Source organism: Phlebotomus argentipes, unplaced genomic scaffold (genome assembly GCF_947086385.1).
Source record: "Phlebotomus argentipes unplaced genomic scaffold, Phlebotomus argentipes genome assembly contig_6, whole genome shotgun sequence".
NCBI classification, from domain to species: Eukaryota; Metazoa; Arthropoda; class Insecta; order Diptera; family Psychodidae; genus Phlebotomus; species Phlebotomus argentipes.
Window position 1 is genome coordinate 4,261,452 of NW_026776145.1, and position 521,858 is coordinate 4,783,309.

Sequence of the window (521,858 nt, forward strand, 5' to 3'; positions counted from 1 at the left end):
CACAACCGATTTTAGTATAGAACTTATCCCTACCCTTAATTTTGCGTCTTCATCCCCACCACAATCCCATGCCATGCACAGAAAATTATTCCCAAATATTGAATATACACCTAGGAATTAGCCGACATGTAAATTGCCTAGTGCAGATATGATGTTAATTACTAATATGAGATGTAATATAGCGATTAGTTTAATGCTGTGCGATAAGCGATGGTGGAATCCAGTATTTTTGGCTCCTCCAGAGAACTGTAAGAGATGCTTTATGTGCGCTCCAGCTTAAAATTCTGCATTGCAACCTAAAGTAAGATTGGTGTTGTGTCAATGTTCCACACGATATCACCCACGTCGTGTTGAAGCGATTTTGGACCATGAATTGTGTTTTATGGATGGTGTGTATTGAGAAAATTCAATTATCATTCTCACGTTTTGGATGACGCTTAAACGTGAGTATTAATAAAAAGAGGGAGCAGAGGAAGAAGCTACTTCAACCCGGGGAAAATTCAAATCGTTGACCTGACGAAATGGGATTTAAGGTTTATTTTCTCACGTTTGCTACATGAAAATATAATATATGTGTACTGAGAAGAAAAAGACAGAACTTGGGTGGATCTTAAGTTCGAAACCTAATCTTTCATTACTTCAATCAAATGTGTCATTTGGTACATGAAATCAAATGACAGGCATGAATGATGGAAGACGAGCTTTGTGTCGCTTTTAGGCATTAAAATTCAATTTTTGCTTCACTTTTATTCACGAGATTTTTTTTATTGAATTTAAAACATGAGAATATTTTGCAGATAAAATGACACAAAATATTTTGCTTCTTTTATTAAAACGAAATACTCTTGCAAATTGTTTGCAAAGAAAGCATTTGCTAAGACTGAAATTTCTCACACAAACTTAATTGCATATATCATGATAAATCGTCTCTATTGCGCTGTCAGTATTCTACTTATTCTATGCACAATTTTCAGTGCTGTGCGTTGATGTGTTGTCATGTGAAAATGTATCAAGTGTATGGAAAATTAATGCGGAATGCATTAGTGTCTGAGCTTAGTTATCCCATTGGCATTCCTCTGCAGCAGGATGCACACACACGCTCGGTGCGGCGGCGCTTGGGTAGGAATTACACGTCAATCAAAGTGCTACCCAAGTGCCGAAAGAAATGGTGTGGGAGCACTCGAGATGGCTTTACATGCTGTGAAAGTATCAAAGGGAAACATGCAGACACACACTATACATCCACTTTATTGTTTATCCACTGTGCTTGCTTTACACCTCCGTTTAACAACTTTATATTGAGAGACGATGGAGGCGATTTGTCGAACAGGCATCTTGCCTCGGGGTGTAATATTTGTGTATGTGGATATGAAGTGATTGTTTGACTTCCATCGCATCATGTGTGGAGTCAGTGGAAACAATCAGGATGTGGGTGGAAACCTTATATTACTGGTAAAAGTGTGCACGTGAATGTCGATGGGGAGGGTGAATTGTTGAGGGTTAACTAGGACATTGTTACAGTGGGAGAATTATACTGTTTCCTAAGTGTAACACCCTCTGGATATTATACGGTTTTGGGTCTCTCCTCAGCCTCAAGCAACCACGCATTTCCATACATCATCTTAGACTAAAGTCAACTTTATCTTTCTATATTTTTTTCCCCATTTCAGCACAGCACTGACGAAATGCACGTAATCATGTGAGTAAAATGTAATCGAAAAAATCCACCATAGAGCTTTTCTCATACATAAATCATCAACTATGGCATTATGTCTTGCTGTAGCATCAATTTGAATCTATACTCAAACATGTGTAATATTCTTATACGGCCACATCTTCTGGGCTACAATAGGGAGGGAATGCGAGGACTACAACACATAAAATATTTTGTAAATAACACCAAACCTCCACCCCGGCAATTCACTTTCTGATTACAATCAGGATTAGAACATACTTGTGTGAGGTAAATTGTTTGCAGCCACCATTGAAATTAGGGTGGGATAGAAAACTTGACTATACGAGGTCGTATCTATAGTGAAAAGCAGGCTTCATCACATACACTTCTGCTCTTTCTCTTGTTGCCTGCACAAATAGACATTTTCCCTGAAGATGAGTCGCTCAATTTCTCATCATCGTCCGCCTACAATAATCCCCTACCATACACCATCACTTAAACTCACTTCCTGCCCCCCTGACATGACTACTACGAGGAAACTTATTATCCCAAAACCTCTAGTGGAATGTCGGTGAAATAGAAGTTGCCTCCTCTTGGCATGTCTCGAAGGGCAAGTGATAAAATTAAGCGAAAAATAAATAGTCATTTCTCTGCCCCACTACAAAATCAACATAAAAAGAGGAAATGGAAGGCACTTTGAGGGATGCTCAATTTCAGAGCCTCACTCGATTGGCATCAAGCTGTTTTGCCCATTTGGAAGCTGTTCGTGAAGGATCAATTAAAATTATGATGTCTCTTACCTTAAACTCAGTCAACTTTTGAGTAATTTATGAGAAGAACTTATGCTCTTTAAAAAATACAACAGAAATTTCCAACAAGAAATCGATGAAACTCAGAATTTTGAAGCACTCAGACTTTAAACTATAAACTCAAAAGCTCAAAAAAGCACTCAAAGCCTTTTAAGCGAAAAGTCGTGTTTAGAAAAGATTCACAGATCAAGGCAAAATGTTGTGATTTTTTTTCGGAAAATTTCCTCTATACGAGCGATTTTTCTATAAAAATTGTTAGATTTTGTTGGGATAAACAGTCGTAAAAAAGTGCAATGGCAGGAAAAAAATTAATCTTAACCAGAATTCAAGTTTACATCTATTGTAAAGCTGCTTTGTGTGTTAACATCCCAGTTTCTCAAGGATGCCTTGTCTGGTTTTCTCAGTACTCCGATGACTTTTTAAGCCTTCAGAGTTTTAATCATTCATGTTGCCCCAGGAGTTCGCGTTATCAACAACTCTCAATATTGCTCCCGTGGCACAGTTCACGACACGAGATTCGTGAATGGCAGTAAAATTTGTACCGACATACTCTGAGAGATGATTGCAATTTGAATAGAGTGGGAGAAAAAATAGCGCTTCACAAGTACTTTGAGAGAGCGGGAAAAACTTAATTAACTTTTGCAATAAAACAAAGTAATAATACAAGTTTCCCAGGAAGCCTCACTCAAATCTAACTAAACACACTGTGAGGTATAAAAGGGCGCCGGCGGATGGGTGGCTATAGAGTGTCCTGTGCGCTAAGGAAGCGAAATGATTTAGCGTTGATTACCGTGTTCTATGCAAGGCACGTTCTCGTGTTGTTATCCATACAGTGTAACATGGAGTGCTGTATGAGTTGCCAGTTTATTCACAATTCTATAAACAAATACATGCAAGCTCACGTGAATACACTACTTAGAGTAGTGCAATGGTAGCCAGTGCAAATGAATAGTGTGTGGTGAATTTAATTTCTCATAACGAATATCTATATCACGCCCACTTCGCTCTCTTGTGAGTCAAGTTGAGGAAGTTTTATTTACACGAAGACGAAACCCTCCACTGCTTTCGCAGTACTTGAATCTCAAGTGCAGTTGCCACGTCGCTCGTGGAAAGAAGCTCAGCTCCTGAACTGTTGCCTCACGTTATCCTCAGATTATGTACTATTCGTCAGACGAGAGCCCCTCAGAAAATTACGTATGCAACATCAGTATTGGATGAAAAATGCTCCTTTTGACCTCTTCTGGGCACTGTAATTGACTGAGAATTCTACATTAGGCTTCAAACGACTATGTGCTCTGCAAGTTGCTATGTATCATGTAAAGCGATGGGAGGTGGAGGAGCTCTCTGACACCCACCTTCTCCAGTTTTAGAGCAACAGTATGATATTTGCGTGATTCATGCAAGTTTATAACTCATTCACTCCTGCTCAAATCCACATCCGTTCATATCGTTATATATGATGAGTTAACGTACGCCATAAAGTTCTTGAATACTTATGCAAGGTATACGAGCAACCCTAGTCTGCTCATCAATATATTTTCAAATGCAGCCAACCCATGACGCTCAACCACTAAGAAACACCACAAGACACACACTCACACACAATGGAGGTAAATCAAATTTTAGACAATTCTAATTTCGAGTAGTGAGAAAAAAGTGGGAATTTCACACTATTTGTCGCGCTCAGTTTACTGCAGAGTGAATGTGAAAAATTATGGAATTTATAATCGTGAATCTGGTAAGATGGATGAGCGTATCCTTCTCACCATGAGCTCGTAGATTTATATTCGTTTTGGCTGGGGATTTGCCTGGCTGCCCAACTCTGTCTCTCTGCCCGGTTGTTAAGGGGCGGCCGGGGGAAATGGCAAAAGAGATATGTCATTTGCAATGGGTAGTCGGTCAAGGGGATGCCACATCAGGTAAATTTGCCTCAATTTATACTATCTCGCTCGTCCTCGTCGTCGACCGAAAATTGTCTAGGGTGTCGCCGTTCCGGCCTCCACCCTTTCCGCCGCCGCCGCCCCAATGTGAAAATCTCACACAATAATAAATGTCAGGTGAAATTGATTTATCTCACACAAAAGTACCGCTGTCACAGTGGTCTCTTTAGATTTTTCTTTCTTACGCCACTTGAGAAATCCCCACTTTTCCTCCTTGTCTGGCCGCACTGTGTACACTATATATATATATATATATATATATAGACACTGTGGGTGCAGAGGAAATACTTTAGGAAATCCCCTGGAAAGAGTTGAGCTGAAAAATTTTCATATTCTCTTTGTGCTGGGAAAATGACTTGAAGTGCATAGTGCAATTTTCATAGGGATTGACTGTGATTTTAAGTGGAAATATAAGCCAGTAGTGTAGGCAAAGAAGTGAAGTGGACAAAAATAGGTTTGTAGGATTATAGGACACAAGAGAAAGGCAAATGATACAAAACAGAGATCTGCATGCCGTGAGCGCAAGAGTAACGATACGCTCCACTTATACATCCTCCCGGATGAGGTTCATTGCTAAAGGTTTGCCCAACTCGGTTTAGGATGGAATAGCCTTTTATACTCCCGTCGTATGTACTGTCAATGCCTAAATTAATGAGTAAAAATTATGAAGTGTGCGCAAATTGAATGACATATCTGTTGGTACATAAATTGATTTCCGAAGGCACATAATTAGTGATGCTCAGTGAGAAATGGCCACAAAGAAGAGGACGTGCATAGTTGTGTATATTTGTATTTATACCCCTATCAAGACTGTTGTATAATAGAGACATAGTGTAGTTCGGTAGGCGCAGGAATGGATAGTAGTAAATCTAGGTAGTGACATTAATAGTGGTCATTACATTCAATGATGTCGTAGGCAAGGAGTTGTATGTACAATAAGGTGTACATATGTACAGCAATGAGTTCTTCTTAATAATCCCGCTCGCACACACAAATATATGAAATATCATCAAGTTTATCACATGGAATGGAAAGGGCTGCAGAGAATGCGTGTCATGGGGGTGGCGGAAAGAGAGGACCCCGAGTGGTGTGAGCATGTTATGCTAAAAGGGCTGTGGACACAACAATTCGACTCAAGTACACTCACATAAATTTTGTAAATTATCCCACAAAGTGGGGCAGCAACGACAATATGACAAAAGCTATGTTCTCAGTGGTGTGTGCTCCAGTGACGGAGGGACTTTTGTGTGTGGGTTGGAATATTTTAAAGGCCCCGATGAAGTACACCCTTCTTTTCAGCCACCCCCGCATCATGACAAACAAGCTCTTTTTTCCCCGCAAGCGTAGCGCAAATTACGCTGCAGAGTGGCAGGCGAAAAAAAACTATTCTCAAATTTATACGTGCACCAATTTCTGGGAATGCGGACTATAAGACGATTATACGTGGCGCTTGACGTATCGCTGTATTTATTACAAAATTCTTCCTTTCCTCCCACACGCCGCACTGCCAACCATCTGTCGTCGCTGGCATTGCACACGAGCACCTTCACTCCTCCGGAGGCATTCAGACGTACAAAAAAAGTCAATCAGAGTCACACTCGACGAAATCTCAAGAGCTGACTCTCAACAAGTCTTTGTGCACTACTCCAGTGGTTCCACTCTTGACGCCCTCGAGGGCCGGGGTGGCGGCTCCCCAAATACACACCTGACGACCGGGGTTTGGGGATCAGAGTCAGTGAGCCCCAAATACTGGCAATTTCTAGGTATCAGATTGCTGAGTGTGCGGCGAAAGCTAGTGAATTTGTGCCCCTTACATTGGGTGCGGGAACGCTTTTATGGGGGTGGAGAGAAAATCGTGTGTTCACCATTGAAGAAGGAAAAGTAGAATCGGTAAATTTATGCACCCAACCAGGAAGAGAGTGTTTTGCGAAATTGGAAAGAAAGTTTCGCACATTGTTCTCCATAAATTTTCATATTATTCCCTTCTTTCTCAACACTTCTCATTGGGCATTTATTGTATATTCGCTATACATACTTATATTTTTCCCCAAAATGCGACGGGTGAGAGAGGTGAAAACTATATCGCACAGGGAGAGGGGCGGAGAATATATTGTGGCAGCATCTTGGCTGTTCAATTGCTGACTTTTCTCCAGCTGAACACGGGAGAGATTCAATTGCTTATCGTGGGTGATCTTGAACAATAACAATTGTAACTATTCGAGTACAAAGATAACAAGGAAGTATAAATACGGTGATAAAAGCGCTGTTAATCTTTTCTTGTTGATGACCACTTTTATAACACGTTCACGTCGTCCTTGTGTGTAGCCGTAGCGTGTCAGAATTATCTACTTTTTTCCACTGTAGCCCATATTTCTTCGGCTCATTCTACCTTCACTCCCTCACATCGTTTAACAGGGTCCCGTGGCCATAAAGCAGCAGCAAACACACATAGCAGACACCTTTTGTGCCCACCGAGAAGAATGGAAGCAACTTGAGAGAATTCCTCCAAGTTTGCCAGCATGCAACGTGGCGTGTCATGATAAAATCATACACGACAAAATAATTGTTTTCAATAATACGCGTGATGTAACAATGAGGGAGAAATGGACTGTGTAAAATACTCCATCATCCCTTCACGCCGCACGAATAAAGCCAAAATCATGCATTCCACTTTCCCACGGATGTCATTCAATTTAGCCCACAAGTGCTGGAAGCGACTTAAGCCCACATAAATATAAATGAAGTGCGCGATGCTTTCGCAGCGAGTGCAGAAGGAGAAGAAAAGAAATATCATATTAATGAAGGAGACTCTCTGGTGTGTGTTTGTGTATCTTTCCCTTCGCCCACAAACCTTTTCATATACTAAAGCACAGACTTCTTCTTCCTCTCCTCCAATCTTCAAACAATAATGAGAAATGCCCTGATAGCAGAGACGACCCTGGTTCGCAATAATTGGAAACGTGACGCCACATTAATCAATCGGACACGAAATTAATTTGTGATTAGCCAATTCCGAATTCTAACTCTTTCCTTGAATAAATTGTGACCAGAAGGATGGATGGCTACAAAGTTTTCTTCATGGCTAACAAATTAGTGATCCCAGTGATTACCAATCTTTCCTGATGGTTTGTTACGTTAACCGTTAATTTACAGCACCGAGACGGGACTTAAAGACGCAACATTTTGCTGAAGCTAACTGAATTTGCCGAAAGCTCAAGGAGTTTTCCTCACTTTCAGGTCACGTATTTCACGGATATGAGCTGACAATAAAATTTATAACCTTAAATTGAGACTTTCTGCAAATTCTCAACACACAATCGAACCTCAAGGAGCTATATAATTGCAATAAAGGGTCATTTCTTTGAATCATTGGCGTTGAGTTGATACGAATGATGTTAGAAATAAATTTCTTACAAATTTGCGTTAAACGAAATGATAAACGAAGCAAATAAATGGCCAAGGCGTGTTTTATTTAAAAAAAAAATTAAATATTCTCTTTGAGTGCAATATTTATACTTTCTCTATAGCGTACCTTGCCGGGCATATACTTGCTCCTATTATTTATCCTCATATCAAACAATTGAAAGCTGTCCTTAGCACACATACACTTATTTAGTCTATATAGCTTGAGGCATTTAGGGCTCTTGTGTTTAGGTACATACCTTGAATATAGCCTCTAGCTAATATGACTGGCCTTCCTTTTAAAGGTTTGAATAATAAGCAAAGGCAGCTCAACTCAAGTGAGGTCACATTCCAGTTTGGCCGAACACGCTCATCACACTTGCCTTGCTCCCCCGGAAATCTCAAAGCTCTCACCTCAGACACACACATGTAGTCTTTATTTTTGGAGAAAGAAGGCACGGGAAGACCAGGAGAGTTGGTAAAACTAATATGTACTGTATTTGTCCTTATAATACGTTGGCCTGTGGGGTTGAGGTGGTTGAGACAAAGGGCACACGAGGGCGGCGAAGAGTGGAGTTGATCCCCAGGAGAGAGCTGAGAAGTAGCAGTCGGTGTTGCAGAGAGCGTCATGCTTAACGAAGCATAATATTGCGGATGGAAACACATGTTCCGAACAGAGTTGGGGCTCCGGGAGACTTTTCGAATTGCTCCCGTCTCCCTCTGGCATCCACGGTTGGCGGTGTGTATGTTCTATTAAAAAATAGTGCAAAATAGCGTCATTTTTCAGCCTCTTTGCAACTAACACTGTATACAAACATACACATCCGGGCTGGAGAGACATAAAATCCAAACTGCTCAACTCTATACACATATTTATATTTGTTCTGCTCCTCGGGTGACTTTTGTGTCTTCCCAAGCCACAGTATATAGGGTAGGAAAAAAAGTTTGATCCCTCTGAAGGAGAATCCTTCCGGTAGTGAAGTCAGGAGACGCGAAACTGGCAAATATAAGAGAAAGTTTCTCTTAGTAGAGGATGTATAAAGTGTAAGTGCATACCTTTATATTTTCCATCTCTGTGTCTTCCAAACAGTGGCGACAACGATAAACTTCCATCCTTCTGTCTTAAACTTTTGCATTACATCTCGCATGCGAATCGATAAAATATTGTATGCCATGCTGAGGCCATGAGCACACCTTTTTCCCACTCCTTTGCATCTGCCTCCGCAATCTTGTAAAACTCTCCACTGTTCTGTGTCATATTTATTCTCAAGTTAAGTCCCAACTGCATTTGTACAATCGTCCAGTTGTGCCCACATTTCGAAATGAGTTTACTCACTGCCGCCTCCTTTCCGCCCCAAAGAGCGGCAGTTGGCTGGGGGTGTGCAAGTTTTCTGGTCAAGTTGTTGGTTTGTTAATAAACAATGCATTCAATAATTTAGCTTCTTAACAGCTCATACTACGTAAAACATTCCTCATAGTGTGGGTTGCTTGGAATTCTTGCATAATGAACCGCAGAACAATACCGATGGTAGTATAAACTTCTCGAGTGTTTCGTTATAGTCGTGTCCATAGTTATGGTGTCCCTGTCGTCTGGTGCAGAGAATTATTATTTTAAGAGTGAGAAAACTACTAAATACAAGGGCAGACCGAAGCCCAGAAGCAACTTGGTGGCGACCAACCGCTGCAAATACAGTTCCGCTGTTTATGAAGCAGGTGTAAATATGTACTTTACTCTCAAATATTCCAATTATTTTCTCCTTTCAACATTGAGAAACGTGTTGCGAGGTAAGAGTTACAAAACTCATTTGTGCGTTAGACAGTAATTTAATTTATTTATTATGCATAATGATTAAAATGCAACTGTAGTGGAAAATAGTCACTCTTCTATTCTTTCCCATGCCTTCTCGCTTCTAGAGTGGAAAGATATCTAGCACAGCAAGATAGTTAATATACATACATATATAGTATTGGAAAGGTGTGCGAAAAGCTAAGTATGCATATTATATTTTCCTTGGGTATTTTTGTGCTTTTCACACAAGCAGTTGGCATATAAAATTGGAAAAGTTGAAATTGTATTTTGAATACACACCACACATGATGAAACTTATTTGAAAATAAACAATATGGAAATTTGGTTTAGGGCCCAGCGGGTTTTCGAAATCTCACTAACTCCGCATCTGCAAATCATTCGCCGCAATGATATAATTTTGCGAAAAACATGAAAGTGGGATTGATTTTCTATTGAATTGCAAACATTCACTCCTAAACATCCTGTTCAGTGGGTGAATATCGCTCTATTTTCACATTCACATGAGAGATACCAATTGCAGATTAAATCTGAAAAATATATTTTGAGGTAATGAGATAGCAATAACAGATACGCCGATTCATTCAATACAGTGAGCGAAATTTGATTACGAACTCATGTTTTCTGATCCTCTCACATCTCACAATAGGAGATTGAATTATAATTTTTAATTGAATGTTTGCCATTTGTATATCTCGAAATGTTCTTGAATCTCTATATAAGTAAAATGAGAACTCCAAATGTGATTCTGTACTATGCAAAACTTGTTCACTGTACAACTCCTCAACATTTCTCGTGAGTTCCACGTCGTTTTCTGAATTCTTTATATAAAAACGGTGACTTTAAATTGCAACACACATGTAGGAGGTTCATATATAGCGGAAAACTACGCGCCGAAGAATTTTTCATTCCTATCTCATCATAAAATCAGAGCGACACGGAATTCACGTGGGAAGATTTCCCCTTATTGAAGCTCTACAATGATGTGTACATAAATAGACCTTACATTGTAAATATTCGCTTTTGTCGGTGAATAAATAATATAAAATAGAATTGCAGAAATATATAACATTTTCACGGTGATGTCATCATTATCGACATTCTTTGGAAAACATTACAATAAAAAATATTCACAGTTCTCTCTCGCTCTGAGTTTGTGTTGAGTGTGTGCGGAATTTTCTTGCGCGGCCCATCTTTTCAATATGAAGTAAACATGATAAAGGTGGGTACATTGAGATGATAAATAACACGATGAATACATGAATTTTTAACACGGTGACGCCTAGTGGTCCCGCAATTTTTGTCCATTACAAATTTTCATGTTTGCACGGCGTGATTTATGGCGGGATGTTCGCTGCTGGATGAGTGGGAATTTTTCTTGAAGCCACCCAACGGGTTCCTCGTGGCTGTTCGCAGACAGTACACAGATAATTTTATTATTTCAACTGCAAGTCCCGCCCGCGGCGACGTGGGTGACGGTGATTGTTTGCGAGTCGGATTTGGGGGTGTGAGAAAGCGCGAGGAGGGTCGTAACATATGAACTCATTAGCCGCATCTCTGGAAAAAGAGCAGCGCGCATCAGCGAGGGTGAGAATGGCTGCAACTATGTCTATGTATCCTCGTGATTTGGTGCAAGTTGGAAATTTGCAATTCAATTACCGTCACAGCTTAATTAATGATGGTGGCGCATTTTTGTTTGGGCGTGAGTGACGATGACGAAGACCCTCAGGGAGAAATCCATTCAGCCAGAGAGAGAGTGATCAGCCATCACATTGTCGTGAATCAATAGCGAAAAGGGAGACATTCATCAAAAGACCAGACATTATGCATGAAGTGGCAGATACGAGGATGAACATGAGGCGGTGGGCATGCTGTGAATATGGGGGATGCACATAAAAACATTGAAGCGGCGTTGAAGTTGGGAAAGTGTGGTCAAGAAATCTCTTTGCTGGTTTTACCATCATTCATGCATGTTTAAATCTGAGTGCATTATATTTCCTGCCTGTGCACATAAAATATGCATGCATAGAGATAATCTAGCGCGAAGAGAGTTATTAAGTGAGCGCCTGTTGGGTGAAATAGACTTCCTCGCTTAATCTGATTAAAAGGAAGCGGCATAATGAACATAAAAAGCTAAATACATAATATGAATTGGGTGCAGTAACAGCTTCCAACGCGAAACTCCGCTCGCTTCTGTCACTGGGCTCAGTCTCCTGTTGCTCTTCACTCATGTCCCGACAGAAAAGGATAAAGCTGGAGAGATGGAGTGAAGAGGATATGGCGCTAATGAAAGTTTGTGTTAATCCCCTTTCGAGGCCTCAACCGTGAGAAATCATTACAACGCTTTCCCATCTCCCTTAATTACGGGATTTCTTTTCAATCTACACTTTATGAAGCACTTTCTACGCGATGTGTCAACAAAAATCAATGTGTTTCATAATCATTTTGGAGTTTGCCACATAAACTTGCCCCGCTTTATGAGGCATGTCAGTGTTTCACCATACATGTAAAATGACAATTATATTTGAAATGATAATGCGTGTGCCTTCCGTAGACAAACACTGTCGAGAATATAATGGATAAAGTTTTTAGCACAACACGCCGTGTGGATACAAAAATCTATTTCCCACCCTCTCGAGCGCGCGCCCACAAACATACGTTTCTTCCGTGGTGTTTGAATGGAGTGATAAAGCTGAGGGCAAAACCCAAAGACGGATTTGTTTAATATAAATGTCTTGCACCTCCCAGCAAAAGCATAAATCGTTGATAATGACTGGAAAACTTGCTCTTACCCTCTTCTACATATGTACATAAAATTCTCTCTTGAATTCATCTTCATAAACTTTGGTGCGAAACATAATTACGTTGTACATTGAGTATCATATTCAGACTTTGGGCTCGCTCGAATACCACGAGAATGTATGCAGAACAGAATCCAGAATAATACCTGGGCGTGTGTGAAAGGTGAGAGTTGGAGAGAATGAAAACTCGTGTTACTGTACCCTCAACATTACTGAGTGTGGATGTTTCTCTCTTTACAATCTCTAATTGTATATAATAACTCTCAGGCACCCTTCACTCTCTACATGTACAGCAGTGGCACATAAGGAAGCTCTCTGATCATCTCTTGTCCGTTAAATCACATGTATTCAATCGTCGCATCCTTTAAACTCGATTCGACATATAAATTGAATTGCAGGATTCCATATCGTCAGTTACATCAGCAACTATTGCGACGCATTAACCATCAGTTGAGGACACTTGAGCAGGCAAAAATCAATTCAATGATATTCGCCAACTAAAACTCATTTGCGTCTTAGTAACTTTCTCTCTTATCCTTGCAATGAAGCTTTATGAATAGAGAGCTCTTAAAGCCATAATAAGAGCGTTAAGAGTTCTCACTTGTACCTTTTGATTTTCAATTGCAAATTTATAGATATGACAATTGGCGATGCACTGACGATGTATTATCGAGCAAAGGGGAAACAGTTAATCTAAATACAGCCGGAAGCTCATCAGAATTATCGCTTCTGCAAATTTGTGTGGAGTTTGTATGGAATGCATCAGCAGAAGCTCCGAAATACGAGCAAAAGAGAGAGTTGTTCTATATGCCATTCGAATAATCTGCACTAAATTGTGATTACACCCGAATTATCATCATATTGCGTGGCGCTCTTTTGCGCGCGATGCGATGTTGATGCAATAAACACTGTTTGTGTACGTGTGAAGTCTACCGCGCGGGATAAAATATGTATGCTGAAAATAAAGAGGCTCGCGGGTGGGTAGGTAGAGAGAGAGAGAAATGCAGTTTAAAATGTGTGTAATTCATAATTAAACAAATTCAGTTGGATAAATCTTGTTGGTGATTAATGGCCATACCATTGAGCTGGGACAGGGATAAAATTTGGTTATGATAGGACATGTTAAATCCCATTATTTCCGCATATTTTACATGCTCCGCGTCGCATATTATGCAAATGCTATTCCTGAATCAGTCGACTGAATTGCCTAATTGTAATTGTAAATCCATCAGAAAATTCTTGCCATTCGTATGTGCTTCAAGACATAATTGTCTTTGTTTTTGCCATGTTACAACAAGCGAGCTTTCCAGCTTCGCGCCGCGCCCATCAATTAAAGCCTAAATCAACGCTTGAAGGGCTTATGATTTTCGTCGCCGAACTGCTAATTGAACAAATCCCACACGACTGCCAATTATCCGTCAGATTAATTGTAAACTAATTAATTTTATCATTTGTACACTATCACAGCACAGCTTAATGCTTATTGTGAATTTAGCAGTAAATCAATTAATAGATGAATGCCACACCTGACCACATTTCCCACCTGAACTCCCGAACAATACGAATGAGCCTTATCGAGAATATACTGTTACTTTGGGTAGTCTTTCTCCGACAGACAGGCAGCAAGAAACTTTTCCTTGCACTCTCGCCAATTCGTGTAAGTTTTCAACATAGGAAACTCTATCGTGAAGATTTAATTACTTAATAAATACTGAAGGACTATTGATCCTCTCTCAGTGTTTTTGGTCGGTATTAAAAATATTTATGCTAAGTTTATATTGATTCAGAGTTACATAGAAGGATGGGAGTTGAAAAAATGTTTCGTTGGTATTCACATTAATTAATAATAGTTGAAAAACAATCTGCGTTGTGGTTGTGAGAAGCTTGGTTTAAATTTAATTAAAACTCCCTTTCGTTTGGCAATAATTTTTCTCTCAGTCTGTTACGGATGTACATTTATTGCATTTTTCACAAGCATTGCGAAAAAATACTAGGAATTGAATTGGATTTCGATAAAAGACAGATACAGAATCCTCCCTCTACCTATTTTAATTCTCCTAATTGAATAATTTTATGTATGGTGGCCCTTCAAAACATAGAATTACACAATTGTTGCGTGGGGTGGAAAAAATAGGGGTGAAACAACATTCACACAGAGTGTTGGGGGAAGCGAGCTTGTTTGTAGGAAAAATGGGGGCTGTAAAGAGGGATATACAGGAAAAAAAGTTACGTAAGAGTAATTAATGATAACCTGAGTATATGAATGTCGATGTATAATTAAGGTGAATTGGTCCCCAAAATCTCCTGCGTGCGTACATCCATTCAAATGGCTCATATTAAGCCCAGACTATATAGAGGGGAACTACATACACAGTCCTTGTGGCTATTTGGGGTGTTATCTCAATCTGCACTCGCTTCTAGTTGAGATAGGACTTAACATACCCTTTCTCGTGTGCCGTTAACGTTTTATTTTTGAATAATTAAATAGTCTGGCTGGATAGGGACGGTATAATTGAATGTGGAGAGCTTGAGGGCAAATCTTTGGCCTTTCCTTAAAAAGCTGTGCAGTGGTTTTTTTTTCACTGAGTCTGACCCAAATTGAATATTAATCATTTAAGCCACTTTAACAAGCAAACAGAAAGCTATAAATTATTTCTGCTGACAAAACTTTGCCCTCCGCAGCCAGAAGCTTGAATACTCTGTCGTCCACTCTCGATAGCTGGACAGAGAGAAAGCATTTCACTCAGTTGGGATTTCTTATCCAGCTTACTTGTAATCGTTCAGAGTAGTCAGCAGAATTGCAAACGGTTGCTTTAACTTGAGGTCTCTGAGGATCTATTAATTCTCTTAAAGTTAAAGTGTTGATAAGCATCTGTAAACATCTTTATTGTAATTCTTTTTCATGAATTAAAAGCTGGCTTTGAGCACTAGCGTGAAATGATGTCTGATATGTTGCACCTTTTTGGACAGGAAAAAGTTCTTTGCAATCCTACTAACTCTTTAAATTCGATATGGTTCTTAGCGGCAGAAAATATACGAGCATTGATTGATGGGTTAATTTTTTCTATCATTGGACGACATAACCTAAATTCCCGCCAAATTCTTTCTGTCAGTCAAACCGTGATCTGTGCAGCGAATGCGGCGCTTCTGTGGTCATGGATTCGTCTGGCGGGCAAGATAATCCGTTCAAGGATTACTTCAGAAGCACAGTGTGGGATTTAACGAGTGCTGAAGCATATCACGGAATCCTCTTCTTCAACCGTGATCTGGATTTTGCCACGCAATTCGGTGTTATTCCCGGTTCGCTGACTGAAGTCTGCGGGATCAACAATTCCGGAAGGACGTGCCTCTGCGTGAAGCTCTGCGTTAGCGTTTGCGTGCCGTCGTTTCTGTGGGGAGTCGACGGGGAGTCAATCTACCTGGACAGTCGTCAAATGTTTCATCCTCGACTAGTTGAGCGTCTCGTGACTTCGACAAATTCGGCAATGAAAGATCAATTTGAGAAGAAGAACTTTGCACTGAGCACTGACGATGTTCTGTCAAGAATTCATTACGTGAGAATAATCACGGTTGAGGAATTTGTGGCCAAAGTGGAGTTTCTCAAGGAATACCTGAAAATTCATCCGAGAGTTCGCCTCATTGTTGTAGACTCCATCGCCATGCTGTTCCACACTTTCTCGGGATCCAGCATTCAGCGCGTAAAGAAAATCATGGAGACACTGATGAGCCTGGATAATTTGGCTGCCGTATTCAACATTGCTGTGGTTATCGTCAATGATATGACAACAAGAGTCTCTCCCTGTGGCACCACATCCAGGGTCATACCAGCATTGGGGGTGTACTTTTATCACAAGATATCATACAGGATCGTACTTTCGCGCACGCCAAACGGAAAATTTGCGGCAGAACTGAAGAAGAACTTCAAGAATGCCAACAAGACGTTCTCATTCAATTTCTAAGACGTGCGCCTGCATGATGGATGGCAGAACATCTGATTATTAATGTACCAGAATACGGATATGATATTGCATTAAACACCCTTGATTGCCAGAGGCGCCTCTTCTTCAATTACATAAATTGTGTGGCTTGTCGTCAATACCATAATCCCTGGTGATGCCAATTTACAGGCCCCATCCCGTTACCCCGAGAATATGAAGTGAGAGGAGAGAGGCTTAGCTTCATCCGGTCGGAGTAAACTAACCAATTCCACCGCAAAGGAGTGATTAATGGCCAAAATGCCCAGTGGGGCTAAAAGTGTGATGCTGAGTTTTCAATTTTGCCACCATTAAAAATTATAGTTGTTGCCTGTGAGCTCGGAAGTGGCACACATTCGCTGAAGCGCACCAACCGCCAAAGTACACCTTAATGGGGTTGGAGGGATGTACTTCATCTCGATTTTCCTTCGCCCACACATCCACTCATTTCCTCTATATCAAAACCGTCGTTGGGGGAGAAGAAAGAAATATATAGAGAGAGTGAGGCAAGTTATGGGGATGAAAAGTATAAGGATCTCATTCCACACTGGCAAACTGCTATAATTTCTTTCAATTGAATCTGGCGCTCCAGCAGGATTTATTGTCCCTCCTTCGCTCACCGCACACACACACACACACACTCATGTAGGTATGCTATAAACACTTACACAATTTTATGCTAGAAGCACCCCGAGACTCCCCATCCTCCCGCCCAGCTAAGCAATACTTCCTGTTGATGGCATCAGTTTTCACTTAGTGTACATTGCTTCCTCTCCAACACCAAACATAATAACGGCGACCGGGGGAAAAAGCGCTACCTTTTTCTGGCTTTTCTCTCACACTTCACCCCACACGTCAGACCCTCTCGCCGCCACCCACTCGCCCATCCCCAGGAGCGGGGCAAGTGGGAAATGTTTGAACGATTACTGCATATCAATTCAATTCAGCCAAGTCCCCTCGGATACATTGTGGCTCCTCTCGGGCCTTGAACACACTTCACGCATAAATCTAATCTTACTGTAATCTATTGTGTCCACTGTGCTGCGGAGCCCTTGGCCGGGGGCCCTCGAGGGGCATGACGAGCTCACGACCAAAATATTCAACATCCCTCGAACACGCCGCACCGAAGTTCGATTGGAAATTGTGAAGAACGAGGACAAGTGTTAGGCTCAAACTTGCTTAACTTGTCATTGTGCTGGGATTTTCAGGGACAATTGAGAATCAATATCACAATTGTATTTTTATGCAATTTCGCTCAAATTCAAGCATTTCTTAAAGTCAAGAAGAACATTGAATGTAAGTGCAATGCACTTAGACTATCATACAGTGATGTTAGTCAGAGATTGTCCTTAAGTAACATGACACGAAAACGACCGAAAAAATATGTTTGTGGCAAGATTTTTGTCATCTTTGAGGGTAATATGGTGATAAAATACTAGTCAACTCCTTTCAATATCATTGTGGTAATTTTTCTCACAGTCAGTGAAATAGTTGAAAAGTTTTCGTACCAAATAGATGTGTTAATTAAACTCCTCCCACTCAAATGATCCACCTCTCGTTTGGATTCTTTTGTCAAACATAATATTTTCCGGAAAATTTACCGGATTAATAAATAAAGGGAGATGAATGTAATATTTTCTAGAAAGCCTATTTTCCTAGCCATTTCACGCATTTGCATCACATTTTTATGTCATATAAAAATTTAAACTTTAATGACTTAAATTTAAATTTGATCATCGCAGTTTTTGTGAGATACAATGCAAAATTTATGTAACTTTCCCTCGACATCCCTTTAAACTGCAATCATATATTACAACTCTTTTCACGCCGGATATTATGATAGGGAAACTGTGGCTGAATTCGGGCGGTGGTGGATTGCGAGTCGCCGAACATAATATTTTATATAATACATTTTACACAAATACAGCGCAGTAAAAGCTTCTCTCTGCTCTAAAATTCACAAACTACGATGCACCCAAAACACGAATATTCGATTAAACTTTTGTTAAATGTAGATATAAACACCTCAAAACTCTCTCTCACTTCACTGTTTTGCTGCATTTATGGATATGTACTGTGGACGGGGGCGCTCGTTAACCCCTTTAGCCAATTTCAATCCGGCGACAGTGCCTGTGCCAGTGCAGATCCTCGAGTGGGATGCTCGGCTAAGGGGTGTAATAAATACTGTACAGATGAAGGAAAAGCTACTAAAAGTTGGGAGGATGATGTGTGAATTGTGGTTTGCCGCCCCTCCCCAGCTCAGTCCCTTGTTCTATCAAATAAATGACGATGGCGATTAAACACACCATCGGAATTGAGTCAGTAACGGAGTCGCTTTAAACTGCTTGCTTAAGGATTTTCAGCACAGAGCGTCTTTAAGCCCATTCTCGTGTTTGCTTCTGCTGCACCTCAACAAGTCTCGTGATTTTGTTTGTATCTATTTATTATATTATTATGGTCTTGTATGTGAAATTACAAAAAATACAATTGTAAGTTTGGATAAATTTCACTACATTTTTATCTACGATATTTGTGTGTAAAATTTTAAGGTACTCTTAAGTTAACAGGAGGCTTTAGTGTGACTTTTCTCTCAATAAGTTAGATTTTAGTTATCTCTCCTGTTATCGTTTTTTTGCAATAGACAATTTAGGTAGACGATATAGAAATAGAGAAGAAAATGCAAAATGCCTTTAAGCTGGTAAACACAGAAAATACTCTTCATATTTACATTAATTTTACATCTCTGCCTCATTCGATTGCTGCTTTTCGGGACTCAGAGATTAAATTATAATTCAAAGCGTATAAAAGCTAAATAAAATACTTCTGTAATTGATTATTTGATTGACTTCTGCTCTTCTGATTTCTTCGAGGTTGAGAACAAATTGACTCGAAAGATTCGAAAGTGGAACGTTTGATCTGTTTAAGGTGATTTCTGATTATGCTGACTTAACGAAAATGTTTTCTCGATGAAATTAAATTGCTAAATCGATAACGCATTAACTACAAATGTTTAAAGAATGATAAGGTATTCAATATAAAGTAGCATGATTAGATTTCTCGCGAAACTACGAGCTTTTGCCTTTCCTATGCAGTTCCGCTTGCTTCTGATGTTCACGTTCAAAGTCCTCTCGTGAGATATTCATATTCAACACGTGATGCATGATGAAGTTTTCATCCAGAACCTTTTCCGGTGGCGAACGCAGCACTTCGAGAGTCTCACAGAGACCTGCGCTGGCCTTCCGGACACTTCGCGGCCCGAGACTAGCGCCCAGAATCACGAGGGCCACCTTGAAGATGATCTTGATGCCCTCGCAGAGGAAACAATCCCAGACTCTGAGCAGCGTGTCCCAGGGAAGAGTTCTCGTCATTGCACACAGAAACCAGTCAGTCATGAACAGTAGAGGCTCAACCTTGTGCTTCTGGAGATGTCTGTAGACGTTGGGAGAGGTTTTCTTGACCAGAGCCATCAGCATTGCCGCGTCCCGTTGAAGCATTTCCATGCCCGGCTTGAAGTAGTCCTTCAAGTACCTGCAAAGAAGAGATAAGATGTATAAAATAAGCCAAGAATGTGAATTTAATTGCTGATTTACTTATCGCAAACGCTCACAAAGCACCAGAAAGCCTGCTCTGCCGGCAAATGCATCAGCAGAAAGGCAGCAATTGGAGCCTGAGCTTGGCAGTAGCCAATTTGCGGATTCAGGATTGAATAGGCTTTCAAGACATTGAACAGCTCCACGCGTCCAGGCTTGTCTTCATCCAGAAACATCTCATGAAATGGGAATTGTCTGTGCTGGTCCTTCCTGATCTCCTCGATGTATTGCTGATTTCCCGGCATCTTCAGTAGTTCCTCGTATAAATTGGGGTACTTTTCGTGTAGTAGCTGCCCGCCGGAGAGGTAAAACCACGCTTTCGGCCTCACCGAGGGCGGAATGCCTTTGCGACAACGCTCCCGGACTTTCTTGTAGTTCTTCGATAGGTATTCCTTCCACATGCCCATCATGTGGATCCACTTCTTCTCGCGCGCCAGGATCTGAGCGCGCGGCAGCGGCTCCTTGGGCTTCTCCGTGAACTGGGCGCCGCCGTAGAATCCGTGCCTGTCCGGACAGCTGGACATGGCACTCGTGGTGCTGCAGACGGAGATGGCATCCGGCGCCAGTCTCGGCGACATCGCCATCCTGATTGTAGAAGTGTTGGAAAAAGAATCCGATCTGGCTGAAGGATGTGGTGATGAATTCATAGCTAATCTGCAAAGCAATAACTCCATAAACGCCTCTGCCTTTGATATTCAAAGCACGCATTGGGCTCTCAAGTGGGTGTCTTATAATTACTGCACAAGCATTACTCATTCACGCACATCTTCATAGGTTTTCCACGTAGGTTTCGCTATCTGCAAAAGGGCAGAGCCCACTTACCAAAGCTACGGTCTCACATCACCATTCTTATCGGTCGTGTCTTCTGAGCGCGGTCGGAATTGGCAACATCCTGTGGAGAGACAGCAAGTGATACGGCCTAATTAGCCTCAATTCACTTCTCAAATGGAGAAAAAGGTGTATTTTCAGCATTCCTCAATGTCATGTGTAAACAAACATGTGTACGCACATAACACTAAATCCACGGCAATTGTCACAATAAAACATCTCTTCTCAGTACTCACCATGAACAAAGATGTTAGTGGGATGCAAAGCAAAAGATTTTACGATGCTTTTTAGCGTTTTCTTCGGTTTTCACGGTAAAAAATTAGAACAATGTTCTTCTTCGTAGTTGAATTGACACTGGCTTGACAAGCAACCATTGCGCCCCGTAAATCAACCTTTTTAGCGTCCTCAGACGTTCCATGGAAGAGTGTGACAAATATCTCATTTCTTGCGAAGTATAAGAAGTGCTTGCCATCGATTTGCCATGAAAAAGCAGTAATCAAGGTAGAAGCATGGAAAATTACACTTACCTGGACATGACCACAAAATTATATCTCTAAAATAAGTGATTTTTTAAATGCTGCCTTGGAATATGATTTCAACTTCATTGGTATCATAATGGGTTAATTGGGTTAATTCGTTGAAGCTCCGTGGAAAGTCCTACTCCGAATCCACATACTCTTCTCATTGGCGCCAATGAAGTGCACAACAAATGCAAGAACTTTGACCCTCGCTTTTTTTCAGTCTGTCAATAGACTTCTTTTACTCAAGATCATCTCTGCTCAAAATGATAAGGAATTTATTTCTCAATCGAGGTAAGTATAGAAATCTCGATTGTCCTTCAACTCCCAGTGATAATGAATTCACTTTAAACCCCATCAGGAGTGCAAATCCTCGGCCAAAGGGGAATTGCATCCCTCGCAGCTCTGCCGGATTCCCATCAGATGCTCCAGAAGACTTGCCGGGACTTTGCTGACAATGAACTGAAGCCCAACGCCGCCAAATTCGACAGGGAGCATCTCTTTCCACAGGATCAAATTCGCCAAATGGGAGAACTGGGGCTCATGAGCATTGCTGTGCCTGAGAAGTATGACGGAACCGGTCTGGATTATCTCGCCTATGCCATTGCCCTGGAGGAGATTTCGCGAGGTTGCGCCACGGCGGGGGTTGTGATGTCGGTGCAGAATAGCCTGTACTTCGGCCCACTTCTGGACAATGCGACTGAGAAACAGAAGGAGCAATTCGTGCGTCCGTACGTGAGCGGAGTCAAGATCGGGTGCTTTGCCTTGTCCGAGCCGGGGAATGGATCCGATGCCGGCGCAGCGTCGACTTTGGCAGTGACGAAGGGTGATAAGTGGGTACTGAACGGCACCAAGGCGTGGATTACGAATGCCTTTGAGGCCAATGCAGCAGTTGTGTTCGCCACGACGGACAAGAGTCTGAAGCACAAGGGCATATCCGCGTTTATCGTGCCGAAGGACAGCCAGGGATTCTCGCTGGGGAAGAAAGAGGACAAGCTGGGAATTCGGGGATCTTCAACGTGTTGCATTATTCTGGAGGATTGTGAGATTCCAAAAGAGAATCTCTTGGGGAAGCCCGGAGATGGCTTCAAGATCGCCATGAAGACTCTCGATGCTGGTCGCATTGGGATTGCTAGTCAGGCTCTTGGGATTGCACAGGCATCGCTGGAAGTGGCTGTGGATTATGCGACTAAGCGAACGGCCTTTGGCAAGCCCATCTCGAAACTGCAGTCCATCCAGCAGAAGATCGCTGACATGGCGCTTCGCGTGGAGTCTGCTCGGCTCCTGACCTGGCGAGCGGCGTGGCTGAAGGATAACGGGAAGCCGTACACCAAAGAAGCCGCGATGGCCAAACTGGCGGCCTCTGAGACTGCAACCTTTGCTGCTCATCAGTGCATCCAGATCCTGGGCGGGATGGGATACGTCTCCGACATGCCAGCAGAGAGACACTACAGAGATGCGCGCATCACAGAAATTTACGAGGGCACTTCAGAAATCCAGAGATTGGTAATTGCTGGAGCGGTTCTCAAGGAGATGTCGTGAACAAGACTTACAATTGGGGTGGGGGATCGTCATTTTATACAGTTTATATTTTTCATGCGATGCATTCGATTAATAAAGTACAATTGGTATTGAGATGTTGTTTTAGAGCTTTCAAGAGCGTATTAAATCGCAACTTGACCTCAGGTGACCTGAGTTTAAATGCCCGGCATTTAAATCTTGACTTGTTGTGATTTCTGATTTTTCCCACCGGCGCTAGTGTCTGCTCAGACTTCATCATGGCGAGAGTGGAATAAAACCTCGCTCATAAATAAACAGTGAAAATGTAAGTGTTATTTCTGTGTTTCTCGGGAAATTTTATCAAGAAAACCATGTCCAAGTAAGTAGCAGTAAGAGCATTGCTTTGTCTTCAGCCATTCCTCAGCAACTTATCTCATAAATCAGTCTGAGCCAGTGACGTCGTATTTTTCCAAAACAATTTTTTTTTCCTCTTTCAGGGAAGTGATAATTGTATTTGTGTATGATAAGGAGAAGTGCCAGGATGAAGCTGATGATCCAATCAGTGCCGTGTCGTACTTCCACCCAACCTGGGTCTCAGACACACAAAAGCTCACGCTCTGTGGTCAGTTGATGGGAGTTTCCCACTTCCTGGAGCTCAACTTCAACCGACCGCGCATTATTTGCCTGGAAAATGGGAAGTTCGTCATCAAGGACTTCGGTCGCTTCCTTCTGGCCATCGGCACGGATCGCAATGTCTCAGATTCAATCCTCGAGCACAGAGCCAAAATGCTGACGTCGCTAGTCAAGCTGTTTCATCGTGACTTGGAGAACATCTTCGATCAGTGCATGAATCTCTCCGGACAGTACAGGAATTTCTGCACAAAGCTCTACTACATCATGGAGACTTACATTTCCGCCATTCAGTATCACGGCAACATCTTTCAGAATGTCCCCACACTGCGACTGCCCACGGTAAGGATATTCTGCTGCTGTTAATTTTAGCGACTGATCGATGAAATTCACTTTCAGAGTGCCAGCAATATCTTCCTGGATGCCATGCAAACGCTGCAATGTTGCCAGCAGAGCAAGGGAGTCTTGGGAGGAGCGATTCTCTATGAGAACAAGATCATAGCGACTCAATTATCGCCAATGTTGTCCAAGCAAGTCGTCTTAACAGATCCATATCGCATGAAGTCCACAGCTGAAGGAATCACAGTGAAATTCCACGTTCCCGTTGGAGTGCAGTTGATTGGGCTCTACATTCCGTACAGTGAATATCTGAGATTGCAGAAAGAGGCCACCAAAGCTCAGACTTCCTTCCCTCAAATGACCAGTGCGTCTGTTTACCCACCGCAGATCAAGCGAAAGATGAAGCGCGATAAGTCGATAATTTTCTCAAATATTCCGGAAGAGGAGGTGACGACTGTCACTGAGGATGTGAAGCCGAAGGCGATCAAATCAAGACCAACGCATTTGCCGCTACGCTTCAAAAATGTCTCTGGGAAGGATATTCCAGAGTCTGGCGTGAATTCCATCACTTTTGACGATACAGACAGTTTTCCTCAATTTATTGGGAAGACAAGCGTGTGCTCAACACCGATAGCGGAGAATAAGATTCTGGTTGGCAGTGTGATGCCCATTTGTGCCAATCGCACGGCCGTCATTCCGGAAAATGTGGATGAAAATGGGAAGGCGAAAGATGAGGAGGATGTCAAATTCAATCACTCAATCACGAGACCTCAGACGAAATTTAAGAAGTTTAAGAGGCGCTTCTCATTTCGTCCTTTCCAGAGGAGTTTGACTCAAGTGGGCTTGGCGCTGATCAATGACAAGAAGATCAATACTGGCTATCGTTGTCAGACTATCGCAGATCCAAATTATCCAGTGTTCAATGACGATGGCTTGCCAATATCAAAGTGTTTGTACGACAGTTGCGTGGATAGTGAAGCTGAAGAGGCTGTTGATGCGCTGAACAATCTGACGATTGAAGGCTTCGAAGGCGAGCCAGAGGTGAAAGATGAAGTTTCGAATGTGGAGATCAAGAATGACACCAACAATAAGGAGAAGAGGAAGTCCTTGACACTTCCTCTGAAATCTTTAAATACAAATGTCACGGATTCTCCGATGAAGGTCAAGCCTAAACTCTCAGGAATCCCATTGACGCCTCTCATGTCCAAATTGAGCATCCTGGCGGCGAATGATGAGCGATCCAGTGGCTTTTCCAGCTGGGACACGACTCCTGGCCACACGGAAGGCTCCATAATGACTCCCATCGATATCAACAGAACGGCTTTTCGCAGACGATCTTCGGCAGCCAGAGTTGAGGACATGGAAATCAGTGAGGACACCGAAGGTGCCTCCCAAAGAGTTGAGCTCTTCATCTGTGGCCATCAAAATATGACGATGATTCTCATGATGGAGGAGAACAGCGCCCAGAAGCACGAAGTTGTCCACGCAATGTGGGAGATTTGTATTTCACGACTGACGAAGATTGAGAATTCCCTGCACAAGATCCTGAATGTTAACGTTGACGGTTTGGTGGACAAGAGCGACGGGAATTACAGTTTTATCCAGTTCGACCCGAAGTGGGACATCATTCATCGCGGCGGTCCGTGGACAGCCGAAGAGCTGGTAATTCTCGAGGACATGCACTCAGACTTCAAGGCGAATCCCAGCTTCACGGAAACCATCATCAGATGCGAAGACGCCATTGTGTATGGCTATCAGTGCGGAGACACGCAGATCTTCTACAAGCAGCCAGTCCACTCGCATAAGGGCCTTCCGCCGCCCGCCGATGCCATGGGAAACGTCTCTCTGGTGGCGAAGCGACGCCTCGAGCGCGATCATTCTATTATATTGCTGTAAGAAGTCACACTGTCTGTATTCCCGTTGTAATTTTTTGATTTTATGTTTTACTAGCGAAAATTGTGGATTATGTCGATTATGTGATTATTTTCTGTCATAATGATACTTTTAAGTTCAAAGAACACACCAAAATTCAGTAATTGTGAGCCATAGATATTTTTAAAAGACATATTTTAGCTATATTATAAGTAGAAATTGTGAGTAGTTTGTCTAGCGTAACGTGTATCACAAGAATTTATTATTCGCCGACTTGCCGTAATCCGTAGAGAACGATTTAGTCAATCAGACACATTTTCATGTTTGTTGAAGCAACATTAAAAACGTTCTAGAATTGTTTGCCATTAAAGTGGCGTATTATTATAATAAAGACTCGATAATGTAAAATGGATGCAGTTATTTTTTATCCTCGTGAATGTCTGATATCCGTAAGCACTATGTCTGCAGTCCTCTGTTGTTTGAATTGAACGCCGAACAAATCGACGCACAGTAGGAACACTCAATCGTGGATGAACTTGGAGTGTGTAAAAAGGTTGGAAAGAAAGTTGGGAAGGTTGGGAATTTGAATCACCCATAAATCATGGGAGAACCGCATCTTCTAGACACTCAAGTTCACTCAAATTCTTGGCATGGAATCTCGAAAATGCCGGTGATCCTTCGATATATCGGGGTGTAACTCGTGTTTTGCGCTCACCCAACTGTCAGTCTTACACACTCGCGCTCCCATGAACCACTTGTAGATCTGTAATCGCTAGGCTCCTTCTTATACTAAATATTTAGCAAAAAAATCTCCTCTTCAATTAGGTAATGTCTTGTGATAATCGCGTACTATAATAGAAAATAAATCGCTCTTTTAATTTTTGAACAGAAAATAGAGCTCATTTTGTGTAACCAACAGTTGAATTTGAGGAGGTCGTGAAACAAATAATTTTCCCCTGCAATTTCTACCCGTGCTGCAATACTTATGAGAAATGGGAAATTTAACATTCATACAACGTAAGATGAGTGAGAAAACCTGCTAAATCGCAGCTAATATTCCGTTCCTGGCTATTATAGGTATAAATTCTCGAGTCTTTATTGGGATGATGATCTTCTTCGCCAGCTTTCAGCTCTACATGGCGAGAAGTAACTTCTCAATGGCTATTTTGGCGATGATGAAGAGTGACGAGGATGCACAGGTGAAAAATTACGGGAAGAGATTTGACTGGAGCAAGAAACAGGAAGGAGAACTACAGGGCGCTTACTTCTGGGGGTTTCTCTTCACATCTCTGCCCGGAGGATTTCTCGCTCATTACTTTGGACCAAAGAAAGTGTGCTTCATTTCGATGCTCCTGAGCACAATTTTCACGATATTATCGCCCATGGCCGCCAATATTAGCTATACCATGATTTACACGGCTCGCTTCCTCATTGGCTTTGTGGGTGGACCTCTGCTGCCCTGCCTTCATCACCTGATTGCCAACTGGGCGCCGCCAGTGGAGAAAGGGAAGTTCATCATCCTGATCGAAGGGACGGCTGTGGCTATCATCGTGACTTGGCAAATGGTGGGCGCCCTGACGGAGGCGATGGGATATGCTTGGGGAGCATTTTACATCCCTGCGATTCTAATGCTCCTCATGATAGCCGGATGGATGTTCCTTATTTACGACAGCCCCGAAAAACACCCGAGAATCTCTGCGGAGGAGAAAGAATACATCAGCTCGTCTCTCGCAGGATCCATCACGAATAGCGTAGGCCTTCCTCCGATCAAAGCCATATTCACGTCGATTCCCTTCCTTGCGCTGATCTGCCTTCACTATGGAGCTCATTGGATGCTCTTCTTGTACATCACCTCCATTCCGAAATTCATGAAGGAAGTCCTCAACTTCGATCTGTCCAGCGCTGGCTTTCTCTCATCCTTACCGACCATTGCTCGGTTCGGCACGAGCCTCATTTTTGCCCCCCTGGGAGACTTCCTCAGGCGCCGCGAACTCATGACTGTTACTCATATCCGCAAATACTTTACAATGACGTGTGAGTATTTTGTGGATTTCACAGCAAAAGTAAAGTTTTTGCCCTCGTATATATACCAAATTTAATTGGCATGAATTTTTATGCTCCGTTTCTCTCCAGCTCACATTATTCCCGGAGTTTTAATCATTGTCATGGGATTTGTGGATGATGCTTACATTTCTGTGGCTATTTTGACACTCTTGTACGGTTTCAATGGATCTTCCACGGTTACAAATATGCAAAATTGCCAGGATTTGGCTCCAAATTACGCAGGAACTCTCTATGGCATCATGAACACATTCACCACAACCGCGGGATTCATTGCGCCGATGGTTGTGGCGCATTTCACCGAGGACGATGTGAGACTTTTCTGCGAATTTTTTTTATTCTTCATCTAATCCTCGTGCTATTTCCAGAATTCTCTTGGTAGCTGGAAGAATGTCTTCGTTGTCACAGCTTGCATTTTCTTCTTCACTGCCATAACGTTCGTCATTTTCGGCTCCGGGGAAATTCAACCGTGGAATGATGTCCAAAAGCTGAAGAAAGTCAACGAAGAAGAGGACACAGATGACACACCAACTTTCGAGCGGTCGACTTTAGAGCAAAATCAAGCTTAAAGCCAGTCATTTATTTGTAGATCTTTTTAAGTGATTCACGATAATGCGATTTGCGACACTTGGGCAAATATTAACACCTCTCGACGCTGTATTTTGGTTATCGTTCTGCTTCGCGGCGTTCCTCGTGCCTTTTTCTGGCCAATTGTCGATACACAATCAGTTGACTTTGAAGAGCTCGCGATGGCTTTTATCACGCCCAATTTCACTGTAAATGAATGAAGACTAATCTGCGCGACCAATTGAGATCATATCGTGTGTGAGAAGTGATGGAAAATTGCCACGGCAAGTTATCATTCTTCAGCAGAGCATTTATGAGGAGAGTCAGCAAAGTTCAGGTATGAAGAAAAAAGCACAAAAGTCGTGAGTGTAGATGGAAAAAAGCCGTGGATCGTTATCATTTATCGCGTAATCAGCGCAATAATGGGGCTCATTATTAAGCTCGAAATTTATTATACTATCTGTTCACTGCCATTTCATTCAGTTGATCGCCGTAATTCGTGCTAATTGTGTCTCTCTGTTCTCCCATAGTGACTCTTCAGGTGAACAAGTCTGGAAATTCAGCAGTCGAATGAACAATTCTCTCTCACGGGAAATTGGGCACATTAGAATATTCATTTGCACAGCATTTTGAGTGCAAAGATCCGCCACATAATGGTTGAAATAAATGCATTCTTTGCGAGAGTGTTCAGTAAGTATATTCGTGAGGTCTATTTTTATGAATTTTCCATAGAATATCAAATGCAAAGAATTCTAAGTGCAGTGAATGACGCAGTTTGTGGTGTTGAATGTAAATGAGAATTTGGTCAATCAAAAAATCATGTGAAAATTGTAAAAATGGGCGTTTGTGCTGTTTGTTGTATCGTGCGAATAGTTTTATCAGAGAAATAGTGGCAATTCCATGAAGTGTGTTGTTGATTTGCAGATAGATAACATGAAAACCAATATTTTCCCATAACAAAAGGCAAATAAAAGCAAAGTTTTTTAAGTGATAGATAGTAAATTATATCAGATATTGCTTCAATTTTGAGATTATCCGTAAAGAAAATCTCCCAAAAAGAGAAACGAGGTCACCACAATGTCTGGATTTTGTATGAATGGAGTCATAGCTATTGTCACTATTAGTATACGTGTTTTACAGCATTATAAGGGGACAATTCATATAACACGTGCCGTCTTGGGGGGAAATAAGAAACCCCAACAAAATTCAATAATGATTTTCACATAAAATTCATCAGTTTTTGAATGTTTTTGAATGCAAAATCCTTCTTTTAACTTAAAATCCATATATTTCACTCTTTATTGCAAATTAAATGTGATGTTTTACCAAATAACAGATCGAAGAAGTAATTATTGAAGTTACCTCGACGGCCTGTATATTGCCATGTCGTTTGGTGAAGCTCATGCTACTGAGGCCTTTAAAAAAGCCGACTCGTGTGATAAGCTAAATTATTTTATTGTTGAAGGTCTGACGAATGCAGCACAATATCACATTCATTCAATCTTCTCTAGCAGTCGAGATACAACGTGAATGGCCCTAAATTTCACACTGAGCAAAAAACAACATTCTTTGTGGATCAACCTGATAGAAATATTTAATTACCCAACATTTCGCAGCGCGATAAAGACTCTCACATGATCTCTTAACTTAAGATCCGAATGAATGCTTGCAGGGAAAGTTCCGGCTCGTCTCAACATTGGATTTATGCTGTTTCTGGGATGCTTCATCACTTACATGGTGAGGGTGAACATGTCAATTAACATCATTGCAATGGTGGAGCCGCAGAACAGCAACGAAACGCTGCCCGATTATGGGGATCGGTATCCGTGGAATGCTAATGAGCAGGGACTGCTCTTGGGCGCGTACTTTTGGGGATACTTCTTCACCTCGATTCCTGGAGCCTACTTGACGGAGTACTTTGGTCCGAAGATCGTCACTGAAGTCGCCTTCATCGGCTGCGCCGTGATCACAGCCCTGAGTCCGCTGGCGGCAAGTGGAGGATTTGGGACGATGTACGCCGCCAGATTCCTCACAGGTTTCCTGTCTGGACCGCTCTATCCCTGCTTCCACAACCTGATCTCTCGCTGGGCGCCACCCGATGAGAAGGGAAAGTACGTGGCGAGTCTCCAGGGCGGCACATTGGGCACGATCTTCACGTGGCAGATGATCGGCTTCCTCGTGGAGGCGATCGGATGGTCCTGGGGAGGCTTCTACGTGCCCTGCTTCATCATCATCCTCGCCACTGTGATATGGTTCGTCTTGGCGGCCGATCGTCCAGACACACACCCCAGAATCACGCCCGAAGAGAAAGAATACATCGAGAACAGCCTGGGAGACACAGTGTCGAATGAGAAGGTCGGTAATCTCGAGAGTCACTCAATTATCACCTTTATCTCATCCGCGATTTCAAGCTAATCTCTTAAGTGACTTTTCAGCCTGAGACAAGTGGTTTTGTGGATTTTTCCACGAATTAGCGCACCGAGCATAATTGTGCTTCTACTGCGTTCTAATTGACATAAAATTACACCTCATTATCTGCATGTGCGATTCCAAAAACATGTTTGCAATGAAAAGAGCGCGAATTGAGGAGTAATCCTTGATCTCTCTCCGCAGCGATTCCCGCCTTACCTCAAACTGATAACGTCCGTGCCGTTCTTATCACTCCTGGTGCTGCACTACGGCAACCTGTGGGGTCTCTACTTTCTTCTCACGGCCACGCCGAAGTTCATGAGTGAGATTCTGGGATTCAATCTCGGCACCACTGGCGTGTTGTCGTCGCTGCCCCAAATCGCCAGGATGCTTTTCAGTTTCGTTTTTGGCAGCATTGGCGATGTGATCAAGAGACGAGGATGGCTTCGAGTCACAGTCATGAGAAAATTCTTCTGCATCTTCTGTGAGTTTTTTGCCATGGAAATGCCGAATAGCATTCTATAAAATCGCCTGCAATTTTCAGCTCACATCATTCCCGGACTCTTCCTCATTGGACTCTGCTTCGTTGACGAGCCCTACACTTGCGTGGCAATGATAAGTCTGTCTCTGGGCTTCAATGGAGCTTCTGTGCTCACGAATCTGGCGAACAACCAAGATTTGGCGCCAAATTTCGCCGGCACTCTCTATGGCATTGTGAACTGTATTGGCACAACCACAGGCTTCCTCACGCCTCTTCTCGTGGCCCATTTCACCAGATACGAGGTGAGATAATCAAATTCATTCCATTCACAACTGAGCATTAATCTTGTCACTAGAACACGTTCGAAAACTGGCGGTACGTCTTCATGATCGGCGCTGGAGCTTACATTGTGCCAGCAATTCTGTTCTTCTTCCTCGGCTCAGGCCAAGTTCAGCCGTGGAATTCCCTGGAGAGACCCGCCAAAAGTGAGGAGGAAAGCAAATAGCACAGTCAATCATCATGTCAACTAAGGCAGAATCGTGAGAACAAATGGTGATAAAAAAGCTCATACCCAGAAATATCATTAGATATTGATGTAGTTAAAATATTTGCAATCACTGCGGTCTTTTCGGGGTCTTTCTGTTGTCATTTCGTAGCCACAAGGCAAATACAATCGGAATTTCTGTCTTGCGGCTATGGAAAATCACTGGATGAAGAGTTGCGAACATTTTGGAACCATCGAAATGAACATTTCCCCATCAGATGGACCAAAAAACACACTGATTTAGACATTGAAAGCTTCCATTATACATATATTTCTTGCATTTGAAAAGTTCAATTTGCGATTCTTCACTTTATTAATTTTGTGATTTTTCTATGGTGAAAATATTCCAATTTTAGGGATTATGTTTACAATTGAGAAAAATGAATTGTCGTTGATTTATTGTTGGCGGTTATTTAAAGCGTTGTGCAAATTATTGCAATGTTTAGCAGAGTTCAATTATGCCAAGACAGAGAAAAAGAATGAAGTAATATTTTACCACAAAATATGATTTTATACAACATTCAAACACTTTAAAAGTGCACAGATTTGATAAATATGTATGTAATCACAGATATATGGAAATTCTTACCATTTTTTCTCTCAGTGTGCATTTCGGTTTTTATATAGAAAATTATGAAATTGTTTATTGCAAATCCATCACAGCAAATACAAAACATTTCTCTGCAATGCTAAGTATTTAATGTTATGTTTTTATAGTTTAAGAAATCATTAAATAAAAATTGTTGTGAATTCTGAAATTATTTCTTTCAACCTGTTTTCTGCTCTTGAAGAATTGAAATGTTGCAAAATGCGCGATTTATCTTTTATGACCATGACTTTTATGTGTAGAATTTCTTGCCAATATCATCCAATGTTTTAGAGTCTTTCCTCATGACACTCATAGACAAGTTTAGTGTATTTTTACAAGTCATTAAACTTGTTATCAAACTCTTCCCAAAATTTCCACTCATTTGACGGGAATTTTCCATCATCATTAGCATAAGTTGCAAATAGTTATTTAAACGTTTTTTTACCGTTGAATTGTTTTGAAATCTATCAGAAAATTTCACTTTCTTCACCTCTAATGCGACACTCTCTCATCTCATGAACTTTTTGCTTGATCTTCCCGGAAACTTTTGGTTGTAAAAAAACCCACACTTAACTTTAATATAATCAGCTGATCTCGATGGCCAAACAGAGCGATCATGGAGGTTCAATTTCTCTTATCGTCGTGTATTCTAATCGCATCGCCTCGTGAAAAAAACTATTGGCCATGGTCAGGGTCGCTGTGGATGCGCGTTCCTCAATTGCTAGACACACGCATTGGATAAATTGTCATTGACGTGATTCGACTGGTAGGAAAATTCCCATAGTTTATGCAATGTTCAGGTGACAAACACCATCTATCTTTCTCGCGACTCCCCATGAAATTCGCGGTCATTCACTCCGAAAGTATCTCGCGAAAATATGTATAATCAAAAAGCTCAATTAGAACGCATTTCGCGGTTGTGGAAAGGATGATATTTTACAGCTGTTTTGTCATGCTTTTTATGGACGACGGCGGTGTTTTTTGGCCATTAACTTTCCAAGTGTGTCAATTTTCCGTGGATCACTGGAAGAGTGCTCGCGAGCCACCTTGGCCGATTTTTATGCCCACCATTAATTCTATCATGCATATTTGTCCAATTGATTAACAGAAAATTGTCTTTCAAAACACACACCGCCGTCAATTACATTTTTCCATAAATATCAACTCAATGAGGGCAAGATGTCGCTTACAATATGATTACATCAAGAGACACTCGTGTGTTTGTCCAAAGTGAAATTTCACAAAAAAATGTTTTGCTCACTTTCGCGCGCAAAAAGTCACCAGTTTTGGCGGCAAATCAGCCATCAAAAGTGCCAATTTACCTTCTAAGAAAATCAGAGAAAATCATCACTTAGACACACGATAAGTGCCCGATAATGAGACGATGAGTAAGATTGAGAGAGGCGCGCTCTTAACATGATGTCGCGAAAAATTGCCATGGGAAATGAGAAATACGGAAATATCTAACGAATTTTCCTCCCTCTTCGCCATGTGATTTCACATCGTGTGACACTGTATGTAATTACGTCTTTACTTAGTGCTTTACCAATCATTGCGCTCTTCGTATGACAAAATGCAGTGAACTCAATTAATTTCCATTGAACACACGAAGAAAAGCGAGAACTTTCCACGTGGTAATCATAATTGCATAATTACTATACGGGGAGTCTAATTCGATGCACTCGATACGAGGTGATTCCGAGAATTGTTCGATGTGGTGAATGTGGGGAGAGTTTATTGAAATTTACCTGTTTATTCAAATTATTTTCCTCTCCTTACGAAAGACAATACTAGGGAAAAACTCAAAACAAATACACTTCTACAAATCATGATGTTTATTTGTACCTTTGATTGTTATTTCATAGCGCAAAACACTAAAAGTTATATTATGTGGTTTCACACCTTCTTTTTAAGCGTTTTTCTGCTGCATTTAGTCAAATGGTAACGAATATTGTGTCATGTTGAAATTCATTTGGATAACCAATACAAGAAATAATAACAAATCATTAATACTCGCGTTATAAATGATTAAAAATCAATATCATCTTCGAAAATCTCTCTTTTTATCTAAGGAAATATTGTTTTAAAAGTTTATTTTCATTAGTAACTCTGAAATTATAACACGTGTTTCAGTGGTGCTTGAAAAGAGAACCAGTTTTTTTTTAAGTGCCTAATAAATGGTGACTGACCTTAAAGATTCGCAAAACATATAATCCACGTGCTTTAAATATTTATAATTCTCTTTCGTTTTTGTCAATTTCAATTATTAATGCTTCATCCACATCATCAGAAAATGACGAAATGGATAAAGAAAAACGATAAACCAAAATCAAAGTGCTAAAGATCACATTTTCAAAGTTAAATCGCTCATTTATCAAATCATCAGTGAATTGTTTACGAAAATCAGCCTATAAAGTGATGTAAATTGTTTCTTAATAGCATCACTTTCCTCAAGACGAATTAACATATCTATAGTTCTCCTCTACGAAAAAAAAACCTATGCCTAGTCAGGAAGGGGTCAAATATCAAATCTCAAATCTAAGATTTGGATCCGGTTTTTCTGGAACTCGTGCCAATAAGATTCCTGTTCCCAAATGCACTATGTATTCAGCATTGATTTAACAACTGCGAAAAAGCGTCGGAATTTATTGAGGTGGATTTTTTGCGACATAGAATCACGGCGTGTGATTGTGTTATCAATAGAACACCCATGGTTGCATGGCGCGCTCCTCAATGCATAAAAACTATGTGGTTTGCCATGACATTGGCTGCTGAACCACCGGTTAGCCGCCTAATCAGCGGTCATGGGAAAGTCACCCACGAGGAGGGATTTTGGGCACGTTTCCGCGCCAAGGTGTTTTGGTTGTGCGAAAAGAGCGGCTCGTCATCACGTGCGTCAAAGAGGGAATCCAGAAGATTTTGTCACCGTGTGAAGGCTCAGCCCCAATCGCACTGCCCGCGAGTGGTTGGAGAGAAGGCATGCTTTGCAGGTGCTTCTCACATTCACTGCCAGTTGCTCGTGGACGGTGCTTTGATCAGCATCGCTAAAGCTCAGCTTTCAAGTCGCGGTCGTGATTTGTGCCCACAACACACTCCACAAGAGTTTGCAGTTGATGGAAAATGTGACCGAGTGTGTTATAACATTTTGGCTGCTATCGAAATGTGCGTCACTTGTGGAAAGTCCGAGGAATCTGGAGGCAGGAACTCTCTCCAGGCTGTGAGAAAATCACCAGCTCAGGTCTAGAAAATCAGTGCTTGCGTGCGGATGAAAGACAGAATCACCCGTGAGAAAACTCAACAATAGAAGATACAAATTAATTTGCAATCAAAATTGCAATTCCGCGCAGCTTCGCGGTGTTCTTTGTTGAGAAATACCTCATAGTTGAAGTGCTTTTGGCGTGATTTTGCTCAGTGATCCGGTTTGCAGTTTGAAAGCCCTCAACAATGGTTCAGGCTGTGGCTGCGAAGGCCCTGGCCCAAACTCTGGGTGAGGAAATGTGCCGGCCAACATCCACTTTCTCCACAGCAAAACACTGTGTGAACATGCTAAAGAAGGACACTTGCAATCTCCAGAATCTTCCCATGATAATGTCTTTAAAAGCAGCTAATTTATTTGCATGTACGGTTAAAATTGCACGAAACTCTTCATTGTTTGATTGAATCTCAATTGACCATTTTAGAAGTTTTGTCTTGAGTTTTGTAGACAGAAAAGCTCCTCTTGGAATAACATGCAATTGCTTTTTCGTGATCAATCTGATGAGAGGCAGAAAAAGCTCAGAATCCGCAAAAAAATCATTCAAAATCCATTTACAATACACTCAATTCTCACGAGAGGAAAAAACCAAGCATATATTTATACATTGTGTTGTTTTGGAGAATGTGGAATGCTTCAATGAACCCCGGGAAATTTTCCGCAATTTAACGCTGCTTTTGCAGGGAAGCTTCCTGTGCGGTTGAATGTGGCTGTGATGCTCTTCTTCTCCTGCATGATATCTTACATGTACAGAGTGAACTTCTCCATCACCGTACTCGCGATGGTTAATCCCATTAACGCGAATGCTTCAGCTCCGGATGTGAGTTTTCCCAGTCACACTCCTTCCCAATGAACTGGATTTTCCCCTTTCTCGCAACTAGTACGGCCCTCGGTATGACTGGGACAAGCAGCAGCAGGGACTTCTGCTGGGAGCCTACTTTTGGGGATACCTGATCTCCGGACTGCCAGGAATCGTGCTGATAGAGCGCTTTGGCGGGAAAATAGTCACAACAATCAGCATGGCTCTCAGCGTGATCGTCACGGCAATGGGGCCTCTCTTCGCCGCCTGGGGATTCTACAGCATGTATGCCAATAGATTTATAACAGGATTTCTGGCGGTGAGTCTGAAGTCCCTAGAACCCTGTCATAGTGACTTGAATGGTTCTCACTTTTCCAGAATTTAACCAAACTTTTCAGCAGATTCTTGGCTGTGAAAATCACAAGAAGATCTTTCAAAGAAAATCTTCACTTCTTCTCTTCATAAAATGTTGCAAAATATTTCAATGTTGAAATTGATGGAAGAAAAATTGGCGAAAACTGTATCCAATGGAAAATTTCGACTAACGAATTTTTTTTACTATTTTATATTGAATTCATGTTTCATCTTCATTTTCTTCGATATTCTGACCCAGATTCACAGAAAATACTTTCAGAATTCCACATACTTTCTGAGCTTAACTATGTGATATTTTCGTTATGTTTTCCTTGCACGAAATTGCTGTGAAATACTCTGGAAAAAAGTTTTACGTTCCAGTTTTGATTTTTGTGCATATATATAAGATTGAATTCCAAAAGAATTGTATCACAAAAAGTGAATAACAATGTTTCAGGCGGGTTTTTTGAATACACCCAAGGTTTGTTCAATGGAATAATTGTCAACTCACTAAATTGCTATTTGCCATCCCACCTCCGGGCAATTTGGCAGAAGCACGCGCAGAATATGACGCATCCTTTACTAAATATCATGCTCTATTGCCAAAGCAGCGTCTGAACAGCAATCGAAGAGTTGAATAAGTAAAATCACTTAGAATTCTCTGCTTCTGATTGCGCAGGCAATTATATCGGCAATTGACCTGAATACTCTCGGCGAGTTTGCTCGCGGTATTGAACCAGATTTCAGGTGTTTTGGGGTGCTTGATCTTTCAGGGTCCAGTGTATCCTGCTCTGCACAATCTGGTGGCCAAGTGGGCACCCCCGGACGAGAAGGGCAAGTTCATCTCCACCATTATGGGTGGCACTTTCGGCACGGTGATCACTTTCCCGATGGTGGGCGTTCTCATTGAGAATCTCGGCTGGTCTTTCGGTGAGTCGCACCTTTGTGCTCCAATTGCAATTGCTAAAGCGCAGTTGATCTTCCTGGGCAGGCTTCTACGTTCCGGCGATCATAGGATTCACTCTGTGCATCATGTGGCACCTGATCGTGGCCGATGGACCGAGCGAGCACTCGTGGATTTCCCCAAAAGAGCAGGACTACATCGAGAGATCGCTGGGCATGACTGTGGCGAAGAAGAAGCCTCCAGTACCACTGCTGAAGATCATGACGTCCATTCCCTTCCTTTCGCTCGTCATTCTCCACTTCGGCGGCACTTGGGGCCTCTTCTTTCTCATGACGGCCGCACCAACGTTCATGAGCGAAGTGCTTAACTTTAAAGTGGCCAAGGCGGGATTCCTGTCCGCCCTGCCCTATCTGGCGCGCCTCATCTGCGGCATAATCTTCGGCCAAATAGGCGACATCGTAGCGAAAAGAGGCTGGCTCACGGTCACGTCAATAAGGAAGCTCTTCACGATTTTCTGTAAGTTTATCGAGTTTGTCCCAAAAAAATGCCACTAAATTTTATCTCTAACATAAACTTTCTTGTAGCCCACATTTTTCCAGGGATTTTTCTCATCATCCTCTGTTTCGTGTCTGAACCGTACGTTTCTGTTGCCATCATCTCAATTTCTCTCTCCTTCAATGGAGCTGCGTGCATAACGAATTTGCAGAATTCGCACGATTTGGCGCCAAATTTCGCGGGAATTTTATACGGCATCATGAACTTCTTCGGCACAGCAACTGGCTTCCTATCACCCATGGTCGTGGCACATTTCACGCAGTACGGCGTAAGTGATAAATTTTCTTACTCTCATTACCCAAATTTACAGATTGAATTATCACAGGCTATTATTACAGAGCCTAGTATTATATAAAACTTTGCATACACGTGTCGCTTAAATCACTTATTTATGAGAAATAATTCGATATTTATGATCAATGGAATTCCTTCTAGAAATAGTTAACTTACCATTTCAATTTATTCATTTTTTACTTACATGGGAATTATATTTAAGTTAAGGTAAGTATGAAAGATATTTATGAAAGTTTCAAAATGTCAAAGTTCCAAATTTCTCTTAAAATAAGAGTCTTCTATTGAACTTACAGAATAACTCTTAAAAATCAATGTCGGTGAGAAGAAATAGATTCACAAACACGAAAGTTTTTAATGCTTTTCAAATTAGCTAAAAACTATTTTTAATTTTTATTTATTGAAATAATGTCCTAAAAGAAATGAAAAAGTTATACACTTTGTAGCTAATCTGCATATAGTCTTTACCACTTTCTCGTAAAAGATTTAATACGTCTTGAAGCATTAAATAGTGAATTTAAAGGAAATTTGTCCAAAAACAAATTACCTGTAATTTCTATAGAATATCGTTAGAATCAGAAAAATAATGAAAAAAAATGAAATGAAATTTCAAATCACAGCGCAAATGTGAATCGATGCGCTCTCAATAAAAGCAAATTGATTTTGATGAAGTCATTAACATTCCCAATGTTGTCAGAAGAGGAACCAAAAGTAATGCAAATTTTATGAACTGCAAATTAAGATTTCCGAACTGTTTGGCCATTTCAGAGCACTATGAAGGAGTGGTGCTACATTTTCGTCACTGGCTCAACAATTTACATCATTCCCGCGCTGCTCTACATGATTTTCGGCTCTGGCGTCATTCAATCCTGGAATGAACCTGTGAAATCTCAGGCGGAAAGTGGTCAGGAGAAGGCTGAGACCGAACTAGAGAAGAAGCCTTGACAATCTCTTTGTGATAATTCCCCTGAATTCCACGTGAAATAAATTATATGAAAATATCAGCTGAAATGTACCTCGATCACGTTTCCGACTTGTCACGAATGGCACGTTAAAAATTCACCAACGACACAAATAATGAGCAGTTGAGCTTCACGTTGAAATTTTTATTACAAAATACAAATTTTACACTCTTGATCAAATATATTGCAAGTTTTCCTGCTTCAAGAAGTTTTCCCGCGCGCAACTTCCAAGAAATATCTTGGAGCTCTCTCTTCATCCGCTCATTGAGTGCCGTGGGAAAAATAGAGGCGACTCGGGTGGGTTTCGTGTGTGGGTAAAACACGATAGGCAGGATTTCTGACGCGAAATATGGGGATTTCATCAGAAAAGTGCGCCTTGGGCGCTTGAATTCTCATTCTCTCGGACACCTTCATTTCCCTGAGATCGGGCAGATGGGATTCATTGACAGGTGGAGCGTATTGAGGTCTCTGTGGTGGCTCAGCTGGGTAATGATGCAATTGGTGGGTGGGATAGACGTACTGCGGAGGGTGGAAAGCGTGGCTGATGGGCTTTTCCACGGTCCTGGGATGGTAGATGACTGACGGCTGAGGTAAGCAGTAGGGATACTGCGGATAAGAGACAGTCTGGGCGTATCTTCGCTCCGGAAGAGGCGCTGGGGGAGTCGGAGGATATCTGGCAGGAGCAGGGCACAAAGGAACGGATATTTGGTATGGATTGTGTGGCATGATAACATGAGGATAGGCCTGAGGTGGTACATTTCTCTCCACGCCGTTCTGCTGAGGGTAAAATCTGGGCACTTCTCGAGGTTCTGCAACCGCCCTAGCTTGCGCATAAGGCTGCATGACATATCGCAAAGGGATTGGATGGTGAACCTGGTGGCGAATCTGGCCAGGAGATGGAAGATGAAGTGTCCTAGGGATTTCTGGTGGTTTCTCTACACGCTTTGGCGGAATACGCGACAAATCCAGAGGAGCATCTTGGCAAATAACCTCTGTCCTGGCTGGCGTTCTCCTTATCTGCATCTTTGGCTCCAGCAGCATTCCCTTGAGGATGTTCCTCCTCGTGCGCTTTCTCGTCTTGTCAGTCTTCTCCACCTGATTCAAATGGTAGCGCTTCTTGATTGGCAACGCTCTCATGCTGACCTGAGGCGGCTGATGTCTGGGCAGTTCGATGGGGATGTTGAAGTGCTTGAGGACTCTGCCATCGTCCCTCAAAGCATCCACTGAGATCATCAAGGTCTTCTCACTAATCATATTTGGCTTGTCTCTCACACACTGTCGAACCTGGAATATTTCCAAAAGCAAGCCCAATTAATTACTAACTGTTCAAACATTGATGTTTATTCTGTCGCGATCACGAAAAGGTGGCTTAACATAAGAATGAGCAACAACTCACCTCATTTTCATGGATTTTTACAACATGAATTCTCTCAAGAACCTTCTCAAGTCTCTGTTGCCTCTTAACCATTTGCTCCTCATCTTTCTCCTTGAACTCAAGACTTTCTGGGCAGTTTGAGGCATTGTCCTGTAGCCCATCTACGTCACACAAAGTCGTTCCATCACCTAAAATGCGCACAATTCTCAGTTAATACGCAGAAGAAACTAGAAAATCACTCGAAAGTGTACTTTAAAAAAAACTCTGAAGACAATCCAGATAAGACTCAATGCAAGATAGACTGCTTCAGCTGTAATTTTTGCACTGGCAAGCTGCTGAGCAAAAGTTATTCCAGCGCCCAGGAAATCGTCACTATCCGCTGAACGACATCGTGCGGAAGATATAAAAGTGAGACCGACAGGTTAAACACGCCAGAACAACTCTAAGCGACAGACAGACAGCAAAAGGTGATGCTATGAGAATTTTGAATTAGTGCTTCTTGAAACTCTTAGTACGAAGCGCGTGAAAATGCATAAAAATACTCCCTACTTAACACTCACGTTCCCAGGAAAAAGAAAATTCTTCAGCAAAGCACCGCAACACGAACCTTTCCATTCGCCACCTTCCTTGCAACTGGCGCGATATGGAAATTGTGAGCTGCAGTTGACCAACAATGACTCAAACGCGCTGTCTGTGCAGGACTGGCGAAGCAATTCTCCCAGGCAATCGATGCTTCCCCAGAAGTATTTATGAAACTTATAAAATCACAAAGTTTTTTATCTACATGAATTGTTAATAAGGCTCAAGTCGAGGCACAAATATAATCATTTTAAACAACTTTGCCTGAAAGAAATTATGAAATTTTCATACAACTACCAAAGCTCTCAGAAAAGTTCATTTCCCTTGAATCATCCTTACGGCCTCTTATCCAGTCAAAATGCGTCAAAGTGCTAAAAAGAGTGACGCCAGTAATAATTTCAGTTGCAGGTGCGAAGAATTGTCCAGAATATCGTGAAATTGCATGCAATCCACACACAATACACATGAATAAATTATCAATTGGATGTCCAACTGAAGTGGAAATATTAAATATTCCTTCAATAAAATTTCCTTGCTGATGAAATCAGTTGCAAACATTGCGTACCAGGACTTGTATTGATTTCCCCGTGCACTTTTTTATACATTTTACCCGATAAACCACTTAATTAACTCCCTCGCATCACACTCACTTTTCCCAGCATGAATTTTAATGCGCTTGTATCTTTTGAAAGCATCCTCGAGATATGACAATGAATTGAAATCGCTTTCCATCAAAATATTATTATGTAAATCCAACCCTCAGAAAGTATAGTGGGTGCACTTTCGTTTCTAGCCTTTTAATATCAATTAGGGATGAGGAAATTTGATTAGGCACAGACAATGCACCCCATTAAAAACTGCATTTTCCGCTATCGCACATGAATTAACTCAATTTCCGCTCGATTTTTCCCCTGTTCAGATGTGATTGGCTTTATGGTTAATTACAGAGCGACCTGGGTTATAAACCTCAACAATTGAAGCTCTTCGTTGTTTATTTTAAGAGCACTCCAGTCTATTATGTAAATTATTGAAATTATTATATTCAAATTTCCGAAGTATGTTCAATCAATACAGACTAAATATTAAGAGAATCACCTGACCAGACACCAATGAATAAGTAAACATTGCTCACTCTTATCACGTTAGTTTATTACTGGATAAAAATATAAAATCTAATTGTCCACAATCTTCGAGACTCCAAGCATTCAAATATCCGTTTCCATTGCAAAGTTATTGAGATCCACAGCTGAAGAGTTGTTGTTGTCCACTTGATCCTCGTCCTCAGAGGCGCTCTCCTGCTCCTTATGCGGCACAATGAGTCTCTGGAGGATGGTTGGCGGCTGCCAGAGCACGAGAGCTGTGCAGGGATTCTCAATTTTGTCCAGCAACACCTTCGGGATGATCGAGTCAGTCTTCTCGAGATTCTTCACCTGTTCGCACAGCGTGATTCGCTGGGCGTTGCGCAGCTTCTGCTCCAAATCCCACTGGCTCATATTTACAAGATACTGCGATGGCTGCTCGCCGTCTAGCTGCATCTCGGACTCCGTGGGATAATCTGAGGCTTTGCTGTGGGAAGTGAAGTCGCTGGATATGTGAAGATTATTGAGGTGGGCCGCCATCTTCTCCTCCGTGAGAATCCTCTTCACTGGCCTGCAGAGCAATTACGGAATCAGCGACTGCAGAAATCGGCCTCCGCCTTTCAAATACTTACACACTTGGCTCAATGCCTGATCGACGCTTTTGCGTCTTCGTGGGCGTGGAAATCACTGGCGCCCCTTTGAACTCCATCAAGCTCGGATGGGCGGCATATGTCCATGGGTTTGTCCAAGCTCCACTGGTTGGCATGCTGTACGGGAAGCCCAGAACTGATCTCCTGAAAGCAAGAAATCTTACATTTTGCGGAAGCTGTCACTCTCCTGGCTTTCGTGATATTCTACTCACTTCTCACGTGCACTTTCAGGATTTGTAGAATCGTCTGGATACATTATGTTACTGTAAAATGACATTATCTACATGCACACAACGGAAATGTGACTTTCGTCCAGGATATCCTGTTGTAAGCGGAGAAAACGCAAATTTCTGGCCAGGAATTTCCCTTTGTTTATGTTTACCACTGATTGTTAGGTTAAAATCGCCCAAAATGCTTTCTGTGTTTAACGCATGAGGACGCTCCAAACTTTACCGATTCAATCGCGGCAGTTCGCGTTCATATGTCTAGTGGTTGTTTATTGTTTACGAAAAAAGCAAGCTAGTGTATTTTTACGGATTTTGTTGATTCTCATGAGAATTCTTTTACACTGAATGGAGGAGAATCAGCTGGAGTCTCCACGAAAGATACTTGAGAAACTGGGAGAGTTGCGCAAATGGCAGGAGGAGCAGGAGATGATCCTTCTGGCTAAGCAGACACAATCGAGAAAAGCGCTGGCGGAAGAGAAGCAAAAACTATACGAAATGCTGGGTTGTGTGTCTCCCAGGGATTCTGTGGATACCCAGGATAGTCCTAAAGAGAGTTTCAATTATGTGGTGGCAAAGAAGTCTTCCCTGATCACAAAGCCTAATCAGGAGGTTAAGAAGAAATCACCAGTGAATAAGAAGCCTTTTTTGAGGCGCGGTGAAGGTCTGACCAGCAGATTTCGAGTGAATCCTGACCACTTCAATCTCAAAAATATCCCAAAGTACAAATACTCCATAGCCAATAAGAAATCCAAGGAGAAGAACACTCAGAATGGCCAGATTCCACAAGAAGACGACCAGAACGGGTTTCCGGAAGATGAAAAGAGCCCAAAAGGGTCAGAAGTTAATAATTCATCTAGTATCGGTGAGTTTTCTGCTTCTAAATTGAATACAGTATTAATGGACTCATGTTTCAGAAGCCAACTCTTGGGGAAAACTCCTGGAAGCGATGAATCTGGATCCGGAAAAGGCGACAAAGATGTTTCAGGGGTTTGCAAAGTTCACACTAAACAATTCATCTGAAAATCTCTCCGCGAAGGAATCAAATAATATGGACGACTTGCGACTTTTCGAATTGCTGGAAGAGAAGCTGGAGAACTCTAGTTTCGCTTCGAATTCCAGCTCTGTAAGACGAATGCTGAATTACGACGAGCAGAAGTGTAAAGAGGCGCCTGAAGATTTGGAAGAATCGTCAGAATCTGAAGAGGAAATCCAGCCAAAGAAACCTCAAGTGAGATTCTGCGAAAAGGTGGAAGTGAATCACTTCAGTGACTCCTCTGAAGAGGAGGATCAAGAGGGAAATATGGTGTCGACGCCTGATAAGAATCAGGATGAATTCTTGGACTTCAAGGCGAATCTCGAGAGGAAAATGTGCAGGTTCTCAGACAGTGGATCTGAAGGGGATTCGAGAGAAGAGTTAATGACCAAGAGAAGTGATGAACTGAAGATGCGACTGAAAGAACTCGAGGATGAGATTGAGAAGTTTAGGAGACAAAATCTTGCATTGACGAAGGAGAAGCAAATCCACGAATTGTCGAAGGTTGAGCTGAACAATCGTCGCCTAGAGATGGAGGATCAGATAAATGATGAGCGTATTAAGATGGAGATCTACTTCCATGACGAGAGGATGAAGATCGCTGATGAAAAGATGAAGTACGAGAAGTTGCTGAAGGATTTCCGCGTACCGACAAAGAAGGAGCGCGAGGAGGTGAAGAAACTCAAGGAACGGGTGGAAGAGCTTGAGAAAGAGGTTAAGGAGAAGACAGTAAAGCATGGAGCCGCTCAAAGTCGTCACAGATCGCAAGTGCGCAACCTGGAGAAGGAGATCAAGGAGCAAAGCTCGGAGATTGAGCAGCTGAAGAAGGAGAATCGCAAACTTGAGGCAGAGAATGTGAGATTACGGAGGCAGAGCAACACCAAGACACTCCAAGAGATTAAGAGGAATATTGCTAAGTTGGCTCCTCAAGCTGTGCAAGAATCTCCCGGCCAGAAGAAAAAGAAGAAAAGCGTGAAGAAAGTGGAGTTATTCGACTCTGAGAGTGATCCTGAAGTTGAGGATGACTCTGAGGACACGCCGAGATGCGATCCTCCTTCAGTTCAGGACAAAAAAATCAGCAACGGAAGCCCTCAAGTCAATCTGAAGCGCGAGATCGTGAACACAGATGGAAGCCGGGACATTTGGTACCCGAATGGGAATCTTAAGAAAATCTCGGCGGATGGCATGATCATCCGAATGCTGTACTTCAACAAGGACATCAAGGAGACGGACATCAATGAGGGTACAGTTAAGTATTACTACGCTGAGAGCAACACGTGGCACACAACGTATTTGGATGGCCTGGAAATTTTGGAGTACCCGAAGTGAGTGAGAGTGATAGAAGAGGTGTTTAACACTGTACTTACTCAGGAAATGTTTGGTGTTTCCTTTCAGTGGTGAGACGAAGCACATTCACAAGGACGGAAGGACAGAGCTTCACTTTCCGAACGGCGCAGTGCTGACGAAAAGACCGCAGAGTGATGGCAGTATCCAGGAAGAGTGGCAATACGTGGATGGCACGCAAATTTTCTGGAAGAACGGAGAGAAGGTGTTCTCATTCCCAAATGGTCAGCGTGAGATTCACGGCAGCGATCACAAGAGACGCGAATATCCGGAGGGAACGGTGAAGATCGTGTACAATGACGGTACTCAAGAGACACGCTACTCAAATGGGCGCGTGCGCCTCAAGGATGCCACTGGCAAGCTGGTCATGGATTCAGAGACAAAATCCTACAAGTGTGATAGTTGATAATCCTTTAATCTATACTCCGCGGAAATTGTATAAAATCCTTCCAGAAGATTCACTGTTGGAAGTTTATCGGTCGCCTGCAGACTTGTGTGTCGAAAATATCCCTCAAACTGTCTTTGGCTGCTTCCTCAATTGCAGTATCCACATTCTCTCCAAATCCCGTGCCCAGAAGCTGCCGATTGCAGTAGATTCCCACGTGATAAGCGGCCAAGATTGAGTTTTTCCCACATTCGCCTATCAGTCGAGGCTCCACTTCGCCCAGATTGTTCCTGGAGCAATACTCAGTGAGGTACTGCAGAGGATCCGGTACTTTCCACATCTCATCGATGTCCTTCTGATTAAGTTGCGTGAAGATAAAGTCTCGTACAAAGGCATTCGCTCTCTCAATTCCACTGCTTTCCTCCAAAGCGGCAACAATAGCCTTCAATGTGTCCGCCAGAATTGCTCCTGTGACGGGAAACTCTGCAGATAGTATCAAATCCTTTGTGCCGATGTAACTGGAGATGTGAGCGAGATTCTCCTGATTCATCAAATGCTTCCTCACGGCAATTCTCCCATCCAGAGGCATTTTTGGCAATGCTTTCGCCACATAATCATCCAGACATTTGGTCATCAACTCCTCCCCATTCTCCACCAATTGACTATTATCCGGCATAAGTACGGCTGGCTCCTCGATTCCCACGTCCTTCTGCTTCATCTCCTCCTGGATTATGTAAGAGCGATGCGTGAATGCCTGTCGCAGGAGTTTCTCATCGAACTTCTCATGCAAGCGACTTCCGAAGGCGAATATCTCTGCTCTGTAGTTCCACTCCAGGTGAGATGAGCGTGGTCGAAGAGGTTCAGGACCGACCATTTTTCTCCTGCGACGGAGTTCCTTCATGGTCGGAGCCACCCATCGCTTGAAGTCCCTGGCTTTTGAGGTTAGCTTTCATTAATTGTCAATTTTTCTTCCAAATACACATTGATGGACTACTTACTGATCACCTTGCTAGACTCTGTCGATGCTTGCAGAATCTTCGCAGATAATCTGAGGGTATTTCGCACTGAAAACATGATTGAGAGCAATTTTTGTGGTTTGTTGTGATTTTTTACTGGTTGTAGGGACCGCTCAGAGGGCAGCACTGATAATCGATGAGTTGAGCGAATCGGAAAAGATGCGGTAGTCGCCATAAAATCTTGAAGATTTTGGATGGTCGCGCATTTGGCATAGTTTTTTGTGAGATAATTCGAGAAAAAATGGATGCTCAGGAAGCTCAGGTTCTTGAGTTACAGGATAAAATATTTCTGGTGAAGTCAAGGTTCCTTGAGCAGCACAATCGTAACATGGGTGAGTGGAAACTTGAAAGTATCGTTTTTATCTCGCTGATTTTGTTTTCCATTATGGCGATCAGCAATAATAAACGTTTACAGACGACATACTGAAAAGATAGAGACAAACAATGCAAGAGTAGAGGAGCTGAAGAAAGATGTTGATGATTTGATGAAACTCTGCGTAGAGCTGGACGCTAAGCAGTAAGATTAGTTAGTGGTGAAATAGGAGGCTTTCTTAAGCCGCCATTTTTATTCCAGATCTCTGGATTTGAGGATGGACAAGATGCATATTTCTCGCGGTGAAGAGGAGAGAAAGAAGATGAAGGCTCTGCAGGTGAAAGCGAAAATACAGACGCAACTAGATGCCAAAGAGAAGGACTTCTTAGAGTCCCACACAGGGAAGGAATGCAAGAGATTGACTGAAGAGGATAAAGAAGTGACGGAGAAGATTGAAGCCTTGGAGAACGAAATTGATCGCATGAAATCTGAGTTGGAGAAAGCGGATTTCGCAGAGCAAAGCAACATGCAGCCGATTCGTCAATTGGAGTTGGAAATGGAAGAGGGATTGAAGTTGACAGAAATTCAGAAAGCGAAGAAAGTAACACTTGAGAAGGAATGCGCTGATCTGACCAAGAACCTTGATGAGAATACTTCAGGATTCTTGAAGAACATGCGCCAGAGTGAGACATCAGAGACAGGGATGTGGCTTGAGCTGATTAAGCCTGTGTTGCCCGTGGCAACTGATGAAGAAAAGGTTGAAGCGCAGCCCAAGAGTGATGGTTTTCTCTCCACTCTGGACATTTTGCAACCGAGTGCTTTCTGGAAGAGGAAGAAGAGGAATCTAGATGTGAATGTAGATAGTGCCGGTACAGAGATGAAAGTGTCTGGAACTAATATTGGGATGATATCTGGGCCATCAAATATTACTTCAAAAACGCCTGTGGAATTGCCGAAGATCGCAAATCCTGTTGTCACAGAGCAAGAGTGTGATGTGATGCCAGTGCCGAGAACTTCTCCTTCCACTCTGTCATCTGATGACAAACAAAAGATATCTTCCGCTGTCGATAGCAGTTCGATGTCTTTTGACTTCCCGACGCGATTTTCACAGGAGAAGCAGAAAAATTCTTCTCAAAAGAGTGACAAAAGTACTTCGTCTTCAGAGGAGAAATCATCTCAGAAGAGCACCGTGTCTCTTTCACAGGAGAAGCAAATGCAGGAAGGGAAGTTTGAGTTGTCATGCAAGAAGAAGATTGAAGAGCCACCAGTTGAGAAGCCGCCAGTCTCACCTATCCTTGAGGTTCCAGAGATTTCCCCACAGCATTCCACTGAACATCTGGACAGTGAACTGAATTTCAACATGGATATGGAGTTCGGTGATATTGGCAATGACGAAGATTGCAACTTGGATGATGCCCAGTCTGAGACAAGTGATTTCTTCGGGGATAAGGAGAAGAAGAGCGATAATTCCTTCTTTTTTTAGTAATTCTCATTTATTCTCACATTCTATTAATAATAATGCGAAATATCGCGAGTTACTCTTCACCACATGAAGTAATATCCATTAGAATCGCGTAGTTATATTGAATGAATTATTATATTGAATTTCCGAGACGCGTAATAAAAGCAGTGTAACTCAGTTTGTGAGGTACTTCTTGAAAGCCTTGTCGGACTCGAGCTTGGGATCGAGATCATTGATGATCTGTGGCAACTTGCTGTTCTCAAGCATAGAAATGTGATTGCCCTCGATGAATTTGAGATTTACCGGCCCGGTAGTGTACTTGGACAGCTCATAGTCTTCGTCGATGTCCACGATGGACACTTCGGTGGGACGAACGAGTGTGATGGGGCACTTGAGGGGTACAATGATGTCTGTGTCCGTGTCCAGGACGACCTTAAATCTCACGTAGAGAGCGTCGGTCATTAGGCGCAGGTATCGCTCGGAGTAGATGTGCTGGTGCTTGCTGAGCTCCACCAGTTTGTTCACACGATCTTCCCAGTTCTTCAGCTCGGCTATCCTGGCGAACAAATCCTCAGGATTCTCGTCTGGGAAAATGGTGCGAATGATGCCAGAGATGAGCACGCACTGCACAGTCTCATCAGTGTAATCCTCAGTCATTTGCCCGATGGCTAGGCGTTTCAGGAAAGCGGGCGCGCCATCGATCAGCAAGATTTGGCCAGACATTCCGGACTCCTCGAGCAATTTCGCGATCTCTAGCGTGATGAAGGCACCGAAGGAATATCCCACGAGGTAGAAGAACTCCGATGACTTCAGCACTTCATTCTTGATGTCCTGAAAGTTGAGAATTAGAGAGTTATTCTTCAGCCAAAGATTCAATAATCAACCAAAATACTCACATCAATGACTGCCTTCGCGATCTCGGGAATGGAATGAATGCCAATGGTGTGCGTGAGTTGTAGAACAAAGGCGGGCAGTGAAATGTTGGCACTGATGGCGTAGAAAGCATTTCCTGCGACGCCCTCAATGCCAGGAATGAAGAGAGCGCAGGAAACGTACTTGACGTTCTCGTCGCGACTCTTGACGCGCAGGATTGTCTTCTCGCTGTTGGTTTCGTCGCCCAGATTCCTCAGCAGCATCGCCATGCCCACGGGTTTGTCGTCATTCGCCAGCTTCAGCTTCACATTCTCATTGCCGTCCTTCTCGCGATTGTCGGCCAGCTCTTGCAGCTTCATGAAGGTGAGCGATCTCAAGTCTTGTGGTGTGAGGAAGAGCTCAAACTCCCTCTCAAGTGTTTGCTTAATCTCCACAGCCATCAGTGAGTCCATGCCGAGCTCGGACAGTGTGGCGTCCATGGAGATGGACTTGATGTCTCGAATGCTCATGATGTTCATCACGGTCTCAATGATGTTGCCTTTACCGCCACTGCCAACTCTCTTTTCGGCCACCACCATGCTCGCCACGACTGGATCGTCGCCCACCAGCAAATTGTCCAACTCCGTGAGACAGGAGGAGATTCTCTGCTGCAGTGTTCCGCCGATTTCCATGTCCAGCTTGTCCTCCTGCATGTCAGCCACCAGACCGACTTCGCCAACAGCCCCCCATTGGATGGCCTTCCCGGGCAGTCCATCAGCCACGCGCCGCTCGATGATCCTCTCCATCACGGAGTTGGCCATGCCGTAATTACATTGACCGGCGTTGCCGCGGCCGCACGAAACGCTGGAAAAGACGACGAATTCCTGCAGTTGCGGACACATGATGCGCGATAACTCGTCCAGGTGCTTCGTGGCCACTGCTTTGGGCGCCATTGACTCGTTGAACTTCTCCACAGTTTGGTTCTCAAGGATGCTGTCACGCAGGAGGACGGCCAGGTTGTAAATTCCTCCGACTGGACCGAGTTTGGTTGCTTGCTGAATCAACTGCTGGCATCCCTCTCGTGTGGCAATGTTTGCCGTACTCACGACCACCTTGGCGCCGTAATTCTCCCAGACCCTGAATGGAAAACCAATGGTAAGTCCAATTTGAATATAGCCAAATGAATTCTAGTTAGAAGTTTATAAGCAAACGTATATGAGAAAGAAATCTAATTAGAGTAGTTGGAATCGAATTTGGTCAATTTACCTTATCCTGTACGCCTGATATTGTTTTGAAATCCCTCGACTGGAGCTGAGGACGAGTTTCCTGGCTCCTCTGATGACCAACCAGTCGGCCAGCTCCAATCCGAAGCCTCCGAGTCCTCCTGGGATGATGTAGGAGAAATCGAAGTCGCAATTGACTCTTGGTGTGATGGTGAAGGGATAGGGTTTCTTGTCGTTCTCGTTGGCTCGAATTTTCAGCACCACTTTACCCATATGTTTGCCACTGGCCAGGAATCTAAATGCCTTCTCTACCTCATGAGCCTCAAAGACAGTCGATGGCAGAGGCTGTATGATCCCCGAATCGATGTCACGTCGGATGAGATTGAAGAGGAACTGAAAGAAAGAAGATATCACAGTAAGAAATGCGCAGTTTAGGATGATCATGTCATCTGACCTCTTTATAATCTGAAGTGGTTTTGAAGAGATTGTCTGCGAGCACCGCACAGAAGGAGATTTCCCTGAGGAAGACGCCGAGGCCGATCTTATTGTCATTGGCCATGTCGAATTTACCAATCTCCAGGAACTTCCCGCCTATTCCCAGGCATCGCACTGATGCGTGTAGTTTGTCCTCAGCCAGGGAATTGAGGACGTAGTCAACACCACGACCTTTGGTCTGTAGCATGACCATCTTCTCGAAGCTGGTGTTGCGGGAATTGCCAATATGATTCTCCTTGAGTTGCGGGAATGTTTCCAGGAGGAACTTCTTCTTCTCAGGTGTGCTCACGGTTGTGTAGACTTCCAAGCCGTAGGCGAAAGCCGTTCGGATAGCTGCCATTCCGATGCCTCCAGTTCCAGCGTGGATGAGGATCGATTTACCCTTTTTGATAGTGGTGCTGATGAAGAAGGCGATGTAGACAGTGAGATAGACCACAGGCACGGTGGCGGCCTGTTGAAGGGACCAGCTGTCGGGAACTGAGAAGGTCAGCTTATCATCTGAGATGAGATGCGTGGCCATGGCGCCACAGTTCACCATTCCCATGACTCTCTTTCCGCGGTTGTTGACTCCGGAGTACTCAAAGCCCATCACGCACTCCTGCTCGAGGCGTGTTGTTCCAATGACTTCCAGGGCGAGCTTTCCGGTCGCCAGCATCACGTCACGGAAATTGAGGGCGGAGTACATCACATGGACAACGCCTTCCTCATCGAAGTAGCGCTCAGAGAGGCCGCCATGAAGCCACGTGACTGAAGACAAGTCTCCACGCGTGAGGACGTTAGCGAAACAGTGCTTCGTTGTGACTTGTGGAGCATTCTCGTACTCCAGCTTCAAGTGGCGATAGCTTCCCCAGCGTCCAGCTCGGCAAACGTTGATGGCGAGTGAGAGTTTCAAGTGAGCCTTGAAGAAGGGATTGTCGAAGTCAAAAGGCGGAGCACTGGGATCATCAACGAAGACGCAGCTGATGAGATATCCATCAGGTTCCTTCCTCAAGCAATTCACCAGGCCAATAATCCCAGAAGTGGGCTCTCCTTCAGACACCAGGGTCACAGGACCCGTTTTCATGCCGGCGCGTAGTTTGTTGAGCCATTCGTACTTGGTGTCCTCCATAGAAATCTTCACTACTGTGGGATTCCCAATAAGTTTCCGACGAAGGCGGTGGCACATGACGAGTGTCTCCTCTCCTGTTGGGATTGAGAGGATCAATTGGAATCCTGGAGGCACCTTGATATCCTCAACACGAAGATCTTTCTTCTCTCGCGAGATGAGATACGCATTCTCCGTGAGACTTATCACGGACTTCTCGACAAAGTCAGGATTTAACATGCAATCCGATGCGATGACAAACATGCAGTTTGTCTGAGTGGAGAGCTTTCCATTCTCCACATGAATCCCTGGGATTTCCATCTCCCTAGCCGTGAGGTACATCAGGTCGGAGGAGATGAGTGGAAGATCTCCCAAAGCCTCCTGAAAGTTAGTGATGATGGGCTCTGTGGTCTCTTTGGTGTCCACTTCCACAATCTTCACCTTCAGAGCGAAGTTGTTCTCCAGCGCCAACTGGACACAAGTCCTCGCAGCGTCTATATTTTTCATTTCCGGCGTTGGTAGATGCGGGATGAATTTGTACGTCTCAAGAACGGGAACTCCTGGAGGACGACGTCGGGCGACAGGACTGGCATGCAGTCCGACAATTTCAACTCCTCCAGAGCTGATCATGTTGAGCTCCTTGGACACTTTGACGTCGAAGTAGGGATTCTCCTCGTTGAACATGTTCATGTGATCGCGACCATTGATGCGCATTCTCTGAATGCGCGTGGGGAGCATGAGAGAGCGAGAGTCCTGGCCCACGATGTGAACTTGAAGAAGACAATCGAGGAAGGGCACCCAATTGCGCTCGAACTTGACTTTGCCCACGAGTCCATCGCCGCGAGCCTCGTGAACTGAGCGGAAGTAGCCATTGTACTGATATCCTCGCAGTCGCAACTCCTTATAGAAGTCCCTCGACTGAAGCATGGGATATTTCGATGGCGGAGGATCTGGGAAGCTGATCAGGGATGTTCCAGGCTCGAGTTGCTTAATGAATCCCGTGACGACAGCTGATGATCCTTCAGTTATCTGTTGAGAATGAAAAGTAAAGTATGAAGAAGGCACAATTAACTAAAAAGACAAACCTCAAATCTTCCTGTTCCTGGCTGGATCATGATGAGGAACTCAATCTCTGTGTCTTTAGTCATGTTCGTGGCTCTCAGGAAGCGCACATCTGAGAATTCAATTTCCATGTCAAAGAACAGATCGCCCTTCATCATTCCGTATGTTTCCCACACGAGATGAAGGTATCCAGTGGCTGGGAAGAGGATTCTACCTGCAAACGAAATTTCAAGGTTTAGTTTTAGGCATTCCAGATAATCTTTCATCTCACCATCGATTGTGTGTCCAGTGATGTACTCATAATCGTCCATAGTGAGCTGAATTTTGCAGTGTCGCTCTCCGGATTTGAGGATCTTCTGGGCTTCGAATTTGGTCACGTACCAATCCTCGCTGTGATCCCACTTGATTAGTGGGGAAATCATAGGAGTTCCTCGGGAAACTGGGAACTGAACTGGAGGATACATCCTGTCAATAGGAATGTCTACGCCATTCATATAAATCCTGGGGATAAAGGATCAAATTAGAAGCTTCCTGATGCGGTAAAGTCAATCTTGGACTCACTTTCCAAGGGCTGTGTATAAGAATGTGACGTTGTCCTTATTTCCACGTTGAGCGAGTCCTGTGTGAACGGCGTTTGGCATGGATTTCTTGAGAATGGCCTGCAGAAGACCATGAGGAGCCACTTCAATGGTGATGGCATTGTTGGGAAGCATTGCAGAAGTTTCCTCGAAGAGCACGGAGTTGAGCAGATTGTTAGTGTGATACTGAGCCGAGCTGTAGTGATTCTCTGAGTATTCCCAACGCTGCTTCGGAACACTGGTGCTGAGCCAGCGAGGTGATCTCTTCTTGGGCTCAGTGATCACTTGACTCAGCATAGCCTTCAGCTTTGGACCCATGTCGGCGATGTAGCGCGAATGATAGGCAATGTTGGAGCAAGGAACTTCCTTGGCAAAGATTCCCTGGCTCTTGAGCTCCGCCACGAACTTCTCAATGGCATCCGCGGGTCCGGAAATGGTTGAGGAATCTGGACCGTTGTGGCAAGCGACTTCAATGCCGGGCGGCAGAAGACTGCGGATTTTGCGGAAGCCAAGACCAACGGCGGCCATTGAGCCGAAGATCTTCTCTGTCTCCACGCTGACCTTGCCTCGGCAATAGGCGGCCAGGATCATCTCTTCGGCTGTGAAGCATCCGTCGGCATAGGCGCAACCCAGTTCTCCCACAGAGTGACCGATGATATAGTCAGGCTCCAGATCTAAGGACTTGAGCACATCCACGAGAGCGATTTGAATGGCTGCGATGCCAACGAATGAGTGAAGAATGTTGTCATAAGTCTTGGGATCAGTTGAGGTGAGAATTCCGATGAGATCGAGCTTCTTGGGTTTCAGAATCTCATGGCAGTGCTCAATCGACTTCCTGACCATGGGGATCTTCATCAGGGAAGTTCCCATCTCGCACCACTGACTACCCATGCCGCTGAACACCCAAACAGCCGGTCGTTTAACTCCAGTGTAATGCTGAACTTCTCTGTTGAGACAGGTGGCGTTCCCGCCGCCAGGTTCCTTCCTGTATAGTCCATAACCACGGAAGACATTCCCAGACACGCTGTCCATTTGTGTGCTGTGCACCAAGCCCACAAACTCGGCATCGAGTGGGCGAGTGACCATGAAGTCCAGCACTTCATTGACAGCCTCTTCAGTGCGTCCTGACCAGATCACCAATCGCGGTAGATCGTCTTCCGGTTCGCCACGGTTGATCTTCTTCTTGGGATTTGCCTCGAAGAGTGCGTGAGCATTGGCGCCACCAAAACCGAAAGAGTTCACACCAATTAGTGGGCCCTCGAGCTTCGTTGGCTCCGTGATGACTCTGAGGCGTCCCTCCACGAGAGCGGGAATTCCCGGCCGGACCGCCGTGAAGTGGATGTTCGGCGGAATGAGATCATTCTCCATGGCGATGATCACTTTGGCGATGCTGCAAGTGCCCGAAGCGGACTCAGAGTGGCCGATGTTGCTCTTGACAGAGCCAACGGGCAGTGGTTCGTCTCTTCCAGTGCAGAAGACAGCGTCCAGAGCGGAACACTCCTCGGGATCACCTGCCAGAGTTCCCGTGCTGTGAGCCTCCATGAAGTCCACCTTGCGCGGATCGATGCCCACCTCTTGGTAGAACTCGGTGAGGAGTTTGCGCTGCATCTGGCCAGAGGGATAGGTGATGCCTTCCTCCTTGTATCCATCGCAGTTCGCCTTTGAGTAGATCACCTTGGCGTAGATTCTCTTCGCGTCCTTCGTCTGCTGCAGGAAGATGCAGCAGATGGCTTCTGAGCGCGTGTAGCCCTGGCCGTCCTTGTCGAAGGGCCGGCAGAAGCCATCCATGGACAGCACGCCGAGACGAGCAAACTGCAGCGTCACGTAGGGATGAAGCAGAAGATTCGCTCCACCGACAATAGCGGCGTCGCACTCTCCATTCCGCATGGCGCTAAACGCGACGTCCAGGGCAGTCATGGAGCTGCTGCAGGCCGTGTCAGTGAGCAGGGATGGCCCCTGAAGACCCAGAGAGTAGGAAATCCGATTGGCCATCATTGCACGACTGCACCTGTTAAGGCAAGGCAGAAAATTGGCGCGTGAGTTGTTTACGTCGTTTACACTCGAAAGCGTTCTCATTTAAATATCTAAATCCAGTTGAACTTCCTTTCCTCAAATAATAGCCAGGAAGAGTATACAAATGAGAGTGTGTAGAGGAGACCTTTCTACTTATGTGACATTTGGAATAAATGAATGAGATATGAGGACATTTAAATTTCATTCATTTCGTGAGCTCTTCTTGACGGTCAATTCAAAAAAGTACTGTAACTTTTCCAGGAATTCTATTTATAATCATGTCGTCGCGATCTCACTTAATCCGTAATAATTTGCTCCCCAACATAATATAAATAATCCTTCGGTTAGAGCCTTTCCTTACCCTGTGATGCCGAAGCCTCCGGTGGAGACTTTCTCGTAGAACCAGGTCTTTTCGGACTCGGAGAAGCAGGCGCCGATGAAGACGCCTGTCCGAGTGCCGCGCAGCGACTTTGGGTTGATCCCAGCGTCGAGAACGGCTTCGTATGCCCTCTCGACGAGGAGACGCGACTGCGGATCCATGGTGTGCGCCTGCTTGAAGTGCACCCCGAAGAAGGTGGCATCGAACTTCTCGAGGTGGTTGATCTTGCCTGATCGCTTGGGGATCTCGGCGTACGTGTGACGCCAGCGACGCTCATCCTCGTCGATGAGATCCACCTTGTTGTAGAGGTTGTGCGCAAATTGGCCAATGTTGTCTGAGTTTGGAAATCTGCCCGAAATGCCCGTGATCACGATTTCCTCCTCAGGACATCGTGCATGCGTGCGGGAGCGCAAAACAGGCGTGACTGGCTTCAAATCCATGCTCGAAATTCACTTAACTGCTCGGGAGTAAGAGTAAAACCACACTAATTCACCTAACACTAAAGAAAAGCACCGATAATCCAAATAATCCAAAGGAGAAACAGACACCAAGTCCAGAACAGGAGTGTAATCCAGAGTCACTGCCACTTTTCAGCACTGCACACAAGAAGAGAAGTCACTATTAGGAAAGCACTTTGAGGTAATCCAGAGAGAGATTATCAATTGTCACAACTGTTGAAGCACAATTGACCAGCAGTCCGCGGAGGACTGCTTTTATAGAGGCTCCCTAGCAATAGCATTAGCATTTGTAATGCCGTATGGAAATCCGTATCACCTGAAGGGGTTACGCCTGATATTAAACTTGGTAATTGAGTCTGACTTCTTAACGGAATACAATTGTACAAGTGCGCGAAATTGAAATACACCGCCAATTGCGTAAGTGAGAAAGAGAGGAGAGCAACTCTTTGCGGTTTTTCCCGAGCTTTTCTCACCCCTGCCGATCTCTGTTCATGCCGTGGTTTCTGGAAAAGGCGCGCCGCAGGAGCTGATCTCTGAGGGTTTGCAGGGTTCTAATGAGATTCAAGGTGTCAATTGGTGTGCACTGTGAGGTTCGCGAGGGAAATTGTGAGACCTCAGAGGTCAGAAATAAGACCGAATGTTGGAAGACAATCGATAAGCAGTGTTAACAAAAGACGCGTCGAAAAAGGTTTTGCCATTTTTCATACGAATTTATCAGTACATAAGAAGAAGATATCTTGCCTACTCTGTATTTTGGTTTCTTTTACATGTTTAGAATTTCGAAGAGATTTCGTAGTAAAATTGAGAGTGAGTGATTAGATTAGATCAGGAATATATGAATTCTGATCTGTATTCAACAAATTTACACTCACTGTAACTAGAAAGCAAATTCTCTAATCTAGCAAACTAGCGACTTAAACCATATGTGTGTGCATAACATTCGCAGGCAAACCTCGTTCTGAGGTAGAGACCTAAATTCGCCAAGATTGCGTATTAGAATTCAGAGTTATTTAGAGAATTCTATCAAAGTGGTTCTTCTAATTTTATGAGAGTTGAACGTCTTGCAATCTCTCGCATGTCGTTAAACAGCAAAACAACTCTCCCATCAATGGGAAAACATTTCTCCGATAACACAAAGATAAGGAAAAGAGGCAATATTTGTCGTCTTAACTCGTCTCAGTTTATTCACGGCGATGTTCTTGCGTGAGATTTTACACAAAATCGGGATTTAAAGTTCAAAATCAACAACGAAAAAACTTAAATTTGAATGGGATTTAAGGAGAAGTCATTCCATGAGAAATGTAACTTATTTGACGAAATCCTCGCCCTTCTTGATGTTCGCATTGAGTTCCGGAATGGCCTTTTCCAGCAGCTTCTTCTCGTAGTCGTTCAGCTTGGGCAGGCCGAGGTTCTTCTCGATGCCATTGCGTCCCAGGACGAGCGGTGTGGAGAAGTACTTGGCCTCGGTGACGTCGGAGCGCACATAGGCGCATTCCACCACGTTCTGCTCGCCGTTGAGGCCACGGATGAGGGACAGGGCGAAGCGCGCACCGGCGTATGCCATAGAGAGTGTAGCTGAGCCTGCGCCGGCCTTGGCTTTCACCACTTCAGTGCCGGCTTCCTGGATCCTCACGGTCAGCGCGTCGATCTTGTCCTGCGAGAACGACACGGAAGGCTTCACGGCCGACAAGACTGGGATGATAGTGACTCCAGAGTGGCCGCCAATGACTGGAATCTCCACCTTCTGCGGATCCACACCGGCAGCCTCGCCAATGAAGGCGCGAGCGCGGACAATATCGAGAGTGGAGACACCAAACACGCGCTTTGGGTCGTAAGTGCCGGCCTTTTTCAACACCTCCGAGGCAATGGGCACGGCCGAATTCACGGGATTCGTGATGATGGCTAGGCAAGCCTTGGGGCACACATTGGAAGCCGCCACGGCGAGATCTCGGACGATTCCGGCGTTTGTGTTGAACAAATCATCGCGTGTCATGCCCTGGAAGTGACAACAGAGCGCCGGGATTAGGGAGAATCGACAGATAGTGCGGAGTTTATGTAATGACGAGGGATTAGGTCACGAGATTACGTACCGGTTTGCGTGGGACTCCAGCCGGGATGACAACCACGTCGACTCCTGCAAGCGAAAACACACAATTAGGGCACTTGGCCAGGAGAACACTTGGTCATCTCACCTGCCAGCATTTCTTCCAAGTTCTCAGGTCCGCTCTTGCCCACGACCCTCGACTGGGTGTCGATGTGGGACAAATCCGCCGCCACTCCGGGCGTGTGGACGATATCGAACAGCCGGAGCTCCGTCACCAAGGGGCTCTGCTTCAGCAGCAGCGACAGAGGCTGTCCAATGCCGCCGGAGGCACCGCAAACGGCCACTCTGGCATTGTTCTGGCGCCCCAATTGCAGAATAAGTGCATGAGAAGTGTGCCAAGCGTTACGTAAAGAACAAATTTATGTGCACTCACTTGCGATGTGGTGGAAATATTGCGTGCAGTCTGCCGAAGGGCGACCGTCGCCACACGGGTGAACATCTTTGAACGGGGGTGAACAGCACCACTTCAGGCGCCAAGGAACTGGAGAAGAGTGAGATTGCGGTGCTAAAGTCCTCTTCGGAAAATCTTACCACGACCGTCGACCTTCAAGAGTGCCACTCAATCACGGTGGCCGGTTGAAGTACTAGAGCTGAATCGGGAAAAACCGCTCTCTACAGCGTGTTCATGAAAAAGCGTTACTTTCATGAGCGGTGTGAAAAGTATATGCATTTTCCGGGATTTTCTCTTTAATAACTAGATATAAAGTTTTGGTGGGCTTTAATGATCCGCAGTTAATTTAATGAAAGTAGTTTGATGAGAATTCAACGGAATTTCCTTTGGTGATTTTCGTTAACCCTTGCGTGAAACTGGAACTCTTCTACTTACATAGTCTTCTCTGCAAAATCTTCAACACTGTTGAATTAATACGACAATTCTGCAATGCTATTGTTTTTATTATCATGTATATATAGATATTTTCATGAATACATTAATAATATTTAATCCTAGTGTTATTTTGCTACAAGATAATTTTAAATTCTCTCTCTTTTATGCAAATTTTACACAAAGCAAACAAAGAGTTGCATTTTTCAATAAAATTCACCTTATAAAATAAGTTTAAAAAAAATCATCACTGAATGCGAAAACATGCAATTTTCCTAAGGTATATTTTTAATGATTTCTCTTCTCCTTTGTTGTGTGAATAAAATTGGAGGGATGCAAAGAAAGATCCTCAATTTTTCCTTCATCTTCTCTTTTATCACGGTGGAATGTAAAATTTTATATCTGACTTGCATCAAAAATATTCATTTTGTAGTGTTTGTAAAGAGTATTTTATTTATAAGAGAATATTTTCTTTAGTCTTATCTATCAAATCACTACAGACTTTTTCTGATTTCTGTCAAATTGGTGCTTTAACTACAGATATTTCCTCTACATTTTCCACTACAAGGTGCATTATGAATGACTTTCTTTTCTTCAATATTGACATGCGCTATGAATATTTATGAATGAAATTAGAGAATTATAGCAACACCCAAAGATGGAATATATTCTTTAGAAATGATTTTGGAATGCTTCTTCTAATGAGTTTGGGGAAGAGAGAGAGAGAAAACGGGAAAGGGAAAATTGTGATTCAATAGCAAGAATTTTTCCGTATGTTTCATTAGAAAATAAGATCTTATATATTGAGAATTACATTATGGACACAATTACAGACATCTTTTATACCCTAACAAGGTAAATTGGTTTTCATTTAACACTTCTTCTCTTCTCTATCAATACACATTTTAATTCTTTTTCATTTTATCTCTTTTTAAATATATAAATCACAAATTCAATAATAGTTTCAATATATACTCGATAGAATGTCAGATGCAACAATTTATTCATCTTTTGTCCCACTTTTTTTGTCTCTTCAACGCAGTTTTCTAGAGTTTTTGCAATTCATTAACAAACAAGTTAAAGAGTGAGTGTACAAAGTGTGTTTTTTTATCTCATTTTCTTCAATATACAATAATAAAAAAATATATTATAAGTATGAATAAGAATTACTATAGATTTTCACATTATGTGTTGTGGATGTACTTTTTATCGTGAACCTCTTTTCCGTGTAATTTTTTTTTATTGCCTCTAGTTTATTTTTGTGACACAAAATTCGCGATAAATCTCTGACTTTATCAACTAAAGTGTGTGAATTTTCATGGACAGTTTTTTTTTCTTTCTTTCCGGGCTAAGAATTCGAGATTTGAGGAATTTATAGGGGTTGAAACTTCACACTAAAATGCAGGTAAATTTGTTATCAGTAAATTGCTACATGGATTTCCTCAACTTAGAGCCAAATTGGGCTCTTGCTCAACGTCTGAAAAGGAAACTGCAAGTGTGTTGTGAGCTTTTGTGTAGGCAAAAAGTCTCAAATTTCTCTATTTTTGTCATTATTGCTAATCACCCGTGTCATCCCACTTTCTTTCCTCCATTATTCGATCGAAACAGTCCGCCAAGAAGGCATGCTGTGGAAGAGAAGATAAGAAATCCTGTAATGCCGAGAGTTGGGGTGGAAATTGCTTGATGCTTTACTCACATATGGCGTGAATACTTTGACCCATCGCAATGGTTTGTCATTGCGACTGTACTGAAAGCAAAATGCCATTGATTCCTCGTCACTCTCCCAGCGAGTAATTGAGTCCCACGTGAGCTCCACCGTCTGAGTCTCCAGAGAACCGTCCTCGCGGCATGCATGGAGGCGGAAGCTCTTCATTCCTGTCGAGGATGCGAGAAATATAATCCAATTATATTATCATTGTCAAATAATGGACTATTCCATGGAAAGCAACCCAAATTGATCTTCTTGCATTATCATGGGAAGTTTACGCAAATCCTTATCACACACACAGTAGGCAATGTTTGACCATCAACAGAAAAACAGGCCACATAAATATTTTCCATGTTTAGCTTTTGAATTGTGTTATCAGACATTTTAATTGACTTTACATTTCTCATTCCCCATTTATCGCTATTCACTGGCTCATTGCCTATTGACCAAACTCAGTAAAATGTACTCACCGACCGATGGCACGACATGCCCATCTTTGCGACTGTCGCAGGCGCAATGGGGAAACACCACATCACCATATCCGGGCAGAGTTCTCGCCAGGGCGAGATACTCGGGCGCTCTCTTGGAGTCCTGCAAGGCTTTCAGCTCGTACAAGCGTCCGTCGGCGCGAATGTTACCGCGATTGACCTCGTCCACGGCCTGATAGAAGATGAACTTGGTGGCTTGCTCGCCAGCCGGAAGTGAGAGCTCGCGATTAATAGAGAAGAGCCATCGGCGCACGCAAAGGCACGTGCTGGAGGCTGTGCTGTAGTTTTGTACATAAAGCTGATGTGGAATTTCGTGTGGCTGCAGTTTTCGTTCTGCAATATCAAATGGCAAACTTGAAATCTTGATATTTGAGCTCAAAATACAGTGAAAGCACCCTCATTTGCTTCGTATTTTTCAAAATAGAAATGTAAGGCTCCTCACCAAAATTGTACTCGACAATCTCGAAGAGATAGAAATACTGCTGAATGTAGGATGTGAAATGCGCTCGTTGCACCAAAATGTCCCAAACAGTCTGTGCATTGGCGGACTTCCGAACAGACACCGTGATGACCTCGTGATCGGGCAGCATCACTTTGATGTCCACTGGTGACGCCGACAGATCGTCCTCATTGTCGGTGAGGAACTCCTGGACAGACTCACTTTCTGCAATCACACGAACGGCGCACACTTTTTCGAGATACTGCTCCAGACCGCGTCGCCGAGCGTCCAGCTGCTGCTCGCTGAGCTGAAAGGGCCACTTGCTGGGCAGCTTGGGGAAGTTGAAGCCCGTGAACTCCTTCTTGAGAGACGTGTGCAGATTCGAGAACTCGCGGTAGCGCCGAGAGCACAGCTGCCGACCGGCCATGTGGATGTTGAACACGACGAAACGCTCCCCGTTGCGCGTGACGACATTGTAATCGGGAATGCTGATGGGCAGAGAGCGCTTCTCCGAGTAGTCGATGTAGGAATAACCTCCGGGATCCTCCTGCGGCTCCAGTCGCTCCGCTTCCTGCTGTGTCACGGAAATCACCGTGAGTGTGAGACAATCGCCACCAGACTTGATCAGATCCACAACTTGCTTGTGTGTCGCTCCTTCGACGTTCACATTATTCCTGCAGAGGAGGAGAGAGAAAAGGGTTATTTTATTAATTTCCTGTCATCCGGAACTGTGCGGTTTTCTCGCCCACCCGCAAATGGCCACAAACTCAAACTCCTCCTCGAGGTGAGGAATTGGCGTTAATTGAAAATACGTGGTGAAGATACAGCGCTGCATTTTGTTCAGCAGCACTCACACTCTACAGAATCTTGCGCCAGACTGAAAATTGAATTTTCCACCTGATCACGGAGACAGAGTTCACCTCTCATCCCGGAACTTTATAAATTACCCAGGGATTCTCGAGACAATCTTATCATGCATTAGACTTCTCTCCCATTTTAGACAGTTTATAGATTAGAGAAAAGACTTGGATATTATAGAAATTTACTGCTTTACACTGGATTTATTGTGACCTGCTTTTCATCTCTTAGTATGTTCATAAATTCTTCTTATTGAAAGCACTTCAATATCAATAATTCCCTTATCATTTGAGTACGTGAAAGAGGTCATGAAATTGAATATTTTCTCTTCGCCCTACAAATTGTGAAAATGACTCCTTTCTTCACTAACAATACCGCATTCTCCTCTTATATTTTCCAGACGAAGCAAAATTCTATCGACTGGCGTGGGAAAATGACTTTCAGGTGAGTTTGTACCTCCTATTTTCCCGTTCCTGCATTCGATGAATATGCGCTTGAAATTCAAGGCAGTGCATGTAATTGTAGCCCATCATCTTTGGACACGAAAACACTCAGTTTAAGGGATTTTCTCTATGACAAATTCTCCACTCTCGCACACGTCCAAGAACAATCCATCAAGAATGAGATGGAAATGCAAGAGGAACTCTTGATTGACGTCCGTCACTTGTGAAACTTCCACCACAAATGTCTCTGTTAATTTTCTCCCGCCACTGCTTTGACTGCAATGTTACACACAATATTAAATCACAGAGAAGCACTATCAGAAGTTCAGCTTTTCTCCATGTCAAGACGCTACTCGGGAGCAAATTGTGAGACGCCCGTCACTTGTTTCTCCCTCAAATTCACTGCTCTGTGTCTCTTTCCTCGGTCTTTATCACATCAACCATGGTTTCTTGTCTTGTTGATATGCTAAGACGACAAGTGGGGTAATCGAGGGGTTTCCAAGTGCTCATTAAGTGTGTCTACAGACTTGCAAAGCCTCAAATTCAATTTGGCAATTAGGGCTTCTATTTCCGACGTTTACTGACATTATTTGATGGCAAACATTAACTTAGCGCACGATAGACAATTCAAGGGCAAGTGAGAACCATTGCAAAGCGTGATAAATGCTTTTTCCCAAGGGAAAATGCTTAGTAATTTACGAGATTCTTATCACAGAATTATTACATGATTCAAACTAAATCTTAGGCTTATTTTGACAAAATTATGATCGCTTTTCTGCATCATTCGCACTGAAAATGATTAGCCTGTGGCGATGAAACTGAAAGTCAGTGTGTTGTGTCTCTTAAACCTTTCGTAATGGCACGGCAAAACGGGTTTTAGATTTTCTTTTGCTCTCGCGTGATATTTCGTATGAAAGTGCAATTCATTGCCTAATTGACTGTCAACTCCCACTGAGACATAAAAGAGCATTTAAAGATCTCTTTTGTCTCAACCAGTAAAATGTACTATGCAAAATGATTGTGATATTTGGACAAGAAGGTGTGCTGGATGCAGATTTTGCAGAAAATTGCACTGTTTCTCACATAGATTACTAAAGAAATAATATTTGCTGGTAAACCGGGAAAAATATACATCAAGAGAAAATTATTTCTTTTTATGAAGAATTGAAAATAAGTCAAAGTCAGCTAAATCTCAAAATTGCAAATATTTGATGCAAAATTCACTGTGGCCAGCTTAATTGAAATGCGGAAGATGTTGAATTTTCTCGCCTCTTCACACTTAACATATCCTTAAGGGCATTACGGAATGGACAAGAGCAATTCTCATTCTTATCACCAAATTGGATTTCTTGATGGTGTCTCCCGAGCCGTGAAATTAATTCCTCTGCTATTTCTCATCTGCACAATAATGCGAGAAAGGATCAAGTCTAATGGATGCTGCGTATTAAGCCTCAATGTTCACGCAAATTACTTGGGTGGGTAATTAAAGAGCTACTAAAGAGAGGTTACATTAGGAATCTCTGTGAGCTTTTCACTGTACCTGCCGCCGTTCAGGGAAATATTGTGCCTTCAAAAGGATCTTTTAACTTGTTGGATTGAAAGGATAATTAATGCACTTTTATTTTCTTAGCGTCAGAGAGCTAATAAAAGTTTTAAAAGGCTCTTTGGCTTTGGATTTATCCAAATGCGAAAGAGATAAAAAGTATCTCTTCCGCTTTGCCAAAGTAACTCTCGTGTGGCATTGGAAGAGAATTTTGCAATTTGAATAAGTACTTGAAGCGTGAAGGGAAATTCCATTTTGTAGCTCTTTTGGTCTATTCAAAATTCATTTCGCATCCTCTCTGTTTTTTCTTCACTAAATCTCTCTCCATCTCTCTCTCTCTCTCTCTCTCTTTCTCTATCTATGTAGTTTAATAACACTGATCCTATGTTAATCTCGTATTCACGGGACAAAGTATGAAATGGACTCTAGTTAATTACTCCCTTCCAATTTGTGAATCAACAAACTACTGGCAAATTCACTCTGCAAAATTACTTAGCAGCAGTTCCATTGAGGCCACGAGAGTGGAAAGATCGAAAGTGAAATCACGAGGAATGAAAGAACAGAGAATGTATGGAGAAATTTCTGTCTCAATGAAAGATAGATTGAATTACTTTCTTGATTGCACATGTAAATTGAATTTTCTTAGATACACTCGGCGATCTGCAGGCGGTCTCTTGTAGGCAAATTGCGATTCATTTCATAAACTGACCTCACCAATGTACCATCAATTAACATACTCCACTTTGAGCTTCCTCGCGAATTGAAGATTCTTCGTCAGCGCAACACTGACAATTCAATCCGACGAATGTTGTTAAGTTTCCACTTGGGAGACACATTTAGAGATTGGCTTCTATCAAGCTTCGCCGAATGTTTGATGCGTCTTTTCCCACTCGAATGGTGACGGACAGATTTCCTCCTCTTTGGGTGGCAAATCGATATGGCGAATTTAACAAATTTCAATGTGAATTTGTGTCACAGTTTCTCTAGTTGAAATTCTCACAAGCGAATGTGTCTTTCATGCTGAGAATTATACAATGACACTTAATTGAAAGTATGGTTGAACACCTTCAATGTGCCTGAGAAGGAAACTTTTGGGTCACAAGAGAATGAAAGATTGTGATAAAGGGTGTGTTAACACACTGTGCAAGCCAGATGTGCGAGAACTTTTCGCGTTTTTGGCGGAAAGGAAAATTTCTTCGCTTCCTCCCATCATCATTTCCCATTGCTTTTGACGAGCATTGGCGAAGACAGAAAGGCACTTTTGTCGCCTTCATTGCTCAAACTGTCTCTCTGAAAGTATTCTATACTTTTTAAGCATTCTCTTTGTCATTCGGCGCTCGTTGAAAGCGAAAAGTGGGTAAACAAGGAGAGAAAAATGGCATAAAAAAGCTCCCCAGCCAAGCATGTGCAAAAAACAAGGAGGACTGAATTCTTGCGACATTGAATTATTTGGGGGGATTTGTGTGATTTGCAGGAAGCCGAAATTTGTATTTTAAACATTTGGGAAAGTTTGCCGGAATTTTGCGCGCTCTCAGACATTCATCAAAATGTGGTCGGTTTTTTTCGCAGCATCTGGCCAATTTATTCGTCATTTATTAACCCATTGCTGTTGTTTTTTTCAGTTTACTGCTTCTTCTTCTACTTCTTCTTCTCACAGAACATGAACTTCCTTTGAAGAGAAATTGGAGTAATTCATTCCGATTGTCTCGAAATTATGACCGTTTTGGAGAGAATGTGATTTACAAAAATTTCAAGCACTGAATATTGTTCGCCGTGGCTTTAATTAAGCTAATGAATTACGATTGTAAGCGTAGAATGCAAATCGATGGCAAAAGTTGCACAAGAATTTACATATTTCATTCAGCAGTTGCTGCTCTTGTCCTGACACAGAACTACAACTCTCATCCCAGGTGTGGTAAACTCGAGAGAGACAGAGGACAATTGGAATTGAAAACCAACATCAATTTGAATAGAACATGGAAAACTTTCTCACAGGACCTGTAACAGACAAAAAAGGACAATTTTTCGCGATCTTACACAAGATTTTTTCCATCACAACTTTTTTTTTTGTAGAAATCCGAATTATGTATATTCAGGAAAACGCAGCAATAATTGGAAAATACCTCTAATTGCGGAATAGCTCTCAGAGAAGTCTTCAATTTATAGAAAATTACTGTGCGATTGGCCCAGCTTCACTCTACAATTGAGTGAATATTTGAGTTGTTCCCATGTCAGTCATTTTCCTCTCAAGAAAACACTTAAAATAACGACAGAAATTAGTCTCTAGAGAGAGATAAAACAATAAACTCTGGCGCTTCATCAATTCTCGTCAGAGAATGTGCGAAAATTCCCCTGAATTTTCAGCATTTTTATCGAGCAATTCACTGATGATTTAATCATCAACGGCGTGGCAATAAAAAACACAACAACATTCCCTAAATCCCACCTCGTCAAATAATCAAATTGCAATTGATTTTGTGGTCTAATATTTGAACTGGTGCACGATGAGTCAGGTGATTGGCTTCGGTGAGAGGAGGAGACGAATGGCGCTTTATCACGTCCACTCTCGGGCCGATACAACATATTCCAACGTCGCTGATAAGGCCGGGAAAGTGTTGGTCTTTATTGAATTAGTGTCGCGTGTCGATTAGAATAAACAAGTGCTTCGGTGGCTTCGCGGGATCAGTCAATGATTTCCTCACACCGGCATGATCAAATGAATTTCGCCTTGGAGCAGAATTCTGCCGTGAAGAACACTTTTTTCGTGATCGATTTATGTAACATTTGAGTATTGAATGCTATTGAGTTTTCCATATGGCACGAAAACCATGAAAAATCGGAGAGTTTTGTTCACTAATTGGTGGCTTCAATTAAAAGCCAGAGTATTAATTAGCGATATTGTGGAAAATTGATTCCTTGCCCTGGGCAAAGCTCCCTTAATCCTTTCTACATTCCTCGGTATTAATCACAGCTCGGTTCCGGGAAGGTGAATGTGAGAGACAAGACAAAGATTCCGGGAAGCGCACTTAGAAATTGATGACTTGGGGTGTGAGTCAGGTGATTCCCAGGCAATTCTGGACCATATGTTGGGCAGATTGACGAAAGCTAGACGCTCATTGTGTCCAATGTTCGCCTGTGTGTGAATAGATAATGAATGACTGGCCGGGGAGCCGGAAGAGGGTTGGTTGGGGAGAGCGAGAGAGACAATGAAGGAGAAAATAGGGAGGAAAAATCGATAGATCGTCGTGTGACTTTCCACAACGTCACACACATTTTGGCCTCTTCTGTGGGTGTGTTGCCGGGGGGCGAGAAGAGTGGCGATGATTTTCGTGGGTGACCCGCGGGTCAAATGCTCCTCCTACTCACACTTCGAGAATTCGGTCACCCTTCTTGATGCCCGCCTTCTCGGCGGCTCCGTTGTCCAGGACGGCGCTGACGTGCTGCAGGGGGGCGTACAGCTCGCCGTTGATGGAGCGCAGTTGGCCCCCTTCGCTCACCTGGCCGCGCACATTGAAACCAAAGCCCGTCTCCGTCTTGTAGATGGTCACCACTCGCGGGCCCGAGAGATTCTGGCCCGCCTGTGGATTGGGCACATTTGGGGCGCTCTTGGGCTTCTTCACCACCGAATCCATCGCGCTCGCACTCTATCTCTCTGGCGCCCCAATCGATGCCCCGTGGCGAGGGCGCGCAGCTCACTATCCACTGGGACCGAGTGGCCAGAGACTCAGTCACAAAATTGCACACTCCTGACTGCACTGGAGTCGAGAAAACCCAATGGAAATTCTCACGTCAATAACAAACTCCTCGCCATATTAAAACAATCGCACACTCACTGGCTGGTGTTGCCTGACGGCCCCAGCTTCGGCTTGTCACTGCCCGGATCGAGCCGAAGCCGGGGCTCTGAAGTCTGCACAGAGCGAGCGCTTTCGAACAACTCTCAATCTCTAACGGAAGGTGAAAGGAAAACTCTGCAGATTCCAACCACTCTCAGAAAAACACTCTCATGAAAACTTCGTCCTTTTTGGTGAATTCACATAACTTACATACTTTATGAATATGTTTTATGCTTTATAAAATTGTCCAAATTTTTTTTATAGTCAAATTCAGTACTTTAAGCAATTAATAAAATCAATAGTTTTCATTAAACTCGAGCTTCTGTGCATAAATAACAAGATGATCATTTTTTTTGAATATACCTAATGTAAAAACAAAAAATAAATTAAACATACATCTAAGAAAAAAGTTTTATTTAGTCATAAATTCTTTTAGAATAAACTTTTTTTACATACAAATGCTCTTTTCATTATTGTTTCACAATTTACATATATTAAATACAATTTAAAAAAAAAATACTCTTCGATGCTTATTCTATTTTCAATTTGAATCTCAATACTATTTATACAAAAGAAGGATTAAAGAATCAGCACGATTTTATCATTTCTATAAATTTTCAATAAACATTTAAACAGGTATCATAAGAACAATTCTGAACACTATAAATATTATCAATTTCGTGGAGTCAATTTGCATTGAACTAGACACTATGCATTAAAAATTATTTTTGAATTCTGAACTTTCGGAAATACCAAGAGATCTCATATGGAGAGAGAATTCCCGGATATTCGATCAATATTTCATGCAAATGTTCAATTTTCATACTCCAAAAGTGAATACATTGGAAAACATTGCCAAGAATTGTGCGGAGATTTACTGAATTTGGACGAATATTCTTTTTCTGGCAGGCGTTCTTAGCCCATTTCATTGTGGCACGAAAGAATTTCATTTCATCGCGCTTCACATAATTTCTATCTATAATTTTCCTTACCGCCGGCAGTGGAAGATCCAAGAAGATGCTCACAACACTGTCATGCTCAATCATCTTTTCGAAATGTATATCCATTATTTTCATCATTTTCATTTCAAGACCCGCAACTCGCTCGAATGCGATGATCTTGCTGTACATTTGCATGCAATTATCTCTGCGGATGTGTAATCGTAAGTACGCCTTGCAGAGATTCTCCAGATGCTCCATCTCGAATTTCTGAGCCAGCTTCAGGACATCAAAGACATTATATGTTGTCATTGCTGCTGTTTCGGTGTAACAGTAGTTCAGGAAGACCCTGAATGCATCCACAGTCACGTCTTCAATTGCCAACTCGTCCTTGTCCAGTTTTAAATTGTGGAAAATATTATAAAAGCACCAACTGTGCGCACTAAAGATAAATTTATGACCTGGAACTCGTCTCTTCTCCTTGCCGATCACGAAGATCATATCCGAGAGAAACTTATTTTCGATCAATTTAGACAGACTCGAGTTATTCCTCCAAAACACTGACGCATTTGAAATCGGACCTGTTCTTGTGTTCGCATCCATTCTGTTAAAGAATTATCCTTATTTAATGATCAGTACGGTAGAGCGTTCAAAATTGTAGTATTAAAGCTTACTCACTTGCTGTATTTGGTTAAAAACTGGAGATCACTTTTGTTGTTTTACTTTACAGATACAGGTTGCAGATTTTGTGACAAGTTCTACAATTATTCCACACACAGGAAATGACGTTCGTGATGCAGTTCACAAAAAGCGAGACGCGTCGAAGGCAAGTATAATAAAGCGCGCACAAAGTAGAAAAATCAATCCAAGTTCAACTGATGTAACCAGAACTGCTCACACTTCCCCTATAATACAATAAAACACCCAATTCTTTGCATTAATTATATTTCTTGAATCCGTTTACAACACTATGGAGAATTACATTTATTTATTTCTTTAAATATCTGAGACATTCTTTTACAATGTTTTCTTTTATTTGATTCAATACATGTTGTTGGACTGTTTGTGGCGCACGAAGAGAAGGTTTAGAATTCTTACGGTTTTTACTGTGAAGAAACAACACAATTTGAACGTCTTATCACAAAAAATAGTAAAGTCTAACAGACTGTGGTGATGAAGGTGTTCGGGATCATAGAAATGTACAAAAGAGGTCGAAAGTCTATTTTTTATATCTTGTGGCTTTTCTTCATTTCGGTATATGACATTGTTTAATCCGTTTAATTCTATTCCATTGAAAGGAGTTAATTTGTTTTGGGTATGAAGGTAAATTTCATTTACATTCTCACTAATGCTATATTTAATATTTGATTTAGAGTAATAAATAATTCAATATTTTATTATTTCCTCCTTTCTTTCACCTTTCTGGTTATTACAAATCACTTAAATTACAATGTTTATATTCATAATTTCCATCATCTTTTATCTTTTCCTTATTATCTAATATTACTAAAATGTTTTTTTTTTACTATTTTACGCATATAATTTGTTCACGTCACATGTAAGAACATCCGGTCTCAGTTTTTTTTTTTAATTCTTTTAGAGGATAAATTTTTAGTGACAACTTGATACACTTTGATGCAGTTTAATGTTTTATTTATTCTTCCTATTCTTCTCTCACACAAAATTCTGGAATTCTTAGCAAATTTCTCACTTATTTACACAAGGGAATACTTTTGAATTTCCTCTTACTGGTTTTTCTTTTTAAATGTTAATGTTTATCCAGAAAAATATGCTTAGATTTTCGAAAAAGGGGAAATTTTTTTCTCTTCTGTCCATGTAAAAATTTTCACTATAAAAATTACAATTTGTTAATTCTTTCTCTCTAGCGCTCTAAAGACGGTTTCTATATGCGAATTTCTACTGAACTCTCCTAGCTTATGTTCAAACATTCCTTTTCGATTTTATTTTCACTCTACAATCGTCATAATTTTTGGGAGTTTTGGAAAAATGCTGATAGATTTCTTGTTCACATTAATGCAAAGTGACAAAACATAAGGAGAAAAAACTTTCTAGGACGGTTTTGTCAGGTAAAAATGTTCAATTTGAACGGAAACGACAATCAAGTAGTCAATTGAATTCATTGAAGTGGAAGAAAAGTTGGTAACTCTCTTTAGGCCCATTCATAGCGAAGAAGTGTTATTGAGAAATATTCCGCGATTCTCTTTTCTCAGTGTATCAAATTTATTTGCCATTATCTAAGAAAAATTGATTAAATATCATCTCCTATGCTGATCGATTTAATATTTCTTGCCTATAATTCTTGGTCCGGAGACTGAGTAATGAATAAATATGTGCGGTTTCATTTTTTCTGCTCTTCTCTTCCTCACACACAACGGAGGAATAGAATATTGATGCGTGATGAGTCAAGAAATATTCTCATATAGACTCTCAGTTTAGAGGAAAATTGTACCCTTTCCGCTTTGCTAACAAAATGATCTCTCTCTCACTCAGCTGAGAATGAGTGATAGTTTCGATGTTCATAAGAGGAGGAGGAGGAAATGGACACAGAACGAAGATGATTCTGAGAATGCTTAACACGATCATGTTTTCTCCTTCTCTCGCACTCACACTTAAAAAGTATAAAAACAACGATTCTCCTGAACAATTGTCACCAGCACAATTTACTCAGACTCCTCCTCGCGATCGTCGAAGCCCGCCAGATCGGCAGACTGCAGCATCCCTCGCGACAACGCGTACTCAATCAGCGCCAAGTGGCAGAAGACATACTGATCCGGCATCTGAATTGAATATGCGCGCTGCGATCGGATCTTCTCCACGGTTCCTCGGATGTCCGCTGTGCTGAGATCCTCCAGGCGCGATATGCAAATGTCCAGGGTTATGAATGTGCCTGTAACGCGGAGAATAGCTTTAGTATCACTGCCTAAAAACTGCCAAGGAATATCTGGCTAAAAAAGTCACAAGAATATGCAGATATAAAGCATAATAAGCACTTGAATGCTCTTACCAGTGCGTCCAATGCCAGCACTGCAGTGAACAACAATCGGTGGCCCACGCGGATGACCTGCCCAAGTGTCGCCCAGCGCCTTGACCATCTTGGCCTGCTGCTCCCGGACGCGCTGCAGGAAGTTGAGCATCGCCATGGCGGAGGCAGGAACGCCATAATCTGGCCAACTCGTGAATTGCCAATGTGATACGTTTCTCGATTCTTCAGTCTGTCGGGAGAAGCACGAGAATGCCAATCAGGATTAATTGGAAAAGCACAAGTGAAAGTGTATAAGATCAAGATCTTGCTAATCAATCCCGGAATTCGCATTAGTGGCAAAAAGTGATTGCTTCTCAAGAACTTCACTCGCTATCCGGGTTCATGTCGGTTGATATCAAAGACAATCATTCTCTCTAATGGATTAAATACAGTGATTTAGAGATCACGCAATCGCGCGTGCACTCACCTTTGTGTTGGTAAGCTCTAGAGATGCTACTGTGTAATCCTCCTTCGTGTCTACAGATACTGTCCGGATCCTGAACTGTCCGAATTCATTGGCATTGCCCTCTGCCGTGTCCCAGTATTGTCCACACTTGATGCGGCCGCGCTCCATCACGCGTGTCGTCATCACGATCACAAGGCAGTGCTGCTCCCACACCATTCGCCAGAAGTCGTTGGCCGTCTTGGGCAGGGGGCCTTGTGTGGAGATGTAGGCATTCTTCTGCCGGTAGCCGTCCACGAAGTTGGCGTTGATGTAATCGGACGAGGGATCTTCCTCCTCCTCCTGCGACAGCACCACGCGGCTGTGGTCGTAGCACAGGACGTCCGTGTAGCGATTCTTGGCCAGATTGTTGCGCAGCCGGGCGTTGGTGAATGTGCCCTCTGGCGCGCGCGATCGGATGTCCAGGTACTCCTGCACCAGCCCCTGGCGGCCACGCTCACGCACCATTTGTACAATTTGCTCTATCGTCCGCGCGTCGCCCTCCGTGCCGGCCAGGCTGTCGTCATCGCTAAAGCCCGACGAAGCGCTGCTCGGTGGGTTCTCTGACCACAGCTCGCTGATCTGGCCCGTGGCGCCATCACTCAGCGGCTGCGGTTCATTCTGATTGGGGCTCTGCCCGCATGTGCTTGTGATTGTCGTAAGGTCCGAGGTGGAATTCTGCGGCTGCTGCTGGCCGGGCGTCTGTCCGATGCTATTTGCCAGGAGTTCGTCCTCACGATTCGTCATCGATGTCTTGAAGCACTGCAACAACCATGTGGAATGATCAATGCTCAGCGTGCCGCCGAGGCGCGACGGCAGCGATTCGCGCGGGATGTGCAGACTCAGCTGCGGTATGGACACCGTGAACACGCGCTCCCGCAGCTTCTCACGCACGAACAGGCGTAGGATCTTGAACGGAGCCTTGAACCACAGCGGCGCAGTCACGATAAGCACCTTCTTCAGCCTCGCCGGATAGCCGCCCTGCAATGAACGCAGAAAACGCAAAGTTACTCCGATGCGAGCAAAAGTCACCCTTCAACTGCGCCTTGCAATTCCAACCCCCTTCCGAACAGGGTGGAAAAGAGGCCAAAACGAGATCATTTAGAGTGTGTGTGTGAGTGGAAATCTCCTTCGGTGAAATGTGTCAGTGAAGCATCGCTGTTGGAAAGAGGGTCGTTGATACCATTCTTCTCTATTGCATTGTTTTTTTTAGCCACACTCTCGCCGTCTGAAGGCTCAGCTTAGCGCATTCGAGCCGGGATCGGGATTTAATGAATTGGATAAGTGATTGTTCATGAGCACGCTACAAAGATTAGATAAGCGTTCGCATAGGGTATTTTCCGGATTAGAGCATAAATGAATGAGTGTATAAAATTACATGACTTTGTGTACAAAAGCAGCAAAATTACGTTCTTGTCTTTTCTAACTAAGGCTAGAAAAAGGTGAAATTCTAGACATAAAGTACAGAGAATGAAACATTTCTTTTCAAATATCTTGAGATAACTTGATTTTTTTTGTTGTGATAAGGGCAATTAGTCCTCATGATATTGTTATTTGTAGGGTATTTGTGAACAAATTTATTTGCTCCTCAAATCATCCCCTGAGTGAAGGGCTTCGCATTGACTCGTCTGCTGCTTTATGTGTGTACTATAAAAAGACGAAAGGAGAGAGGGCACGACACATTGATGATTTGCCAAAAAGGACGGCAGAAAAAAACATTGGGACAATTGACTGAAGAGCAACTGTGACGAAAAAGGCGAAAGAGACGAAGCAACAAGGAATGTAATGGCACGATTCGTCCATTGTTAATCGTATGGTTTCGTTCTGTCTGAAATTTTCGAAAGATTCGCCGTCATAACATTGCAAAATCATCCCTTCTCAGCCCCACACGAAATCCCACAAAACTTCAGCAGCCATGGAAAATCTCTCATGACAAATTGAATTGAAAGTAAATTCACACACGCTCTCCGGAGGGGCCAATAAACTCATTTTTCTTTCACCCCCGCACAAGTGCAGCTGCCCAAAAAATACACCCAGTCTTCTGGTGGAGTCAGAAAGCGCGCGTCTCGGTGAGACAAAAAGACCCCCTTTGCGTTATTAAATACAAATTCGGTCGAGGGGAACGAAGGGCGAAAAAGGGAGACGAGAGTTGGGCGGAAGATTTGTGGGGCTAGTGATTCTCAGGGAATTGCTTTTCAAACGTGCCTCGAGAGCTTCGCCTAAACTCAATTTTGATGTTTCGTCACTTCAGTCAGCAATCATTGGGGATGGGAAAAATTTACAAGAAGAACTTTAAGTCGGAGGCGTTGTTGAACTTTTGTTGTGTGTCAGAGTCATTAGAAATTCACTGATTGGCGATTCATGACATTGTATTATTCGGGAGTAATCGATGTGATAAGGAAACTCTTGAAAAAACCTACAAGCTTTTCAAGGAGGGAAAACTTTGACGACTAATGACTCAAGCTACAATGACGGTTTATTTACCGAGGATTCTCCCTCACGTCGTCACATTCCTTGGCAAAGCCGCACACACACAGAAGCGCGGCAAGAACTTTCCTACCCACTAACGGCATTTGCTTGTTGCCCCAACAACACCGCCCCAAAAGCCAGGAGCCGCACAACAGCTGAACTACATTCTGGCGAAATCTTTCTCACTCCGGGTTGGGCATCAAACACTCTTGACTCATTTGAAATGTTAATGGAATTACAGCCCAGGAAGTGCGGGAGCCATGGAAGTTGAGGATTTTCTCTCCCTATTTGCGTGCCCTCATTTTGTGGGGGTGCCGAAAGAATATCACGAAAAGATTTCTCAATTGTTGACAGAGAAGATGCGATAAAAAAGTCCGCGGAACTTTTTAACGGTTCCTCCGTTTTGAAGAGTTCTTCGTCTTTCATTCTACCTGATAATATGATTTCTCTTTGGCAATTTCCATGGCAATTTTTTGTGCCGAAACCCACCGACAAGGCGTGGGTGTAAACAATACGAAACTGAGGGGCGAAGCAGAGATGCAATGAGAGAGTTGAGGGCTTTCCTATTCACATTACGACTGTTTTCATTCCAAATGCCTGACGTCTCTTCGTCTGGTTGGTTTTTGAGAAGAGGGTTCCCCTATTCTGTGAGGGAATCCATAACTAACGGCAACCCATTCGGACGAGGGTGGAACAATTCAGTGGCTTCTGAGTGCAAACGCAGTGGCGAAAATTACGGGCACAAAGCACACATTAATTGGAATGGGAGATTCTAAGAATCGATATTCTTAGAATCAATCCAATACCCTTCAGAAACTCACCTCAGGGGCATTTTTAGCAAGAAAATGACTTTCTTAAGGGAAACTTTGTCATTCCTATGCAAACAATCCATGTAAATTTTACAACAAGAGACAAAAGTAGACAGTTTGAATAAAACTATTAATTGCCTTTGAAATAGTAATAATGGTGTGCATAAGCGGTTAAAAGGAATCCAGAGCGTCTGGAGTCTTTCACGCACGCAAAATAGGTCATCTTGATATGCAGACAATGTGTGACCTTAATATGCGAAGCATCCCTTGCTGGAGTGCAGCGACCTGCGCATCAAATACACTTGTTTGCCTCTCTTGCCGCTCTGGTGGAAAATTCTTGGCATCCCTCTGCGAAAATGTGCACATGAGATGACTCATCGACCAGGGGTGGATTCCCTGTCCTCGCACAGGCACGAGTGATTCATCCCGCAGGAATTTCTCTTCGTGTCGCACATCATGTGATGAAGTGATCTTTCGCCAGTTAAAAATACACGCCACACTTTGTGAGCGACCGTGCGACAGATTCTGCATGCTGCACATTTTTTCCACAACCTCCGGAAGTGGGTCAACGGCACTGGAGGCGGAAAATGAGGACAAAGGCACTGCGGCTTGTCCTCATTTCCGTTTTCATTTTTCCGACCCTCTCACTATAATGTGGCTTTTAAAATTGCGCGCCTCTCACACTAAAAATGCCCCACTAAAACATGGTTGAATCCCGGGAAAATTGTGTCACCAGAAGTTCCATTTCATACGCATATTAAAGTTTCAACGAAATGGAAAAAGGCAGCGAGACAAATTATTGGATTTCCCATAAAATTTTATGCGTGTTGTAAGCTTAGTCTATATCGATTAAATAGTGCGAGAAGCTATGAAATGGTGGTGTAATCGTGAAATCGAATGCGAGTGATAACGAAAAAAAACAATTACCGGAAAATTCTTAGAATTTTCACTTCCACATTTTCATTTTCCCACCCCGAAAGCGCGTGTTTTTGCGTCTTTCCCTCTGCAAACAACAAGTTTGTGACGCACTTTTTGTCGATTGATCAATAGTGTTACATATTTTATTTAGAAAATGTATGTACGAGAAAAAAGTTAGAATTTATGAAGCTCTCCCTTTGACCTTCAACTGCGGTGTTGATTCTTTATGTTGCCTTTTCCATGCCCACCCTCGCGAGTTGTAAATGTTAATATTGACGCGAGAATTGCGGTGAAAAAATGTCTGAGTTGAGGAAATTTCCCAAGAAAGCACAACAAAATGCTAGAGAAGGGCTGATAAATTGTAATTGTTGACGTACTTTAGTCACAGTCCGTGTCAAAGTTGAGCGGAATTTATGAACACAGTGCTTGCCATTGTAAAAGGACAGACTTTTTTCTCTCTGTCACCTTCAACCCTCACTCAGAGTTTCCACACAAGCTTAGGAATTGCAGGAAAGCACGCGATATAGTCAATGAATAATTCACCCTGAAATTTCCCTCATTTCCCTTTACATCGCCTCTGTCTATTCATTGGTCACCAAGATGAAGTTGAGTGGAAATTAATTATCTTTTAATTACAATTGAATTTACCGAAATGACTCTTTCAGCACTTCACCGACTGTGACGTATGCATTCCAATTATAGCACGGAGATTCACATGAAATCATCATTTCGGCCTAAACAAATTGACCAAGCACGCTTCAGTGCAATTTCTGACATCTCCATAGCTTTCAGTCCGGATTCAGTGTCAAAGAACGTCCTTGTAGTTTTTTTCACAAATCCCCGCGATTTAATTGACAAATTATCAAGTGCAAAAAGAAGCTCAAATTTGGCGAAGAAAAAAGAATTCCCAATTGAAGAGAGGGCTTTTTATAGTGAGGTGTGAAGAACGAATGAAAAAGAATGAGAATGCCTGAAAAGCAGCTCAATTGGAATTGAATTTTTATGTCTTTTGCGCCTCCTCTCCTGAATCTCCGCGCGCCTCACCAATCAATTGACTTCCAAATCAAGCTACTGTGGCATTCTCAACTTCGCCATCAACACATTTGGTACCGTGGCGAGTGAAAAAATGCCTAAAAAATATTATTTTCATTGTATAATTCGAGATTCATTGAGAATCGCATAAATCATCCAACATATAAGACTCTCTTGGAGGCAATGGAGAGTGGAAAAATGTAGATAAGTACCAGCTGTGCTCAGTTTTTGCGCAGCTGGGATTTTTAGGGACAATACGCAATATGACAAATCATGATTGGTTCTTGTGGGTGGCATAAAATTTCTGATAGTCAAGATGATCATAATCAATTTATTTTCAACGATCAGCTTCACATCTCGAAACGTCAAGAAATGTTGAAAAGTGAGACTTCCAGTTGTTCTATCTCAATGATTACTATGGATTCCTTGGAGGGATTTTTTAAGCACATAAACATAGTAAGTTACCAGAAGAGTTACAATCATTGAATACGATTCAAGTTTCCCTAAATTCAGTTTCCTAACACAGCATTTTTCAACCAATTACAATAGCTGGACATGAAATGCCGACCCACAGAAGAAAAGACAGAGAGAAAACATATTAAAGCCCACACAATCGCAAAAAAGAAGTGTCTCTTGAGGAGAGTCATCACGTAGAAATTTTTCGCCAATAAACACACATTTAAAAAGTCCAATATTTGTCGTCGAGAAATTGATACGCAGGATGAAAAAATGGGAAAAAGAAAAGCAAATTGAAGATGCATAGTTGAGAGTTTTTCAGGTGAAACAATTTACGGGCCTGAAAATGTTATGGTTTCTTGCTCTCTCTCTGTCTGCAATAGTGCTGTGTTGAGGAGGTGATTGTAATTAAAATTAGCGTCAAATACATTTAGTGAGAGTGGGATTGACGTCACCTCCAAACTCTAAGACTTTTGCCAAGAATTTTCACTCTTTTCTCAAGCACACACTGTCTGTGTGTAAAACTCATACAACCGCACAAAAGCAACGTGATAAATTCCCTCATTCTGGGTTGTGGAAGAAAATTTTCTAAAACGCAATTTCCATGTCAAATGCTAATATCACAAGAGTGAAAAATTTTCACTCCACTTCTCGGTTTTGGTGCTGTGTGTGTGTGTATGTGGAAAAAGCATCAAAGGAAGGGGCGTAGATGAAAATCCACCAGTTGGAAAATCTCACCGTTTTATGTAGAAGAGAAACACCGCCAAGTAATCCTTAGATATGAGATGGTAAGAGATGTAAAATGGCTACGAAATTTTCCAATATTGATGGCATTTCACAAACACTTCTAATCCGTGTAATTGCACTCTAGCTTTGCCTCTTGACAGACTGATTGGAAATCACTTAAAGCGAGCTTTTATCAGCCCCAGACAATACAGAAATGCAAAATGGGAGAAAATTGCACAATGCACTGTTATCTAATCTGTAATAGTTTTTACTTGAGCGTCTCTTGAGGAGTGTTTTTCACATAGATTTTTCTCACATTACACTTGAACTTGTGTGTATCACTCTTTAAAACTGAGCTAAAACTCCTTTTTGTGTCGCCTATTCGACTGGGAAATTGTCATGTTCACAGGATTTTCCACACACAGAGAGAATGACTTGAGGAATGAGAGGCAAAGTTGCAAATTGACTGAAGGAAAAACTCCTCTCACAGACTCTTTGGCAAAAATGCACAACAACCACACGACACAGCCGTCAAGTGACTCAATCAACAGCATAAGATCTGCCTCCGTCTATCCCTAAGCACACATATTTAAGCGCCTGGCCGATGTGAGAAAGGTGCGGGAGTGTGAACAGGAGGGAAAATCTCATCAATCGATTGCACCGGAAAGTGGCGAGTTTGCGCAGTGCTTCAGTGGGAAAAAATCGGGTGAAAAGCACCCAGAAATTCACCCAAACCGAATCCCTTTGAAAGGAAAAGCTTGTCTGCACCGATTGCAGTTTTTTCCAACTGCCAAAAAGCACAAAATCTCGATGTTTTTTTCATCTCAATTCATAACAACAATCCAAACGAGACTATCTAAGCAATTTCCGCTAAATGTATTGTTTAGAACGCCACAATCAATTGAAAAAGTGTGTGATTCATGATTTTCATATGTTGTGACTGTGTTTTTTTGTGTCGCAAAACACAGAAAAAACACACAAGGTAAGGTCACGTCATACAAATATTGGATCTACACATCCAGGAGAGGAGGAGAGATGAGATAAATGCATTTTAAAATCGCCTCACATTGAACTTTTTGCGACAAATTGCAAATATTGCTCATGCCACATTTGCCATGGCATGATTTTTCCACTTCCCACCTCACGTTGCTCACATTGCAAGGGTCGCCGCAGAGTGAAATCCCCACATATAATCAATTTCGTAAACAAACACTTGAGCTGTGAATATAATTCATTCAATTGACATCTCTCGAAATTCAATTGAGCTTCGTGCCAGCCTAAAACAACCTCTTTGCTCATTCAGTGCGAGAACGGGAAATGGAATTTAATGAAAAAAATGATTATTAAAATGAACATGGACAAAAGAGGAACCTACAAAGAAACTCCATCACCTGTCCGAAATGCGTGCTTGGCGGACTTTTGCGCGCTCTTCAATGAGCAACGCACACGATAAATTCTCAATTGATTCCCAAAAAAGCACCTGCCGTCACTGGTCACTTCGCGACTCGCACTTTTACAGTATTATTTCTGCGTGTGTGTCTCTTTGCCACACAAAATCCCCCAAAATTGCCTGACTTAGAATGACTTTGAGGAGCCAGATGCAGAAATTTTCACTTTTTCACCCATTTTTCACCTTTGTCACAGCAAAGAAACCACATCTGATCACATCATTGAGTGGGAAAGAAGGTATTTTTCACCGCCAAGACTCAAAATAAAACTAAAGACACTCGTAGAAAATTGACAGTCATTGAGCTCTCGCGCTCGACTATGATTAAACTTAATGCTTTTAGTAACACACACTCATGCCATAAGCCACACATGCAAAATTGCGGCCAGCAGTGGACTTTTTGAGTGTGTGTTTCCGTCAGATGATGTTAAATTACTCGTAGAATTTTTCCCTCCCTAATTGTTTCCAATTCAGTGAAAATCCAACTTCTTTATTCATTTCTTCGTTTTTTTTTTCGGGGCACAAGTGAAGAAATTCTCAGTGCCGGACAATTAATTTGACGGACGGCTGATGCTTAATTATCATACAGTTAAGAAGCGAATTTCAAAGTAGATGAAAAACTCTCTAAAGCACGTGCAGAAATTGTATCTGATTGCTTTAAAATTATGGGGAGTGATGCTACTTGAGGAGAAGCAGAAGAAGGCAATAATGTATTTAAATGACTCGTTTTAATCACATTTACTGTATTTGGAAGTTCACGTCCGATCGCGAATTTTATGTGATGTGATTTATGTGTGGTTTTTAGGGGAGATTCTAATGTTTGATTACACTCAAGTTGCTTCACGAAACCTGAGATTTTCAGCATATAAAATACGTTTGTGTACTCATATTTAACATATTTTATGGCATAATCAAAAACGTACATTAAATTATATTATTTATCATTAAAGGAAGCATTTAGTGAAAATTTTGCAGAGCATGAAAATTCATTGAGGTGAGATATCGTTATATTTTTTGAAAACTTCCAAGATTTATTAAATCTGAACATAAGTTCCAATCTCATGAGAATTCTACACGAATTCCAAAGCGAAACAGAAGTGAAATACTACCAATAATAATCATCGAATTTTACTATCGCTATCATCGCCAGGCATTCAGCTACAATTTTCTACACTCCCTCAGCTTTTCTCTCAGTGTAGTTCTAATGCACACACAGCGAACACTTTAAAGAATACAAACAGCAAATGCTCAGAGAGTGTGAGAAATCCCCCACCGAAAAAACTACTGGCAGTGTTGGTGTCGCTATTTTCATTATCACCTGGCACGAGTTTCTGACTCTGTATCGTGACTTTTTGGCATTAAATTGGTATTTGTGGATGCTTTTTGTGTACATGTGCGCGCAATCTACTGAATTTTTTACACAAGGCCACAATGTAGAAATGAGAAATAATCTTTATTGACTCTCTTCACCGGCACAACTGGCAAACAAGAAGGGTGCGAGAAATGTGTTTATTTCCATTGCACGGAAAGTGATAATTCCTATCAAACCGTGAGGAAAATTTATGTGACAAATTCCCATTGCTGTGGAAATCATTGATTTCCACAGGAATTCAAAGAGCATTCCATAGAGGCGGAAAATGATTGGAAAAAATGCTCTCGTGCGAATACATATTAAACAATCAAGCCGGAGAGAAGAAATAAATTACTTAATTGAAAATTAAAAAAAAGAGAAAATACAGTGCAGATGAAGTGAGAGATACGGTGTGAAAAGATTTAAATAAAACTGTTTAAAATTGAATTATATTTGCACAATGAAAGTCTTTTTTCGGGCATTGCGTCGCCAGGGAAAAAAGAGAGCAAGTTTTCCCACCGTGACTAAGAAAAATTAATTAAGGCGGAAAAAAGTGGAAAAATTAATTTCACATTAGACGAAGAGACTGGAAGTTGTCTCATAATGCACATTGAAGGTAATGGGTGATTTTTTTAGTGTGTTATAAAGGGAAAATGTGGGTCAGTTGGCATGAGTTGAAGCGCAAAGAGAACACTCCTACCTTCACTGTGACGGTGAAGATAATCAAGAGAGTGAGATTTATCAATTCAAGTCACTGATTTGCTTTCTTTCCATCATAGAAGTGTGTTGGATATTTTTATCACGCAGATTTTCCCTAGCGATTTCTGCCCACCCGAGGAGAAAATGAAGTATCAAGAGCATTAGACAATTTTCCGTCATTAAAGCACTTCTGGAGAATAGAGAGAAATATACTCGTTTCACTCATTAGAGCTGCTGTTTCTCGGGTCCAAAATTATAGTAAGTGGCATGAAGACCTTTTCAACGGATGTTCACTTTTAGATCTGAGTGTTTCTGTAGAGCTCTAGAATAATTCTTCTGCTCTTTTGACTTTTGGGTATTCGTGTGATTCGTGCTAAAGGCATAATAAAAGTAACGAATTATTGTAGTTGAATATCTTGTTAGAACGTCATTCAAGAATTTCTTGAAGATTTGTAAATGCGGGAATTTTAAAGATGAAAATTTGTGAACTAAATAAATTCTCCATTACTTAAATTGGTCCTCAAATATAAAATCTTTCACATATCTAAATTGTTCAGAGAAATTCTAACTCTTCTAAACTATAATCAGAGCGAGTGATTATCATATTGAGTTTTGTCGAATAGTTAGCAACTTACTTTGAGCAGAGTCAGGATCTTTTGAGACAGATCGTAGTCAAAGTTGGAATACTTCGATCCGCTCATATCGTAGATGAAGACTAGGCCTGACTTCTGGGTTTCGGCATTCTGCAGCGCCACATCCAGCTGATAAACGACGCCTTGGAGAGTGGTTTTGTGGGTCACCGTCATGGGATAGTGAAGATTGGCGGTGAAGAGCGCTATCGCGGCGCCTGTTGCATCGCGCTGGGGCTGCAAATGAGATCTCAATCAGTCAAATAGCCCGAGAACAAACAATTGCAGTGATATTTATACCAAAATGGTGAACTTTCCAGTCTCCAGTTCACTCCTCAGCGGATCGCACATCGGGTCGAAGCTGTAGAGGCCCTCCTTTTGACGAATCAATTCATGCTGCTCATAGAGAGCAACAGCTCGTGGCACGTCGAATTTGCGAGCCAGAAGAAATTTTATTGCCGTGGCCGGTGAAACCGCTTTGCGACTACTCACGGCATCAATAAATTGCTGTACAGCCTGAAAATGATAATTGAGAGGAGGAAAAATTAATTAAAATATAACGCAAAAATTGTATTACTCACTCAATACAGGTGGAAATGAGTGAATTATTTTCCAACCAATGTATTGTGCATGTATACAAGTTTGATGCTTATGTTGAAGAGAGAAAAGAGAGCAAAGAAGACTTCCAAGAAAAATTCTTTTTCTTCTATGCTCTTTCAGAGTTTCTTCATCATTTGCCTCTCGGTTATGCTAGAAACATCTCTTCTTATTCGCTCTCTTCGCCTCTCGTGATCGCTTTCTGGAGCTGAAGAAACACTTCGTGTGTCGATTGAAAATACTTCTTTTCCTTTTGTAAAAATCATTTTATGCAAAACATTTCCACGAAGTGCTCTCGCACCATCAATGCTGATACTTTATACCAACCCTGACGAGCCAATTGAGGACGTAGCGAAAGAAATTGAAACTCCTTCGTCGATTCATAGCTGGAAAATCACAATTATTTTACTTCTTTCACACTTGATTATCCATTTTTTTTTTCATTTAGAGCCCATTTAGTCCGTCTAGTTTGTGTCTCTGGAAACTGAAATTTCTCTCAAGTGGCCTCGAAAATCACATCACAAGTAACAATTTCACATTGCTATTGTTGCAAGAAACTGCTAAGGTGCAGAGCAAACACATCTTTGGCCAAGTACAGTGGAAAACACTTTGAGATTTAATATGAGTTTCTTTCTCTGAAGAAGCCCAGCAACGTCGATTGTACAGTTAGAACATCTTCAACCATTCACTCTTGGAGAATTTTGAGAATCTCCTTCTGATCCAATTGAACTCCAATTCAATTACATCCAATTTCCTCACATCTCTAGATTTCCAGTGATGATTTTTCACCCAACGAATGCAGTTAAAAAAAATGACAACGACGAGCGAGAAAAGGAAAAGCACAACAAATCGTCTCTTCTGACACTGAAATACTAAAGTACACTTTATATTTTTTGATACTCTCCACACACCATTTCTTCATGCCACTCTTCCTCTCTCTCACACATTCAGGTCTCTAATGTGAAAGAAATTGTTCGACGAATGAACTCACTTTGAGTAGAAGAAGTATAAAAAAGAAATGCACAAAGTGGAGGAAGAGAAACATTACACCAGAGATGGATTCAGTTGATTCTAATCACGCTCTTAAGACGACTTCCTAAGCTATTCAGAGTGATCTCGAAAAGATTGAACGGGTTTAGCCAATCATTTACTCTCTTTTCGCCCCAGAATAGTGCATTTCGGAAGGCAAATTACTGATTTTATGACTTCGACGAAGTACCGCCAAAATCAGTCTGAGTTTTCACTTTAAATATTCTCATTAAAATCTTTTCTGGGGCATATTTGCCATTTGTTAACATGGCCACAATGAAGTTTTCCAGGAAAGGGAGTATTGAAGCATTTTAACAATTGATAAAACAGCCAAGAAGCAACATTATTATTTCAGTTATGTCATACTAATCAATTCACTGGAATAAAGTTTATGTTCTCTAAAGCACTTAAAATAACATGTAATTGAAAAAATATTTGCTACAAATTGTTAGACAATTATCAAGAAATTTGTTCAGTTACCATTATTATTATTATTCGAGAAATAATTAATCAGAATGGTCTAAGAAAACCCCCAAAAATTGTAAAAGATAAATTGAAGCTTTCCGAGAATAAATGCGACGTTCTTCCACAATTATATTGAAAATTCATTCAAGCGACGCATGATGGAAGAATGTGCTATTCTGCTGTGTTTAATTTTGATTAGCTAATGTTTTCCTTGTATGATTTATGGCATGATATTTGTCTGGAGAAAACATTGTCGTAAAATCTGTGATGCTTTCTGCGTAAAAGCTTAATAGAATTGTGCATATATTTCATTTGCTGTCAAATAAAGCATTTTCCTGCCTTTCTCCCACCTCAATTGCCGCACGCAGATTCATCGATCTTGATGGTGGAAATTGCAAAAGAACCCATCAACTTGCGCGCACAGTAATTTCTTTCACTCTGTCACATGATCTCTCTCTTGCTCTAAATGTCTTTGCTGGACCGCGCATTTTGCCGTCAATTAGAATGTAACGGTGAAGATCTTGTGTTCAAAATAGCAATTTTCCAAGACACCCGTTTAATTGATACTTCTTCGCTTCCTGTCCATGACACAGACGCACAATTTTCAGGATGATATAAATTCCAGTGAAGTCAATTTCAATTTCCTCCCCTTTGCTTTATGGCTCTTCTCATGCCTTCACAAACACCCTTCAAGATTCCCTCGTGCACTTTTCTCTCTCGCTCTCTCTCTCTCCCTTGCTGTCGCCGTGTTTCTTTTATTATTTATTGGATCACCGGATTTCCGCCAGCACAAATGAAGTCTCAATGCGAGACTTCAAAATTGACAACAGTGCGAACGAGACTCTCCCTCTCATCCACTTGAGAGAAGACATTTTCACCATCCACGCAGTTTGCGTGGGAAAATTTTCCAATTACACCCACACACAATTTTCCCGCTGGAGTTGAAGAGCAAATCAAATTTTCCCTTGAAAATTACTCTACACTTGCCAAATCCGTGGGTGTTTCCATATCAAATTGTGCTCTCCAGATCATTTTATTGTTTGTGACATGTTTTCCGTCCTATGAATTCCACTTTTCCACAATTTTCCTACTAAAAATAGACGTCCTTTGATATGAAATGCCACCTCCTCTCGAAAAGGTATTTGTGTACCAAGAAACAGGAGGAAGAAATCTTGTCTCACTGCAATCTTTCCCCATTGATTCTTAGATGTTTGTTTACATAAAACCACTATTCATAGTTGGTTGGGGGGAAATAAAAATGCGCGACAATTTGTAAGATGACGGATTTCTGCGAAAAACTGCGCACCAGATTTAGCCGAAATGAGGAGGAAATAAACAAGCAAATGCGAAAACTCTAAAGTAAACACCATCAGGGAATGAGTAATAAACGTAGTAAAGTACATCTCTCTTCACTCACAAATCAAGCTAAAGTGCAAAGTGAAATTTTATATGGAATCACATTAATGACACAATTTTCTGATGAAAGGAAAAATATCAATGTCTCTATATATGAAGAAGACTTGATTGCTTTGCTGGTGGGATGAGAATTTTCGTTTGTTTTCAGAGTCACTCTTTTTTGCTTGGGATGTTATTGAGTTCTGGAGAGTCGCTCTACATTTGCACAATATAACTTTCGCTCTGAGAATGTGACTTGAAATTTATTCATTAAAATTCTCAGTTTTATGAATAAATTAGTACTGAAGTGACACAAATTCTTGTTGCCACTCAGTCTGAATTATCTCATTCTTTCTTAATCACATTTGCAAATAAATTTTATGTCATTTTTATCGGTACGGAAGAGCAAAGTCTGTTGAGCGGCTCGTGAATGAGAGTCTTTGATTGCAAATTCTTTATCAAACACTGATAAATCAATGCAAAGCTGAACAAATATTGCCAAAAAAAACCACACAAGACACTCTTGAATGTGATGCGCGACATATCCTGTATTGCTCTCTTTTCCACGTCTTTCTTCACACTTTTAATGAGCTCGCAGACGAAAGAGAAATTGGAGTGGCTGTAAATTTCCCGAGCCATCGAACGTTGCCCGGCATTTGCAGAGATTGATCTCTAAATCTTCTTGTTGATTGTGTGCGGCGAGAAGATTCACCGTGATCCCGAGTGTGTTTGAGCGAGCACACACATTTTCGAGCAAAATCCAACGTGTACCGAAACGGAAGCAACTGATTTCCGGCCAGACTGTTGCTATGCCGGCGTTCTGAGGCATCGCGAGACTCACATCTAATGTAAATGGTGAAAGAGCGGCGATGTCTCTTTCTCAGGCACACAGCCGAATTACATTCATTATCCACTTCCGAGAAATTTAATATCACAAGGATTCACAGGAAGGTTCATTTCATTTCTGTCTGTCGTCATGTCGCCGAGGGAAAAGTCTGTGCATTTTCTTGAACCCGCAGCCAATGGCTTTTCATTTCGCCCGATAACAATGGTGTCATTCTGATAACAAATTAATTTCTCTAGCGAACACCACTACTAAAGTTTCTCGTGGTTTCTCGCTTCTACTCATTTAGCAACGAATGAAGCTTTAGACGTTACGACGTTCAGTTTACTTAAATCTGACTAAAATAGCATAGCTAAGTGAAATTACATAATTAACTCAAATAATCTTTGCAATTTAAAGCAAAAATTTCAAAATTTTGTTAAGTTTCATCATATTTAATTAATATATTGTCAAGTCAACTTATTTAGTCAACCCTATTTCGCTACTTGGGATGCTTTTTTTCTCATTTCGAATTCTCAGAATCAATTTATTTGAGATGCTACCCGAATTCTGGTTATTTTCCAATCTTATCAACCATGGATTCCAATGGATTCTGTTTTCCGGGAAAAGAAAGCAATTCCAGATCACGTGAAGATTTATATTACTTGTGGAAAAAGAATTCTCATTATTGACAGAATAATTAATAATACCAGAGAGATTGTTTGTTTGTTTTAGAGAGCGCGATAAGTAATTTGATATGACATAAAAACAGAATGTTTGAATGCATAACTGATAGACACACCTCTTTTTTTGATCAAAATGATAGTGAAATTTCATATTAATTTCCCATAAATAAGCACTATTTATTAATAGTGGAATAGTAAATTTTTCCAAGGTGAAAATTGGTAACGTTCACTCAGGAAAATTGCATTGCAAAAGGTTTCTATTGCGAAACTCTTGAGGCAATTCATGCGTGACATTCGAATTGGGTTGAAAAAGAATGATTATTCTATGCAATTACAGGGTTGTGTGCAAAACTTGTAGCAACTTTGAGTCATTTTTTCTCTGTTCTTCGCCATACGGAAAAGCTCGGATACTATTCCAAGAGGCAGCAATGTTTTCTGGGCACATTGTAAGAGGTAAAGTTTGCTGAAAGAGAGATGTTAAAATAGTGTGTAAATGATGTAAATGCCTTTGCAAACATTAGAGATTTGCCCTCGAGAAGCTTTGAGGTGATCTTGGAAGATTTTATGTTGATTTTTCTCCAGTGTTCATCCAAGGAAAAAGCAAATTCCATTGCATAATTTATACTTTTCGTCAATGCCCTGAGAATTTCTCATTCTTTTTCGGGAGGCGCGCTCAAAATCGATTATTTCTGGGTTAGTGCGAGGATTTCGAGGAAAAACCCTCGTGTGTAAACAAAGAATGAGCGGCACTATTCGCTAAGAGTAAAAGTATTTCCGCTGAGGGAATTTTTACGTGGAAAATTATGTGCGTGATTGTCCAACTTTTTCTCCCTCTTCGCCTGAAGTTATGACCAGGAATTTTTTCCATGAAGTGCAGGGGATTTCTCTGGCTGTCGCGCTGTGCGGAGAGATTCGTGGCCGGGATGAGTCACACCAGAATCACCCGCTAATTGGCGTCTGGGAGTCGTTTTGATTAGGTGGAAGAATGACTGTCCCTTTGATGTCTTTCTCTCCTCAGCCAGCGACATTCCACAAGGCGCCTCTTATCACGCGAATGCCTTCTTCGCCGCTTCCCTCCGGCCTACGGACAAACGAGAGGCGCAGGAAAAGCCCAGGGATACTCACAAGCGACTCCATGTCGGATGAAATGGGTGTTTTTCAGTGGGTGGAAATTCTGATGTGGTAGAAAACTTGTCTCGCTCTCTCTGTGTGAAATTCTGGGTGTCGCACAGAATGTTGTGTTCCTCCTCCTCCCGGACGAAATTCAATGGTGCGATGGAGTGTGTGAGATTTTGAGCGCTTTTCCCACAATCGGCATTATTGTGCACTCACTGGAGCACATGAACTACAGTCCTTGGGACCGATGCAAACATACTTTTGCACACAAACTACTTTTGCTTGGCTCTCAAACACTTTTTTGGCACGTTTTCATATTTTCAATTTTACTCTGCGTGTGAATTTCTCTACCACTGCGAAGCGACTAGCAAACGTGACACTCTTGTGCTGTTCGAAATCGTCAGTGCTACACTGTTGTGCACGCCGGCATTTGTGCGATTGTAGGGGAAGTCGGAAAATATGAATGAGGCCTGCATGAACACTCTCCCAGCGTAGCCCTAAATTTTTGTTCAATGTCAATTGAGCTGAAAATGCTGCAAAGTTTTGGAATAAGGGGAAAATATTTCCTTGGAAGATGAAGAATTTTTCTCTCAGAAATATATTTCTTATTTACAGCATTTTGCATTTAATTTGTTATTAGAATCCTTAAAATCCAGAAAATGATGGGATTTTAAGAGTAATTTTTATCCACGAGTAGAAAATTCTTAGCAGTGTTGCTTCATGCTTTTCTATTGAAACTGCAAGTTGGTGTGTGAACAATGCTCGTGTCAACTGAGCGACTTCTCACGTATGGTTTTTGTTGTCGGATCCAGTCGCATGGAGCGCTCTTGCTGCACATTTTCCCGCCAAAAAGTCAAACAACATGGCAAATGTTTCTGCGTAAAATATAGTGATTTATTTCACGGATAAATTTCTTGGCAGGAGTCCATAAAGAGAAGTCATGCTGTTTAATGATTTTCCGCACTGTCCATGTGCTTTCTGTAGAATTTGCCCAAATTCACTAATATCACTGTAAAAACTAGCACCAAAATCACAATTAATAGCCGTCTTGAGATGAATGCAGCATTTTTCCAGAGAGATTCTTTGTTTTGTTCAGTGTCTGTCTGAGTTGTTCTTGATTGAATTATTTTAGTCTTTTCAGTGACTTCTGGTAGCTCTGCGTTGAGTTTGTCATACTTAGTTTTCTCGCAAACTCGCCAGGAATCCATCTCGGTTGATTTACGTCTTGAATTGGTCATCTTGGGATTAATAACGTGATGCACGTGAGTGGCTGGAAGCTAGAAGTATATCACGTAATTAGATTAATCGCGAAAAAAGGATTGGTTGCAAACACTCACAGCTAACATGAGGAGCGACACTGATGTTCCTTGACGCACTTTCTTGGCTTGATGACACACTTTAAGCCCCAACTGCGCATCCAAAGTGGAGAATTGGGCAGATTCCATGCCAAACTGGCGCCAATTTTCCCCTCATGAGTGTGAAAATGGTGTGAGAATGAGAAAGAGAAGAGCAGAAGTCGTCGCTTATCATTTAATCTTGCCGTAATACAAAGTGAAGTCTCTCTTTTGGTCGCTCAATCAGTGGACTCCCTCTTGATCTTCTTCCGGCGATAGGCCTTGAGGTAGAAGTCGAAGAAGAGGCAGAACATGAAGATGTTCTGCATCATGGCGATGCAGAGGAGGATCCGGGGATGCGAGCAGTCTGGCCGGCGGATGAGTGGATGGGCGAAGTGGAGGATGAGGATGAGGAATTGGAACAGCTGGAGTTGTGTGATGTGCTTCTTCCACCAGATCGAGTTCTTGAGATCGGAGTTGAAGGATGTGAGGAAGTAGTAGGTGTACATGATGACGTGGACGAAGGCATTGAGGACGCCGAGGAGTGTGGAGTGGCTGCCCGACATGAACCTGGAGAAGATGTAGGTGCCCAGGATCATTCCGGCGTGATGATAGGTGTGCAGGAAGGTGATTTGATTGTTCTTCTTGCGCAGTACGAAGAAGATGGTGTCGGCCAGATCGAGGATCTTCGACAGGAAGTACACATAGCTGACGAAGACGAGGTTCAGTCTTTCAGGAGTGACAACGGTGTGGTCGATAGGCTGGCAAGACCAGCTAAAGTCCGATTGCCAGTAGGAATAGTAGCCTCCCTGGGGGGAAAAGGCAACAATGCAGGGTCAGCGACCTACACATTGGCGCATGGGGCGAAAGGTACTCACGAATATTGCAATGTAGACGTTGAGGAGAACCTGTACGACATTGAAGATATTCATGGTGGTTTTCAGTTCGAAAGGTGTTCGCTTCTCCATGAGTTTTGGGCCCCATTTCTTCACCGTGAATAGATAAATGATCATAATTGCGAGGATCTTAGCCAGTCCAAAGTCCCCCATGAACGGAAAATCCGCTGTTCTGGGATCTGCAAAGTGGTGGAAAGAGTGAAATTACTCACGCCCACGCGAAGAGGATTTATCCTGCATACCTGAGTGCTCCTGGAAGAGTGCCTGGAATCCATTGTATACCGACCGCACGACAAGGGCCATGCCTGGACAGGATGAGTGGCAAATATCGACTGGAGGGAAATCACTGGCAAATCAAACGACACTGGTCACAATCAGCAAAAGACTGAATGGCAAAATCGCAATATAAATCCGATGCATTCAACGGCAACACGGCCGAGTGCTTGGCATGCAAAGTCCTCGCGATAATTTATAACCAGATTGAGCAACAATACAGGAGAGAGAAAGTTAGAAATGCGCTTAGACTTGAGGCATTCCCATTCTGTCCTATGCAGAGCCAAGTGCAGAGCCTGGAGTGAGACAGGGAGAGAAGGTGTCCACATTAATTGCTAGGTAATTCTTATTCATTCTTCGCACTGCAATTTCGCATTCAAACGCGTTATTGCAATCGACTGAATAAGTGATTTTCGCGAAATGGATAGACTAGGGATAATGGAATACCAATATCTCCAATGCTTTGTTATGAAACAATTATTATAATTTTTTGCAATAGATCATCTCTTTGGTCGCCATGTGAGAACTCATAAGCATTTTAACTGAATTTCATGGTCTTCAGTCTATGAATTTAGCCTCGACATCGCTGACCTAGATTAAGTTGCGACCATGACTGCCAGCCCTTTCCTGACATGAAAGAGAATACAAAAAATAATTATTCGCCAAGTTACATCAAAATACATTAAATAAATCCTTGATTTTTCTGCATACAAACTTTTAATCCTGTAATTAAAATATCTAATGTTTACAGTTTTTCTCATTGTCCTGGAGAAAAAGCCCGTAATGCACAAAACTACATACCGATTAAAATATAAAACTTCTCCTATTGTGGAGCATTTCATCTCAAAGAAGTCCTGCAATTAGCTTGTTTTCCTCTACATAAATTCACACATTCATGGATACATTTGTGCTGTTAAGAGGCTAAAAATTAATAATGAAAATAACCGGAAAGTTCAGTTAGTTTAGCCACTCAAAAGTCACTTCAATCCAGTTCAATTGTACATAAATCCCAGCTCAATATAAGTTGAACAGTGTTTATCCACATTATTTTTCCCCTTTGCTGTCTTGTGTTGTCCAGCAAGAAAACGCGCGGGAAAATTTGCATAAATGTTTTGTCACTGTTGAAGTTCTTTTTTTTCGTAATACTGCCTGACGACAATTATTGTTCTCTGGGTGGTGTGGAGCACTTGTCTTTAGTGTGTAGAGGAAAATGGCCAGGCGGAAGAGAGTGTGAAGAAGAAGGAATTGATCAAATTTCCCCATTTGCAATTGGAGCGCATTTTCGCGGCTTTGTGGGTCAGATAGAGACAGAGAGAAAGTCATGCCATGCGTTCCAATTTATACTCTTTACTTGTGGCGCGATCAGAGTTCTTTCTTCTTTGTGAGATACGCCCTGCGATAGAAGTCGGAGAAGAGCAGGAGCATGAAGAGGTTCTGAACGAAGGCGATGGCGCACATGGCTTGTGGATAGTCGCAATCTTGCATCACCAGCGGACGGCCGAAGTGGTAGATGAGGAAGCTGAACTGCAGCTGGAAAACATGAGAAGATGATAACATCTGAGGGTAGTTTTGAGGGCGATGTGAGCTCACCATCTGGACGTGCGTGATGTGCTTCTTCCACCAGATTGAGTTCTTCATGTCGGGCTTGAAGCAGGACATGAGGTAGTAGAGGTACATGACGGCGTGGACGTAGCAATTGACGATGCCCAGCATACATCCGTGGCCGGAGATCACGAAATTAGACGCAACGAAGGTGCCAAAGGCCATTATGGCATGGTGGTAGACGTGAAGAAAGGTGATTTGTCTGTACTTCTTCCGCAGCACGAAGAAGACAGTGTCCAAGAGATCTGCCACTTTGAGCAAGTAATAGCAGTACATGGCAAAAGCCACTCGATAACCTTCAGGGCTCAAGTCTTCCTGTATTGGTTCACAGAAAAAATTCCATCCTCCTCTCCAGTACGAGTGATATGTCGCCTGAAAGGTGGGATTTCATAGTGAGAAACGTGAAAAAGTCCCAAACCACAACAGAAGACCGAGTTGAGCGAGTTGTAGATTGAAGATTTATGAAGTCTGAGGGTTATTTTTGCACAATACACTAATCACGGACAGGAAATTTTTTCATGACTCTACAATTGTTCGGAAAATTGCACAGTCATGATGAAAACTTCCCTTGGAAGTGAATTCTATCATGTCGTTATCTCATTATTCAGTCTGAATAAATAATCATTATTAATAATATTGCTAATCAGTTTTGTTTTAGCACTCCTATTTGTGAGAAGAACGATTCAAGTTAATTTTTCACATTATCACTCCTAAATTTGCAAGACAATCTCAATTTTGCAAGAGGCGCAGTTTTGTTACTCACATAGATTCCTAGCCAGATGTTGGCGATAACTTGGAGGCTGTTGTAGATAATCAGGATGGTTTTCAGCTCGTACGCTTTTCTCTTTTCCATGAATCTTGGACCCCATGATTTGATAAAGTACAAATAGGCCGCGATAACGGCAAGAATTTGTGGAAGGGTGTGCAGAATGGGGAAATCCTTGGTTCTGGGATCTGCGAGGAAGAACACATTTCACATTTTATTAGTACTGCGAATTTTGCAGCGCACAATCACGCTTTAATAAGAAATACACTTCATTTGCGTTCTTCTGCATCACCTTGAAATTCAACGAAAAGGGAATAAAAATTGTTGTACAAGAACTTAAGGACGAGAGCCATTGCGAATCCTGCGGTTGATTCTCTGCGTTTTCTTTGATGTGCGCGAAGGTGGGAATACTTTGTTCAACTGAACCACGCGGAAGTTCCAAAACGACTCAGTGGCTCACAGATAAACGACGGTGAATTTTGATTTTAATGCTTTCGTTGAATTGCGCTTAGCTTATGTGGCAATATAATGACATGGTAATTGAAGCTTCTGTTTTGCTCACTTAACAGTGACAATGTTGGTGTGGATGAATGATGCCAAGTCATTTGCATCGGGAGACTTCGACGTAGGCAGTTGGCGGGTCATCAGGTCAGGGAGCGGACAAGGAAATTCTCAGAACGGGACTTGCGTCGTTATTAGAAATAGTTATGGTTCATTGTTGTTCTGAGTTCTTTTTCAGCGACTAAATTCCCCAAGAAACCCGCCAAAACAGAAGGAAAGTATGCAGAAGTGGTAAAATCCGTGGCTTTTTCCAAGATATTTATTCCCAAATATAATCATTGTCTTCAGTTGATGCACAAAATTGATTTCGACTCACAAAGATTTCTTTTCCTCACAGAATTCCTCCTCGCGATCTCTTGTCACAGTTCTTCTCTCGATAGATTATTTTTTTTCTCTAAATAGGGTATTTTTTCATTATTTATCCATTCAGTTTTACATAATTTTTTTTGTATATTTCATTCCAATTTTTTGTACTAAACACCTATTAAAGATAGATTCAATATTTTGGAATACTAGTAGATTTTATACCTTTTTTATATATAACATTTAATATACTTCTGTTCACGTCTTTTCCAAATTGATTCCATGCCTCACATTTTGTTGTGATATGAAAATAGTTTTTTCTAGCCCTGTTTGGTTGGATTTCTTCTACACTCTCCGCAATTGTCATCTTACACAAATTGGCGCATATCAATTCAGTGGCTAATCGCTATGATCATTGGTAGACTTCAACACAGTTTATGATGCACAATTTAAGTTATACTTTTAATTTAAACACAGATTGTATTCCTAAGGATAAAAAAATAATTCTGTGCTCAACAATTCCACTATAAATAGACTCTTTCTTTTAAAATGGCATCCTTTTTGTAACAGCAACATAAATATATTCAATAGATTATCTTATGCTATTTTTCCTCTTGTCAATTCACAAAAATTGGGTTTTACACAAAGCATGTCAATGAAGTTTTATCCCTTTGGTTGAAATCTCTGACGATGCTCTTCGTCTTCACTGTGGAAAACTTATAAAAGCGATTCATTGTAAAATTTTTATAGAGGTAACAGTGACATTTAGAGATATTAATCAATTTCCCTCCCTTCGCTATGTACAAACACTAGAAAGAAGACTTGTCCAGGACCTTCAAGGTGTGGGTGAAGAATTTAATTTTCAATGATGGTCTGCAGTTGAAGCACTAAACTCCTTGCGAGCTTCAGCACCTCATTGGCATTGTGTCTCTCGGCCATTTCTGCAATAACACAGACACGTGTGCGATTAAAGTAATCCCTTTAAGACCATCTTAAATGGCATAAAGCTCACCGTTAAAGAACTTAATGACATCCGTAAAATCCATGCTGTTCACGATGATGATGTCTCTGTAGGTTTCCAGGAGGGCGAGAGCGAGGAAGAGCACAAAGTGACTCGATGCCACATGTTTGGCCGCCCAAATCACCTCCCAAGTGGCAAAAACGTCCGCGTACACGAGTTCTCGCTTAAAGTCCAGCAGAAACCAGCGATAGCAGAAGTAGAAGTGAGTGTAGTCGCCGTGAGCATGCATTAAATCGTACATTTCGGAGTCGAGAATCTGAATGAGGGACCTAAAAACACCGAGAGTGTACCTAATTGAAATTAATTGCTATGCCAAATTACAATTATCACCTCATGTTTGCGAAATGCATGTCCATGGCGTCACCGTTGGGAAAGTTCTCAATCATTCGCTCCATGAGGCGACAGAAGCAGCCGTAGCTCAGAGATTCGTCATCCAGGATGACCAGGATTGGGGCCAAAAGGTCGCACATGCCCTGCATGTATCCCACATCCAAGTGCTCCCAAACGTACCTTCAATCAATCGTCACATAAATTCGGTGTTCTCTTGTAATGCGCATGAAAAAAAAACTTACGTGCAAATTACATTCCGCAGTTTATCGAGATTCCCAATATTATCATTGGCGAAGAAATAGTAATTCCGATCACATCTGTTCACATCTTTTTCAATTCTATGCAGATTCAAGCCGAAGAGCTCCAAAAGTTCACTCTGAAAAATGAAGAAAACATTGAAAAAGCACTATTAAATACTTTTTTTTCATTAGAAACTCACGCTGTAGATTCCTCCATTGGAGCTCGCCGGAGAGACACAAGCTGACTTTGGCTCCTGAAGGGCATCCAGAGAGTTCTGACCAATCTCTTCCTGGTGCGTCTCCTGAACAGGAGACATTTGATCAGCAGCTTTTTCTTTTTCCGGCACACTTTCCCCCAGATTCACCACATCGATCGAGGCATTGGTCACTATCACATGAGCAGTCTCTCCGCATACTGTGTCCTCATCTTTGTCCTCTTCCTCCCTGTCATCACTCGGACTTGGCATTTTGCACATCGGATCGGCGAATTCGATGAATTCTGCCCCAACAGTCTCGTAAGACGAGGCAGTTGGGGAGCTCTTGTTACTTCCTCCTGTACTTTCCGCACCCACTTCAAGAGTCATGGCCTTCTTGTCCTCCCCAGCGTCTTCCGGATTCTTGGGATCCATCGGCAGATCCTTGGCATCATTGTCATCAAAGCCCTCAACGTCGGAGATATCTGAGTAGACATTCTCCTCGAAGACATCATTCTCCATCTCACCATCTAGGTGCACGCCTTTTGTCTTGTCCCCGCTGCCACTCTCTGAGCTCAGCTTAGCCACAGCGTGAGCCGTCTTCTCCTTGTCCCTCTGCCGCACAATCGCCTCCACGGCAAGCCACTCACTCATGGTGGTCTCATAGTAATTATGTGTGGATTGGTCAAGTTCTGCTCGCTCCTCAACAGTGGAGCCGAAGGAGTAGTGTCCCAGAAGATAAGGCCACACTTCCTTCCGGATGCTCTGCTCCACACCGCCAAAGTACACCAGACGGTAGACTTCTGTATCATCTGAAACCACGCCTTCAGCATTCATCTCTTCCCAGACGGTCTTGGTCAGACCCTCTTCAGTCCCGACTAGGATAGAATAACACAGTAAGATTGCAAGGCTCATAGAAGGGAAGAGTCAAAAACCTACCATCTGGCGTGATTCTTCCATTCACCAGTCCTGACAAGTGAGTCCTGACAGTGGAGAGATGACGGCAGTAAGCCAGCCAACCGTAGAAAGCCCGCGAGATGATCTGACGCCTCATTGTGGAGCACACGAGAGCAATGCTGGCAGATTGGCTCTTTCCCTCCGGCATGGCATCTGGGGCCGGATTGGCTGAATCAATGGACATACTCTTGCTAGAGCAGTCGCTGCTCTCATTCGTGCTGCAGCTGCTGAGCTGATGACGACGCGGACTGGTCCTGCCAATGTCCAGGATCGAGTGAGTGGCCACTGAAAGCAGCAAAGGCACCAAGTCTGCACAATCAGGACACATGACAGATGGCAATCAAGAGAGTGGCGAGGATACTCACGAAATTCCTCATGGTTGCTCTTGTTCACCACGCGAAAGACGTAGTCAATGGGCGTCTCCTCGCCAGAAGTGGCCGCCTCGAGGAGTGATGGAAGTGGCCGGCGTCGACCACGGCTCAGCAGTGGGAAAACCTTCCCGATGCCGCGCTGCGACCACAGTGGCGGATCCAATTGGCCATGTGGCAGAAGACCAGTCTCCAGGCAACTCAGAAAGGACGCCATGTGACCGCCTTCGGGGAAGTGAATCGGAGGACGCTGAACTCCGTCTTGACCCACGAGAATAATCGTCCCACCAGTATCTGTCCCGCGAGCCTGGTGGCAATGCACATAGACTATTTCGTCCACGTTAATATTGAGAGCATAAGCCCAGAAGGAGCTGCGAAGAAGAGGATCAGATCAGTATTTAAAGAATATATGTTGAGGCGCAGAGAATTCACCTCTTGTCCACGGATTCTGACTCTGTGTAGCCATTCATGAGCTGATTTGGAGTCCACTTGATAGTCAGAGAATATGCGGTCTGGTGAAGACTCAAATAACCAGGCATTGGTTCGTCCTTGACGTCTTTCTGCAGACAAGTAGATAGTATTAAGCAATTGAACTTGTAGTGAACTTGAGGTGTCTCAAATCCTTGCTCTTGAAGAATAACAACTCACCGGAAGCACCAGAACATTGTTCTTCCCATACAAGAGCGTGGCCCTGGAGTTCTGGTGCAGAGACTCCACGTAATCCTTCGCCACAGTGGCCGAAGCTGTCGACTTGAACGAGCTGCTGCTCCCGTCCTCTGAGCTGGTGTGCAGACTCCTCTTGAAGTTGAGAATGGGACGCCGACAAGACGGCGGCGTGGGATGACTCGAGCTGATGCGGTGGCGTTGCACTAGTTCATCTGCTGGCGGATCTGTCCAGAAGTGATCGGCCGTCTTCGTGCGTGAGTACTCAAGGGCGCATGGTCCTACGAGGAGAGAGCTGAGAATTGACCCGTAATCAGCATCGGCGACCAGAGAGTCGCGATCGTAGTAGCGCGGAGCATTTGTGACCAAGTGATCAATGATCCTAGAGAGCTTCTTGTCATACAGCGCCAGACGGATCCAGAGGTACTTCACCGTGGGCGCAGCGGCTGGCGGAGTAGTCGTGGACACAGAATTGCTGCTGTTCTTCTTCAGGATCGGTGGTTTGCTCGTGCTGTCGCCACTCGAGGAGGATCTCTTGTTGGGATCGGCATGCTCAATCTCCAACACTCTCTTGCTGATGAACGCCGCCTCGGGACAGTGCTGCAAAGTGGAAAGAACGCCAGTACAGACTTGAAACCCTTCTTCGTGCGAGGATTGAGATACCTTGGCCACTTTGTGGAGGAGTGCAGTGGTTGATGAGGTCTTGAAGAGTCCCAGAGCACGTCTGCGAAGCCCTTGACTGAGACACGCCTCGACTGAGGCGCACAGGGAGGTGACAGATCCTGATTCCTCGTGAATGAATTTCCTGGTCACAGCCTCCTCCATCACCTGCTTCACCTCCCGCTTCACGGACGCTATGAGGCGCTCCTTGTAATCATTTGAGTCTATCGGATAGGCGAGAGATGGAGAAAGAGAGAAAAAGGGATCATTAGGGCTTCTCCACTCCATGACCCCGATTTATTATGTCGTTTTCCCACACCCACGGTCCATCTGCAATGCCTTCGACCATAAAAAGTGTTGAGCTGACGCTCTCTCGGGCGGACTGATAGCAGAAAATCGATGATATCGGATGTGATTGGCATTGCGGGGCGAAATGTGAGGATTAGCGTGAAAAAATGAGTGGGGAACACATCCATTTTATGCCTCTCTCTTCCTCCTTTTCCATACGCACCTGTTTGACCAGACATGTTGAGCACTCTTCCAGCCACCTTCTCCATTATGTCTCAATGAATGTGGGGTGCGTTGGGGCCCTGGCAACCGCCACAGTCACCAATGTGCGATAAATTCACAGAATACACCACAAAATCACCTTTCATATGTTGCTCGTCATGGGCGGACAAACTCCCCAGCCGGAAGAGACGAGTGAAAATTTTCCCTTGCACCTCCTCAGGCACGAATATCATTTATGCTCGGATTTCAAATCCTCTCGCTCTCTCAGACGCGATCTGGGTTATTCCGATGCATTTGCTGAACTCCAGGATGAGACTCTGGCTGCTGTGAAAATCCCTTGGTGGCTTTTTGCGTCACAAAACGCCCTTTTTTGCCTCAGCAGACCAATTCTCACCACACACTGAAGATACACGGCTAACTCTTGCCTCTGACACTCTCTTCGCCACTCTAGGAAATCAATATTGCGCCTGACTGTTGAACACTGGGACAATTCACACTGCTCTCTCTCTCTCTCTCTGTGGCCTTCCTCTTTTGCCACTTCGCTCTCGCTCTCTTTCGCTGATTATCCTGAGAGTCTGGGAAAGTGTATCTCTTGGAATCATGTTTTCTTCTAACAGCTCTAATCTAAATTTCAGTTATACATCTAGCAATTCTCTCTCCCTATCGATGTCTCATGTAGTAATCAATGGCTGTGGAGAAGGCAGCAAAGCCAGCAGCTCCGATGATTCCCGCTTTGATGCCCGCTGAAAATAGAAAAGAGCATTAGCGATATTCTCTCGCATTAAAACATTGATTCTTTCTTCACCTCTCACTCCGATTAGGCCACCTGTTATCGCACCCGCATAGGTGCCATTGCGCCAATCGGATTTCCCTCGACTGGACTCAATTGAGCACTCCACAGCCGAGAACACAGCTCCGATGAGGGCAAAGTTCTTAGCATATCCATGAGTTGTTGTTCTCATCTCCCGGAAAATCTCCCTCGCTGTTTGCTGCTTTTCCACGCCCGGAGTGGCGATATTTGGATTGACAGAGGAACTGAAGAGACCAATAGCGGCTCCCAAACCGTATCCTAAGCGAAAGAAGCAATATCCCATTAGAAATCTCATCATGAATCCCTTCAGAGCAGTATTTACCCATCACACACGCCATGATAGACTTGAATGTACAACTATCCATGCCATTCTGTATCATTTTCTCCTCATTGGTGAGAATCTTCACGGGGCCCAAGTTTTTGGGAATCACAATATTCTCCCGGTACCTAAAAATTAGAAGAACCTTCAGAGGATTCCCAAAGAATTGCTATAAAACTCCCTAACCTTTGCATGCTGCCGATGAAATGCTTCGCCATTGACTCCAATTCGTCATGTTCAAAGAAGGCATTTTTTGACGCGCCTTCCTTTGGCTTTACCGCTGCAGGATTCGGCAACATTTCCCTGAATTTTCACGGGAAAATAAGTGAAAAAGCCCCTCTTTTGGCTCTTGTTTATCTGTCAACAACACGCCGAGATTACTTCATCGACAAATACCGACAATCGAACATATGCTTATCGCGTGCAGCATATGCTTCTATCTATAAGTTTTCTCACCTCTCAGCAGTGTGAAGGTTCGCTCCTGGATTTTTCCTTTTCCTGCCGAAATGAGCATCCTTCAAAGCAGTTTTACGAGAGCAATTAAAGCCATATCCTTCAGCATTAACCAAACAGTTCGGCCCTTCGGTGTAACGCCTATAACTCAAGTGAAAGAGAGTAAATATTCGCACCGTCTTTTGTGGTTATGTCACTACAATGTTGTCTTTTGCAGTAATAAAGACCCAGGATGAAAAAAACACCATTACGATTGAAGGACAGTTCGTGAAATCTCCTCGGAGTAAGTTTCTCCTGAAGGAATACAGCGAGATCAAGCAGTCAAAGAAGAAATTCTGCCCCAAATGCTCCCTGGGATTGGATGTGAAGCACACGGACGTGCTGATCCTGAGCCAGTACGTGCGATCTGATGGCTGCATGCTGCCCAGGAGGGTGACAGGACTCTGCCCTAGGCAGCAAAAGAAGATGTCGATCCTTGTGGCAATGGCGCAGAAAGCCGGTTAGAAATCATTCTTCCTGACGATGAGAAAATTCGAAGAGGGCGTAAAATAATTCCTAATCCGCATTTTAGGCTTGATGAGCAACTTGACACCGGCAACAAGTAGAAAGGATCCCAAACTTCGGCGTGAATGGAGAAAGTTCAACATTTACTTCGTTGAGGAGAAAACCAAGGAGATCAGGAGATTGAGGTGTTAGTTAGTTGCGAGTAAAAAATATATTAGAATCATATTCGACGGACTCGTCTTTTCCCTAAATCGAGCTTTGTTGGTATTCTCACCACTTTTGTATATACAAAGGATGGTGAGTTCAGGTGACACTCAGGCCGACTGTCGATCAATCGCTGGATTGGTTTCTCGTGCAGTTTGCGCTGGATTTGTGGAATTTCGCTCGAGATGTAGTGAAAAATGAGCAGCGGAAAGTGTCAGTGGATCGCCAAGCATGAAATCTCCGCAGTGATTTGCTGAGATTGTGCAGAGAAAGACAGGTGGTTGTGCTGAAAAGTAGAGACTTTCACTGGTGGCGAAAAGTTTTTTGGGTGTATTTGGGCGAGAAAGCTTTTCCAGAGTGTCTCTGAGAGCAAATATGGCGGCGGAGTCGTGCTGTCGCGCTCACTCGGTGTGCAAGTGTGCAGGTGGAGAGTGAGATGCATAGAGGAATACTGTTTGCTTTTGAGCTTTCGGACTGTGAAATTTCTTTGCGACAAAAAACTTGCTTCAAAGGCTCCAAAATGAGTTAAATCTTGCTGGGAGCTGTGAAATTGTGGCCGAGAGATCTTCAGCAATGTTTTGCGTGTATGGAGACGTGCGTGAGAGTGCCAGATAGTCGGATTTGGTGTCCCCGGAACCATTGCAAAAGAATTGTGTAAGTTGTGCTTTCAATTTATCTATTGTTTCTCATTTCACCAATTCCGTGTGTGGCTCTTGAGCAAAAACTTGCTTATCTGGAAAATGTAGATAAAAGTGGCAAAAAAGGTCAATTCACGTTTTCCTCCACTTGTGTTTGATGTGGTGTCACCTCAATTTGCTTCAATCTCCACCTCTGAGTGTCTTTCTGCCTGTCTCCGCAGGTCTTCTGGACTGAAAGGAATTTCCTCAGAGGATCTGTAGTCACAGAGGGGATTGAGCAGGTAACAGAGTTACCTCAACGCACTCACCTGAGGAGCAGGAGAAGTTTTAGGGGCGCCGACGTGGGGCGTCATGTCGCAAGGCGCGGGTGGTGCTGGAACAACCGAATTCCGTGAATACCAGTGGGCGTACAACATCATGGACTCATCACGGGTGTCCACATGTCTGATCTCCATGCTCCTCATCGTCTACGGCAGCTTCCGGAGTCTGAACATGGAGCAGGAGGCTCGCGAGCGCCAGGAGAAGAAGCGCCAGAGCGAGAGTATGAACAATCTGTTGACTGGAGAGCCTGTTCAGCAGGAGACAAGTGAGTTTCCTCCCCTCACAGCCACTCTCACCATCGCTGACCACTCCCTTGCTCTCTTTACAGACAAATTCGCCACATTGGACACAATGCATGCCCTCTGCTTGCCTCTGGGCGCCTCAATATCGCTGCTGGTGATGTTCTTCTTCTTCGACTCCATGCAAATGCTGTTCGCCGTTTGCACAGCGAGTAAGTAACTGCAACAAGTGTGTTTTGGGGGTGTTCTAAGTGCCCTTTCGCATGGCTTTTGCAGTAATCGCCACGGTCGCATTGGCCTTCCTGCTCCTGCCGATGTGTCAATACATCATCCGTCCCTGCTCGGATGGCAACCGGATATCATTTGGGATCTGCGGGCGCTTCACGGCAGCTGAACTCTTCAGTTTCTCCCTGGCGGTGTCGATAGTGTGCATATGGGTGCTCACAGGCCACTGGCTTCTCATGGACGGTGAGTCACGGAAGCCAGCACACATTCAACATCAATCAAAGTGAATAAGACTGACATGTTCCGTCCCTTTGCAGCAATGGGCATGGGTCTGTGCGTGGCGTTTATCGCATTTGTCCGTCTGCCGAGCCTCAAAGTGTCCACGCTCCTCCTGACGGGCCTTCTCATCTACGACGTCTTCTGGGTGTTCTTCTCGTCCTACATCTTCAGCACAAATGTCATGGTGAAAGTCGCCACGCGACCAGCCGAGAATCCCGTGGGAATCGTGGCTAGGAAGCTGAACCTGGGCGGCATCGTGAAGGAGCCGCCCAAGTTGAATCTGCCAGGAAAGCTGGTCTTCCCCAGCATCCACAACAACGGCCACTTCTCCATGCTCGGCCTTGGAGACATTGTGATGCCGGGACTGCTGCTGTGCTTCGTGCTGCGCTACGATGCGTACAAGAAGTCACAGGGCACTTCTGCCGAGACTGGAGTTCCACCGCCAAAGGGAGTCGGTTCTAAACTTACGTATTTCCATTGTTCCTTGCTAGGGTGAGTGCGCTCTTATCCGTCGGCGCGAGGTGTGTAAACATGCGAGTGTGTTATCAGCGTGACGTCAGTGCTTACATTTCGGCACAGCCCAATTCGGCCAGGCGTAAAAGTTTAATTAGAATAATTGCATAATCAGTTACGAAGCAGAAGTGATTTCTTGATTCAATGCATTTGAAATTAGGTGCAAAAATTGGAAATTCATAGTTGAATATAAACGACTATTTCTGCATAAAACATGCAAAAAGCCAATGTGATCAGGCAAATTCAGGGGTTTTAATGCACAAGCGTTGCAGGAAATCACATTTTGAATGGCATGTTTTCCTCATTATCTAGAAAATTCAGTGACGATAAATACTAGAATGAGAACAGCAATAAGACTTCTGTTTTAACAGAATTGAAGATTTATTACTCAGAAAAACATGGCACAAATTGTATAAAACTGATAATCGCAATTATTGGCTATGCCAGGCGTTGAAAGTATTTTTCATATTTCATACTATTTTTGTGGTATTATAAGTATACTCACTCCTAAGAAAAATTCTATAGAGAATTCGTGAAGATTCAGAATTTTAATGCTAACATCAACATATTTTGACATCATTTAGTTGCCAAAGATAATTGGAAAAGTAGTAATGTTCAGTAAACGGTGCAAAAAATTCTCGAATTGTGGTCAAATTATGTGAAGCAACGAAGAAGTTTCTGATCATGAAGCATGACATCAAACTGCAGCTTGAATGCAACAATGTATGAATCTGAGGACATTGACTTTGATAACAGTCAGTCAGTGTTGAATTCAGATCAGGCAGGAGAATGAAATGAGCGCGCTTGTCACACATTCTGTGTGATAGATTAACAGACAGTCTACTCAATCGAATGAGCTTCATAAAACGCCGCATTGTAGAACAAGGACTGAGAAGATAATGGAACTTTTTGACACTTATCTTAGAAGATGAGACTGTACTAGAAAGAAGATTGTCAGAATATAACATTTCAATGTATTGGTATTTAGGTAGAGAGAAATTACATCATTCATAAGAGTTTAACGATGGATAAATATCATAAGGCAGGTGGAAAACGTTGCGCAACAAATGAATCAAAACGCATGTTTGCAAACCTCTCATAGTCGCAATATGGAATGAGCAAAATTCTAAGCATAAATTGTCTTTGCAGATATTTTCTAGGTCTTCTTACCGCCACAGTCAGTTCAGAGGTTTTTAAGGCTGCTCAACCGGCGCTCCTCTATTTAGTTCCCTTCACGCTTTTACCTCTGCTAACGATGGCATATCTCAAGGTAAGGTTTTTTTTTCTGCAAATATGCCATCTTTTTCCGCAATATCACAGCCAATATTTGTTCTCTTTTCCACCCACGCGCGCAGGGTGATTTGAGGCGAATGTGGAGTGAACCGTTCATAACGCAACAGTCTTCAAAACAACTGGAAGTCTGAGGATAGCGAATTAAGGAGTCACGATGCAACTACTAGAGAAATAACTCATACTATAGAACAATGCACTTCATTTGTTTGGGCGGAAGAGAGCGAGAAAGAAGAGAAACACATTCATTCAGTTCATGTGTATAAAGAAGCATCCTTTTGAGGCAATTTGTGCAACAGAAACGAGCTAGACTGCACTGAGCACAATGTTGATGGAAAGAGTCTGAAGATTAGAGATTTAGGACATGACATTTGTTTTCTCCAGTAACCTAAATAAAAGTATGTAACAGTTAGATATGTAGATTTATCGATTACATTAGTTTTATCGGCATTATTTAACATGTGCGCGCAGCCCCTGGTGTAGAAGAAAGAGAAATTTTGCAAATGTGGTTTGAAAATTAATGTACTTTTGGTGTGTAAATGAGAATCTTTTTTCTTGATGAGTGGAGAAGAAGAAAAAAATGAAGAAAAAAAATCTATAGAATTGCAGAAAAAAAGAGAAATTTGACAAGTTATGTAAAAAGAGATGAACAAACAACCGGTGATATATTTAGTGGGACTTCAGAAATCCGCAAATTAAAGTATTCAAATGGGGGCGAAAATGGTGATTAAGTAATAAAAATAGAGATACTAACTGTACATGTTGCTTTTATACGATTATGTATGTATGTATGTATGAAATGAAACAGCAGAGAAAACCAACAAAAAAAAGTCTAGATTTGTCTCACTGTATATTTATGTGAAGCTTATATATTGGATGGAGAAGGAAAAAAAAGGAAAACTAGGAGAGTATTTCAAATCACTCAATTTTAGATTATATAAAAGAAGATGAAAAAAAAACATGAGAATCATCAATCATGAACGTAATATATGTGTGAAAAAATAGTGATAAAAAGCATAGAAAATGATTTTAGGAGTAAAAAAATAAAAGTACCATTTTTCTTCAGTGATGATTTTCTGGTAAAACAAATGCATTTTTCAAGCGTGAAAAATCTCTTCTTTTTAAGCAACAAACCGAGATCAATTAGGGAAATTTTTAATTTTCCCCCCCGGATAATTTATAAGTTCCAATAGGATATTTTCAGAATTTCTTTTTGATAAAATCTTGAGATAAGAATAAATCGTTACTTGACTCACGTCGTTTTGAATGGAAAGGCATCTGAAAAGCAGGATTTGAGTTCATCTGTTCTTCCATTACATCGTGAAAAACAAAGGTAAAATAGGCTGTTTTCTTTTCATTGGACAGACTTTACTGGCAAATTCAACAGTCTGGAAAATCAGGCACAAGTACTTAATGACATTCAATAATGTGATGAATTTATCAGATTTCCTTTTTCTCTTTTAGCGCTTTTAGCACTTTACGCCCGCGAGCTTTTTTGCCCATATGGCCTTCCATATTAACGTATCAACTTCAAATTGTTCACTAAAGTTGAATTATTTTCCTCTAATTGGCAAATATTTATTCGGCGACAAATGTTTTCTTTTTTATTGCAACGTATTTACCGCCATTCTTTATCTTGTGACTCAAAGAAACTGTAATCAACCATCTTTTTACAATGATATAAATGAGTCTTCAGTCGTTCCCAGAGTTCAGTAAAGTGTTGAAGCGTGAATCTATTGTATCAACATGAGAATTTTCTTCGTGACTATTGTTATTTCTGTGTTGTTTATGCTGGTTAACACTGTTACCGATGCTGTTAAGAGAAATTTCTTATTCTAGTTCTTATCTGCTAACAAAAACATGGGAAAACAATGACTTGGGTAAATTTTTCTTCTTCTATTCTGCGTAGAAAAACTCGAATATTTTTATAAGCTGTTTCCTGCACTGAAGCCATCTAATCCTTTTGAACTTCCGCAAGTTTCACTTGAGTTAGGAAAAGTAACATTATAAGGCAGAGCTAATGACTAGAAAAACTTACATTCTTCCTTTCTTTTATGTTACCATCATTGAACATTGCTGTGGAGTGGCAATTGAAACGCTCCAGGAAGTAATTTCTGCCCTTTTACAAATACTCTGAATTCTCCTTGGAACTCTATTGGTTTCATACCAAATAACGCAGTCAGAGAAAACCCTTTCTCTTCACTATACTCTCGCCGTTTCATTACCATAATCGCCAAGTAAGAGAAACAACAACTGATTATTCCATAGCAGAAGCCTTTATTACAACTCCGGGTATCCTTTTGTAAGCAATAGAAACCGTTAAACTCGATTTATACCTTAAAATTCAATATACTTTACCAGATAGTGTGTGCCATTTGTTCAGAAAATCAACGTGAGATCAGCTCATCAAATACAAAAATATTCCTAAAATATCTCCTCAACTGGCTGAAAGTCGATTTTGTGTGTTTCATGATTTTACATTGAAGTGGCGCTTAATTAATAAACTGTAAAACTAAAATTATAAGTAAAATACTCTGAAATTGCGCTCAGCTCTCTAAATAGTGACATCCCCAAAGTCCTGCGACCATTTCTCATAAGCAGTTAAGCTCTGCGGTGCAACAGATCTGCGAATGCGCTTCAGGGAGTTCATAAAGTCTTGCTCGGTAATGGATCTCACTTTGGTCGGGTCCATGTTCTTCACCTGCTCCACATTCAACTCGCGAATGGGCTCCAGAGCGGCATCCTTGGCCAGTGCAGTGAGATCCGAACCGGAGTATCCTTCCGTTTGGTTAGCGAGGCGTCTCATCGCCTCCGTGGACAGTGGACTGCCCTGCTTCTCCAGCAGACGCCTCAGGAGCAGATCTCTGGTCTCGAGATCTGGCAGGGAGACATAGACACGCTTCGGGAAGCGCCTCAGTGCCGCTTCGTCGAGCTCTTGTGGCCGATTCGTGGCCGCGAGCACGACAATACGATCTGCCTCCGGATTGCATGGAAGTCCATCAAATTCCACCAGGAATTCTGTCTTGAGCCGACGCGACGCTTCGTGCTCACCCGTGCTCCTCTCCGACAACAAGCTGTCCACTTCGTCAATGAAGATAATCGAGGGCTGCATCTCTCTGGCCACGGCGAACAGTGCCCTCACCAGTTTCTCGCCATCGCCCACGTATTTGCTGGTCAGCGAGGCCGCCGAGATGTTGAAGAAGGTCGCCGAGCACTCCGTGGCCACAGCACGAGCAAGCAGAGTCTTGCCATTTCCCGGTGGCCCGAACAGCAGCAAACCGCGCGCGGGGCTGCGTAGTCCCGTGAACAATTCTGGGCGCACAGACGGCAGAATCACCATTTCCTGGAGCGCCTGCTTGGCCACATCCTGGCCCACGATGTCGTTCCACTCCACCTTGGCGCCGCCCTCAACAATCTCGTCCATGATGATCTGCACCAGCTTCTGCTCCACACCCTTCACCGAAATGGTCGTCGGCGAGGGTGCCGAGATCCCGCCAATAGGCGTCCTGGAGCGCAGCGGCGGAGTGTTGCGGCCCGTGTTGGTCCCTGCCTTGCGGATGGGAGAATTTCCAGAGATCTGCAAAATTAACGAGAATTTCGTCTTCAGGGCACGTTTTGCGACTATTTCTTATTCACGACCGCTCGTCCGCTCAAACTGTTAGACGAGGTCAAGATCAGTCAATAAATTTTAAACTACATTTCGAGTTCTTTCTCGAGCTTTACCTCCACAATTTATCTTCGTTAATTTACCCAAGCATCCAAGCAGCACGACAACTTTGCAGAGAGCTCGAGATAACTAACTTTCATCAATTTCTTAGCGATGCAATTTAAAATTATTCTTATTCAATTTTAATATCAATCGATGTCCTTGCATATAAATAGTTTAATTTTGGGACAAAACATGCGGAAAATCTTTGTTTTCAAGTTTTAAAATCAGGCTTTGAAAATTTAAGTTCGATTTCCGATTGCCCAAAGTCATTAAGCGACTGCGAAGCAACTCTATGCCGACTGCATTTGGTTACTTGCGCTCTTGGCACTCCAATTAAGAGTTCTCTCCACATTCAGCATGAATTTCGTGCATATTCAGCTGCTGCTCACGCCCAATTTCCCGTAAAGGGGATGCTCGGGTGGCGGAAATGCCATTAACTCACCGAGAGTTGTCGTCGCACGGCCGGTGGAGTGGCGATGGACTTGAGCACGGGGCGCTGCTGAGGCTGTCCGCTGCTGCCGCCCACTTTGGTGCCACCCATGCTTCTCGGCAGCGTCTGCGACTTGTTCATCACCCCCAGGTTGGCCGGTCGCTTGCTGCCCACCGTCAATTTCCGACCGGAGGCTGCATTTCGTCGCCCGGAAGAGAGAAGGCAAAGTTAGTCTTGTGCGGTGCACCAAATTCAATCAACTCGATTATTTCCATTCCAAGTGTGTTGTGTTCGTGGTTAGAAAGAGGATTGATTGGCGAATGAATGCGAGTGCTCAAAAGACAAACTAATGTTTGGTGAGTTGTTCCAACCGATTTCTCATCTACAGTTTAACATAGCGGCAAATTTTGATAGTTCTTTAGCTCTTCTCATCGTCTTACCTTCGGTCGTTCTAGTGTTCTTATTTATCACAACATTCTTCGATGGCTGAGACAATGTTCTAGCATTACTTGTCCCCGTGGTTGTCGTCAGGAGATTCTTACTAACGCTATTCTCCCTCATATCTTTACGCTTGTTATTACAACTAGACACTTTCGTGTGATTTCTTGAGGTAGATTCTAAACTTTCTAATTTCAGTTCTTCCATCAATAATTCTAAAAATAAAGAAAGGGGAAAAGAAAACCAATAGAAGAGGAAACTAAATCATAAATAACGGAGGGAGGAAAACGATCAAAAACACATAAACAATTCACTACAGAGTTGGAAATGTATGAATAGGCTTTTCGAGTCTTTCGGTGTCACATTTAGGTCAAATTCCTTGCAAATTGACTGTCATGTACAAAAATCTGGACATTTTCCAACTCTGTCGAAGAGGAAAGAAAATCACACGACACTTTTACAAACATGAGAGCAATATGAATACATTCAAATGAGGACATTTTCTGTGTGCTTCTCGTGTGTCTGAGGGCAAGAAGACAAATCACGTGAGAAGAGAAACTATACCCGAGCGAAACATACCAAGGAAGTGCAATCGATCTCGCGCCATGGACAAATTGGTCTGCATCTTGTCGTGCAGGCGCTGGGCACGCTCCCAGACATCGCCGCGTCCACTCCAGCAATCCACTGCGATTCCGCGCTCCAGCTCCTGGATTCCCTTCCGATACAGCTCAATGGCAATCTCCTTCTGACCTACAAAGACAGTACGAGTATTTTAATAAATAATATCCGTGCCATTTTCACATAATTGCCATTCGCCACTCAATCAATAGACGTCTGAGCAGCACGACAGCCTGGCAAGACATTGAACTATATAAAAATTGCCGGCTTTATTTCACCCCATCACGCTTTTGCCACCCCTTCTCATTATTCCGTTAACATTCTTCACTCCTTGAGTTTGATTGAAATATCGTGAGATTTTGTTGTGAGAAAAATTATGTGCATTTCCAGAACTGCACGCAAAGATTTGAGAAATTGCGCTGGACAAACTTAACAAATTCTAATGAATAACTTGAGAGAATTTAACTCATTCTCCCGAGGGTGAGTTTGTTCTGTCTGCATTCTTGGCTCTCATATTAAATGGAGCATAGAAATCTCATTACTCCCAATTAAATATTATGCTTCTCGCTTTATGTGTCTTCTCTTGGGATCCATAAAACTTTGAGAGCACTTTCGCACAAGTTGGTCGAAATAGAGCAACAGACATCAGAGATTATTTATTCAATTTTTATTGCACATTTCACGAGACAGAAAGTTGAAAATCGATAAGAAATATCCAATATAGCACTGAGAAATGCAGATAAAAAATCATTAAGCTTTGTTGACAAGAAGATTGGATTCATCATTATTCACAAATTAGACTTTCGATTCGTTTCGTGATTTTTGACACAATAAGATCTAATTTATGCGTTATATTTTAATGAGTCTATGAAAGTGTTCTATAAAGGCTAAGGAAAAGCAATTTATGTCACTAATTATAGTCTTTAGTAATTCACAATCTCCTACACTTATTCTTTCCACTTTGTGACAATGATTTTTCCTACTGATTATAGGAATTTCGAGAATTTTCATTGATTTCCAGTGAGATAAAAAATCTAATTTCATGTCTAGCGGGAGAACAAAAGCCAATTTTCGTGATTTATACACCACAAGGCGTTCACGTTTCCATAATAAAGCATCGACGCTCACATAAGACAGTTCATTGGAGTCGGATTTTGGAGATGAGGCGAGGTGACTTCACCACAAGTTCACCTTCTACGTCCCATTTTGTCCATAAATAGCTGTGAATTGAATGAGTTCACTGAATCTCCCCCTCATTTGCAATTGAACCTCTCCAATCAAGTGACACTCCCAGAGAGAATTTCATTAGATGCAACATCTCTCGAGACCGCTTTTCTATTTAATTCCACTCGAAGCGCGCTTCCTTTTCTCTGCTTAACTTTTGCTGTGTCAAGCGAGGGTAATACTCAGGGGATTCTTTAGAGGATTGCTTTCTATTTTTGGCCCAGAGAAAGGTGCAAAAGTGCCTGACAATTGTGTAGAGATATGATTGCGAGACCACTTCCCAACTGGGACTCAAATTGCTTGTGACGGCCGTAACGAAGTAGAGACAGTTTCCACTGCAATCTAATCTAATGGCAATGAAGAGTGGCTTATCATAAGTTTTGTCATAGCGTCTGGGCATCACTGACATGGCCTCCGGGCGTTTTGCCACCCACAGACGCGCCGAGACGACGTGGGATGGGAAAGTTGTGGCATTCAACTCACCTTCGTTCTCCTCATCAATCTTGAGTGCTTTCGATATGTACTCAAAAGCTCGCCTGTGATGGTGTTTCTGCTTCGCCAGCAGCGGATCCCCAGGGCCTGGCCCACTTGGGTGTCGACTCCCGGACGACATCTCGATCAGACCCTCCTGGGCGCCCTCGAGCTGAACTGCAGCCGATGCTGTGGCTTCCTGAACCACCTCAATTCCGCACTCACGGCGACGCCTCAGCCAATTTCTGTGCGCCACGCGAGACGTAGCACTGTACAAGTATCTGAATATCACAAACAATTGATACAAAATGGATCGCAGGATGTTGAACAAGAGGATGATTGGGAATGAGACAACGTAGAGGTTTTGCTTGTGAACTGACGCGCGCGGCTCGACGCCCGGAGAGTCTGTCTCACTGGAATTGTCACTGTGATCGCACTTGCGCTGGCTGGGCACCTTCTGACCACCCTGTCCCTTGTTGCGCACCATCCGGGAGTCTCTGTCCAGTGTCCCTACATTCTCAAGATTGATGGCCACAAAGTTACTGCTGCCACTCGTGGTCCGGCTTCGCGTCCTGCCTCGGCTACCACCCTCGCACGAATCACCTCCACCCTCTACACACTCATTGTCACGCATCTTCTACGCCAATCACTGCCGCCCAATTGGAAGCGCAGCCCCGCGGGGCGCCACGGAGGACTCCATTGGCAAGCCCAGCGCTTTTCACACTAGCATCACAGCACCAACCCAACTATTATGCAAAAGCACCAGCTTTGCGGACTGTGGCGTATGAAAATGAGACTCTGACTTACACACTCGAAGCCCTATGACTTTTTTGTGTCCTGCTCCACCAGGATTATGCGCTTTCTGGACTTCCTCTCGCCACTTTTTCTCCTGCGACTCCAGCCTTTTCGAAATCCCCTCTTTGTCAACGACTGCGCTCGCGGCGCCTCTCGCGGAAAAACACCCAAGTGTCCCATATGTTTTGCAAACGCGTGCAATTTTCGACTTTTCTTATAATTCCTTCTGAGTCCCGAAGAAAGGCAGTAAAATCATGTCTGATTCTGAAGAAAGCTCTGTGGATATCCCCCCAGATGATGATCCAGAGAAGGTAAATACCCATCCTTGCTGTTTGTTTGCATTCTACGTCTGACGAGAGATAATTTTCCAGGAATTGATCCGAGAAGAGTTGAAAAACATGCCTTTTGAGGATTTAATCAAGCTTAAGGCAAAGCTTGGAGCCAAGGTATATAATTCCACAGTTCTTGGTATCAGCAAGCCGACAGAAACGGTGAAAAAGCAGGGATTCAAGAGGGAGAATAAGAATCGCCCAAGAGAAATGAGTTTTCGAAAGCCCATTCACAGCAAGAAACAGAAAGCAACTTCCACGACGTCCAGAGATCCTCGCTTTGATGAGAAATGTGGGGAATTCAGTAGGAGCGAATTCAAGAAGCGATACAGCTTCGTTGAAGACATGAGAGCACAGGAATTAGCTGAATTGAAGGCAAACCTGAAGAAAACTGAGGATCCGGAGGAGAAACTGAAGCTCAAACATGTCATTCAGCGCCTGGACAATCAACTGAAAGAGTCGAAAAAGCATAGAAATCGAGAAGAGACCCAAAAGGCTGCAATTCGAGAAGTTCAGCAAGCTAAAGACGAAGGAAGAACTCCAATTTATACAAACAAGAGTAAATTTCCATTGATTTTGCCATGAAGGAAAACTTCCTAACGATTATCCTGTACTTTCAGAGCAACAAAAGCTGAAGGAGTTGGTTAAGCAATACCAGGATCTCAAGGAGACGGGAAAACTGAAGAAACACATTGAAAAAAGGCGGAAGAAGAACGCTTCGCAGGACAGGAAGAAAATGAAGTCGTATTGATATAAATTCTATTATAATCTAAACAAAACTGTCTATAAAGTGAGTTTTTATCCCGTTCTCATCATCTTGGCTTCGCGCTTCTCCTGCAACTCCCTCCTTTGTTCCTCTATAATGGCCTTCCTCTCCTCCAGAAACTGTGCATACTCCTCCGGATCCAATTCCCGCACGACTTCAACCCCACAAGTCCTTGCAGCCGCGATTACCATGGCGCACATCTGTTCCAATGTGAGCAGAGCATTCGGGGGATCCTGAATTTTGATCTTGGCGATTTCGTACACGTGCTTCAGCGTGATTTTCCCTCCAATCTCTCTTCCCGGGTTCATGACTCCCTTCATGATGCCGGCCGCTTGCTTCACGAAGTATGTTGTTGGCGGACTGTGAATGACGAGTTCATAAGATCTGTCGGCTTTTACACCCACACGACAGGGCAAGGGAATGCCCTCCTTCATGTCCTTCGTGCGCTCGTTGAAATCCTTGCAGAAGGCAGCGATGTTGATCCCTCGTTGACCGAGCATGGGTCCCAATGGAGGACTCGCCACGGCCATTCCCGCCGGGATGTTGGTCGACAGCTTGGAAGAATGATTCACTTTCTCCACCGTCTTCTTCAAACTCTTCAATCTCCCTATGGTTTTGGACATTTTAACAAATTTTCACGGCCGGATCAACTCAGAAGAAAACACAAAAGTGAGGTTGGACTGCTTTGCCTCTTCACGCCTGCTGTGCCCTCTGGAGAGATTTTCGCAGTTTTTGACGTGCGAAAACGTAAACAAAGTGACCCTGAGATTTTTGGTAAGAAAACACAAAAAATCACGCATTTACGATGATTTCCACGGTTTATCTTGGTTCAACCATCGTCACCAGAGTTACACTCAATTCATCCTTGAAGAGAATCAAGGATCAGATACACAATGAAGCGGTAAAATGAATGTTTACGATTGCTCTATACTTTTGCGTATTTTTCGCATTATTATCTAATTTTGAGTTAATTCTGCATAGAAATAGTCTGTAAATGTACTTAATCTATGATTTCGATGCTAATCTATTGTTTTAATAATGTAATTCACATTTACAGAATTGGATCATGATTTGTTTACACTTTCAGGGAATTCCTCCGGAAGACTACTACGTACTCGTGAACGGACGCCGTGTTGGAGAGGACGATCTGATTCCTAGAGGATGCGGTCCTCTGAACTTGGTTCTGCGTCAGAAGGGCGGAAAGGGTGGCTTCGGATCCATGCTGAGAGCTATTGGGGCACAAATTGAGAAGACAACGAACAGGGAAGCTTGTCGCGATCTCAGCGGACGTCGCCTGAGAGATATCAACGAGGAGAAGCGCCTCAAGGCATGGTTGGAGAAACAAAAGGATACGGAGGCTGATAAGAAGGAGAAGAAGAAGCAAAAACTCGAGCGACTCCTGCAGGAGCCCAAATTTGAGTTCAACGACAAGGAATACGAGAAGGCGAGGAATGAAATGACTGAGAAGATCGATGACGCCGTGGAGAAGGGCTTTGAGAAGGCGGTGGAACTGGCCGGAAGCTCTGGAGCGGCGAAAAGGAAGGCCACAGAGACGCAAACAGCGGCTGCCAAGGCCAAGAAGAAGAAAACTACGCTCTGGATCGCTGACGATCTCAGTTCGTCATCAGACACAGACTCTGAGGATGAATCCAATGCATCCTCGAAGGACGAAAGCAGCCAGAGTTGCTGCTCATCTGTGATTGACAAGTGAAACACATCCAGAGAATGCAGGAGTGTGAGTCACACTCCAGTGTTATCTGTTTAGCGATAAGTATGTGCAGCAGCTCTGCGAGAGGGAAGAATTAATAAAAACAATTGTAGACGGAAATTTAAATATTTGATCATTCGTGTCTCCAGATCATTGACGCAGTTGTTCGCCAGCACTTCTGAAGCACTCAGGGAAGGTGGAAAGCGCTCACGGAGTGAGATTGACAGTGCAAAAAATCCTCTTTTCGCTGATCACACATAATTTATGGAACACTCGATCACAAAGCAGGGAATTTGTGCGGCGATAAAGAGTCTATAATTGAGTTATTGGACCTTTAGCGTGCGATTATCGGGCAAATAATGTGAGTTGAGTGTCTCAGGTACTTTTGGTGAGCTGTTTCTTACATTTCTGCTTGTGGGCAGTGTGAAATTTCGCACGGCACGCGTTTCACCTGTTCTATCACTGATAAGGGGTGTTTTGCGCACGGAACGCGACTTTCTGTAAGAATTTCTGTCTCCTATAGTGAAAACTTTCTGCTCTCAACAATTCCATGGGCACAAGTTTGTAAAGAAGGGTAAATTTGGGTGTAAGTGAATTGAATCTATTTCTTGTTGAAATGTGCAATTTATAATAATTTCTCTTTGGTTCTTCCTTGTTGAAATCCTCGCTACGCCTATGGATCTGTAATCGTTCATTGACTCCATAACGGCTAATATATTCGTACCGTAATTGCCTCCCAGATGATGAAGAACATTTCATGGTTTCATTTCTAGTATTCTCGCTTCCAGAGATACGATCTCGAGCATCTCAAGCGCAAAAAAACCCCGAATAATTTAATGTGATTCCACATCACAGACTCTCTCAAACCCGCTCTCAAAGCTCGAGAAGTGGAAGAGAATGATTGCAAAACTCGGCATTGAAGAAACAGGTTTACAGAATATTGAGAATAGACAAAAAGCCACAGTGATGTCATGAAAAAAACACACTCATCTCAATTCAAGACAGCCGGACATTGATTTTGCAAGGCATTTTAAGAATTTCTCGTACAGATTTTTGGTATTTTTGGCGGGAAGACGTAATTACATGAATTCCCCAATTTCCCATCAGACGTCGCTGCGTCCTTTCCGGATGCAATCTCTCTCTCGCTCTCTCATTCGCCCAATTTGCATGGAGTGTGTGGATTTTTTTCGTCAGCATGTTTTTCTTGTGATTCCTAGCCGAATACCTGAGCTGCACGTGTGTTTGTCGGTGGGAGATTGCAAGAAGGTGTTCTCCACAGTCTGCAAGAGCTGAAAAAGCGTGAAATCTCGTGCGGAGTGGGGAAAAGCCATCGAAAGAGGCAGAGTTACATCACACATTGTACGTTATGAAAGTCATCTGGTGAGTGCACAAATTGCAGAGAATTGGAGAAAAAATGGGTGTATTTCAACTGTTGATTCTTCTCCGCACAGATTCCGAGCTGATAAGAGGGCAGAGCCAGTCAACAAAGAGGTCACAACAAAGTAATAACATTTTATCAGCTAGAGAGAATGTCTGTGCGGACTTGAGCTATCAGTCCTCTTTATCAGCTCTCCTGGAAGCGTACTGGAGACCATCAGAGATACTGGGCGAAACCACAGAGCAAGCAGGGGCCTTATAAAATCTCTAATCGCCAGCAGTGGTCAATTCACTTGCGATTATGACACCGTGAATTCTCCCTCGTGGATCTTGCCTGTGTTTGTGGATTGACTTTCGCTGCTGATCTCACGGACGAGTTTTGCCAGTGAGTGGAAAGGGAATTCACGTATGTGAGAAATCGCCAGAGGTGGTCTGCAGGCAGTTGCTTTCGATTCGCCAAGCGAGCACGAGTGTGTGATATCCTCTGAACGACTGTGAAGATGGCCCACGATCACCATGCCCACCACATGCCGGAGATCTCCACGACAGCAGCTAGCATCTCTCCGCTCCAGCACGGGGACCACGCCAGCCACCATCACGGGGATGAGGACATGGAGTGCCCCATGCAGATGATCGTGAGTAATCCGCACTTCTCTGCCCCTATGCTGGGTGAACGCACTCACAGCTACTGTAATTCTAGCCAAACTGCCTTCCTTTAGCCCAGCCGATTCTTACCATGCCCTATTTTTTCTCACTTTCAAATACCTGAAACACATTCACCCAAAAAACTGACAGTGTGACTAAAAATCTAACATTTTTATCTCCCATCAGCGCATGATTTGAGCACAAAGATTGGGCAAATTGAGTGGGAAATTAAATTGTTTAATTGAGAGTGGCGTTGAAGCAAAAAACAGCACGTTTGTGGGGTGATAATGCTCCAAATACTGCCTCAATATTGGCTGTGAACCGTGAAGAATGTCGCTGGTTTTGCAAAACTTTCAGTTTTGCGGCGTTGTTTATTTTTCTTGGCGAAATTATAACATTTTTATTGATTCACGTGAATACATTTCTCAATGTATTTATGCTAATTGATTGACTTGCGGTGAATTGAGTAATAATAAAACTTCATCTCACCACGCAGCATTCTCCAAATCTCTTTGGCTTTGCTGACGTCTTAAATTCGGGGCGACAATCGCGGGTAAAAAGTTATGCGGTTACCCTTGAATTTTAACATAATATTAATGCAATATTGTTTCCCGTTCAACACTTTGGTGAAACCGCACACAGTTTCTGAATAACCCAGTGATAAGACCGCGCATTTCCCGTGAAGTATTTTATCTATTACTTTTCCACCGCATAAGAAATTGTAACAATGTGCTTTCAGGCGATTGGCTATTTTCGCTATTTTGTATTGGAATGCATAAAGTGTCTGGCCAAAGAAAGAGCTCCACTTGAGCTGAAAATTGAACAATCACGTGCGCTATTGCAGCTTTACAAGCGTTTTGTGAATCCACGCAAAATGAGACAGCGAGGCAATTTGGTCGATTTTCATATTCTCACTTTCATCTCTCATCTTTTTTCAGTTCCATCTCGGCCACTGCGAGGCGATTCTGTTCAAATCGTGGACTGTTTCGGAAGTTGGTGGCTTTGTTGGGGCCGTGATTCTCATTTTTGTGGTGGCCGTGCTTTATGAAGGCCTCAAATATCTGCGCGAGAAGCTATACTACGATGCCCACCAGTTGGAATTTGCTCAGCAAGACAAGGATGGAAGCACGCAGAACCTCAGGAACACTTCCAAGCCTATAAGGTGAGATTTCTGGAGCGCTCTAGATGGTGAGCGCAGAGATTTAGAGATTCTTGATCGAAGTGAACGAATGAAATGCCACAAAATTAGCAAGCTTTTAATACAGTGAAAGGCTCTGTAAGTTGTAACCACAAATCTCAGCTCCGTGTATGTAAGCAAAGTTGATAAACATAGATTGATTCATCATTCAAGAAAAATTTCAATTACACCTTGAGATCTTCAGAAACTCGTTTCTTTACTCACGATTATTATTTACTTGAAGACACACAGTCTGATAATCCTATTGCACTTTAGTACACCATTAATAATTTTGACTTATCAAAAGTGACGAGGGAGGAAGCAATTAATTAGGCTGAATGAGTGACAAAAACACATTGTTTCACGAAATTATCACGCAATCTTGACAATGGACAGACAAATTGTTGATTGTCGCGAAAACAAATTGTAGTCCGTGTTTGTTTTCTACTGCATTGACCATTGCCATTGGAAATTGGGACTAATGCTGGGGTTCTTTGCAGGCAACAGATCTTCAACAAGGCGCACATCATTCAGACATTCCTTCACCTGATTCAGGTGTCTGTGTCCTACGCTCTGATGCTCATTGTGATGACGTACAACGTCTGGCTGTTCCTGGCCGTGGTGCTGGGCGCCTGCATGGGATACCTGTTCTTCGGCTGGATCCGCAACAGGTCCGTGGATATCACGGAGCACTGCCACTAGAAACAACAGCTGATTTCCACTGTTCTGCTGACGGAATCCTCAATGTGAGTCAGTGCGCGTCGCTCGGATCAGCCATCGCGAGTGGGGCGCAAGGAATAGTGAGAAATGCGGCTGCAATTTCACAGAGTAATTGTCTTTTATACCTGAACACAGCCTAAAGGAAGAACAATTGTTTAAAATCTATATACTTTTAAGAGCGCAATGATCGATGAGATTTTACTCCACTCTGAATGATGAAGCCAAGGTGAAAAGGCAATGCCGTTCAGTAAATTTGTTATTTTACCCATTTTACCATTATGTAGTGAATCATAGATTTTTAATGTGGGAACGAGAAAAAGAGAATATGTTATGTTTGCAAGTTGTGCTTGGAGAGTGAAGCGAGATCGGCTTAATGTTAAGACAGGAAGAAGATATTGTAGAAATATTCATCGAAATTAAAAGACATTTCATATTATTTCAGCCAGAGACTTTCAGGTCAAAGTGACCGAAAAATTGTCGAGATTCGTCCTGATTCATCCCATTTCCTGCCGGATCCGCCTCCTTGGCAAAATGTGGCGTTTGCCTCGTTCTCATCTCTGCCTTTGATCTTCTTTCACACGCTTCTGCAGCTTCTACACATGTCGCGCGGGGCATTTTTAGAACTTCCAATGCCGTCTTGTGTGTGCCCAAGAAATCCGTCTCAATGCAAGATAACGAAAACAAGCATGAATTCACGATGACTGACGAATTGGCAGGTCGAGAATGCGCGGTGTGAGCGATAAGGAAGCGCAGGAGTTGACAGAAAACGCGGTGTGTGTTCATCGAAGGCACTGAAATGGTAATATCCGTGTCGAATTGCAGTGCATATCTCAACACATGTTCCTGGTCAGCTTTCACGATCCTTCTCATCGTTACTTTTGGGTGGATCCTTTGAAATTTGACCACACGCACAAGAGATGTTCTCCTCTGACACTTTCTGCTTATGTCTTTAATTAAATAAAACCATTTAAATTACACTTCTATTCTCCGCAATGCTTGCCTGCACATGTTCCTCCTTAACTAACTTACAAAATCAAGAACCTTTGTATCTTTGCTTAGACGTTCTACTGTTTGCGCGCACTAAAAGATAAGAATTGCAGCGAGATAAGCTCGAAAATACTCTTGTCCAATCACTCCTTGGGCCCCGCGACGGCGCTCACACGTACTTGCAGTCCACAGGCTGGTGCACGCCGCTGTTCTGGATGTACATGTAGTAGTTGTAGGAGCTCTGGCTGCTGTGGTCGGTCATGTGGGTGGTGGGCAGGCTCGTGGGCGAGGGCACGGGGCCTCCGGCGCAGGGCCCCGCCGTCCTGAGCGCCGCCACGGCCGCCTGATGGTGCACGCCGGCCAGGATGTCCGTGACGGAGTGCGAGGAGGGCCAGCAGTGACCCGCGCGGAGCGCCGTGGCAGTTTGCGGGGGCGAAGGACTGCCGCACATCGGCGTGGCTCCGCCCCCCTTCAGCGTAGCGCCCCCGTACGCCGCATACGACGGATAGATGGAGTTGTACAGGTGTGGATGATGGGCCGGAGAGCCCGTCGGCGCTCCTGTGTGATGAGCCGCCAAGTTGCCCAATTTGTTCCTCAGGATCCGCGATATCGAGCTCACGCTCGGCACGTTGTTCTTGTCGCACACGCCCTCGGATAGCAGCCGGTCCCGAATCTCCCACGCGAAGATGCCGGGATCCTTCTGTTTCAGCTCGCGAATGTAGTTGACCACCTTTGGCGTGGTGACACGGGGCTTGGAGCCCCCGATGGCGCCGGGCAGGATGGAGCCCGTCTCGTGGTAGCGCGCCAGGATCTTGGAGACGCAGCCATGGCTCACGCGCAGTTGGCGCGAAATATCACACGGACGAATGCCCAGACGCGCCAGCTCGACGATCCTCATCCGCGTGCCATTGGGAAGCGGGCGTCCGTTCACGAAGACGCCGCCGAGTTGGTTCACCTCGCCATACTGCTGCCCTTGGTTGTCTGCAAAGATTCAGGAAAATCTTTATCATCTTTTGTAACAAATTGATTCGTCGTACGAGTAGAAATGGTAGAAAAGAAGAACTAATTTCAAATCATGAACATTTTTAGATCAGAAAAGTGTTCAAATGCTTTGCTCGCATCGATCTTCTGTGCTCCAGTAACACATTTTCAGCAGTGTTTTTCCAATGGCGCAACAAAGTCCATTGGCCACAAAGACGCAAGATTTATGAATGAAAAGTGTATTATTTCAATTGAGAAATATCGTTTGCGTTTCTGAACGCGGAAAATGACCCTCGAATCACTGCAAAATCCATAAATAGAGGAGAATCGTGGAGAGATCGCTGTGCTGTGATTTGAAATGTGATTCTGTTCCAGAGAAATAAATACATAACAAGCACGAGGAAGTGCTGGAGACTCGAGAGCCAGGGAAAGTGCGAAAAGAAGTCATTCTGCATCTATTGCGTGAACCTCAGCAGGCTGAGAGCGCATGAGGAAATCTGGGGAAGAAGATGAAGGGTTCGGATGAGGATCAGTGGCATTTCCTTCGCTGAGGGTTCGGCGGGAAAAGACATGGAGAAGCGCAAGGAAAGGAGTGCGGAATGATTGAAATGTGAAGCGGGAATCTTTGATGTTGAACCTAGAGAGTCATAAGTCACATTTAACGGTCCGTGGATTGACTCCTGCAGGAATTCCTTCTGCACGCTCTCTATAATTAAATAATTTACTATTCTATCGCTGCCTTCGATGGTGGCGAAAGTGGAGAGAAAGTTAATGAGAAAAAAGTGTACACAAGCCCATTGAGAGAATCTTTCACTCTCCTATTTTCATCCAATTAAAGCGCTGTAAAACCCGCGAGTGATTCTTTACGACAAATTGGTGGGTTTTTGGCGGGAAGATCATTAATGAGGAGTGCGAACGCCGAAATGTAGAGGAAAAAGCACACATTTTTGTCTCACTCTTTGTCTGTTACCGCCCATCGCGAAATTCTTTTTTATTCGTGATTGCGCCGAAGAAAAAGCAAGCAATAAAATTTTATTACCAACCATTTTGTCACAACACATCTTCTGCGTTCCTCCTCAATCTCAATTCCATGCGCGATGCCGTGAAAAAAGAAGCGCGAGAATGGAATTATTTTTGCTGCATTTGCTCCAGAAAATTTGCCATCTGCACGTTTTGCTCAACTCTTTTCCCTCCGTTCATTTGTTCAGTGTCTGCAGAGTTTACAAATTGTACATGTTGCGACTATGATAAACTAATTTGTTCTCTTGTTTGCTCTCTTCCTTTTGGACACGCGAAGAAGTCAGGAAAATTTATTGGACTTGCCTATTTTCGCGCCATGCGGCAAATATGTCGCTCTCTTCCGATGGAATTTTTCCGAGGCAAATTCTTCTCCAATATTTTGATGTGTTCACCTCAGGCGCGAAAGATCTCCTGACAAAATTATCAAAACACTTCTGTCACGATGATGCGCACAGCATTACAGAATTCTCCTTCATTTTCACGCTAAGCAACACGAGCCAAATAATTAATTTCGTCGGTGAACTGAATCGCCAAAAAGACACACTGGCATCTTGATTAATTTAATCCCGCTGTATTAAGTCTATTCAACACAGTTGTCTCACTCAGGAATCATCGTACGTCTTAAAGGGTGTCATTAATAATTCATGAAATTTTCAATTATTCGCGTCTTTGCAATTTAGTAAATTTCTATAGGCGCACATAAAATGAAATCTTGTTTAATAATCATACTTTTTTTCATGTCGAGTTGATCCGATAAGCCATAAATTTACTCACGATGTAAGGGTTAACCAACATTTCGAGAATAAAGTGTGTAAAATGTTTCGGGTCTTGTTAACTCACGCGACATGGCATTAACTATGTTTTCCCTGTATTTTTCCAAGAGACAAATGTAGCGAGACTTCACACAGTGGGGAGAATCCTGGCGAAGGAGTTTGAAATATTGAGCACTTCCGAAATAAATCAAAAAATCTCTGCGCTGATTAATGGCAAATTAAGCTGATTAATGAGGGGCTCTTGGGACACCTTGTGGATGGTGGAATCGCTCCCCAAAGCCGACATCTGCTGACAGGGAACATGAATGGGAACAACAGAGCGGAATCATTCATCGCGCATGATTGATGCTCGCGAGCTTTGAGCCAGAAGAACAAATTGTATCGATGATTTAGCACATGCTTGAGCATTCTAATTATTCTGGAAATTGATCCCCAGCGACTAAAAATAGGACGCGCGTTGGAAAACCGCTCCGCCACAAAGCCGAATCCCTTCGACGGAGGGGAAGTCAGCAGAAAATGATGAATAAGTATTTAACCTTCATCAAGAGTGACTTCCGGAATTGTGTTTGCTGGATGAATCTCAGCACGAGAGTGAGCAAGAGTGGCAATTAGACAGTGAATCCATTTAGACGCTCACTGAAAATTCTTTTGCCATCGAGAGATCAGAGGTCTGTTAATTGAAAACGAATGACGATTTTGTTGTCTTGCTGATCTCCAACCTCTGTCGCGTGTAGACTTTCTCAAAGGGCTGAGGAATTTGGGATGAGTGCCAATTCAGTGATAATTCACTGTGTTTCCCACTGTCAGCTCAATTTGATCGCACCCCGAAACATTCAACGCAGACGTTCTCACAATTCTCTTATCAATCTCCGTAGGAAAACCTTTAAATCGCCTTCTAATCAAAATATGGGAGCTTTCAAAATTCACAGACGTAAAAACGTTGGGAGGCATTTTTAAAGTTGACTGATAAGCTTATCAATCTGGCTTTAATTAATTAATTTCGATAGGGAAAAAAATTATTTTCCTCACAGTTTCTCAGTGTGTCTAATTAGTTGAATTTTGATGCTATCCTCATTGATTTTAGAAGTCAACACTGAGAGAAAAATACACAATTGCTCAAAATTTAATCTTTTTTATTATCTAAACAGAGAGTTTTCCGTAAAAGTTACTTTTTTCATCTTGCAATTGATATTTTTACGAACCATAGGATTATTTTGCCTGAAGTACTTTGCGCATTTAAGTTTTATTATTTAAGAGGTCTTTCAGTTTACAAAATAAATACGAAATTTGAGATTTCAGACTATGAATGTCCTTAGGAAACTTCAGAAAATACATTCAATGTTCTTGTTTGCTAAAACTTTCAGTGTTTCAATCTCCCATGGAAGAGACAATGAGAAGCGAAAGACGAGAAGACAGTAGCGAATCTCAGAAATAAATCTGCTCAGCCAGAACCCTAATCTGCCAGATTAAATAGAGTGTCTTCATGAGGAGCGAGTCTGTTCCAATCTCCGGAGCGGAATCCCATGTGGATCTGCGCGGCCAACACCACTGACAAGAAAGATGTCTTTGTTTTAATGCAAATTCCCAGAATTTTCGCTAATTATACTTTGAATATGACTTTTTTGCTAATTTTTTAATATGTCGTATAATTAGATTATAGCTTCGCTTTTTCATCGGTCCTGTGCACAGGAAATTCTGTCTAAAGTGGCTCTGCGTTTTTGCGGGATTTTGCGCATCTTTCCAGACCAATCCCGCGACTCCTCCTCGATTAATTACACTCTATGGTGCTGCTTTCCCACCTCCGAGTCTCGCTTAAGAGCCTCTCGGCACTTCTCAAGTGACTCCAAGGATTGGATCGAGCAGCACAAGCGCAAATTAATTTTCACGCCGAAAACATTTTAGCAGCAAGTCAGCTGGCAAACAGTCAATTTGTCGAAAAATAAAAGCAATTAATCGTAAAATTATAAATATAAATGTCGCATAAATTATTAAATTCCTCAAAGTGAGAGGAATTCCTTCAACATTTCACGAAAATTTATATATCGATCAACATGAACAAGAGACTCAGCATAAATCTCTCGGCGAGATACGAGCGAAAAAATCAGGTGAAAAGACAAAACGCAGTGAAAATTGCGTGTGCGAAGCTGAAAGTGCATGAGAAGAAACAAGGAGACGACAGTTGGTAATTAAATTGTTAATTTTAAATTGAAAGGTAGTTGCAACGCTTTGCTGTATTTGCAATTTAACGAAACGGATTGAACACAAATTTGGCATGAAATAAGAAAGATCCTTTCACTGTGGCGAAATTGCATTGCCAGCAGATTTATCTTCGCAGACTGTCACGATGGTGGGCATTTGCAAAAATAACAATGCCTTTTTGCATAACTAGAGTTAAATTGTCCGAAAACTGGCGATGAGGATAAACATTGTGCTCTTATCAATCTCGAGGTCTGCGATCTCAATACTACAAGTTGTTAATGCGAAAGTGAAAACTTTTCTGTTTGGGGAAGTTTTCGTATTTGTTTTTTCTCTGGGAAACGACGTTGGATTAAATCAATTGAGTAAAACCCGAAATAAAAAATTGATTTACTTGACATTCTTGCCCAAAAACCTTCTTAAAAATACAGTTTCAATAAATTTTGTTAGATCTCTTTAGTGTGACTAGAGATTGACTTCATTTGGGTGTTAATTTCTACGACACAAATGTACTTTTGATGGATTTACGGATAAAATCCTCCCCCAAATCTCTTTGATTCGGAGGCAAAACTCGTCTGTGATGCTGAAGAGGATGTAAAGAGGTGAAGAAGGTTAAAGATCACCTGCAGCAAGGCAAATATTGACTGACTGCTCCCTCCGAAATGTGTGTGAAGAGAAAGAATCCTCCTCGATTAGCTTTCTGAGCCGCTAACAAATTTTTGAGCAAACATTTAAGTATTTTTTGGCTTGTCTGTTTGATATTTTTTTGCCCAAAAAAAACCCAGCTTTGCCGCTCTTTCCCATCGAAGGGCACGAAACTGCGTTTATTTTCATGAGTTTCTCTCGTATAATTGAAAGTAATTAAAGATCCTTGTCTTCCAAACACTAATTCACTTAAAGTAATCACAGACATTTTAAAGATGACTAAAAATTTTGTGCTAAAATAATCCAGTTTAAACCGAACTCGGATTTTATTATGTGTTCAATTAGATCCGAAATCACAAGTTAAACATCGAGACGGGAAGAGAGGAGATAATTTTTCCTGGTTTTTGACTTTCCCTACATTTCAACAGAACAGAAATCGAAAAATCATAATTTCGCAATATTAAAAAACAAAGAGCTAATAATTGAACTTCTCCTTGATCTATTTTCAATTGTGGTGAAAATTTGTGATGTGCGCAAAGTTACTGAGAATCACTCTGTCTTCTCCATGAAGTTGATGGCCAAAGCACGAGCCGGAAACGACGAAAATTGGCGGGATGACTCAGACTAGCTGTACATTGTTAGAGGAGTGGATCTAATGGAAAAATGAGACGGAGACAATCTCTCACAATTAAATTGTCACACCGCGCGCGGCCCTATCGAGACATCACCAGTCAAAACTGCCCATGGCAAAATTCTTGAGAAATATCGCAATATTTCATTAAGTTTTTAATTCCCGTGCTAAGGTGGTGTATAATCTTTTGTCTTGCACGCTCTGGTGTAATATCGTATTTACCCAATATATTTAATTATTGCCAAGAGAAGCAATCACCTGACTGAAAGACGCGCTTGGTGTTAATTTAATTAGAAAAAAAGAGAGAAATACTGAAATTTGGCGTGATCAACAAAATGTCACATGATTAAATGCGGTCGATCACGTTTTGCGTGGAGATTTTTTTTGTTAGCCACACTGAAAAATATAATATCCATTATCTTATGTCACCTTTATGCAAACTGCTGGAAATGCGCGAAGGATTGCGCGGAAAAAAGTGAATTTTTATTGGCGATGATCCCTCCAATAATTGCCACTTTATAAACATGAAATCTACTATAAATGGGATGAAAATGAAAACAAATAATTATATGGAATGATGGAAATCGATGAGCCTCGACTGTTTTTGTTGTTTTCCACCACATTTTTTCGCCTCTTGACATTACAATATCATTAAGATGACTTTTTTCCACATCTCCACACTCGGGCACTTTCAGTTCACTTGGGCAGCATTGTGCTGGCGGAATGGCGGAAAAATGCCCCACAACACAACAAGAAAGGCCATCGCTTCAGAGACACAGTGTTACTTTTATGCTTGTGGATCAGCTTCGTTTGAAATAAATCCATTCATGAATGACCCATGACGCTATTATCATTGTGGAGCCGCTGATAACCAACTCCGGCCTGAACTCTATGCGCCACACGATCACATCAGAACAACTTGTACGATCGCTGCTGACGATCTCCCTCGCTGGGCGCGACGATTGAAGAATGGTTGATTCTGGTTCTCTCTGGGTCGTCATGAATGAGGGAGAATTTTCTCAGAATATCACACTTTTTGCCAATTTACATTACAAATTATTCCTTTTAGACGTATCGTCATAAAGTGAGAGGTGTTTTCTGATTAACTTCAATTTAGGCGTGCGGAAGAATGCTCAACTGTGCACATTTCAAAGCCAAAATGTCATAGAAGAAGATGTTTTATGCTAGCATTATCGTCTGATACTCAAAAAAAATCAGGATTCGAATAATCCTGTATTAAAGTCTGTGTTTCAAATATCTTGAGATCGCCGGGAATGATTTACAATAAAACAAACTACAATTCAGCTATTATATTATCAAGAGGTTAAATAATTTCCATGGAAAATTAATGTTTCTTTACCAGGAATAATGGAAAATGGAAATTCTCTATATTTTCCATTTCCAACAGCAAGAGTAAATATTTTATATTGGTTAAAAGCCTAATTTCCAAATGAAACTTTATAATTACAACAAATTTTTATCAACTCAAAACATAAGAAAAGATATCAGTCATCAGTTTCATTTCGTCTTTTTATCTTAAGTATCTCATGTATCAAAATGTGGTGGAAAATTTAAGTGCACCTCTTTGGAATAAAGTATCTCTCGAAAATTCGAACTGCAACTCTTTGCATTGAATTAGACGTCATTTGGATTTAGAGTCTCTTCTTTGTCGTGCGTGGAGAATTTTTCTGGAAGGCACTTTTCTTATATACACATAGAGATGGAAAATCACGCGACTGTGAGATGTGAGTGACTTCTTTTGTCTCTCAGCTTCCCTACCTCAATGCGCATCGCGCTATGTTTCCTTTACAACAATTGAGACTCGTGCCTGTTCAATTATTGAAATGAAATTATGTAAAAGATATTTACATGACAATATGTAATGAAGCCACATCAAAAAGTAAAACCGAAAATTACAAATATTTTGAGTTGATAGACGCGGGGAGAAAAAAAAGTTTTGGGTGTGATGCCTCACAAGACAAGAAATCTCGTGTTTTTCACATCTTTTCTTCCTCATCGACGTGCGTTTGCCTCAACATCGACAAGTGAAAAAACAGATTTAATATTTTAATGAGCGCAAAAGGTGTTAGTTGCTACTGTGGTGTTGGGCTTCAAAAAATTTTTGAGGTTCGTGGTTAATTTGTGTTCATTTGTTTAACTCATTGGCAGGTCCGTTGCATTTGCATACAAGTGATCGAGCGAGAAGGCAGGCATTCTACTGACAAACATTCAATTAGAATTCTATGCTTCCTCACCTCAGGTGATCTCTTCATCCTCAGTTGCGTCTCTGGAGTGCAAATTTATCAACTTCTCTAGAGGTAAGTGATTATTTTCGACATGATAGTTGACAAAAAAACGCATTGTCCCAAGATCATGTTCGTTAATTCTCTTAAATCTTGTGCAAATAGTGTGTGGGCCATGCTCAAGTGATCTTGACACAATCTCAAATGACACAAAATCTTAAATCGCCGTGTTTCTATCGCCCGAAGTGCCTTCAATCTCAGAAACGAAAACGCAGATCGGGTAATAAATTGGCTAAACAGCGAATGTGGCTTCTATTTGATCCACTGATTGACGCAACAATTTCTGCCGTAATTGATAAATACTTTTTTATTGGCGGTTCGGAACCTTTTTCGCCTTTCATAAATATTAATTTTCTGACTTTTTTCTGTCATGTTTCGCGGGTGAGACACAAGAGATGCCGTTTTGTGGATGTTATTACACAAAATCAGATATTTATTCAGTTAATTACCAAATAATAAGTGATAAAAATTTCTAATTCAACACACCGCGCACAGTTTTCGTAATTTATCGCATTTGCCTCCTTTTTTGCCGATAGCCGAAATGTGTGGTTTCGTTTGGCGGTGAAGGAGGTGGAAAAAGCCATGCTAGATTTGTGATGGTGAACAAACATCGTGCCATCGCAATGATTAAATGAGCCAACGAAAGACACACTATTAAAAATTGAAGAAGCCCAAATAATAAAATATTTGTGATCACATAAGGCGCAGGTTCAAAGTGCTACCTTATGGACGCTTTGGTGAGATGTTGAGAGAAGACAAATAGTGTTTAATTGAACAACAAGAATGGCATGTACCGTAAAAAATTGACAAATTCAGTAGCTGCAATGCTTGGAGGCAATTAACAGCAAAGCATATACTTTTAATCGAGGAGATTGTATGAATATTTGACAAGCCGTAAAAGCATTTTTCTTGTTCAAATATTTAACTCTATGGTCTGCCTCTTGACCACTAAATGCTGTCGCTAGACCGCCGTCGCATTAATCTCGAGTCCTCTCGCCCCATCAATTCCATATGCAGAAATGCCATGTGAAACCACAACTTTGCAATCCCGTCGCTCGCGCGCGTTCATCATCAACACGATCAATGTTTCAGATCGCAACCTTTGCTTCAACCCTTGATCAGGGATCTTCGGGTCTTCAGACACGACAAACACGCCGCGGGAAGACGTGGAATCGCCTAAAAGGCACGGAAGAAGGTAAATAGCATTTTAGAGTTATTTGTTTTCTTGTAAAATATTTGTCTGAATGCAGCTACCGGTCGTCGGCGATCTTTCTCTCCCTGCACACATTTTAAGCTCTTCGGGATGATGGTAAAGTACACAGTAAATAAGACGATTGGAGAGGAAGATTCACTCGAAATTGCAACGTAACAAAGTCGCGATGTCGCCAGCACTCTATTTACCTGGATCCATTTCTCAAAGGCACTCCTGAGCGGAAGAAGTTCGAGATCAGTTGCTTTCTGGGGGAGGTTTTCAGTGGTTCCTCACACTGACGATCATACTTTATCCACAAGGAATCACACTAAATTGTCCTGATTCTCAGATTGTCTGCACTCACTGAACACAAGAATCCCACTTTCGATCCCGAGCAAGTCGATCATGAGGCGCTCGATCGCAATGCACAACACAGACTGATCGCCGATCTCGGGTCTCACATATCACCATTACTTGTGTCACACACAACAGTCGATGCAAAATGAGAAGCTGCTTAGCCGACACTCTCGCTGGCTATGCGATGAAGATCAGGCGTGCTCCTGTATTTCCATCTCCGTACTGTTTTTCTTTTCCTCCTTCGCTTCGCATCGCATGAATTTTCATTGTCGGCTCGCAGCGACAGCACAAGATTATCCGTGTGTGCCTGTGCGTTCGATCGTATAACACTTTGGGTGGAGTTTGTTCCGTCTGAACGGCCAATCTGGCGTCAGTGAGCGTGTCCAACAGGCGGAGTTTTCATATCTATCTCCATAGGTAATCCCAAATTTAAGCCAACTCACTCGACGCCTCAGGTGGATGTGGGATGATCAATTCATTCGCAATTGATCGTTTCAGAGCGCCTTTCAGCTCAATCTCAAGCATGATCGAAACTGCGCATTGTTGGCAGTCAATCGATGCGATCATGATTTGCTGTAATTAATGATCAAACACCATCATTAGTTCCACACAAATTCTCCATCAATTCACACTTTCATCTCCGCCCACTCTCTTCAACATCTCCAAGTGCTTCTACGACTAATTCTGGATCCGCACTTCTTTGTCTCCAAATCCCCCAATCTTTCGATTCTTCTCCAGAAATCCAGAATTGTATTTTTAATTACAAAGAGACAGAGAAAGTCCATCGTACAAATTACCAGAGATCACAAGGAGTTTCGCTCCGTTTCATTCACTAATAGAAGACACTCGCTTTTTCTGGCTCTCGCGTACTGGAAAAAGAGACGTATTAGTTGAGAAATTTAGGATATTTCTAATTAAAAATTCATTCTCGCATTTCTATCCTCGCCCTTCGCCTCTCGCGCCGGAAAGGTTGACAAGACAAATTTGATGAAATGTGGAATTTCCCTCAAGATGCCGAAAGAGGAATTTTCTAGGGCAGAGCCGGCAGAGCATAAAAGGGCAAGTCAGTAAAATTGTGCATCAATTCTGCTCCCTCGAGCCGAAATAATTATGAAATTGATCTTTTTATTGCCATGAGATGTAAAACTCTGCTTTTATTCATATTGCAAAAATTGCTTGGAATTCACAAAGTGAAGTTTAATTTTTTGGATCAATTAATTGTTTACAAAATGTCTCCAAAACTACAATTTCTTATCGATTTTCTACCATAATTTTGAATTGATCGAAAATTGCCATCATAGCATTTTTCACAGATTTACAAATCTCATTCATCAGGCAATGAAATCCCAAGAATATCAAGCATTGAGCGCTCAATTAATTGGAGAACCATTTAATTGCTAAAAGAAGGGTGAAATGTGAAAAAGAAGTCTAATTTCTATAAATACGCATGAAGCGCAAGTGCGACAAGAATGGCGAAAGGCAGAGAAGACAAAAGGAAGAGTCAACGTGTAGATCGTCTGTGGGATGAGATTTAATGATTTAAGAACTGTGGACAAGAGCTGGAAATAAAATTAAAGGGACAAATACGCTCGCGATGAGTTTCTTTTAAGCAAAATGGTAATTAAACTTAATGGCGCGCAGAGAATAGATTGCGCCGTCGACTTGAAATTAAATGAAGTTTGTTTTGCACTTTCCCTTCGCGAGACTCCGCACAATTAATATAAATATATCAAATTTTCGCAATTTCAATTCGTCAGATGAAAGACTTTCCCGGCCGTGGTTTTTACTAGCCGGCATTTTTCCCAGCTTTGCAAGTTACGAGCTTCCGGAAGCGCGCCGTTGCCACTCTCAGGACTCGTTTTCCTTTTGTCCATCTGCTCGCCGGAGGCGAACTCTTCGTGTTGGATTTCTTTTTGGTGAGGCAATAAATTAAGATTGACTGACGCGCTGCTGTGACAATTTTTTATCAAGCGTGATTTTTTGCTCACACTTTTTTAGCCCAGAAGATTACACATGTTCCTGGCGGGATTCGATCTTCTTCTATGTGTGGAATTGTGAGAAGGGGAGGATAAATGTGAACTGAGGAGTAGAGAAAAATAAGCACATTAAATGAAAACAAATGAGATCTCAGCGCTTCTCTGCTTCCACCATTCTTCGCTTTTTTCTAATCATATTCCCTTTGAGGCAAACCGACAGACGATTTTTCGGGTGAAGGAAAAAAATATCGCACCAAATGCAAATTTCCTCCTCAAATTCGCCCCAAGTTTTTTTCACGCGCCAATTTTCTCCGAAATTAAAATTTTTTGTGAGAATTATTTGTCAAACAATTTGCTTCTCAGCAAGTCATTAAAAAGTTATTATACAAAAGTCATGATATTGTTCATCGAGAGAGTAAAAATTTCAAGACATTTTCAACCTCTCAAGAAGATAAATCATAAAGTGACTTTACAGGGTTCTTCAGTAAATGACCGTTTTTTCCCACTTATATCTAATTTCAGAGTATTCCAAATTCTTTAGAAAGTAAATGGATTTTCCCAGAATGCGGGAGGATATGACAAAATCTGTGGAGAGTCAATAAAGTGTAAAAATTAACATGAATTTATGCTCTCAACGCGAGCATTATTCATTTGCCAGCGTGTTTATGGTCTTTTAATGGACTCTCGGCCTTTTTGGCATGCACATAATATCGCTCTCATTTGTCCTTATGTGACAATAATTGCGAAATTTCGCCATTACAGCCACGCATTTGACGATATGCAAATTCTCAGGTTGAAATAGTGCGAGAAATGTGCATTGGGAAAGTGCTAAGGAGATTGCAAGGAAAAAATCACATTTCCTCTGTGGCCGTAAACTTTTATTGATTTTCTGTCCCCCTTCCCGCCATTTATGGGCTATTTTCCCGTGGATTTTAGTGTGTTTTCTCTCGTGTTAATTGGGTATTGTTTCAGCCAACCGCGGCGCATTTTCACCGTTGCATTTGTGCGAAAATCCGGAACGAATTTCCACCGTGGCCAAACCGTGTCCGACAATTTGAGCGTTAATTGAAAAAAGGAGAAATATTTTGCAAATAGGAAATTGATGTGAGTTCACTGCATAGAATGGAAAAAATAAATTAATTTTCCAGCGATAGAGAAGGAAGACTTTTTGAAAAATGACAAGATCAAAAACACATCGTTTCGGTCAATTACTTTCATACTTCGAGCATCAATGCATAGAGGAAAATACCTTCTATTTATCTCTCAGTAGCGAAACTCCTGCCAATATAAACAACACACCAAGAGTTTTCACGACATGCAAACTAGAAGTAAAGAGGCTTGAAATCTTCAGTGCAAGACTCGAAATTGTACTGTACAATGTGTACAACAGTGTTTTGATAGCGGAGTTGGAAAATGTAAAATCATTCATCATCATTTTACTTTATCATTTTCTTTGCTCTCAGAAGCTTGAACACTTCAACTTCATTTTCTGCACAGATTTTATCGTGGCAGTGATATACCTACTTCTTTTTAAAATCTATTGGAAAACCTGAACTCTGTAGGCAGAATGTGAGCTCATATTTGGAAAGTCTGATTTTCCTACCTCTTCCGACATCTTGGGACTTAATGCGACTCACAAACACCGCATTTTACTTAACTAAATCCAATTTTCTCACAATAAAACAACAAAAAACTGCTCGTTTTATTTTGAATACTTGTTGAAAACCATATCTGTCCAATTTGATATTAGTAGGTCATGCGTCAGGCATACGAATATAGTGTTTGCCAATTTGGCACCGGAGCGCTCGTTTAGCCGGGATCTGTCGGTTCCCGAATCTCAGAGATGGGAAAATCGTGATTTTCCCAGCATCGACAGCTCGACAGGAATCATCGACTGGTTGGATTTTATTCCCGGAAAAGAATTTTCCAACGTAGTGTAAGAAGAAGAAGAAAAGATGAGTTTGTTGGTGTTTTTCGTCTCTCTCGTGCACCTGCTGTACACTCCCTTCACGAAGGTCGAGGAGAGCTTCAACATCCAGGCGATGCATGATCTCCTCTACCATGGATTCAACCTGTCGCAGGTACTCTCGGTCCGATGATCTAATCCGCCGACTGCCTTAACCTCAATGCTTGCGCTTTGCAGTACGATCACCACGACTACCCGGGAGTTGTGCCCCGGACGTTCCTGGGACCGATAGCTATCTCAGCGCTGGTCTCACCCATTGTGCTCCTCTTCGAGGGCATGGATGTGGGCAAGTTCTGGGCTCAGTACGTGGGTAAGCGGGAGGATCTCGCTGGGCAGTGACGATTGGAAGCTTGATCTGTTGGCTTTTGCAGTTCGAATCACGCTGGCAGGACTTGTGGTGTATTCCTGGAGCGAACTGAGGAAGACCATAACTCAGATGTTCGGTCTGTCGGTGTATATCTGGCTGACTGTCATCACAATCTCCCAGTTTCACTTCGTCTTCTACCTGAGTCGGCCTCTGCCCAATATCCTGGCGCTTCCTCTCGGTAAGAATGCTTTGCTTATCCTTGTGCTGCGAGTGTTGTTTAACCCTCGTATTCTTTGCAGTACTCTTGGCAGTTAACTTCTGGCTGAAGAAATCCCACAAGGCATTTATCTGGATCTCGGGAGCTGCAATAATTGTCTTCCGGACGGAACTAGCCGTCCTCCTTGGTCTCTATCTCCTCTACGACATCACGTACAAGAAAGTCTCTCTACCAGAGTGAGTGACACTGGAATGATTTCTAATCAGATTACTAAATTCACCTCTTTCCAGGGTTATCAAGACGACAATCATCGCTGGAGTCGCTCTCCTCACTGTTACAGTGGCGATAGACTCGATATTCTGGCGACGAGTCGTCTGGCCAGAGGGCGAAGTCTTCTGGTTCAACACTGTGTTGAACCGGAGCTCTGAGTGGGGAACATCTCCCTTTCTCTGGTACTTCTACTCCGCCCTGCCACGTGCCATGGGACTCTCCGTCCTCTTCGTGCCGCTGGGAGTTCGACAAGAGCCGCGCATACGTCCAATTGTGATTCCCTGCATAGTCTTTGTTTGCCTCTTCTCGCTGCTGCCACACAAAGAGCTGCGATTCATCATCCACGTCTTCCCGCTCCTCAACATCGCGTCTGCTTGCGCTTGCAGTCGCTTGTGGCTCAATCGCGCCAAATCATTTATGCACTCTCTCGGAGCCACAGCCGCGGCTCTGCACCTCCTGGCCAATGTCGCCTTCACCATGTTCCTCTTGATAGTCTCAGGAACGAATTATCCCGGCGGCGTGGCCATGTCTCGCCTCCACCGGCTGGCGGCCAACGAAACGAACGTGAGTGTTCACATTGGGAATCTGGCAGCTCAAAGCGGAGTGTCCAGATTCACGGAATTGAACGCCAACTGGACATACAGCAAGACTGAACTGACGCCAAAGGATTTAGCTGATATGAGATTCACTCACTTACTGATTGAATCCAAGCATAAGCAAGATTTGGACTCCTTCACCTCATCGTACAGCATCCTGGAGTTCATTGAGTGCTTCGACACGATTGGGATTCAGTACAAGTCTTTCTTCCCAGTCAGAATCAAGACGAGACCCTGCATTTTCCTTCTAGAGAGGAAAAAGGGAATGAAAGTTCCCGAACCGGTCGAGGAAGTCAGTAAAGAAGAGATTGAAGAAGCTGTAGATACTCTTGAGGAGCCTATAGTGGACAATGTGCCTGAAAATGACACTGAACCAGAAGAACAACTGCCCGAACACGAAGATGAGCCAGAAAGTGAGACCAAAATGCGCGTCGCACGCGTGATAAGAGGCAACAGGATTGCGAATATACGGAAGATTATAAAAACGGATGAGATAAAGCACATGGTTGAGGACATCGGAAAGCTGGACTTGAGTGAATTTTGTGATCTGGACAAGTTGTCCACAAAGGAGTGCCTTAAGAAGATCATCGACGAGTACGGTGATCAGGAAGATGAATAGCATCTGCGAAATACAGATTATCTCACGAATACATTAGACTTTATTTACCAAAATGCCTCTCCATTGAACTGTTATCCTGAAAATGCTTTCCGTGGAAATGTTCTGTTGCCATGACCCGTGTTTCTGGTGGAATTTCAACTACTGAGACGACTACGGAGGATCGGCATTCGGGAGGGTGTGAACAGCTTAAGGATGTTGATCTACTCTTCCTTTGGATAGCTCAGCTCATAGAAGAGCTTGCCAATGAAGCCAAGACCAACCAGACTCAGACCCATGGTGATCCTGTACATGATTTGATCGCGTGCGCCCATCTTCAGATGTACAGGAAGTCCATCGGGTTTCTGGAACTTCGCCTGAACTTCCTTAAGCCTTTGGTATCCGGGGTGGACTTCACCTTTGGCGGAGTTGCACACGCTGCTCGTGGACACCTGACGAGCGCTCTGCTGAGCCAATCGACCAACGTTCTGATGAATTTTCCCGGAAAGAGGAAAACAGAGCTCTTATGTAATAGTGAGGTTATGTTCACACCCCAAAATAATCCCTTTTTCATCCATTTACTGATCACAATCGATCAGCGATAATCCGATTGTGGGAAAAAACACTCCAGCATTCACTTACCCGAATAAGACTCATTTTTCACCCTAAATGTGTGCAAATTGGTGAAAAATCCAAGGGAAAAGTGGACAAGGAAAATTCTATCTCTCTGACGTTTCCCGACTGAGCATTTCGATCAAAATCCTACAGAGGGCGAATTGCCAGAGTACAAAATGCTCGAAAAATAACCGCTTTGGACTCTCATTTCTATTCTTTATTCAAAAGTATTTTGTAAATTTGTTCTGCCTATGATAAATGTTAATTAAATACAGAATTTATATTAATCAATATACTTCAATTTTAGCGTACATCTCTTGTTATTCTATTTCATATAATTTTCTCTATACATCTTCTGAGTTCTCTTTAGAATTCCCTCTTATTTTATCATGATTTGATCTGTTTGTGAAGTCGGTAAGCAATCTCTCAGGAAGTTCACTTGACCAGAACATGCCTCCGGAGCTGACAATAAATATCTGGAAGCACAGGAAAGCTAGTAAAATGCATTAGATTGACTATTCATGAAAACTCACCTTATTGTTTGCCACATCGAAACCTTTTATTCCATCTTCTGGCCCCTTCAGAACGCCAATCATTTCATTTTCCTCACAATTCCACACGGAAACCGTCCCATTTTCACACAAAATTAAAATCAACTTCGACAGTCGCTTGACATCAATCACTTTCTGTTTTATATTGCACCTTGATGTCTCTTCTCCAGTCTGAAAAACAGCCAAAAATTAATCCCGCTCTTATTTCTCATATCTCGCATATCTCACTCAGCTCTCTTACCATGATTCTGCAATGGACCAAGTCTGTCCCATTGACACCACAGTGAATCATTTGACTGTGGCCACTGAAGTGATCAATGGTCCATTCCAGGTGAACTTTTTTGATTAACTCTCCAGATTCGGCTTTCCTGATCGACAATTCACTTCCTTCTTCGGCCACTGCCAGGATCCTCTGGCCGTCCACCTCGCCACTCACCAGGCCAATAATCTCGCCCTCCGTATCGCAGTTCAGCTCCTGATTGTCCTCCAAATTCTGCAAGAATTAGAACAAAGAAGAGTCTCAAGTTCATGTCAATGCACATTCAAATCTTTCATACAGAATTCAAAAAGTCAGCATCACGATCATTTAGTAATTATCGTTAACTCATTAGTTATATGACAGCAACAAACGCGATATACGTAATGACCTCTATTTCTTCAAGTTGACGATAATACAAAGACAGTTTTCATGGTTCACGAAATCTCCATGATTTTCACACCCTTCGACCCCATTCCTAACTATAAAAGCATTAGACTATGAGATTCCCAAAAAGATTTCTGGCTTTCTCACCGTTGAATCAAATACGAGGATTTTCCTGTCATGGCGCACGATGTACAATTGTCCCCAAGGCGCACTCGTGATGCTCTCCAGCGCGCTTCCACAGTAAAACTCCCCAATTGAGCCCTTGAATTCCTCGCAGTCGGTTTTCCGCACAAATCCATCAGACGAGACGGTGAACGCCAGTTCATTGTGACACGCAAAGGAACTGATGTTCTTCTCGTGAAGTTGAACACTCTTCATTTGCTTTTCGCCATCCCAAGAAAACCGATAAAGGCTCGGATCGCTTTCCGCTATCGCAAAAATGTATCCTTTCGCCACTTCCATGCGGAGAATCTGGGATTTCACTGTGAATTCCACAGAATCCTTCCAATTTATCGCTAAATCCGAAGGCTGATCTCCGACTCTAGTTTCTTTGGTTCCCTCCACTGGATGAGTGGCCTCATCAATCATGTCTTGCGTGTATCTCAGCACCTGCACTGAGCACTCCTTCAGGACCTTCGATAAATCCTGAGCTGAAGCGACTGGAGGTTCTGGCGTGGCGACTTTCTGTGGCTCTTCTGGCACTTTCGCCACAGGCACGGGAGATTTCTTCTTCGCAGGCCCAATCTTCACCTTCACTCCCTTCATGGGCTTCTTCTCCTTCGGTTTAGAATCATCACGATCTTGAGGATTGGGCTTTTGTGCCTCAATCTTTTGACTTGGCTTCGGCACCTCAATCTTTTGATTTAGCTTCGGCGCCTCAATCTTTTGATTTGGCTTCGGCGCCTCTATCTTTGGCGTCTTCACTTGACTCTCCTCAACACTTGGCTGCATTTTCTTCGGTTTCGGCGGTTTCTTCTTCTTTTTCGTCACTTCCGCAGTTTCGGGATACTTCTCGGCTAAATTATTCACCATATTCGCTACTTTCACTGACTTCGGCGCCGCACTTCCCATCGGCAACTTCTTCTCCTCGAACCTCACATTCTTCGGCTTCTTCACTGGTGTCAGCTCGACATCTGACTCAATCAGCGCATCCACATGCCCAACTGGAATCGAGAGAATCCTATTCACCAGATCAAATCGCGTGTTCTGCAGCTTCATCGATTGCATCTCAATGCTCATCAGTTCGCTCTGCAATTTCTGAATCTGCTCATCAATCTCAATCTTCTTGCGCTGCATCTCCATCAGGCTGATGTCAATCTGCTTCATCTCGTGGAAGATCTTCAGTTCGCGTTCGGCAAGGCTCTTCGTGGGCGTTGTTGGTTGGTATTGCGTTTGGACACACTTGTTTTTGTACTGCATCGGGAGGCACTTTTTCTCCCCAGGCGACAGCCACTGGCGCTGAGGCGCGTCAGCGTTGCTCTTGTCCATTCTCTTCCTCTTCGCCCCCATCTGGTTCGGCTGGTTGGGATTGGGCCTCTTCCTATTCTCCTCCGGTGGCCTGCTTCCACCAGGCGGAGGTTTCCTGTTCATTTCAGGCTCTGGCGGTCTTTTATCCTGCTCCCAAGATTTTCTTTCAGGCTCCGGAGGCTTCTTCTCCATTTCCGACGGTCTTCCTGGGTGTCTGTCGGCAAAATTCTCTCTGTATGACCTCGAATTGTCCCTCTCATGACTACCAGATCCTCTGGATCTGCTGCGACCTCTCTCGTGTCTATCATATCGGTGTCCTTTGGGATCATAGCTTCTTCTGCCCGTGAAGCGCCTGTCATCGCGCCGAGAATGTCTGTTGTCCGGATATCTCTGCCTCTTGGGTATCTTATAGCTCTGCAGCTCCTTTGACATTGCCTCGTTTGTGTTATTTGAGGAGATGTTATTGAGAAGATTCGTCTGTGCCTTGTCCTCCTTTAGCAAATCCTCACCAGGCGTGCAGATTGCAATACCATTGTCCGCAAATGCTCTTATATTGTGATCATCATCATTCTGAACCATCAACGGACTCAGAGCATTCGCATCCACCGCTTCATTCATCACACTGTCCAGTGTATTGGCATCGCCCAGGATTTCCGTGGATTCCCTATTCACACGACTCAGCGTGACATTCTCCTTGATTGCTTCTTCTTGGACAACAATGGTCTCAGTCAGATTTTCTGTAGAAGCATCAAAGGTCTCCAGCTGTACCATATTCTCCTCTATCGCCTTGTCAAAGTCCAGAAATAAACTATTAGACTCATCATTGTTCGCCTCCAAGCCAATCATACTCTTGATCTCATTGAACACCGCTTCGGGCATCTTGTCTGAGTCCACAAACAAATCCGGCTCGATGTCTCGGAACTCACTTTCCGACTCTGCGCGCTCCTCTACGCTAAAGTGCCTCAGACGTTGTCTCACGTTCGCCCTGATCAGCTGAGTGGCGCGCTTCTTCAGCGCCGACTCGTACTTGGGCTCTGGATCATTGATCACCTGCTTGATGTTGTGCTTCTCCATCAATGTCACGCGATTCAGCAGCTTCTGCGTCACACTGTCCAACTTGTTGTCTTTCTGAGGCACTGTCGCGTTCTGCGGCTGGATATTCTCGCTGCTGTTGTGTCCATACTTCGATGCCCGGAACTCTTCGTGATATCTGTTTAGTGAGTCTATAAGATCGTCACTTCTTGGCTTCCTCTCAGGCTCCTCCTGATTGGCTTGAGATTCACAAGTGCCCTAATATTGCAAAACAACACAATTACTGAAAGTCTCTGAGATAAGGAAGTCTTCTTACTTGAGATGGAGTTGAAACTGGAGCATTTCCACGCGTCTGGCCGTTGTTCACGTCCCAGATTTCACCTTGCAGCAGTAGAGAGAGAGGCACCGGTGGCGGAGGCAACAAGGCGGGCGCGGGAACGGGCTGTGGTCCAATCTGACTATCTGGAGTATTGAATTGCCTGCACGGGGAAAAATGCCAGAGTCAGCAGAATGCCAAGGGCAAACGCCATCGTTTTACCTATTCTGCTGCGGACTGTTCGCCTCGAACACAGGCGGCGGTTGTTCCCAGATGCTTTGCTGACCCTGATTCCTGGCCACAATACCTGGCAGAGGCACAGCAGGTGGCAGATCTAATAGGGATGGGATGCGATTTGTCTCCTGTTTCCCCGCCCAGGGAGATCTTCTGTCAGGATCTCTCGGGCCGCCTGACCCACTTCCACCACGTCTATGGAATTGCTTGTTCCTGAAACCGCCCTGGTGCACCCACGCAGCATTCTGCTGCTCTTGGTTTTTCCACGGTGGCCGGAAGCTCATCTTCCTCCGAGTAAGACGTGAAATTCTTCAGCAAACACCACTTATCCCCACACTCACACCCCACACGTCCTCAACACTATAATGGCACTCTTCTCACGCATATAATCATCGCGAAAACATCTCAATCACATTCCTCAGACACTTGAGTATCTTTTTTAACTGAATTTAACACAATGTGTAGGGAAAAAGAGTGATTTTTCCAGTGAAAATCTAGCAAATGCGCCCCTTTTGAGGCTATGTTTTCTTCATTATCAATGACAACTCGGTTAAAATTTTTTCACACTAGACGGCGCCGGTGTGCTCTTTTGCATGCGGCAACTCGACTTCCGAAGGTCAGAATTGAAAAGACCGGAGAAAACCGTTCAGTTGCGGCGTCGATTTTGCGAAGTGCAGGAAAAATTGTTATTTTAAGTAAAATTCTTGAGCTAAAGAGACAGAGAGCACAAGGAAAATGAACACCGATGTTGCAAGAGCTGAAAATGTGGCGAATAACGACACTTCGATGTGAGTTTCTATCATATTCTGCACTTTTGATTCATTAACAATTTACTCTGCAATTTACGGGACATTTCAGGAATGGCTCGAGTGTAGACGAAAGTACGCTGTACTACTCAATGAATAGCTCGGGTGGTTTGGCTTCAGAGTTGGAGGGCACACTGGAGGCAGAGGCGGATGAAGAAGCAGTGATATCAGTGGAAATTCCAGACTTTTCTCCCGGAACTGCACTTCGCGATCCTCTGGCGATTTGTGACAAGTTTTTGCAGAAGAATGCCTTGATGTCTTCTACACCCAATCGGTTGATTTTTCCTCCGTCCGATGACAAAGTCCCGGAAGGGATTGAGAAGGAGGAACAGCCGGCGGATGAATCAAAAGATGATACTCTGCAGGAGAAGAACGAGGAAGCGACAATGAAGAGCGACAATTCCCTGAAAGATCTTTCAGGCAAAGAATCCGTATCTCCGAAGCAAATCCTTGAGGACTTGCCTGGAGAGAAGCAAAAATATTCTGAAGATATTGTGGAGAAGAAGGACGAGGCTTTCCAGGAAGCTCTAATAGTGGTTCAGGAAATGAGCGTCACGCGAGTGACTGAGGATCTGATCAGAGTTGTGATTGAAGAGGAATCTGAGGAAATGGAGGCAACTCCTGTCCCGGAGACAACTCCTGTCCCGGAAACAACTCTTGCCCCGGAACCAGCTCCTGCCCCGGAACCAGTTCCTGTCCCGGAACCAGCTCAAGAAACGCTGGAACCGCAAAGAGTGCCTGAAAACGAGGAGAATAAGGAGAATGCCAAGCAGAGACGACGCTCGAAGATTGCCGTCTTGAATGCGCTTCCCAAGGAGGCAAAACCCACAGGAAAGCAATCTCTGATCAGAAGATCAATTCTCAAGTCAGACGTGAAATCTCCCGCCAGGGCGATCAAGAGAAGCTCTCTCTTACCCAGAAATCTCCCTGCAGCCCAGAAGAGGCAGACAATTAATCCGCTGCTTAGCAAACCTGGTCCCTCTGCTCCGCTGGCCAAGCCTAAAACTGCTCCTCCAGTAGCGAAGAAGCGTCAAACTCTCGCCCCTAGCACCAAGCAGAGATCTCCAAAAGCCATTCTGACCACCAAGAATCCACCGCTGGTGAACAAATCACCCAAATTCCTCCATCCCAAGGACGTGCTTCCATCAGCTAGAGAGTTTGAGTGCAAGGTGTGCAAGAAGAAGTTCCGCACGTTGATGATCCTCGAGACACACGCCAAGACGCACAAGGATGCTGCAAAGACTGGGCTTTTCTGCAAATACTGCGATCGCCGCTTCGAGATCAAGAAGGGACTGGAGAATCACATCCAGAACTACTGCGCAAAGATTCCCGTGGGCGAGAAGAGACGCTTGCTGGACGAGCAGGCAAAGATCAATGCTCTCACGCCGCGCACAAAGCGTCTGATGAAGACGTCTTCTGGATGCGATAGCTCGTCCAGCGCTGCTTCCTCGAGCAGTGACCTCATGAATCAACTAAGGCGCTCACCGAGCGCCCAAAGAAGCGTTCCCAAGAGGAGGAGCGTGGCCTTTGCTGGGATCAGCGCCACTCCCAACCGGACCATCAAGTGCTATCAGTGCCTGAAGGAGTTCATCGATGTCTTTGAGTTTTCTGACCACATCACGGAGCATGTAGAGAACTGAGCGAATTGTTCAATACTCTTTGGTTTACATTTTATTAATATTTTTGCCAATAAATAGCGGTATTTTCTTGGATTCAAATGATATTTATTATTCAGCGATGTGTGAGGAAGTGACCTGATTTTCATGAAAACAACTCTAAAAGCCATAGGCAATGAATGTCCAGGGAATTGGGCATCTTTTTGATACTTGTCTGTATGTGGATAGAGCCAGAAATTGCCTAGGAATCAGTAAAGGTACATAAATATGCCTTGCATACCCTCTTGAACCACCAGCAAATTTTCGTTGGATTCGAGCGGTTCACTTTGGCGATGGCAGTGCCTCAAGCGGCTGCCAAGGCAAACGGTGACCGTGGATTGTCAGATTGGCACTTGTATTTTGGGCTGAGGAGAAGAGGAGTGTTTTCGGGCCAAAAGGAAGGTGAAGAGGACAATTTAATGGTGAAATAGTGCTGTGAACGATCGTGGTAGTGAGTGAAAATGTCGGTGAGAACGAAAGTACTGGGACTCATAGACGTTCTCATGCGAGTTCCGCCGCTGTTTGTTATCGATGAGATCCTCAAGATCCAAATGGGGCTCTCGAGCCCAGTTGAGAGTGCAGAGAATTACACAGTGCAGAATGAGGACATCCAGAAGCCGCTGGACGAGGACATTGAGTTCTACAAAGTCATCTCGATCACCACAATCAAATTCCTCATGTGTTTGCTGGGTAAATTCGTGTGTGAAAATGCTAAATAATTTGTGTCAACATAACCCCAATTCTGCCCAGAAAAATCTCTCTGTCCAGTCGCACTGGCCAGGAACGTCTGTTTCTCCCGCGGGAGTCACTGCCCGATTGTCTGGGGCGTCCTCATGGTGAGGAGTCTACCTCGTCTGGGGCACTATTTGTTCGAAATTGTGCAAATTTTCATGGCCAAAACAGCCACAAGGACACCAATTCATTTTTCTCAACCAATTCGCTTCCGGTCGATGAATTGTGTGACTCACATCTGTAGTGGTGGATCAATCACCTGCTTATTAAAGATTCACTGAGGAGATACATCAACACCTCCGACCGACGCGAGGGCACAGCGAACGCGAGAGTCCGGATGACGCAAGACGGGCGCTTCCTTGCGGGATTTGTCCTGGAAACGCTCATCCTTCGAGCTGAAGATTCGCAATGGCAGCATTTTCGTCTCAAATTGTCCATAAAGTTATTTTATGAGAAGGCCAAAAATGCGCTGAGGCATAAAAACACACGGGAGTGATTTTCAATTTTATAATCTCATGTCGCGATAAAGCATTTTCGTAGGCTCTCAATACGTCTCTCTGACCAGAAAGCCAACACGTCGCAGGATTGTTTCTTTGGCGAGACTCTTGAGCGCACCTGCAGCGCGTGGAAGAGGGCAAATATTTGAATAACCACCCAATTTTCATAAGCTATTAATTCGGCAGAGTACAAAAATAGAGTCGGGCGTTGGAAAGAGTTTATCAAACAGCTGAAATAAGCAAAATCTTGGGGTGAAAAAGGGTTCTGTTTTCTTGGAAAAAGTGGGCACTTTAGCATTTGGACAAGCTTTGCGTCTTTTATGGCAGCCTGAAAGCCTTTTCACAACTATTTTTATGGCTTTGCTAGGGAATTTCTTGCATTCTGAGAAAATTCGAGAAATTAGTGATAGGCTTTGTCGCTTTTACTTGAAATTAGCTTATCATTGTAAACAATTTAAATAAGCAAGTTCATCATTCACGCATTTATTTAACTGTTAGGAGGCGATTTATCAATCGTAAGACTTTCAATTCAGTTCAGGTTTGTAAGAAATCAAAGCTCAAAGATCGCGCACAAACGACAATTGAACTAACATAACAATTGAATCTTTCTGCTTGAATGAATGCAATTAAAAATACTCAACTTAGAGATGAATTTCTAGTGATAAGAATTTAGGGGCAAATGTATATGTTATTCAGTTCTACGAACATTGATGATAAAAAAAATTTATTATCGTTTGCTTACGACTTTTTTTTCCACAAAATAACTTTAAATTTTTATTTAACCCAGCCAGATAAAAGAAAATGAGTTGAATAGAACACATTAAAAAGAACAAGAGCATTTATAAATAAATAAAAAGATTACGGAATAATCTGAATCCACGGAATTTTCTAACCATAATATCCGAGGTATTTCACCTATGCATTTTCCGTTTCCTCTTTTGCAGGATGCGTGATGGCTGCGTGCATCTTCATGCTGTGGACGCGTCACTTGGTGATTGTGTACAAATACATCCTGTCGGTGGGATTGATTTTCCTGTCCTATTGGAGCAACGTCTCGGCTCTCAACCTCATTCGCGAAGGTCCGAGTCTGCTTGAGGACATTCTGTCTCTCAACGTGACGCGGCTTCTGGACCCTGGAGGCATGGCCATCGCCATCCTGCCGCACTGGCTGGCGCAGTGGATGATGGGTGCGATTTTCGCGTACATTCACTCGGGACCAAGGTGAGTAGTTGCGGTCCAGGAAGGCGCCTTGGGGACTGATTGAGTGTTGTTTTTCGACAGGTATGAGCTGATTCAGCGGGTTCTGCCCTTCAGCTTCCTCATGCCACTTTTCCTGACGATGCTGCCATCAATTCCGCCGGCGCTACTGAAACATTCCCCAGCATTTGCCGCAATCCTGCCGCTCGTGCTATCGAAGATCGCTCTCTGGAGCTCGTCCTTCGACATGGTGAAGACGCTCTTCAATGGGTATCAGCACGCGAAAAACTTCGCAGCAAGCTTCGGGCTATCGGCGCTTGTGGAGAATGAGTGGCAGCGCCTCAATATTCCGTGCGTCTTGCGGGCGTTCTGGATGATCAGGCTGCTGGAGGAGCTGGTGACGCTGGCGATGACGACGGAAGCTCCGCTGGCCTTCATGGCCACCGTGCAGAATCTTCTCGTGAGCGGATGCGAAACTGTGACAGCCGTCCTCGGGATGACCAGCATCGTCTCGCTCATCTGTCACTACGTGGGCAAGTTGTTTCAGCTGTTTCTGCTCTCTGAGGACTACGATGCCGACAAATCTATTGGCACCGTGTCTGCGATCCTATTCTACATCCTCGCGCTGCAAACTGGACTCACGTCGCTGTCGCCGGACAAGAGATTCATCCGCTTGTGCAGGAACTTGTGCCTTCTCGTCACGGCTCTTCTCCACTTCCTCCACAATATTGTGGCGCCGTTGCTCATGTCGCTGAGCGCCGCGAGGAATCCATCCAGGAAGAGGCACGTGAGGGCGCTGGTGGTGTGCCTGTTCCTCCTCGTGGCGCCCGTGTTTCTCCTGACCATTCTCTGGTCGCGACACTCACCATCCACGTGGCTCTTGGCTGTGACCGCATTCTCAGTGGAAGTGATTGTTAAGGTGAGTCGATTGCGCAAACTTCCTTCACGCTCCACTTACTCACGCCGTCCTTGTAGGTGCTCGTGAGTTTGGCGACGTACACGCTGTTCCTGCTGGACGCCAGGCGGCAGACGTTCTGGGAGAAGCTGGACGACTACGTGTACTACATCAGGGCTTTTGGGAACTCAGTGGAATTCTGCTTCGGCATATTTCTCTTCTTCAATGGCGCTTGGATTCTTCTCTTTGAGTCTGGTGAGTGTGAATGCGGTTTTCACTGCTCTGAGAGGCTAATCAATATGAGTTTAATTGGCTTTGCATCGAGATTGACATATTAAGGGCAAATGCATCATTTTTTACAATATCAGACTTTTACGTCAAATCAAGAACACGATTATCATTTATGGAAGTAGGAAAATGTGTTAACATCACAACTATTCCTATAATAATACGTTAATGATCTATTTTTCTCACGAAACCATTTTACGATGCCTAAGTGAAAACAAATAAACCTTAGAAAAGAGTTTAAAGTGACTCACTGGAAAAAATGTATAAATCTGAAGATAAAGGGCCTTTCATTGTTTTTGATTATTTGTATAATTCAGAATTTGAGCGATTTGAGCTTTCACTGTCAGAATTAGTGAGAATATGAAGGCCAAATTGAGTAATTTAGGATCGGTAAGAAGAATTCTTTATTTCAAAAAATTACTTTTATATAAATCTGTACAATTTTTGCCATTTGATGAGCCTTTTAATTACCTAAATTTAATGTTTTTGCTATTGAACTTGCAATTACACTTGGTTTTCACTGTTTCCTGGATTTCAGGTGGTGCAATAAGAGCACTTATGATGTGCATTCATGCTTACTTCAATATTTGGTGTGAAGCGCGAGCGGGTTGGGCGGTATTCATGAAAAGACGAACAGCTGTCCACAAGATCTCCTCTCTTCCGGAGGCCACGACTGAGCAGTTAGTCGCCTTCGAAGATGTCTGTGCCATTTGCTATCAGGTGAAATCTGCATTTGTGACTGTAAAATGCGGAGGAATGCTAATCGCGTACTTTGATTTCGGCAGGAGATGACTTCGGCCAAGATAACGCGATGCAAGCACTACTTCCACGGCGTCTGCCTGCGGAAGTGGCTCTACGTGCAGGACAGATGTCCGCTCTGCCATGAGATCATCATGAATCAGGACCCGAAGGGCGAGAAGTACGCAGAGGAGCTTCCTCGCGAGGAGATACCGGCAATTGCTAATGTGGTTGCGGCAGCGGCGAGTGCAACAAACGTGAGTCCATGACATTTTCTACCATGTCCAATCTTTTCATGCTATCTTTTTTCCAAATCACCGGCAAACAGAGGTTGAGTGCGACTGATGAGGCATCAACAAGTGAGCGTACCTCAAATTCGTCACCCGTAGAATAAATAGGTAAAGCAGAGCAGTTGGGAAAAGAAGGTGAAGAAGTTAGGAGAATAAATTAAGTGTAAAACAATTTACAATCATCATAAGAATTTAGTAATATTTATTCACATTCTTGAGGGTAATATATAAAAGATGTGGGGAAAAACACAGCAAAGCGACTTACTTTTACTTTATTATTACTTTCCTTTGTAAGGCAAACACACACACACACAATGTTTCTTTTTCAACTCATTTGCTCGAAATTTGTGTCAATGCTAATGGAGAAGAGCGCAGTGAATGGCGAAGGAAAAGACAGGGCGGTTTTTTTTTAAGGGGAATAATTTAGATTTTCAAAAGAACGCAAACATCGACGGGCGGACTTGGGAAGGGTGAATGATAAAAGGTGATGATTTGATGCAAAAGAGAGTCAATAAGATTGCGATAGGGCGAATGGCTAGACAGTAACAAAGAGCGGATAGTTTGCGGAATAATAGTTGTTACGCAGCTGTGAGGTGTAAATAAAAACATATATTTTTACTAGGTGTATATTTATATTGAAGAATATATGATAAATGAGTGAAGATGAGAAATAAATTAAGTTAATGTCCAGGAGCATCTCAGAAAACAGTCAAATTTATTATTTCGCTAATGTGGCAACAAGAAAACATGAACAAACGTTGGTCATCTGCCTTATCAATTGAATACCAAGTCATTGTAGTTGCTTAGGAGGTGATAAGCCGACACCTGGCAGCAGGTTGTCGTGCGCACAACTGTCGTCCGATCGGCGCGCTCGAAGTTTGCCTTCACAGTCTCATAGTAGCGCCCATCACTGCCCGAAACACTATCAGTTAGCTCTTCATTTCATAGCACAAATCGCAAGACTCACCTGAGAACCATGCAACGCAACTTGAGGCACTTCACGCGCAGCAAATCGATGGCTTTCTGGCTCTTGTCGGAGAATCGCAAGTTTTCAGGATCCCATCTGCAATCGAAATTCCAATTTGTGAATGTGAGAATCTTCTTCCGTCAATGCTAAACTATGGCATAAGGAATTTGGGTGAAAAATTGCATAGTAGATGAGTATGCAAAAGACTGGTTTGAACTCATTTTGCAACCTCAATAGTCTCTTCTGCCATTTGAATTGCCAATGAGAAGATTTCGCCGCGAATGGAAAGAGAGACAGACAAGAAAGTGACTTTGTGAATCGATAATTTCAAGGAAAGAGAATCAAATTATAAACTAAAGGGTGATGATGGAAGAGACCAAAAAGGGAAATACATAATGGACCTACTTAATATGTAATAGAATTTTTATTTTGTAAGCATTTTGCAACACTTGCGTATGATAATAATTTTTGAAGAATATTTCTTTCATGAATTCTGCGCCATGGTCAGTGTCAACCAATCATGAAATTGTGCGATGTTTGTGTATCCATTAGGAGCATTGGAGCATCCTTCAGTTGATGAGAACGAAACTAATCCAATTTCAACAAGTTGTTTTTTCCCTTTCTTCGCTTTCCTGGTAATCACAACAGGACCTCCGGAATCACCTGAGCAGGTCGCAGTTATTGGAGGTTTTTCATTCTTGTCCACACCACAGAAACAACTCAAAGGCAAATAGTCGTAAAAAGGTTGGCATTCTTCCCTCGAAATAACTGTTAATGTGGTCCAAAGTAAGACATCCGACACCGGTCCATCGTTTGATGTGTATCCAAAACCCATCGCGGTGATTGTCTCTCCTATATAAGATTCAGCATTCCATGAACCGAGTGCAATTCTTATAGGTTGAACGTATTCGTCGAAAGTGAAGGGTTTGATCCTAATAAGACCGATGTCATTCTCCAGAATGCTCGAATTGTACTCTGGATGAAGAAAAGCGTGATCATTGATGACGATTTGAAACTGACGTGGCTCTCCCGATATTATAGAGCCAGCTTCGATGTGATACGTGATCGGCTCAGAAGTGTTAGTCGTGAGAACAATGACATGTCCTGCAGTGAGAACCCATCTTGGATCAATTATACTTCCTCCTCCTCTGTGAATCCTAGTCTCACTCCACGGCCCTCCATACGCCACTATTCGGACGAAGTAAGGAAATTGTCCTGCTTCTGCTGGTTTTCCTCCGATGATCCTGCTTTCTGGTTCTTCAGACATGAGTGTAATTTTTTCTCCCTGTGTAACCAATGATTATTTCATATATAACTTTAGTAATTGAAATTGCTGATTAAAACTTACTGCCGAAGTCATTGAAATGACCGACAAAATGATCAAAGGGATCAAAATTGCCATAGAAACGACACGGAAATTCATGGTAACTCCGAACGCGTGTAACTATTTAGGGAATATTTGGGCTCTCCAATTTTATATACGCAAAATGTAGAATAATTATCAAAATCAACCTGAAAACGAAATTACGCACCATAGGAAAAACACCCAGTATGTATAAGCAATAAATTGTCTTATTTTATGTTAGATGTGATGAAAGGGAGCAACAGCGAAATAATCAAATTAAATACAACACGCGCTAATGAAGATAAAAATGTCTCTAAATTTATTGCCAAACGGGTAATCAAGAAAATGATACACAATTTAAACTTTGTTGAAAATGGACATTCATAATACTTTTCATCAGATTCAGTTTCCATACATTTAATGAAGGAAGGAATGCTGATTAGCACCCACTTTGCTTAGCTTATCGGGTAATAGCCTTTGCCATTCGAAATATGACAAAATCTGGATTATTTATCCGATGACAAAGAATAAAATCGTCTGTTTTCCGATTAAACAAAATTAGAATAAGAATCAACGAATTCTAGAACATTTGGTCTTTGAAACAATTTTTCTTACATATCACTTTATCTCTCGCGCTGCCTAAGACAATTCAGCATTGCAATGGGCTAAATCCGACTGTGAAAAACAATAAAATATCAATTCACGGAGAAGTGAGACCAAGGAATCAAGGAGGTATTTAGGCATTCGGAAATGCATAATAATGAACCGACTTTCAGAATAACAAAGTTTATTTATTCAGCAAGCATTTTTATATGTATTTGTATTTGCAACACTTGCGTATGATAATAATTTTAGAAGAACACCTTATTCATGAATTTCTGGCCATGGTCAATGTCAACCAATCATGAAACTGCGCAATGTCTGTAAATGCCTGAGGAGCAGTATCACATCCTTCCGAAGATCCAAATGACACCAATCCGATTTCAAAAAGTTTCTTTCCCTTTTTTCCCTTTCTGAAAATGACAGCAGGGCCTCCGGAGTCTCCTGAACAAACGGAACTTATTGGTGGTCCATTTTCATCCACACCACAGAATACTGTCGAAGGCAAATAAAAGTAGACAGGTGCACATTCTTCTCTTGAAATCACCGTTAAGTCTTGTGTCCAGAGTAAATCTGGAGACACCGGTCCATCATTCGATGTGTATCCAAAGCCCATGGCAGTGATTGTCTCTCCAACATAAGACTCAGAGTTCCAAGAACCGAGGGCAATTCTTACCGGATGAACGTATTTATCGAAAGTGAAGGGTTTGATCTTAATTAAAGCAATGTCATTATCTATAGTAGTAGGATTGTAATCTGGATGGAGAAAGGCGTGATCATTGATGACGATTTGAAATTGTCGTGGTTCTCTTGCTTTAATAGATCCAGCTTCGATGTGATATGTAACTGGTTCAGAAGCGTTGGTAGTTTCAAGTAAACAATGCCCTGCAGTGAGAACCCATCTAGGATCGATGATGCTTCCTCCGCAACTATGAATCCTAGTCTCACTCCACGGGCCTCCATACGCCACTAATCGGACAAAGAAAGGAAATTGACCATCTTCCGCAGGCTTTCCTCCGATAATTCTACTTTGAGGCTCTTCTGGTGTCATTTCCTATGCAACAAATGATTTTTTCACAACTTAGCAAATAAAGTTGACGATTCAACTTACAGCCCGAGTCACTGAAAAGACCAAAGCAGTCAAAACTGCCACAGACCTGATACTGATATTCATGGTAACTTCCGTAACTTCAAACGTCTTCAACTGATTTAAGCGAAATTTGAGCTTTTTCTGCTTTATATTCCCGAAATGTGAAATAATTATCACAATCAAACTAAAAACGAAATATCTGGGCAGGAAAAGCGCCCGTGATAAGTATTTAATTACCTAATTTTATGTTGTTGTTAGTTAAATTTAATTACACACGTGCGAATGAAAACCATAAATCTCTCAGAATTATTTTATCAATTGTCATCAACTGTGCTGGAAGAAAATGTTTATTCGTTCCCTGTAGAATTGATCAATTCTTCTACATTCTTTTCCCAGATTTGTCAAAGAAAGAACATTGATAGGCTTGTTTCGTTTATATTTATACAGATGTTTTAGTTTTGTTCGGAAGATGGCTAAGAAATATATTCTCATAAAATGGTAAAATCGGAAGGTATATTTATCCAATTATAAGTAACATGGCCGAACTGGGATTGTGATCAACTCGAAATGTTACGAAATGTACCACGTTAGCAGATTTATAAAATATTTCGAGCTGGCCCCTTATCTCAGTGGCCCAGTATACTTTTGATAACACTTTATTAAGTAGCTCTTGTAAAAACCATACAAACTTATAATCCGAAGAAAATAAGAACGTAAACCTGTTGCTATTACCTGATAAAACACTAGGAAATACGTGGTTCAGTACAGTCTAGAAGTTTAGAAATTGTTTCGCTTTTCCTGAGTCACGGGAAACATGCTGTAAACCAACCCAATTTCATTTCTATCAATCATTTATCGTTGTAATAAATTAAAATTTTTTGTGTTAGGTCAAATCTCACAGACAGTGCAGTTTGCGAGAGACACCGAAAATCATTTTATTCAATTTATGAGTTTTGTGCCATAGTCAATGTCAACCAATCATGGAACTTTGCGACATCTGTGTACCCTTGAGGATGCGCGGCGCATCCAGCGTCAGATCTGAATGATGTTACTCCGATTTCAACTGGCTTTCCTTTTATCATGATTACAACTGGACCTCCGGAATCTCCTGAGCAGGCAGAGCTTATTGGTGGTTTTTGATCCTCTGCACAGAAAACAGACTCTGGCAAATCGAAGTTCTCTGCTTCGGTGTAAATAGCTTGACAAACTTCCTTTGCTATCAATGTGAGTTTCGTCCATTTCAAAACATCAGACACTGGTCCGTCCTCTGAAATATATCCAAAGCCAATGACAGCGACTTTCTCTCCCACGTGAGATTCTGAATCCCAAGATCCAAGGGCAATTCTTATAGGCTGGACGTATTCGTCAAACACGAAAGGTTTGATCTTAATTAGGGCAATGTCATTCTCCAGGGTGTCCAAACTGTACTCTGGATGAAGAAAGGCGTGACTACTGATGACTATTTGAAACTGACGCGGTTCACCAGATATTATAGATCCAGCCTCGATGTGATAAGTGAAAGGTTCAGATGCATTGGTGGTCTCACTATAGCAATGACCCGCCGTAAGAACAAATCTAGGATCGATGATGCTTCCAGTGCAAGAGTAAAGGTGAGTTTCGCTCCAGGGTCCGCCAAATCCCAAAACACGAACGACATAGGGAAATTGTCCGTCTTCGGCGGGTTTCCCCCCGATAATTCTGCTTTGAGGCTCTTCGTGTAATCGTGGCGTCTTTACCTATGCAACAATTGGTTATTTTAAAACTTAGCAAATGAAATTGAGAATTCAACTCACAGCCCAAGTCACTGAAAAGACCGTAGAAATGATCAAAACGACCAAAACTGCAGTAGAAACGACACGGATATTCATGGTAACTTCGAAAGTGTTCAAGTGATTATGGAGAATTTCAACTTTTCCAACTTTATATACCTATACAACATGTGGAATAAATTTATCAATATTAACCTGAAACCAAAATGTCTTAATAGGAACAGTGTGATGATAGCGATGAGTTATTGTTTAATATAAAAATGATAAAAGCGGAAATCACAATCAATCCAACACACGTGGACACTAATATAGAACATTTCAGATTAGGTTTGGTTAGAGTGTTTTGTTGGGCATAAAACGCGCATTGAACCTTGTTTATCATGAATTTATTTTTATCCTTTACATGGAAAAAAACAAGTCCTAATGTGACATGTTTCTTTCTCTTTTGTGCTAAGGAAACTTAAAATCCTAATTTTCAACGTAACCAGTTCCTAATGAACATATTTACTTAGTGTTTATCACATCTGGTAGAAAAATAGACAGCATAGTGCGTTTTGTGCATATTGACGTTCCAAATATCATAAGAGGTCGGCTTTACGTAACCAACTCCTCCTGCCGCCCCATCTCGGTGCGTCCCCTGCTCCTACTCGGCAACGCACTGCTCCGCTCCGCGTTCACGACAAGACAGACTTCTCCGCGCGCTTTTCCGCGTCACCCTCAGTGCTGCCTCTACCGTCAAATAATGCTAACAGCGAGAATCGTATATCAGGAGGAAGACGGCCGCCTAGACAGTGGCAATTCCCGCCACAAGCTCTCCAGGGATACTAATTTGGCAGGGCTTGGTGTTTTGCCGGTTGGTATAGGGAATTCGACTTACAATATAATATTGTAGACAAATATTATAAAATTGAAAGATATTTGTAGTTTTGATTGGCTTTTATTCAATATTAGATCATATTTGCGATCTTTGCAAGAGTTTCTCTTGATTTATTTCAGATAATAGTTTTATGCGTTTTTTGCCATGGTCAGCGTAATCCAATCATGAAGCTTTGCCACGTCTGTGAACGCTTGAGGGAGAAAGGCGCATCCCTTATCAGTTGTGAATGACACCAATCCAATTTGAACTGGCTTTCCTTTTATCATGATTACAACTGGACCTCCGGAATCACCCTGGCAAATGGCACTTACTGGTGGCTTTTGATCCTCTGCACAGAAACAAGTCCAAGGCAGATCAAAACTCTCTACTTCTGTGTAAAGAGCTTGACAATCTTCTTTTGCTATCACCGTAAGTTTAGTCCAGTATAGAACATCAGCTATTGATCCATTGTCTGCGGTCAGGCCCATTCCCATGCCAATCATTTCCTCCCCAACGAAAGATTCTACATCCCAAGAACCGAGTGCAATTCTTAAGGGATGAACGTATTTGTCGAAAGTGAAGGGTTTGATCTTCAAAAGAAGAATGTCATAGTTCAGAGTGCTGCGTTCGTACTCTGGATGAAGATACGCGTTACCGTTAATAATGGTGAAAACACAGCATTTGTCATTTGTAATTTGTTCACGAACGTCTCTTTCTTCCCCACACGATTCGTGTATTTTCCTTCCTACTCGCACAGTGGCTGTCTCGACATGTCAGAGTCAGACGCTGACAGAGTAGGAAGGAAAATACACGAAACGCGAGGGGAAGAAAGAGATGATCGTGGACAAATTACAAATGCTGTGTTTTCACCATAACAATTTGACTCTGACGTGGCTGTCCTGCTATTACAGATCCAGCCTCTATGTGATATGTGACTGGTTCAGACGCGTTGGTAGTTTCAAAGTAACAATGCCCTGCTGAGAGAACCCATCTAGGATCGATGATACTTCCGCCGCAGATAAACAATGGAAACTCACTCCAAGGTCCTCCGTATCCGAATATACGGACGTAGAAGGGAAATGGTCCGTCTTCGGCGGGTTTTCCTAAGATAATTCTGCTTTGAGGCTCTTCGTGTAATCGTGGCGTCTTTACCTATGCAACAATTGGTTATTTTAAAACTTAGCAAATGAAATTGAGAATTCAACTCACTGCCCAAGTCACTGAAAAGACCGAGGAAATGATCAAAGAGATCAAAACTGCCACAGGACTGACATGGATATTCATGGTAACTTCGAATTTCTTCAATTGATATTAATGAAAATTTTCAACTTTTCCCACTTTATATACAGAAAATGTGGAATAATTATCAAAATCCACCCAATAGCGACATATCTGGGCAGGAAAAGCGCCCATGATAAGCAATGAATTGCTTTTTTATGTTAGGCATGATGAGGGACAGAAACTGGATATTTATCAAACACATTTCAAGACTTCACTGACGACCACTTCAGCTCAGAGTACATGGAATAACAACATTATATATAATTAGGGGATATCTAAGAAATTTTATTATGTAATCTATAGACTGAAATTCAACTAATTGTCATTTGTTATTATGCATAAGGAACATTTTTTGGTAAAAAAAAACTTATTATTTACTAGAAATAGTTTTTTTTCTATATATATATATATGTTGAGGATAATAAAAGAATTAAAATTTTTCTGACTTCCATTTTCAAGCACTACAGAGCTTTTTTTATCGGCAACATTAGCAACTTTAAAAATAAGAAATGATGTCTCTTTTTTTCTTGTGATGACCATGATCATGTCCGTAATTCATTATCCTTTTAATTCAATCATGAAACTTTGCAATGTCTACGTATCCTGAAGACTAACGTCACATCCTAGGTTGGAACCGAAGGACACTAGTCCAATTTCAATTGGCGTAAATTATTAAAAGCCAAAGAATGTCGTGCAATTTTTAACACTAGAGGAATTATATCCATGGTAATATTTCAATGATACAAAAAATGCAACGTCTCATAAAAAGTGAACAACCAAGTTTTTTTTGAAAGATTTATTCAAAGGAAGTTTTTTGTATGATATCTTTTATGTTTTTATTACATTTACACAAGCCACGTGTGCTAGAAGAGATTCTTGGATCTCTTAATTTCTTATCATTGTCATGATGATCCAATCGTGATACATAGCGATGTCCACGAAGCCCTGAGGAGCTGCGTCGCATCCTTCGTCAGATACAAAAATTGCCAATCCAATTTGGAGTGGCTTTCCTTTGGGCCCCTCGATCACGGCCGGACTTCCGCCGTCTCCGTAGCAAACTGCGCTTATTGGCGGCTTCTTATCTACGCCGCAGAAAATCATCTTCGGCAAGTAAGAGTCGTAGTGTTTCTTGCACTTCTTTCTGTCGATCAGCGTCAGTTTGGTCCAGAGAAGTTCTTCAGATATTGGCCCGTCATTTGAGATGAATCCATAGCCCATTGTGATGAATTTCTCTCCTATGTAGGAATCTGAGTCAAAAGTGCTTAGCGGAATCATGATGGGACAAACAGTGTCGTCAAAGGTCCAAGCTTTGGTCTTGATCAGGGCGATGTCGTTCGCCAGAGTCTCTGGATTGTAGTCAGGATGCTGGAAAGCGTAGCTGTTGATGACAATGTCGGATTGCAGAGATTCTGCGACGTTGATGGATCCAGCCTCGATGTGATAAGTGATGGGCTCGGAATCGTTGGTCGTTGGAGTGTAACAGTGGCCAGCAGTGAGAACCCATCTCGGACCGATGATGGTTCCTCCGCATCTGTACAGTTCAGTCTCACTCCAAACACCTCCGAATATGATCACACGGACGTAGTAGGGAAATTGATTTTCTTTAGCTGGTTTTCCGTTAATAATCCTGCCTTGTGGCTGGTCAGGAAAAATATTCTGCATAGGAGAATTAGAAATTGTCGGGAGTAAATCACAGTAAATTACAAAACTTACCATTGCCGCCACTATAATTGCCCAAGAGGCAATGAAAATCGCACTGAACTTCAACATGATGGTCTCAACACTTACTCGACTGTTGAACGGATGTTTGTCCGTGGGTTTTATATACAAAAATGTGACTAAAATTTATCAAAACAGTGACTTCAAAATATTTGGCACGGAAGTTGTTAGAAGTCATATTTATAGTTGTTCCTTGGGTTGTTAAATAAATCTTCTCAATCTTCTGTTAGGGTGAAGAACCCTGATTTACTCACTTGAGTTCGAGGCGTTCCAGTTTTGCGCAGTAGGAAGCGATTGCGTCCATCAACTGATCAACGTGAATGTTCACGGAGAGGCGCTCTGTGGTGCCCATGACGAGGATGCGGGCGTTCGTGAGGATGGGCAGGACGCTCATCCACAACTGGTCGGTGATGTGCGTCATCCCGGACAGCACGAGGGCATGCAATTGATTCCCATGGCGAGTGAGGAACTTCAGCAGTGCCTCGTCTGAGAGATTGTCGGATGCGTCGAGATTCAGGGCGATCAGGGCTTTGGTATTTCCGCCCTCCATCCAAGCTTTGAGGACAGAGTCGTTGAAGCCGTTGATTTGACCGGCGCTGAGGAAGCGCAGCGCCGGGATTCTCACCAGCAGATCGATCAGAGCCTCACTGGAGAGATCCGTGGCGGTGATATCGAGCTCCAGCAGAGCGCACTTGTCCCACTCCACTTGCAACAGATACTCAGACTTGAGACTGGTGCCGTTCATGAGGAGGCACGTGAGTCGCTTGGACCTCTGGATGAGAGTCTTGAGCGTGGATCCCGTGACTTTGTTGCAGTAGTTCACGGCCAGGCATTCGAGCTGGATGCAATTCGAGCTGAAAGCATCGATGTGAGAATCATCCACGAAGTTAATGCCATAGAGATTGATCACACGGAGATTCGGTGTGGCTGACTTGAGCTTGTGCACGTTGATCACCTCATAGATCTCCTCTTCCTCCTCCTCGCACTTCTCATAGGTACCCAAGAGATGGAGAACCTCCAGGCCGTTGATGAAGTTATATATCTTACGCATGAAGCCCTCCATGAAGATCACCTCGGAAAGGCAGATGCACATGTAGCGCAATTTCGTCGGGAAGGCTTGCATCTCGCTGAAATCGTGCAGTTGCATAGCTGCGGAGAGAGATAAGATTAGTAAGGCTTATCAATGAGATGAGAATTAATGTCTAACCAGTGGAGAAGTCCAGGAGCATGTGAGTGAGATTCGGGCACTTGGCAGCGAGTTCATGGAGAACAGTGTGCGTGATCAGCTCGATGGGCAGCTCGATGTACCGCAGAGACGGTCCGAATCTCACAGAGATGAGGCCCAAGAGGGACTCCAGCGAGCCCACATGCAGGCCAGACACTTCCGGACGCAGAGAGACGTTCTTCCACAGGCGAGTGTCATACGCCACCTGACGCCATCGTCTGCACACCCTGGCCATCCGGCAGATCTCCAGGTGGCTGAGATAGGAGAAGATGTTGAGCAGCACCTTGTCCGGGAGCTTCTCGATTGTCTGCACATTGGAAGAAAAGAGACTAAATCACCACAAGTCAGCCACCGAAACTTGCCATGAATGTGAACACGAGCAAAGAAAATGGTGTGGAAAAGAGAAGAAAATCGAGAAGTAACACTGATCTGTACCGTGTCAGCAAATGGACTTCTCTTGCCGCCCTCGGTCAGGTACACCTGGGAAGCCTCCAGGGCAATTTGTCCCCACACATCTGTCGACAGATCCATTTCCCACTGGCAGAAATTTCACACCAAGAAAATCGTCTCTGAGACGTGAAAATTTCCCCACAAGTGAAGGGAAAAAATTGGACGAAAAATTTCAGATATATTTTTAGCTCTTCCAAATCGATCATCGCCCGCTCTTCTTCGTTGGGTTCGAGCGCGAACCGGAAAATTGGCGGGAAATCCGCCGATCATGTGGACGCACACGCGAGAGAGAGAGAAGCGCTCTGAAGAAGCGTGGAAGTTCTCTCGTGTGGAAGTTAGTGGGTGGGAAAACAAGAAGAACAACAGAATCAAAAGAGAGAAAGTCGCTCCATGCATTAGAAACTAGCACAAGTGTCCAGCTTTTGGGCTAGTGATCGAGCAGAATTCTTGCAAGGATCACGTTTCTCATTGATCCCGTCATGGCTGAAAAGTCTAAGAAATTCTATTCGAATTACTTTGATTTCAGAGCAGTGGCGTAGCTAATGGCATAAACGTGCACTTGTTATTCATGTGTGCTCATGGTTCTCATAGTTCTAATAATTTCACAATTTTAAAGATTAGAGTAGTTAGAATATATCAAGTTACAATGTATAAGAATACATATTCAGTTATTTGTATATCTTCTTAATCTGTTTTACTTATCATTATAATCATTGCTAATTGTCTATCATGTTAAATATTTCAAAGTAATGAGAATGGGAGATTCACCACAAAAGTGACTTGTGATATGATGTATATTACAAGTGAGTTTAGAATAGTAGAAAGATCTCAAGGAAAGATAATTTTCAGGCTTCATCATTACACTGAAAAGTCTCAATGCAAGAATTTATGTGTATAAATCCCACTAAACTACGCCACCAGTACCGATTCATCCCTTCCTGTTCCCCTTGTGCTAGTTGAATGTGGCATGAGCGCGAAAATGTGAAAAGAGAAGAAAATGTAACGAGAACATCAACGAATTTGATCGTTCCGAGAACCTAAGAAACATAATTAAATTGTGATGCGATTATTTACAGAATTGAACGAAACATCGTCTCTTCTCTCTTTCTATTTACCGGCGCGGGTCCCTGAGAGGATAATAAATAAGTCAAGTGATTAAATACTTCCAAATCTTGGCACTCTTGGTGCAGCTGCGCTCCCCAATTTTGCTTACCATCATATGCTTGCGCCTGAAGCTGGAGTTCATCTCATGGCTGGAGATCGCCGTGGAGGCCGACTGGACAGTCAGCACGTTCCAGTTGTCCATCTCTTGAGGCTGTCTTTATTCGCTGCAAGAAGCGAAACTAACGATCTTGATCCTGATTCTGTCTTGATCTTGATACTTGAGAATGTTTGAATCATGTTTCACGGTTTCAGCGCCAAAATTCATTCTCACGTGAAAACACCGATTTATTTTTGGAAATGCTATCAATTAATACAAAAAGACTTGTTTTACACATTGGCAACATTTCCTGGGCAAAACTAATGATATTTTGAGAAAAATACCAAAATTGCGGTGTTTCATGAAACATTCACTCTCTTCGATTCATTTTATCGATCACAAAACGCGAGGAAGTCTATAAAAATTACACAAATAAACAATTTGAATATTATCTCACGGACCGATCACACTCGCGAGCGAGTGAAATGGTGAAAAAGTCGCACTGTAGTGCGATATTCATTGATAATGAAGGAAAATGCGTGAGGCTGAAACCGCCAATTGATCCCGCACATGGATATTTATAGTTGCTCTCTATTTACAAAGGCAAAATTTCTAATTGTCTCTGATCCCATATTTCCACCATTTATCTTCCCTAATGGAAAGTTGAGAAAATTCCTAGAGATTTTCTCTGTGTGGGAATTTCCCATTAGATCTTCAGAGAAATTCCTTTTCTCGTTTTTTTTCTCACTTTACCTTGAAGAGTAACCGATTCTAGAGCACAATCACAGATCTTTTGGATGAATTTCTACTGATTTTGCGACTTTTCTTTCACGGAAGGACACTTTTTCACAACACTTAAGCGACAGTCGCGAATGCAGCTCAAGATTTTTGCATAATCCCGGCTATTTGGGTGCACGGATCTATTTAAACTGCGACGTTTCGTGCGAAAACAAGCAAGATAGCCTCGCTTTGCAATTCTCGGGAGCCGAGCATTTGTCGTGAAGATCATCTGTTTGGTGTTTTCGCGGTGGGAGTTGGGGATTCATGAAAAATTCCTTAAGCATTCTCTCTGTATTCATCGTTTAGCGACATATCATTTCTTTTTCTCCTTCTTTTTGCCCTCATCGCCCGTCGAATCTCCTCGCGGCTTCTGCCAGTTGAGAGGCTTCCGTCTGTAGAACGGCCAGGGTGGAACTGTGATCTGGAAATAGAGGAGCATTGGTCAGTAAAGAAGATTGCCGTGACTTCCGGAAACATACCAAAGCAGTGACGAGGAATCCAACAGCCAGAAACAGGACAGTCTCAGAAAACTGCTGCGTGTAGCCACCCCAAATCAATCCGACAATCCCAAAGAGTGTTATTAAGATCCTGGAGAGCTTCTCGGCTCGCCCTTGTCCCTCAAAGTCCTGAAAACATGGAAAATATGTTAGGAGATCAAAACACAACCACGTCACTCTTCATAATCTGCATTTTCTCCAATTCCTCGCTTCTTACCATGTGGGTTTGAATGTTCAGCATCTCTACAATCTCTATCACGACAAGTCACACAAGAAGGACGCGTGTTATCAGTGGAAATCGAGGAAAAACGAGCAGGAAAATGCTGGCAAAACAATCCCACGTCAGCCAGGCTATTCTAGCAGTCAAGAAACAATTGTCGCAGTGTCACTTTGACGTCTTATCATTTGGCGATATTTTTGTGTGGTGCAAAAAAGATCAAAACACAGGCTTTTCACGTCGTCTTGCTCCATTTGATGTGCCTCACAGTGATAAAAGACAATGAATTTGGGGGATAATCCATACGGCAACGGCCTACGATATGCGGGCTTCAACCAGGATCAAGGTGAGTCGAGATGATGCGGCAGAAATGCTCAGGCCGTGACTGTCTTCCTTCTCGGACAGGATGCTTCGCCTGCGCCACCGACAATGGCTTCCGGGTGTACAATTGCGATCCACTGAAAGAGAAGGAGCACCAGTACTTCCCGAATGGCGGCCTCGGACACATAGAGATGCTCTTCAGGTGCAACTATTTGGCCCTCGTCGGAGGCGGAGTAGTTCCTCTTGCGCCGCCCAACAGAGTGCTCGTTTGGGATGATCTGCGAAAATCCTCAGCCATCAATCTTGACTTCAACACACCTGTGAAGGCTGTTCGGCTGCGCAGGGACAGGATTGTCGTTGTTCTTGGTGAGACGCTTCAATGAAAGTTCGGGGAAAAGTGATTGACAAGTGTTTCTTTCCAGATGGCATCATCAAGGTTTATTCGTTTGTTCAGCAGCCCCAGGAGCTCTTTGTGATAGAGACTGGGCCCAATCCATTGGGGCTGTGCGTTCTCTGTCCCAGCAGCAACAAATCCCTGCTCGCCTATCCGGGGAGACGCGTCGGGCATGTGCAAATCGCCGATCTGGCCAACTACGGGAAACTCTTGCCGCTGGAGATTACCGCTCACGAGGCGACGCTCAGCTGTCTGGCGCTCAATCTGCAGGGCACACGCCTGGCCACGGCCAGCGAGCGCGGAACCCTGATCCGCGTCTTCGACACAGAGACTGGCAACAAAGTGGCTGAGCTGCGTCGCGGCACGAATCAGGCCACAATCTTCTGCATCAACTTCAATCACGAGTCCACGCACCTGGTCGTCTCGTCGGATCACGGCACAATTCACGTGTTCGCGTTGGACGAGACAAAGTGCAAGGAGAGCAGCAGTCTGCCCATCATCCCCAAGTACTTCTCCAGCAACTGGTCCTTCTGTAAGTTCTCCATACCGCAGGGTCCGCCCTGCATTTGCGCCTTCGGAGCGGAAAGCAACTCCGTCATCGGTGAGTGATTCATCTGCCGACTGTTTGCCTTCCAGTCTGATAACAAGCTCTCTGTTCCTCTTCCAGTCATTTGCGCCGATGGGCACTACTACAAATTCCTCTTCAACAACAAGGGCGAGTGCAGCCCGGTTCTGTGCACGCAATTCCTCGAGCTGAGCGATGACCAGACGGATGATCAGCACACCTAGACAGAAGCTGACAATGCCGCATAGAGCGCAAAGAGAGATTAAGTGTTTTCTGATCATCTTCATGTGGTTTACTCCGATGAAAATCCTATATTTTGAGAACATTTGTATTACAGTGTTGTCACGATGAGAATTACTAATGTTGTTAACAGTAGATGAGGTAAACCAAATAGGCGGTAAGCGTAGGTGAGATAAGGTGGACATTAGAGATGAGAATACCTGTATTGAAGTGGAATAATAAAGATTATTCAATATCTACTGAGAAAGTGGATTTCCCTTGGACCCCCCCACGGACACTTCGTCAGATTGTGCAATCACAGAGTGCAAGAAAATGACGCCGCTTTTGCTGGGGCGAAACTGCGAGAAAAGCGATTTGCGTGCATTGACAGCGCCAGATGTCAAAATGGCGCTGGTATTGTGACGGTGGAGGAGTGCGAAATTGTTTTTCCAGCTAAAATCACCACTCAAATCGCCCGTGCGTGCGTGAAAATAGGTGCAGAGGTGCCCGAGTGATGTCCACTCACGTGTTTGGGTGTCTTCCACGTGAGAAGTGTGCTAATTTGTGTGGAAAATCAGGTGATTTGTTGTGCCTCGGACGCAGCGCGTTTCGTAACTTGTGAGTGTAAGTTCTCCGGATGGTGAATCCGCAAGTGGGTGAATAGCTGACCGCAAAATCGACAAAGATCTGCCCAAGATGCTGCGCTTCCTCAGCAGACGGCGTCACCGGAATCCGCGGCCCGAGGACACCGCCAGGAGTCCACACATCAAGGCGCAGCGCATTCCCGTGAACAAAAATCTCATCCAGTGCCGCATCATTCTGCTGGACAACACGGACCTCTCCGTGGATCTGTCGGTGAGTGTGTGCGTTATCGCGATGCTCCAAATCTCCCATTTCACAGCATCTCATTTTTTCTAACACTCGCCACACGATTTCTGGTGTGTCGATCTCGGTGGAGAAACACTTTTCAAGAGAGTCGCTCGCGCACTTCCCATTCGCAAGTGGTGCAGCGCAAAAACCTCCGAAGGCTTCACACTTCGTGACTCTCTAATTCGATTTGCTGAAGAGGGACTTTTTTGTATCTGCGACTGATCTCTGTCGAAGGCGAGCTTTTTCTCCCAAGCACCAAGGTTCTCTTAGCGACTCTCGGTGAACCATTTCCCAGGTCGTGGGGAAAAAATTGGTCCGCTGTGGCCCGTTTCTTGGGAAATGAAACGAGTTTTTGGACAGAGACAAGAAAGGAGAATGCAGAGAATTTGCTTTATGGTCGCTCTGATAAGTTCTGTGTGTTCTGTGTTTCTTTTGTGCAGCTGAAGAAAGCCGCGCGCGTCAGAGAATGATCCTTTTCCGCAGATAAAATGGCATTCCATAAAAATGTAAATGATGCTAATGTTGTTTAGAGTGCGATGCGCGAAATACGGGAGAAAGAAGGCAAAAAAAATATGGTGAACGAAAATACACACGAACAAATATGGTATAAGAAGCAATTGTGAATTATGCAACGGTATTCTTTCGCCATAAATAAAGACATATGGCAGGAAAGTGGTTTGTGTGTGCACAAAAGTCTCTCCGGACGGCATTTCCAATTTCACAAAATCAATACAATGAGGAGAAATTGGGGAAAAAACGGGAGAAAATGTGTCTTGAATTGAGCATCTTTGGCTGTTGTGCCACGGCAGAATTTCCCATAACTCGCTGCTCAGCAATGAGCACAGCGAAAAGGTTGGAATACATTTGGATGCTAAGGCAAAAGAGAGAGGCAAATGGCTCGAAAATTTGTCATAAATTTGTGTAGTGTGTGTTTGGATGGAATAGAGGAGAGAAAAGTGGGGCCAGAAAAGCCCTAAAAGTCAATTCAAAACTTCATTTTTCACTTGCTTTATTATTTGATGATAAATAGATGAGGAGAGGAGAATAAAAAGTTTATTGTACTAAATAGAATTAATTGCGCGCTTCCCACCACATTTTTCTCTCTCACTCTCCACTATGTGCATAATTTTTCCCTTCGCAGTTGTCTCTCAATGCGGTGTAAAATTACCTGAATGCACATGACGAGTCAAAGAATGGAATGCAATGTAGACAAACGCAGATAGAGGAGGAGGAAAAAAAAAGTGGCAGAGTACAATAAAACATGCATAATTTAGTGATATTCGCACGCATCTATTTCCAGCGTCAATTCTTGTTTAGCTAGAAAGCAATAAAAGTCCATAGGCAAATTTCCTACGCAAACGCCGTCAAATGGGCTTGAATTGAAAAGTGGCCGTGGCGAGAAATTCCAGCTGAAGAGCATTTTGCTCTTATCATACTTTGTTAATTGATGTTCGAGTGGAATCAGAAGTGTGTTTTTTTTTCTTCTTCTGCTGCGGAAAAAATTGCTTTGAAAAGTCCATAAAACACACACACACACAAACGGGGAGTTGTGGAGGAAAAAGTGCTGATGGTTGATTCAACAAAGTGCAGAAAGCGTCGAAGATGAGCAGTGATTTGAAATTCTAATGGGTGGGAATTTGCAATTCAGCAAATCTAATAAGCGTTTAGGTTTATAGGGAAATAATTCATTTGGTAAATAAGGTAGGGAAAGGCGGGGCTTTTTCGAAGAATTATTGATTAATCACAGTGTTTGAAATGACAGTATTTTCTTGGAATATTGACTGCTATTTTTTCTGTCGAATTTATGTGGGAAATGTTATTTATTCTGCTTTTAAAACATCAGCCTTATTGCTAATAATATTTAAAGCGCAATGAAATGAATGCTGGAATGTGCTTAATAGTGAATATCAGTATCATAATGAAGCATCTCCACTAAAGCATGTTCGTTGATATGAAATATTCAGTGACTTCGTGCAGCTGAACCATTAATACATATATTTAAATAAATCGTTCAAATCGGAAAATCTATCATGGTTTGACTATGTAAAATTAGTAGGGTTGTCATATGCAAAGAGTTCTCTGACTGAATCTTGTAAGTTTCAAATTACTCCACCTTTCGCTAATGGGTGCAAATTCTTGTGCTAATAAAGAGCGATGCCAAGGAAAAAAACCTCCGACATATATTGATCGAGACAACATGTCGCTGCATTGAGATATTAATTCCTGAATAGACTTTTCTTGTCTCATGCCATTTCCTCTCTGTGTTTGCAGAAAAAAGCCATGGGGCTTGATTTATACGAGCAAGTGTTCTATTCGCTGGATCTCATCGAGAAGGATTACTTTGGACTCCAGTACACAGATGCGAACAATGTCAAGCATTGGCTGGATCCCACGAAGGCTGTCAAGAAGCAAGTAAAAAGTGCGTAGGAATCTTTTTTATCTCCTCCACCATCGAAGCAATTTATTGACAATATCTCTCTTTCTCTTCGTGTTTCTTTGCAGTCGGTCAGCCGTACACGCTGCGGCTGAAAGTGAAATTCTACTCGTCGGAGCCGAATGCGTTGCGCGAGGAATTGACCAGGTATCAATTCTTCCTGCAGCTCAAGCAGGACATCCTCGATGGGCGTCTCGAGTGCGACACGCAGAAGGCGATTGAGCTCTCGGCTCTCGCTCTTCAATGTAGGTCGAAAGAAATGGCTTCTCTCTTGTGTGCGGAGATTTACGATCTTGCATTCACTGTCACACTGACTCAGACTGACTTTGGTGTGTTATCGATGTGTTTGCTTGGGTGGTTTAATGAATTTTAGTGATTTCTGTTTATTGAATCGAGATAAGGGAATCATATGGTTGTCAATGTCATTCCTCGAGTGTTAACCCTGGTCATATTTATAGGAATTCATCAGTTACATGAGCCAATGTTTGGTTAACCCATATTTCTTGCTTCTGGTCTACTTCTCGCGCGACTTTTTGCATAATAATTATAACAGAATATCTTTTTCGAAAGAGTGAAAGAAAGCATTAAAGTCTGAATTTTTATGAGACCACTTAATTTATGACCTTTATCTAGATCGTTTATCTCCAACCCACGCGAGAGCATTGAGACAGAGACGAGGAAGGATCTAATGTATTTTTTGCACCTCCTTTCAGCCGAATTGGGTGACTATGACGATACCGTCCACACTCCGGCCACCGTGTCGGAGTTCCGCTTCGTGCCCAATCAGACTGAGGAGATGGAGATTGCAATTCTGGAGGAGTACAAGACGTGCGTGGGCCTCACGCCGGCCCAGGCGGAGATGAATTATCTAAATCGGGTGAAGAGTCTCGAGATGTACGGCGTGGACATGCACACGGTGTTGGGCAAGGATGGCTGCGAGTACCATCTGGGCTTGACGCCGACGGGAATTCTCGTGTTCGAGGGCATCCAGAAGATCGGGCTGTTCTTCTGGCCGAAGATCGGCAAGCTGGACTTCAAGAAGAAGAAATTGACGCTCGTGGTGGTCGAGGATGACGATGAGGGCAAGGAGCAGGAGCACACATTTGTCTTTCGGCTGTACAACGAGAAGGCGTGCAAGCATTTATGGAAGTGTGCCATTGAGCATCATGCCTTCTTCAGGCTGCGATCGCCGCTCAAAGGACCCTCGGCTAGGCAGAATTTCTTCCGGATGGGCTCGCGATTCCGGTACTCGGGCAAGACGGAGTTCCAGACGGCGCACCAGAGTCGCGCCAGGCGAACGGTTCAGTTCGAGCGGAGGCCGTCGCAACGCTTCGCGAGGAGGCAGTCGCACGTGCTACGGGAGCGCCAGAAATCCACGGCGCAGCCACAGACGCCGGCAGAGACGCAGCAAGTGTCCACGGAGGAGACAAATACATCTGTCTCGGTGACGCCATCCCCATCGATTCAGACTGTGATACACGCGCCCACGAGTCTCGACGGCGGCCTGGTGAATGGAGTGGCCAGCCTCGGCAGGAGTTCGGCCTCGTCCGCGGATGACACGGCGGGCGATGGATACAGCAAAATTGCGGCACATCACAGCTCCTTCGGAAAGGCGTCCATCAGCTCGGCGTTCAGCGTGAAGAGTGACAGTCACATTGACAATCTCCTCAAGACCATCGCAAAGGACACATCGGCAGCAATGCATGCTCAGGAGTCGCTGAACGATGCCAACAGCATTCGTGTGACGATCAACAAGACGTCCGATTTGGAGAGCAACACTGACACGCTGAAGAAGCTGGCGTCAGGAGCGGAGAAGCCCAATAATCAGACAAAGGTGACGAGCGTGGCTGGACCACTGCCACCATCGCAGCTCAAGTGCAACATTCTCAAAGGTAATTGTCAGGGGATTAACTGGATGACTTCCGGGAAGTGGCTCTTTATTGCACGATTGAATTCTTAGAGTTGTTTTCTCACATAAAAGTCTAGACAATGGCATTCTAAATTAGAAACTGGGATTTCACATCATTCGGCTTATTACGAGAAAATGGTTTTTGGAACAACACCAAATTGTTCTTTCCTCGCTGACACAGACTTTTACTACTTTTGTGCTCTTCTTTTGGTCTTCAACAGCTCGCAATGAAGAGGAATCCGCATCGACACCGGCAAAGATGACCAACCAACTATTCGTCCAGCCCCTGCCGCCATCGTCCGATGGACCATCTTCCCTGGAAGCAGCCACATTCGTCTCTGTGGTGAGTTGATCTCGTCAGTTTTGCTGTCATTTTATCACTGGCTTTCTGTGTTTATCGCTATGTGACCAAATCTCATCTGGCTTTATGTATTTGTCCTGCTTTCGCCCCATGTTTGTCGGCTTCTCAGGGTGGTGACAAGCTCACGCTGAATCTCACGGGAGTCTCGACAACGTCCAGTCCCACGTCGACGCTCAATGGGAATCCGTCGACACCCAAGAAGTTTACCGCAACGGCCATCGATGGCACGGAAGCGAATGGGAATCCGGATTCCGTCACGGTGACGCATTTCTCTGACCAGCGCGGCGTTGTGGAGAAAGTGAGTGTTCCTGCACTGAATATCTTCAGCACTGAACTGAAATCACCGAAGATGGACAACAATTTGAGGGCGGCGAGCAATTGTCTGAACAATGTCAGCAACAATCCTTTCTTAACTCCGTCCACTGAAAGCTCACCAACTGCCAATAGTTGTGTCTCCGCGACGAATCCCTTCAGGGATGCGATAGAGAGCGATGAGACAACGACGACGACGACGACGACGACATTCTTCAACAATAATCCCTTCCGATCCGAAGAGCCGCTCATTGGATCGCCAACGAAGACGTCGTCAGAGGAGAATTCCAAGCTGAGTGCCTTGAATGCGAATGAGACACAGAACACGAGTGCAGAGGAACAGAATTCCAAGGTATGCACATTTCTGTGGTGCTTGAGATTGTTTGTTTTTCATTTCCTCGTGTGTACTCGTTGCGTGTGTGCACTTTCATTCATTCTTATCGGCTATAATTGTCTTTAAGAGATAGTTATGCTAACAATGCGTGTCTTTCAGGATGGTTTCAACACTAGTAGAAAAGTGTCTCCTGCGCCTGCGATGGACATGGTGAGTCCCTGGCTCGTCTCCTCCGAGGTCGTGAGTGCTCCGCAAAAGTCCAAGGAAGCGCCGATCCTTCGGAAGTCCGTCATAACCACTCAACTCTAAAGACTTCTTTACTGCAATTTCTTCGACTTGTGCTTTTTTACCTTTTCTATACCGAGACCAAGTTAAAGGTAGATTTTATAAGATTTACACTTTTGCAATATCGAGGGGCTGTTGAGAATCCGCGCGCGTGTTGTCATGAATCGAATGTAATTTCCCGTACTTAATGACTATTACAGTAGTAAAGATTAGAGCGATTGTAGCGTAAGAAATGTGCCTTCTGCATTTTTAACCGTACTCTGAGATGAACTTTACCGCCTAATAGAACGATCTCAGAATGTTTAAGTGTCCCTCAGAACCTTTTGCGCTTATCTGTCCTGCCTTTTGCAATGTCGGGTTGGTGGATTAGTTGAAAATCTCTTCCTATTTTACACTTTATCTGAAGCGTTCTTCTTAGAAAGTATTATTTACAGCATTAATCGATTAGGCAAGGAGGATGTCGAAATATTTCCGGTGCACTGTATTGAGTGCCATTTGATAAGAGAGAGAGAGAGAGAGAAGTGTAGTTTGAATGAGAGGAAATGTACTTGATAAATCTTTTACAAAAGAACCTTTGTAACAGTTGAAGACATTTTACAGCAGTGAAAATATACAATGTATTAGAATTTATGTTCGTTGTTTTATCGCAGAATTCTCAGCTTAATTGCACGGCATTTTTGACCCACACGTTAATTAGTCGATTTTGCTGTGTAGTTTGTCATCTGCTCGAGGGTGTTCTTCATTCACTCCCATTTTACTCCGGTGGCATTTCGTCAAAATATTTCAAGAATGAAAGGCGATTATTTATAGCGACTGAAAATCCTTCACTGCAAAATTGCGCTCGCGGTGATTTTCAAGCCAAAATTTCACCTTTAAAGTCTCGACGAAAATGATATCGGAAAGTGACTTTCATTAAATACATCGGCAAAATGATTAATCCAGCAATGCTTGCACAATCTTCGGAATATTTATAAACGCGCATTTTTTCAATTCTAGCAACTCTGCTTCCGGTCACTCGTGAGACTTTGCTGTGTCTGGAGTTGAACGTGATGAATTGTGAACAGTGAAATTAGTCAAATTGGATTATGCGCGATGTTTTTCTCTCATTCTTCCCTGAATTGTGGTCTGAATTTCGCACATGTTGAGCGAAGAGGCCGATAAACATGCAGAGATCACATGTTTATGGGAAAAAGTTCTGTATATCACTTGTAAATTTAGACGAATTCATGAATTTGTCGCTGTATTTCTGTAATATTTGAGTCATTCTCGAGAATTTTTGGCTTCTATAGCCATCAATTCATTAAGCAAACTTGGAAGTGCCCACGATTTAATATTTTTACCCGCTTTACGCCCCCAAACGAGCGATTTTTTAGAATCACCACGAAAGATTTTTTATCAATATGATTTCAACATTCTGTTGACGATACAGCAATTTAACAGTCTGCGAAGTTTGAAATAAATAGTCGTCAGAAAATATGAATGAAAGACTCTTTCGGCTGTTATTTCAGTGTCTCATGATTTAGCAAAATCTAAACTCTAAAATTCATGATGTGCAGTCCTAATTTGGCATCGAATCTGCTAGTTTAGCTTTTGGTTCTCTCGTTTAATAACTCGGGGGAATATTTTAATTAGAAATATTCTGCTGTTCTGGAAGTTTTATTTCTCATCTATTTTTAAGACTTTCACTCACAATGTTGGCTCATTGGAATGCCTTTTTGCGTAAAAATATGGTCAAAATTGTTTCTAAAACAAATGATTCAAGTCCTAAAACTACAGAGGAAGGAATGTGTGAAGATTGATTCTTTGCCTCTGGTTTCATTTCATAATTGTAACTCAATCTAAATATAGCCCTGCTTTTCCGTACTGAATCAATCGCTGAACTTTACTTCCAAAGGTTAAAATTAAATTTTCACTCAATTCTTCGTCTCAGAATCTTTACGGATGTTTCGTACAGTTCAAAAAGAATGATATCAAACTTCCCAATTTGCCCCGAAAAAGCATCGATTTCTTCTGAATCATCATCGGAATTGACATGAAAAAGCACAGATCTTGTAATCCTGAATATGTGAAGCGAATTCCTCGAGTGATTGTACACCGTTGAGCAGCGATCTTGATCTCAATCGACAAAAGAATCCGCTGTGAAAAACAGCGCGCATGAATCACAGCAATTAAATGGCAATTAGGGGGTGCGCGATCGCTGGCACGAAGTGAAGACAGGCGAAATGCGGAAGATGGCGAGCGATGGCAACAAGTGTGCTGCCTTTTTGGGCGTCGAGGCGCACACAGAATAGCTTTATTAATAAATCCCCCACGGCGAAAGAGAGCGCGCGCTTCCAAAGCGTCTCAAAGCGATGCTCCTAAGAATGGTCAGCGAGTTCGTTACGCAAGTGTGGTGGGAAAAACTCAGCGAAGATGACTAAATACGACGCGCGCGGGAGTTTTGGCGGGACGCCAATAAAATTCCCATAAGGCACATGAGATCGCGCGCGCCTTCCGGGCTATTTTTGGCTCCTCCATCGAGAGAAACTCGATCGCGCGCGATCCACAGAGCGGAAATGCGGAGGGACGTGTGGAATTCCATTGAAAAGACAAGTGTTTTTGGTGTGCTTCTTATGCGCGAAAGGCTCTCATGTCTTTTGATCATGTGAATGGTGAGAGAAGTCAAAAGCAATGAAATGCATAATGAGATATTCTTTGTTTTTCGTTATTATTTCAATTCATTCTTTGTTTTTTTACATAATACCAATCACATGATCAAATTTTTCTCCTTTCTTTTTTATTCTGATTGATGTTCTTCAAGATTAGACATTCTTTGACTTGATGGTGTTGAAATGCAGTCTTTGAAGGATGACGTCGTGCCCACGGGATGGTGGTTGTGGGAGGTAATCTTTAGTTTTGGGTGGTAAAACGGGTGTTGTAACTTATTAGAAATAGAAAAATAAATAGATGAATCTTCCTATCCGCGCGATCTTAAACTCCTTCCCTCCTCTCTCTTCCTGCTCGGTGTCTGGGGGGCGCTGAGCTTAGAAGCACTTGCGGTGGACGATGCCAGGGCCGGACTCGTCGTATTCCTGCTTGGAGATCCACATCTGCTGGAAGGTGGACAGGGAGGCCAGGATGGAGCCACCGATCCAGACGGAGTACTTGCGCTCTGGGGGAGCGATGATCTTGATCTTGATGGTGGATGGGGCCAGGGCGGTGATCTCCTTCTGCATGCGATCGGCAATACCGGGGTACATGGTGGTGCCGCCGGACATGACAATGTTGGCGTACAGGTCCTTCCTGATGTCCACATCGCACTTCATGATGCTGTTGTACACGGTCTCGTGGATACCGCAGGATTCCATACCCAGGAAGGAAGGCTGGAAGAGAGACTCGGGGCAACGGAAGCGCTCATTGCCGATGGTGATGACCTGACCGTCAGGGAGCTCGTAGCTCTTCTCCAGGGACGTGCTGGCGGCGGCGGTGGCCATCTCCTGCTCGAAGTCCAGGGCGACATAGCACAGCTTCTCCTTGATGTCACGCACGATTTCCCGCTCAGCCGTGGTGGTGAATGAGTAGCCGCGCTCAGTGAGGATCTTCATGAGGTAGTCAGTGAGATCGCGACCGGCCAAGTCAAGACGGAGGATGGCATGGGGAAGGGCGTAACCCTCGTAGATGGGGACGGTGTGGGAGACACCATCGCCGGAGTCCAGCACGATACCGGTGGTACGACCGGAGGCGTACAGGGAGAGCACGGCCTGGATGGCAACATACATGGCTGGGGCGTTGAACGTCTCAAACATGATCTGGGTCATCTTCTCTCTGTTGGCCTTTGGGTTGAGTGGGGCCTCTGTGAGGAGCACGGGGTGTTCCTCGGGGGCGACGCGCAGTTCATTGTAGAAGGTGTGGTGCCAGATCTTCTCCATATCATCCCAGTTGGTGATGATACCGTGCTCAATGGGGTACTTCAGGGTGAGGATACCTGCGGACAAGCACGGAAAGTGTCATGTAGAGGCGCGAATTCCCTCCTCACGCAGCGTTGAACTCACCTCTCTTGCTCTGGGCCTCGTCTCCCACATAGGAGTCCTTCTGACCCATGCCGACCATCACTCCCTGATGCCTTGGGCGACCGACAATGGATGGGAAGACGGCGCGTGGAGCGTCATCTCCAGCGAAACCAGCCTTGCACATTCCGGAGCCATTGTCCACCACTAAAGCCGCAACCTCATCGTCACACATTTTGGAGATTTGCTGGGTCTTCCTGCAACGAGAATGCCACGTGAATTACGCCCTCGCCATCTGTTTCCCATCATCTTCCCAGCTTCCTCCATCTGCTCTTCTCTTTCTTCTATCTTTAGCCCTTCTTTAGTCGAGGAGGAGGGAGGAATCTTCACTTTTCTCACAATATATTCCTGAGCTTTGTGTGTGTTATTCCTCCACTTCACACTTCACTGTGAAATATCCCAGAATCTCCGTCCTCCTCGAGTAAATCCCCAATAAAAGTAGGATAAAAGGAAGTCACACTAACCGTTAGCACTAGAATTTAAAATCGGGCACTGTGTCAGCCTCTGTACTGCAGAACTGCGAGTGAGCTCTGGATTGTCCCTATGGCAATATTTATATGCTCCGCGTCGGAGAGCCGATCTCCGCCCTCGGCTTGGCCTGGCGTGGCATCCCGATGCCACCGTCGCCGACCGAAATAGACAAAAACACACACAAGCAGCGCAAGAGCCGTCGGAATCCTCAACTGAGCATCCCATACATGGATCGGCAGCACGGAAAAGAGATGCAGAACGGCCACTATTCTGTGCGATACAGCACCATATTTGATCGTAAAGGCCGATAGTGGCGAGGCGGGAAGATCACCCCCTCCACGAGATCGCCGACCGCACTTCCTGACATCCTCCAGCACATTTCCATCCCGGATTTCCCCAAACCCCACCGAAATGCCCTCTTGAGCAATCATTGCTCAAGCATTTTTCCCCCAAAATGCTCAAAACCAACACACACACGAGCCAATTAAAGTGATGAGAAGCAGAAAAAAATATGTACATTGTGGCATAGAATCCATCCTAAAATCGGACGCAGTCGTTTAGGAAAAAAGTGTTATTTTTACACCCAATGCTACGCGAGGGGGAGTGAATTCCCCCCGCGTGAGTGTGTGTACATGTTTTCCCAACACCCACAATCCCAAGCCGCACGCATCATTTTTCTCCATCCACAAGAGGCATCATTGGGCGCACATTCGATCATTAACGTCGTCATCATCAGCCAGGGTGCCTCAAAACTGATATGGTAATTCAAACAGTGCCGATATGTGCGGATGGGAGACGATGAAATGAAGCATTGAGCAGGCTTGGCAGACTTATTGTTGACGCTGATTCTTCTGATGTCCTCAGCTCAGATGAAATCCTTGATGAAATCGCACGATGATATCAATTTAACAATTGTGTGTGCAGACGTTTTTATTGGTTTTAAGTTCAAATCATAAAATCCTACTTTGTTATTCCATAATTACAGTGTTGAATGTGTATTGATTTTTCACCATTTTTCACAGAAAAATTTGCTCTGCAAAATTATAAATAATCTCATTGAGTTCAAATAAAAGATTTTCATGACGTAAAGATTGCTAAATTCTATTATTATTCTGTAATAGTATTTATCCTTAGTAAGTTCTTTAATTTTTCTTCGTTTCCAAGTTTATAAAAAAATAGCCAAGAACGTCAGGAATATTAATGAAGAATGATAATGAAAGTAACATTTTATTGGATTTTTAAATTAAAAATTCTGTGTTTCTCTTGATTTCTGATGTTTATTGTCATTATTGAAATTGACCACTTTCAATTTTTTTTCAATATCAGTTCTCAATTAGTGACACCGAGAATCACTCGGTGTTTGAAATATTCGCTCTTTTCTGCAACTTGCGAACGTTACGAACTATGTTTTCGTTTTATACACCGCGTTTTTCTGGAAAAATCGTACATTTGCAGTGTCAATTTTTAAGGCGTTGATGGAAGGAAAAATGCAGAAACATTCACCGTAATGAAAAGAACTTCCTTTCATGTGGAATTTACATTATAATCATACTTCGGATATTAATACTTCTCTGGCAATGTAACATTGATCCTAAAAGCTTGAGTGATTGCTATATCTGTAATTTCCTGGCACGCTTTCCTAGCTGAGAATTGAGAATTTCATTCTCTCTCTCCACCTTCAACAATTTTTCACTCTTCACTTTCGCGCTCTTTCTGTGCGGTATAAACAGAAAATTCCATCTATTTTTACCCACTCCTCATCCCCTGTAAGGTGTGTGCGTGTGACAATGAAATCGCGCCTTATTCCCACCCGCGAGTGGGAGACGCGCTCCATCTGCTCAATCGCAGCACAGCATCTTCTCGATGTGGCTCTTGAGGAATGTGGCGCCGCGGAGATCGCGCTGGATGGCCAGGAATATGAGCCACTCGGTCGAGAACGCCACGGCGGAGACGACAAGTCCCAAGCCCAGCACGATGAAGGCGCCCTGAACGTGGCTGATGCCCAGCACGATCTGCGTCGCTGAGCCTTCTCCGCCTTCTGTGGGCGTGCTCTGCACCTTGCTGACCTCGCTGTCCTTCTGCCACTTGTACAGCAGCCCGGACTCGAGGATCGTGCGGATGATGTCGTTGATCTTGGGCAGGAGGTGGAAGTCCCGCTTCACAAGCATTGACACGGAATAGCTGTAGATGTTCTCGGCGCGGTGGAAGCAGAACATGTCGCTCTCATCGATCAGTGGGCTGTTCCGGGCGTGCTGGCGCGACACAGCGACACCCAATTCACTGTCGTGTCTCACGCGCTGCAGGCACGCGTCTATATCCGGACAGATCGTGAACATGCGCCGCACGTACGTGGACTGAGCGTCATCTTTGGTGAAGTAGTTAAGGGAGTTCTCACTGCCCACGAAGTGATAAGATTCCGCCACGGCCATCGGCAGGGAGCTCACCTGGACCTCGTACCGCGGCCTGGTCAATACAGTGATGAGGAAGCTGGCGTAGGCCGTGTTGAAGTGCAGACCGTAGATCATAAGGCAGCAGAAGTAGATACGCGCGAAGAAGCGACGCGGGTTGTAACTTCCGTAGGTGTAAAGCGTCACGGCGAGCGTCTGGAGCAGCGCCCAGATGATATTCCCCGTCTCCGCAGTGTCCATGCGACTGAAGGTGCGCAGGAGATATCCAGTGACGTAAAGAGAGACGATGGTGAAGAGCCAAATGGAGAGATTGAAGATGGCAAAGACGTTCATCCAGTGCGGCGCCAAAGCCGCCTTTCCCACACAAAACGTGATGTCGTCCTGGAAGTAGGGAATCGACGTGGAGAGCATCTTTCGGCTGATGGAATTCTCAGTCAAGCCACCGATCATGATCTCAGAGGTGCTGAAAATCAAATGAAAGATCTTTGAAAAAATTCATTATTCAGAGGCCATTCTTTTGGTCAAGTTCGCCAATTGAAAGTTGTTTGCCATACGTTTTTTAGTGTGCATTAAGAAAATAGTTGTAAACAGAAAAAGCATTCGCTATTATTAGCTTATTGCGGAGTTGGGATTTTGGCAGACAGTGCTTCATCCCTTTAGGCATAAATCGTGGTTGAAAAAGTCGACTCACCCATCCAAGATGTCTGAGTAGAAAAGCACTGCGTTGTCTTTGCTGCCGAAGTAGTTCATCTTCGTGATGTTCATCAGAGTGTAGATTGGTTTCATGTTCATCCTGTGCGTCATCGTCTGCACCATGAAGACTTCCGTTCCCTTCGTGAAGCCCTCCTCTTCGTCATAAACTGTGTAGGGCAGCCAATTTCCGCTGGAGACTCGCAAAGGGCATCCATTGTAGGTCACTGGAATTTTCACCCAATCGGTGAAGAAGCTCTTCTCCACGAATTTGTTATCGTTCTCAAGGAATGTGCACTCGTCAATCAACCGCAAATTATCGATTTTGTCTGCACAGTTGGTGCCTTCGTAGGGAAACCAAGTGATGACCTGAATCAGGTTTGATTGATGCCTTCGCGACATTATATTCACATTGAAGACACCCTGTTGTTGCAATTCTGTGAAGATGTTCCTCATTTGCACATCCAAATCATCCGGTGTCATCTCTTCGGTGATGAAGACGACGACCTGGGCCAGAGGATTCCACGTGGGCAGTGCGTGGAGTTGCTTAATCGTGCGATTCAACTCTGAGGAGTCCTTCAAGAGCATGAAGTAATTCTTCGCCTTCTCCGTCACGTGCGACGCGTTCCAGTGCTTCTTGCGGGCGTCTTTAACCATCACAGCCAACTCGTGGCGCTCATTTTCATTGAGGTTCTCCAGCACGCTCTTTTGAAAGAGAGAGGCATCCGGTGTGAGATTAACGATGGCCAGAGATCCTTGAGTCTTCTTCTTCGAGCGAAAGTACTTCTCGCACAGCTTCAGAATGCACGGAGCAATTTCCAGCGATGAATCGCTGCTGATGCCATCAATGTCGATCAAACCATTCACTTTCCACAGGTCATTTCCAAAGAACAGCACACAGAAAGTAGTGAAAAGGGAAGCTTTTATAAGCACCATTCTTCTGGCAAGTTGAGCAATTTGTTTCCGAATTTCACTATAAATGAAGGGAGCAAAAAGAATTTCTGTTACACTTTATAGACATTCACACAATGTTGCGAAGGTGGAAGAAATCTCTCACCATTTCAACCATTTCAACTATATGAAAGAACACGAGAGAAGCTCGTGAAAGAATTCGAGCAATTTTTCTTCAATTAATCGTGAGCGAAATTGATGTTCTTGCAGCAACATTTTTATTGAAACTATATCACAATTCTTCGGTCTCACAGTGGCGATTATTAAAGTATTTTCGGTACGCAGAGGAATATCACGGAAAAGGTAGAAATGAATTCATAACAGTAATTGAGTTCAAACGCTCAAATATTTCGCGAATTCGTTCCAGAAACAATTAATCAATATTGCCCATTTTTCGATCAATTTGTGGGTGTTTGGCTGCAAAAATATCCGCCATACTTTCAACTCCACCGCCAATTGAAGCAGGAAAATCATAGCTTTTCACATTATTGTACCTTTCAATTATTTTATGCAGTGGAAAAAAAATCTCTGTTGCTACAGAACACGAAAAGCCTTGAAAGGCATTCTAATTGTGAGTGAAAAATGTAGCAAAGAATTGCATTTTTCAGTCGATGGAACAGCATTTCCTCATTAAATCACTCTTGATATTTTCCCAATCACTCTTTCCGCCCACACTTTTGCTCAGAAGGCATTTTAAATGCCAGAAAAATTTCCGCTGTGCGGTTTTTTGAGTGACGGATGATCACTTGGAAGCGATAAATTGAATGTTTTAACTTGTGAATCGGCTCATAAACTCAATTTAGTGCACTTTTTTCAGTTTTTGACTTTATCAATCACGTGCTTCACTAGAAATTATTGCCGAGTGCACGCACAGGAAAGAATTTAGTGATAAAATCGGCCACAATAACATTTATGGTATCGCCAATTTTACGAGTTTCTTTATTTGATTTAGGCTTGTAAGTTAGTCTGAATACATTTCATGAATATATTAAGACATAAATAATGTATGTTTCTACATATTAGAATTCTCAAATAACTGAACAAATTAAACTACCTTTTCTCTGATCTAAATGGTTAACAATCTCGTGTTTCAGAAGTTTCATTTGCTTTAATTTGTGTTCTGGAAGATTCGTCAGAAACTCTATCAAATTGTACGAATTCTCGTTACCTAAGGGGATTTTTTCAGCGATATATTAATTACTTTGTTTCACTTGTTTGACTCCCACTTAGCAGTCATTAGTTACACAATGTGTGATTGTCGGCTGACGATGTTCGCCATGCAACCGTTTTTCCTTGTAAATAACGCCCTTATCAGTGTAATATTGCAATGCAATCATGTAGGAAAGACTTGGGTGGTTCTTCTGCTCTTTGCCGCCAAAAACACACACACGAAGTCATTTCCGCACTTTAGGCAACATCGGTAAAACATGGAAAAGAGCAAGAGTTCACTGTGTCAGTGGAGCTTAACAGTGTAATTTTTCTGTTCAAAACGTTCCAAATGCCTTTATAAATGTTTTACACACTCGCGGAAAGACTACAAAGCCTACAAAGTGTGAAAAATATTACGTGAGAAGATTCACTGCACGGCAGATGATTTTCTGCACGAAGATCATGCTTATGGTCAGTGTTTGAGAAGTGAGCCAAGAAATTCGCAGGTTCTGATTGAGTCATTTACTTTGCATGACACCATGCATTAAATGGTAAAAGTAATTTGCAAGCATGTTCAAGTGCAGTGAATAAAAAAGGCACAACAATGTTGCGCCCGCGTGACACACCCACAAATTGCGATCGAGTCTATGGCGATTAAATCTCTTCGTCGTTGCATAGAAAAGCCACATACAAGACACAAATCAAAGAATTGTTGCAGAACGCTTTAATAAGCAGCCGTGTTACGATAAATGCCCTATTTTTGCTCAGCATGGCGCTGAGAGAAGTCGAAAAGACCATCGTGTCTCTTTTGTCGAATGAAAATTCGCCACGAAAAATTTCTTCTTCTCATCGCATTGCGTGGAAAAATCACGAGATGCACAATGGAATTGGATCACAAAGCGTTTTGCAATATTTACCCAATACACGCTTCTTCAATGATTGCCCGAGAAACTTCACATTGGCAAATTAAGGCACAAATAAACCCATTCAAATTGATTTAATGTGATTTTATCACACACGGATCAGAATTAGAATTAATTGAAATATGATAGGTTCATAATTTATTACGCCTTGATAGCATCTCTAAGGTTTGTTTGTTTGTCTGTGCAATTCACAAATTTCCATCAAAACACACTCAACATTCGGCAAAGAAGTTGAATGCTTGGGACGAAAATATTTACTTGTGGCATTCAACTTGTTTGTGGCATTGAGTTATTGAGCTTCATTCATTATGGGCATATGTGAGAGACACGAAAAAAAATTGATACAAAAAATACTATTTGACCACCTCAAGTACGATCGCGAGTTCTCAATTCAATCACAGCTTGGCCGCTGGCTTGCAGCCAAAGGGAAGACAACTAAAAAATGTGAAGGTGTTTCGTCTGAAAATTTCCCGCTGAAACATCTTAACTGAACTAGATCTTGAAGTGTGACGTCTTGGGATGAGCATCTGTCTTGCAAAACGTACAAGAAATAAGTCTTTATTTGCAATATCAATATAAATGGATGGAATTGAGAAAGTTCCTAATATGAATTGATTCTATGATTAGTGCTTTTTGTCAGTTGTCTGCCCTCTTGGCTATTGCAATGTGTATTCAATATCTTGAGACAAGAGAACATCGCAAAAACCGTAAGAACCGGTCGCAGAGACATTGTCTGATATCTCCAACTATACGAGATAGAGAAGTTGAGCGCAATCTCTTGGCCAATTCATAGCCTTTGCGTCATTCGGTCTCTATTGTTCGAAAGAATCTCTTTTTTCTCGAAAGGCCACCATCGTTGTATAAAGATCACTCGCGATCGTGATCGATATGATCGCCATAGATCACAATTGTCCTCACATCTCAGCATTAATAGCTAATTAGAGCGATCGTGATTGATCGATCTATTCATGGGTTCCTGCACGAGGAAGTCTGAGGAATTTTTCCATTGAGGAAATTCTGTTTTCACGTGGCGTGATTGAGCTAGCAAAAAACTCCGTATTCCGCGTAAAAACTGTACTTCCCACTAAGAAATTCGTGGAGTTTTTCACCTCAAGCACTGGTGATATAACGTTTGCTATTTCTATGCGTTTGTCTTTTTTCTGTGTCAAAGTCACTGATCTGGATAGAATTCTCAAAATATGCTTTTTGTCTTATTTATGAATCCACTGAACTTGTTTCCCAGCGAGCTGGAGGAAGTTGTGACCTACCATTGAGAAGATGACTAGATTGACTGTCGGTGAAATTCTAGAGCTCGTTTTCCGTCTCTGATTCTATACCTTCATGCGGACATGAAAGAATTTGTCACGAAATACTCTTCTCGCTGACTTATTGACAACTCTCAGCCATAATTCGGGCAATTTTCCTCCACTTTTCCCAGTCAATCATAAATAATGTCTCGTGAAAAGTCAATTAAAGTGGCTGCCATCAAAATATTGGCAAAAAAACCTGGTAATTTGAGACAATTAAAATGAAATAGACTTTCGTGAGTGGGCAAAAAACGACGCCAAGTTCAATATTTCAATTTGGAGTGTCTTGACTGGGAATTTTCAACTCTTGGCATTTATTCCATTAGATTAATTCCCTCATGACTTCATTTAAACATTCATTGCCTACCGCGAAAGAATCAATCCACCTGGAATGGTGTGCAAAAACAGCCCACCAGGCAATTATTAGTCCATTTATTAAGCATTGTAATTTATTTTTACAATTTCGGCCGTATTTTGCGCCGTGTCTGTGCGTCTCAGTGTGAAATTGATATTCGCGTGCTCTTTCGGCGGTAAATAAAGGAAAAAAAAACAACCTCCTCATCAGACGGAATTCAGCATTTCATAATTTCAGTTCAATTGGAGGAAATTTTCCTTGACGAAAAGTCTTCACCTTGACGCGAGCGGCACATGAAATTATTTGTGCAATAGGCAGAGCTTTATCAAAACTTCGCCACATAAATAGTGTTGAGAGCGTTGAGTGATGTTTATTGATTGTTTCATAATTTATATTAGCTGGCAGACATTTTCAGCCCACTTCCTTGGGGCTGAAATGGAAGTTCTTGAAACACCCAAAATTCCTCACCACCCAAAAAAAAGTGAAAGTCGCACAATTTTGCCCAGAGTTCAATAAGTGCCAAAAACGTCTTGTTGTTCGTCTCTGAAAAGTTCATGCATTTCGGGCGAATTGTTTGCTACACAAAAATCTCTGGCAATTAATCTCTAATGAGTCTTTCTCTTGTTTCTGCCTCCGTGAAAAATTCAAGTTCAAAAGATTCATTCATGCTCAGTGTCTGACTTTTCGGGCCTCTCTTTGCGCAACATCATATTTGACCCAAATTCACACGAAACCGATCATTTTTGCGTTACACACGGCGAGGAAAAAGTCTCAAAGTTTCCACGCATCTTATCATCGCGAGACACTTTCACTTTCTTCTCCTCTTTCTCACTTCTTTTCCCTCATGCGGAATTCATCGCAGAGTGTCGAACAATAGTGCTCAATTCGGAGGAGATTAAATTAAATCATTTACCAGCCCAAAAAATCACTCCGCGCTGCCCAAAATAATAATTCTTTTATGCAATAGGACAGACAAACGAAAAATTTATTAGACAGGCAATTAAATGAAAAACCTCTGCTCCAATTTCCTTAAAAAGATTTATGGGATGGGAATGTGGCGACCGAGCAAATATCGAAACGCCGTGTATCTCACAAATTGTTCTTGCGTGTCGCATAATTAAATGTCTCACTTGCACTTAAATTCCATGCGATGAGAATTTGCACTCATTACTATTGTACTGTCACACTGCCTAAATAGTCACTTTGGTGGGTGCGAAATGGCCAAAAGAGCTCTGAAATGGATTCCAGCAAATCCAGCGAAGAAAGTCTGCCGCATTAATTGAAACTCTGTCTCAATTTCCCGTGAAAATGCTAATAAACCATTGCGTAAAGGTAGAATTGATCAAATAAATTGATTATGTTGTAAAGTTGATAATTATTGTCTTTCTAATTTATCGCTTCAGCAATAAAACTCAGCCAATTTACTTGTTATGCTCTGTGTCATTTTCGAAGCAATTTTCATTTTTGACTCACTCTGAATTTTACTACCGTTTAACCGTCTTGCATTTGAAGTAGATCAAATGCCACTTATCTTATCGAAACATACCTTCCGGTGCTTTTCATCAAATATTTGCTTAATTTAGTGATGAGCCATGCAAATTTTTGCAAATTCACAATTTATTGCATGTTTTGATAGAGTCTAACGTGATTTCTCTATTAATATGAATAAAATTTAGTGTTTGATAAATAATACTGATCGATATGTAAATCAGGAAAAATGGAACATTTACAGTACAAATCCTCTTCTTCCTTTATTTATAAATGTAAAATTTTACAACTGTTCACAGGTTTGGATGCAAATTGATGCACTGATCATCAGCAATTACTCAATAAATTTTATATTCCCATTAAATTTCTCTTTCAAAATCACACCTATTGACACGGAAACATTCCAAAATTTTCCACTCGCGCTTATAGAATTGTTTGGCTGGCCACATAATAGCAGTTCCAGTGAATTGAGAGCTCAGGAGCAAAAAGAGATCCTTGACAGCTGAGCTGGGCAGGCGACAAATTTCCAGGTGCCTCTTGGCCGTTCTCTAGGCGGTGCGGCTCCTCAACTTCTTCGCCACACCAACACGGGAACCAGTCAGTGGTAAGAGGTGCAATTTTATATAAATTTATTCCACCATTCACTTCAGACACGCAGTTGCTGGTTGATTTTCAAACGGAACGGTTTGTTGGTCGGCGCTCCGCAAGTTCTTCGCCTCTCGCCATAGAAGACAGTCAAGCAGTGGTTCATTATCAGTGAATGAAGATGTTTTCGGTGCCATAAATAGCCGCGGAAAAGGGAAGAACAGAGTGAAATTTTAGTGCAGTGAAAGGAGACGATCATCTGTGGAATTTATTGCAGTGCGATCGTCAAAACACGAAATATATTGATTGGGAAAATTCGTCATAATTCACTTTCACGGGCGCATCTGTGAAAGATGAAACTCTGAAGTGTTGTGCATACAAATTTTCACCGTATCTTTTCAATCATCTCAACTTCCTAATCACGTTTGGCTGCGCTGCCGAAAAGAGGGAACGCTAAATCCACTTGTGAGTACAAAAGCGGCCACAAGAGTCAATTTAATTCAATGAGACTGGGATTGAGTAAATTTTCAATGGTTATTAATTTCCAAGGAACATTGCCAAAGAGAGTTAGGTAAAAATAAAATTGATCGGCCTCTGTGACAATTTCTCCGTTTCCTCTGCAATTAAAATCAATTTAGCTCTTTCATCTCCCACTCACTCGGCCACACTGATCGTTAAATGCAACCTGGACAAATGCAAGTAATAATTTCACATTAATTTGTACTGCCTGGAGACACATCATTGACCACAGCGAGTCACACAATGTGACAAGTCTGCACAGCAGAATGATATTGACACGTGAATTTTACCTTTACCTCATTTAGCATGCGAGATCACAATTAATTCGTAACATTTTATGCTCTTTTTCCTCCCAATTGCCCTCATGATAATGCATGACGAGTGAAAAATGCAGACTGTTGAATTTTGAAGGTGAATCGGCGGGAAATTGTATCAACATGCACATATTTTGCCAGATGGACCGCCTCAATTCGACCACACGAGGAGGTGGTGCTTATTAGAGCTGAAAAGCAGAAAAGTTCGTTGGAAAATAAATGAAGCAAATGCAGTATTACGTAAAAATTTGCAGCAATCAAGGGGAGAATATTTGGCGGATCTGCTTTGTTGATTAATGCGAATTTTTATTACTTTGTTAGAATATCATTTTGTTCCCAAACATATCTTTCCCAAAATCAAATAGGAATAGGCTTCATGGAGGCGATGATTTCAATGTCATAATTAAACAAATGTTTAAAATTAATCTATTTCATGTTGTCTCCAAATAAATGCCCCTTGAATGCAACAGAGTTCACGCTATGTATACACTTGTGAGCGGATTAGAATTGCACTGAAAGACAAGGAACTCACTTTCTTTCCAGCACAGATAATAGTTATCAAATTACAGCAAAATTGTGCAACAGCAGAGCAGCAAGTGCGCGCGAGATCTAAATAAGAAAAGAGTCTGAACTTTTGACCAAAACACACTCGCTTCACAATCACTCGAATTACATGATCTCAGCCGTTGATGTTGGTCGCGTACAGAGATCGCGAGTAAATATCACTCGTCTGATCACTCTTTATGTATTCACTTTGAGTATTGAGACCCCAATTCTGTACTCGCAAAGCGCGCTCGTGCTGGAAAAGACATAGAAAAGGTCAAGAGACATTGCGCCAAAGGAAAATTCACGCTGTGACTTTTTCCTTTCCATTTTCACGTGACACTCGAATGGGGACAAAACACAAGAAAACACCTTGACTTCTTCAGGCCGCGAGTGTGACTCCCTTTCTCAAAAATTCCTCATCATCTCGCGATTGGCGAATCAATCGCGCAAGAAAGTGTACGCAATGCATTTGTTCGGTGGCCCGTGAAAGTAAAGAAATGCGGAGGCTCTCAACTAATCAAAAATCGGCTGGAAAGTCATCTGACTTCACGTTAACCGATGAAATGCCATAAAACACTCCCTGAAGTGTTTACATTTTGTGCAATTTACCAATATACTTTCGCGGACTTATTACTTACACTCCCCCTTAAGTGAGTGAAAAGTCGTGAGTTTATAGTAAATCTCCCGAATGGTTACATTTAAATGGGTGTATATTTTGAGAACGATGTGAATGAAGAGTGTTTATAGCACTCAGGAAAATTACATATGCAAATGCAACAAAACAACCAAACTCACGACAGACGAATGCTTTTAGCTCTACTTTAGAATGATATGTGGAAACAATGAGGGAAAAAAGTATTTAGCAATATTGTGACTCAAGCCATTTTACCCGCAATTGATTATCTCAGTCAATAGCGAAAGCAGTACAAATATTTTTTTTCCTCTTGTCATTTTGTCTACATTTCCCTCTATTTTCCTCAAACAATCTCCACATTGAAATTTAGATCAAGCATCGCACCAGACTTCTTATGCAATTGCCATGGGAGGAAAGCAAAAAACCGACCTAAGGAGAGATTACAAATCTTCGCATAATCACACAGCATCTCACATATTATCAATTGTTAATAAATCTGTTAATGATGGAAGAAAAGTGCCTCTTTCTCTCTCGCACACGCGTGAGAGAGTGACTGCGGAATGTTTTGCCAATGAATGAAATGCAAAAAAAAACATGAGTCACACACAAAAAATGCCTCTACAATGAGTGAAAAAATAACAAAAATTTATGAATTACATAAAATTTGCATCGCTAATAAATTGCATCATAATCAAAATCAACTTTCGGATGAATCTCAGACCGGAAAATCTGTCACTGTGGGGAGTAAAGCGCTAATACGGGCGTCATAAATCAAAAATTCAGCTCCACCACGTGAAAAGTCCACTTAGAAATTGATCTAAAAAGTGCACCCAATACCACGAAAGCATTCACTTTCAGCATTGCATGCTGGACTAAATGCAAAAGGCTGTTAATGTCATCAGATATAACCACAATAAATCACTAAGACACACTGTGCAAATGCAAGAAAATTTATACACTGGTTCCAGCCTACAAAAACGACTCATTTGGGCAGTAAAACTAACAAACAATTATACGTAATTTGATAGGTTCAATAAATGGAGCAAGTGTAAAAAGTCATTTTGATACACCATATAAAATGTGTGTGGAAATGACCAAATAGTTACACGAAAACTTTCTCAATGATGGGACATTTGCGGGTAAAGAAAGCACAAGCGCTGCTTATTGTGATTTTCGCTCCGCCTTTTCTGTTGCTCCGCCCATTCCTTCTAATTACTGTATTTGACATCTAGATCGATATCTAAATCTCATAATTTTACATGAAAATTGTGTCATGCAATGTTTTGAATTATCAACGGCCAGATTCGAATCTACATTGTTTTTCTTTCTCTGTAATTGTCGAAGTCGTCTTGTGTCCTTCCGACTCTTTAACCTTGATTTGATAACATAAATTTGGATGTTCACCATCTTATCATTTTCGTAGTCATGCTTTAATATTAATTTCTAGCGATATTGAAGTAAAATCTTATCTTTCTGTTCATGCAAGAATACAAAGACAGAGATTCGCATCCCAAAGCTTTATCAAAACATCTGACTAGTGAGAACTCGCTAATAAAAAGTACATTGTGTGCAATTTGTCTCAATTCGCCATCATTTTTTATAATGTATAATTAAGCAAAGACTATTTGAATATGCTTCTTTTGTGGAAAATCACATTGTTCGTGGAAAGTTAGTTGCGATCAGTCACATTCACTGCTCCTATCTAATATGTTGATTTGCAAGGTTTTGTTAGTGATTTCTACGGTTGTTGTGGTCATTGCTGAGGATGACATTTCCTCCAAATTCCACTCTTTTGAGATTGTTCCAGATGGAATTTCGAGTGCTCCTGAAAATCCATTAGAGGTAATTCAGATAGTGGAGATTAAGAGTGATCTACACTTCCCTTTCCTCTTTGAAAGGTAAAATATCCGAGCGATGCGGAGGCGAATTATGGGAATGAGTTGACGCCAACGGAAGTTAAGGACGAGCCAATAGTGACTTGGGAATCAGATCCAGAGGATCTCTACACGCTCCTTTTAGTGGGTCTCGATGCCCCAACTAGGGCAGAGCCTTCACTTCGCGCTATAAAGCATTGGCTGGTGGGAAATATTCCAGGCAATGACTTGTCTGAGGGCGAAACTCTCGCTGAATACATTGGTTCAGGTCCACTGGAAGACACTGGACTCCATCGATACGTTTTCTTGGTTTTCAAGCAGCCGAATGGGAAAATTGATTTCTCAGAGGAAGAAAAGTGCGCCAAAAAGTAAAGTGATTGATTTCTTACGAGAGGAATTTAGTTAAAAATCAAGCATTTTTTTTCAGTGTCATAAAATGTCGTTTATCGTTTTCGACCAACGAGTTTGCCGGGAAGTATTCACTTGAGCTTTTCGGAGGGAATTTCTACCAGGCTCAATTTGATGATTACGTTCCGATATTGCATGCGCAATTTCAGATGGAAGATGAGGAATAAGTAATAAATAAATCTGCACTTAATATTATGGAATACGAGAATTGTATGCACTCAATAATCAATTGTCCAATAAATACCTTTTTGCTGGATTGACTTTTTGTCATTTTCATCGCCCTCGCTTGCAGTAAAATGCAAGTGTCATTGCAACAAAAAGAAGTGAAAATAATATTCACTTAATGGCTCGGTCACTTTCATTGAGACTGAATTTTAAATACACATTTTGCAGAGGCACTTTTTGCCTTCTTTTTGCTCCACTCTTTCACTCACCGAATGACTTTTTACGCAAGTCTTTTAGTGCCCCTGAGGACACAATTTCGCAACAATCTCGAGCCAGAGGCCCATGAAAAGGCCTGTGCGTAAATCATAATTAGATGAGCACGAACTGTTGTGGCTTTTTTCAACTTCACCATCACAATATCTAATTATGTGCAATATTATATGTATAAATTGCAATGTTATTAATTAATCGAGTTTAAAATGCAGACAGAAGAGATGAAAAAGAGCAACAACACGCGGCCAGACCGTCTTACGTAATGCGCGAGAGGAGAGAAATTGTTTACACTTGAGGAAGTCTCAGCAGAAACAGTGAGAAATGTGACTTAATTGGGCTCGATTGTCTTCCAACACCAGATGCATATTTTCCATTAGACAAATTTTACCCATTTTCGTACCTGGGAAACTACCTGCTAATTGATTTCTTTTTCCACATGATTTAATTAACCTAAAGAGACTCATTACTGGTATTTGTTGATTCTATCAGACAAGTGCAATTGCTTTTCATCGGTAACGAACAGTCCCAGAGCTGATGTGCGTCTAGATTGACGAACGCTCACCTGCACTTGAGACGGCGAGAAACCACAAGAAAACAGTGTGACGTGTGACATGCCGCCAAATGTATATTTACTCGCGTTCGAAATGTACTTGCTCTGTATCTGAACAAAATATATCTTATTAATCTCGTGTCGTTTGGAACGACTTTCGATTTTAAGTCGGTGCATTTTTGAGGTGTGCAACTGCATAATTGAATGCAATCTACCCGCCGTTCCTCGCGCACTTCGGAGGTCGAATAGGTGGAGGCTGAGTCAGTTGCGAAAGCCCAACTGACGGAACAATACGGATCTGCAAGATCGCAGAAATTCCCTCAAGACCAAATTAATAGTACTTTTAGCACTTTGCCGTGCGCGATTTCCGCCTGAAATGCCAAAGGAGTTGTTATTCAATTCACTGGCTTTTTGGTCAATTCTGCTCTCTGCAACTTTTCCATTTGGGCTTTTTGCGTAATAACCTTGAGAATTACTGTATTTCGCGCACAGACACCAAATGTAGGTGAAAACTGGGTGAACAAATTGCTCACCATTCATACCAGCTGTTTTTTTTATCAATGCACATTTTGTTGATGTTGTTTGCTGGAATACCTTTGTCACACCCACACTCTTGACCAAAAACAGCATTTGTAAAGGCACTCGTGCTGGAGCCAAAGTGATACACAATTTATCACCATATATTGTGTCATATTTTGCATGAAAGGCACTCAAAGCTTTAAAGTAATTAACGATAATGCAAATTATTGGATAAAACGGACCAAGTCAACTAATAAGCGGTTGTTTCTGGTCCAATTTTACGTATAATGAGATAATTGCATGAGAAACTTAAGCAGTGTTCTTGTAACTATTCATGAATTCTGGAAAATTGGCAGGAATTATGCTATACAATATAATAAACTTGAACCTCGAGTAACTTCGTCAAGTGCTAATAAGTTATGTGTTTAAATGTCACTTTTTTCTCATAAATTTACTCTATTCATATTGAAGAAAACGTGAGATTGAGTTATGGGATAGTGACGAAAATGCATTTATTAATGTTCAAATATTACTGAAAAAAGGCAATATATGACTTTGATTTACTCGGAATGTGACAAACTTGATCATAAATCTATCATAACACAAAAAATTGCTGCTTTATTTCTATCTGTTTTAATATTTTAGTTCTTAGTTCATACAAAATTCTGGTGTTTTGAATACTTGAAACATTTTTTTTTATTATTTCCTTGGCAACTTTCTATCTTTGCAAAAGTAAACCCTGAACTCCTTGAGATTAATCATGTCTCTTTTACTTTTACAGATCTCACGATGTCTCCGAAAAGTCTTCTGGCATGCTTGAGTCTCCTGGTGCTCTGCACAGCGAGAGTTGAGAGCGTCATTAACAGAGTCCCTTCGGACCTCTCAGGAGCGCCGCTTTTGGAAACGGCGAAGATGTGGAATCTGCTGTACTACGATTTCCCGCCAAACTGGCCGAGTTCTGACCCAGACTTCTACAATCCTGCCCAAGTGGTCGCGACAGGTATCGAAGTGACTCACGACAGATTCTTCCTAGCCACGCCGCGACTGTTCTCCGGAGTTCCTGCCACACTCAGCACGGTTTCCAGGCTCGACGAAGGCGACTCTCCCGTCTTGACTGCCTATCCCGATTGGAGTCACCACGCGGCCGGCACGAAGAGCTACAATTGCAGTGATATTGGTCTCGTGTCGGTCTATCGGATGAAGCTGGACAAATGCAATCGCCTGTGGGCGCTCGATGCCGGAGTTTCGCGCTCTCTTGAGGACTTCGAAGTCAGCTGCCCGCCGAAGATTCTCGTCTACGACACGGACACCGACAACGTCGTGAGGCGGATCGATTTCCCACCCGAAGTGGTCAGAGGAGAGTCTCTCTACACGAATCTCATCATCGACGACACCAGCTCTAAGATTGAGAATCACTGCGACGATGTCTTCGTGTACATTACAGACACTGTGGAGCCAGGTAGATCTTCTTCGTTTTGTGCCACTTTCTTAACACTAACAATTAACATTGCCCACAGCGATTGTCGTGTACGACAGCGGGCACGATGTCACATGGAGACTTTCCCATCCGTCTATGTATCCCGATCCCAATTTCGCCGAATCGAGCATTCATGAGCACAGATTCACGCTGATGGACGGCATTGTGGGCATCGCCTTCGATCGCGACGCGAACGTGATCTACTACCAGCCTCTGGCCACCGACCGGCTGTTCTCGGTCCCCACAGCGGCGCTCAGGAGCGGACCACTCTCTTGGGGCGCAGAGCTGCCCGTGAAGCTCGTGGGCAGGAAGAGTTCCCAAGGCCTGGGCATCACCTGCGCGCCCAAGGGAGGCAGCATCTTCTTCAGTCCCTTCACAGCAACAGCCATTGGAGAGTGGAATCCTCTCACAAACCATCAAAAGTAGGTCATGTTGAACATTGAATCCATCGCCGACTAATTCTTGCTCTCTTTCGCAGTGTTGTCGCCTTTGATTCCGAACGTCTTCAGTTCGTGGCTGATCTTATGGCACCATCCCGTGACCCAGGAACCCTCTATATTCTCTCATCGAAATTCCATAGATTTTTCCTAAAGAATCTCGACTCCGGAGAGGTTAATACGAGAATCCTCAGAATTCGTGGCGCGGTTTATGAGTCTCCTGACGACTCAGAATTCCTGCCACTTATCGAGCAGAGCTTCCCAGCAGTCTCCACCACCAGCCTGCCCTACAGGGCTCCTGTTGCCGGCTTCAAGACCTCTTTCACGCTCAATCATCCCCTCACGCCCGTGCACACAGGCAAGCCGACGTCCTACATTGAACGCTACTTTGGCACATCTCGCCATGAAACGCCCTACAACTTCGAGAGCGTGGGCGTGATCAACAAGCAGGTGAGAAGTCCATTCGCCAGGCTCAATATGGGAGAGAAACCACGAGCGCCACCGGCGCCCAGCTCCCTGCAGGAACTCCACAAGTTCGACGGCAGGAGCGTCTTGTACTCCACACAGATCGAGCACCACCGAGGACCGCCCAGAGATTACCGCGGACGTCGATACACGCGACAGTCCACCCGCCAAGTCCTTTACAACAGCACCCTGGATTTCTAATCTAATCAATCTTCCATGTCATCAAATGTTGTGTGTTCAGACGCTAATTTATTGAGATTTCTGTACGAGTGAAGAAGTGCTGTAAGCGTGGTCAATCAACTCATCACCGAGAGAGACTCTCCCAATGTTTATTTTGCCATAGTTAACGCATTTTAGGTTTATTTTTGTATATGATTCTTCCTACTTCAGCACAATTTCGCATACATCTAGGCGACTTTTGTACATACTGTTCATATTATGTTCGAGTAGCAAATAAAGATATAAGATCCAATGAGAATAAAAAAAGCAGATCAAGATTGTCTATCACTGGTGGGGAATTATAATAAGCGGGTTGGATTTAGTACGTGATTCATAAGTGGAGAAGTAATTGCACACGATAAGAAAAGTGTCACGCATGCATGGGAATATCCCAGAGTGTCTTGCCATGAACTTGGGAAGATCACTCGAAGGCTAGCATCAAAGGATGAATGAGTGAATCAGCAGAGAAATTCAGCGACATCAAACAGAAACACAAAAAGGTAAGATCAATCTTTACGCAGTGGGTCAATCCAAAAAGGTCATTAGAAAGTGCTGCTTGAGGAAGGTTACTTGAGGGGAATCCCAAGACATCTCAAGAAACCAGAAGGGATTTATCGAACACACAGCCTAATCTTGCAGATCTCATACATATCTTATCTACATCGAAACAAGAAGTACCTTTTAATCAGGAAGAGATGTAATACCCTGTAAATGCCCTCAAAGTCTAATGATATCAAGAGTGCCCTTAAAACATATAGATGTAACGAGCTTGATTACTTGAAGCTTCAAATTTCTTTATTTCCCCACTTGGGATGCAAATTAACTGAAGTTTCCCCAAAGTCGTGATCTTCAACATCTCCGGTCTGCTCTCAATGAGGGACGCTAAAACGGGTAAACAAACAATATTTCTTTGTGTTTACACGCTGTTAAACTAGTACATGACCCGGTTTTTGCTCCCTACGAGCCCAAATTTTAGTGCAAGTTCAATGCAAAATAGTTTCCAAAAATCATTATCATAGCTTTTGTCGCCCAATTAGGGTCAATGAAACGTGTGCCATTGAGAATTGATAATCCATGCCCACTTGTTGGCACTCTGGCAATAGAAAAAATACCCATCCGTGGAAGAGTTTATGATTATTTGCATACCCGAATATGTCAGATCATTACGAGATGTTATTTAAATGAGCATAAATGTAAATAGTGCGGCGTCTGGTTTACATGATTCGTAAATAGCCTAGCCTTGTGTTGGGGCAGACAAGACCAAATGGCCAAACAACCCACGAAACCACCTGATTAACATCGCGGAATTTCTGGCCGAACTCGCAAAAATCACACGAATATAGCCAAGCTTTGACCAAACTCTGCGCTCATCTTTCAGTACACTTCTGAGCGCGCCAGTGAACTGACGAACGCGCCGAGAACTGCTTGTTTTCCTCATTGACGATCCATTAAGGTTGACAAAAGGCACGGAGAAGAGTGATAAGGAATTGTTGGCCGTCTGGAGATCACGTGTAAGTGATTCTTTGCGTTGTTATGAAAAAGTCTCATTGCTAATAAATTCACCGCGACATTTGCATGGCCTGGAAAGTCCCGTGTGTACACAAAATTCGTCACATTAAGAGCGCTGCAAGTGCACATGTGATTTTAGTATTTCTTCGAAAGTGGGTGAGATCAGTCTAGTGCGAACACACACACTTTCCTCGGCACTTTTAAACACTAAGAGGTGATCAATAAGTGCGATCTCGCTACACACCTGTCCATATTCTACAGAAAGAGGCAAGATTAAATTCCAATCATCTTCTCGTATTGTCGCTAAATTTCCGGTTCTTACTTATATTGCTTGACGCATGTCGTGCGGTAAACAAGAAATGCTGCCACAATTCACGGAAAACGGGTGGAAATCAACAAAAATATCACCCACAAGCGTTGTTATCTTTTCGCGAATTTTGTGCCAAATCGCCAAATATTTGATCTAACATCTGCGCTGACTCAAGATCGCAATAAAAGCCCGGGATGTTATTAGTCCAAATTTAGTTGATTATTAGTGTTGGCAATAGCTTAGTTTATTTGCGACCAATTTAATCTTGCAGGTGCGATGATCGTGCCAAAACTACTCGCCCTGGCGGTGTTCATTCCGGCCGTTCTGGGCAGCTCACCTCTGAAGAAAGTGGCAGAATGGTACGACTTGGAGTATGAGTTCCCTACGGCTATGGACCGCCAGAATGCTATCATCCAGAAGAAGTACATCCCCGGAAATGGCGTGCCAATCGACGTGGATGTGGCGTACAGAAACATGGGAGGATCGCTGATCTTCGTGACAGTGCCACGTTTCACCAATGGCATTCCCGTCACCTTGGGCACGATCTCCGGCATGTCGACATCCATGGGGCCCATGATCCGCGCATATCCGGACTACGCGTCGCAGAGCAGCCATGGAGCCAGGTGCGATGGCATTACATCCGTCTTTCGCGTCAGCGTGGACAAGTGCAAACGTCTCTGGGTGCTGGACACAGGGAGGATCGGCGATGACGTGCTCTGTCAGCCACAGATACTGGTCTACGATCTCAACACTGACTACAAGCTCCGCCAGTATCGCATCCCGATGTCCCAGGTCACTAAGTCATCGCTCCTCGTCACTTCCGTGGTGGATGTGCGGAACAGTGGATGCGACCAGACGATGGTCTACATTGCCGATGTCACGGGCTTTGGATTAATTGTGTACGACTACAAGCGCAACAAGTCCTGGAGAGTGAATAACAAGCTCTTCTATCCTCATCCCAAATTCGGCACATTCACCATCAAGGGCGAATCCTTTGATCTGATGGACGGCGTTCTGGGCCTGGCCATTTCCCCGCCTGTGTCAAGAACCCAGAGAGGCGGATACGGTCTCTTCTTCCCGCCGTACGGAGATCCTTACGACTACCAGAACAGCGTCCTGCCGCCGACCGATCGACTCCTCTTCTTCCACGCTCTCGCCTCAGCCACGGAGAACGCTGTTCCCTTGTCCTTGCTGGACAACTCAACCATCTGGGAGAACAATCCCGACGACATGCCCAGAAGCTTCAGGGTAAGTCACCTTAAAGACCTTGATAATGAGCGCCGGAGATTCTTTACGATCCATAAATTGCCCATAATGTCAAGTCTCACCTAAAAAACGTGTGAGAACTTTTTAGACGTATAAATTACATGCTTCCAGTCGTTTTTTTTGCAGCACGATCAAATCTTCTCGAGCGTGTAGTGTCCAAAACTGGAATATCAATTAATTCTAACCACAGACTCAAGAGGCAAACAACTGATCGAAATCTTAATTTGTCGTTTATATGTATTAAGGGATGATCAAAGGGTTTTATATATCCTCTTCTGTTCAAGAGACGCTTTTTATTGTTCTTATACTTACCAATTACGAATTTTCTTGCAAATTCTTTTACTCTTTTCTAAATGCGAAACTAATATGCAAAAAAATCAACCGAGTTGATAGATTTCGTGCATTTTTACACACTAATGGCAGTAGATTAATTAAGAATTAGTTGTTTTCCCTCCATAAAAACTTGCGTCAAGTCCGTCATTTACCTTCGACGCCTTCGACACAATCTTAAAAGATCATTTTTCACACCTGCAGTGGCAGAGATTCGGCCAATATGGAATTTTTATTATTCATTTGCCACAAACATTTTTATGGTCTTTCCCACTGAGTTATGCAAATTCCCAAAGAGTCCTAAACTTTCCGTGATTCCGCAGGAAATCGGCTACAGAGGCACTCAGAGCGCAGCCGAGGCCGTGGATCAGCACGGGAATCTCTTCTTCGGCCTCATGAATCCCATCGCCATTGCGTGCTGGGACACGAACACGGAGTACAACAAGCAGAACATCAAGATCGTGGCTCAGAGCGACGATACGCTCCAGTTCGTGAGCGGACTGAAAATTGTGATGAACGGCCGAGGCGAGGAAGAGCTCTGGGTTATGACCTGCAGATTCCAGAAGACGATGACAGGCACGCGGAACTTCCGGGAGCTCAACTTCCGCATCATGGCCCTTCAGGTGAATCAATTGCTGGGCGGCACGAGATGCAGCGGCAGGGAAACCAACAGTTTTCAGTTTCCCAGTTTTTGAGCCTCAGTCTTGATTGATTGAGAACTATTTGACGCAGTGAATATATGAAGAAAATTTGAAAAATAAAGGTTTTCCCAAAGAAAAAATCAAAAACTAGTATGACTTTTCATTACCAAAATTTATTAAAACTTTCTCCAAGTTTTCGTATACGGATGTCATGTAAAAATACGAACCTTTGATAAATTTTCTATGAAATTTGTAATAAATGCATCCAATTGTCTTCTCAATTCACTGAAAGAGCACTTTAGGGACCTTATCACCTATCTATATCCCCTAGAAGATACAAAAATATATATATTTATCATGAGATTTTTAGCGTGATATGAAAGAATGAAGCGCAAGCAGCGCGTGGATGATTTACAGCGAATTTCTGGCTATCTCTAAAGCACCACAGATACAGTTTGGCATTGGCATTGAGCGAGGCGGAAGCTCTTCTCACGAGTAGTACCTCCCAACCTCCCCCAGCAGCTTCTCCACCGTCTCCTCATCCACAGGCAGGAATCTCTTGGCGGCGCGGCTGAAGAAGTAAATGTCACCCGTGTAGATGTCGAACCAGAGCGCGTGGATGTGCAAGTCGTGCGTCTCGAGGCGCTTCTTGAGGAAACCGTATGACGCAATGTTCGACATTTGCTGCAGCGTGTTCACCTGACTCAGCTTATCCTCAATTGCGAACTGATTCTCCGGATCGATATACGCCACAACTTTCCTCAGTGGCGTCTCTGAGGAGAAGATCAGTGGATCCTTGCCGCCAGCTTCGTGCCACTTCAGGAAGTTCGTCAGGCTCGAGTTGGCGTGCGAATAGAGCCAGGCTCTGAGTGGAGAAATGCGGCGATTGTCCAGGGAAGCGAATTCAGGATTGCGCAGTTGGTACAGTAAATTCATGGCTTTGCAATCGCTGTGCCCACAAATGACAATGTGTCTGATGTCATTCACAACGCATCCAAGTTCCAGTCCGGCTGGCTCACAAGTGAAGTACTCATCTTGGAAATTGTGGGCGTGCGGAATAAGATTCCCGGCGTTTCGAACTGTTGGCAAAACATAGAACTTCTTCAGAGCATTTTGTGAATTTTCTACTGTATGAAGAGGTAAATACATTTCACATAAAAGGCATTGACCTCAAAATCAACCACGGTTTTCCTAAGAAGATCGTCAATCGTGAAGCATATTCGTGTGATATCAGAGTTGCAATACCGATAGATTAAAGGTGTTAATAGCAAGTCAACATTGTAAACTCTATTTAACATTTCATTTCACTCACAAGTGGAAAACCTTGGCAAGTATCTCTTGACTCAATATTTACATTAATAGATTTGCAGATGTATAAATTTCCCACAAGTTTCACTGCCAATGCTGTACCATTTCAGTGGAATTTTCATTCAACCTTTGAATGTTTGTGCATCTTTTGAAGGTTTTCATTCTTCAGAAAATCCTTGCCATGGGCATAGACAGGATTTCAAAGTTCATTCCATGGATGGCGGAGGATTTTAAGAGAAATTAAATGTTTCCAAAGGGGCGGAGCAAGACAATAGGCGAGGCAATCAAGAATTTTTTACCATTGCTTATTTCAATTTGAAAGATCCACGATGAATTGAAGATGCAATTTTCCGCAAACAATACCGTAAATAAAATACGTAAAATGCATTCAAAACAAAGATTACGCGTACAAAGACCTGGGAATTTTTCTGCTTCAAATCCTTGCAATTCTGTTTCCATGGAATCACGGGAAAATGCTCGCTTACCAACAAACATGTCGCCGACGTGCGTCTCCGTGAACCTCGTGGGTATCATCCGGCTGTCCATGCACGTGAAGAACACAGCTTTGGGCTGAAAGAGCACAAGATTTCGTCAATCAATGTTTACGTATGCCACATGGCGCGTGACGTCACTGTTGATAAACACTCGCGAAGAGAGCGAGAAATCCGATCGCAAGGTCACGGAATTCGCCTGATAGTGGGGGAAGTGTTATCTCAGGGGCTTTTCTTCGGGCCAACTTACATGTGGATTATCTCTGACTTGCTTGAATTCCTTCACCATTTGCTCTCTGGTCGTGGCGCGATAGCGAATTATTCCGCGTAAGATTTTCTCCATTTTTCACACTGATTCACCGTCGGAATGCACTAATTTGACAATGGATAAACTGAGGATGGGACAGACGTTCGAGAGAGTGCGAACACTTGCAATAAATATGAGTAATTCAGGTGAAAAACTAGACTCTTTTTGGCACAGTCTCAACTCTACATTTTCTAACCTGCACTGACATCTCGTGGGGCCAACGATGACGCAACACGGGATTCTATGATTTCGATGTTCTCCGCGCCCTGTGCTTAGAAGCCTGCCAACGGATTCAAAGAAATTGGGGGTGACAACAAAATAAACTTTAATAATCGCAATTAGTTAAACAAATTCATCAAAAATAATTCCATTGATTAGAATCAGTGTTTGTCTTCTCAGTTCTGGTAGCTTAAGTTAAGATTGTTACTATTGGGGCTCTCCAGCTCCTCAAAGTGCTTCCTGGCATTGCGTATATTGATCAGCGTGGCCTCACTCGGCATTCCCGGATCGGACATGATCACCATCACGTACGTGTTGCTGGTGAAGGTGTCGATAAAGGCAGCGAAGGAGCTGTTTCGCACCTTAAAAGGCAAAAAGAAGTTTTTAGTCACAATCTCGGGGATGGGAATTTGTGCAATTCTCACCTCAAGGGAATGGAATTTGGCGCCAAGCTTCGAGCAAGAGAGCTTGAACTGTTTGATTATGTTGGAGACCTTCTCGAATCGATGGGCGTCGCGGTGCTCCTTGCGCTCGCAGTGTGAGATCACGAGGAATGTGGCTCTCTCGAAGAGCAGCACTTCGTCTGCATCGATGATCTTGGCGAAGACGCCCAGGGAATACTCCAGAGCCTTCACGTTGGGGATCAGCATGTACACAATGTTGGACCAGGCGCGGTACAGTGTCTCGTCCCAGATGCTGGTACGATAGCAGGTACACTCCAGAGGCTTCGACAGGCGCTTGAGATCATCCTCGCGGTCTTTGAATATCTGCTCTCGCTGATCCTCCGCCACGAGGTCCATCTTGTGCACCAGACAGAAGATCTTCGCCTCCTGCGAGTTCTGCAGAATCGCCTCCAGACACGACTGGTAATAGTGCATGTCCTTGTCCAGCTCCCGACTCTCCACGTCGAACACATAGATAAGAACGGCCACGTTCCGGAAGATGTTCTCTTTCTGCGACGCAAAGTACTGCTCCATGAAGGACTCCTGGCCGCCGCAGTCCCACAAGTTCAGCACGAGATTCCCCAGAAACCTCACGTGAGAGTGTTCGACGTCAACTGCAAAGCAAGAGGTCGTTATCACTCGCCCACCGAAATCAACGCACTTGTTTACTTGTGGCTCCCAGACGCCTCGTGTCTCTGGCGATGTAGTTGGCAAAGATGATGGAGCGCATGCTCGTCTTCCCGGAGCCACTCTTCCCCATCAGAAGTACCTGCAAGACAACCCCGGAAGCGCCCCAAAGTCCAGCGTATTAATTAACCTTTCTGGCCTTTGTTGATAACATTGCGCGTTTCACGCAGAATGTTCAATTGTTACGCCTCTATTCTTACGCTCTTACCTTCTTCTTCATATTCATCACTTTTTCCAAAACCCTCCAGATGAAATGGTGGTGTTATTTAACTAAAAAAACACACTAATTTTGGTCAACACAAAAATTCCACTGCCTTTTTTTGTCTTCCTTAATGTGACAACTCCACATGTTCCACACCTACAAAATGCAACATAAGAACATTCCACTGTTGTCCCATATAATTCCGTGGAATCGTCTGTTAGAAATTAGAAATGTGAACAAGAATTCTTCCATTCATTTATTATTACTTTTACAAGAACAATGTCGAGAACGTCATCCAAGAATTCCAAGGAGAACACCAAGAAGCGACGGTTTCTCTTTCTTTTCCTCCTTTTTCTGATCAGATGCATTACTGTGTCCCTTCGTCATTATCCATTTGATCCAATCATGAAACATGGCGAGGTTCGTGAATCCTTGAGGCGCGTTGTTGCACTCAGTAGATCCGAAGGATACCAAACCAACCTGAACTGTCTTACCTTCCATTGTCATCGCAACAGGACCTCCGGAATCACCTTGACACACAGCACTTATTGGCGGTTCGCCTTCATCTTCAGCGCAGAATATCGTTGGAGGATAAATAGGATAGGAAACCTTGCACTCGGTTCTTGTGATCAGCCTGAGATTATCGATCCAAAGTAAGTTGCCAGGCAATGATCCATTGAATGAAGTTAAACCAAACCCCATGGCAGTGATACTCTCTCCCACATGAACTTCAGGCTTCCAATAGTTTGGCACAAGATCTATGTAGCACACATCGTGATTAAAGGTGAAAGGGTCGGTCTTAATAAGACACACATCATTTTCTAGAGTTGAACTATTGAATCCTGGATGAACGAAGGCATGAGAACCCATGATGACTTGAAGCTGCTGTGGTTCTCCTGCTATGATAGACCCAGCTTCGATATGATAAGTGATTGGCTCAGACGCATTAATAGTAGGAAGGCAACAATGTCCGGCGGTGAGTACCCAACATGAATCAATAATACTTCCGCCACATAACTCGAGTGCAACTGAATTCTGCGGACCTCCATATGATGTTACACCAACAAAGTAACAAAACTGTCCCTCTGTGGCATTATCACCATTCACAATCCTACTTTCAAGCAAAGGCAAGTCGTCACTATCATCAAAATCAGGAAAATCAGGAATATCCTGCAAAGAACCATGTGACATCACAATTTCTATAAAATATCAGTATAGAATTTTTTAAATTACCACTGAAATTCCAGAAAATGCCAAAGTAGCTAAAATAGCTATCACAAAACTACCACAGAACTTCATTATAGTTTAGTTTCTTTTTAACTGATGTCAGGAATTTTCGTGATTCAACTCCAACCCATGCACTGTTGAAATATTTTTCCACATCATTTGAAATCACGTATACGGAAAAAACATAAAAAGTGTATTTATAGATTGCTGATAGAACAATATATTTTTAATATATATTGAATACTAAAAATTCATCCAAACAACAAACCAAGAATTTTATTACCAAGAGAATTTTCTTTGTGTTTTTCTTTCTGTTTCTTCACTTTTTCATACTTAAATTCGTAATTGTGTTCCCTCATCATTATCCATTGAATCCAATCATGAAACATAGCGACGTCCACGAAACCTTGAGGATTCGCAGAGCATCCATCATTTGATGTAAACGGGGGTGCAAATGACACCAATCCGACTTCAATTGGCTTTCCTTCTTTCATGATTACAACCGGACCTCCAGAATCTCCTGAGCAGATTGAAGAAACTGGTGTTTGTCCGTCCATATCCACAGCACAGAAACAAGTCCGAGGGAGATCGAATTTCTCAGCTTCGGTGTAGATAGATTGACATTCTGCCTTCGGAATCACAGTGAGTGTGGTCCAGAGCAAGAATTCAGACACCGGTCCATTGTCTGTGATGTATCCAAAGCCCATTGCTGTGATTGTATTGCCCGCATAAGATTCTGAATTCCAGAAACGTGGTGCAATCTCTAGCGAGCATACATATTGATTGAACACAAAAGGATCGGTCTTAATAAGACAAATATCATTCTCTAGGGTGTCTAAATTATAGCCTGGATGGAGAAATGCATCAGAATTCATGATGATTTGAAGCTGCTGCGGTTCTCCAGATATAATAGATCCAGCCTCGATGTGGTACGTGATGGGCTGCGATGCATTGGGGTTGGCAATATAACAATGCCCAGCAGTGAGCACCCAACATGAACTGATTATGCTTCCGCCACATCTGTGCTGCATAATTGCATTCTGCGGACCTCCATATGCCACTACACGCACAAAGTAGCAAAATTGACCCTCTGTAGCAATATCACCATTCACAATCCTGCTTTCAAGCAAAGGTAAGTCGTCTATATCACCAGAATCAGGATAATAATCCTGAAAAAAACCAAAAGAACAATGCAACATAATCATTTAAATTGAAGATCACTTTTGTTTAAAATTACTACTGAAATTACAGAAACTGCCAAAGCGGCAAGAATTGCTGTCACGAAAACACCACAGATCATCGTCATGCTTTAGTTTCTTTCCAACTGATATCAGTGTAACTAAATGTTGAAGAATATTTTCTATATTGTCTTGAAAAAATCGTGCAATTTGTGAAAAACGAGGTGAAACTCATAAAATATGATATTAATAGGTTTAAAATTTCAAATCAGTACTTTAAATGTCGTTCGTTTGTCTCTAGAAATCTATTGGACAAGAATTTCAAAGATCATTTTCTGAAGGGCTGCCCTGAAACGTGTTTCGTGATTCTTAGTTGCATGAAGCATGGAATTCAAAGAATATGTTGGAATTATGTAGTGTTTTGCGCTCAATTCGTTCGTCTATCTCTCTTGAACCTTGACACCGCGCGGCTAAAAATTAATTTCTCGCTAAAGATTGTTATTGCTTCCGACCAGACAACTTGCAAAGTGTTACTCAGTGTGTCTCCAGCCGCGTTCGCGAACGGATCAAATATTTCCCAGTGGATTTTCTGCTTGATTCCTCTAGTTTCCCGAAAACGTGTGTGCACATAATGAGTTGTCCTTTTAATGGGTGAGTTTTCTTCATTTCTCACTTCTTTTTTTCCACAAACTCTTACTATTTAAGTGGAAAAATATGTGTTTTTCGGGTAGTTGATGAAAGTTTGAAAAAAAAATTGTCGCATGATGTGGAAAATGAAAAACTTATCACAAGTCGAAAAAATAAATTGCTCATCTCTAATCTGTGGGTTGTTTTTCAGCGGTCCATCGCGTCTGGGTGACGATCATCTTCCCGAACAGGGAATGATGTACGGCGGTGAGAGTGAAAACACAGGCCTTGTAAGATTTATAGGGACTTAAATGAATTTATTTGTAGAGTATCTGATGTTGGATAAGGTTCTTGATGCCCAAAGACTCGTGTCTTCGACTTCGGGCGCCAAAGTTCACGACGAGCATCTCTTTATCGTAACTCATCAAGGTATTTCAGTAGCATTTCATAGAGGTATATAGCTGATGAAAATGATTTTTCTTGCAGCCTACGAGCTGTGGTTCAAGCAGATCCTCTGGGAACTGGATTCAATCCGGGATCTCTTCAAGGTGGATTGCGTTGAAGAGTCGCGCACGCTGGAGATTGTGAAGCGCCTCAATCGAATTGTGCTGATACTGAAAGTGAGAACATGATATTTTAAGTTGGGGGAAGCCATAGAAAGCTCTCCCCAATTGATTTGCCCACACAAGAGAGTATCGGTTTTCCGTCGCGCGCCTTTCAATGTCACACTCTTTGCAGCTCCTCAACGAGCAAATTCCTATCCTGGAGACTATGACCCCGCTAGATTTTATGGACTTTCGTCGCCACCTGGCGCCAGCATCGGGCTTCCAAAGCCTCCAGTTCAGGCTTATGGAGAACAAGCTGGGCGTGAAAATGGAGCACCGAGTGAAGTACAATCAAAACTACACGGTGGTCTTCGGACAGGACCCGAATGCCGTGGAGAAAATCGCGGATTCACACAAGGAGGCGTCGCTTCTGGACTTGCTACAGAAGTGGCTGGAGCGGACGCCCGGTCTGGAGGAGGACGGATTCAATTTCTGGGGCAAGTTCAAGGAGAGCGTGGACCAATTCTTGCACCACGAGCGCGAGGAAGCAATGAAGGAGACGGAAGTGTCGAATAGAAACTACCGTTTGATGGACATTGAGATGCGCAAAGGAGTGTATAACTCCATCTTCGACGCCGCTTCCCATGAGGCTCTGGTGATGCGCGGAGATCGTCGATTCAGCCACAAGGCGCTCCAGGGCGCCATCATGATCACTTTCTATCGCGACGAACCCAGATTCAGCCAGCCTCACCAGATCCTCGTCCTTCTCACGGACATTGACTCTCTGATAACGAAGTGGAGATGTGAGTTATTCTCATCTTTTAGCAAGCATTTTCGAGATCTTCTGATAATTCTTTCTTTTCTGAAGATAACCACGTGACGATGGTTCAGAGAATGCTGGGATCTCAGCAATTGGGCACCGGCGGCTCTTCTGGCTACCAGTACTTGAGATCCACACTCAGCGACAGATACAAAGTCTTCCTGGATCTCTTTAATCTGTCCACCTTCTTGATTCCTCGCAAGTGGATTCCTCCGCTGGACACGAAGCTCAATTGGAGCTTCAACGCTCCTTCTTTGAAGTGACACACGTAGAAATTCATCAGATTCCTTCGAAATATGTAGAATCAAGAGCGATAATAAAACATGTCGATAAGCACATACATACTTCTCGATTCTAATTCTTTTATCATTATCTATATGCGTTTCACTCTGTTCAGGGTCAGTATTTTTGAAATGCCTAATTAATTGTAATCCCACTAGATGGCCAATCAAGCGCATAACCTTCTTTGAGGCGGTGTTTTGGTTTTTCCGGGAGTGGATTTTCGACTATTATTCATAGAAAATGCGTCTTTCATTGGTGTGCCTGTTCAAGAAGACAGTCAATGGTCACATCTTCAGGGGAAAGTATCGTCTCGTGAAGCCAGTGTCGAGGAAAGCAATGGAAACTCTTCGGGCGCAATATAATGTCATGGAGCAAAACATGCTGTACCTTCGCAATCCCTACTTGACTGTCGTAAGTTGTGATCTAACTGATATTTCAATTCTCTGTTGTTACTGAGCAATGTCTTTCACAGGAAGAATCCCATGGACATACAAAAGATCTAGGGAAAAATCCGGCGAAGATCCAGAAGTGGCTAGATCAGGCTCTGGAAGTTAAGAAGGCGAAGAAACCTCATGTTACCGTTGAACAGCGCCTGGCTTGTCTGAAGACTGCAGAGGGGTGGGAGTAGACTCCCAGAAAGCTTAATATAGTTCTAAATCTTGTAAATTTCTTGAAAATAAATTTATTAGGAAAAAAATCCTCTTTAAAAGGCGCTGCCATCTCGCGGAAATTTGCGCGAAGTGATTTCGTCGACGATTTTATTCGGCTGGTGTTTCGGCGATACTCGGCTGGTCACTTCGGTGACGACGATATATAAAGGCGATAGAGAAGTCGAGAATTGGCTTGCATTTTGTTGCGAGCCCACAGATTCTCTTCGGTCATTTTGCTATGTGAAGTGAGATTGGTGTGATCGGAAAAGCACGTCCGCGTTCGCCTAGCAAGGAAAATTCCCCCAAACTCACAGGCTCAAGAGATTCTGTTGGTGCTCAGCGGGATTTACGCTCCGTGGAAAAGATGGCTTTGAGTCTGACATCTGTGGTGAGTTGTGGCAAAATATTCCACAAAATCTGGCCGAATTGGCGTTGGAAAAATGGGGGCGCCCGCACAAGGGGCATCTCCCGGAGTGAGATTGGTGCGCTGAGCGCGCCCCCATTGGCGTGTGCTCTCGCGCACTCTGGCCTTTTCTGCTTCGCAGAAGGAGCGAGAAAAGCACTTAATCGCGTATTTCACAATAACCTTGGAGTGCACGTATTTTACCTGAATCAATTCGCGTGAAGACGGAGAAAATTCAGCGCATTTGTCGCGAGGTGTGGGAGTCTCTGTGTTTGCCCGCGGCGTGCATTTTCCGAGGTCGCAGCGCGGCTGAAATCCTCCCCCGGAAGCCAGAGTTCTCCGAAAGGCGCCGAGCGCCCCAAAATCGACTCGGTAGCGGCGGAAATTTCCCTCAACTTTCACCGCAAATGACTTTGATAACGCGCTAGCAATTGCTGGTAATGATTTTAGAGAGAACGAGAGAAAAACCGACCACAGCAGGGGGTTTATCAATTCAGAAATCAGCGCTCACATTCCACCACGATAAGCGCCGACAAATTGAGGGTCTCTTATCTCTGTCAGCTGATTGTATTACAAGGGAGCAATTACTATTAGGAATGCCCTTTAAAATGATTACTAAAATCATAGCATTAATGAATGAAAATTGTTGGAATGGTTTGAAATCCGAAAGAAAAACTTCCTTCCTTTTCAGTTATGCAAGATCTTTGAAAAGTATATGTTTTTGTAAAATTAGTGATGATAAAAGAGCTTTCTGAAAGTCTGGGAAACCCCTAACGAAACTCCAACATAATAACAGAAACGCTTGAACTAAGACGAATAATCACATTCTTTTAACGAAATTTCAGAAGTACCAAGAAACTCATTGAGATAGACTAGAAAACATTTGGAATAAACGTAGTCAAAGGGAATAAATAAATTAAGCACGAACTTACTTCGTTCCTCGATGCAGAGCCCTTCGGGGGTTCACAAGGCGCAAATTGCCGCGCGGGTCAGTGAACGAAGAGGCCGCGATAATGGGAGGTTTCTCGCCACCCCTGGCAGTTTGTCATGAAAGTTTTAATAAGAGTTTCCAGCCGCTTCCCATCAATAATGGTCGAAATGTGAATCAATGGACTGTTGGGGATTTTGGAAGACCAAATTATCACGAAGAGACGTGAATTAGTCATCACCCTGCCGGCACGTTTATCTCCATCGACAAGTTTAGTCCGCAAGTTTGAGGTATTGAATAAATCAAGAGTCATGAATTGGTGATAAGGCGACAATGAATGCAGAAATTCTCGCTTGCATTACAATATATATCGGGAGAGATTGTTTGGGTTTTGCTGCTCTCGAGTTGAGGCCAATTGATTGGAAGTTTTCGCAATTGGCTGAACTCCTGATAACACTTCCTGCTCCACAATTGATTGCGGTGTTTGGAGAACAATATTTCATGCCATTCTAATGAAGAGAGAAAGTGCGGAAATCTGTGCTTATTGAAATCTATGGTCGATTGTCTCTGCTGAAATGCAATTTGTGTCATTATAATTGAATTAAACTTGCCACTAATTGGCTGACTTTGTGCTCCATTTTCACTTTCAGCTCAAATTGTATAACACAGTGATCGACGACGTGATCAGCGGCGTGCGAGATGCTTTCCTGGACGAGGGTGTGGATGAACAGGTTCTTCAGGAGCTGAAGCAGATCTGGACGAATAAGTTGCTAGCGAGTCGTGCTGTGGAACTCGTGCCGGATAATCCTGATCCGCAGCCGCCGCCGAATGTGGCGAATTCCGCAAAGTCCGGCTCGAGTTCGAAGGTGAGAAAGATGATTGTGATTGATCAGAAAAGTGTCTCTTAATGCCACCAAATGCTGTATTTTCAGTCGAATCACAAGAATATGCAGTCAAATGGGACAAAGAGCAAGGCTTCCAGGCCGTCTCAGCAGCAGCAGTTGACGCAAGTGAAGGAGGAGAACGGCAGTCCGCCGGCGACGACACTCAGCCAGACTTTTGTCACCCAGAACGGCGGTGCTCCTCAGAAGGCTCCCGTTGCGCCAACTACCACAGCAGCTGCGACGTCACAGCCACAGCAGACGACCACTTCCGTTGTGGCTGGCCTGGATCCTAACAAGCTCATCCCTGTGCAGATCACACTGCCCGCGCAGGCGGGCGTGGCCAATTCTGAGCCGCGTGTGCTCACGATTCACATGCCGGCGTCGGCTCTGCAGGAGAATCAGCTGCACCAGATGCTGAACGGGCCCATAATTTCATCCATCATGAGCCTCCCGCCTCCGATTGCGTCGTCTGTGCTGCAGCAGCACGTGAACTCCACACTTCAAAACCAATTGGGTGAGTCTCCGGAGGGGAAATTGCTGACTTTGTGAGCTGTATTGACGCTCTGTCGCTCTTCTAGGCACGATATCGATACAGAAGCAACTGGACGGAGCGGCGGACACTTCGGACGAGGACGGAACCGATGTGAGCGATGATGACAACATCGATGGTGATGACGACGATCCGGACAATGATCCGGATGACGCTGATGGCGAAGGTGGCGCCGAGGAAGAGCCTCTCAACAGTGAAGATGATGTCACAGACGAAGATGCAGCAGATCTGTTCGATACTGACAACGTTGTCGTGTGTCAGTATGATAAGGTGAGTGCGCGGGAAGTTGCGATTGGCCAAAACACCTGCGCGTTGGCCCGAAATCAGAACGGGAAAGCCATAAATAATATCTCTCTTGTCTCTTTCACCAGATCACGAGGTCGAGAAACAAGTGGAAGTTTTATCTGAAGGACGGTATTATGAATATCGGTGGCAAGGATTATGTTTTCCAGAAGTCCAACGGAGATGCTGAGTGGTAAAGAAGCGCATTGTGCAAATTTCCGTGCTCATTTCTTTCTCTTTTCAAAACTATTACCAATTGAGAGCACTTTGACCGTGAAGTGAGTGAGGAAGGAGAGTTGTTTATCATCTTGAAAGAAATGTGAATAGAATTTTCCTTTAGTGTATTTTTTTTTTTGTTTTTGACATAAGCGTTTTCCTGTTTTATTATTATTAATTTAGTTGTGGAGCAGCAAAGGCAAAATGTTTTCTATGAAACAACAAATTTACGTGTTATTCTTTAAGGAATTATACCAATATAATATAATCTAGAGATAATTGAGAATGATTACGCAAACACGACCGATGAACAATGTTTTCAAATCAGCACAAGATTGCAATCATATTACTGAAGAGGGACTTAGTAATTAATGCATTTTATGGAGATCCATATTTCTTTACGAGACAACATAAAAGTGCGATTAAAAGGTATATTTAGCTCTATTGTGAGACCTAATCTATGTAGTTTTCAATAGTCACAAATGGCTAATGGCAGTAAATATTAATGAAATGTAGTTCTTAGAGACAAACTCCTTAAGCGAGATCAGGGAATTATCAGAATCTTGTGGTTTTTCACCCAAATCGCCCCATTTTGTCGTCTCTGTCTCATGAAGAGACGCTCTGAAACCCTGGAAGGGTTTGAATGTATAAAGAAAAATTCTCAAAGGATAATTAGTGTCTAATGTAGTAATTTATCAGGTGGTAACACATATTAATCTGAAGGAAGACGCGACAAAAGACGTGCAGCTAAACATAAACGATAGCACAGGAGCAAAGAAGCAAGTAAGAGAGTTTGACACACTTTTTGTAAAGAGAACTTGTAGAAATATTTTATCATAAATGAAATATACGCTGCGATGCAAGAAATTAATAAATTCTGTGTAAATGCAAAGGGAAAAAGTTGTCCTCTGCATCATTTCAACAAAATTTAATCATCTGCATTCGCGTGCAAGTGAATGAAAAGTGAATTGAGATGTGCACGCGCAGGTAAATCTAATCAATTCGCACTTAGAATATCTACACTATTAATTTTCTTTGATTCCATATAGCTTTTCTCGCGTTTTCTTTATGGCTTTGTAAGAAAAACAGTGAATTAATTTACGACGCCAGGCGCTAACAATTGAAACGTTTCCCATTCTCACCACACGAGACCAAAACCCGATAAATACTATTTCGTATCGACATGTCGTATGATATTCATAGGACGTTGTGTATGAATAATGCCAATGCGAAATTATAGATAAAATGATCAAACACCACTTATTACTGATTGCTTCAATTGGAGTTACTTTCAACCATTTTATGCACTGATATTTTGCTTTCAAACATAAGTAAGTATATAGAGAGTGACATAATAATCCAGTGATAATTGCTATCAATGAAAAGAGTTTATGAAATTTTCAAAAATCAACGAATTGTGATGATTCATTCGTATTCATGAATTATCCACGTTTATCTTTGGAACTCTTCGTCTAAACACGGTCTACACTATGTGGTCACTCTGAGAAAATCAAATAATCAAGTCTGCAAAAGTCGCAATGTTACAGCACAACTTATGAAATTATAAGCGGCTCATCAAAAGCATTAAATAATAATGTTGGACTAAAAATAAATTCACATATTTGCTACTTGTCTCAGTCATTATTCCCAAATTCAAGCGTGCGAAGGGCTTTTTATACATATATTCAAAAGTAATTGCTTTGCAAATGTTCAACGGCGGTAAAACAAGAATAGAAAAAAGCAAAGAATACACGGAGATTTTCAATAGCTTTTATGAAAAAATCATCAATCATTTGCGCACTGTTTTTCTCCAGATGAAAGAAGTCACGTGAGCGGAGCTCAGAATTTGTGAGTTTTGGGTGTTAATGCATCGTCTTGACCCTCTCAATCCACTCAATACACGCGTCTTTAGGAGTGGAGACGATGATGAGCAGATTTGTGGCAACAAAAGGCCTCTCAACTGGCTCCATGTGCAAATATTTTCCTTACTGGCTGGCGTCAATTCACATGAATGTGACATTGGCGATTTACGACATGGGAAGAGAGTTAGAAAATGAAATACGCGATCAAGTGAAGCTGGAAGCATGAGAAAAGTGGTCGAAATGAGGCACTTTCGATATGAATAACTTAAATTAGTCATTGGTCAGGAAATTTTGGAAGATAATTTATTGGTAATTTCCGCAAAATCTTAATCCATCTTCCTATCCGCATAAATTATTGGCGTCTTTGAGGTCACAAACGTGATATAGAAGTTCTGCTAAAAATAATCAAATTTATGCAAATGCAACGCGACGCGATCTGCGTAAAATTCCAGCACGTAAGCAATTAGTCGCATTAGTCAGTGTTTGTTAGCCTACCTCTGAGTGTCTCTCTTTCGCACATCTCGCGTGTCTGTGCCCCACTCCAGGTGTGATCCATCGCAGACTCACCCGGAGAGCCTCAGTTCGCGCCGAGATTCTGCCCAACGCGGTCACACTTTGCCAAACGGTCAGTGCAGTGCCAGAGAATCACCAGGAAGACGGAGTGCGCGGCAGAACAAGGAGCCATGGAAGGACCAGTCAAGACAGAGGAGCACAATGGTGAGACGAGGCCCCTTTTCGCGTGCTCTGTGACGCAATTGCGCGCCCATGATCTAACACATCAAACAATTGACTTTGCGAATAGCATTGAACACTGAGAAGTGTGTGCTCCAAGTCTCGCCCCGCCTCCGCACTAGGCCTCTCGCCAAGAGGCGGCGAGCGCGCCTCTTACTCACGCTAATCACCGGCTTTTACCTTTTGCAGATGCCGTCGTGCAGAGATTCTACAGCGGGAAGAACATCTTCATGACCGGAGGCACGGGGTTTTTGGGCAAAAGTAAGGTCAAGCGTCCTACGCGAAGTCACGCCATTTATCAGAAATCACATCCTGAAAAGAGCTTTGCTCTTGCCAATCAGAAGATCATTAAAACTGCCATCTAACCACCTGATTCACTCCAAAAGGCAGTGAGAAGATCATAAATCTTCTTTTTACTACACAGAAATCTCATGAATGCTGCATAATTAAGTTCACTAATGATTAACACTGGTAATTTGAGTGTCTTTTAAGCGGTGTCTTAAGGAGCGTGGTCTTTACACCAAGGCTCCATTCTGTGATCAGTTGAGGAAGTCAAAGTCGCCAAGTTGCGTGACTGAAGGAGAGAAATTAATGACATTAAATCCAAACACTCTTCTGATCTCAAGTTTGTCGGAAAACTTTTGCAAAGTACAAAACTTCTTCACAATATTTACACATGCTTATGTGATCATCACGAGACTCGCTGGAGTCGAAAATAAATGTTGTGTTCTCAAGTTGAGCACTTTCTTAACTTTGCTCTAAACATTAAAGTAAAAGAACTAATAATGACTTAAGGCTCAACTTCACAAACTCTTGCTTACTAAGCCTAAACACAGCGGAAATTCATCTGCATTTTCTGTCTTCTCGATCAGTCATTATGGAGAAGATCATGCGCACGTGCCAGATCGACACAATTTACCTTCTCATCCGGGATAAGAAGGGCAAAGATATGCACTCGCGAGTTGAGGACCTCTTCGATGACGTGTTGTATGATCGCTTGCGGCAGCAGCAGCCAAAGTTCCGCCACCGAATCCACCCAATCGCCGGCGATTGTTCCCTGCCAGGCCTCGGCATCTCAGCCCACGATCGCGCCCTTCTGGCGGCCAACGTGCACGTGGTCTTCCACGTCGCGGCCACAGTTCGCTTCGACGAGAAGTTGAACATCGCCATGGCCATCAACGTGAGCGGCACGCGGGAGCTTCTCGCGCTCTGCCGCGAAATACAACACCTGGACGCCGTGGTACACGTGAGCACGGCCTACGCCAACTGCAACAGACCCGACATCGACGAGAAGTTCTACCCCCATCGCATCTCCGCCAGCAATGCGCTGCAGATCTACGAAGCCCTCGATGCCGATACGCTGCAGACCGTCGGCGCGGAGCTGTCCAAAGGATGGCCCAACACGTACACTTTCACAAAGGCCCTGGCCGAGGACTTGATCAAGTCCGAGGGCAAGGGACTGCCCATCACCATCTTTCGACCCGCAGTCGGTGAGTTCCTTTCTCTTGATCAAGCAATGACCGCGCAAATCTGTCCAGTGTTTGTCTGGTATACAAACATGCTAATTCGAGAGGTGATTAAACATGACTTTTTCCCACTCAATTGATAAACAATTATATGCAAAATTATCCTGCGTCACCACCAAAACCATTAACTAAAGTCATTGAGTAATCTCATCAGCACTCCGACTATTAATCTTACTATTCTCACTAGAGTTCTTTAAGTGATGGAAATCATGCTAATAATACGCTAAGAATATGTAATGTCTTGAATCGAAAGCAAGCGCGTCCTTCAGCATGCAAAATGCAACCATCGATTGTAATTATTTCTAAAAATCACACCATAAAATTAAACTCAGTTCTGTATGCAAGAAATTCCTCGTATCTTTGCTGCATTTCAACAGAAATTCCACTATTCAAAACTCCCGAGAATTTGCAAATACTCTTTAAAGATGCGAGAAACATTTCAGATAAACTTATTCAGCTGATTAATGGCAATGAAACCTGAATACATTTCTTCTCAGCAGTGGAGAAGATCCCAAAATCACCGAACATCAACATAGGGGAAGGGAGACTTCGTTAGAATGCGAATTAAAATGTATGCACTAAAATATTCGGGTTTTTTCCATGGGTTTTTACATTAAAGTGGGTGATCTAAAATCACTTAATCACCTAATGACCATCTTTCCTTTTGAGACAAATGATTCATTCAACTTTTGGTTTTGTTCTTGTGAATTTTCCATCATGCACAAACTGAGCCTTGTTCCGCGTTAAAAAGCTTCAATTAACTCAATCAATAGCCTAATCAATAAATCAATTTTCACACGATTTTTTTTTATTGAAATAATTGCGATAAATCAAAGTTCGGTAGAGATTTTTCAATTTATTAATATAAAAATTAGTATCGCCCAATTATAAATCATGTTGCGACTCATTAGATATTTCCAAGCGTGATTTTATTTCTTTCACCCAATATTTTCGATAATCGATCTCAAAATCTCCCTCTTATTAACTGAATCTCATGTTCTGGTCCAAATTGGTGCCCAAAAGCGGTTCCTCCACCCTAAATGACGGGGCAAGAGAGTACATTAACCCAGAAACTCTACTTGTACGCTAATATATTACTCGCTTTGCAGTTCTGCCCACGGCCCAGGAACCGATCCCCGGCTGGATCGACAACATGTACGGACCAACGGGAATGATGGTGGGTGTGGCGGCAGGCCTGATCCACGTCTGTCACGTGCACAAGGACAACAATGCCGAGCTCGTGCCTGTGGACATGTGCGTAAATGCACTGCTCGTGAGCGCTTGGGATCGAGCGACGCGTGAACACGAAGAGACGCCCATCATAAATTTCGTCACGAAGCCTGGGAACAAACTGCCCTGGATAGATTATATTGACATGGCCTGGAAGCATGGATCGCAGGTTGGCTGATGAAATGGCTTAATTCCGATAGAACTGATCTGAATCTCAAATTATCTTCACAGTTGCCAATCTTCAAGAGCATCTGGTACGCCGTGTTCACTGTCACAGACTCCGAGACGTGGTTCGGAGTGCTCTGGTTTCTCTACCACACACTCCCGGCCTTCTTCATGGATCTCTGTCTGCGGATAGTGGGCAAAAAGCCCAAGATGGTGGACATCTACAAGAAGGTGAAGAAGTACAGCGACTTGATCTTCTTCTTCACGCACATGAAGTTCACCTTCTCCTGCGCCAACGTGGATGGATTGTGGAAGAGACTGACCGACCGAGATCGCGAGGTGTTCTATTTCGACATGAGTTCTCTGCAGTGGGACGACTACATCCGGAACAATGTCGAGGGCATTCGACAGTATCTCATGAAGGAGTCGGCGAGTTCGATTCCCGCGGCGAAGAAGCGCCAGGCGCGCTTCAAAGTGCTCCACTACACAATCATGTACACAATCTACGCACTGGGATTCCTCCTGTTCGCCACGCTGCTGTCCAAGCTCCTTCTGCCCGCCTAACATTCCCCAGAAGCTCCCAAAACTAATTCGATCAAATAAAGCCATCCTGGTGGAGTGAAACGAGTTTATCTACAAATTCCTAATCACATCAGCGATCAACTTCGCCGAACACGATGTCCAGCGTGCCAATGATGGCTACGATGTCGGCCAGAAGGTGCCTCCGGCCGATGTGATCGAGGGCAGCCAGATGGGCGAAGCCAGGCGCCTTGATTTTGCACCTGTACGGACGGCTGCTGCCATCGGAGACGAGATAAACGCCAAACTCACCTTTGGGCGCCTCCACGGCAGTGTACGTCGCTCCCGGCGGCACCTGGTAGCCCTGCGTGAAGAGCTTGAAGTGGTGAATGAGCGCCTCCATGCTCGTCTTCATCTCAGATCGCGTCGGCGGCACAACCTGCGGAAATCAATTGCTTTCAATACACTCAGACAACGCTTTCTCACACTCCATACCTTGGCATCGTCCGTGCGCACTTCTCCCGGTGGCATTTTGTTGAGGCACTGGTCGATAATCCTCAAGCTCTGTCGCATCTCCTCCACGCGGCACAAATAGCGATCATAGCAATCGCCCTTGGTGCCAATCGGCACGTCGAACTCCACCAGATCGTAGGCGTCGTAAGGCTGAGACTTCCGCAGATCCCACTTGATGCCAGATCCGCGCAACATAACGCCGCTGAAGCCGTAATTCAGCGCCTCCTCAGCAGTGACGATGCCAATGTCAACAGTGCGCTGCACCCAGATTCTGTTGGTCGTCAGCACATCCTCGACTTCGTCAATGCGCTCGGCAAACTTGCTGGCGAACTCGTAGATGTCATCCATGAGGCCGAGCGGCATGTCCAGGGACACTCCGCCAGGACGAACGTAAGCAGCGTGCATTCGAGCTCCAGAAACCCTCTCGTAGAACTCCATCATCTTCTCGCGCTCCTCGAACAGCCAGAAGAAGGGCGTAAGGGCGCCAATGTCCAGAGCGTGAGTGCCGATGGCCATGATGTGGTTCAGCAGGCGAGTTATTTCACCGAAGAGTGTCCGGATGTACTTTGCTCGCAAAGGCACCTCGATATTGAGGAGCTTCTCGACGGCCAGGGAATAGCACTGCTCATTGCACATCATGGAGACATAATCCAAACGATCGAAGTACGGAAGAGCCTGGAAAGAAACCGAATTACATGCGAATCTCATCCCAGACTCTGTTCATCTTCACTTACCTGAGTATAAGTCTTGTACTCAATCAGCTTCTCAGTGCCACGATGCAGAAGGCCAATATGCGGATCCGCCCTGACCACACACTCTCCCTCGAGCTCAAGTACGAGTCGAAGCACTCCGTGAGCAGCCGGATGCTGTGGCCCGAAGTTGAGAGTGATATTCTTCACGTTCTTCTCCGCAATTGGCGACAGCTTGGCATTCCATGCCGGTTGTTTCCAATTTTGCAGGAAATTATCAGTGTGCTGCTCAGGAAACATGATAGGCCCCTCAAATTTCTTCATGAATTCAGGATCCGGGGTCCACTTGGCGGCTCCTCGTCGCTGCCTAGAGAGAGACTGTCAGAATTTGTCGCTGATATTTTGCATGTTTCCTTACCCAGTCACGACTGTCACCGGGGCCAGCAGTTTGGGCGACTGCAAGAGCCTCTTCCACACTTGCAACTGAGCCATTTCCTCAGGATTTTCCTGCTTTTTCACAGCACTGGGGCTATTTTTTCAGCCTCTTCACCTCACTCGAGTTTCATAACACGAGATGTGACATCCGACCGCAGCGCCGCTGTGGCAGTTTCAGTGCTGGCATGCAAGCAGATTTGGTGAAAAGTAGGGTTAGGGAGTGGTAGCTGGTGAAAAACACTAAAACATTTATTATTCCTGTTTGCACAATGCCAGTGTACGAGTTGTTTATGATCCTGCGACAGATGTCGAGAGTGAGTAGTAATACTGAGTGATTTTGTAAGAAACAGCCTTACAAACAGCATTATCTCCATGTGTTTTGCAGCCGGACGTCGTGTCGTGTGTGAAGAGAGCCTCTGAGATGATCTTGGACAGGGGCGGTGTGATCCGGTCGATAAATAACATGGGCACGATGGATCTGCCTTACAAGATGAGTTCTCAAGGCCTCGTGCATCGCATAGGAACGCATTTCTTAGTGGAATTCAGCTTGCCGCCAAGTCAGATTGAGGACATCAATGAGGAGTTCAGCAGAGACGTGGACATCATCCGGAGAGTTATCGTCAAAACAGAGAATGAGCTTCAGACACCAAAAGTAAAAGCCTGCACTCTCCACGAGGAACTCCTTCCGCCCGCTTATCGCAAGGAAGTCCAGGAGATGATCGCCATCGGCAAGAGGAAGCAAAAGCCCAAGTTTAAGTACAACTCCGGCCTGGATTACTATCCGTTCGCCAAATAGAGTGTCAGTAAATTGTTCAATAGACTTTATTCATGGAGTAATAGTTTTACATCATTTTTTTGGGAGATGATCTGGTCAAAAAGATGGGTAAATATCCCTCTAGAAAAATAGTTTAACTATTTATCCATCTCTAAAATATCAAGTACAACTCTGGAATTGGAAGATTAATGCACTTTTCTAAACACCATGCGGAATTCATCAACTTTCAAGACACTCTCCGGAATGTTTACAGGTTCTCTACAAAAAAAAATCGGGAAGAAATGGGGAGAAATGCCGCAAATATGGCCAGGATTGCTATCGGCGGGATGTTTACATGTGCCTCGTGTTGCCGAAATTGATTCCACTCTGGGTGGCGCCCTTGTTGGAGCCGTACTGCAGCGAGATGACATTCTGGCCGGCTCTGAGCTGCTCCTCGGAGAAGTGGCGCACATTCTTGTCCGCCTCCTTGGGGCCGATTGACGGCTTGCCGTATTTGTCCGCTTTCCTGCCCAGGCTCTGCAGACAGATGACGACGGAATTGAGGTTCTGTCGCTCCCACAGATCCACACTCTGGAACGTCTCCTGTGCCGGAACGCCCATGTTCTTGGCCACCTCCAGGAAGCTGGTGATGTTCTCCATGCACTTGAAAGCCATCTTGCTCTCGTTCACCTTCTTCACGCTGCCCGGCTGCAGGCAGTTGGCCAGCTTGCACAACAGCACGCCATCCTTGAGTACCTCGAAGAAGTTCTCCATGTCGCCAGAGGTGCTGATCGGCTCCCCCGTGATCTCCTTCACCCACTCGAGACACTCCGCCGCCAGCTCGTCGCTGTACTTGGAGTTGATCTGGAAATATGCAAATGCGGAGACTCGTTAGGCGCAATTTCGAGTGTCCACGGAAATTCCCCGACCGTGGCGCGGGCGAGGAAATCACTCAAGAAGTCACTCATCTCAAAAATCCATCATAAAACTGGTTCTTCGCATACGCACACACACACACACGCGCTCAATGCGAGGGCAAAAAGCCTAGGCGAGAAGCAATAAAAAGAGCGATTAAGGAATCATCCAGTGATTATTTACCCTGGCATTTCGGCTATTTCTGTGGCCACAGCATTGAGGAAGGAAAGAGGAAATTACCAAAGGAAGCGATTTGCCATGAAAGCCAGGAGCGAAGAGTGATTGCCAAGATCACAGATGCATTTCTTTTCCAATCCAATTAAACATTTTTTTTAATGATCCAATAAGAATTCTGCCAGAGAGTTGGGGGGAAAATGAGTTCATGAGCCGCGTGTTTATTATTGTGCGCCTCATTTTGGGAAGAAAGGTAATGCATAAAGGCAATAAAAGTCAAATTGAAGCGGAGAGTAGAAAAAGAACCAGAAATGTGTTCACTTGCGGATTAAAACATGTTGAATTATATAACAATAGCGGTCTCGCGGCGAAACAGAATTGCAAACTCATAAAACAATCATGACAAAAAGAGAAGGAGTATCACAAATACCTTCTCTTAGCATTTCACAAGATGAATTTTCACTCCTAGAGATAACACAGCTTTCTGAATTAATTGATTGGTTGCGGATTTTAGCAAGCATAACGTCGGAATGACGTCCTAATGCTGTGCAATAATGAAAGTTGAGTTCTTTAAGTCAAGTATATTTGTCATAACCGAACTATGAGTAATAATATATTGAAATTATTTCATTTTATTAAATAAATATTGCAAAAAATAATTTTTACACTTCAGGTCAATATTTGTGATTTGATAACATCGATAAGTATTTTTTTTGTCCAAGAAAATCACCGTTTTAAACCTGAATTTTCCTTCTGTAGTTTAGTGAACTGCTTTCCAAAATTACTGGAAAAAGTCATAATCTTTTAATAGCGTTCTGTGGCACAGAAACGCACACAATTCGGAATCTTATCAAGAAATCGTTAAATTTGTGGCTTAAGTTGTCCTGAAACACATTTTCGCGTCCAATTCACAAGCATTTAATGTATCTTGAGAAGAGATTTGGGATTTCGTTTATTTCAGTCTGTCTGACCGGATCGGCAATCCCAATGAAACCTGCGTGTTGCTTGGGTATTTCGAATCACTTCCATACTTTATGTAATATTTAATTTCATGGGACTCTGCCTCCCACTGAATGACGCGATTTGTGCACCAAATTAGCCGGACAGAATAATTAATTCGCTATCGGTGACTCCTCATCCCAGAAAGGCCTGCACAATCGATAGACACACTCCCAAATTTAATCAGGCAGCGGGCAAACAATTCAGCGTGTTCGCACTGAAATCACCATGCAAAAGACACCGAGATCTGCGCTAGTCAGACCCCTTTTCGCTGGCGGCGGAGCGTACGCTTTCCATATAGGGAAATTGACGCGAAAATTTGGGTCACGCTCCAGTGTCGCAATCAGTGACTTTTCACATATGAAATTAATTGCAAAATAGCCAAAATATTTACCGAGACAGCGCGCGAGTCGCAGTGAAAAGTGTGTGACTCTGGTTTTTGCATCCAAATATGGTTGAAAAGCTGCTCGAGCGGGAGAAGAAGAGACGCGAAGTGAGTGGCGCCGAAAAAGGTCAGGCGAGAGAGAGCAGCATCTGCTGCATCTTTCGGCCCGATGGCGGCCGCGGGGGCCACTTGAGACACCTGAGAGGCGCCCTGGGGACGCCTTATCGCTGAACAAGTGACCACTTTGCGATAACACGCCGAATTGGCCGCGCTTTGCTGGCGCTGATGCGGAATTTTGCATCCATAAATGGCATTTTGTGCCTCAATTAGCATTCAAAGCTGCGCGTTTCGCCACAAAACCGCATCTCGAGATCCTTGGTGTTAATTTCAAGAACACACACAGAAATTCCTCCTTGAGCTAACACGATGACATCATCGCTCAACTTTCATCGTCTGTAATTCAACATTTCTTCGGACATTTCACACTCGGACTCGCGCGCAATTATCGTCATATCGGCTGGCGAGGTAAATAAATCCCTCCCAACAGTGCATAAAATGTCTTGACAAATTCTCTCCGTCACTCTATCAATACGCTCTCGCCAAGTACTTCCTGGGCCTCTGAGGCTTTTCAGCTTGCCGAGTCACGCCAATATTTTATGAGCAAAGTAACGAAGTGCGGAGATCTTCTAGCATATCAAACACACAAAGAGGCAATGATCTCATTGAATATTAATTTTTACCCGCCAAATTTCTGCAAATGTTCGATTGACTCAGTGCTGAAGAACATCTCAAGCTCCGATCATGAGCTCGAGCTGGAGAGAAACTGGCGTCCTTCGGAAATGACTCACAGCCAGAGAGTCGACAACAAAGACACTCTATTCACGAGTTAATCATCAATCAAAAACCTCTGCGGAAGGCGAGGAAAAAACCAATTCTCGCTCCCTCCCCAAGTTGGGAAAAGAATCGTTAAAAGCAGGGATGGAACGCTGGCGCAAGAGTGCGACTCTGGACGTCAACGGTCGATTGGGAGAGTCTTCGGATTCTCGCTATCTTATCACTCTATCGGCAGAGGTGATGATCAAACACACACTCTTCATTATCCGTGCGCGAGAGCAGCCCATAAATATCTCATTGGAGGCAATTCGATCGCGCTCATTGCGTAACCATCGGGAAGACAGTGCTGGAAAGAGTATTTTGGGCACATTCGTTCTCTGTGGAAGAGACGCGCCCCTCGGCAAGCGCGACAGAGATCATGGGGAGAGGCACAAATTGAGAATTCGCCGGGAGGAAGCGTTTATTGCTCGACCATCTGCTGGAGACACTGTATAGAATTTCATGCAGGGCGCACGATGGAGTGCCACCAGAGATTATGCTAATGCTCGCGCGCTCCGGAAGTCTTTTTAGGGAATCACTAAATGGACAAGCACGCATGTAACTGTTCTTCGAGCCAAGAATTCCATCTGATGCAGCGAATTACAATGGCCGAAGGGCACAGCGAATAACCAGTTGATCTGGACGTGTCGTGGGCGAAAGTGCTCAAAGAGAGAAACGCGCGCGCACGGAGAAAAGATCACCGTGAAATCCGAATCCGCGCCAGAGCAGTACATTTGAATTTTGCGCGATCCAGGAAGCAAAAAGCCGATAAACTGAATGCCGATCAAAAGAATTTACAGCTGAATTAATCAGCATTTCAGGGCGCGTGTCATAAAGACAGAGTCATAAAGTGAATCTCAGGAGAAATTTTTTATTGATGACGCCAAAAATTAAAAAGAGATAACGCATTTTATAGTAAATGACGACATTATGAGTCTCCCCAATAAATCTTCATTCTTCACTCTGGTGAAAGACCTTCTAAAACACACACACACTTGTGGTGGTCATAAATAAGTCGTGATTTGAGAAATTTAGTGAAAATTATCGTGTGCAGAGAATTCTAGAGAGTGCTAAAGCAGGAAATGCTGATTGTTGAATTACACTAATCCACAAAAATATACTGTAACTGAGTAATACAATAAAGTATTATCGCGAAAAGTCTAAATTTTTAATAGATATGGTTTATATGGGAGAGCAGGGCAGTATTGAACACTCAGTTCAAGAGTGAATTGCCATAAAAAAGTAATAAATCGATCCAATAATCAATGTTGCATGAGAATCAATCAGAATATCAAGAGATACTCTTGCAAATTTTGTCAATAAGATCGCATTCAAACTTGAATCTATTAAAACATCTTTACTGAAGCGTATGCCAGAGAAGAAAGTACAAAAAAAACACTTCAAATTCAAACTTGTATTTGCATTAAAAAGTAATAGTTCTTAAGTGTTCATCACAGCGAAATTAATAACTTCAGTCTCATATAAATTAGAGTTTTTGGGCATCAACTTTATAATCACGGCTGTAAAATTACGGATAACGGTCTTGTAGTACATTAAATGGAATTATCAATAGATCTAATGTATTTTTACAACTTTGGCAGGGCATAAAGAAGCCCTGAAATCTTAATGAACTTGTTAATTTCATTTACCATCTCAAAATCTCCAAAATGAGGTCAGATATTCGATTCTGGCATTGAGAATTTTTCAGTTTCCCATGCAATCATTTCAATATTTGTGAATTCTCGAGTTTTATATCGTCTGGAGAGTGTCACTGGACACTGGTGAGGAATCTCAAATATCCAAATGGCACATTAGTCACTGAGTGGAGCGAAAACGCGATTTTGCCGAGCAATTAATATTGTGATTGTTATTGTGCATTCTTCAGGAATGTTTAATCCACAGCCCGGGAACGGCTATAAAATATATTTCATCAATTGCCTTTCCAAAAGTGGGAAAAGAGGGCAACATTTTGGGTGCGTCGAGTGCCAAGAAGAGTCTTTTCACTTCAATAAAAGGTAGTAATAAATGTGTGATTATAATTCTTTATCTTCCCGGTCGCTTTTGGGAGCATATTTTTGTGTGTGAAACACGTCCAGAAATCTCGAGTGCGCGCACAAGCCGGATCGAGGGGAAAAGTGCTGATGGGAATTTTACTGAAGGAGTACAGAGAGTGCGAACGGAGAAATAAAACATGACTGCAAATGGAGAAGTTGAATGTGAGGGAGAAAAAATGATGAGAAAAAACGCCACTCGATGATGTCATCGTGCTTTAAAAAGAAATTCCAAATCACACGTTCGTTCTGAGGCTCCTCTCGTCATTTCTGGGCCTCAAGAGGACTTCAGAGCGCGTCCTAGAAACTCATCTTGGGGAGTTTTGTGAGCGGAATCACGTGATATGATTTCCAGGGAGGTTTTCTGGACTCCCCAGAGACTGTCACTCGCTGTCTGCTGCAGAAACCGGGCCAGGAATGCGATAACTACAGGAGTAGCCATAAAATTCCCTATCGAACGCGATGGAATGAGGCGAAGAGTGATAAGAGGAGCACTTCGCTCCCCGGCACTCACCTTCCTCTGAGCCTCAGCGGCGAATCCGGACTTTGTAGCACGATTAGAAGCCATTGTTACTGTCTGGAGAGCACTTTTATGTACAGAAACAGCAAAGGAGGAACGGAAAGAACCACAAGAGACGCTGTGGGAATAATAAATACAAGAATCTCTGGGTGTCTCGACACAATCACTCTCAATGAACTCCAGATGCAGACTGACAGAGCGCCTCAGCGACTCCAGTTCGCGGCAAAGGCTGGAATTTGCTGGAAGAGGCGCGGCGGTTGGGAACAGTTTCGAAAATGCCATAACCTCAACAGTGGGAACACTAGTCTTATCTCTGGCAAGCGCTTGGGCGTGTGAACTTCTGGAAAAATCAACAAATTTCAGTATTTCCGGTGTGAGCAATGGCTCTTGATCTCATATCCTACGCCCTGATCGCACTAGTGGTTGTCCTGCACGTAATAGTGCTGGGATTTGTGCTAAAGAAACGACCAAAGAACATTTCCGGTAAGCATGTTGTGGTCACCGGAGGATCCTCAGGAATCGGCCTGTGGTCAGCAGTTCACTGCTTCAAGCGTGGTGCCCACGTCACCATCGTGGCCAGGAACGTGAAGGTTCTCAACGAGGCGAAGAAGGAAATTGAGAAGCACAGAATCAACGAATCGCAGAAGATTCTGGTGAAATCCCTGGATTTGGCCACAAGCTATGAAATAGTGGAGAGGGGCTTCAAAGACATCGAAGAGGAGATGCAACTGCCCATTTACATGCTAGTAAATTGCGCGGGAATGGCAATTTGCGGTCTGATGGAGGATATCAGTGTCCAGGACGCGAAGTTTATGATGGATGTCAATTACTACGGGACATACTATCCAACGAGATATATCCTGCCTAAGATGAAAGCCGCTGGGGAGGGAATCATCGTGATCACTTCATCCCAGGCCGCTCTTCTTGGGATCTACGGATACGGACCCTATGCAGCTACCAAATTCGCCCTCCGCGGCTTGGCAGAAACAATCCAAATGGAAGCTAGTCAGGCAGGAGTTGGAGTAACTCTGGCGCTGCCCTGTGACACAGACACTCCGGGATTCGAGCGAGAGGAGAAAACAAAGCCTGATGTGACGAAGCTAATCTCTTCCTCCGGAGGTCTCATGAAACCTGCAGATGTGGCAGAACGTCTTGTGGAAGACGCTCTTGTAAGAATCCTACATAAACTTATAAGATTTTAGATCTAAATTGACTTGTCTTCTAGCGAGGATCTTTCTTCTCCGTCTACGGCCTGGAGAGCTGGATCCTCTCTATCCTGTGTGTCGGCATGGCGCCCTGGACGGGATTCTACCTCAACATGCTGCAGCTTGTTCTCATGTCGCCCCTTCGCCTCGTCAGCTTCTTCATCCGCATGAACTTCAACAGCATCATCAAGAGCAACAGCACGAAAGTGAAAAAGGAGTGACATTCATAAAATCCAAGAATCTGTATTTTGCCGGGTAATAAATTAAGGATACACGTGCCTACTTAAGTCGCCTAGTCGCGTGGCGATACGGACGTCTCTGGGCCATCGTGCCTCCGTTGCTGCCTATGCTGAACATTGGGGCGCCGCCCTGAGGATTGTTCGTCGCGCCGAACGCAAACGGCTGCTGCTGGCTGGGATTTGAGGCTGTGAAGTTAAATGCCGGGGATGAATTTGAAGTTCCAAAGGCTGGTGGAGGAGGAGCGTTTCCACCACCGCCAAAAGCACCGAAAGCCGGCGGCGGAGGCTTCGGAGAGTCCTGACCGAAAGCGAAGTTGTTGGCAGGAGCGCCGCCGAAGGGGGACGGCGTCGCTGCTGTGTTGGGCGCGTTGGGGGACGAAGAGAAGGAAAAGGGCGAGGAACTGGCCGTTGTAGTGGCGCCACCGAATTGAAACGGCGCTGGGGAGGCTCCTGAAAAATTGAAGGGCTTGTCCGTCGTTGCGGTCGTCCCAAAAGCGTTAGTACTGGTCTGTTGCCCGCCAAATATCCCCGCGGCCGGAGTAGCTACCGGGGCGGGAGTTTTGTTCTCCGCCGCAAAAGCAAAGACAGGCGCTGAAGTTGTGGTTGTGATGGGTTTCGCAGCGTTATTAGAGGTCCCGAAGCCCCCGAAAGGACTGGAGACAGTTGCACTAGAGAAGATTGATCCTCCTGTCCCGAAAGCATTCGTGGAAGTTGTTGTGGTTGGTGCTGGAGTGCCTCCAAACGCCCCAAAAGCAGGAGGCGCTGCAGCTTGAGTGCCTCCGAAAATGCTATTCGATCCAGTGCTCGCATCAAAAGGCGTCGTCGTCTTCTTCTCGAAGGAGAACGGCGCTGATGGTGTGGTTGTGGCAGCTGGCTTCGCCTGAGGCGTGCTGAAGACGAAAGGACTGCCTTGTGATGCTGTTGTAGAAGTGCTCGTGACGCTTCCAAAGGTGAACAACGACTTTGTGTCCGCCTGAGTCTTGGGTGTCTCAAAAGCCGATACAGATGTTACGGGATTCGGTCTGGAGAACGCAGAAAATCCTCCGCTAGATGTTGTTTTCGGCGTATTTCCACCCCCAAAGGTGAACATGCTATTGTTGTTGTTCGGTTTGCCAAATTCAATCACCGAAGGCGTGCTCTTTGGCTGTACTTCTGCGGAAGTCACAGTTGTTGTAGTTGGAGATCCAAAGACAAACTTCGCTTCAGCAGTTGTCGCTGGCTGAGATGCGGGGGTCCCAAAAGTGAAAAGAGAAGGATTTTTCACCACAGGAGCAGTAGGTCTGACCACAGGCTTATATGCGAAACCGAAGAGGGAAGCCATGGACGATGGAGTTGCTGGAGCTTGAGGCGCGAAAGCTGGAAAACTGGGAGTTTTCACAGCGCTTGCTGCAGTTGAAGTCATCGTGAAGGTTGTGCTGGCTTTGGGCGGTTCAACAGAGTTTCCAAGACTCGGTGGATTCCCTCCAAATGGTACAGAGAATGGCGAAGAAGACACAACTGTGGTGACAGATGTGACTGGACTGACACTTGGAGCAACGGTACTTCCGAAAGAGACCGGAGTGTTGAATGCCAGACTGACTGCTGGCTTGAATTGAGGCACAGCAGGAGTTTCGGCGGGTTTCTTCTCAGCTTCCACCACTTCCTTGATCATTGGTGCTTCAGGAGTGGCTGTAATCTTCACTGTCTCCACATCTGTCTTCGCTGGAGACACTCCAAAATTAAACAAAGGCGTGGAAGTCACCACGGGAACAACTGGAACCTCTTTTTCCTTCTCCTTCTCCTTCACCTCTTCCGTGGGCTTGGACACGGTCACAACTGGCACAGTGACCACAGGAGGAGCAGAAGTTGTTGCTACTGGAATTATAACCTTGGGAATCTCCGGTGTTTTCTCCTCCACAGGCTTAACGACCGGTTGAGACTCCTCTTTCTTCTTCTCCTCCTCCTTGCTATCCACAACATCAGCAGATTTGTCCTCAAAGTTCCTGCTAAGATAACTCAGCATCATTGCAAGCTTAGATTTGGTGCCCTTCTTGGAAGCTTCCTTGTCCTTGACCAGCAGCGTACTGCTTTGTTTTGGACGCACCAGATTCATCGATCGGCTCTCCTCGTCATCGTCAGTGTCTGACAACACTCTGTCCTGTATCTTGTCGTAGTTCTGATTGAAGAGTGTCACTTTGGGTGTCGGTTTTGGTGGCGTCTTCGGAGGAGTCACAACAAGCAATGCAGTTTTTTGCGAGCTGGGCAGATCAGGGCGCCTCTGAGGCTCCACAGAAGCCACTGGACTGCGCTTCTTGGGTTCAACAGTCGCCTGAGGCTTCTGATAGTGCGTTCTCTTGGCGTCGCTTGACAAAACATCATCGATTCTCCTCTTGGGATTCAAGAGGCGAACGCTAGAACTCAGAGAGCTCAGGATATCATGACTGTCCCGACAGATCTTCTTTTTGTTGGACTCCACAGGAGATTGAATATCAGCACTTGGCGGAGAAACTCTCTCTCGCTGCCTCTTTGTCTGGCTAGGCACAGGTCCGTCAATCTCGGAAAAGTCCTTGCACGGTTTCTTCATTCTGTCGCCATTGAAGTCCTCATTGTGAATCCTCTTCCGAGAAATCTCCGTCAGAGCGTCCAGAACAGATCGAGTCGGCGTGGATTCAATGCCTCCTGACGGTGTCAATGGCTCGTTATCGTACTTCCGCGGTTCTAAATATTCCTCGGAAGACGCCGATGAACTGGACAGTCCCTGACGAAGAATATTCAACCGAAGATTTCTGTCTGACACTGATTTATCCGGAGGAGCGATTTTCACCACCGACAGAGGATTGTTTCTCTTCGTTGAATAAACTATCGCATTTTTCTTCAGGTGCACAATCGGGAACTGTCCAGGCTTATTGTATATCGTACGAGGGCTTCGAGACATCCTCTGGTTCTCCTCATAGTACTTCACAATCCGCGACGACAAGCCGTTGCTTTGTGTGTCCAGGAGAATCCTAAAAAGCCAACATCATTAGCACAAGTAGGAAACACAGATGTTTTCACTTACTCAGGGTCTATCCTTGAGCTGCTCTTCCCAGCGCCACTAGACAGCGCCCGCGATGAGTCATTCCTGGCCCAAGAACTGCAAGAGAATCTCAGGGTTACTTCCGGATGAATTTCGTAATGTTATCCCAAACATTACCTGCTGCTCATATTGTGTGAATTTGTAGATTTCACATCATTCTTCCTGCCAAACATCTTTATAGGCTGCACAGACAATGATTTTCTCGAAAAATCGCTGCAAAATTACACGTTTTCACATAACCTCACGGTGATCAAACAAGTTCACTATTTCCATGTGAATTGCAATATCAGATTAAAACTTACACGATCACTACAATCTAGAGAATTTTATTTACAATTTCACTCCTTTTGGGGCTGCATAAGTGTCTAATTAACGCGTTTTGAGGTGAAATACAAAAGAGCAACACTCCAAACAATTTTTTCAGCCCGCAGCGCTGTCAAGGCGTCCCGTGAGACATCTGGCGGCATTTTCTTGTGCTCCGGAATTTTGAATTGAAAAACCGATGCTGATAAAAAAGCCCTCCGAAGCAGGGCTGCAACTCGTCGAAATGTTTTGTCTTTGCACCACTGCCGGCGCTTTTGGTTGTCAGAACATGAGATGAATAAACCTGAAATGCCTAGAGTTGCAGTGATTCCAGAAAGCGACTCATCGACAATGCTTTGAGGTTTTTGATTTTGTGAAAATAATTTCGAGTCGCTTAAGTCGCTGTCAGACGAATCAAATCAATTGATGGATAATAAATATTTGAGCGTTTGGTGAACACAAAATCCGAAGATGGAATAAGGTGATAATCTGCGAAATATCTCTTAAACTTCCTACAGAAAGTCTCTAAGAAGTGAGAAAAGTATAAACGATACTAGAGCCAGGAAGAGAGCGACGTTTTTCTGAGTGCAACTTAGCCGAGACACGCAGTGATGAATTTGACCCTGTCAGACGTTCCGAGCATTTGCAATAGCTGTGAACTTGCGTGAAGGTGTCATTGGGTAAAAAATATGGCTTCCTTAGTGTTGATAATGCGTGATATTCCCTCAAAAGCCCGTAAATCGTGCTAAGAGTGTGCAAAAGTGGCTGAATATGCAGAGTGCGTTGCTCGGCTGGGTCTGAAGTCGTTGAGCACCTGCTGAAGAGGTCAGGATTGGGGCGCGTCTCCCGTCGCATGGGATGCGTGGTCTCCCGAGGACATTCTAGGAGTGTCCCTGTCCCCACACCAAAGTAGCACGCGCCCGGCGCCCAGACAGTGAGAACTGTGCATTGATAAGGACGATAAGACGAGTGGTATGCGAAAATGGCAGTGGCCGGATCGTCGGACGCTGCCGGAGAGCTTTGCGCCGCCAGTGGAAGCAGCACGGCGGGCTGGACGGAGTTCTGCGAGCGCCACGCCAGAGCGGCCGCGTCGGACTTCGCCAAGTCCTGCGTCCACTACATGGCTAGCAATTTGCCCGAGGCGGCGCGCAGCACGATATCGCACAGGGACTTCATGAGGAAGTTCATCGAGTGCTTCTCAGATCACTTCGACACGGAGTACAATCGACGGAGGGCGCATCACAAGGTAACCCATCAGGCCTGGGCGGGTGAGACGGTATTTCTACATGATTTTCGTGTGTGTTTTGCAGACTGGAAATGGAAATGCCATTGTTCTTGAGGAGAGCGACTACTCAGAAGACACGGAATCACCTAAAATTACGCACAAGCCTTTCTTCAGGCGGCTCTCGTTCAAGGGACTCCGCAAGGGGAAGGTAAGAAACGGGGCAATTCGCACTAGACAACCTTGATGTGTGAGCTGAGAATTTATCAGGCTAATCCTCAAGTTATTTCCGACAAGAGAATCGCGTGTGTGTGTCATCGAAAGGGGCGTCCAGATTATCAAAACAGTGTCTTCAAATTGGAATTTGGCTTCTCGCCTAATAGCTTTTCCTCACTATTTTCAGGCCTTCTTCCACAAACAACACTCAGACGAGGCTGAACTGGCCACGGCGCGTCAGTCCAAGACGAAGCTCTCGAAGATCGTCGTGGAGTGCCGAAAGGAGGGCTATGTGAACTACTTGACGCCGGAGAGCCTCGACCAGCCGGGAGGGATTCACAAGTGGGAGAAGTGTCGCCTGGCGCTCGTGAAGACCGTCGGTGGATACATGCTAGAGTTCTATTCACCTCCAAAGTCACAAAAGGTACAACTTCTGGCCTCTTTTCCCATCGAAGAGCTCTCTGTTTATGCGTATTGTCTCTCTTGCAGCCTCGCAGCGGGGTTTTCTGCTTCCTGATATCGGAAGCGCGGGAGACAACGGCTCTAGAGATGCCGGATCACGAGAATACGTTCGTGCTGAAGGCGGACAACAACATGGAGTACGTGATTGAGGCTCACGACACGGACGACATGCGAAGTTGGCTGGCGACCATTCGGTATTGCATGAGAAGCACTCCAACCAGTCAACTTCCACCAGCTGATCAGACCCTGTCGTTGGTCAGCGCGGCGCCAAATGCCACCGCAACGCCCATTCCTGGGCCCGATGTCACCTCCAGTCCGGCGCCGGAGATTCCGCCGCGACGCGCTGGCGAGAGAATCTCGTCGTCCAGCAACTTCGAGCTGACCGAGGGCGATCTCGAGCCTGTCCATGAGACTGATACCGATCTGACAGCCATGATGCGCGAGTATCCGTGGTTCCACGGAACACTGCCGCGCTCGGACGCTGCCCAGCAGGTTTTGCATGGTGGCGCCGGTGGGCACGGAGTGTTTCTGGTCAGGCAGAGCGAGACGCGCAAGGGGGAATTCGTCCTGACGTTTAACTTCCAGGGACGCGCCAAGCATCTTCGAATGACACTCAATGATAAGGTGAGGAATAAGGTGAACGGCGTGCAGAGTCAAGCACTCACGTTTTCTGTGTGGTCTTTTCAGGGCGAATGTCGAGTGCAGCACTTGTGGTTCCCAACCATCACAGAAATGCTCGAACACTTCAGACAGAATCCCATCCCACTGGAGTCCGGTGGGACGGCGGATGTGACGCTGACGGAGTACGTGGTGCATCAGCCGCCAGTCCAAGTGACCTCCACTATTTCACCGAGACATGTGAGATAGCCCCAAATGAGGCGCCTTACATTTCCAAATTGTCGTCAAATCAGTGTCAGTGTTGCTAGTTTTTATTTTATGTTGTTATATCTTTAGTTGTCACGAATCGAGCTCGCGAGTTTTTTCCAAATGCTTGGCATATTTTCACAAAAATTTAATCAATTTGGTGTTGATTTGCCTAATTTGAATATATCGTCTGTAGAGAGGCGTTTCGATGATAGAATCGACGGGAGGCATTGAGCTGCGTGACGATGCATTCCAATCATTGCTTCTTCCTCTTTACAGCCGACTCCAAATATCATCACAATTGGCGGGAGTGTCAGAGTGAAGACTTGTGATCTGGAGCTGCCACCTCTAATTGTCCAAGCTCCCACTCCGACACAAGCATCACAGCCGCATTCATCACAGAGTAATTCAGACAATGACACCGGACGCGCCGTCAGCAATCAGTACAGTTTTGTCTAGTTGCAGTCCGCGCAATGGTGGAAATTACACGATGCCAATTTCAAGTCACAACTTTATTGTGGATTGCGGTGAGATATTGTATATTTTAATCCCTCAAATTTATCGTCATTTCTCTTCACTTTGTGCAGACACTAAAGAGAAGGAATAGTGTTGAGGCGGCTCAGCGCTTGGCTGGGAGCTCTTTCGGCTCATCGCTGAGCCACCTCGTTAATTTATGTATCAATTTAAAGTGCCATAGCTCTACAACAGATTTCTTACGTGAATTTGAGTATGCATAACATTTGGCGTGGCGCAGGGATGAGTCACAAAGTTTAGGATCTTTGTAAAAAGAGAAATATTGATTGATAATATCAAATAATAGTCTTGGTATGGATGTGAAAAAGCATATATTGTAGCATTTTGAGCTGAAACTCTTGTCTAGGTTTTCTTCTGAGTCTATTCTTGAATGTCTACAAAAAAAAACCAACAGACAGACTATCATGGGCGTAGGCAGGATTCGAGCAAGAAGGCGGCAAATCAATAGTATAAATTCTTCTAGAAATGCATCTTAAAGGGAAAGTCCACCCCATTTGATGGGACAGCCAATAGTTCCTCATGAAGAAGTTGAATATTTATGCTTTAGACTGGTTTTGGTTACCTTTTGAGTAGGGGTAAGTGGGGCAGCTTCAGATTCAAAATGCTGTTCCAACTTTAGGATTTTTTCTTGAAAAATCGGCTGAATATATTGAAATGATCACAACGCTCAAATAAACTCTCGTTTATTGAGCTTCAGAAAATGCCTTTCATTGGGCATTAAAACTGATCCTTTTTCCTCTACAGGAGAATGAAAATAATATTGTAATTTATCTGAAACTGCCCCGCACGGGGATGTTTCGGATTGCTCTGGGGCAGCTTCAGATTTTCACTTATATTTACCTTAAATTCCATTGTGGAATTGTCGAATCGCGGGCAAATGATCACTTTGGTTTCTAATCTACACACTGAAACTGTTTAATTCCCTAAAAATCGCCTTTAAAGTAATATTTTCGCGACTTTTCTGGACCCTTGCACGCACTGTCAAAATGTCTGAGCGAAAAGCAAGTTGCCCGTCATTTTTCCTGTATCGCAACGCCACCATGCGTGAGTGGTGGCAACTTGACGCGCGCACGCGAAAATGTGCTTCTCGAAATTTCTGCTCTAATCAGTGATTTTCGCGTGTATTTTCTCACTTTTCAACTAAGAAGTCGTTTAACGTGATGAAGCAATGCAGCACAGAACGGCACTTTGTGAAAAATCTTCAATATTTGCCACAAGAAAATTTCGACCGTGATGTTGCGTCAGACTGTCAGAGCGCGCTGTTGTCAGTCCGTGGCGATCCGAAACTGCCCCGTGTGCAGTGTTTGTGCATTTTCCACCACCCACTGAAAAGGCCGTGCCAAGGAGGAAAAGTTCGGGCACATTTAGAATCTCTACTTAACTCTCAATAACCTTTGATTGTGTTTCACGCGAATTGTGGCTTTTTTAATGGAGAAAACACGCAATCAATTCGGCAGCAAAATTCTAGTTTGTGAGTGATTTTCAATTTTCACTTATTTTATCTAAACAACAAAAGCAATCCTGAGCAAATTTTCGTCAATTGTAGTCCTTAAGGACTACAAACATTGTGTGAAGACCAGGAATTTATTCATGTGAAAATCTCTGAGAAAATTAAGAAATCTGAAGCTGCCCCAATCTGAAGCTGCCCCATTTACCCCTATAACAAACAAGATTCTGAGCAATTTTTGTTTTGTTCGTTGGTGGAAAATTCCCATTTTTCTTCGTTCTGACTAGATTCATCCGGCTTGAGTTCCATCATACAACTTTCCTGGGGATTTTGACTCTTCATATTCCAAGCAATTAAATTTCTTTTCAAAAAGATAAATACTCTAAGAAATTTGTATGCAGTTTAAGTGGATGAGGGATGAAATGTTCAGCCTTGCCGAGGACAGTCGCGCCTGTTCGCCTTATTTTGGCTACACCCATGCACACACTATGTATAAATATGACATTATAACAAATAATATAATAGTCGGTTGTGCAATATTTGTAGCATTATGATTTGCAGAGTTTATATCTTGATATTCAACCTATCCAATTTATATATGCTTTTAATTGAAAAAAATGGTCTTTATGTAGTTTGTAAGGATATTCAAAGTGAAAATGATTATTTTAAGCTATGATTTCACTTCCTCCTAAAAGATATTGTATAAAGTTGAGGACTTCACATTACGAATTGCGCATCTTCAGGATTTTTATTGAAAAAACAACAACTCTGGTACAAAGAGAAAAGATTTAAGTTAGGAGAAAACCAACTTCCTTTCCCAACTACAATAAAAAGCGATGACAGACTTTGTTTGCAACTTTTGTGTTCTGATAAGAATTCCTATTTTTCAAAATAATAACAAGAATGATGAGATGAAAAAGTTGCGTTTATCTGTCCGTATCCTCAGTCAGAGACGTGATGAAGTACTTGAGCACGCCGTAAGAATCGTCTGGATTGTTGACGGTGGTCTGATTGTTCCTCCTCATGCTCCTCATGGTGTTTTCAGGCACGTTGCGGCCGATCAGGATCTCGATGCTGAGCAGTCCTGTTGTGTACAGCGTGAGGGCGCCTGTGTGGGCGAAAGCCAGGCATTTGGAGGCGAATCTGATGTGCGAAGTGCGATACTTTGCTTGCACGTCGCGCGTGCAGTTGAAGCTGATGATGTGATTGCTTGTCTTGGCCAATTGGACTGTGGCTTCAGCTTCAACTTTTCCTGTGGCGCGCAGCAGGAAGAAGGGCTCTTTCGGACTCAGCAGAATCTCCACTTCCTCAGAAGCGACGTCGATCTCGCTAAAGAGGAGTGAGAAGTTGCTCCCGCCCATCAGGACGCGATTGTAATCCATGGGTATGGAGTGCTTGTGAAAGTTCAGCGTCTCGCCGAAGATCTTTGTCTTCAGCTCAGCTTCAATGGAGATATTTCCGTCGTGGCCATTGAAGGCGAGCGTGACTGGAAAGGCATCGCCGCAGTAGATCATCACGACCGTGCACTCGTCGTCTGGAGTCATCCGCAGACATCCTGACAGGGTGTTGAGATTCAGGGCGAAGCTTATCGGAGTACTTTCGGCACTTGGTTTCAAAAAGAATTGTGTGAACCACTCGCGAGGGATGTAGAAAGACGCCTGAAGACACAATCCGTCCTCGACAGTCATTCTGACGCCGTCTTTCTCCACACCGAAGATCACGTCCTTTGTGTCATCAGCAGTTGTCAGGGCCTTCAGAATCTGCCTCAGAAGCTTCACATGACTCAGCGTGGCGCCGAAGACAATGTCCTCCTCCTGTGGCTTAGACATCGTGGCCACAATGATCAATATTTCTTCTTAGCCGATGGCGTAAAACTGCTGTCGAAGTACTTCATCAACTGAATGGCCAGGATATGCTTGCACTGAAAGTGTGTCGCGTTGGCGTAGAACAGCCGCTTGAATGCTGGACAGCGACAGATCAGGGAATTCTCGGCTAAGTGATAAAAGTTTCCCTGGCCGCCCTTAATCTTGAACTGCTGGAATTCACCAGGACATTCAGTGCAACGCTGCACACGCTTTTCCTTCAGGATATCTATGGCCTTCTGCACGCTGTTCCCGTAGATGATCTCCAGCTCACGAAACTCCTTCGCGGGAACTGCAAAAAATGAGGAAAGATCAGAAAACTTTACTTCCGGGAAACTCTTATTACCTTTGAACTTACAATGAGTGGGAAATCCAGATTTCTTCTCGTATTCCTTATCAAACTCACGGAATATGTTATCACGTAGTTTAAAGAGAATCGTACTGGCGTCTGCAAGGCTTATGTGCTGCTTCCTGGACACACAAACAGAAGAATTCATCCCAAAATGTTGCGAAATAATAATGCGTATTCGCGCCGGTTTTGTTTTCGCTTCTTAAACTCGCGTGTTGACATGCAAGAGGAGTTCTTCTATAATCCATTCAGCACGACACGAAACAAGACAGGCAATATTTTACATCTTTTCAATTTCATGCAAAGGGACTCAAGTGGATTGTTTCCGTCATATAGTGAAATGTATATCCAACTCAATGATATATCAGTATTTGAGAGAATATTCCTCAAGTTACGAGTATTTTGTGAAATGCTTTGCCCTCTGTTTTCTCACTTCGAAACTGTTTCGCATTGCTACCAATGGCGCGAAACTCGTCGAAATTTCGATTCTCCGCAGCGCTCCATTTCGCGCACGGTCAGTAGGGAAATGAGCATTTGACATTTTGTACGTGATATAAAATTCTCAGGCTTGATTTTCTAGTTGTTCCGACAAAATTGTCCGGGTATTTTATATTAAATGTCAGAGCCTCAATCTTCGCTATTACTAAAAAAGCAATTAGCTGGTGAGTACACACGAGATGGGGGCGCGAGAGCTGGGCGGCCGCGGAGCGACTGGGCCCCGAAAGGCGAGAGAAAATTCTCATGGATGCGTGGTGTCGGAAACATCGACGGCTTTGTTCGCGATACAATGCAATCCGTGGGCATAAAAAGTGCCACTTATTCCTCGAGAAATACTCTCGCCGATGCACACCAGCGGCAATTGGCATCGGGGGCAGTTTCGAGGGGAGATCTTGGGCGCTGTGGCAGGTCGATTGGGCAGAAAAAATCAATATCGGTCGTCATTTTCAATGTGCGACCATTTCGTTTCATGCGATGAGAGCATTTTTGTCGGCAAAATTTGCGATTTGGTGAATTTTGCGGGGCGAAAGCCACACATTTAGCCGGTGTGCTGTGCGATTTTGGGGCCCCGCTGGCGCAAAGCGGTGACTAAAGTACTGAGTCATGGAGTTGCGGTGTGAATGGAGCTTTCGAGAAGTAATTTGTCAATAAATTTTTCTCTTCTCTTTTCAGAGCTGAATAAAAATCCCGTGGAGGGATTTTCAGCTGGATTAATTGATGAAAATGACATATTCCGATGGGAAGTACTTATCATTGGACCTCCGGACACACTTTAGTGAGTATCAAACGCATAAAATTGTGATTTGTCTGCGCGATGGGATTGAAAAGCTTCCACCACACTTCGCCTCGCCTAACCTCACTTTCGCGCACTCTTCCGGGTGAGCTTTTCATCTCACTCTCAGGATGGATTCTGGCGTGGAAGAGCTATTATTAGATCCTCTACAGATTTGCCATCTCTGATATTTATTGTGTCTGGGCATGGCTGGCGAATGGGCGAAATGCTCATTAATCACTCACTCAAGTGTGCGAATTTGAGGGGCGGTGAACATTTCCATGGCGATCCCTTCAGTTCATCGCATGCTGGATCGCTATCAAGATGAAGAGATGGTGCCCAGAAGCTCGTGAAAATATTCTAAATTCCGTCACGTGGCCGAGGCTGAAGATCAGCTATGATTAGATTGCGGAAGCTGAGGCTAAAGATCAAGGGCGTCTCGAGTGAACAGAGATCTTATTGTGATAAATTCCATAAATGCTAATAGTAAATATTCGTAAGAACGGCGCCAGATTGCGGACAAATTAGGCCTGTTATTGAAAACCTTGTGTGCATTCGACTTTGATGGTCAATGCTTATGGAACAACAAAACGTTTTATTAATTTGCTTTGACTAGCCTTATTTGAAAGATTTAATTTTATTCTTAAAAATATTTTTAAGTATCCATAAACCGCAATTTTACAGTATGAAAATGTTTAGAATAGAGAATGTAATAATTTTGGTCGAGATGCGTCCAAATATCTGCATCCTTAAGGAAGAGGAAGTTCGGAGAATCCTCGCGAAAGTGTCTCGAAACCGTGAAAACAGCAGAAAAGTGAAAAATCCCGGACTGGACTTGGGATCTGCGTGACTAACGGACTTTTCCTTTCAGCGAGGGTGGATTCTTCAAGGCCCACCTGTACTTCCCGAAGGAATATCCACTGCGGCCGCCGCGGATGAAATTCGTCACGGAGATCTGGCATCCGAACATTGAGAAGAACGGCGACGTATGCATAAGCATCCTGCACGAGCCGGGCGACGACAAATGGGGCTATGAGAAGGCATCAGAGCGCTGGCTGCCAGTTCACACGGTTGAAACAATTCTCATATCTGTAATATCAATGCTGGCAGATCCGAACGACGAGTCGCCGGCGAATGTGGACGCGGCGAAGGAGTGGCGAGAGGCATACCCGGAGTTTAAAAGGAAAGTCGCTAGGTGTGTCCGGAAATCGCAAGAGGATAGCTCGTAGGAACCTATTGAATGAAATACTAATATTTTGAATATACAACAATTTACGAGGAAATGATGATGATGAGGAACATGAGAGAGAGAGAGAGAGAGTAAAATAAAATGAGATGAGAATATTGCTACTATTATTGTATTATTATTAATTATATTATTATTATATAGAAATGCAGAAACTACTCTAATAAAAAAAACCGATAAAGCAACATCAATAGAAGAATAAAATAAAGAAAAAAAACAACATAGTAATATACATATAATAATAATAGTAATAATATAAAAGCAAGATAAAAAAAAACTGAGAGAAAATCATCTGTAAAGCTTGGATTTGTCTTAAAAATTTTAAATACAATAATTATAAGTACATTAAGGGACAGAAAAGCGTAGGTTGAACTTGAACAAGAGAGAAAATTGAGGAAAATGATGAGAGATGTGTCAGCAATGATCTCTGTTAGAGGTGACATTTTTTAGGAGGAGAGAGAAGAAACATTTTCATACCCGAAACGAGGGGAGATTTCATGAAAATACCATGTTGAGAAATTTAACAGCAATAGAAGAACAAATTTTACTTTCATTCTAACTCCAAAAAAAGAATCATGATTCCACGTGAAGTGAATGTGAAGGATTTTCAAATAAACGAACCATATTTCAACAAAGCTCAATTTGTTTCTGCGTCTCAAAGTTTTGTTCATTTTTGCGCATTTTAAGGACGTCATCCAGAGTAATAATCTTTTTTTTTATTTTACATTTGTAATTTAGGTAATGTATAATAAAACTATGGATTTCATAATTGATCTTCATTATATTTTTCGTGTACACTTTTACATACAAGTCTCTTGTCACTATACAATTATGTATATTAAAATGCTTAGTGTTTCGGGGGTGAGGAAAGCGTTCAGCGGTGATGCAGAGAGAGTTAAAAATCATTAGAATCGTCTGGATGGCTGGTTAAATTCCTATGGCACGCACAGAATCTTTGGAACTTAGATGAACTTGAAGCACTTCTGCTTGTCGTGCGGAATGCGCGTCTTGAACAGTATTGAATCCGCTCTGTATTGGGTGTTCAGGAGCGGCGTGTACCCGAACACCCGACTGAAGAAGTTGATGCACTTGTGGCGCTCCTGGAAATGCGTGTCGTCCTCACTGAGCGACACGGGACAGCCAGGACAACGGAAGGTCCACCGCGAAGTCACCTTCACAGGCGGCTGGCGCGTCACGTGCGCCACCAGGAAGTTCATGGCGATGTCTTCGCAGTTCATGTACTCATCCACCTTATCCCTGATCGCCTGCGGCATCCAGTATGTGTAGAGATAAGTGTAGTATTTGTGAACGAAGGCAGCGCCCGTGAGAACCATACTCAGCTCGCAGCTGTAGTTTGAGTTGTAATTCCACGCCGAGTTGCTGTTCAAATCCCAAGCATGGAAGCGTCCCGGAAAGCCCACAATGCGATCCCTGTGTTCTCGCCACACGCGGAACCCAAACAGAATCTCATCGTGGCGTAGATGAGCATCGTCGTCCACAGAGAGAACAGCTTCCGTCTCAATTACGTCGAACGGGAGGAAGCGATTGTTCAGGGAGTTTCTGGGCGCTCTCACGACAGCCACGGGTACCCCAATGTCCGGCCACCGCAGATCCTCGAGCGGTGGCTTTGGGGAGTTCCACACCACAACCACTTTGTGCAGATAGGGCAGTCCATAGAGGCGCCCCAGGGAGTCCATCAGCACCTGCTCGCGCTCGTACGTCAGCATCACAATTGTGAACTGCTCTCGCGGATGATTTCCACCCAGAGCTTCGCTAAACTCCTTCCCAGCTCCGCCAATTCCTCGTCCAATCGGCCTGAAGCCCATGTGACTGCCTATGAACTTCGCGTCTGATGGCAGGACTGGATCGAATGGGAGCTGAGGATACAGGAAGAAAGGATCTCCCCAGTCATTCCACGCCTCTCGAGATTGCACCAGCAAAGCCGTGTAGTTCCTCCTGAACGCCGGGCTGGGATAAGGAGGCTCGATTGGCCCCAGAGACTCCTCAGGCTCCGCATCCAGAACTGGTGGGTCAGATTTCAGTGGCACGAAAGTTCCATTGAAGACACTCTGCGCCACGATGTTCTGCACAGGACGCGCTGGGATGCCCAGTCGATCTCTCAAGCTCGTCACAATGGTGTCCACTGTAGCCTGGACAGAGCTGAAGTATCTCTCCCAGAAGAGTCTCCCTTGACGTCGCATGAATAGCAAATCTGAGTCTGGAACTGCCCTCAGCAGAAAGTGTAGCTCTGTTATCCTCGCCCGTGGCAGCAAAATCACCGCTCGACGCCAGTCCAGAGTCTCAGCATATGGCAACTCCACCTGATCCCCGCCCAGAATCACAGGAATAGCTCCAGATCGCAGCGCTTCGTACAGGCGCGCCTGGAGATAAGTAGATGACACAATATGACGCTCTGGGGCGAGGATCAGAGCGAATGTGGACTCTTTCAGCACACTCCGTCGAGATGAATCTGTGCCACAGAGCGACCAATCCCGGAAGGGTGAGAGGAACTTCTGCTCAGTGGCCGGAATGCACTGAAATTGGAGCAGGAACTTGTCCTGCGTTCTGCCTGAAGCCATCTCAGTCAGATGCTCAACGATAAAGTCGTCGAGAGTCTCGGTGTCTCTGTCGACAACTCTGGATGTGTTCTGGATCTTCAGTTCCCCTTGGAAGGACATGAGATACTTTCTCCTCGCGGGCAGCATTGGGGCGCATTCCTGCCACACATCGCCTCCTGGTGGTCCCAAGATCGGTGGGATGAGCAAATCAAAGCCCCTCCTGAACTGCGAGGCTGCGAACGTCGATTGCACTATCATAGCCCGTCCTGTGTCCACTGTCTTTACAGCCAGAGCTGCTGTGGGTGTCAAATCCCTTCTGGCAAAGTTCAGGAGGACATGATTTCGGCCATCTCCACCCCAGAAAGGCAATTGCTGCAGCTTCCTGGCACTCAATCCCGTGCCATTCCGTGTTTCCGGCGCAGACGACACGGTGTATCTATTGTTGCGGACTGTCTCGTGTTCCGGCAGTGACTCCCCAGTGAGGACAAGAAACACGCACGCCGCTTTGGGATCATCTGTGAGATGCATATTGTATCCCAGCGTCTGCTTGATGGTAGTCTTCAAGAATCCGTCCACATCGAAGCCAGAACCCACTGCAGGGAATGAATCTGGATCGTATAGATAAATGGGAAAGCCAGAAGTCAAACTGCAGCGCGAGTGATCGAAGCAGGTGCTCATTTGACATTTTTCAGCCTCGCGGACGCTCGCCGGAGCGTTCTTGGGTGGAAGTTGAGCGGGAAACAGCGGCTTCGGAAGTGCCAGTTCTGGTGTATTTCGCAGCACTGCCTCCTGCTGAGCCACCTGAGCCTGCTCCACGGAGATCTTGAGGCGATCCAGCTCAGTTTGCTGTCTGGACATTTCCTGCTTCAGTTCGTCAATCTTCTGATTGTACGAACTGATGTCAAACTGAAGCTTCTGCCGTCGAGACTCCAACTCCCTCAGCTCCACAGAGACTGTTCCCTTAATCCGCAGCATCTCATCAATCCGCAGCTTGAGATCAGCTGCCCTCAGTGAGTTGAAGTCCTCAAAAGCCTCAAGTTGCGAACGAGATTTGTACACATTATTGCTATTTTCCTCAGCCTCCACCTTGAAAGCAGTAAAAAATAAATCAATCATTGGATGTTTTATCAACTGCCAGGCAATCTTCTCACTCACATTAACGACGTACAGATGCGTGATCAGGGCCACAGAGATGAGAATGAAGGAAACGGCGAAGACAATTCGGGAGATTTTCATGTGCTTCACTCGCTTCCACACGGACGGAGTGCCTCCACCGCCTCCAACCGGAGAATACACCACAGAGTTGCTGAATGCCATTCCTCGGCCTTCACTTTATCCCTCCAAGCACCCCAAAATCCTCTTCATTGCAATGTAGCAACCCAAATCCCGGAAATATTTGAGAAAACTGAAATGATGACAAAACGTGATGTGCATCCCAAAGATTTTAGTTAATTACCATATTTTCAAGGTCTTCACCTGAAATCTTCTCTGCACCGCACACTTCCGGGTATAGTGTGCACCCACTGTGAGGTCAATTAGGGCTGTTTTCAGGACTGTTCCATAAAAATTCAAGACTTTTCTTCGTCAGAGAAAATTGTAAATAAAAAGTCAAATACACAAGAGACAACTGCGCTCACCGTGGCGAACTCTGGAAATTCACCTCCGACTCGCCGACTTGACGAATATTCCCGCCAAATTTTTCAAACAAATTAGTAACGGTCTGAAGTGTTAATATTTTATTTTCTCTTATCACAATTTATGAACAAGCAATCTAGATTCAGTGTGATCCGACGGAACTTTCTCAGAAAGTGGAACACCATCAATTTTAAGATCCTTGAAGGGAAAAATCTTCAAAACTACGAAATTCAATTTTTCACCAAGTCTCGCTGAATACTTATTACTGACACTGGCGAAAACGATTTTAAAATGTTTGCCTCTCAGTTTCACATCCATGGTTTCAGGATATTTTCCTTCTGCGGTTTCCTTTGCCATAACCAACGTAGATTCGACAAAATGATAGGCAATATCTTGTCTACGATATTCCGGAAGAGTTACGCCATAGACAATTTCAAAGTAGTGATCAACGTTGTACATATCAAAGAGATTAATTTGTTTATGTTTGGCGATCCTGAAATTGAGAAGATCCTTTATCAATTTGTTTTCACTGTTATCTCTGAACTTCTCAAAGAAACTTTGCTCTCCAGGCTGAAGACGAGAATGAATATGACTCAAGCAGATTCCGATAATCTTGTTCGACCGCACTTCTCGAGCCACGACTGAGAGTCCTGCGAAAAGCACGGCTTTCACCATTTCTTCATACTCGAGACGTGCTTCCGAGGCTTCCGGTTTGTCCAACTCGAAGGCGATGAAAGTGTTGGCGCTCTTCATGTAACCTTCGCGCAAAACGTGCAAAACGCCCTCGAGATCCTCTTTTGGATTGCACAATTGAATTATGATTTCACCTGTGACACGTGTAAAACAGATATTTTAAAACTAAATCATGTCGAAAAAATATTATTCGTACCGTTGTTTATGGTTTTGAAAACTCTCATTTTGATTCTACGGTAAATTCCTGAGGGAAAATATAACACTTTCACCTAGAAAGAAGCGCAATAGACTGGGGTTTTGCGAATTGAAAAATTGCACTTTATCAGCAAATACTCTGTTCGTCAGAGTATTTAAATGTAGATAAGTGTCTACATAATCTACTACAAGAGAGCAAAGTGATAAGAAAATTTTCAGAGAGTAATTTTTTTATCCCCTTTTTCTCACTTTCGCAATGTCACTGAACATTCCCATAAGTCAATTTTTTATTATTCTTTCATTCAGTGCGCAAACAATGTAAATTTCTTGTTTAAGTTCTATGCTATATTATGTTCAATGTTCATATCATAAAGTTTTTTGTTCCTCTTCTACTGTGAAAAATAACCTTAATAAGAGAAATGTTTTTATTCGGTATAATACAACACATTATTTATTAGATTAGATTACAATTTCAGCACAAGCAACTTTGATTCTGTGTGATCTGATGAAACTTTCTCAGACAACGGCACTCCATTGACTTTAAAATCCTTCAAGGGAAAGATCTTTACTGCTACGAAACCAAATTTATCACCAATTTGTGATATATATTTAGAGTTGGTACTGGCAAAAACGATTTCAGGATTCTTTCCTCTCAGTTTAGCATCCATGGTTTCAGGATACTTTCCCACTGCAATTTCCCTCGCCGCACGGCTTTCACCATTTCTTCATACTCGAGGCGTGCTTTTGAAGCTTCCGATTTGTCCAACTCGAAGGCAATGAAAGTGTTGGCGCTCTTCATGTAACCTTCGCGCAAAACGTGCAAAACACCCTCGAGATCCTCTTTTGGATTGGCACACTTGTGGATTACGATTTCACCTACAAACAGGGATTTTAAGACAAAGAACACGTAAATTCTAATAAAGACTTCTACCGTTGTTTATGGCTTTGAAGACTCTCATTTTCCTTTTTTGCGAATTCAGGAGTGGTTTATTTTCAACTGGTTTGAAGCAGGAGAACAAAATTAAGCGAACCGCTGAGCTCTTTATCGGTAATTGATACTGTCTCTAAATATCAAGATGAGGATAAGTTTATATACTTGATACTTACCAAACAATGGAATGCGATAATGAAACATCTAGAGAGCTCTGAGATCAATTTTACACTATCACTTTTATATTCATGCTCGCTCAACCCAGCACAGGCCAGCTTTCCAGCTGTGAATGTGGCGGAAAAGCGTCCGCAATGGCGTGATTATTCAATAAGCCTCTCGAGGGCCTCAGTCGGTCTCAATTAAATCGAGAGGATTTGGTCGATCCTCTCGATTGCATTATGACACATTCAGCGATGCTCACCAGTGATAAAAATTAATTCCACATCCGGGAATCATTTGAAATCACCCCAAGCGTGATCCCTCGAATTAAATTTTCTGTCGAGAAATTTTCAAACACTATTGTAAACAGGATCGTCAAAATAATCGTAAAATAACACAAGAAGGGTGAGTTTCGCTGGGGTGGCACTGAAATTAGGGAGAGAGAGCGGTTTTTATTTCTTTCAGAAAAGGCCATTGTGCAGATATTAACCCAGTATCGCCACTTCATTTTCCCTTTTGCAGTGTCCTTGCCCGCCGTCTCGATGCTCAATTGTGCAATTTAGAGGCAATTATGGGGAATCAGGTAGAGAAAATCTCGTGTGTGTCGTTTCGAAGATTTTCCATCCCATTCTGTTGATTTTCATTAGCCCTTTTTCTTGGAGTTAATTGCCCGATCTCAATGATCTTGAGCATAGCATTGAAGCACTTAAATTAAGTGGAGCGGAAGCTTTTTCATGCACCGTTTTATACTCAATATGCGTATATTAAAACATGTTTTCCCAGTAATTTTTCTTGAAGGCTTTTTATTACTTGTTTTTGCAATAAGTTTATAACACTTCTTCTTTAGCATCTGTCGTGAGATTTTAAAAGCTCTAAATATGCTAGTATTCAGTCTACGGCGCTTTAACATAGTGAACAATACAACGTACTTGATGATATATATTCGCGTAAAATAGGCCAAGAATTAACATGAGAGTCTTCAAAGCCATAAACAACGGTACGAATAATATTTTATAATGTGATTTGGATTTAAATATCTGTGTCGCAGGTGAAATCATAATTCAATTGTGCAATCCAAAAGAGGATCTCGAGGACGTTTTGCACGTTTTGCGCGAAGGTTACATGAAGAGCGCCAATACTTTCATCGCCTTTGAGTTGGACAAATCAGAAGCTTCAAAAGCACGCCTTGAGTATGAGGAAATGGTGAAAGCCGTGCTTTTTGCAGGACTCTCCGTTATGGCTCGAGATGTGCGATCTAATAAGATTATCGCATATAGTTTATGTATCATTCATTCCCGTCTTCAATCTGGGGAACAAACATTTTACGAGAAGTTCAGAGATAACAGTGAAAGCAAATTGATAAAGGATCTGCTCAATTTCAGGATTGCCAAAGACAAGCAAATTAATCTCTTCGAGATGTACAACATTGATCACTTTCTTGAGTTCGTTTATGTTGCGACCCTTCCGGAATATCGCAAACAAGGTATCACATTTAATCTTGCAGAATCCTCAGTAACCCTGGCGAGGGAAATTGCAGTGGGAAAGTATCCTGAAACCATGGATGCGAAACTGAGAGGCAAAAATCCCAAAATCATCTTTGTTAGTACGAGTTCTAAGTATTCATCGAATATCATTGATAAATTAGGGTTTTTAGCAGTGAAGATTTTTCCCTTTAAGAATTTTAAAATTGACGGTGTTCCAGTTTCTCAGAAAGTTCCATCAGATCACACTGAGTCAAGATTGCTTGTTCTAAAATTGTGACTTGATAATGAATAACATATATTTAACAATAAAGGCAGTTTTTCATGGTTATAATGTATATATATATGTATATATGCATTTTTTACCTTTGCATTATACATCGTTTGATAGGCGGATTTACAAACACATTAGAAAGATAATAAACCTTACACATTACAGCAAAATGATCTTTTTTGAATGCTCAAGTCATTGAGAATGTTTGTCTACTTTAAAGAACTCTCAATTTTCAGAATTCAGTCTATTCTTCCTTATCAGAGTGAAAAGTTGCTCTTGTGAATCTACCAAAGCATAAAAATAAGATTACAATTAAAAAAATGAGAGTCTTCAAAGTCATTAACAACGGTGCGAAAAATGTCATATTATGAGATATTCTTCTAAAGAGCTGCGTTTTTAGGTGAAATCGTAATCCAATTGTGCAATCCAAAAGAGGATCTCGAGGAAGTTTTGCATGTTCTTCGCGAAGGTTACATGAAGAGCGCCAACACTTTCATCGCCTTCGGATTGGACAAACCGGAATCATCAAAAGCGCGCCTCGAGTATGAAAAAATGGTGAAAACTGTGCTTTTTGCAGGAATTTCAGTTGTGGCTCGAGATGTGCGATCGAACAAGATTATTGGATTTTGTTTAAATTATATTCATTCTCGACTTCAGCCTGGAGAGCAAAGTTTCTTTGAGAAATTCAGAGATAACAGCGAAAGCAAATTGATAAAGGATCTTCTCAATTTTCGGATACTTAAGGATAAGCAAATTAATCTCTTCGACATGTACAACGTTGATAATTACATTGAGTTCATGTATGGCGCGACTCTTCCGGAATATCGTAGACAAAACATCAGTTATCGTCTCACAGAAACTGCACTGATCTTAGCGAGGGAAATTGCAGTGGGAAAGTATCCTGAAACCATGGATGCGAAACTGAGGGGAAAGAATCCAAAAATTGTTTTCGGCAGTTCCAGTTCAAAGTATTCATCGAGGATCGTTGATAAATTGGGCTTCATATCAGTTAAGACTTTTCCCTTCAAGGATCTTAAAATTGATGGTGTTCCAGTTTCTGAGAAAGTTCCGTCGGATCACACTGAATCAAGGTTGATGATTCTTAAACTATGATATGCTCAGTGAAGAGGAAATCAACAGTTTTATTGTCATCTCACGATAGACACACTGAGCAATTTTGCCGCTATAATTTCACTCTTCAATTGTTGAGGTCAAGGCAATCGCGACGAAGCGATGATCCCACATTATCTTAGTTATTTTTTTCCATTATCTACTCTACTTGATAAGTGTACAGGGCTAAAAGTGAATTTGTTCAATTGTTTGATGATAAAATTTGTTTCAGTTGTTGAAGAAATTCGACAGACACAAGACATCGTGTGTGACTTTAGTTGAGAATTTATAGGGAAATGTCTCAGAAAAGAGTTTTCGCGTTAATTAATAATGGTGAGCAAAGTTACGGTGAATAAAGAGATTCTTTTGTAGACATCCAAGTTTCATTTTCAGATCAAATCGCTATTCAATTGTATAACAGAGACACGGATTTGGAGGGATGTATGAAAGTGTTGAGAGAAGGATTTATTCCCAATGAGAGCATTAGTATTGCTGTAGGGCTCAGCCTTCCAGGAGCTAACCAGGCTCATAGTGACTTCCAGAAACTCGCCCAATTCAACTTTAATGACGGAATATCTATAGTAGCTCGTGATTTGGCATCCAACCAAATTGTCGGCATCTCTATCAACAAGATTCATTCTCGTCCAGTGCCTGGACGCACATCGTTTCTCCAGGAATTCCGCGAGAACCATTGTCATGCTGAAGAATCAAGAGATATCATCAAATTCATCGAATTCGCCGATAGCAAATTCGACCTCTTCGCCAAATTCAATACTGAGTGCTTCATGGAGTGTGTTTTCCTGGCAACCCTTCCGGATTTCAGAGGCAGGAAAATTGCTCTTAATCTTGTGGATTGGACAGCAAGAATGGCCAGAGAAATCTATGCAGGTCAATATCCTGACACGATTGATGCTAGTCTTATTGGAAAGAAGCCAAAAGTTGTTTTTTCCATTTGGACATCTAAATATTCGGCTAGAATTGGAGAAAAAGTTGGATTCAACATATTGGATAGAATTTCTGTGACCGATCTAAAGAAAATTGGAGTGCCTTATCCGGAAAGAATTCCTTCGGAGCACAATGAAATCATTCTTGCGGCGCTGGAGATTTAAATACACAATTTAGAATAGCCGCAAGAAACAATATTTTTGCATAGAATTTAAATTGTACATGTACAAGTCTTATGTAGACTGATGCTCTTACTTTATCGTCACATTTTCCTCTGTGATGATCATATATGTATTGCATAATAACAAAACTCACGTCAGTCGCTAAAGTGAAATCAGCGAGAGAAGTCGACGTTCTTCTCTCCTAAATTCTTATCAAGGTTTTTTTAGAAGCCCACTTAAAAATAATTTGCTGTACAGAAATGTCTCAGAGGAGAGTTTTCAAGTTGATTGATAATGGTGAGCGTATTTTCTGATGTCAAAGAAATTTATTAATATACGAATTTTATACAGACCAAATCGCCATTCAATTGTACAACAAAGACACGGATTTGGAGGGATGCATGAAAGTGTTGAGAGAAGGATTCATTCCCACTGAAAGCATAAGTTTAGCGGTTGGTCTAAACCTTCCAGAGGCAACGCAGGCTCATAGTGACATCGGGAAACTCGCCCAATATAATCTTAGTGATGGGATTTCTCTAATTGCTCGTCATCTGGCTTCAGACCAAATTGTTGGCTTCTCTATCAACAAGATTCACTCGCGCCCAGTGCCAGGAATCCCACCATTTCTTCAGCAGTTTCGTGAGGAGAATTGCCATTGTTCAGAGTCAAACAAGATAATCAATTTTCTAGAATTCGCCGATAGCAAATTCGACCTTTTTGCCAAATTCAACACTGAGTGCTTCATGGAATGCGTTATGTTGTCAACTCATCCCGATTTCACGGGCAGAAAAGTGGGATTTAATCTCGTGGACTGCACAATAAATCTGGCCAGAGAAATCAGTGAAGGAAAATATCCTGACACGATTGATGAGAGTCTTATTGGAAAGAAGCCAAAAGTTGTATTTGCCATTTGGACATCTAAATATTCGACTAGAATTGGACAGAAAATTGGATTCAAGACATTGGCTGCGATTCCTGTGGGTGACTTGAAGCAGTATGGATTACCTTATCCGGAAAGGATTCCTTCACAACACTCGGAATTTACCCTCTCAGCCATTGAGATTTGAATCAATATTTTGTACCCAAGAAGCTTATCAAAATTGCTGTTTCAATTCAATAAAAATCTTTGGAAAAGGACACTTGGTGTGTGCGTAAAATCCCGAAGGCATTGCTCTGCATCAACCGAACAGGATTACGTGAAAAATGTCTCTCTGCGGATTTTGTAAGTGGTGGGATTAAAAAAGTGTGTAAAAATAATCTTCGTTTGTTGATTTTACTACCAAATAACAGAGTTTGATTCCCGATGGCCCTTTAATTGATGCAGCTGTATAAACACTCTTCCCTCCGTCACACTTCCTGGTTCCACCCGAGCGATAGGGTTGCTCATGTGATGAACTCCTCGCCGCGTCATTTTTGCGCACACAAAATTCAATTGCGAACATAATAGCATTTATTCCACATGAAAATCAATAGACGTTATTTCTCACAGAAATTCTCACTTTCTTCTGATCAAAGGAATGTTGTTTTGTATAAAAAAGATATAAATAAAATAATTTGTTCACTATAAGGAAAAGTTGTGACTTGCAGTATGACTAGATGCGTTGCTCCTCTTCCGGATGAGGCTGTATTTACAGGATGGGAAGATCCTTTCAGGCTGAGTGGTTGATGAACGACGGACCGGCGGATCCATTGCGCTGAACAGCTCGAGGATCTTCTGGCGTCCAGACGCGGGCGAAAAGACGAGCTCCTGGTACTCTGTCGCCTTTCCTGTGCCAGGATAGCGAGTGCGAAACTCCACTGCCTGCTGAAAAGAGGAGACAAATTCACAAATTATTCCTGGTCTGCGTCAAATAATTGAAGCTGGCACGAATTTCCCTCCCGGGCGAACAATCATCGCTCATGAGTTGCATGATTGAGCAAATTGAAACAATTAATTCGTTCTGCTTCATATCTGAAATATTGTGCTCTTTTTGCAGGCACCCTTCTGGTTAGAACATCTGGAATCTGTGGAATTTGTGGTGAGTCGATTGCAGGGGATGAACTTCATTAATGGCAGGTCAGAGCATTTACGAATCGCATTTTCCACGGTCTTCCCGTGACACCCTCCATACAGTCTTTAGTTCCGGTTATGCATCAATTGCGAGGAATCTTCGCGTGATGGCAGTTCTCAGTATGGCGGCGAGGTGAAAGAAGTGCGGCAAATTTGCTACATTGAGAGTGGGTGAGTGCTCAAAAATCCATTAGCGAAGCACCCGGAGATCTCCAGCAGCATCCTAATTTATTTGTACAACAAACAGGAATCCTGAACTCGCGTGGAGTGGGAATAAACATCCCCGATGGAACCCCAAACTGTGCATCTGCACAGCGGAACGAATTTCCCACGGAACGGCGAGGGGTTGAGAGGCGACACAGCAATTCATCCCTCTCGATCTCAATGGTGTTATTAGGCGACAGTTTCGCTCCTCTGGTCTCGAATGTGGCGGATTTTCACTTAAGCCGTGAGTCAATCGAAGGACTCGACAATGGAGATTAGTCGGAAAATCCCACCTTTCAGTGCGAAGTGAGTTTTTTCCCTTTTTCAAAATTGTAATCACAAGTCTCTGAAGTGGAAAAATGTATTTTCATCTCGATTATCATTAAAATTTAGTTGGTTTTGTGCATATTCTGAATAAATAAATATGTATGTATTTTGCTTATGCACTCTTTTATGTCTCGATAGACTTTGTTTGAACAACTTTGTTCTCCCCTAGTAATTTTCAGCTAAAATTTACCAGTAATTAACTTGATTGTACTTTTAGTTAAACCACACTTTCTTCCACTCTTCTGGAAAACACCACCTTTTCCATGGTTGCATTTCCCCCCTTGTCATTACATTCCACTTCATCTAAAACATTATTATTAATTCTCAGGGACAGACGTTGGATTGGAAATCCCTACCCAGTGATTAGAACACGTGCAAGACTCGAAAATCGATCAGGAATTTGCGTGTGACATGGAAATGAATCCTCATCAATCACAATTGTGTGAATTTTTACCTCTGAGGATGATTTTCTTTGGCGGTTCTCTGTTCGTACTGCGCTGCAGTCCGTTGAGTCCTGGCTCGTTCCCGTTGCGATCTTTGCGCACCATCTCGCCCAGGAAGGTGATGTAGCTGATGGCCAACTTCAGGGTGTCGACTTTGCTGAGGCGCTTCTCATAGGGAAGCGTTGGAATGTGCGATCGGAGACCCTCAAAGGCCTCGTTGATGCTCTGCATCCGCCGGCGCTCCCTCAGATTGGCCGCCTGGCGCTGCTGAGCCTGTTGCGAGGCGCACTTTACCCGGCGAACCTTCTGCGTCCGAAAACTGCAAAATTGAGAGGAAAATGAGGGAAAATCCAGGATTTCAAACTGTGATTTCTGGTACATTTTCTCAGCCGTGTTCTCCTGATCGCTGTTGTAGCCGCCACAAGAATCCGTGTCCGTGGAATTGTCATCGCAGAGGAAGAAGTCCGAGGAGCTGGGCGATATTGAGCTGGCTAGGCTATGATAGTGATTCGCCTCGAACAGGTGACGCGTCATGGCGGCGTCAAAGTCGAACGGATCCATTGAGAACATCCTCAAAAGTGGCCACTCTTGCCTCCTCATTCAATCACACTTCACTGGTTTTTCCCACCATTGCACGTGTCACGGAATCAGTGATTTGCCCACCGGCACACTCCGGCCACGAAGTCACACTTTCCGGCGACAAGTGCTGAAACGTGGCGCCTATTAAATAAATCCGTCTTGCACTGGGATGAGCGGCCAAATCTGCTCATTCGCGCCTCGGCATTTTCAGGACTGATGGCAAACAGTCCGACACTCTTTAGGGTGACTCGCTTCCCTCACCCTCGAGATGGGAGGAGCGCTCAGCGGACCAATGGAGGGTTGCTCTTGAATTTTCCGAGTGTGCCATTGGTTGCCAAGACACGGAAAATGTGGGGAAAATCGATTGAACATCGCCATTCTGGCCTTTGCTCCGACTTTTTATCATAAATTGCAATTATTTCAGAGAAAGTTTACCAAAAGAACAGTTTTTATGAAAAAATAATGAGAAATATATAAAACACCACACATAATGCTGCTCTAATAAATTTTTAAATAGATTTTTTATACAAATTGTCAAATATTTTATTAAAATTTCAATAAAAGTTTCACCTTACTTTTCACTCACTGATTTTCTTGTTCGGGAAAATGCATGGGAAACTCTTAATCTTTCACACTTGCATTTCTTTCTACTTTAAGGGCATTCACTGTGTTTTTTTTTAAAGTTGGGATTTTACATGATAATTTATCTCTATAAAAAATGATCGAAAATGTGAAATTGGGGAACGAAAAACGCAAATTACACTAGGCAACAAAAATGACACTTTTTTCTGCCCTTTTTTTGAGGTGTGGATTTTCTGATTCCTTGAGTCATCAGCTTTTCAACGGTACATTCCTTTTTTCCCTAGACCCTCAAGTTTTCCTTTTAGAGCCTATTTTCCATTTTCCCCTATTTTCACCCACTTTGCCGCACTTATGTGCTCATATCTCGCCCAATTTTCCACGGATTTTCCTCAAATTAGGCTCAAATGATAGCTATTGAAATTACCTACTACTTTGTAAAACATTGTGAGTGTTTTAGATCACTCCTTGTTGGTCAAAAATGATCTTTTGTGAACCACTAGGTAAAAAATTCACCGGGTTTTTTACCACTTTTTTCTAAATATCTCCGAAACGAAGAAACTTTTATGTTGGATTATTTTTCCTATGTGTAGAGCACTTCAGGGGATGCATTTCCTCCATACATGCCGAAGTGATATTTCTTCTCTATCTGCCGGAAAAACGAGGTTTTCCCTCGACAAATTTTGCTTTTTTATGCTACGCGCACCCGCTAAAAAACTGAAAGAAGGTACATTTTGCTGTCTACGCATTCATTTAGATAATGATAATGCTTAGATGTTAAAATAAAAGAGAAAAAAAGCCAATATCTCGACTTTTTAGCTATTTTAGGTATTTTTTTGGTCTTAATGACAACTACTCCATAAAAAACACAAAAAATTCACTTAAAATAGCTAAAAAGTCGAGATATTGGCCTTTTTTCTCTTTTGTTTTAACATCTAAGCATTATCATCATCTAAATGAGTGCGTAGACAGCAAAATGTACCTTCTTTCAATTTTTTAGCGGGTGCGCGTAGCATAAAAAAGCAAAATTTGTCGAGGGAAAACCTCGTTTTTCCGGCAGATAGAGAAGAGATATCACTTCGGCATGTATGGAGGAAATGCATCCCCTGAAGTGCTCTACACATAGGAAAAATAATCCAACATAAAAGTTTCTTCGTTTCGGAGATATTTAGAAAAAAGTGGTAAAAAACCCGGTGAATTTTTTACCTAGTGGTTCACAAAAGATCATTTTTGACCAACAAGGAGTGATCTAAAACACTCACAATGTTTTACAAAGTAGTAGGTAATTTCAATAGCTATCATTTGAGCCTAATTTGAGGAAAATCCGTGGAAAATTGGGCGAGATATGAGCACATAAGTGCGGCAAAGTGGGTGAAAATAGGGGAAAATGGAAAATAGGCTCTAAAAGGAAAACTTGAGGGTCTAGGGAAAAAAGGAAGGTACCGTTGAAAAGCTGATGACTCAAGGAATCAGAAAATCCACACCTCAAAAAAAGGGCAGAAAAGTGTTGCACAGTGTTATGTACCTAAAAACCACTTCGAAATTGGCACTTTTCCTTTTTGCTATGGTTCTTTTCTCATTTTAGAAATCCAATATCCAGTGGCGACTGCCATAAATCAACCACCTGAGAAGATGGTCAGTTCATGGCAATTTGTCGGCGTGACACACTCTCGGGCGAGGGTTAAATTACAATTACTGGACAATTGCACCTGGTGCATGTTTAATTGACCACGACGCCCGTTTCCGCCTCGGGAGTTCCCTCCGGGCGATGGTTTTCCGCTCCTGGCCAGAGTGAGGGATTCACTGGGAAGTGAGACACTTGGCATGCCAAAGCTTTGCGCCACGTCGAGTGCAATTATCGTGAGGAAAATCAATATTATCGAAATGGGGAATCGTGGAAACTTCACACCTGCGAGTCTCAGGTGAGTTTTTATTCCTTCAGAAAGCATTTATCCCCCATGAAGACCACAATCTTCTCTGGAGAATGTGAAAGTGGATAAAATGTCGCTAAATTGAGGGTTGGTGTATGTTTCACAGGTGGGTTTTTGTCGTTATCTTGTAATATTCCCCACGTGCGCCCATCGAGTGATTTGCTTATCGATGAATGCCTAGATTTATGATTTTGTACACTATATTCGGTGTGTTTTTGGTCCAACAATTGGATATAATGAACAAATAAGTGCGATAAGAATCAAATCCATGAACAAACATGCTGGAAACGCTGCACGCTCTTCTGCGCGACCCTTTTGCAAATGCTCAACAACAACAATGTATATCTTGATGTCATAATTTCAATATATTTCAGAGAATGCAAAATCATTTAGATAAACCATTTTAGGGTCGCGTTCTTAGCCCTATAGAAATCTCCGTTTTTGACGGTTTTGCATCGTCAAATCAGCATTAAAACTCTCTACAAACATCTCATACAAATTATGTGACATGATGTGTGCAAGATTCACTCGTTTCAACTGCATCAGAACAAAAACTATTCGATAGAAAATTCTATTGAGAAAATTTCCAACAGATGAAATCTCTTTCTTCCCACCAAAAACTGCCCCGCGCACAGCGCCTTATTATCTTCAGTGGCAAACACTGCAACTTTTCACTCATCGATTTCACATCGTATGTTGAGCTACGTGTCCTTAACCTCTAAAACGACGCCAAAACACGGGGAAGATGCGGATTTGCTGAGGTTTTACAGTCTCTTTCTGGGCAACGTTGGCGGATGATTAGTGATAAAAGCGACTTGGAGCAGGTGCAAGTTATATCACATCAACTGGACAGGAGAACCTGCGCAATTACAAGTGCGATGAGTGAAAAAACGAAGTTTATTATTTACGCTTTGGGGATTTTCTTCTTGTATTTCTACTTTGGTATTCTACAAGAGAAAATTACCCGGGGACGATATGGTGAGGAGGAAAATGAGGATGGAACTAAAGGTGAACGGTTCACCTTTGCTTTGGTTTTGGTGGGTGTGCAGTGCATCGTGAATTGGTGCTTCGCGAAGGGAATGCTGCTGGTGAGGCCACAAAAGAAGGACGAAACGCATCCAGGATACTATGCTAGCTGCTCATTGACCTATCTTCTGGCCATGGTGAGCAGTAACATGGCTCTGCGGTGGGTGCCTTACCCCACACAGGTGGTGGGCAAGGCGGCCAAGCCGATTCCTGTGATGATCCTGGCAGTTCTCATAGGACGCAAGTCGTACGCGTTGTCCAGATACTTGTGCGTCCTGACAATCGTCCTGGGCGTTGTGCTGTTCATGTACAAAGACGGGAAGACTGCCTCTCCGGATGGGGAACACACTGGTCTCGGAGAGCTTCTTCTGGTCCTCAGTTTGTCCATGGATGGCCTCACAGGAGCGATTCAGGAGCGCATGAGAGCCTCTTCTGCTCCGTCAGCGCAGCAAATGATGCTGGCAATGAACGGCTGGAGCAGCGCAATGGTCGGCGTGCCACTCGTGGTCTCTGGAGAGGCGTCCAGCTTTCTGCAATTCACCATGCGACACCCAGAATTGCTGTGGCATCTCACAACTCTCGCTCTCACCGGTGCACTCGGGCAGCTCTTCATCTTCCTGATGGTAAAATCCTATAAGATTCCGATTAGGCTCTCTGTCTCTATGAGATATCTTGTTGGTGCATCTTTGATGACGAGGCAAGAGTTTATCTGCTCCACTTTTGGCGAGATCGCGAAAAAGGCGGTAATCACGCTGAGAGTGATAATGATAGGCGTTATTTACCTCCTAGATGCATTTGAGACATGCTTTGAATGATCAGAAACTTTCCATAAACTGTTTATACCCCAGATTTACTGGGTGTTCCGGGATGTCTGGCTGAGAGAGATCAAAAGTTTCTTATTTTTGATGTTTCCCAGAGAACTTTGTAGGAAAAACACACTTGAGCCTTTCGACACGATTTCTGGCTATGCCAAGGAAGCTAATGAATTCTTATTCCTTCTTCAGGTGTCTGGCTTTGGTCCTCTGGCGTGTTCTGTGGTCACGACAACAAGGAAGTTCTTCACAGTACTGTTCTCTGTGCTGATCTTCGGCAATTCTCTGATCCCGCGACAGTGGTTCGGGGCAATTCTGGTGTTTGCCGGCCTCTTCAGTGACATGCTGATCAACAAGAAGCCCGCGAAGACACCGCAAAAGCCGCTCCTGAAGCAGGAGCACAACTCACAGTAGATCAATGACTCTTCCTTGCACGACATTTTTTATTTCAATTATTTATACACAGTGATTTCGCTGCCTTCCACAGATGAGGTGTAATATGTGTCAATATACAGGATATTTTTATGGAAAGGGTGTGAGTTTGGTGGCGCTGGAATCAGCTGTTCTGCAAATTGTGCGCTCGATTCTTTGGGGGCGCGTGCGCCTCGACGGTAGCGCCGAACTGTCGCGATCGCCACCCACACGAGCCTCGCGGATTCTGCGCCCTGCACCATCGGCCATTGAGTCTCTTGCCCGCGGGTGGCCTGCTTCAGTGCACCAAGAACGCCGTGAAGGAAGGCGCGGTGGATATCGTGAGAGTCATCCTCCCAGTGAAGTCCAGAAGAGTGACCGCGGTTCGCGGGGAGGCGATAGGATTCCTCTTTTTTTCTATCTCACCAAAAGTGGCCTGACCGAGGCATCGGCGGAGTGAAGAGGAGCCAAGAGAGAGACGTGGAATTTTGTGAAAATTCAGTGGCTGTGATAGCGACGAGAGAGTGGAAAATCGCGCCTCTGCGGCTTTTCTCCTGCCTATAAATAAAGTTCCCTCTCGATTTTCGGGCAGAAGTGCGGTGCGAAAAAGCGTGAGTGGCCGTATGAGAAGGGTTTCCGCGGTGTCTGCCAGAGAATCGCACCGCGAGTGTCCCCATTTTTCCGCCAACCCAGCAATTGCATAATGCCTCGAAAATCCCACCCGACGATGAACTCTTCGTTGACCAGATCCGCTGCCCTTGAACACGAGAATCAACTGTGTCCAATGAGCCACAAATTTGGCGAGCCGCGAGCCAAATCCCACCGCAATTAAACTCGAAGCGGAATTTCTCGTGACGTCCGTCTTTTCTTCCCCTACCCAAAGCGCGAGGGGCTGCAATTGAGACGCTCTGGGCGCATTCGCCGACTCAGTGTCTCAATCAACAGATCGAAGTGCAATTTCACAATCAAATATTTACTCTCTTAGCAAATATGCATTCGTAATAATTTCCCATAAAAGCGACAAGGAAAAGCAAATGGAAAAGTCAATTTCATGATGAAACAAAATTGCGACATTTATTGAATTGATAAATTGAGTATTTGCTTAGAGAAATTTGTTTGAAAATTAAGAAAAGCTAAATATTTTGTTTTATGTATATGAGAGAAGAAAATAACTTTTTTACTATATCCCTAAGTTTATATCGCACTCTAAAAATGTGATTTTCTTTACTCCTTTAAAGTATTTGATGCCTCAATTATGATTTACAAGAGCCTTCACTTTGATATAAATTGAAGCTAAATAATTGCGACAAATTTCTGCACAGAATCGAGTGTATAATGTAGTATTTTTGTATTTTGCACTCCAAATTCTTCCCATAAATTCGAATGTTTTTGCTGTGTCTTCGGAAAATTTTCCATCTCGAGCGCAAAATGACTGAAAATAGAAATCATAAAGTCACAAAATTTCCACTTGCAAAAAGCGCCCTTCCTTCTATTTATACCGGTCTTTCAACCTTCTGCAATTCCAAAACCACCCCCTAAGTTGCACTTGAGAGCCCCTGAGTTGCCAGTCTGTCTCTGGCTGAGATCGATAGCGTGTTCTTGCGCCGATTCACCCATCATTCACACTCTCAGCAAGAACACGCGTCGCAATTTCTCACCTGCCCCGCGATTTCAGCATTTTTCCACCCCCGCACAATCGATCCGAGAGCGCGTGGCTCTTCCCATCCCCCAAGCTCCGGCAGTTATGCAGAACTCGCGCCAATTTGTCCCGATTCTGCCCCATGAATTTCTCCAAGTTTAATTTAACGGAAAAAGGACACCGTCGACACAACGTCAGGGTCGTTCACCTTGATGGAGTGTAATTAAAAGCCCCCCAGCGTGGCGACAGCTTTTTGCGTCGGAGTTTCATGCTGGAATGAATGTGTTTGCAGGATAATTGCAGAGGTGAACGCGCAGATAAGTGACTGAGTGGACAGGCAAGGAGGCGAAAGTGATTTGTTAGAGAAAATTGGCAGGAAAGTGTCTTCAAGATTCCGACAAAGACGGCTTCCCAACAGAAGCCAACGTGGCGATCACACATATCAGGTGAGTTCTTCGAGCTCTGGCTGAAGAATTGGGGCGTCTGATAGCCCTCCAAGGGCGCTGAGCGAAAATGGGGGAAAACACACGCAGCGCTAGTAAATTGGATAATCGTAAAATGGTAAAAATAGCTTGAGGACTCCTTTCCGCGGCTCCCCCGCGGTTGAGACGCCGAAGATTGCAAACAAAGCATAAAAATAAAGTGGGCGGATGATTCAGGCGCGCTCAGATGGTGGGATTTGTGGTATAGACTTCCTTGTGCAAAATCACGCGAAATACCTTAATTTATGTTACTTGGCGTGAAACGTACGCCAGTATAACTCCGCATATTTCTCCGTGATATTACCTTGAGGCGTACACCCGCAAATCGGCAGAAGTGCAATAAATTCCACTTTGGTCACGAGCCAAAATGAGTGATTCACGCTGTTTCACGTGATTTGCAGATGTGACAGAGCAGGAGTATGAGAACGCTGCCATGGAGGAGGACGCTGGATCGGGCACAAGACGCGGGAGGTTTCGAGTGAGCTCAGCGGGACCACCGGAAACCACCCTCGGACGCTTCCGGCTCATCCCACAAGGTGAAAATGGCTTTAGACGAGTTGCTTCAGCAGGCAATCTCACGGGAATTTCACTCTTTCCAGGAACTTATGGACCCACGTCGCCATGTCTGCAACGTGGGCGCTTCGCTGTGATTCCCGAGGAGCCCCAGGCGGGCTCCCCAGCCCTCGGCACGCCTGTGAATGAGCGACCAGCGTCACACAGCAGCGATATCGAGTGGGACTTCGACGAGAAGGATAAATCGGTAATCCAGAAAGCGCGCGCTTTTCCCAATCGGTTCACTCACACTCGCTCACCCGATTCGACGTCGAGCCGCAGCACCGCGGCACGCTGGCAACAGCGCCCTCAGTCAGTCACGAACCGGGTTGTCGACGAGGTGTTGTCTGACCATTTTCTCTGTTTCCCAGCCCCGTTTGCCAGGCTCTCTCGCGACAGAAGTCGCTCCTGGGGCCAGTTGTGTGTCCGCCCTTAGTGTTTGTGATCGGTGATTGTGCAGCAGAAGGGTCCGGTGGGGGCGAAAGTGCGATTTCAGGAAGTGAAGAAGTGGCTTGCAATGTGTCAAGTGTCAAAGTAGCGACATCTTGGTGGGTTGCATGTGTGAGTGCCCAAACAAAAGAATTTCCACCAGTTTCCCATTTGCCAGTCCTCCAGGAGTTGCCCAGCGATTCCACTCTGGCTCATTGTTCCGCCTGAACAGTTCCTGCCCTCGAGAGCGAGAGAGAGAGAGCGTCAGAGAGATCACGCGAGAGAGTCGAATTGGGTGAAAAAGTGAAACGAATGTGAATATCCACTGATTCTCTCCGGAAGTTTCTGCAGCGACTCCGCGAGGGCAGGAGGGCGGAATCTCAAAGTGACTGCAGAGAAAACTCTCGACATTTTCCCTCAGCGGAATCACGTGAAGAGTAGGAAAGTTTTCGTGGAAAATTCCTGCAATCTTCCAGTGATAACGGAAAAGTGTGATCTCTGTTGAGATTGGGAAATATGTAAGATACACGCGAGGAAAATTCCTCAGCAGCGCGACAGTTGGTAAGATGCATCTTGGAATTTACATGCTGTGCTTCGTTGATGGATGAATTGCCCAAAATCTCGAAAATCTCACACGCATAGAATGATTGTTTTGAAAGCTTGGTTTTTTATAAATACTGGGAGAATTTGGAGAATATTCCTCATTTCTGGTAAATGTAAATAAGAGAAAGTATTTTTAGAAATCGTGATCTAAATCCTTGCGATTGAATATGACTAAATTCGGCTCAAAAACATTTTTAACCCTATTGAGCCCATAAGAAAAATCACGCTACAACTTCTGATTTAAAGAAAATAATGAAGCTCACATACAATATAGAGACGATAGCGACTGAATACATGTAGATCATAAAACTCACCTTTTTGCCAGTAAAAGTGAGCTTTGATCAAAAACCACTTTAAAAAGCCTCCATAGGGTTAATTTGAAAAGCGATTATTTCAATTGTTACGTGAATTTCTAATTTTTATCGACTGATAATCATCTTCCTGTTTAAAGGTTGTTGAGTGTAGCTTTAAAAATTCCCCCAAATCTCAAGAGAGCGCCTCGCAATCTTGTCTCTGATCATCCAGTATCGGCGAAAACTCTCGAAAAGCTTCTCAAGGCAATTTTTTCCGAGTCACACCAGAGTTTCAAACTCTGTGAAATCAGCGATAATTTCACAAAATAATCTTGATAAGACATATGTCATGACGCATTTTATTTCATGCCCTTTTTGTCGCACTGTAAATACGTATGTTTCGGGAGGAAATTTCCAATGTGACTCTCATGTGAGGAACGTGAAATCAAACGAGATCACTTTCAATATGCCATGAAACTATTTACTTGGGTGTCGCACAGAGACAAAGGCAAGTAATTTCAATGAAATCCCAAACCGCGGGGCGCGGAATATTTGAAAGGGAGCCAAGAGAGAGTGTCACGTGACGAGTGTGGGATAAAGAATCCCCACAAGTGATGGGAAAAATTTGCAATTTTCGCGTGCGATGACGTGGATTGAGAGCGAAGAGAGTCATTTACTCCTAGACAGACAGGCTTTTTCGCTAATGATCGCGAGTTTTATCGGGGAAGGAGTGTTTCTCAACAGCACTGACTTATCGGTGTTCCCACAGTGAAATTCTAACGCTCTCTTTATGCCTTCTTTCTTTCATATAATCACTGTCGCGTCTTATCGCATTAAATGTGCTGAAGCTCACTCGTATAAATGGCCTTTTGGGACTGAAGAAACTTTTACAAGAGAGCAAACAAGAGTCATATAACTGGGATTTTTATTTAGTACTGTGTCTCATCTAAAATTATCACCATGACGAGTGAGAATTCCTCTTGTTTTTCCTTATAAGATGGGGGATTTTTACGTGGAAAGGCAGCACGATTTCTGGGTAAATTCATTGTCAACTCTTGTTAGTTGATCAGGTTAGACGGGGCTTGTGAATAGATCGCGGAATTATCACTTCCGAGAAAGTGAGCCTGTGAACAGTGTGTGCTATTCTGGCCAAAAAGTCTATTTGCGATGGCGTGGAAAAAGCACACAACAAAATGATGGAAATTGTTTGCCACAGAGTGTTCGTCATCAATCAAGTCGCTCTCTTTTGAGCGATCGCGCGCGATCGTTGGCCAACATGAGCACAGAGAGGGTGTTTGAGAGTATGTGGGTAATTGAAATGGAAAACACATGATCACATGGAATTAATAAAAAGTATTCAGCGTTCTGGAGTGGTGATCGCTGATAGAAATAATCCGTACACTCAATCAGGGGCGATCGTGTAGAATGTGCAAAATATCGCTGCCGGTGAAATGGCTTTTCATGCAAGGGAGAATTGATGGTGTGTTGTTGTGAAGAAAATGTCGATTTGAGGCCACATTTTGCATAAAGTGCTCAATCTGTCGACTTCTCCACCACAGCAACAAACCAGCTGATTCCGTGGAAACGTAACTTTTTTTCAGTTCCTTTTGTGAGTCACACACAAACGAGCAGAAAATACACATGACGGTGAAATTACACTCGATGTGGCATGATGTAAAAGCTTGGCGCGATGCGAAAGTAAAAGACTGAATCTCTCTCTTTCGCACCTGCTTTTGCCTTCTCAATCTCGATTATCCGATGATTGACTTGCGGATTTTAGCTCAAATCGCACGATGCTCTGTTGTTCTTTAACCCTTCCGCCAGTGTTGAGAAATTGAGCATGTGAAGCTCTGTGTGTGGAATCGTCTAAAGATCACTTGACCAATTTGATCTTTCAGCTGAAATATCACGTTCAAGGGACTTCGGAAGAGTTTCACAATGTTCTCTCATAATATTTATAGACTCAAGAGAAGAGAAGAGAAGAGAATATTTTGTGGCGTGTGTGATTCTGCTCGATGGCGAAATCATAAAGCAATTCCAGTGTTAATTAATCCACTCTACGCCCAGCCATTGTTTGCATTTGAATGAAATTGAGAGCAATTTGATGGCGGTTTTTAGGTAATTAAAAACTAAACCGAAATGTGTTTTCAGACAAGATTTTTGCCGAGAATCTTTCGGAATCGATGCTTGAATGAATGGCGGTCGAGTAATGAATCATTTTTTGTACACTCTGAGATTAGATTTGTATTATTCATTGAATAAGTCACAAGGCGAAGTAACATCACAGGCGTTGCTAAAGTTCTGATACATTCAACACTTAAACAATCTACTGAAATAATGACGGATAGTTTTTTTCTTCTTCTCGCTTGAATATCATATTTATGGATAAAAGTTTTGATCTTTTTCTTGTACTTCTGTTTTTAGTTTGAAATAAGAATTGATATTTAGAGATGTTTTTGGAAATTTTAATGGAATATCAATGAAGTAAAGCATTTTCCCAGTCAGATTATTTGCTTCTCTTGCCTGACTCTTGGTAAACGAAATACACGAAGTCAGAGGTTATTTGTGCTTGCTGTAAGTCCTCTTATCGTGGTGTAACAATGCATAAATAAATAAATTTATCAGAATGCACACGAGAGAGGGTTAAAAATTGTTGCAATGCAGCGCACGCAAAAGTGCTCTGTGAAGCATGTTTTCGTGAAATAGTTCAACAATTGAGATACTGTAGAGAATTCTTTTCAATGCTCACCAGACGATTTGTGTCGATTTAAATGCTAATCTTGGACAATGACGCAAAAATTCACTGTTTGTAGTTGAAAAATTTTTCCATATGAATTCCAATAATAATTGATATTGTGCCTATTGCAAGTCACCTTGTGCCTCTTTTTTCCCCATATTTCTCTTTGCACTCTTCGCGCACATACACAAGAGCTATTATATATTTTCTCTTGAGTGCATTTCAGATTCACCCACTTTGCGGCGTGTGTTCTTTGGGTGAAAATCTTTTCCCCCTTGCAGTGCGTCTCGTGACGTTCGGAGATACATTTTTACGCAATTAATTTGCCACTCTGTCAATGAATGTCTGTGGGACCAATTAAAGTTGTGCGATAGCAAATCATAATCATTATATTTACGATGGTGTTAAATATCGCGTTTTGGGCGATCCTTGAGTTTCTCGTTTGTCTCTTATCTGTCTTCTCGCGAGGCACTGACAAGAAGCATGGGCGTCATAGATCAAGTTGTTCACACAATACACAGATTAACCGATTGAGAAGGAGTGCGAATGAAAGAGTTTGCAAACATTGAAAATAAAGCACACTCAATTGAGAATCTCTTTGGCAACACACTTTGCAATTGGGCATTGCAAATGAAACCATAACAATTAGAAACAATTAACATTAACAACCATAGAATTAATTTGAAAAATGAATATGCTACACGATTGACCTCCAGATTTGCCATTGGGTGTATTTCAATGTCACTTAAATGTACAGTCAGCAATTATTTGGCTCAATAATAACTGAGCAAATGCTTCAGGCTCACTCCGATATCTTTCTTTAGGGTGTTTTTTTTGCGAGAAAAGTGCTAAATTTGCGGACAAATAATTAAAATGTGGTAAAAAGTTTCATTAAGTCTTTTACCGTAAGTTCAAATTGGGAAAATTGAATGATTCTGTGAACAGATTTGTGCTAAAAATAGTGACACAAACTATATTGATCGTCATCTTCCGCAATAGTTGAATATTGAAAAATGTTGGAAAAGAGGAAATTACTGCTGGTTTATTGACTTTCTAAACTATAAGAAGGCTTTAAAAATCGAAGGATTAAATGTAGAGGCGATTGTGTGATATTTCTGGGGTTAAACTGTGCATTTGTTTATTGTGGAAGTGAATGGCTTTTGCGAGAGTATTGGAAAAGCCGATGCTGAAATCGCGAATATTTGCATCAATCGGTTGAGGCGATAAAGTGCAAGCAGCTGTCTCGAGAGTGGGTTCTTTTTGTTGTGCCTCCGCATGAGAATGTACATGCGAAAACAGCTGATTTGCCGCCTTCTCGTGAGCACTTTTATTCGGACGCTTTCCTCCTACTTCGAAACTCGCGCGCTCTGTCTCAAATCCCACATGTGTTGATAAATGTGATAATTTTTCACGTTTTTCTCTCCTCCCGCCAGTCAATTTATGCAGAGTGTCTCTTGATGTTAATGATTGCTAATTGCATGACCAATTAGTTGATGCACTTCAATTGAGTCGTATGAAATTTCTCATCTGGAAATGTCACATTCCTGAAACATTTCTAAATCACATTGGTTGCTATTCAACCATCGTCTTTTGTAATGTGTGGAAAAAAGCGCTCCAATCAAGTGCAAGAGCGAATTGTTCATTAAAAGAGAATTTACAATGCACAAACACTCTAAAAGTTGAGAGTATTGTTTGGCGATTTGTGAGCTGAATGAGATAAACGACAAATTGGAATATTTTATAGATAAAGCTATTTGTCTCTTGGCCGAAGGCAGAGGTCGATTGTTGTGAAATATCATATTTGTGTGAATTCGAGATTTTGAGGCAGTTCTGTGTGTAAAAATTTCAAGATCATCTCTGAAGTCGTGTAAGTCAATCAATGAGTCTGCAGCGGAATGAAATGGAGGCAAATGTGGGAGCTGTGCATTAGAGGGGAAATTGTGTGGAAAATTCCAGTGCATGCGAGGAAAATAAATTGAAGTGGCATCATTCTGTTGATGGAGGAGCAAAAGAATGTTGATGTTAATTGATGACAGTGGAATTTTACACCCATTCGTTTGTATTTTCTGCAGGAAAAGTGTGCAATTCGTTAGATTTGTGAAAAACGAGTGATTATCGTGTTTGCTAAGGACGTTGCCGGAGGATTATCTTGTATGATTGCTGAGTGCTTAGGAGGGGAAGGTGCGAGGAAGTGTCTGGGCAGCTGATGGAGGCGTCGAAGAAGCAATTGACGGAGGAGGCGATTGGAAGGACTAATGGCTCAGTGGCGAAGCATGTCATGGAGTCGCAGAAGTTCGAGGAGCAAATTGAGGCGTACATGAACACGCTTGAGGAAGATGACATTCTCTTTAAGTCGGATGACGATGAGGAGGGAATCAGGAATATTGGCGAGGAGATTTCGCTGGGGTTGAGGAAGAAAGTGCGATTACCGCGGAATAAGCGCAATCAGAAGGCACCTTCTGAGGTATTGTCCTCATCGTCGTCCTCCTCATCCGATGAGGAGGAGGAGGAGGAGGAGGAGGAGGGGGAAGTGGTGGGTGTGGTGAATCAGAAGAGCCCTCTACGGACGGCGGAGGCGCTCAATCATCACCAGATGACTTATCCCATTCCGCAAGCTCCTCGGCCTTTTATCTTCTCCATCGAGCGACGACGGCTGTCGCAGTGCAAGGAGGAAGAGGAGGAGGACAATGCCGAGAAGACACAGAGTGTCTCACCCACCGTTGTGCCCATTCCGTCGGCCGCGAGTCCGCCGGCTGCAAGTCCGCCCGCCGTGGTGAATCGCTTCACAGTGACGAAGGCCGAGGAGAAGCAAGAGATTGTGCCAAAAGAAGAGCCGCTTCCTCGTCCAGAAGTGGAGAATCTGCGGAACTTCACGCACAAGCACAACTCCCTGACCATCCACTTTCCCTGCTCGTCGCCAACAGTGAAGCCGAATCTGCAATCAATCTTCTCACCGCTGAACCCGCATCTGGACAAGAAGTTCTTCGATACCAGCTTGATTGAGATACGACCAATCAATGAGAGTACAAAGTCCCTTAATTGCGAGGACAGCATTGATGCGCCACATGAAGTCTGGGTTCGGCGCGCTGATGAGCCCAAACGCCAGCCAAAATCCGTAAGTTTTGACTCTTATCGTGATCCATGATAAGTGAATAGCAAACATTTGATGACTTCGTCACACCCAATTTGCAATTTTTTCAATATAGCACGTGTCTGTTCTCAAATTAGTCACAGAACTTCTGAGAACTGTGTGCTCAATTGTCTCAATATTTGATCTCAAGTCACTGTATGTCAAATTGTGGAAATTTCTGGTGTTTTTCATCAAAGAGAAATCACACACAAAGACAGTGCCAGAAGGAGAGTTTCATGAACAATTTCGCGGTGCAAGAATGCAATAAAGTGATTTTTATTTATCACCTTGATCGTTAAATAATCCCCACGAAAAGGTGGGGATATTTTTGGGTTGACAGTGAGGCATTTGGAAATATTCTCACACCTACACAATATTTATTTTTGAGCTAATTGCACTTCAATTTATGAGAACTTTAATGTGTCGGCAAGTTGAAATCATCCTGTTTGGAGGGTAATTTCGTTGTTATTTATTCGATGCAATTATGAGGAGTATTTAAACTATATTCAGAGGATTTTTCTTTGCTAAAAATACAATACACTCAGTCAGGTTAGACACTGAAAAAAGAAGTGCTGATAAGCTGGTATTGTTTAGTTGTGTGAAGCTGGAATTTTGGGGACAATTCGAGCGTTAAGTTGTATTGTCTGCAATACACGGTGAGGGTAATTTATGCTCTATAAATTGCGACAGTGAACTGTGCCACGCTAAACAGATGTCGTCTCTGTTATCAGTGTTTAACGTGTTTAAAAATAGTAAATCTCCTGATGAAAATAAGTCATCATGTGAAGAATACAGCATCTAATTTTACAGTCATAAACCAAAGAGGAAATTATTGCTCAACAGCAGGTTCTAAAAGTGCTGACAATTCGGCAAATTCACGGTCAAATCCACCGAAAAGCAGTCTTGAGGACGAGAAGAAAAATAGTGTCTTTCCTACGAAACTGGTTGACTCTTGAAGCATGATCGTGTGATCGATGTTATTCAATTCCCCATAGGTTTTGTGCAGGGAAGTGTGACGCTATAGTTTGCGCAATATTCGGAGAGTCAAGGCATGGCGTGAGTGCGTCACTGTTTACTTTGCATAGCGTGGAAGCACTAAATATCAGGCTTTTTTATTATTTTCTCTCGGGATGACTTTTGTTGGTTGGAAAGAGCGTCCAGAACGGAAAATCTCAGGCGATAATGCGCGCAAAGTGTGGAAATATAAAATTATATAGTCTACGTATGACTTTAGGTATTGAAAGACAGAGAGGAGACTAATGCAATTATACCGTCTTACTCGTTGTATCTGGTTTGAAGTGAATTAAAGTGCAAATACACGCTTTTTCACTCCCTCTGCGAGACATTGTGTGTTCAATTAAGTGATATTGGTGTAATTTCAGTATTTTTACTCCCATCGCGACTGAACCGGTGAAAATACGCTCTGAGCACGTGCCCTACCGTGATATGCTGCAATTTATTTAAAATGTTGGTGGTGAACACGTTTTCTCACTCACACAAATTACTCTCTTGCGCCCACTGTACATTCTGAGGGTGTTGAAAATGAGTGTGTGCATGGGTTTTAACAAGGAAAAAATACTTAAAAACCAATAATTATTAGATTTTGAGGCTTGATATGGGAAAAGAGAAATTACCGTGTTGAATTTCCTTGAGAATAACAGTCTGAAAAGACGGAGGAAAGTCTCTTGGAGGTTTCTGATCGTGAGATCTCGGGTGAGCGATAGTGTGACACGCTGATATGTTTATTTGGCTTGATGGTTTGTGGAAGATTTTCCGCCTCTTTGCTAATTCAGACATTTATTTTCTTTCTGTGCAGGAATCGTCGGTTGATGGCAATTCCGGGTCGTCGCTACGTCCACAAAGTGCGCCGGGAAGTGTCTCGAAGCCGAGGAAATCTGCCAAGCAGATCGAGAAGGAGGCCAGGTGGTGCAACTGACCGAGAAATCAATTATGACTTACTGACAGGGTTGTATTTTATGTTCAGGAAACATGAGAAGGAGCTCAAGAGATCGGAACGAGAGGCGAGGAAGTCGGCCCAGGAAGCGGCCAAGAAGCTGGAAAGAGAAGCGGCGAAGCTCGAGAAGTTAAATAGGAATGCTGAGAAGATTTCCAGGAGCACTGAACGCGTTGGAGGACCAAGATCGGGATCGCTGGAGCGTCGCAGAAGCGGGGATGAGTCACCGGTGATAAATCAATCAACAGTTCATGGTGAGAATTTTGAAAACATCCGCAGTGTTGTGAATAGGTCAATGAGGAGCACTCATTGCGGCAGAGTTAATTTTTGCAAGTTTATAGATTGAATGAGACATGAATTCGAGGGAAATCAATTCAATGGAGATTTTGTAGAGGGAAATCAATTCTATAAGTTTTGTTCTTTAGTTTGCACGACGTTTCTTACTTACATGTAAATTTCCTTGCTAATTGTCGTCTTTTATGTCAGAGAAACATTTAACTTTAGCAATTATAGGCAAACGTTTGATTTTTATAGCTTAATATGAAAAATTTTAGCATAAATGATAGTTGGTATATGACGGAAGTTTATTCAGAACTTATTATTATTAGTTTTATAGTCTCAATAATATTTCAGCCCATGTTACATCAAAATTATTATCATTTTCTTACTATTCTTGTGTTCGACTTGCAGGAATTGCCAGTCCAAGTCGACGACCCACTATTTTCGACGTTTTCCGTCCGCGCACCAAATCTGATACGAAGAGGAAGGACAAGGATGCCGCTAAGTCGAGTGGATCGTCGGACAGGGACAGTTTGAGCACCAGCAGCAATCACAGCGGCCCCAGCAGCATCATGCAGAGCATGAGAACGGCCATCCAGCACACGGTGGGCCACAGACAGGGCACCGGAGCGGCGAAATACAAGGACGGATCGGCTCATCCACATCCAGGCAGCGATGCTCAGGTTCATTCCGGCCCATTTTCCCAGTGAATTCACTGAGTAACGAGTTTTTCTGCTTGCAGTACTATCATACTGTGACTGCCGTCCGGCGAGCGGATGCCTCCAAATCGGCAATGACCAAAGTGATGGATCTCTTCAGGCACCGATCGAATTCAGCTGTGTCGGAAGCGGACAAGAGAAAAGCGGTGAGTTTTCGACTTGGAAGTGTTAATTGGGAGTTTACTCTACTCTCCACGCTGTGTCGCCACTGTCGATGGGGGAGAAGAATTGAAACGTTAACTGAATACTTTGTCTCAAATTCACATTTCAATTGACAAAATGACCCATTTTTTGGGGAAAACATGGAAAGACATGAAAATCTTCAAGTGGAGAAAGATTTTTTGATAAATATTTACGAGAGAGAAACATTCTTTAGTCGGAATTAAGTATTTTTAGGCACTGTTGTGAGCGCAGAAAATGGAAAAGCAGACATTTTTCGCAGATTTATGGATGGTTGAGGGGCTCGAGAGTTGTCTTTTCATCTTCATGGCATTGATCATGACTGCCTGAAGATCAATTGCAAATGAGTTTGCACAGAGAGATTGCGTGAATGAGTGAAAAAATATTTGAACTCGATGAATTAACTGTGTGGTTAGATGAAATTGTCTTGTATTTGATCACAAACTATTGAGAGAATGATTTAATCAGTCGCAATCATGTGTTTTTGCACTTGTTTGCTTATGAAGAGTATTTACCCAGTCGACACTTGAACAATTCTTCTTCAGTCTCGCAACTTGGCAGAGTCTTGAGAAGTTTCTTCATTAAAAATTCTCCTCATATGAGTGATAAAAGTTTTTCCTACCTCATCTTCCGCGTCATATTCATGTCAAATGTCGGTTTAGTAATGGCGGGGAAATTATATTTTTATGGTTTATATGGCGAAAAGCAGGAAAAAGGCATGTTAAGTATGAAGGGCAACGTCTCACGTTGTTTTTATATGAAGTGTGTTTTGTAGCTTCGCTTTGTTGAAATTCATTTTCCAGCGGCAAAACAAGCGCGCTAATTTAAATTTTCTATTTCATTAGGGGTCGAACTAAAGGTCTAGGAATGATTTTGGTGGACTCTTTTTCCACACAAATCAGTTGATTTTGATTGAATAACGATGGATAACGCGTTTGAACGGCGCACGAGAGAATTCCTCCTTATCTTGACAATAATTTTTACTGTTATTGTACACAATCATTCTATCTATCTCGCACACAGTGTGTGAGCTCTTTTCCCCGCGATGCCGCGCGAAATGTGATTAACACAAGTCACTGTTTCAGTCTCCAGACAATCGTGCCTCGAGGCGGTTCAGTTGCATCGCGCATTTTCCTGTCCTCGTGTCGCTTGTGGGTGTGAAGTTTCCCGAGGGAAGGTCTTCCCTTGTCCGAAGTCTCCTCTGGATGGACGAGGAAAAACACCTCGTGATCGGGAGAGAAGTTTTGATTTTGAAAGGCTGGGATTAAGTAAATTTTCCACGCGCGACGCCAGAAAAGCATGTGATTCAAATGCGGTGTGTGAGTGTTGGGAGGTTTATTGATAAAATGTGTCTCATCTGTGCATTTTGAGGGTCATTCGGTGTGCGATGGAGAGAGAAAGAGAGTATATTTTGTGCAGTGGGTGTTGCAAATATTTAAAGCAAATATCTTTGCAGCAACACATGCTAAAATGTAGCAGAGAAGTGACCGAAAATCTGTGAGGTTTTTCAGTCTCCCTGACGATCAATCTTGGGTAGGATTTGTCAGGCTCCTCGAGTCACAGAGATATGCATATCGTGATGCTAGTGGCAATTTTTATTCACATAAATAGATATGGAAATAACCGTGGGTATTGTGCAGTAAATTGTTTTGTATGATTTTTCAAAAATAAATTATTGTGAATGGCGCGAACATGAGCGGGACGACGACACTGAGAAATCTGTAAAGAGAAGTCGCAGAGATGCAATTTTAGTGCAAATTCTCGTATTCTTTGTGCGAAATGCACGGATAAGCGGAGAAAAAGTCTCACCAAATTGTTGATTCTTGCCATACAGTGTGTTTTCAACTCTTGATATCATCACTATAGTGTTTATTTAATCTCCAGTCACATGTTTTAATTGAGAAACGTGGTTTATATATGATATTCTATACAGTTCTTTTATTCTGTTTTTTGTTATTTTAGCGATTATGTAATTGTAGCTGACAAACACTGTGTCTTCCACACACCTTTTGTCACTAAGCAAAATCCTGAGTGTGTCTAAAAATTAGTATCTTTAATTTAGCCTGTCTATTGGCAGTTATTATTGCCATTATAAGAGAAATCAGTGCTTGCATCATGCTGATGTCAAAGCAAGGAAAGAGAAAGAAAATTGTGCGCGATTCTTATCATCTCAATCCTTTGAAACGTTGTCAATTCAGGTGTTCTGCATGGAAGTGTATCTAATCTTGTATTGCTGACTTGAATTCTGAGTTATCGTGACACTATTGCATTGCAGAATTGGTGAAAATTGAGTGATTTCTTGATAATATAACATATTATATGACTTTATAAGCATTATCTGTCTCTTCGAAGAAGTCTACTTAAAGCTAATCCCAATCTAAGTGATTGGAAATTATGATATTTCGTAGTCTGACGTCTCCTTTGATATTTTGCATAGCGCGACACAAAAGAACTCTTTATTCTCTAAAAATAAAACAAATTCGTAGAAAACTCCAGAACTATCAGTGGATGTTTACTGTTTTTCAAGAGCTCACATTGTATAACCCAGTCTAGCGATAAGACTTTTGATTTGACATGAAACGCAATGGATTTGTGAAAAAATCTCTGTGAATTTTCGTTATCAATTTCTATATAATGAAATCACTTTAATTGCAAACAATAAGCTGATAAATCGTCATGGCGAGAGGCATATCAGAAAATTGAATGAAAATACTTGAATTGCGGAGGTTTTGCATGGTATGATCAGCGAGAGAAGAAACTGCAGCTGATAAATCAAAAAATCGTGATGGTAAAAGGCCGTTTTTTGGTGGCCTGCAAGATCAAGTGCAAAAAAAGTGTCTGAGTGAATTTCTTGGGGTTCGCCTTGAAATTCACTTTTCGCACCTTGGAAGCTGATCAGCTCGTCGTTTTAGCTTAATAACTTCTCACATGATTTCACTTCTCCTTTCGCACACAATTTTGTCGCTTGTGTTATCAAACTTTATCTCATATTTATTTGTGGGCACAATAATAAATTAGATGGAGAAATTTGTGTGAGTCTGGAATCTGTTATCGCGGTGCAAAAAATGCGATATCGAAACAATGCTTAAGTGATTGATAAGCAGAAATACCTTGATTGACATATATTGCGAGTGTGTGTTCCTCAATCTCATGATTTTCTTATCGCACATCCTTCTGTATGGTCGGCTCTGGTCATTTCGTCAGTGCCATTTTCAAGGGTAATCGAAGAGACGCACTTTTGTGGAAAAACACTGCATAATTTCGCTCTTTCTCTCTGCGCGACATGAATTAGATGCTGTGTGTGAATTGGTTGGGATGTAAAGTGAATTCTTGTGTCTTTAGTGGTCACATGAAAATACAGCGCGATCAAACGCCAAACGAGTGTCGGATGTTTATCATTTGAAAGTTCCTCATTACGAATGCGGCGCATCGGTTGATGACAAATGAACATAGAATTGTTGTGAACAAGAGGAGAAAAAATGTCGTACTTCAAGAATTTCATGAAGGGCTCCAGTTCGCAGTCTTACAGTCCGCGAAGTCGGAGCAAATCCCTCGATGTGGAGGCATTGGAGAGGTCAGGGATAAGAACGCTCAACTCTCACTACGTACGTTGATCGGTGAAAAGTGTCTGATATTCCTTTACACCTCAGATTCTAGAGTGACTTAACCATCAAGCTTTGTTACTAATCCTTGCTCTTTCCTTTTTTACAGCGCGTTGCTGCTCATCAACAACAATTAGCGGCTCAGAGTGAGTATAAAATTGATATCCTTACCCTGTTTTGCGGGGGAGATTTTTCCCATTTGAAAAGCAACCAGGAAGATGTGATTCTTCCCGAGAAACAACTTCCAAGTTTGTCGGAATTGCGAGTAGATGGTGTGTTGAATTGGCGCGAAAAGAGCAGAGCTTTTGCGGCTGGAGCTTTTTCACACACAATAGCACGTCACTTTTCACTGCTGCTCTCATCGCGTTTGAGAGACAATGCAGGTGGAATTTCGCCACGTGAATTGCGTGGAAAATGTCAGTAAGAAACTATACCAAAAACTCATATTTCTCGCTCTTTGGCTGGGGGAAAATTCACGAAGGTCGTTGACTTTCAGTGCGAATGAGTGTGAGATAGAAGTCACAGTTTTTTTCGGGTGCCGAGAAGAGAATATATTGTTGAGCAATAATATTTATAAACACAAATTCCCTCTTACAGCCTTGACCGATATTGAAGATGTGTTTCGAACGTGTGTAATTTTTTACACTGCGATATTCGTGCGAAATTAGAGGAGAGATTCGTATGTAGAGAAAAGTAATGTCTCAAGGATCTTCATTTGCCTCTTTGTGTCTCTCACTCTTGGTGAAATGGAGGAAATTCTCGCGCGATCGAGTTCATTGAATTGCAATTTCTCACTATCTTCCTTCATCTCCTTTTACAAGCGGCAAGCATGCGGAATATTCTGCAGAAATCTTTCTCCCTAGAATGGATTGTATCACACATAATTTAATTCATCTATTTACGCGGCTTTTTCTGCTATATTTTCACACACTCGATGTGTTGGATTTTTTTCTCCTCTGGTATTGTTTTCTTATACAACACACACGCTCAATCGTCTTGTTTTTGTTGGCTGTTTGGAAAACTCGCGCGCTGGTGGAAGAAGACAAGAACGTGTTCTTCCACCTACTTTATTGTTGAACCACATTCGTGGTGTTTCTCTCTCGTTTTCACGCCTATTTTCCCTCTCGCTCCGCATGAAACGTGCCACAATTTGATGGGATAAGCAATCTTGGGAAATTTGTACAGTTGTGTTGCAATGAAATGTGTGGTTTTGGTCCATTGTTTGTAACTTATCTCAAAGTTGGAGTGTTGATTTAAGGATACAAGTTGATTTATGAGTGGAAAACAGCGCAGAAACTTTGTCATTAGTTTTTTAGTGGTTTCATACGGCCATTTATTAAATTTTTCTAATTTTTCATTATTTTCCAATCTACAAGATACACTTGATCAACATTCTTTTTGATTTTTTTTCTGTTCTTAGCCCTATTTCAACGTATTTTTCGGATCTCAAGACACTTTTGTGATGTGTCACCGTAAATTCATTTAATGTGGAGTGAAATTCTAGCTTTCCATGTACATTTCCTTAGAGAATGATTAGCCTCTTCGCACAAAAATAATTTGCTGTTAATTCTCCACCGAGTCTCATATGGTTGTTGATTGTGGGCTTGTCTCTATTACTATTTGAAATTTACAGTCGTGTATATTTATTGATAACAACAACATTCATTGCTGGTGTGGGAGATTTTTTCTCTCTGTCTCACTTTTGCCTCCTTCGCCGCTGTTGAGTGTGTTTTACAGCTTTTTTTGTACTGGCTGGTGTTTGACTATTGTAAAAAAATATCTGTTTACTTGAGAGCTTAAAAGCTCTCTCATATTTCAAGTCATAGCGGCAAATCAACTTCCAAACAATTGCGTCATTTTCTGATGTTGTGTTGACTGATGTGAGCTTGGATGTGAGTTTGTGTTGTGAATTAAGTGGATGGTTTTAATTTAATTGTATAGAAATAGTGTTGGCTATATTGGGAGATTATAGTTCTTATAAATATTTGAGATGAATTGTGCTGAGTGTATGAATTAAAGTGCGTGTGTAAACTTATTGACGCGTCTAGCGCAGATTTATATTAAAAAATGATGTGTGCTGAAAAAGAGGAGAGCGAACTCGAGGGAAATTGACGACGATGACGATGTGTGGGAAAGAACCAATACACCAACCAAAAAAGACAAATACGCGATGAGAGTGAGATTTTATTCCTTGGCCACTTGTGAGCTTGTGACTCTGCTCAGTTCACTTTCAGGCGTTGCATTGAGTAGAATCGAAAAGCATCGCGGAGGGAAATAACGAGAGGCACTTTTTGAGATACTCTGTGTGCAAACGGCATTTATAGTTTGTTATTTTTTTTGAGGAGAGTGAATGGAAAATTGGTGTGGAAAATTGCGAAAGACAGGAAAGATTGTTTGATAAAGCACTGAACTGACTAATTGCTGTGTTGTTGTTGTGACATTGAAGAGGAGCTTCACACGCATTGTAAGGCGAAAAAAAGACAGTTGTAGAAGAGAATGAATTATTCAAAGTGGATTCATCACTCTTTATTGGATTGATTGTCGATGATAGAGCAGCGCGGAGGGCGTGAAATAAAAGCCGGGAGTAAACACGTTGCTCAACAAAGAAGTGTCTACGTGATCATCAACAAGTATGAAGAGAGCGAGTTAATTGTGAGATGAGGATAATTTTCTGTGATTTTTTTGTCGCTGCATTGCGATTTTTCACCTTTTGAGGAAGTGTAACTCAATAACACTCACACCTTTTGGGATGGTATAATGACAAAGAGAAGGAGAGTGAGGAAAATGTTTTCTGGGTATTTGTGAGAGAGGAAACTTGGACAGAATATTTGATCACTTTTATCTTATCTAAGGTAGGAAACTCGATGTTCATTCCATGGTTATGGAATTAGACGCTCTTTGGTCAAGACACATATTCTTCCAACAAAGAAGGAGAGCTTTTAATCTGCGTCTTTTATGGTAAAGAATGCTATCGCGATTAAATCTCTCTTTCTGCCTTCTCCAGTGAGAAAATCCCATGTGAGAATTTTATTCGCACGCAATTTTCCAATTATGAAGCTCATTGAGGGCGATGCTTTTGGTGGATCTTTAATTAATTTTACACATTTTGCAGACAAAGATGCATAGAAGGTGAATTGGGAATTAAAGAGATGCAAAAATGTAAATTTCAATGTCACATTCGTGCATGATTCTTCATGTGATTTTTCGCGATTTCGAACATAAAAGTTTGTCCTCACCAACGAAATCGCGACATTTCCTCGTATGTCTATTTTTCTCATTTCCCATTGATTGGTTTCGTTTTTGCAAATCCACTGGATGAAGAAATCATTGGAATTTGAAATGAAATGCTAATCAGAAACGTGGTAAAAGCCGGTTTTTCTCTATGAATAGAATGGTTTTTTTGGGCAAACACAATACTTCGCCTCTCTGCGCAAAGGGGTGAATTTTTCGCATTTGCTGACTATTTAGTTGTCCAGCTGAGTTTTCATGGAAATTATAGAGGAAATATAGTGTCAAATGACATTCAGGTGGTGAATTTGAGAGTGGGTTTTGCACATTTTTGCGCATTTAACTGAAATTCAACACGCGAATTCTTTATCGTGAGGATAAATAAACACTGAGAAAAAAGGTCTCATTTGTTCGATCGCTTGACACCATTCTTTCACATCCCAAAATGAGGAGGAGATGAGAGAGTGAAAAGCTAATGAGGAAAATGGATGTTGAGTCTCTGAGTTGGCATTATTCTCCGACTTGGAAACATTGTTGCTGGTTCATTTTAATGTTTTTTCTGTGTGTCATCGTTGTTGTTCCTCTGTTCTAAGTCACACACATGAGGAGGAAAGGAAACGAATAATTGCGCAGTGGATTTTCAACATTGGCAGATTAAGCATCCAAAGCGGCACATCGTAAAATTTTGCCAAACAACCGGCTGCAGCGCTCAAGATGTTGAATAGGGCGAAAGAGTCCAGACTTGCGTTGGGACCCTCTTTTCAGAACACTCGTCGACCTTGGCATAACACTGGGAGAGTTTGTGTTTGTTTTGCTTCACGAAACCCACTTGTGTTCTTTATTTTCTTTTCATCACAAGGGCCAGAGAGATGGGAAGAGGGAAGCGCGCACTTATGAGGCCGCGAAGAAGGCAGGAAACAGACGGTCGCACACTTTAAAATTCGGTCTTGTAAGCTAATTAGTTAATTAGTGTGTCAGTCCGACTGAAAAAAAAATGTTGATTGAGATATTATGTGTGTTATCAGTGGACAAAGAGTCCCACATTTCAGGGGAAATCAAAGTGCCAAAGTGAGTTAAGAGTCTCACGCAACTCGTAAAGTTGTGAGAATCGCGCCAAAATCTGCCGCATAAATAGAATTTGCAAGACAGGAACTGAGAGTATCGCGTTAATGAATTTAAATTGGCAAATTGTCTTCAGATCCTACTCGGAATAGCACTGAATATTCGCATCAATAAATTTGTAATTAATCTAACCCACTTTTAGTGATTAATTTCAATTTACAACGACTTCATGAGTGACAGTTCGTGGTGGGAAAATTAGAAACTCTATACTTTTAGTTATAATTGTTTTGCGACGCAAAAAGGTTTTTTTTTATTTATTTTAATTTTCGTTATCGGCAAAATTAATACGATATCTTGAAAAGCGCACACATTCATCTGAAATGAATGGAAAAGCGAGTAGTAAAAATGCATAAATACAATAATGAATTGCGAAGAATTCAGACTAGTTTTTCGCACATAATGCAAAAAGTGCCCTCAATCGCTATGCATCTATAATTGTGGGTATTAAATATATTTTTGCTTCTCTTTTCTATGAATAATTTAAATTGTCTGTGTGTTGAATGCGCTTTGGATTTGAGAAAAAGTGCATGTAGGATTATTTGAGTAGAGTATCGAATATAATTGAAAAAGTATAGTATTTTCAGTCCAATTGCAATAAAGAGTTCTTGACGTGTGTCTAGTTTATGTGAAAACTTGATTTGAGATGAGTAATTTCTTGGCTGACAGCCAAGCGGATCTGCATATTAAAAAATTTTAATAAATTAAATAACACAGACGAAGCAGTGAGCAAATGAATTTTCCGGTTTTCCAAGCACCCTCACTGCACTTCTCGGGTCACATTATTGAATCTTGTTGTTCTGACACGCGGAATTTGCATTAGTTATTTAAAATATCCACTTTGTTAATTCAAACAAGTTGTTTACGGTCTGTGGACTCTCTTAGTCTGGTAATCTGTACCAATTGTTTGCATTTTAGTGCCACGACTTAATATCAATTCACCGTCAAAGTGCAAATTTCTACAATAGTGCGGCCAAAGCATTCACTCATAAACTGTGAACGTAAACAAACCAATTTAGCCTTGTAAGTTATTTCAAGTCACACCGAATGCATTAGAATGGGACTGATCATATAATTAAAAAGGATGGGTGAAATAGAAGGGGTGGCGGACAATTTCTGATGAATAATTAATATCAAACTGTGAGTGATTCACGCAACTCGTTTAATCCTTTGTACTTTTGTGAGGTGTCCGCATTTTTCTCTTCTATTCTTACGCAAGTTATTTCTTGATGTTTTCCCGGCGGGAGAATTTAGTAAGTGGGATAATCGAGTAAATGATGGTGTTTAGAAAGTATTTTCACGATAAAATCCCGGGGTGGAAAATTGATGAGAGACATTTTCCGGTCATTCACCTTCGCCTGGGTGTGTTCATTGTTGAAATTGACTAATAAGTGATTTTGATGTGGGTTATCGAGAGCACCTTTGGTAATCTATTTTGAGGGGCGAGTAGGATGTGTGTTTTCTGCATAAATCAATGCTCTTGTCCTTGAAATGTCCTCTGCGGACACGCTGGGGCTCCCTTTCCGCGGATATCGCGCATTTTCTCGCTTTTATCAGGACTGGCGGACAAGACATATTGAGGTAGAGGTGGACAGGAGTGTAAATAAAGTACTCAAGAGTGTATTGTGAGGTGTGGTTGGCTCCTTCGTGCCTCACTCTCTGAGGTGTTTTGCGACTATTTTAATATAGTAAACAAAGTAATAATAGCACATAGTGATGTGTGTGGTTTTCACAGCAAATAAAATATTGGTGAGGCGCTTTTTCACAATTTATTTCTTTCCTGTCCCTTCTTTTGCCATTACGTGCAGTGAAAATGCAAGTGGTGGTTGTTTATTATTGATGTTTATGTGCGAGGAAAGGGGCGCACTTCGTGTGCGCTGTCTAATGATTCGTGGGGGAATTCAATATAATGTGAGCAATTGCACATAAAGTGCGTCGTATGAATGCAAAACAGAATTGATTTTTTTTCTCGCAAATTATCTGGAAAAATGGCCATGTGGAGTATGTTGTGACAGGGAACAGAGGGAATCTCGAGCTCCGGTTGAGACTCTTTTTTGCTGGTGAATTCCCAACTGTTTTGCCGCCACTTTGTGGGTTATCTGAAAGGGCGGCGGAGTCATTATCTGTGGAAAGAGCGTCATAGCGCTTTTTTTCCTTCATCCTCAATCTCACAATGTTGTGCTTGATTTTTTTTCCCTTCAACGTGGAGTTTGAGATAAAGAAGCCTAGGAGGAATTCTTTAAATTCCTCCAGTGTTCACGGCAAATGCGAAGCATTGATTTGTAGGGCTTTCCTGGATGGGAAAATTGCAGGAAATCAGTCGTTATTGTGCCGAGGCAAAAGTCAAATTGCTGGGAGAGTGACATTTACAAGTCAATAATAAATTCATGTGAAGGGTGAAAATGTCAGAGGTAGTGACTTGATGATGATGGAAAGGTGGCTTTCACGCAGTTTCATGGTCAGAATATTGGCAGAGTTAATGCGATGTACTCCCAATCACGCTCATCAAATATCGTATAAAGTAATTTTGTGGTCATCCTCAGGATTAATGAGGAAATTTGCCAATTAATCTCCTCAGGCAATATGGGAAAACATCGATTTCACGGAGGGGAAATTAGAATTCGTGTGATATGTGGTATCAATTTGCCATCATCAATGTAATTAAGCTTATCCAATATGTTTGTTTGATGTTTTTACCACTATTTATCTACTTTCCTTTGGACTCGTGTCAAAATTACGTGCTAAAATGCTCAAATTCTATGATTTCTTTGATTCTGAGAGAACGTCTATTGTGTTAAACTCCATTTGAGTGTAAAAGAGAATGAATTGAACAATTCTAATAACAAGTATATGACTCGCTTAGAAGATTATCGTCGTAAAGGATTTACCGCTTCTTAAATCATATCCAGAATATGGACTGACTTCATGAACTAAAAATAGTGTAAAATACATATTAAAATTCTAATGACGTCAGAGAAAGATTGAAGTACATAATCTTGTAAATAAGAACTTTTTGTGACAGGATGTGTTATAGTAATAAAATTGAAAGATTTCTATCGAAAGCTTATAAGAATTTTGATGAAATTCCAATTGTTCACTTTGTTCTCATAATTTCCATTAAAATTAACGATAATTAAGAGATTGCAAAACTCGTCACTGAAGTGAGGAGTTGTATTTCAAACAACTTCTTATCATCTCCTCTAGATTTTGCCAAATTACGTGTGAAAAACTCTTACTACGCGCTTTCAGGCAACAACTTAATAATGGCTTGAATAGAGTCTATGTACGAGAGAAAGTGATAAAAGTCAAGACTGTCAATGTCTTATCTCGGTATAACCAGTAAATTTGCTATTAATAAATTAGCTTGACATTTTTCCCGTCTCAAGACGAGAGCGACACATGAGACGAAGAACTTGACCATGAATTTGCATGTCGTTGGGCAAATATTCTGTCTGCGAGATTGACAATGAAAACCACTCTGTGGGCACATGGTCGTGAAGAAAGTGTGCTGAGCAGTGTGTTGTGGGTGGGCCTGAGTGAGAGTCATATCCTCTTGACACGGCCCAGGGACGAGAGACTGTGTGAGTGGAGGGAACTGCGTGTTGTTGAATTTGTGGTACGAGAGCATGAATGAGAGGGTTTTTGGCGGGAAGGGCGCGCAGGTTCACTTCAGTCGCTATCAAATTCTCGCGTGGCGAAGTTCTCTATCCTGAAAAACCCCTCTAGTTGGGATTTTACGCGGAATTGTTGGCGATATATTTTTGCGGTTTACAAATGACATTGGGTTTGGTATTTCGTCTGAGATTTATGAAATTCTGTGGTGTGCTTTGAAATGTGGGTCAGTGTGAATGCATCGCGTATAGTCTGGATTTGTTGTCATCACCTTATCAATTTTGCACATGGTATTTAGCATTCCCCGCGCTGTATTTGCGCGCATGAGATGCTCAGCTTCTTTCTCTGTCATGCCGCGAAGAGACTCTAACTATAATCCAGCACACGCTGCCCGAAAAGCGCGTGAATCGGCGACTGTGTGACCTTGACACAGGTAAAACAACACGCCGAGAAGTGGGGGAAATGTTAAAAAACTGCGTACCTGCGAGAAGGTTGACGCCAAATTGGTTGTTGCTGTTGGCTTCATAAATGAAAGTGTCTGTTTTGGGGGCGATCAGTTGAGTTCCTGGTGTGTTGCCTTCTCATCTGCTCAATGGCTTTTCTCTTATGTAACATACATGATTTCAAGGGGTTTCTTGGACAATTCACTCACACTTTCAAGCTCGGCATGGGAAGATTAATTGATGAGTTTATCCGCATGGAGACTTGTATATTCCAAAATAATCTATCTCTATAGAGTCATAAAAATCTCTTAGATATTTATAGACAATCTAAATTCTCTCCTCGTGCCAAGACTAATTTTGGCAATTTTTGTCGGTTATTTGAGGCGTAGTGGATTGATTTTTTCGACTAGAAAGAGATTCCTCACTCGTACAACATCATTCACATTTGGAGAGGTCACAATTTCGCAGTGATGTGCTTGTGTTGAGGAGGGTGTGTTTCTGAAGTACCATTAGTGGTTGGTTTTCTACTCCACTTCATTCTAAATGAGGGGAGAAAGTGTGAGAATTTGCGCGTGCGTTTTCTAGATTTTTGGGCGCAAAAAGAGATTCCCTCGGGTAACAAAATCCAGTCATATAATGAAGATATTTTTTTTTCTACATCTTTGTTGGGATCTCTGGCAGATGGAAGAATTCAATGGGCTTGAAGATACCCTTGAAATTGGCAGGAAGATTGGAGAAGAGAGAAATGAGGCAACTCGAGTTATTGACAAACAAGAATCTCTCATGAATCTCTAATGCCATCCAATTCGTAGAATGGTGTATTTCATCTTTCCATATATCATGAAACTCATGACAAGAAAATCACCAAATTGGAAAGTAATCCCAACACGTGAGGGTGTTCTTGAGTCTCTGAGGAATATTTCTCTTATCTAGGATTGATAGACAGTGAAAGACTGGAGGAGAAAATAGTGTTTGTGAAATATAATAGTGAGTGTGAAGGGGAAAATGCACGGAATACAGCATTTATTTCGGCAGCATGCATTGGATAAGCAGAATAGCACGGAAAATTGGCATAACGCCCAGAGTGCACTGTCGAGTCAGGCGCACTTGCAGCAACACTACAACCACTACAATAACTCGAGATCCACGAGCAGAACAATAAGTGGAGACTCCAGTGGTGGGTCGTCCACGGCGGGAGACTTTCCGCAAGGTGAGTTGGCTCTCTCTCTGGTGCTTTCCACGAGGCTTATGTAACTTTTCCACAGATATCATTCTCGAGCAGCTATCGTCGAGTCCACAGCCCGTGCCAGAGGCGAAGAAGTCCCCTGGCCAGACGCTGCCCACTCGACGCTGGAGCCCACAATCTCCGGACAAGCAGAAAAGTCCGGGTGTTTTGGGGCGGAGTCCGTTTGACGCCTACAGCAGCTACAGAGAGCGTCGAATGTCGTCCACGCCGCGAAGATGCAGTCCGAGTCCCAACTATCAGGTGAGAGATGCAATTATTTCCGCAATTGTGGGGACGTTATGTAAGAGAGAAAGACTGCAGCATATGATATACGACCCTGAATTTGCCAGATTAGTGAGTGATAAAGTGTATTTCAGGGTTTGCACTTTTCCATTTTAGAGATTCTAATTAGAAGATTAGTCGGTAAATGCTGCTAATGTACACATTCTCTCTATGTGACGGTTTAAACTGTGTGACCTCATTACATGACCCACTCATTGACCTCTCTTTTCTCCGCAGAACTACCGGCGCGGCTCGCTCGACACGTACGGGTCACCAGTTGTGAATGGTGGTGGTGGATTTTTCCCGCACGATCTGGATGACATCTACGAGTACAAGACGGACCATCAGTACTTCACGCACACGGGCACATTCCAGGACAATGATAAAATTCAAATCACATCGGATAAGGATAGGAATAGCATCTTTAGGACACACGCTGCTCATTCGCTAGATGAATACAGTGCAAATGGACTAAAGTACAAGAGCAAATTCGACAATTCAAGCTTCATCAGGAGCTTGAATGATTCCTCATCTCCACCGATTAAAGACAAGACGCGCTCTCATCATCACTCTATTCAGGAAATGCTGAAGCAGTTTGGAAAGCGCGTGTGGCAGCGCGGCAAGAGTCAGGATCACTCACCGCACGCGAATGTCTCTCTGAACAGTGCCAATGATCCACAAGATCACTTCCGGGAGCGCAGCAAGAGTCTGGACGTGAGCATTCCGCATCGGGTGCTGAATGACTGTGGCGCTACATACAAAATCTTCGATAGAATCGTGAAAGAAGGTTGTTAGGCCAAGGCAAATTGACGCGTATCATGATGATATGACGATGATAAACTTGGAAGTTGTTGCTTAGCCTTAAGGAATGCTTGGGAAGACGTCTTGTCACTGGTTTAATTGCGATTCTCTTTGCTTTCTCAGGTGCTCACATGCGAAGAGCCTCGGCCGAGTTGGAGAACAGAAGAAGAGCATCTCTGGGCACTAGTCGTGGATTGCGAGCTGATGGAACATTGGATCCTTATCACGCTGCAATTCTCTTTCGGGATTCAAGAGGCGTAAGTTATTTTCACATTTCTCGTGTTTAAGTACAATTGGGAGATATTTGGTTGGATATATCAGCATTTGCACTATCTTTCATCTGGGAATTGGAAAGTAATCATTAGCTAATTCACTCATATCCGCTATAAATTCTACCTTCTCTCGAGAAACTATTTAATCACCTCGGTTTTCTGGACACCAGAAATAATGATTCGGTAACAATTCATGGATCAGACAATGACATCAATTGTCGGGGTTTTGGGAATGGACATTAAATATGCGAGGCGGAATCATTTGGATGTAGAAAACAATATTTTATGTCCATTTTGCGTGAACTTTTACTCTATGTCTAGCAAATTAAATGTAAATTTTAATAGCGCAAATGCTAATAAAAGCGATGATTTATCTATTTGTATATCAATTGAAGCCGGGTCTCGGTGTCGTTAAATGACTTTGTGTTATTGCCGTTGAAGAAAAACACATTTTGGTGTGATGCTATATTCGTCATTGTTTGCACTCTTGCAAATGATATAATTTGTCTTCACAATGAGGCGCTAATTCTGTGCAAAATGGATGTAGTTGAAAAAAAGCATATCTGATATTTTCCTGAGAATTTTTGCAAATTTCCCCAACAATTGCCAGAAATAGAAATAATTCACGCGCCGAAAATACAGTGGTGGACTTCATGAGACTTTCAATTAGCGCGATTTAATGTTGAGAAATGTGTGTTGGTTGATTATTTGATGAATTCTTGAGCTCCATGAGTTTTACACTGTGCAAACATTGGGCCTGATATGGAAAATTCTTGACTTGTGTTTAAATATTCTCTTCGAAAGAGTCTCTCTGACTCTTTTGTCATTTTCATATGAATATGCAAATTGGTGAATATTAACAGATAGGCAACTCCTTAATAGGGAAATCATGATCATCGCGCACTGCTGTACAGCGTTTTGTTTATATTTAGAAGAGAGAATTGTTCGTGCAGCAGAAAATGGGGAGGAGAAAGAATTATTTAGTGTCAACTTGTCTCATGGCGGACAATTGAGTTGAATTTATACTGAATTTATGATGGGGAATCAACACCCACGCACTCGATGGGTTTATTCACACTCAGCAATTCGATTTTCCTGAAAATTGTCACTCTCTGGCGGTGATTGATGAGCAGAAATGGAGGTCTAATGAACTTATTTGACTAAAACTTGATCCCCAGCTTCTTGACCTGTGACAGATGCGCTTGTGCTCTCATATTGTAATTCAGATGTTGGCGCGGGTCAAGAAGAGGTCAGTTGCGCGTATTTTATCATAGTGAAGCTGTGGGGACAAAGTGGGCAGAAGAAGTGTAAAAGCTCACTGTGCTGTGTATTTTTGGTATAACAGCCACTCAATAATCGCGCTGTATGTGCGCAAATCGCATAAATTATGTGTATTTTTCTAACGACCACAGACAATAAAAGCTCTCGCGCGAGTGTAATGGAAATTTATATGACTTTATTGGTGCGACGCGAAGGCGCGAGAGAGTTGAATTTGAGTGGTTTGTTCGCGCCTGTAAAGAAACACTTTTTCGCGCAAATCCAGTTGATCGCGAGTCGTTCTCCAAAAAGCACGTTCGGATTTGTCCCTGGAAAATATCGTCAGGTTCAGAGATTAAGTCACACACAACTCTTGTATACTCTGTAGAGTATAGTATTTGTAGCGAGAATTTAATGACTGTTCACTAGAATTGTGTTAGTTTGCATATGACTCTCTCGATTGTGGTGATTTTTGTGGTAAAAGAAGAGTGCTTCTGGCGATAAGTTTTCTGAATTTTCTTAAGCCAGTGTCTCTTCTCCAATCCCGAGTTCTATCTTGTTTGCATTCACACCGATGGTGGTATTTGCCTAAGCAATTGACACGCGATATACGTTTTCTCTGGGTGGACTTATCGCGATCCGGAGGGAGGAAGGTGGTGGAATCTTGGGCAAATATTTGAGGAGAGAAGCGCGAGTGTGAAGTGTAGAATTTAAGTCACAAGCAGAGGCGCGGGAAATAATGTTAAATGATGTTTCGACGTCTCTCAATGCTGGATTCGACTCCGCCATCGGCCACTGTGTCAGTTGCACCACAGCGAATGGCTGCAATTCAATATCGAGCGATGAGATCTGTCTCAACTCCCAATCCTCCGGCAATTTCAGTGGCGCCAGTCATTTCCCAGCACACTTCAACTGTACTCTCGCAGGCGCCCACTTGGTACGCCCGCATCGGGCAGTCGCTGCGGAAGAGCGTCCTCCGGAGATCCTCCTCGTATCGCGATCATCGGGGAAACCATGTAAACACTTCCCTTCCCATTGGCTCTTCGCTCGAGTATCTCTGATATTAATTATCTCTGATTCTCAGTGATTTATTGCATAACGGCCGATACGGCAATTAGACAAAATTTGTGGCAATATCAGAGGGCGATTGGATGATTTGGTGAAATATATTTTCCTCGGCACTTGTGGGAAATGTTGTTGAAATGATGAATTTGAAGAATTTCCTGGCAACACATCTGTTAATGTTTGTGTCGATTTTCTAAAACACTGCGCCATAATTTGTGTGTACTGAATCGGGGAAGACTGTCGTGTGCCAAATGGAAATTAATAGTGATTAATCATCACTATCACAATTATTCACTTTGCGTTTTTCTCTCCCTCTCTCGGTGATATCTTTTAATCGTTTTGAGAAAAACATGATAACATATTTTGTCTTGAATTTGAAATAAAGAAAACTGAATAGCCACAAGTGGAGAATTGCGCCAGAGAAGTGATTATGGATTCTTCTTCGTGCATAAACATGCAAAATCATCTGAGAATACTTAATTTATGTGGTGCAATGGAAATGCCATAAAGACGTTAAAGGCCGCAATAGGAATTTCATGCCAACCATGTGATTTTCTGGTGCGAGATTCAATTTACAGAATTCCTCAGCTGAATTGTCTCAGCTTGTGGCTATTGATATGTTTTTGTGATGGAAAGCGCGAGTTATTTTTCGCTTGTCTCTCGCCCTCGTTCAGAACGCAATATTTTATTGTCGTGGAGTTTTATGATAACACACAAAAAATATAAATACAAATAAGGTGGAGAGCGAAAAAAAACAGATTTCAATACAAATCTCTTTTGTGGCTTCAAGGTGAAGAATTTGCATAAAAGACGAATTTATTTTAATTACCCACCACCATTTGATGTAGGGAGAAGATAATTGAATGTTTGGGTGATTTATTTTGGGTGGTGTTGGCTGCGTAGCACAGGCTGAAATTCCTTATTCTCATCTCATGTCTGTTCTTTTCAGCTACCAGTGGCAGATCCATTTCTGGAGAAAGTCAATCTATCTGATTTAGGTGAGTTTTGGTATGATTCTGTATTTTGGATGTGTGAGAATTTTCATTGAAATGTCTAAGGATGTGATATGATTCTCCTTGACTGTGATATCTGCGCATTATTCGCACAAAAATATGCCACCTACAAGAAGTTATCTAGAAGGTGACATGCTAGAGGAGTTCCGCGGTGCATTTTTGTGAGAGATGTTCGGCGGATGAAAAGCGGAAAATGACACGCACCAAACGATGGGAATCACGAGTGAGATGGAAAAAAGGCGGTATTATTGCGGAGTTTGAAGGAGAGGAATATGATTAAAATGGTGTGTGTTTGAGGAAAGATTCTGCGACGGGGAGAAATGGGGAAGAAGAACGTGTGGCGAAGTGCTATTTTTAATTTCGGCGCGCCGCGATGCTCATTTCGGAGGTGGTGAAAAAAGCAGAACTGTGGCAGTTGAAAAACATACAAAGATCATCTCATTGCCAATGCTTTAGCCTTCCTCACAGGCAAATTATAACTTTAGTTTTCGCCAAACGCGTCGAGTGTTCGATTTGCATTGATTTCGAGGGCTAAAGAGTGGTTCTTTGGTTTGGGGGGTGGAAATTGTGAGAAGAAGTAGCGAAAATCTGTGATATTGAGAGTGATTATTTATGCTGTCACGGTTTGTTTATGTTTTCTGGTGGCCAAAGAGGCGAATTTCACATCTTGGGTTTATTTTTCCATAAGCAGAAGGATAAAAATTCCTCTGGGAAGGAAAGTTCATCAACCGCAGTTGCAAGAATGTTTCATTTGCAATTTCTCGATGAACAATTGCTAAACAGTTGTGATATTGCAAAGAGAGTGATTTTCAATAAAACCTTGACCAACTTCTAGGTCGATCTGAACTTGTTGCCTTTTATACAAGGCATACAGTCGCACGTCTTTTAACCACACTTACGCGAGTGTGAGACACGGCGAGTGAGGGTAAATTTCACGGGCAAAATTAATTAGGTGCCATTTATTTCTTAAATAATTAGCAACTTCTTTCTACCTGTCGCTGAACGACAATTTGAGGCGTTGATTGATGCCTATGATGGCCTTCGATGCAGAGTTTTAGTGGATTTTTCTAAGTGGAAAACAATTGGGTATATTGAAATTATAGGGATGGCGAAGTGGCAATGCAAGAAATGCACTCTTGTCTATTAATAAAGTTGCTGTAATTTATTCACGATAGATTGATTGAATTAAGAAAATTGCTGGGGAGGAGTTAAAATGAATTGATGACTCCGAACAAGTCTGTCTGGTTGAGGTTGCACGTGGAGAGCTGATGGTTTATTTGGGTAAAATGTAACTATTTGAGAATACTTCGAATAACTTACAACACTCAACAATGAGTGTAATTCTCACTTGAAATATTTAAAGAAAAGCTCGTGGGCGGGGGAAATATTAATCTGATATGACATGTTTATGGCTTAGCAGGTGTTTTTCATCCCATGTCATTTAATTCATCTAACAAGAAAGACGAAAAGTCTCATTAGACAGCGTGTAGAATGCTTTGCCAGACGTTCTGTTAATAATGCGGTGACGCTCTGGTGAATTTCCTTCCTCGTCCTCTTGCCAGGTGAGGAGAGGGATTTTCACAGAAGACCGCCTTTCCTACTCATGAGTGAAGCCAAGGTGAAGGATTGCATGCGGTGGAATTGATTCGAGCGAAACCATCTGTGATTGCGGCTGGTTTTGGCATGTTGATGCCAATGTGACGGGGAAGTTTTGAGTGAATTTTGTGCGCTCTCTGATGAGATCTTTAAATGCATCTGCAAAGTGGGAGATTCGGTGCACAGATGCTGCAGTTGCACTTCTACTCAGACTACGCTGGGCGTCTGGTTTTGGGTGGCGGAGCGCGAGATTGGTGGTCTGTTGATATTTATCCGGTTGAGAGTATCAAAGAGTTTGAACAAATCTCCGAAGCGTGGAAAAAATGCTTGACAGAGTTACTAAAAAAAGGTGATAGATAAAAATTCTCACATGTGATGCTACGACTCCAATGTTTCCATTATGAATGTATTGGCTAAATGTCTTGTCTTTTGCAGAGGAGGATGAATCGCAGATCTTTGTGAAATTCTTCCGATTCCACAAGTGCTATGATCTGATACCAACTTCAGCCAAATTGGTGGTTTTCGATACTCAATTGCTGGTGAAGAAAGCTTTCTACGCTTTAGTTTACAATGGTGAGAAGATTGATTGACAGTTAACGATGGCAGAATTCTAATGCTGTGTTTTTGCTATGTGTGTTTCTCGCAGGAGTTCGAGCAGCTCCACTTTGGGATTCGGATAAGCAACAATTTGTGGGAATGCTCACGATAACAGACTTCATAAAGATCCTCCAAATGTACTACACATCTCCAAATTGCTCCATGGATCAGTTGGAGGAGCACAAGTTGGATACATGGCGTGGTAATTATGAGATTACACAAAAATCCACTATTGTCGTGAGTCTGATAGATTGATTGTGTATTTGCAGATGTCCTCAAGCACCAAGTGGTTCCTTTAGTCAGCATCGGTCCGGATGCCTCACTTTTTGACGCTATTAAGACACTTATTCACAATAGAATTCATCGGTTACCAGTGATTGATCCACTAACAGGCAATGTTCTCTACATCTTAACTCACAAACGTATTTTGAGGTTCCTCTTCCTTTACGTAAGTATCTGTTGCATGCACGCAAGCTTGTGTGTTTTTCTTACGACTTTCTCTGCATTGCAGATTAATGAATTACCAAAACCATCGTATATGCAAAAGACACTGCGTGACCTGAGAATTGGATCCTATGACAACATAGAGACAGCCACAGAGGAAACCAGCATCATCATGGCTCTGCACAAATTTGTGGAGAGGAGAGTGTCTGCCCTTCCGCTGGTGGATGTTAAGGGTCGTCTAGTCGATATTTATGCAAAGTTCGATGTCATTGTGAGTAACAAAGCGATTTATTTTCCGGGCGGGATGTTAATGGGTTTTTTCTGTGACTGTCTTGCAGAATTTAGCGGCAGAGAAGACGTACAATGACCTGGACGTGTCGTTGAAGAAGGCAAATGAGCACAGAAATGCGTGGTTTGAGGGCGTGCAGAAGTGTCATCTGGATGAGTCGCTGTACACGATAATGGAGAGGATTGTGAGAGCAGAAGTCCATCGTCTAGTCGTTGTCGATGAGAATGACAAAGTCATCGGCATCATCTCCTTATCGGACATTCTGCTGTACTTGGTGTTGCGTCCATGCGGCGAGGGAATTGGCGGCACTGAGCAGTCCGTGAGGGCGACAGATCTCGCCAGGCGAGCGTCCACGGGAAGCAGTCGTGAGTCCAACAGTGCTTCCGGATCGAGGAGTATTGACAACATTGCCGAGGAGGAGGAGATTGTGGTGAATGTGGAGTCTGTGGAGCCTGTGGTGGAGGCAACGGAGGCGCAGGAGGACAATGAGCCCGATCAGGTGTCTGTAGGGTCGGCGGAGGAGCCAAAGGACGAATCGCCGCGCATTGAAGCTGACGAGTGCATGGTAAAGTGCAGTGATTCGCCCACGCGGAGTCTGTCAGAGGAGTCTGCTGGCCAGAACATGATCAACACGAGTATCACAAGGGAAGTCGCCATGGTGAGTGAGTAAAGTCTTCACAATTTCTTTGACAATGTGTCAGCATCGAGGGTTGGACGCACTGGACAGGAAACAGGGAGACACTGAACGACGACATTGGCCTAGAGCAAGACTTAAAGTTATTTATTTATGCTGACTTTTTATTGTAAGATTCACGACAAAAGTTTGATTTTTTATAACTGAATATTATGAAAAATAAAGGCCACATTTGTTAGTGCCTTAGTCGCTTGTCGTCGTCACAAATTTGCTGTTCGTCTGAAGAAAAAGTCCCTATCAGTGTTTTTTCCGTTACTTTCTTAATCCAAGCATTGGCAGAAAGTGTTGCAATTCCAATGCTGCTTATACACAACGATTTTCCACCCTCGATTGTGGAAGTGAATGTGAGAGAAAAAGAGTCACCAAATTGATGTTGATATCAAGTAATTTTCTTTATCCTTTCCCTACAATTGTAAAGATAGCAAGTGAGGAGGAAAATCCAATAAAAGGATGTGATATATATTTGATGATAAAGAGAAAAAAAACAAGAGATATGCGAATGATGATTAGAATAACACATTGTCCTTTTCATGTATATTTTACACACATAAAGAACTCTTTATATTTACGGAGTGCAGAGAAATTGATGAATTTACTATATTAATAGCGGGAGAGTAAGAATGGATGAGAAAAATTCTATAATTCTTTGACTTTCCACCAAATCAGAGTCATTCGAGTTGATCATGATCGTGTACATTAATTCAGAAAGCCCAAAAATGATCACTCTGAATAGATTCTTATGCTTTTGAAGGACACTTTGAGCAACTCTTTTGTATAAAGCATGTCATAAGAACTAAACGCAAATATATTAAAAGTAGAAGAAAAAAAACATTAAAATTACCCTTTATCAACAGAGTAAAAAAAGATATATTGTGCCATATTCACGCAGCACAGAATACACATAAGAGGATGTCAAATCCTGACCAGCAAAGCAATGCTTCTTGTTGATAGACAAAAGAAAAACAAGCTAAACTCAAGAATTAAACATGTTAAAGATTTTCCAGAAGAAGAATTGATGAAAAAAAACCAGAAACCTAGTGAAATTTAAAAAAAATAATGCTTAAAAGTACAAAAAAGGGAAAAGAGAAGGAAAGAAGGACACTAAATTGCAAGATAGAAGCAACGGCGGGAGAAGAGAGGGAAATTTGAAGAATATTTTTGTAGATAGTTGCGAAGTTAAGGAGATTTGGCGCTAAAAAGTACTTCTTGTAAAGTTTTCTGAATTTTTATTATTTTTGTTTTTAATTCGTAAAGGAAAACAAATCTTAACAAGTTTTTGTGTCTGTTTTAAAATACCAACTTTGTACTTCAATCTATGTTTTCTTTCTCCAAAATTTACAATTATACTAAAAGATTTTATTTAAAAAGAAAATCATTAGAGAAAGTGAGAAAGAATAAATATAAAATGTAGAAATAACTGCAAGAAATATTTAACAATTAACTAGGACACATAAAGAAATATTTAAATGAGTGATCTTCACTAGGGAGGATTACTTAGAAATTGTATTTAAAAATGAGAAAGTAAAAAATCCACAGTTAGAGTGCGAAAAGAGACTATAAAAGTGGGGGTGAAAGTGAAAAAGGACACTAAGTACTTTCATTATTTTACAATTTACAATTATTAATTACTGAGTAAGTTTAGTAGGAACGCAAATAAATTTCTTTTTAAGGAGAGATCATGGTTAAGATTGAGATTGAATGACTCCCACTTGACTTCTCACGGACATTGAGGATCGCTCTCTGTTCTCTGCATCTCTCTTTTGAGGACTTTTTAGTGGTTTTTCGAGAGGATATATTGGCTAAATTATACAAACCTCTTCCTCTGGGACAGAGAGCGATCGCGATCGTTCGGGAGAAGAGATCACATGCGATACTTTTGCGATCACAAAACATGAAAACAAGGGACATAATTGTAGAAAAGGTAGAAGAAACTGTACAGATTGATTTGCGAGGCAAAGAATTGTATAAATGCATAGTTGAAGAAGTCAAGAAGATCGCGATCAAAGGAGTGAGAAAGTGTGTGGGAAAAGGGATGGGAGGAGAGATATGATGAAAAAAAAATATTGCTGCAATTAAAAATGATATGAAAATCAAGAGAATGACTTTCTTTCACTTTACTTTCATTCCTGATGATATTGCTTTTACTCATTTCATAAATAACACTTCTCAATGATCTCTTAAATTATCACATTTTAACACTAAACACGATCATCTCTCTCTAAACTCATCGATGGGGCGAGCGGTGAACTGGATGGACTGACGGTGTCCCTATACGATTAGGTGGCCCATATTTTTGGAGTTTGGACTGCAAAGGGAGAGAAGAAGTGAGTTTAGCTTAGTGATCACGAGCGATCGAACGCTGGGATCTATCGACCTTGACTAGAGCTCAAGCTTGACTGACTCAACAGTTCCTCGCACTTTCTTCTCCTCCGGGACGATGTGGTTTGGCACGAAAGTGACTTGGTGCGATTGATTGAACACCGTGTCGGCAACACTGCTGTGATCGTGTCGATAGGTTGGATCTGGACTGGTCAATGTGATCCTCGATCCACCGGCCATTACCTCACTGTGTAGTTCCACCCACAAACATTTCGAGAAACTCATCAATTGATCATGCAAACTAATGTGAATGCGTGCGCAACACGTGCAAAGAAACAGTGATCGCGTGCAATCAGTGACTCTCACCTGTCTTTTGTCTGCATCTCGGCGTTTACAGTGAGATCGCGCGACTTCCTGAAGTCACACTCCACGGCGAACGCCGCGTCTCCGGGCATCACGAGATCCGGCTCGTGCTGCACGATCACCACGTTGCTGTACAGCTCCCCATCCTTGATCGTCTGGCACTGATCGAGAGGGAATTTGAGAGTGAGCTTCTTCGTGTTCCTGCCAGGCTGCGGCCTGGCGAAGCACGGTTCGGATTGCTTATAGAAACTCCCACGTGTGTACATGACGCCCGTGAACTCCTGCTCGGTCTCCAGCTCCACGATCATCGAGCTGGCGCCGCACCTCAGGTGCACCTTCTCCAGCCCGTGCGTGGAGGGATTGATCTGGAAGGCATCGCTCAGGTCCTGTTTCCAGACGTCTGTGCAAAGAGACAAAGGCATTATCACACCAGCCAAGCCACTGAGAATCTCACACTTTACCTTCCGACTTGCCACTCTTGTCACAACAGATCACTTGAATGAAGATCACCAGGAGAAGTGAACTGAAAATCCTCTTGATCATCTTCAGCGCGTGGAATTTTCGGCCTTAGTTCATGAGACACTGATGAGCAACTGCGGGCTTTGGCGGCGAGTCACCTTTATGTAACGGTATCTCCCCGCCATGCATTCATTCATCGGCTGAGCCGAAGATCTTGAACTCCATCGTGGTCACGCTCAGGCGATCGATTAGAAAAGGGGTGAGGATTTTTGGCGGGAAACTCTTGGGCGATCTTGTAGGAACTGGGACAAGCCAGTAAACTTCCTTATCTGCCCACTTATTATCGCAAGCAGCGAAGGGAGAGAGATCTTCCGCGATCACTATTGGAGATCAATCAAACCGTGATCTTTAACATAAGATCACAGATTTTAGCTAAAATATTAACGTGCTGATGACCTCTGGTGAACTATAAAAAATTCAATTAGCAATAAAAACCAGCCAAGAGCAGGAATAAAATTAACTTTCAATTAAACGATCATGTTTAATTGTTTTATGTACCCGACGAAGGAGGAAAAATTTCACTGACGGCAAAAAATCATAAATTTTCCCTACATAATTTCACGTGGAAAATGCACTTTTGCAAATTTCCTGAATGCCGTCTTTGTTCCTCAAGATCACTTTCGATTTTATTATCGACAGCCATATTTCACTTTTCCTCGTGAATAAATAAATTTATAAGTAGAGCTGATTTTTTGCACAGAGCCTCAAAAAAGTAAAATATTTCATCGAATTGTTGTTTTGTGGATTTTAGACGCTCGTGTGGTTCCAAGTGTGGTTCTTCTGCTCACCCTGAACTTGTAGGAGCGCGTTTTCAGGTGATCTTCCGCAATTTTCTCCTTGATCCTCACCTCAAGACTGGCGTGCCAGGCAGAAATCAAGATCATGGTCTAGTCACGCCTCAGGGCATCCAAATGCACTGGATCGAGAGGTCTTTGCCTTCATATGACGTGTATTTTCATATCTTATTACCTGTAAATATGATTTTTAGGCGCATTTCAGGGAAAGTTAAGTTTAATCTCAATCGTGATCTCGATATGAAGTGATCCTCAAATTAAATGGAAAAAACTACTTTTTATCGCTTTACAGTGTTGCACAACCAATTACGATCGCCTAATTTGAGTGATCTTCAATGCTTGTTGTTTTTACTTTCTTTGATTTGAACTCTACGGCGCGCGAGCCAAAATGTGGTCAAACGCGATCGCGATGCATGACTCCCAGACAATGGTTTTTGTTTCTCAATGGCAATCATCTCTTTATTCCGAAGATCACTGATCACTCTCTCTTTTTGCCAAGCTTCGCCATCTCGCTCCAGTAGCGAGATACCTCGACGCCCTCCCAGTGCGTCTGCTTGAGATTTGCAAAGGTCTCGCGAATGATCCTCTCCTTGACCGCCTTCTCCTTGTCCGTGAGTCCGTTGAGGTACACGTCCAGGTTCATATTCAGGAGCTCCACGGTCTGCATGCCCACCAGGAAGGTCGCAGGCCCGGAGAGCTCGATGAAGTGTCCCATGGCGAGACGACCCAGCTCGATTCCCTCCTCCTGGCAGATCGCCGCTGCCTTGCGACAGGCTGCCTTGATCTCCTCTCCAGCCGGATGCCAAGGCTGGGGTCCGTTCTGACTCAGAAGCCCCAAGCCATGACCAGCGGCGCAAATCACGCCCAGCTTCTCGCCCAGAAAGAAGTCCAGATAGCGCGTGAGACTGTCATCAATCATTGAGTACCGCGTGTAACCCAGAACAGTGTCGAATCTCCCAGGCGCTCCCAAGATCGCTTGCTTCAGCACCTCCAGAGGATACCCAGTCACGCCGATGAAGCGCACTTTTCCCTCCTCTCTCAGAGCTTCCAATGTCGGCAGAGCTTCCTAAAAAAATACATCAACATCACTGAGTTTACTGACCATGTCATGCGATCTTGTGTCATTCAGAGCGATCATGATCCATGCAGAGAAATTGAAAGCACGTCGAAAGTGCGCTCAGAAGATGTTACATTGTTTATTGATTGCACTTTTGCTGCCTTTGCTGGCATGCGTTAAGTTGAGGAAATGTTTCTGAGGCATTTTAATTGCTCATTAGTTTAACCCATTAGTAAAAGAAAAAGCTGAACTCACCTTGAGAACAATCTCGAGATTAGGAGCGAATTCCACATCGTGGATCTGGATGATGTCGACGTAGTCCAGCTGCAAGAACTTGAGGCTCCTCTCCACGCTCTTCCTCGTCATCGCAGCGCTGAAATCGAATTGACTGGCCAAATCCAATTCGTATCTGCCAATTTTCGTGCCGATGTAGTAAGCCTTCCTTGGCACGGACTTGAGAGCGATGCCCAGGAGCTTCTCCGAAGTACCCTGGCCATAGTAATATGCTGTATCGATGTAGTTGATCCCACGCTTCAGAGCTCCCTGGACAGTTTCGCAAGCGCTGGCTTCAGTGACGCCCCTGAAGGAGGGCAAAAGTGAGAAAATTCCACCGTCAGAGCTCCCGAGACACTCACCCGTAGAAGGCACTCAGAGTACCCGTGCCCAGAGAGATCTTAGACACGGAGAGGCCCGTGCGGCCCAGCTGCCGATACTCCATCTTACGGACGGACGCTTCATCGTGGAAGCCTTCGACGAAAGTTGCCGGCAGAGATGACATTCTTCAGCGCTGCCAAAAAAACCGAGATGGGAGTATTGATCTCTTGATTACACACACATTCTCGGTAAATTTTCATGGAAATTTCCAGTCGAAGAGTGATAAATAAATTTAAAAGCCACTCACCTGAGTATCAAAGCGATTACCACAAAAACAATCAGATTCAGAGGTAACAAAGCTGCAGCAAGACAGGCACGATCTCGACTATTTGCAAGCGCGCAAGACACTGTGCCTTATCAGCATGTTGGGTGAAAGGGGCCCGTAATTGAGAGAGATTTTGTATAAAGTTTATGAGTTCAAGATGAAATAAAGGACATTGATAAGATATAAAATCTTCAATAGGTTTTAATAGAGATAAAGTAGTAGAATTACAACAGCATTGCACTGAATAATATGAATCAGCGATAAGAACAAAAGAATAAACATATCACAACAGTTTTGGTTCTGCCATTATCGCAATTATTTATCAATAAATTATTATCTTATTACACATACAAATAGCCAAATGCTATTTCTGTCGTAAATAATTGCCTAAAGTCTCGAGAAATTATTTCTTCAGCACCGAGGAATCCTTCATTTTTGCCAAATCATTGATTGTGTTTCCTCATTCACTCCTATGAAAATCCCCCAGATTGAAGAGGTCGCAAGTCAAGCACATCTGATAAACGACTGTTTGTTTTGGCCGGGCAGAAAGGCCACGACGCCTCTTCAATTAGTCTAATTGACCGATATATTGAGAGTGTCCAGAAGTGTCTCAATAAGAAATCAAAAAATTCTTCGGCAACCTTGAACTGGCAGTCAAAAGCAAAAGAACGCCTCTTTGTCTCACAATTTATTTGCCATCCACTTAGTAGATCAAATAAACATAAATCTGCGTGCTTAAACGTAAGAGATGAGCTGCTGGGGCGCGGCTGCTGTATAATTTAGATGGGTGGGAGGGCGGCGTCTCACCAGAAGAAGGACGACACGGGCGTCCGCTGGCGCTCCTTGGGGATGATCACATCGTTAATCTCGTGCAAGACGCCGTTCTTGGCCACGACATCACATTTGGTTACGCCGGCGTTCGCCACAACCGGCCGGCGACCGCGGTCGATGCGAAGAGGTCGGCCGCTCAGGGCTTCGATAGTGCGCACGAACGGCCAGTCAGATGGGACGATTCCGGCGCAGCAGAGCACATCTGAAAGACAGATTAGAAGAATGCTTATTTGTACGCTTCTTAGCGCCCTCGAGTGTGCCTCTCTATTATTGATTAGGCTCAAGCAAACAGTGATCTTCGACTCGCTAACGAGAGAAAGAATCTCTTTACACCTTCTCTATTGACAAATTCTCCTCCACTCAGTTTCCTGTTTACCTGTAAGCATGTGGTTCTTCACGATCATCTCCGCCTCCTCGGGCTTGCTCATTTTCTCCTCGTACCACTCGCGCAGCTCCCTGAACACCTCATTCGTGGGAACCATGATCGTGTAGTCGTGCTCCGTGTCCTCAAGGAGGCTCGTCAAATTCGTGGAGCGCACGAAATCCCGCCACATGCTGTACTTCTCGGTAGAGTCCAGAATCTCCAGGAGACTCTTCGTGGGCGGCTCCAGAACCTTGTCCACTTGATGCAACACTGCACCACAACTCTCGTCATCGAAGTGAATCAGACGAGCGCAGTTCACAGTGGCGCGGTTCATCACATTCGAGAAGACTGGGTGCGTGGCGTAGAGATTCACTCGGAGATCCTCCCCGGTCTTGGTGCGGATCATGTCGTCGTTGAGATCGCATGTCTTGATGAGAGGTACTCCCACGTGATAGTTGAGGAAGCGGATGAGCTCCTCATTGTCCTTCAACCCGCTAGGATTCTCCTCCAGCTCTTTCTCCCACTGGCTTCCGGCCAGAGCTCTGTTAGAGGGCACGAAGAAGCTCACGTTGGACAACATCTCGAATTCCTCCTCACGACCAGAAGCCGCCAGAAGACGCTTGAACGTGGTGAGGTTCTGCGAGGAGAGCATGGAAGTGATGGGCATGCCTGACTCCGTGGGAATCACATTGTCGATCACGTGAATCACGCCGTTCGTCGCCATGATGTCGGATTCCGTCATCTTGGCCATGCCATTCACTGTGATCTCCTTGGTGGCCGTCATGTCGGCGATCTCAGACTCCTCAGTCGCCTTCTCAGCCTCCACGCGTTCGAAGGTCATCTTCTGGTCCAGCAAATTGTACGTGTTGGTCATGACCGTGTTCAGAACAGCGCAGGAGCAGAAAGTCAAATCCAGAATGTGATTCTTCAGGATATCTGGAACAAGCACACAGTTTAGTGACCGTTTCAAGAACTTACAAACATTGCAAGATTTAATAGATCATAAAATGGCGATGAATTTAAAAATAATGCGAATTTTTTCTATGGATCATTAATTATAAGACTATTTCTATTGTTTGTTACAGTAAGACAATTAAGTCACGCGTATTCTAAAGGCGTCATAAAATCGGAAAATTGAATTTTTAGGTCAAAAGGACATAAAGCCATGTAATAGTTCATTAATCATAACGTTGAATGCCTGAATAAGCTTCAGTTAACCTGGGAAGAGTTTAGAAATATTATTTCAGATCATTCTTAGCCATGAAATAGCTTCATTCCGACCTAATCTTGCTATATAGGTAAAACAATAAAGCCGAGACCATAGCTGTGTTATTATCTCAGAATCGAGAACTTTTATTTCTACAAGCGCGATAAATATTTGTTCTTGACTCTCTAAATGTGTCATTAAAGTCAAGAATAAAAGGCAGAGCGAGCGTAAATCTGCCGCTAATTAGAGAATGTTGTTCTTATGTAATTTTTTCTACATTAAGTAACGGTCATTTGAAGGTATATCGTGTGCAAATTTACGATCCTCTGCGTAAACAGATATCCACTTTAATATTGTCATGCCTTCATGCGCTTCACTGAACTGAGCAGAGCAATCATCACACTCTCGGGGAGCATTTCTCGCTCCGGAAAGACATGGATGAGTGTCGTGTGTGACCTGAATGCGTAATGATGGGCGGCTGAGAGACAATGGGACTTACTTGTGGCACAGCCATTTCCCTCTTTGATGGTGCGTCTTAGGTGGGGCTCCAGCTTCTCGAAGGCGCTGTCTGTGGGCGCGAATAGCGTGAAGGACTTGCCCTCCTCTCCCAGCATCTTGTCCAGCTCCGTCTTCTGCAGCACCGTGCGCAGGATCGTCATGTCGCTGCGTCCCTCAATCAGTTCCAGGATGTTCTGCGTCACGGGCGGTAGAACTTTCTCCACAACGTGCACAATGCCGTTCGTGGCCACTTTGTTGACCTTCAGGAGAGGCGCACAATTGGCGGTGTAGCGGAAATCGTGGCTATCGAAGTGAGGCGGGCGTGGGAAGATGTTCATGCGGATGGTGGAGTTCTCGAAGGAAGTGGTCAAAAGTTGTTCGTTCTGCACATCCTCAATCCTCACGAATCCGTCCACAATGTGCGCCAGAGCGAGTTCCCTCGTCGTGATTCCGGACACGTCCTTGGTGGCGCGGCGACTCCTCGAGAGTGGGAGGACAACGAGATTCTGGAAGAGAGAATTCTCTTACTTTCTACCGTTTTTGGGTGACTTTGAACTCCCCCTCAGAAATGCAAACAAGTGCCATAAATCAGCCAATTCTCAGAATCAATACAGTCAACAGAGAGTCATGTGCTTTTTCTAGAGACAACAATAAGCCGAAGATGGAAAGCTATAGAAAATTACTACAAACATGGCATATCGATTTGTGAGAAATTAAAATATATTATGCCCCATTGGGAATAACGACTGAGAGGAGGAAAAAATGCAAAATAAAAATGGCAAATAGACTTGCTAATTTCTTTGTTAAATGAACTATTCACGCGATGTCTCATCATCTGCATGCAAAACAACCCCAGACAATCAAACACTCGAGCAATGGCAATGCGCCAAAAGTGCTTGTAAACTCACCGACTCAAACATCTTCTCAGAGAAGTCCGTGAAAGCGGAATCCAGAGGGACAAACATTGTGATATTTTCGGTGATCTTCTCGGTCAGGCCATTGTTCTTCACACTCCTCATGAACTCCTTGGCTCCCAGACTCTCTGCCGTCTCCTCGACGGAGTGAAGATCGACCTTCTTGCACGTGGCATGACGTCCGCCTTCCCTGGCCCTCTCGAATCCGTGGCAGCACTTGTGAGTAACGGTCACCGTGTACTTCTGCCCGTTGCGATTAGAGCTGCAATGGGAAAATACATAGCAATTATGCTGCTGATCTTGTCGCTTGGCCGCGGCACTTCAACTCACATTGTCTTGCAGACGTGCTTGTTGGGCTTCTCAACGCACGACTCGAAGTTCAAAGACAGCCCAGAGAGCATATCTCTGTCCCACTCCTCGACGTCCTCCTCCTTCTCCGTGCACACATTTGGTCTATAAGACAAAACATTGGGATTTCCACTTGAAAAAATACCCAAAGAATTCCACTGATTTATTTATTGACTTGTCTCGAAATTTCCTCATACACACACACACACACACACACACACACACACACACACACACAGAAAGAAGCGAGAGAAAGACGGCATTTTAATGCACAACATGACACCTAATAACCCCTGATAAGGCATTATCAAAAAAGCAGTGCCCTTTCAACAGAGAAAGAATCAGCCAATTCACTATCTCTCGACTTCGATGCGACCTCATCTCTGGTTTCTGGGACTCACAGTCAATTTCACCAGACCCGCACATTTGCCAAAAGTCGACCCAATTCAAGAGTAATTAAGCGCTAACGGACCCCCAAGGCCCCAGCGTGCAAAGACATCCGTTCGCCAGTGAGAAATAATTGCAGAGCACAAAATATTTGAAAGAGTTCACAGAAAAATTGCATGTCTGCAGCTCAATTGCCTCTTCGGCTTCAAATGCCACGAATTCAGCAAAACGTGTGGTAAAAGTCATTGCGAATGAAGCACAAATTTTCGTGATATTTAATATATTCACTCAAAATTGACTTTGCCGATCGTTTGGTTGCGGAAATGACGCCAAGTGTAGCATTAAAATGATATTAACTCTTGCTAATTCTTACTTCCAGCGATGTGTTACAATCAAAGTGTCTTCATAAATTCATCAATCGGAAAACTCTCACGAAATACAGAAAAGGAATTCATATCCACACACTCTGTGCTGAATATTCATCAATCATATGATTAATTGTGATTTTGGAGCTTGAGAAAGACTCATTTTCTAAGATTTTCGAACGATTCTAAAACTTGGAAATATATTTTTGCATAGTTGTATTGTGTTATTTATTGTGAGAGCTTCCCGAATCTCCATAATCGAAGTAAAAGAAGTTAAGAAAGTTTAAAGTTATTGTTCAATTCTTCCAATTGAAAAAAAAGTGAAAATATTTCCAGCTGAGTCACAAGATTTTATAAATAAATTTGGATTGTGTATTCAAGAGCGTGCTTTGATGACAAAGATTCGTGAGAGATTATTGTCAGAATCTGCTGCATTTCTATTCAGAGTAGACTTAAAAGTTTCAAATAATTACAATTGTGATAGAATATGCAAATGATAAGTCGTGAATATGCAGTGATCTTTGCAATGCGGACTTCCAGAAATAATCTTGGCTCATTCATCTTTTCAGATCTCTGCTTAAACTTCACCTCGAGTGTAAATTTCCCGTGATCACGAGTGCGCCTGAAAACCGCGGTGTTTTTCGGTAAATCGACGCTTCCTTCCGCCGCGCACAATGGCTGGCGGTGAAAAGTGTTCTCAATCGTGTATTTCGTGAGAAAATCAAGGTAATGGGTACAGGTGAAATGTGAAATCTCATCAGTGAACGTGGAAGCGTGAAATTGACTCAGGCGATTGACAAAGTGGTGACAATGAGTGGTAATTCTCTGGGACTCTCGGAAAGATCATCCGGCGTGATCTTTCGTGACAAAAGTTGCAAGAGTTTAACGGTAATTTGCGCAAATGTCTCTGACCCACGCAGAGACAAAGACGCTGCGCGATCTCTCGAGTGTCCGAAGTCGAGATTGATCGGCGATCGAGCTGGCAAAAACACGGACTGAGGGTTGTCGGGAACGCCACAATGACTCTAAATTGAGGAAGTTGGCTTAATGGATGTCACTCTGGGTGGAATTAGGATGATGTGACGCACCATTTCGAGTGAGAGCTCGTGTTGTCGGCCAGGGGAAAATTTCTGGTGAGGTGAGACACACTCTTTCGAGGTCATAGAAAATCACACATGCGTGCAATTGTTCATTTGCATCAAGGAGCCATTCTGGTGGGCCTCTTCACACCCAAATTGCCTTTGTCTCTCTTTAGAAATTAGCTATCCGATGAACTTGATGACATAGAAAAGCATAGGCAAGAGAAACTTCGTCATTATCGTGATCGCGTATGTGGATTTATGAAATTATCAATTTCTGCGCACTTTCGCGCATTTTTTCTCCACATTTCACTTGAGAGTGTACGATTCTTTTCGGCTGGAGGCCAATGTAATTCACAGCTGGCAAAAAAGGCATAATTTTTGCCCTCCCACAAGCGATTGAGAGGCGATCTTTCGACATACATTTCCCTGATGCACACGTGCTATTATTATAATTTGATTCAATTGCTGGGAGTTTTTTCCGATTTAATCACTTAATGCTTTTATTCCCCTGACTTTAAATGTTTTGATTTCTTTCGCAACATTTCTTACTAAATACCCATTTAACGGCGATTAGAGCAGAAAAACATCGTTTGTTATTGATGTGATTAGGAGAGTAAACAGAATTGGCAAATCTCTTCCTATTTGGAAATTGATTTTAGTATTTTTAACCGTTTAAATAACAGGAAGATCATCCAAAAACACCTCAGATTGCTCTGCAAGGCAGACATATTGCAAGATCACGCACAAAAATTATCATTTGTAATGCAAATCTCCCCACGAAAGTTCACACGGAGTTGAATTCTTTAATCTCCCACATAAATTTCCCGCTTCTTTGTGCGCGCCCGGAGACAAAAGAGAGATTCCCTCCCCAAAAAACACAGTGCGCAATTCAAGAGTGGCATCTGATGTAATTGTCGACTTTTCATGAATTATTCCATCAAATTCAATTGAATAAGTGACGCGCCACACATTCTGCACTGATCTGGAACACTCTCGAGTTTTCGAGCGTTCTGAAGAGCGATGTTCAGGGAGGCGTTCGGTGATAGAGCTCGACATGGAACCGGGTGAGAATTTATGAGGTGATGTGGGCACATGCGAAACACCATGACCCGATCTTTCCGGCGATCGCAGTGAAAATTGCGACACATTGTCGATTTTGGTGTGTAGAAAAAATTAGCGGTAATTCAATGTCGACGAAGAATTCACAATTTTGCCGCACCATAGCGATAAAATGCCCCTCTGAGGCGCGCACTTAATTGTCATGATGCATAGAGACGAATTGTATTCCTGTGCGGCTGTGGAAAGGTCATGAAATCGCTGTTCAAAATCGCAGCGCGCACAGTGAGAAAATGTGTCCATTTGAGGGTCTTCAAGTGGTATTTTTTCGGCTTAAGATCGCGAGATGAAATGCTAAGTGCAGACAAAGAAGAGGTTGAGTAAAAGCAAAACCTCTCAAAAAATCTCCTCTCACGGTCTATTTGGACATGAGTGATCGAGAGTTCAGTCGGACACAGAAACTCACTCAATCGTGCTTTTGAAAATATGCTCTACCGAAATAATTAAATTTCTCCCGAGACTCTTCAGTTGATGCAGCGCGACTTGAGCCGGAAAAGATGCCATTGCACAACGAGATGCGCTTCTGATTATGCACGAGGAAGTGTGCAGAAGATGTGCATAAATTAGAGGCGAGACAAAGTACAACAAAGTCGCTGAATTAAAAGTGTAGAAGAGCTCTGGATCATGAAAAGGACATCACGGAAGTGATCTGCATATCTGTGTGACTCACCCTCTCCACCAGGGATTGAATTGCGGAGTGTTGAAGCCAAAGCCTGGGAAGAAGTTGTTGAATCCGGGGAAGTTCGTGAAGGTGTGCTGGAAGAGAGTGTCTCCAAATCCGGCGCCGAAAGACGGATAGGATTGCACTGGCGGACGATTCTCAATCTGCACTTGAGTGTCATCCGGATTGCCAACGGTTCCGCTGATGAATTCCACGTCTGCAAAAAAAGGGTGATATTTTGTGTGGAAATCAGTGTGATTTGTCCGAAAATTACCAACAATTCAAGGTGAATTGAGGAAATAGGAAAGTTATGTGCATGTTTTCTAAATTGAACAACTCATGCAATATCGAGTCTCTATATTCTTGAAGATGATCAGTGAATGTGAAAAAATTTATGGATTGCAGTTAAGTGCTTCCCGTAAGATCTCATCGATCTGTCGATCTTGCAATTGAATTCTTGCGGAAGTGCGCAACAATGTCGAGAACAATCGCATGGGACTCACCCAGAGGCTCGGTGTCGCCTTCTGGCTTCCCGTCCGCGGTCTCGTCAGCCTTCACTGGGATGTGCTCAACGGCGGGCTGACGCGGCCCAAAGCTGCTCCCATCGCGGAACGCCGGCTCCAGCTGGTGCGGCCAGAAGAGTCCCTGCGTCCCACTGAAGTCCAGCAAGCCAGAGTGCCACTGGTTGAAGCCATCGGCGAAGCCAGGTGATGCAGCTCGAGCCACATCGCTGCGGAGCACACAATTGAATTATAACTCTCTTACTTCACATCACAATTTCACGTAATTCTCATCATTTGATATTTACTCAAACTCCTCGCTGGCCACAAGTGCAGCCAAAGCGGCCACGATAAGGAGAGAAATTGAAGGGAAACGCTCCATTTTCCCTCTGGGCTCGTCTCTCACTCTCTTCACCTCACAATTTCACAGCAAGAAACTTTTTCCTCTTGATTCACTTGAGATGCCACACACAATTGCCACGGAAAACCACACTTCTCCGGCCACGCACTGTGATCACTGGCTGGAGAAGAAAGCAGAAGAAAGCACGGCTGATGAACGGGCTGCAGTGTTGCCTCGACGCTTTGTTGGGCTCAACTGCTTGGGCCTCTGGGCCTGGAGCTCGTATTTATAATCACAGCTACACACAAACGCGATCGTGCGCGCCTGGAGAAGCCACTAGGCAAGAACGATCGCTGATCGCGATCGCGACTCTGCAAAGAAATCTTTCAAACTGGCAAAATTAATCAAAACAACAGCAATCGCGCGACACAAGTTGAGCATCTCGGCCAGGAATGTTTTCCTGAATGTTACAACTGATCGTGATCGTGGCGTAAATTGCCTTGACAAAGTCTCACTTCTGCTGCACACTCCCAAGAGCTCATTTATTTACAATTGACGCTCTTCTTCGATGAAGAATGCAATGAAGAATGCTTCATAGAAACCAAATGTGAGCAATTAGTCACAACGGAGCGGATTCATCGGCTGAAACCGAAGAAATATTGTTGCTTTTAATTGCCAATCTCGCACTTTTTGCACGCCATTCATTCCTCCACTTTAAATGAATTGTCGCCGTTTTTTGTCACTCCAAACCAATCCGCTATACATTCTATTCTACTCCGCATATCTGGCAAAAAAGGAACATTCTTCAGCACAGAGTCAAGGATAGGGCGAATGAGAAATTGAAAATTGTTCCATTATTTTATTGCATGACAAAAAAAATCTCTCAATTTGTCTGAAATATTCCATTAGGAAAGGCGATCAGGTTTAAATGTGGAAATTAGTTATTTTTCAAGCAGCGCTTTTTCTCGCCATTATAGCCAAGACTGTAGTTTTCACAGCATGTATAAATTTTAGTGATCTTCCGAGTTGTGCCATCGGTAGTTTCACTGCAGAAAAGTTTTCAGTTAATTCATAAAATTCATCGTTAAATCTCTCTCTATACTTACAATTTAGTGCAGGTGAAAACATTATTTGTTCCCTGGCAAATTTGAGAGTTTTGCATTCCAATGGTTCCAGTAGAATAATAGTAATTTACGTTTGACTTATAGCTGGGAACTTCCGACACCTCTTCCTTAACACAGACATTTTCCCTGGAAGATACGAAGAATGCAATATAAAGTTATCTTTCCTCCGTTACAAGAGGTCTTTCTTACAATCTCAACTCTCAATCTTAATAGTTCTTTCTAGCAATTATGTTGAGGTTTATGACTGTTATCAAGCAATCGTTCAGCCAATTAAAACCATATGAACAACTTGAGAAAAAGCAGATTCAACAATCATCCTAAACTTACCCTTTGAACCAGAACTCATTGTCCAATTGTGTCTGCACAGATTGAGAAATTTCAGAACCCAAATTTTGAAGCCTATCCAGACCCTCTAGAAGTTTAAGAAACTATCTTAATTTGTGATTAATATCATGAGTGAAGATGGAATGACACAAGTCAGCAAAGTTGAGTCAAATTCATTATTATAATGACAAGAATATTTGCCTGATAACGCTGAGAAGTATAAAATGACATCGTGAAAGTAAACAATCAGAACAAAATTCCAATATCCGATTAGAATTATTCTAAATCTTTAGCAAAAAGGTTATTTCGTTTTAGCGCAGCATCTCATCCACATTTCTTGCGTTTACTCTTCGATTTGACAATCTTTTCTAGACTAAAATCAAAATATTGGCTTGAACTGTGACTTCAAATTCTGCAAATCAAGCACATCATATGTCTTGACCCTCAACTTGCCTCCTTTTCTTCAAATCGTGGACAAATTCATACTCGATACTCACTCAAACCGCTCAAACTCTGCTGAACTTGCTCGTTGATGTACTTCGATAACTCATTTCTGTGGAATGTGTAGATAAAAATCCATTTCAAATACATTGTTTCACTTCCACACCTTTCACGTAATAGAACTTACCCGAAGTCAGGACTAGTGTACCAATTAGGAGGCGCACCTTCTGCCTTGTCAATCACGAGGATAGCAAAAATGCTCAGGACAACAGAGAAATTCATAATTTTCAACACTTTGAAACACGACTTCACTCCACGAAGGATATCTGTTAAATGAGGGAAAATTGAGTCAATTCAGTTGACAAAGCGAGATTATAATTGATTTCCAACTTTACGACAAGCCGAGTAATAACATAATGTTCTAAACTACTTTTTTGTGGCCGCACCATGAACAAATCGCGCAAATTTTTATTTGCGCCATTCCCGAACTGACTGAGCTCTTTACTCATGGATGAATTCGTGGAAGAAGTAACGCGACAGCGATAAACATTCATTTTTCTATTTTATGATGGTTTTTAATGCTTTTAGCCGCGTATTAAGATGACCCACTCTGATGCACTTTTGAGCAATTTCTGATAATTTCTCTCCAGTTGAAAGGCACAGAGGGAAATCATCTCTTCTCCATGCAAATAGGTACAGATCTTTCACTCAATTTCGAGTATGAGTCAACGTTATTTGGGCAGAGAGTTGCCGTGAAAATGAAAACAAACACGGCAAAAGTGTCACGTAAGAGCCACACACATAAATTAGGGGGATTTTTTTTATGGAGTCGCCTCATCATCATTGAATAGCGATAGAATGCGGCGAAAGAACACCCACAGAATAATAACAACTCACTATTTCTGACCGCATCCAAACTTTTTCTGCTCAACTCTATGCCTTCCTGCCTGCTTATAAAGGCTAAAGCTGATGGGGAAATTCTCCTATTTGCTCATCATATACAGTCAAACTTGTGCAATCTGTATCAATACACCTGCAAGATATTCATAAGTAGTCATCAGAACATTTCCACGGAGCATTTTGCGTATCAAATCCTCCCACAGACCAGAAAAACACGAAAAAAGTGTTTTGAGAAAAAATCATCTCATATTCATGACTTGCAGTTTGTTCCACTTTAGCGGGAATCACATATTTGCACATGGAATTCGGGGATGTTGAGAGGATTTCGCAAGAACCAACAAAGGGATAAGAAAGGTAGTCAAAAAAAACCAACAAAATAAAGACACCATCATCCTGGAAAAGAAAGAAATGCCACTGTGCTGCTGCTCAGAATCTACTGGATCTGGGGCAGTGTGAAAATTTTGTATCGATGGTGGAGGAACCAGGCGATGCCCGAGAAGAGAATGGCCGCCGTGGTGAGCAGAATACCCCTGAGCTTCCAGTGATGATTGCTCTCCTGCAGCATCTCGAGGATCTTGAGTGTCTCCGCCTGAGTCTCGCGAATTGATCCAGAATTCTCGATGACAAAGTGAGATTTCTCGCATTTGTGCTGCAGCGGCATTTGAGCTGCGATCCTCTTCTTGGCATCCTCCTCGGAAAAGCGATTCCTGTCCATCAGTCTTGTCAATTGCATGTCCTCCTCACTGTAATACAGCCACAAAAGACACAGATTAAGGATTCTTCTCGCCGAAAACCGCGCCCGAAAATCGATGTCAGACCATGTGACTGTGATGATTTTGTGGATAAACTGGAGCATAACACCCGTCTCGAAGAGCAGCGGCAGATCCAGCACCACGAACGAATGTCCCAGGAAGAAGTACTTGATGATCTGCTTGTACATGATCCGGTGAATTTCCGGATGAGTGATCTCATTGAGAATCTTCCTCTTCTCGGCGCTGTTGAAGATGAGACGCCCCAGAGCCTCCCGATCGATCTCGCCGCTCTGCGTCAACACCCCGTCCCCAAACACCATCTTGATCTTCTGCCAAGCGGGCTTCCCCGGTTCCACCACTGCAAAACACCGAAGACACCCCATTTATCTTATCACCACGTATTTTATCGCGAGAAACAGCAGGAAAAAAACAATCCCGAGATTTCATTTTACCTGCTCTCGCTATTATATCGGCATCTATCACTGGAATTCCATTGTCCCTGAACACCTGAGTCACTGTGCTCTTGCCCGTGGCGATTCCACCTGTTACAGCGACGAGGAACATCCTTTTGTCCAGGAAAATGGGGATTTTTCACAAAAAACACTGCGCTCACCACGCTGAAAAATTTACGAACATCCCGCTCTCTTGACAGCCCAAACTCATGACGTAACGACTCGCCGTCCAGTTGGCAGCACTGTTTGTTCCAAAACATGTGTGATTGTTGTGCATTTTCAACCAGCACTTTTCCATCAATTTCCTTGGTTTTCCTGCGGTACTTCTGATATCTGTGGTGTGACAGCGAGGCGAGAGATTAACAAAAAGCTTGACACAATGAATACAGTGAAATTATTGCTGTCCAAATGTGTGATTTCAAACTTCACCGGGAGCTTACATCAGCCAGCGAGGATCAGCTTGGCTGTCCAGTTTGTGAGATTCTCCTCGACTTTTGTCCCTAAATCAACTTTCTCCAGTTCACTGAAGCTGCCCACCATCCGCACGGGTGGGTTTCTGGGGCAGAAGTCCATTGGGAACATCTCAACGTTGCAGATGAAGAAGCGTCCAGTGAGGAAAAAGCGTCCGGAAGAGACAGAAGTGCATGAGGATGGGAATTTTACTGTGACAGCCTATGCCACTGCTGAGGAGTATGATCTTGAGAAGCTGCTCAGTGGCTTGGTGCAGCAGGAGCTGTACGTGCCGAAGAAATTCATCTGCACAGATGATAATGGCGTGGATCCGGATGTGCTCTACGTATCGGCAAAGTATCAGGTAGATAAGGAGCCCAGGGATATCTTCTTCTTTCGCGAGGGCACAGTGATTCTGTGGAACATCGGTGAGCTGGAGTGCAGCAACGTCTTGTCCTTCCTAAAGCAGTACGAGCAGCACAGTTATGATGACAATACTGTGTCTGGAGAGAGTGAGCAAATGGTGTACAATTACGTGTCTACAGACCAGTTGTCAGCCCATCTGAAGCGAGGACTCTTCATGCTGACCAGGGATGAGGAGAGCTACCTTGAAAAATACACATTCTCCAACGCAATGTCTCTGTCCGTGAAGCTGGGCATTTGGGAAGCATCTCTGGATAAGTATATCGATTCCATCGCCTTTGTGACGGAGGATTTAAAGCGTGGGTCGAAGATTAAAATGTCCAGAGCGGAAATGTTGCGCAAAACAGGAGAATTGTTTGCTCTTCGCCACCTCATCAACTTGAGTTCCGATCTTCTGGACACGCCTGATTTCTACTGGGACCGAGAACATCTCGAAAACCTCTACGCACAGACTTGTGGATACTTCAGTATTTCTCGGAGGACAAAGGCAAGCTGGATTATCCTCGAAGTCTGTAATAATCGTTAATAATGATGAAATTTTCCAGGTGATGAACGAGAAATTGAATCATTGTGTTGAACTGGCGGATCTTATTTCATCAAATCTCAATGATGCTCATCATGTGCGTCTTGAGTGGATGATCATCATCCTGATTATGGTGGAGGTGCTCTTCGAGATCATCCACTATGCTGAGAGATACATGGATGCTGGTCAGGAAGCTGCGTTTGTTCCTGCTTCCAACTAACAGCGGCGAATCGGTAGAGGACATATAACCTGAATAAATACAGGAAACTTTTCCCGCCTTTGTTTTTCGCCTAGCGGGTCTCGATCGAATTACAAAATTACAGTATGCGATGAAATTCAGTGCGTTTTTTTGTTCTGTGTGGTTCGTGTGTTCATGCAATTTTTCTCGTTTCTCTTTGATTTTGTCAATGAAAATTGAAGGAGGAAATGTCTCAGAACGCTCCCGATGATCCTGTCGTTGAGACTCTGGAGCCTTCGGTGAAGAAAACATTGAAGCAGAAAAAGGAACAGCGGCGTTTGGTAAGGACACGTTCAGGTTTGTCTTGACTTCGTCCATCATGGAATATCGAATTGCTTCTCTTCATTTCAGGATAAAGCCGAGGAGAAGGCTGTTTTCAATGCCAATGTGCAACAAAATGTGGAGAAAAGGCTTGAATATCTCATCTCGAAGACCCAGATTTATGATCACTTCATCACCAACAGCAAGAAACGCGACCGGCGGGCCGAAGCTGCATTGTAAGGTTAATGTAATGGTTTCTGAAAAGTTAATTATTTTTGTTTTTTCTCTCTTCAGCAAAAATGTAGGGAAAAATACGGGCTCCGCTTCACAGTCTGAGCCCAAGTCTGTGATGAAGTTCATGAGCACTCCGGACTTCATCAACAATGGCGAGATGAGGGATTACCAAGTGGAAGGGCTCAACTGGATGATTTCCATCTACGAGAACGGCATCAACGGGATTCTGGCCGACGAAATGGGCCTCGGGAAAACGCTGCAGACTATCTCGTTCATTGGGTATCTCAACTTTACCAAAGGGCTGTCGCAGCGGCTGAAGTACCTGGTGATTGTGCCCATGTCCACTCTGCAGAACTGGCTAAACGAGTTCCAGCGCTGGTGTCCGTCGCTGGTAGTCGTGAAGCTCCACGGAACGAAGGCTGAGCGTTACGAGCAGGTCCAGAAGGTGATCAAGCCGAAGAAATTTGACGTCCTGGTCACCACTTACGAGATGACTTATGTGGAGACAAATGTGCTGCAGGGGATCAAGTATCACACTGTGATTCTGGATGAGGGACACAGGATTAAGAACGAGAACACTTTGGGGGCTAAGAAAGTGAGGACTTTGCATACGAATCACAAGATGATCCTCACTGGAACGCCCATTCACAACACCGTTCACGAGTTGTGGGCTCTGATGAACTTCCTCATGCCAGACATCTTCAACAGTGGCGAGGATTTCGATAGGTGGTTCGAGAGTATGGAGTGTATTAATAATCAAATGGTGACTGATCGCCTTCGGGCCATAATCAAGCCTTTCATGCTGAGACGAATCAAGGCGGATGTGGAGAAAAATTTGAAGCCGAAGCAGGAGCTGAAGATCTACGTGGGCATGACTGATCTGCAGTTGGAGTGGTATCGAAAGCTTCTGCTGAAGGAGTTATATGAGAGAGACAGTCAGGGTATTCTCAACAAGAAGTCACTGCACAATCTTCTAATACACTTGCGCAAATGTACCAGTCATCCGTATTTGTTTGAGGGAGCTGAAGAGGGGCCGCCGTTCGTAACGGGTGAGCATCTGATCAGGAACAGTGGCAAAATGATAATAATGGACAAGTTGGTGGCGCGTCACTTGACCGAGGGCTCGCGAATCCTGATCTTTTTCCAATTTACAAAAATGATGGACATCCTTGAGGACTACTGCACGCTTAGAGGGTACAAATTCAGCCGCCTGGATGGTAGTCTGACTGGAATGGCACGCACTGCTGAGTTGGAGTCTTTCACAAGGGCTGGAAGTGACAAGCAAATCTTCCTCCTATCCACTCGCGCCGGTGGCCTGGGCCTCAATCTCTCCGTGGCGGATGTTGTGATAATTTACGACAGTGACTGGAATCCCCAGATGGATCTCCAAGCAATAGATCGGGCTCATCGCATTGGCCAAACGAAGCAAGTGCGTGTGTACAAATTGATTGCGGAGAAGTCAGTGGATGAACGAATCGTTGAGTATTCGGAGATGAAGATGACTCTCGACGAGAAGCTGATCCACAAACAGAGTCTGAAGAATGAGCGAAATTTTCCGTCGAACATCGTCATGAAGGACATGAATATGTATCTAGAGGGAAAGGCTGAGACGCTGGCTGAGGAGGATTTGGACACGATTTTGGTGCGATGCCAGAAGAGACATGATCAAGAGGAGGCTACCAGACAGGATCAGCTAGTTTTGCGCCACAAGTACGAGAGTCTATACAAGTTCGACGGGGAGGATTTCAATGAGAAGAGAGAGCAGATCTGTAAGACTCTCAGGGAGCAGGAGCCCGACATGCCGCGATGGAAGAGACGAGCTCGTTGCCTATCAACCTACGCGTCTGGTTTGGAGCGAATGCCGTATTATCTGAAGACCTACAAGCCATTCTGGCTCTTTAATAAACGCCTGCAAAACTACATCGAGAAGGAGAAGCTGTATTACATGAAGACTATGCAGTATGAGGTAATTTATTGATAATCGCAACTTATCTTCAGAAGATTGAAGAATGTTTCGTCTTTTTATAGGGAGATAGCAATGAAATGAACAAGAAAATACAGTTTGCTCTACCTCTGATGCGATCTGAGCGCGATGACTACGACAAACTCCTGCACGATTCATTCAAGGACTGGGATTATAGCAGCTTCAGACGATTCATAGAAGTTTCAGCTCGCTATGGAAAGGACAACATAGATTTAATCTGCAAGAGCATTCCTGGACAAAGTATGATGGCGGTCAGGAAGTATTGGAAGGTGTTCTGGGAGAGATACACCGAAATTCCAGGCTATGAAATGATCCTGGAGGAGATCAACAATCGCGGGCTCAAGAGACCTCATACGGAGGATCCGGCCGAAGCCAGTGATGTGCCCAGTAAGAAGGCAGCGATCGAGACTATAACAATTTCATCTGATTCTCCTCTCGAGGGTCCACTCGAGTCTCCATGGGACTCTCAATCCATTATTTCACTTAGTTCTGAAAATTAATCTTATTCTCCACTAATACCTACTTCGAATCTGAATTATTTTTATAAATTTATTATTTCAATGTTTACATGAATTATCTCCATGTTTTCTAACTCTTAAGTAAATCTTGGTAAATCCAGTTCGTTCTACTCAAAATACATTATATAATAGAAATCTAATTATCTTGAAATTCGTCGTTCTAACTATTCTAAGCGCTTGTCGCATTATTTTAACACTACGCCGTCGGTATTTAAAATGTAATTCCCAGAAAAAAAAGACTTACAACTGTCCAAATATAATTATTTTCTTAACTCCTCGATGCTCCACTAATAAAGTATATATTTGAGATAATTGTTCAACTCTTGTTTCAACTATTTCTTTCCTATTTTCCAAACGATATATGAAAAGGGCGAAGAAATCGGGGAACCCCCTGTCCTTATTCAAACATTCAGTCATTCCTTTCCCCGCCAGAGTGCGATGTCCGCGGCGATGCCGCACATCGAAAAAGCGAAAACATCGACTTTTGATGTCAAATCAGCAAAAATGGCGTCTTGCGAATATTGAAAGAACGCTATTGCTTGTGAAGTGGTTTTCCGTCAAATTGCATCGCAATAGTGAGATTTTTGGCAATCCAGTGAACTCTCTAAACACTCTGCAACATCGTGCGCGTAGCACGAGATGATAGCATTCACAAACACACGGAAAATAGCGTGAAATGTGAATGATGTCGAATGACAGTGAGACCAGTTCGTCAACAAATCGCAGCAGTCCGCCCGCCACTGCGCCAAGCAAAAGCCGCGGTCCGGGAAGACCCAAGAAACCCCCTATGAGTCCGTGCACATGGTGTGCCGAGACGAAGATACAGTTGAAGTATGTGCTGCCCACGCAGAATGGGAAGAAGGAGTTCTGCTCTGAGCTGTGCATCACGGAGTTCCGGAAGGCGTACAGCAAGGGTGCCTGTATACAGTGCGACAACGTGATTCGGGATAATGCGCCCCATCGGGACTTCTGTTCCAACTTCTGCATGAATAAGCACTCGAAGAAGCTGTCCGCCAACGGCGGCTCGAGTCAGTCGCATAGCAATAACAACAACATTGAGAACATAAACGACAGCAATGGGAACAACGTCAACCACGATGACCGGACGAGTCCCATAAGTCAGTCGGGACCATTCCAGTATGAGCCGCTGCGCGTCTTCAACTGGGATGAGTATCTGAAGGTGGGTTGAGCGCGATAACCTTGAATGCGTGAGTGTAATTTGAAACATGCTTGTTTTGCAGAAAACCGGAAGTGTAGCTGCGCCTTCTGAGTGCTTCAAGCAGGCTCCCAATCCGCCGATCAACGACTTCAAGATGGGCATGAAGCTAGAGGCTCTGGACCCGCGCAATGTCACTTCCATCTGCATAGCAACAGTCGTGGGTGTTTTGGGGGCACGCCTGAGGCTCCGCCTTGACGGCAGTGATAACAAGAATGACTTCTGGCGCCTCGTGGACTCGGATGAAATCCACCCGATTGGCCATTGTGAGAAGAACGGCGGAATGCTGCAGCCTCCGCTGGGCTTCCTGCTCAACGCTAGCACTTGGCCCACGTTCCTGTGCAAGACACTCAATGGCGCCACGACGGCGCCTGAGGAGATTTTTCAACGTGAGCCGCGCACGCCGCGCGTGAATGCCTTCAAAGTGGGACAGAAGCTCGAAGCGGTGGACAAGAAGAATCCTCAGCTCATCTGCTGTGCCACTGTCGATGCGGTGAAGGACGATCAGATTCATGTGACCTTCGATGGGTGGCGAGGAGCGTTCGACTATTGGTGTCGCTACGATTCCCGTGACATCTTTCCCGTTGGCTGGTGTGCCAAGAGTTGCCACCCAATTCAGCCGCCCGGACAGAAGAACAAGTTCGACTCGACGTCCAAGGGTAAGCACACGAAGCGCTCCAGCGTCGCGCTCGCCGATGTGGACGCCATGACGCCGACCAAGCCCGTGACTGTGCACTTTCACACACGATGCAAGGGCGGACCGTACATTAACGGCTCGCGCTTGCCGCCGAAGCTGACGGCGCCCAGTCACTCGATCCTTGCCAAGCTATGCCTTGAGGCGATTCTCGCCGCCAGTTCCAACACGTCGCAGCTGTCGCAGCTCCTCTTCGCACTCGAAGGCGAGGTGCACATCGTCACGGCGGCTGGGCAGAACTTCACAGTGAAGATTCCCAGTTACTTGCGGAAGAAGGGCAACAGCGCCATGGTGGAGTTCCTGGAGATGCTGTGCACCACAGTGAAGAGCTGTGGCAACTTTATAACACTGGAACCCGGGCCGGAGCACTGCTCCGCCTGCGCTGCGCCGCTCAAGAGACCAGCAGAGACGGAGAGCACAGCGCCCGGGTCGATGAGTCCCAAGAGGAGGCGCGTGGCTGAGCAGGAAACCGCCACGTCGACCACGACAAATGACTCACCAATTCCATCCTCATCAACAGGTAAGTCACGCCAATCAGCTGACCAGTGACAGCCTGAGTGTTGAGGGATGGAGTGATGACATGATATTTTTACTCTTTGTAGGCACATCTTCGTCACCTTGTTTAGCGGTGAACCAGCAGAATTCATCGGGAAGCCCTCAAATGCCCACATCTTCACCCAGTGAGTGGACGATTGAGGAAGTCATCGACTATATTGCCATCACAGATCCAGCTCTAGCCATTCATGCTGATCTCTTCAGGAAGCACGTGAGTTACTGATTGATGGATTTAATTTTCAATGCATTTCCTCTGACAACTTTTCGGTCTTTCAGGAGATTGATGGAAAAGCCCTGCTTCTGCTGAACTCAGACATGATGATGAAGTACATGGGATTGAAATTAGGACCAGCTTTAAAGATTTGCAATTTGGTGACACGAGTGAAGGGCAGAAGACCGCTGAGCTTCAAAGAGTAGATCTCTTGACGCGAAAGAGAGTGATGCTGTGGAAAATACACATCTCGTCAATGAACAGAGCAAGGATTTTCTGATTTTATTTCATCGTCATTTCTTAGTTTCTTGTGATATAATTCACATCAAATGCAATGGAGGTTTGAGAGTGAGTCCGGTGGGAGTTTTCTTTCTTGTAACTTGTGATTATTATTACTTTCTGTACGGAGCTTTGCTTCTTAAGTTTTTAAAGTACGGACAATAATGTAGTAATTTTTGTCCGGAATATGAAGAATACGTAATTTGTGTTTAGAATGTATTTTACAATAATTTTAGAATCCGTGCAACGGCACTTTATGGAATACCTTTTATTTATTTGTCATTTTATGCAATTCTAATATGGCATAGAATTAAGTTATGATTTTCCACTGCATCACTTGAACTTCTGCAGAGGAATTCATCCCACTTTCACTTAAAGACGCTCTTTTCAGAACGACACAGTGTAACAATAAGAAAAATTCTATAGAAATTAGACATCAAGTACACAAAAGCGAGCAATAGAAAATCCCCTTTTCCATAGTATTCACGAAAAGGTATAAAGAAACTGTAATCACACCTCAAAAGGCATTAAGTAGAGTCGATTTTTTGGGGGAGAAGCAGAGAAGATATGTTGTGCATTGATCTCTGAATTCCTTGCGACATAGAAGTGCGCGCGCTATTGTTAAATTTCATGAAGAATTTAATGAGATATGTTATTGAATTGACACCCAGAATGCAAGTGTAGCACATTGTAACTCTTTTCCTGGCAAAGTTCGAGCCTCATAAAATAAGCAAGCAAGAGAATCAAATTGTGTTTTGCCTCAAAACATCACGCAATTCTTTCAAAATACATAAGTAATTGATTAAAATGCATGCTGTACTTTTTGTGTATCATAATCTACTCTATAAGGCATATTTTAGGGTATAATGAGAATATAATTTGGACAGCGAGAAATTTGTAAATACAAAAGTTTGGAGAAGAATTATATTATCACCATCAATAAATTGCAGAGAATTACTGAAAACTTCCTATAGAAACGCTCCCTCGCGAGGTATTTTTGCAGGCAATATTGCGTTTATTTGTAATTTTAAATTTAGAGATCCTCACAAATAACTTGAAAATTTATACATATTTTCCTAACATCTGAATTTGAATAATGCAAAAGTGTTAGAAGTGGAAATACTACGAGAGACTTCCTTTCAATAATTTCTCATCGAAGTCAGAAAACAGACAAATTCATGTTAATATTTATTAGCATTCTTTTCAAGTTAAACATTCAGCTGAAAATGAAATTGAAATTTGTCACTATTATTCATCACTTTGTGTTACGTTTCTTCTTAAAGCTATTCCATGATTTTCTCTATAAATTAAATTACAACAATATAAAAATTCTAGTGAATTCTTAATGATACAAAACGAGGGTAGTTTCAAAAAACGGCTACACTTTATAAAAGTTTCACGTACAATTTTACTCTCTCCTGAAAATTTACAAGATTTGTCTCATATGTACAAAAACGGAGACGCGCGTCTCGGCGTCAAGTTATAGTCCTGTAATTGTGTGGTGGCGTTTGGGGGGAAAGACTAGTGCTCCTCCTCAGTGTGTCGGTAGATTTCTATGATCTCGCCAATGCTGACGACAGATCCGGCGACAAGAGCGAAGAGGGCGAAGAGTCCCACGATGACGTTCTTGAAGAAGATGAACTTCAAGGGGCCCAAGTCGTGGGGCCACCGGAAGACGGTCTCCACGATGGCGGGCACAAGAAGGCCGAGCGTGGAGAAGAAGAGCGCGCCCACGAGACTGATGAAGGGCTCTAGATTGGGCACAGCGGCTGCGACGGCGCAGCAAATGAGAATGATGCCCGTGCGGATGAGGATTTGCGAGATGTTGTGCTTCTCCTTGGGAATGCGGTTCTCAATCTTTCGCCACAAGATGTCCATGGGCACGTAGAATTGCAGTCCGAAAGTGAAAAGAATGGCCAGAGCGATGAGGACCTGAGCAGTTTGGGCGATGCTATTGAGATCAGAGAAAGAAAATCGTAAATTTTTAAATTTTCAGTTGGGATTCTTTAGCTACTCACGCATCTTCCTGCGGCAGATTCAGCGTAATGCTGCCCTCCACGATGTCTCCGAAGCGCACGTAACCGAAAAAGCCCATCACGGCGTACAGGACGATCACAGTTATCATGGCGGTGTTCAGCACACCTGGACAGCCCAGGAAGTGCTGGGGTTTGCTCATGGAATTCTCCACAGGCATGACAACACCGATTCCCTCCATGGCGAAGATCACAGTGCTGCAAAAGAGGGAAGGCATTAGCCAAAGCATATCCAATTTGCTCAAATCAACACCGTCATGGTCAATGTGTCAATCGCGCGCGCGAGAGAAAAGTAGCATAAACGCTTTGCATCGGTACTTTTCCATTCATTAATGCAAACATTATTGAGGCGATCGCGACCATTTCTTAACTATCATTATGTTCATGCCTTTATTGGGAAATATATCGATCTATCGCAAACATTAAGCGGCAACGCTTGAATTGTGGAATAAAGACTTCTCCAGAAGTCGTGAGAAGCCCCGTTGATTCATTAATCTAAAAGTAAAGTTCATCAGAAATTACGTAAATTGAACTATATTTAGAGAACTGTATAACTATCTTGAGGTATTATTAGAATTTTTACGTAAGCAATATTTTCTAGGTAGTTGTAAACACTAAAGATTATTATAGGCTCTAGAGCAAACAGATTTGTTGAAGGCTTACCATTCTTGGAGAAAATTAATTCTATTAATATACGGTCGCTTCTTCTCAGAAATAAGGGAAATTTCTATTCTTATGACGTTCGTGTCTTCAGAGAAGTTCTATTGATTGAAAGACCTTTTCAAAATAATCAAGTTCTTTAAAATCGATTAAGAATCACCACTTAGACGGAATCAGATCACATCTTTAATGTGATCAAATCATGAGAATGACTGAAAATGCTTTTGCTTAACGAAATTGAATCTAGAATAAATTTTCTGGGCGGTGCGTGTAATTGGGCGGAGCTTAGAATGCCTTTAGGCTCGTGGCTTACCTGAAGAAGAGTGGCAGCTGCCCGAAGCTGGAGAAGAGTGGCTTATCGTGGAATGTGAGCTCTACGTTGAACATGTAGTAGAGAGTGACGCCGAAGGTGATGACAATGAAGAGATTGGCGGTGGCTGAGAAGGGCACGAGGTACTTCAGCTCGCGGATCTGTCCCATCACCCACACTGGCAGTGCCACAAGGGCGATATAGATGCGCACGTCCCAGGTGAGGTCCAGCTCGAAGTTGATGACCTTCGCGAAGGACGTAGCGATGAAGACGATGTAGACACAGGCGGCGCTGTAGTATGTCGTCATGAGCGCGTAGTCGACAAAGATTCTGCAAAAGTGAATGGATTGGCGTCATATTGCATTCCAACTCGCCAGCTAATCGGAACGGCATTCATAGAGGTCTTTGCCGGTCGTTTTTGCCGCCCTCAAGTCCCCAATTCACTGTGGATTCGCCGGGGAATTGATGCGGAACACCCTCAAAGGGATTGTCATTACAGACGCAATTTCCCAGCTGAGAGGCAATTATTCAATTCAATAATATGATACCGCCATCAAATCTTGGCCAATTTTCTCTCAATCGCCTATTTGCTTGGCTAATTCATCAAGACTACCAGAATCAGAATAAATTACCAGCTAATCACTATGCAAGAGTGTGCAATTTAATTGGCCAAATAGCAGAGATTGCATGCATTTCGAGATCTCGAGGCGCAAACTATACAGCTGAAATCTAATTAATTAGTCAGTAAGTATCAATCAATCTCGAGCTTATGAAGGAGAACTTCAACATAGAATATTGACTCGCAGTCAACTAAATTACCTGCCCCCTTAAAATTACTGTGACTAAGTCTGAAATTCTGGTCGATTAGCGCATTACAAAAAGTGACCATTTCGCTATATAAAAATCAGTGTTCAGATTGAGTCGTTCATTTTGATTGTTCGTGTCGCTAAATAGGAAACAAAAAGCTATTTACATTGTGGCAATTGACTATGAAAAAAATGCCCACAATTTGTATGACAAGTTTCACATATTTCTCGGGAATTGAACTAAGGAAAGCCGCCAGACACGACCTCAACCTTGGAAGAAGGCATCTAGACGGAACGGAAATTTATGAAAATTACACGACAAATCGTTCTAAAAAGGGCAGTTTAATCCATTTCCTTTCAGGCTTTGACAATTAATCTCAACCTTCGATGGAATTTCCACGTGAGAATCTCTTCAATTGCCTAATCTTATCAGTTTTGTTTCCACTAATCTTCAAGTGTTGACTAAATCCTCACACTTCTCTCAAGAATACTTATCCCCATAAATCAACAATTCTGGGGCTTCCTCTGAGCCCCGTTCACGTCACTGAACACCCCCTTCGCGATCATCAATCACACTCCACGTCGATAAGAGCGCTGCCGATGATTTACAGCCGCCCTAATCAATTTTAGCATACAATTCACCTCGCATTTTTTATTGCTATATGACTGTCTCTGAAAATGACTTCTTCGGCTGGTTATTGCCAATAAAGGAATCATAAAGTGGCCGAATTGTTTGTTGGAAAATGCCATCAAACTATTCCCTCGCGATCCTCAAAATCTTTAAGGGCCATCAATTAATTTGAGAGCGCAATATTAAGTGGTTTGTTTGCTAAACTCACCTGGCAGCATTTGAGTACTTTTGAAGGGGCTGAGGTCCAACTTCGAACACCTTGCCCACAGTTTCTGCGAATCCTAGCGAGGGTTCTCTAGTTTTTCTGCACACTTCATGCGAGGTCTTCACCTGTAAAATGCATTTCCTAAATTAGCATATGATCTTCGGAGATTTTATGGAGGAAATGAGAGTCAGCAGAAAACACGGAAGCTCATTTCATCGCGAAATCATTGTTCTCATTCTTGACACGTTCATCAGAGCAGTGCGCGATCCCTCATTATTATTTCGTGGCAGCAATTCGAAGGCATGTGTCCATATTCATGGCCGTGTGTTGAGTCGATTCCCCAGAATCTTCCCATGGACACGAAACACGGTGTGATCTTGAGATGATTTGAATGAAAACTCACCAGAATGTGGACGCAGTATGTGCAGAGAATTCCCACCACAACAGTTCCTATTCCACCGAAAAGAAGACCAGCATTTTTAAATGCCATGGGCATGGCCAGGATTCCTGTGCCAAGGGAGCTTTTAAGTAAATGCGCCAGAGCTCCTCCAGTCCTAAAGAAATAAGATTATACGCTTTTTAAGAAAGAAAACTTGTTAATAACATCACTATTTTCACACTTACGAAAAGGGCTTCGCCACAACGCGATGCTCGAAGGGATTAAAGTTCTCCTCATCTTCAAGTCTTTGTTTTTCCGTTAAGATTGTCCTGAAGATAAAACAAATACATAAATCGGGAATTACTTGCAGAAACACTCAAGTAAAGAAAACAAATTCACGTGTATTTTGCTATACGCATTTTATCAATCCATTGCAAGAATTCCATTCATTGCTTAACGCGCGGATTTCACAAGACATTTCTAATTAATTTCCTCGGCCGGTAAAGTGGGTGGAAATGGGAAAAAATTAGGCCACGCGCTGCTTATCAAATTAAGGCAAATCTTGAAATGTGTGAAGAACTGCGTTGAGTGGAAAAATTCAGTGGAAAATCACAAGTTTGTCAACACTGCATCCAATTGATCTAATGCCAGCAAATTGCACGCTCGTAAACTCAGGGATTTCGACTTACGTGGAATTGAATTCATTCAGATTGAATCCTGATGATGCTCTCTCTGCCGGAGCGTCTGAAGGTGCCTTTTCCTGCAAAGATCACGCAAAAATCACTCAATTAGTCACTGTTTTTTGGAAAATAAATCTTCGTCAGTGGGGATTTTTCTATACCGCCATTGTAATGTCGAATTAAAATGCACAATGCGTTAAATCGTGGTCAGAAGGGGATTTTCAAGCAGAACAGAACTGAGGATCACAATCTGCAGACGAGTGCTTCAGGAGACCACCCAAGTGACACTGAAATTTCTAACCAGGCGCGAGAAGAGCAGTCCAATTGCTGAGGGACCTTATCAATTTGGCGGATCAAGTGTGATATGGGCCGGTGTGAGGCAGCCGATAAAGTAACAAGTGGTCAGATCTTCAATTGATATCGAGTGGCACATGTCCAAGTATTTATGTAATTTGTCCCCACAGTGCGCGTATCTTTTGTAATCCCAACACACACTGCAATTGGCAAAATGACTTGGGCAATGTCGCCTATACAAAACGGATGAGGATCATTGGGAAATTTGAGGTACTTGAAATAATTCCATTATATCTCCAGTCAGAGATGCTCTCTCTGTCTCGATCAATTCTTGAAGGGGCACCAGACTTCAAAAAATCACCGATGATGTTATATTTTTAGCAAAAATCCCCACCGCTAAGCGATCATTTCCGTACAGTTCCGCTTTAATTGTATGCAATTATCCAATGAAATAATCCACAATTCATGTGATCTCAAAAAGTTTAGCACGCAATCGCTGCAGATGCTCTCAACGTCAAGAAATCTGCTCTCTCACCTCACAATTCCTCTCCTACACCGTTGCTTTTTCGCTGGAATTGCACATTCTCCCCACCGAGATTGTAAAAAAATTCTCCTTCTAATTCTTCTCAATTGACTTTTTCCCGCGTCAATTGAACATTTTCCACATTCCATTAGAATATGAGATTGCAAAGACAATTGATATCCTCACTGTTGATCGAGGGGTGACGAGAAACCTTGAATATTTACAAATTCAGTGAAATATTGGATAAAATTGCAGTTGATAAACTACAGGTCATTCTCCTGCATGTTCCATTCTTATCATTTTCGCCATACAATATAAAGTGAGCTGATAAGATATTGAATATCGCATAATATTCGAAGCTACTGATGCCACTCAATCGATAATCCTGAGGTAATTATCTCCCGTTGGCGTTGAATTACCACATAATACAATAACACCTGATTACCGCGAATTCTTACAATAGCAGATTGGCATGGATTAGGAAATGACTCCATGTCACACCATTCGGCAATTTATCAGTTAAATATGAGTCAGATGTGATGGAGGCCGTCACAATTCACACAATTCAATCATTTTCATGCTAATGCTTTGAATTCCTACATGTGACGTCAAACACTTTGATCATCCCCACGAATGAGATGCAGTTTTGCATAAGAACAAACCTTTGTCCATCATTTTCGCGCTCGAATGGACACATGATCACGCGAGACGATGGAGAATTTGATCATTATTGTGAAGTCCTCAAGGTTCCATCTCACTTTTGCATTACTCTTTTTTCTGCAACTGTTATAAGCGAAATGATTCAGTGCGATTGTGAGGAAAAAAAGCACATTAACAACACAAGTAATTATTAACTATTGTTATGTTGATCATGGCGTGTGCCTGTATTTTCTCAGATACTCTCCAATACTCTTTCCCGAGACACTGCCATAACATCCCAGAGGTACTTTTCATGTGCAAATCATACTCATTGTGTTCTTGTGCTAGTTTTTCATGTCCGGAGAGGGTTTAAAGACTGCTATCGCGACATCATTCAGCCCGATCGCGTATCTCAATTGGCTACTGATCGTGTGTTTTGCAAAAGACTATGCAAAAAAGTGCCTCAATCGATGGGGGGAAAAGTGGAATATCTCTCTCACTTATATAATGACCAGGGGCTTGTCCGAATTTTTTAGGTCATACACAAAATATGAATGCGCGAATGATGGTTTTTCTCTTTTCACCTACGCGAGATCGTGCGAGAGTGCTGATAAACTGGTTCTGCAAGAAGATATCATTTTACTCTCGAGATGATCAATCGCACCACACTGGAATTCATTGATCTCTTGGCGCGCACGATCACTTATTATGCATGTGCGATTCTTTCAGCACACATCCAAGACTATTTTATCGAAGTCATTTCACATTTATGTCAACTTCACTCTCTTGCTGGTGAGCATGAAACGTGAATGTCGCGCGATCGCCTCGATGTCTGCCAGCGAAGAGGAACAGGTTGTTTGTTGTTTTTGCTAATCTTCACCGAGACTTTATATGGAACATTGATCTCTCTCATTAATTGCCCAATAGATTGATTTTCGCACTGTCCATCATGTTCGATCACATTGGATGGACAGTGAAAGAGTTAAATACTTATAATTGAATGGTCAATAGATGGCTAATCGTTGCAATTATGCAATGACCCTTTAGAGAAAGACAAAACAAAAATGTTACTCGATCTCAAATTAAACAACAGAAATTGTTAAATATGCACTTTAAGTGGTGTTTTCTTAATTACACAACTTTCATCTTTTTTCATGCTCGATCGCAATTCCCCTTTTCAAGAAATTTCTGGTTTTCATCTTTGACCATCTGCACAGTTTTTGCCCCCAAACCATCATCCCAGGAGAGTGTTTTCGGACACGCATCTCATTTTGGTCATCTCGGCTCCATACAATCTTTCTGCACGTTGCGAATGTGTAAATATTTCCCATTAACTCACTTGTGCTTCTTGCAAATTCCATCGGCATTCCATCCGCAGAGGCTTTATGGTAATCCTCATGATCATAGACAACGTGTCGACGGCTAAACTCTCACCGCAAAATACACATCTAGCTTCTTTTTATGAGAGCGACAAGGGAAATCCCAGAGATAAGCAAAATACATATTTTCGCGTGCGGATTTTTGACAATTTGTATTGACCTAAAAGTGATCGCGATGATCGCATGTCTTTTCTCCATAAAAATCGTCGATCACATACAATAACTGTCTAGTATATACTGTAAAACGATTGATCCTTGAGAAAAAATGCTGTATTTCCGATCTGTATATCATTTAATCCCGCTATGATTGCAGATCATTCATAAGATCACCTCATCGAGGATTAAAGAGAATGTGTTTTTTGCCCACAACTCGCCAAAAATCTCACGTGATCGGCAATCAATCAGTCGGTTTCGATTATAGCTTTGAGGATGGATTTGCAGCCGCGGAATCCGATGTACTCAAACATTCCCACAGACTTTTAAGTGGCCGATAAAGAGTTGATCAATCTCACTTCATGTGGTGATCGACGTGGAATTCTGTTTCCCACTGCATCTCTGCGATATCGCGTTGTTGACGGGACAAGAATGAAAGCACCCACTTGAAGATATGCAGCATAGCTGATAACTTTCCTCATGCAGTGTTTAATCATAATGATAACGACTATGCAAACCCTCATCGTTAATCGAGCATTGTCTCAAGTTGAGGCATTTCCCAAGAACAGGGTGCAGCTGAAGGTCCACAGCATCGCCTACATTTAGCGCTGTGAAATCTTCACGGTCACTGAGGATCACTTTCGCTTTTTTTCGCTCAACTGTTATGGTTATCTGGTTCATTGGCACAGTCCTTATTGATCACTTAGCGCTTCACATTTCACCTCCACCCACAAAAGAGCGCGCTGAGCCGCACTCGCGCCTCTCTTCGCACACAGTGTTCTGTGATGTTTGATTAAAGATCACACATTTTTCTTCCCGTGATTATTTCTTCTGAGGTGGGACAATAAATCGTCTTGTATATTTGGACAATCAGAGACAATTGTAATCACACTCTGTAAATACGCAATTAGAATTCATGACGTTGAATAAGGAAAGATTAAAGTTTGGAGTCTTTCTCGGATAAACATACTAAATAGCGGAAGCTTGTGTCGTCGCGGTTTGCTGAAATGAAGAATAGTCTATAAATCCTATTAATTTTACTACAATAATAATGGCTCAAGTGTCTGGAATTCAACACATGTTTTAACAAACAGAAAATCAATGTCACGAAAGCGAGGAACTGGAAGTGAGGAATCGTGAAAAATGTAAGGAAGAGCTTAAGAAAAGTAGAAAGTAATCACAAGGAGTTTTGTTTTCACTCTACGAAACTTTTTCAAAATGCAAATATTTATATTTTTACGGATTTAATAAATATCTATATGTATTCCAGTGTAAAACGAAGTTGGTCGTAAGAATGAATAAAATTTTATTGCAAGTAACCTAAACTTAATTATTATTACACCGAGAGTCTTAATTTATACATCAATTTATATATTTTTATAATTTTTTATATTCCATTAGGCTTAACTGAAAAACTGAGCCTGGAGACGTAAATGATTACTTTTTTCGGCAATTTACCGCTTATAACTCGACATTTTTATGCATGTCGGCTTTTAATTAAAATTGAAATTGTAAAGATTTCTTGTACTACGTTTTTTTTATAACATAACGAAATGTTCTTCAGAATGTTCAATTCGTCTATAAAACCCACGCGACTTCTTAAAAGATCCTTTGCTGACTTTTTCTTGCAATTTCTCGAGTGTAATACAATTTCATAAAGTCTCCCAAATTCACGAGGCAAAAGGTCAATGTCACACAGAAAGTTAAAATAACTCGACCAAAGATTTCAATTAATTTTCCCACTATTACTCAAGTTTACTGCACACTCCGCTTACTTAATGATTTATTTAAATTGGATATTGTATACAGTTTCGTTTGGAGAGTCCCAGCACACATGATGTGAATATGAAGAGAAAAAATGAGCGTCGACGGCGAATCTAGACAATTCAAATAGCGCCCTAAGTGAGTCCAATATCAGCAATGTAATATTTCATAACACTCTCTGGACTCCGACATTCTTTAGGTGCGAAAGACGACACTCGTCGCTATTAGAAAGCAAGATCATCATCTTTTCCCTGGGCAAGAACTGCGCTGCGACTTGAAGGGGACTTCGATGGGGAATGGCATCCGGGAAAGACACTCACCTTTGTCATGATTGCTGGCGCAGTCCAAGAAGAGTCCGTTGAAAAAAGTCACGCCGCGGAGAAAGTGCGTTTGTCCAGTGTCGAAAATTCTACGCGAATTTTGACCACCATTCACGAAATTCACTCACGTGCTGATTGTTTGCAATTTGTCTGTCGCGAGCAGACATTAAATTTGCCAATAAGAACAATTTACTTGTGCGTCTTGTGTGCTCCAAATACTCAATGAGTGCGTGTATTTTTTGCTTCGCCAATGTGCGACTGCTTCCGTAGAGGTGCAAATATCAACTGAGTGCAAGCCTTCGCGGAGTCTCTGGGGCTTAGGTGAGCTTTCCTATCACGCGCACTCACACAATCGCGACTTTTCTCTCTCTCGCGAAAAACTCTCTCGCGAATGTTTGACAAAATGCTTACAAATTGCTGCGATTTCAAGTTCAGTTATCGAGCATTGCTCAGAACTTTCATCAGCGATCAACGATCGAGAGCAATCGATTTTAGAGATTTACAGGTGATAGAAGACGAACCTGACTTTAGATATTTTTCACAGACTTGTTGACAATGACTCAATTTCACGCATTGTCTCAATGGAGCGCATTTTGAATATTTTCCATTACATTTTGTGTGCATGACCAAAATTGCTTACAGTGGAAATATAGCGCTATCAAGGTCTTGAGCTTCTCTTTGTCGCATTCACACCACCCAACGAGTGGGGAAATTGAATATCACACTGCCAGATAGTGCGAAAGAACTGTGAAATGTGTAAATTCATTTTTCCGCGGCCGTCAATCTAAATGAATCTATAACAATGAGATTTCAGGAAGAAATCCAATTCCGAAGGGCTCTTCTGCCCACTTTTCAAGCACATGAAATGCATGACAAATCACTTAGATTAGGCATTCAATGAGCATGATTAATTGTTGATGGCCCACGCATAATTACATGTGCCACAATTGCATTAAATCGGCATTTTCCTGAATTTCCAGAACACCATTGTTTGCGAGAAGCTTGATGAGAAGTGCAAGGTTGAGCCCGCCAAAACGCACCAACCGGTAAACTCAGCGACACAGTTTTGCCTGCATTTCGGCGCAGAATTGTCGCGGAGTTTGTTTGACAGCTCGACAAAAAACAGTGTCGCCCAAAACAAGCCACGAAATTAATTGATTCTGCTTATTTTGACCAATTATCACGATGATTTGAGAGATTAGACAGTGTCTGGTGATCTAGGTAAGTACATTACTCATCTTCAGCTGCAATGGTGACGAAATGCTTGAGACTTCCTAAGGTTTTCTTGCCTTGAGAGGACTCAATGCTCAGCTGAATGTCGACAACTCAAATTTTGATGTATTTTTGTCTTTTCTGGTCACTGGCCAGGTTTGCCAGGTATTTCAGGGTGTTCTGTGGAGCCTTTGCCAGAAGACCGTGACAATAGTATTGTGATTCTGTAGTGATTTTGGTGTAAAGATACAAATTTCCCATCCCCAAACATGGTCCGATTGTGGGATGCTGGACGAATTATTAGGATTTCTCATAGAATACTCCTCAATCCCGTTAGCAAGGACACTGTGAGTATTTCTTCTATGTTCTCTTGAGTTATAGGAACTTCTGAAACGCCGGATTGATTATTTTTTGTGGTTTCTTCAGCCAAACAAACGATATTTGCGGAAATTCTCCACAGCTTTACTCACATTCCCTCACATCTCCGCGAATCTCCGCAGTCTGTCCACAGGAAATGCCCTCCGGGTGAAGTCCAAGGAGTCCGAGGAGACACCAGAGCAAAAATCAACACTCGAGATCAACACCAAGGGTGGAAAACTGGTGGTGACAACTTCCCTTGATGAGAAGGAACTCAAGAGTGTGACAATTGAGAAAGCCAAGGAAGAGGCTAATGCTTCCCAGGGACCAGCAAATGCTTCAGAAGACCCCTCGTGGCCACTGAGGGTAAAATCTGAAGACTCTCGAAGGTGTGATTTCTCTCAGTAATTGTTTATGCCTATTGCAGAAACGAATTCGGGTCGATTTCAATCGCTCCTCACTGGAGCGGAACTTTATAACGCCCGGCCGGGCGATGTCGGACTTTCTGCTGAAGCCCACAGATTTGGAATCGCTTGTGAAGACGCGCAGACGATCGCCTCATGCCTCGGAGGCGCCAATTACAGTGTATTGGCGAAAGGATGTCGAAGCGAAGGCGATTGATGTGTGGGGTTCACGAGAGAACCTCCTCCGGGAGTGCCTGAAGAGGGAGATTGAGAAGAAAACCCATCAGCAGAGTTAGTCATTCATGCTTTTCCTCCACTCTTTGTGAGCTCACTGAAGTTTCCATCTTTCGGCAGATGTTTTCACGGTGAAGCGGAGACTTCGCGACTACCGGCGAGAGATTGGCAGTCGAACGAGCGTGATTGAAAGTGAGACTGGTCTGTTTGGCACCTCCGGGAAGGTTGTCTTGACTGCAGTTGGAATGTAAGCAAAGCACGCATTGTGTACCTTTCCTGGCATTTCACATGCTTTAGATTTACAATCTTTGCACTGTGTCTCCGCGCAAGAGTGATTATGGGAAATTTATATATTTTCTCAAGTGATAAAATAAGCAAATGATAAGAAATATGTTCCTTAACCACATGTGGAGTCGCAAAAAAGATTGATGTCACTTTTTCTGGCTAATTAGAAATATTCAATGTCGCGATTCAACGATATCAGAGTTGAAATGAATGTAGATAAGTAATGTTTTCTGTTTGTTTTTGCAGAAATGCCACAAACTTTGTCTTCAAACTCTTCGCCTGGGTCTACACGGGTTCCAACAGTATGTTTGCCGAATGTATTCACTCCTTGGCGGACACGATCAACCAACTGATCCTTGCCTATGGGATTCACAAGTCTAACCAAATTGCCGATTCCGACCATCCTTATGGCTATGCTAACATGAAGTATGTCTCGTCGCTGATCTCAGGCGTGGGAATCTTCTGTGTGGGCGCGGGACTGTCCTTCTACCACGGCATAATGGGTCTGGTGCATCCGGAGATGGTCAGCGATTACTCCATGGCATTCCTAATCCTCGCCGGATCTCTGGTTTCCGAAGGAGCGACACTTGTGGTGGCCATAAATGCCATCAGGAACTCCGCGAAGACGGCTCGAATGAGCTTTAAGGAGTTTGTGGTACGTGGACACGATCCGTGTGTGAATGTCGTGATGACGGAAGACACGGCGGCCGTGGCGGGAGTGATTGTGGCGGGCAGCTGCATGGGCCTCTCGGCGCTGCTTCAGTCGCCGATTCCCGACGCCGTCGGATCGCTCCTGGTGGGCGGAATCCTCGGCGGCGTGGCTCTGTTTATCATCCACACGAACGTGAATGCTCTCGTGGGCAGATCCATTCGACAGAACAATCTCAACCAAATCAACGCGGAGCTGGAGAGCGACGTGATGATCAGGGCGATTCACGATGTGAAAGGCATCGACATGGGTAACTCTCTGGTGCGCTACAAAGCCGAAGTGGACTTTGACGGCCGGGAACTCACGCGATCCTACCTGGACAAGCTGGATCTCAATTCGATGATGGAGGAGGTGAAGGCCTTCACGACCATTGACGAGGTGGAGTCCTTCATGCTGAAGCATGGCGAGAACATTGTGGACCTCATGGGCGGCGAGATAGACAGGATCGAACTGAAACTGAGGGTGAGTAGCTTTTCTTTCCATCCTTTTTATCCATTTGACTATGGTGTAATTGCTATTGCAGAAGAAATTCCCGGAAATACGGCACTGTGACTTAGAGATTCTCTAGACGAGCATCCCTACTAGTGAAGCTAATTTATTTGCTAAGTTAATTTCTCTCAACTACTCCACAATGCGACTGAGCATTGTCTCTTGTGGTTCTACAAAAAGCACGGACTTTTCCGGCGAGGAAAAACGCCTCTCAGCACGACTCTGAGCGGAAAATTGCCGTTGTTCATTGTTGATGTTAATAAAGTGCGATATAGAAAAAAGGTAAATTTTATTCATTTTTTATTGCTCTTTAATTTCCACTAAGCATTTATCACTCATCCATTTCTTGAGTTCTTGTTTTTTACCGCAAAATACGCAATTCCAAGGGGTCAATATCAACGTTTGGTGTAGAGTAGAAAGCACATGTTTTCTTATCTCACGCGCTCTTTGCCACATAAGTACAAGTGTTATCAAATTATTTTCACACAGAGGTGAATATTTTCAAAAGCTTAGGCAGTGTAAGTATTGTCTCACTTTCACTCATTTCCTCTGTATTGTTTTGCTTATAGACGTTATTTGTTGTGTATTTTTCACTCCTCTATCATGTAATTTCACAGTACGCTTAGTTTATCTCATCTGTGATACTTTTTTAGATCGAGATATGGATCTTATGGACACTATTTCTGGGTCAATTTGTGAAGAGGTGTCATAAAATGTGTCATACTCTAGTTTCTGACCTTTTTTCGGCGTAACACTAATTACGTTATTTTGATATCACACTGTAATTATTGTTTTAAATTTAAATTTTAAAGCCCTTCTGATTAATATGCAAAATTCTATAATTTATTGATAAAAGTTCATTGCTCATTTATTGTTTCAAGCAATTTACTTATAAAAAGCGTTTCTAAAAAATCTTCATGTGACACTTCATTGCGATCTTGAGAGTCGGTCATCCGATTGAATCTTTTTCTTGCTCAATCTACATAAACTCATAATTGTTTGTTTAATAACTTTTTACAACTTTTAGTGTGTTTTCAAACAATTTCATTGAGATTGACACTCTTTTTTTGCCAAAACTGAAAGAGAAAATAAATGTGTTGAATCACAATTTCAATAGTATATATTAATATGAAATTTTAATAGCTGAAACATAATAAATTGATTAAGTGCCACAAATGGTAATAAAATGAACAGCTCAAGCATTTGCAGTGGAATATTTCACATAGGCTTACTGAATTCTAGGCAAAATCTCAAAATTGTGTCAATTTCTTCACTATATAGTTCGCAAAGGAAAACATTTGCCATAAAGCCAGGGTTTTCGTGATTGCGAATTGAACAGCTGGTTCTGCCTCGAGGCGGTGTCGAATGAGGTCTCAATTAAAGATGTCTCGATGTGCCTCATTATGTGACACTGTGTAATCGTTACGGCATCGCTAAGTTGTGCGGCTCATCTGCCGACGATCAATTGAGACGAGTCTGGAGAGTGCATAAGTGCCATTGTAGGTGACAAAAATTGCCATCTTTGGCGGCAAACACTGCGCGCGATGATGCTATCGGCCGAAGAGTGTGCGAAGAGGCGTCAAAATTTGCATTTGACCCACCAGGTGTGTTCAAGATCAGCCTAGCGCACACTTGGACACCTGGGGATGTGTTTTTTGCACACTTTGCCCATTTCCTAGAAAATACACGCTCCATGGCTGCGATTTTGTGGGTGACATTAACGGGAATCGGTGGCAAATCTTGCATTTCTATCGTTCCACTATGATCTTCACCTCTTCTCAGATTTCTCTATGCTTTGCGTGAAATTTTACGCAATGGCCAAAACGCGCTATTCGTCTCATTTGCATTTTCTCACACGCGAATTTTGGTGTGAGCGCGAGTATTTGATTAGAATATCAATTGACGAACAATTAGCATGGATGTCGTACAAAAGAAATACCCCAAAAGATGGTCAATGGGTGTCAATTGAATATCTTCTTTAGCAGACACAATAATCTCCCTATTGAGATCACTGCAGATTATTCACACTCAAATCTTATCACGTCATCATCGCGACACTGAAGAAGACTGCTGGACTGTAAGAATTTTCAGTGATTGTCACAACTGCCGAGATTCTTTTATTGGAAAATCGTTAATTCGTGAAATTGCAGAGGAGCAGCAATGACTTTGAACTTCCATCGGAATCTCCACAAAAGTCTACCAAGTTTATTGCAAAGGCACGCGAGCAAAATTCGCGCTCACGTTTCTTCGCTTCACAAGTCTTGTATCAGTTGTCGCGGGAATCGCGTTCAGTGAACACACGCTCGAGGCCAAAATGCAGCTGTAGGCAAATCTTATCGCTCGCTTCCTTAGTGCTTCAATGTGAAGTTGCTTCTCGAAGAAATTGATTTGTTTCACTCCCAGCAATTGAAATCTGTGATTGTGCCATGAATCTACCCGCTGTGGGATTACTTGTGTGCCTCACGGCACCCTTACTGGTCACGGGATTGGCGAAGAAGCCCCACATTGTCTTCATCCTGGCCGACGATCTCGGCTGGAATGATGTGGGCTTCCACGGATCCAACCAGATTCCCACGCCCAATCTCGATGCTCTCGCCTTCTCTGGCCTCATCCTCGATCGCTACTACGTCACTCCCATCTGCACGCCCTCCAGGGCGGCTCTCATGACGGGAAAATACCCCATTCACAATGGTGAGTATCGCGCTGAGCCGCGGAAGTGAAGAAAGCAGTGGCCATAAAGTTCCTCGACTGTGATTAACCCATAAGTTGCCGATTTTTGTGGGAAAAAAAACGCAAGTGTTTTGTATTTGCTCACGAGCGAAATTGAAAGTGTTACTCATCAGTTTTCCGTGATTCATAAATGGCCACAGACACTTTTGGTCATTTCTGCAAGACTAGGTGCAAATTAGTGAGGTCGTTGCAAGATTCTTTAAAAGTATTTACTGAGGTAATTGAAGAGTCCAAAATCAGGCAATTATGGGAATTATATTTAGCTTCTTTGATGTCATGATTTTGCAAAGCTGGGAATTGGAAATGTAACTTACAAACTCGAATCTCTTCTTCTTCTTGGATTCGGGTATAGCGCGAAGAAGTCCAATTGGGAAGAATATTTAGGAGTAGGAAAGCAAACTGGAGTTTTCTAATACGATTGAGTTCAAAATCTCTTATTCGATTCCAGGAATGCAACACACTGTTCTTTATGCTGCAGAACCTCGTGGTCTTCCTTTGACGGAGAAGCTCTTGCCACAATATCTGAAGGAATTGGGGTAGAGTTCATCACAAATTCAATTTCCTCCTCAAATCTTGAGACACTATTTCTTCCTCAGATATATGAACCATATCGTGGGCAAATGGCATCTCGGGCACTACAAGAAGGTCTACACGCCTCTCTATCGAGGCTTCGACTCGCATATCGGCTTCTGGTCAGGACGACAAGACTACTTTGACCACACATCCGTCGAGAAGCCGAGTTGGGGCTTCGACATGAGGCGAGGCATGGATGTGGCTTATGATCTGCACGGAAAATACCTCACTGATATCATCAGTCAGGAATCTGTGAGGGTTGTGAAAAATCACAACAGCTCCATTCCACTCTTCCTCTACATCGCTCACGGGGCTGTTCACTCGGGGAACGCTTATAATGCCCTTCCGGCGCCAGATGAGAAGGTTGACAAGCTCAGAGGCATTGATGAATTCAACAGGAGGAAATTTGGCGCCATGATGTCCTCATTGGATGACTCTGTGGGTGAAGTTGTGGCTGCTCTCGCATCTCAGGGAATGCTGGAGGACACCATCATAATCTTCAGCACAGACAACGGAGGTCCGGCTGCGGGATTTAACATCAACGCGGCGTCCAATTGGCCACTGCGAGGAGTGAAGAACACTCTCTGGGAGGGCGGAGTTCGCGGGGCAGGATTCATCTGGAGTCCTTTGATCAAGAAAAGTCCCAGAGTTGCTCGACAGACAATGCACATCACTGACTGGCTTCCTACTCTTTACGCCGCTGCCGGCGGAAATACAGATGATTTGGGAGAGGATCTAGACGGAGTGAGTCTCTGGGAGGAGCTTCGCGAGGACACCAAGTCCGTGAGGTCTCATATCCTTCACAATATTGACGATATTTGGGGAAGCGCTGCCTTAACCGTTGGAGACTGGAAAGTAGTTAAAGGGACGAATTACAATGGTGCGTGGGACGGTTGGTATGGACCTGCTGGAGACAGAGAGCCTATGAACTACACATTCGATCTATTGAAAACCTCCCCAGCGGGAAAAGTTGTTCAGGCGATGCACCTCCTGCCCACAGACGAAGAGATTTTGTAAGAATCTTCCTAATTACTGCCTATAAACTCTAATTCGATTATATTTCTTGCAGAGATTTGAGGAAGAGTAGCGGTGTGGATTGTAAGAAAAATCTCGTCAATCCCATGAATCAGTGCTGGCCTCTTGAGAGTCCCTGCCTCTTCAACGTTCAGGAGGATCCTTGTGAACTGTCCAATGTGGCCAGAAAATTTCCAAATATTCTCAGCTCTCTTCTCGCTGAACTCAACAAGTACAACCAGACGGTGGTACCTCCCTCCAATAAAGCGCTGGATCCCAGGGCAGATCCGCGCTTCTGGGACAATGTTTGGACGAATTTCGGAGACTACAGCTTCCACAGTCGCAGATTCTACGACGACATGTCTTCAAGCATGGAAGTCATCAACATCATGCCTCATAATTCAACTGAAACTTAAACATTCTATTTTATCATGTGCATGTTGGGTATTTATTAAAGAACAGAATACTTTTGCAAAATTCCTGTTTCATAAAAATCGAGGGAAATTCGATGGATATGAAACACAACTGAAACACGCGCAGAACATCGCGGCATCTGATGGCGAAATTGATCCACGAGAGCGTGTTGTCAAATGAGCGATACAGTTTGACATGTGACATTGCGACTGCGCGCCTAAGTCCGGCAAAAAGTGTTTCTCTCCGCGATTTGTGTGAATATTTCGCGTTTTCCATGCCCGACCCACTTAAAACTGAGTGTAAATTGTTGCCGTAGCCCAGCCGCATTCAACTATGTAGTGTAATTTTCCCTAATGTTGATTTAAGGGGGTGGAAAGTGGGGTTGCACGGATGGTGACTGTCTCACTGCAAAATCGCGTCTCCATTTTCTCCGCACTCTATTGTTTCGCAGGGCTCTCCGGTGGGTCTGAAGCGCCCCCTGGGGGCGCTCCGCGGTACTACCCGGTGCTGGGATCTCTGCGGCCCTCCTCCTGCCGCTGCACTCATTCCTGTCTTGTTTTCTTTTCTTTTAGTTTGCGTTTGTTTTCCGCCTGTTTGGGGTCCTCCGCCCTCTCACACATCCTTCGATGTCATCGAGACGACCGGTGTGCGGGATTTTATCGCCCCGTCGGCCTTTTGCGTTTCCCATATAGCTTTGGGGCGCTGCCCCGTGCAAGTAGAAAGAGCGTTTTAGTTGTGAATTAGCGGTAAATAGTGTTTTTTGTTGTGGTGGCACAAAACTAACCTCATTTTTTCCATCCATTGCTCATTAACACACAATCGAGGCGTTTTCTGTCAAACCAGCGAGATTTCCCAGTCTCGCGAAGTTTCACACAATCTCCTGGTTTCTCCGCAGATGGACGATTCATCCCTGGGCGAATCCATTAAGCAGCACATCGAGAGCATCCGGAAAGGTCTCACAGAGAGTTGCAGTGTATTGGAGGAGAGTCAAAACAGTCTCTGTGCCAAAGACAACGACTCTACAGCGGAGGAGCAGGTGGAGAATCTTCTGAAAACCCTCCGGGAAACCCAGGAAAATCTCAACAAGATCTTCGGCAACGCCACTGAATCTATTAGCAGAGAGTGGAAAGGTGTCAAGAAGGAACCACCTGAAGAAAGTACCAGTGACAGTGAGAAGCCGAAAATTCGCGTGGTTGCTCTTGAGAAACTCCAAGATCCCACGCTTCTCGCCCCCAATCGACCAAAGTCGAAGCCGAAGCTCAAGAACCGCCCAGCAAACATCCCAGCAGCGAAGAGCTCCATCGTCATCTCGGATTCCAGTGATGATGAGCCTATTCGTGTGCCAGTGAAAGAGCATCCAACAGCAGAAGTCGTGAAGCACGCCAAGAGTGTGAAAGTGAACCTGGAATCCCTGCCTGAAGATCTCAACACGCTGAAGCATCGAGCAAAGATCAGTGAGATTAGGAATAGCCACGGAGTTCTGATAGAGAAACTCTCAGAGGCATCTAAAGAGCCCATCAAGCTCGTGATAAAGAGCACAAGCAACTCTCGACGTTGTGAACCCTCCGACAAGGCATTAAACATGTACAAGAAGTCAAATAGGAGCTCGTCGAATGATTCCCTGTCCGGAGAATCCAACAAGACTGTGAGAAAAGAGAAGAAGCAGGATAACACTGAAGACGAGTCAATGGCTCCAAGTTCTTCGAGCAAAAATACAGGAAAGAAGGCACTGAAAGAGTCTGATGATGAAGATTTTCAGTTGACTGATGAACAAGCAAAGGATGATTCTAGGGAGATGAATGGAAATGCGGATGAGGAGCGGAACAGTGATAACAGCACAGACAGTGAGATCGTGGTGAGTCGAAAGAAGAGGAAACGTGCTCAATCAAATTCCTCAAACAATTCATCGGACGAATCAGGGTGAGTAAAGTGTTATTTGCACTTTAGTTTAGAAGCTACAGCGTGTCTCTGTGATGGATTTCAGTGCCAAGGCGAAAACAACAAGGAAGAGGAGAATTAAGCGTCCGAAGAACAGTGATTCGAGCGATGACGACAAGAAGGACGACAAAGGTGATAAGGCCACCAAGCGAAAGAACATTCGGAAAGTGATTAAGGACCGCGATCTCGAAGATGAAACTAAGAAGGCGGCCAAGGAAGAGTCTGAGCGGAAGAAGAGAATTGAAGAGCGTCAGAAGCTGGTAAGACAGCTACAAAGACAATATGATTTAACTTAGCTTTTGCTTAATACTGAGACACAATCTTCAGACAAAGCATTCGAACTGAATTATTTTCTTTACTTCCCCGCAGTACAACACGATATACGAGGAGAAAGACGAGGTGAAGGAGCTGGAAAAGGTTGTTCTGGATTTCGACGAGGAGTCCAAGAAGGAAATTCTGTCTGTGCATCCGGATTTGGTGAAGAAACTGAAGCCGCATCAGGGAAATGGGATAAAGTTCATGTGGAATGCTTGCTTTGAGACGCTGGAGATGGCAAATTCAGAGGATGGCTCAGGATGCATCCTGGCACATTGCATGGGTCTCGGGAAGACACTTCAAGTCATCGCGCTGACACACACTCTGCTAAACAGTGAAGAGTCAGGAGTCCAGCGTGTTCTGGTCATCTGCCCACTGTCAACTGTCCTGAATTGGGTGAATGAGTATCGCAAGTGGCTGGAAGATGTGACGGATTCGGGTGACATCGACGTATACGAGTTGTCCAAGTTCAAGCAGAACAACGAGCGAGCTAATGTGATCAAGCAGTGGCACACGGGCGGCGGAGTGATGGTGATTGGCTATGATTTGTTCAGGAACTTGTCGAATGAGAAGAATCGCAACATCAAGAAGAAGGCCAGAGAGGCTATTCAGATGGGACTGATAAATCCCGGCCCGGAGTTGGTTATCTGCGATGAGGGACACTTGCTGAAGAATGAGAAGACGTCCATTAGCAAGGCGGTGAACAAGATCAGGACGCTGAGACGCATTGTTCTCACGGGAACACCACTGCAGAATAATCTCAAAGAATACTACTGCATGGTGCAGTTCGTTAAGCCCAATCTTCTGGGGAAGTACACTGAGTACTGCAATCGCTTTGTGAATCCCATCACAAACGGGCAGTACATTGACTCCACCGATCGGGATATTCAGGTGATGAAGAGACGATCGCACGTGTTGCATAAAATGCTCGATGGATGTGTGCAGGTAATGAGAAATCTCGTCAAATTATAATGGTTGGTTTTATGGAAATATTTCGTTCTTTCCAGAGACGGGATTACTCTGTTCTGGCGCCTTTTCTGCCGCCAAAACATGAGTATGTTGTGTTTATAAGACTTACAGAGCTACAGATCAAGCTCTATAGATATTACATGGAGAATAAGTCGAAGCGTGTTGATGAGGGAGCTTCTAAGAGGACATCAATTCTCTTCGCGGATTATCAGAATTTACAGCGTATTTGGACTCATCCTCGAGTTTTGCGGTACAACAGTGATAGATATGAAGTGATTCAGCAGAAGAAGGTAGAATGTTTCGCTCAAACTTCAGTGTGAGTGACGAAACTAATTGATTGATTGATTACAGCGTGATTTGTTAGATGATGAGGAATCTGAGGGATCTTTGAAGGACTTTATTGACGATGAATCATCAACACCAGCCTCGAGTGATTCTGAGAGTGGATCAGAGAAGAGCGCAGACAAGCCAGTGAAGAGAGTAACGCGAAATGCCAGAGCTCCGGATGGTGAGAATATAATTGTTTCTAATAGAGTCAACCAGTAATTGGGATATTTTTGCTTATAGAGCCTCTGTTCGATGCCACATTGGAGCAGGAAAAGGTGGAAAATCCCACGGAATGGTGGGTGGACATGGTGCCGGAAGCTGATCTGGATAATCTGAAAGTGTCAGGAAAGCTAATGCTGCTTTTCTCGATTCTCGAGGAGTGCGAGGCGATTGGAGACAAGCTGCTGGTGTTTTCGCAGAGTCTCTTCTCTCTGGATGTGATTGAGCACTTCCTGGCGCTGGTGGATGAGAATGAACAGGCGAAGAAGATGAATCCTCTGCTGGCGGGATTTGCGGGCTCCTGGTCTCTGGGCTTGGACTATTTTCGTCTCGATGGATCGACAGCGATTGAACACAGGAACGTGGCTATCAAAGCATTCAATCAGGTGGATAATCATCGTGCCAGACTGTTCTTGATCTCTACAAAGGCCGGTGGTTTGGGTGTGAATCTCGTGGCGGCTAACCGCGTGGTGATTTTCGATGCCTCGTGGAATCCGTCACATGATGTGCAGAGTATCTTTCGTGTGTATCGTTTTGGACAGGTGAAGCCATGTTACATTTATCGCTTCCTGGCGCTGGGCACAATGGAAGAGAAGATCTACGAGAGGCAAGTGACGAAGCAGGCAATCTCGAAGCGAGTGATTGATGAGCAGCAGATTGATCGGCACTACAGGGAACACGATCTCATGTTGCTCTACAATTACGATTTGGAACCAGAAGACCCGAGAGAGACGCCAAGATTGCCCAAAGATCGCCTCTTTGCCGACATGCTGACCAAGTATGAGGATGTGATTTACAAGTATCACGAGCACGACTCACTGTTGGAGAACAAAGAGGAGGAGACACTGAACGAGGAGGAGCGGCGCGCGGCATGGGAGGAGTATGAATCTGAAAAGAAGCGAGTTCCGGTGTTAAACTACGGAATGGTGAATGTGAACATGTCAATGGGAGGCAGTTACAATGTGGGCAACATCGGCAGAGCCGCCATGGCGGGACATGTGACGACCAACAACTATTTTGGCTTCCGTGGAGATATTTTCCTGCGACTGATGGACATGAAGGCGCGCCAAGACCATCCGGAGTTCGATGAGATGGCGATTAAGAACTACATTCCAGTGCTCGTGCGGCAAATGTACCAGGAAGTGTCGATTGGGGACATGACGGTGAGTGATTCCCGCCAGAATTATTGCAAAATTGTTTCTATATCGTTTTGGGTATGTGCATTTCAGACATACAATGCGTTGATTGTCCTGCAACAGGAGCTGATTGAGATGTCAACAGCGACAACGCCGAACATCTATCAGGGTCACAATTCCCAATTCACAGGCGGATCTTCTAGTAACATGCTGATAAATCCTTACAGTCATGTAAACTACAATCAGGTGAGTACGAATTCACTTGATTCTCCCGCAGAGGGACTAAGAAAAGCATGTTTTTCCTCTTGGCAGATGCAGAATCGTCAGAATTATGGGCAGAGCAACCCGTTGAGTGGAAATGCCATGGTATCGGATAATGGGGTCATAAACTTAGATTAAGAGGAATTCTTTCTCGTTTACTTTTTGGCTACAGAGTGCGCTAAGTTAGGAAAACCCATTCGCTGATATTTCTCTCACACACACAGAGTTCCACATAGTTTGATTTTAATTAATAATTACCTGTAAAGAGTTACGAAACTTATAATTTGCCGCAAATCTTCGTTGCACACACACTTCAAGTGGTTCACAGTGGCGCACAAAATTCCACAAGCATGGTCAATTTGTTTATTTCTTCAGTGGATTCACAATTTAAGTTTTTCATTAAAGGAGTTTTCTAGATGATGAAATTATAGGTATTTTTCCACAAACATTTTCTTAGAAACGAAGAATGCAGAGATGAAATGATTTCTGTGTAGTTAATTTAATAAATAGTTAGTTTGTAAGCATAAATAAAAAGAAATGAAATTACAGTAATTTTCCGCTGTTTCAATTCCTCTCTTTTTTAATTAAGAGTTTATTTTTATTGTTTTTCTCTACTACTCCTATGTACATATTCATGGAAAAAGAAAAACGTAAGTCACAAGAATGAGAATTGCGCTGAATACAGACAATTACGGAATTCAAATGAAGTCGTGGCCATAAAATTCTTCTGCTAGGTTTATATTCTCAAAACTATTGTCGATCAAAAAGAATTAGACATTTGCATTCTAACTGTATACAACGCAATTTTGGGGGTAAAATTTCAATCTAAATTAATAAACGATGTAATCTCACTTTGAAACAATGATTACACATAAATTATTTTTCTTTAATCAGTGTTTATTAGCAAAGCAAAAATTTCAATTCAATATTAAACTGCATTTATCCTCTCAGACACACTTGTGATATTACATAGCATGAGTGCTTGTTGAGATCTAACCTTGCTTCTAATTCCAATGAATAACATGAATTCACTCAGGCCCTTCTTTAAATTGCTGCAAAAATTCCAACACTAAATAAATTAAACACATCACAACGAAACGCTTCAATTCTATAATAATAATCGTAAAAATTTCACTTTAATTTGTGCGAATCAATTAATCTCTTCACATTGGAAGTATTCAAATTTCTACCAACCTTTTTGATCAAAATTTAATTCATACAGGAGTGCAAAATATTATAAATAAATAAAGTATAAAAGTGTGTATTAAAAAAAACCCTTTGTTCGCACATTGTTTCCATTATGACTCATTAATTTCTGCCAAGTCCATTTTTCGGGCAGTTTTTAAATCAATTACCTTAAACAAGCTCTGAGTTAATTTTCCTGCATATTTCGTGTTTTTTATGCGCTGAGTGTGTACACAAAAAGAGCGCCATAAAGTCAGCGTTCGCGACCGTCTGCTGGGCTCTGTAGACTCTCTGGTATCAATTTGCGGCGCCGTGATTTTTGGAGGGGGCTGGAGGGCGGGGGTGGACAGCATAAGCCGAGCAGAGCTGAAGTTTTGCGGATAATAATGGCATCATTCTCAGTTTGGCGGGGTTAACATTGTGCAAATCCTCGCATTTCATTAATTGCAAACAACAATTTCGGGTGAAACTTTAAATGGTTTTATGTCGCCACTTTTTCCCTCGGACCTCGTTGGGATTTGCATTCGCCACTCTGGCTCAGACTGTCGGCGAGAAAGTGAGGCTCTTGTGGGATGATACTTTAACCCCGGATGATTGCTGTCTTGAGAGACTTACCGAGGAGTTGTGTCGTGGTGGAGAAACGCCACATTTCAACCGGAAAAGAGGAGAAGAATGAAATTCAATTTCAATGGGCGCGAATCTCTGCAAATATAAGAAATGAATGCGGTGATTTTCCATTTAATTTTTCAATTAATTCTCACTCTCTGCTTCGTCTCTGCTCACTTGCTGCGGGGGTGTCGGTGGGCGGCCTCACTTGGGCGCTCTCCGTGATGGTGTGCGATGTATCTGTGTTTAATTATTACTCGAAAGCCTCATGAGTGAATTAAAACACGGCTTTCTGAGCAACAATCAAAATGATATACATCACAAGGAGTGGAGAGAATCTCTGGGGGTGAAATTGGTAACTGGATGCCTTTCCCGGGGGGCGGAAGCTGCTTTGAATAAATTGCAGGTGAGCCGGACTTGTGGTTCGAGGCGGGTGGGATTCTGAGGAATTAAATGCTACAGACTCAACATTCTCCCAGGTTTTCAATTACATCATCTCTCGGCCGAAAGACGATATAGAAGCCCCCAAATTCACAACTGTATTTACACTCGATGGGGAGGATTTTTCAGCCACCCTCGGGCTATTGAATCTCCTCTCTTCTCACCTTTCATCCTTGACCCGCGGTGTTCACTGGGCAAATACAATAAAGGCGCACTGTTTCAATGTTGGGAAAAGTAGAGGAAAAGGCCGGGCAAAATTGCCACACGATTGCGACAGGCAAGAGAGTGCTTGCGATGGCAGAAGGGAAGGACTTTGGAGCACCAGCTCGGGACTTATCTCCCAGCCACCGATCCGTTCAGGTCGAACTGATAAGAGAGACTGCCGAAAGTCAGGTGGATGCTGCAACCCCATAATCACTTTGTTGGCAAAACAAACTCCGTCTCTCCGAGAGCATTGTGCAGTGCACCGTCGCCGAATTTCGAAGCCACCCAACACCCACTCGCACACATGCTCACAAGCTCGCCTTGCCCAGACCACCGGATCCGCAGCGGCTCCACAAGGGGCGCCAGAGCGAGAGAGAGCGCGCACGGCGGCTGCCGTCGTCCGGCGCGTTGCCGCCTCCTTTGCCCAATGATCAGCCCCACGTGGCCCTCGCGAATCCACTTCCGGGTGGGATTTTCCCACTGAGAGCCGCTGTTGCTCTCGCCAGCAGAAATCCCCGTGAGTATTTCGGCGCGCAATAAAATGCCCACCCACGGAGTGTGGAAATTAATTAACCCGCCAGGAGGAAAATGTGCCAATAGACTCACCGGGAAGCTCATTTTTCACGGAGGGACAGCTTTTTTCCCACGCGACAAAGAACCCAGTTATGCAAATGCAGAAAGGGTGGCCCATTGTTGGACGCAAAAGAAGAAAAAGAAGGCGAAAGAGAGGAATTCTTGGGTGGAAAGCTCGCCCTCAATTCATTGAAATATGCTTGTGGGCTTAATTCATTTAATGGTTGCTAAATTAACAGTTGAAGCACCGGTAAATTTACCTAATTTTCTAATAATAAGTTTTTTAACGACACTTCATTATAATATTTCAATTGCTTAATATTTATAGATAAATTTTAAGCACAGTCAGTGATTGTGTCTGTTTAATTTCTAACCATTCCTATTTGTGGCTTGCGAATGTTGTGTGCTAAATTCAACTTTGATATAAGAATTTGAGAATTTTAATCCTTCTTATTGCCAGGAATGTATTCAGAATTCAAGGCGCTTAAACAATCTAGCAATTCCACAATAATTCTATCTTTCTAAATGATTTTTTTCTTGGAGTTTCAAACAATCACCAAATGACAGAATAAAACAACGCCATAAAAGCTCTGTTTAAGACGCACCAACGCAATTCTTTTTCCGCAACGCCATTTGGAGAAGCAGGAATTTCCCTATACATGAGCGGGAAAGAAGAGAAAAATGCGGGGTACTTTTGTGGTAACATCAAAAGAGGCGCTCCATTGATTGAAGTGCTTCACAATGGGAGATATTTCTCCCCTTCGTGTTGGAAATAGATGGAGCGCAAAAAAAACTAATTTAACCCAGTTTTGCACATCAAAAAGCCCAGTCGCTATTCAATCAACCGCGAACTTGTGTAAATTAACTAAAATTCCATATATTCCACCGCTGCGAGCGCAGTGTGTTGAGTGGATTAAGGGTGATTTGGGTGATTTGTTGGAAAATAATCCTGCACACGAATTCGCCATGAGCCCAAATGCCAGAGTGTATTTTGCTGGCCACTGCAACTTAGTCAGGATAAATCCTTGTGGGTGTGCTCTCGGCCTTTTCTGTGTGGGCCAAAATGTCCACAATCTCTGACTTTTTTTTTGGCACTCTTCATAGCTCAAGGCCTGTGTTTCTGTGATGAATCAAATCCCACATGGAATATTTCAATTTGGCAAAGTTAAGGTCCTGCCCAAGACGAAAGTTGGGGAAAAGTCACTCAAACAAGAAGTGCAACTGCCCTTCATTCGAGGAGGTCAGAGAAAACTGTTTGCATTTTATCATTTATCAACGTCTTGAGCAGCTGAGACTCATTTGCATAGTTGCACAGGAAGAAGTCGTCAAGGTTTGAGGCCAATTTCCCTAAAGACTGTCTGATATTTCTGAGGAATTCGGTGCGTTGTACACGGAAATCCACTTTTGGCGTGAAAATTAGCACCATTTTCATTGGCATGTCAATCTGGGAAATAATGTAATAAAATAAATCATAAGAGCATCGAATGGCGAAATAATGTTCACATATGAAAGCCCCCGGAGTATTTGCCATGCTTATCAATATTATCAGAAGGTGGAGGTGGCAAATTTATGCCATATATTGAAAATTTATTTTTATCTCTTCACATTTTCCACCATTCCACCCTCGAAATCCAGAGTTGCGAGGCATGATGATGGGATTTGCAGTTTAGCGGGTTTCTAGCATTCTTTGTCTTCCTCATCTTCAATCTCTCGCGCTGTGAAATCTGACCAGGAGTGGATGTGTGGAGAAATGGCACACACACACCCGAGCAAACTCCCACATTTTTGGGCAGGTCCCGAGATTTCAGCATGGCATTGTGTGCAGATTTATCAATTTCCACCGATATTGGCAATTGGCAGCACGTCAGTCAATTTCATTAATTTGCAGAAATGGAAATGGAGCCCGATGGAAGTGTTTTGTACTGCCGGCATGGGTTGAAGCGCATTATAAATTTATCCATAATGAATATATGCGGAGCGGGAAAAGTGGATACTGCTGTTCCCCACTTGAACCCGCTGTCCGAGGGCAATGGAGTGCCTTCTTCATTTTTGATGGACACCGAGTCACACTGCGGCTTGCATTAGCCATTTCGCCCGGAGAGTGTCTCAAACGTGTCACACACCGGTGAGATTTTCGCCAAATCTCCAACTCCCTCATCCATAATCCACGGAGCCGGAGAGAGTCAATATCGGAGGCCAGGCACAGTGGAAGAAGCTACACTCCCCCGCACGCCGGCGTGATTGATGGGCTCTGGGGAGGATGAGCGGAAGTTGCCTGGTTGCAGCTTCCCACGCCAGATAAGAGGCCAATCCTCAGGTTCACTCTGATAATTATTTGCAATATACCAGCGAATTAATTGCAGCCAAGCTGCTCATTTCGCTCCAGTTTGCAAATTAATCTGAAATGCGAGATTGTGCCTAAACTGAAAATTTCCCAGAATATCACCCTTCCCGGCCTAGGAATTAGAAGGCGATCATCGGGCTAATTAATGCTGTCAGTCTTACTGAGGATTGATTTAAAATTCTGGCAGGCGAGCGGGTCTGCTCAGTTGATTCGCGAGATGTTCTTGGCAAAACAAACACAAAGTGTTAATATGTAATGACTCCTTGCCATCAGACATCAGGCGAACACGGGGAAAAGGGGGCTCGGTGAGACGTTGCATTGGATGTACAGATAAAAGTCAAATGAAACAATCAGGAGGGGTTGTGCTCTTGAAAATTCCCCAACATTTGGATGGTGTCATTTATTCATGGGCTTCTTGGAAGCGCCCGGTGAACTCTCAGACAGCGTGTCAGGCTGCATTAGTGGCTCTGACAAGGGATCTCTTTGGCGTCTGTGGACACCTTCTGGCTCCCCGCAATTGTCTCCACGTCCGATCCATTCCCATAAGGATTTTCTCATCCCATTTCAGCTAGAGTGTGTGAATTTGCTTACTCAAACTGCGCTTTTTCTCACCTCTTCACTTTGAGATGGCTTAGTTATGTTGATTTTCAGAGTGTCACTATTCCAGAAACGAGAGTGTTTTATACATTTTACAAATTTTAAACAACAATTAAGGATTTTCGGGGAAACAAACATCTGATTTACAATTATTGGGGAAATTTGAAAGCGCCAATAAGCTGAGTATATTGGTGGGCGGGGCAATCTAAGAGGCGTTGCCACCAACATTCTGCCAGTGAATACAAAAATAACCTCTTTTATTAATCTACAAGTTTCTTAATCATGTTAAGACTGTCTTATTAACTCGTAAAGTCCTGTCCCTTCCATTGTCAATTTCCTGAAGTTAATTTCGTACCTAACTTAATAAAATATTCTTTCGGGTTATTACATTTACATGCTTATTCAATCGCATTTTACCCATTTTATGTCGATTACTTAAACTAAGATTTATATTTTCCTCAAATATTGAATTTATGCGAAATAATTGCCTATAATCTGAAGCACGTTGAAACTGATAACATTTCCCGTTTATGCACAATTCGGGAGATTGCGTGGAAATTCAATGGATGTGAAATTAATGAAATTAATTGAATGTGGTGATAAATTAAATTGGCTCACATCGCGTAATCTGTGATTTTGTTGTAACATTATTCCATGGCGATATATTGGATATGAGAGTGTATGATTTAAAGCTGTCGAGGAGAAATCAATGCCCGGTATAATTAAATTAAAACAGCCTACAAGTTGAACGATCTGTTTTAAAGGTCAGAAAATTTTAAATTCAAATTGACCCGAAGAACAGAGATGCGGATTTAAGGGATGAAGAGGAGAGGTGTGAGTCGTCGTGTGGCGGAGCAGCGTTTGATGGCGATGGTGCTTTGGGATTTTCTAATGTTCGACAATCAATGTCATCTCACTTTAGTGGAGAATTGAGCTTGAGAAAGGTTGACGTGACAGTGATGGGACGCCTTCAAAAATTTAAGAGACATTCCGTGTTTGGATGAGAAAGGGATAGAGCCCAAAATTTGCACCTCTCCTCACATGCTCCCAACCTTTGCCACCCCTTCAGCGACACACGAGAAGTCGTGTCTCATGTCAACCCCTCGAGTGTGCCGCGGGACAAAAGTTTTTCTCCCGCGCGAAAAAGAGAGGTGTTTGTGTCAGGATTAAGATTAATCTTCGCCCAGGAGAGCTGAGATCATTAGTAAAACGTCTCTCCGTGGCAAACACACAAAATATCCGTAATTCCATAATTGATCCTATGAAAAATTCACACGAGGAAACATTGGCGCAAGAGTCTAAGAAGGAAAGCTCAAGAAGAATTATGAAGGGTGAAACTTTTGCACTTCGATAATTTCATGGTGTAATTGGAGACTATGATGGGCTGCAGGGAAAACTGAAAACTAAAACTTTCCTCTCATTGGAATTTCCCTGAGGTGTTTGTGGAAACAATTGGGCAACTTTCCGGCTCTCCAGGGCTTTCGAGGAATCAAACACATGTAGTTTTTCTGGGTGAATAGTTCGCATCTGAAGGAGTTGAATTTGTTATGTGAAATTGTCACTCACGCAGTGCATGAACAAATGTGAGTGATGGGAAAATCGGAAAATTGTGTATCGCTTTAGCCTTAATTGAGCCAAATTGCCAAGTGAAAATGTTTTGGGGATGAAACAGGTGAAAATGGGCAGTGGCTTTGCTGCTAAATTGCCAGCATCGGGACGTGAGTGTGGATTGGATCCAGCTTTTAGTGGGAAATTGATTTTCTGCTTGTTGGGATGAGGCGACAGACAAATAATGCACTTGGCAAGTTGACTGCTTCTCTCCGCAAATCGACACCCTTTCTCGCCATTGTCGAGTCAATTATGCCAATGAATTTATAAATATTTCCCCGCAAAGTGTGACGACAGTATTTGGAGTGACTTTTAAATCTGATGCAACTTCCATGTTTCCCTGTCTTCCCACCCGAATGGGGGCCAATTAAAGAATTAATAGCCACCTGACATTTGGATCCATCTGAAATGTGGCTGGCAAGTTAATGCCAAAGCATTTTGCGAGGAGAGCTTTATTTATTCACCCAATCCGCCCGCCGTGGAAAAATGTATGACGCCCAACGTCGGATAAATTGCCATAATCAAATTATTTCACAATGCAAACCTTTGCTATTTCCGGCGCCCCCATGTCGCAATCAGGCAGTGATATGGAGTGACTGGTCGACACTTCTTCCCCTCCCCCCAGCCTCGTGGGTGCTGAAATATCCTGGCTAATTCAATTAAATTTGTTTAAGTGACAATCCAGATCGCTCCAATGCCCGCCGTTGACTGTTTGCATTTTTCATGCGATCCCATCCCCGGCCAAAACTATATTTCCCCATTTCGTCAATTTGCGCGCAAATGAAGACAATGAGCGGACAAAAGCTTCCCATTCCAGAGCATCGAAAAATGCAAATTCCATCGGGTTGCAAAATGGCTATTTTTCCCACTTCCCAGACATTCATCATGAAATATTCACTGTTATTTTAATGGATGCTTTTAGTCCACTAGCGGACGTCTCAATGGACATCTCTCGAAATATCATGTGAATTTTTCATTGCAATTATTCGGGAGAGTGACTGTTATTTTTAGGGGTGAGAAAGTCCAATGACGAGGTCGAGTGCATTGGAAATGTGTCCAGTTTATTAAATCATCCCAGCTAAAGGTCAAAATCTCAATTGTGTGCGAAATTGTACGGCCAAATCTCACAAGATTGTCCTCGAAGTGACGGGTTATTGAGTTTGAGGTGGGCGAAAATTGCATTCTGCGGTTTGGAATGTATGAAATCCATTTGGACATTCAATTGCTGCATGACTTGTGGAAAAAGATGTGCTTCTCGCTCTCTGATGGGGTGAAATTAATCAAAAGAGGCGCTCTCGCGCTACTTTATTGCCTCCACGCTTTTTTTCCAAATTGACTGTTCACACAAAAAACACAGCCTTCATCGAAGGGTGTAAAGGGAACCGTGAAAAATAGGCGACATCATCCAGATAAAGAAGGGACGAAAAAAAACGTGAATGAAGCTATGCGACCCTCACTGAATGCTGGTAATTTTTGCACGTTTCCACAGAGTTTTCAGTGTGGAGAGATGCTCCTCGAGACGCGCCCCTGCGAGAGGCCCGGAATCGCCTCATCCTCCCGGCCATTGGTCATACCGAGTGGCGGCTCGTGTGGCTAATTCAGGGACTCACCGGAGAAATTGACCCTCACAGAGGCGCTCGCCCATGTTTGCAGAGCGTGTGTGTCCTATTCGATATGCTGACCACCTTCCTCCAACCACGGCTCGCCTCGGCATGAATAGAAATCCACCCCTCGAGGCTCGTTTCGGGGGTTGATTTCGAGTGTGCGTGTTTTCTCTGTCTTTTTTCCCGTATATTCCGAGCACGACGTCACGGTTCGCCAGGCATTCTCAAATAGTCGTCAGCTTTGGGGGTAATCATGAATCATGTACATGGAAAAACTAATTGTTCCTCACGTGTGACAATAATTGTTTATAAAATGCTGTTGACAATTAAAGATTTTCTATCATATATAGCAACCATTTATAAAACCAATTTTTCATCGTGAGTTTTTGTCGTTTTTCGCACAAATCTATTTAAAAGAATTAACGATAAAAATATAATATCTTCGCAAATCTCTTGCTAAAAATGTTAAAAAAAATTCTTGAATGAATGAAAATTTCTATCTTGTCTTTGCAAAGTTTGAGAAACACTGCTCTTTATTCCGTTCTTCCATTGAGTGAAGCTTTCAATGGTGCTAAAATTCCAAAATGCCGGAAAACACGAATGAAGCGATAGTTGAAGGAATATTAATTATTCTATTTGTGTGTTCCAATGCTGAAATATCCATAGAAACACCCACACGATATTTTATTCATTGGTACCATAAAAGGGCCAAAAAGGAACGCCAAATATCACTTCCGGACAAACAAAATGCCCAAGAGACGGTTCATTTTCCTGGACAGAAATCACTCTCCCGGATTATCTTGTCAACCTCGGATATTAATTTTTAGGATTCTCATGGAAAAATCGTGCGGAATTAAATGAAATACGCCACACAAAAATGCCGGCATTGAAAATTTCACGTCTCAAGAGGCGGCCATTGTGGAAAAGCCCTTGTGCGTGCGGAGTGAAAACATTGGGGGAAAGTTACGCCATTTCGACAAATGGACGTCGAACCACGCAATGTCACTTTCTCTTTTTCCACACCGAAAAGATGCATTTTACTCAAGAAATCCATTAAATTCTGCATGAATTGTGTAAGGAAAGTAATTTTCTTATTTAGGAACTATATTTTAGCAGGATTTCAGAGATTTCTTGCCCAAAGAATGGCTTAATAAATATTGATTTGAAGGGTTATTAAATTTGATTAAAATGCCAATAAATCAAGCATTTTACACAATTTCACTTTCATTGACCCACAAATTAATCTGCTATCTCATTTGCGTAAGTGTTCTTCAAGAATTTTCAGCATAGAAGCACACATTCTTGCTCAAAATCGCTCTCCAGAGATGGAAATGGATCGTAAATGTTCGAAATAATGTGAAATGCTAATCAATATTTTAAAGTGCTCAATTATGGATTTAACTCATGGAGGAGTGATGAAAAATTCAAGGTTCCTCACTCTTGAAGACGTTGCAGGTGAGAATCGAAACTTCCAGAAGGATTCTCGGAAGGTCTGAAGCTTTGATTGACTCGCGAGAGACAATAATTGACTAAGTTCCTCACAAATGTCCACAAAAGTCACTCTGTTCCCCACGAGAGCGCCCCAAGAGGTGGGAAAAGTTGGAAAATAGCGACTGTCGTTGGTGCGAGAAATACTCGAAAGACTTTGGAAAAACGTGACACTTTTGGGAGACGCCATGCGAGTTACCCGAAAATGCTGATGTGGAAAATTTCACTGTCCCGAAGACTTCCACGTCTGTCACACATCCGGCGGCTGTCCCATGAATCATTAACGCGACTCCTTGGGCATCACACCGGGCGACACGGACGAAATCGCGCGCGGAATCTCTGGCGAAGCACGAGAGGAGAGCGCCTCCTGGAGAGGTTACCGTGGCAGACGTCACTCGACTGGCGGACCGCGAGAGATGCGTACGCAATTGCTGGGCCTATTGGACTGAAATTCAAGGGGTGCAAAATTCAAACTCAATCAAAAATCATCCCTTCACCCCAGGTCAGAGTGAGAGAGAGAAAACGGGTTGCCAATGTGGAAACTGGCTGCCAGGAAAACTTTACAAGCATTCCCAAACCACTCTGGCTGGGCATGTAAAAAATGCACAAGAGTGAGAGCGAATTGGAGAATATTTGATGAGACAACAGGAATCTAAAGTGCTTCCGAAGTGGAGTTGAAAGATTGGGAAATGTTTCAAGGAGTTTTGCAACAAACTCTATTTAAAGTTTAAGTATTTTACTGGCAAGAAATCTTAAATAAATTGTCTATGTGGAATTTGTAACTCAGTTTAGTCACTTCAGTTTTATTAGTCGTGGCAGATTTATGAACAAATCTTGATGGATATAAAGTAATCAAATTCCCCAATCTATCAGGTATATTTTATATACATATTTTAGCGTTTGAAAGTGTAATGTGAAATATTTTTGGCTTTGAGATCCAAACAAAGACTGTTTTTAAAAAATGAACTAAACAAATCTATTCAAGAAACTCACCGTAAAAATAAAGCAATAGCGAATAGAGTAAATTTCCGTGTATGCCTTTTGAAAAAATTATTAAACGTTCCTCACATTCTATGCACAAATCCTCAAATTGTCTATTCCTAATAATTATTTGAATCTCACTGAAATATTCGCTGCAACATTGCAGAACGGAATCCCTCGTGCAACTTACCAGAACTACACATTGGCATTCGATGGTATAAGCGAGTTCACTCTTTTTTTTTACCTATTATATCAGCACCCCTTCCAGCCCTGCCAGCCCTTCAATTCCGCCGATGGTAGCGCACCTTTATCCCTTTTCGCCGGAGAAGAAAACATGAAATTCATCATCAGCTGCAGTTCCTGCTGCCGCGAATGAGATGCGTTTCAGTCCTTTTTTTCCCCGATCATCCTCTCGCTCTTGGATCTTCTCACCATCCAAGCAGTATGATTATATTTCGCTCAAATACATCATTATAGTGTTTATTTGCAAGGGGGTTGTGCGTTTCTTGTCCTCCGGCGAAGGGTGAAAAGGTGATGCAATTGAAGAATCTCTGCCGCTGAGACGAATTTTTTAACAATTTCTCTCTCTCCCTTCTTTGTCACCGTCTCAGTGCGTGTTTTTTGTGTATGCGTCCCAATCCCCAGATGCGAAGCTGAATCCAGGGGAAAGGAGGTCGTCTGAAAGAAAGTCTGCATCGGACGGGATTTTCGGCTGGCGAGATCCCCTTGAGAAAAGGGGTTATTGAACTTTGTGACGGTTTGAAATCTCATATGTGGCGTGGTGCGATTAAATCAGGGAAGAATTGAGAGCGTGTCGGTGAGAAATTCCTTGGGAACCGGAGAAACCAATCAAATGGTGTCATCAACGGATATTTGATGCAAAATAGACCGAAAAATGCCTCGCAGCGTCATTAATCACGGCTTCAATCGTCGGCGAGAGGCGCCAAAATACTCAGGGACAGACTGAAAACCCAGATGAGAAAATATTATGGCTTGAGCCCCCTTCGAAGCCTTCCCATTAAGTGGCAAAAATGTGAGGTTTCGCTTAACATTGCACCGGGGAAAAAATCCAGCATCCTTTCTGAGCCCTCAAAATCTCCCGAAAGGGGAGGAATGTACAAATTCGCTGATTTTTTTCATCAGATGACACACAATGATTTTTTGCGCGAGAAAAATTTCATAAATCTCTAGCTGCGGGACGGGGAAAGGCATCATTTTCGAGGAGGGGTGTTAAATGTGAAGGCAATTCAATTCGCCGTGTTGCTTTTTTGCCTGCATTCATGTAACTAAATTAATTGGGCCTCTATTGAATTACTGCCCTCCCTCGCTCTCCACGTCAATTAATGGAAAATCAAACATGGCCACATACAAAAATGCCCCCGTGAGTTTTCGATCCCCTGAGATTCCAGGACAGTCAATGATGAAATTTTCTAAATTACCTCGAGCTTTGTCTCTAAATTCACAATTCCTCGGGGAAAAAAAGGTGTTCCAAAAATGCGCCACGAAATCAGTTGAAAAATCCTTCCCTCCTCGACATCATCGTCCCTTCGCTGCGCCTTCCATGCGTGGAAGATTAGTGCGATGAGATCGGAAAGGATGCGAACAAAAAAGCGTGGAGTTGCCTCGCCATACGGAAATCCGTCTGCAGGCGCTGCAGCGGTTTAAAGAGCGAACGAGGGATGAAAGAGTGAAGCCATGAATTAAAATTTATTGTATTGTTGAAAATTGTTCAACTTTTGTATGTCTTTCACCCCTAAAAAGTCGTCTGATGTTCCACTTCACACACATTTCGAGGGCACATTTTGGCGCCAAAACCCGTTCGACCTGCTTTACCATGAACTTTCTCAATGTGTCTCGACTACGAGTTTAGGCATTGTTGTGAGCCATCCCGCCAATATCGAATTCTCGGCCCGAGAAATTCACACAAAAGTGCCAAAAATTTCCACACTCTAAATAAAAGTGGCAAATTTTGCGAGTTTCCTCACTTTCGCTCTCAAATTCCATGCAAATCGATGCTAATCGCATCATAAGTCACATAAGATTAACTCGCGGTTCAAGTTCAATGAGAATTTATGGCCTTATTTACTTTATTGCCCAGTTTTTTCACGTCTCTCACTGATTTCTGCATCGTTCGTAATATCGTTGAGTTCAAGCTAAAGTATTGCAAGGTGGTTTAGAAAGAGAAGTAACTTTGAGAAAGGTGAAGAATAAAATGGAAAAACATACCATATCAAGAATATTGATTTATCTTAAGTATTCCGTTGTCAGCTGAATTGATAAGATATTAACAAGGATATTAATTTTAAATGGAAATTTCAATGTATAATTAATTTATCTTATTTTAGAGAGAATTCAAACAATTAAAAATTTTTTTTAACAATTATTAAAAGTTTATATATCTCCGTATATGACTAAAATTTTACATGTTCACTTTTTTATTTCAAATTATAATTTACAAGTTTATTTAATAACATTTATAGTGGGCGTTCCATAAAAAAATTCCAAAATAATCATATTATATAAATCCGTGTTGTATACTGAAAATGTGTTCTTCGCTTATAATACTTTAACTTGTACCTGACGATATTCACCAGCAAATGCTCACGAGTCATTGAGTTACTGGGAGATTTTGCGTAAGATCTCAGTAAAATTTCGTCTTCCATACACTTATCAACTAACGTCTGTTTGCTTAGTGACGACAAGACACACCACATTTTGCCAGAGAGACGCTAAATTGTCCCCAATTTGAGAGATATTTTTGGGAGAAATGTGAGGAATTACAGTGAATTCATAACCCATTTCGTCAGTCTTGAAAATCTGAGCTTGGAAAAGCTGCAATGTACATCTTGTTTTTGCTGCATACCATTAAAAATGACCTGGAAGTTGTTTATTAGGTTTATGCGGTTTATGCAATAATGCTTTTAGAAGCTTTCTTGCTTGTTAAAAGTGATAAAATCCTCTCATATCGAGTTGAAAAATCTCCGCGGCCTCATTTAAGGGCGTTTTGCTTGAACTCTCTATTTTGGTATGTTTATTTTAATGAAGTATTCATTAAGCGGGCCCGTTATTGGGTCAGCGCACTCCGGAGAAGTAATTTTAGTAAATTGAGAATGACCGACAAAATTGTGCCTACAAAATTCACCTGAACAATGAATAAAAAATAAAAGTAAGAATCTTGAGTCAGAGTTTGAGTCAGAACTCAAATTGTCAGATCGAATCAAAAGATCGAATCTCCTGAAGATCTAATAACATGAATTCCTGCACACAAAATCACCAGGCTGACAGTGTGTAAAGTCATATCAGAACTTGAATCAATGGTTGAACTTCATTTTCTTATCAAAAAACAAGGCTTTTGTGTCGCACATGGAAGTGATATGCCAAGATTTGTGGTCAAATTTCACCTGATCGCCATTCTGGGGACCTTGTGATCAGCCCACGGCCTTCCATCACCACCTAATCTAATCACGGAGGATTCGGGCGGGCGCTGTGACGCGCCCGGAAGAAAATTTCTGGGCTCAAAGAGCACAACTGCGGCACAAATGGTCGGGGATGCGACAAAGCGCACCGTCCATTGCACTCAATCGATAATTCAGGTGCGCCTGGGAAGTCGGTGAATCGTGCCGTGAACTTCAGCCGCCCATCGATTGGCCGCCAGTGGACGTGAAACTGTGCCCCACTGTCGACGCCGGCTGAATGAATAAATAGTGGTGGAGCTCATTGATCGACGGACTCCATTGTTTGCGATAATGACTCTTGCACTGCCGCGTCCAAGGCCCAGAGTTCGTCTCCTCCCATGGCGAGCGGTGATCTCGTGCGGAAACGCAACCAGTCTCACTTCCACAGGCGGCGACTCTTCAAATGTGCTCTCAAATTCGTCTGGAGTGGCTGGGCGAGAGTGGATAGACGCTCGCGGGGAAGTTAATTGGGACAGCCAGAGTCAAGGCAGCGTCGTGCTGCCCACAAAGTACACTGTGAGAGAATTGCTTACGCTGGGAAGGCACACGTGGCCCTAGGAATCCGCTGAATACCGTGTTTAGCAGCCAGTGTCTAATTACACCAAAGGTCTCCCTTGCTGAATAAAGTTGAAGCAATTAGATTAGAAACCTCTGAAGAGGTCAAATGGTTGGAAAACCCACATACTTTGCAAACCACTGAAAAATGCCTTGATTGCGACATTTATGTTAATCCTGTGACGTAGGAAATCGAGATAAAAATTTATAGGGAATTTAATTGTCTAATCTACAAAAACGTATCAAACTTCTCACGCTTGTGCAAAAAGAGATTCTCTCTTTCCCATAAAGAAACGTTTAATATTCTTCCAATTCTAAAATCACATTTTAAAATTATCATGTCGTAATTTAGTGTTAATTACACAGCAATGACGTAAGTGCATCTCAAACTCCATCAAAATGAGGAGTGATTAATTTTAAGACAATGCCTAAAGATACAGTATAATCTCATAATGTTCCAATTCTCCTAACTATCATTAAAAGTTTCGAACTAGTTGTAATTGCTCACGTCAATAGTTTCTCAACTTACAAAATTCTTTATGATATATGAAACGCATCATTAAACTCCACAGCAATAAACATAATCGTTAATGAATGCCAACGTGCGTCAATGTGCAGATATGAGAATTCTCGCATCGGCTGTTCTATCGACGCTTCGAGCCAGACAATTGTGCAATGTATTATTATTGTTTTTTAGGCGGGAAATGGAAGGCGCATCGATGAAAGAATGCGTAACGCGTACAGAGCGTGGCGCAGTTGCTTCAAGGTGAGGTACATCACTGCGAAGGAGTCGCCATGCCTTGGCGCTTGCGTCGCTGCGAGTCAGGAAAGATAAACAGTGAAACGTGGTCTTTCTCCGAGTGGGATTCTCGGTGCCAAATGGCATGAATTTGCGTCTCTGGCGATCTCGAGGCGCAAATCCATTCGGTCTTTTGTGATTGACAGACTCAGTGAGGGCCACAAGTCGAAGGTATTGAAGCAGTGTGACCTGAAAATCTTCCCGAAAAAAATCTCCAATTCCCAGCAAATTGTCGGTATTTTTTGTGCCCCTCTCACCGTGCCTATCTCTATTCCACCCAGATCGTGAAATGTGTGAATTCAACACAGGCCAAGTGCTGTTTTGAAGTGTGCGGCGTTCGAGTGTGTGGGATTGTGGGCTTGGAGATTGTGTGTGCGTTCTGGGGGGACTGCATTCGCCTTGCGGACTACAATATAATGTATTTTTGTTAAGAGGCAAGCTCGTCAGTTAGTCGTGGACTTGGGTTGGTGCGGTTGAGTTTTGTTGCTCCTCCGGGTTCTTTGCTGTGCAAAATTCCTGCCGCTTCGTTTTTTTGGTGTCAAGTCACCAAATAAATCTTCTAGAAAGCGGATAGTGATTTTCAAAGGGAGATCAGCAAACAGTGATCTTGTGGCAATTTAAGGCTCTCTCGAGATCGCGCATTCTTCAGTATTTCAACGGAGAGAATCAGCATATTGATAAAGTGAGTGTCGAACAGCACATTTAGAGAATCTCATTTGAAAATGTAATTACTTGAGTCGCTGCGGTGGAACGGCGATAAGAAGGAACTTTCGCTCCTAAAGCGCGCGATTGATGAGTCAATGTGATAAAAAAACACAGTATATACGACTTTAGCCGCTTTACCCACATTTTATCAAGACGTGTCACGAGTTTTGAGTGGCCAAAAACTGCAGGAATTCTGCTGGAGAACATGATCCCATTTTGCCAAAAGAGGTTTTAGCCAGTCTTGGTGGCATTTCAAGATAAGTTAAGATTCAAGTGCGTGAATCTCGCAATAGTGACGCAATGGTGTGACTACGTGTGATGGTGAAAAATAGCTGTGTGATAAAAATAAACCATCTTGCAAGATGTTTCACGCACTCTTCGTCAATTTTCTCTTTCATCCTCAATCATATGATGCTCCTCCGCCTCCCCCGCAAGCTCTCAATTACAATCTACTTCTCAGACCCCGTCACACTCCCTATCCCGCTCTCCACACGAGACGTTCCGCCTTAGAAATCATCCCAAAAATATTTACCCGAAAAGCGCGCGAGACTGACCTTTTTAATGAACTCAAAAAGGCCCAAATAGCAATTAATGGCAAACATGAGTGTAGAAAACATGTTTATCGACCATTCTGGGACTTTGTTCATGCTGTTCATGCCCGAGAATGTGGCTTTTCTTAGCGAAATTCCTCTCACATCACACATTTTCCATGTTTTATCTTATCGATTTGGGCCAACAACGGAAATTGTCCGATAAAAGTTCACAAACTACAGTCAATGCAACACTTCACAATTGATTACCATGATTTTCCACTCGGCATTCGTAGGGCTTTGTGGATTTTTCCACTCTGGGCCACACGCACTTGTTGCACGCTGTGAAAACTCACGTGGTCCAAGAACGTCCTCATCAATTGATTTGTCAATTGCACACTTTTCAATTGACTCAATTCATCGGGTGGTGTTCTTATCGATTGGCATGTGTTCTTCGTGGTCAATTCAGTTGAATCACAACTGAAAAGGCGGGTTGTTAACCTTCCGAAAAGCCTTTCCGCGCGCGCCTCTGTGTCGAAGGGTGGGCAAATTACAATTTCCGAGTTCACCCAAAAACGATAGCGAAAGTGTAATTGACGAGTTCATTATATGCCTTCTTCAAATCGCGCTCCAAAAGGGATTATCATCGATGTAAGAATGAACATGATTTTCCATGGAAATTCTTATCGCCTAATTGAGTTTCATTTGCATGTTGTAATTATGGGAGGACAAGTTTATTTGCTGCTCTTGACTTCTACATTAGGTCACATGCGGCCTTGCAAAAGGAATATTTTCGAAATTACATAATTTCTGATCCATCGCACGATCTGAAAGTCACGATCCTCCATGTAAGGTCGATACTGCAACTTTTGGCAATTATATAAGATCATTTCCAGAAGTGCCCATAAAGATAATGTGTCCACTGTTCGCCCACTTAAGCACCCCTCGAAGTGTGTCATTCAGCTCAATTAACTCTGAGATTCATCATTCAGACTCTCTTGCATCACAGAACGACAGTCTCTCGTGTGCGATAAGGCAAATCCTGCGGGTGACAAAGTCATCTCAGTTGAACTTCCCAAAACTCTGACCTCGCCGCGGGTCAGCGCGAGACAATGCGAAGGAATCAGTGGCCCGTGTCTCGTCTGACTCCAAGAAGTTTTCTTTTCAATTACACGTTGTGCGGCATGAGAAAATGTGTGTTATGTAACCGTGTATTTAAATATTTGCCGAGAGGCCCGAAGACGCGATTCATTGCTGCATGTCCACTTGACACCATCCATAAATTCTAATAAATAATTTATCAGCGTATCTCTCGATAGATTGACCTTCATGCGATATGACATGGGTTTGTGCGAGAGTGGCATCTTTCTGGGGCGGGAAATGCCACCAGTCTTTAGCGCTGGAGAACCTCAATCTCCAGCCAGAAGACTGTGACCTTATCACCTGGCCACGTGCCGCATATTCCAACCTGTTTGCCGCTCATTTACATTTTAATGCTGCACACTTTAATTGATATCTAGATTCTAAAGTGACGACTTATTCTGAAAATGCATCGAGTGCGAAATGTGCTACTTTTACTGGCCAATTACACTGCAAGTTGCGTCATCGACAGTTTTAGTCCATCAGCGAAAAGTCATGCCAAATCTCATGATTCCGATTCAATGGAAATTATTGATTGTGCCTTGCGTCAGATAAATTGAAAATCTCTAGCTTAATAGATGTAATTCAGATAAACTGATGCATTTCTAATTCAAAATCTTATTTGGAATCTTGCAATCTTGAGAATACCTGCAAAATTCTTCTGGAATTAATAGTTCTATATAGTTTATGGAAAAATTTATATCGATTTTATCAGTTTTTCGATAGTTCAAATTGATTAGATTTCAATATCAGAGTCAATTATGTTTAACATATAAAATTTTGCACTATAAATAAACATGAATAATGTAAAAACCTTCAAAGATTAATCATAATTCATAGTTAGAAGTCACTTTAGTGGGTAAATTAATGCAAATTTTCACACAGAATAATATTGTTTCGTGTCAATAATTTCCCAAGCTTTGATTGCAAGTCGCGTTAATTTTCATTAAGAGCGAGTGTGAAAACTTCTTTTAGGGACTGTTGAAGTGCACTTAATGGAACTTGTTGCTCATTTGCTGTTTCCACCGTTTCCAAGTAAAAGTTGACACGCGATTTAATGCCATTGCTAATGAGGAAGAATAATGCATGTGAGAAGCAATCAATTGCAGATCAGTGGACAAACATAAATAGAATTGTTGTCTGTAGAGATTCACACTTTTTTCCAATTTCCTCCACGTGACAAACGTGCGGAGGAAATTGGCAAATCGAGTTGAAATTTTGCGCGGAAATCTCATAAAATTGCGTCAAGGTTCGCGTTCAGACACAATTTTCTCGTGGCGAAACCTGAAATAGAACACATCGCGAGTTGAGATGCGAAAAATGACCCTCTTGGCCGACGTGACGCAGAAGCGCGGGAAGATTTCGCGTGAAGATGACCAAAATGCTGACCTTGTGGGAATGTGGTTTCGCTGGGCGGAATGCGATTAATCAGACTCACTTTTCCAGCTATTCAGCTTTGGGGCGAAAGTGTTTGCAGTGCTTTGAATTTTCGCCAATCGATCGCGAAAGTGATCGCACAAGTTTGAGGGGGCCTCGCGTGAAGTGGGAAATGCCTCGGGGATCTCTTCGACTGAAAGCGTGCTTATCATAAGCCTAATACTTTGTGCACACAAAGTCAAACATCTCCCAATAAAAGAGTTACAGTTTGTTGATAAGAGTACAGCATTTTCCTTATCGGAAAGTGTGGCTGAAGTTCGCTCTCGCACGGAATTTCCCTATGGAGATTTTTATTGCTGCGAATGAGGGAAAAATATTTGTGGAGCTCTTGAAATTTGTTCAAAGTGTTGCATAATTTAATCAATACATGAACTTCCAGTAGGAAAATCTGGCAGAACAGATTTTAGGGCGTCCCAAAGCACACAACACCTGCGCAAAGTGGGGATTAACGAGTAAACTAACAACTACATTGACCCACATTGCCAAAAATCAACAACAACCCTTCATAATCTCTGACGAAAATATCTTTTGACTGTGGGATTTGGTGTGTGTGATAAACTTTCACGGTCTCCACGTCAATTCTTCACTCCAATTTAGATTATTTTCAAATTTTTAGCAACTTTTTCTTCCTCCAACCAACAAGGTTAATTTCTTACGTAACACTCTGTCACTAACAAACTTAATATTCACTTTTCCGTACATGTCGCTCTCATTTTTCGGGGCGACAAATTGCGTGGTTCTTTTTTACGCCTGTCCCCCAATATTTACAATCCTGTCATGCTTTATTAAATGTTGATAATTTTTTACACAATCCAGAGCATTGAGATTTGTCGCTATGAGATGATCATATGATCTTAAATAGTTTTTTTTTCTTTAATTCTGGGCTGTGCTTCTGGCGGACTTTGCAGTGTTTGAGTGAGATTTCGCCGGTGAAATTCCACGGCAAACATCGCAAAGCTACTGGCAAAGAAGTGAAGCTCACGTAAAAACAGTGATTTTCGTAAACACACTCTTTTTCAATGAATTTTCTCGCCTCCGAGCAAATTCCCAACCAAATACGAGAAACTAAACACACCCAGACACATCCATTGATAAAAGAGTTCACATGCTGATAATGATGCATTTTAAAGTTTGATGATCATGAGAACGCACGAGAAGTGCAGATAATGAATGAGCGAGAGTTACTGGCGTAATGGCTAGAATGAGCGTCATCAGTGTTCTTTTTATTTTAGAACATTCACAGCTCAATTGCCGCTGAGGGAAAAGTGGATCACGGCCTGTCAATATGCGTCGTCTATCTAGTGATATATTTTAATATTATGTGCCAGACATCAGACCATGCTAACGATGGTGTTTTGCTCTCTCCCGCCTGAAAAATTCAACGACATTTGCATTGAAAATGGATTACAAGGCTGACCCAGAAGATAGTTCTCCATTCTCTTCTATTCTTGGACACTCACGCACGTTTTGGGTGATCTTGAAGAGACCTTCTTGTCTTTCAGGACGCCTGAAAGGACTGGGGAATCGATTTTCCACCTCTTTTCCTATTCTCTATCATTTTCTATATGTGAGAAAGTTCAGGTGATTCCTGTGAGGTCATTCACATGCTTCGCATACCCTCGTGAATTTATACAAGTAAATGGATGGCAAAAAGACGATCGTGCGGTGAATAAACTATACTGAAAAAAACCAATTTGACAAAATCGACGGAAACGACGAATTTTCCATTTCCTCTGGAATATCACGAATTTTGTCTCCAGTGACACACAGTTGAAAAATTAAGCATTCAACCTATTTTCCAAATGAAAGAGTAATGAAAGGTGTTTTAGGTCATTTGGGGTGGTTATTGATTTACGTGGGCGCATGGGAAGTTCCTATTGATTGGGAGTGTTTTAAAAATGTGTTATGCTTTATATTACAGAGTGTACGGCCTCGTGGGTGAACGATGACGGACAAGATAAAGGAAGAGAAGCCGCTCAATGGCGATGAAGCCATCACGTGAGTTCATTTTATCGTAGGCACGATTTCAGGGCACATTTGTGACCATCGCGATATTCTTGCAGACTCCCCGAAAGGCCGCAGAGACCGATGACTTTCTGCCAGAGGTTTTCACAGTTCCTCTCGGTTTACTGGAGATCTTTGGTCGTGGTGTTCACGCCTTTCCTCCTCCTACCCGTCTTTCTGCTCAACGAGGGACCGGTGAGAATTTTTTTTTTAAACTTGGATGACGTCATGCACTTGAAGATGAGATTCATTTATGCAAATTCCATCACGCTGTTGCTATACTGTTTGTTTAATTCAGACGTACATATTTATGAATGAGGCTCGTGTTAATCCATTCCATCAATATTGAACAGCTGAGCGAAGGCTTCGTGGGAAATCTTCCGGAAGAAAGTGAACTTGACTGATCTTCTCTTAATTGCAGGCCTACAAATGCATGTACGTTGTGCTTCTGATGTCGGTTTACTGGGTCACAGAAGCTCTGCCCTTGGCCATTACTTCTATGATCCCAATGGTCCTCTTCCCCATCATGGGCGTCCTAGACACCGAAAGGACTTGCATGATGTACATGAAGGAAACCATGCTGATGTTCATTGGTGGACTGATCATCGCTCTGGCTGTGGAATACTGCAATCTGCATAAAAGAGTGGCTCTCAAGGTGATCTCACTGATCGGATGCAGTCAAAGAAGGTGAGAAGCTGAGTTATGCGATGAATTCAAGTTAGAGTTCCTCTACTAAATGCAAAAATCTTTGTCTAAGGTTTTGTATTTTTACTAGAACTCTCTACATACTACTTATGTATTCTACTATAGGAAAAAATGAGAAATATGAGGAAGAAATCGATATGTCCATAAATTCTTATTGCCTCATAAAAGCTTCCTCAATCTCAACATTCTTCTAGACATTCTTTACATTCTCAATCAAGTACATGCACAACTTTGATGAGGTGTAACCCAGATAACAAGAGGATGGTAGATAACCCAGATTGCTTGTTTCCAGATTAAACTTCGGTCTCATCACCGTTACAATGTTCGTTTCAATGTGGATTTCCAACACTGCAGCCGTGGCGATGATGTGTCCAATTATGCAGGCTGTCTTGGAAGAACTTGAAGCTCAGGGCTTGTGTAAGATGTTCCTTGACAAGCCAAAGACTGCTGAAGAGGAAGGTATGCTGGGCAAGGACAAGGTTGATGATGAACCCAAGAAACCCTCGAAGACAACGATTTGCTATTTCGTCGGCGCGGCTTACGCCTCAACTCTCGGAGGCTGCGGAACTATCATTGGATCTGGTACTAACCTCACCTTCAAAGGCATCTACGAGAGTCGCTTCCCTGACGCTCCCGGTCTGGACTTCCCCAAGTGGATGTTCTACAACGTCCCTGGAATGCTGATCTTCACTTTCTTGACTTGGGCTTACTTGCAGTGGGTTTACATGGGACTCTTCCGTCCCAACAGCCCTGAAGCCAAGGCCTCGCAGCTCGGAAAGGAAGGCGAAGCTGTGGCCAGATCCGTCATCGAGACTCGCTACAAGGAATTGGGCCCCATGAGTTCTCACGAAAAGGCTGTGGCTTTCCTCTTCCTTCTCTCGGTCGTGCTCTTCTTCACGCGCGCGCCAGGATTCATGACTGGCTGGGCCGAGGCGCTCACGGACATCAAAGTCAAGGACGCAACGCCGGCGATCTTCATCGTGATTGTGCTGTTCATCATCCCGGCCAACTGGAAGTTCCTGAACTACTTCAAGAGCCGCGCCACGGCCGCCATGCTGCCCAAGACGCCGACTCCTGGTCTCATCACATGGAAGTACATCCACACCAAGGTTCCATGGAGTCTCATTTTCCTACTGGGCGGTGGATTTGCGCTGGCCGAAGGCGGTCGCGAGTCTGGAATGTCTAAGCTCCTGGGCAACTCTCTGTCTGGCCTGAAGACTCTGCAACCTCTTTTGCTGCTCTTTGTCGTCTGTCTCACTGCTTCTTGTCTCACGGAATTCACCTCTAATGTTGCTATCGCTAACATTATGCTGCCAGTGCTGGCGGAAATGGTAAGGAGAGTGTAGTCAATATATTAAAAAGTATCCTAAAATGTGGATTTTATTACCAGGCCATCGCCATTGAAGTTCATCCGCTCTTCCTGATGTACCCAGCTGCCTTGAGCTGCAGCATGGCTTTCCACATGCCAGTCGGAACGCCTCCGAACGCCATCGTCGCGGGAGTTGGCAACATTGCCACTAAAGATATGGTAAGATAAGTATATCTTCATAGCTTTGACGCATCTTAGAGAATTTCTCTGCATTGATAAGACGCGCTAAAGTTATATTTAGAAAATCAGGAATGTTGCTTACGCCTCTCCTCACGAAATTGTTTATTAATTGTGGTTGAAGAGGTATATTGTTGACTCTCTTATGAACTTGGTGTGGTTTTAGAGACTCCTTCAAGTTCTAAACTCTCTGTAAAATTCTCATATTTGCTAGGGAAGTTTGTTGCAAAAGAATACGCAAAGCGAGAGTAAATATTTAGAGACCATTGAGATGAGCAAAGATTGACGAGATGTTTGACCTTGCCTAAGAAATAAAAATACAGCTGAAATTGACACACATGACGAGGAAATAAGAAGAGAATTACCGAAATTCTTCTGTATTTCTAGGCCATCGCCGGAATTGGACCAACGATCTTCACGCTGATCGTTGTGTGGGCCAGTTTTCCCACTTGGGGAGCCGTTGTCTATCCAGAACTCGCCACTTTCCCTGACTGGGCAAGACACGGTGTTGTCGAGGAGGTCGTCGCAGCAGTCAATTCCACCCTCACATAGGAAGTTCACAGCCCTCAAAACTCTCTTCAGGAGCGTCAAAGGAAAGTTTAGTCGCTGCATTTGTCTCATGAGGATTTGGCAGAATCGGCACGATTTTCAGTGTGCCCATTGTGTAGTGTCCAAACCGACTTCTTATCTTATTGTTTAAGCAAATTTTAGAAGCGTGGTGAGAAACACCCCAAAAACTATTTAAATGCGACGTTATTCTTAGCATTCAGCAGATCCTTTTGCCTTCAGGTGCGCGTGTCCTTTAATTAAGTGCAATTAGGATTCATCTTATGTATATTCAGATCACTCAATGTGCGAAATGACATTTTGAACATTTGCTCTTCGGTGCGGGCTTTTCCCACATTTTTGTGGGAAAACGACCCCAATTTGGGAAGATGGCGAGAAATATGTTTTAGCAATAATATTCTTATTAAATTAATAGTAGATTCACATCATGAAAGCATTTACTTAAGCTGGCGTCTTGAAGAAAGAGTACAGAATACTAATAACTTGAAATGAGGAGAAAACTCAAGGTCTGTCTTCCATATGTTCCACCCAGATTGTTCAGCACACACTTTGGGTGTTGTTTTACTTGGATTTTATACTGGGGATTTCAGCCTGCAAATGAAATTGAAGTGTCTTTAGCAAGAAATAGAGAAATGATGGCATTCAAGCATGAAAAAGTGTGTTTGTGGACAATAAAGTCACTTTTTCCTGTATGCTCAAATGTTATAGAATGTACATATTTTTTCTATAATGAAATGTGAAATATTTTTGTAATGAAACCGATGAAAAACCATGTTTACAGAGACATTTTCAGGCGGAATTTTATGTACACAGGAAAACACCGATATTAATAATTGTTAAAGTTGTCACAGTGATATAGAAGTAGAATATTTAGCGAATAAAGAAGGAGTATCTAAAGGAAACTGCCTTTTATTCGGTTGTCTTTTCGACTAGTTCATAGCTAAAAATAAGATATCTTTTTGTTCAGAATCGATTTGTCTATACAAATCTAAAAGCTCTAACCAAACAATATAAAGAACAAATTGAGTCTTTCGCTTAATGCGATAATTTTGACAGACTTTCCAGTGTTTGAGAGAAGATTTCGACGCTGAAATTCTACCGCAAACACAGCAAAGCTTTTGGTAAAGAAGTGAAGCTCACGTAAAAACTGTGTGTTAATTGCCGTTGGGATTTCGTAAATATTTCTTTATTCAATGAATTTTCTCGCTTTCAAGCAAAATTCCTATCCACATACGTGAATGAATGATGACGGACAAGATAAAGGAAGAGAATCCGCTCAATGGCGATGAAGCCATCACGTGAGTTCATTTTATCGTAGGCACGATTTCAGGGCACATTTGTGACCATCGCGATATTCTTGCAGACTCCCCGAAAGGCCGCAGAGACCGATGACTTTCTGCCAGAGGTTTTCACAGTTCCTCTCGGTTTACTGGAGATCTTTGGTCGTGGTGTTCACGCCTTTCCTCCTCCTGCCCGTCTTTCTGCTCAACGAGGGACTGGTGAAAATAAGCTGAGATTTGTAGTTTTCCGATTATTTCAGGTCTTTTCTCTAATGCAGGCCTACAGATGCATGTTCGTTGTGCTTCTGATGTCGGTTTATTGGGTCACAGAAGCTTTGCCTGTTGCTATCACAGCTATGATGCCAATGGTCTTGTTTCCAATAATGGGTGTCCTAGAAACCGACAGGACTTGTATGATGTACTTAAAAGAAACAGTTGTAATGTTAATTGGAGGCGTTATAATTGCTTTAGCCATAGAGTATTCAAATCTGCACAAAAGAGTGGCTCTCAAGGTAATCTCACTGATCGGATGCAGTCAAAGAAGGTGAAATACAACTCAAGTAAATAAGAGTCAAGTTGATAACACAATTTACTTATCCAGATTAAACTTCGGCCTCGTCGCTGTTACCATGTTCGTGTCGATGTGGATTACAAACATTGCAGCCGTAGCGATGATGTGTCCAATTATGCAGGCTGTACTGGAAGAACTTGATGCCCAAGGATTGTGCAAGATGTACCTCGACAAGCCACATAATACCGTTGAAGAAGGCGATGTTCAGGATGAGGCCAGAAAGCCTTCGAAGATCACCATTTGCTACTTTTTGGGAGCGGCCTATGCCTCAACTCTCGGAGGTGCTGGAACTCTAATCGGCACTTCTACAAATCTCACGTTCAAAGGTATTTACGAAAGCCGTTTTCCTGATGCTCCCAGCCTAGATTTCCCCAAGTGGATGTTCTACAATGTTCCTGGAATGCTGATTTACACTATTCTCACCTGGGCGTATTTGCAATGGCTCTTTATGGGACTCTTCCGTCCCAACAGCCCTGAAGCCAAGGCTTCGCAGCTCGGAAAGGAAGGAGAGGCTGTGGCCAGATCCGTCATCGAGATTCGCTACAAGGAATTGGGCCCCATGAGTTCTCACGAAAAGGCTGTGGCTTTCCTCTTCCTTCTCTCGGTCGTGCTCTTCTTCACGCGCGCGCCAGGATTCATGACTGGCTGGGCCGAGGCGCTCACGGACATCAAAGTCAAGGACGCAACGCCGGCGATCTTCATCGTGATTGTGCTGTTCATCATCCCGGCCAACTGGAAGTTCCTGAACTACTTCAAGAGCCGCGCCACGGCCGCCATGCTGCCCAAGACGCCGACTCCTGGTCTCATCACGTGGAAGTACATCCACACCAAGGTTCCATGGAGTCTCATTTTCCTACTGGGCGGTGGATTCGCGCTGGCCGAAGGCGGTCGCGAGTCTGGAATGACAAAACTCATAGGGAATTCCCTTTCTGGACTCAAGAGTTTGCCTCCTTTGCTGCTGCTCTTTGTCGTTTGCTTCACCGCGTCCTGCATTACAGAGTTAACTTCAAATGTTGCCATCGCCAATATTATTCTTCCGGTTTTTGCGGAAATGGTAGATTTAAGAACTTGTGCTTTTACCATCTCAGTACAAATGATATAATATGTATTTACAGGCCATCGCCATTGAAGTTCATCCACTCTTTCTAATGTATCCAGCCGCTCTCTGTTGCAGCATGGCCTTCCACATGCCGGTGGGAACGCCTCCGAACGCGCTTGTTGCCGGGCTCGGTAATATCGCCACTAAAGATATGGTAAGACACAAGTATTTATTTTTAGAGACTTGATTAACAATAGATTTTTTTGTATTCACAGGCTATCGCCGGAATTGGTCCGACGATCTTCACGTTGATCGTCGTGTGGGCCAGTTTTCCCACTTGGGGAGCCGTTGTCTATCCAGAACTCGCCACTTTCCCTGACTGGGCCAAGGAAGAAAGTCTCGTGGAACAAGTCACCGAGATAATCAATTCCACTCTGACATAGAAGCCTCTGTTAATCTGTCTTATTAAATTAATGGTAGAATCTCGTGATGAATGTGCACGTTTTCTTCAATTCCTCAGCGACTCGCGCTCAAATTGCACTTTTCCTCTCTAAACTATTCAGTCAGAATGATGATTCATAAGTGTCTCAAGACGCTCCCAAGTTGTCGTCTTGCGAGTTATTCAAATGACCAATTGTTGCAACTTCATCCGGTTCACTGACATTGTTCATGGGCCGGCAGACAATCGATTTGCTCAGGTTTTAATGCAATTAGTCGACTGATTTTGTCCCAAGCGAAGATTTCACTTCCTAAAATAAGTAAGAAGTCAGAGGAAAAAAAATCTAATGAATGTTGATAGAGAAGCAACAACCTCTTAAATCTCAAATGACTGTCTTTGTCCCTCTCTGGATGCTAATAAGTCGAATATGCAAAAAAATTCTGTTTCTTAAAGTGTTTTTTTTTTTTGAGTGAACAACTTGAAAGTGCCGGGCTGAAACTAGTTTTGCAGAAGCCATTCTTCTAAGCATATATGGGAAAGATAAACTTTTTATGGCTGAGTTCAGAATAGGTATTTGATATGAAGATTTCCGCGTCTTCGTCAGAGACAATAAATAAAATTTGGATGTGTAAAATTTTTACAGAAAAAGAATATTTCTAACCAGAGTCTTTTCATCCCGAGTATTGTCTATTATATGTCTACAATAAATTTGAGTCCTGAATTATGATTATATCCTTCCAAGCCGTTCATAATTGAATGTGTTATATGTAAAAGCATTCGCTCCCTAAATGCTGTGCCCCTTGCGCGAGGCTTGCCTCAGTGACTTGTTGCTCATCCGGGTTACCGACTGCCGCTTCATTCAAGTCCTCAACCACGCAACCGCATCGTCTTTTCGCCCGGCAGATGTCGCGCGCGGCGTCGCTGTAAATCGTTTGCGCCGCTGGCAACGCGCTGTTTGGGCTGCGACCGTTGCCGCGTTGGATCGACATCGCGCTCAAAACCACTTTCCAGTTAGTGCGAGTTGAGCCATTGCCGAAGTCTCAGGTGCCCGTCGCGCGTGCTTTGTGTCCGCCAACAGTGATTCCGCGTGAGTGGGTGTGAGGTGCAGAGAAGCCCGTGCCTGAAATTCCGTGCCAACTGAAAGTGGGTGGCGAGGGTGGCGATTCCAGTACGCCCAGTGCAGATCGAAGTGTGAGTGCGTGTGTGTGGAATACCTCAATCTCAGCGGTTCTCAAACTGTCGCTGGGTGGATTTAATCGATTGCGTGCTGCAGGGATTTAAATTGATCAACGGACCCCGGCACGTGAAAGGTAAGGCCGAGATTTCCCGGCGTAATCCGGGGAGTTTTCTCCCAGAACCGGTATCTCTGGTGGGAAAATCCCACCCCGCTGCCCGCCTTGCGTGGGGCGCAGGTAAAAAAGCACACAAAGCCGCACCTGTTCTGTAAATAAATTTGTCATGTAATTCCTCTTGTGGATGAGCTCTTCAGGCATTCGCTGGGGTTTGGGGGTGGCTTGGGCTGAGGACTTTCCGCCATGCGAGGAGAAAAGAAGAGTGTATGTTGTGCAAACATCATCACTGGAATTCTCGTCGCACCTTTGCGCCACGTCTCGCCAGCGGATCAAGAATGTTCTCAGAGGTGCTTCGCTCCGGTGCAAGAGAATCGCTGGGGCCGAGCCGCGGTGTTGGTGTGGAGAAGTTCATATTTATTGTGTATGAAATGCGAAACCCAAACTCGTTTTCATCCAACAAATACTTGTTGATTTTGCCTTCTTTCGCACACTTTTGCGTCTGTGTGGCCGCCCAAGCGCCGCGAAATGCTGCGAACACGCGACTCATCCTCTGTCATATCTATGCAATTCTGCGCCTCGCCATCGAGAGTGGCTCAGAACCTTGTCTTCTTGTTTGTGTTCTAGAAAAAGACACACAATTTGAAAATAAAATTTGACTACATTTTATTCAGTATCTCAATTGCATAGCTTTTGAAATACTCTTCGGTAACAACATGATAATACATTATAAAGTATAATTTATTTATATTTAATTCATAAGGAATGTATCACATAGAATATTTATCTTTAACATTAGTATGGAAAGTCTATTTTACGAATTGACTTGAGCTTTTCCTTGCAAAAAGGACACACTTTTACACACGAGGCACAATTGTAGCACGTTAAGATGTGTCCACAAGGGATGAAAACTGTATTATATCGTTCGATGAAGCAAATTTTGCAGTATTTATCGTACAATAAACCAATTGATGATGATGTACGCTTTGTCTCAATCTTTGAAATCACATTATCAATAAAGACTTGTCCTTTGATAGATTTAACAAACTCACAGTATCGATAACTCTGAATATGCTTTTCCCATACGCAATGATTTTCTTTCCAATTCAGTATTGAAGTGCCACAGGTGAAACAAGAAACTCTGTCTTTCTCTCCTGTGTAGAAAAATCCTGCATCGCACAATTCCATAAAGCTTTTCTTGAAATCGTATGACCAATTTTGAAAGGTTTTCAACCGTTCGTCTTTATTCCAGTATTTTGGATGTTCGCATTGTGTCATTTTATTAGTAGGTTTTGGGGTAACATCAACAACTTCCAGTTTTTCCACTCCAAGTTTTTTTGTAAGGTTAACAAAAATGTGCCCTTTCATAGCTTTTACAAACTCACACTTGTATTCGGAATTTCTGCAATGTAATTTCCAAAGACATTCTCTTTCACTCAATGAAGATAGAGAACTTCCACAATGAAAACATGTGACTTTATCATTTTCTCCCGTATAGAAGAATCCTGATTCCGACAATTCTTCAGGGCTGCGTTTGAAATCTAAACACCAATTGTGGAAAGATTTCAAGCGATCTGACTTATTCCAATATTTAGGATATCTGTATATTATTGCTTTGTTCAGATCCTGATAAGTCGAATCATTCTCATCTCTGACAATTTTTCCCCCGTTCTTTAAAATCTCTTTGATGTTGTCTATAAAATGCTGTCCCTTTTTAGATATCAGAAATTCGCATTTATCGTTGTACTTGACATGATCTTTCCATGGGCAATCTTCTTCGTTCCAATTCCAAATGCCTTGTCCGCAACCAAAACACCTAACTAAATCCTTCTCTTCTATATCACCTGAGTAGAAAAATCCCGCTTCTGCTAATTCTTCAGGGCTTTTCTTGTAATTGAACGACCAGTTTTGAAACGACTTTAAGCGATCTGACTTATTCCAGTATTTGGGATGCTCTGCATTCATGGCTTCTTGTGTTATTGCACGATTGTCAATGGGTTTGTAAATTCACCTCGGTATATAAGGGTTTACTGATATTAGCTGTGAAAGTAAATGAACGCTTTTTATACACATTTCACTGTAAATCCAATATTTTATTAATCACTGTGTTCTAAAAGTTTATTCTTTAAAGTAAGTAGTATTACCTATTATATATAATGAATACTTCTTTTTGAATTTATTTTTTACCAATATTGTAATCTACATTGAACTGAACGAGTTGGAAGCTAATTCTCGACTGAAATAATATCAAGAAATATATATTATGTTATCTAATCTTAGGTAGAATACAGGAAAAGATAATACGCTATCAAATCTTGAGTTGTGTTCGGTAGAGGCAGGGTGATCGTGAATCACATTTCGAAAAATTAGTTGGCTAACCATATCAATAATCTGAATTAAAAAATAATTTTATTATTATTCTTTGACAAGAAATATTCAATAGTGTTGGTATTGCAAAGAAATTACTTTGTTCAATTTCGCTTTGCCTATTTTTTTTCTGTTCCAAATATCTAGAGACTTTGTTTTGATAACACTTCCATAGAGGTTGAGCTCATCATTTGTATTATGCAGATCGGCTTCTTACCCTCATTCTCTTCATCTGCTCAATGCAGTGCCCTTTAAGTCCCGGCAATCTCTGACCACTTTCACTTGTTGGGAGTGGCCGCTTGTTTCACGACCTCAGACATGGCGCCGCGAGTTTCCTCGACGGAATCGCGGCATTTTCGCACACAGCCAAGAGTCCGCAACCGGTGTGTTGCTGACGCGAAGGTTGCCTGAATCACTGAGTCCCCGCAGAATTAAATGGCTGTTGCAGCAACACACTTTTGCAGCGAACACGCAGCTTCTTTAATGGAACATCCATCAGCATTCATTATGAATTGATGCCGTAGCTGAAGTATTAATGGAGAATGATAATTTATGCAAAATGCCCGCCCGGGAAGGGTTCTAAACTCATTAGAAATTCACTTTAGTTTCCAACGAGCAACCTGTTGAACTGAATCTATCGGAATCTGCGAATATTCCATGAAAATTCATTACACTGATATTCATCGGAAAATAAGTGCTATCATTGAGACTGAAGGTAGCAATTAAAATGCATCTGCCACACGCTAAATATCTCCTCTGTGACCTCTAGGAGACTTCTGTGCATAAAATATTGATCGTCTTGCATTTACCATGGAGTTCTATCGATTGTCACATCATCATTTCAACTTATGACATTGTTCTTCAGAAATAACATGACACCGCTTCAGTGGAAAACCACCCGTTTGAAATAAACTTGCAGCAATGAGTAAAACTTCAGCGGATTGTTTTCACACCTCGCTCCACTTTAACATTGTGCAAGAAGACATAAAATAATAATAATAATACCAGTATTTTGTGTTAATAGAAACGCACTCGAGTTGACATAAAATGCAATGAATGTGGTAAAAATCTTTAGTAAAACGCCCCTAGTTTCTACTATAAATTACCACTAATGCACATTTAATGCTGTTGATGCTGTTCTTGTCTGTTCCTGCCACTCTGTGAAATGTTAATTAATTGCATAAGCAGAATTCCCTCCATTAGGGTGCTGACGAGGGTGAGTTTTGGTTAGTGGGTGAAAATTTGACCTATAAAGTGTTGGGAACTTTATACACTCTGGAATGTAGCGTGAATTCCATGGAGTAGGAATTATTATTTCCGATGAAAATGTCACTTTTACACCACATTCCGAGCCACTTAATGCTTGGCCATCATCATTAGTGTGGAGCGAAACGTGTAACTCGACAAATGAAGGGAAAAGTTTTGAATGAATGTTTTAAAAACATTTCGCTCGTCCTTCAAAACGTGCAGTTTGTCAATAATTTTCACATTATTGATTTCCCTATTTTGCTTACCAACAACACGATCCATTCCTAATGTCTTCGACAATTTCCTGGCAATTTCTTCTATCATTCAGCAGTGTTATCTTGAAAATTTCCCCCTGACGAGATTTATGACGATGGAGACACTCAAGGTTCTCTTTCTTGTGCTTCCATTCATAAACTTCTCCTCCGTCGAAGGCATGTTCGTGATACAATGACTGGCATTCGATTGAGTCTCCATGTGAATCATCTGGCGGACAGAAATAGCCACCGAATGCAGTGGAAATCACTCGAGGAAAAACATTCCTGATCTCATTGTTTAACGCCACCACGTGTCGATATCTCAATCTGCTCCTCTCCGCTGCCATGAGCGAAAACTTTCCCTCTTTTGAGACTTCCGCACGTCGACTTTTCGGTCACAGCAGAGCGGAAATTTAGGGCGATGCACCAGAATTTAAATGAGACTGCAGCACAAACCACGGAGCTTTCAAGCATGAAAATTAACTCTCCTCCAGCGGGAGTGAGAGAACATGAATCTTCACTCATTGCATCACACAGTAAATTTCACTGGACTTGCAATTCGCCAACAATAATCGCTTCACGAATTAATCTGAATGGAGAGAAATGGAGAAAAAAATCAGTTAGGTGGAATATTTTAGTTTTAATTGCAACCGACTTCGAGCAATTTAATCCCATCTAATTTTACGTCTTAATTGCTCTAATTAAGACTTTCCTAGCGCGCCTCTCTCCAAGCCGAAATGCAAATTCCGCCCATAAACTACACCCAACTTTGATAAAGCCAGAACCTCTCAAGAGAGCCGCAATAATGAGATGTGCGATAATTGATTTCCCGCATCGAAAGGTGTTGCTGATCGCAAGGTGAGATGGCGATTGAAATGTAAGACAAGAACCTCAGGTGAACCTTCTGGTTTTTTTCCACACCGAATTTTCAAGAGAGTCTCAGATAGTTCTTTATGCCACTGCCTTGTTTCACGGTTGAGTGATTTAGATAAATTATAGCGGTGTATTCAACACTTTTCGTGTGGCCAGTAAATTGCGAAATTGAAGATCATGCGGTTCGCTAAGCTAAAGTGAAAAGTGTGTATTTCTGAAAGTTCTTCTTCCGGTCGAAATTTCGCAGAGAAAATCTGTGAAATAGAGAAATTAAGAAATGTGGTATAAACACATTTTCAACTTTGCTTATAAGTAAACTAGGACTTTATGTCGAAATAGAAATGACTAAGAATTGTAGTTGTTTAATCTAAAACGCCTGTAATTTTCAGTCAAAGGGTTTTTCTTTCGCTTCATTCTGACCGTTAGAATTTTCTGTGATGGCAATGGATGTAAAAAAACAGGGCGGAAGATAAAGAAAAAGACTTTGTTCAATGAAAATTTTTATGAATAGACTTCATTTTCTCAAGAGTCATCAAAAGCAAGAGATGACTATCTTAAATTACTCAGCAAAACATTGCGAAAAAATACTCATTACTTGGCAAATTACCAATTATATGCAATTCCAATTGATATCTCTCGAAACACGTCTCAATTTCCTGCCTTTAGAGTGATCTCACGAGGTTGACAGTTCACGCTACTCCAGGGAGATCACTTAATCCGATGGGGTTTTATAGTGTTCTGGGAATGCACGCGACTTTTGTGATCTCCGCTGGTCGTTGCAAAACTCAGAAGGTGATATTCTACGCAGTTTTTGCACTTGACTCGATGTTGTGCAACATGTGGTGCTCTTAATTGCGGCGATTCTCTGAGTGTCTCATTAGTCATGAAGCGCGTAAAGGCAAAAAGGCAAAATCTGGATTTATTGGTGTTCACTTGCCAGAGATTTCTTCTGGCGGGAAAATGTTTCCCCAACTGTTCGGCATGGTGTGGAAAATAATGGAGCAACCTTGCGCGATTGTTTGTACATTTGAGCATTAGCGAAGTCGCGAGGGGACATGCGACATGTGGGCGGCGACAATGACTTTAATTAATTATTTATGAAGAAAACAAATGTGCCGGGAAAAGAATTCTGTGCACACATGAGACGACATGTAATGAAATTCGGTGGGAAACGCGCGCTGTGTGACACTCCAACATTGCCGAGTCGCCGAAATATCGATACACCTGCGCGGAAATTAATATAATTTTCGGTGGCATAAATTTCACATCCATCCAGGAAGATTGTGATTGATAAGGCGGCGTTTTTGGGGTGGGAGAGCGACAGAGTGCTGTTATCTGACACTATAATGTGTCCATTGAAATTCTCCTCCTTCCCAACTCAGCGACAGTGAATGGCAAGTTGATTCAATTAGCATCATAATTATTTGATCTCGTGGCGTCGCTACGTATTACTCCCAATACATGACAATCGTTAGTCATCAATTTTGATCATCATCTGCGCATAAATAGGACAAAGACTCTCTCTGTGTTTTTCCCGCAGAAACGCATTCCGACGATTCGGTGTTTGGCAATCTGACCCTCACATCCACTGGAGTTAACTTTTGTCCCCAAAAAGATGCGCTCAGTTCAATCATATTAGTCAAATTGGCCCCACGAGTACTCATGTGAACTTGCCCATCTGGCCAATTACGCGCGCATTGCGCAACTTGGCTGCATTTCGCTGCGACTTTCCGCGGCCAATTCCACAAACCGCTACCGAGTGACTTTTTTCGGGATGGCCAGGCTATATTTATGCAGGCGTTCACTCAATCAATATGACACGATGTGGGAGACCATCAAAGGACGACACAAATAGCAACTTGCAAGATTGATCCAAACTTATGTCTTCATTGAGTAGAGTTGAAATTTGATGCGAAGACTTTGGTAGATTGGAGAAAAAAAATAATAAACCTTATCCTCTACAACAGAATGAATTCGCATAATCAACAAAATCAATTTGCTCTTTTATTTATTAAAAGTAAAAAAAATACACAAAAATTTCTTGAAACATATCTTGTAACTGCAATATCTTCAACTCTGCAGTTACTAAGCACCTTTCCTGTAGACATTGCGACCCTCTTTTCCCTAGAATTGCTCTATGTAAAAGTTTGCCCCTTGTGAGCTTTGCCGGTGAATGCGACAAGCATAAAGTTGAGAGAATGTGTCATGAGACACCCACAAGACGAATGATTGTGTATGACAAGGCATTGGGGATGCTTTTAATTAATTCTCAGTGCGCAATTTTTGCCATTGTGTCATCTCTCGCAAGAGTGAAAACTTTTTGACAATCAATTGTTTGAATTCCATTAAGACGGAAACTTCTCCATTGTGGCTGAGACTTGGAACAAAGAGCGCGCACACCTCTTCACTAAACCACCCAAGGGGAAAAACATGACTATTTTCTCCTATGTAGGTCAAACTCACTCCCCCTGACACCTGACTTTTGTTTACAGTCATCAGGCGGAAGTCTATTTTTACGTGTCGGATAAAAGTGTCGTGAAAATGAGCTATTTAGAATTGTTCTCCTGCCCTTCTCGCCTTTTCCGACGGGCTGCGTCACAGCCGCAAGCACATGTTCCGTGCCCTAACGCGGGGATGAGTCAATGAGTGGGTGTAGTTTATTGCCCTAAATTCCACCCCGCCTTTGTCTCTCCTTGCGTGCTCCAGAGAGTCTCGCGGGAGATTATTAAATCGACCATTGAGGATTTAGAATTGGCCAAAAAGTAATCAGGTGATTACGTGACTCTTTTGCACTGCTTTGCTAAAATCATTGTGTGTCGAGCACTTTCACACATCTCCACTTCGTCACTGTGAATTTCTGCGTGCTAAAAATACGGGAAATATGTATTTCAAGCATACTTTAGTGGTGTCTTTCACGGTGAATTTCTCTCGCTAATTGTTCGCGAAGCGCCTGAAAAAATGCCAACAATTTTTCATGTCAGAGAATCAGAAGATTGCGAAGCAATTTTCCCAGAAGGATTTTCCTTGGCGACCTTCCTATTTAAAATTACACATGTTTTATTGACTTTTGAGAGTGAAATTTCCCATCTTCGCCCTCAGGCTTCGGATGGTTTTCCATCAGAGGTTGAAAAAGAGAAATGTTCGGATCAATTTTTATGATTTCCATTTATCCAAGGCTTCAAGTGTAATTTTTCACGATTGATTTCGTCAATATTGTTCATTTTATGTTCTCCCTCTAAAAGTAACACGATTGCACAATCAAAGGACAAGCTTTATGGTTAAATCCTCATCTGTTGTACCTCGTAAAGTGCGCCCAGATTGAAGTCCTTTGACTCTCTGGCCAACATCACCGTTTATACGAGTGACATTGATAGCTTTTTAGTGGATTTTCGCTTAATAGATTGTGACTGGCAACATAAATGTTTTGCAGGTGTGTTAGTTTATGATCCTCACAGCGTGGGCGGTTTATTGACTCATTCCACGCGATCTTTGCACAAACTCTGATGGATTTCCTTGGCCAAGATTCAGGATGATTTATCTACAGACGCACAGTAATGAGAAACCGTCAAAGTTAGAATTTTTACAGATTTTGGAATTTGAGAATGAAAAGTGAGAACTTTTGGAAGTCACTTCGTAAATGGGTTAAGAACTTTCGGCAGATATTAACAGACACATAAACGTTAAGCTATTTATAATGTGTTCTTATGCTTCTTTAGGTCACCTAATTTCGTGTCACATCAGCTCAAATGACGGGAATTTATCTACTGACCTTATTTCAAACATCCCCCGTAATCAGAACCTCTTTACACGGCGTTTTGTGGCGTGTTCCTATCGTTAGACAAAGAATGGCTCTATAAGCTGTGCATATTGAATTTCTACCCGCAAGACTAAATCTCTCCGGAGCTAATCGATTGGCGTGGAGGAGCAAAAAGTCTGCCGTTGGGAATCAGTGAAGCGATGCTGTCTGGCAGTGAGAAGGGCACGAGGGGCTGCCCAATGGAGCCTCCAGATCCAGCGAGTTTGTCGGGGAAAAAGAGGTGCACTCGGCAATTCTATCCGCAGTGATTAATCTGCGTTGAAATGCATGACGAACACTTAAAGCTCTCTGAATTCCTCTATTCTTGGGAGTCAATAAAAAATTTAATGTTAACCTCTGCGCTATTCGCGAGAATCTCTCACGTCTGCTGTCCCACTTTTCTGCCATTCGCTTTTTTCCACATGCACACCATTGTTTATCATCAGAAGCCACAGAAAAGTAATATAATTAAATACCTCTCAACATGACTATCAACAGACAATATGTGACTAGTTGTTGAGAGTGAAAAAAAGCCACTAACCGATGCTATTTATACCTAACAATTTCCGGCGAATCATTTTCCAACTGAGAATCTCCGCACGTCACCGAGGAATGCATCAACATTTGTTAATTCCGGTCCTCAGTTTAGGGAAAAGCTCCCAAACTTACTGTTGGAAGGTCACCTTCACTCTTTGAAAATTATCATTTGATGATTTTTTTAATTAGCAACTCTTACTTAACGTTCATTGTTGAGAATTTATTTAAATATTGTGCTAATTTTACTCCAATTTAGGAAAATTTCCAATATCACGATATATTGAAATGCTATTCAAAATGGAAAGTATATTGACAGTATTTGAATTATAAATGCTGGAAATGTCATTTATATTCTCATATCAATTTTTATCAAGGCTTCATTCATTTTAGTTTGAAGGTCTCTTTCCGTCACTTCTTCATTCTACAATCCCTGAAATGCCAATTCTCATTGTTGGTGAAATTTACATTTCTTTCTGCAGAGACACAAACATCTTAATTGCAAAAAAACGAACTTTCCCACTGAGCTCTTAACCATGCGAAATTCTCTGCCAAGAATTGCTTCTCACGCGCTCTCAATTCTCCAGCCAAAATGTTTTTTCATGCAAATGCGAATAAATCCCCTTTGTGCGAGAGAGTGAGAGAAATTGAAATTTAAATGGCTTCTTATGGATGTTTTGTGTTATTAACATAAATATTTTTAAAGCATGAACTCACCTTTTGCGTGAGGTGCCATCCAACCAAAAAATATTAACGCGAAAGCTCTCAAAATTGAAAGCTCAATTCATCGCTCAAAAATACTCTTTGCTCGTTGAACTTTTCTGTTGATGCGGTGAGAGTGGTTGAAATTGTTGAATAACCAGTTCTTGGCGGCACAAATCTTACGCAATCCGCATCGAAGCAGATCAAGAAGAAGCCTATGCGAAGATGATTCTATGCCATCAATTGAATCACGGCAATTCCAGTGTGTTTATCTGGACATGATTCCAAAATTTCTCCCTCTTGTGCCTCATTTTGCCATCCAAGAAACTCGAACCGTCTAATTAGCACTGCGATAAATATCACAGAGTTTCACTGCGTGCTCGACAATCCATTTTCTCTCCAATTTCCGAGCTAACTTCAGCAAGAAAGGCAGCAGTTCTTTGTCTGAGAAGTCCATTCCCGCCAAAATGTGAGAGTTGGAGCACGATTTTCGGCTGAAGATGACTCGAGAAGACATGAAGTTGAATTTCATTCGCTGCTTTGACATAGAAAACGAAGCAGAGAGTCATCCATGGGCTCAATATCTCGAATGCTCGCCCAGCAGTTCGTCTTTTGGAGCACCGTTAGCGGATGATTAATGAACAGAGTGACCAAGATTCTGTCAAATAGTGAAGTAGAAGTTAAAAACACAGAATAAACACTTGATAAATTGTTATCAAAGGGAGTTCATTCGACCTACACTTATATAGTTTTTTTTTTTAAGTTTCGAATATAATTTTTTTTTTAAACTTTGTGAATCAATGGAAAGTGGCATTATGAAAATTGTATTAAAATACAAACATTCGTATTTTGCATTATTATTTGTGCTGAAGACCATCAGAATGGATCAGAAACATCCCTGAAAATATAATTAATCATTCTATTCGCTTCTTGTTGATTGTTTATGAAATTCTTTTGAAGAATTTGAATATTTGCTCAGAGCAACACTTGAGTATATTCTTCGGAAAATTCCGGAAGAAAACACTTTTTATATTCTGCACTGTTCAAACAAGTTAAGATGGGCTGAAAATAACGAATATGTTCCAGTTGTATCTATAAGAATAACTTACTTGTTTGGCGCTCAATAACAAGTCTCGAAGACGTTCTATCTTATTGTCACGCTCTCTTCATCAATTGCACAAATGCCACGGGGTTTTCCTCTGTCTTACTGACTCGCCGTTTGTCAACTCTCTCGATGGCAGAAGGTCTCTTTTCCCTCACCTGTGCACACCTAAAATGTGCACTGTTGAGAAATGAGAGGTGACGAGAAGCCCAGTGGAAAATTTCTCTTCCTGTGTGTCTTCTTTTTCTGCACGTCCGCCGAGCTGCCGTGGAAACGTTTTCGGCCATAGAGACAGTCCGTATCACGATTGTTGCATGCCTCGGTGTTTAGTTTATTGATCTCTCTTTCAGGTGTGGCGTAAACCCTTTTAACCTACATAGCGAAGACACTGGGAAAGCGCGGGGAGAGGTGAGGAACGGGCAGGTAATTCGAATCGCTGGGAAGAGGAGAGGTTGAACTGTCTTGTGTACACTCACAACTCCCCCGAGATGGTTTCGTGTTGCACAGCGACGTGAATAAAATTATGAATTCCCCCAGATGGACTGGTAATGAAGTAAACAGATACATTTTTTTCAGCGTGCCTCGGATTGGGAGCACCACTGAAAGTGTACTTCTTCGGCGAAGGTGTGTGAGTGTTACGGAGGCAACACATCATGAGGCATACCTCTGCCGTGTGTGCTCGCGAAGAAAACCGGCGCGATTGGAAGGCGGGTCACTGACCCACTGGTCACTCTCGTGAGACTCTCAATGCATACGCGGTGCCCAAATAGTAAAATAATGGCTCAAGTGTCTCTGAGAGACGCCCAAACTTTGGTGGGCCGAGAGACAGAGTCGCACTCGGAGGTGCACTTCCTGATTCCCCGCGGCCCGCGATTGGGGATGATGGAACACAGTCAGAGAGATTGTCTTTCCGCACCACTAAATTCAGACAGGCAGAGATAATTGACGCAGTCATTGACCTATGGGAACTGGAGACAGGAATTCCACAGAGAACAATACGGATTTTAAATTTCAATAGAGAAAGAGAGAGCAAAGAGACTTTTTAGAGAGGTTTTTTGAATGAATCCCAAAGAAATATTGTTAGCAAAAACTGTTGATGAAAGTGATTTGCACAAAGTGATAACATTCTCCTATTGACAAAAGGAAGTTCAATGTTTAAAGACTTGAACAGTTTTCTCCGTGCTTTCTTATCATCACTGAAAAGGGATAGGAAAATAAACAAACATATGGTAAAATGCAATACTTAAGGGCGAATACTGCTAAATGTAGATATAAAACAGTGAAAATACCACATTTACAGTTTCAATTATAGGCTATAAATATAAATAAGATTGTCTCAGTGACAAACCTGCCTTTGAGACCAATGGTTAAATAAAATGAATGAACTTTTCTTAGCTCTTCTGAGAAACATTCTACATATTCTTGGCTATCAAGCTTCCTTTGCTAAGCAATTGATGACAATTTTCTTCAAATTGATTCCAACTTGTCAGTCTCTTTATTCAAGTGCAAACACGGAGTTTAATTGAGCGGCAAATTCACGCGATTTCCCATCACTCTCTTCTGAGCCGGCCACCCTTCGATTTGCCTGCAAATTCATTTTGATTGATTTGCCGACAGGAGTTTTCAGCATGTGTTCGATTCACAGCAATTTCTGCAGGACATGAGAATAGGATTTGCCCGTCAATCGATGTCATCCGGATGGCCTGGGAAATCTTCTCCCAATTCGGCAGGTGCTTCAGTTTGCCAGGGCGGAACTCAGCCCAACTACTCAACCCGAATAAACAAGCGTACGGAACTTGTGGAAAGTTCATTAAATATTCCATCTTGCTTCACGGTTGCTTAATTGAGGAGAGATAAGTTGATTGTTTTGCGGAATTGTCTGTGTTGATGGTCTTGATTGATTTAGCAGAAGAGCGCGGCTCATAAATTGCGGCCGAGAGAATATTCTATGTAAAATTCAATGTTCAGCGGAGCTCTAAATAAATTTTTGTGTCCAATCCATTGAAAATGCACACAATTTGAATAAGAAAGCACCGCTCTGACTTCCTCTCGCGGTGAAATCGCCCGAAAATCCCCCCCAAAACTCATCAATTTCAATCACGAGAAAACTCTATTGATAACATTTCGTTGGGAATATTTTCCGGAAGAATGGAAATTCTTGAATAAAGCGATCCTCGCGTGGGAAATTAATGGAATTGTGAGTGTTTATTTTCACATTGCTTTTTCAATGAAGGTGTCAATCAGCGAGAAGAATTTATCTGCATTTATCATAGTCAGAAGGACGGTGAATAATTATTTTCATTGAAGATTCGCCCTGACTCACACAAACAACGCCAGATGTTAATCCTTGTTTAATCAATTCACCCAAAGTTTAATCAATAAAACTCCTCGCAGAGCCGCTGTGCTTGCGGCAAACCGCACGTGGAGTTCTGAATTTTTAATAACTCCTTTTCTCACTTGTGAAAGGGAAGACGGCTCATTTTCCGGCCAGTTCCCTTGTCATATTATATCTCAGCGCTCTCAATTCCGCAAAGTTGGACATGTTTGCCGGGCGTGTCGGTCTTGGTGCAACTGTATTTCTAGACTTTCTTCACTTCTTTTGTTGTGAGATGGAATTTCAAACGAAATTTCTCCAAACATTTGAATCTGCGCAAAACGAACTCTGAAAAGCCACGTGTAAATACCTGTAGTCTTTAATAAATTGCAGGGCTGATGAGAATCAAAAGTTGGTTAAATACTTCAGTCGACAGAGTTGAAATCTCAACAAAATATAGATAAAGTGTGAAATTATTATCTGTAACACTCTCTTCTCTATTTCTTTGCAGATCAGAGGGGACAAGTGAGGGAAGCCGCGACGGAGTCATCTGGTTGAGACCCGCATTATGCCTGAATCATGGCCGGGAAACCAGCTCTGTACGCCGCCGGCGTAACTTGCCTGAGCTTCGTGAGCTTAGCCCTCGCGGCCACGGCCGTGGGCCTGCCTATTTGGGGCTACTTCGACAACCCCATCGGCGGCTGGGAGTCGGACCACGGCTACTTTGGCCCGTTTCAAGTGTGCAGGCAATTGACTTACGGCCGAGAGAAATGCGGCATAGACGTTTCGCGCTTCAGGCCTACCAGTAAGTCCACTATTGAGGTATAACGATGAGAGATCCATTGGCTAACCGGCGTTTTCCTTATTTTTGTAGAAGCCATCTACATAAGTGGCATTCTGGCCACTCTCTGCTGCATATTCCTTGCACTCTTCAGCATTTTCTCCATCATCCAGATCGCCATGATTTCATCGCGCGAGAAAGTCGTGATGAAGTATGGTGTTTTAGTCGTTTTTAAGCTCATCTTCTCAATACTGGCAGGTGAGACGAAAATGTTAAACGTGTGTCTGCAATGATCGCCCCTTAACAATCTCATTTGATCTTCTCTTAGCCATTCTGGCCATCGTGGCGGCGTCTCTCTTCGCAATAGAAACAGACCTAATGAGGACGGGCTTCATGATAACACGAGGAGTTTCTTTTTACCTTCAAGTGAGTAATTTTTATCTCCTTCATTTGTGCAAAGTACTAACGCCGTCTCTCTTGCACAGATCCTCACAATCATCCTCACTCTGGGTCTCCTGGGGATGGCGATCTACGACGTGCTGCAGTCCAGACGCGAAGGGGGCGATCCCACGTTCGTGGAACACCCACTGCCCGGCAGTGGCACCACGTTCAACAACCCAGGCTTCCGGGAGGGCCGCCGCACCGGCGGGATCTCCATGACGGACGCCTCGGGGAAGCCATACGGGTCGGGATCTCAGGGAAGTGCCACGAACGGGAGCATGCAATCGATGAACACCACCCTCACGAGCATGAGCAACGGCTCCACGGTGGACTCGGTGACGCGCTCCCCGCTGCGAAGCAGCCTGAAGAAGCCCAAGCCCAAAGACGGCCTGGGCATCCAGAATCCCGGCTTCTCGGGCTCCGGTCAGTCGCCAACAATGGGGCGCAACGGCAGCATGAAGAAGGTGCGCATCCAGACGCACAGCACGGAGGTGTAGGACCACTGATTTCCTGTGTCTTCCACTCGGCAGAGGAACGCTGAAGCGGGCTCTTCAGGAGACCTTGTACATAACACTTTACCCGTCATCTCGCGATGGAATAATTAATTAGTCGATTTATAGGTGGAATCTTTAGGAACTCGACCTGCAATCACCTGAGGTGTTACTTTTAGTCTAGAGACACGCGAGAGAATCTCTTCTTGAAGAAACCCAGAATCTCTTATGATTCCGTCCTTTCACAATGGAACTGAGTGACTATCCCTGAATCTCTCACCCCTAACTTTACTCCCTCCCACACATCCTCCCAGAGAGAAAGGAGAGAATGGTTAGAATCACAAATCATCACTGATAATCACTGAGAATTGAACAAAGAGTTTATTTCACAGTGAAGAGAAAAAAATACATTAGTTGAGGATGAAAAATGTATGATAAGGAAAATTCTACACAAATGGTAAATGACATAATGGATTGAAGTCTGTGATTTCATTAAGAATGAATGGAGAGTGAAGAGAAATAAAATAAGATAAATTCTGTACTATGTTATTTCCATGTCTTCAAATGTAATTGAAAGATGAGAAAAATACATTAAATGAGAGGAACCTCAATTTCATTTTTGGCTCAAATCAAAGGAAACAATTAAATTGCCTACTCTTTCGATGTGTTGCAATTATTAATCTTATCCTTAGTATTTCACGAATGTTCTGCAAAAGAAATCCTTTGATAATAATTGCTGGAAATTGTAAAATTCTTTTAGCTCACAATTCTGGAGAAGCGCAGTGAAGACTTTACATTTGGCATTTGCTGTTCAGAATCTTTGAAGAATGTGGAGAATTCTGGGCAATGTAGTGTTACGGAATGAAACTGATCAGTATGAGGTTGGTGGATAGCTTCGTGCTCTTCGTGTTATTCTAAACGCACGAATATGAAGTGAAAAGAAGCAATGACTCAATGATACTTGGAAGAGGTGCTTGCAGTTCTCGAAAAGAACGAAAACAGCTCTTGGAGTCCTGCTTGGCCTTGTGGTTGGCATACTTGAAAATTCTTCTTTATATGAGCCACTGACGCCAACAACTACCACTACCAGAAGTGGATTCCTCAAGAAGATCTATGTATGTAGCCAATCCGTATCATTGGAATCATCGGGCAGATTTTCCGGACATCGACAGCTCTTCAGTACGATATTGATCTTTTTCTGTCCCTGACAATGCTTGCTGACGAATTTGAGCATTTCATGAGAAATAGGTTTTTCCTCGGGCCCCTCAAAGTCGATTGTTGGCACAGTCTTAAGCATCAAATCGCCCAAATCCGCAAAGCTCAGATGTTTTGCGATGAACGGCGCCAAATGCTCCAAAGGAAAACTGAAAAAGCTCTTCTCCTCTTTTTCCATAATAATTGCACTTTATTTCGCTTTAACTTCTTGGAAAACCGTTTTTTTATGATAATCTCACGAAAAAAAACCTGCGATCTTGTGTGTCTTTTTTCTCCTTCGACGAAAACGGTGAAAACCAAACAAGAACCGACAAAAAATTCACTTGCGAAGACTTTGAAATATTTCCGCCAGAGGCGTTTTTGTCGCAATGCAAAAAAAACTGCAGTGGTAGTGGTGGACGTGGTGGACATAAAACGTGGAAAATCTTATAAAACGCCGGAAAACACCTACATTTTCCCACAAACGCCAGTTTCCCAGTGATCAGGTTAAGATGCCAGAGAAGGAAATGGAGAAATTATCAATTGGTGAGTGGAAATATGATGCAATGAGTGGAGAAACTCGAGTGAGAGTCTGACAACGGGCTTTATAACCTTTGATTGCTGTTTTTCTGCAAAACATCCCTAATTTTTTTTATCCGGTGGCTTTACAGGTGAGATTTACACGTCTGAGAAGCGTGGCAGCGATGAGACAGGCGATGGGAGTGAGGGCAGCCCGTTCAAGACCATCCTGAGGGCGATGAGGCACGCCGGACGGGAGCCTTTCCCTACAATTTACGTGGATGCCAAGGATGAGACGTCGGGAAGCTTCGAGCCAGCGGCCAAGTCTCAGCTGAAGAAGATCCAGAAGATTTGGGTGAGTGCAAATAATGGTGCATAACAAAGGATGATGTAATTTCGATCTGCATTGCATTTATGCAGGTGCGCGAGAGCCATAAGAGCGCAGAGAAGAACAAACGCGAGGAGGAAGACGCGAAGAAGCGGGAGCAGAACCTCGAGGAGGCTCGAAAGCTGAAGATTGAGCAGGATGCGTCGCTTCCTGAGGCGCAGAGAGTGAAAATTGTTGACGGACAAAATTTCCGGGAGCAGCGAGTGCGCATCTACGGATGGGTTCATCGACTCAGACGCCAGGGAAAAGGTCTCATGTTCATCACTCTGCGAGATGGCACGGGATTCCTGCAGTGTGTGCTCACAGATCTTCTCTGTCAGACCTATGAGGCTCTTGTTCTCTCCACTGAGTCTTCAGTGCAGCTTTTCGGCACCCTGAAGGCCGTGCCGGAGGGTAAAACTGCCCCTGGAGGCCATGAGTTGCATGTGGACTACTGGGAATTGGTGGGATTGGCTCCAGCTGGCGGGGCGGACACGATTCTCAATGAGGAAGCGCATCCAGATGTGCAGCTGGATAACAGGCACATCATGATTCGGGGCGAGAACACATCGAAGATCCTGAAGATGCGCTCAGTGATACTCCAGGCTTTCCGCAGTCACTATGCTGATCGTGGATACACGGAAGTGAACCCGCCAACGCTTGTGCAGACGCAAGTTGAGGGCGGAGCGACGCTCTTCAAGCTGGACTTCTTCGGTGAGCAGGCTTATCTCACGCAGAGCTCTCAGCTGTACTTAGAGACGTGCATGCCCTCGCTTGGGGACGTGTACTGCATCGCGCAGAGTTATCGGGCGGAGCAGAGCAGAACGCGCCGCCACTTGGCTGAGTACAGTCACATTGAGGGCGAGTGTCCTTTCATCACGTTCGACGATCTGCTGGACAGACTGGAGGATCTCGTCTGTGACGTGGTGGAGCGCGTGCTGAAGAGCCCCTACGGGCATCTGGTGGAGGAGCTCAACCCGGGCTTTGTGCCGCCCAAGAGGCCTTTCCGTAGGATGAACTACAGCGACGCCATCAAGTGGCTGCGCGAGAACAACGTGACGAAGGACGACGGGACGTTCTATGAGCACGGCGAGGACATCCCAGAAGCGCCTGAGCGCAAGATGACCGACGCCATCAACGAGCCCATCATGCTGTGTCGCTTCCCGGCTCAGATCAAGTCATTCTACATGTCGCGCTGTCCGGAAGACGCATCGCTGACTGAGAGTGTGGACGTTCTGCTGCCGAATGTGGGAGAAATTGTTGGCGGATCCATGAGGATTTCCAACTACGACGAACTTCTCGAGGGTGAGATTGTGGAAAGTTTCTTGATTTGAGTCTGTCTTGATCTGTGTTACTTTTTCCAGGCTACAAACGCGAGGGGATCGATCCGACGCCCTACTATTGGTACACGGATCAGCGCGTGTACGGCACTCAGCCGCATGGCGGATACGGATTGGGGCTGGAGAGGTTCATGTGCTGGATCCTCAACCGCTATCACATCCGCGAGGTGTGTCTCTATCCGAGATTCCTGGAGCGCTGCCGACCGTAGATCAACTTTCAGCGGTACTTGAATCGCATTTGCACACATTTGTCCTACAATATTCAAAATACTATGCATTCTCAATTATTTATACAAGATCCGTGACTTAACTCTTGATAAATTCTCTTCAATAGCTTCAATAAATCTGGGAATGAAAGAAACTCAAAGAATATTTTATGATTTGTAAAATTTATAAAACTCTGAAGTCGAACAATAATGCACCTCACTATCTGGATTTATTGGGAATCGCAGGCAATCACTACATTTAGTAGATTTAGTAAGAATTACCGAGAAAAGTGAAATTCTGCAAACACTCATGCAAATTACTTTGAAAAAATCCCGGTAGAGGTGCTAGTATCGAAGGCGGGATCAAATTGTCAAAGAAGCTTGAAAGTGAGGTTAGGCCAAAGGGAAAGCTCCAGTGATTTTCTCCAATTTTTCTTGATTTTCAAGCCTGGAAATTGATGGAATTAGTGACATGTCCAAGAAGCCGAACTTTTTGAGTATCTCCGCAAAGAATAAGACCAGGCAACCACAGTTGACGGCGTTTATCAAAAGAATTCCCAAAGGACAAGTGGAAGACAAGTAAGATACTTGTTTTATAGCAAGGATACGAGCTTTTGAGGATGTTTTGCGTGCGAATCTTACAGGCCTCCCATTGAATCCTCGAATCCTGATAAGAGCGGATTGGTTAGCAAGAGTGTGCTGAAAGAGAATTTGGATTTGCTGAATGCTTCGAAGGAGGCGAGCGATGAAGGCTCCCCGAGTCTCTTGAGCACGAAACCGAGGAAGAAGGTAATCTTATCGCATTGTTTTTCTTTTCTGGCTTAGCTGTTAATTCAGGATGTGCTTCAGTTTCAGCCGAAGGTGCCCAGAAGGATGGAATGTATAGAGATCAGCGACGACGACAGCTCAAGGAAGAGCACTCCGGTCAGGATCGAAAGTACACCTCCGGGAAGGGAGGATAGAGTCAGCAGGACCGACTTTGAATCCCTGTTGATCAAATATGGGGTGACTGATGCAAAAACAAAGACGACTCTCGAGAAAACTCCTCCCAAGATCGACATTTCCAAGTCATTGGAGAGACTTTCCGATGACTTAATGAGCAGTAATGAGAAATATGCGTCGGCAATGAAGAAAGTGCAGGAGAATCTGCAAAAAATACCAGCTGAAAGGGAGAGCGTGAAAAGAACTCTTCAGCTGGATAACTGTAAATCTCCGCCCAAGGATGACTTAGATATGCTCTGCATGGCTGCGACTCCTCCTGCCCTGTCTTTGGCGAAACCTCAGCTGAAGATGCAGTTTGACCCCACTTTAGACGACTTTGTCACGAGGACGAAAAATCGCAGAGAGCTCACGGAGGATGGAGTCATGAACAGGGATAAACTAAAAGATATTTACATTGAAACCATGGAAAGATACTGCAAAATCATGGACAGAATTCCATTACATCACTTCAAGACAATCGAAGGATTCCAGACAATCACGTTCGCCAAACTGAAAGCTCTCAGAAACAAGGTGGAAAGCAAGTTAAGAGAATGCGCCGTTCCTGCTCTTCAGAGTATTCAGGATGATGTCGACATGCAGCCAACGCCAAACGGCTCGGGATCTGTGTTAGAATCTCTCTATGGTGGAGCTGCAGAGTCTTCCGTAACGTCTGGTATAAAGAGAAAATTCACGCCGAAGACGAAGAGAAGCGATGTTTTGTCGATTATGGACGAACCTGTGAACAGTGATTTCTTAGGAGATGACGAGATCGACGAACTGATGGGACAAGTTGAGGAGGAGTCTCTGAAAGATCAAAGTCGGTTTTCGATGTACAATGACAAGAAAGTTAAGGATTTCGATCCTGTGTCGAAGACCAGCGGAACGCAGTGGATAGACAATGCCTTTACGGAGGTGGATGACGATGGGTGGCAGAAGTACTCAATTGAGGACTTCACAGAAGCGCCCAGTACCAGCAAATCGTTCATTCCGGCGGGCAAAGAGGGTTTCGTGAGTGCCAAGACGGTGAGGCAGCAAGAGACGGAGACGCAGTACATCATCGACAGCTGTCTGAGTCCCACGGAAGAGAAATTGGAGATTAAGTATGCCAATGTGATGGGAAACTTCCACGCTGGCGTGAGGAATGACGGAACGACTGGAGAATTCGACTCACAATCCTACAGTCATTCCAATGAGATGCAGAGAAAGTTCAGGGATGTTTTCGGGTTGCGTGAATACAGACCCAATCAGTTGCAAGTGATTAATGCGACGCTCCTGGGCATGGATTGTTTCGTCCTCATGCCCACAGGAGGTGGGAAGTCGCTCTGCTATCAGCTGCCCGCTGTTATGGCTGAAGGAGTGACAATAGTCATCAGCCCGCTAAAGTCTCTGATTCACGATCAATGCAACAAGCTCTCTTTCTTGGACATAAATGCCAAGCATATGTCGGGAAATATTTCCTGGCAAGAGACTCTCGCCATATTCAAGGATCTGGAGTGCAATCCGCCCAAGATTAAACTATTGTATGTTACACCTGAGAAGATCAGCGCTTCGGACCGCGTGAAGCAAATGCTAGACAAGCTGTACAGTCGTGGACACATTGCTCGATTTGTGATTGACGAAGCGCATTGTGTCTCTCAATGGGGGCACGACTTCAGGCCTGACTACAAGAGACTGAACCTGCTGCGACAGAGATATCCAAGCGTGCCGATGATCGCTCTCACCGCCACAGCCACGCCACGAGTGAGGATCGACATCCTGAAGCAATTGGAAATGTCAAAATGCAAGTGGTTCCTCTCCAGCTTCAACAGGCCGAATCTCAAGTACATTGTGATGCCCAAGAAAGGCACCTCGACGATTGGGGAGATCATCAATTTGATCAAGAGCAAGTACATGACGAAGAGCGGGATTGTATATTGTCTGTCGCGCAATGAGTGCGACACGATGGCTACTAAGCTGAAAGAGGCGGGCATCAAGGCGAAGAGCTACCACGCGGGCCTCAGTGATCTAACCAGGGAAAGCGTGCAGCAGGAGTGGGTCACGGAGTTCGTTAAAGTCGTGTGTGCCACTATCGCATTCGGGATGGGCATCGATAAGCCAGACGTTCGGTATGTGCTGCACTACTCGATGCCTAAGTCCATTGAGGGATACTACCAGGAGTCCGGAAGAGCGGGAAGAGACGGCGATTTGGCCACCTGCATTCTCTATTACAACTACAGCGACATGAGGCGGTACATGAACATGCTGGACAAGGATACAAGCATCGCATTCGACGTGAAGCAGGTGCACATTCAGAATCTCTACCGGATTGTCGCTTACTGCGAGAACATGACGGATTGCAGGCGTTCACTGCAGCTGAATTACTTCGCTGAGCACTTTACGCGCGAGCAGTGTCTGCAGAATCGCCAGAGCGCCTGCGATAACTGCCTGAAGATCGGAGAGTACGAGACCATTGATGCCACGAATATGGCCAAGGAGGTTGTGAGGTGCGTGAGAGATTTGTGCAGCGGAAGCAATCGGTTCACATTGTTGCATCTCGTGGAGGTGTTCAAGGGGAGCGAGAATAAGAAGATCAAGGACAACAATCATCACCAGAGCAGATACCACGGTTGCATGGCTGACTGGGATCGCAATGACATCAATCGACTGTTGCACAAAATGGTCCTGGAGAGTTACTTGAGGGAAGAGATTATCTTCTCGAACGACATTCCGCAAGCGTATGTTCGCATTGGACCGGTGATCCAGCAACTGATTGATAAGAAAGTGACGATAATGTTTGCGCGCAACAAGAAGAAGGAAGGCGCCAAGAAGGAGAAGCCCAAGCTCGAGGAAGTGTTTGTGTCTTCCCTTGAGGACTCGGAACTCGGCAAGGAGCTCCTGGATCTCGAGGAGAAGTGCTATAATGATCTGCTGGAGAAGCTGAAGATTCTTGCGGCGGAGCATCACGTGCCAATTGCCAGTCTGATCAACATGCAGACCATCAAGCAAATGTCCAAAGTGATGCCGGCCACAAAGGAGGAGATGATGCGACTGCCTCACATCACAGCGGCTAATTTCGAGAAGTTTGGAAAGCTGTTGCTAGAGATTACGCAAAATTACGCAGCTTTCAAGATTTGTGAGTATCGATTTGCAGTTGAGTGTGTTCAATGGAATTTCGCATAAATTAACAAATACCATTTTGCAGCCATCATGATCGACGCTAAGGAGCAGAGCCAGGACACCTTTGATGAGGAGGACGGTGAGACCAACTGGTCTGAGCTGGCGCTGGAGGGAAGACTAAGTGGACAGAAGAGGAAGAGATCCTGGGGAGGAGCTTCGAAGAAGCGCTTCCGGCGAACTGTTCGCAAGAAAGCATCGCCCAAAAAGAGGGCCACGAAGAAGAGATCGCCGAAAAAAGCGTCACCGAAGAAATTGGCCAGGACAGTGGCCACGGCGGGCAGAGGAGGCAAGACCAGCTCGGCACGTGCAGGACCATCGCGATGTGAGTGGCTTTAGGACCAATTTAAGTGACTTTGAAGACTAATTCGATGATGTTTTACAGCTCTTCAGCTCATGCCGCTACCAGGATCCAGTAGAAAGGGTTAGGGATTGAGTACCTTCGTTTAATAAATGCTTCTATAAATTAGTATTTGATACAATGCCCAGTTTTCCCAACGTAAAATTTATTGAACAGCAGTAACAAGCATTTTTACAGTCGACTTCCTACGGAATAATTGCAATGAGGTGCTCAATATTGTCACGTCTTAAGTCAGAAGTGCCATTTAGTCTCTAACAGTGCCCATGGACCACAACACTTGATCGCTGGATGAGATCTCCACCATGGGGGCGCCATTGTATGTGTTGCTGGTGCTGACGAGGGCGCCGAAGTTGATGGTTTGCTGTGTCATGTCCCACTTGAGACCCTTCGTTGTCAGCACGCACTTCCGCCCGACGGGAATCAGGGCGCACCAGAGCCTCTGCCGGAGCGTTTCTGGGGGGATGTCAATACAGTGGTGTCCGGGCGACAGAAGCCAGCTCAGGGAGTTGCTGGACAGAATGAAGATCCTTATGCGAGAGGCGAAGGCCTGAGCCTTGAAGAGCGTGTTGATATTCCCCATGATTTGGTCTATTCTGCCAGATGTTTCGGCTAAAACAATCACAGTGCTCACTTCGCGCATCATTAGACGGGGCACCAGCTGTCTCAGGGCCTTCGTGAAATCTGTCTCATCCTGATCTGGCGTCCGCACAATGTCACAGTTGAGACTCTCCATGTGCTGCAACGTTTCTGGATTGACGGAGTCGAAATCTCCTGTCACGATGTCCGGATTAAGGATCTCTCTTTTTGTGGACTGACTCTTCACAAACTGCATCCATCTGTCTGTGCCCCCATCAACTGTGTGTCGAATTTGAGCTGAAAGACACCAGGAAATCATCCACAAATCCCTTCAAAGGCAAACTTTATATCTCTCACCAGAATTCCAGAGTTCCACCACGAATTCCTCATCCAAATTAATGGGTCTATTGAGGATCATCACTGCGTAGAGTTCCTCCTTCAGTCGTGATGCCGTGAGGTAGTTTTCAGGTGTCCAGGTAGTACTTTTTACTCCGGATATGGTATTGTTGAGCTGCATTTTCTGCATCGTCCAACTTTTTTGCTGCACTTCTAACAATTTTGCCACACAATTTGTTCCCACGCGAAACAGCATGCACGCTGTCTGGCTTACTTTTCTGACTCACTGGTCATTCCGCAGCGGCGAAAGGTGCTTTATTGCCACAATCACGGTGGAATTGGGGGTAATTTGGGGCAAAAAGGTGAGATGCCAGAAAGCGTGTTTGTTGGACGCTCAGCTTGACAGCTGATACACTTTAGAGATTGGTCACGCACGCGGTGAGGGCGCTGTGAAGTCTCATTGAAGCATAACATTTTGTAGAAAATTTATTTTTTGCAGGAGGACAATTCATATGTTCTAAGAGTTTTTATGGAAAATTCGTTTTAATTGCTATTTGCTTCGCGCAAAACTCTGTAAGACTTCCAAAGATGTTGAATATGAGTTAAAATCGAGGTTGAAACATGCGTGAAACATATCATAAACACCGATGTTTCTGCACTTGACAGCCTCTTTGTTTCCGTGACGTCATCGGAGAATCCAACAGTTGTCTTCTGATTCCCACTCTTGCTATAGCTTCGCTGGCTCCAAAATTCCTCACAGTCCGATTAGTCAGCGTCGTTTACCGTTGAGGCACATCTTGGGGAATCAACTGGGCGGCTTCAGTTGCTGCTAGGCAGTTGTGGTGAACAGATCAGTGTTTCCCGGACAGTTTCTCTGATTTCAAGCTGCTATCCTGGTCAAAGTGCTAATCAGCTGTGCAGCCATGCAGAAGCGCAGTGACAAAGGGCCCCGGAGTTCGGTTGAAATCAGCCACATGAACCTTGTGGACATGCCCGCCCAGGAACGGGAATTGCTGTGCAGGATTCTGAATGAGAACGACGTGTGGAAGGATTTGGCAAAGCAATTGGGCTACAAAGCGGCGGATCTTCAGGTGAGTCTCCTGACAGGGTGAAAGTGGCGATTTATTTGTAAACTCATCCAAAACTTTCTCTTTCGCCGCATTAGGAAATCAAACGCAAAATGCTGATTGGGAATTCCCCAGCCGATGAACTTCTGACGATGTGGAGTGACCAGAATCACAACGTGACGGAATTGTTCTTTCATCTAGACAAGTGAGTTCCCCAGAAATTTCAGTGATGCCAGAAACAGCTCATCGCAGACGCAATGACAATTTATTAAGCAATATTCACGCGCGAGAAAGTTAATCTCATCGATTTAGATGAGTTTTTGCTATCATTGGAGTTGCATGACTTAATCAATTGCGCAATAAGTGCACTGTACTGACTTGGGGTGTATTTTCTCTTCAGAATAAACCAGTATTGGGCCATGGACGCAATCAAGAATCTCGTGGATCGGCGGTATCATCGGATGCTGAACAGCGGCCAGCCGCGCATAAGCGTCCTCATGGGGAGGATGGACATTCAGGACAAGACTGCGGTGACTGAGGAGCAGAAGGGCGCCCGGAAGTCCACCAATGCAAAGATCTTGAACGGCCCAAGAGCCCTGGTCAGCACGGAGAACAATGAAGAACAAGAGGGCGCCGAGTCGTCGGCGGGTGTGGATATAAAGAACTTCTCAGACTACGCCAGCACCATTCCGCAAATTGACTACCAAGAACTCGTGGAGGCGACGAACAGCTGGAGTGATAAGAGTATCCTGGGCAAGGGTGGCTTTGGCACAGTGTATCAGGGCGTGTGGAAGTTCACGGCGGTTGCCATCAAGAAGATTGAATATCGCGGAACGGGAAATGCGGAGGCCAACAAGATCCAGATGCAGCAGAGCCTCAATGAGCTGCGCTACCTCAACTCCTGTCGCCACGACAACATCCTCCCACTTTATGGGTACAGCATCAACGGCGACGAGCCGTGTCTGGTCTATCAGCTGATGACCGGCGGCTCCCTGGAGCAGCGACTCTTCCGGCCACTGGAGCCGCTCTCGTGGTCTCAGAGGATCAACATTGCCAAGGGAACAGCCAGGTGAGCTAGAGATTTATTTCGCTGCGCTCTTGTTTACAATTGCCATGTAGCAGAAAACGCCGGCTCGTGGGAGGGGCAAATTCTTCAGGAAATCCCCGCCGTCTGGCGAATTGTCGAGCAATTCTTGCTGCTTCTGACGCATCTCTGCATTGCTGGGGCGCTCCGCTGGGAATTTCCTTGGAGAAGCTTTCACTGAGGATTTCTTCTGGAAGAAAAAGTTTTGTTATTTCCGGGGAAAACCGCATTGAATGTTCGAAATTCCCCTACAATAGAATTAATCACGTCCGAGAGAGTTTCCTTGGGATGGGGACGTCGATCGAAAGGCGGGAGGAGTTTCTTGAAGGACCGAAGACTGTCCAGGATGAATTTCATCACAATATTGCGAGCCTGAGCTTTAGCCAAGTCATAATGACCTTCAGGCTGAATTTTATCTGTCCACTCGAAGAGCACATCTTTGGCAGCATCACTCAGGACATGGATGTATTTATCAATTTCCCCACTGTACTCGTCGAATTGGAGTTGGAGCTTCGTCAGCTCCTTCACATTCGTTTTAGACATTGTTTCCCAAACTACTACTCAGATCTCTACGATTGCAGAGAAGGAATTGATAGTGAAACGGTGAAAATTGAGGCGATGCGAAACAATAAGAGAGATTTATCGGTAAAATCTGATTGTTCTCGATAATGTCATTGAAATTCCAGAGTGCGATGAAGATGAAAAACTATTTTCTTTGGTGTTTTCAGGGGCCTTCAATATCTGCACACCTTCAAGGAGAAGCCGCTGATTCACGGCGACATCAAGCCTGCGAATATTCTCCTGGATCCCTGCTGCCAGCCGCGTATTGGAGACTTCGGTCTGGCCAGAGAAGGCCCTAATGCTGAGGACAACTCCATGGAAGTGTCTCGCGTGTACGGCACGAAGCCTTACTTGCCGGTGGAGTTCCTGGCCAATCGCAGCCTCAGCACAAAGGTGGACACATTCAGCTATGGCGTGGTGCTATTCGAACTGGTGACCGGATTACGAGCGTACGACCACAAGCGCTCGCACAAATTCCTCACGAAGCACATCATGTCGGCGTGTGCAGAGAACGCTTCTATAGGTAATGTTGAGCTCTTTATCCCACTCAGTACAATACTAAACAATGTTTCTCTCACTTTCGCAGATCAATTGATCGACAAGACCGTCCCTGCTGATGATAACACGAAGAGGGCGTGCTCGATGATAATTAATCTTGGACGTTATTGCACAGCCGACAGACCCGAGGATCGTCCTGAGATGGTGAAGGTTCTGTCGTTCTTCAACACGAAAATCTGCTTGTGATGCTCAACAATTCCGAAGCGCGACTCTTTGGGTTTTGCGGTAACATATATAACATTACATTCTACTAGGACTTTATATAAATGATTTTCCTGTGAGAAAAGCTTGTTGTTAGTCGAGCTTTCCACCCTTCGGGAGCTTTCGCAGCATCTCGCGCGTGTACCAGTGAAAAATGCACAAGTTTGCATGCGCACATCAAGCGGATTCTCCTTCGGCAGGGTATCGATTGTGAATCCACTGGGTGGGAACTTTGTGGCTGTTTACTTTCTCTCTGGTGGTGCCTCTTTACGTGGCCAGGAAGTGCAGTGAAGGATGGTGGGTGGGAAGATAGTGTTTTCCGTGGTTGTAATTCTGGCTCTCAGTGAAAATGTTCGAGGGCGCTTCGGTGAGTGTTTTTTGGGTGTGTTTCTCGCTAGGAAAAATCCTCAAAGTGGCTGAATTTTGCAGATGTGGAGCAAATGGAAGCCAATCCGGACGCCAAGAGGCTCTACGATGATCTCCTGAGCAACTACAACCGCCTCATCAGGCCTGTGGTGAACAACACAGAGACTCTGACTGTGTGGCTGGGCCTGAAGCTGTCGCAGTTGATTGAGGTCAACCTAAAGAATCAGGTGATGACCACGAATCTCTGGGTGAAGCAGAAGTGGTTCGACTACAAGCTGCGATGGGATCCTGAAGAGTACGGCGGCGTGGAGATGCTGTATGTGCCATCAGAGCAGATCTGGCTGCCCGATATTGTGCTGTACAACAACTGGGACGGGAACTACGAAGTCACCCTCATGACAAAGGCCACGCTGAAGTACACCGGGGAGGTTTTCTGGGAACCACCGGCCATCTACAAGTCTTCCTGCGAGATCAACGTTGAGTATTTCCCTTTTGATGAGCAGACGTGCTTCATGAAATTCGGCTCCTGGACTTATAACGGCGCTCAAGTGGATCTGAAACACCTGGATCAAGTGCAGGGCAGCAATCTAGTGCTGATTGGCATTGATTTGTCCGAGTTCTATCTCTCAGTGGAGTGGGATATCCTGGAAGTGCCTGCCAGCAGGAATGAAGAGTACTATCCGTGCTGCACTGAGCCCTTCTCTGACATCACCTTCAAGCTAACCATGCGACGCAAGACGCTCTTCTACACAGTCAACCTCATCATTCCAATTATCGCTCTGACGTTCCTCACAGTGCTCGTCTTCTATCTGCCCAGCGATTCTGGCGAGAAAGTCACTCTATGCATCTCAATCCTTGTGTCGCTGACTGTGTTCTTCCTCCTGCTGGCCGAAATCATCCCACCCACGAGTCTGGCAGTGCCACTGCTCGGGAAATACCTCCTCTTCACCATGATCCTCGTCTCGCTCTCCGTGTGGACCACCGTTTGCGTCCTCAACATCCACTTCAGGTCTCCCTCGACGCACAACATGCCGCCATTAATGCGGAGCATCTTCCTCAACTTCATGCCCAAGCTCATGATGATGCGGCGAACGCACTACAGCCTCCCGGACTACGACGACACAACGCCCAGCAACGGCTACACGAATGAGATTGACGTGCGCGACAGCATTAGCGACTTTCCCGGAGAGTACAAAGAGAACGCCGATGGGAGTTGCGATAATCTCGGCAATCACGCCCATTCCTCCGGTAAGAATTTTTCGCTTTTCCTCTTCCGCTCAATTCGTACTAATATTTGGAATATTTCCCCGGGGATTCAGTGGAGTCTGAGCAAATGTTCCCCCGTCAAGTGACCCCAGAACTCATGCAGGCGATGAAGAGTGTTCGCTTCATCGCTCAGCACATTAAGGATGCCGACAAAGACAATGAGGTGAGAAAGAAATCAATACAAAGGCCCTCGAGAGGCTTGAATATGTGATGAAAACAATTTATCGCCACTCCGTAGATTGTTGAGGATTGGAAATTCATCTCAATGGTGTTGGATCGCTTCTTCCTGTGGGTCTTCACGAGCACTTGCATCTTCGGCACCATCGGCATTATTTTCCAGAGTCCCTCGCTGTACGACTTGCGTGCGCCTGTGGACCAGCTCTTGAGTGAGATTCCGCTGAGGAAGAACAACTTCATGCTTCCGCCGGATATAATCCGTATGAAGCTCGACTAGAGATGCCCTCGCAATATTAGTGATTACTCGAATGTTAACTGTATACTCAAAGTAGAGCGCAAACATCGACGTTGATACCCCTGAAAGCTTCTTTTGGTCTTTTAGCCACTACGGCCAGTTAAGAGGCGCGTTTGTGGTCCCGGAAGATAGAGGGCGCTGAGGGATGTTGCGTATTCATGAATGAAGGAACGAATTAGTGTGAGTTGAGCGCGTATAGTTACCTCTTTCTCGTGCGAATGAATTCTTTACGCTGAAATTCCTCAGCAGCTCCACACTGCAAAAATGGGAATGAACTAGTCAATTTCTATCTGCTCATTTTGTATGAAAATTACACGTTTTCCCACAGATATCACTTCAATTAAGGTCTTTATCAGCCGCAAAAAAACATCTTCAAACTTTCAAGAGACAATAATTGGTAATATTTTGAAAAATTGTAACTTCTTTAAGTGGATAATGCGTGATTTGCAGTGTACAAACGGACAATTGCAATGTGTGTAAGCTTGTCACTCGCGGTTGTAAGTTCAGTGTGTTTGTGTTTTTGCCACCTTCTTCTGTAAACACTTTCTTGTGGCAATTTGAGGCATTTTTAGAGATAATTATTGCGTGAAAAGCATCCCAAGTGTGCCAATACTGTGTTCCAATCTCGTCAAATTGAGTGCCATTGCAAAATGTCTCACTACAAATTGGTCGTTGTCGGTGGAGGCGGAGTAGGAAAGTCCGCACTTACAATTCAGTTTATTCAGGTGATTTAGCTGTACTTTCTGTAGAATTGACACATTTTGGGTTTATTACACTCCTGGGCATCTTCTGGCTGCATGTCATGTGGAAAAAATCGTGGCCAGGAGGGCCTTTTTGGGGAAAATCATCACAGAAGACTCCCTCGAAGAGAGCGAAAAAGAGCGACGAACCAACACAATAAAGTTCGCTTCGGGCCCGAAATACATGCAATCACGAGCATTGTGAACCTCGAACGCGCCCCCGCGCATCCAAAAATAGACATCCGTGGCGGGCAATGTCGCGAGACACCCGGAAGGGGCAAGGAAACTCGCTCGAGCGGAGCCTGAGAGGACGTGAGAGCCTCTCCTCGCAGCGACTCGGCAATGATGAGGCCGGAAGTGGAGCTTCTGAGTCACTGGGAGGAGCCGGAGGAGTGAATCCCACTCACACAGGCATAATTAATAAGCAAAAATAGCGAGGCAATTGTGTAATCGTGCTGCGAATAATTAAGACAATCCACATTCCGCCATATGGGCAATCAAGGCGGGTCAAGAATCTGGCCAGTCAATTCAATACGGACTTTTCTTCTTCCAGAGCTACTTCGTCACCGACTACGACCCCACAATTGAGGACTCCTACACGAAGCAGTGCGTGATTGACGATGTCCCGGCCAAGTTGGACAGTGAGTGTCTTCGAGAAAGTCCTTTTGCGCCTTGGGAGCTAAACTGACAGTGTCTCTCTGTTCCCTTGCAGTTCTCGACACGGCCGGCCAGGAGGAGTTCAGTGCCATGAGAGAGCAATACATGCGGTCCGGAGAGGGATTCCTCCTTGTCTTCTCCCTCACGGACCACTCGAGTTTCATGGAGATCGCCAAATTCCAGAAGCAAATCCTCCGCGTGAAGGATCGCGACGAGTTCCCAATGATTCTCGTGGGCAACAAGTCGGATCTCGAGGCACAGCGCCGAGTGTCGCTGGAAGAGGCGCAGCAGCTGTGCCGCCAGCTGGGCATTCCCTACATTGAGTGCAGTGCCAAGCACCGCGTCAACGTGGATCAGGCCTTCCACGAGCTCGTGCGGATCGTAAGGAAATTCCAGGAGGCCGAGAGGCCCTTCTTCGAGGAGAAGTACAAAAAGAGGAACAAACGAAAGTGCACAATTCTCTAACTTCGGTGAGAAACTGCCGCACAAGATTGAATTTCTCGAAATATAGCAAAAAATGGGAGGAGAGAGTTCTTAACTTATTAAGAGAGATGAAACAGGTGCCTAATTAATATTCTAAATATACACGAGGGGATGCTCAAAGTGCGTCCTTCATCTCGATAATCATGCAATATTCGTCTTCGTTACGCGTCTCGAGGATATCATTCTCACTCCTAAGATTGTGTACTCTTGTATGTTTTCTTTTTTACTATAAAAAAATTTTGTTTTCTAATATAAGGTAAATAATTACGTGTTGCGCACATAAGATAGGAAGCTCGTAAACTAGCTATTTTCTCCCTCTTGTCATACAAAGATTTTTTTCTTTTTCTACAACTCATTTGATAAGTGGAAAAGTGTTATATTATCGCTAAATTGCATAATTCCTTTCTCTACTTCGAATAAGTGTATTTTTAGGGATAATGCAGCGGTATGTAACTTTCTATTTACATTTTACAACGTTAATTTGTTAAGCTTTAATGCTGCGATGTCAAAATGGAAAATTGTAGTCGATGATAATGTGAAGAACTTTAACAATAAATAATATTTTGATGTTATTAAATTGTAAATTGTCTTTCAATGTCGTGTGGAAATTTTCTGTGTTTCATTGAGATTTCTGGTCGTATCATGTGTTATCATATCACTGAATCTGTGATTTTAGATAATGGAAGGAAAAAAATTAATACTGTAATTATCAAAATAGTCCCCCAATTTTGACAATTTTGATCTACCACTCAGTTTTTCTGGTCAATACGAAAAAAAATAGATTGGCTTTGATTTCTCAATAAATTCTCAATAGGCAGATATTTTCATTACTAATTATCACATAATTAAGAAGTGTGATAATGTAAAGTAGTTCGTAAGTTTCCATTGCGTCATATTTTTGCTTTCACTGTTTCAAGAGCACCCCTATTTTTAGAGCGTGTCTTATCTGAGTGGGAGTAAAAATAGCCGACAAATCAATTAGATAAGAAGAAAATTTGTCTGCTTTTTCCAATTCTTCGATTTCCTTCTAGAGATGATCAATTGAATACAAATCAGACAATTTTCTTGTAATTTTTCCATTTCGTGAAATGCTACAATTTATCTCTTCGTCTAAAGACTTGTTGAAAATGTCACAAAAATATTCCGAGTAATCATTCCAGATTCCTTCGCAGTTCAACCCTTCTAGAAGGGGTTGAGTAGGAGACACACCCAATTGTTTTCTGCGCTTTGATTAATTACAAAAGTTTCACATGAGAGTTTTTGTGGCTTCTTCGGCGTGAGATTTTTTTCACCATCGTCTGAAACCTTAGCGCGTGTCTTTCGTCATCGAGGCCTGGTATAAAATGTCCTGCTTCGAGGATAGCCGAATCAGTTTCCAGCCAAGTTTCCTCCAAGTACGTTCAGTTTTTGTGATACAAGAGATTTTCTGTGTTGTGGAGAGAAAAATGACGAGACTTCTGATCCTGACTGTCTTCCTGGTCTCCGCCCTGCTCTGCATCCATGCCCAAGTAAGTGTCTGTTGTCCAAGTGCCTCTTGTGGAATCGCTTGAGTGCTAAAGGTCGGATTTTGCAGTTGACCTTCACCCCAGGCTGGGGAAAGCGCAGTGATTCCGCGCTCCGCAGCAGCCAAGGCGCCTTGACGGGCGAGAATCGTGTCAATGTGGAGAACCTGGATTCTCTGGTGTTGCTGATCTATCGCATGATCCAGAATGAGGCCCAGAAGCTGGTGGACTGCAATGAGAAATGATGCCGACCTGCGAGGAGTGTGTCTGACAATGGGTGAAGGCGATCCTGGCCACAAGTTGAAAAGATTATGTATAAATTCTCACTAATATATTACGAAAATTGAACTCTTAAAGCAGCTTTTTTACTACTTTTGACGTCAAATTGAGTGAAAATTGATTAAATTTAGGGGAATTTGGCATTTAGCTGAGTAAACAGATCAATTGAAGGTTTTTCTACGCATTATATTACTCATTTCGTATTCGCATCATTCATACAAAAGTGCTACAAAGGCTTTAATTTTAACCAATTTTAAACTCTTCTCTTCTTCTGCGGAAAACCAGTGGGAAATGCTTCAATTTTTCGTCATTGACCATTTTTCTTGCATAAAATACATAACAATTGTATTGAAATACAAAATGGTCAAAGTGATAAATATTTATGAGGACTTTTACGCTACTCGCAAGGACACACAGCCTCTCATCTGCACAGCGTATTGGATAGGAATTTTCCTAGCGTACACCGCCAAAATCTTTACGATGACAATTTCAGAAACAGCATGAGACGCGCGATTAGTCATATTTGTATTTCGCGATAAATTCATCGACACAGTGGCACTTTTGGGGAGGAAAAAGCGCACAATTTTCATTCATTATGTCCCATAAACAATTATGGCCATGAGATATTGACATCAACCACAGCCCCAAGGCAGCAAAAATGTACTCCAATTATGGTCTCTATACAAATATTTGCCAGGTTTTTGCCACGGAGCGCGCTTAATCGGTGCCTAATGTGAGAAAAAGCCACCACAACACTCCGGGCAATCCCGTGAATCTCTGGTCAGTTTCGCAACACTCGCCGGGGCGGTGCATTAAGTCAGAGCAACGCGATGAAGTCACTTTGGGGCATCACTTTAATGCTCCTGTGGAGTCGTGCCAATGGTGAGTTTAATTGCACGGTTTATCTGATCTTTTCATCGTACAATTCGCGCATTTTAGCACCATTTTCGTGCACACACAACATTTCCGGTGGAAGAGAAACTGAGCTACTGGAAAAACATCTCACGCTTTGTGTCCTCTTTCACGTGCAGAGTTGCACAAGTCACCATAGATTTGGATCGTTTGATCATTAGTTGAAAATTAAAAGTGATATGATCATTCTGCCTAAATGATTTTTATCTTGTAAAGACAAACCATAATTTGATCCCTCTTCGTTATAAATATACTCAAATGTGTATTTAATTAAAATCCAATCTGTTGGAATTATCAGCTCTGATGGTACGCGTTTTTCATGCTTTTGGGATTGTCTATTGTGTGCAACCGCAATAAAATTAAACGGTGCGCACCGCATGATTTTAGTGCTGCAGAATCTGTGGATATAGTTCAGTCATCAACAGTGGGAATGTACTTTGACAAGATTTGCCTGCTTCTGAATCTCTGCTGGAAGCATTACACCTCAACTCCTTTCCCATTCATCACAATCGTCCCTCCGGTTACTCTTCCGACCGCACCCACGATTCCTCCCACTCTCACGCCTGTTCCTCCGATCACCATGACTGTAATCCCTCCGATCACTGTGACTTTCGTCCCTCCACTGACCACTCTGCCCCCAATTACGCCCTCTCCCATCCCTCCGATCACTCTTCCGCCGCCAATACTCACGACCACAGATCAGCCGAGGCTGACACTCACGCCCGTTCCTCCTACATTGACTCCTTTTCCCACACTGCCAACTCTCCCGCCAGTCACATTAACTCCTGTCCCTCCAGGTCCTCCTGTTCCGCCAGTCACATTAACTCCTGTCCCGCCAATCACCTTAACTCCTGTACCTCCAAGTCCTCCTTTTCCTCCTGTCCCTCCAATTCCAGTCTGCGAGGCTATTCCTCCCACCTGTCCTCCCCCCATCGCTCCCGGACAGCCCAACGTCCTCCCTAACGGCTGTCCCTGCATCGACCCTCGATCCATGATCCTGGACATGATCCTCGACGCCATCCGCCGTGGAGACATCCGCCGAGAAGATCTGCGCGTGTGATGTCAAGTCCCTGTGATTCACACTCATCAAATTAATGTCATGTGAAAATGTACTGATTAGTTTTTCATGCGAAACACCGTGTGTCATTGAATATTGTGGTGTATTTGTTGGTAAAGCATTTAATTGGGAAATTGACAATTTGTATCAATTTGTTCATCATTTCGTTATATCGCACATGGACGCACGCAAACTTCAATCGCAAATCATCTGATTTTAAATCTCGAATAAAATGTGTAAACATTGCTAAACCTTTGCGGATGCGCTGTGGACATTAATCACTGTGAATGCTGTGAATAAAGTGCTTTTTCATGGGGATTTTGTGACAAGATAATTGGCAGTTGAAGATCACTTTATGACGCATTTATGCTCTGCTCTCTTTAAGGCCTCACTTGCTACACTCCTTCCAATAGTTTGGGGAATTGCGTGTCCTTCCAATCCTGTCCGTCTCTCATGGAGCTTCTGCAGTTGTACTACCAGACGGCAGATTCCAGGGTTGCTAACCAAATTCAGAGATCCTTCTGTGGACAGGACACTTATAACTTCTTGGTTTGCTGTCCCATTTATGGAGGAGTCAATTCCAATTCACTGGTCTTCACTGATCAGACTTATTCTCAGTATCCTCAAAACTATCCTCAATATCCGCAGTTTCCTCAGTATCCTGGGGGTATTTTCCAATATCCTCAATACAATAATCCGTACTCAAATGTCCTGTATCCTCAAAGACCCTTCCAAGGTATGAGACAAGGTACTTCCGGCGATGCTTCTCAGTGCGGAGTCTTCAATGCAACCTTCCAGAAAGTTGTGGGTGGCGAAGATGCCCCTGTTGGCGCCTGGCCATGGATGGCTCTCCTGGGATATCGCCTTCCTGGGCGAGATCTCGTCTTCGTATGTTCCGGATCACTGATCACACCGCTTCATGTTCTCTCAGCAGCTCACTGCATCCAAGATTATCTGTAAGAATGATCTTTCAGTCCCTCAGTTTCCCCTCTTAAATTGAAGATATTTTTTACAGTGTCCTTGTTCGTTTGGGAGAACATGATTTATCCACAACTACTGACGGAGTGACCCAAGATATCGCCATCAGCAAAAAGACCATCCATGAAGACTTTCAGGCCAAAAGGATTCTCAACGATATCGCTCTCCTTCGTCTTGCCGAGGCAGCGATTCTGAGTGACAGAGTTTCTCCTGTCTGTCTTCCAACCGAAATGAACTTACGCCACATGAACTTGACCTACTATCAACCCTTCGTCACTGGATGGGGAGCAACTTCTTACAAAGGACCCTCAGCGAATATCCTCCAGCAAGCTCAAGTGCCCATCCTTCCTAACACCGACTGTGAGACGAACTACAAAGCAAATTTCCCTACTCTGACCTTCGACGAGAGGATAATATGTGCTGGCTGGCCGTCTGGTGGAAGAGATGCCTGCACAGGCGACAGTGGATCTGGTCTGTTTCTTCCACAATTGTCTGCAGACAAAACCTATTACTTCTACAACATGTGAGTTTTGAGTGCATGAGATGATTATGTGCTAAACGATCTCTTTTCACAGCGTCGGGATCGTGTCTTATGGCTACGAGTGCGCCCTACCCGGATTTCCAGGTGTCTACACACGCGTCACATCGTTCCTCACCTGGATTAATGATCATCTCGACGACTGAATCTTCAGTGTTGCAGAATCTCCCATTCGTCGCGCAATGAAAGCGAAATACATCGTTGTAAACTGAGCACGAGAGTGTTTATGTTGACCTTGTCTGTGGCGTGAGCACGAAAATCTTAAGCGTGTGAGAAACCGATGTGTTCCTTGGGTCTCTCTCGGAATCACCGGTGGATTTCGGTGGTCAGACGCTTTTAAAAGCTCCCGTCTTGGCTCTCTAGCCAGTCTCTCTCTCAGTCGCGGTGATATCATTGTCGATCGCGGCAGTCAGTCACGAAACACACGCCAATTTATTTACTTAAGAAGGTGTGATTTATTGGAATATATCACTGAAACGATCGGAGGTGATAAGGCAAATATATTCTTCTGGTGTTGTGTTGAGTGTCAGTGGAGAAAAATGAAGTTGCTCGTCATTTCGATTTTGCTGCTCCACTTCACGGACTTCATCAGCGGTCAAGGTGAGAGTGATAAAATCTTGGATGTTTGTCATGGTGCTATTATGCAAAATTTTGACTATTTCCTCTGTCTCGGCAAGCAATTAAGCGCGATTGTGGATAGCAAGTCTTCCGGAAAGATGTTAAAATATGTGAAAAACATTCTATAAAACATGTAAAACATTCTAGTTTTTGCAATTACCACAATTATTTAACGTCTTGACAAAATTGCCTGATATTCTGTAATCCAATCAAAAAGAGTGACGGTATAAATCAGGTTCGTCACTTAACGCGTTGATGTCTTTCGTTGAAAGGTATTGGCAAATCGCCAAACAAGTGACAAAACGAAAGCAAATTTGTTCTATGATGCTCAATTCTCACAATGAATCTTGGATTTTTCACATGAATTTGCACTGAGACTGAAACTGTTGAAACTAATCGCTAAAGCAAATTGACCGCTAGCAAAATAAAGTTTTTTCCCCATTTCAAAATCATTGAACTGCCTTGAAAACTCACTCAATTGCGAGGCGATTCTCTCATAATGTTTCTAGTTTATGTGATTCAGACGATGAACTCTTTGGCGGTCTTCAATTCACCTTCGCGCAATGGTTCAAGTTCTTGTGTATTAATGAGAGAAAATTGAGAGTAAATTTAAGCGATGCTGCTCACATGCGGGCTTCTGAGAACCTGTTTGCAATTGTCCTCGACTGTCGCCCGTATTAAGCCTCATTTCGCAATATACTCAATTGCCTGAGAATTTTTAACAGGTGAAGAATGCGTCACGGCGGACAGAGCACGCGGAGTTTGCCAGCTATTGCCCAATTGCCCCTCACTCATTCAGCTGTACAGCACCAACAGGGGGAATCCCCTCATCATCAACTACCTTATTACATCACAGAGGAATTGTGGCAACAGGAACTTCAACAGGAATCCAATTGTTTGCTGTGCCTCCAACGAACAACCAGTGCAGACCACGACGCCTCCGCCCACCACCCAGAGCCCAACGCCACCCACAACTCAGAAGAATCCCACTGCGGATTCCAGCTGCAGAGACCCGGCCGGGAACACTGGCGTCTGCGTGAGTGAGTATCAGAAATCAAGGAGAAGAGTTTCTCAAGTTAAACAAAAACAACCGGAAAATCTACTAATTCTCCGTTCGTTTTGCCAGTTCAACAAACTCTCATGGAAATTCCTATTGTTCAACTAACGATTCTCATGCTATTTCAGACATCAAAGAATGCCCTCCAGTGCTAAACGACTTCCTGTCCAAGCAGAACGACCCCAACTATGTGCGATATATTCAACAGTCAAACGCCAATTGCAACTACATTCAGCCTCATGTAAGTTACTCAAGAGGCATTGCAAGACAACTGCTAAATGAATATTAATTTCAGATATGCTGCCCTCAATCGGCTCCGGTGACGACACCTCCTCCGCAGCCTCCCACGGACACTCCTGTGGAGCCCAGCGGACCAGCTCACCTTATGTCTCCTGGCGAAGGATGTGGCTTCTCCAATAAGACTCACAACCGTGTCGTCGGTGGAGTAGATGCTGAACTAGGCGCCTGGCCGTGGATGGCTCTTCTGGGCTACAAGAATAGCCTCGGAGAGATTGGCTTCAAGTGTGGAGGATCAATCATAACTCAAAAGCACGTCCTGTCAGCGGCACATTGTGTTATTTCTAGTCTCCAAGTTGTGCGTGTCGGAGAACATAATCTCGATTCAAACACTGAAACTCAACACATTGATATTCCCGTCGCCAAAGCCACAGCTCATCCTGAGTATGATAAGAAGGATGGACACAGTGACATTTCAATTATTCTTCTGCAGCAGACAATTCCCTTCTCACTCAATATACATGCAATTTGTATCCCTACTCAACCGCCTGTACTCACAAGGAATTTCGAAGGATATTCACCGTTCGTGGCTGGATGGGGACGCACTCAAGAGGGTGGAAAGTCAGCTACTGTTCTGCAGGAGCTTCAGCTTCCCGTGCTGAAGAATTCAGAGTGTATGGAGAGATATCGAGACGTGAGAAAACTCATCAGCGACAAACAATTTGATGACGGAGTGCTTTGTGCTGGATTCCTGGAGGGAGGAAAGGATTCATGTCAGGGCGACAGTGGAGGTCCTCTCATGATCCCCATTCGAAGCGACGGAGTCTTCCTCTACTATCAGATCGGTGTTGTGTCTTATGGCATCGGCTGTGCCCGAGCGAACATCCCTGGAGTCTACACTCGAGTCCAGACGTATTCACAGTGGATTCAGGATCAAGTCGCGAACAGTGCCTGATTCTGTTCACATGTGTGTTTAAATACGCTTTTCTATTTTACATACAAAGAAAATTAAAAGATGTCAAACTGTTTTTAAATCAATTTTATTCTCCGAATTCAAGTCTTGATTTGTGATTAATTAAGACACACACGTCGAAACAGGCTGAAAGAAGGCAAGAAAAATGGTGTTTATGGTCACATTTTCCACGCAAAAAGCTTGCGCGTGTGAGAAATTGAATTCTTATGGGTCTCTCTCGGAATTACCGATGAATTTCGGTGGTTTTGGAACCTTTAAAAAGCTCCCAACTTGGCGATTTTGTCCAGTCTCTCTCAGCCACTGTGATACTGATGATCACAGAACCAAACATATATTGATTTCTCCTGTGCAGTGCTAAGATTTATGTGAACAATTATGAAATATCTAATTATTTCGATTCTGTGCCTCTATTTCGCGAACGTTATCAACGGTCAAGGTGAGAGTGGCAAGAGTAATTTTGGCAGCGAATACAATTCAATCATGCAATCTTACAGGTTCCAGGTGTCAAGATCCTGCAGGAAATCGAGGATTTTGTGTCAGTGAGTACATTTTGCATCATATTATATTTGCAAGTGATCAAGATTTGGCGCAATTTTATCTTATTTTACTAAAAACAAGTCGCTGCAAAACAACTTCTTAACAAAAACTTATAAATCAAGTTTGTAAATTTATGTGGAATTTTGAGTTTTTCGACTGCAGACTCTCAAGCAAGAGATCATGTTTCAGAAATCCCCACCATGTGATTAATAATATCAAGGATGGATGAGAAAGTAGATTTCTGCTTCCACAGATATATTCAAATCAGTTTTGTGGAGTATTTTGAACTTCCTTAGCTTCCTAAGATCAATAAACTCTATAATTAAGTCTTTTATCGTTTGATGCAGATATCAAGGAGTGTCCATTGGTGAGATATGACTTCCTGGCAAGGCGCAATGATCCAAACTACATCCGGTATATTCAGCAATCCAATGCCAATTGCAACTATGTTCAGCCATTCGTGAGTAATCTTGAGAAAAGAATAAGAATCTATTTGAACTAATTCAGCCCTATACTAAGGAGTTATCAATGTTTTTTTTAGATTTGCTGCCCACAAACGGCTTCTGATGTGAGTACAACTCCACCCGTAGTTACGCAACCTCCGACGACACCAAGTCCTGTCCAACCCAGCGGACAAACCGGTGGACCAGCTCATCTTTTGACTCCTGAGGAAGGATGTGGCTTTTCGAACGCATCACACAATCGTGTTGTGGGTGGAGTTGACGCTAATCTGGGCGCCTGGCCGTGGATGGCTCTTTTGGGCTACAAGAACAGCCTCGGAGAGATTGGCTTCAAGTGTGGAGGATCGATCATAACTCAAAAGCACGTCCTGTCAGCGGCACATTGCATTCGTCCTGGTCTCGATCAAGTTCGCGTTGGAGAACATAATCTCAACACGGACAGTGAAACTCAGCATTTAGACATTCCAATCGCTAAATCCACACCCCATCCGGAGTATGATAAGAAGGATGGACACAGTGATATAGCAGTTATCTCTCTGACGCGCAGTATTCCATTCTCACTGAGAATTAATGCCGTTTGCATTCCTACGCAGCCTCCTATTCTCACGAGGAATTTCGAAGGATTTAAACCGTTCGTGGCTGGATGGGGACGCACCCAAGAGGGTGGAAAATCGGCCGCAATTCTCCAAGAACTTCAGCTTCCCGTACTGAAAAATTCAGAGTGCAAAGAGAGATATCGGGACCAGAGGAAACTCATCAGCGAAAAACAGTTTGATGACGGAGTGCTTTGCGCTGGATATTTGGAAGGAGGAAAGGATTCTTGCCAGGGTGACAGTGGAGGCCCTCTCATGGTTCCTGTCCGCTCTGGCCCAGTCTTCCTTTACTATCAGATCGGTGTTGTGTCTTATGGCATCGGATGCGCTCGTGTCACTACTCCTGGAGTCTACACTCGTATTCAGACGTATTCACAGTGGATTCAGGCTCAAGTTGCGAACACTACCTAATTCTGTGCCAAGGAGTGTTTCAAAACACTTTTTTTTTTACATCTTTTACACTGAAAAAAATTAGAAGATAAAGCTTGAGATAAGGAGATGTCAAGATGATATTTAATCACTTCTTCGAATTCAAGTCTTGTTTTGTGATTATAATTAAAATATTCACACAATGACACAAACAAAAAAACAGTCTTTGTGGTAATATTTTACGCTCAAGAAGCTTTCGTATATGAGAAACCGAATTCTTTGAGCCTCTCTCGGAATTTTCCGATGGATTTCGGTGATCTTGGAACCTTTAAAAAGCTCTCAGCTTGAAGATTTTGTCCAGTGTCTCTCAGTCGCTCTGATATTGATGATCAGAGAAATTTCCTCTGCAGATTTGTCTTTCGTGCAGTTCTAAAGTGTTTCTGGAGAATGAGATCTCTAATTATTTCGATTGTGTTGCTCTATTTCGCCAATGTTTTCATTGGCCAAGGTGAGAGTGTGCAAGTGTCATTTAAAGCGAAAGCACTCAATTATTATTATCATGTAATCTTACAGGTTTCGCGTGTGAAGATTCTCGAGGATTTTGCATCAGTGAGTACTAAAAACCTCATAATATATTTGCAAGCTGTCAAATTTTGCCGCATTTCATTTCATTTTATTAAAAACGAGTTACTGCAAATTATCAATCTGCAAAAACTTGTGAATCAAGTTAGTGAATTTATTTCGACAAATTCAAGTAGCATTTTTTATGAGTTTCTTTTGGTTGAAGACTTAAACGAAAGATCACGTATTATAGATTTCCACCATGTAATTAATGACCTCAAGGATCATAAAGTATAAAGCTGTTTTCAGAGAAATATTTAAATAATTTATTTAGTGGGATATTTTAAAGTTCATTTTTTAATTTAGAGAGTGGACCACCTCATCTCTTGACTCCTGAAGAAGGATGTGGCTTTTCCAATATAACGCACAGACGTATCGTTGGTGGTTCTCCCGCCAAGCTTGGCGCTTGGCCATGGATGACTCTTATGGGTTACAAAGACAACCTTGGAGATATTGAATTTAAATGTGGTGGATCGATTATTACTCAAAAGCATATTTTATCTGCTGCACATTGCGTTGAACCTGCTCTTGCTCAAGTTCGTGTTGGGGAACATGATCTTGACACGGACACTGAAACTCAACACCTTGATGTTCCCGTTGATAGAGCCATAGCTCATCCTGAATACGATAAGGAGGACGGGCACAGCGATATTGCTATCGTTTTATTGAAGGAATTAATTCCCTTCTCACTGAGAATAAATGCCGTTTGCATTCCAACTGAACCGCCTGTACTAACGAGAGATTTTGAGGGAAGTCAGCCATTTGTAGCTGGATGGGGACATACTAAGGAGGGAGGAAAATCCGCCGCAGTTCTCCAGGAGCTTCAGCTTCCCGTGCTGAACAATAATGAATGCAAGGAAAGATATAAAGTCGTAAAGAAACTGGTTAGCGAAAAGCAGTTTGATGACGGAGTGTTTTGTGCTGGAAAATTGGAAGGAGGAAAGGATTCTTGCCAGGGTGACAGCGGAGGACCTCTGATGATGCCAATTCTATCCGGCAGAGCCTTCCTCTACTATCAAATCGGAATTATATCTTATGGCATCGGATGCGCCCGTGCCGCCACACCTGGAGTCTACACTCGCATCCCGACGTATTCCAAATGGATTCAGGAGCAAATCGCCAGCAATCCCTGATTTTGTGGGCACGTGATACACGTTAAATCACCACTTATATTTTTTGCAATAAAAGATTTATTGAGTCAAAGATTGGCATCCGTTTGACTGTGATTTATTGGCGAACGTATAGGAAAATATTACAAGAATGCACGTGGAAATGTCAGTTATTGCGATTTATTCTATTTCTCCATCGAACGATTATCTTAATTTATGGGATTACATGGAGTTTCGTGGAGAGACTCATCAGCAATTACACTTCTTATTGTCTTTCACAAATCAACTATCTTAGAGACTTTAATTAAAACGATATATAGTCTAACTAGCGTCTTTGATTTATTTTTTAATCAGAGAATTTCTTGAAAATCACAGAGAGAAATAATGAAAAGATAGACAAAACAGTGATGATAAGCTTTTCTTCTAAACAATTTCCTAAAAGTCTTTGCGCTTCACGTTTTATTGAAAGTAATACATTTTATCTAAATGTTTAAGCAACTTTTACACTATACTAATATGTCATTTAAAATGTTATTTAAGCTACATTAGGCACGTTATTCAATCTTATTTTCTTCCAAAAGAAAAAAAAAACACTTTGAATTTCCCAAAAGAAAAAATCACGCGAAATGTGAATCACGATTCCAAAGAACAATTTAGACACGACTAGATAAGTTAACCCAAAATACTTCTTCAGTTTAGAATTTACGCTTTTCTCGAAAAAAATAACCGAAAAATAATTTTTCCAATTGCACCCGATCGTTCCTGTTACTACTGATTTCTATACGGATCTAACTACTGATTTACCCTTTCTATGCCTAATCTACTGAGGTACTCGCGCGATTTGAGATCGATCCGGACGACGTGGAGTTTCATCGGATATCCGGCGAGATGACTTCGCGCTCGCGCTTCACGCTCATTGTCTCGCCAAGGGCAGGACTGAGGGCGAGAGCTGGATTTGCCACGGCGATAATGTGTCCTCCGGACGCTGAGATGATCTGGATGCCGATGGGGCCGTTCGAGTGGGAATCCGGCGAGGACGGCGCGAGCTCTTTGCTGTCGTCATGCTTGTTGTTCTCACCAGAAGCATTCAAGGGTTCAGTATCGAGATCACCTCCATTGTTGCTGCCCTGAAAGAGCAATTTGGAATTGTTAAAGGATGAAAGGACGTGCATTGTTTTACTTACATGCAAAGGTGGTGAATTGGAGTTGCTGAACGAAAATTGAGAGTCATCATCGAACTCTGGCCTGGAATATGGTGAGTATCTGGTAAAATTAAGGAAACTGTCTTAATCATTGTATCAGTCCTTAAACAGTAACTCAAAGGATTATTTAAGCTTACGAGAATTTTGCCGAATCCGACAAATCAAAGGACTTTCCCATCCGCTGATACATCGAGAGTATCTTCTCCTTATTCTCCGACATTTCCTGCAATAATCAAAAAAGATACCGTAAAGAAACCGACAATTTTCTCTTAACAAGTATTAAATAAAAGCAAAGCAAAGCGCCTGGCTTACCTCAAAGCTTCAACAGAAACTTTCTATGGGATTTTTTGCCTACAGTGTGATTAATTTGCTGGCGATGGACTAAAAAAATACTAAAGCATTCTTTAAAAGAAATAATGTAAAAGCAACAATTGGGGTGCTGAAAAAGCAATAAAATGTTTTAGAAGCTGAGGATGTAAGCAAGAAGCGGGGAGAGGATTTCTAGATACTCCCTGAAAGGCGAAAAAGCCGTCAAGCAATTACGCATAGTGATGCTGATGTCCTTGAATGATCCCACTTCCGTGGGTCATTGTTACCTTTCCGTGATCCAGACTCCCGTCGCTGCCACCTCCGGAGGACAATCTGGCCTTCTTGGACGCCGATGGCGTGTCCACGTCCTCGTCCCTCGGCATGTGCTGACTCATGGCGAACCTGGCGATTCCTGCAGAGTGTCCAAATCCCGATGCTCGAACTACCTGCCTCGCCAGAGTGAACAACTCATCCCGCCTGGTCAAGAGGGCAGGAACAAAGCGACAGATCTGAGCTGCAGCCTCATTCACACACACTTCATGCAGAGTCAGAGGCTTCTCAGGACGTCTTTTGCAGTCAAAGCGACCGTAAATCGCTGAGTACTTCCGAATTTCATCCATTCTCCGAGGATCAGACTCACTCATTCCCATCACGGCCTCGAGCTCCTTGGAAGATCGCTTCTTTGAGCTCTGAGATCTTGGCACCAGCTGAGATATCCGAGGACTCTGCGATAGTCTGTTAAAGAGATAGATTAATACAAGACTCTCAGAGTAAAGGCTGTGTGACTGACCGTTCTGCAGCCTGAATTATTCTGCTGATCTGTGGCTCTGTGAGACTGGGAGTGAGCTGAACACCAGATCCCAGTGTTCCACCACCCGACGAAGTGCTCGTGAGCGTCCCATGCCCTCCAAGACCACTGGCGATGCTGCTGAGCGACAAATTCCCGCCGCCGGTATTGGGAAAGGATGCAGTTGAAGAGGAAGATATTGCGGAGGTTGGATACATAGTAGAGTGGCTAGAGCCGAAAGGTGACCTGGAAGATCCTTGAGCATGCTCTGGGCTGTACATGTGCCTTGGCAGGTCAGGAGTGTTGGACAAGGGAGTTTGGAAGGCGGAAGGATTTGTCACCCATTCTTGGAGGGCTTTCTGGAGCCGGCGCACGTGGAGAGGCTTCGATGCCATCCCCACAAGTGCCATGATCTCCAGGAATTCCTCTTCGCCAGCGTCGCAGAGTTGCTGCACGTCATCTCCCCCTGAAAATTGCGAGATCGTCAAGTGCATTATCGCTAAATTCATGGACTCCAATTGTGTTCTCACCCATTTCCAGCAGTGTGTCATAGTAGATGAGGAGACTGGCTCTCTGGAGGACGCGGTACAGCTGGAGCTCTGCCTCATTGGAGGGCGTCGAGGTGATCACCACTGCAAAGAGAAAGCAGCCAGTTTGAGCTGTGAGAACCTGAGAAAAGGGTGAATCGACCGTTACCAATGAAAGGTGAGGGGTTCTCTTGCGAATTCATCTGAGGACAAAAAATCAAACCACACCTCTCGTAACGAATATTTTTTCACCTCTGCCAGGCCTTTTTTGCCATCCAACCTTTGGCTGAGGTATTTTTTGATTGGAGGACTCGCAAACCCTCTTGCAGAGAGAGGATCAAGCGAAATACCTCACACCCAAGAGTGGAAGAGAGACAGTGAAACTCTCAAGATTCCCATTGTGAGCAAGAGAGTCGTTATTTTTCCACTCCGGATGCTGGAAAGGATCCAAAATGGATGTCACACGAAACCCTTTTTCAGGCATCGTCAGAAGTGCGAAAAACTCGATTTATTGCGAGATTTTCTGCTTCACGTTTTCAGAGCAGAAAAACATTCCTGCGCGACAGTCGAATCGGGGTTAATGTAAAAAAAAATAATTACATGAGTTGACAAAAAAGTCCGGGTGGAAGGATTAACGAACTCTTGGAGGTTTTTCCACGATTCCTGCGCTTGATAGTGAGGAATGTTGAGTATCTCTTGAGGGTATGGGAGTAAAAACTCTCCAAGACCATATGCCCTTTTGTACTTCTTCTCCCTTCGCGTCTCGGAAGGTGTTTTGTGTCCTTTTCCCGCGCAATCTAACCGCGACGATATATCAAAGATGCCTCAACATTCATGCTTTTATGCCCATGATAGGAATTCTTCAAGATGAGCTTATTTAGCAAAAAGAACTTTTGGCCACCAGGTAAAAATGTTACCAAAGAAATTACTTATTTTTCAGCCATTTTATAAGTATTCTCAATAAATAATTTGAGTTTAGTTCGTTTACTTGGTCATATTAAAGAGTTAAAAACACCAAAAAATCATCTCTCTAAGTCGGCATGGTATTACATGACACTTAGTCAAAAGGGTGGTTATAATGAGTGCAAGTGAATATGTTATTTTGTTAATAGATTGAGGATCATTAGTTAGATTTGGCACTCGACGTCGCAAATAAGTAAATGAAGCAAGGGTAGATTTCTTCATAAAAAAAATAATTTTCTCACCAGTGAAGCAGTGAAATTCCCGGTTGCTTAAAAATCAGTCAGATAAATTCGGTTTGTGATCTCACGAGATAAATCATCTTCTTGCAAATAGAGCCATGAAAATTTAATTGCACCCAATATTTCCTCACAGAGAACCATAAGAGGCTCGCCAAATCCGGTGGTGGAACAGCGCGAAGAAGGGCAGAAAGGTAGCGAAGAACGAAGAGAAGAGAAGAACAAGAGAAGCATAAATAGGCGAAAAAAAGAGTCGCATCTTAACATTCCAATTGTCCTTCTCTCCTCTCCTTCATGTCATGTTTTACAATTTGCAGAATAAATTTTTTCATCATTTGTGACAAATTTGCAATAATTTTTCGCAGTGTCGAATTTATGCAGTGGACGTTGTGCTGAGAAGACTGGTGGCCCCAGAAGGGAATTACAAAATCAAATGTTTCGCACGCTGCAAAACATCCGATTCGCCAAGTTTGGGGCCCTTCTTCGCCAGTGTGCGGCGGCGGGGAGCGAAGAAATTGGAGGCGAGAGAGGGTGCAAAAAGAGTGCTTTTGTCTATGTGATGCCTTGGATGTTGGCCGATTGATGAAATAATGGTTGGAAATTCATGGGCCACGGAAAAAAACGGCCAATTTGATGAGCTGCCGCCCTGATTACTATACAAAGAAGCACCCAAAAGGTGGATTGTTAAAAAATTTCGCGTCTTTAATATTATGAAATTTAACCAGACAATTTTTTGCACTCCTCAACGCCCAACTCAATATGCGATGGAGGTAAAATTCTACCACAAACTTTTTCATTTAGAGCGCTCCACGAGGAATGCTCGACGTCCAGGAATTTATCGATGTTTTGTGGCCAGCACATCCACAATTTATTCCCCGTCACCACCCTTTGGGACCACTTCGGCAATTTCTTCATTGAATTCTATTATCACAAAACACGTGGAAGATGCAATGAAGGATAATAAATTAATGGATTTCTGTCACATTACCAGACAAATCATTAACCTCGATGGAATTTCGCGTCACGATTCCATCACGAGAGAAGCCAGCTTTTCGCCAATCAATTGCCCGCTCTTTCTCTTATCGGGTCATTTTAATAGAATTTTCGCCCCGAATTACATCATTGTCAATTAATTGCGAATTCCATTTATCTTCTACACTCACCGTCACACAACCAATTATCTTCCCCATCATAAATATGACGCTTCAACACCACTTTTAACACTTTCCACCATTCGCAATTCTTGCACATTGATGCCCGTGTTCACTTAGCGATGATATTCAGGTAGAACAAGACCTTAAATGCACAAAGAATTATAATTAATTTACGTGGTTGAGGAGGCATATTGAATTTCAGCGCGAAGATTCTTGTATCGATAAATTAACGTGAATTGCCATAATTTTCCCCATGCGAAAGACCTTGATAGGAATTAGAGGTTGATGATATGCAGAAATTTCATCAAATCGGGATCACTTCCAGTAGCCAAAGTGTGCGAAGGACACCCAATCATTAAGTCCGCTCCATCAATTTGGGCTCCGCCAGAAGAAATGGGTTGAATTTCTCCGAGAAATTCCCACGGGAGGCTTTCATTGACTCTAGGCGATGGTCAACAAACTCTGCTTTCGTGTCTGGATCAGTGGCACGAATGGGTGAAATAGGACATGATGATGCTCAGCAATTTCTCCGCTGGAAGCTGTTTGTGCGGAGATGCAAAAAGGCCAGGACAAAAACTGGAAATGGGAGCGTGAATGTGAGACAAAAAAGATCATTATTCGGGCATGAGAATCCTTCCACAGCGAATATTCACACGCTCGCATCAGACGGCGAAAATCGAAAGTGTGAAAAAAGTTGTGTGTATGGATATGCGAGAAAAAAGTCTAATTTATTCGACAAGAAGTTCATTTGGGCCACACGGGGAAAAAAAGCCCATATAGTGCTGAAGACATTGCTGAGACAAGACGTCCATCCGTCCGTATGCAAATGAGTTGGGAAGGTACAAAGGAGAGGAGACTTCTATCTAATTCCCTCGTCATGATGCATGTGGGGTTTGTTTGGCATGGCACTGGCAAAAAATATCCACACTAATTCCACGGAATACAAGGAGGAAAGGTAAGGTCGAGCGAAAAAACTCACTTTTCATACGATAAACTTTTTTCCGCCACTCATTCACGCACTCAATCCCCTTCGCCACTCGCCCCAGCCCTCGACCCGAACCCTTTTGTCGGGCTCTGCCCGTTTTTTCTGCCACTCTGTCCTCCGCATCGTCGTGGCAGAAGGTACGAGAGCGCGATGGTACAGCTCATGGCAAGGCTCGTTGTTTTTTCTGACCGCAGTCCGCGTTTTAGGTAAATTTTCTCTCCGTGGTATTTAACTTGTTTTTTCTCTCTCTCCATCTTATTATTCCTTCTGTAGCACTTTTTGCCCGACTCGTATGCATTTTCGACTCGGCTTTGTCTACCTCTCAATATATCGCTCTCTGGGCGCGCTTTTTTGCCCACCCAGAGACGCGCTTCTCATCCACACACATTTCGGGAGATAAATGAGAAAAATGACGAGAGCACCAGCACTTTGTTCCCTGCATCCCGCGGGAAAAAGGGTGGGAAAGATCTTCACGATGTGTGACACGCTGGGAAAATCAAATGTTTAATTTGAATATCCAAATCACTCTTTTTTGCCTTATCTCACGTTCTGCGTTCCCATGGTGAGAAGTGATAGTGTTTTTGTGCCATACCGAAAGGATATTCAAGATGCCGAAGGACACTTTTTCAGATGAGCAACTTTTAGGGCATCGCAAACGAGTTTTACCATCAACCGGAATTTCTCTACCAATAATGATTGAGTAATTAAGAGAAATTATATGATATTTCATAGAAAGTATTCGGTTTTTTAGCCATTTTACGGTGAATTGAAACACCTGTTCTTCATGTGTAGAATTCGTAAATTTAGCCTTTTCACCTTTTTTCAATACTATGAGACTAACGACCAAATTTCGGGCTAGAAAGGAAGTCTCGGATCGACTTTGATTTGAGCGATTTGAGGATAGGATTTAATTTTAATACACTTTAGTTTAGCAAATAGCCAGAAATTTTACCTCTCTCAACCATTGATTAATTCTAATCAATGTATATTGATGAGAGATCTTCATTGTTAATTCCGATATTGCAATATCACCAATTTTGTAAAGAAACTGAAAGGAATACGAATAGAATGTATTGTGTTAAGCACTAGACAGGTCCATTTTGTCTGCAGATTTTTAATCATTACAAATTCCGATGTATTGATTTTAAAAGCTCATTTACGAGCTGTTTTTCCCTATCAACATCGAGTCCGAGAATGCAATTTTCCTGCCTCGACTGTGTGTTTACAAGAAAAATCCACCCCATCGCCGAGCGTGGGGATGAAATGTTGGCACAACGTGAAACTCATTGACTGCTGTTTTTGCCGTTCCAACGGCGAAAACGTGCGCAACATTCTCCCGCCCGGTGGGTGGCGGTGAAGACGCCAAGATAGAGCAATGACGTGTTTTTTGCCCATTCTTTGGCCCCAAACTTCTACCCTCATTTTTCCATTACTCTGTGCCTTTTTTTCTCTCTTCGTCTGCGAGTTGCAATGTGTCTTATTGGGGTGGTTTTTATTGCATTCGATAGACTGGCAGGAGCCACACGATCTTGATGCCTTCTTGCGCCCCCGACCAAGGAAAACAACGGTCGGGATGTTGGAAAGGGGGAGACTTACTTGTGCCGTTGTAGTTCCGTCCGAAGACCTTGCCGGGCGGACTGAGGGCCGCGGCCGAGGGGCTCTGTTGCGTAGCCGGGTGACTGGGGGCGCGACTCGTGGACTCCGGGACGGCGATTCCCGCGAGGCTCACCTCAGCGTCGGACGGGTTGCTTGTGGTACTGAGTTGTTGCACTATGACGCTGCCACTAGTCGTAGAGATTGCTCCCGAAGACGTTTGGTCCATTATTGGGGACGAGGTGAGGCACATTCAATTCGCTTTTCCCACCCCCAACACGTTATCAGCTAATTTATCAATCAAACACTCTCAAAGCTGTGGCAACTACTGAGATCTCGTTAAGGCGCTCAAGCTATGCATAAAATTTACCTACAAATCTACATTATTTTAGGGGGTCAATTTTCACACTATCTCTCGGGATGGGAGGGAATCTACTGGAGGGATTGGGATCCCAAAAAGTTCACTTCACAGCACAAGCTTCTGAGTCCTTCGATAGTCCACAAATCACACGCAATGGTCTTCATGAAGGAGTTTTGGCGCCGAAATTAGTGTCCGATCTCTGGCGGTTTGTTCTTGTGTCTTCGGCGTCGAACAAACATCTGAGTCCTCTTGGTCTCCTGACTGAGATCTCTTGTGGTCGAGCCATGCTTGACTCCGCCCTTGTCGAAGAAGAAGGGAAACTTGTGGCAGCAAAAACAGCTTCGAGTTTCTTCTCCTCCTTTTGTTGCAATTCTCGAAGCTCTCGTCTCGCCCTTTTTATACCCTCGCACGGCTTTTCCATGTCTCATATCTGCCCAAGTCTCTCGCCGAGCACGAGGTGAGTGATTTTGAAAAATTGCAGGATTGCGAAGCTTATTAATTGATTGATAGAGGAATAAATTTTGATTTGCGATAATTGGATGACCTTCGCGATGGTGTAAATCTTCCCGTGGAATGTTTTAATGTCATCATCTTTTATGATGTTGCACGTCCATCACCTTTCATGGAAGGCAGCCCCAGATCCTTGGGGCGAGGAAGAAATTGTGAAATAATTGCCAACCAGTTTTATCCGCACTTCTCAGAGTGAAAATCAATATAGAGTGTATTTTGTCAGCCGAGGGAAAAAGTGTCGCGCCAGGAAGGACTGCAAGGACAGCGCGAGTTGGGTGGGCGCAGGAAAAAGGGTGTCCGAGATGCTGTGTCGATGCAAGGAAACGAGAGCGACATGAGCACCATTTTTCACATTTATTGCCACGATTATGAGACCACTGGAGCCACAATCTTACCCCATGTCTCGGCAAAAAGCAACGCACCAGCGACAGACAACTTTTTCTCGCCCGATGGCCTCTTGGCCAGTTTTTGCACCCGACTTTCTGGTCAGCTTCACCAGCAACCACCGAGCGAATGTGACTGAGAAAATGCGCGCGGACCAACTCGCCAATTCTCAGCGTCTTCGCGAATGCCAACCCGGCAACAACACCACGTTTCTGTGTCTTTTTTTCCCCTTCGAAGCCCTCTCTCGGCCGCCTCCCCACGCCGGCCGCCCAACACAGTCGCAGAAAAAGGTTTCCCCTTTGACCAGCAGCGCTTCGACCGTCTTTTTGCCTCACACGCGGCAACGGTAATTCGTCAAGAACATTGCCTGTGGGGATTTAATGCAGCTCATCCAAGTAATTGAGTTATTCCTGCTGTGACGATGGATGCAACTGGTCGCACGCAACTTAGCAAAGACACACCTTTGTTAAACTGCCCAATGAAGAGGTGAAACAGCAAGTGGGAATATTCCAATTTTATCTCTGCTCTCTTATTATTATACTGAGTAAAAAGACGTTTGGTTTGTACAGAATAGTCTCCTTTTATTGAAAAATACGTGTTAATTTATAACTTTGTTAAATTAGGTCAATAATTTAAGTCTTTTGAGATGTCTCGATGTGTGACAGAGGCTTAAGTAGTCTCCAAAGGTGTCGGAATTATGCAAATCCAGTTCTACTTTGAAGACTGCTCAAGTGTGCAATTTACATTTTTCCTTAGAAGAGGTGGTGTTGTTTTTTCAGAAGATCACAAATTGTTGACACTGATTATTTGATTGATCCACCCAATGAATGAAGACACTTTCACATAAACTCCTGGAACGTCCATGCGTCCACAGCCGAAGCCCCAGGACACCAAACCGGCCAATTCGAAGAATCCATCATCCTACAAGGAATCACTGCTTCAGCAAAGGTCTTGTATGAAATTCTGGAGGCGTTACCTGGCAGACGAGAGGTCCTCCGCCGTCTCCTTGGCAGGCGTCATTGCCCTCCTCTCCGCCGGCACAGAAGCTGGAGGCGGGCAGAATGAAGATCTTCTCTGTGACTGCATTCACCTTCCTTATGCACTCGGCGTCGCTGACGATGGGAATCTCAGCCTCTCGAATCCTCAAGGGAATTGGACCAGCTGAAGGGAGAAAATCCTATTAGCTGCTAAATTGAGGGGAGGGACTGATATTTCTCACCTTCACCCATGTAACCGTATCCCGTAACTGTGCAGCGCTTCCCGGCAGCGTGATTCACCCCTCGCGCTGGCAGACACACCAAACACACCCCGTCCCTCAGTTCAGCCTGACCGTGAAGCTTCAGCAGGGCAATGTCATTATCCAGAGTCTGACTGTTATGATTGTGATGAATGTATGTCGTGGCCACGCGGAGAGTTTGCGCTCCTGGACTTCCGTACTTCCTCGTGAGATCGTAATCACCCACACGGACGTAAATCGCATCTCCGGATCTTACAATATTGGTCACACAATGGGCAGCCGTGAGGATCCATTGGGTCCCAATCAGAGCCGCTCCGCAGAGATACTGATTGAGAGAGTTGATAAGCGCCACTTGCCAACACCACTCGCCATTGTCTCCGTCCTCTCCGCCCACGACTCGTGCTTTCCTCCTGCCTTGTCTCGTGAAGTTGCCAGCTGGTGGAAGGTCAGCGTACTGCACCAGATCTTGGCTAATCTGGAAAGGTGTGATATCATGGCCCAATTGGAGTCGTTCCCCGGTTTTCTTCGTAGGATGACCGATATAGTTGGTTCCGTTGATGTGCCTCTTGTTCCTCAAGGGCTCCACCTTGCGTCCCGTCCTGCTGGTACCCTTGACTCCACAGACGTACTTTGAGTAGATCGGCGGACGCGCGGTTGTTGATGTCACGACTGGTTCATAATTGTTGGTTGTTGCGATGGCGGGACCCGCAACTGGAGGCACGGGATAGTTGGGCGGCATGGGAGTGGCTGCTCCGTAGGGCGGTGGGTAAGCGGGCTGTTGCCCATTGTTGTACATGGCGGCTGTCTCATTCCTTGCCAAGGCATTCTGGACTTCCTGAATCCGGCTTTTGGGAGCACAACACTGAGTGCCGCTCTTCTTGCACTTGAACAGATCCGTGAGTTCTGCATTGCGGAAGCAAGTGAAACTCAGCAGACCAACTATGCAAGATCCTGGACAGTCCTCTCGAGGATCAGGAGTTGGTGTCGTCGAGGTTGTAGTCGTGGGAGGTTGAGTGATTGGCCTTCTGGATTGAGGACGTGGCCTGGAAGTTACAGCTGTCCGAGTGTTGTCACAGCAAACGGATCCTTGAGTGCAGGTTGAAGTCTTCGGGATGATGACTGATGGTCTGTCGCAAAACGCTGCCATGATGCTTAGCATGCAAAAGCCTGGACATCGAGGTGGTGGCGGTGGCGTTGTAATTCTGGGCGTTGTAGTCTCTATCCGATCATCTTCACCGCTGTTCGTGATGCAGCAACTTTTCTCTCCTTCACACGTGGCTTCAGTATCGATGTCGTCACACAAGAGAGCGAATAACCCGTTTGTGCAAATTCCTTGGCATTCCTTGAAGTCAGGCCTGGATGATGAGACTGTCTTTTCCGGCTGTCGATTTGCTGGCTTGCTGTACTTGTTGGGCGGTTTGCTCTTCACCGGATTGCTGGTCTTCAAGCGAGGTGGTTCTGTGGTGGTCTGAAAGACAGAGACAAGTGATTCTTGTGGCCAGACACTCGCAGGAATTTGTTCTACTTTCTGCGATTCTACTTTGTGTGTGCCAGAATTCGGTCTACCCGTTGTCGGCTTCACAACATGACCTGAAAAATCATCAACAATTTCTGCTTAATATTCCACACCAATCACTCCAGGCTTGACAGGGCCCGAAATTTCAATTGGAATTTATGAAAGTTCTTGACTCCCAGGGAGAAAATTGTTCGTGGTCACTCTCCCGGAAAACTTCCATAAATTTCAATCGGTCAATGAGGCCTCAGTCCAGCCGAGCGCAAGAGAGAAGATCTAATTACTGGGAACGTATAAATCAGCTGGCGGTTTATCTGGATAGATATCACGTGAGACGCAGCACTTGGAACCTGTTTTACATAGATCGGGCGTCTTCAGATAGGCCTCACAGTACTCAGCGATGCGATCCGCCACACAAACGCCCGGGCACTTGCTGTTCTTGTCCTCCTTCTTCTGGCTCTTGGTCGTGGTGCGCTCGGTGGTGGTCGTGGTGGTGGTTGACGCTATCTTGGGCGCCTCGGTGGTCTTGCTGCTGTCCGGGGCCGTCTCTATGCAGCACCGCATGCTGGGTGAGGGACAGGGCACGTCCTCCAGCACTTCGTAGCAGATTAGCGTGGCCAGCGTGTGGACGCACACTCCGGGACAATCTTTCGAGTCCGCTGTGCTCGTGATGGTGTCCAGAAGACCTGAAAATTCAGCAGTGTCACTAATCTCATTTGGAGTTCACCCAAAGATCTTCGCACGCAATCTTGTCAGAATTCTTGATGAATGAATGGACCATCAACAATTGGCATTGTTAAAATTCTAGGAAGAATCACACGAAAGAGTGCACTGGCCGTTCGGACAATGAGGGAATATAATGAGCTGTGCACTGGTGAAATTCAAATGGATTTGCATAAGAAAGTGGCAAAAATTGACCATTTAATCCCCGTTACAAATACACTTAAGCACATGGAGTTTCTGAAGAAATTCCCCGAGAATTCTTGCCATTTCCATAAATCAACAATTGATTTCAGTGTTCGTGCGAGGAAGGAAATAGAATTGAGGCCACACGATGGCGAAGGTGGAGATGAAGAGTAATTCAAATAAATAATACGTGTGTGCGCGCCATAAAATTTGTCATACCTGAGAGAAAACTCCCTGCCAGGGAGTCATCTTGGCCGGCAGCGAAGCCAGCACAGATTAACAGTAACACTATAGATATTTGCATTTGTGTGATTATCACTAAAAAGAAGCCGCTAACAAATTGTGTCCTCGGAGGACGACGATTCTTCGCCTCAAGAATCACACTTCACTGGGAGTCTGTTGGAATTCCACTCTGTTGCTTCTGCTGCTGTTTATGGTACACAACATCGGGGTACCGTTACAATGGGGCCCCACCGAGAACTCTGGATTGAAAAGAGCCTTATCTCTGCTGCGGAATCGCCACGGACAATCTTCAGGCCTAGGATAGACACATCCTCACGATGAATACCCGAAAAAGAGGAGTCGTTTGGTTGGCGCAATGAGAAACAGAACACCTGAGAACCACGTATCAATTGGACACGGTTTAACGGTATTATCGCCGTCACGAGAAGACAATACACGTTCTTCACCTCAACGAATCCACCTGAAGACTAACGCAATCTCACTCAGACTGGCCAAGTAGATGCTCCAACTTTATTCATGTTCTTCACGTTAGTCTAAAGAGGCGAGAAAGAAGAATGCGACAAAGGCGCAATGTCTTATGGTCTCTGAACTTCTTGGTGGTCAAAATAAATCCAGATTCCAGAGTATTTTTCGATTAGTTTAAATGATATTCCTCAAATGTCATACATCGACAAGATAATGATAAAAGACAAGAAGAATTGATACATTCTCTCATGAACTATGAAATTTATTGATTCTTCTGCAATTCCCATCTTCACTCGAAACCACAGAGCTGAACCTCCGAATGCACGGCGAGCATTGTGAGATGGAGAAAGAGAAAGAAAAGTATATGAGAGATAAAATTCCTGTCGAGGCAGCAAGTAGATAGTTTAAATGACTGATACTTCCGTCCCTCAGTCACACCGAAGCGCATCCATGGCCATTTTTGACTCCTGAGTCACTTATTGTGGTCCAAATACCTCAATTCATTGATAAACTGGCTCTCACTCAGAAGCGTTAATTACATTAGGACCTCTGAGATTTTGGCACCGATTTCTCACTCTCATTTTCACCGAGAAGACCAATTTTCTATGTCTCTCCATGGTCTAAATTTCATTTTATATCAATTTTACGCGAGTGTTTGAGGGAAAAGAAGAGTAAAACACGTGCGCGTGCTTTCAACGGCTTTTGACTGATTTAAATGAACCATAAAAAGCTTTAAATCTATCATTTACTATCGCAATTTTAATCATAATGTTAGACTACATTTCAATATTTCTCTCCGAATGGTTTGATGGTCAACTCATGGATTTGAACATGAGGAGGCGTTCCCAAGACATGCAGGACACTTTGAGAAACATCCTCAGCTTGCAGAATGGGCATTTCTTGCATATTAAATTTAGCAATGAGCTCATCTGGAACGATTTCCGTTTTCACGGCTCCTGGGCTAACAGAAGTCACTTTAATGTGATGCTTGCTCCGGATGAATTCCTGACGGTGAATCTCCGTGATTGCTGTCAAGGCGCACTTGCTCGGAGGATAGATGTTGAGGGAAGGCATTTGCAAATTGCCCGTGAATCCATGACCTGCGATACTGTTGATGTGAACAATATGGGAATTTCTGCCGTGATTTGCCATCGACTTGTAAGCCTCTCTCGTGCAAAAGACAACACCGAAGACATTCGTGTCAATTATTTCGCGAATTGGCACAGAATTTCCCTCCTTGATCAATTCAGTGTCACGTACAATCCCGGCGTTGTTGATCAACACGTCGATTCCATGGAATTTCGTCTCTATCCAATCGAACACTCTCACAATATCTTCCTCTTTGGACACATCACACTTGACAGCATGAAGATTTCCTTGGAGATTTGCCGGAAGTTGCTTCTTCAGAGCTTCAACTCTCTCAGATCTCCTGGCCAATCCAATCGTTATCATGCCCGCCTTCACGAGATCCTTGACAATGGCTGCCCCGATACCTGATGAACGAACATAAATCCAAGAATTACTCAGAAAAGGATTGCAAAGGAAGTTTCACTAAAGTTTGTACCCGCAGAAGCTCCGGTCACAACAGCCACTCGATTTTTCCACTGCTCCATTTTTATCGTTAGCTTCTTAACGCACAGAAGTTAAAATCAGTACTATTTCAACTTACTGTTCTTCCCTCTTCTTATATAATCTGTCTATAACGTACAATTTTGATAATTTTCCAATACATTCAAACGCAATTATATCTATCACAAGATAGAAAAAAATAAAGTGTGCAATTTCCTTCCCGATAATTGAATTGAATTCAACATTATTCTACTACAAATAATTATTATATATCCTGGTACTTTAGCTGTCTATCAAATGAATTATCCTCAGTTCATCAGCATATTGAGAGTAATAACAAATCCTTTGTTAATCTTAAAGATATTTTGTTGACAAAAGAGAGAATTTCATAGTTTACCACAGGGAGCAAAGCGCCTTGTGCAATGAAATAGTGAGAATGACCAAGAATGACACTTACGTTTACTTTTTTTCTGAAAATCATTCATTTTCTGCTTATCATCACAGTGAGGATTTATCAAGTGCACACGTAAAGATAAGAATTCCGGTGAGAAGTTACTTGTTTCCAATTATGACTTGCAGATGCTGTGATTACGAACTAATTCATATTTTAACGTTATAAGAAAATGATCAGAATACTCAAAAGTGTAAGAAAAAAAATTTCAAAGCATTTAAGCAATATTTTAAGAAAGTCTCGAATGTTTGGAGGCTTTTTAAATTGCAATGAGTGAATTATGAATGAGTGTTCAATTGTTTACTCGAAAATGTGTAGACAATTCGGTGGAGTACGATTGTGTGAGTGAGACCGCTATATAGTTCGCAACGTGACGGCGTCTCTTTCTAGCGCTGTCACTTGGAGAAAAAGTCGTGTGAAATTTCACGTATTTCGTATAAGTTTCCTCATCAGACGTGGTCTCCAGTCATTAGTCCAGCGCGGGCAGTGGAAGTCTCTCGCTCATAAGGTAGTCCAGTGTTTTGCACCTCATAAATAGCGCGGAAAATGAGCCAGGAAGTGGGTCGAAGTGTGCGGAAAACTAACCCGGGCAAGTGACACACAGAAGCAAAGTGTGAGAGCCTTCCTGCGCTAATGTTCAGGAAAATAATGAATTGGGAAACAATACTCACGATAAAGTAATTAAACTGCATTCATACAATGTCAATGTCGCTATTGCTGAAATTTGCTGTGCTCGCTTGTCTGTGGTCGACGACGTTTGGGGTATTTTACAAACAGCCAAATGGGAACAATGACAAACTTTGTTTCTGTCAGGTGAGTTTTCACGGGAGCCCCGCCCTCCCGGGGGCCACCGCGACGCTTTCATGACTAACTGTGGGATGTCATTTGCAGCTTCAGGGAACGATCGACGATTGCACATGCAACGTGGACACCGTGGACCACTTTAACAACATGAAAGTCTACCCAAGGCTGAATTCTCTGCTGTCCAGCGACTATTTTCGCTTCTACAAGGCGAATCTTAAGCAAAACTGTCCCTTCTGGGCAGACGACAGTCGCTGCGCCATGAAATTCTGCAGCGTCCAGTCGTGCGACGAGAGAGACGTCCCGGAAGGCATCAAGGGATTCTCTAATGAGTCGCCAGCTTTCAAGTACACTGAAGACGCCCAGGAGAGTCCGGTTGTGGACTGTGGGAGTGATCTCAATGCCGAACTCAGCTACTTAAACACTAGCATAAGCGACAAAGCGCATCAGGGCTTCCAACTGTGGGCGGATCACGATGAGGCGCAAGACAACTTCTGCATTCTGGATGATCACCAGGAAGGGGCGGAATATGTTGATCTTTCCCTCAATCCTGAGCGCTATACTGGGTACAAGGGCGATTCCGCCCACAGGATTTGGCGGTCAATCTATCTGGAGAACTGCTTTGGGTGAGTTTGCCAGCAATTCCTTGTTATCATTGCTTTCGCTGTGATTCAGTCGTACGTGTGGAAATTCAATTGGTTGGCGATGCGGTAAACAGTGAGGAACTGGGTCGCAGTTGGGCTCGAGAAAGTTTGCGTGACCCAGAGACGAACTCAACATCTGGAGAAGATTGCGCAATCCTTCAAAATGTAATCACACGAGATGAGAGTTTAATCAACTGGCATCAACTGGGAAATTCTGCAACGTCTCTGATAACACTGCATGGCGATAAAGACGAAGATTATTGGTTATTTACAATGTGGATGAAGTTGGGAAAGTACAGTGATTATTTTTTGGCAATTTCTGGAAAGTGCGGGTCTGTGAGATTGCGTAGGACGCACAAACAAACGTAAAGAGCACGCGTGGGGAAGGAAGCAATACAGTGACACATTGACATGTTCTGAAGAGCATGGAATTCCTCCTGTTATGACACATCAATTAACGATGAATGATTGGAGATATTCAAGACTAGACACTAACAACAATGGTTTATCTATTGCAGGTCATCGAAGCACAAGCACGGATTGGCTTTCATGCCATACATTCCCTACAGCGAGCTCTCTTCGGGCGGCATTTGCATGGAGGAACGCGTCTTCTACCGGCTCATCTCTGGTCTGCACTCATCCATCAACATCCATCTTTGTGCCAATTATCTGCTGTCGGAAAAGAAGGGCTTCATGTCGGACACTGGCGTGTGGGGTCCCAACATTGAGGAGTTTATCCGACGATTCAGTCCCACCGAGACAAACAATCAAGGGACTCATTGGCTGAGGAATCTCTACTTCGCCTACATCATCGAACTCAGGGCCCTCGCCAAGGCGGCTCCGTATCTAAGAAATCAAACATACTTCACCGGTCAGGCGCAGCAGGACAAGGAGGTGCGGGAGGCCATTCAGGACCTCCTCAATGTCATCGATAACTTCCCCAGTCACTTCAACGAGAGCACAATGTTTTCCGGCGGCGTGGGATCGGTGAAGCTGAAGCAGGAGTTCAGGGAAAAGTTCAGAAACATCTCCAAGATTATGGATTGCGTGGGATGCGATAAATGTCGGTTGTGGGGAAAGCTTCAGGTGCAAGGCTTGGGCACAGCGCTGAAGATTCTCTTCTCCGGGAAGTTTGACAATGCCACTGAGCTTGCCAGTGAGGACAATGGGGAGAAATTGAAACTGAAACGTACGGAAATTGTGTCGCTCTTCAACGCATTTGGCAGGTAAGATATAGAAAGTGTTAAATTGACAGGAAATTAATGCTGTTTTCTTTCCAGATTATCAACGAGCATCAATAGATTGGAACATTTTCGGAAGTTAATGAGATGATAGTGCGAAAATGAGGGTGGATATTGAAAAGAAAGAAACCAAATATGTGTTTTTTCAAAGAGGGCTGAAAGGAAACAATATCTGTGGTAATGAATCCAGACTAGGAGTAACTATATGGATATATCAATGGAGAATTTGTACATGATAACCTTTTCTAGTAATTTTGTGTGCATTTTCAGTGACAAATAGTTATTGTATTTATATAGAGATGAATCCAACTCTTTTGTAAATAGGTACTTGTAGAGAAGTCCCTTTATTTTTATCACTTTACGAGCATGTAAGTGGCACATTTTGAAACCAAACACGATTGTGAATTAGCAAACACTCTCTTGTTTATCCTGACTCACACTTCACGAGGATGTTTTCCAGCGAAACAACTCGGTTTCCATGGCGCTTCCATTTGTTTGCCATTCGGTTTGTGAGGAATCAAGTAATCCCGTCAAGTTTGTTCTTTAAACAAATTGTGAAAAATCCCCCTGAGAGATGGTGCGTCTTCATGTGAAGCGAGGCGAGGAAAATCTCTTCATCTATGAAACATTGGTCACGGAGAAGGTGGAAGATGTGCTGAGGGGAGTTCTTCCGATTTTCAATGGACGCCTCAAAGTGGGAAGGATTTGCATGGAAATGGAAGAGTTAGTGAAGCATGGCGTGATGAATTGTCCGGAAGTTGTTCAGTTAACTGACGAACAAGTATCTGAACTGAACATAGTCGATCCTTGGATAGAGAAGTGCATCCCTTCTGGCGGTTTCCAGTCCAATCCGGACCCAATTCGTCGCAGATGCGGTTCGCAACCACTGCCGGAGATGCAAAAAGTCCTCGAAAGCGCCATGAGAGATGCAAAGGAACTCATTTCAAAGAAACTTCTAGAGTCTGGAAAGTGTCTCACGCTAAAGAACGTCCAGGAGGCGCTGGATATTCTTCGAGGGGCTGTGATGATTGTGTATCCGATGGAATTGCCTCCTCATGATCCCATCCGAATGGAATTGAACAACACTGAGGACTTGTCAGGCACTCAAGCGTCCCTGGAAGTGATTGAACCGACAAAAGCGCAGCTCTGGTTCGCTGGAAGACAGATGATTCCAGAGGATAAGCTGAATGTGTACTTCGGCAACAATGAGAAGTGCAAAGTAAGACGCCACTTTCTCCATTAATACCATCACTTAATAGCTCCATGAAACTTGGGGGAGCATAAAGTTAATAGAGCACTAAAATGTCTATTAGGTGATTGTGAAGCTGGGAAAGAGCGGAGAAGGTCAACCCGGAAGGGAGCCAGCAATTTCCGAGGAGACTCGCCGCGAGTTGATGCTGAAGGCGTATCGTCGCCAAGAAGAGCTGAAGGTAAGTGATTGACTTTCTTTTTAGAGTATATATATTCCCTTTATTTGTACGATTTGTACAGAAAACAGATTTTATCAGTTTTGCGTGATGCAAGAGAATCACAACAGAGTTAAAAGCTTCAACACTGAGATAATCTTATGGTGGTTTCTTTTCATCTGCAGTTCACAAAAGTTTACACAAAAGGCACATGAACATTGAAAATACCTTTATCCAAATATTAATATATAGAGTTCATAAAGAGTTCATTGCACTGTTCGTTGGGGTTTTAGATACGATATATGTATATAGAGATGGGTTTGTTTGTGATACTGATATTGATCCATATGTTTCGAGTGAAAGAAAACAGCTCGAGACTTATGCATCACCTTATTATTTTCATGAAATTGTGCTGATTCTTGTGAGAATTCCCTGTAGTGTTGCACACACGAAGGCGGAAAGTATCCCTTCGATTACAATTCTGCTGAAGTCTTTGTGATTTTCCCATGTGGCGTGTTGGTCCAGAATAAGAAAGGCATCTGATTTGGGGGATGTGCTAATGGTCCCATTGAGAGTATAATCTGATTATGATCCACGACGAGAGATTGAAGCTTTTACAACGATATTACGCACACCTAAGACATTTTCCTATAAATTGCCCACAATTAGAGGATCATCAGTGGTTTGTCGTCCTTGGGCGTCACTTGTTCCACAGAAATCTGTGGCGGTTCCTCAGTTAGGCTCGATTCGCAGCACTTCTCCAGCGTCTCGGCGAACTTCTTACCACCCTTCTCGGAGCAGGGACTCATTGGGATGAGGGATTTGGTGCTGGATTGGCCGCAATCGAAGGAGATGCTGTTCAGTTCTGTGGGATTGGATTGCTGTGACACGGATGGCGGCATGTTAGGAGTATTAGGAGTGTTGTCCTCAGTGTGAGCGTATCGCTTCCTCGAAGCCATGCCAGCCGATTCCTCCTGATCCGATCCGTCCACACAATACTTGCACCTCATCTTGGCATCGTCTCCCACCCGGACAGATTGCGTGATGATGCAGAGGGTAATAAGTGAGATGACGAACAGAGAAGTGGGCACAATCACGGCAATCATGAGCTCCTTCCACGTCTTCTGCAGGTCAAACCTCGCCACGACAAAAGTCGAGCTGTTCTTGTGGTAGAAGCAGGGAAACCTAGCCTGTGATTAAAATGCAATGATTTCTCTTCACTCAGTGGTTAAGAATACGCTCATGATTGAGAAAAGTGGCAATAAAGTCAGTGGATTGAACTTGTTGAGGGTTGTGAACTTTCATGAACTCTAACATCTTGCTAAAAGAGCTCTTGAATATGTAAATGGCAATAAAATAAATTGTGTGCAGAGCATTGCAATAGTTCTGCATTACAAAATCTACTCAGTGAATTACAATCGAGCATTGCACTCGAAGAATGCAATTAATTCGTTGATTTACTCCACAATTCGCATTTAGAATTCTAATACAGATCTCAGCTCAGCATTAACTGATTGGGAGGGCATTTTATCTTATCTTTATGCACAGAATTGATAGCGATGATAAATTCTTGAGCAGAAATTACTTACCTGGGCGGTATTGTTGTCTCCATCACTTCCATGAGTGATGAGAAACTGCTTGCACTCTCCCTTCAGGGTGTTGACACACCCTTCGAGGTTGATGAAGAGCTTGCTGGTGTTGTAGATTGTGACAGAGGACTGTCGTGGCAGGAATTTCTGGTCCGGATCAACTGGTATCGTGCTGTTGTCGTAGATCTTCCAGAACGTCGTGAAGTTCATCCACGGCAGAGGAATCTGATCCTCGGGCAAGAGTGTGCCATTGAGGCAGTCAAAAGCCTCAATTCGGCCGTCAGTGCGCACAGCATCGAGACAACTCGTGAGAACGGCGCCCTGGGATTCGTTCCAGAACCTCGTTGGGTCAATTCTGACGCCTGGCTCGGAACCGTGAGCCTCGTTCGTGGCCAGAGCCACTTCGCAGTCGGCAGTTGTGAGGCTGTCGTTGTGCATGATGAAGACGTTAATGGAGGAGGTGGTGATTTTGGGGCAGAAGCGATCACACGAGAAGGCCCTCTTGATCTTGGTGCAGTTCGAGCCCTTGCAGTAGAAGAAGCCGTTGAGTTTCATGTTGTCCTTCTCGGCGTCGATTGTGACCCCGTCGGCTCGGCCATAGTGGCACTCATAGAGATCAGACATGTTAGCACAGTGACCTGAAATGAGGCACGCAAGGGTTGAGGTGTGGTCGATCAATGGCTTCGGGTGGGATGATTTATTACCCAGGGAGCAGTTGAAGACGCCCGTGAGCTGGGCACACTCAGTACCATTATTACAGTTGTATTTCTTCAGATCTCTCGGATTTACCTACGCCATGGAGAGGAATGTGGTGAAAATTAGCTGTTATTTGTAATGAAAATTGCCCACAATTCTCTCTTTATCAGCTCTGCTGCTCAAATCCAATTTTATGCCACAAGTCACGCAAGTTCTTGTCTGGATAAATGAGCCGCAGGGTGTTTCAGAGCGTCTACGTTTAATTTATTTAAAATGCAAGAAGAAAAACACAAACCGATGTTGAGAAAAGAAATGTTCCAAAAAAGATATATTCGTGAATGATGTTCTTGAGAAGTTCAACCCCATTTTCCACATCTCGCCTGTGGCCTCTTTATGTGCTACTCGAAAAGGGTGGGGAATGGATTGGATAAAAGGGGCCAACAAGTTACATATTTTCCCTATAGAAAAAAGGGCCATTGCATGAAATTACTTTGATTTCTCACACGCTTTTCCAACCGTTTTTAAATTATGCATTTCCATTGATTTATGTATAAGCGAAGTAAGGCTGAAACAGATGGAATTTCACTTAATTTGCAGACCGTTCGACACCCCCTTATTTTTTCAAGTTATCCATGTCAATAAAACGAAATGTGGGGCTTTTTTATGCCTTTCAAGAGCGCAACCAAGTTGAAAAGACGTCGAGGTTTTGTTTTGGGTGGCATAACGAAGGGTGGACAGAAAAATTTAATTCAACAGAACACACTTTCTTATCGATTATCAACCCTTGTCGTTGTAACATGAAAAGTCTCTTTTCTCCCGCATGAAATTTAATATTGGCTTGCTTTAAGAAGGCAAATCGTGAGGTGAATATCGAGGAAACAATACGAAAAGCAAGATGGGAAAAGAATGAAGGAAAAGGAGGGAAATTGATTTAGAAACTTTAATGAGTATTTACGAGTTTTTCCACTGTGTTTTTCCGTAATAAATCTGCCGTGCGCGGAGCTTTTAATCTTGATCCCATCATTTCTCATCTGGAAAATCAAGAGGGACATTTTGAAGAGGTCCTCTTAGAAGAGACTTCATGCTTGAATAACTTTGCAATGACAATCGAACAGATTAATTCTTATCTATCGGTGAAAGTAATTTTCCATGAAATTTTCCACACAACCTCACAACACTCATGATAAAGATCTTGACAGGGATTCTGACACGTATTACTTAATCAATATCCAATTTGATCCACCTGATTGAGCCTCTCGTGTCACAGGAGGAAGTTTTCTTGGTGGGTGGAGAAATTTCTTAAAGCTTCTTGTCTCTATCGATGGAATGAGGCGAGAAAGTGACGCTAAAAGAGAAGCTATTTCTTTTGCAAATTAATTGATTGCTCCACGCTCAAAGGGTTTCTCCTTAAAAGCTCTGAAGCGAAAAATGTCTTCTCTCTTGAGTGGTAAATTTGTAATTAACCCCATAGGAATTTCAATTAGGAAATCTTGAGGTTTTTTGCCCTCATCCTGTGCCACTCTTCGTTGAGAACTTATGCACATGATGGAAATTTTAATTGAAATCCACCTAAGATGATGATCAGCATTGCGTATATGAAGGCTGTAAGGCTTCTAGCAAAGAGAAAAACACGCATAGAAGAGAATGAAAAAATCATTAAATTGGAATATCTTTCAATTAACTCGAGTATCCTTTATTAGTCTCTTCTTTTCCCATTTTCTCTCCACCTTCACAGCTCTATTATGTGGTGTGCTTTCAGGGTGGGAAAGGGAAAATTGTTGGATGCTATTTTTTCTGAATACAAGGGAGTGGAGGAAAATTTGCTAAGGCAAACATTGGAACGATGGCACTGAGAAAAATATTATGGCAATTATTTTATATTTAAAATAAACAGCTTTCGCGCAGCAATAAAGAAGCACATTTTTTTTCGTCAAACACGGACTGTGGGAAAAAAAAATTGTCTACCGCTAAGCTTTGAACGTTCTTTCCTCTGAGTGCAGTTGTCTTATTCTTGCAATACGGAAAGAGTGGGTGGTGAAATATGAAAATAAAGGTACATTGAATCTTGTTAGGATGTTTCAAAGCTTGTTCTCTTCCGAAGTAATGCCAGCCAGTAATACTCTCTGAAATAACATTCTCATCGAGAAATGGTCAGAAAGGTGCGTCTGTTCGTGGGAATAGAAGTGACGATGGAGTGCGAGGGGAAATTTAAACCCACCTGTGGACAATTTGTCGTGGCTGAGCGTGTGCAATTCTCGAAGATGACATCTGTGCCGTTCCGGCGGACCGCGGTGTGAATTTGCGGGCAGAAGCCGCTGGTTCTGGTCAGACACCACTCGCCACAGCTCGCCCAGGCACAGTTGTTGGCCATGGTGGTGTTGATGGTTTGGCACATGACGGGCTCTGGCTCGAAGCCCGACTGAAAAGCTCTGAAATATGGATTGCAATTGAGGGTGTGCGGAGGGACTGGGTGTGTGTTTGTCTCTCCGTCACACCCAATCGAACTCACTTGTACGATGGCATATAAATAGCCACGCTCAGGTAGACGATGGCCACGCAGGAGAGCACGATCGTGAGCTGACACAGGCAAATTGATCCGCATATCCGGCGATCCTGCTCCGGAATCAGTCGCTGCTTGTACTTCCTGCCCATGATTTCGTGATGTACTGGTCAGTGCCGCGTGGTCTTCATGAAAATCCTGTCGTCATTTTGGCGCCTCGCAAATTATATTGATCTATTTGACTTCTATTTGTCCGTGTTCGCCTGCCTGAACTCTGTGACACTGTCTCATTTGGGAGACGTGCATGTGGTGCGGGAGAGGGAATGGGAAGGGCCGATGGGTGGGAAATACAAATGATTTTATTTTATTCACTCCCTCCGCGTCAATGGCTCATCTACACCCACTTCCACCAGGCGCCTCCACTGCGCTCTGTTGCCTTCACAACTTGCTGGAGGAACACAGAGAACTTTTACTGGATGTCGTAAATAATGTCTCATAACACAGACGAAAAATGATAAAAATAGTCGCTGTAATTGTTTGTTTAATTAAGAAAAGGCAATCACCAAAGATGTGGAAAAATAATGAGGTCTTTAGCACGATTGAAATGATATGATGGAAATTATTATTAAGCTTGGCTTTTCGTGTGCTCTCTGCGAACGACGCTCAACAACTGAGCGTTGTGAATGTTGTCTCATGCGTCCTTAGCTCTCAACACAACATTCTCTCTCATGGATTTTAGGACAATTGGAGAATGGAGAGAAAATTGAGAGAAATTCCTGGGATTTTTCACATTTCATAAGCTTTTGTGCCAATTTTCACTAAATAATTATATAAAAGCTTACCCTAAATAAAAATTCCTTTCCTGATCTTCCATCTGTGTAATTTCAAGTTTTTCACCTGTCCTTTTACATAAGCTCTCCTGTCTTGAGAGAGTAGAGCAGAAGTCAAACAGGGGGATTTTCCAGGATAATCCCCAGGAATCAGTGAGATTTTCTCTGGTAGAAACTTCGAAAGTCCTTCTTTGGCGCCTCTCTACCTTTGCGTAGATGGTATAAAATTTCAACATTAATAATTTACATGGCAAATATTTCTTTTATTCTCCCCATCATCGACATTGTGTACACATAAAAGTTTTAGCAATTCAAATTTAATCATACTTTTCAACATATTTCGTCATGGCTGGATGGAAAGGCGACGAGTTTTCCGCACCCGAAAATGTAATGATATAGAACTTGTTTTGGGCGGAGGGTGAAATGTGATAGAATACGCGCGTGACAAAATTCTGTTTAATGCATTTTTGAATATTTTAGTATTTATTTCATGTGCTCTTTTTTCCTACTCCTCAATGTCGATAAATATAGCCCATGAAAGTTAGCGTCCGAGTACGACGATGAGGAGCGTGAATTGCAGAAATAAGGGTTCATAGAGAGAGTGAAACGCAGAAAATTCTTAAGCAATAATTTATTTCAGCGCTTATTTCAAAGTTAACAAATTGTATGCTCTGAAAATGTTCCTCCAAAGAATCATTAAAATTAACGTCGCATGGTATACAAAAATTTTATCCCTTCACAGTGTAATTCTCATCGTCAATATTATACATAACACTTTTGGTTTAAAGATACAAAATCGCCTTACTTTTCCCATTAAGAGAGAAAGAAAGACACTCATAAACAGAAAGTTAAACCATTGGTTGTAAGCTTACGATATATTTTGTGTGTTGTAACAGAGAAATTGATATTATAGAGATGCATTTTTAAATAGATAACAGCCCTGCATAGTTAATAGAACGGAAAATTATCTCGAAATATTCACATCTTATGTAATTTATTATTCAATTAGCCACTTTGCTTGAGGGAAAATTTCATACGCTTGCAGATTTCTTCCTCTTGAATGACTTTAATATTATAATTCGTAGTTTTATAGGCATCATGTCGAACTCGAAATATTCTCATCTTCATCTCACTTTACATTTTATTGTATTGCGCATTGGAATTGGTTGTTGTTGGTATTTGAAGAATTTAGAGATAAATAATCTAATACATACGATAATCTTTGAAAGCAAATTTCACAAATATGCCGACTCTCCTAACTATTTATTTATTTATTGAATAAGAGAAATATTAATAGTGCTCAAAATTCTTTTTTGCGATTATTGGAGAAATTTGTAGCTTTTCCTCACATCTTTTCTCTTTCTACAATTTTTTCTTTAAAGAAAAGGCATTATTAACTTGTCTTTAATTGTTTTGTAGTATTTCTTGAATTCTTTTTCTGAGTTACTTCCTAAAATAATGTTTTGAGAAAGATGATCTCAAAAAGCCATTGTAAACCTGTGTGATGTTGTCGTTTGATGTAGAGTTAAAAAGAAAATCAAAATTGTATCAATCAATCTTGTGAAAAGGTAAAGAGAACTGAACACAAGAGACAAAATACAAAATTTCAGACAGATTTCGACGTGAATTGTTGGTGTGATTGTGGTACTTTCAGCAATATTTTCTACAAATATTCTTTTATCCTTTTCTTACAAGTAGTTGCTGACATCTTTTATGTACATAACACAGAGATTAGAAACAAGAAATGAACATTTTGTGTATGAGACATAGTGGGTGATGTGATTTTGATTTCGTTAAATGTTATCATTTTGTATTCAATACAATCCACGAGCCAAAGTCCGTTTATTGAAAATTAGTAACTACAAGAAAGAAAAGAAATGAAAAGAAAACATACGTAAAATGTTGTCTGGCTTTCAACTTCCAGTTGAATTTCTTACGTGATTGATTTTGGCGCATGATTTGAAAACTTATAAATCTGTGCACTTCTTGCATTGGTATTTTGTACTAAAGAACTCTTTAAGAATTTTCTGTCATTTGTCATAAAAACATTCAATAACATTTGCATTTACGTGTGATATTGAAAGAGATGGCGGAATTTAACAATCAATTTGGAGAGAATGAAATGATTAACAACACTTTGTTTTGTTTGACTAATAACTATTGTATGGCGTGAACAGAATTCGGGGAATTCAATGGAACTCAATTATATGTGACTGAAGTGAGAAAATCGATGAAAAGCTTTAGAGTTTTTGCGCATAGATTTTTTTGAGTTGAATTTATTAGTAATCCAATTCATCATCCTCATCATCACTGCGACATAACAGTTTGCTAGGAAATACAAGTAGAGAAAAGAAGGAACAAGTCACAAAATTTACAGTGAAATTGTGATTATTACATATTACTTATAAGATAAGATGCTGTTTATGTTATGTATAAAAAAACAGCGTGAAAAGAAATTTTTTTTTCTCCTTGTGATGTTGTGAATAAGAAAATCATAGCACGAGAGAAAGGTTCTTTGTACAGAAAAGATAATCAAACAAGCTTTGACATTCGATTAAAAATTCACCATTCATGAAAACATTCGAAGAGGAGTATGAAAAAGCCACTTAAATTAAATCGGGGAATCGATATGGGCGAAAATATAATCGTATGAATTTCATAACGTGTGTCTGGGACGATAATTGTGCAGGGCGTGTAGAAAATTAAATGGATTGCCTTCTGAGAAAACGAACAATGAGATGATTCTATCACATTTTCTTATCACTGGTCAATTCAACATAAGGGTACTCACTCTTCCTTGGTCGGAAATTTCTCTGCGTAGATTCTAGTTGACTTGTGGCATGCCTTATCACAGCACGGACAATACCAATAGCTGAGGACGCCAATCGAGATGGCGAAGAGGACATTGGGGATGATCAGGGAGAGGATCAGGTGCTTGAGATTGTCCTCCCAGGAGTATCGTGAGATGACAATTTCCGGATATGCGCGGCTGTAGAAGCACGGAAACGGCTCACCCATGTGGGAGAAGCTGCGAACAATAATCCCCATGTCAGATATTCTTAGTCAGTGTATGCTGTTATAATGTCACTTTACCCGAATTGTTTGGCAAATTCTGAGCAGTTGACGCGGGGCGGATATCCGCACCCCTCGGAATTCACAAGGAATCTCGTGTCGCCCACATCCCATGTCACTTCTGTGATGTCTCTTGGCTCCTTTTGCCACTCGTGCCACGGAATCTTAGTGTAATTTACCAGCAATTGGTGACATCTGCAGAGAAAGATTGCCCATGAGATACACTCGAATGTGACTTGAATATAGAATGAACTGTACTTGAGCGGCGCCGTTGTGCATCCTTCTCTGCATGAGCTCCAAGTGCAGTTCCTCAATCCCTCGGCGTACGAGTGATCCACCACGATACAGGTCACGGGAATGGGATCGTAGTCAGCGACAATCGTGGAGATTGCCGGATCCACGACGAATGGTATCAAAAAGAGGAAGGCAAACACTGATAAAATTGCTGTAGTTCCTGAAATGATTGAGTGGGAAAAGTGTTAGAAAATTAGTTAACCCTTGTTCTGTCTTTTGCTACTTTTAAATTTTTTTTTGGAACTGACAGAATTCCTTATTTCAAATTTCTGTATTTTCGTAAAGATATAATCCGTATAAGATATAAGTGTCTCTCAATTAATAGTTTTTGCGTGATTTTCTTGTGACTCTGCGAGGGTTAAAATATTAATTACAGACTTTGTGAATGTTTTATTATAAAAACCGAAATATCACGATCAATCATCAGAGTGTAATAGCAAAATGGATTGTCTGATGGGATATTAATCTTAAATAATTGAGCACAATTTTTACATAATTTATTGTGATATCAGAACGAGATGCAAGGAGAGAGTAATGGATGTTCCATTATGCTTGCAAATATCAAATTACAACAAGTGAATTTAAAAACACACACACACGCAATTTCACATCACTGAGTTTAAGCTGTACTTTAATTACGTAAGGAAATTGTTTTAAACCATCCTTAATGAATTTTGGGCAAATTGAGAGCATTTTCGAAGCCACAAAAATAGCATTAATGCCTAAATTCCTCAGGGGGCGAAAGTAATGCCGTACTAATCATTCTCAATCACTCCATAGGGAACATCAATTAATTAAATGCTTGAAAGAGGGAAATGACGCCATCCTCTTGAAAACGCCCCTCAGCGAAGGGGAATTTTGGCACGAATTAATTTGAGTGCTGATGGAAATTGCTGGGAAGTGCGGTGGTGACTCACCTAAACATAGTGATGTATAAAATTTCGCTTTCTCCAGGAATGTCGGCTCCTCCGGCAGAGGCGGCGGCTGCGGGGACTGTGGCTTGGAGTTGATGCTCAATTTGCTGTTCTGCAGGCTGGCCGTGCCCGAGAAGCCCCTCTCGGAAGCTGTGGGCGACGTGGGCGAGCCCGAAGGCCCAATGGAGGGTAGCGAGGAGTGTGTGGACTGGTGTGTGCTCATCCTCGCAGTAGTCGCGATCTTGACTCAGAGTCTCCCTCGTGAACTGTCTCGCTTGTTCTGTCTCTCGCGCTATCGATTATCTCGTCAGCTTTCCCACGACAATTCTCAATGCCTTGCAATATTTATCAATAGGTCTCATTCTATTTATGTACATAGGAAAAGAAATCGATTGGGAATTTCTTTATCTCAATATCAATTTACTATCGAATTTGTTTTAGATATACTCTCTTTTTCACTAAAATTTTTTGTTCTTTGTTACCTAACAACTTTTGCTTTAAGATTTTTGTTATATACGAATATTCATTAGTTTTTGGTGTTTGTGAAGTTTCTCGACTTTTTCACGCATTCCTCTTGACTCGCCCAAAAATTGATCTCTTCTCTGATCGTTTTCTTAACCTCAAGAATCTTTTTAATCACGGTTTTCTGTTTCACAGTGTGTCTATATTTGTATTTTCTTCTGTATCTCGTTTCCGGCTGGCCCCCTTGCTCACCTACCAAATTGCAAATGCAAGAAAAGAAAAATATCTTCCGGTTTTTCTTCTGAAACACTCTTGCAGCAGAGGTGAAGTCAAATTAGTTTTTAATTGTACCTTATAATTATTCCCTCGACACAACTTCACGAGCAATTATCACAATATAGTTTCTATTGAGAATTAAATGTTGATCAATATTTGAATTTAACCTATGCGTTCTATAAATTTCAAAATTGGAATGTGATATTCATCAGCTTCAAATTGGAAAGAAATGAAGAGTTAACTTTAGCAAAGAGTGCAACCGCTCGAAATCCACCTATTTTCACGTGTAATAGAAGAAAATTATGCGTGTTATTCTGTCCTCTGAGACATTTGCATTATTTACAGCTCATTTCTTTTGTTCCTTGCTAGAACTATTTCTTGAAAATTGGTGATTGTGAAATAGTTGTCTTTCTCCGTGTGATTTTAAAAGTGAGGCAATTTATTTGTCTAAAGCGAAAACGTCATCAGATAGATGATGTGTTGGACTGTCTCGGTCTTCTTGCAGCAGAGGAATGCCTAGAAGAGTGGAAAAGGGAATTACTGACTGATTTTCATATATATTAAATTCTATTCTACTATAAGTTTTTATGGTTTTATATACATGGCGATCTCGTTGTCATGTGGAACTTTTCTACTGAATTCATGAGAATATCTTAGGTTTTTTTTCTCAAAATTTCGATATATTTTTGTGACTGTGAGCTTTGAGCTTACGTGACGGATCTCAGAGAGCCATAACAGAGTCCGTTCCTCCGCCACCACCATCGCCCAAGTTGTGCTGTGAGTTATTTTTACTGCCCGGCGGAAGGATTGTATCGGCACTGGCGCATCCTTTAAATCTCATCTTCGCATCATCGCCCACGACCACACTTCGCTGGCAGAGTATCAAAGTGAGGCAACTGACGACGAACAAGACTGACGGCAAAATCGAGGCGACGAGAAACTGTCGATAGGTCACTTCAAGATTAAAACGTGCCACTGCAACTTCCTTGTTGTTGTCCGAGTAGAAGCAAGGAAAGCGCGCTCTGGCGTTGTGATCCGTGCCATCTTTGCCGTAGTCTTTAAGGAACTCCTTACACTCATCCTGAAGGGTGTTGACGCAGCCCTCAAGGTTTATCATGAGACGAGACTCATTCCAGATCGTGAGCTCTTGCTCAAGTGGTGCGATGAGCTTGTGTGGCTTGGCTATGGCTACATGAAGGTAGCTTAAGTAGGTGAAGTTGGTCAAATCCGTGAGGACATTCTTGTCAAGTGTGGATCCATTGATACAATCCACCGCTTCGACGCCATAAGAAGTGTTCTGGATGTTGTAGCATGAAGCCATCATGACATTGTCCTCCTCTTCATTCCAGACCTCCAGTTGGGTTTCTTTGTCTATGGCGCTCTGACACTGTGATAAGTAGACTTTGTCGCCGGATAAAAGGACTATGTTTTTGTTGCGCGTTGGAATGTCTACACAGCGTCGGTCGCAATTGTAAGGTGTGCGTATTTTGCGACATGTGCCGCGAGTACAACTAAACAGCCCCGTTATCTCGATACAGGTGATTTTTCCGCGCCTCCCAGAACACTTGAGTGGTGGATCGGTGCTGGCGAAGACACACTCGAAGGCATCGGTTATGTTTATGCATGCGCCGAGAGTGCAATTAAACGTTCCGGTGAGATTCTTGCATTCGTCTGCTATGCACCGCGCCTTCTTGGAGTTCTCCTGGTCTAAGCCATAACATGTTTTATTAGCGGAGTTTGTACAGTTCGCCAGGGTGAGACTGCTGCCATTATTGCGGAGATTCACGTAGATTTGAATGCATGCTCCGGAGGTTTTGCTGAGACACCACTCTCCACATGAGCCCCACTCGCAGGCATCCTTGTTCACGGCTTTGGTTGTTGTGCACATCACGGGCACTTCGGAGATGCCACTGTTGAATGCCCGCGTGGAGGGCATGTAGATGGCCACCGTGAGGTAAACCAGAGCCACCGAACTCAGCACCAGCGTCATCTGACATATGCAAATGGTGCCGCATATCTTTGTGTCCTGCGGCGGAATGACCAAATCCTCAACTGGAACCTTCTTTGGCATTTTTCACAGCACTTGGCGTGTCGAAGAGATCGAGTGTGTAGAAATGTCAGCTCACGGTGTGTCACTATTGATCCATGGAGCTTTCTGTAGAGCCAATCATTGTACAATTACACGGGGTGATGTATTGATTTTCTCTGTTCAGCTCAAACACGCAAAAAACTGACCTAAACACCTCTATTTTCCAACACTTTTACGTCACCCCGCACTTTTCCGGATGATTTATTAAAGCTCTTGCAGTGCGGAAGTCAGGATTTTCTGGGGAATTTCAACTTTCTTCCAGGAAGTGTGGTTAGAACTTCATGATGAGCGAATGTCTTAGGGAAATGTGAAGATACACGCGAATCTGTCGAAGGGTGGATATGCAATTTACAGGGATCCTTTGGTCCCTTTGCTCCGTTTTACTTCCCCAATGTCAGATAACTTTTCACACAATGACAATTGCACTGGCGATAATTTTCACTGTGAGCTTTTTGTGCTATGTGCAATGATAAAAGCTCTCGAAAGCACTCTCGATTGACACTTTTCGGCACACACTGTCGTATTTTCAGGAAGTTCCCAAAGGATATGATCACAGGAAGAGTGAAAGAGGATTTTCCTCAGAAATTTTCACCCAAATGAAAAATCTCCATTGCTGTACTGCAGGACGTTTTGGGTGAGCTGCGATTTCGCATGTGCCTCTCCAAGTGGGCGATGGGGTGGAAAATGCGCGCGCAAGACGTGGAGAGCTTCCGCTGTACTTTCACACGCTGGAATGGGAGCTTTCACTCCCAGACGTTCTGCAGATAATGCTGGTGGTTCTTTCTCTCTTTCTCCCGGGAAAATATCTCTCACAAAAGCACAACATTCCCGAACTTTCTCTTCAGAAAAGACTGCAATTTTCTCCCCAAAATTCAGGCCAATAAACCCAAAAAGATTGTCCTGAAATATCCTATGATGAGACATGCAGTGACCGCTTTGGGTTCACATGTACTTGAGAATGCGGCTGAGGGCGAAAAAGTGGAGCAGAGGAAATTTGCATGCAGCCGACATTAAAGTTAATATGAGTGCAGAATAGCATAATTATTCACAATGTCTCTACCTGGGTTACTCGTGTGATTCGTAAGGCATATGATTGGGTATATTTCCGTCTCTGGTAATCGATATTAGTGGTGAAAAAGTCATTTCTATTTTGTCCCCAGCTTTTCTATCAATAATACAGCAAATTAATGCACACTTACGTCTCCAGAGCTATTTTAAAGCTTTCGTTGGTTGTGTCTAAACTCGAGGATTGTCCCTATTGGTGCTTGATGACTTCTACTAGTTATTTAGAAAAGTGTTCACTTAAATATTAGCATCACAATTTATTTTATTATGCACTTATTCACTTCTTGAAAGATTCTCTTTCACCAATTCAACCATTGATGTCTTGAATCTGCTGGGTAATGAAAAATATACAAGATTAGCTCTCTTCCACATCAATAGGCTTATCATTTGAGGCTCTCTTGAGAACTTTCACTCACCCATCTAATTATACTCCAGTGAACTTTTTAACTATTTACCCTCTGTCAACAGGGAAATGTGATAGTCTCCTGTTCCTAATATTCTCCCTACAGTCCACAATTCGCGTGAAACTTTTCACAATTCACATGGGATTTTCATAGTTAACCTTCACGGCAACCATCACCGGAGTGGAATCTCTTGTCTTTTCTGGGTGTTACTTCGCGGTGAATGTAAGACACTGGACAGTAGATTGAAAAATCCTCCGAGGGAATGTTTATTTGAGGATTTTCACACGGGAAATTGTCACAGAGGTACTAAATGAATTACTCTCTAACTGTGTGGGTGAGAAAACTTTACGTAGCCAATATATCCATCTCCTTCAAGTTTACACCAGCACTCAACGTCACTTGCCATAGCTCTGCGTGTGGAACAATAAGGATGGCCTGAGAAAGCTCATCGAGAATGTGTATTAGTAGTGTTAGCTGCGAAAAGTTCCTCCAGATGGCACACACTTCTGCTGGCGCATGTTTTTTTCAACTATATAGTTCTAAAAGCTCATGAAAGCTCTTCCCCTCTCTTGTAAATTCAAGCGCGCCAGTGCCGCGTTTTTGCAGATTCACCGAGGAAATTCGTGCCAAAGATTGAGGGCAATAAATGTTAAATGTTGTGAATGAAATTCCACGGACGCATTGAGGAGAAATTGACCAAGAAATTTACGATACCCCGAATCGATTTTAATGCTTCCGCCCTCGATGTGCCTTGATGGATATTTATTGCACAATCATTAACTATTTATCTGGTGCTTTTTCCGTTTTCCCGCGTGACGATTGGTCAGAAGAAAGGCTTCAGTGGAAAATAACAAGCGTCCGTGTCGATTGGATTGCACACGAAAGGGAATTGTTTCAATGCTCAATTATTAATTGCATCCCTCAATCAATAATAAATCATTTGGAAACTTGTTTCGAAGCGAGAAAATGGAACACAAAGACTTTCTTCAAAGGAATTCCGAGGGTGGGAATTGGGGATATTTTAAGGACAGCAATTTGGGAATGTTGTTGATACTGTAATTACTTGTTATGGAGGTTATAATAAGGAATTGAATTAAGGGGAAATTCTTCAATAATCGCTAGTATCTTTTTCAAAATTTATGTCTGAAATGTCCTAAAAATTCCGAATGATGAAAAAACAAATTGGGGATTCAATTTAGAAAGATTCTATCATCTCAATCCTAAACCCAGATTATGTGTGCCCATAAAAGCTCGCATACTGATGGCGAAAGCTCAGCGGAAAAGCCCTCTCATTCTCTCTTTTCTCTCACTCTCTCGTGGAAGTCCTTATGGTGGGGAAATGGATGGAATGCTTGCTTGATTGCCTCATGTTCTCTCTCCCTTCGCCGCCCCTCCTGACCCATCCTTGTTCAATGAAATTCGTCGGCAGTCGCGTGAGCTTGAGCAGAGGCCAGTAGCAGTTGTTCGTGGGCTTTGCTCACCCAGTGTTTCTTTATTCAACACTCCGCAAAAGGTGTTCTCCCGCACTTAGAGCCAGTGGGAGTAAGAAAAAGCAGGACAGCCAAGAAGAAAGGAAAAAAAGTTACGGAGAAGAAAGTGACTTGTTGGCCACGAACAATTTTGGTGGTTGGTGTTGTGAAGTGGGCGAACACACGGGACAAAGAGTGACACTGAAGAGAGTATGAAAGGACGTGGAGAATTCGCACGAAATCTCGATCGCCATCTTATTGAGAATTTCTACTTGGTGGAGAGTTGAAGTGAAATATCCTGTGCTTTTCGCGTGTACTTTTCTGGGAAGGAGAGAGATATTCGCCACGATATTGTTCGCCCTTCTGCCAGCCATGGCAGACAGAATTTTCACATTAAATCACTCACCCACCATCGATTTCTGCCACTCGCATGAACACCAAATGATTCTCCAACATTTATGTGCTTAAATTGACTTTTGGTGCTCCTTTGCCCTCGTCCGCACGTCTCCAGCCGTTAAATCAATGGATAGAGGCATAGTTGACTCGCTCGAGTGGCCCCACTGATCAGGGACAGAGTGCAGCCGGGGTGTCGCCAGCCAGGCTCTCGCGGGAGTTGGAGCAATTCTGGGGTGGTGCGAGAGAATCAAAAGTGTCACGGGGAGGTGAAATTTTCCATCTTGCGACTGTGTGCGAGAACACTTTTCATGTCGACTACGAGCAGACCACAATTGGTGGATACTTATCGGAGAAAAGTAGCTAAATTAATTTAATACCTCGTGCCATTTGTCGTGCTTGTGATTGCGCTCCGTTGCTTTTTCCGATGGGTGAAGCTCGCTCCTGAGCTTTTTCATCATCATCGTATTGTTCTTGTGTGTGCAGAGGTCGACCTTTGTATTCGCCTTTTTCGCGTGTATGTTGGAATTTTTGTGGGCGCAAAATATAAAACGCATCCAGAGGACTTCTTCAACGTGAAGTCTTGTACAAATTTATCATACTGTTATAGCCCACTGTTAAGGAGAACACAGAGAGGGGAGAATTCTGCGAGGAAGAGTGAGTGTTGTCATATATAGAGCGATGGAGAATCTCTTATGCCGTCCAAGCATTACATAATTTCCCATGGTAAATTAGTGGTGTGTGAAAAAGAAGAGAGACAGAGCTTTCTTGCCACGCTTTCCCAGTGAAAATCCCTCTCTGGAGCGGAGAATATATATCGTCAGTGTTGGGTCCAATATAATTCGCTGTACGCCGTGAAGAAGTGCCAGCGCGAGGAGAAGAAATATCACTGCGGATTTGTGACACTCGCATCTTCCATCCATCCACAAGGAAGGGTGCCACACCATCGGAGAAAGTCCACCCCTCGCAGTCACACACTGCGATATACAGACGGCGCCAGGGTGAAAGTTGCTCCGAATTTAAAAGTCGGCGGCGGAGGCGGGGGGAGAGTTCATGTTGTGCTAGAAAATGCATCATAAATCAATAGAGCGACCAGTGGAAAAAATCCATTTCACTCCCCGAGAATTAAATTATGGTGATTTTAGTGCAATTAGAGTAACTTTAGTCACGTGAAAGTGTGTGCAAAAGGGAGGCTGAACGCTCGAATTGCAGTTGGACTACCGTTGGTGGTGTGATAATTTGGTGATATCAGGTCAGAGCATAAGTTTCTGCGCATACAAGCGGACTATAAATATAGATGAGCGCCTAAAATCTTTGCAGACAAGGAGGACATTTTCAAGGGTCATTTGAATGTGGTGCTGTGCGAAGGGGGTGCGCCCAGTGCGCCCCCGATAGACCCCAGTGGAGAGCGGCTCAATAGAGGATTTGGGGGCGCTAAAGTGACGCAAGTCGCCCAAAATCGTGGTCCAGAGAAGTTGTGGAAGAAGGAGCAACAAGCTTCCTCTTCTTGATCCCACAAATCTCACAGCGTGTGTGTAAATATTGGAGGGACGAAGGTGGATATTCCAGAGTCTATTAGACATATAGCAAGATTACAGTGATATGGCTGACGAACCTCCAGTTGACGAGAGGACATTTAAGGAAAAGTTATTGTTCTACACAACGGCATTTTTCATCCTTCTCGGAACATTTAGCTTATTTGCATTTCTCTTTCTTGTACCATTTGTGATTGATCCTGCCTTTACCACAATCTTTATGCAATTTGACACGAATCCGGCTATATGTACCACAGTTGACACGATGTACTTGCGCGGAGCCAGCAATTGCTCCTGGACATCCTGCCGGGAGGGATGTACCAAGGATATCTACGAGTGTCTGCAGATCAGTGTCAACTACCGTCTCATGCCCAATGGCACGAACTTCACGGGAATGAATCTGGCCACGCTGCCGGAACCGCTGCCCGAGGCTCAGGCTTTGAGGAGTCATAGGCGAGAGAGAGCCATTCGGGAATATGATTATGCGGACAGTGAGGAGCAAAAGGGAGCGGACGCGATGAATGGAGTGGCGCCGTCGAATGGAATAATTGAGGTGGACTATTCGGATCTACTGGATATGGACCAGGGCGAGGGCAATGAGTCTGAGTGGTTCTTCACCATGGCTCGGCTGTATCCTAACGTGAAGGGCTGCGGCTACCCACCGTCCCTCAATTGTAGCATCTGGACAAAAGCGTACAAGCGCATTGGGACGAACTTCACGTGCTACTACTCAAAGGTGGACCCAAAGCTGGTCATCACGCATCTGGACATGAGGCAGAATACCCTCAATCTCATCTACAGCATGGCCATTCCGATTCCCTCCTTCATCATCTCCGTGATTTACCTCACGATCGCGTACTTCAAGATCTACAACGAGGATGAGGAGGCGGCTCCGTTGGACAAGAACGCCGAGGGCATGGCTGGCGAGGGTGAAGACGTGGAGGGCGGTGAACCTGGAGAGGAGGAAGATGGTGTGGTGTTGGAGAACGGGACAGCCGCAGAGGGAGTGTCGTCATCACTGCCAAACGGAACGACTCCGCTCACGGCGTCCGGGGCTCTGCTGTCCTCCAACACAGACATTGCGTCCTTTGGACACCAGCTCAAAGTGAAGATGGCAGATGAGATGTCTCGCGAGAGCATCGATGGAGGTCTGCTTTCCACCTCAGCCAGCTTTCAAGGGTGAGGAGATCTCGCACATTTCCTAATACTGGTCAATAACCTAGAAACCACAAATGGGTGTGGCTCTCGAGAAGGCGGGGCATCGGAAATATGAGATTTAACAGCTTGTTTCGTAGAGCGATATTTTTATATTTCAATAATTTATGAGAATCGCAAACTGACCGTAAAACTCCATCCTTCCATAAGCGAAGCAAAAAGTGTGCTTTTTGCATGTTTTTTGAGGGCTTTCAAATGACTTTATGTTTACATAATGCTCTGATTTTCACACATTTTGCACGTTTTCCCACAAAATGACTTTGCATAGCGCTAAAGAAGGAACTCAAGTAGACTTCTAACCTTTCCGTGTTCAGTTTTTTTCCTAAACTGCACCCACATTGACCAATTCTATTCTCGTTAGCGGAAACAACAATATCATTTCTGATATGTCGCCCACAAATTTCGGTTATTAAATTGTTAAATTGATTGCGTGACTGATGTGTTTTGGAGGTGTGTATCCCAATCAATTCTTCACACCATTATTATGGGTATCAGCCTTCCTTTCTCATTTTCATGAATTTAGAACTAGGCTGATAAAATTTCCGACAATGGGTTAAGAATCGTTCTTGCATGTAAAACGAGTCAATTCATTATTCAGATAGTTTTAAGCGCCCTGCGAATGCATCAAGTTTGATTGGAAGAGGAATTTTTTAGTAGGTTACACAGTTGTAAAAATTTGAATAGAATCACTTTCTTGTGGCCTTGAGAAGTGAAACTTGATTCAGGAAAATAATCACGCAATTGCAAAAGCATTCTTCAGTAGTTCTTTGTGTCACTCTCAGTCCTTTCACTCAGCACATTTCCATGTAAATAGAAATTACATGTTTGTATTAGGAATTCAGCACATCTTCGCCTGTTTATTTCATTACCAGTCTCTCTCTTGTGGCCAAAATAGTTGCTAAACCATTTCACTTGGGGTTCTCATAAACATTCCAACATTATCTGATGTTGTTCTGCTACATTAAATTAAATTCTATATTAGGGCTCATGTTTTGAGGCACTCTTTCGGAGGCGATGTGTCCTCATTGGTATAAATCTCTTTGTTGCATGTCTCGAGGAGACACTGCAGATTTTACCACAGAAAAAGTCATTGGATTTCGTGCCAAAAACTTGCGGAGATTCTGTCTTATTGATCCCACGGGCTAAAGAATGTTCAAGGTTCTCTCGGTATCCTTAAATACATGTCTCATGATGAATTTTGTGGTCAAGGAGTCTCCCTGTGATTTATCAGCGTCACAGTTGCAATTAAAGACAATGTTTGTTTGTTTTCTCTGCAGAAACTTGAGCAAGACGATGACGACGAGTATCTCAACTCCTCCTGGGCCGATAGCGGCAGTCTGAAGCGACAGGTTCATGGCCTGGACAACATCAAGTTCAACTTTGGCAAGAAGTGAATCATCTGCTGATGCTCAGATTCCGGGACGAGGCTGAGGCGAGCAGGTCTTTTTCAATAATGGATTACCAAGATTTTCATCTCATCACAACATATTTTTACTCTAAAAAAAAGCTAAGACATGAGCTTTGTGAGAAGCTTTTTCGAACTTGTACGAAGAGAATGTGAAAATTCAGAATTTATCATTCAAGAAACTCTTTAAGGTCTCACACGAAAATCGCAGCAATTATCAGTGTTATGCCATGCAACATTTCACCTCTAAATTATATTTAAATGAAAAAGGAAGTGAGAGAGCGTGAGGGAAACACTATCAAGAAGCTCCTTGTGAATGAAGCCACAAATTGAGGTAATATGAAGCTTTTTCCCCACAATTGTCTCATTGCGTTAAAAGATTTATTAACTCAAAGAAAATGGAATAAAAAGTACATATTTCAAATTGGTAATATTTAGAGAAAGAATTTTCAAGGAAGTCTAATTGTAATTATGCAAAATTAAAAAAGTCATATGAGAGTCTCTCAAGAGTGTTAAAAAGGAAAGAAAGAAAAGAATTCAATTTGAAATTATATTCCTCCTAAAGAAGCATTATTATAATTAATTATGTAAATATTGGAACAATGAGCTCTTAATTCTAAAATACATAAATTCTAATTCATGCGGAAAACCTTGAAAAATGTGTCGGCGAGAGTAAAATGGATGGAGTGCGCGCTGTTAAGCGAATAATTTTGCACAACGAAGACTCTTATTGTTAAAACTTCCTTCCTCAAAAATTTCCACCATTGAAAATTTCATTCAGCGATAGTAAATGGTTTAATTTAACATGCTGGCTAAAATGTGTATTGTGAAAATTTGCCCTTCGAGCATTACCAGACAGAAAAGCCGAGGGAAACAAGGCACATCATCGATTTATTGGCTTTTTCCACTTTGGTTCTCTCTTCATCATTCAATAATGAATCAAGTTGGAAAATGTGTGGATGAGACAAGAGGGAAAATGTAGAACACACTCGAGGTAGATTTTCAATTCTTCTGAATATTCCAATGTCATCTAATCTCAATTGCCCAGTGGGCGCGAGTTGGGCGGAGGTGGAGAAGATCTCTTGGAAAACAGGGGGAGAACAGAGTGGAAAATCGTCAGAAATAGACACAATAATACCGTGTAATTTTACTTTATCCTCCCACACATCAAATGAAAATCAGAGATAAAAAGTCATGGTTGAAGCTTGAGTGAAACCCCGTGGAGATAAACATGAAGAAAGAGAAACTCCTTTTGTTAAATTTCCCAACGCAACACCCACGAAATTTGAAAATAGACGCCAGAGATGGTTTAAGACGATGAGAAGTGAAGGGATATTCAACTGACGTGCATTTTTAGATAAATATTATTATTGTAACTATTTAACAGAGGTGAGATAAAAGCCAGAGAAATCTTTACTATTGAATTTTAAGAGAGTCTAGCTAATTGTGAGTGAGAAGATCTTTTAAGAAACCCAGAAAAGAGAAACTATTCCTTCGACAGAAGATCCCATTAATTGATTGAGAGGCAATTTAGAATATTATAAAAATTATAAATAATATTGAAAGGAGAAGAGAAACTATTTCAAAAAAAGAACTGTTAATGGTGTGTATTTTGAATGATGAAAAATTGCTTTTTAATTGCTATTAAATATACATACTAGGAGAAGAGAGCGTGAAGAAGGAGTGATGGTAAATAAATTCAAAAATTATGAGAGAAAGAATATTGAGAGAACATCAACAATAAAAATCGTGAAAGCTTTACAGAATGAGTTTCGATATTTGTGGAATTCGCGCCTCAACTCATATGTCCAATTCACGGTGTGACGATGAGGGAGAAAATGAATTGGAAATGAGATTTGCATATCGACATTTTCCTGTTCACAGGCCTGCCATTTCAGCACCTCTCGGCTAATTTTCCACCACAGGTGTCACAGGGGAAGAGGATGATGAGCCGCGCTGGCACTCGGCCAACACTCCCCTGAAAGTTCAGCGGCAGGCCAGAGAGAATTGCCCACTAATTGCAGATGTATTCTCACTATCCACGCGAGAATTCCACTCTAAAAATAATTATCTATCGATTTTGCCCGCATTTTTCCCCATTCAACCCTTTCTGGGCGCGCAATATGGACTGGAAATTGTGGTCTGGAAGGCTCAACTTTGGAATGTTTGCATTTATTTGCAAAGCTTGGAATATTCTGCGGAGCAGCTTATCGAGCTCAGAAATGTAACGCGCATTTCGCCACTGCAGAAGCTCTCAGCGAGCATAAGCTGCTTGTCCAGCTCTGCGCTGGAATTCAAGAGAGGCATAAACTGCAAGCTGATAACGCAGGTGTATAAAAAGGTAAGACTTTAATAGAATCCTTATTTCATCGCAAAAAGTCGTATATTTTGTGGAAATATTTCAATACGGATAAATTTGCCGTGAAAATGAGCCCAAAATTGCTAAAACGAGTCTGTGTGTAGAGAAATGTAAAATACTTCTTACGCGCAGAACGTGTAAAATACCAACACTGCGCGCCGCTGCAAGTGTCAATGTCAGCTGACCCGTGGGGAAAAAAGTTTTACGTGCATTCGGTGTTTTTGTGTGTCGTATTTTCTCACTTTTCTCCCTTCCGCGGAGTGCAAATGACGCGAAAACTGTCTCACTTTCCGCACTAGATGTCGTACAACTGGTTGTGAGTGTGCAACATGCTCCAGAATGGACACGAAGAAGGATATTTACAATCTTTGGATTCAGTACACAACCAAGGTAAGTCGAAGCGGATTCCGGGGACTTTTTCGCGCCTCCCGGCGTCAGATTATCGCTAATTAGCTATCTGTCCACCCACTGCGTGCAAATTCCAGAGCGATGAGGTGTTCTTTCGGCAATTCGTGCGAGGCTTCGTGGCGATTTGGCGGGATCAGCTCAACTTGGAGCTGGAGAAAATGCCCGCTCCGTCGGAGATCAAGTCAGATTCGGGGCCCCACATTAAGCGACTGCCCGAGGAGTTACTTCCCGCCATTCAGAAGTTCCTCATTATCGCGAAAAGCGATGGCGAGAAGGTGAGAAAGTGTTTGAGCAGCAGCCGTGAAGGTCACTCACGGATTTCTTCATCTCTCCACAGAGAATTCTCCGGGATGACGAAATCTCAGACACAACTCTGCTCTTCGAGTGCCTCACCATCATTTGCCGCCACTTTGACAACATCCCTCAGGTGGCGCGATCGAATTTCGTCCCGGTGGGTGTGGAAGTTATATCAGGAGTTCTGAACAGTGTCAATAGGGAGAGGAATGAACTGCCCAAGGCTATCCGGGGACTCGTGAAGACCTTCAGCAGTTTCGTAGAGGTGATATTTGATCCCTTCCTCACATGGAGGCACTTTGTGAACACAGATCTCTACGAGATCTCTCACCATCCTAACACGCAGCTCAACTCTGAGATCATTCCCTTCATTTACGGTTGCTTTGAGGACGGCACGCTCACCAGCGACTCTCTGAACATCCTGGGTGGCATCATTGGGGGATCCCAGATCAATGCCCAGCGCGCCGTGTGTCCTGCTACTGTGAAGATTATCGTGAGCCTGATTTCTACGTGGGAATGCGAGACGAATCTTCGTCTTGTGGCTCTGAAGTGCTTTAATTTGATGGTGATCGTTCTCCTGAAGGCATCACCTGAGACAAGACAGATTGAATTGACCACAGTGATGCAGCAGTACCACGAATCCATTGTGTTGCTGCTGAAAACTAAGCACTTCATGCGAAAATTCCAGGGCGAAGCCTTTGACATCACCGACGAAGTGGATTCTTGCATTGATGTGTCCGCACTTCATGCCCTCATCGACAATCTGAGGAGTTTACTGCAAGAACCCACGGTGCGGATGAACGTGTGCAAGATAATGATAGACAATAACATCCTGAACATCCTGATTGGAGTGCCAAATATAATTGTATCATGGGATGTGGATAGACAGAGCCTGATGGCAACTTGCGTGAGAGTTCTGAGACACATTTGCTGGGCTTCTCACCACCAAATGAGGCGATTATCAATTGAGAAACTATTTCAAGGCCTCCGGCTCTGTGGCAAACCATCGAGGGATCTTGTGGCGGAGCTAATCGCCCTTACTGACGCGCTCGACGATGAGCTCTTTATCAACTGTGACGTCATGCGAGAGATAATAGCGTGGCTCGGGGATTTTGGCGAGAAAGAACAGCAATTCGCTATGAAGCGCTTGCTGACTATTTGCACAATGAATGTCAATAGGAAAATACTCGCATGTGAAAGTAGAATTGTTGAGGCGATTTGTGAGAGTCTCAAGAGATTCCAGAGACTCTCGCCAGAAACGATATGCGATATGACAAAAGTGGTTGAGAAACTGGGAAAGTACACAATTCATCCGATCGAAGTGAAGAAGCTTTTCCAACTTCTCAGGGAGGACTTCAAGTTCACTTACAGATTTGAATTGCTAGAAGCTATGGTGAATATTTCGTCTCACTGCTCTGGAAATCATGCGGAGAATCGACACTTCTTCAACATTCAAAAGAATGACGAAGGCATCACTGTGCCGGATATAGAATTGTGGCAGTCAGCAAATCCGCCAAGTGGATTTGTCTTTCACACTTCAATCAATCTCGAGAGATTTCCATCGGACGCTAATGTTGAGAGTCCTGATGAATTGAGCGCTAAAGCGTATCGAAGGCAGCTTCTGTGCCTCTTGAGCAGTCAAGGCACGGGCTTTGAAGTTTTCGTCAGTCACTCAGGAAGTCTCACTCTGGCAGCTATCACTAAGAAGGAATACCACACAGTCTCTGCGAATGAGGCGAAGCTCTGCGATGGACAGTGGCACGCGATTACAGTGTCTGTGGTACCGTCCAAGAGGCCCTTCTCATACTTTCAAATCACAATGTACCGCGATCAGGACATTCTGCTCAGCACATCTCTGAAGATTGGTAGTCATCACGAGAAGTTTGTCTATTGCACAATTGGAGCGCCCGTGAGTCGCGTTCAGGAGACTCCTGTGGCAGATGTGGAGGATGCTCGAGACAATAGCAACACTATGAAGGGACTCTTTCCCTCACTTTTCGAGAAGGCCGTCACCCAGGTGAGAAAGTGTGCTTTTCTCTGAACTTCCTCTAAACTTTTCTGTCTTTCAGGCCCCGAATTACTTCACTCTGCCTCTCAAGGGCTTCTCGTCTCAAGATCCTAGTACAAAGTGCATCGCTCTGGGCCTCCAGGAGAGTGTCTTCGGCAGTCAAATCTGCCTTCGTGGCCAAATGGGATGTGTTCTCCTCGCGGAGTCCAATTACCAGCTGAAGAACGCCGTGGAAGCGGGAGGAAGGATAGCGTCAGTTGTCTCGCAGGACAGCGAGAGCCACGATGGCGCCACGTCGAAGGTGGTCTTCTGCTTCTCGCCATCCGCATGCTGTGATAGTGTGTGCGTTGATTTATCGCTGGGGAAGAAGTTCACGGGTCACACCGTGGCCAAATTCCACCATGTTATAACAATTCAGGATGCAGTGAAGAGCATAGGTGGAATTGAAGTGTTCTTTCCGTTGCTGGAGTGCTTCAGAGAGTCCCTGGATACATCTGCCGAGGAGAGTGAGAAGAGCCTTTGTGAATCTCCGTGTGATACGAAGAATCTGAAGAATCCCATCGCCTATCTTCTCATTTTGTTGCGATACTACACAAATTGTGAGAGCCTTCAGGACAACTATGAAAGTGTGGGTCTCATTGGATCGCTTGTGGCGCAATGTGATGCAACTCTTCTGGATGTTCATGTGCTGATGGCATTGCAGATCTTCATTGAGACAGTGCAGCAAAAGTACAAAAGTGCTAATAATGTGCCTCTTTTAGAGGCTCTGCATGAGCATTTGCTCTTCAACTTCAGGATTTGGTCGAAGGCCTCATTCCAGATCATCATTGGACACACGCAGTACCTTCAGACGCTCGTGAAGACTGACAGAAAGTATTTTAGGTGAGTATAATTACCAAATACTATATCACCTTCCGTTTCAATGGCATTTTAGAGCCACTGCGAAGCACTGACCTAATTAATTGCATTAAGCTGAAGTTTCAGCAAAAATGCCCTCAGAGAAAGTGTAATGAACACACCTTCGTGAGCAAAGAGGGTGATATTTGTTGATTTTGCGTATAGACAAACAAGATAATAGGAGGTTCTTTTTATGTGACTAATCACTTATCAAAAATTATAATCTCTTGCAGAAAAAAATACGGCATTCAATTCATTTTTGACACCATCAGATTGTATTTCATCACGCCGAACAACATTCCACTGGACGATGCAAAGTCCATTCGAATGGCTCTGCTGGACATCACGAAGTATTACATTCAGAAGGAGATCAATGTTAAGGAAGTCAATGTTCTGTTGAGCTTCTTGGCCACGGGGAAGAATGAAGTGGTGTCAATTGAAGTGATAGACTTACTGGTGAATCACATGGATGCAAACTGCAAGGATCAGATATTCCTGTTAATGCTGGAACCACAGACGGCGGAGCTGCTGTATTGCATGCTCCTGGAGAGGACATTCTCTGTGGAACTGCACAATGCCGTACTTAAGCTGATCTGGTGTCTGCTGAAGACAAAGTGGGTGTCGCAGAGGCACAAAAACTACCTCATACTGCAGGACAAATCAGTTCAGGGACAGAGTCTCTATCCTGGACTCCTGACTTACCTCTTTCCTGTGCGGTTGGAGGATGAAATCCTAGTCAGTTTGGCTGATCAGATGCTCTCGAGTAACTCTGAATCAGGCTACTGTGGCATTGTGTACTTAATGAACAATCTCCAGTATCGAGACTTGAGTCTGAAGCTGGAGATTAGCAAGAAACTCATCTCGACTGTGTTCACGAAACAAAATTCACCGGGATTGATTGCTCAACAGAGAGGATGGCAGCAAGCAATAATGAAGCTGCTGGTGAAGAAGTCCATCAAGATGGACATGAAGAGTTCAGAGGTGGATTTTATCAGCTTCGATGATAAGACTCCCGTGGAGAGCAGAGAGTTTCCGTTCGAGGAGAATTTCTCACTGTCCGAGGCTGCAGATGCGATGGAAGTGTTTGACAATGACAATCTGAGTCTTAACTCAATGAGTACAGTGAGTGAGGTGAATTCTCTGGCATCGCCAACACCAACAGGAAGAGTGCCATCTGATCCTCCGTCGACAATCTCGACGGTTCTCCCCGAAATGGAGAACACTGTGAGCGATGAGGAGCAGCTTGTGTATCTCCTCACGAACATCATCTTCACGATTCTCTGGCGCGGCATTCCGGACAAGAAGGAGTCCTGGAAGGCCAGAGGAGAAATAATCGCGTCAGTTAACTTGCTAGCTCTCACCAATGAACTCTTCTGTTCGCATCTCATCCTGCGATTGCGCCTTCTCGAGATGACAGTTCAGGCGTGCCTGATTGAGATTGGCGAAGGCAGTGCACAGAATATGGAGCTCCAGCAGTACTGTGCACAGCTTCTGCGCATGGTTTACGATCTGGTGGTGCTGGATCAGAACAAAGACGATCTCAAGAAGTGCTCAGCGAAGCTCCTCGACGGCGTTCTTGCTTTGCTGGACGCTTTAATGGTATTTCAAAGCTCTGCTGTTGACGATTGGTTGGAGATGAAGAGAGTTTGCCTGGGATTGTTGATCCAGTGTTCTCATAGTTCAGATCCAGCGATTGTGGCCATGGCCACAGCGAAGTTACACTACATCCTGCAATCTCGCACCCTGACAGATCTCGAAGAAGTGAGCTATCTCGTGTTCAGACTCAGCGGAGCACTGGAGAATGCCATAGAAGGTAAAGATGCTGAAATCTTCCGCATCTGCTTAGAACTTAAATCTACATTTTCACTTACAGTCGGTAATCCAGAAGAGTATTCGTTCCTGATTCCTGTGATGAAAGCTCTCCTTGAGAAGACGGAAACAATGTTGGGATTGTCAGTGAATGTACCAGATTTGCCTTCTCTCACTTCTGGGCCGGCATTTTTCGAGGAGTTCCAGATGTTCGCTGGTCACAAGCAGTGGAGGAATTTCATAAAGAAAAGGGTGAGTGAAGATTATGTTTTTCAAATAACTTTATTTCTAAAAATTAGGATAATTTCTCACACACGAATTGCACTGTGCTATGATGTATCACGATTGGTTATCTTGTGATTCTTGGGCAGTTCCTGGCCATTCCACAAAGTTTGCTGGTACTTTTGATTCGCCTGATTGGATTGGGCGATTTTCGACGAAAAGTTTTTCGTGAAGTGGAGCGAAGGATTGAATTTGTGGGAGGTTGTTGGTGGACGGCGATAGTTCTCGCCCTGGAGAAGAGACATGTCGTCATGGCGGGAGATCTGGGATTTTGTGTACTGTCGATGAGTGCCTCGAGGATTTGATTTGGGAGGTCTTGTGGATGTTGTGGTGCCTCCAAAGTAAGTCTTCGATTTGGACTTTTGAATGGAAATGATGTCAATATTTGATGGCTTGGGCAGGAAGGCGGGATGATGTTTTGGATAGTTCTCTGTGGTGGTTGTGTGAGACTCTCGATATTGATCTCGGTCGCGATTGGCAGCAGAGACGAGAACGTAGTTTTGTGGCCTCTTGTCGCTGCCTGAGGAACGAGAATCTGGTGGGAATCTCATGGACTCGAAGTTTACAGGCTCAGGATCGAAGTTGTAGTCTTCAAGGCTGGCGCTGCTCTCAAAGTAAGCCTCTCGGAGATCGTCTGTGTCCAGGTTGTGATTGCTGGTAGGACGAACACGAGGACGATGGGAAATTGTGGGTTGTCTGGGGCGCCTCGTCGTTGGCTGAGGGTTAATTATGGTCGGTGTGTGAGTTGGTGGAGATGCTGTAGTGTGACTGGGTCGGAGTTCCCGCACGAAACTCTCGAAAGCCTCATGGGCAGATGGTGTTTGTCTGAAGACAGGTTTACGGGTGTTATGAGAAGGTTTCTGGTACGAAAAGGTCAATGGTTGATCAAAATCGTCTTCAGAATGCGTGATTTCTCCGCTGTAGTCTGATTCCACTGGAGCGTGGGGCTTTTGCCTATGGCGTGTTACACCTGGAAAGTCTTCCTCGTTGTAGCTCTCAGGCAGTTGAGGTGGGAGGTAGGTTTGGTAGCTGCTCGAGGGATTGTTTTCAAAGGATCCCACATCGAAGTTCTCAGCAGCAGGATGTTTGCCGTAGCTTGGCGAGCTTGGCTTTGTGTCTGAACTCACGTAATTCAGCGGAACGTCGTAAGACGACACTGGGGCATCGTAGACATTCTTCTCCTGGTCGTGTTCCAGTTCAAAATTACTGGGGAAGCTCGGGTGAGTGGGAGGTTTCTGCCGAGGCGGACCCGGAAAGGCGGATTCCTTCAGTCCATTGAGCCACGGGTTAAAGCTGGACACCGAGAAGGGAGAAACAGGGATGCCATAGCTCGTGCTCGGCGGTTGTGGCTTCAGTGGGGATGAGTATGACGGGTAGGAAGTCGGTGGAGTTGGTTGCGGTGTCGTTGAAGGCTTCTTTCGTCGTACCTTTGGCTTCTCCTCGTATCGTGGCCACGAGTACACTTCTTCAGGCGGCGGAGGCGGAGGAGGTCTTCTTTGAGGCTTGGGCTCTTCGTACTGAGTCCAAGTGTGCACTTCTTCAGACGCCAGCGATGGCGGAGGCGGGAAGTCTTTGTGACTGGAGTGAGATTCATAAGCCACTGGAGCTGGAATGATCTCGGGTTCCTCTTGATACGGTGTCGGCGGATCATCGTTGATGAAACTTGGCGGAATGTGACTGTCAAAGAAGTGCGCTGGGAGTTCGGGAAAGTCTTTGCTCTGATGGATGATCTCGTTATTGTGATTCATCAGCAGATAACCCACGGGTTTCCCGTAGGAATACTTGGGAGGACCATAGATGGATTTTGGGGGTTTTGGGCGCCCCTTCGAGCGAAAGCTGGTGATAATTTTAATCGGGCGACGCCGTCTTCTCGGCGGTCCTCTGGATACTGGTCGCCTTTCGATGATGATGTGATGCGATTGGCGTTTTAATGATCTCTTCGAGAGAGCGTGATCAGTCAAAATCACAGTGGGGGCGTCACTTAATTCGGAACCAAGCGCTGCCAATTTCCCCGGTGAAACACGACGAGTGCTTTCATCGGACGCCAGCGCCAAGAAGGTCTGTGCACACAGTCAATGAAAAACAAGGGACTACGCATTAGTGTGGCTGAGATAATTTATGCAGCGACTCTCTCAAATCTCAAAGAAATGCCGTTTTATCCGCATTGATTGATATCATGTTGTAGTAAAAAACGGAAGATTTCAATGCAAACACTCAAAAAAATTCATCAATATTAATGGAAAAAGGGTGATTTCCACGTGAAGTCAGAGCAAAAAAAACCCACACTTGCCTTTTCAACCTCGCATTATTACATTTTGTAAGAGACTATATGTAAACATTCATTTTCATTCAGTGAAAGAAGTGAAAATCATCTAAACTAGCAATTTGACTTCCTTTAATGAATAAATAGGAATGTTATGTCGTGACGATCGCTAATATTCACCACGAATTTTTATGATAAAAGATGTGAGAAACTGAAATTATAGCAGGCGTTGCTCTATTAATATGTATCTTTTTTATATATTAATTTGAAATCACTTGGAAACAATTTCCGCCACGAATAAGTGTTGTTTATCAATCTAATTGACCACATTTTTATGCTATTAGAATGCCCTGCGAAGCGTTGATGCATGCGTTTCCAATTTTTCTATATATTTTAGTAGCGTTTTGTTGTTTTTTTCGCTAATTACACGGTGTTAATTTCAGTGATGTGAGAGCGAAACTCCTTTCCCTCGCAAATTTGTCTGTTATTGTTCAATAAACTTTGATTTATTCGCTGATAAAGAAGGCCGATAGAGCAAGACACAAATTCTCAGTTGAAATCTCTTGACTTCCGTGAAGAATGTCTTGCAATGAACGTGATTATCAGAGGTGTTGCGAGAGAGAAGAGCGCAATGTTCAAAGTGGAAATCCAGTTTAACGACAACGCGGATTGAGATCTAGAGTATGAGTCTGCTGGCGAGGAAAAGAGGAAGTGGGACAGATGATTGGAAAATTGGCTTTTACCATGGACGCAATTATGATGGAAAATGATGCCACACTCATTGTTGCTGATTCTGGCGATGATCTGTATTTAAATACTGATTCACTCCACTTTTATGATCGCCATTGACACTTTATTTGGGCGAAATGCGTAACACTTGACCACATGTGTTGATTAAGTCTTTCCGATTAATCCACTCTTGGCCGGATTTGTGGTTGAGAATTACGCGAGAGAGCTTCCGAGAGACACTGAAGCTTCAAGGTGTATGTTTGTTGAGCAACTGAGGTATTTTCTCCAGCGATATCTTCTTTTATAAAATTTTTATCCACCACAATTTCCTACTTGAGCCGATATGAATAAATTCTCGCACGCCGGGTGAAAGAGCGAGAGAGAGTCCACGAGTGGGGGCATGAAAGATGAGAAGCAAGACTTGTCTTCGGGTTTCCTCCTTGGCATTGACTCGATGAGGCTCTGATAGTAATCCATGCTACAATATAAGAGCTTTGGCATTGCACTTGAGCGCGACCACGAGGGAATCCGCACGGCGCAATGAATGAGCGAAAGAGAGATGGAGAGAAATTTATGAGCTCTATGGCTGCAATTTTTCTTCATCTCATTCACTGCACATTTGGTGAGAAGCCATGAAAGACGCCGAGGAGGGAATTTCATGAGCTTCCAGCATGCTGATTGTCTATCGTATTAAGTTTTACCTTTGAAAAATTCACTTTCGATGTTCATCTCCACAGCGCCTCTTTCACTTTCGTCGTTAATGGTCTTGTATGGAAAAATGGCAAAAGTCTCTCTGGCGAAGGGACACAATTCCTCGCCAGTCACGGTCGAGATCAATGCACTTCCCATGCATCCAATGGAGCTTCTCCGCTGTCGTCTGTTTCATCGCGTTTTTTGCCAGCCAAACATGCTTTGGCGGAGGCTGCAAATGATGATGGGTATGGAAAGTGGATTCCCTACTTTGGATCTCTTCTGCCAATGTCGTGGGCAATTTCTCGGTGATGTTGACACTCGTGAGGATGAGAATTTCACACGTTTATTCGCGTACAATGTGCTGTATTTTGGTGAAATGCATCTCGAGATCGATTAATAACGCATTCTCATTTTCTCTTGTTTTAAACCAGAAGACAATTTTGAATTAATTCACTCATTTTCATTTTCATTTAGAGCAATTGTATTGCTTAATTTTCTTTATTGAGTATCATGTTTGGAAGAGTTTTCAGAAATTGCTTGAGGCACTTTTCGCAAGAGACCCTGAGGATTTTCCCGCCACGCGAGTCTCACCACATGAAATGCTCGAGTAAAATTTAGGACAGAGTTGATTGGAAACTTGTCTCATATGTTGATTCTATCTGGGCTTTTTTCTGCTTCTCCGCTGTGCGCACGCAAGGAGAGTGTGAAGTCAGTGGTGGCGGCCCACAAGACTGTTCTTCGAGCCTCTCAAATGCAATTATCTCGCAATTGAGAACCAATTACATGACTATCGCGGCTATTTCTTCTCATGTTCAATAAATTTTCTGCTGCAAATATGTGTCAAAATGTGTACAAATGGAGCTGCGCGCTAAATGGCATCTCTTTTTTCTGCATATTTCAGATAGAACCACTGCACGATGCGTATCAGAAGGAAATTGAAGTGACTCTGTGTGAACCATTAAACACCTTTTGGGCGGAATGCTATGAATCTTGCAAGACAACTGGTAAATTATGCAAAGAGATTGAAATGGAAAGTCGCACGAGATTTCAGGTGGGTTAGCAGAAACGCGCGCGGTGGTGAGTTTTCAATAATCGGCATTCCTTATCGCACACAGGAGAAAATCATTCTGCCATGGCGGCACAGGCAGAGCGACGAGATTCATCGGCAGAACTCCTTGGCGGCAAGCACAAAGGCCGAAGAGAGCCAGTGTGATCGACTGTACAGGGAGTTCCGACGGAGCTTGTATGGTCCTCGCGGTCCGTGGAGTCAGAGGTGAGTTTAGCGATTAGTTTACGCGCAATTACATGAGAAGAAAGGGAAGGTGATTGAGTTTGCACAATTGGCCATTTTCACTGTGCGCGCGCGCTTCTTCACAGTTGAGCGCCAATAATGTGGTGCTTCTTTTCTGCTCGGGTGTCTTTCAATCTGTAGAATGAGGCAAATAATTGCGGACGCATTGGATGTGTCTTTGTTACAATTGCATTTTATTTTGCCATATGTATCTTTTTTCGTACAATTCTCTTGCGGACATTGCAGTCTTAAATAATAATAAATTATGAATAAATTTTAATTATTTTCAACATTGTAAATTCATAAATTGTTGCATTCTTTGTCTTGTTCAACACAAATTGAATGACAATATATATTTTCTACAAAAATTGATTTGTCAAGAAATAAAAACGCGAAAAGATAGTAGGAATGAATAGATTGAAGACGGAATTCAATGAAGAGACAGAGAGAGTCGTAAATGGGAGAGAAAAGTATCTCACAAAATAGTTCTCGAATATTGTTAAACGCTCATTAATTGTCACTTGGATGGTGTTTGTGAAATCGGTTCTTCGTAATTGTATAAGAATAATGATATATACACAAGATATGGAGGTTGAGTGGCAAGAACGTGGCGCGGAGAAAGGATCGCATCAGCGTGTGACTGAGCGCTGATGGGGTCTTTTCTCAGTCATTCCCGGACTTAGTGGGATTAGTGGTAGAGACCTGGGTAGCCGACGCCGTACTTGGCGACACCGACAGCCGGATGGGCGTAGGCGACGGGAGCGGCGATCTTGGCAACAGCTGGAGCGGCGACGACTTTGGTGGCCAGAGGCTCGCGGTGAACGACGGCGTTGAATCCATTCACGGGATCTGCTGTGTACTCCACAATACGGCGAGTGCCATCAGGCTCCACGAGAGAGTAGGATCCTGCGAGGAAGGGAGCCAATTACCTGGAATGATCGGTTGGGAAGAAGAGCTTGCGGACTCACCCTGAACGACGTCTCCGCTTCGAGATTCCTGTTGATTCTTCGAGTCACCCGTGAGGGCATCTTGGATGTCGTAGCTGTAGCTGTACTGAGGATTGGGATCGTAGTCATCGGCAACGACCGCCTTGGCGACAACTGGGGCGGCGATTTTGGCAATGGGAGCGGCAATGCCAACTTTGGCCACAGCTGGACCGTAAGCGGCACCGTATGCCGGGTAACCAGGATATCCCAGAGGACCCACAGCGACGGCAGCTGCGGTTGCCAGGAGGGCAGCAAAGACAATCAACTGGCGAGGAGAAGAACTGTGCTTGAGTGTCCAGCAAGTGGAGCAGCAGCCGGTGGGATTCTTACCTTCGAAGCCATGTCTGATCACTTTCAAGTCACTCAATGCTTTGGGTGATCCGTCGTGATTTTCCCCATATTTATATCCAAAAGACACTTTGTGCCTATCGCTCACTTTTGCTGACAATTTTCCCACTACAGTCACACAAAATTCTAGACTCTGTCCTCCACTTCTTGCTCATGGCAAGATCTATCTCCCTCTTTTTTGCCTCACCATTGGCAATCATTGGCAAAAATGCATGTGGATTTTTCACTCATTTTCTCCACTCCTCGTCGAAACTCAGGCTTTCAGTGCACCGGAGAGTGGAGATAATTTTGTGGATATATTTGGTGCACACTTCGGCTAAATGATCACTGATCTTGTGGGAGATAAATGTGAAAAATTCACCTAGTATGATATTAATTAATCAATGGATCAATTACTGTCACATTTATCGGCTGCAGAGAGTTGATCGCCTCATTTTTCCACTTAATTGCAAATATTTCATATCGCGCCTGATCGTCGGCTTGGAGATGCTATTAGAGATCATCTGAAGAAATACCATCCTTCAGAGGCGTTGCAATTAGTCTTTTTTTCTACACGGAATGTGTGAAAACTATTCTCGTGTAATAGTAAATTCGTCCCACTTTTTGCATGTTAATTCAACAAATGATCTTTTGCACCGTCTGACTTCATTGAGTGTTTCCAACACACTTCTAGGCGTCTCGCGTTATCCGGCGAACAACTTTAATTGCCCATTAAATTGCCAACGTGCGGCGAGAGAAGTCCATCGGCCGCAGAATTTCGTATTAATTGGTCATTTAGGCATATAGAATTTCGTCGATGGCATCACTAGCCGATCATCAAGTGAGGGGCGATCATGGTGCAAAATAACTGTGCTCATGTCTTAGAATTCACTTTCGCTCTCGTCGATACTGAATGGAAAATGGAGTGATCTGTTGCGCCACGCCCTGGCGTGGTACTTTTGTATTCTCTCCGGCGTGGAGAGTTGAGTGAGAAGAAGGTGGATCAAATTGGTGTCACCAGTAACACGGCGCGTAGAGCCTTAAGAAGAACATACTAAATCGATATTACAAGAGTGTGGAGATAAATTTTATGCAGCCGGTACTTTGACTTGCACACAGCTCGACATTATATTTGATATTATGGGTAACATTGCAAAAATTGTGTGGCGCGTCGTGCGAAAAAGTTGCTTGCGCGCGGGACTCCTGTGATTGAGAGGGAGGGAGTCTGGTCAGATGAGTTATCTATGAGATTGGTGACCACTTGATCGAGGTTGCAAATGGGCTTTTTGAGAGGAACATGCCGGAACGCGTGTGAATTATTCAACAGTTCTATGCATTAATGCTCGACGCACCCTCGAATGCTTACAATTTGAGCGAATTTGGAGCACATTTTTCGCATATATTGGCAAATTACCATTTAATTCGCTCTCTAATGATCAGTTTTTCATGAATCCGTGCGATCGCATCTCGTGCACAGATCTGTATCGGGACAAATTTATATCAAACTTGAAAATTAATAGAAGGGAGAATTGCAGACGTCGTTTAGTGCTACAAGTTATGTCACAATCAAAAAAAACAGAGACAATCAGCAATAAAATGGATGTTTTCCCAGGTATTTTCATCCTGCCAAGCAAGAAACAACATGAGATCTCGCGATATCAATTGCACTTTACATTGTATATCGTAACGACTCTGTGGCAAATGGTGATCAAATTAATTCACCTCTCTTTAGGTTGTAATCAATCTTGCTATTTTCATATTTCACTCTCTTTTCTCTGCTGCCACAAATGCACGAACGCCAGCAAAATGATGAAAATAATCGGCGGAGTGCATGTGAATTGTCTCCACAGTTGAAATATGTGGTTGCATTACAGCAAAATTATGCGTCTATCGATCTCTATTTAAATATTATTACATTATTTCACCGATACAATACCTTGACCCAGAGTCAATTGCATTTTTGCATCGCTTTTCTCACTGTCTCTCACTCTCCAACTCATTCACCTGAAGTAGACATGTGCGAAAATATTTCTTAGATCAGTGATTCGAGATGTGTGTTGAATTGATTTGAATGTTACCCGAATTAAATAATAACCACTCATAAGAAATGCCACTTTCTCGCAATTTGAAAGAGATTCCTTGCAATATATGATCATTTTGAAAACTTGTGTTAACTTTAGGTTAATAAATATTCACTTTATAGCTTAGAAATGCAGGAAAATTTTCAATTTATGCTACGATGTGAAAGAGTATGTTAAGATAATTTAGCGTCGTTCTAAAAGACAAAGAATTCTAGCAATCTTTCAATTATAGCCAACCAATCTTCAATCTAATGTCTAGAATGATTCAATTTCGTTCTCCTGCATGTTAGGTCGCATTTAATTCAATTAATTTTAGCTAGTTTTTTTCGTTGCTCTCCTTTCCAATGCAAAATTAAATGCAATTTACTCAGAAATCGTGTGAGTGTCGGTGAATTTTGCAATAAAGGCGGGTTCTTTGGAAGTTTTTGCACCGTAGTTTTTCTTCCATATCACGATTATTTATTGCAGTTAATTGATGCACAGGGAAAAAGTAGTGAAATGCCAGACAAGGTGAATCTGTGTGTGCTGTTAAGGTGACACGGATTGGACGGCATTTTGCCGAGAGGAAGTTTTTAGTTCAATAGATGATTGAGTGTGATATTTGAAGATTTCTCTGTGGTGTGATTGACTCCTGAGGAGAGGCTTATGTGCCTTATATGCAAATTCGCCATGGGAGTTTCGGTTGGGCCCAGCTCAACATCTGGGCATGCTTATTGGATAAATGGTATGCACGATTTTAATATATTCATCAATAAATCAATCGCCACGGCAAATAATAATCAAATTATATGAATAGAAAATTGAATTTGATATAAATTTGGAACTTTATTGACTGCGATACTGTAAATATTGCATCTGATGGTGGTTTATAATGGTTTTACAGCTCATAACACTTCTCAATGCGAATTCTTTCGACGTGTGCGAAATGGAAATTAATTTGTCGACTTCATTCGAGTGAAATTTGTAATATGAGTTGATTTCAGTTGGTGGAGAAGTTAAATATTTGCCAGACTTCTTGCAACTTGAATATTAATTGGAAAATATTTAGAATAACTTCCATCACGTCTGAGTAATAAATCATAATCCAACCAGTCAACAATCTGTAATTGCTCAAATAAGTCTCAACATGCAAATATCATGTAATTTACTGGGTGGCTGCGTAAGATCATCTGACAACTTCCTCTCTGTTACTTTCTTTGACCTAGAGATACAGAAACTGCAATCGCATAGAAGTTGAGGAGCAGAAACGAGAGTAATAGCGAATTTTATGTGGAGTTTCTTTGATTGCTTAATTGATACTGAGAGGTTGGAAACTTGTAATTTTTCTCCCATTAGAAAAATCACCACAAATTAGAGAAACTTCCATCTATAGTGACTTGCGATCGCAGGGAATTCGAGTGACTTTTCTGCAAAAGTGCATCAATTAATAAGCCAGAGTGTGTTGTGAAATAGAAAAGACAGCGCACATTTACTTAATAAATGTACAACAACGGAAAGTCTTCCTCTTTGTCTTGCATGACAATGTTTTGGTGTCCACACAACGGATTTTGTATATAATTTCACTTTCAATTTGTCGCACGTCTGATGATCAAATTGATCGCCATTTGTTATGTTTTTATGTGCTGAAATGATGATGATTTTGAGTGGGAAGTGCGCGACAACTTCCCCTCTTTTCACCAGTGAAAAGTGGAAGGAAGTTGTATCTTATAAAAAGTCACAAATTTCGCTCACGGCAATTCATTTTGCGAATCTTCACTGGTCAATCTCTAGTCATACACCAAGGATGGAGTCGTCTCAGGTGAGTTGCTCGGGTCATAATGTGTTTTTGATCACATGCGAGTGGATTTGCAAGCGATTTCTTTGATCTTTCGCAGATTGTGCAGCTGATGATGGTGCTGATGCTTGCTGTGGCGATCGAGAGTCGAATCATTCCAGTTGATGCTCCTCCCCTGGCCATCGACACGAGTCACGATCCTCATCCGCAGTACACTTTCGCCTACAACATCCAAGATGCCTACACGGGCGACCAGAAGAGTCAGCAGGAGACTCGCGAGGGCGACGTGGTGAAGGGATCGTACTCCGTTGTGGAGGCCGACGGAACGATCAGGACGGTGATCTACACGGCGGATCCCATCAATGGCTTCAACGCTGTCGTCCAGCGAGCCCCAATCGCTCATGGATAAATCATGATCACCTGTTTTTATCCTCCCCTTCTTAGTTATTCCCTTTTTGTTAGTGTGTCTCTGAATATAAACGTTTTACATAAAAGTGTGTATCTATTTTTACCGCAAAATTCACTAAAATCAGTGGAAAAGGCCAGCGAGTGCAAGAAAGAGAGAGAGATCACTTAAAATTCAACGCGCATTTTCTTGGTCGTTTTACTTTCGCTACATCATTTTAATTCAATTCACAGGCAAAAGGTCTGAAATGCTCATTAAATTGCTCTACGCGATGTCTATATTAATCCACCGGTGTGCGAGGAATTCTTGTTGGTGGACAAATTTTTGAAAAATTGTATCACCTCGCGAGAATGGGAATAAATCCGTTTTTCCCATCTGGCCATTATTATGGACGCAAGAACAATTACTCAAGTCTCGCACGGTGAACACAGAGATTTATTTCTTTACTGCACTTTTCGGACACTTGCAGATAAATTACGTGCGAGGGTGATTGAAAAGCGATGTGCGAGGATCATTGCACAGGTTTTCAGCATGTAAATTCCCATACAATTGATTATAAAGTAATTCTAATTACTCCCTCCTATGGTAACATTTCCATCTGTCCCACATTGAAAGCTTAATGATAGCATAATGCCTGGGTGAATGAATAAATTATATTCATGTGACTTCGCATTAATAGTGAATTATTGATCTCTTTGCGGCCCATAAATTGCGCCCCGTGCAATTAGTATTCATGGGGATTTGCACTTGAATCACCGTGAAAATTTCTTCAAAATCCGCGTAATCAATTATCTAATCACTCAATGCAATCAACACTCGCGATGTCACATTGACTCTCATCGCACAAGAAGTGGATTGATTTGGTGAACGCGAGAAACTTGGCATTTCTCGCCACGTAATTTTATGCAAGCTTCTCGAGGAGATTCCTCGAACTGTTGCGAGTGCTTATTTTTGAAAAATAAGTGTTTTGCACTGCTAAATGGTTAATCATATGTATTTAGTTCATGTGGTTGTTTATATTTTTCCCGATGATTTAATTGTCTAATGTTCGGTTCATGTGAAAGTGTGACCTCTCCGATTACTTGTGTCAGAAAATTCGTGAACCTTTTCTAACGATCAAGTTGTTACGGAAATTAGGAAATTATACAGGAAGAATAGCACTTGTTCGTAAAAATTTGTATGAATATTTTGATTCGTGAGACCTCAAAACTTGCCTCAAGATATGGAATAGGAACCGTTTTATTTAAACATCACAACTCATCACTTAATTATATCCATGTGAGGAAATTGAATAATCAAATATAAAGAATTCTGAATTGCTTTATTTTCTTTTCAATTCCATGTATTTTTTAAATTATTTTGGTTCGCACTTTTTAATTTGTTCCGCTTTTTTCGTGGATGTAATTTTTCGATTCTTTTTCCTTAGTTGATTTCACTTCTTTCTTTATTTGTCTTCTCTGCATTAGTGCTGGTAATTTCAGTTTTCGTGCCATGTTTCTCATCTACACTCACCCTTTATTGTTGAACTGATTAGGCCCTGTATCTTGCAGAAAACTGTATGCTGATTTGACCCCAGAAATCTCAGTTTTTCATAAACAAAGCAGAGCGTGTGCTTATCCACATTTTTCTCTGTTTGTTCAGCCAACGCGTCCTCTCAATGTCTTTTGGATTGCTGGCGCGTGCCCTGGGTGCCAAAGTGCCCGATATTTTGAAATATTTGGCCACTCTTGCAAGACTCCATCGCGCTGTGTGGCATTGCGGAGGCAGAATGGGGGTGAATTGTCGGGTATAAAAGCACCTGATGGACATTATCGTAGGTATCAGTGTCTCGAATCTTCTCAGTGAAGTGTGATAATCTAGTGTCAATCTCCAGGAGTTAATTCAGGCACAGCGATGAGTTTGCTTATTGTAAGTTGGCCAGCATCAATGGATTATCAAAATGTGATGCACTGATCTCTTGTGTGGTCTTCTAGCTCGGCGTCGTGGCTCTCGTGAGCACCGTGAGTGCTGGTGTGGTTCAGTTGGCTCCTGCCTTGGCTCCTCTGCAATCTCTCGCCTACACAGCCGCTCCTGTGGCTTATGCAGCTCCTGTCGCCCGCGCAGTTTATCAACCACAGTTCGTGGCTGCCAGGGCTCCAGCTGCCTATGTAGCTGCAGCTCCTGCTCCTGCCGCTTATGTCGCAGCTGCTCCTGCTCCTGCCGCTTATGTGGCACAAGCTCCTGCTCCAGTAGCTGCCAAGGTTGTGGCCGCTCCGGCTCCTGTTGTTGCCGCCAGGGCAGCTCCAGTAGTCGCTGCCGCTCCTGTCGTTGCCGCCCACGCGGAATTCGATGACGCCTTCCCACAATATCAGTATGCCTACAATGTCCAAGACACTCTAACAGGCGACTCTAAGACTCAGGAGGAGACGCGGGAAGGCGAAGTCGTGCGCGGTTCTTATTCCCTGATCGAGCCAGACGGCGCGCGCCGTGTTGTTAAGTACTACGCCGATCCTGTGAATGGATTCAATGCCGTGGTGCAGCGCGATGTTCCAGTAGCGGCTCCAGTTGTGGCTGCAGCTCCCGTCGTGGCGGCCAAAACTGTCGTGGCACCAGCTGTCGCCGCTCCAGCGAAGATCGTAGCGGCCAAAGCAGTGGTAGCCTAATTGAGTCCTCAGACTGCCTAAGCAAATCTTCACATTGCAAATTGGAGAATGTCACAAAGACCCATCTTCACACCAAACTATGTTCTTTCTGTTGCCTTTTTATAATAAAAACTTTCTTTAGTAAATCGAATTGTTTTTCTTGACTTTGCATTCTGACCATTCTGACTATGGAGTGTGAAATAAAGTATTTACTTTGATTTCTACTTCTCGTTTCAGTGTGCCCAAAGAGGATCACTGGAAGTTGCTCAATCGAGAGAATTTTAGTCGCATGAGAATGAAATTGGAGCCCAATCTTTATCACAATCCTCACACAATGGCGGCGAGTTTGAGGGACAACACTACGCTTGATGACGATCGTCGGTTATCGGCGGATTTTGGATCAGCAATTATTCCTTCAGCCAAACCCTTGGACATCACTGATGAGGAGGGATTCGTAGTGCTGGAGGAGGATTTCAGGTTCTCCCAAGAAGTGTCAATTTCCGAGGAGTCTCAAGCACAAGAGGTGGACAAGGAGAAGATCATCGTTAGCTATGAATGTGAACTTATTGCCCTGATGTCAAGGGTGAAAGGGAAGCTGGAACTCAGTGCCACAAGTGTGGCATTTGTGGATCAATCTTCCCAGCAGCAGCAAGACATGAAGCATGACTTCAAATTCCCACTGGCGCTGCTGCGAGAGATTCATCTGAGGAAGTACAATCTGAGGAGAAGCGCGCTGGAGATGTTCCTCGTCGATCAGCGAAGTTACTTCATCAATCTGACCACCAAGACGAGGAACAAGGTGTTCTCGAAGATCCTGGGACTGCAACCGCCAAACATTCAGTATGGATCAGGAAGGGCGCCTAGTGAACTGTTGAAAGCCTCAGGATTGACACAAAAGTGGGTGAATCGAGAGATCACAAACTTTGACTACTTAATGCACCTCAACACAATTGCCGGAAGGACTCACAATGACCTGAGTCAGTATCCAATATTCCCATGGATTCTGGCTGACTACACGAGCGAGATTCTCGACCTGACCAATCCAAAGTCCTTCAGGGATCTCTCGAAGCCTATCGGCGTGGTGAATCCCAAGAATGAGGCCGGAGTGAGGAGCAAATTCGAGAATTTCGTTGATCCCTCAGGAGTGACACCGAACTTCCACTACGGAACACATTACTCCAACTCCGCAGGAGTTCTGCAGTACCTCATTCGTCTGGAGCCCTTCACCACGCTCCATGTGGAACTGCAGAGTGGGAGATTCGATGTGGCGGACCGGCAGTTCCACTCCATCGCCCAGACGTGGCGACAGCTCATGGACAGTCTGAACGACGTGAAGGAACTCATTCCGGAATTCTTCTACATGCCCGACTTCCTGAGGAACATTAATGGTCTGGATTTGGGAGTTTTGCAAACGACGCAGGAGCGTGTTGGCGACGTCATTCTGCCTCCATGGGCAGACAGCCCTGAGAGCTTCATTGCCATCCACCGAAGAGCCCTGGAATCTGAGTATGTCTCTGCAAACCTCCATCGCTGGATTGATCTAATATTTGGATGCAAGCAGAAAGGCAAGGGAGCAATTGAGGCGCTGAATGTCTTTCAGTACTACTCTTACGAAGGCGCCGTGGATCTGGACAAGATTAGTGATGCAAAGGAGCGAGAAGCCATTGAGGGGATCATCAATAACTTCGGCCAGACTCCTTCTCAGTTGCTGAGGGAGCCTCATCCCCGACGACTGACGTCTGAAGAGTGTTTGGTGAGATTGCTGAAGCACGATGTGAAGCGTCCAGACTTCATGAACTACCTGGACAGAGTGTCCAGTGTGTACTGTGACATGTCCACTGAGAAAGATCCTGTGGTGTACTTGAGCGTGCCGCGAACGCCTCAGCGATCCTTCCTGCAAATTGGGCCGGATGTGTTGATCTCAGTGACGCGCTCTGGAGTCCTCTCCACGCACACTTGGGTATCGTACGACAAGGAAAAGGGCTTCGTCTTCGGCACGGACTCCGTAAAGTCCAGAAAGACGCTCTCAGCTGCCTTTCATCCAGCTGTGAAGCTTTCAGCGAAGCTCTTCGCCCTGAATGTCGAGGGAAAACTTCTGTATGTGGGCGGAATCTGGGATTGCAGTCTCAAGGTGTTCAGCGTGCATAAAGGACGCGCCGTGGCTTCCGTCGTGGCGCATTCAGACGTGATCACGTGTTTGGCCGTCGATGCGAGTGGAATGCATCTGGTGACGGGCTCGCGGGATTGCACTTGCGTCCTCTGGTCCATCTCCAACACAAATCTCACGCAGAGCTCCGTTGGACTGGTGAGTCTGACCACAGTGGCGGGTGTGGCCGCGTCTGGAGGAGCAGCCGGTGCGGGAAATCTCCTGGCACCGCTACCTCTAAAGGCTCTGCATGGGCACGAGAGCGCGATCTCCGCAGTGGCCATAATGACGGAGTTTGACGTGGTGGCTTCAGGATCGCTGGTAAGTTTTTTCACTAAGTGGGAAGAGCAGAAGGATTTCTCATTGTGCTTTGCTTCCAGGATGGAACTGTGAATCTCTACAGCATCGAGAGCGGCCAGCTGATCCGCACTGTGAGTCCTCTGGGCTGCACCGGTGTGAACATCGAGATCTCCTTCGTCACCATCTCTTATCAGGGCCACGTGGCCTTCTCCGCCTTGGACGACACCTCCTATTCTGTCCACGCCTTCACTGTCAATGGAATCAATGTTGGGTCGAAGTACGTGTCGGGACGCGTGACGAGCCTCGCTACAATCAATGACCTCCTGGTGGTGTCTGACGACGCTGGGGATATCACGATCAGTCGGTTGAACGGCCTGAAGCCCATCTTCGACATTCCTCTGCACATTCCCATCGAGACGCTGGTCGTGGTGCCGGGAAACAGTCACCTTCTGGCGCCGCTGCGAGACGGAAATCTCGCTGTGGTGGGTGTGATGCTGCCCAATTCCTCTGCCTCAGGCGCGTCTGGCATGCCGTCCGCGAGAAAACATTCCATCCTCACGGTCTGAGTTACACTTTAGAATTTCTAACTTCAGTTTTATTCGGTGCTGGTGTCAATGTTTAGTACATTTTTAGGCCTAACGTCCAAATGAACAGAGAATTGTATATAGGAATTAATCACAAAGACTAAACTAAAAAATAACTGTAGCAGCGAATATTAAAGTGACGAGAACGAGTATCTACTTCTGTCTCTTGGCTGGAGGCCGGCGGCTTCCGGGTGGGAGTTTGCGCTTGGGAGTCGCGGGCTTCGGCTCCCTATTGCGCTTCCTTTGGCGCCACCAGAGGAAGTTCGAAACAAACTGCTGCGGATACATCTTGAGGAGGGTTTTAATCTCCCAACAAGGCTCGAAGAGCTCAAACAACTTCTCCACCGGGCAAGGTGACATGAAGGCTGGCATCCCGGCGAAGAAAATGTTAGCATCTTTCTGTAAGAATCCCAAAATTCAAATGTGTCCAAAAAATCCCGAAGAAATTCAAAGAATACTTACCATGAAGTCCACATCGTAGTTTCTGATGTCAGACGCTCTCTCCACGGAATTCCCGTAGTCCAACAGTGTTTTCTTCTTAAGATTCATCCCCGATGGTCCTTGGACAGGTGAGTCAGAAGAGTCAATCTCTCTTCCTTGAGGCGTGAAATGCTTGAGTGACGCCATGCTGTCCGTGTTTTCCTCGAGAAGCGGCCTTCTTTCCTTCGCCGACATGTAGCGGATCTTGTTGAAGTAATCCACGTAGTACTCAGGGATGGTGTAGTTCTCAAGATTTGGAAGCAGTGTGCAGAAGAATTCCAGTTGGAATTTCTCCGGTGGGAAGGGAAACATGGTGAAAATGCGGCGGAAAACCACCCAAGTCTCGAGGTGGTAGCAATCCAGGATATTCAGCTTCTGGATCACGAAATCAATCATGTACTTGTGCAGAATCGCCCTCTGATCGTCTGGAAGGTCAATATCAGCCATTCTATGAGGTTTTTCAGTGGTTTTCTGTGTAGAAATGCAGCACAAAATTCACGCGTTCGCACTGTTCTGGCGCTGAAGATGCAATGACGTCATGGGCGGTCGTTGGAGGGAAAAATTAGTGTTGTGTATGTGTGGCCGGAAAACATTTCAAAGGCAATTAGCCAATTTGCAATTGGTGGGTTTCGTTGAATTGTCAGTTGGAAAGGTAAACAAATCAGCTGATAAGAGCATTTTCTCCGTTTTTCGTGATTTTCCAACCATGTTTCCACACTTGTCTGGTTGGAGAGTGAATGTGGGGCAGCTACAGGAGGCTTGTGCTAAGGAATTGCTAGGAATTCTGGAGAAATGCGAGGGAACAAAGGTGACTAATTTCTCTCTAATCATGAGGGCAGTTTTTCTTATCGATTTCTCTTTCAGGCAATCATCTGGGATGAGAGTCTGGCTGGCCCTGTCGGTCTGATTGCCAAGTACACGTTTTTGAGGGAGCACAATGTGACAAAGATGTTTCCCTTGAGCGGAGATCCACTGCCGGACATTGATGTCAAGAGTGTCATCTTCATAACACGCCCCAATTTGAAGTTGATGAATTTTATCGCCGATAACATCCACAGTGAGGAGAGAAAGCGAAAGGCAACGATGAAGAAGGACTTCTACATGTACTTTTTGCCGAAAAAGTCCCTCCTTTGTGAGAAACATCTCAAGAACAAGGGCGTTTATGGGAGTCTGAGTCATGTTGGTGAATTCCGATGTGATTTCTTCCCTGTGGACAATGATCTGCTATCCATGGAGCTGAAGGATGCTTTCAGGGAGCTCCACATTGACGGTGATCCCACATGTGTGCACCAGAGCGCTGTGGCTCTGATGACGCTGCAGCGCCTCTACGGACGCATTCCCAGAATTTGCGGAAAGGGAATCTACGCCGAGAAGTTGTGGGAATTGACAAAATCCCTGGGTAGAGACGACACGCAAATGCTGCAGGCAAGCGAGAAAGGCAGCATCGATCAAATGATCATTCTCGACAGATCTGTGGACCTCATGAGCGTCCTGGCCACTCAGTTGACCTACGAAGGTCTCATTGATGAAATCTTCGGCATTAGCAACACGACTCTTCATCTGCCGGCCGATCGCTTTGGCCGCAGCGATGACCAGCCCTTGCCGGCTCTCTCCACTTCAGAGACAAAACAGATCATCCTGAACTCTGGAGAGGAGCTCTACGCGGAATTGAGAGACAAGAACTTCAACGCCGTGGGACAAATTCTCTCGCGCCACGCGAAAAGCATCTCATCAGCTCTAGAGGAGCGCCACGGGGACAAGTCCGTGTCCGACATGAAGAAGTTCGTGGAGCGACTGCCCAATATGCTGGCCAACAAGGCTTCACTGGCCACTCACACAACCATCGCCGAGTTGATCAAGGAAGTCACGGACTCTGCGGACTTCCTGGACGAACTGGAGTGCGAACAGGAGTTCCTCATGTGCGCCGATGTGGATCGCCCCAGTGCCTTCATTGAGGATTTGATAGCCAAGCAGGCGCCTTTGAGGAACGTCCTGCGCCTCATTTGCATGCAGAGTTTGGCAGGATCTGGACTGAAGCCCAAAGTGCTGGATTACTACAAGCGGGAACTCGTGCAAGTGTACGGACTTGAGGTGCTGCTGACGCTGAGCAATCTGGAGAAAGCCGGTCTCCTGCGTCCTCAATCGGGCAGCAGGAGTTACTCAGTGCTCAGGAAGATGCTAAATCTCACTGTTGATGACGCAGTGGAAGTCGCTCCGAAGGACATCAGCTACGTCCACAGCTTCTATGCTCCGCTATCTGTGCGCCTCATTGAGCACCTACTGAAGCCTACCGGATGGCAGGGACTCAACGATGTGCTGTCGGTTCTGCCCGGGCCGTCCTTCGATGAATTCCAGTCCTCGCCGACGGGTTTTGGCGGCCGGCGCGGCTCCTTCACCAGCGAAATCAGCCAGTCAGACATTCCCCGAACGATCCTGGTGTTCTTCCTCGGCGGCTGCACCTTTGCAGAGGTCGCCGCGCTCCGATTCCTGGCTCAGCAGGAGGAGAACAACGTGGAGTTCATCATAGCAACAACCAAATTGATTAATAAGAACTCATTTCTGGACTGCTTCATCGACACGGCGGTCAATTAAAGATACATTTTAATCACTTGACCAGTGAGGCAATTTCTTGATGATCTCAAAGAAGGAATAGCTGGGATTGTTGGACTGATAGCAGAGTTGTCGGTGAGCAAACACCTTGTAGTCTTCCGAAATCTTTCCTCCTCGAATGCCGCAATCGATCAATTCCTGAAACACGTGCATCGCCTCTTCGGATGGAACTGTGTCTGAAGAGGAAGAATCCCGTGAGAAATCTCCGGAGAGCGTGAAAGAAATCCACTTACCAGAATTCGTGGTTCCAATAAAGGCGATTCCGAGGGAATTTCTATTGTGTCCAGTCGTGTGAGAGCCACTCTTGAGCCATCCCGTTCCCTCATAAATGAACCCATTGTCGTCAATGAGGAAGTTGAAGGCGATGTCAGGTAATCTGAACTTGGAGATGTGATCTTTCTGCAGCCTCTTCACGACACTCCTGCACTCAAAAGAGGCCCTGCACGTCTCTTCCAGCCCAATGATAACGATTTTATCAACGGGAATCGTTTGATAGTAGACAAAATTTGCCTTTTGCGCTCTCCATTGAGATCTCGAGAGGATTATGGGACAGTCTTCATCCAGATAACCCAGAGAATTGCCATTTATTCCCAGAAAAAGGGAGAAAATTGCTACACCAATTAACTCACTGGACTTCATTAGAATTCTCGATGCAAACTAACCAAAGGAATTTTCCCAATCAATGCTTATCTTCAAACTATTTTATTAGATCACGACTTTACATGACGTTCTTTAAAGCACTTTGTCTTTATGCTCAAAATAATCACTTTAAATACAGTCGGATACATTTAATATTTATAGAACGGAAAGAAATTTTGATATAATCGTATAATTTAGCTTCAAAATCATAGTGCAAAATAAGGATTGATTCCTCATATAATAAAGTTTAACAAACAAAAAAATATTTAAATTCATGAACAGGATATATTCTAGATTTAAAGAGCAAGTGAGCTCAATTATCAAATCAATCAAATCCGAGCCATATTATCCTCAAAATTCATTGCAATCAATTCAGTTCATTTCTTCGATTTTTTCGCCAGCTCTTGCAGGGCTTCCAAAAGTTTCTCTTGATTTTTCACCTGCTGCTCACAATTCCTTTGATGCCATGCTTGATACCTTTTGTTGTCCTGAATCAGAGCCTGGATGGCTTCATTCTGTTGCTTCAAGAGGTTCAGGTATTGTTGCTGGAATTCCTGCTGAGGCTGCAACACGGGATTCTCCGGCGCCATAATTGGATTGGGCACATCTTCAGCGGAATCGTTTTCCTGGACTTCACAGCCTTCCTCACTCATCACGCCCGAATTTGCCTCAGAATCAGTCTCTCCGTTTTCCTGACTGTCTGAACTGTCTTCAGTGTGCAAATCTTCTGAAGACATAGACCGATCATCCACGATTACCATGTTGTCGAGTACCGGAATCGTTTCTGGTGGCTTTGCGGTGTCTGCAATCAACGTATCTGTCGCTGTAGTCGTAGCGGACAACTCGTTCCGTTGCTTGATGGATTTCTTGGTATTTGCGGACCGTTTGTGAGGCGCGGTGGTTATCACTCTACAATATTGTTGGTGTCGTTTCACGAAACCGAACAGAAAACGCACTTTTTCAGCGTTTTTCTCTTTATGCAATGTAACAGAGATCAATTTTCCACACTTGGGACACACAACTTTGGCTTGACAACCACCAATATCATCTCTTGTCACAACGCAGTCCACAAAATTGATATTATCCAAAAGTAGGGTCTTCTGAACGAACTCGTTAAGCTTCTGAAGCAAACTGAGTTTAAGGTTTTCCACAGTTGTTTCATTGAATGGTATCATCTTGGCAATCTGAAAAGACATATGAATAACGTAAACATATAAATAATCTCAATAAATAAAAAAAAATTTAATAAAGCACTCACCCGTCTAGCATGTTCATTTTCCTTTTTGCGGGTTTTGCTTTCTGCCACGATGTTAAAAAAGGATTCAATTTCAGTAAAAGAGCAATCCTTGAACTGCAAAGCAATCAACGCCACGGCCAAAATCATCTTCTTCTCCACAGGCTTTATGGAAAACTTACGAGGTTCCTTGGAGAACCGGCCATAAAGAGCCATTTTCACTTTCTCTTCACAGAAGTGAGGCTTTCCGCATGGAATCAAGTCCGGGAACTTCATGGTTTTGGCTAGATTTTCCGTTACTTCGATGTCATCAGCGTTAATTGTGCCGAATGTATAAATGTCGGAAAATCCAGAAGCCGCCAGCCAGAGCTTCACACTTGATGCAATAGCGTCTTGGCCGCAAATACGATGAAGGTAATTCCAACCCGACAAGAAGGACCCTTTCTCGATGCCAATAACTTTCCAAACGTTCTCACACAAATTTTCCGCTCCGGAAGCCATTTTCGTATCACTTCAATCTGTCAGTATGCCAAGAAATTGATGCAAATTACACAATTTAATGAATATACTACACAATTGCGACAATGTTCTGATTCTTGCACTGTCTGAAGTTTTTTCTCTATTATTTGTTGGTTCTAATCTTCATAAATACGGAACAAACCTCAGAGCAAAAGGACGCAATCCTCCACCTTTGACGCTTCTCATTCAAATGAAAGGGACGCCGATATGGCAATTCGGTTCTGGCTCGGTTAATTTCGGGTTAATTCTTTTTTACTCCACTGGCGCTAGTGACAAAAGGGCTGCCATGCAAGCGCTCGGGCAATCCTATCGGAAAACCGTTACCGTTACTTTTTTTACCTTTTTCGGCTATGAGCAAAGATTACCCTATAACGCCTGTATTTGTGAATGGGACAATTAGTCCAGATTCAGCGATCCTCCTAGGTCTGATAGCCTACAGTCGGAGGACAAAAAAAATTTTCTTTTCAGGATTCTGGGAAGGAGCTAGAGAAAACATCGATTGCAGTGCTTGAGTACAACTGAAAGAAATGCATTATAGAATTTTTGTTTATTTTTTTCATCATTTTCATATGGTTTCAAAATGAATATTTCCTATTTGTTCTTCCACGCCACGTCCACTCTCGCGTCTCTAGTATTTTTTGGAGATAAAAACACGCATAAACAATTTGCATTAATATTAAATAAATTACATTACTATTTATGTAGTATTTTCTCAGCCACAGAAAAAAATTTCTCACTGCTTTTGAGGTTTATTAGAGTGTGTATTACAGTATTTCCTCTATTCTCTTCGTTTTTTCTCCTTATTCTCTCTTTCTTCTTCTTCTTGCTATTTGATTAGAGTTAAAAGTGATTTGCGTTCCTTTATTACGTTTTCTTTTTCGTGCGTGTCACACACACGTTTGATTCTGGGTCAAGTTTTCCTTTCTTTTGAGAGTCAACGCTTCTAGTTTATCATAAATTTTCTCTTCCATATTTCTGACCTAGAAAAATCAATATTATTGATTCATATTTACATGTCGATTTATGTGTGATAAAACAAGATATGTTTTTATTTAGACGAATATTTCTTTGCTCCAAAATCAATATTCTCCATTTTTTTTCAGAATAAAAAGATGCAAGATGTTTTCTGCCAAAAACACTCAGAATCATCGCCGCGAGGGAAGCAAGGAAGAGTTTTTGTTAGTTCAGTGTTCGTGAGTTAGAAATCAAGAGTACGAAAGTTTGGGGAAATCTTCAGGAATTCCGATAACCGAGTTTCTGCAATGCTCTTATCTTAGAAAACAATACTTTTTGATCTCTCTTGTAGACATTCTTTCCTCACTTGCGCGCACTTTCTCACGCTTTTCCCTCAGCAATTTAATTTAAATTGACACATTGACAAAAATAACTATAATAATTTAGATGCAATAACTAATGTCTTCCTCATTTCACACACTCTCGCGCATTTCCTTCTCTTTCTTTCTTTCCTCCTATCCAGTGATTACAGATTAATTATCATCTCTCCGCCATTCGCTTTTAGACTCAAAACAGGGACTTTCTTTTCTATACACCTAATAAAATTATTTATACTTCACATAGAGGTTCAAGAAAATTCTCTTTCTTTAGACACTCGCTCACATGATTCTCTTCTCACCTTCTTTCTCGCCAATAAATAATTCCATATCAAATGCGGGAAAGAAAGCTCGGGATGGAGTGAAAAGGACTGAAGAAAAGGGTGGAAAGGATAAAAATCATAACGAATAAAATATTAACAAATAAAATTTTACAGCGCATTTCATCTTTTCTTTCTCTAACACTTCTTCTTCTCTCTTCCTCTTCAGACGCAATAAAATTATACTTTTTAAAATATAAGATAAAAGGTAACAATTGCATTACAAAAAAAACTAGTAAACAAAATCAAAATCGTGATAAATTCAATTTCTACAATAAATTTTTCACCTCTTTTCAACTACTTGAACATCATTTTATCCTCACGTCGTCTCTCTTTCTCTCTATCATTAAAATTGTTAAGATTAATTTAATATTCCTACATTTTTTAGGAGTTTTTCTCTAACATAAGGTAATATTTTTTCGTGTGTGTTAATTTTTTGTGATTTTTCATTCCTTCCATTTTTCTATACAACTCTCCTTCCTTCTGTGATTCTTTTGCATTCATAAACTTATCTCTCTCTTCTCTGTTTTTTTTCTTTAGCTACAATTAAATAATCAAGCACTAAGAATTCCCCTTCAATCTGTACACTAATCTTTGCTTTCCTCTCTTAATATGCAAAATATCTTCATTGAGAGCTCATTAAATACACTTTAAACTTATCAATTAGTTCTTCTCATACTTCAAATATGTGTGTGGGTTAAAAACGGTGATTCTTTGCTCTATACTTTTATATTTTTTCATGCTTTTATACTTTTATCTTTTAAATTAGAAGCGATTCTTTATCTACTCTATCTCCTTCTCTCTATCTTTTTTTTCTTGAAACACAAGCGCAAATAACAACGAAATAGGAAGACTAGCTTTAAGAAAAATTGTCACTGATTCTTATGTTTTCCTCTCAAATATGTTCACTTGATGGCCAAAAACTTCTCATCGCTCTCGCAAACATGAAGCAACACTAATTTCCTTTATAAGTTTATGCTGTCGTCTAATGAATGCAAAGTTTCTTTTTAGATATAGATTTTTACTCCTTTTCCCTCTTCCAACTCCTTCAAAACTACGCTGTATCTTCTTGGGATTGAAGGAGTAGGATTTACCAAAATGTTCACTCAATTTTTTTTTCCTTTTGCTTTCATATTCCTTCACTACGAATACAAAAATATGTTTGCTTTTTATTATCATGTTAATTGGTTATGATTAATATTGAAGGACTTATTTTATGTGTATGTTTTCTCATCTTCCTTGTTCAGTTTACACTACTTCTCACCTCATCAACACTCTCTCTCTCTCTCTCTTCGTCAGTAATCTTACGCATAAAATTGTAGTTCATTATTGGGATTGGGACTAAATGGTAATTTCTCTCAACTCTTTCTCACCTTCGTTCCTTCTTTTGCTGAGTATTTCGCTTCTCAAAGTGGTTGTGAAGTAATTTCGCGAGAGAAATTCTTAAATATTCACTACAAGGTAATAATTCTATTTAGATTATTATTGAATGTGTTTGTGTGGGGAAAAACACTAAGAATATTTTCCCATTGGAAATTTTCATAATGTTCGCGGGATGAATGACTGAAGGGCCAAAAGAAATTTCTCAAATTTTCACTCTCTTGCGCCCTGATCTTCTTCCGGATCAGGAGATTAATGGTTAATTATAGTTATTTGTATCTACATTGAACGCCTCTTCCATGAATCTGAATTGTTGTCGCACTGCTAGAGTGAACCAGCGGGGAAACTTGTTGAACTATTGCTATGAGCTAGGCTGATCATCGATCCGGACAAGCTTCCCTCTTCGTCAGGATACGTTTCCTTTGAAGCCTCCGCCAGAGCAAGAGCGCTGCAGCGAAAAACATTTTGTGAATATCTCAGAATGGCAGTCAAAAGACAAACAAACTCACCTGAATCCCATTCTTGCGGATTCCTCATTGAAGCTCTCCATGGCCTTCTCGTGCTTCTCATGCAACTCCCGGATGCGTTCAGAGCGCTCCTGGCTGAATTGCTGCAATTCCGCCTCCATCTGCACGAGAGACAACACCAAAATCAGCACACATTTGCACATTATCCACCCAGAGGCACTCCTCTTTTCTCACCTTATTCTCCAACAGAGCTCGCCTCACATTCACGCGATCCTCCAACTCCTTCCTCTCGCGATCCCGCTGTGCCTGAGCCTGCATGCGATTCTTATTCTGGTAGGCCATCAGAATCTCCAACTCGTACATCAACTTGTCCTTCAACTGCTGACACTCAAGTTCCTGACTCTCATCCAGGCGCAAACTCTGCTTCTGCAGCATATCCGCAATACTCTGCTCATACTGCAAATGAGAGATGAAGACAAATTGCATTGCTATGGCATTCCGAAGTCTTGTGACAAAAAAAAACACTGAGCAACATTACAGAAAGACGGGGCATTTAAGAAAAGTTAAAAGAGAATTTCTTAATTACAGATTATGAATATAATCAATCTTTCTGCGTGTATTTCACTATAATTTCAGTCTATTATGGGCAAATTCAACCCAGTTTAAGAAATTCTGACAATAGCCCCTGCTTCCCCTATCATTAAATCCAATCAATTATCTCTTCTGAATGTACTTCAACTCACCTGATCACCAAGAAGAGTTAATTTGCGATGTTGCTCCTCTTTCAATTGTTTTATCACAGCTTTTTGTTCATCCTTGGGTGTTGTCTGCAATATTTGCGCCTTCAGCGCCTTATATTGTCTCGTTTGTGTCTTGCATGTCTCACGAAATTGTTTACGTATTTGAAGTTCTTTTTGCTGTTCCGCAGGTGGCAATAAATAAGCGACACACATTTTCCATTAGAAAGATACTCGATGGATAAGAGCAATTTGATAACTCACCTTTAAACTCTTGGGTTGCTGCTTCAATTCCAATGCATGCTTCCTCATCAACTCCTTCTCCGCCCTGTCCATATAATCCTTTTGGTTTTGCAACTCCGTCGAGTGTTGCTTCGTTATTTGCTCCTCACGCAAATTATGAACACTCTTCTGCTGTCTGTACTCCAACTCTTGCGTCTTTTCATGGTGCTTCAGTAGCATTCCGTGGGCTTGTTCCAGTTGCTGCTGCTTCTTGCTTAGCTCCTGCGAAACCGAGACAAAAGCATTGCCATCAAGATCATCAAGCTCAATGCCTTAATACACTTACATCTCTCAGTAGTTGGTTCTCCAGATCATGAAGAACCTGTGTCTTTTTCCTCCGGAACTTTCTCATCTCCAGTTCAATGTAGTTCTTCTGCACCCTCAACAGTCGTTGCTCCTCTTGCGCCTCCGCCTGCTTCAGGTTCTCCTTCTGCGATTGCAGTGTGGCATCACGCAAACGCTTCGGCGTTGATTCATCCATCGACAATTCGCGCTTCCATCTCTCTTTGTTCGCCTTGTACTCTTTTTTCCTATGCAAATCAAACGCCTTCCTATCACTCTCGTGCTTCAAGGAGATCTCCTTGTACAGCTTCTTCTCCGCCACATTGTTCTGCTTCACTCGCCTCTCAATCTCCTGCTGGTGCTTCATCTGGAAAACACGGGCGAAGAAACAAGCACTTAAACACCCTCTTAAAGTGGCTTTCTCATTAAACTCACCGCCAATCTCTCGAGTTCTCGCGTGAAATTGTGAAGAAGCGCATCGTACTCCTTGTCAAGGGCCGCCTTGTGAGCCTCCATTTCCACTTTGCACTTCTCCTCTAGCTTCAGCAGAGCAGCCTGATGCTCCCTTCGCATCCTCTTGTATCCCGACATCTGCTCGTGCATCTCCTCCTGCAAAAACACACACGCACACACGGCTTGATTCATCTCTTCTCGCAGATAAAAAAAACACAAAATGAAAAACAAACTAAACAATTCATATCAAGAATTATTGCCTGAATTTCCGCCACTCTGACAGAAAATCAGGCCAATTTGTGTACACTCGATTGTACAAACATGAATCACTGGCAAGAGAATTTCCTGTGTCACTTCGCAGTTGAGCAAAATAGAGGAATCCAGCGAGAAAAGCTCTCACCCAAAATTAAAGAGTGATTACATCACTCCAAATGATGGATTGGCAGAGAAGAGCTACTTTAAAAGGACATAAATTCAATTTCAAAGATGAATTAAGACATGCGAAGGACACGCAAATATTGTCAACTCCCGCCCCAAAATGATTAATGTCTCGACATTTCTCTCTCTCTATCTCTCTTTGAGTTTAACACAATTCCCGTGCACTTTGGAAAATGAGATGAAAATAGAGACAAGGATTTTCTGTTTGTTGGGGCTCACAAACTTGAGAAAATTTGCAAGTTTTCAACCACAGTCTGAAAACTTTGCTGTCGCGTCTCATTCTTCTCACCTGCATATGTTCCTTTTGCTGCTTCGTCACAATGCTGGTGGTGCGAATGGTGGCAAAGTTATTTGGTCCATGTTCGTGCATTGCATTCACCATGGCCTGCTGCTGAACTCCCGGATGTTCATGAGGAATCCCACTGACCCTGGACAAGCTGGGCGCCATCATCTGTCCACTGGGCACTCCGGAGTGATTCATCTGTCCCGGTGTGTTGTTCATGTGCATCATCGGCATGCGATTCCTCGATGGATTCCTCGTAATCGCACCCAAGTTGATTCCATGCTGTCCACTGCTTCCCTGGCCCATTCCCAATCCACCAGCGGCACCGGGGCCAAGGGAGTGCATCCCGTGAATGGAGTTGGCAGATGGCGAGTGGAAGTGCAAGTCCTGACTCGTCGCCGGACCGACAGAGTGCATGGAGTGCTCAGAAGTGATGCTGTTGCTCTTACTGCTATCACCGCCCGTCTGTTCGTCTGGCGTGTCCTCGGCATCACCCATCGTGCTCTCCGTCTCGCACGAGTCAATCATCAAGATTTTCTTCATCTTTCGATAATTCAGATTGTCCAACTCTCGCACGGCCGCCTTGGTCCTCGCAATCAACTCAATCAGCACGTTTCCCGATCGCTGACGCGTCACGAGAGCGTGCGAGAGCAGCTTGGAGGACGTCGGACGATCGTATGGCGACTTCCTGAGGCACACCTCCACGAAATTGCGGAAAGTCTCTGACCAATCCTCCGCCTGGAGTGTTGGCGCCTCGTTCTGCGCGATGTGATAGAGAGCCGACATGGCGTTCATGTTGAAGTACGGCGGCTTCCTCTCTGCCAGCTCAATGCACGTGATCCCCAGCGACCACACATCCACCTTGCCATCGTACTGCCCCTCGTCCATCGCCAGGATCACCTCCGGCGCCATCCAATACGGCGTGCCCACGAAACTATTAGCCGGACATTTGATTGCCGCACTCCCGAAGTCCGCCAATTTCACCACTCCCTGTTCCGTCAGCAGAATATTCCCAGCCTTGATGTCCCTTGATGTGGAAAGAGCGAGAGTTTAGTTATCGCAGCAATGATATTCCCCGGGAATTCATGATAACATGCCTAATGTGACTTTGCCTATCGCTTTTCGGTGCTCCAAATGCATTAATTCACACTAAGTCTCGAGTCATTTCGTGCTCAAGTCAACCTTTTGTGGTATTTTTCTCACCATTGATCGGTCACCATCACGCACATCCCATTCGGCAGTGCACCAATCTGACTTGCCTCAGTTTATTTCTCAATTAGGACACTGAATTATAATTTAGCCGATAAATCACTTCGTCGCCTCAAGTGGAAGTTTTAATAATAGATAAAAGATGATTCTCAGTCGTTCCAAAACACCTCAAAATGTTTGTGACAATTTTGTCAATTTGCTGAAATACTTTCCGTCATGTCCAATTGGAAGACTGTCGACTGGGATGTGCGATTCCCATTGATTACACTTTATCACCGATAAGACTTCAGAAATGTCTTACCTGTGAATTCTTCCGAGGTGATGCAGGTATGCCAGGCCACGCAGGACGCCCTCGCAAATGGCAGAGATCTCCTCCTCGCGCAGCGGCCTCTTGTGCACCTCAATTATGTCCGAGGCCGAGCCCACGCAGTACTCCATCACCAGCCAGGCCGTGTTCTCCCTCAGGTAGCAGCCCTTGTACTCAATCGTGTTGGCATGGTTGAGTTGGCGCAGGAATCTGACAAAGAGCACCATGAATTCGTCGTCGTATGATGACAAAATCATCGTTTCTCACCGAATCTCCTTGAGGATGTCCTGCCACTTCTCCATGCTCTGCTTCCCGAGGTAGGACATCTTCTTGATGGCCACAATCTCGCGTGTGAGATTGCACCGAGCGTAGTAAACCGCACCGAAGGACCCATGACCAATTTCGCGGAGGTCTTCGAAGATCTTCTCCGGATCGTGTTTGTTGAAGAGATCCGCGATTTCGGGGTCCTTCAGCGAGCCAGGTCGGGCCGACGGCATCTTGCTGACGTGCGACAGCTTATTACAACACTACCACCGAAATTCACTCTGACAACTTATTGATTTTTCCAACTTTTTCGTCACTCTTGGCGTTTCTCTTGCACTCAATGTATAATAGAAAAAAAAGAAAACACAACTCCTGGCCACTGACACTGAGTCCCTTCTCTCGTCACTGATACCAGACACAGATTTCCCTTAAGGCATCCTCCGGGGGATGGAGAGTGAGGCACCTGCAAGGGAAGCACAGAGAGGCTGCGTTAGAGCGTCCGGAAACAATTGTCTCGCATATTCCCATGGACAGAGGGAATATCTCTTGGCATAATTTTCACACACAGCAGTGCAAAAAACATGCTACACAATAACAAAATAAACAATTGAAGGGAATTTTCATGCGATGTGGCCAAAGAGAAGGAGACGAGAAAGAGGTGGAGAGGAAGAGAATGAGCGAAAGAGTTGGAGATGGAGGAGAATCGCCGAAAAACTCCTTCAGGCACACATCCTCGCCCACCCTGAGCCCCATTCCGCCAGCCGCGAGACACTATCTGACCGTGTGGTGCGGAGATTTTGCCCAGTGAACAACTATTCTGGCATCCACTGCGACAAAAGTTGCGAGAATCCGCGTCACACCCACCGCTCTCACTTTTTTCACCGCATCGACCGCCCCCAGAGTCTCGCCAGGGCCCCGGAAAGGCGACTACAGGTGCCACCGAAATGCGCCCCACACGCCCCACAATCGTCCGCAGCGTGAAAGTGCGTGAAAATGGGCGAATTATTTAATACGGACCTTCCATCCAAAATCAAAATGGCGTTCACCTCTTGGGCAGGTTCAAAGCAGACGGCCACGGATTTTCAGCGAGAACGGCAACGTGCCCGCGGCCACGGTGGAGAATGCATCAGAAATTGATGCACTTGCCATTATACGACACACTCTGGCACATTTCACGTCGACCCGTGTCCGCTGAAAGGGCGTAATCACGATATTTTTACCAATTATTTGTTATCTTGACACACACAAGGCCCTTCCACTTTTGAATGAATGAATGTGAAAACATCGATGAGATCGATGAGTCTGAGGGGCGACCGTGGCGCCTCTGGGGGATTCGCGGGGTAGCGCGACCCAGTGCCCCTCTCGTGGGATTTCGCGAACCCGATTTCGAAAACACTTTATATATTTACAATTTATTCTGCGTAAATAATCCCGGAAAATCATATATACAGTACCAATGAGATTAGAGCTGATAGCGGATGATGTGGAGACACTTTTCGCAGGACAACGGGAGCACATGTATAAAATCTCTCATAGAAAAATATAAACACTCTCGAGCTTCCATGGGATTACTTTGTTGGGGAGAACTCAGTGGGCGCCAGGATGCGGCAGTGCATTTCCCGGATGAGGGGCACAGTGTAGGCCACACATTCATCCCAACCCGGAGAGCGCCAGGCGGCCTCTCGGGTCTCCTTGCGCGCCTGCAGTGATTTGTAACCTGGAAGAGGGATCAAATAGTCATCCTGCATTTGGGGCAGATTTGCCATCAAACTTACACCAAATATGATGAACATTATACAGCCGACCGATTTGCGAGAAGAATCCAGCGAAGGGCTCATCGTTGTTCCTCCTGTAGTTGATGGCTCTCGCCCAATTATTGCCCCACTCAATCATCGTACCCGGTTTCAGGCGATACGACCTCATCTCGTAGATGTGGTTCTCGCCAGAGCGCAATTGGATCTGAGGCCAGTAGCTGAATGCGAGGAGATACTGCAAATGCCGGGATCTCAGATAATTCCCGCGCTCCTGCATAAGCCTGAGATACTCCTGGTCGTGCCAGAGATTGTCCTTTGCCTGATCGATGGCCTCAAATCCTCCCGTGTACCGCCAGAGATGCAGACACTGATCCATGTCGCCCACTTGCACTGTCCAAGACGCAATGAGGTCACAAGAGATGTCCTTCTTCGCATTTATCAGCTCCACTGTGGTCTTGTAATTGGCCAGGTACTTGGCTATTGAGTCCGGGCGCACATTGTGCGTGTGCAGCGCATAGATGATCTCCTTGTCGCTCAGCATTCGACTGTGAGGCTCCTTCGTAGGCTCAATCTTCCTCACCAGTAACTTGCTGAGCCATGACTCGCTGCCATCGCGCCATACGGAAGACGTCGTGGACAGAGCGCTAAAAGAGGAGCGCGTTTCAAGATTGGTCGAGAGTCTGTGGGCTCTTTTACTCACCGTGATGTCACCATAAATGCCTTTGCTCGGGACACAGCCATTTTCTTACCATAAATTCTCAGTGCGAAACTTGAGAAAATCACCTGCAGTGCAATAAACGCAGAAAATTATCGATAATGTGATGAAAAGAGTCAAAATTCCGCTGAGATGTGCAGTATTTGTGATGGAAAATCCTTCCTATGACATTTAAACACTTTTTTCTCCAAGCGATTTCCCCTTCCACTACCACCAGCTGATAAGACACTTTCGAACATCCCGACTGGCGAGTCCAATTCACCCGAAAACCAAAGAAAAACGCAATGCTTCGACTACGAACTAAATTATTGTCACTCAATTTCTTATCTTATTTCTTATACACGAGCCGGAATTATAGTTACATTTCTTTCTATCGTCAATTTATCGTGCAAAAACACAAATATATGTGAATAATGGTAATGGATCACTCTGCTGGGATTATCGAATCGCGCATACGCTGCATGGGGAATATTTCACTTGACGAAGTCTTGCCATGCGAGATTAGCTCGGAAAATCGTAAAAATCGCGATTGTAGTGAAAACAAGAAGTTCTGCACGTGTTTTCGTAACAAATCTTAATGTTTAGATTGCCTCTGTTGCAGCGTAGCTTAGTTTTTACAGGTAAGACATGGTAAACGTCTACAGGAATATGTCTACATTCTATTTTCTTTGCAGAGAGAAGATTCATTGGACATTTCGCCAATATAATGTCTGAAGCCATTGAAGACCGGCTGGCCAAGAAGATACCGGCCAAGAAGGCTCAGAAAAACTCTTACAAGCCACGGTATGAGAGCAGGAAAAGGGCGAACTACAACGTGCCCCAGACGGAAGAGGCGGCGAAGAGAGCCTGTCCGGAGAACTTCGTGCGGATCAAGAGGAAGAAGTCAGTGATCATGCTGGGATACTCCGGAAAGAATTACTTCGGGATGCAGAGGAATGAGGGCGTAAAGACGGTGGAAGAGGAGCTGCTAGCGGCTATGCTAAAGCACAAATGGATCACAGATGAGGCCTACAATATGCCACAGTCAATATCATTCCAGCGAGCAGCCCGGACGGATAAAGGCGTGTCTGCGATCAGACAGTTGGTTTCCCTGAAGCTTCCACTGGAGTTGAATGTGGCAGCGCTGAATGAGGACTTGCCCAAGGAAATAAGAGTGTTCGCCGTGAAGGTAGTAACTCAGGGATTCAACTCGAAGAATGATTGCTTCGCCAGGACGTACACCTACACATTGCCCACAATTGCATTCAGCAATCACGCAGACACTGAGGCAAAGATGGAGACCTACCGCGTTCCTGTGGATGTCCTGCAGAGATTGCGTTGCCTGCTGAAGATGTTCGAGGGCTCGAAGAATTACTACAACTTTACGATCAAGAAGGGTTTCTTCGATCCTTCCGCCAATCGCTACATCATGTCTTTCACGTGCGACGATCCGTTCGTGGTAGATGGCGTAGAATTTACAGTGATTAGAGTGAAGGGACAGAGCTTCATGATGCACCAGATCAGGAAGATGGTTGGCCTTACGCTGTCCATCCTTCGTGGCCACTCGGAGACGAAGATTCTGGAAACTGCCTTCAGTGATACTCGCCTCTACATCCCAAGAGCCCCGGGATTAGGTCTAGTTCTCGACACACTGCACTATGATCGCTACAACAAACGATACGGAAATGATGGGATTCACTCTCCCCTCCTGTGGGATGAGTACGAAGAGGAGATTCAGAAATTCATCCGAGAAGAAGTCTATCCGATAATAACCGAGACGGAAATCAAGGAAAAACCTTTCCTCGAATGGCTTGAGTATCTCAGTGAACATGATTTTTCAGGCAAAAGCCCAGAAGAAAATGAGGACAATGAGAATGAAGAGTGTGAGGACGAACCAGTCAAACCTGGGAAGAGTCAAGATGTTGCTTGATCAGAAATTTAATAAAATATAGTTTCCTAATCTGTATAATTGCCTAGGAGACTCTTCTCAGCCATCTTCAGGGCAGCTTCCCTGTTAAAAGCACCGCCAATGAAGCCGTTGTGGTGCACAAAGTTAATCTTTTCGATTCCAGAGATTTTCTCCAGTTCATCGCCCCGCAATCCTCTCCAGTCCTTGTGCAGGAACTTTCGACAAATCACACTATCTGGCGTTATTGGCACGGCCATGCACCGAACATCCGCCTCCTTATCGTTGAAGATAACGTACTTAATGCTTCCTTCGATCTTTTGTTCAGTCTCCAGAATTGCCAAGTGTTCTTTCCATGGGCAAAACTGCTCCAAGATCAAAATACTACCAGATTCGTGCGTTTTAAAGCGATTTTTCAGTGCATCTTCCACAATTGATCTCGCCGGTAGCCAAGATTGCGAATAGTAGATGATTTTATCGATGAACTCGTTGCCCACAACGTCCATGGCCTTCCGGAAAGCCGCTTCGGTGTCGAAGGGCGTTTTCACAGCCATCCAACGACCATTTAAGTCACCAATTCTGGAGTTGATATTCGTGTTGATCGAATATCTTTCCTCTCCCGGATACATAGGAACTCCGTTGTCGATGGCATCGATTTCCTGGATGAATTTTTCATACACCATCTTATATATCATCGCAAGGGATTTCTTGTCCAGCGTTATTCCAGCTTCCCTGAACAGAATCGTCGATATGATATCTTCACCGAAATAAACGTAAATCAATCCAGCGGAGCTCAATCTGGGCAGAAATCAAGGTGTTTATGCCTGAGAATCATAAACAGAGAATCGGAATTTACCTGATAGTGTATTTGTCTCCGACTTCCGGCTTCAGACTGCTCAGGGAATCACCAAAGGACTTCTGATGATGGTCAAATCGGAGTTTCTCCTTGTTGAACACTCCTCCAACATCCACCACAATGTCGCACTGGTCCAAGATCTCATCCTTCCGCGTCCGGACGATCTCTGCATTCCTATACTTGTCCAGCTGGCGAAGCATGAAGCACGCCAGGACTTCGTCGCAGTGAAACTTTCCATCGTGAGTCCCGATTTTGAGGTTAGCGCCCTGCAATCCCTTTTCCTCTGACATGATCTCGAGAACACGGCGCGAATAGCGAAACTTGGAATACAATCTCACTCTTGACGATGCTGAGATCCCGGAGAAGGACAAACTGGCGGTATTTACCGTGAAATTGCGCTGAACCGTGCGGAAAAGAGAAGCGCTCAAGCGAAGGCAACCGAACGACATGTCATACTTTCACTTAACGAAGGAATCGCACATGGCAACCCGGAGTAGTACTACCCCTACTACCACGTATTTTTCTATGGTGTTTTTTCTTCTCACTCAATTGCTGGAAAATTAGAAAATATTGCCTCTTCTCTCCAGCGCACTCGCTTTCCAGATAGTGCCGTTTATGATGTAAATGTTTTTCACGTGAAAAACAGGCGAATTTGGTCAATTATTGTGATAACAAAGCCACGGTGAGTTGCCCAGGAAGTGATTCCCATGTAGGGTCGTTCAATGATATTTTTCTGCGTCACAAAATACACACAGTGTTTTTTTTCTGTTTGCAGAAGTTGTAAGAATTAGCAGAGATGTCTGAGAAGAACTTCTCCCGATCGGACAATTCCACGCCACAGCCAATCGTAAAGATAGGCCACTATTTGCTGGGAAATACCCTCGGAATTGGAACGTTTGGCAAGGTGAAGATTGGCGAGCATCAGCTCACGAAGCACAAAGTGGCCGTGAAGATCCTCAACAGGCAGAAGATTAAGAGTCTGGATGTCGTGGGGAAGATCAGGCGAGAAATTCAGAACCTGAAGCTCTTCAGGCATCCGCACATCATCAAGCTTTATCAAGTAATCTCAACGCCCACGGACATCTTCATGATAATGGTAAGGAGAGAGATTGCGCGGACAGTCGAGGGTGTGTGCTGATGATTGCCACCTTTGCAGGAGTACGTGAGTGGAGGAGAGCTGTTTGACTACATAGTGAAGCATGGGAAGCTGCAGGAGCACGAAGCCAGACGATTCTTTCAGCAGATCATTTCCGGTGTGGATTACTGTCATCGTCACATGATCGTGCATCGTGATCTGAAACCGGAAAATCTTCTCCTTGATCACAACATGCACGTCAAGGTAAATTGAAACCACACAGCGTAGTTGTGAGTAACGCCTAAATGACCTTGTCTTGACCAGATCGCAGACTTTGGACTGTCCAACATGATGTTGGATGGAGAGTTTCTTAGGACGTCCTGCGGATCGCCCAATTATGCGGCGCCTGAAGTAATCTCTGGTAAGCTCTACGCTGGCCCAGAGGTGGACATCTGGTCGTGCGGAGTCATTCTCTATGCTCTTCTCTGTGGAACACTTCCCTTCGACGACGAGCACGTGCCCACGCTCTTCCGCAAGATTAAGTCGGGAATCTTCCCCATTCCTGAGTACCTCAACAAGCAAGTCGTGAGCCTCCTGTGCCAGATGTTACAGGTGGATCCTCTGCGGCGAGCCACGATTGAAGAGATCAAGAAGCACGACTGGTTCCAGAAGGAGTTGCCATCTTATCTCTTCCCGTCGCCCGTTGAACAGGATAGCAATGTGATCGACACGTATGCCGTGAGTGAGGTTTGCGAGAAGTTCGGCGTGAAGGAGAGCGAAGTGCACAACGCTCTACTCAGTGGGGATCCTCACGATCAGCTGGCCATCGCTTATCACTTGATAATCGACAACAAACGCATCGCCGACGAGGCTGCAAAGGCGGAAATCAAGGATTTCTACGTGGCGGGCAGTCCGCCTCCGGTCAGTGTCACGCCCAGCGAGAAGCAGGAGAGCCACTCCACTCCCGTGCCTGGACGACCACATCCAGAGAGGATCGCGCCGCTGCGAGAGCGTGTCCTGGCCAACACGACGACGTATCAGGGCACAGACAAGTCGCGCGGTACTCCAGTGAAGCGCGCCAAGTGGCACCTCGGTATCCGGTCGCAAAGCAAGCCCAATGACATCATGCTGGAAGTGTACAGAGCCATGAAGGCCCTCGACTTCGAGTGGAAGGTCATCAATCCGTACCACGTGCGCGTGCGCAGGCAGAACAAGTCCAGCGGCAAGCACGTAAAGATGTCCCTGCAGCTCTACCAAGTGGACGCCAAGTCCTTCCTGCTGGACTTCAAGTCGCTCACCAGCGACGAGGTGGAGCAGGGCGACGACGTCATCATGGACATGGAGAGCATGACGCCGCCCACCAACTTGTCCGGCTCCTTCAACCCGATCTTCCCACAACAGTGCACCGGGCATCACACGATGGAGTTCTTCGAGATGTGCGCGGCCCTCATTATCCAGCTGGCGCGCTAAACCTAGTGCTTTCCCTGTATTTATAATATCTAGTTCGCTTCTGTGGTTAACATGATACATAATTCGTTTATGTACATTACATGCGAATCTTCTAAAGATTTCATTTGCGAGGAATAAATATTAGTGATTGAGATTGAATGTAATAAAGCCTCTATGAAAAAATCTAGCCATTTTTCTTTATTTTAGATTTCTTGCCGATGATATTCAGGCATACTGAAGGGGATGACAATCACGTGGTAAGATATCAAAAATATCAATTGGATAATTGTGATCAGCTGAGTAAAGAAACAATTTTCGACATAGCAACTGTCACTTTCCATAATTGCGCACATTTTTACACCATCTGAGCGACGCGTAAAAAATACCCAGTCTCGACGTGTCCCAAACAGTATAAAAAAGTGAACGACCTCGTGTGGGAAAACTGAACGAAGAAATGCCAAACAAATGGCGTATTTGGAAAATACAGTACTTAGGAAATTGAGAAATTGTGCCCAAGTGTTGTCGCTGTGAATTTCACCAGCAATCTCTGTTCAATTTACACCGCACCATTTATACTGTAGCGCTAGCGAGAGCATCTGAGCAGCCACAATGCCGGCCAAGGAGAGAAATATTGCCATGATGGGCTACAGAAGTGTTGGTGAGACTGTCAAAGTCGCACAATTTGGGGCACGGGTTTTCCCCGTGTGTCCTCGCGCGATTTCCCCCTCACGCCTCTCTCTTCCTCTGCGTCTTTCCAGGAAAGTCCTCGCTCAGCATCCAATTCGTGCAAGGTCAATTCGTCGATTCTTATGATCCCACAATCGAGAATAGTGAGTGGAGATTTCCTTATCTGACCTGTCTCTCTGCCCTGCTTCCCGCGCCGCAGCGCCCCTGAGCGCGGGTCGCACAATTAGTGGGAAATTGGCAGAGAGAAACTACGCATTAGAGACACAAAAGCCTCGCTCTGCGTGGCTTTTTGCGTACTTATGAATGAAAGGCTGATGGCATGTCTTCGTTTGCAGCATTCACAAAGCTCACCAGAGTGAATTCGACTGACTACGAGGTGAAGCTGGTGGACACGGCCGGCCAGGATGAGTACAGCATATTCCCGGCGCAGTACAGCATGGACTTCCACGGCTACGTGCTCGTGTACTCCATCACCAGCCGGAAGTCCTTCGAAGTCATTCAAATCATCTACGAGAAGCTCAGCGATGTCATGGGAAGCTCTCAGTAAGTTTGCGGCCTCAATCTTGGCACATGACTATTTTAGGACGCAATATTTAGGTCACATTCAGTCCAAGAAACACACTTTCCATGGCAAATCACTTATTGAAATGTGACCCAAATTGCCAAAGGTCTTCAACCCATTAGTAAACAATTTTCCGTCCTTTTATGAGCCGTAATTTTCCATTGCAACTCCTTTCTGTGCTCATTGGAAATGGTTTTTGTCGCGAAAACCAGCAATAAGGCATCGGACACAGTCACTTATGTCAAATAGGCTCATGAAATTGATATGCGCCTCTTTTTATACTCGTCAGATAAAGCAGAAAAAGGCAGTTTTCACCTGTTTCGATTCCATTCACTGAGGTTGAGCTGTTTTTTTTTTTCTTAAATTATGTTAAATGTTGTGATCAAATTTATATCTGCGATTGTATAAGTCAAAAAGGCTCTTTATTATGTAGTTTGAGCAGTTTAGTATTTCTTTTTTTTTATTTGTAAAATCCAGAACATTTTTCGAGTCCCAACTGAAATCCAGCTCATCATCATTCCAAGTTGTTCACAGAAATCTCACAACTCACCTTCTCCACTCTCTTCCTTAGCGTACCGGTTGTTCTTGTTGGAAACAAGACTGACTTGCATCAGGAGCGAGCTGTTACCACGGAAGAGGGCAAGAAGATGGCTGAGGCATGGAAAGCGAACTTCCTAGAGACTTCTGCGAAACAGAATGAGGTAAGTAGAGCCTTTGGATTACCCGAAAGTGGTCCTAATTGATGGATTGCGTGCCTGTGAATCAATCGCTCTTTCTGCTCTCTTCTCAACAGTCTGTGGCCGACATCTTTCATTCCCTCTTGCAACAAATTGACCGGGACAATGGAAATACACAGGAAAAGAGTAGTTGCCGGATTTCCTGAATTGCTGCCCGACAACGTGAGGACATTTTAAGAGAAATGGAAACTTCTAAAGTAATCTAGTGTAATTGTAACAAGGATAAAATGCATAACAAATAATCCCAAAAAAAACTACAGATAAACTCAATTGATAAATAATTGTATAAAATCAAGGAATAATCTTGCAAAGAGAGACAGAGAATGGATAGGAAATCAAAAAAAAGGAAAACGAGAGTTGATGAACGAAAACGTATCAAAGGAGCGCAATAATGAATTTACTGTATAAAGGGGCAGATTTTTTGTAAAAGTGGGGAATTGAGAAGCATAAGATTGACCAAGATTCCCATCTCTCCAAAGTAAAAACTTAAAATAGTAAAACTTTCACACTTAATTCGACGCATTTCTATATCTGAAAGTCAACTTTTTTCCTTCAGTGTGACTCTTGTACAACTTGATAACACAAAAATTTTATATATTTACACAAATCTATATTAGAAGCTTAAGTGAGAATTATTTTTATTTTCTATACACAGTGTAGATTTCTTTATTTATCAAAGTCTCTGTTTAAGACTTTTCTAGGTAGATTTATTTAGAGATGATCACACACATCGAGATGTGGAAGAGATTTATTTTTCTTTCAATATAAATGGCAGAAACAGGGAAAGGCGCTGAGGAAATCTATCGAAGATCTTCCCCGGGAAATTGTCTAGTAAGTCACCAATTTATCTTTCGTGTTTCTCCACCTTCTATTTTCTAATAAACAGTGACAAAGGAACTTTGGTGGTTTCGCTTCAGCATCCCAAAATTGGGGGTTTTTCAAAGCGGAATGATTGATGGCAAAAGAGTCGAATTCGCCTTATCGGATCTCGCTGAAAATAGCCCTAAGTGCTAAATGGATTAAGGCACAAAGCGTTTTTTCCAAAAGATTGTCGTGAATCTGCGGCAAATTTATCAGTAATTGGTCTTAGATTCAACCAATGAAAGCCTAAATCAAGTCAGGGGAAAGTAGATTACATTGAAACATCAAGGAAAACCAGGATTTTCGATACTAGTGCTAAAAGCGGTGGTCAGGTGAACTTCATATGTTTAAAAGAGAGACGAATTAGAGAAGTATGCAGGTAATACCCCTGGAAAGGAAATCAATATCTCAATCTTGATTGAAGGAAAAATGTCTCCGACTTTTGCTACTCCACTTTCCTCTAGCAATACATGAAAGACATGAAACGTAAAAATAAGGCAACGGGAAAACCCACATTGGAAGACTGTAAAACACTTCAAAGTCTACTGAAATCAATCAGATCTTCCGTAAAATTTCATTGAGAAACTCCTGACCAAGCAGCCCAAGCCGCTTATCTTCGCTCTAGATTGTTGAATGGATTTATTGTATGTTCTTATCAACTGTAGCTCAAATCCCTATTATGTTAGCAATGACCACGCCGAATCTATCGCTTCTCGAGGTATAAAAGCCCATTCACTGTCCTGACCAGTCACATTCGTGAGTGCTCAAAGTAACCATGAAGCTGTTCATCCTTTTGGCCCTGGTCTTTGCTTCGGCAGCCGCCTTTCCTCAGTACTACCGCGACATCGACGGATTCATCGTTGGTGGCCAGAATGCCGACATCGCTGACTTCCCTTACTCTTTGTCGCTGAGACGCAACGGAAACCACATTTGCGGAGCTTCAATCATTGGTCCAAACTGGGCTCTCACGGCTGCTCACTGCGTCCCAACTGCCCCAGCCAACGAGATCACCTTCCGTGGTGGCAGCGCTAACCGCTTTGAGGGCGGAACCATCTTCCAGGCCGACCAGATCCACATCCATCCTCAGTACAACAGCCCATCCCAGCTGAACAACGATGTTGCTCTTGTTCGCGTGACCACCAACTTTGTGGGAGCCAATATTGCGACTGTCGCAATTGCCGGAAGCGGTGGCGATATGGATGCTGGAGCCCGCGCTCTCATCAGCGGCTGGGGTCACACTCAGTGGCAAGGATCTCTCTCCACCATCCTTCAGTGGGCCGATGTTGGCATTGTGTCTCGTGCTTCCTGCCAGGCTGCTTATGGAGCCATCATTACCACTAGGTAATAATCTAAGATATATTTGGAATTTATCTGACATTCTTGCTCCTTTCCAGCATGCTCTGCGCTTCCCATCCCGGACGTGACGCCTGCCAGGGTGATTCCGGCGGCCCACTGACCAACATGGGACATGTCCAACACGGTGTTGTGTCCTTCGGCCACCAGTGCGCTCATCCTGATTTCCCTGGAGTGTATGCCCGCGTCGGAGTTGCTGTTGTCCGCAACTGGATCGGATCTATTTCCGGAATCTAATTGTGTCTGCTGCATCTACCCAAAAAATGCTACAGTTTCGTATTGTTCTCTCTGACTGAAATGTTTAATAAATTTGCAATTTAACCACAACTTCGAGACTTTCTTGATTTAGCTAGACTGCATGTCGGCATACATAGATTAGCTCGTTATTATCAATAATTATAATGCAAGATAAGGATCAACTTCAAACAGTCTACATTCAGGCGTATTTGCTTCACGACATCTACCTCTTGATAGCGTTCAAGAGGTTCAAGATGTAGAGACTGTGGTAGTCTGGTAGTCTTCTTTGCTCTTACAAGGGGTCATATTTATGCGTAGTTTTGATCATATCGGCCATTTTTTCATGGCTTACCTAGAATGCCTAGAATGAAAATAGTTAAGAATGTTATAGTTAACTTTCGTTATATCTTTTAACTCCTGATCGTGATGATGATTTATGTGCGCCCTGTCACTACCAATCCATGTGATTTGTATTCCTTTTATTACTGTTCCTTCGAGCTCTGCAGAAATTATGCTGATCTGATTACCTCGATTACCTGATCCTTTGATATGTTTTATGGCATATCAATTCTACGTCAACTCTCGAGACCGTGGGAAAACCCAGTTGGAAGATTGTTGCGCAGTTCAAAGTCATCCGAAACCAACACACATCGGTCCTCTGAGAATTCATTGAGAAAACAATTTAGAGACTTATGACCGAGCCTCTTATCACAAGCCCTGATTGCTGAATTTATTGCTTTGCCTCCGTTGTAAATTCCTATCAGTAGTACCTCAAATCCTAATTAATCGGTTCTCCTCCTGATAAGAACCTCCTTTAGCACTGACCACGGCAAGCAGCACGATGGTATAAAAGCCCACGGAATTCCCTGACCAGGCACATTCGTGAGTGCTCAAAGTAATCATGAAGCTGTTCATCTTGTTGGCCCTGGTCTTTGCTTCGGCAGGTGAGTGTGGGCTTGTTTCGTGACTGCAACAGTGCTGAGTGTTGGTTTTTACAGCCGCCTACCCCAAGTACTACCGCGACATCGACGGATTCATCGTTGGTGGCCAGAATGCCAACATCGCTGACTTCCCCTATTCCCTGTCGCTGAGGCGCAACGGTGGCCACATTTGCGGCGCTTCCGTGATCGCCGCCCGTTGGGCTCTCACGGCTGCTCACTGCGTTCCCACTGCTCCTGCCAACCAGATCACCTTCCGCGGAGGCAGCGCCAACCGTCTGTCCGGCGGTGTGCTCTTCCAGGCCGACCAGATCCACATCCATCCTCAGTACAACAGCCCATCCCAGCTGAACAACGATGTCGGTCTCGTCCGTGTGACCACCAACTTGGCTGGAACCAACATCCGCTCTGTTCCTATTGCTGGAAGCGGTGGCGATATGGCTGCTGGAGCCCGCGCTCTCATCAACGGCTGGGGACACACTCAGTGGCAGGGATCCCTGGCCACCAACCTACAGTGGGCTGAGGTCGGCGTTGTCTCTCGTGCTGCTTGCCAGTCTGCCTACGGAAACATCATCACCGCCAGCATGCTGTGCGCCGCCCATCCCGGACGTGATGCCTGCCAGGGCGACTCTGGCGGCCCACTGACCACCATGGGACATGTCCAGCACGGTGTTGTGTCCTTCGGCCACCAGTGCGCTCACCCCAACTTCCCTGGAGTGTATGCCCGCGTCGGAGTTGCTGTGATCCGCAACTGGATCGGAAACATTTCCGGAGTCTAAGCCTTTGCATCCCAAATACCACTATAGTTTCGCATTTTTCTCTCTGACTGGAATGTTTAATAAACTTGCTACTTAAAAAAATCCCTAGCATTTCTCTGTATCAGTGCGATCAATCACACTGCCACGATAGACTGGGGAAAACCTCTTCTTCTGATACCCAACAATGAACCGAGGTGATAAATGAGAGAATAATTCTTCTTTATGACCCGTCGTTTTCCACTGAAATCTTGCAACACATATCATCAGGGAGAGAATTAACATTGATTTTCGCTTATCTTCCTGCCCGCTTTCAGTCCACCTTGAACCATGAGATTGATCACTGGTCTTTTCCTGCTCCTCCCACAACTTATCTCTGGGAATACCTTTCCTGGTCCCTGTCCGAATTTTGGCACTTTTCAAACTATTTCCATATCTAACGCACATTTATACCGTCCAGTTTATCTCATGCACGACGAATCAGGCAATATTCCGTACTTTCGCAACTTCCTGGGCCAGTTCATCAATTGCTGGGACTTTAGCGTTGAGGAAGCATCCGAGGATCTTGTGTTGGGTAGAATTCAGAAGAGTTGCTTGGATTGTGCGCTTCGTTCAATGTTGAATTTCGGTCGCAAAACATTCCTCAGACTTCTTCACACCCGTGATTTCTACACCATCCACAAAATCTCCTTCCTTTCATTGAATCATTTCCCAGAAGTTATACAAGTTTGTCCTCATTGGGGAATTTCTGGCGATAAACGTGCTCTCTACATCGACGAGGAGATATTTGTGTACTGGGAATGCGCTCAACTTTCCGAAGATCGTCATGAAGAAGGAATAATCATTGCTGTAACTTCGGATTCCGTCACTAATTATACAAAAGGAAATTTCCTGGGCAGATTAGCAGACAAACTTCCCTTCATTTTAGTGAATTCGTCTAATTACGAAGTAGCTGATGATGATTATAAATACACCTTCTGTGAAAATAGTCTCGATTTGGAGGAGTTTTGTCGCAATTCCGCAATTTCAATTGGCAGAGAATTGCGCGGAATTTTCTCAATTACCAACATTTTACTGGGAGTCTTTCTTCTGGTTCTATTCACATTGATTCTGGTATTGGTGCAAAATCGTTGTCTCGCAAAATCATAAATTAAATGCAAGACTTCAAACTTTTACGCCAAGTGTCGTGTTTGCAATCACGATTCCGAGAACTGCTTTGTAGAATCACGTTGTGAGAAATGCAAGAAAGCATGGAATTTGCACAAAATTGTCCAATTTTCATTGAATTAAGTGTTGTATATTTCACTTCTTACACGCTAAACTTAAATCTCTACATTGTTCGGTGAGAAATGCCTTGTTTCTTGAGACAACATGTAATACTTTGCGTGAAAATAAATAAAAAAAATCTCTCTTCGAAATGGTTCGAAATCTTTGGTGTTTGAAACACTGCCTTAAACTACTCTACGAAGCCCTAATTGTAGAAAATGTTATTACTGGCCTTTATTGCTAAGTCGTCCTGCTGTAGAAGAGGAGAGAAGAGATCGCGGAAAAGCTGCAAACAGACATTTAAGAGACTTCCTGCCTGATGAGCAGATCAGGCTCGGATCGAAGGGAATCGGTGAGATATTGCACTTTCATGGCTCGCTGAAAGTATCGCTTCTCGTTTGGCGAGTTGACTGTGTACACAATCGGCTGCACAGCCACATTTCGCCACAAGTCCAGCATTTGCCTGAAAAGGGAGAAGAATGTCAGTTTTCTGGGAAGTGGAATGGGAATGTCTCACTCACTGATTGAACTCGTTCTTGTCGACAAACGCCACGCTGATTCCAATCATCGGCACGATCACATTGCGAATAATAGCACCAAAAAGCGACGTGAAGAGGGATGAAAAGAATCCCGGAACGAACTTTGGCGGTTCGATTCTCACAAGCCACAAGCCGCAAATCAAGTCGGAAAATTGCTTCCTCAACTAAAAGTGATGCCAAGTTAATCGCTTTTCCCAGAAACAAAGATATTTCAGAAGCTTACCTGGTAGATATCCAGAGGGGATTTGCTGCAGAAGATTATGCGATGGCGCGGGAAGTTCTCATTCTTCGCGATAGTTTGCTTGAGAGCAGGAACGATCCTGGAATTTTCCGCGAGGAGCAGATAAACCGTCAAGTTGAGTCTCTCCACCTGTGGAATGAGATTCGCCAGGGTGAGGATGCGTTCTGGTGGGAATTGGCTGGCTAGCGGATGATGTTCGGAGATGTTAAAGTTCTGCAGCGACTCGAATTTTATCTTGTCAATCTGGGCAAAGTGGCCAGCTTTCTGCAGAGTGGATTTGTGCAGAATCACCAACTCTCCGCAGGCAGTCATGTCCAGGTTCAGCAGTACTTGTGGACTATTGAGAGTGGCGCACTGGAAAGAACAATATCATTTCCACATTCTCAAGACGTCGAAAGCGTTGTCTCACCTTCTTAAGCGCCGCCAAGGAGTTTTCCGGCGTATCAAAAGCCCCTCCGCGATGTACAACCGGGAAGTGCAGCTGCCCTGGCTTCTCGCCCAGGATTGCGGCCAACACCTTGGCACTGGGACTGGGCAGCCGGGCGAAGAAGGAAGCCACGCAGAGGCAGAGGATGACGAATGTCAGCCAAGGAATCCCAGCCAGTGTCACATTGTAGAGAATCCACAGGATGTTGCACAGATGACAGATAAACGAGAAAATATACCACGCCAATTGATAAAGCATCTTCACTGCCTTTATCACGGTGTAAATGCTCATTCAGGACTTTTCACTGCGGGGAAAATCAATTCGTTTTCTACTAAAAATAATGGGTGGATCAATTTGATGACAGAATCTCGAAATAAAACCCAAATAGCTTCTGGTAAAATGGGATTCTGTGTAGCATTTCAAAAGACACACTCATAAGCAAATTTACTAACATACCTAGAATCTTATATGAAATTTCCAAAACGAGGCATGCAAGAACTACAGTATGTGAAATGAATTTATAAATATATGCACGAAGATGTACTTAATGTATCCAGTGACATAATTATTGAATGCATACAATATCTGTGATCCTTGTAACCTGAAATAGAATCGTAAATATATTTCAAGAGTCCTCTCGTAGGTGTCGCTGCGGATTGTTTTGTTTCCTTATCAAAATATGAAAAGCGTAATTTTCTCATATTGTCATGCAATAGAACGGTTGAATATATCATTCTAAATACATTTTCTACTCTACACTTCATGAACCGCTCAGGAAATTTTCTTATTTCTCCCCTAAATAAGAGATTGAAAAACCACAACACTCATCTGGCAATCCGGCGAATCGATGAATCGAGCGACAGTTGATTTCATCGATTTTGACATCTCAGGACGTAAAAAATTGTTTTCCCTTGTTATTTTCCCTATAATTCACAATATTCTGGTGTTTAGAGTGCAAAAAAACGTGAAGATATCACAGGAGATTCCAGTGAAGCCTTGCATGATCAAATTCAGTAGTCAATTAGTGAACAAATAGAGGAAGAAGAATGTTTTGTTGATTGTTGACATTGTACAAGGGAGACAAAATGGTAAAAGTCCCCTCGAATTTCCCTGTTTTTCCAATTTTCATGGTTCTCTGCGGTGTTTCAGGGTGCAAATATCTCCCAGCTTGAGCGTGATATTGGATCTGATCAATTTCCACCAAATGAACACTACTTTGGACTAGTTAACGTGAGTTCAGGGGGCGGAAGTGGCCGTGAAGGTCACTCATTCAAACAGCCGGAAACTAATTACAACCATTTTTCCGGACAGTTCGGCAACACATGCTACAGCAACTCTGTGCTGCAGGCGCTCTACTTTTGCCGTCCGTTCCGCGAGAAGGTGCTGGAGTACAAGGCGAAGAACAAACGCACGAAGGAGACGCTCCTCTCCTGCCTGGCGGACCTGTTCTACAGCATCGCCACGCAGAAGAAGAAGGTCGGCAGCATCGCACCCAAGAAGTTCATCGCGCGTCTGCGAAAGGAGAAGGAGGAGTTTGACAACTACATGCAGCAGGACGCGCATGAGTTCCTCAACTTCCTCATCAACCACATCAATGAAATCATCCTGGCGGAGCGGAATCAACACAAGGGCAAGCCTGTGAGCAACAGCGAGTCTCCGCCTGAGCCGACGTGGGTCCACGAGATATTCCAGGGAATCCTCACCAGTGAGACGCGGTGCCTCAACTGCGAGACCGTGAGCAGCAAGGACGAGAACTTCTTCGATCTGCAAGTGGACGTGGACCAGAACACCAGCATCACGCACTGCCTCAAGTGCTTTAGCAACACCGAGACGCTGTGCAGCGATAACAAGTTCAAGTGTGACAACTGCTGCAGCTACCAGGAGGCGCAGAAGCGGATGCGAGTGAAGAAGCTACCGATGATCCTGGCTCTGCACCTCAAGCGGTTCAAGTACATGGAGCAATACAACAGGCACATCAAAGTGTCCCACAGGGTGGTTTTCCCTCTCGAGCTCAGACTCTTCAATACGGTGAGTGATTCCTTTTCGCGTCTCCGCCAAATACTTGATTGTCCCTTTTGCTTCCAGTCCGACGACGCGCTGAATCCTGACCGACTATACGACTTAATGGCGGTCGTAATTCACTGTGGATCCGGACCAAATCGCGGCCACTACATTTCCATCGTCAAGAGCCACGGGTTTTGGCTCCTTTTTGATGACGACATGGTTGATGTGAGCAGAATATAATGGATAACTCGGAATGTATCAATCTAACAACTCTCTTCTCTTTTCCCCTAGAAAATCGAGGCGTGCACCATTGAGGACTTCTACGGACTGCCCACGTCTGACATTCAGAAATCCTCAGAAACCGGCTACATTCTCTTCTATCAGTCGCGCGATTGCCTCTGAGCCACAGAATTCTCCCTTCTATCTCTAATATTTATTGCAAGAACATCCTAATTTATTTTATTGTCCTCTCACGCGTTTAGATGGTGATTCTTTTCTGTTACGAGAGCATTTGTAGAGTAAGCTGTTACTAGACATGTTTGTAAAATTACGTTGGAGAATAATGCAGCAATGAAACCACTTAGCATACCGTGTCAGTGCCTTTTATTCAGACCCTCCTTAGGCGATGAACTCGTACGGGATGGGCGCCAGGACGATTGGCTCTGGGGCGTCCTTGACGATGGTGGCGGGACGAGGCTGAGCTGGGATGCGCCTCAGATTCACGAACTCTCCCTTTGCTTTCGCCTCCTTCAGCTTCTTCTCATTCTCCTTGACGCGCTTCAGGAAGTCCTCGCGGCACTTGCTGTGGCTCACGTGCTCAATCCTCACGTTGATCCTCTTGGGGATGATGCGGTGTCGCACGCGCTTGTTCACGATGACGCCCAGAGCGTGCTCCGTCACGTTGAACACTCGGCCGGTCTTGCCGTGGTACGCCTTGTATGGCATGCCCTTCTGCACGGCGCCGTTGCCCTTGATGTCAACAATGTCGCCGATCTTGTAGACTTTCAGGTAGGTGGACAGAGGGATGACTCCGCGCTTCCGGAAGGGGCGGGAGAACATGTCCCTGGTGCCGCGGCGGTATCCTTTTGAGTTTGTCATCTTGAGACCTGCAGCCGGATAAACAGAAAACAATCCGTTTTGAGGTTATGTGCCACGTGCGGAAGCCTTCAATTTTTCACTCTTTTTCTGCGACTTTCAACGCATTCAGGCGTGATTTAACAACACCAAATCACTCTGTAGACATTCTAATTGCATTGCACGGCAAATTTTTGGCGGAAAATCGCAGAGAAATGAGTGAAAATGGGAAAATTAGCACAATTCCGTACCTTCGTGGTTTTCACTGAAAACGTCAAACGAAAAGAAAGGTTTCGCGATAAATCCAAGAGAGGCGCTCTCGTTCGCGGTTCCAACTCATTCGACGAGTTGTTGGAGCTCAAAAATCGGGATTTTCTCCCAAAGCTTCCAGAATATTCGCAGTTCTGGCCCTAAATTGTGATACAGAGTGCACAAGTCCCTTTCACGCTGTCCTTCTCGAGTATTTAATCGACTTGGTGAGTAGAAAACACTGAAGTATCGTGTGGAAATCGAGAAATTTCATTTTACCCTAAATCAGGGGAAACTTCCCTCTTCCGAGAGTGGCTTTTTGGCCCTGAAATTCATGCATTCGCCGGTTTGCGCTTCATTTCCTTATTGCAAATAAATTCAAATTCCTTCCCAGAATGTGTGTCACTCTCATTGAGAGATTCACATTCCCTCCCACGACGCCAAAGCCAGTGATGAGACTTAGAAATTAGCACAGTTTCGCTGCAGCCGTTGAAGACGCGAGTCCGGAAATCTGTGCTGATAATTTTTTGTCGTCTCTTTTTAGGGTGGACTTTTTGACCTCCACAGAGAAAGCCAGAGAGAAATAAGACATGATTCTACAATTCTGCGCCACGTTCTTCATGGTGACGATCCTCGCGGCGTCGGCAATCCCAAAACCGGAGGAGAAGCGAGTTGTGGACTATGATCTGTCGGATGCCCAGCACTTCCAGAATGAGCAGCACAACACACAGTACGATCACGAGGCGTTCCTGGGAAAGGAAGAGGCCAAAACGTTCGACCAGCTGCCGCCGGAGGAGAGCAGGCGACGCCTGGGGTGAGAATTGCGTGGCTTCCAGTGATGTCACCGCGCGTGGGTGGCAATGAGTGCACTTCTAATGCATTCTCTTCCCGCCTCATTTAGGGTAATTGTCGAGAAAATTGATTCCGACGGCGATAAGCTGGTGGATTTGGGTGAGCTGAAGAATTGGATTCAATTCACGCAGAGGCGCTACATTGAGGACGACGTGGAGCGCCAGTGGAAGCAGCACAATCCATCGGGCAATGAGACCATCCCGTGGGAGGCGTACCGGAAGGCCGTGTATGGCTTCATGGACGACATGGATCCGCGGGATCTGGATCGGGAGGATGAGGGATTCTCTTACAAAGCCATGCTGACGCGCGACCGCCGGCGGTGGAGCTTCGCAGACAAGGACGGAGATGACCATCTGTCGCGGAAGGAGTTCACCGACTTCCTCCACCCCGAGGACAGCTCGCGGATGCGCGACGTGGTCATCACGGAGACGATCGAGGACATCGACAAGAACGCCGATGGCAAGGTCTCCGTGGACGAGTACATCGGCGACATGTACAGGGCCAGTGAGGACGGCGAGGAGGAGCCCGAGTGGGTGAAGAACGAGCGCGACACGTTCGCCAAGTACCGCGACAAGGACGGCGACGGCTTCCTCAACAGCGAGGAAGTGCGCGACTGGATCATTCCCGCGGACTTTGACCACGCCGAGGCTGAGGCGCGCCACTTAATCTACGAGGCCGACACGGACGCCGACGAGAAGCTGACCAAAGACGAGATCCTGGACAAGTACGACCTCTTCGTCGGCTCACAGGCAACGGACTTTGGCGAGGCTCTCACACGCCACGATGAATTCTAAGCAGCCCCTCGAGAGCTCTCTCCTTTGTGAATCTCGCGCCATGCAATCTTGAACAACTTAACACAAAAATTCCCCTAATGTTCTCGCGCGCATCTTTGTAGTGCCAAAGCAATTTTTGTTCATCATTATTTTTATGTGGAAAATGTCTCACTCATTCTCATGCATTTTTCAACTCGATGTCTCGCATTATTTTTTGTACTAATAAAAGAGATTTGAGAATATACTTCCGGAGTGTGGTTGATTTTATTTAAAAATGCCCACGGACACTTTTCACTTCTTGCTGTTCAGGATGATTCCATCGTACTTCTGCTGGAACCACTTCATCGCGTCCTCCTTCGTGAGGCGGTGCTGGAAGCCGATCTTTCCCATCTTGCGCCGTTTGTGGGCGACGTTGAATCCTGCAAAAGGGGTGAAAAAGAAGGCATTCAGTGCTTCATTCTATCGCATGAGTCGATTCGGGGCATGAATTTGAAAGACAAATATAATCTCTCAGTCATGTAAATCTTCTGTACATGAGATTTCACTGTTGACTCGAGAATTCTGGGTTTGATCTTCGCACATTGACTGAATGCCAATGACACGGAATATTTCTATCATTAGCACCTAATTTTGCGCGAGAAACCATTGGACATTCCAGTGAAAACAAGGCTAACTCACCAGGTCGTCCAAGCACGACGTAGAAGTCGAGACCGTAGATTCCGATGGAGGGATCGTACTTGATGCCCAAGTCGATGTGCTCCTGGATGCCGAAGCCGAAGTTGCCGGTGGAGGAGAAGTTGTCGCGTCTCAGCTCGTACTCGCGCACCTTCAGGCCACGCTCCAGGATCTCCTCAGCCTTAGCGCCTCGCACTGTGCAGTGCACGGCAATCTTTTCGTTCCTTCGGATACCGAAGCTCCTCACGGTGTAGCGGGCCTTTGAGAAGACGGGCTGTTGGCCAGTCAGCTGCTCCAACACCTGGAAACAGAAAAAATCACACCATTTCAGAAATCACACTAGTTTTCCCGGGATAAATCGTGTCTCAACCCGAAGTAAGTCACCTAGTTTGGCAGTTTATTAGTAGGCAACTGTTGCAAATGGGAGGATATTGCTCTGGCACTTGTGTACAACGGAAATGACCATAAGAAGGCTCTTCATTTCCGCTCTAAAAAGTGCATCTCTGGGATTTCGCAACACAATGCAACTCACCTTGGCGGCTCGCGTGAGCCTGTCACCGGATTCTCCCACGCAGATGTTGAGGCAGAGCTTCCTGATGTGCAGCTCTCGCATGGGGTTCTTCGCCTTGTCCCTCTTGATCTTCTTCCCGGCCTTGTCGCCCGCAGGGGCCGCAGCGGGCTGAAAGACAACACAAATTGAGGTTAGAACCACTGTTGCACGCCACAACATCCACTCTCTGATCCCCACAATCATTCACTGACCCTGCCCACTCCTGACCAGATTCCTCAAGAATCTCATCACGCACATCAGTGAAATATAAGCTAATTTCAGGGAATTTGAGAGATAACTGTGATAGGTCACACGTGTACTGCCGCCACAAGAAAACACTCTGCAGAACACATCCATCACATTTTCTCATTACACCTCCACATCGATCTCCTCCCAGGAAGCTTCAGGAACATTTCTACCCAATTTTCACGCAAGAAAATGGTTTAGTTTAGCGAAAAAGTGAAAATTTACCTTGGCTGTAACACTCGTCATTCTGGGGAAATTATCCAAAAGAAATGGCCGCCGCGTCAGTGCAGCCACCTCGCGGAAAAATAGAGAGAGAGAGCAAAATACAACGAAGAAGCCCAGAAGAGGAGTTTGCATTTGTTTCTACAGTGAATAATTTGCATTTCACGCTCAAAAAATATTTCTTTTCCAATTTCGCGAGCGAAAACTGCTGTCGATATGACTCCCTGGCTTGTACCATTGGAATCGAACCCTGAGGTAAGATTTTTTACTTGGGAAACAGCAAAAGTCTATATGGGCGCTTCCTTTGCGTATGTTTCGCAAAAATTGCTGCCTTTTGCAGATTATTCGATGGTATTTCAGTAGAATCTTATAGATTCACAGCTAATAAATAATTTAAAGGCGTTTTCAATTAATAATTCAGTGTATTTCACTGGATATTGATTTTTAATTACAAAGTGAGGTTAAGCCGGGTGACGCAGCAGTGTCCGGATAAGAAGCCCCATAATGAGAATAATGCTCTGTCTTGGTCTATTTATAGGTTCTCAACAAGTACATCTACACTCTGGGAGTGTCAAACAAATGGAACATTGTTGATATCTTCGGGCTGGAGCCTGAAATGCTTGAATGGGTTCCGCAACCGGTCAAGGCTGTGATTCTGCTCTTTCCCTGTTCAGATGCGGTGAGATTGTGGTCTGAGCTTGTTACTGGATACTCATGAAACCTTTGCTTCCAGTATGAAGCTCACCGTGCTAAGGAGAACACCGAATTGAAGGCCAGTCCACAGCAGCATCCCAGCGACTTGTTCTACATGCGCCAGACAATCCCGAATGCTTGCGGGACGATTGCTCTCGTCCACAGCATCGCCAACAATCCTGATGTGGAGCTGGAAGACGGCGGAACGCTCACGAAGTATCTGAAGGAGACTCGAGGATTGACTCCTGAGGAACGCGGTCGAATTCTTGAGGAGGACAAGGAGTTTATTGGCACTCATCAGGATGTAGCTCAAGAAGGCCAAACGGAGGCTCCGAATCCGGACGAGAAGATCATCCACCACTTTGTGGCATTCGTCAACAAGGACGGTGAATTGTACGAACTCGATGGACGCAAGGAGTTTCCGGTGAAGCATGGCGCCACTTCGGACGCCACACTCCTTCAGGATGCCGCGAAAGTCTGCAAAGTCTTCATGCAGCGCGATCCCGAGGAAGTTCGCTTTAACGTGATTGCCTTGACTGCCACACAAAACTGATTTCTCAGCGACAAGTTCGCATTTATCCTTTGCTAAACTTTGAATTTTTGATGATGAATTTGAGGAAATGCATTCAATGAAGTCTAACATTTCCGCGTAAATTTGTAAGCCAGTGCTGAAATCTTTGTCTAATATATATTTGCTATTCAAATCTGAGTTTATCCCACTGAAGATTTCACTGTTCCAGGCATTCCAGGGATTCTCAAAAGTATTTTAGATGAATTTTATTTTTTCGGGGAAAATTTCGCGCGAGTAGTTATCCGAGTTATCTACAATTATCCCAGTCATTTTGGACAATCATCTTTTTGTACACCGCATTTATCGTCCTGAAATTGAATTCTGTGCTTTCCAATAGCAGAAATATATCATCGAAATGACTATTTGGCTTGTCCCTCTAGAAGGAAACCCCGAGGTAATATGCGCTAAGATCACTCCAAGGTAGAATTCAAGAAAGAAAGTCTCTGGATGGGATTCTTGTGATTTTAGGTGCTCAACAAGTATATTTACAAGTTGGGAGTATCGAAGAAATGGAATATTGTCGATATCTTAAGTCTAGAACCAGAAATGCTTGAATGGGTCCCTCAACCAGTAAAGGCTGTGATCATTCTCTTTCCCTGCTCAGATGCGGTAAGATAGAATCCTGGCCTTCCGTCTGCAAAGTTATAAAGATATCTTGTTGTAGTATCATGCTCATCGAGACAAGGAGAGCGCCGAATTGAAAGAAAGTCCGCAAACTCATCCTCCGGACTTGTTCTTCATGCAGCAGACGATCAGAAATGCTTGCGGAACGATTGCTCTCGTCCACAGCATCGCCAATTGTGATGTGGAGCTGGAAGATGATGGAACAATTACCAAGTATCTCAATAAAACCCGAGGATTGTCCCGAGAGGAGCGCGGTAAAATTCTCGAAGAAGACGAGGAGTTCATCAAAATTCACAAGGAAGTCGCTCAGAAGGATCAAACCGAAGCGCCAGATCCGCATGATAAGGTCGATCACCACTTCGTGGCGTTGGTCAACAAGGACGGCCAATTGTACGAATTAGATGGGTGCAAGGACTTTCCGGTGAAGCACGGCGCTACTTCGGACACCGCTTTTCTCCAGGACGCAGTCAAAGTGTGCAAAGTCTTCATGCAGCGCGATCCTGAAGAAGTTCGCTTCAGCGTAATCGCATTGACTGCCACACATGATTGATTTAATAATATATTTGCTACTCACGATATAAAAGTTTGCACACGACACTGAAGATCCTGACTAGATGGGCAGAGATTGCTTATAAGCTCACTCGAATTTCAGCTTCCGCCTCTTGAGGAGGTTCAGCGAGCCAAATTCCACGTATTTATCGCTAAAGTAGGGAATGTAGAAGGCCCTGAAGACGCTGTGCGACTTCTCGGCATTGACGAAGGGCAGCTGTGTGAGGATGCTCCACTCCTTGTCCCTCTCCAGATAATTCGGCTCGAGACTTGTGTACCTGCCCACGTCGAGATCGATGAGGAAGTGGCACTTGGCGTAGTCGAAGAGCATGAATTCGTGTCCTTCGTTGCGATCGTTGAAGTACGGATGGATGGTTTGCGTGCCGTTGCCGGACTCATCGTAGTAGGCCGGCAGCATGCCTTTAAACTCGGACTCGATGAAGCGGACGCGGTAGTTGGCCGAGGGCAGGAAGAAGCTGCTGGGGAAGCGGTACCAATCCTTGCCGAAGCACACGTTGGCGGGACCTTCGATGTGCAGGGTTTTGTCTTTGGCCAGATTGTTGAACTCTATCATGAGATTAATCGGAGCGTGATAGTTCCGATAGAGAGCGAATATCCTAGAGACTCCCAGGAGCGTAGCAATGGCTATGAAGATGCCGGCAATGAGAGTGGATTCATCCCAGTAGTGAGTGCCCGGCTTGAAGCCCTTGAGCAGTCCTTTGATGCGGAAGTACACTTTCTGAATCACATCCAGCGAAATTGCTCCACAGAGATTGATTAGCAAGTAGATCGGGAAGAGGAATCTCTCTTCCTTGTGCGGCTGTGGCCAGAAGATCAGTAGCCAGAGATAGAAAGGTGCCAAGCTGAGCCAGTGAGGCAAAATCAGAGTGCTTTTTGACTTTGCCGGCACGAAGAAGTGGCAAATGATCAGGAGAATTGGCGTGGCCAGAGCCAGAAGCCACACGATGTTGAAGTTGAGGAATCCATTAATAAGGTAGTACTTGAAGGATTCCACTCCGTAGAGAGTTGGCCCGTGGGACGAGAAGACGTTGTAGATGACAAGATTGATGGGCGCCACGACGATTCGGCCAAAGTACGAGGAATCTATGAGCGTCATGGGGATGAGGATCGTCGCGGCCGAGATGAGCGTCCACAGGAGGAAGTTCTTGATCATCTTCTGCCGGAAGATCATGTCGAGGGCGATTGGAAGACCCACTGCGCCGGCGAATGGCCATCCCAGGAGTGCCGAGATCGCTGTGAGGAAGACAGCGGAGTTGTAGCGCTGGAACCACCACTCCGCCAAGGCAGCGCTGCCCAAGTACATGGAGAACGAGCTCGGCAGGAAAGCCGTGGACGAGATGAACATGCCCGCACTGAAGAACTGGAAGATGAGCCACACGTGCCCGACGTGAATCCCGAACTCCCGACACACGGCCTTGTAGAAGTGAAACTCCACAATTGCACACGCAATTCCGAGGATGCATCGCACGAAGTAGAACATGAGGATGGGATTGGGAATGTAGATGCTGTTGTAGAACCAGGCCGGCAGGCCGCACGCCATGAGATATGTGTAAGAGCGCAGAGCGAATTCTGGGCTGTATTCCCACGTCTGGAGACCCTTTCCGTAGATCATGAAGTGCAGTGGATCCCAGTAGTTGAACGTCTCGTCGCAGTCGCTGATGTGAGACCAAATTGCGGCGAACAAGCGAGTGGTGAAGAAGAGCTTGATGGCGGAATCGTGACCGAATATCAAGAACTTGGTCGAGGCCACGGGAGGAGCATCTCTGGAAGATGTAATCAATCAAAACAATCAACTGACGTGGACTCTTACACTTCCAACGCTTCGTACTCACTTTTTTCTCGCGGAGTTCCAAAAAGATTTCAGATTGAATTTTCCTTTGTCCTCTTTGCCACTTTTCCCGCCGCCTTTCGCTCTTCCCGGTGGCTTTTTTCCCTGAGTATTTTCACTGTGATTGCGGGCAAGAATTCTCTGTCGTGCCGGTGCCATTTTTCCACATCAATACCGATGCGATCGCCCTCTGGCGGAAATATATTTTATCCAAACACTTGAAGGGGTGCACATATTTAAATTGCGGTGACCACTTTTCCAGTATTAAAATCCGAGGCATGTTCCAAATACTATGATTTTGTTCTCATTCCAAACTCAAACCTCCATAACTCAATCTTCAGTGAAAAATAGAACTACTAATATTTTGCCTGAAAATGAGCTTTTCAATTCCAAATGTGAAACCCCTTGTTCTTATCCAACAGTTCGCCATAACCTCACATCTTGGAAAATGGCCCTTTCCTTCATTTCCACTCAGTTTTCCGCTCTTCGTGCGAGTAATATCTTACCCAGGGTGAGTTTCTCATTCTCCACTGAATCTCGAGAATGCTTGCAATCTATTGTATTTGTAGGTTTTCTCAGTGAGGACGAAATACACGGATAATCGCATGCGAAAGGATGTGAAGCGGCGACAAATTGTGGCCCAGTACGCAGTGGACAGACTGAGAGTGAATTCTCTGCGGAAGAACGACATCCTGCCCATTGAATTGCGTGAAATTGCGGACAAGGAGATCAATGCCTTTCCCGTGGACTCTTGTTTGGTGCGCGTGAAGGAGCGCTGCTGCATAACATCGCGTCCCAGAGGAACTGTTTATCGATGGCGGATGAGTCGAATCATGTGGCGATTGCAGGCGGATTACAACAAACTCTCGGGCGTCCAGAGGGCAATGTGGTAGTCATTATGGACGCAATGAGGCACAGTTGATCCTTTTATGGTACATAGAAAATATACACTTGATAATTCAACTAGTTACTGTCTGAATCCGACAGCGCGACTTCGTCC

At 43.4% G+C, this 521,858-nt stretch overlaps 126 protein-coding genes across 161 annotated transcripts in view; 63 read left to right on the plus strand and 63 right to left on the minus strand.

The window, feature by feature from the left end:
* Nucleotides 1-15,589: 15,589 nt before the first annotated feature.
* On the plus strand, nt 15,590-16,393 carry LOC132258021 (DNA repair protein RAD51 homolog 3-like). The gene has a single exon (XM_059755119.1). It carries the CDS (start codon nt 15,590-15,592, stop codon nt 16,391-16,393), a length of 804 nt encoding a protein of 267 aa, XP_059611102.1.
* Nucleotides 16,394-18,833: 2,440 nt separating this feature from the next.
* Nucleotides 18,834-21,182, minus strand: LOC132264670 (TBC1 domain family member whacked). The gene is made up of 4 exons (XM_059764952.1): nt 21,063-21,182; nt 20,821-20,890; nt 19,999-20,652; nt 18,834-19,936 (listed from the first exon to the last, which is right to left on the minus strand). Exons 3-4 carry the CDS (start codon nt 20,643-20,645, stop codon nt 19,474-19,476), a joined length of 1,110 nt encoding a protein of 369 aa, XP_059620935.1. The 5' UTR covers nt 20,646-20,652; nt 20,821-20,890; nt 21,063-21,182; the 3' UTR covers nt 18,834-19,473.
* Nucleotides 21,183-21,559: 377 nt separating this feature from the next.
* On the plus strand, nt 21,560-22,979 carry LOC132265330 (short-chain specific acyl-CoA dehydrogenase, mitochondrial). The gene is made up of 2 exons (XM_059765931.1): nt 21,560-21,638; nt 21,706-22,979. Exons 1-2 carry the CDS (start codon nt 21,611-21,613, stop codon nt 22,884-22,886), a joined length of 1,209 nt encoding a protein of 402 aa, XP_059621914.1. The 5' UTR covers nt 21,560-21,610; the 3' UTR covers nt 22,887-22,979.
* A 129-nt stretch (nt 22,980-23,108) lies between these two features.
* Nucleotides 23,109-26,091, plus strand: LOC132260112 (uncharacterized). Its single transcript, XM_059758087.1, has 3 exons — nt 23,109-23,223; nt 23,342-23,816; nt 23,874-26,091. The coding sequence occupies exons 1-3, from the start codon at nt 23,216-23,218 to the stop codon at nt 25,707-25,709; spliced, it is 2,319 nt and encodes a 772-aa protein (XP_059614070.1). The 5' UTR covers nt 23,109-23,215; the 3' UTR covers nt 25,710-26,091.
* A 616-nt stretch (nt 26,092-26,707) lies between these two features.
* On the plus strand, nt 26,708-28,315 carry LOC132258031 (sialin-like). Its single transcript, XM_059755132.1, has 4 exons — nt 26,708-26,711; nt 26,763-27,719; nt 27,819-28,057; nt 28,115-28,315. Exons 1-4 carry the CDS (start codon nt 26,708-26,710, stop codon nt 28,313-28,315), a joined length of 1,401 nt encoding a protein of 466 aa, XP_059611115.1.
* Nucleotides 28,316-28,482: 167 nt separating this feature from the next.
* Nucleotides 28,483-32,505, plus strand: LOC132264688 (sialin-like). Its single transcript, XM_059764976.1, has 6 exons — nt 28,483-28,650; nt 28,844-29,003; nt 29,986-30,668; nt 30,927-31,206; nt 31,267-31,505; nt 31,559-32,505. The coding sequence occupies exons 2-6, from the start codon at nt 28,967-28,969 to the stop codon at nt 31,706-31,708; spliced, it is 1,389 nt and encodes a 462-aa protein (XP_059620959.1). The 5' UTR covers nt 28,483-28,650; nt 28,844-28,966; the 3' UTR covers nt 31,709-32,505.
* Nucleotides 32,506-35,350: 2,845 nt separating this feature from the next.
* LOC132256873 (sialin-like) lies at nt 35,351-39,496 on the plus strand. Its single transcript, XM_059753458.1, has 7 exons — nt 35,351-35,823; nt 36,273-36,409; nt 36,471-36,707; nt 37,516-37,672; nt 37,734-38,162; nt 38,231-38,469; nt 39,261-39,496. The coding sequence occupies exons 1-7, from the start codon at nt 35,781-35,783 to the stop codon at nt 39,435-39,437; spliced, it is 1,419 nt and encodes a 472-aa protein (XP_059609441.1). The 5' UTR covers nt 35,351-35,780; the 3' UTR covers nt 39,438-39,496.
* Nucleotides 39,497-39,505: 9 nt separating this feature from the next.
* On the minus strand, nt 39,506-41,483 carry LOC132256879 (RNA-binding protein 33-like). Of its 3 annotated transcripts, none has more exons than XM_059753470.1 (3): nt 41,390-41,483; nt 40,851-41,017; nt 39,506-40,738 (listed from the first exon to the last, which is right to left on the minus strand). In XM_059753470.1, exons 1-3 carry the CDS (start codon nt 41,442-41,444, stop codon nt 39,716-39,718), a joined length of 1,245 nt encoding a protein of 414 aa, XP_059609453.1. In that variant the 5' UTR covers nt 41,445-41,483; the 3' UTR covers nt 39,506-39,715. The 3 variants fall into 3 exon arrangements, with proteins under 3 accessions (XP_059609453.1, XP_059609469.1, XP_059609461.1); XM_059753486.1 differs by having other exon boundaries at nt 39,580-40,738; nt 41,379-41,464; XM_059753478.1 differs by lacking the exon at nt 41,390-41,483 and adding an exon at nt 41,081-41,208 and having other exon boundaries at nt 39,581-40,738.
* Nucleotides 41,484-42,536: 1,053 nt separating this feature from the next.
* On the minus strand, nt 42,537-43,549 carry LOC132256459 (uncharacterized). The gene is made up of 3 exons (XM_059752893.1): nt 43,350-43,549; nt 43,120-43,281; nt 42,537-43,058 (listed from the first exon to the last, which is right to left on the minus strand). Exons 1-3 carry the CDS (start codon nt 43,412-43,414, stop codon nt 42,614-42,616), a joined length of 672 nt encoding a protein of 223 aa, XP_059608876.1. The 5' UTR covers nt 43,415-43,549; the 3' UTR covers nt 42,537-42,613.
* A 59-nt stretch (nt 43,550-43,608) lies between these two features.
* On the plus strand, nt 43,609-46,147 carry LOC132256445 (centromere protein J). Its single transcript, XM_059752867.1, has 3 exons — nt 43,609-44,226; nt 44,279-45,722; nt 45,793-46,147. Exons 1-3 carry the CDS (start codon nt 43,710-43,712, stop codon nt 46,145-46,147), a joined length of 2,316 nt encoding a protein of 771 aa, XP_059608850.1. The 5' UTR covers nt 43,609-43,709.
* Nucleotides 46,148-46,199: 52 nt separating this feature from the next.
* Nucleotides 46,200-47,265, minus strand: LOC132256450 (large ribosomal subunit protein mL44). Its single transcript, XM_059752880.1, has 2 exons — nt 47,125-47,265; nt 46,200-47,059 (listed from the first exon to the last, which is right to left on the minus strand). Exons 1-2 carry the CDS (start codon nt 47,198-47,200, stop codon nt 46,200-46,202), a joined length of 936 nt encoding a protein of 311 aa, XP_059608863.1. The 5' UTR covers nt 47,201-47,265.
* A 65-nt stretch (nt 47,266-47,330) lies between these two features.
* On the plus strand, nt 47,331-48,952 carry LOC132255897 (uncharacterized). 2 transcript variants are annotated; one of them, XM_059752072.1, is made up of 3 exons: nt 47,331-47,474; nt 47,539-47,659; nt 47,717-48,952. In XM_059752072.1, exons 1-3 carry the CDS (start codon nt 47,384-47,386, stop codon nt 48,936-48,938), a joined length of 1,434 nt encoding a protein of 477 aa, XP_059608055.1. In that variant the 5' UTR covers nt 47,331-47,383; the 3' UTR covers nt 48,939-48,952. The 2 variants fall into 2 exon arrangements, with proteins under 2 accessions (XP_059608055.1, XP_059608063.1); XM_059752080.1 differs by having other exon boundaries at nt 47,386-47,474; nt 47,558-47,659.
* Nucleotides 48,953-49,091: 139 nt separating this feature from the next.
* LOC132255880 (fatty acid synthase) lies at nt 49,092-57,247 on the minus strand. 2 transcript variants are annotated; one of them, XM_059752061.1, is made up of 8 exons: nt 56,586-57,247; nt 54,195-56,219; nt 53,905-54,134; nt 53,657-53,847; nt 51,447-53,600; nt 51,036-51,385; nt 49,814-50,906; nt 49,092-49,748 (listed from the first exon to the last, which is right to left on the minus strand). In XM_059752061.1, exons 1-8 carry the CDS (start codon nt 57,041-57,043, stop codon nt 49,092-49,094), a joined length of 7,158 nt encoding a protein of 2,385 aa, XP_059608044.1. In that variant the 5' UTR covers nt 57,044-57,247. The 2 variants fall into 2 exon arrangements, with proteins under 2 accessions (XP_059608044.1, XP_059608037.1); XM_059752054.1 differs by lacking the exon at nt 56,586-57,247 and having other exon boundaries at nt 54,195-56,398.
* A 977-nt stretch (nt 57,248-58,224) lies between these two features.
* LOC132257768 (malate dehydrogenase, mitochondrial) lies at nt 58,225-59,747 on the minus strand. The gene is made up of 4 exons (XM_059754835.1): nt 59,539-59,747; nt 59,254-59,461; nt 59,152-59,195; nt 58,225-59,057 (listed from the first exon to the last, which is right to left on the minus strand). Exons 1-4 carry the CDS (start codon nt 59,602-59,604, stop codon nt 58,368-58,370), a joined length of 1,008 nt encoding a protein of 335 aa, XP_059610818.1. The 5' UTR covers nt 59,605-59,747; the 3' UTR covers nt 58,225-58,367.
* A 1,473-nt stretch (nt 59,748-61,220) lies between these two features.
* LOC132257035 (sorting nexin-27) lies at nt 61,221-69,332 on the minus strand. 3 transcript variants are annotated; one of them, XM_059753725.1, is made up of 5 exons: nt 68,834-69,332; nt 62,627-63,297; nt 62,167-62,517; nt 61,685-61,863; nt 61,221-61,613 (listed from the first exon to the last, which is right to left on the minus strand). In XM_059753725.1, exons 1-5 carry the CDS (start codon nt 69,097-69,099, stop codon nt 61,545-61,547), a joined length of 1,536 nt encoding a protein of 511 aa, XP_059609708.1. In that variant the 5' UTR covers nt 69,100-69,332; the 3' UTR covers nt 61,221-61,544. The 3 variants fall into 3 exon arrangements, with proteins under 3 accessions (XP_059609708.1, XP_059609726.1, XP_059609716.1); XM_059753743.1 differs by lacking the exon at nt 68,834-69,332 and adding an exon at nt 63,938-64,161; XM_059753733.1 differs by lacking the exon at nt 68,834-69,332 and adding an exon at nt 63,373-63,491.
* A 444-nt stretch (nt 69,333-69,776) lies between these two features.
* Nucleotides 69,777-70,988, minus strand: LOC132256478 (BTB/POZ domain-containing protein 3-like). The gene is made up of 2 exons (XM_059752916.1): nt 70,917-70,988; nt 69,777-70,842 (listed from the first exon to the last, which is right to left on the minus strand). The coding sequence occupies exon 2, from the start codon at nt 70,839-70,841 to the stop codon at nt 70,023-70,025; it is 819 nt and encodes a 272-aa protein (XP_059608899.1). The 5' UTR covers nt 70,842; nt 70,917-70,988; the 3' UTR covers nt 69,777-70,022.
* Nucleotides 70,989-71,166: 178 nt separating this feature from the next.
* On the minus strand, nt 71,167-90,733 carry LOC132265987 (tyrosine-protein phosphatase non-receptor type 9). Its single transcript, XM_059766801.1, has 6 exons — nt 90,380-90,733; nt 84,560-84,775; nt 84,266-84,496; nt 73,709-74,704; nt 73,264-73,471; nt 71,167-73,146 (listed from the first exon to the last, which is right to left on the minus strand). The coding sequence occupies exons 1-6, from the start codon at nt 90,389-90,391 to the stop codon at nt 72,920-72,922; spliced, it is 1,890 nt and encodes a 629-aa protein (XP_059622784.1). The 5' UTR covers nt 90,392-90,733; the 3' UTR covers nt 71,167-72,919.
* A 520-nt stretch (nt 90,734-91,253) lies between these two features.
* LOC132265694 (elongation of very long chain fatty acids protein AAEL008004-like) lies at nt 91,254-93,121 on the minus strand. Its single transcript, XM_059766459.1, has 4 exons — nt 92,843-93,121; nt 92,583-92,779; nt 91,708-92,513; nt 91,254-91,647 (listed from the first exon to the last, which is right to left on the minus strand). Exons 1-3 carry the CDS (start codon nt 92,901-92,903, stop codon nt 91,944-91,946), a joined length of 828 nt encoding a protein of 275 aa, XP_059622442.1. The 5' UTR covers nt 92,904-93,121; the 3' UTR covers nt 91,254-91,647; nt 91,708-91,943.
* A 402-nt stretch (nt 93,122-93,523) lies between these two features.
* On the minus strand, nt 93,524-95,694 carry LOC132265320 (elongation of very long chain fatty acids protein 7-like). The gene is made up of 4 exons (XM_059765920.1): nt 95,534-95,694; nt 95,239-95,429; nt 94,464-94,847; nt 93,524-94,403 (listed from the first exon to the last, which is right to left on the minus strand). The coding sequence occupies exons 1-4, from the start codon at nt 95,592-95,594 to the stop codon at nt 94,236-94,238; spliced, it is 804 nt and encodes a 267-aa protein (XP_059621903.1). The 5' UTR covers nt 95,595-95,694; the 3' UTR covers nt 93,524-94,235.
* A 354-nt stretch (nt 95,695-96,048) lies between these two features.
* LOC132260589 (small G protein signaling modulator 2-like) lies at nt 96,049-101,327 on the minus strand. The gene is made up of 11 exons (XM_059758814.1): nt 101,049-101,327; nt 100,541-100,761; nt 99,863-100,477; nt 99,647-99,774; nt 99,212-99,585; nt 98,829-99,131; nt 97,896-98,767; nt 97,699-97,832; nt 97,457-97,636; nt 97,118-97,395; nt 96,049-97,046 (listed from the first exon to the last, which is right to left on the minus strand). Exons 1-11 carry the CDS (start codon nt 101,092-101,094, stop codon nt 96,961-96,963), a joined length of 3,237 nt encoding a protein of 1,078 aa, XP_059614797.1. The 5' UTR covers nt 101,095-101,327; the 3' UTR covers nt 96,049-96,960.
* A 165-nt stretch (nt 101,328-101,492) lies between these two features.
* On the minus strand, nt 101,493-102,578 carry LOC132260606 (mitochondrial import inner membrane translocase subunit Tim22). Its single transcript, XM_059758840.1, has 4 exons — nt 102,364-102,578; nt 102,181-102,305; nt 101,853-102,116; nt 101,493-101,790 (listed from the first exon to the last, which is right to left on the minus strand). The coding sequence occupies exons 1-4, from the start codon at nt 102,474-102,476 to the stop codon at nt 101,708-101,710; spliced, it is 585 nt and encodes a 194-aa protein (XP_059614823.1). The 5' UTR covers nt 102,477-102,578; the 3' UTR covers nt 101,493-101,707.
* A 25-nt stretch (nt 102,579-102,603) lies between these two features.
* LOC132260613 (large ribosomal subunit protein mL66) lies at nt 102,604-103,364 on the plus strand. Its single transcript, XM_059758853.1, has 3 exons — nt 102,604-102,792; nt 102,848-103,129; nt 103,202-103,364. Exons 1-3 carry the CDS (start codon nt 102,684-102,686, stop codon nt 103,324-103,326), a joined length of 516 nt encoding a protein of 171 aa, XP_059614836.1. The 5' UTR covers nt 102,604-102,683; the 3' UTR covers nt 103,327-103,364.
* Nucleotides 103,365-103,381: 17 nt separating this feature from the next.
* On the plus strand, nt 103,382-107,908 carry LOC132260597 (signal peptide peptidase-like 3). The gene is made up of 7 exons (XM_059758827.1): nt 103,382-103,992; nt 104,198-104,562; nt 104,626-104,748; nt 104,813-105,004; nt 105,079-105,532; nt 106,703-106,823; nt 106,909-107,908. Exons 2-7 carry the CDS (start codon nt 104,328-104,330, stop codon nt 106,975-106,977), a joined length of 1,194 nt encoding a protein of 397 aa, XP_059614810.1. The 5' UTR covers nt 103,382-103,992; nt 104,198-104,327; the 3' UTR covers nt 106,978-107,908.
* Nucleotides 107,909-109,097: 1,189 nt separating this feature from the next.
* Nucleotides 109,098-114,648, minus strand: LOC132259891 (spastin). Of its 4 annotated transcripts, none has more exons than XM_059757730.1 (6): nt 114,541-114,648; nt 113,746-114,002; nt 112,000-112,170; nt 111,423-111,635; nt 110,995-111,176; nt 109,098-110,420 (listed from the first exon to the last, which is right to left on the minus strand). In XM_059757730.1, the coding sequence occupies exons 2-6, from the start codon at nt 113,873-113,875 to the stop codon at nt 109,398-109,400; spliced, it is 1,719 nt and encodes a 572-aa protein (XP_059613713.1). In that variant the 5' UTR covers nt 113,876-114,002; nt 114,541-114,648; the 3' UTR covers nt 109,098-109,397. The 4 variants fall into 4 exon arrangements, with proteins under 4 accessions (XP_059613713.1, XP_059613705.1, XP_059613689.1 ...); XM_059757722.1 differs by having other exon boundaries at nt 113,746-114,014; nt 114,541-114,644; XM_059757706.1 differs by having other exon boundaries at nt 113,746-114,644.
* A 40-nt stretch (nt 114,649-114,688) lies between these two features.
* LOC132259956 (ribosomal RNA processing protein 36 homolog) lies at nt 114,689-115,637 on the plus strand. The gene is made up of 3 exons (XM_059757812.1): nt 114,689-114,839; nt 114,900-115,416; nt 115,478-115,637. Exons 1-3 carry the CDS (start codon nt 114,783-114,785, stop codon nt 115,606-115,608), a joined length of 705 nt encoding a protein of 234 aa, XP_059613795.1. The 5' UTR covers nt 114,689-114,782; the 3' UTR covers nt 115,609-115,637.
* Nucleotides 115,605-116,292, minus strand: LOC132259960 (large ribosomal subunit protein uL11m). The gene has a single exon (XM_059757827.1). The coding sequence runs from the start codon at nt 116,244-116,246 to the stop codon at nt 115,656-115,658; it is 591 nt and encodes a 196-aa protein (XP_059613810.1). The 5' UTR covers nt 116,247-116,292; the 3' UTR covers nt 115,605-115,655.
* Nucleotides 116,293-116,381: 89 nt separating this feature from the next.
* Nucleotides 116,382-121,686, plus strand: LOC132259925 (splicing regulator SDE2-like). Of its 6 annotated transcripts, none has more exons than XM_059757781.1 (5): nt 116,382-116,524; nt 116,711-117,692; nt 118,549-118,711; nt 118,783-118,833; nt 118,900-119,209. In XM_059757781.1, exons 1-2 carry the CDS (start codon nt 116,429-116,431, stop codon nt 117,332-117,334), a joined length of 720 nt encoding a protein of 239 aa, XP_059613764.1. In that variant the 5' UTR covers nt 116,382-116,428; the 3' UTR covers nt 117,335-117,692; nt 118,549-118,711; nt 118,783-118,833; nt 118,900-119,209. The 6 variants fall into 6 exon arrangements, with proteins under 6 accessions (XP_059613764.1, XP_059613756.1, XP_059613747.1 ...); XM_059757798.1 differs by lacking the exons at nt 116,382-116,524; nt 116,711-117,692 and adding exons at nt 117,808-117,917; nt 120,292-120,515; nt 121,031-121,686 and having other exon boundaries at nt 118,783-119,343; XM_059757773.1 differs by having other exon boundaries at nt 116,711-117,719; nt 118,783-119,209.
* Nucleotides 121,687-121,774: 88 nt separating this feature from the next.
* LOC132259918 (paired box protein Pax-1) lies at nt 121,775-132,442 on the minus strand. The gene is made up of 2 exons (XM_059757743.1): nt 132,188-132,442; nt 121,775-123,218 (listed from the first exon to the last, which is right to left on the minus strand). Exons 1-2 carry the CDS (start codon nt 132,195-132,197, stop codon nt 122,407-122,409), a joined length of 822 nt encoding a protein of 273 aa, XP_059613726.1. The 5' UTR covers nt 132,198-132,442; the 3' UTR covers nt 121,775-122,406.
* Nucleotides 132,443-136,050: 3,608 nt separating this feature from the next.
* LOC132265295 (probable Dol-P-Man:Man(7)GlcNAc(2)-PP-Dol alpha-1,6-mannosyltransferase) lies at nt 136,051-138,317 on the plus strand. Its single transcript, XM_059765886.1, has 5 exons — nt 136,051-136,392; nt 136,455-136,587; nt 136,649-136,822; nt 136,884-137,037; nt 137,092-138,317. The coding sequence occupies exons 1-5, from the start codon at nt 136,267-136,269 to the stop codon at nt 138,284-138,286; spliced, it is 1,782 nt and encodes a 593-aa protein (XP_059621869.1). The 5' UTR covers nt 136,051-136,266; the 3' UTR covers nt 138,287-138,317.
* Nucleotides 138,304-139,024, minus strand: LOC132265304 (cytochrome c oxidase subunit 7A, mitochondrial). Its single transcript, XM_059765898.1, has 2 exons — nt 138,905-139,024; nt 138,304-138,750 (listed from the first exon to the last, which is right to left on the minus strand). Exons 1-2 carry the CDS (start codon nt 138,917-138,919, stop codon nt 138,487-138,489), a joined length of 279 nt encoding a protein of 92 aa, XP_059621881.1. The 5' UTR covers nt 138,920-139,024; the 3' UTR covers nt 138,304-138,486.
* A 38-nt stretch (nt 139,025-139,062) lies between these two features.
* LOC132265285 (uncharacterized) lies at nt 139,063-143,637 on the minus strand. Its single transcript, XM_059765873.1, has 6 exons — nt 143,109-143,637; nt 142,887-143,049; nt 140,219-142,828; nt 139,670-139,921; nt 139,411-139,599; nt 139,063-139,353 (listed from the first exon to the last, which is right to left on the minus strand). Exons 1-6 carry the CDS (start codon nt 143,402-143,404, stop codon nt 139,222-139,224), a joined length of 3,642 nt encoding a protein of 1,213 aa, XP_059621856.1. The 5' UTR covers nt 143,405-143,637; the 3' UTR covers nt 139,063-139,221.
* Nucleotides 143,638-143,765: 128 nt separating this feature from the next.
* On the plus strand, nt 143,766-145,566 carry LOC132258038 (translation initiation factor IF-2). Its single transcript, XM_059755144.1, has 2 exons — nt 143,766-143,908; nt 143,979-145,566. The coding sequence occupies exons 1-2, from the start codon at nt 143,856-143,858 to the stop codon at nt 145,564-145,566; spliced, it is 1,641 nt and encodes a 546-aa protein (XP_059611127.1). The 5' UTR covers nt 143,766-143,855.
* Nucleotides 145,567-145,918: 352 nt separating this feature from the next.
* LOC132255469 (protein TRC8 homolog) lies at nt 145,919-150,785 on the plus strand. Its single transcript, XM_059751529.1, has 7 exons — nt 145,919-146,271; nt 147,755-148,031; nt 148,092-148,926; nt 148,983-149,157; nt 149,729-149,910; nt 149,976-150,185; nt 150,257-150,785. The coding sequence occupies exons 1-7, from the start codon at nt 146,043-146,045 to the stop codon at nt 150,320-150,322; spliced, it is 1,974 nt and encodes a 657-aa protein (XP_059607512.1). The 5' UTR covers nt 145,919-146,042; the 3' UTR covers nt 150,323-150,785.
* A 119-nt stretch (nt 150,786-150,904) lies between these two features.
* Nucleotides 150,905-163,638, minus strand: LOC132255479 (F-box/LRR-repeat protein 2). 3 transcript variants are annotated; one of them, XM_059751548.1, is made up of 6 exons: nt 163,475-163,638; nt 162,734-162,848; nt 161,053-161,377; nt 160,100-160,994; nt 151,186-151,281; nt 150,905-151,128 (listed from the first exon to the last, which is right to left on the minus strand). In XM_059751548.1, the coding sequence occupies exons 2-6, from the start codon at nt 162,824-162,826 to the stop codon at nt 150,993-150,995; spliced, it is 1,545 nt and encodes a 514-aa protein (XP_059607531.1). In that variant the 5' UTR covers nt 162,827-162,848; nt 163,475-163,638; the 3' UTR covers nt 150,905-150,992. The 3 variants fall into 3 exon arrangements, with proteins under 3 accessions (XP_059607531.1, XP_059607540.1, XP_059607523.1); XM_059751557.1 differs by having other exon boundaries at nt 162,734-162,863; XM_059751540.1 differs by lacking the exons at nt 162,734-162,848; nt 163,475-163,638 and adding an exon at nt 161,506-161,606.
* On the minus strand, nt 151,290-152,466 carry LOC132255499 (serine protease 1-like). Its single transcript, XM_059751568.1, has one exon. The coding sequence runs from the start codon at nt 152,450-152,452 to the stop codon at nt 151,670-151,672; it is 783 nt and encodes a 260-aa protein (XP_059607551.1). The 5' UTR covers nt 152,453-152,466; the 3' UTR covers nt 151,290-151,669.
* LOC132257097 (mite allergen Der f 3-like) lies at nt 153,399-154,181 on the minus strand. The gene has a single exon (XM_059753839.1). It carries the CDS (start codon nt 154,179-154,181, stop codon nt 153,399-153,401), a length of 783 nt encoding a protein of 260 aa, XP_059609822.1.
* Nucleotides 155,165-156,088, minus strand: LOC132257100 (mite allergen Der f 3-like). The gene is made up of 2 exons (XM_059753852.1): nt 156,014-156,088; nt 155,165-155,956 (listed from the first exon to the last, which is right to left on the minus strand). The coding sequence occupies exons 1-2, from the start codon at nt 156,086-156,088 to the stop codon at nt 155,165-155,167; spliced, it is 867 nt and encodes a 288-aa protein (XP_059609835.1).
* LOC132257108 (serine protease 3-like) lies at nt 156,995-158,129 on the minus strand. Its single transcript, XM_059753866.1, has 3 exons — nt 158,055-158,129; nt 157,716-157,997; nt 156,995-157,435 (listed from the first exon to the last, which is right to left on the minus strand). The coding sequence occupies exons 1-3, from the start codon at nt 158,127-158,129 to the stop codon at nt 156,995-156,997; spliced, it is 798 nt and encodes a 265-aa protein (XP_059609849.1).
* LOC132257113 (collagenase-like) lies at nt 158,960-159,896 on the minus strand. Its single transcript, XM_059753880.1, has 2 exons — nt 159,840-159,896; nt 158,960-159,782 (listed from the first exon to the last, which is right to left on the minus strand). The coding sequence occupies exons 1-2, from the start codon at nt 159,894-159,896 to the stop codon at nt 159,012-159,014; spliced, it is 828 nt and encodes a 275-aa protein (XP_059609863.1). The 3' UTR covers nt 158,960-159,011.
* A 139-nt stretch (nt 163,639-163,777) lies between the features above and the next one.
* Nucleotides 163,778-164,363, minus strand: LOC132265556 (signal peptidase complex subunit 1). Its single transcript, XM_059766267.1, has 3 exons — nt 164,216-164,363; nt 163,981-164,127; nt 163,778-163,922 (listed from the first exon to the last, which is right to left on the minus strand). Exons 1-3 carry the CDS (start codon nt 164,237-164,239, stop codon nt 163,815-163,817), a joined length of 279 nt encoding a protein of 92 aa, XP_059622250.1. The 5' UTR covers nt 164,240-164,363; the 3' UTR covers nt 163,778-163,814.
* A 97-nt stretch (nt 164,364-164,460) lies between these two features.
* Nucleotides 164,461-165,982, plus strand: LOC132265545 (WD repeat domain phosphoinositide-interacting protein 3). Its single transcript, XM_059766256.1, has 4 exons — nt 164,461-164,561; nt 164,621-164,902; nt 164,959-165,531; nt 165,598-165,982. Exons 1-4 carry the CDS (start codon nt 164,498-164,500, stop codon nt 165,717-165,719), a joined length of 1,041 nt encoding a protein of 346 aa, XP_059622239.1. The 5' UTR covers nt 164,461-164,497; the 3' UTR covers nt 165,720-165,982.
* A 115-nt stretch (nt 165,983-166,097) lies between these two features.
* On the plus strand, nt 166,098-172,849 carry LOC132265532 (band 4.1-like protein 5). 2 transcript variants are annotated; one of them, XM_059766236.1, is made up of 7 exons: nt 166,099-166,569; nt 168,856-169,003; nt 169,087-169,263; nt 169,732-170,910; nt 171,149-171,270; nt 171,398-171,952; nt 172,094-172,849. In XM_059766236.1, the coding sequence occupies exons 1-7, from the start codon at nt 166,411-166,413 to the stop codon at nt 172,241-172,243; spliced, it is 2,490 nt and encodes an 829-aa protein (XP_059622219.1). In that variant the 5' UTR covers nt 166,099-166,410; the 3' UTR covers nt 172,244-172,849. The 2 variants fall into 2 exon arrangements, with proteins under 2 accessions (XP_059622227.1, XP_059622219.1); XM_059766244.1 differs by lacking the exon at nt 171,398-171,952 and having other exon boundaries at nt 166,098-166,569.
* Nucleotides 172,850-174,907: 2,058 nt separating this feature from the next.
* On the minus strand, nt 174,908-176,844 carry LOC132257458 (actin-87E). The gene is made up of 3 exons (XM_059754367.1): nt 176,730-176,844; nt 176,251-176,462; nt 174,908-176,183 (listed from the first exon to the last, which is right to left on the minus strand). Exons 2-3 carry the CDS (start codon nt 176,438-176,440, stop codon nt 175,243-175,245), a joined length of 1,131 nt encoding a protein of 376 aa, XP_059610350.1. The 5' UTR covers nt 176,441-176,462; nt 176,730-176,844; the 3' UTR covers nt 174,908-175,242.
* An 821-nt stretch (nt 176,845-177,665) lies between these two features.
* LOC132258050 (uncharacterized) lies at nt 177,666-180,770 on the minus strand. The gene is made up of 2 exons (XM_059755155.1): nt 179,836-180,770; nt 177,666-179,607 (listed from the first exon to the last, which is right to left on the minus strand). Exons 1-2 carry the CDS (start codon nt 180,768-180,770, stop codon nt 178,575-178,577), a joined length of 1,968 nt encoding a protein of 655 aa, XP_059611138.1. The 3' UTR covers nt 177,666-178,574.
* Nucleotides 180,771-190,263: 9,493 nt separating this feature from the next.
* On the plus strand, nt 190,264-191,137 carry LOC132265513 (protein D3-like). Its single transcript, XM_059766212.1, has 3 exons — nt 190,264-190,447; nt 190,504-190,847; nt 190,907-191,137. Exons 1-3 carry the CDS (start codon nt 190,313-190,315, stop codon nt 191,052-191,054), a joined length of 627 nt encoding a protein of 208 aa, XP_059622195.1. The 5' UTR covers nt 190,264-190,312; the 3' UTR covers nt 191,055-191,137.
* Nucleotides 191,138-193,030: 1,893 nt separating this feature from the next.
* Nucleotides 193,031-194,974, plus strand: LOC132258061 (major royal jelly protein 1). The gene is made up of 3 exons (XM_059755166.1): nt 193,031-193,853; nt 193,912-194,293; nt 194,350-194,974. The coding sequence occupies exons 1-3, from the start codon at nt 193,184-193,186 to the stop codon at nt 194,972-194,974; spliced, it is 1,677 nt and encodes a 558-aa protein (XP_059611149.1). The 5' UTR covers nt 193,031-193,183.
* A 1,401-nt stretch (nt 194,975-196,375) lies between these two features.
* LOC132265788 (major royal jelly protein 1-like) lies at nt 196,376-199,186 on the plus strand. The gene is made up of 3 exons (XM_059766566.1): nt 196,376-196,503; nt 197,083-198,059; nt 198,731-199,186. The coding sequence occupies exons 2-3, from the start codon at nt 197,088-197,090 to the stop codon at nt 199,100-199,102; spliced, it is 1,344 nt and encodes a 447-aa protein (XP_059622549.1). The 5' UTR covers nt 196,376-196,503; nt 197,083-197,087; the 3' UTR covers nt 199,103-199,186.
* Nucleotides 199,187-199,207: 21 nt separating this feature from the next.
* Nucleotides 199,208-201,380, minus strand: LOC132265808 (beta carbonic anhydrase 1). 2 transcript variants are annotated; one of them, XR_009468594.1, is made up of 4 exons: nt 201,098-201,380; nt 200,842-200,926; nt 199,464-200,127; nt 199,208-199,375 (listed from the first exon to the last, which is right to left on the minus strand). XR_009468594.1 is itself a non-coding variant. In XM_059766590.1 (3 exons), exons 1-3 carry the CDS (start codon nt 201,188-201,190, stop codon nt 199,538-199,540), a joined length of 768 nt encoding a protein of 255 aa, XP_059622573.1. In that variant the 5' UTR covers nt 201,191-201,380; the 3' UTR covers nt 199,208-199,537. The 2 variants fall into 2 exon arrangements, 1 of the variants encoding a protein (XP_059622573.1); XM_059766590.1 differs by having other exon boundaries at nt 199,208-200,127.
* A 68-nt stretch (nt 201,381-201,448) lies between these two features.
* LOC132265798 (ras-related GTP-binding protein A) lies at nt 201,449-202,836 on the minus strand. The gene is made up of 4 exons (XM_059766578.1): nt 202,712-202,836; nt 202,486-202,585; nt 201,799-202,430; nt 201,449-201,735 (listed from the first exon to the last, which is right to left on the minus strand). Exons 1-4 carry the CDS (start codon nt 202,727-202,729, stop codon nt 201,550-201,552), a joined length of 936 nt encoding a protein of 311 aa, XP_059622561.1. The 5' UTR covers nt 202,730-202,836; the 3' UTR covers nt 201,449-201,549.
* A 122-nt stretch (nt 202,837-202,958) lies between these two features.
* On the minus strand, nt 202,959-203,896 carry LOC132258070 (chymotrypsin-like protease CTRL-1). The gene has a single exon (XM_059755178.1). It carries the CDS (start codon nt 203,894-203,896, stop codon nt 202,997-202,999), a length of 900 nt encoding a protein of 299 aa, XP_059611161.1. The 3' UTR covers nt 202,959-202,996.
* Nucleotides 203,897-204,144: 248 nt separating this feature from the next.
* LOC132256417 (serine protease 3-like) lies at nt 204,145-205,264 on the minus strand. Its single transcript, XM_059752830.1, has 2 exons — nt 205,170-205,264; nt 204,145-205,101 (listed from the first exon to the last, which is right to left on the minus strand). Exons 1-2 carry the CDS (start codon nt 205,236-205,238, stop codon nt 204,184-204,186), a joined length of 987 nt encoding a protein of 328 aa, XP_059608813.1. The 5' UTR covers nt 205,239-205,264; the 3' UTR covers nt 204,145-204,183.
* A 387-nt stretch (nt 205,265-205,651) lies between these two features.
* On the plus strand, nt 205,652-207,438 carry LOC132259097 (tryptophan 2,3-dioxygenase). Its single transcript, XM_059756677.1, has 6 exons — nt 205,652-205,761; nt 205,949-206,004; nt 206,065-206,166; nt 206,224-206,357; nt 206,476-207,085; nt 207,151-207,438. Exons 1-6 carry the CDS (start codon nt 205,742-205,744, stop codon nt 207,363-207,365), a joined length of 1,137 nt encoding a protein of 378 aa, XP_059612660.1. The 5' UTR covers nt 205,652-205,741; the 3' UTR covers nt 207,366-207,438.
* Nucleotides 207,439-207,540: 102 nt separating this feature from the next.
* On the plus strand, nt 207,541-208,075 carry LOC132255550 (uncharacterized). The gene is made up of 2 exons (XM_059751635.1): nt 207,541-207,795; nt 207,857-208,075. The coding sequence occupies exons 1-2, from the start codon at nt 207,625-207,627 to the stop codon at nt 208,010-208,012; spliced, it is 327 nt and encodes a 108-aa protein (XP_059607618.1). The 5' UTR covers nt 207,541-207,624; the 3' UTR covers nt 208,013-208,075.
* An 87-nt stretch (nt 208,076-208,162) lies between these two features.
* LOC132255540 (transcription initiation factor IIA subunit 1) lies at nt 208,163-212,172 on the plus strand. The gene is made up of 5 exons (XM_059751623.1): nt 208,163-208,422; nt 210,016-210,231; nt 210,298-210,763; nt 210,828-211,069; nt 211,171-212,172. Exons 1-5 carry the CDS (start codon nt 208,399-208,401, stop codon nt 211,276-211,278), a joined length of 1,056 nt encoding a protein of 351 aa, XP_059607606.1. The 5' UTR covers nt 208,163-208,398; the 3' UTR covers nt 211,279-212,172.
* Nucleotides 212,173-213,656: 1,484 nt separating this feature from the next.
* Nucleotides 213,657-217,435, plus strand: LOC132259570 (fatty acyl-CoA reductase wat-like). Of its 2 annotated transcripts, none has more exons than XM_059757261.1 (5): nt 213,657-213,876; nt 214,081-214,152; nt 214,764-215,381; nt 216,527-216,816; nt 216,879-217,435. In XM_059757261.1, the coding sequence occupies exons 1-5, from the start codon at nt 213,843-213,845 to the stop codon at nt 217,374-217,376; spliced, it is 1,512 nt and encodes a 503-aa protein (XP_059613244.1). In that variant the 5' UTR covers nt 213,657-213,842; the 3' UTR covers nt 217,377-217,435. The 2 variants fall into 2 exon arrangements, with proteins under 2 accessions (XP_059613244.1, XP_059613253.1); XM_059757270.1 differs by having other exon boundaries at nt 213,872-213,977.
* A 16-nt stretch (nt 217,436-217,451) lies between these two features.
* On the minus strand, nt 217,452-219,129 carry LOC132259591 (NADH-ubiquinone oxidoreductase 49 kDa subunit). Its single transcript, XM_059757293.1, has 4 exons — nt 218,952-219,129; nt 218,579-218,900; nt 217,827-218,519; nt 217,452-217,770 (listed from the first exon to the last, which is right to left on the minus strand). The coding sequence occupies exons 1-4, from the start codon at nt 219,023-219,025 to the stop codon at nt 217,465-217,467; spliced, it is 1,395 nt and encodes a 464-aa protein (XP_059613276.1). The 5' UTR covers nt 219,026-219,129; the 3' UTR covers nt 217,452-217,464.
* Nucleotides 219,130-219,138: 9 nt separating this feature from the next.
* LOC132259618 (small ribosomal subunit protein bS6m-like) lies at nt 219,139-219,781 on the plus strand. Its single transcript, XM_059757330.1, has 2 exons — nt 219,139-219,282; nt 219,354-219,781. The coding sequence occupies exons 1-2, from the start codon at nt 219,238-219,240 to the stop codon at nt 219,762-219,764; spliced, it is 456 nt and encodes a 151-aa protein (XP_059613313.1). The 5' UTR covers nt 219,139-219,237; the 3' UTR covers nt 219,765-219,781.
* Nucleotides 219,773-225,847, minus strand: LOC132259607 (myophilin). The gene is made up of 2 exons (XM_059757318.1): nt 225,634-225,847; nt 219,773-220,586 (listed from the first exon to the last, which is right to left on the minus strand). The coding sequence occupies exons 1-2, from the start codon at nt 225,685-225,687 to the stop codon at nt 220,074-220,076; spliced, it is 567 nt and encodes a 188-aa protein (XP_059613301.1). The 5' UTR covers nt 225,688-225,847; the 3' UTR covers nt 219,773-220,073.
* Nucleotides 225,848-225,923: 76 nt separating this feature from the next.
* LOC132259600 (3-ketodihydrosphingosine reductase) lies at nt 225,924-227,131 on the plus strand. The gene is made up of 2 exons (XM_059757306.1): nt 225,924-226,808; nt 226,865-227,131. The coding sequence occupies exons 1-2, from the start codon at nt 226,020-226,022 to the stop codon at nt 227,063-227,065; spliced, it is 990 nt and encodes a 329-aa protein (XP_059613289.1). The 5' UTR covers nt 225,924-226,019; the 3' UTR covers nt 227,066-227,131.
* Nucleotides 227,068-230,591, minus strand: LOC132259556 (nuclear pore complex protein DDB_G0274915). Of its 2 annotated transcripts, XM_059757250.1 has the most exons (4): nt 230,441-230,591; nt 230,256-230,351; nt 230,121-230,195; nt 227,068-230,067 (listed from the first exon to the last, which is right to left on the minus strand). In XM_059757250.1, the coding sequence occupies exons 2-4, from the start codon at nt 230,309-230,311 to the stop codon at nt 227,124-227,126; spliced, it is 3,075 nt and encodes a 1,024-aa protein (XP_059613233.1). In that variant the 5' UTR covers nt 230,312-230,351; nt 230,441-230,591; the 3' UTR covers nt 227,068-227,123. The 2 variants fall into 2 exon arrangements, with proteins under 2 accessions (XP_059613233.1, XP_059613224.1); XM_059757241.1 differs by having other exon boundaries at nt 230,256-230,591.
* A 531-nt stretch (nt 230,592-231,122) lies between these two features.
* Nucleotides 231,123-234,305, plus strand: LOC132259582 (SH2B adapter protein 1). Its single transcript, XM_059757281.1, has 6 exons — nt 231,123-231,687; nt 231,752-231,874; nt 232,067-232,303; nt 232,369-232,965; nt 233,029-233,253; nt 233,485-234,305. The coding sequence occupies exons 1-5, from the start codon at nt 231,424-231,426 to the stop codon at nt 233,206-233,208; spliced, it is 1,401 nt and encodes a 466-aa protein (XP_059613264.1). The 5' UTR covers nt 231,123-231,423; the 3' UTR covers nt 233,209-233,253; nt 233,485-234,305.
* A 1,098-nt stretch (nt 234,306-235,403) lies between these two features.
* Nucleotides 235,404-237,758, minus strand: LOC132259873 (cell cycle checkpoint protein RAD1). The gene is made up of 2 exons (XM_059757718.1): nt 237,407-237,758; nt 235,404-237,340 (listed from the first exon to the last, which is right to left on the minus strand). Exon 2 carries the CDS (start codon nt 237,013-237,015, stop codon nt 236,113-236,115), a length of 903 nt encoding a protein of 300 aa, XP_059613701.1. The 5' UTR covers nt 237,016-237,340; nt 237,407-237,758; the 3' UTR covers nt 235,404-236,112.
* LOC132258081 (zinc finger SWIM domain-containing protein 7-like) lies at nt 237,030-237,545 on the minus strand. The gene is made up of 2 exons (XM_059755190.1): nt 237,407-237,545; nt 237,030-237,340 (listed from the first exon to the last, which is right to left on the minus strand). The coding sequence occupies exons 1-2, from the start codon at nt 237,543-237,545 to the stop codon at nt 237,030-237,032; spliced, it is 450 nt and encodes a 149-aa protein (XP_059611173.1).
* A 175-nt stretch (nt 237,759-237,933) lies between the features above and the next one.
* On the plus strand, nt 237,934-239,985 carry LOC132260026 (ubiquitin-conjugating enzyme E2 G1). Its single transcript, XM_059757967.1, has 3 exons — nt 237,934-238,059; nt 238,568-238,670; nt 239,539-239,985. Exons 1-3 carry the CDS (start codon nt 238,014-238,016, stop codon nt 239,894-239,896), a joined length of 507 nt encoding a protein of 168 aa, XP_059613950.1. The 5' UTR covers nt 237,934-238,013; the 3' UTR covers nt 239,897-239,985.
* Nucleotides 239,986-240,674: 689 nt separating this feature from the next.
* LOC132259790 (exostosin-3) lies at nt 240,675-244,095 on the minus strand. The gene is made up of 3 exons (XM_059757597.1): nt 243,948-244,095; nt 243,627-243,876; nt 240,675-243,557 (listed from the first exon to the last, which is right to left on the minus strand). The coding sequence occupies exons 2-3, from the start codon at nt 243,786-243,788 to the stop codon at nt 240,876-240,878; spliced, it is 2,844 nt and encodes a 947-aa protein (XP_059613580.1). The 5' UTR covers nt 243,789-243,876; nt 243,948-244,095; the 3' UTR covers nt 240,675-240,875.
* A 97-nt stretch (nt 244,096-244,192) lies between these two features.
* On the minus strand, nt 244,193-245,115 carry LOC132259953 (uncharacterized). The gene is made up of 2 exons (XM_059757847.1): nt 244,996-245,115; nt 244,193-244,933 (listed from the first exon to the last, which is right to left on the minus strand). Exons 1-2 carry the CDS (start codon nt 245,021-245,023, stop codon nt 244,221-244,223), a joined length of 741 nt encoding a protein of 246 aa, XP_059613830.1. The 5' UTR covers nt 245,024-245,115; the 3' UTR covers nt 244,193-244,220.
* Nucleotides 245,116-250,261: 5,146 nt separating this feature from the next.
* Nucleotides 250,262-251,169, plus strand: LOC132256596 (uncharacterized). Its single transcript, XM_059753104.1, has 2 exons — nt 250,262-250,352; nt 250,407-251,169. The coding sequence occupies exons 1-2, from the start codon at nt 250,316-250,318 to the stop codon at nt 251,120-251,122; spliced, it is 753 nt and encodes a 250-aa protein (XP_059609087.1). The 5' UTR covers nt 250,262-250,315; the 3' UTR covers nt 251,123-251,169.
* Nucleotides 251,170-251,541: 372 nt separating this feature from the next.
* LOC132255430 (pancreas transcription factor 1 subunit alpha) lies at nt 251,542-253,819 on the minus strand. 3 transcript variants are annotated; one of them, XM_059751473.1, is made up of 3 exons: nt 253,459-253,819; nt 253,091-253,398; nt 251,542-251,856 (listed from the first exon to the last, which is right to left on the minus strand). In XM_059751473.1, exons 1-3 carry the CDS (start codon nt 253,677-253,679, stop codon nt 251,705-251,707), a joined length of 681 nt encoding a protein of 226 aa, XP_059607456.1. In that variant the 5' UTR covers nt 253,680-253,819; the 3' UTR covers nt 251,542-251,704. The 3 variants fall into 3 exon arrangements, with proteins under 3 accessions (XP_059607456.1, XP_059607446.1, XP_059607437.1); XM_059751463.1 differs by having other exon boundaries at nt 251,542-251,859; XM_059751454.1 differs by having other exon boundaries at nt 251,542-251,859; nt 253,091-253,819.
* Nucleotides 253,820-256,884: 3,065 nt separating this feature from the next.
* Nucleotides 256,885-258,597, plus strand: LOC132256733 (solute carrier family 35 member B1 homolog). Its single transcript, XM_059753256.1, has 2 exons — nt 256,885-257,817; nt 258,199-258,597. Exons 1-2 carry the CDS (start codon nt 256,963-256,965, stop codon nt 258,418-258,420), a joined length of 1,077 nt encoding a protein of 358 aa, XP_059609239.1. The 5' UTR covers nt 256,885-256,962; the 3' UTR covers nt 258,421-258,597.
* Nucleotides 258,598-260,389: 1,792 nt separating this feature from the next.
* On the plus strand, nt 260,390-295,043 carry LOC132256714 (uncharacterized). Of its 3 annotated transcripts, XM_059753243.1 has the most exons (15): nt 260,390-260,502; nt 260,940-261,074; nt 261,138-261,298; nt 270,099-270,205; nt 270,267-270,490; nt 270,927-271,198; nt 271,258-271,380; nt 275,126-275,162; nt 285,850-285,983; nt 289,270-289,318; nt 291,365-291,502; nt 291,576-291,728; nt 291,796-291,974; nt 292,038-292,241; nt 292,309-295,043. In XM_059753243.1, the coding sequence occupies exons 2-15, from the start codon at nt 260,972-260,974 to the stop codon at nt 292,927-292,929; spliced, it is 2,505 nt and encodes an 834-aa protein (XP_059609226.1). In that variant the 5' UTR covers nt 260,390-260,502; nt 260,940-260,971; the 3' UTR covers nt 292,930-295,043. The 3 variants fall into 3 exon arrangements, with proteins under 3 accessions (XP_059609226.1, XP_059609210.1, XP_059609218.1); XM_059753227.1 differs by lacking the exons at nt 260,390-260,502; nt 260,940-261,074; nt 261,138-261,298 and adding exons at nt 261,417-261,651; nt 267,225-268,267; XM_059753235.1 differs by lacking the exons at nt 260,390-260,502; nt 260,940-261,074; nt 261,138-261,298 and adding exons at nt 261,417-261,638; nt 267,225-268,267.
* A 24-nt stretch (nt 295,044-295,067) lies between these two features.
* On the minus strand, nt 295,068-297,252 carry LOC132256751 (uncharacterized). The gene is made up of 4 exons (XM_059753295.1): nt 296,097-297,252; nt 295,639-296,035; nt 295,328-295,519; nt 295,068-295,258 (listed from the first exon to the last, which is right to left on the minus strand). The coding sequence occupies exons 1-3, from the start codon at nt 296,176-296,178 to the stop codon at nt 295,333-295,335; spliced, it is 666 nt and encodes a 221-aa protein (XP_059609278.1). The 5' UTR covers nt 296,179-297,252; the 3' UTR covers nt 295,068-295,258; nt 295,328-295,332.
* Nucleotides 297,253-297,379: 127 nt separating this feature from the next.
* LOC132256746 (uncharacterized) lies at nt 297,380-299,112 on the minus strand. Its single transcript, XM_059753282.1, has 4 exons — nt 298,907-299,112; nt 298,641-298,792; nt 298,261-298,585; nt 297,380-298,014 (listed from the first exon to the last, which is right to left on the minus strand). The coding sequence occupies exons 2-4, from the start codon at nt 298,781-298,783 to the stop codon at nt 297,427-297,429; spliced, it is 1,056 nt and encodes a 351-aa protein (XP_059609265.1). The 5' UTR covers nt 298,784-298,792; nt 298,907-299,112; the 3' UTR covers nt 297,380-297,426.
* A 485-nt stretch (nt 299,113-299,597) lies between these two features.
* On the minus strand, nt 299,598-307,796 carry LOC132256741 (transforming growth factor-beta-induced protein ig-h3). The gene is made up of 8 exons (XM_059753268.1): nt 307,506-307,796; nt 307,201-307,427; nt 306,707-306,914; nt 303,069-303,191; nt 302,733-303,000; nt 301,826-302,330; nt 300,132-301,055; nt 299,598-299,957 (listed from the first exon to the last, which is right to left on the minus strand). Exons 1-8 carry the CDS (start codon nt 307,577-307,579, stop codon nt 299,728-299,730), a joined length of 2,559 nt encoding a protein of 852 aa, XP_059609251.1. The 5' UTR covers nt 307,580-307,796; the 3' UTR covers nt 299,598-299,727.
* Nucleotides 307,797-308,382: 586 nt separating this feature from the next.
* On the minus strand, nt 308,383-310,454 carry LOC132265503 (uncharacterized). Its single transcript, XM_059766203.1, has 6 exons — nt 310,324-310,454; nt 309,614-309,752; nt 309,483-309,538; nt 308,989-309,073; nt 308,644-308,787; nt 308,383-308,583 (listed from the first exon to the last, which is right to left on the minus strand). The coding sequence occupies exons 2-6, from the start codon at nt 309,706-309,708 to the stop codon at nt 308,475-308,477; spliced, it is 489 nt and encodes a 162-aa protein (XP_059622186.1). The 5' UTR covers nt 309,709-309,752; nt 310,324-310,454; the 3' UTR covers nt 308,383-308,474.
* A 96-nt stretch (nt 310,455-310,550) lies between these two features.
* On the minus strand, nt 310,551-311,740 carry LOC132265487 (dephospho-CoA kinase domain-containing protein). The gene is made up of 3 exons (XM_059766200.1): nt 311,531-311,740; nt 311,145-311,436; nt 310,551-311,069 (listed from the first exon to the last, which is right to left on the minus strand). The coding sequence occupies exons 1-3, from the start codon at nt 311,640-311,642 to the stop codon at nt 310,760-310,762; spliced, it is 714 nt and encodes a 237-aa protein (XP_059622183.1). The 5' UTR covers nt 311,643-311,740; the 3' UTR covers nt 310,551-310,759.
* A 44-nt stretch (nt 311,741-311,784) lies between these two features.
* LOC132265472 (required for meiotic nuclear division protein 1 homolog) lies at nt 311,785-313,195 on the plus strand. Its single transcript, XM_059766199.1, has 2 exons — nt 311,785-312,890; nt 312,949-313,195. Exons 1-2 carry the CDS (start codon nt 311,910-311,912, stop codon nt 313,144-313,146), a joined length of 1,179 nt encoding a protein of 392 aa, XP_059622182.1. The 5' UTR covers nt 311,785-311,909; the 3' UTR covers nt 313,147-313,195.
* Nucleotides 313,196-313,251: 56 nt separating this feature from the next.
* On the plus strand, nt 313,252-316,463 carry LOC132265466 (probable global transcription activator SNF2L1). The gene is made up of 4 exons (XM_059766188.1): nt 313,252-313,445; nt 313,516-313,661; nt 313,720-315,625; nt 315,688-316,463. Exons 1-4 carry the CDS (start codon nt 313,353-313,355, stop codon nt 316,141-316,143), a joined length of 2,601 nt encoding a protein of 866 aa, XP_059622171.1. The 5' UTR covers nt 313,252-313,352; the 3' UTR covers nt 316,144-316,463.
* Nucleotides 316,464-316,677: 214 nt separating this feature from the next.
* On the plus strand, nt 316,678-320,060 carry LOC132263360 (polycomb protein Scm). Its single transcript, XM_059763124.1, has 4 exons — nt 316,678-317,341; nt 317,403-318,591; nt 318,674-318,837; nt 318,903-320,060. Exons 1-4 carry the CDS (start codon nt 316,844-316,846, stop codon nt 319,041-319,043), a joined length of 1,992 nt encoding a protein of 663 aa, XP_059619107.1. The 5' UTR covers nt 316,678-316,843; the 3' UTR covers nt 319,044-320,060.
* A 120-nt stretch (nt 320,061-320,180) lies between these two features.
* Nucleotides 320,181-330,174, minus strand: LOC132263531 (proton-coupled amino acid transporter-like protein CG1139). Of its 2 annotated transcripts, none has more exons than XM_059763366.1 (8): nt 329,893-330,174; nt 324,830-324,900; nt 324,386-324,469; nt 324,165-324,315; nt 323,765-323,886; nt 322,123-322,449; nt 321,135-321,347; nt 320,181-321,067 (listed from the first exon to the last, which is right to left on the minus strand). In XM_059763366.1, the coding sequence occupies exons 1-8, from the start codon at nt 329,899-329,901 to the stop codon at nt 320,638-320,640; spliced, it is 1,407 nt and encodes a 468-aa protein (XP_059619349.1). In that variant the 5' UTR covers nt 329,902-330,174; the 3' UTR covers nt 320,181-320,637. The 2 variants fall into 2 exon arrangements, with proteins under 2 accessions (XP_059619349.1, XP_059619423.1); XM_059763440.1 differs by lacking the exon at nt 329,893-330,174 and adding an exon at nt 324,982-325,167.
* Nucleotides 330,175-331,003: 829 nt separating this feature from the next.
* On the plus strand, nt 331,004-333,863 carry LOC132263439 (proton-coupled zinc antiporter SLC30A9, mitochondrial). Its single transcript, XM_059763246.1, has 7 exons — nt 331,004-331,113; nt 331,261-331,451; nt 331,531-331,827; nt 331,889-332,156; nt 332,220-332,346; nt 332,631-333,555; nt 333,617-333,863. The coding sequence occupies exons 2-7, from the start codon at nt 331,374-331,376 to the stop codon at nt 333,659-333,661; spliced, it is 1,740 nt and encodes a 579-aa protein (XP_059619229.1). The 5' UTR covers nt 331,004-331,113; nt 331,261-331,373; the 3' UTR covers nt 333,662-333,863.
* A 2,088-nt stretch (nt 333,864-335,951) lies between these two features.
* LOC132265917 (arylsulfatase B) lies at nt 335,952-338,353 on the plus strand. Its single transcript, XM_059766715.1, has 4 exons — nt 335,952-336,273; nt 336,761-336,848; nt 336,909-337,898; nt 337,955-338,353. The coding sequence occupies exons 1-4, from the start codon at nt 336,009-336,011 to the stop codon at nt 338,313-338,315; spliced, it is 1,704 nt and encodes a 567-aa protein (XP_059622698.1). The 5' UTR covers nt 335,952-336,008; the 3' UTR covers nt 338,316-338,353.
* A 171-nt stretch (nt 338,354-338,524) lies between these two features.
* LOC132266096 (transcriptional regulator ATRX homolog) lies at nt 338,525-344,030 on the plus strand. 3 transcript variants are annotated; one of them, XM_059766937.1, is made up of 10 exons: nt 338,525-338,648; nt 338,886-339,059; nt 339,209-340,233; nt 340,298-340,511; nt 340,621-341,511; nt 341,574-341,825; nt 341,887-342,043; nt 342,103-343,244; nt 343,311-343,463; nt 343,530-344,030. In XM_059766937.1, the coding sequence occupies exons 3-10, from the start codon at nt 339,209-339,211 to the stop codon at nt 343,614-343,616; spliced, it is 3,921 nt and encodes a 1,306-aa protein (XP_059622920.1). In that variant the 5' UTR covers nt 338,525-338,648; nt 338,886-339,059; the 3' UTR covers nt 343,617-344,030. The 3 variants fall into 3 exon arrangements, with proteins under 3 accessions (XP_059622920.1, XP_059622935.1, XP_059622927.1); XM_059766944.1 differs by having other exon boundaries at nt 338,541-338,653; XM_059766952.1 differs by lacking the exon at nt 338,886-339,059 and having other exon boundaries at nt 338,529-338,648.
* A 16,014-nt stretch (nt 344,031-360,044) lies between these two features.
* LOC132256604 (protein I'm not dead yet-like) lies at nt 360,045-369,454 on the plus strand. Its single transcript, XM_059753117.1, has 7 exons — nt 360,045-360,600; nt 365,652-365,728; nt 365,794-365,929; nt 366,156-366,421; nt 366,732-367,770; nt 367,830-367,967; nt 368,373-369,454. Exons 2-7 carry the CDS (start codon nt 365,676-365,678, stop codon nt 368,535-368,537), a joined length of 1,797 nt encoding a protein of 598 aa, XP_059609100.1. The 5' UTR covers nt 360,045-360,600; nt 365,652-365,675; the 3' UTR covers nt 368,538-369,454.
* A 343-nt stretch (nt 369,455-369,797) lies between these two features.
* On the plus strand, nt 369,798-371,885 carry LOC132258090 (protein I'm not dead yet-like). The gene is made up of 6 exons (XM_059755202.1): nt 369,798-369,850; nt 369,916-370,051; nt 370,111-370,376; nt 370,434-371,457; nt 371,519-371,656; nt 371,718-371,885. The coding sequence occupies exons 1-6, from the start codon at nt 369,798-369,800 to the stop codon at nt 371,883-371,885; spliced, it is 1,785 nt and encodes a 594-aa protein (XP_059611185.1).
* A 1,013-nt stretch (nt 371,886-372,898) lies between these two features.
* On the plus strand, nt 372,899-388,660 carry LOC132264663 (uncharacterized). The gene is made up of 5 exons (XM_059764939.1): nt 372,899-373,191; nt 386,872-387,165; nt 387,235-387,399; nt 387,470-387,567; nt 387,627-388,660. The coding sequence occupies exons 2-5, from the start codon at nt 386,940-386,942 to the stop codon at nt 388,077-388,079; spliced, it is 942 nt and encodes a 313-aa protein (XP_059620922.1). The 5' UTR covers nt 372,899-373,191; nt 386,872-386,939; the 3' UTR covers nt 388,080-388,660.
* Nucleotides 373,880-375,398, minus strand: LOC132265564 (baculoviral IAP repeat-containing protein 2-like). Its single transcript, XM_059766281.1, has 2 exons — nt 375,315-375,398; nt 373,880-375,210 (listed from the first exon to the last, which is right to left on the minus strand). The coding sequence occupies exon 2, from the start codon at nt 375,133-375,135 to the stop codon at nt 373,966-373,968; it is 1,170 nt and encodes a 389-aa protein (XP_059622264.1). The 5' UTR covers nt 375,136-375,210; nt 375,315-375,398; the 3' UTR covers nt 373,880-373,965.
* Nucleotides 388,661-389,637: 977 nt separating the features above from the next.
* LOC132257272 (asparagine--tRNA ligase, cytoplasmic) lies at nt 389,638-391,865 on the plus strand. Its single transcript, XM_059754153.1, has 4 exons — nt 389,638-389,813; nt 389,939-390,141; nt 390,207-391,458; nt 391,518-391,865. Exons 1-4 carry the CDS (start codon nt 389,780-389,782, stop codon nt 391,700-391,702), a joined length of 1,674 nt encoding a protein of 557 aa, XP_059610136.1. The 5' UTR covers nt 389,638-389,779; the 3' UTR covers nt 391,703-391,865.
* A 230-nt stretch (nt 391,866-392,095) lies between these two features.
* On the plus strand, nt 392,096-396,320 carry LOC132256570 (recQ-like DNA helicase Blm). The gene is made up of 5 exons (XM_059753068.1): nt 392,096-392,278; nt 392,344-392,488; nt 392,549-395,792; nt 395,862-396,158; nt 396,219-396,320. The coding sequence occupies exons 1-5, from the start codon at nt 392,172-392,174 to the stop codon at nt 396,260-396,262; spliced, it is 3,837 nt and encodes a 1,278-aa protein (XP_059609051.1). The 5' UTR covers nt 392,096-392,171; the 3' UTR covers nt 396,263-396,320.
* A 117-nt stretch (nt 396,321-396,437) lies between these two features.
* LOC132256580 (thiamin pyrophosphokinase 1) lies at nt 396,438-397,481 on the minus strand. Its single transcript, XM_059753079.1, has 2 exons — nt 397,128-397,481; nt 396,438-397,067 (listed from the first exon to the last, which is right to left on the minus strand). Exons 1-2 carry the CDS (start codon nt 397,360-397,362, stop codon nt 396,439-396,441), a joined length of 864 nt encoding a protein of 287 aa, XP_059609062.1. The 5' UTR covers nt 397,363-397,481; the 3' UTR covers nt 396,438.
* A 328-nt stretch (nt 397,482-397,809) lies between these two features.
* On the plus strand, nt 397,810-400,673 carry LOC132260312 (serine/threonine-protein kinase pelle). Its single transcript, XM_059758348.1, has 5 exons — nt 397,810-398,197; nt 398,272-398,378; nt 398,574-399,242; nt 399,986-400,341; nt 400,405-400,673. Exons 1-5 carry the CDS (start codon nt 398,030-398,032, stop codon nt 400,560-400,562), a joined length of 1,458 nt encoding a protein of 485 aa, XP_059614331.1. The 5' UTR covers nt 397,810-398,029; the 3' UTR covers nt 400,563-400,673.
* Nucleotides 400,674-400,748: 75 nt separating this feature from the next.
* On the plus strand, nt 400,749-403,017 carry LOC132260303 (acetylcholine receptor subunit beta-like 2). The gene is made up of 4 exons (XM_059758336.1): nt 400,749-400,944; nt 401,007-402,191; nt 402,263-402,372; nt 402,448-403,017. Exons 1-4 carry the CDS (start codon nt 400,872-400,874, stop codon nt 402,661-402,663), a joined length of 1,584 nt encoding a protein of 527 aa, XP_059614319.1. The 5' UTR covers nt 400,749-400,871; the 3' UTR covers nt 402,664-403,017.
* Nucleotides 403,018-403,186: 169 nt separating this feature from the next.
* Nucleotides 403,187-405,099, plus strand: LOC132260320 (ras-like protein 2). The gene is made up of 3 exons (XM_059758361.1): nt 403,187-403,406; nt 403,975-404,062; nt 404,134-405,099. The coding sequence occupies exons 1-3, from the start codon at nt 403,332-403,334 to the stop codon at nt 404,541-404,543; spliced, it is 573 nt and encodes a 190-aa protein (XP_059614344.1). The 5' UTR covers nt 403,187-403,331; the 3' UTR covers nt 404,544-405,099.
* An 877-nt stretch (nt 405,100-405,976) lies between these two features.
* LOC132256216 (hypertrehalosaemic prohormone) lies at nt 405,977-406,363 on the plus strand. Its single transcript, XM_059752487.1, has 2 exons — nt 405,977-406,069; nt 406,135-406,363. The coding sequence occupies exons 1-2, from the start codon at nt 406,007-406,009 to the stop codon at nt 406,306-406,308; spliced, it is 237 nt and encodes a 78-aa protein (XP_059608470.1). The 5' UTR covers nt 405,977-406,006; the 3' UTR covers nt 406,309-406,363.
* A 1,321-nt stretch (nt 406,364-407,684) lies between these two features.
* On the plus strand, nt 407,685-410,033 carry LOC132258098 (venom serine protease Bi-VSP). Its single transcript, XM_059755214.1, has 4 exons — nt 407,685-408,310; nt 408,725-409,267; nt 409,327-409,812; nt 409,865-410,033. Exons 1-4 carry the CDS (start codon nt 407,685-407,687, stop codon nt 409,971-409,973), a joined length of 1,764 nt encoding a protein of 587 aa, XP_059611197.1. The 3' UTR covers nt 409,974-410,033.
* A 162-nt stretch (nt 410,034-410,195) lies between these two features.
* On the plus strand, nt 410,196-416,489 carry LOC132258107 (transmembrane protease serine 9-like). Its single transcript, XM_059755226.1, has 7 exons — nt 410,196-410,427; nt 411,171-411,485; nt 411,631-411,743; nt 411,798-412,686; nt 413,597-413,709; nt 413,791-414,661; nt 415,600-416,489. Exons 1-7 carry the CDS (start codon nt 410,367-410,369, stop codon nt 416,424-416,426), a joined length of 3,189 nt encoding a protein of 1,062 aa, XP_059611209.1. The 5' UTR covers nt 410,196-410,366; the 3' UTR covers nt 416,427-416,489.
* Nucleotides 416,490-416,510: 21 nt separating this feature from the next.
* LOC132258116 (NGFI-A-binding protein homolog) lies at nt 416,511-424,387 on the minus strand. The gene is made up of 7 exons (XM_059755238.1): nt 424,162-424,387; nt 419,231-419,332; nt 418,704-419,166; nt 418,201-418,648; nt 417,742-417,827; nt 417,587-417,683; nt 416,511-417,529 (listed from the first exon to the last, which is right to left on the minus strand). The coding sequence occupies exons 1-7, from the start codon at nt 424,385-424,387 to the stop codon at nt 417,272-417,274; spliced, it is 1,680 nt and encodes a 559-aa protein (XP_059611221.1). The 3' UTR covers nt 416,511-417,271.
* Nucleotides 424,388-425,992: 1,605 nt separating this feature from the next.
* LOC132258123 (protein masquerade) lies at nt 425,993-429,373 on the minus strand. Its single transcript, XM_059755251.1, has 6 exons — nt 429,289-429,373; nt 428,448-428,849; nt 428,176-428,240; nt 426,633-428,118; nt 426,390-426,574; nt 425,993-426,334 (listed from the first exon to the last, which is right to left on the minus strand). Exons 1-6 carry the CDS (start codon nt 429,371-429,373, stop codon nt 426,197-426,199), a joined length of 2,361 nt encoding a protein of 786 aa, XP_059611234.1. The 3' UTR covers nt 425,993-426,196.
* Nucleotides 429,374-430,096: 723 nt separating this feature from the next.
* Nucleotides 430,097-431,438, minus strand: LOC132259846 (farnesol dehydrogenase-like). Its single transcript, XM_059757645.1, has 2 exons — nt 431,342-431,438; nt 430,097-431,270 (listed from the first exon to the last, which is right to left on the minus strand). The coding sequence occupies exons 1-2, from the start codon at nt 431,388-431,390 to the stop codon at nt 430,561-430,563; spliced, it is 759 nt and encodes a 252-aa protein (XP_059613628.1). The 5' UTR covers nt 431,391-431,438; the 3' UTR covers nt 430,097-430,560.
* Nucleotides 431,439-432,223: 785 nt separating this feature from the next.
* LOC132259765 (ero1-like protein) lies at nt 432,224-434,693 on the plus strand. The gene is made up of 4 exons (XM_059757525.1): nt 432,224-432,610; nt 432,689-433,224; nt 433,761-434,468; nt 434,523-434,693. Exons 1-4 carry the CDS (start codon nt 432,497-432,499, stop codon nt 434,572-434,574), a joined length of 1,410 nt encoding a protein of 469 aa, XP_059613508.1. The 5' UTR covers nt 432,224-432,496; the 3' UTR covers nt 434,575-434,693.
* A 279-nt stretch (nt 434,694-434,972) lies between these two features.
* LOC132259802 (cilia- and flagella-associated protein 298) lies at nt 434,973-457,863 on the plus strand. 3 transcript variants are annotated; one of them, XM_059757592.1, is made up of 3 exons: nt 434,973-435,702; nt 435,797-435,913; nt 455,970-457,863. In XM_059757592.1, exons 1-3 carry the CDS (start codon nt 435,058-435,060, stop codon nt 456,084-456,086), a joined length of 879 nt encoding a protein of 292 aa, XP_059613575.1. In that variant the 5' UTR covers nt 434,973-435,057; the 3' UTR covers nt 456,087-457,863. The 3 variants fall into 3 exon arrangements, with proteins under 3 accessions (XP_059613575.1, XP_059613566.1, XP_059613557.1); XM_059757583.1 differs by lacking the exons at nt 434,973-435,702; nt 435,797-435,913 and adding exons at nt 451,535-453,194; nt 453,263-454,656; XM_059757574.1 differs by lacking the exons at nt 434,973-435,702; nt 435,797-435,913 and adding an exon at nt 451,535-454,656.
* On the minus strand, nt 435,955-440,826 carry LOC132257119 (uncharacterized). Its single transcript, XM_059753893.1, has 5 exons — nt 440,684-440,826; nt 440,393-440,603; nt 438,183-438,267; nt 437,479-438,116; nt 435,955-437,079 (listed from the first exon to the last, which is right to left on the minus strand). Exons 1-5 carry the CDS (start codon nt 440,824-440,826, stop codon nt 436,555-436,557), a joined length of 1,602 nt encoding a protein of 533 aa, XP_059609876.1. The 3' UTR covers nt 435,955-436,554.
* Nucleotides 442,133-446,022, minus strand: LOC132259817 (protein tipE). Of its 3 annotated transcripts, none has more exons than XM_059757605.1 (5): nt 445,788-446,022; nt 444,835-445,030; nt 444,598-444,771; nt 444,296-444,532; nt 442,133-443,832 (listed from the first exon to the last, which is right to left on the minus strand). In XM_059757605.1, exons 1-5 carry the CDS (start codon nt 446,005-446,007, stop codon nt 443,784-443,786), a joined length of 876 nt encoding a protein of 291 aa, XP_059613588.1. In that variant the 5' UTR covers nt 446,008-446,022; the 3' UTR covers nt 442,133-443,783. The 3 variants fall into 3 exon arrangements, with proteins under 3 accessions (XP_059613588.1, XP_059613605.1, XP_059613597.1); XM_059757622.1 differs by having other exon boundaries at nt 442,135-443,363; XM_059757614.1 differs by having other exon boundaries at nt 442,136-443,001.
* On the minus strand, nt 446,932-449,158 carry LOC132259775 (uncharacterized). Its single transcript, XM_059757537.1, has 2 exons — nt 447,234-449,158; nt 446,932-447,038 (listed from the first exon to the last, which is right to left on the minus strand). Exon 1 carries the CDS (start codon nt 448,591-448,593, stop codon nt 447,244-447,246), a length of 1,350 nt encoding a protein of 449 aa, XP_059613520.1. The 5' UTR covers nt 448,594-449,158; the 3' UTR covers nt 446,932-447,038; nt 447,234-447,243.
* A 781-nt stretch (nt 457,864-458,644) lies between the features above and the next one.
* On the plus strand, nt 458,645-480,816 carry LOC132255364 (neurobeachin-like protein 1). The gene is made up of 10 exons (XM_059751366.1): nt 458,645-458,846; nt 458,942-459,139; nt 459,202-461,175; nt 461,228-462,048; nt 462,297-463,876; nt 463,937-464,124; nt 468,741-468,890; nt 468,955-469,112; nt 477,563-479,792; nt 479,852-480,816. Exons 1-10 carry the CDS (start codon nt 458,796-458,798, stop codon nt 480,335-480,337), a joined length of 7,836 nt encoding a protein of 2,611 aa, XP_059607349.1. The 5' UTR covers nt 458,645-458,795; the 3' UTR covers nt 480,338-480,816.
* On the minus strand, nt 469,817-470,489 carry LOC132260438 (larval cuticle protein A3A-like). Its single transcript, XM_059758583.1, has 3 exons — nt 470,447-470,489; nt 470,099-470,381; nt 469,817-470,036 (listed from the first exon to the last, which is right to left on the minus strand). The coding sequence occupies exons 1-3, from the start codon at nt 470,456-470,458 to the stop codon at nt 469,819-469,821; spliced, it is 513 nt and encodes a 170-aa protein (XP_059614566.1). The 5' UTR covers nt 470,459-470,489; the 3' UTR covers nt 469,817-469,818.
* LOC132263643 (cuticle protein 21-like) lies at nt 474,308-477,403 on the plus strand. Its single transcript, XM_059763573.1, has 4 exons — nt 474,308-474,322; nt 474,399-474,697; nt 476,719-476,797; nt 476,945-477,403. Exons 1-4 carry the CDS (start codon nt 474,308-474,310, stop codon nt 477,344-477,346), a joined length of 795 nt encoding a protein of 264 aa, XP_059619556.1. The 3' UTR covers nt 477,347-477,403.
* A 630-nt stretch (nt 480,817-481,446) lies between the features above and the next one.
* Nucleotides 481,447-483,427, plus strand: LOC132259380 (vacuolar protein sorting-associated protein 33A). The gene is made up of 2 exons (XM_059757031.1): nt 481,447-481,643; nt 481,700-483,427. The coding sequence occupies exons 1-2, from the start codon at nt 481,542-481,544 to the stop codon at nt 483,425-483,427; spliced, it is 1,830 nt and encodes a 609-aa protein (XP_059613014.1). The 5' UTR covers nt 481,447-481,541.
* A 9-nt stretch (nt 483,428-483,436) lies between these two features.
* LOC132259468 (peptidoglycan-recognition protein SA-like) lies at nt 483,437-485,573 on the minus strand. Of its 2 annotated transcripts, XM_059757232.1 has the most exons (3): nt 485,343-485,573; nt 483,679-485,268; nt 483,437-483,621 (listed from the first exon to the last, which is right to left on the minus strand). In XM_059757232.1, the coding sequence occupies exons 2-3, from the start codon at nt 484,082-484,084 to the stop codon at nt 483,437-483,439; spliced, it is 591 nt and encodes a 196-aa protein (XP_059613215.1). In that variant the 5' UTR covers nt 484,085-485,268; nt 485,343-485,573. The 2 variants fall into 2 exon arrangements, with proteins under 2 accessions (XP_059613215.1, XP_059613136.1); XM_059757153.1 differs by lacking the exon at nt 483,437-483,621 and having other exon boundaries at nt 484,102-485,268.
* A 792-nt stretch (nt 485,574-486,365) lies between these two features.
* On the minus strand, nt 486,366-494,852 carry LOC132259734 (serine/threonine-protein kinase Tao). Of its 2 annotated transcripts, none has more exons than XM_059757495.1 (11): nt 494,637-494,852; nt 493,594-494,053; nt 493,321-493,536; nt 491,817-492,837; nt 491,072-491,245; nt 490,641-491,003; nt 490,337-490,576; nt 490,079-490,252; nt 489,570-489,791; nt 489,378-489,496; nt 486,366-489,316 (listed from the first exon to the last, which is right to left on the minus strand). In XM_059757495.1, the coding sequence occupies exons 2-11, from the start codon at nt 493,821-493,823 to the stop codon at nt 489,193-489,195; spliced, it is 2,883 nt and encodes a 960-aa protein (XP_059613478.1). In that variant the 5' UTR covers nt 493,824-494,053; nt 494,637-494,852; the 3' UTR covers nt 486,366-489,192. The 2 variants fall into 2 exon arrangements, with proteins under 2 accessions (XP_059613478.1, XP_059613470.1); XM_059757487.1 differs by having other exon boundaries at nt 494,608-494,852.
* Nucleotides 494,853-494,986: 134 nt separating this feature from the next.
* Nucleotides 494,987-496,260, minus strand: LOC132259836 (protein NipSnap). The gene is made up of 3 exons (XM_059757634.1): nt 496,045-496,260; nt 495,366-495,988; nt 494,987-495,307 (listed from the first exon to the last, which is right to left on the minus strand). The coding sequence occupies exons 1-3, from the start codon at nt 496,083-496,085 to the stop codon at nt 495,159-495,161; spliced, it is 813 nt and encodes a 270-aa protein (XP_059613617.1). The 5' UTR covers nt 496,086-496,260; the 3' UTR covers nt 494,987-495,158.
* Nucleotides 496,261-496,540: 280 nt separating this feature from the next.
* On the plus strand, nt 496,541-498,007 carry LOC132259786 (pseudouridylate synthase 1 homolog). Its single transcript, XM_059757550.1, has 2 exons — nt 496,541-496,679; nt 496,734-498,007. Exons 1-2 carry the CDS (start codon nt 496,637-496,639, stop codon nt 497,966-497,968), a joined length of 1,278 nt encoding a protein of 425 aa, XP_059613533.1. The 5' UTR covers nt 496,541-496,636; the 3' UTR covers nt 497,969-498,007.
* Nucleotides 497,961-499,285, minus strand: LOC132259794 (MYG1 protein). The gene is made up of 2 exons (XM_059757561.1): nt 498,801-499,285; nt 497,961-498,742 (listed from the first exon to the last, which is right to left on the minus strand). Exons 1-2 carry the CDS (start codon nt 499,247-499,249, stop codon nt 497,995-497,997), a joined length of 1,197 nt encoding a protein of 398 aa, XP_059613544.1. The 5' UTR covers nt 499,250-499,285; the 3' UTR covers nt 497,961-497,994.
* Nucleotides 499,286-499,365: 80 nt separating this feature from the next.
* Nucleotides 499,366-501,507, plus strand: LOC132259750 (5'-AMP-activated protein kinase catalytic subunit alpha-2). 2 transcript variants are annotated; one of them, XM_059757506.1, is made up of 4 exons: nt 499,366-499,482; nt 499,576-499,896; nt 499,957-500,139; nt 500,200-501,507. In XM_059757506.1, exons 2-4 carry the CDS (start codon nt 499,597-499,599, stop codon nt 501,343-501,345), a joined length of 1,629 nt encoding a protein of 542 aa, XP_059613489.1. In that variant the 5' UTR covers nt 499,366-499,482; nt 499,576-499,596; the 3' UTR covers nt 501,346-501,507. The 2 variants fall into 2 exon arrangements, with proteins under 2 accessions (XP_059613489.1, XP_059613497.1); XM_059757514.1 differs by having other exon boundaries at nt 499,404-499,509.
* Nucleotides 501,508-501,760: 253 nt separating this feature from the next.
* On the plus strand, nt 501,761-504,202 carry LOC132257189 (GTP-binding protein Rheb homolog). Its single transcript, XM_059754031.1, has 5 exons — nt 501,761-501,982; nt 502,083-502,154; nt 502,347-502,554; nt 503,145-503,274; nt 503,367-504,202. The coding sequence occupies exons 1-5, from the start codon at nt 501,934-501,936 to the stop codon at nt 503,454-503,456; spliced, it is 549 nt and encodes a 182-aa protein (XP_059610014.1). The 5' UTR covers nt 501,761-501,933; the 3' UTR covers nt 503,457-504,202.
* A 416-nt stretch (nt 504,203-504,618) lies between these two features.
* Nucleotides 504,619-505,844, plus strand: LOC132260252 (uncharacterized). Its single transcript, XM_059758254.1, has 2 exons — nt 504,619-505,512; nt 505,566-505,844. Exons 1-2 carry the CDS (start codon nt 504,947-504,949, stop codon nt 505,759-505,761), a joined length of 762 nt encoding a protein of 253 aa, XP_059614237.1. The 5' UTR covers nt 504,619-504,946; the 3' UTR covers nt 505,762-505,844.
* Nucleotides 505,845-506,662: 818 nt separating this feature from the next.
* LOC132258132 (uncharacterized) lies at nt 506,663-507,478 on the plus strand. The gene is made up of 2 exons (XM_059755263.1): nt 506,663-506,705; nt 506,760-507,478. The coding sequence occupies exons 1-2, from the start codon at nt 506,663-506,665 to the stop codon at nt 507,476-507,478; spliced, it is 762 nt and encodes a 253-aa protein (XP_059611246.1).
* A 1,260-nt stretch (nt 507,479-508,738) lies between these two features.
* On the minus strand, nt 508,739-510,768 carry LOC132257535 (glycerophosphodiester phosphodiesterase 1). 2 transcript variants are annotated; one of them, XM_059754501.1, is made up of 5 exons: nt 510,671-510,768; nt 509,910-510,231; nt 509,483-509,854; nt 509,242-509,423; nt 508,739-509,183 (listed from the first exon to the last, which is right to left on the minus strand). In XM_059754501.1, the coding sequence occupies exons 2-5, from the start codon at nt 510,216-510,218 to the stop codon at nt 509,021-509,023; spliced, it is 1,026 nt and encodes a 341-aa protein (XP_059610484.1). In that variant the 5' UTR covers nt 510,219-510,231; nt 510,671-510,768; the 3' UTR covers nt 508,739-509,020. The 2 variants fall into 2 exon arrangements, with proteins under 2 accessions (XP_059610484.1, XP_059610475.1); XM_059754492.1 differs by lacking the exon at nt 510,671-510,768 and having other exon boundaries at nt 509,910-510,312.
* A 23-nt stretch (nt 510,769-510,791) lies between these two features.
* On the plus strand, nt 510,792-512,407 carry LOC132257526 (ubiquitin carboxyl-terminal hydrolase 46). The gene is made up of 5 exons (XM_059754480.1): nt 510,792-511,015; nt 511,077-511,157; nt 511,239-511,955; nt 512,013-512,156; nt 512,223-512,407. Exons 1-5 carry the CDS (start codon nt 511,013-511,015, stop codon nt 512,331-512,333), a joined length of 1,056 nt encoding a protein of 351 aa, XP_059610463.1. The 5' UTR covers nt 510,792-511,012; the 3' UTR covers nt 512,334-512,407.
* A 110-nt stretch (nt 512,408-512,517) lies between these two features.
* Nucleotides 512,518-513,367, minus strand: LOC132257595 (large ribosomal subunit protein eL21). The gene is made up of 2 exons (XM_059754573.1): nt 513,257-513,367; nt 512,518-513,037 (listed from the first exon to the last, which is right to left on the minus strand). The coding sequence occupies exon 2, from the start codon at nt 513,027-513,029 to the stop codon at nt 512,550-512,552; it is 480 nt and encodes a 159-aa protein (XP_059610556.1). The 5' UTR covers nt 513,030-513,037; nt 513,257-513,367; the 3' UTR covers nt 512,518-512,549.
* LOC132257546 (calumenin) lies at nt 513,366-515,123 on the plus strand. Its single transcript, XM_059754514.1, has 3 exons — nt 513,366-513,481; nt 513,799-514,068; nt 514,156-515,123. The coding sequence occupies exons 2-3, from the start codon at nt 513,845-513,847 to the stop codon at nt 514,898-514,900; spliced, it is 969 nt and encodes a 322-aa protein (XP_059610497.1). The 5' UTR covers nt 513,366-513,481; nt 513,799-513,844; the 3' UTR covers nt 514,901-515,123.
* LOC132257566 (large ribosomal subunit protein uL5) lies at nt 515,120-516,687 on the minus strand. The gene is made up of 4 exons (XM_059754537.1): nt 516,576-516,687; nt 516,087-516,233; nt 515,558-515,855; nt 515,120-515,298 (listed from the first exon to the last, which is right to left on the minus strand). The coding sequence occupies exons 1-4, from the start codon at nt 516,594-516,596 to the stop codon at nt 515,171-515,173; spliced, it is 594 nt and encodes a 197-aa protein (XP_059610520.1). The 5' UTR covers nt 516,597-516,687; the 3' UTR covers nt 515,120-515,170.
* A 26-nt stretch (nt 516,688-516,713) lies between these two features.
* LOC132257576 (ubiquitin carboxyl-terminal hydrolase-like) lies at nt 516,714-519,014 on the plus strand. Its single transcript, XM_059754548.1, has 5 exons — nt 516,714-516,827; nt 517,111-517,251; nt 517,306-518,230; nt 518,305-518,445; nt 518,501-519,014. The coding sequence occupies exons 1-3, from the start codon at nt 516,789-516,791 to the stop codon at nt 517,816-517,818; spliced, it is 693 nt and encodes a 230-aa protein (XP_059610531.1). The 5' UTR covers nt 516,714-516,788; the 3' UTR covers nt 517,819-518,230; nt 518,305-518,445; nt 518,501-519,014.
* On the plus strand, nt 518,192-519,010 carry LOC132258141 (ubiquitin carboxyl-terminal hydrolase-like). The gene is made up of 3 exons (XM_059755275.1): nt 518,192-518,230; nt 518,305-518,445; nt 518,501-519,010. Exons 1-3 carry the CDS (start codon nt 518,192-518,194, stop codon nt 519,008-519,010), a joined length of 690 nt encoding a protein of 229 aa, XP_059611258.1.
* Nucleotides 519,006-521,086, minus strand: LOC132257488 (alpha-1,2-mannosyltransferase ALG9). The gene is made up of 2 exons (XM_059754416.1): nt 520,863-521,086; nt 519,006-520,793 (listed from the first exon to the last, which is right to left on the minus strand). The coding sequence occupies exons 1-2, from the start codon at nt 521,015-521,017 to the stop codon at nt 519,098-519,100; spliced, it is 1,851 nt and encodes a 616-aa protein (XP_059610399.1). The 5' UTR covers nt 521,018-521,086; the 3' UTR covers nt 519,006-519,097.
* Nucleotides 521,087-521,212: 126 nt separating this feature from the next.
* LOC132257585 (small ribosomal subunit protein uS14m) lies at nt 521,213-521,821 on the plus strand. Its single transcript, XM_059754561.1, has 2 exons — nt 521,213-521,369; nt 521,428-521,821. Exons 1-2 carry the CDS (start codon nt 521,307-521,309, stop codon nt 521,749-521,751), a joined length of 387 nt encoding a protein of 128 aa, XP_059610544.1. The 5' UTR covers nt 521,213-521,306; the 3' UTR covers nt 521,752-521,821.
* Nucleotides 521,772-521,858, minus strand: part of LOC132257556 (general transcription factor IIF subunit 2) — a 1,033-nt gene continuing 946 nt past the window's right edge. The window contains exon 3 of the mRNA XM_059754526.1: nt 521,772-521,858. This exon is cut by the window's right edge and continues 257 nt beyond it. Coding sequence (XP_059610509.1) covers nt 521,822-521,858 — 37 coding nt within the window. The 3' untranslated portion in view covers nt 521,772-521,821.

Bases quoted from the DNA above. Each gene is read 5' to 3' on its own strand.
- LOC132258021 (XM_059755119.1), top strand. From the start codon at position 15,590: ATGGATTCGTCTGGCGGGCAAGATAATCCGTTCAAGGATTACTTCAGA.
- LOC132264670 (XM_059764952.1), bottom strand. From the start codon at position 20,645: ATGAATTCATCACCACATCCTTCAGCCAGATCGGATTCTTTTTCCAAC. The intron at 19,937-19,998 runs GTAAATCAGCAA...TCTTCTTTGCAG, and splicing joins TTTGTGAGCGTTTGCGATAA to GTACTTGAAGGACTACTTCA.
- LOC132265330 (XM_059765931.1), top strand. From the start codon at position 21,611: ATGATAAGGAATTTATTTCTCAATCGAG. The intron at 21,639-21,705 runs GTAAGTATAGAA...AAACCCCATCAG, and splicing joins GAATTTATTTCTCAATCGAG to GAGTGCAAATCCTCGGCCAA.
- LOC132260112 (XM_059758087.1), top strand. The intron at 23,817-23,873 runs GTAAGGATATTC...ATTCACTTTCAG, and splicing joins CCACACTGCGACTGCCCACG to AGTGCCAGCAATATCTTCCT.
- LOC132258031 (XM_059755132.1), top strand. The intron at 27,720-27,818 runs GTGAGTATTTTG...GTTTCTCTCCAG, and splicing joins CAAATACTTTACAATGACGT to CTCACATTATTCCCGGAGTT. The intron at 28,058-28,114 runs GTGAGACTTTTC...TGCTATTTCCAG, and splicing joins CGCATTTCACCGAGGACGAT to AATTCTCTTGGTAGCTGGAA.
- LOC132264688 (XM_059764976.1), top strand. From the start codon at position 28,967: ATGGTTGAAATAAATGCATTCTTTGCGAGAGTGTTCA. The intron at 30,669-30,926 runs GTCGGTAATCTC...CTCTCTCCGCAG, and splicing joins ACACAGTGTCGAATGAGAAG to CGATTCCCGCCTTACCTCAA. The intron at 31,207-31,266 runs GTGAGTTTTTTG...TGCAATTTTCAG, and splicing joins AAAATTCTTCTGCATCTTCT to CTCACATCATTCCCGGACTC.
- LOC132256873 (XM_059753458.1), top strand. From the start codon at position 35,781: ATGGTTCAGGCTGTGGCTGCGAAGGCCCTGGCCCAAACTCTGG. The intron at 36,708-37,515 runs GTGAGTCTGAAG...TTGATCTTTCAG, and splicing joins TTATAACAGGATTTCTGGCG to GGTCCAGTGTATCCTGCTCT. The intron at 37,673-37,733 runs GTGAGTCGCACC...CTTCCTGGGCAG, and splicing joins GAATCTCGGCTGGTCTTTCG to GCTTCTACGTTCCGGCGATC.
- LOC132256879 (XM_059753470.1), bottom strand. From the start codon at position 41,444: ATGGAAAGGTTCGTGTTGCGGTGCTTTGCTGAAGAATTTTCTTTTTCC. The intron at 41,018-41,389 runs GTGAGTGTTAAG...TGCGCATTTTAG, and splicing joins ATTTTCTTTTTCCTGGGAAC to GTGATGGAACGACTTTGTGT. The intron at 40,739-40,850 runs GTGAGTTGTTGC...GAAATATTCCAG, and splicing joins TAAAAATCCATGAAAATGAG to GTTCGACAGTGTGTGAGAGA.
- LOC132256459 (XM_059752893.1), bottom strand. From the start codon at position 43,414: ATGTCATTTTACAGTAACATAATGTATCCAGACGATTCTACAAATCCT. The intron at 43,282-43,349 runs GTGAGTAGAATA...TCTTGCTTTCAG, and splicing joins CCTGAAAGTGCACGTGAGAA to GAGATCAGTTCTGGGCTTCC. The intron at 43,059-43,119 runs GTAAGTATTTGA...ATTGCTCTGCAG, and splicing joins TCAGGCATTGAGCCAAGTGT to GCCAGTGAAGAGGATTCTCA.
- LOC132256445 (XM_059752867.1), top strand. From the start codon at position 43,710: ATGGAGGAGAATCAGCTGGAGTCTCCACGAAAGATACTTGAGAAACTG. The intron at 44,227-44,278 runs GTGAGTTTTCTG...CTCATGTTTCAG, and splicing joins TAATAATTCATCTAGTATCG to AAGCCAACTCTTGGGGAAAA. The intron at 45,723-45,792 runs GTGAGTGAGAGT...GTTTCCTTTCAG, and splicing joins GAAATTTTGGAGTACCCGAA to TGGTGAGACGAAGCACATTC.
- LOC132256450 (XM_059752880.1), bottom strand. From the start codon at position 47,200: ATGTTTTCAGTGCGAAATACCCTCAGATTATCTGCGAAGATTCTGCAA. The intron at 47,060-47,124 runs GTAAGTAGTCCA...TAACCTCAAAAG, and splicing joins AGAGTCTAGCAAGGTGATCA to CCAGGGACTTCAAGCGATGG.
- LOC132255897 (XM_059752072.1), top strand. From the start codon at position 47,384: ATGGATGCTCAGGAAGCTCAGGTTCTTGAGTTACAGGATAAAATATTT. The intron at 47,475-47,538 runs GTGAGTGGAAAC...TATGGCGATCAG, and splicing joins GCAGCACAATCGTAACATGG to CAATAATAAACGTTTACAGA. The intron at 47,660-47,716 runs GTAAGATTAGTT...TTTTTATTCCAG, and splicing joins GTAGAGCTGGACGCTAAGCA to ATCTCTGGATTTGAGGATGG.
- LOC132255880 (XM_059752061.1), bottom strand. From the start codon at position 57,043: ATGGATTTGAAGCCAGTCACGCCTGTTTTGCGCTCCCGCACGCATGCA. The intron at 56,220-56,585 runs GTAAGGAAAGGC...TTGCCTTAACAG, and splicing joins GGAGGCTTCGGCATCACAGG to GTGCAGTCGTGCAATGATGG. The intron at 51,386-51,446 runs GTCAGATGACAT...TCTTTCTTTCAG, and splicing joins CCACTTCAGATTATAAAGAG to TTCCTCTTCAATCTCATCCG.
- LOC132257768 (XM_059754835.1), bottom strand. From the start codon at position 59,604: ATGTTCACCCGTGTGGCGACGGTCGCCCTTCGGCAGACTGCACGCAAT. The intron at 59,462-59,538 runs GTGAGTGCACAT...TTGGGGCGCCAG, and splicing joins ATATTTCCACCACATCGCAA to AACAATGCCAGAGTGGCCGT. The intron at 59,058-59,151 runs GTACGTAATCTC...TGTCACTTCCAG, and splicing joins CTGGAGTCCCACGCAAACCG to GGCATGACACGCGATGATTT.
- LOC132257035 (XM_059753725.1), bottom strand. From the start codon at position 69,099: ATGGATTCGGTGGTGAAGAAGCCCAAGAGCGCCCCAAATGTGCCCAAT. The intron at 63,298-68,833 runs GTGAGTAGGAGG...CCTCCTCTGCAG, and splicing joins GGTGACCGAATTCTCGAAGT to GAATAATGTGAACGTCGAAG. The intron at 61,614-61,684 runs GTGAGTAAAGCA...TCTCTTCCACAG, and splicing joins TCAAAGTATTCACGCCATAT to CATGCCTTCTTGGCGGACTG.
- LOC132256478 (XM_059752916.1), bottom strand. From the start codon at position 70,841: ATGGATGCGAACACAAGAACAGGTCCGATTTCAAATGCGTCAGTGTTT.
- LOC132265987 (XM_059766801.1), bottom strand. The intron at 84,497-84,559 runs GTATAAATATCA...TCTCATTTGCAG, and splicing joins CTGGAAAGTTCACCATTTTG to CCCCAGCGCGATGCAACAGG. The intron at 73,472-73,708 runs GTGAGTGCACGC...TTCTCCCGACAG, and splicing joins TAGAGCTTACCAACACAAAG to ACTGAAGAATCGAGAAACGT.
- LOC132265694 (XM_059766459.1), bottom strand. From the start codon at position 92,903: ATGGCCCTTGTCGTGCGGTCGGTATACAATGGATTCCAGGCACTCTTC. The intron at 92,780-92,842 runs GTATGCAGGATA...ACCACTTTGCAG, and splicing joins ACTCTTCCAGGAGCACTCAG to ATCCCAGAACAGCGGATTTT. The intron at 92,514-92,582 runs GTGAGTACCTTT...TTTTCCCCCCAG, and splicing joins ACGTCTACATTGCAATATTC to GGAGGCTACTATTCCTACTG.
- LOC132265320 (XM_059765920.1), bottom strand. From the start codon at position 95,594: ATGGCTCTCGTCCTTAAGTTCTTGTACAACAATTTTTATTCCCTTTTC. The intron at 95,430-95,533 runs GTGATGCAGAAG...TCTTCCTCGCAG, and splicing joins CCTTTTCGTTGAATTTCAAG to ATCCCAGAACCAAGGATTTC. The intron at 94,848-95,238 runs GTGAGTAACAAA...CCCACCTTTCAG, and splicing joins ACATCTGGCTAGGAATCTAT to GCGACATATCACTCGTACTG.
- LOC132260589 (XM_059758814.1), bottom strand. From the start codon at position 101,094: ATGGAGAAGGTGGCTGGAAGAGTGCTCAACATGTCTGGTCAAACAG. The intron at 100,762-101,048 runs GTGCGTATGGAA...CCTATCCGATAG, and splicing joins CAACATGTCTGGTCAAACAG to ACTCAAATGATTACAAGGAG. The intron at 99,586-99,646 runs GTGAATTCTCTG...TCTTCTTCGCAG, and splicing joins TCAGAATCCGTGGACAAGAG to CTCCTTCTGGGCTTATGCTC.
- LOC132260606 (XM_059758840.1), bottom strand. From the start codon at position 102,476: ATGTTGCCGAATCCTGCAGCGGTAAAGCCAAAGGAAGGCGCGTCAAAA. The intron at 102,117-102,180 runs GTAAATACTGCT...TCTTTCGCTTAG, and splicing joins TATCATGGCGTGTGTGATGG to GATACGGTTTGGGAGCCGCT. The intron at 101,791-101,852 runs GTGAAGAAAGAA...TTCTATTTTCAG, and splicing joins TGGCCTAATCGGAGTGAGAG to CGGGCATCAAAGCGGGAATC.
- LOC132260613 (XM_059758853.1), top strand. From the start codon at position 102,684: ATGAGCATCCTTCAAAGCAGTTTTACGAGAGCAATTAAAGCCATATCC. The intron at 102,793-102,847 runs GTAAATATTCGC...TGTCTTTTGCAG, and splicing joins TATAACTCAAGTGAAAGAGA to TAATAAAGACCCAGGATGAA. The intron at 103,130-103,201 runs GTTAGAAATCAT...TCCGCATTTTAG, and splicing joins GGCAATGGCGCAGAAAGCCG to GCTTGATGAGCAACTTGACA.
- LOC132260597 (XM_059758827.1), top strand. From the start codon at position 104,328: ATGTCGCAAGGCGCGGGTGGTGCTGGAACAACCGAATTCCGTGAATAC. The intron at 105,005-105,078 runs GTGAGTCACGGA...GTCCCTTTGCAG, and splicing joins CCACTGGCTTCTCATGGACG to CAATGGGCATGGGTCTGTGC. The intron at 106,824-106,908 runs GTAAGGTTTTTT...CCACGCGCGCAG, and splicing joins TAACGATGGCATATCTCAAG to GGTGATTTGAGGCGAATGTG.
- LOC132259891 (XM_059757706.1), bottom strand. From the start codon at position 114,367: ATGCGTGACAATGAGTGTGTAGAGGGTGGAGGTGATTCGTGCGAGGGT. The intron at 111,636-111,999 runs GTATGTTTCGCT...CTTTATTTTTAG, and splicing joins AGATCGATTGCACTTCCTTG to AATTATTGATGGAAGAACTG. The intron at 110,421-110,994 runs GTGAGTTAATGG...TTAATTTTGCAG, and splicing joins CCGTGCGACGACAACTCTCG to ATCTCTGGAAATTCTCCCAT.
- LOC132259956 (XM_059757812.1), top strand. From the start codon at position 114,783: ATGTCTGATTCTGAAGAAAGCTCTGTGGATATCCCCCCAGATGATGAT. The intron at 114,840-114,899 runs GTAAATACCCAT...ATAATTTTCCAG, and splicing joins CAGATGATGATCCAGAGAAG to GAATTGATCCGAGAAGAGTT. The intron at 115,417-115,477 runs GTAAATTTCCAT...CTGTACTTTCAG, and splicing joins TCCAATTTATACAAACAAGA to AGCAACAAAAGCTGAAGGAG.
- LOC132259960 (XM_059757827.1), bottom strand. From the start codon at position 116,246: ATGTCCAAAACCATAGGGAGATTGAAGAGTTTGAAGAAGACGGTGGAG.
- LOC132259925 (XM_059757773.1), top strand. From the start codon at position 116,429: ATGATTTCCACGGTTTATCTTGGTTCAACCATCGTCACCAGAGTTACA. The intron at 116,525-116,710 runs GTAAAATGAATG...TTACACTTTCAG, and splicing joins ATCAGATACACAATGAAGCG to GGAATTCCTCCGGAAGACTA.
- LOC132265295 (XM_059765886.1), top strand. From the start codon at position 136,267: ATGAGTTTGTTGGTGTTTTTCGTCTCTCTCGTGCACCTGCTGTACACT. The intron at 136,588-136,648 runs GTAAGCGGGAGG...TGGCTTTTGCAG, and splicing joins GTTCTGGGCTCAGTACGTGG to TTCGAATCACGCTGGCAGGA. The intron at 137,038-137,091 runs GTGAGTGACACT...ACCTCTTTCCAG, and splicing joins AAGAAAGTCTCTCTACCAGA to GGTTATCAAGACGACAATCA.
- LOC132265285 (XM_059765873.1), bottom strand. From the start codon at position 143,404: ATGAGCTTCCGGCCACCGTGGAAAAACCAAGAGCAGCAGAATGCTGCG. The intron at 143,050-143,108 runs GTAAAACGATGG...TTCCCCGTGCAG, and splicing joins AACAGTCCGCAGCAGAATAG to GCAATTCAATACTCCAGATA. The intron at 142,829-142,886 runs GTAAGAAGACTT...TTGCAATATTAG, and splicing joins CAGTTTCAACTCCATCTCAA to GGCACTTGTGAATCTCAAGC.
- LOC132258038 (XM_059755144.1), top strand. From the start codon at position 143,856: ATGAACACCGATGTTGCAAGAGCTGAAAATGTGGCGAATAACGACACT. The intron at 143,909-143,978 runs GTGAGTTTCTAT...GGGACATTTCAG, and splicing joins GCGAATAACGACACTTCGAT to GAATGGCTCGAGTGTAGACG.
- LOC132255469 (XM_059751529.1), top strand. From the start codon at position 146,043: ATGTCGGTGAGAACGAAAGTACTGGGACTCATAGACGTTCTCATGCGA. The intron at 146,272-147,754 runs GTAAATTCGTGT...CCTCTTTTGCAG, and splicing joins ATTCCTCATGTGTTTGCTGG to GATGCGTGATGGCTGCGTGC. The intron at 149,911-149,975 runs GTGAAATCTGCA...TGATTTCGGCAG, and splicing joins TCTGTGCCATTTGCTATCAG to GAGATGACTTCGGCCAAGAT.
- LOC132255499 (XM_059751568.1), bottom strand. From the start codon at position 152,452: ATGTCTGAAGAACCAGAAAGCAGGATCATCGGAGGAAAACCAGCAGAA.
- LOC132257097 (XM_059753839.1), bottom strand. From the start codon at position 154,181: ATGACACCAGAAGAGCCTCAAAGTAGAATTATCGGAGGAAAGCCTGCG.
- LOC132257100 (XM_059753852.1), bottom strand. From the start codon at position 156,088: ATGAATATCCGTGTCGTTTCTACTGCAGTTTTGGTCGTTTTGATCATT. The intron at 155,957-156,013 runs GTGAGTTGAATT...ATTGTTGCATAG, and splicing joins TCTTTTCAGTGACTTGGGCT to GTAAAGACGCCACGATTACA.
- LOC132257108 (XM_059753866.1), bottom strand. From the start codon at position 158,129: ATGAATATCCATGTCAGTCCTGTGGCAGTTTTGATCTCTTTGATCATT. The intron at 157,998-158,054 runs GTGAGTTGAATT...ATTGTTGCATAG, and splicing joins TCTTTTCAGTGACTTGGGCA to GTAAAGACGCCACGATTACA. The intron at 157,436-157,715 runs GTGAAAACACAG...CTTCTTTTGAAG, and splicing joins GTCAGAGTCAAATTGTTATG to ATCAAACCCTTCACTTTCGA.
- LOC132257113 (XM_059753880.1), bottom strand. From the start codon at position 159,896: ATGTTGAAGTTCAGTGCGATTTTCATTGCCTCTTGGGCAATTATAGTG. The intron at 159,783-159,839 runs GTAAGTTTTGTA...TCTCCTATGCAG, and splicing joins CAATTATAGTGGCGGCAATG to AATATTTTTCCTGACCAGCC.
- LOC132255479 (XM_059751540.1), bottom strand. From the start codon at position 161,601: ATGGATCTGTCGACAGATGTGTGGGGACAAATTGCCCTGGAGGCTTCC. The intron at 161,378-161,505 runs GTACAGATCAGT...TCCAATGTGCAG, and splicing joins GAAGTCCATTTGCTGACACG to ACAATCGAGAAGCTCCCGGA. The intron at 151,282-160,099 runs GTGAGTAAATCA...TTTCGATTGCAG, and splicing joins CTGGAACGCCTCGAACTCAA to ATGGGATCCTGAAAACTTGC.
- LOC132265556 (XM_059766267.1), bottom strand. From the start codon at position 164,239: ATGCTGAACATTCAAACCCACATG. The intron at 164,128-164,215 runs GTAAGAAGCGAG...CCATGTTTTCAG, and splicing joins TGAACATTCAAACCCACATG to GACTTTGAGGGACAAGGGCG. The intron at 163,923-163,980 runs GTATGTTTCCGG...CTCTATTTCCAG, and splicing joins GATTCCTCGTCACTGCTTTG to ATCACAGTTCCACCCTGGCC.
- LOC132265545 (XM_059766256.1), top strand. From the start codon at position 164,498: ATGAATTTGGGGGATAATCCATACGGCAACGGCCTACGATATGCGGGC. The intron at 164,903-164,958 runs GTGAGACGCTTC...GTTTCTTTCCAG, and splicing joins CAGGATTGTCGTTGTTCTTG to ATGGCATCATCAAGGTTTAT. The intron at 165,532-165,597 runs GTGAGTGATTCA...TTCCTCTTCCAG, and splicing joins GGAAAGCAACTCCGTCATCG to TCATTTGCGCCGATGGGCAC.
- LOC132265532 (XM_059766236.1), top strand. From the start codon at position 166,411: ATGCTGCGCTTCCTCAGCAGACGGCGTCACCGGAATCCGCGGCCCGAG. The intron at 171,271-171,397 runs GTGAGTTGATCT...TCGGCTTCTCAG, and splicing joins CAGCCACATTCGTCTCTGTG to GGTGGTGACAAGCTCACGCT. The intron at 171,953-172,093 runs GTATGCACATTT...CGTGTCTTTCAG, and splicing joins CAGAGGAACAGAATTCCAAG to GATGGTTTCAACACTAGTAG.
- LOC132257458 (XM_059754367.1), bottom strand. From the start codon at position 176,440: ATGTGTGACGATGAGGTTGCGGCTTTAGTGGTGGACAATGGCTCCGGA. The intron at 176,184-176,250 runs GTGAGTTCAACG...GCTTGTCCGCAG, and splicing joins CGAGGCCCAGAGCAAGAGAG to GTATCCTCACCCTGAAGTAC.
- LOC132258050 (XM_059755155.1), bottom strand. From the start codon at position 180,770: ATGGTGCTTATAAAAGCTTCCCTTTTCACTACTTTCTGTGTGCTGTTC. The intron at 179,608-179,835 runs GTGAGTCGACTT...TTTGATTTTCAG, and splicing joins TACTCAGACATCTTGGATGG to CACCTCTGAGATCATGATCG.
- LOC132265513 (XM_059766212.1), top strand. From the start codon at position 190,313: ATGTTGATTTGCAAGGTTTTGTTAGTGATTTCTACGGTTGTTGTGGTC. The intron at 190,448-190,503 runs GTAATTCAGATA...CCTCTTTGAAAG, and splicing joins CTCCTGAAAATCCATTAGAG to GTAAAATATCCGAGCGATGC. The intron at 190,848-190,906 runs GTAAAGTGATTG...ATTTTTTTTCAG, and splicing joins GAAGAAAAGTGCGCCAAAAA to TGTCATAAAATGTCGTTTAT.
- LOC132258061 (XM_059755166.1), top strand. From the start codon at position 193,184: ATGTCTCCGAAAAGTCTTCTGGCATGCTTGAGTCTCCTGGTGCTCTGC. The intron at 193,854-193,911 runs GTAGATCTTCTT...CATTGCCCACAG, and splicing joins TACAGACACTGTGGAGCCAG to CGATTGTCGTGTACGACAGC. The intron at 194,294-194,349 runs GTAGGTCATGTT...TCTCTTTCGCAG, and splicing joins CCTCTCACAAACCATCAAAA to TGTTGTCGCCTTTGATTCCG.
- LOC132265788 (XM_059766566.1), top strand. From the start codon at position 197,088: ATGATCGTGCCAAAACTACTCGCCCTGGCGGTGTTCATTCCGGCCGTT. The intron at 198,060-198,730 runs GTAAGTCACCTT...GTGATTCCGCAG, and splicing joins ACATGCCCAGAAGCTTCAGG to GAAATCGGCTACAGAGGCAC.
- LOC132265808 (XM_059766590.1), bottom strand. From the start codon at position 201,190: ATGGAGAAAATCTTACGCGGAATAATTCGCTATCGCGCCACGACCAGA. The intron at 200,927-201,097 runs GTAAGTTGGCCC...GTGCTCTTTCAG, and splicing joins AAGTCAGAGATAATCCACAT to CCCAAAGCTGTGTTCTTCAC. The intron at 200,128-200,841 runs GTAAGCGAGCAT...TTTTGCCAACAG, and splicing joins CGTCGGCGACATGTTTGTTG to TTCGAAACGCCGGGAATCTT.
- LOC132265798 (XM_059766578.1), bottom strand. The intron at 202,431-202,485 runs GTAAACAAGTGC...CTTGCTTTGCAG, and splicing joins GAGGCGTCTGGGAGCCACAA to TTGACGTCGAACACTCTCAC. The intron at 201,736-201,798 runs GTGAGAATTGCA...TTGCCTTTTAAG, and splicing joins CCAAATTCCATTCCCTTGAG to GTGCGAAACAGCTCCTTCGC.
- LOC132258070 (XM_059755178.1), bottom strand. From the start codon at position 203,896: ATGTCACATGGTTCTTTGCAGGATATTCCTGATTTTCCTGATTTTGAT.
- LOC132256417 (XM_059752830.1), bottom strand. From the start codon at position 205,238: ATGACGATGATCTGTGGTGTTTTCGTGACAGCAATTCTTGCCGCTTTG. The intron at 205,102-205,169 runs GTAATTTTAAAC...GGTTTTTTTCAG, and splicing joins CAGTTTCTGTAATTTCAGTA to GATTATTATCCTGATTCTGG.
- LOC132259097 (XM_059756677.1), top strand. From the start codon at position 205,742: ATGAGTTGTCCTTTTAATGG. The intron at 206,167-206,223 runs GTATTTCAGTAG...TTTTTCTTGCAG, and splicing joins CTTTATCGTAACTCATCAAG to CCTACGAGCTGTGGTTCAAG. The intron at 206,358-206,475 runs GTGAGAACATGA...CACTCTTTGCAG, and splicing joins GAATTGTGCTGATACTGAAA to CTCCTCAACGAGCAAATTCC.
- LOC132255550 (XM_059751635.1), top strand. From the start codon at position 207,625: ATGCGTCTTTCATTGGTGTGCCTGTTCAAGAAGACAGTCAATGGTCAC. The intron at 207,796-207,856 runs GTAAGTTGTGAT...TGTCTTTCACAG, and splicing joins GCAATCCCTACTTGACTGTC to GAAGAATCCCATGGACATAC.
- LOC132255540 (XM_059751623.1), top strand. From the start codon at position 208,399: ATGGCTTTGAGTCTGACATCTGTG. The intron at 210,764-210,827 runs GTGAGTCTCCGG...TCGCTCTTCTAG, and splicing joins CACACTTCAAAACCAATTGG to GCACGATATCGATACAGAAG. The intron at 211,070-211,170 runs GTGAGTGCGCGG...CTCTTTCACCAG, and splicing joins TCGTGTGTCAGTATGATAAG to ATCACGAGGTCGAGAAACAA.
- LOC132259570 (XM_059757261.1), top strand. From the start codon at position 213,843: ATGGAAGGACCAGTCAAGACAGAGGAGCACAATG. The intron at 213,877-214,080 runs GTGAGACGAGGC...TACCTTTTGCAG, and splicing joins CAAGACAGAGGAGCACAATG to ATGCCGTCGTGCAGAGATTC. The intron at 216,817-216,878 runs GTTGGCTGATGA...TTATCTTCACAG, and splicing joins CCTGGAAGCATGGATCGCAG to TTGCCAATCTTCAAGAGCAT.
- LOC132259591 (XM_059757293.1), bottom strand. From the start codon at position 219,025: ATGGCTCAGTTGCAAGTGTGGAAGAGGCTCTTGCAGTCGCCCAAACTG. The intron at 218,520-218,578 runs GTAAGTGAAGAT...GTTTCTTTCCAG, and splicing joins AGTACAAGACTTATACTCAG to GCTCTTCCGTACTTCGATCG. The intron at 217,771-217,826 runs GTATGGAGTGTG...TGATTTCCGCAG, and splicing joins TGCGCACGGACGATGCCAAG to GTTGTGCCGCCGACGCGATC.
- LOC132259618 (XM_059757330.1), top strand. From the start codon at position 219,238: ATGCCAGTGTACGAGTTGTTTATGATCCTGCGACAGATGTCGAGA. The intron at 219,283-219,353 runs GTGAGTAGTAAT...TGTGTTTTGCAG, and splicing joins TCCTGCGACAGATGTCGAGA to CCGGACGTCGTGTCGTGTGT.
- LOC132259607 (XM_059757318.1), bottom strand. From the start codon at position 225,687: ATGGCTTCTAATCGTGCTACAAAGTCCGGATTCGCCGCTGAGGCTCAG. The intron at 220,587-225,633 runs GTGAGTGCCGGG...GCATATTTCCAG, and splicing joins CCGCTGAGGCTCAGAGGAAG to ATCAACTCCAAGTACAGCGA.
- LOC132259600 (XM_059757306.1), top strand. From the start codon at position 226,020: ATGGCTCTTGATCTCATATCCTACGCCCTGATCGCACTAGTGGTTGTC. The intron at 226,809-226,864 runs GTAAGAATCCTA...CTTGTCTTCTAG, and splicing joins GTCTTGTGGAAGACGCTCTT to CGAGGATCTTTCTTCTCCGT.
- LOC132259556 (XM_059757250.1), bottom strand. From the start codon at position 230,311: ATGTTTGGCAGGAAGAATGATGTGAAATCTACAAATTCACACAATATG. The intron at 230,196-230,255 runs GTAATGTTTGGG...ATTCTCTTGCAG, and splicing joins TCACACAATATGAGCAGCAG to TTCTTGGGCCAGGAATGACT. The intron at 230,068-230,120 runs GTAAGTGAAAAC...TTGGCTTTTTAG, and splicing joins AGCTCAAGGATAGACCCTGA to GATTCTCCTGGACACACAAA.
- LOC132259582 (XM_059757281.1), top strand. From the start codon at position 231,424: ATGGCAGTGGCCGGATCGTCGGACGCTGCCGGAGAGCTTTGCGCCGCC. The intron at 231,875-232,066 runs GTAAGAAACGGG...CACTATTTTCAG, and splicing joins AGGGACTCCGCAAGGGGAAG to GCCTTCTTCCACAAACAACA. The intron at 232,966-233,028 runs GTGAGGAATAAG...TGGTCTTTTCAG, and splicing joins GAATGACACTCAATGATAAG to GGCGAATGTCGAGTGCAGCA.
- LOC132259873 (XM_059757718.1), bottom strand. From the start codon at position 237,015: ATGTCTAAGCCACAGGAGGAGGACATTGTCTTCGGCGCCACGCTGAGT.
- LOC132258081 (XM_059755190.1), bottom strand. From the start codon at position 237,545: ATGAATTCTTCTGTTTGTGTGTCCAGGAAGCAGCACATAAGCCTTGCA. The intron at 237,341-237,406 runs GTAAGTTCAAAG...CATTTTTTGCAG, and splicing joins ATCTGGATTTCCCACTCATT to TTCCCGCGAAGGAGTTTCGT.
- LOC132260026 (XM_059757967.1), top strand. From the start codon at position 238,014: ATGTCAGAGCCTCAATCTTCGCTATTACTAAAAAAGCAATTAGCTG. The intron at 238,060-238,567 runs GTGAGTACACAC...TTCTCTTTTCAG, and splicing joins ACTAAAAAAGCAATTAGCTG to AGCTGAATAAAAATCCCGTG. The intron at 238,671-239,538 runs GTGAGTATCAAA...TTTTCCTTTCAG, and splicing joins GGACCTCCGGACACACTTTA to CGAGGGTGGATTCTTCAAGG.
- LOC132259790 (XM_059757597.1), bottom strand. From the start codon at position 243,788: ATGGCATTCAGCAACTCTGTGGTGTATTCTCCGGTTGGAGGCGGTGGA. The intron at 243,558-243,626 runs GTGAGTGAGAAG...ACTGCTTTCAAG, and splicing joins CGCATCTGTACGTCGTTAAT to GTGGAGGCTGAGGAAAATAG.
- LOC132259953 (XM_059757847.1), bottom strand. From the start codon at position 245,023: ATGAGAGTTTTCAAAACCATAAACAACG. The intron at 244,934-244,995 runs GTACGAATAATA...CACGTGTCACAG, and splicing joins TTTCAAAACCATAAACAACG to GTGAAATCATAATTCAATTG.
- LOC132256596 (XM_059753104.1), top strand. From the start codon at position 250,316: ATGTCTCAGAGGAGAGTTTTCAAGTTGATTGATAATG. The intron at 250,353-250,406 runs GTGAGCGTATTT...AATTTTATACAG, and splicing joins TTTCAAGTTGATTGATAATG to ACCAAATCGCCATTCAATTG.
- LOC132255430 (XM_059751454.1), bottom strand. From the start codon at position 253,679: ATGAGGAGGCAAGAGTGGCCACTTTTGAGGATGTTCTCAATGGATCCG. The intron at 251,860-253,090 runs GTAAAAATTCAC...TCCTCTTTTCAG, and splicing joins AAAGAAAATCATCCTCAGAG to CAGGCAGTGGAGTTTCGCAC.
- LOC132256733 (XM_059753256.1), top strand. From the start codon at position 256,963: ATGATTAGTGATAAAAGCGACTTGGAGCAGGTGCAAGTTATATCACAT. The intron at 257,818-258,198 runs GTAAAATCCTAT...TTCCTTCTTCAG, and splicing joins AGCTCTTCATCTTCCTGATG to GTGTCTGGCTTTGGTCCTCT.
- LOC132256714 (XM_059753227.1), top strand. From the start codon at position 267,359: ATGGAGGCGTCGAAGAAGCAATTGACGGAGGAGGCGATTGGAAGGACT. The intron at 270,206-270,266 runs GTGGTGCAACTG...TTTTATGTTCAG, and splicing joins CAGATCGAGAAGGAGGCCAG to GAAACATGAGAAGGAGCTCA. The intron at 292,242-292,308 runs GTGAGTAACAAA...ACTGTCTTGCAG, and splicing joins ATGCAAAGTTCGATGTCATT to AATTTAGCGGCAGAGAAGAC.
- LOC132256751 (XM_059753295.1), bottom strand. From the start codon at position 296,178: ATGATCAAGAGGATTTTCAGTTCACTTCTCCTGGTGATCTTCATTCAA. The intron at 296,036-296,096 runs GTAAAGTGTGAG...CTCTTTGCACAG, and splicing joins CAAGAGTGGCAAGTCGGAAG to ACGTCTGGAAACAGGACCTG. The intron at 295,520-295,638 runs GTGAGAGTCACT...GGAACTACACAG, and splicing joins GAGATGCAGACAAAAGACAG to TGAGGTAATGGCCGGTGGAT.
- LOC132256746 (XM_059753282.1), bottom strand. From the start codon at position 298,783: ATGTCATCTCTGCCGGCAACTTTCGTCGAAGGCTTCCACGATGAAGCG. The intron at 298,586-298,640 runs GTGAGTGTCTCG...GCCCTCCTTCAG, and splicing joins ACTCTGAGTGCCTTCTACGG to GGGCGTCACTGAAGCCAGCG. The intron at 298,015-298,260 runs GTGAGTTCAGCT...GTATTTTTTTAG, and splicing joins ATCTCGAGATTGTTCTCAAG to GAAGCTCTGCCGACATTGGA.
- LOC132256741 (XM_059753268.1), bottom strand. From the start codon at position 307,579: ATGGAGCGTTTCCCTTCAATTTCTCTCCTTATCGTGGCCGCTTTGGCT. The intron at 307,428-307,505 runs GTAAATATCAAA...TGTGCTCCGCAG, and splicing joins GTGGCCAGCGAGGAGTTTGA to CGATGTGGCTCGAGCTGCAT. The intron at 303,001-303,068 runs GTGAGTTGAAGT...TTCCCATTGCAG, and splicing joins AAGCACGTCTGCAAGACAAT to CTCTAATCGCAACGGGCAGA.
- LOC132265503 (XM_059766203.1), bottom strand. From the start codon at position 309,708: ATGAATTTCTCTGTTGTCCTGAGCATTTTTGCTATCCTCGTGATTGAC. The intron at 309,074-309,482 runs GTGAGTATCGAG...TTAAACTTCTAG, and splicing joins GCAGAGTTTGAGCGGTTTGA to AGGGTCTGGATAGGCTTCAA. The intron at 308,788-308,988 runs GTAAGTTTAGGA...CGTATCTTCCAG, and splicing joins AATGAGTTCTGGTTCAAAGG to GGAAAATGTCTGTGTTAAGG.
- LOC132265487 (XM_059766200.1), bottom strand. From the start codon at position 311,642: ATGTTCCTCGTCGCTGTAACAGGTGGAATCGCCACGGGCAAGAGCACA. The intron at 311,437-311,530 runs GTAAAATGAAAT...GGTGTTTTGCAG, and splicing joins CGATATAATAGCGAGAGCAG to TGGTGGAACCGGGGAAGCCC. The intron at 311,070-311,144 runs GTCTGACATCGA...GCTGTATTACAG, and splicing joins AAAATCATCACAGTCACATG to TGAGGAGGACATGCAATTGA.
- LOC132265472 (XM_059766199.1), top strand. From the start codon at position 311,910: ATGAATACAGTGAAATTATTGCTGTCCAAATGTGTGATTTCAAACTTC. The intron at 312,891-312,948 runs GCAAGCTGGATT...GAAATTTTCCAG, and splicing joins GTATTTCTCGGAGGACAAAG to GTGATGAACGAGAAATTGAA.
- LOC132265466 (XM_059766188.1), top strand. From the start codon at position 313,353: ATGTCTCAGAACGCTCCCGATGATCCTGTCGTTGAGACTCTGGAGCCT. The intron at 313,446-313,515 runs GTAAGGACACGT...TCTTCATTTCAG, and splicing joins AAAAGGAACAGCGGCGTTTG to GATAAAGCCGAGGAGAAGGC. The intron at 315,626-315,687 runs GTAATTTATTGA...GTCTTTTTATAG, and splicing joins TGAAGACTATGCAGTATGAG to GGAGATAGCAATGAAATGAA.
- LOC132263360 (XM_059763124.1), top strand. From the start codon at position 316,844: ATGATGTCGAATGACAGTGAGACCAGTTCGTCAACAAATCGCAGCAGT. The intron at 318,592-318,673 runs GTAAGTCACGCC...TACTCTTTGTAG, and splicing joins AATTCCATCCTCATCAACAG to GCACATCTTCGTCACCTTGT. The intron at 318,838-318,902 runs GTGAGTTACTGA...TCGGTCTTTCAG, and splicing joins CTGATCTCTTCAGGAAGCAC to GAGATTGATGGAAAAGCCCT.
- LOC132263531 (XM_059763366.1), bottom strand. The intron at 324,316-324,385 runs GTAAGTGTGAAA...TTATTTCTTTAG, and splicing joins GTTGTGGCGAAGCCCTTTTC to GACTGGAGGAGCTCTGGCGC. The intron at 322,450-323,764 runs GTGAGTTTAGCA...TCACTTTTGCAG, and splicing joins AAGTACTCAAATGCTGCCAG to AATCTTTGTCGACTACGCGC.
- LOC132263439 (XM_059763246.1), top strand. From the start codon at position 331,374: ATGGTCCGATTGTGGGATGCTGGACGAATTATTAGGATTTCTCATAGA. The intron at 331,452-331,530 runs GTGAGTATTTCT...TGGTTTCTTCAG, and splicing joins ATCCCGTTAGCAAGGACACT to CCAAACAAACGATATTTGCG. The intron at 331,828-331,888 runs GTAAAATCTGAA...TGCCTATTGCAG, and splicing joins ACCCCTCGTGGCCACTGAGG to AAACGAATTCGGGTCGATTT.
- LOC132265917 (XM_059766715.1), top strand. From the start codon at position 336,009: ATGAATCTACCCGCTGTGGGATTACTTGTGTGCCTCACGGCACCCTTA. The intron at 336,274-336,760 runs GTGAGTATCGCG...ATTCGATTCCAG, and splicing joins AAAATACCCCATTCACAATG to GAATGCAACACACTGTTCTT. The intron at 337,899-337,954 runs GTAAGAATCTTC...TATTTCTTGCAG, and splicing joins CCCACAGACGAAGAGATTTT to AGATTTGAGGAAGAGTAGCG.
- LOC132266096 (XM_059766937.1), top strand. From the start codon at position 339,209: ATGGACGATTCATCCCTGGGCGAATCCATTAAGCAGCACATCGAGAGC. The intron at 340,512-340,620 runs GTAAGACAGCTA...ACTTCCCCGCAG, and splicing joins TTGAAGAGCGTCAGAAGCTG to TACAACACGATATACGAGGA. The intron at 343,464-343,529 runs GTGAGTACGAAT...TCCTCTTGGCAG, and splicing joins GTCATGTAAACTACAATCAG to ATGCAGAATCGTCAGAATTA.
- LOC132256604 (XM_059753117.1), top strand. From the start codon at position 365,676: ATGACGGACAAGATAAAGGAAGAGAAGCCGCTCAATGGCGATGAAGCC. The intron at 365,729-365,793 runs GTGAGTTCATTT...ATATTCTTGCAG, and splicing joins AATGGCGATGAAGCCATCAC to ACTCCCCGAAAGGCCGCAGA. The intron at 365,930-366,155 runs GTGAGAATTTTT...TCTTAATTGCAG, and splicing joins TTCTGCTCAACGAGGGACCG to GCCTACAAATGCATGTACGT.
- LOC132258090 (XM_059755202.1), top strand. From the start codon at position 369,798: ATGACGGACAAGATAAAGGAAGAGAATCCGCTCAATGGCGATGAAGCC. The intron at 370,377-370,433 runs GTGAAATACAAC...TTACTTATCCAG, and splicing joins ATCGGATGCAGTCAAAGAAG to ATTAAACTTCGGCCTCGTCG. The intron at 371,458-371,518 runs GTAGATTTAAGA...ATGTATTTACAG, and splicing joins TTCCGGTTTTTGCGGAAATG to GCCATCGCCATTGAAGTTCA.
- LOC132265564 (XM_059766281.1), bottom strand. From the start codon at position 375,135: ATGAATGCAGAGCATCCCAAATACTGGAATAAGTCAGATCGCTTAAAG.
- LOC132264663 (XM_059764939.1), top strand. From the start codon at position 386,940: ATGGCCGGGAAACCAGCTCTGTACGCCGCCGGCGTAACTTGCCTGAGC. The intron at 387,166-387,234 runs GTAAGTCCACTA...TTATTTTTGTAG, and splicing joins TTCGCGCTTCAGGCCTACCA to AAGCCATCTACATAAGTGGC. The intron at 387,400-387,469 runs GTGAGACGAAAA...ATCTTCTCTTAG, and splicing joins CATCTTCTCAATACTGGCAG to CCATTCTGGCCATCGTGGCG.
- LOC132257272 (XM_059754153.1), top strand. From the start codon at position 389,780: ATGCCAGAGAAGGAAATGGAGAAATTATCAATTG. The intron at 389,814-389,938 runs GTGAGTGGAAAT...GTGGCTTTACAG, and splicing joins AATGGAGAAATTATCAATTG to GTGAGATTTACACGTCTGAG. The intron at 391,459-391,517 runs GTGAGATTGTGG...TACTTTTTCCAG, and splicing joins CTACGACGAACTTCTCGAGG to GCTACAAACGCGAGGGGATC.
- LOC132256570 (XM_059753068.1), top strand. From the start codon at position 392,172: ATGTCCAAGAAGCCGAACTTTTTGAGTATCTCCGCAAAGAATAAGACC. The intron at 392,279-392,343 runs GTAAGATACTTG...CGAATCTTACAG, and splicing joins AAAGGACAAGTGGAAGACAA to GCCTCCCATTGAATCCTCGA. The intron at 395,793-395,861 runs GTGAGTATCGAT...ACCATTTTGCAG, and splicing joins TTACGCAGCTTTCAAGATTT to CCATCATGATCGACGCTAAG.
- LOC132256580 (XM_059753079.1), bottom strand. From the start codon at position 397,362: ATGCTGTTTCGCGTGGGAACAAATTGTGTGGCAAAATTGTTAGAAGTG. The intron at 397,068-397,127 runs GTGAGAGATATA...GGTGTCTTTCAG, and splicing joins GGTGGAACTCTGGAATTCTG to CTCAAATTCGACACACAGTT.
- LOC132260312 (XM_059758348.1), top strand. From the start codon at position 398,030: ATGCAGAAGCGCAGTGACAAAGGGCCCCGGAGTTCGGTTGAAATCAGC. The intron at 399,243-399,985 runs GTGAGCTAGAGA...TGGTGTTTTCAG, and splicing joins ATTGCCAAGGGAACAGCCAG to GGGCCTTCAATATCTGCACA. The intron at 400,342-400,404 runs GTAATGTTGAGC...TCACTTTCGCAG, and splicing joins TGCAGAGAACGCTTCTATAG to ATCAATTGATCGACAAGACC.
- LOC132260303 (XM_059758336.1), top strand. From the start codon at position 400,872: ATGGTGGGTGGGAAGATAGTGTTTTCCGTGGTTGTAATTCTGGCTCTC. The intron at 400,945-401,006 runs GTGAGTGTTTTT...TGAATTTTGCAG, and splicing joins AAATGTTCGAGGGCGCTTCG to ATGTGGAGCAAATGGAAGCC. The intron at 402,373-402,447 runs GTGAGAAAGAAA...GCCACTCCGTAG, and splicing joins ATGCCGACAAAGACAATGAG to ATTGTTGAGGATTGGAAATT.
- LOC132260320 (XM_059758361.1), top strand. From the start codon at position 403,332: ATGTCTCACTACAAATTGGTCGTTGTCGGTGGAGGCGGAGTAGGAAAG. The intron at 403,407-403,974 runs GTGATTTAGCTG...TTCTTCTTCCAG, and splicing joins TTACAATTCAGTTTATTCAG to AGCTACTTCGTCACCGACTA. The intron at 404,063-404,133 runs GTGAGTGTCTTC...GTTCCCTTGCAG, and splicing joins TGTCCCGGCCAAGTTGGACA to TTCTCGACACGGCCGGCCAG.
- LOC132256216 (XM_059752487.1), top strand. From the start codon at position 406,007: ATGACGAGACTTCTGATCCTGACTGTCTTCCTGGTCTCCGCCCTGCTC. The intron at 406,070-406,134 runs GTAAGTGTCTGT...CGGATTTTGCAG, and splicing joins TGCTCTGCATCCATGCCCAA to TTGACCTTCACCCCAGGCTG.
- LOC132258098 (XM_059755214.1), top strand. From the start codon at position 407,685: ATGTACTTTGACAAGATTTGCCTGCTTCTGAATCTCTGCTGGAAGCAT. The intron at 409,268-409,326 runs GTAAGAATGATC...TATTTTTTACAG, and splicing joins CACTGCATCCAAGATTATCT to TGTCCTTGTTCGTTTGGGAG. The intron at 409,813-409,864 runs GTGAGTTTTGAG...CTCTTTTCACAG, and splicing joins ACCTATTACTTCTACAACAT to CGTCGGGATCGTGTCTTATG.
- LOC132258107 (XM_059755226.1), top strand. From the start codon at position 410,367: ATGAAGTTGCTCGTCATTTCGATTTTGCTGCTCCACTTCACGGACTTC. The intron at 412,687-413,596 runs GTGCCTGATTCT...CGTTTGATGCAG, and splicing joins TCAGGATCAAGTCGCGAACA to ATATCAAGGAGTGTCCATTG. The intron at 414,662-415,599 runs GTATTCAGACGT...TTTTTAATTTAG, and splicing joins TACTCCTGGAGTCTACACTC to AGAGTGGACCACCTCATCTC.
- LOC132258116 (XM_059755238.1), bottom strand. From the start codon at position 424,387: ATGGACCAAACGTCTTCGGGAGCAATCTCTACGACTAGTGGCAGCGTC. The intron at 417,828-418,200 runs GTAACAATGACC...TGATTATTGCAG, and splicing joins GGAGTCTGGATCACGGAAAG to GAAATGTCGGAGAATAAGGA. The intron at 417,684-417,741 runs GTAAGCTTAAAT...TGATTAAGACAG, and splicing joins TCGGATTCGGCAAAATTCTC to TTTCCTTAATTTTACCAGAT.
- LOC132258123 (XM_059755251.1), bottom strand. From the start codon at position 429,373: ATGCAAATATCTATAGTGTTACTGTTAATCTGTGCTGGCTTCGCTGCC. The intron at 428,119-428,175 runs GTAGAACAAATT...TCTGTCTTTCAG, and splicing joins ACAAAGTAGAATCGCAGAAA to ACCACCACAGAACCACCTCG. The intron at 426,335-426,389 runs GTAACGCCTCCA...GATTCCTTGTAG, and splicing joins GAGGACCTCTCGTCTGCCAG to GATGATGGATTCTTCGAATT.
- LOC132259846 (XM_059757645.1), bottom strand. From the start codon at position 431,390: ATGGAGCAGTGGAAAAATCGAGTGGCTGTTGTGACCGGAGCTTCTGCG. The intron at 431,271-431,341 runs GTACAAACTTTA...TTCGTTCATCAG, and splicing joins TGTGACCGGAGCTTCTGCGG to GTATCGGGGCAGCCATTGTC.
- LOC132259765 (XM_059757525.1), top strand. From the start codon at position 432,497: ATGTCAATGTCGCTATTGCTGAAATTTGCTGTGCTCGCTTGTCTGTGG. The intron at 432,611-432,688 runs GTGAGTTTTCAC...TGTCATTTGCAG, and splicing joins ACAAACTTTGTTTCTGTCAG to CTTCAGGGAACGATCGACGA. The intron at 433,225-433,760 runs GTGAGTTTGCCA...TATCTATTGCAG, and splicing joins TATCTGGAGAACTGCTTTGG to GTCATCGAAGCACAAGCACG.
- LOC132257119 (XM_059753893.1), bottom strand. From the start codon at position 440,826: ATGGGCAGGAAGTACAAGCAGCGACTGATTCCGGAGCAGGATCGCCGG. The intron at 438,268-440,392 runs GTGGGTTTAAAT...TCCATGGCGTAG, and splicing joins CCACGACAAATTGTCCACAG to GTAAATCCGAGAGATCTGAA. The intron at 438,117-438,182 runs GTAATAAATCAT...GCCTCATTTCAG, and splicing joins CGTCTTCAACTGCTCCCTGG to GTCACTGTGCTAACATGTCT.
- LOC132259817 (XM_059757605.1), bottom strand. From the start codon at position 446,007: ATGAGCACACACCAGTCCACACACTCCTCGCTACCCTCCATTGGGCCT. The intron at 445,031-445,787 runs GTGAGTCACCAC...CAATCATTTCAG, and splicing joins TTATACATCACTATGTTTAG to GAACTACAGCAATTTTATCA. The intron at 443,833-444,295 runs GTGAGTACCCTT...TGTATTTCCTAG, and splicing joins AAATTTCCGACCAAGGAAGA to CAAACTGTTATGTCGCAGTG.
- LOC132259775 (XM_059757537.1), bottom strand. From the start codon at position 448,593: ATGCCAAAGAAGGTTCCAGTTGAGGATTTGGTCATTCCGCCGCAGGAC.
- LOC132259802 (XM_059757574.1), top strand. From the start codon at position 453,545: ATGGCTGACGAACCTCCAGTTGACGAGAGGACATTTAAGGAAAAGTTA. The intron at 454,657-455,969 runs GTGAGGAGATCT...TTTTCTCTGCAG, and splicing joins ACCTCAGCCAGCTTTCAAGG to AAACTTGAGCAAGACGATGA.
- LOC132255364 (XM_059751366.1), top strand. From the start codon at position 458,796: ATGGACACGAAGAAGGATATTTACAATCTTTGGATTCAGTACACAACC. The intron at 458,847-458,941 runs GTAAGTCGAAGC...TGCAAATTCCAG, and splicing joins GGATTCAGTACACAACCAAG to AGCGATGAGGTGTTCTTTCG. The intron at 468,891-468,954 runs GTGGGTTAGCAG...TATCGCACACAG, and splicing joins AAAGTCGCACGAGATTTCAG to GAGAAAATCATTCTGCCATG.
- LOC132260438 (XM_059758583.1), bottom strand. The intron at 470,037-470,098 runs GTGAGTCCGCAA...CCTTCCTCGCAG, and splicing joins AAGCGGAGACGTCGTTCAGG to GATCCTACTCTCTCGTGGAG.
- LOC132263643 (XM_059763573.1), top strand. The intron at 474,698-476,718 runs TCATGGATAAAT...GAGTGCTGGTGT, and splicing joins GTCCAGCGAGCCCCAATCGC to GGTTCAGTTGGCTCCTGCCT. The intron at 476,798-476,944 runs GCCCGCGCAGTT...GTAGCTGCCAAG, and splicing joins TGGCTTATGCAGCTCCTGTC to GTTGTGGCCGCTCCGGCTCC.
- LOC132259380 (XM_059757031.1), top strand. From the start codon at position 481,542: ATGTTTCCACACTTGTCTGGTTGGAGAGTGAATGTGGGGCAGCTACAG. The intron at 481,644-481,699 runs GTGACTAATTTC...TTTCTCTTTCAG, and splicing joins AGAAATGCGAGGGAACAAAG to GCAATCATCTGGGATGAGAG.
- LOC132259468 (XM_059757153.1), bottom strand. From the start codon at position 485,534: ATGGCTCTTTATGGCCGGTTCTCCAAGGAACCTCGTAAGTTTTCCATA. The intron at 485,269-485,342 runs GTGAGTGCTTTA...ATGTCTTTTCAG, and splicing joins AAAATGAACATGCTAGACGG to ATTGCCAAGATGATACCATT.
- LOC132259734 (XM_059757495.1), bottom strand. From the start codon at position 493,823: ATGCCGTCGGCCCGACCTGGCTCGCTGAAGGACCCCGAAATCGCGGAT. The intron at 493,537-493,593 runs GTGAGAAACGAT...GCTCTTTGTCAG, and splicing joins GACATCCTCAAGGAGATTCG to ATTCCTGCGCCAACTCAACC. The intron at 492,838-493,320 runs GTAAGACATTTC...TTCCACATCAAG, and splicing joins CACCTCGGAAGAATTCACAG to GGACATCAAGGCTGGGAATA.
- LOC132259836 (XM_059757634.1), bottom strand. From the start codon at position 496,085: ATGGCTGTGTCCCGAGCAAAGGCATTTATGGTGACATCACG. The intron at 495,989-496,044 runs GTGAGTAAAAGA...CTCCTCTTTTAG, and splicing joins GCATTTATGGTGACATCACG to CGCTCTGTCCACGACGTCTT. The intron at 495,308-495,365 runs GTAAGTTTGATG...TCCCTCTTCCAG, and splicing joins TAATGTTCATCATATTTGGT to GTTACAAATCACTGCAGGCG.
- LOC132259786 (XM_059757550.1), top strand. From the start codon at position 496,637: ATGTTTAGATTGCCTCTGTTGCAGCGTAGCTTAGTTTTTACAG. The intron at 496,680-496,733 runs GTAAGACATGGT...TTTTCTTTGCAG, and splicing joins GCGTAGCTTAGTTTTTACAG to AGAGAAGATTCATTGGACAT.
- LOC132259794 (XM_059757561.1), bottom strand. From the start codon at position 499,249: ATGTCGTTCGGTTGCCTTCGCTTGAGCGCTTCTCTTTTCCGCACGGTT. The intron at 498,743-498,800 runs GTAAATTCCGAT...ATTTCTGCCCAG, and splicing joins GGAGACAAATACACTATCAG to ATTGAGCTCCGCTGGATTGA.
- LOC132259750 (XM_059757506.1), top strand. From the start codon at position 499,597: ATGTCTGAGAAGAACTTCTCCCGATCGGACAATTCCACGCCACAGCCA. The intron at 499,897-499,956 runs GTAAGGAGAGAG...CCACCTTTGCAG, and splicing joins CGGACATCTTCATGATAATG to GAGTACGTGAGTGGAGGAGA. The intron at 500,140-500,199 runs GTAAATTGAAAC...TGTCTTGACCAG, and splicing joins ATCACAACATGCACGTCAAG to ATCGCAGACTTTGGACTGTC.
- LOC132257189 (XM_059754031.1), top strand. From the start codon at position 501,934: ATGCCGGCCAAGGAGAGAAATATTGCCATGATGGGCTACAGAAGTGTT. The intron at 501,983-502,082 runs GTGAGACTGTCA...GCGTCTTTCCAG, and splicing joins GATGGGCTACAGAAGTGTTG to GAAAGTCCTCGCTCAGCATC. The intron at 502,155-502,346 runs GTGAGTGGAGAT...CTTCGTTTGCAG, and splicing joins TGATCCCACAATCGAGAATA to CATTCACAAAGCTCACCAGA.
- LOC132260252 (XM_059758254.1), top strand. From the start codon at position 504,947: ATGAAGCTGTTCATCCTTTTGGCCCTGGTCTTTGCTTCGGCAGCCGCC. The intron at 505,513-505,565 runs GTAATAATCTAA...GCTCCTTTCCAG, and splicing joins GGAGCCATCATTACCACTAG to CATGCTCTGCGCTTCCCATC.
- LOC132258132 (XM_059755263.1), top strand. From the start codon at position 506,663: ATGAAGCTGTTCATCTTGTTGGCCCTGGTCTTTGCTTCGGCAG. The intron at 506,706-506,759 runs GTGAGTGTGGGC...TGGTTTTTACAG, and splicing joins CCTGGTCTTTGCTTCGGCAG to CCGCCTACCCCAAGTACTAC.
- LOC132257535 (XM_059754501.1), bottom strand. From the start codon at position 510,218: ATGAGCATTTACACCGTGATAAAGGCAGTGAAGATGCTTTATCAATTG. The intron at 509,424-509,482 runs GTAAGCTTCTGA...CATCACTTTTAG, and splicing joins CCCCTCTGGATATCTACCAG to TTGAGGAAGCAATTTTCCGA. The intron at 509,184-509,241 runs GTGAGTGAGACA...CTCCCTTTTCAG, and splicing joins GACAAGAACGAGTTCAATCA to GCAAATGCTGGACTTGTGGC.
- LOC132257526 (XM_059754480.1), top strand. The intron at 511,158-511,238 runs GTGAGTTCAGGG...TTTTCCGGACAG, and splicing joins ACTACTTTGGACTAGTTAAC to TTCGGCAACACATGCTACAG. The intron at 512,157-512,222 runs GTGAGCAGAATA...CTTTTCCCCTAG, and splicing joins TTGATGACGACATGGTTGAT to AAAATCGAGGCGTGCACCAT.
- LOC132257595 (XM_059754573.1), bottom strand. From the start codon at position 513,029: ATGACAAACTCAAAAGGATACCGCCGCGGCACCAGGGACATGTTCTCC.
- LOC132257546 (XM_059754514.1), top strand. From the start codon at position 513,845: ATGATTCTACAATTCTGCGCCACGTTCTTCATGGTGACGATCCTCGCG. The intron at 514,069-514,155 runs GTGAGAATTGCG...CGCCTCATTTAG, and splicing joins GAGAGCAGGCGACGCCTGGG to GGTAATTGTCGAGAAAATTG.
- LOC132257566 (XM_059754537.1), bottom strand. From the start codon at position 516,596: ATGACGAGTGTTACAGCCAAG. The intron at 516,234-516,575 runs GTAAATTTTCAC...GTTGTCTTTCAG, and splicing joins TGACGAGTGTTACAGCCAAG to CCCGCTGCGGCCCCTGCGGG. The intron at 515,299-515,557 runs GTGAGTTAGCCT...CCCCTTTTGCAG, and splicing joins CGTCGTGCTTGGACGACCTG to GATTCAACGTCGCCCACAAA.
- LOC132257576 (XM_059754548.1), top strand. From the start codon at position 516,789: ATGACTCCCTGGCTTGTACCATTGGAATCGAACCCTGAG. The intron at 516,828-517,110 runs GTAAGATTTTTT...GTCTATTTATAG, and splicing joins CATTGGAATCGAACCCTGAG to GTTCTCAACAAGTACATCTA. The intron at 517,252-517,305 runs GTGAGATTGTGG...CTTTGCTTCCAG, and splicing joins TCTTTCCCTGTTCAGATGCG to TATGAAGCTCACCGTGCTAA.
- LOC132258141 (XM_059755275.1), top strand. From the start codon at position 518,192: ATGACTATTTGGCTTGTCCCTCTAGAAGGAAACCCCGAG. The intron at 518,231-518,304 runs GTAATATGCGCT...TTGTGATTTTAG, and splicing joins CTCTAGAAGGAAACCCCGAG to GTGCTCAACAAGTATATTTA. The intron at 518,446-518,500 runs GTAAGATAGAAT...ATCTTGTTGTAG, and splicing joins TCTTTCCCTGCTCAGATGCG to TATCATGCTCATCGAGACAA.
- LOC132257488 (XM_059754416.1), bottom strand. From the start codon at position 521,017: ATGGCACCGGCACGACAGAGAATTCTTGCCCGCAATCACAGTGAAAAT. The intron at 520,794-520,862 runs GTGAGTACGAAG...TACATCTTCCAG, and splicing joins TGGAACTCCGCGAGAAAAAA to AGATGCTCCTCCCGTGGCCT.
- LOC132257585 (XM_059754561.1), top strand. From the start codon at position 521,307: ATGGCCCTTTCCTTCATTTCCACTCAGTTTTCCGCTCTTCGTGCGAGT. The intron at 521,370-521,427 runs GTGAGTTTCTCA...TTGTATTTGTAG, and splicing joins CGAGTAATATCTTACCCAGG to GTTTTCTCAGTGAGGACGAA.